The sequence below is a fragment of the Diabrotica virgifera genome, chromosome 8 (assembly GCF_917563875.1).
Source record: "Diabrotica virgifera virgifera chromosome 8, PGI_DIABVI_V3a".
Lineage (NCBI taxonomy): Eukaryota > Metazoa > Arthropoda > Insecta > Coleoptera > Chrysomelidae > Diabrotica > Diabrotica virgifera.
In genome coordinates, this window is record NC_065450.1 from 122,333,746 (window position 1) to 122,910,461 (window position 576,716).

Sequence of the window (576,716 nt, forward strand, 5' to 3'; positions counted from 1 at the left end):
GGCGGGAAATTTAAATTTTAGAACGATTTTAAAATTTTAAATGAGTCTAAAAAATAACTAAGACATTCGTTTTCACGAAAAAAATATATAACGTGTATTTTTGCATAATATTTCACCCTGAATTTTTTCAAGTTTTTAAAATTGGTGAAACGCACCTTTAAAAATAAAAAACCGCATTTTTTCGGTTTTTTTTTTCGTTTTTTGATACAATTTTATACATATTTTTCAAAAAAGGTAATACCGTCACTAGAATAGGTAAAAAACTGAAAAATAATTGGGGTTTGCTTAATAAAAATTTTTTGTAATCCCATCCATTTTCAATATACAGGGCGTTGAAGAAAACAAAATTTGACACATTTTTTACGATTTTGCCGAAACTACTGGCAACATTGTAATAAAATTTGGCGAGTTTTAAGAGGTAGTTGTTGTGCATTTTTTGACATACAATTAAAAATTTTATATTTATCATTGGCGCGTATACAGGTAATAGTCTGAACTTTTTAAAGAAAAAAGATAGGACGCCACTGACATATGTCAAATTAACAATCCTTTTTGAACTTCTCGTTTAATTTGTGACAAAAAATCTATCTTCCTATTTTTTCATACGACGCGCCATTTTTATTCAAAAAATAAAACATCTTAGCCCTTACAAAGTATTCGAACTTCTATTAGTAGTTTTTACAGCTACATACGTAAACTCGTACGTCCATTATAAAAACTAATTCGAATACTTTGGAAGCGTTAAAATATTTTATTTTTTGCAGCAAAACGGCGCCTCGTATGAAAAAATGATAAGATAGTTTTTTATCGAAAATTGAATGAGGAATTTAAAAATGATTGTTAATTTGAAATATGTCAGTGGCGTACTATCTTTTTTTCTTTGAAAAGTTCAGACCATTACCCCTAAGCGCGCCAATGATGAATATTAAATCCTTAATTGTATGTCAAAACATGCACAATAACTACCTCTTAAAAGCCGCCAAGTTTTATTACAATGTTGCCAGTAGTTTCGGCAAAATCGTAAAAAATGTGTAAAATTTTGTTTTCTTCAACTTCTTGTTATCTTGAAAATGGATGGTGTTACAAAAAAATTTTATTAAGCAAACCCCAATTCTTTTTAAATTTTTTACCTGCTTCAGTGACGGTGTTACCTTTTTTGAAAAATATGTATAAAATTGTATCAAAAAACGAAAAAAAAACCGAAAAAATGCGGTTTTTTATTTTTGAAGGTGCGTTTCACCAATTTTAAAAATTTTAAAAAATTTAGGGTGAAATATTATGCAAAAATACACCTTATATATTTTTTTCGTGAAAACGTATATCTTAGTTATTTTTTTATACTCATTTAAAATTTTAAAATCGTTCTAAAATTTAAATTTCCCGCCAAAAATTAAAAAAAAAAATTTTTTCGCACAGAACTTTTTAATTCTTACAAATTTTTTATTTAAAGTTTTTCGCTAGTTCTCGATGCGGCTGAGATAAAAAATAAAAACATAAAAAGCCTAATTAGGCTCTAGGTGGGTCACATGACCACCTAGGGGGCTAAAAATTTCAGAAAGTTAGTTTCACTATATATGCTAAACGGTGACCTATATGGAATTCGAATCGAGTGCCCACTTTTCATCTTACCCGGCTAGGCCCTTTTCATTAACATTTTTACGTACAGTGTCTCCATTGTAGAATTATCTCGCTATCTAAAATTGCTAAAAAATCATAAATTGCTGTCCCGAGAGGCAACTTGTTTTTGAGGTCGGTTATCTCGAAGATGGTTTGAGATATCGAAATGCCGTTTTCAAATTTGGATTCAGGAGACAAAACTACATTGACATCGGTACATAAGCTCCAGATATTGCAGGGGTGGCAACGCAGGAACGAACGACCGGACTTTGCGAATTTATAAACGAAATCAAAATTTTCGTTGAAAATACTATTTATTTTTCACTTTCGCTGTCACATTCACTAAAATCGCTATCATAATTATTTTCATCACTTTCGCTATTATGAATGTCATCATCAGCTTGCTCATCATCCATCTCATCGTCTGTTTCATTCTCAAAAATAATATCTCTAACAATCTCTGGCATTTGAGGCCCTTCAAACCATTTGAATTTATATGTGTTATCTTCAGCAAGTTCCATTTTGTTTTTTGTTCAATAACCAGATCTGTTGGATTTTTTTATAGGCGTTCAACCAAATACTTGTAATGTATCGTGCTCGTAAAAGATGTTGATATAGCTAAGATTAAGATGGTGGTAAAGTTGATGCATCAAAATTTTTCAGATATTTTTTAAAAAATAGTTCATTTACGTCTTTTAGCTTATATCGACGATTAGATATTGTAAGCCGTATGTCACTGACTTTTCTTTAGAGAATTCTTTTTGTAATTTTGTCATACCGTATATGTGACAAATATGTTTCTAGAATTTCAAAAACCGTCTCTTCGTCAAAATCGATATCTCCAAAAGCATAAAATGCTTCCTTATATTGCTCAAATGATTTCATAATATTGAATGGTCTCTTTTTTCCCTTTCTATGAAAACATGGATTATAGTCACAGCCAGTTAGAGCGTGGAAACCAGCTAAAGCTTTGCATATTGAATCTCCAAAATGTTCGTAAATTTTACAGATATCAATATAATGTTTTTTTCCTGCGGTTCCAGACTGTATCCAAATGTGTAAATTACTGTTCAAGTGATGCATATTACTTAACATAATAACCAGAATATCTGTATCTGAGCACTTTATGATTACATTGGCATCTTTCTGTAGTTGACATAGGTGGTATATTATTTTTAGTGTCTGCCTCCTCATGAGCTGGACAACTATAATGTGGAGTTTCGTCTTTCTGCACTTCTCCATTTTTACTAACGAAAAACTTGTGGCACTCAACAAAATTAACATATATTATTTTACCTTGCAGAAAAGGTGCTATTTCGTTATCAGCCCAATAAGTAAAAAAAATCGAAACAAAGCCTCTTTGAATTTGTTATTTCTTAACTCTTTAACCTTCGGATGACCAAGCGGGGGAAATTGTGACCCCAGCGTATGTTTTTCTTTAATAAATTCAAAAGTATTTTTAATTTTTAACTCATTATTTTTTTATTTGACTTTAATATCATTCTAGGTATCCTCATATTTTGAAATAAAAAAATTCCCTATATTTTACGAATAAAAAATATATTCTGAAGTTGATGTTTAGTAAAATACCGTCTATTATGTGTAATTCCAAGTAGTTTTACGCTAATGACGTCGACTTTGCAAAGTAACAAGACACTTACTTAACAAACACACTACACATGACACTAATAATCATGTTGTGACTGGCTGAATGACATAAAGTCCATGCCATAAAAAAAATAAAAAAATTAAAAAATTAAAAAAAAAACTTCATTTTTTTGTTAAATGTCATTTTTGACCTGGGGTCATTTTCCCCCCCTTGGTCATCCGTGTAACAAAAAAAGGTTGGTCATCGGAAGGTTAATAAAATCGACTCGTCTTTTTTGATTGGGTAGTGATATACAGAAAACGCGATCGGCTTCTTTCTTACCTCTTGTAGATCTTTTATAGTATTTAATTGACGGTTGGACATATTGATCAAATATCATCAATCCGTCAATTTAAGAGCACATGCGTGAAGTTACGAATGATAAAAAGAACATATTATTATTAATTAAATGTATGTTACTAAAATATTATTTTAATATTATTTCGATATTTAATTGAATTTTTTCTATCGATATAAACTTAGTGGCGGTTCTAGCCAGGGGCAGGGGGCAGCTGCCTCCCCCCTTCAGTTTTTACAGTACTTTTGTACTATAATTTTCGTTAAAAAGGCACGTTATCTTGTTTATTCACCGGTTGTGTTCCCTTGCCCCCCACTTTTTTTGGTCTAGAACCGCCCCTGTATAAACTGAATATGTACAGAAACTGAGGGTGTCCAATAGGCCGCATATGAAATGCCTCCCGAACAAGGGTTTCTTACCTGTCGCTAAAATGGTCACATACGAATTGCCTCCCAAGCTTTAAATAAATTACATGCTTCTAATCTTTATGTGAAGGTGAGACGTTGCCACATCTTCGTCCCTTTGTAAGTTTTTGGCAAAATTGGTATTTTGTTATTTAATTTATTTTAGTTTCAACCTTTATGTATTAAACATTATTGACACTAGGCGGTATTTATAAATTTCAACTAACTTATACATATGCAATTAGTTTTATAACCATTATAATATATTTATAATAACCATTATTTTTTATTAGTAATAATTTAACAAAAAATATAAAAACATAATAAGGGCCGGTTATTCGAACGCTAATCAACAATGATCACTATCAAATATTTAATTACTGTCACAACTGTCAATGTCAACTTTGATTGGGTGGATGAAAACATAATTTATTATAATTATGAGATTAGTTAATCAATTAGCATAACAATTATTAACATAATAGATTAACTAAATTCATAATTGTAATCAATAATTATGTTTTCAGCAACCCAATGAAAGTTGACATTGACAGTTGTGACAGTAATTAAATATTTGATAATGATCATTTTTGATTAGCGTTCGAACAACTGGCCCTAAGTATTTTATAGATTTATTAAAAATAACATCACAAAAAACTTATTTGGAAAATATTACAAAATGTGTATAGAAATATAAAATTACAAAATATTTTTCCTAAAATATTATAGTACTTTGACAAATTCTAATCTATTTATTTTACATTCTCTTAATTCTAAAATTTTTTCATTTAGAAAATTTATTTTTGCTGTACAACAATTTTTTTTGGGTCGAAACAGAATTCATTTTAATGTAGGTATTTATTTGAAATTGTAAAATTATATCAATAAAATTATTAATGTTAGGATGAGGGCAGTAGAAAGAAGAATCATACTTGGAATGAAAACTTTCGCAAGGGTTTGTTGTTCTTTGTAAGAATGAATAGTGTTCATCCCAAACTCCATCCCTTTTTCACATCCCTGTGTTTTCACAAATGCTTTGCAGGTTTTTTTTAGTACATGTCCACCGTTTTACTGTATCTTTGGCCAACATTTTTTGAAAACCGAATGTAAAACCATCAATTGATAGTAAAGGTTTGCCCTTTTGACTGACACTTATCGTTGATTCCATTATTTCGGATGTTATGACAAACACAATTTGATCTTGAAATCGACGAACTGACAAGCTTGAAGTAGACAAACTGACTGATGCAGGAACTAATAAACTTTCAAGAATTTATACAACATGTATGCCTGGTTGCACCAAAAAATCTTAAGCTCCAGCTTAGCCCAGCTCTGCTTCTAGATAGGGCCGCTTTAAGTCTAACATATTTTGCACCATAATTTTTGATTTTTATCGATCCAATCTACGTGGCAATCCATTGTGACAAGCTGAAAATTAATCTCAGACTCAATGGTGTAACGCTTATATTTCGTAAGCTGAGCTTAAATCACGTCTTAAGCTTAAGATTTGTTGGTGCAACCAAGCATTAGCCCATTAGCACAATTTACAAAAGAGAATATAAACAAACAAAAAGATTAAGGTAAAAGTACCTATTCATGGAACCGCTAAAGGCCGATGCCACATAAGGCCGATGCCACATTATGCGTTTTCACCGGATGCGGTGAAAACGCATCCTTTTCCAACGCAACCGGACCGACCTGTCACACTATGCGTTTAGTCTGGTGCAGTTTGTAAGCGCGTACCGATGATTCAAAACGCATCCGTTTCCAACGCAACCGGACCGATCTGTCACACTATGCGTTTTCACCGGATGCGGCGGAAACGCATCCGGTCAAAACGCATAATGTGGCATCGGCCTTATGCGTTTTGACCGGATGCGGTGAAAACGCATCCGTTTCCAACGCAACCGGACCGACCTGTCACACTATGCGTTTGGTCTGGTGCAGTTTGTAAGCGCGTACCGATGACCCAAAACGCATCCGTTTCCAACGCAATCGGACCGATCTGTCACACTATGCGTTTTCACCGGATGCGGCGGAAACGCATCCGGTCAAAACGCATAATCTGACATCGGCATAAGGCCGATACCACATTATGCGTTTTGACCGGATGCGGTGAAAACGCATCCGTTTCTAACGCAACCGGACCGACCTGTCACACTATGCGTTTAGTCTGGTGCAGTTTGTAAGCGCGTACCGATGACTCAAAACGCATCCGTTTCCAACGCAACCGGATCGATCTGTCACACTATGCGTTTTCACCGGATGCGGCGGAAACGCATCCGGTCAAAACGCATAATGTGGCATCGGCCTAAGAAGAGATTAGAATCGGAATTGGAATTACCCAGAGAATATAAACAAACAAAAAGATTAAGGTAAAAGTACCTATTTATGGAATTATAAAATGGACTTATAAATATGGAAGAGATTAGAATCGGAATTTCCCAGAAGAGCAGTATATTAGATTGTCGGGTAACAACTTTCTTTTCTAAAAAGAAATATGTCGTACTGTGAAATATTTACGTGAAACAAATTTTATGTACACTGCATTAAGAATTAGAAAAATCAAAATAGATAGATACTACATATTTAAATTATGATTTGGCAACATTGTCTCATTATACAGAGATTAAATAGAAAAAATATCAGCGTAAATGATTAACGAAACGGAGGAAATTCGATTGTACCTGAGAGGCAATTCATGTATGAAAATATTTACCTGAAAAAGTGGGAGGCATTTCGATAAAGCCGGTCCAATAATGGGCACATTTGACATAATATTCAAATACATTTTTGCTATATTTTATATAAATGTCTTAAAACAATTTTAAAAACTTACATAAATAATATAATAATTAAGCTCCAAATTTTTGGAACCTAAACTTTGAAAAATGTTTGTAGCATAATGTTTAATGGTATCAACTTTTCCGGGAGCTCATTTGATACATATTTCCAAGTACTTTGAAAAGTGTCAGTAAATATATTTTATAAAATGCACCGTTTTCCCGTTATTTGAGCTTGAATACATAGATTTGGGTACTAACCGAAAAAAAATATATATTCCATCACCTATAACTCACTTTTTATTAATTCTCAAAGGTTTTTCGAATAAGAAATCTCTTTTATTTTTTATTATCTTCAATTTTGGTAATCATAACTATTTTGATAAAACTTACAGTTTTTGAATTATTTACGAAACACCGCTTTACATCATGCATTTATTTCACGAAAAATTCAAATCTTTGATCTTTAATAACTCAAAAAGTATTGATTTATTTTAATAATTAGAGGTAATAAATTTTGCTTAAAATTTGTCCCTCTATCGATTAGTGGGGTTACTTTTAATAAAATAGTTTTCACCTCTGAGAAGGGGTGGCATCCACCCCCAGGGTAAAAGCGCACGTTGGCACCATATCAGTTTTATTTCTTGAGGTATGCTCTAACTACTCACCAATTTTCATGTAAATCGATGGAGGTTTAACAAAATAGGAGGTGAAAACCTTTAATGACTGCGTTAACTTTCCCCTTTCATCCCTTATTGCTACTCCCTGTATCCACTGAGGTGTCAGCCTGAAAGGGGTCATAATTATCAACATACAACAGACACATTTCACATGCCAAACTCCATATTACTTATTTCTCGCCTCTAGCTCTTAGACTATTTCGCGCGTCGAGATTTTTATAGATAGTTCAATTTGGAGCGCTTGAAAAATTTTACAATATCTCAGCTTCCAGAGAACGTAGAGCCTTATTTTTCTTTAAATTGGGGTAACTCGACTAAAGAATAACAACTAGCTAATTTTTATTTACCGGAAAAATCGGAAAATTCTGGAAAATGGATTTTTTTATTCAACATTCATTTACAACGTTAACACTATTATATTTTGATAAATATTTTCATAAAATATTATAAATTTGTGAATAAATATTAAAATATAATTGTAGTATACCTACATATATTTTTATATACAGGGTGGTTCATTTTATTCTCCTTGGTGTCTGTACGGAAAACGATTTGATTTAAAAAAATTTCTTTATAGAAATATACAGGGTCATTAACACTACAATCTAAAATAATGTGAAATATACAGGGTGCTTCAAAAAAGAGTGGTATGTATATCAAAGATATATTTTTTTATGGAACACCCTACACCTGATGAAATTTTTAAATTGCCCTGAAAGACCAAGGTAGAATATACCTAAGTACAGGGTGTTTTGATTTATTTCAATTCTTAGAAAAATGTAGTTGTAGAAAAAAATAAATATTTACGAATCTAAGAATCGGTGAGAAATTTTTTCTTGGATCTTCATAATAGACTATTCAGCATATTTAAACAAATGTTTATTGTAACAAAATTTATAATTATTTAATCGTACATTTTTAGATTTAAAAATTAATTGAAAAACAAAAATGTTCTAAAATTGAGAAAAAAAATTATTTATTTTTATTTATTTATTTAATCAATTAAGCCCATTAGTACCTTTTGGTGTTGGGCTGTTTACAACTAGTTCAATATCTACATTTCAATATATTTTAATAATTATACAATACTTATTTTAACAATACAATTTTAATGACTATAAATTACTTATTTGACCCATCTTTCTGTCCATTTGTTTTAATCTTGTGGTGCTTCTTTGATACATCTTTTCCATGCTGTTCTATTTTGAGCTAATTGTTTTGCCATACTCCATTGCAGTCCTCTCTTCTCTGCTTCTTGTCTAACTTGTTCTTCCCATCTCATTCTTGGGCGACCTACTATATTTTTCCCTTGTACTCTGACTTCATATATTTTCTTCGTTATTCTTGTGTCGTTTAGTCTATGGATGTGTCCCAACCATCCTAACTGTCGTTCCCCTATAATTGTCTCTATGGGTTTTATCTTTGGAGCTTGAGTTATTGTGTCGTTTCTTATTTTGTCTCTTCGTGTGACCCCTTCTATTTTTCTCAAGAATCTCATCTCTGTTGCTTTGATTTTTCTTTTGTTGTTCTTTGTTAGCGTCCACGACTCACTCTCATAGATGATTGATGGTCGAACCACTTTTTGGTACACTTGTGTGTTGACTTCTTTGGGTACCTCTTTCTTTCCAAAGAACGTATTTTTTAATGTATTATAAATTGTCCCTGATTTTCCTATTTTATTGTTTATTTCTTTGTCTATTTTACCATCTTCTTCAATAATTGTACCTAAGTAGTTGTAGCTGTTTACTTGTTCCAACACTTGTCCTTCTACCTTAATTTTTATCACTTTTTTTGTAGTTGCCATAACCATTGTTTCACTTTTATCGGTGTTTATTTCCATGTTCATTTTTCTTAGTTCTTTTATATAAGTGTTTATTATTTGTTGCAGTTTCTCTTCCGTGTCAGCTAACAATACCATATCATCTGCAAATAGTAATTCTTGTATTTGTACATTGTTCATTTTCCATTTTCCCAATATCATGTCTTTAGATTTCTCCTTGCATTGCTTTATTGCGTCATCTAGTACCATTGAGAAAAGTAATGGACTTAGTACGCAGCCTTGTTTTAGTCCTATCTTTGCCTGGAATTCATCAGATTCTTGATTGTGCGTCCTTATTTTTATTTTATTATTTTTATACAAGGCTTTAATTATTTCTATCATATCCTTTTCTATTCTATTTTTCTTTAAACATTTCCATATATCTTCCCTTCTTATTCTATCGAAAGCTTTTTTCAGATCAATAAAGCATATATGTCTCTCTTTGCCTTTCATCAATGTTTTTCTCCTATTTGTCTCAATATGAAAATCAGATCTTGGGTACTCCATCCTTTTCTGAAGCCATTCTGGGATCCTTCTAGTTTTATTTCTTGTTTTTCCCTTAGCCTTTTTTCAATTATTCTATTAAATATTTTGGCAGGAACGCTTGTCAATGTAATACCCCTATAATTTTCGCAATTTCTTGCATCTCCCTTCTTAAACAGTGATATTATTATATCTGTTTTCCAATCAGATGGTATTTCCTTTGCTGTGTTTATTTCATTTAGTAGTTCTCGGAATTTTTCTTTTGAATTTTCACTCATGTACTTTAACACTACAGCTGTGATTTCATCTTGGCCTGGAGATTTTCCCAATTTTAATTTTTCAATGGCTTCTGCAATTTCCTCTTTTGTTATTTGTTGCATTTCCTTTGTACTTTCGATCATGTCTTCCTCTCTTTCTTGTTGATATTGTTTCCATTCTGTTAGTTCTTCAAAATACTGCTTCCATCTTTGCATTATTTCTCTTTCTGTAGTTAATATATTTCTTTCTTTATCTCTTATATTTCTTAATCTATGTGATTTCTTTTGTCTTAGCTGTTTCAATGTTCCATAGAACAATTTCTGGTTATTAAAATAGTTTCCATTCATTTTGTGTCCAAAATCTTCCCAAGACTTCTTTTTTGACGTTTTAATTTCTTGTTTAATGTCGTTTCTGCTCATTTTGTATTTTTCGTAATCGTTCTCCGATTTGGTTTTTAGATACTTTTTCCATACTTTTTTCTTTTCTTTCACTTTACGTTGTATTTCTGCTGTCCACCATTTACTTTTCTTCGAATATATGTTTGTGATTTTAGTTGTTCCGCATACTTCTTTTGCTGTTTTCAATATGATTTCCTTAAATTGCTTCCATTTATTTTCTGTTCCTGTGTTGATTGCCTTTATAGTCTAGAACTGTTTGGTTAACTTCTTCTGGTATTCCTCTTTACTATCTATTTCTCTTAATTTGTAGCTTTTTATTTTTTCTTTAGTTATCTTCTTTCTTTTTTCTGTTGTGTTATGTGTGTGCACCCTTAGTTCTATTATAAGCAAGTAATGGTCACTGCTTATTTCAGCCTCTCTTTTTACCTTTACGTCTTTTATCATCTTTAGGTCTTTTCTTTTTGTTAGGAAATAGTCTATTATGGATTTTTCTTTTCTCGATAGGATTTCTCTAGTATATTTGTGTATTTTGTACAACCTTTTGACAGTTATTATAGATGACGAAAGTGAAGTTGAAGATTTGTTTAAAAAAATTAGGGATAATGTGGAAGAAATTAATGAACCTGTACAAAAACTGTGTAGAATTAACTAAGATCAATAATTATAATCTATACATATTTGTTTTTCTCAATTTGAGAACGTTTTTGTTTTCAATTAATTTTTAAATCTAAAAATGTACGATTAAGTAATTAAAAATTTTGTTACAATAAACACCTGTTTAAACATACTGAATAGTATATTATGCAGATCCAAGAAAAAAATTGTCACCGATTTTTAGATTCGTAAATATTTATTTTTTTTTCTAAAACTTTACATTTTTATAAAAATTGAAATAAATCAAAACACTCTGTACTTAGGTATAGTCTAGCTTATTTTTTAAGGACAATTTAAAAATTTCATCAGGTGTAGGGTGGTACATAAAAATATATCTTTGATATACCACTCTTTTTTGAAGCACCCTGTATATTTCACATTATTTTTAGATTGTAGTGTTAATGGCCCTATATATTTCTATGAAGAAATTTTTTTAATCAAGTCGTTTTCCGTACAGACACCAAGGAGAATAAAATGAACCATCCTGTATATAAATAGATATATACTATAATTATATTTTAATATTTATTCACAAATTTATAATATTTTATGAAAATATTTATCAAAATATAATAGTGTTAACGTTGTAAATGAATGTTGAATAAAAAAGTCCATTTTCCAGAATTTTCCGATTTTTCCGGTAAATGAAAATTAGCTAGTTGTTATTCTTTAGTCGAGTTACCATAGTCGAGTTCAAATTGGGGTAAAATTTTTCAATCGCTCCAAATTGAACTTTATATAGCAAAATCTCGACGCGCGAAACTGGACTCCGACATTCTACCCCATCACACGGTCCCAGCTCAGTCAGCGTGAGTACCTTCACTTCAAAGGGTTATTACTCGTTTTAAATAGAAGATATTCCGTACTTATCAATTGCAATATAAAATATAGATATTTATTATCATTCTGTAATAATTTCAACTCTTAATATTTATAAACAATAGAGATGTGATTTTTCAAAAAAAAAAGTATTACTTGGCTATTATTGGTCCTAGAAAGTTTATTTTTTTTAATGTGTATTTTTTACCAGATTTTTGGTACAACCAATTATAAGTATCTATCAGCAAAAATGACAAAGATATTCTAATCGTTTATAAGAATAAAAACTCACCATTTTTTTATCGACTTGTTTAACAACATTTAAAAAACAAATATATTATTATTTTTTAACTTTCTTAGTACTTTGAGTCTTTAAGAACTCATTGCACTCTGCCAAAAAGCTTTGAAAATACTCCTTGGGCAAGACTGATTGTTAAACATTCAATGTCTGGGATAAACATTTAACATAACTCGTAAACTAACAAACAGATCTTCTTGCAATTTTGTACACTAATAAAGGCGCTTAATTACCTCCTGATCAAGATATAACAAGTTCCTTATGGCCTATTTCTTAAAAGTTATTAACATTTACAAAATAGTGCAAAAACCGTCGTTTTTTGCGATTATCTCGGTTAATTCTTTATGGATTTTAACTCATAAAAATTCAAATTAATCGTTTTTTCATGATACACTACTTTCATAATACAACTTTTGCTGGTAATCTGATAATAAAAATGCGATAGACAAAAAACAATATTTTCTGAGTTTTGCCTTTGTTTATAAAATAATGAGGTCGATTTGCGAGTACCTCTGTATGTATTTTTAATTAACTATATCCCCCTACGATTTAGCACCTTCAAATACCTGTATTGATTTTTACCCTGAAATCGCTCATATTTATTTTCTACCCTGGTGTATTTCACCTACGAACAGTACGCGGTTTATTCACTAAACTTTTTGCGAACACGTTTGGTAGTCCGGCGTCCCGATGAATGGCTTCATTGGTTATAAACCATGGAACTCCTAGTATTAATTGATCTCAGTATTTTGGACTGAAATCTTTGTATGATTTCAATTATTTTAATGTTGGAATGTGCGGCGGCTCCCCAGAATTCTAGCCCATAAGTCCACACTGGTTTTAGGATGGATTTGTAGATCAGTATTTTATTCTCAGTTGATAGTTTTGATTTTTTGCCCAATAGCCAATATATGGTTCTTAACTTATGACCCAGTTGTTTTCGCTTAGTAAATATATGCTTCCTCTAGTTTAATCTTCTGTCCAAGTACATACCTAGATATTTGACTTCATCTCCTAGTGGGATTCCTTTACCGTTTAAGTACCTATACAGCCGGACATGTTTCCCTACGCGTGGTAAATGTTAGGTTTAGTGATTTGTTTCCATTTATTTTGACTCTCCATTTTGTCAACCATTGTTGTATTTTATTTAGGTTATTTTGTAGGATTTATGAGGCTATTTTGGGATTTTTGTTCGATGATAGTATATCCGTATCATCCGCAAATGTGGCTGTAGTGATATTTGTATCTGTCGGTAGGTCAGCAGTGAATATATGGTATAATATAGGTCCTAGTACACTTCCTCGGGGCACTCCAGCGAGAATTTGTTGTATGTTTGTGAATTCATTCTCATACTTTACCTGGAAGTTTCTGTTGGTGATATAGGACTTTAAGGGTATATAGTAATTTGTGGGTAAATTTTGTTTTAGTTTACATCATAGACCTTTATGCTAGACTTTATCAAATGCCTGACTTACGTCCAGAAATACCGCCGAGCAGTACCTATTATTTTCAAAGTCCTCGTTCATTCTCTCCACAATTCTATGTACCTGTTGTATTGTTGAATGTTGTTTTATAAACGTGGTGGTATTAGTTTTTTGTTTTCTAGTATAGGAATTAGCCTAGTAAGTATCAGCTTTTCAAAGACTTTGGATACCACTGGAAGAAGACTAATAGGACGGTAGGACTGTACACTTTCTGGTTCTTTTCCTGGCTTAAGTATCATTGTTATTTGTGCCAGTTTTCATTGTGATCGGAAATGGCCTAATCTCATTACAGAGTTGAATAACTATGTCAGAAATTGGAAGCCTTTCTCTGGGAGTTGCTGAAGAGATTTTCCAGTAATCAGGTCGTATCCTGGAGCCTTTTTTGGATCGATGTTGTGTTGTATAATATTTTTTAAGTCATTTTTTGTTAATCTTTTTTCAGGAAGTCCTAGGTGATAAGGTTTTGTGAGTATTGAAATAATTTCTTCTTCAGTTTGTGGTGAGTAATTTCCGTCATCTGGTGTAAAAACTTTTTTAAGGTGTGCTGCAAATGTTTCGGCTTTTCTAGTGGACTTTTCACCCATTGTCCTGTTTGTGTCCTTACTGGTGGGATTGTATAGTTCTGCCTTCGTAAAGTCCTTGCAGCCTTCCATAACGAGTAGTCAGTGGTTTGGGTGGCATCTAGTTTTTGTAAGTATTCCTGAAAGCTTGCATTTTTTTCTGCTATTATCAATTTTTTTTAGGTTTTTTTGTGCTTTATTGAGGTCTGTTTTACTCTGAGGTGATCTTGATAATTGCCATTGTTTTGTGAGTCTTCGCTTCTCAATTATTTTTTCATGTATTGTATTGGAACAGTTTTTGTTCATATATCCACTTGTAGGTAATGGTGTTGAGTTCCATGCTGCTTCCTGTAAAACTGTGTTAAAATGTTCTATTGCTTGTTCTATTTGTTTATTCGTTTTTAGTGGGATGTCTAAATTGATTTGATTATGTACTTGATATCGAAAATAACTCCAGTTTGTTTTTTTGTTGTGCATTCTATTTTTGTTATGTTTTTGCTTACAGTTATGGTAACAGGTGAATGGTCAGAGGATAAATCGTAACAAGACTTTAGTTTAAAGTATTTTTCGTTTATTCCTCTCACTATAGCAAAATCGAGAAGATCTGGGATTTTCGCAGGGTCTGTAGGCCAGTATGTTGGTTCCCTTGTGGTTATTATGTTTAGATTATCTATTAGTATTTCTTTTTGTAGTTCGCGGCCTTTGGTATTATTAAGTCTAGAGTCCCACATTAGATGTTTTGAATTTTAGTCTCCGCCACAAATAAACCTAGGTCCAAGTGTATCAAAAAATGTTTTAAATTCTGATTGTTTAATTGAATGTTTTGGTGGACAATATACAGCTAAAAAGTTATAGGTCCTGTTCAGTGTTTTACAACTACATTTGTAGCTTGAATATGTGCTTTTTGATAGTGAGTTGTCTGGTAATGTTTGATGTTGTTTCTTATAAGGATTGCTGTCCCACCATGTGCAGTTCCATCTGGATGTGTTGTGTGATATATTTTATAGTTGTAAAATTTTATGAAACGTTTTTCGTGAAGTGTGTTTCTGAGATCAGTATTATGCCTAATTTATTGATGATTAACTATAAATGCATACAACTCATGTTTGTGTTGTGTCAAGCCATTAGCATTCCATATTGCAAATTTTAGTGTATTAGCCATTAGTTCATTTTTGAGACAAGTGTTGTTAATAAGTTTAGCATGGTGCTCATTTGTGCCATAAACTCTTTCATCATATTTTTTAACTCCTGTATGTCATTTGTCTGAGTGACCATTGGAATATCTTGTTGGTTGGTATTTACCATTTGAGCATATGTAGGTCGTTGTGTTGTACTTATATTATTTGTTGTAGGCACTGGTAGCTGTTGGTTTTGTAGTTGATTCGGTGACTCTTTCTTTCTTAATGTTGGAAATCTTGCTTTTTGTAGTTGTTTATGTACACTGCATCCTCTGTAATTCGCTGGGTGGTTATTACCGCAAAGTACACACTTTACTAGATCAGATCGAATTTTCTTAGGGCAGTCGGTTGTTTGGTGATTTAGAGCACATTTTACACACCTGTATTGATGATAGCAGAATTTTTTTGTGTGATCATATCTTTGACATCTGGTACATTGTACTAATTCTCTTTATAGTCTGGGGGCTTCGACATCAATTTTTGCGTTGAGTAAATATTCCATATTATAAATTTCTTTATTATTTTCTTGCATTTTTAAGTCCACAAAAAAATAGTGGTAGAGAGGTTTTTTTGTAATTCTTTGTAGTATATTCGTTATTTGTACAACTATATGTCCTTGGCTCTCTATTTCTTTTTTGATTTCTTGTATATCCTTTGTGGGATGAAGATGACGAATCACTACTCTAAAGGGTTTATCTTGCTTCTTACGATATGTATTATATTCGGTTTTTTCTCATTAAGTGTTTTTATTATACTGTCGTAGATTTCAATTGTTTGGGCCTGTACCTTGACTTGTTCTTCATTCAACACTCTGATTAAATGTTTGTCTTTGGCTATAGTGTTTAATAGTTCGTTTAATGGTTGGATGTTTTTAACACCGGCAATAAATATTGGTGGAGGCTTCTCTTCCTGTTTTTTTGCCTCTTCAATATCTGCTTCTTATGTCTCTTCATTAATTAATACATTAAATTTATTTGCTGTTGGTGTGTTGAGCCAGTAGTTATCTATTTTGGTTTGTTTAAGTTTGGAATGTTGTTCCAGACTGGACCTCACGCGTTTTTTATTTGGGACTATTTGCCATTCTTCATAATTTGCTTTTGATGTGCTTGGTGGTTGATATTGCGGTATTGTACTTTGGACTGAATACTGGTATTGAAGTTGAAATAACTGCATTGGCAGGTTTGGTTGACTTGCAGCGAAATTTTGCTGGGTTTGTGATGCAGGATGTGGTCCCATTTGCATTTGTTGTGGAAAATATCCTAGATGTTGAACTGTTAAGTTTTGGTCGCTGAGATTCATTTGACTAGATGTTGGACATTAAGAGTATGGAAATGGATACTGATTATATCCGTCGACATTTTGATTTAAATATTAATGTTAGTTTAAAGTGTTACCTTTGATCTCTGGATTACAAAAATAAAATTCACGGCACATTTTTGACACAATCGCCAACAGTAATATTAGTATACTTTATTTTTTATTAATTTGTTTTAAAATAATTAATTAGTTGATTTAATAGTTATTTATGATATAAGTGTTAAGAGTACACGTTTAAGGCACGCATGTGAAAGTTTGCAGAATGAGCGATAGCGAGTTCTGCAATTCACATGAGTGCCTTAAAAATATACTTTTTAACACGCATATCATACAATATTTTTTCTACAAACATAATTACAGGACAATATCTAAAAAAACTTTTACTTGAACTTGACTGACATTCCATTTTTATATTTTTTTGACATTAAATTACAATTGCCTATACGGTTAATACGAACTGCAGTACCTTAAAATTTTTTTAAAGCACTAGTGCCTTAAAGTACCATTTTTAACGCTCGTATGGAGTGCTAAAAATTGCATTTTTAACACGGTTGTAGAAAAAATATCTAAATATCTGTTTTGTATCACAATACCAGATTTATTTATAACTTTTCAAGTCCATTAAAGTATAATTACTTTTAAATCGTAAATTGATAACAGTACGTAAAAATAAAATTCGCAAGGAAGAAATTCCTGTAGCTGGCTGTATACCATTAATTACCAGTAAAATTTAATAAAAAATTGTTGTCCTGGTAAAAGGTATATTAGTTTAAATAGCCCCTAGAGGGCTCTTCTTCTTCTTCAAGTGCCGTCTCCTAATCGGAGGTTGGATATCATCCAGCATGTAGCCTAGAGGGCTACAAACATATAAACAAAACGTTTTCGCTTTGTAACAAGAGCATCATCAGTGTTACCTAAAATAAGTATAACCGTATTAATTAAAGCAAAATGGTGAAGTTAAAATGATGACCAAGGTAAAAGCAAAGTTTGGTTATACTTACAAACACATGGTGAGCCACCCACCCATGGTGGGATGGACAGTGTCTCTCCAACTCTAAAGGAAATACCCTATCAGCTACACGAATCGTAGCGGTGTCTATAAATTACAATGTTCTGATTGTGATGCTACATATATAGGGAGAACTTGTAGGTCACTTGCCTCCCGTTCCCTTGAACATACTAAAAGAGAGAATACATCAACCGTTTCTCAACATCTTAAACAAAATAACCATACTCTTAATATCCCGGATAACGTATCTCTAATACATAACATTCCCGAAAAAACTTTTTAAGATTGGATCTCTACGAGGACCTTGAAATATTCAAAGAGAAACAGAGAAGTCCGAATTGTGTTAATCGTCATCTGTCTTTCAATCCTGACTTTCAACCCTTACATCGTCAACTCTTTTCATAAATTACATTATAAATCTGTTTCTCATATTATCTTTGCTTCCTCTAATTATTCTCATCCTTATTAATACTGTTCCTATTTCTTTCTTTATTTCTTTCTTATCCACATTCACACTTCCACCCAATTTTCAATAATCATCTAGTCTTTTCTTCAAATTTTCTCCCAAATAATTCTAATAACGACCATAACATCCATTTGTCACAACTCTTACACACCTATATTTAGTCAATATCTCTCATCATTATCTTTACATCATCTTTTCAACCTGGTCTTCGTTTAGTGTACAATCATAACCATTTCATAATCTCAACTTATTCATCCAACAATACTTTACAATAATTCAATCAAGTTTCACACATCAAGTTATTCTATTCAACCCACCTTTACTCTCATCATTTCATGTGTTTGGTTGCCGGATCTCTGGAGTTCACAGTTTCTCAATATTTATCATTAATTTTTATTCTGATATCAAATTTATTTTTTATTCAACAACATCATTCATCTATCCATCCGTTTTTCTTTTATTCTGTTTTTACATTCTAATTTAATTAAATAAACACAATTTAAAAATTGTTATTACCACACACTCAACAATTTTACTCAACACTTATCTTCGTATGACCTCACTTTAGATATAGCTTAGATACTTTTATTCAATTTCATTCATTTTTCCTTGCCCTAGATGTTATTTAACATAAAAGGACAAAATAAAGAAATTTGGACTAAGCTTTTTAAACAACCTTTTCAGTCTTTAAAATTTGTGTTAATGAATTCTATATCGTATTAACTTATAAACAAGTTTTTGCTTTTACAACATATCTTAGTATTTGATATCACAACCCCTATTTATTTGTCTCACCTTTATTTCAGCCAGTTTTATCAGCCATCATTTGTGTTGGGTCACAAAATAATAATTATCTATTCTCAACACAACCGCAACAATTTACCAGTATTTTGGTTTGCCTAGCTTTGCTTTATCAATTTAAGTACACCTCATTGTAGATTATGGGTATTCAAATTCACCCTCTTTCTTTACATCTTAGAAAATTTATTCTCACTAACTCTTGTATTTTTATAATTCCAACTTCCAACACACTGATGTTAGCTGCTATCATTGCTTGCACAATAAACAACTTTAAATTTTATTGGCTAGTGTAACCAATATTTCATAGAACTATAAGTTTAATTTACAATAATTGTCGTCCTGGCATCAGACAGATTCGCTTTGAAATCTCATCTGCTATTAGTTGCCTGTCACCTCTTATAACACAATGACCTAATTAATTAACCCACTTACCACCTGTGGGAGCCATATTATGTTGCCCTAAAGCCACATCCATAGGAATTTTATCCATCCTTTGGATTTTAGGATGTTTATATTTAAATAAGACTTTTAGTCTATTTGTAAAAGGTTTCAACCTTTGTATTTTTAGGTGGCTCACCATGTGCTTGTAAGTATGTATAACCAAACTTTGCTTTTACCTTGGTCATCATTTTAACTTTAACATTTTGCTTTAATTGATACGGTTATACTTATTTTAGGTAACACTGATGATGCTCTTGTTACAGAGCGAAAACGTTTTGTTTATATGTTTGTAGCCCTATAGGGGCTTTTAAACTAATATACCTTTTACCAGGACAAATTTTTTTTATTAAGTTTTACTTAAAATAAAATGTTTTATAGACAACCGTCCTCGATCAAGTTTGGACGTCTGTGAATAATGTGATTTTATAATATTTCAAACCTTTAAAATGGTTTTTGAATATTGTTTATCTTTAAAATAGACGGAATTATTGTAAACAAAGAAAAAAAATCTTTAAAATAGACGGAATTATTACAAAAAAAAACGAACAGGAACGAATGACAGTGGAGATAGTGATGTAGATTAGAATAAGTTAGTGACATGAAATATTTTTACATATTTTTTATACATCTTTTGTATAAATTCTCTTATTTCTTCTGCAAAGATCATTTGTTTCTCTACTTTTATATTTTCCATCCATGATGTAAAATTACAAAATGATATCTTTTCATTGTAAATGATAAAATAGTATCAATGTCATATAACAAAAGAGATAAATAAATAAATGATATATTTAAATGTATTTTTTAAATTTTATAAAGGTAGGGGTTGTCTTTAAGGGTTGAAAAATGAAAAATACGTAAAATAGCGTTGACCGAAATACCAATATAAAATAGATTTTTAAATTAGATATTAAATTATAATCAAAAATATTAATCTTCTTCTTCTTAATATACCATACACCAAAGTGCGTAGGCGACTATCTCATTACTAAAGTTGTGTTCTTGGCGTCGTGATACAGTTCGCCTGCGTTGTATATTCCTTAACCAGGATAGTTGTTTTCGGCCGACTCCTCTCCTACCTTCGATCTTCTCTTGTAGGTGTAGGATTAACTGTGATATTTCATACTTTGCTCCTCTTAATATGTGCCCAAAGTAACTAATCTTGCGTTTCTTAATTAATTCAAAGAGTTCTCTTTCCACGCCGGCTCTCTTAAGGACGTCATCGTTTCGAAATATATCCACCCACGGTATGCGCATCATTCTGCTCAATGACCACATTTCAAATGCTTCAAGTTTGTTGATTGATGTTCTTTTCAAAGTCCACGTTTCCATGCCATAAAGCAAGATGGACCGTATGTAGCACTTGACTATTCTGTAGCGTATTTCGAAATTTAGGTTTTAGCCCGATCAAAGAACAATCTGACCCCAAAAGAAATAAAGGAAGGATGAAAATTTGGGAATAGGTAGTTGAAATTGTCTATTATTATATAAGAAAAAGTTTACAATTCTATTCCCCTCTCGAAGATGAAAAAAATACATTCAAAATAAGACCGGAATTGGATAAAATGACTAATTCTAAACAACTTTTCTTCTATAGAGTTTTTTCACTAAGTCAATACTTTTAGATTTATTTGCGAGTGAATATGTTCATGTTTAACAAAATAAAACATGTTTTTGGGCGGTTTTTCGGAGATAGCTCAAAAAGTAAGTATTTTAGCGAAAAAAATATTCTAATAAAAAATATAGCCCATAAAAATTTTTAAAAAATGGTGTATACGTGAGGTCTTTAGACCCAGTAGAAGTAGAGTTGCAGCTAATGAAAAGTAGGTTCTTCTTCGTCAAATTCCAAATCGAATGTGAAATAACCCAAAAACGGAGCACTTTTAGGGGAAAATTCATTTTACCTTTTTTGAAGTGTTTAAAAAAAGGTTTATTTTTGTTCTTTAAAAAACTTGTAATATTAAAAGTAAGTGAATTACGCTCAAAATATTGTTGGTCCCTTTTATTTTTTTGGTAAAAAAATCGCGAAAATCACCCCCTAATTAGCATCATATAAATTTTAACATTACCACTTCACAAGTTACTTTGTCTATGTATTATTTATATGATCTGTAAGTTTCATCGGTTCAAAATGCTTCGTTTTGAAAAAGCTGTAGTTAAAATGGCTTGAACGAGTAACTAATCTCGAGTTTAGGCAAATTTTGAGCAGCCATAGCAGAACCAATTTTATCTAACAAGAAAACAAAAACGCAAAAATATTCAGAAAAGCAAAACGTACGTTTTATTACTCTTTGAGATTTTTGGTATTCCTAATTGTTTCTAAGTTAATTCCATAAACAATTACGATTTTTTTTTCGAAATTAAAAAAATGTTTTGTTTTAAACCCAATTTTTTTCAAAACTGAGCACTTTGAACCAATGAAACTTATAGATAATATAAACAATACATAAGTAAAGTAACTTGTAAAGCGGTAACGATTAATTTTCTTTGAGAAGTTAATTAGGGGGTGATTTTCGCCATTTTTTTACCAAAAAATAAAAGGGACCAACAATGTTTTGAGCGTAACTCACTTACTTTTAATATTAGAAGTTTTTTTTAAACAAAAATAAACCCTTTTTTAAACACTTTAAAAAAGTTGTAATTAATTTTCCCCGAAAAGTGCTCTTTTTTTGGTTATTTCACATTGAAATATTCGATTTGGAATTTGACGAATTGATTCGATTTGGAATTTGACCTATATTTCATTAGCTGCAACTCTGCTTCTACTGGGTCTGCAGATCTCACGCATACACCATTTTTTTTAATTTTTTATAAGCTATATTTTTACTAAGAATATTTTTTTTACCTAAATACTTACTTTTTGAGTTATCTCCGAAAAAACGTCTAAAAACGTTTTTGTTTTTGGTTAAGAATTAACACATTCACTCGCAAATAACTCGAAAAGTATTGACTTAGTAAAAAAACTGTATAGAACAAAAGTTACTTAGAATTAGTCATTTTATCCAATTCCGGACTTATTTTGAACGTATATTTTTTCACCCCCGAGAAAAAATTTTTCACCCCATATTTTCTAATTTTTGTAAAATGGAGGGGATGTAGAATTGTAAACTTTTTCTTATATAATAATAGACAATTTCAACTACCTATTCCCAAATTTTCATCCTTCCTTTATTTTTTTGGAGGTTTTCGTAAAATTTTGTGTTCCCTGATCGGGCTAATTTCATAAGGAGCGGTCTGAGTTTCATAAAAGCTTGTTTAAAAATATTAATAAATCACGTTTTTTACACATTTTATCATCAAAGAGCGTGGTTTATAAGGAATAAAATGATAGATCCAACCAAGAATAATGTCTTAAAGCTTAATTTAAAGTTTTATTTTAATAAAATTAAAAATAATATTTTTTTTATTGGCATGGACTTTATGTCATTCAGCCAGTCACAACATGAGTATTAGTGTCATGTGTAGTGTGTATGTTGAGTAAGTGTCTTGTTACTTTGCAAAGTCGACGTCATTGTCTTTGCAAAGAGACGCTAATTGTATCCGAACGTCTGCGGTCCCTCCGGTGAGTACCGATCCCACAAGGACAGAAACTATATTCATTTATTAATCTATATAAATAAAAATGAATGTTTGTATGTATGTATGTATGTTCCGTATAGACTCGCAAACTATGCATTTGATCGTATGATGACCTTAATCAAAGTTGTTGTGCATGGACCCGGGATGGTTTCTGAAGTGGAACGGTCTACCTAAGTGAAAAGGGGGCTTGCCCCCCCAAAATTATTTTAAATTTTTTTGGCCAAATTTTTTTTTCTTAATTTTATAGGATGTAGAACTAAAATATACATACAATCCTAAATTTTCACTTTTTTATCTCCAACCGTTAATTTTTAATAGCCATCTAAATATTACCTCTTCTATATAAATAAAAATGAATGTTTGTATGTATGTATGTTCCGTATAGACTCGCAAACTATGCATTTGATCGTATGATGACCTTAATCAAAGTTGTTGTGCATGAACCCGGGATGGTTTCTGAAGTGGAACGGTCTACCTAAGTGAAAAGGGGGCTTGCCCCCCCAAAATTATTTTAAATTTTTTTGGCCAAATTTTTTTTTTCTTAATTTTATACGATGTAGAACTAAAATATACATACAATCCTAAATTTTCACTTTTTTATCTCCAACCGTTAATTTTTAATAGCCATCTAAATATTACCTCTTCTATATAAATAAAAATGAATGTTTGTATGTATGTATGTTCCGTATAGACTCGCAAACTATGCATTTGATCGTATGACGACCTTAATCAAAGTTGTTGTGCATGAACCCGGGATGGTTTCTGAAGTGGAACGGTCTACCTAAGTGAAAAGGGGGCTTGCCCCCCCAAAATTATTTTAAATTTTTTTGGCCAAATTTTTTTTTTTAATTTTATACGATGTAGAACCAAAATATACATACAATCCTAAATTTTCACTTTTTTATCTCCAACCGTTAATTTTTAATAGCCATCTAAATATTACCTCTTCTATATAAATAAAAATGAATGTTTGTATGTATGTATGTTCCGTATAGACTCGCAAACTATGCATTTGATCGTATGATGACCTTAATCAAAGTTGTTGTGCATGAACCCGGGATGGTTTCTGAAGTGGAACGGTCTACCTAAGTGAAAAGGGGGCTTGCCCCCCAAAATTATTTTAAATTTTTTTGGCCAAATTTTTTTTTCTTAATTTTATACGATGTAGAACCAAAATATACATACAATCCTAAATTTTCACTTTTTTATCTCCAACCGTTAATTTTTAATAGCCATCTAAATATTACCTCTTCTATATAAATAAAAATGAATATTTGTATGTATGTATGTATGTATGTATGTTCCGTATAGACTCGCAAACTATGCATTTGATCGTATGATGACCTTAATCAAAGTTGTTGTGCATGGACCCGGGATGGTTTCTGAAGTGGAACGGTCTACCTAAGTGAAAAGGGGGCTTGCCCCCCCCCAAAATTATTTTAAATTTTTTTGGCCAAATTTTTTTTTCTTAATTTTATACGATGTAGAACCAAAATATACATACAATCCTAAATTTTCACTTTTTTATCTCCAACCGTTAATTTTTAATAGCCATCTAAATATTACCTCTTCTATATAAATAAAAATGAATGTTTGTATGTATGTATGTTCCGTATAGACTCGCAAACTATGCATTTGATCGTATGATGACCTTAATCAAAGTTGTTGTGCATGAACCCGGGATGGTTTCTGAAGTGGAACGGTCTACCTAAGTGAAAAGGGGGCTTGCCCCCCCAAAATTATTTTAAATTTTTTTGGCCAAATTTTTTTTCTTAATTTTATACGATATAGAACCAAAATATACATACAATCCTAAATTTTCACTTTTTTATCTCCAACCGTTAATTTTTAATAGCCATCTAAATATTACCTCTTCTATATAAATAAAAATGAATGTTTGTATGTATGTATGTTCCGTATAGACTCGCAAACTATGCATTTGATCGTATGATGACCTTAATCAAAGTTGTTGTGCATGAACCCGGGATGGTTTCTGAAGTGGAACGGTCTACCTAAGTGAAAAGGGGGCTTGCCCCCCCAAAATTATTTTTAATTTTTTTGGCCAAATTTTTTTTTCTTAATTTTATACGATGTAGAACCAAAATATACATACAATCCTAAATTTTCACTCTTTTATCTCCTGTAATAAATAGTGTGATGTTACTGCCTTCTAGGTCGTAATTAATTAAAACTCTCTTCTCAGTTCAAATACATTATATTATTTACACTCAACTCCATCAATGACTAACCATAACAATCTGTTTACATATATCAGTAGCGACCTACCTTACATTAATTAAATACTGAGTACAATAATCTTTCTCCACCGAGTTAATGTTTATATACACATTTAAATAATAACAAAACATGACAATTCAATGTTACTTGCGGTTATTGATACAAGAACAGATACTACATGGATTAATGACTTTGAATGAGTTTTAAACATATTTTGTACAGGGTGATATTATAATACCACACCTCCCCGTTTTGTTAAAATTACATATTTTTAAAATGTGATGCTCCTCTTTCCCTTTTACAAAAATGTTTATGGTTACCTAATACTATTTTGAAAAATTAAATTTACTAACTATGCTAACTAACTGTAACATTACATTTCAGATCAATCAATTTTTCCCTAAACATGTATATTCTTTTTCCTATTTTACACAAAAGTTCATATTTTCCCTATACTAAACTGGTATTTTATAACCTATTACTAGTTCACGTACTTTCACGTCGTGTCTTTTCGTCCTTTTTTTTTTCGTTCACTAATTCACTTCATCAAAACAGTGTCCACAGTGAATGAAATTGATCCTAACTTTTAAATAGTCTTTTAGTGCCTATAAGCCGTAACTAATCTAATTGTAATAAAATCTCGACTTTAATACTTCCTAAGCTAAGCTAAATATTACCTAAACTTCTATTAAATGGTATATAAAAAAGAATTTAACGTTACTTTACTATTTCATCTTATTATTTCAGTCTTATTTTGATTTATTTATATACGCCTTACTAACTTTAAAATATTGTACCTATAATAAAAATGTAATCTCTCTAAAAAACTTCTATGTCTCTAAAAAACTTCTAATAACTCTCTTGTACCTATAATAAAGATTTAATCTCTCTAAAAACTTCATTTTTTTGTGTCTCTTTGCTTACTATCTACTAACACTATTGTAAGATATTGTCTATCCTTAATTCAAACACTTCCATTTTCCGCGAAAATTTAACCTGAATTCATTATCTACATTTAAAAATAAGTTATTTATAATTTACATTACTTTAGAGAAAAAAAAAATTTACAACTTTAATTCTTAGACATAATTATTTAATGATTAGCTACTTATTTGATTAGTATATTATTCTTAATTCTGCTTGTTTATTTTGACATTTCTTACAAATTTTATGTCTCTTCTTTCATTTTTCCCACATATTTTAATAAAATTCTCTTTTTTCCTTTCTTTTCTTCTTGTCTGGTACTACAACTCATATAATACATTTTTCTTCATATAATAGCACTTCTACAGTGTACATAATTCATCTTCATATACATATTTCATATAACAATCATATATCATTTATCTCATATATCATTTCATATAACATCATAATCATCACTTCATATACTAGCTCCGATACCTTCGTTTTACCTTAATAAAAGAGGTTTCACTCGGATGTCTTAGTTCTCCGCCAATATTAACCCAAATTTTCGCCCTGATCTGTACGCACCATTTAGGTGGTATAGTTAACTCAAAACACGAAATAGGTATTTTATGCGGTTCAAATTCTTCTAAAAATATCACAACCTCAATCCCTTGCTTTGAGGCCGTTGTTTATTCACGAATAATCATGAATAAAATAGGTACCCTTCAAAACACAGAGTGGGTCTCTAATAAGCTTTCAAGCTTCTATAAATCACTTAGTACCTTCCCAATTTGACAAGAGCAGTGGGTTTCTTATTGTCTCAAGTTGTCTCATAATATTTAGCTAATACTATTGTTAGTTCTTCTTCTTATCTATATAGTTCTTCTCCAAATTCCTTATCTCGACGCATCAGGTCGGTTCGTTAAAAATAAATCTCTTGCTATAGCAATGTTTATCAACGTATGTCATCACTAATCATTATTCATTAAAAAAAAATATCATTTATCACTCAAAAAATATTAATTCAGGTTCATCTCATACAAAATTTAACACAAAATCGATGAAAATGTATCTATAGAATCAATAAATATCAATAATAAAAACAAAATGGCTAATAAAAATTCAATAATAGTATACATATTCGATACAAATTCAATTCAAAATTCAAAAACAGCCTATGCAAAAGTTAGATAAAAATATTCAAAATCAGTGCAAATCTCAAAATTCGATAGAATTTTTTTTTTGGAAAAAAATTCGATATTCCATAAAATATTCAAATATAACCGTACTAAAAAAATCGAAATCGGATAGAGATTTTCAAATAGATTCAATAAAAATTCAAAATTCAATAAAAATTCAAGAATAGCATATATAATAAACTTCTATAAAAATATTCAATTCAAAAATCACTTCATATTTCAAAATTTATAGATAAAAAAAAATCGATACTTCATAAATTATTCAAAAATCAGCAAAGATAAATATTCAATTTTCAATAAAAATATAAAAACGAGGGAAGCATTTTTAATAAAGATAAACATTCTTACTTACATTTTATCACTTTGTCTTTTTACTGGGTTTCCTGTCCATCTTCGTCCTGGTCCATCTTCGCCGTCTCCGTTTCCAAGCTGGTGCCGCCATCCCTGCTCCTTTCAGAAGACCTCCTCTAGTCTGCAGGATCAGCCATGTATTAAATAGTGTGATGTTACTGCCTTCTAGGTCGTAATTAATTAAAACTCTCTTCTCAGTTCAAATACATTATATTATTTACACTCAACTCCATCAATGACTAACCATAACAATCTGTTTACATATATCAGTAGCGACCTACCTTACATTAATTAAATACTGAGTACAATAATCTTTCTCCACCGAGTTAATGTTTATATACACATTTAAATAATAACAAAACATGACAATTCAATGTTACTTGCGGTTATTGATACAAGAACAGATACTACATGGATTAATGACTTTGAATGAGTTTTAAACATATTTTGTACAGGGTGATATTATAATACCACACTCCAACCGTTAATTTTTAATAGCCATCTAAATATTACCTCTTCTATATAAATAAAAATGAATGTTTGTATGTATGTATGTTCCGTATAGACTCGCAAACTATGCATTTGATCGTATGATGACCTTAATCAAAGTTGTTGTGCATGAACCCGGGATGGTTTCTGAAGTGGAACGGTCTACCTAAGTGAAAAGGGGGCTTGCCCCCCCAAAATTATTTTAAATTTTTTTGGCCAAATTTTTTTTTCTTAGTTTTATACGATGTAGAACCAAAATATACATACAATCCTAAATTTTCACTTTTTTATCTCCAACCGTTAATTTTTAATAGCCATCTAAATATTACCTCTTCTATATAAATAAAAATGAATGTTTGTATGTATGTATGTTCCGTATAGACTCGCAAACTATGCATTTGATCGTATGATGACCTTAATCAAAGTTGTTGTGCATGAACCCGGGATGGTTTCTGAAGTGGAACGGTCTACCTAAGGCTACGGCTCCACGGGCGAGAAATTGACGCTAGCAGTAGCAGTAAAATGAACTTAAGGTTCCGCGGAACGGGATGGGAATAGCCGAACTGTACCGACTACAGGACTTGTGCGTAGTCGGTTCAGTTCGGCTACTCCCATTCCGTTTCGCGGAACCTTAAGTTCATTTTACTGCTACTGCTAGCGTCAACTTCTCGCCCGTGGATCTAAGTGGCCTAAGTGAAAAGGGGGCTTGCCCCCCCAAAATTATTTTAAATTTTTTTGGCCAATTTTTTTTTCTTAATTTTATACGATGTAGAACCAAAATATACACAATCCTAAATTTTCACTTTTTTATCTTCAACCGTTATTTTTTAATAGCCATTTAAATATTTAACATCTATATATATATATATATATATAAAAAAATTCTCTTTCTCAGTATTTGTTGCCATACTCCTCCGAAACTACTAGACCGATTTTTATGAAATTTGGCAGTTATACTCCCTGATGAGTTCGCTATCCAACGGTATATAAATCGTCTCTCTAGCTCAATTAGTTTCCGAGATAACAAAACGAGCCCGTAGGACAACACGAGAGCACGAGAGACGACATTAAGCACACGAGAAGAACGGGCGAAAATTGTACTAACATCCATGAAATTATGAAGTTTTTAATTTATCGATTACTATTTTTAATGTACCAAAAATATTTCAAAATCTTGCCGAAGGACCATGTCTTTGGTATAATAATCAAAATTTTGGCAGATGCTTTTATAGAGGCGCATCTCTGGTATAATAATCAAAATTTTGGCGAAGGCGTGTATCTCTACTACAATAATAATTTTTCCCCAAAAAACTAGCGCAAGAACACTTCGCTCTCTGTCTCAATAGGTCCGTCCGACAGTTTACTCTTTTTAATGATTTTAAAATTTTACCAAAATACAGAAGCATAAAATCAAACTCTATTGTTGATCAAAAAATTTTTCTATAAAATATTTTGTAGAACACCTACGTTTTTTAGAGTTTATACAATTATTACAGAGAAAAGCAACTGCCGAAAGGTCACATTTACTCAAAGTTAATTGCTCGAATGAAAAAGAAAATTGTATATCTAAAATATTTATTCACAATAGTACAAAATATAGACATAAGAAAGATAGTATAATAGAACAAATTATATGATATTCCACATATATAATCGTATATTAATTTATGCTGAAAACATCTTTATTATAAATCTTAAATATGTTTGAGCTTTGGAAATATAAGAAAAATAACGGCAGAAATTTATTTCCACTCTAGAACAAGAACAAAGTTTAAATGAACTAAAAATTGAACAATGTGGTCCTTCTCAGAGGCATTTTTCAGTATGTCACAAGTAACCGCAAAAAAGGTAAGTCCGTGGTAATACACATTTATAACATTTATTATAATCTGACATTTAAGTTAATTGTGACAGTTGTCAGAATCGTAATCAGCCAAATATGAAAAGGGTATTGCAGTTTAACCCTTTAATTTGCAATTTGGTATAAAAACAAATCAATTGTGTTTATTGCATTTATAAAATGTTATTTTCTTTGATTTGTATAGTCTTATAAATTGTACAGATTATAGTCGTATATATAATTCCTAAATCATTTTTTGTTTGAATATAGCGCCATCTATCAACAACTAGAATAAATGTTATAACAAACTGTGATCACGGACGTACCATTTTTTCTGTCACTTCCAACTTAATGCGTTAGGAAGAAATCGAAAACCTGTGATGCACTGAAAGATGCCTCTGAGAACGAGTATCCGTAAGTGGCAAACAACCTCAAAATGATCATAGAAGATATAGAGATAGTGTTGATAGGTTATTGCGTTTAATAAACAATTACATATTATGAACCACAAATTAATATCTGTGATTATATACGTAGAATATTAAATAATTTGTCCTATTAAATGTACCTCTCTTATATACCTACAAATTTTGCATTATTGTGAATAAATATTTGGACATATAATTTTCTTTTCTATTCGAGCAATTTTTATTTCGATCAATTTTTATACCGAGCAATTCATTTTCGAGCAGTTGATTTTGAGTTATTGATCTCTAGCAATTGCGTTCGACCAATTGATCTAGAATTAAAATTATGACACATTATCTAATTATGACACATTATCTAAGGTGCAACGAAGTTCACCGGGTCAGCTAGTTTATAATAAATGAAAAATTTCTGACCCTGGTGAGATTCGAACCCACAACCTTTCGGATTTTTTCGATCCAAAGGCAGGCGCTCTTACCACTGAACCACGGAGGGAGTCAAAAATAATAGAAATCACGAAGGCGTTACCAGAAACTTGGTCTCAATAAAAGTTTTATTTTTAATATTTTTTTTTAAATAATATTAAAAATAAAACTTTTATTGAGACCAATTTTCTGGTACCGCCTTCGTGATTTCTATTATTTACAAACCAACCGACTGCTGAAATCAAAGAAAGCCAGGGGAAATCTATAAATTGCATCTCAGTTCCTGCCTGCTCTGCGTGGAAAAATTCCAACGAAAATTTGGTCCCGCATACTCAGTTAGGAGTAAAACTAATAGAAAGTAATAATTTCTAAATTATATTTCCAATTATAATAATTAAATCAAGAGACATATTATATTTATTTTAAAATAAACCTTTGAATTGTTTTATGCAGATGGCGCCGCGGCATCCATATCATGATATTTTGTTGTAATTCGATACTAGGAGTCGGATTTGTTTCAGTTCGTCCAGAGATAGTCATATATGTTACCGGCCAAACCCGATTTCAGGACAAACAAAATGCGAGTTAGGATAAACTAGTATGGCCTAGGCCAAACTAGTTTGTCCTATCGCGCGTAGGGCAAACTAGTTTATCCTAGGCCAAACTAGTTTATCCTAGGCCAAACTAGTTTATTCTGATATAAAGACGCACACTTGAGGCCAAACTAGTTTATCCTGAAGTGTATGTTTTTATATCAAGATAAACTAGTTTAGCCTAGTCTAAACCAATTTAATCTAGTCGAAAGTAATTGATTACAAATTGGTTGCTGATTTAAACGAAAGTTTAGAAGACACTATTAAGAGTTGTAAGACTTTTAAGTATTTAGGGTAAATGATAAACCGAGATGGCACTTGTATGAAAGATATAGAAATGAAAATAATACGGGGAAAACAAGCCACGAAAGCACTCCATGGAGTGATATGGAAGAACAATCTAATTAAAGAAAACAAAAAAGGATTTTTCAAGGCATAGTGCTGAATATTCTACAAGAGCGGAAGAATGGCCAGCGACAACAATAATACGAAATATAATACGAACAGTTGAATTGGAGTTTATGAGAAAGTGTTTACAAATTACCAGGTAGGATAGAATAAGAACAGAGGAAATATGAAACAGAATAGAAGTAGAATGCTCAATTACAAAAAAGTTGTGGTAGTAGTAGGTCTGGATCCCGCGTATGAAAAAAAAGTTGATTAATAGCAAGCTGAAATTTTGTTAGTAACTTAAGGGTACCTAGTCGGACAAACTTTGATATAAGGGAACACTGGAACAGGGGCAGTTTTAGTTGTGGAACAGGTTAAAAATTTGGAACGGTCAGACCACGCAAACGGCACATGTATTTTGTCAGACAGAACAGACCTAAATTCTACGAACAGAGATTAAACTCTCATGCAAAAATCAGACTGCTATTTATCACCAAATGGGCATTTTAATGAGTGGAACATGTAGAATATGTCAAATGACAGGAATTATGACAGGTGATAAATAACAGTCTGATTTTTGCATGAGAGTTCAATCTCTGTTCGGAGAGTTTAAGTCTGTTCTGTCGGACAAAATAAATGTGCCGTTTTCGTGGTCTGATCGTTCCAAATTTTTAACCTGTTCCACAATTAAAACTGCCCCTGTTTCAGTGTTCCCATATATCACAGTTTATCCGACTAGACACCCTTAAGCTATTAACAAATTTGTAGCTTGCTATTAATCAACTTTTTTTTCATACGCGGGATCCAGACCTATAAAAGTAGAGCCCTGAAGTGGTACGGGCATGTACAAAGAATGCCGGAGCACAGGTGGCGGCCTAAAAGATTACTGGACTGGGACCCGCGGGGAGGAAGACGGAGAGGAAAACCTGCTGTGAGAAGTAATACTCACATAGGAAATGCTATGATAGAAAGAGACCTCAGAGATGGCGACTGGGAGAATAGAGTGCTATGGAAGACGAAAACGGCAAACTCATAATGGGAAAATGGGAAAAAAGAAGAAGAAAGTAAGTCAGCGAACTAGTACGGCTTAATATAAATAATAAATTGAATAAAATACTTTGTTCTTGGAAAAATAATCATTTTTATTAAAATTATAATTATTCGTAACAAACAACAATAATATTGAGTTATATTCGCGGTCGGATGGACAGACAGCCTAGGTCAAATTTCTCACCTTTAGTACCATCCTTGGATTATAAGCTTTCATTTGAAACCTCATTTGTCATTCTACCTGGTATAATGACGGATGAATTGAGTTCACGGACAGACAGACAGACGGACGGACGGACGTGGATAGTTCAACGTTTTCACATTTTTTCAAAATTGGTAAAAACAATATTAATTCGTACTCGATTTTATTCGTAAGCGTATCTTTTCTTTTAATTTTTGGAGAAAACCTCATCCTTTTATTTATTGTTTTTTATATAATTTAATTGTACAAGAATATATTGATTTATAGCATGTATCAATATCTTCATCCGATGTATCATATGATACAATATGTATATGTATAACTTTTTTGCCATCCCTGTTAAGACGTGATTTGGGAATTCCCCGCATGTAAAAATCCTTACATGTTCGCTAAATTACTTTCGACTCGGCTAAATTGGTTTAGACTAGGCCTTACTAGTTTATCCTGAAGTGTGAGTCTTTATTATATCAGGATAAACTAGTTTGGCCAAAACTAGGCCAAACTAGTTTATCCTGTGCGTTTATCCTAACGCGCTTAGGACAAACTCGTTTGGCCTAGGCCAAACTAGTTTGTCCTGAAATCGGGTTTGGCCGGTAACATATACACTCTCTGAAGAAAGCTAAGGAGCTTGAAACCGGTAAGGGTGTTTAAGGCACTCTCTAAACGAACTGAAATATAAGATGTCTCTTGGCTTCGTTTTGCAGCAAATTATTACTTTTAGTTAACTGAATCAAAGGCTATTAAAGCCTAAAAAGTACTCTGATTTGCGCAAAACTAGTTTTATTCAATTTTGGAAATAAGGGGCAGTTTTACCCCTAAAATTAATAAGCATATATCGGCATAGGGTAGACTTTGAATTAGGAGGTTAGTAGAGCTTATTCCCAAAATTTCAACAAAATCGGTGTACATATAAATGAATAGAAATCTGAGGTAATATCCTATTTTTGCTCTCATTGGCTGGAATAGAAACAATAATACACCTATGTATAGTATAGGGATCGGAAAAATGAACAATATTGGAATAATGGCTCAAGATGATGAATTGCTGCGAATGTTAGAAGAACAAAAGTGTTGAAAATGAAAAACCATTTATGGCTGAATTAATGAACAAGGTGTATGGAAAAGGCAATGTATTTTGAAGATTTTTTGATAATGCTGAATATTATAAAATTCTTTCCATGTAATTTAATTTTCTTCTTTCCTTTTTGTACAATTCAAGAGAATTACTCCATGTTTTATACTTCTTGTTTCATTAAGGGATTAAGGTAATACAATTTTAACACTTAGTATTGGAAGAAATATATAATAATTTTAGTAAGTACCATTCATACTAAGCCTAGAAAGTTTAGTCAAAATCGTTTTTAAAAATTACTTAAAGATTAATACAAAACTATATATATTTTATATAAATACGGCAACAATGGCCAAAAGTATAAGCATAGCCTCTTCTCGATCGTGCATACTAAACTAATCGATGGGAAAAATAATTTCTATTTTAATAAATTGGGAAATGCAAAGAAACTAACGTCGAAAGAACAGTACAATGTTTGGTACATTAATCATTAAGGGGGTGGGTACAAAGTTTCGGCTCCAATGCTATTTAACTGGAATTCATTTTTTTTTCGAATCTTGAGAAAACTAACAAGTATTATTGAAAAATTTAAACGCAGAATTAAAGGTTGCGTTCTTACAGAGGGCCGAAAGTCCTTGAAAACTTCTATAATGTTTATTTTAATAAGCTACAGGGGTGAAAAACTTAAGAGAAAATGTAGTGTGATTTTTAATTTGAAATATCTCATTCAAAAGAAACTTTTTATTTATTGTAAGCAACTTTCGGCTCTCGATAATAATTTAGTCTTTCATTCTGCGTTCAAATTTTTTAAAAATATTTATTAGTTTTTTTCAGGATTCGAAAAAAATGGACACCATGTCCGTGGTGATATTTTCCAAATCGAACATTTGCTATCTTTGTCATACAATACAGTGAATCGAATATTTGATTTAAGACGTGAACTTAATAAAAAGTTATTTATTGTTTATTATTTATGGACGATCCAAGCAGGAAATACATCAAGATATACTTTGTGATCCAAGTATTTTGTTGTTAAAGATGTTCAAAATTGTAAGCGTTCCATAGTAACAATATTATATTATTAAAAAAACACTTTATCACTTTTCCTCTTTTTTCGATTGAGTATTAGTTTTTGTTGTACGGTATATAAATTATTACAATCACTGAATACATAGTTAAAAGATTATTATATTAATTAACTGAATTAATAATCAAATTACACAATGTAACAGTTATCCAAGAACATTCAAAAGCCTTCTCTTTAAAGGTAATGGACCGTGATAGTCGTGACGTCAAATGAATGTTAGCTACTCTGGAAAGGTCTCCAAACAAAACAAAAATTCACACGTGGTGTTTGCCAATGTTTATTTTGGTTTTTATAATTGGAATATATTGCTTGTAGATTATTTGATTTTTACAAAATGGTAATGTGTTGGGTATACCCGATTGTAATCAATGCTCATAGTATATTCCCCACCATATTTCCAAATAGGACTGGTTAAGATCCTGTAGAAACGCAGTAAGTACTATGTAGTGTGTAAATCCTTGATTTTGTGTAGGGACATTTATAAAATTAAAAGCAATATGACTGGTATGACTAACAAGGATTGTGTCTTTATAAAAAATGTGCAGATGATTTTGAAACAAAATAAAATTAAAAATGATTACACAAACCACGTGTATAATCAATTAACTGACGTCAAACTTTTGCTTTGTTTGGAAACATTTTTGACGTCACACTATCACGGTCCATTACGACATTCTCAAGTAGGTAATGTTTATATATCCATACCAGTGAGAATTTTACTATACATAATTTGCCGTGTAAAGACAGAAAAAGTAGGGATAGCCGTAAAATATTTGCGCCTATACTCTTAAATGAAACAGAATTCATAGATATACATCTAAGGTTCATAATCTCGTATCCTTACATAATAATAGTAGCTAAAAAGAATTAATTGCAACCGTATTTATAGTTGTTGATTTACACATTATTATGCATAGTAATCCTCGTATTTTTAAGCTGCAAAATCAGATTATAGATATTCGTAGCCCATGTATTACAAAGATTGCTGACGGAGACCGACAGATCAGGCAACACTGAGATCGAATCTCGCCAGACTGTCTCTGGAACATATTCGGATTTTCACTTTTCATTCAGCGTAGGGTAGATTCAGTTGCCCTTTTAATCGGAGAGATATAAATGGTGAGCGTATTTGTTGTTTGTTAAATTCGATAACATTCTTGGCAATGACCAGTTAGTATAGTTGAACAGAAAATATTTGGGATTCTTTTTAACTTCCGAGTAACTTTCACCCAGAAAAATTGTAATTATTTTATGTGTATTTCGCTACGAAATGACCGAACGAACGGAAGACAAACAATTATTATTCAACTCCCTCAATAGTGTAAAATACACCCAACCAAGTGCTTCTCCGGCATATAATAGTCAAACACAGCCAAACAACCCTGTATCACAACAACCGCATTGGAGTTCAAAGTCAAATTTTGTGGAAATGGAGAACTTAACGGGGGATGACTGCATTTCCAGTTCCAGTAAAACACCATCTTCTTTTTCTAACAATGTTGAACAGAACAGTTCTTCGCCACGTTACCAAAAGACATCTACGCATTCGGATGAAATAATGACAACTCTAGATCATATAAATTGTTGTTGTGAGAGTGTTATATGTTGCATAGGATGTTTTCAACGCATCGCAACTTGTTGTTGTGACTGTGTTTCGTGTTTCATGGAATGTTTTGAATGCATCGCTATTTGTGCTACTGATTAGTGTTCACGTCTAAATAAGACAGTCTGTTTTTGTCCGCTCAAATGTAGGTACAGCTTTTACTTTGATTTTTATATTTTTTATCTAATATTGTTTTCTTATGCATTTATTTGCAAATACATATATATTTTTAAAGTGAATAATTTTATTTTTTATTTTTATAATGTAAATTTCAAATTAAATCCAATGGGCTATTGATTATATCCAAAATAAGAAGGCCAAAAGGAACTACAATGTTAAAGGGTTAAAGTTGTTTCATATGATCAATGGAACTCTAAATATGAAAAAACGCGGAGTGCTACCATTTAAAGCGGTGCGTTTTTGAGAAAGGGGTGAATTAGTCCCTATGCACTAGAGTACATAAGGGTGAATTTTCTGCACTTTTCTTACATACACTACAGAAAATTTGTTCCAAATTAAATTTAGTATCGAAATGTCACCTTCTAAAGTCAAAAACCTTTTTTTTACAAAAATATATTCAAAAAACAAAGCAAAAAAAGACGAAAGAAAGCGATTTTGTTTTATGTCCATAACTTTGTTCCACGGTGATATAGATAGGTATAGACATTGCTTTACATGATTTTTCAAAGTTCTCAACTTACAGCATTTTTGGGCCATTTTTCCTATTACATATTACGCAAACATTGTTTTGTAACTTTTTTCTACGCTATTTTAGGTTGTAATGGTATATAAATGGGAAGAGAAATCAATTACCTTTAAAACGGTCTATTTAGGGGAGTGCATATAGATTTTCACTTCGGAAAAAATCAAACAAGATAGAGCTCTTTGTAATTTCATTAAGAAATGTTTAATAAACAACATATCAAAAAGTTCTACTCGAGAAGTGGGTGCTTCATTTTTTATTAAACAAATGAACTACGAAGTATGATGTTTTTTTAAATAACTCCGAAAATATAAATTTTAGAACAAAACTGACTTGACCATTGAAAAATTCAGAAAATTTTATATAAAGAATTTTCTAAAATTAAATCTGTATCTTTTATAATTTTTTATTTATAACGCTAAAGTCACCCTTCTCACAAACATTGGCCACTGTAAACTAGCGTACGGCGAAGTGCACGGTTGAGTTATTTTATTGTAATTCTTTAACTAATTGATGAAATAAAATTTTACAAATTGAACCTAAAAGAACAATAATTAAGCTATCTTATGGTTATAATAAAAAGAAATGAAATGTATGGGCATAAGTACCGTGGGGGCGGAAAGTGAGCCTTACATGAATTTTGTTTAAAAATAATTTAAAAATGTGTAACTAATACAATTTTTCTTATAAAACCCTCAATTTTGCACAACTTACCTTTTAAGCATCGTACTAAATGAGGTTTCATTAAAAAAATCTTAAAAATTTAATTCAAATGATATGACGTCTTAAAAAATGTAATTTTTGAAATCTTCGTACTTTTATAGAATTACCACCAATTTAAGACGGTATTACTCATGTTTGAACAGATCTATTACAGTTTTATAAGTGCTTTTTTAAAGCTTAGGATGTAATCTTTAAAATGCACTGAATTATTTTCTTTAGAAATGAAACAGACTATTTCTTTTTGAGAAAATTAAGAAAGATAACAAAATTGTAATACAAAAACCGAAAATTACCAGCTAAGAAAATGTTTATATAAAGTGATCAAAACTTTTTTCTATAAAACTTATCTAACATACATTTAATAATAAACTTCAACAATAATAAATGTTCAGCAAAAAATTTTTTGTAGCTCTTATACAGTATGTCTGCGTAACTTGGAACCTATTGATAACTTTTTTATTATCAGTTTTACGAAAAAAAGTTATTCTTTATAAAATACTCTGCATCGTATATAATCTAAGATGCAATCATCAAATATCAAATTTAATGAATTTTATACGAGGTATGTCAAAAAATATGAGTTTAACTCAAGAGTAAAGTATCGTTAAATTTCACAATATCGAAAATTTTTATTATGAAAAGTTGTTTGGAATTAAAAAATTTTAAGTGTTCAATTACATCCTTCTAATTAAAATATTGTAAATAATAAAGGCACTTAAGAACTCTTAAGAAAAATTCATATTTTTTACATACCTCGTATAAAATTAAAAAAGTTTAATATCTGATGGTTGTATCTTAGATTTTAGACCAGGAAGAGCATTTTATGAAGAATAACTTTTTTCGTAAAAGTGATAATAAAATAGTTATCATAATTGTAATAAAATGATGATGAGTATCCGTAATTTGAGAAAAAATTGAAAAAATTTTTCGATTAAAATAATGGAATTGTGTATTTAAACATAGTTTTTAATTTCAAACAACTTTTCATAATAGCATTTTTTGATATTCTAAAATATAAAGGTACTTTACTCTTTAACGAAATTCATATTTTTGACATAACTCGTATAAAATTGATAAAATTTGATATCTGATGATTGAGTTTTAGATTTTTGACTATCCAGAGCATTTTATGAAGAATAACTTTTTTTCGTAAAATTGATAATAAAAAAGTTTTCCATGTGGTTCCTAGCTACGCAGACATGCTGTATAAGAGCTTATGTATAAGAGTTTTCAAATTGCAATGCCATATTCGGATTCAGTATAATCAAAAACAAAATAGAAACATATTTGATCAAAGTAAAATGATGAATTTAACGATATTTTTAAAATTATTAATACAAAACAATTGTTATTGTTTAAACAATTAATAAACAATTAGCGGCCAAATCCGCGAGTAGAATTTTTTACTTTAACATGTATATAAACTAACAAAAAAAGTTTTAGAAAAATATAAGCTTGTTTGAATTTTTCCGAAACAATGCATGTTTTCGTTCTAATTGCACTCCCCTATAAGACTATTTTTAAGAAAGATATAGTTTTTCAAAATTTTATACTTTTAACGATTTTTGATATTTTTTACGATTATTTTTTAAATGTCTCATTATAACTTTTTTTCTTGTACATTTAGGTATATACGTTGTTGAATTAAAAGGAAAGCTTACTTTCTATAGGTACTTAAAATGGTGTCATATATAATAATATATCTAATTAATGGAACCAGAGTGATTTTTTGATATTTTTTTTACCTGTATTATTTAAAATTATTTTTTTACACAAATTAGACAAATATTATATAGTTTTGGAAAACATCGCATTTGTTCAAATTATTTAAACGTTGTCATTTAAAAAAAATTTAATATCAACGTCTATCTCTTCGTTAGCATTAGCTTCAATATCTTCTTCTGACACCTCAGTTGCCCCAGAGTTCTCACAATTAATACCCATGCACTCTTTGCAGAACATTGAACAATTGATTCCTAACTTCCTACAACCGCAATTTTTTGTACATCCTTTGGTACATCTACAAGCTATTTTTTCAAGCAAAGCTTGTGGTGCAGGAGCTGTGACAGTGAATATTGGAATGAATATACAGTATGGTGCAAATATTTGGAATAAATTCGTTATTTCGTAAGCCAGCGAAAAATCCTGAAAGAGATCGATTTTTATTTTTAAATTATGATTTGTTGACATATGTATACAGGGTGTTTCATTAATAATTGTCCATATAGTAACTGGAGAAACCTTAGCACAAAATACGAAGATTTAACCTAAAACACTTAAATAAAATGTGGTTCCTTACTGAGTTACAGGGTGTTTTATCTAAAAATTTAAAAAATATTTTTGCTCAGCATTTTAAAACTATTCGACGTATCCTTTTCATACTTAGCAGAAAGTTCAACTACTAGACACCCTACTAAATTGTGATAAACAAACGTTTATATCTACTACCAGAGGCGTACGACAGGGGATGGTGAATGGTTGACCCTTCTTAAATTCTACGCCACTGGGGGAATTACTATTTTAGTGCCATTTTTAGATTCTCCAATACTTTCTACGTGAATAATATACTCTTATTTGGTAACGATAAAGTCATTAGTTTTCGAGATATTTGAAGTTAAATATGAAACGGCACAGTTATTTTAATAATTTATGATATGATTCATATGATTAAAATTTAAAAATTATTTGTACCCAGTACTTCTTCTTCTTTTTTATTTTTGGTTTCGCTGCAAGGCGATTACCAGCACGATTTATAAGCGATCTTGACGTAGTCTGGCTCTAAGCCATACCAAAATCGCTGACTATGTTCTTGTAAGGAAGCTTTTGATGAGGTGTGATGATTATAATTAAATGAGATTAATTGGGTCAGGTTAAGTATGATTAAAAATTAAAACTTAAATTAAATGACAAATAGCAACATAATATAACACGGATACATATAAACAGTTGAGCCTTGCAATTTGTAAGCTTATTTTGTTAATTGCTAGAAAACGCATTGCAGTTTATAAGCTTATTTGGTTAATTGCAAGAAAACGCATAATTACATTGACTGATTCTTCCGTTAAGGAACTTAGAATATTGTATATAGAGAGCGGTGTTTTGAAGTTCATGGAAATAAATTTTGTGTATATATCAAAATTAGGAATCACATTAATCGGGCATTCAAAAAAGATGTGGTTTAGATCCTCGAGACGACCACATTCACAAAAAGGATTATCTTTTATATTCATTTTATACAGATGTTGTTTTGTTAAACAATGGCCTGTGCGCATTCTAATGATGGTGGTAGTGTGTCTTCTATTTCTATATGGAAAATTTGAATACCAAGGTTTTGTAGGAAAGAAGTCTTGAATTGTTTTGTATTGCGAAGTCTTCTTCTGGACTAAAGATTTCCATTTTTCTTGGTACTCTTTTGTAATTTTTCCTCTGATGACTGATAGGGCATCCTGGGAATTCAGTTGTACTTCCATGGGTACATTCAGGTCTCTTCCTATTTTTGCCAGTATGTCAGCCTGGGTGTTACCAAATATATTAGAGTGTCCAGGTATCCAGGAAAGGAGAATTTTGGTACCATTCTCATTGGCTGAAGATATAAGTTTCTTTGTTTTTAGGGCCCTTATATCTGCTGAAGCAGATATGTTACATGTTTTAATATTGGTTATTGCATTGAGCGAATCAGAAAATATTATAGCTTTCTTTAGATGTTTTGTAGTTGCGACTTCCACCGCTTGATGTATTGCTATACTCTCTGCTTTGCTTATGCTTAGAGCTCCAGGAAGTCTTGAGGAGAAATTATATTCAATACTCGGGATGCATATCCCAAAACCTACCCTTTCTTTGTTTTTTGAGGCATCAGTATATATAAAGGTATGGTCTTTCCCATATTGTTCAGTAGTCATAAGGAATTTTTCTTTAATCATCGGGTCATATTTTTTGATATTACAATTTAGAATTGGAAGTGGATTCATTAGTGTATCATAGTCTAATTCATAGCATGGAAAATTTGGGCTTTTGTATATTTTTTTAAAATATGGAAAAAAATATTCTAATGCCCAAACCAAGTATGGTACATTATGCCTTGTATAAAAATTAGGTTTGTTTATAAGTCTTTTACGTATTTCAATTAGGAGTAATATTATGGGATGATTCTCAATAATGATGATTTTACTTAAAAATTTAGAGGCTAACAATAATCTTCTATGTTCTAGGTCCATTTGGGCAGACTCTGCCAAGATTGCCAAATTTGGTGTAGACTTCATGCACCCCAAACATATCTTAAGTCCCTCAAAAAATACTGCATTGAGTTTGTTGTTGCATTTTTGTGATATTGGGTTGAATAGGAAGGAACCATAATCGAGGTGAGATCTGATCAAGGCATTAAAAACCATTAGGAGTGTTCGTGGGTCAGCTCCCCACCAGACTCTACATATTGCACGTAGGATGTTAATATTTTTCTTTGCCTTGAGTATAATATTGTCAACATGTAAGTCCCATGATAGATGCTTATGAAAAATTATGCCTAGAAATTTCACTTCAGTTTTTAGAGGAATGGCTGTGTTGTTGATTTTGATTTCTGTTAGATTATCTCTTCGCCTACCCTTTGTGAACCATACAGCTTCACATTTGTCTTTGGATAAGGACAAGTCATGTTCTGCAAGCCAGTGTAATGTGTTTTCCAATTCTTTGTTTATTTTACTTACCATGCTTTGGATATCATATCCCTTAATATACAAAACCAAGTCGTCTGCATATCCACATATTTTAACTTCATTATTGCTAATACAAAACAATTCTGCTATATAAATATTAAACAAAATGGTACTTAAGGGAGAACCTTGAGGTAGCCCCTTAGTTGCCATGAAAGGTCCCAAAAAGTCACCATCATTAGATCTTGAATATAAAAGTCTGTTCTGTAAAATTTTGAACACAATATTATTTATTGCAGATGGAATATTTCGAAGTTTTAGTTTGCTATAAAGTTTGTATATATTGACATTATCATATGCTGCTTTGATATCAAGAAAGATGGCCAAAACCGATTGGGATGATTCAAAGGCTTCCACAATTGTGGAATGAAGGAGGGTCAAGTTGTCAGCAGTGCCTCTTCCTTTTCTAAAACCTGTCTGATGGTTGGTGAATGAACAGTTATGTTCTAAGGACCAATCTAGGCGATTCTTGATTAATATTTCTAATGTTTTAAGCACACATGAGGATAAAACTATTGGTCTGAAACTACTGGCCAAGAGTGGATTTTTGTGTGGCTTTAAGATATTTATAACATTATGGTTTTTCCAATCTTCAGGCAGGTTGTCACCATTTAGACAATTATTGTAGATATTCAACAGAAAATGTTTAGCTTGTAGTGGTAGATGTTTTATCATAAGGTAAGGAATGTCGAATCATTAAATATTGATAAATACCAACACCATATAAACGCTGCTTTGGAAAGAAATACAACTTCAGATGAAAGTATAAATAGCTTAAATGAAAACATAATTAGAGCCATTGAAGAAAGTCAACGAAAAAACTGCCCAAAAAAGAAGAGAGATGAAAAAATAAGCCCAGAAACTAGAGAACTAATCAAAACGCGAAGTAAAATGAGAGGAAGCGAAAATACTGAAAAAAGTGCGTTAAGAGACATCAACAAGAAAGTGTCAAAGGAAATCAGAAAAGATCTAAGGAAGTATAAAACTCAAAGCATCCAGAAAACCATAGAAGAAAATAAAAGTTTGAAAGTTTTACGAAGGAAATTGACCAACGGAAAATGCGAAATACATAAATTAAAAAATAAAAACAGCGAAATAACATCAAACAGAGAAGATTTACTAAATATCGTAGAAGAATTTTATTTGGAACTATATAGGAGCCAAAGGCTGAATCAAAATAATCTGAGGGAAGCGGTTTCAAAGAAAATAATAAACCAAGGCTCCGAAATACTACCAGAGATAACCACTAGCGAAATCCATCAAGCACTGAGAAAAATGAAAAATGGAAAAGCACCAGGTGAAGATGGAGTCGTAATAGAGGCCATTAAAAACGGAGGCCACATTCTTATAGGTAAAATAAAAAATCTCTTCAACTTATGCCTTCATCAAAAGTCGATACCTGAAAAATGGAAAAACGCAGTAACAATACTTTTGCATAAGAAGGGAGATAAGACAGACTTAGAACATTATAGACCCATTAGCCTGCTAAACCACTTATACAAACTCTTTACAAAAGTAGTGACATCAAGAGTAGAAAAGAAGCTAGATTTTTACCAGCCAAAAGAACAAGCTGGATTTCGATCAAACTTTGGGACAAACGACCATCTGCAGGCAGTCAAGTTACTAATTGAGAAGTCAATAGAATATAATAAACCCCTTGTCCTAGCATTCGTGGATTTTCATAAAGCCTTTGACACGATAGAGCTGGATAGCATTTTAGAAGCTCTAAATGAATGCCGCATTGACTACCGTTACAGTACACTCATCTATAATATTTATAAAGAGGCAACAATGAGTGTTAAGTTACATGATAAAACCAAACAAATAAGCATAGAACGCGGCGTAAGACAAGGCGACACACTCTCGCCAAAACTATTCATAACTGTTCTGGAATATGCCTTTAAGATGCTCAACTGGGACAATAAAGGGATCAAAATAGATGGAGAAAAGTTAAATCATCTTCGTTTTGCAGATGACATAGTCCTTATAACTGATGACCTAGGAGAAGTAAAGAAAATGCTAAATGAGTTAGACGCTATCTGCTGGAAAATAGGCCTGAAAATGAACTTTTCTAAAACTAAATTTATGACTAATCTGATTCCTAGCGGGCAGCTGATTATACGCGAACAAGAAGTAGAACTAGTGGAAAAGTACATTTACTTGGGTCATGAAATTAGAATTGGCAGAGATAACCAAACATGCGAAATAAAAAGAAGATTAACTCTTGCTTGGGCAGCCTACGGAGCTCTGAGAGACATATTTAGGAGCAGTATACCGATCGGTTTAAAAAGACAAGTGTTTGACCAATGTGTGCTACCGGTAATGACATATGGAGCAGAGACACTGACTCTAACCAAGGCAACAGCGTCGAAAATGCGGGTTGCTCAAAGGCGCATGGAAAGATCCATGCTGGGCGTAACTCTACGGGATAAAATAAGAAATGAAGATCTCAGACAAACAACCGGTATCGCAGATGTTGTAGAACGTATCACCAGGCTCAAATGGAACTGGGCAGGACACGTCGCCAGGCTGAAAGATTCAAGATGGGCACGAAAGCTGATGGAGTGGAGACCAAGAGAAGATAAACGAAGTAGAGGAAGGCCGCCTACACGATGGGCAGATGATATCAGGCGGATTAGTAAAAACTGGCAAAAATCAGCACAAAACCGTGAAGTGTGGAAACAATTGAGGGAGACCTATGTCCAGCAGTGGACGTGAATTGGTTGGATGATGATGAAGGAATGTCGTCCATACCTGGTGCCGAATTTTTTTATTATTTACAGCATTGTTAAGTTCCCAGATTGTAAAAGGGGAAACTTGCTCGTTTATATCGTCAAGCTCAAAATTTGGATCAATAAAAACTGCAGACATGTTCTGTAGAATTTCTGTTTTAATGTTATCTGCGGGGTTATGAAATGTCTGGCCGTAATTTTTGTTATTTGAGAATTTTTTAACTTTATTCCAGACATAGGTAGTGTTAGATTCCTTATTTAATGATTCACAGAAGTTTATGAATTTATTTCTTTTTTTGATTCTGAGGTTTCGTTTAGTTTGGGCGATTATACGTTTAGCGTTTATATAGTTCTCTAAGGAAACAGATTGTTTAAAGTTTTGAATTGCCTGTTTGCGGCTTTTAATCCAAAGTGAACATTCTTCATCCCACCACGGATTTGAAGGTTTACCCTGTGTTCTACAGTTTTTATAGGGAATTGAGTTATCTGCTACTTGATTAACTACCTCCAAAAACTCATTGTAATTAGAGTTTACCGGTAAATCAAGCATTCCTGTTATCATCCCAGTGTGGAATGTATACCAGTCTGCTCTTTTAATATTTCTCATTTTGTATGTTTGTGTATAGATGCTATCATTTTTGTTAAACTCACAGTTGTTTATTATGACAAAAGTGGGGAAATGGTTGCTATTTCCACAATCTTGTATGACACCCCAAGTAGAACATAGAGCCATATTATTACTTGCTATGGCTAGATCTACAGCGCTAAGATTATTATTAGGAGGTTGAAACAATGTTGCTGACCCATCATTTAGGATAATTAATTCTTTATCAAAAATAAAATCATAAACATTTTTTCCTCCCTTATTGGTAGGACATTTATCCCATAGGGGATGGTGAGAGTTCAGATCACCTAGTATAATTAAGTTTTCTGTCGGTATGTTTTCTATTGTTGAGCTCAAGAAAGGAAGAGTTATGGCATTATTTGTATTGGAGTAAATGTTTATTATGTATAAGTTACCAATTTTTGTTGTTATGTATTGGATTTGGTCTGAGTTGTACTTCTGAACTGTAGAAAAAATAATAGATTTCTTGATACAAGTAGCTACTCCACCATATCCGTCATCTCTGTCCTGTCTGACAACATTATAATACTTCAAAGAAAAATTAAAATCTTGTTTAAGCCAAGTTTCGTTAATAGCAATTATGTCAGGGTCTTCTTTGAAAATTAAGTTCGTTATGTTTTCCCTGTTTGATTTAATACTTCTAATATTCCACTGAATAATTTTTAATTTCTTTTTTGAATTCATGATTATGTGATTTGATATATGTTTAATTAATTAAAATCAGAATCAGATTTATCCTCTTGGTCCATATAGGACTCTACGTTTAATCGGGAAAATAAATGGTTTTTAAGTAAATTTAAGTTTTCTGATGATGTATTACTAATAAAATTTAGGCATGAGTTTAAAAAGTCATTTGAAGAAAAGGTATCAATATTTTGAAAGTTTTGCGATGCACTGGATTGCCAGGCTTGATTGGAGTTTTGTGATAAATTAGCTGAGGTTCTTGATTTGAAACGTTCTGAACGAGAAAATGAGCTAGTGGGGGAAGAGGTTGGCTTTTCTGGTCTTAATTGCTGTGTATATGTACTCTTTTCATTTGGTTGCTTATCTTGACGTTTTTGCACTACTCTCCGTTTGTTGTCGGAGTTCAGAACCACCTGTTGAAAGGAACGTTTTACTGTAGATGATCTAAAATTGTTTGTTCTTCGTTGCGATGGTTCTATGGTGTTAGAATTATTTGTACTGGTACTTGGAGTATTTTCTAATGGCCTGCTGTTATTTTTAAAATTTGGAAAATCTCTCGGGTTATAAATAAATTTATTATTTGAGATGTATGATTTTGGAATGGCTTCACTTGCCTCAAAAAATGTCAAATTTTCATACGCCATCAGTTCTTTAATATTCTTTTGCCTTGTATATTCTGGGCAGCTCTTGTCAATAGATTTGTGAGAGTCCTTGCAGTAAAAACATTTTGTCATGCATACGTCTTCATGTTTGTTTTCCCCGCAATTAAAACATCTTTCTTTCAATTTACAGTTTGTTTTTGTGTGGCCAAATCTAAGACAGTTATAGCATTGTGTCACTGGGGCAATATATGTGTCAACTAGTCTTGGTATGCCATAAAAAAACACAGTTTTGGGCATAAGAACGCCTCGAAATGTAAATAGTGTCGTACCTGTGGGTTCATAAGAAGTTACTCCATCTTTAATTACTCTTCTATTTAATCTTTTTATATGTAAAATTTCAATGTCATTTCCTGTATCGCAACACCGAAGAAGTTCTTTTTCATCAATATCTGTATCAATCTGTCTGACGATACCTTTGCAGGTTACGAAGTTAAAAGGTATATATATCTTGTATCCCTGATTTAGAAGTTGAGTGTTCTTAAGTAGCATGTTAGCCGAGTGAAAATTGGCAAATTCAACTGAAACTCTATTGAGCCCTTTACTATCTATTTTTTTAACGTCATTAAGTTTGAGGTTGAATATATCTCGAGCTATTTTAATTGTATTGAATGTGCCAATTTTTATATTCGGTATATTTGTAGATTCAAGATATACTACAAAAGGTCCATGATCTTTTTCGGAGTATGTATTAACCTTTTTTTCTTCCTGAGAATTATTGTCGGAAGTCTGATTTTGATTTTTTTCGGAATTATTAGTCATTGCAATTTTAGCCGGAGAAGAAGTATCAGGATAAGGGGGGACTGAGCCCCCCTTTTCCTCACTCATTGTAAGAAAAAACCAGTCAATGAAGTATTAATAACTAGAAAGCAAAAAGAAATAAAAAGAGCAAGCAAAATAGCATAAAAGAAAGCCGCTTGAAAAAAAATATAAGCAAAAATGCTCAACTTACCTATATGCAAACACTTAAGCAACAACACCGGCGGTTGTTAGCTAGGTTAAGACCCTAAACTAGTTGCAAACTTTAACTGCTGCAAAACAGAAACTGTTCACACCTCGAAAGCGTAATGGCTAGTTTAGAAATATTAAATTTTTGGAAAATATTTCTTAAATTTAAAATACGCGGTCTGACGTTTGGTATTTTATTTGACAATCGTATTTTATGTTTTGTACCCAGTACTTTAAAACTATTTGGCGTACCCTTATCATACTTAGCAGAAAGTGTAGGTACTGTACATCCTACTAAATTAAGATAAATAAACGTTTCTAGCTTCTACCAGAGGCGTACGACAGGGGATAGTGGCTGGTTGACCCTTCCCAAATTCTACGCCACTGACGAAATTGCTATTTTAGTGTAATTTTTTTATTTTGCAATTCTTTTTATGTAAATAATATACTCTTCATTTGTAACGATAAAATGATTAGTTATCGAGATATTTGAAATTAAAAATAAAGTGACACAATACATTAATCAAAATAACCGTGTCGTTTCATTTTTAACTTCAAAGATCTCGAAAACTAATGACTTTATCGTTACGAATGAAGAGTATATTATTTTCACAGAAAGTATTGGAGAATCCAAAAATTAAACTAAAATAGCAATTTCGCCAGTGGCGTAGAATTTGGAAAGGGTCAACCATTCACTTTCCCCCGTCGTACGCCTCTGGTAATAGCCAGAAACGTTTGTTGAACATAATTTAGTAGTTTGTACAGTACCTATACTTCCTGCCAAGTATAAAAAGGATACGTCGAATAAATTTGAAAATTCTGAGCAAAAATAGTTTTTAAATTTTTAGTTAAAACACCCTGTAACTCAATAAGGAACCACATTTTATCTAAGTGTTTTAGGTTAAATCTTCGTATTTTATGTTAAGGTTTCTCCAGTTACAATATGGACAATTATTAATGAAACACCCTGTATATCATACTAGTGACGTCATCCGTCTGGGCGTGATGACGTATTCGATGATTTTTTTAATGAGAATAGGGGCCGTATGGTAGCTTGTTTGAAAGGTTACTTAATTCTCTATTCAGTAATATAAACATTAACATAATTATTTATACAGGATGTCCAAGAAAAAAAATTTTTAATTAAAATAATTAATACAAAAAGAAGAATGTTTGTAATTTATTCAATTCAATATACTATGAGAATTTTTTTTATAAATGAACATTACTTTTCGCTTAATTTCAATGTTCAAGCTGCCAACCATCTGCCTCATGGCAGTTAGAACATTGAATTTAAGTGAAACGAAATATTTATTTATCAAATAAACATTTTTTTCTGTTTTCTCATACCAGTGGAATGTATTTGGAATTAAATAAATTACATAAATATATTCTTCTTTTTGTGTCAGTTAATTTAATCTAAATTAATATTTATTTCACATAGTTTAGAAGGTGACATTTCGATAGTAAATTTAATTTGGAACAATTTTTCTGTAAATGAGTACGTACGAAAAGTGCATAGAACTCGCTGTAATGCACCCTGTGCATAGGGATTAATTCAGCACTCTCTCAAAAACGCATCCCTTTAAATGGTAGCACTTCGCGGTTTTTTCATATTTAGGGTTCCATTGGCCATATAAAACAATAAAACCCCTTTAACGTTGTAGTTTCATTCTGAAGTACAAAGTACATAATCAATATCCTAGAACCACTGTTTGATTCTGGGGCTATTTAGCAAGTAAAATGAGTTCACTGAAGATAGCCTGATAAGTCCGCAAAAGCTCTGAACACATACAGGGTGGGACATTAGTGTGACAAAGCCCAATTACTTGTTTGTCGTAAGAGATACGAAAAAAAGGTATTGAGGTAAAATTTGGGATACAGATAGGAATATCACTTAAAAATATTTTCAAATATACAGGGCCACCCGCATTGACAGGGTGACACAAACTTTTGTTTTTTTAAATGGATTTTTGGATTCTCCACGACGACTTCTTTAAAAAATTATAGGGTTTTGTAATATTATACGAGGTAGTATAAAAGATAATTACGATTTTTTTATAATTTCGTAGCAATATTCACACCCTGTAGAATTGTAGTGATTTTATATCAAAATTTCTATTTATGTTCAAACGATTTCTAATACAGTCTACTATTGTTAAACATTATTAATATAGCGAAACGTTTAATTTTAGTATATAAGGTTGGTCGAGACTAGGAATGAGTATTTTCTGAGTTTTCTTTAATGGAACAGCCTGTATTTTAGTATTGTAATGAAATGATATTTTATGGTACTTTATTATTTCTTAAGCATTCCCTATACCTAAGTGCTTTAATTTCTGAGTTATTCGTGATTCTGTAGGCCAAACATTAATTGCAACAAAAATTACGTGAAATTTTATTAGATGGCCGTCAAAATATTCAATCAAAAATAATTTTTTGAAAAGAAACTACATTTCTTTGCTTTGTTACCACTACTAATATGAATTTTTCTAATGAGTAACTGATTAATAGGGTTTTTGTACTAAAACTGTATAACAAAAATGTGCTACTAACAATAAGAATTTATCTTCGGCAATTTCCTGATAGACGACAACCATGAAAAGAAACTTTTGAAAGTTTACTAGAACGATTTCAACGGACTGAACACTTAGATTAAGAGAAAAAACTGATCGAACAAAAACTATTGTAAATGAATAACACTAATTAAATGTAATCGTGTCACTGAAGATCTGCATATTTATTAGTACGACCGTTCTCATAATCTAAGTGTTTAGTCTGTTGAAACCGTTTTAGTATACATACATACTTTCAAAAGTTTCTCTTTTTGGTTGTCGTCTATCAGGGAATTGCTGGTGATAAATTCTTATTACTAGTAGCACATTTTTTTATACTCTCCTAGCACACAAACCATATTAATCAGTTCCTTATTGGAAAACGATGGGAAAAATTCGTATCAGTAATGGTAACAAAGCAACAGGAACTATAATACTAGTATAATGTCAAATTTTTACGGAAATTTATTATCATAGCTAACTAGATAAAATATTGTACGTTTATATTAATATTTTACGCACCAACAAGCGTAACTACGTAGGTTCTTTGATATCTCATCCAATATTAATAAATTAAGGATCAGTCTAGATTGATCTGTATTTTTTTTTCGAAAAATTATTTTTGATTGAATATTTTCACGGGTGGCCGTGAAAACTAAGTTTGCTAGCAGTTGTTAGAGATGTATCAAGTCAAACTAGTTTGATTTTATTCAACAAACTTGACTTGACTTGAAAACCAAACTTTTTTTGTAAACAAGTTTGACTTGACTTGATTTTGATATCTTTAGGTTTGACTTGAAATCAAACTTCTTCAAACAGTTTGAAGTTTGAATATCATATTGCGCAACGTGTTTATTTCCATTTCTACTTGAGAGGGTACCTATTGACTTTTGTTTTGACTTATTTGGATAGGTCTGAATCTGTACTCTGCTACTCCTCAAATTAGTTTGTAGTTCATATTAAGAAGTATGTGCTTGGCTTATTTATTACGTTCGTTTTGAAGTGTGTGCTTTGTGAAATAATATCTTCTCTTCTTCTTCTTTTTATATAGACATTACTCTGTCTGTTTTTCAATGTGCCTCCAGTAAGTTGTCATTCCATCTTTTTCGTGGTCTTCCCACTGATCGTCTTCCTATTGGGGAACCGTCTCTCGCCGTCCTTACTACTCTATTTGTTGTCATTCGGCTTATGTGGTCGTTCCATTCTACTCTTCTGCTTTTCGCCCAGTTATTAATGTTGTCCACCTTGCATCTCCTTCGTATATCTGCACTTCTAGCTCTATCCCACAGCGTCTTACCATCGATCTTTCGCAATGTTTTCATCTCTGCTGTTTCTAGCAATCTTTTTGTCCTTTCTGTATCAGGTCGTGTTTCTGCCGCGTATGTCATTATTGGTCTGATGACTGTTTTGTAAATTCTGCCTTTCACTTGTTTTCCGGTGTTTTTATTTCTCCATATTGTTTCATTCAGGCAACCTGCGTCTGTGCTTTATTCACCTGATCTTCCACTTCTATTTCGAGCTTTCCGTAGCTGCATAGTGTGATGCCTAGATATTTAAACTCCATGACTTGTTCTATTATTTGACCCTCCAGCTCTAATTTACACCTTATTAGATCTTCTGTTATAACCATGCATTTATTCTTTTTTGGGGAAATTAACATGTTAAATTTTCTAGCGGTTATATTAAATTCGTGCAGCATACGTTGTAAATCATCTTCACTTTGAGAGATTAGTATTGCGTCGTCTGCATAGCAGATTATTTTAAGTTGTTTTTCTCCCATTTGGTATTCTTTTTTTGTTCTTACTTTTAATAATATCTGAACCTGAATATTTTTCGGCTGAGAACAAGTACCAGATCAAATTGAGTCTGATTTTGAAGGCACCTCTTCTCTTACACTGCAAAAATTAAAAGAAAGAAATCTGTAGTTGAAGTAGAATTAATTAAGAAAAATAAATATACTGATTTATTTGATATTGCGGCAGGTGATTTCAAAACGATGAAAATTGAAAAGTACATTCTTGTATTATGTAAAAATAAAGAACAGTGTTATAAAATGACAATAAGTAAATTCTTTAAGACGACATTGCAAAGTCGCAAAAAAATCATTAAACCTAGTCTATCAAAAATATAATATTTCGTTGTTCCTTCATAAATTTTTGTTAAAAAGGGGCCGTTCAAGTATCGTAGTAACACAATTTTACAACCTCTTTATCCCATCTGTACCTTTTCATCTTTTGTTGTAAAGAACGGTCCAGCTATTTATTGCCAACATGTGTTACTGTGCTTGATCTTTTAGACAAATTTTAAGATTTTTTCACTTGAATGAGCGGAGCGTGAGGGGGCAATATAATACAATCCAGGGGTTCTATGTAAAATATAAACGAAAGTTGAAAAGTAGGGCGATTGTGATTTCGTAGTTTTTTTATTTAAGTTAAAAAACAATGTTATGTAACGCGCTGTTCGCAGCTTGACAACCCTTTTTGGGTCCTGGCTTGTTCTAGGATTTTCCGCCATTCTGTTCTGTTCCTTGCTTTGTTCTTTCAATTGGTAATCTCTACTGTTTTCAGGTCTTGTTCCATGTATCTAAGTTTGGTTCTTCCCTTTGACTTTCTCCCTACTGGTGTTTGCCTCATTATATGTTTTGGTGTTTCGGTCTCAAACATCCGTTTAACATGGCCCATCCAGCGCAGACGTCCGATCTTTAAGGATGTTATGACCTCGGGTTCGTTGTATGTTGCATATAGTTCAAAAGTATATCTTCTGCGCCATAGGTCATTTTTTTCGCCCCCTTATAATCGCTTTTCGACAGTGTCCATGTCTCTGATCCATATATAAAGACCGGTTTTATCAGGGTTTTGTATATTTTGCATTTGGCTTCTCTCGTGATGTTGTTAGATCTTAGATGTTTAATTAGTCCATTTACTAACTTGCGTTACTCTTCCCCAACTTGAGTTACGTAATACTTTAAAGCTTCCAAAGTAGATTAAATTACACTTGGTATGATAAAAAAACTATCCAACGAATTCTTTGTTTTATTCTACTGACACTCTAATATAAAAAAGTTATATTGATAAAATTTTCAAAAAATTTACCCTATTTGATTATAATCGCTTCCTGTATCAAGATACTTTTAAATGGCAATCATTGTAATATTAATTTTCTTATCTTAATTAGCAACTAACATATCAATCTCGACAAAAAAGTATATCTACTAAATAAATTATTTTTCAAACTCTTTCAAACTAGTTTGACACACAGTTTGAATTTTCAAACCTGTACGATTGACCAGTTTGACTTGACTTGAATTATTTGTCAGAAGGATTGACTTGAGTTTGACTTGAAATTAAGTCAAACTCAAGTCAAGTTCAAACATTCAAGTCAAACTTGTGCAACTCTAGCAGTTCCCGCTAGGGCATCTATGCCATTTCGTTCGTTGCAATCCGTTACTGCACGCCGGGGTTTGTTTTGGTTGGATCAGAGAGAGCAGCATATGTGACTCCTGATAAGAGACTAATAAGTTTCGAAACCGGTAGAGGTGCTTGCTGCACTCTCTGATTGGACTAGAATATGATGCGGCTGTATTTTCCTTTTGCAACGAAATTGAAAATGGTTATTCATTTTTGATTTACATGTTTACTCTATTGGAGTATGAAGGGAACCATTCTCGTTGGAATTTTACCGCGCTGAGCAGATGGGACGTGAATTATAAATTGTAAAATTCCCTCATCTTCCTTAGTCTCAGCATCCGTTATGGCTTGCAAATTGTAGAAGCCTCGGAGGTGTAACCAGAGAAGGTTCCCATTGTTTTCAGTCTGGTGGGATGTAGAATAACATTATGTTGTTTTATATGCCATTGGATTGGAAACTTAGTCTTTTTTTATATTTTTGTAATGGAGAAGTTAGAAGATTTCGAACATAAAATAAAATACAGGGTGTTCTATTTTAAAAAACAAAAAGGCTATAGCGGGATAAAATGGTCAAAAATGATCCCACACCGATCAGCGCCGCTACTTATGTTTTCGATAAAGCATATAAAATTATGCCCTTTTGCAAATTTTTATCTTCCCAGAGGTCCTAAAACCTCTGAAATCGAGAAAAGAAGAATTTTTAGATTTTATTTTTTTGTGAGCGCAATTTTAATTTAAAAAATCTGAAAAAATTCAAGAGGATGTATATTTTGAATACAAAACAGCCTGCTTTTTTCAGATTTTTGTAATAAAAAATGAGCCCAAGAAAATTTTTTGAAATTTTCAAAAAAATTTTAGGTTATGTAAATAAGATTTGGCCAACTTTTAAATAGTATTTTTTTGTGTGTTTTTTGTCGTTCTTTTGAATGGCAGAGAAAGAACGAAAAAATTGAAAAAACCGTTTTTGGCTGTATCGAGATGAATCTCGGGACAGCCAATTTTAGGATTTAGGATCCTGACTACAACAACAGAAAAAACGCTAAAAGTGTGAATTTTGTCATAAAATTTGGTAAGTAGGCTTATAATAATATTTGGAACAGCTTTTCCAAATAACTTTTTTCGATATCTCTAACGCGAAGCAAATCGAATCGCATATCGAAAATTCACCCTGTTTGTGGATTCGCAGTAGACCGCGTTTAAAATTTAAATTTCAGTTGACTATTTTAAAAATTGTGAACCATCAACCTGTATGACTGTGCCAAATTTCAATTCTGTATATATTTTGATAGCCGAAATATTGGGGTGTCTTCATTTTAAATGCGACACACTGTATATTATCAATTTGATAATTTATTGCAACTGATATAGTCGTATTTTTTATACCTAGATTGAAAATATATATTTAAAATGCTGACTAATTCACTAATTTTGTCATAAAAAGTTCAAATTGATTGCATTGATGTATTGAACCAATTAATGTGTAATAATAATAATATATAGAGTGACGTTTATGTACGGAAACCCTCAATTATCTCGAAAACGGTTTGCACGATTTTTATAAAGCTTAGGAGTCTTCTAATGCGGCCGGTATTATAGTGATAATTACATTGTTGCAATATCTTCCGTTTTTCTAAAAATCTAATTAAATTTTTTACTTCAATTAGAATACCCTCTATATTTTTTGCGTTTTGAAGTCCTTAAAAAAATACTAATTATTTTTATGTTATATTCCCTATAGATACCTGAAGGCCATAATTTCGGAGTTATTGCTATATTTATTAAAAAAAAATTCAACAAATTACAAAAATCAATTTTTTCGGCCCGGGTAGACATTATTTTACGTTCTTTGGGCTATTGGGAACAAAAAAGTTCTTCTGTAATTTTTCTCTCAAGTTAATCGTTTTTGAGTTATAAACAATTTAAAACTGAAAAAAATCGAATATTGACGATTTTTAAGGTTCAAAAAATCAAATAAAAAATATTATTTTTGTTACTGCCCAGTATACAAATTCAAGTTCAAGCCTTATTTTATCAGTTACCAATAAGTAAGCTTGTTTCAGTCTAAAATATTGTTTTTTAGTTGTTAATGCAGCTCGATCGCCCGTCCTCTCAAATGCGCTTCACTAACAATTATTAAAAAGCAATGTTTTAGAATAAAACGGGCCAAAAAGTTTATAGCGAGCGCCTAGAAGAAGGGCTTAGCTTGAATTTGGGTACTCAGCAGTTTCAAAAATAATATTTTTTATTTGTGTTTTTGAACCATGAAAATCGTCAGTATTCGTTTTTTTTTCAATTTTAAATTGTTTAGAGCTCGAAAACCATTAACTTTGGAGAAAAATTACACAATTGCGAATCCACAAACAGGGTGAATTTTCGATATGTGATTCGATTTGCTTCGCGTTAGAGATATCGAAAAAAGTTATTTGGAAAAGCTGTTCCAAGTATTATTATAAGCCCACATACCAAATTTTATGACAAAATTCACACTTTTAGCGTTTTTTCAGTTGTTGTAGTCAGGATCCTAAATCCTAAAATTGGCTGTCCTGAGATGCATCTCGAGACAGCCAAAGACGGTTTTTTCAATTTTTTCGTTCTTTCCGCTCAGATATTAAAAATTCTGCCTCTGCCATTCAAAAGAACGACAAAAAATACCCAAAAAAATACGATTTAAAAGTTGGCCAAATCATATTTACATAACCTAAAATTTTTTTGAAAATTTCAAAAATTTTTCCTGGGCTCATTTTTTATTAAAAAAATTTGAAAAAAATCAGGCTATTTTGTATTCAAAACATACATCCTCTTGAATTTTTTCAGATTTTTTAAGTTAAAATTGCGCTCACAAAAAAATAAAACCTAGAAATTCTTCTTTTCTCGATTTAAGAGGTTTAAGGACCTCTGGGAAGCTAAAAATTTGGGAATTATTCTGTTTATTTTTGTTAACGTGGAAACTAACTGTTATTACAGTTATAATTGAAATTACGTTTATCAATTTAACGAATCAGTACGGGAATAAACATGTTTAACACATTTTATATTTCGTGTTTCAGTGTAAGTATATTAAAAGTATTTTTCTACAACCGTGTTAAAAATGCAATTTTTAGCAGTCCATACAAGCGTTAGAAATGCTACTGTAAGGCACTAGTGCTTTAAAGAATGTTTAAGGCACTGCAGTTCGTATTGAACATATAGGCAATTTTGATGTAATGTCAAAAAAAAATATAAAAATGGGATGTCAGTCAAGTTCAAGTAACAGTTTTCGTAGATATTGTCCTGTAATATTGTATGATATGCGTGTTAAAAAGTACATTTTTAAGGCACTCATGTGAATTGCAGAACTCGCTATCGCTCATTCTGCAAACTTTCACATGCGTGCCTTAAACGTGTACTTTTAACACTTATTACATAAATAACTATTAAACACAAGCAAATATTTAAATACATACAAACTTTTAACAATATTCTTAAAAGTTTATTCCTCTTATCGTTCCTTAAATTTGCATATGCCTAGACAAAAGTATAATGAAGTGTTTAATTCCTGAAATCTTTAATCTGACAACCGTCTTTAGACATTCCAAACTTGTTAAATAAACATTTTATAAAGAAAAGATTATAATTACCTGCTGTTATTATAATAAACCTTGAGATTGGTAATAGCTTTGGTGCATTCAATTAACGGTTATAGTTGATAAGAGGGATGCCATCTAATACTTTAATACTTGGTTTAAATACTTTTATTATATTCTGAAACACGAAATATGAAATGCCTTAAAAATGTTTATCCTGATACTGATTCGTTAAATTGATAAACATAATTCCATTTATAACTGTAATAACAGTTAGTTTCCACGTTAACAACAATAAACAGAATAATTCAATTTGGACGTTGAGAATTGTCAGTTACGAATTTGTATAGTTACGAACTGTCGCCGTTACGAAGTGTCGCCGTTACGAACTGTCGCTGTTACGAATTGTCCGTTACCAACTGTCCGGTTACGAACTGTCGCGTTACGAGATGTCATGGAACCACCAATAGGGCTTTTCATTCACAGTCATTTGTTTCGAGCTCCTGTCATGTGTCACATAATATTAATATATCTACGCCATACGTTATTTGTATATACAGTAATACGAACCAAAGACGTATGACGTAGATATATTAATATTATGTGACACCTGACAGAAGCTCGAAACTCATGACAATCGATGAAAAGCCCTATACCGTATATATGTACAGTCGGAAAAATGAAAGAATACCCATGAACGATCACATTCAATCACATATTTTGCATTTGCTGTTTTTTTTTTCATAAATGACAAACGAGAGAGATAGATTATTAATAATCTGAATAATATGTGATTGATGTGATCGTTCATGGGTATAAGCTCTGAGCTTCGCTGGTGTCGCTCCTGGCGGATTACTAATTCAACTTTCACCGGTAATTTTTAAATTTATTATTTAATTGTTATCGCTTAATATTTACAACGCTAAAAAGTAATTAAATTGTAATACATTTTTTTAAGATTTTGCTAATCATTTTGACGTTCTATTGATGAAATATTAATTTCTTACTTCGGATATTTTCACAATTATCGTGTAGATGGCGCTAAGATTAATATAGATTAATTTATAATTACATATTACGGAACATTAAAAAAACGTAAATTCAGTATTTAAAACGTAAGTATATTTAAGGTAAAAATATATACCACAGCTTTGACCAACTAATATTTTTTATAACTTAATGTTTTTAATTTTAATTTTAAATTAATCACTTTGACATTTATGTCAAATTTCCGGTAATCGTTTACAGACTTGCCACTACTGGCGCTCGCGAATTTATAAATATCCCCTCTACGTACGAGCTCACAGCGTATACGCTGTGGGATATTTATAAATTCGCGAGCGCCAGTAGTGGCAAGTCTGTAAACGATTACCGGAAATTTGACATAAATGTCAAAGTGATTAATTTAAAATTAAAATTAAAAACATTAATTATAAAAAATATTAGTTGGTCAAAGCTGTGGTATATATTTTTACCTCAAATATACTTACGTTTTAAATACTGAATTTACGTTTTTTTGATGTTCCGTAATATGTAATTATAATTTAATCTAAAAATGTTAGCGCCATCTACACGATAATTGTGAAAGTATCCGAAGTAAGAAATTCATATTTTATCAATAAAACGTCAAAATGATTAGCAAAATCTTAAAAACATCGATTACAATTTAATTAATTTTTTGCGTTGTAAATGTTAAGCGATAACAATTAAATAATAAATTTAAAAATTACCGGTGAAAGTTGAATTAGCAATCCGCTAGGAGCGCCACCAGCGAAGCTCAGAGCGTATAGGGCTTTTCATCGATTGTGATTTGTTTCGAGCTTCTGTCATGTGTCACATAATATTAATATATCTACGTCATACGGCTTTGGTTTGTATCATTGGCTATATCAATAACGTATGACGTAGATATATTAATATTATGTGACACATGACAGAAGCTCGAAACAAATGACTGTGAATGAAAGCCCTATTCTTTCATTTTTCCGACTGTATATACCAATAACGTATGACGCAGATATACTTATGTATGTTAATTAAGTGCGTTCGCGGGTACCTGTCGGCGACTAGTCGGTGACAATTCCTAACCTTACCTAACATAAATTTAATACCGTTAATAGATAAATATACAAGGTATATTTACTTTTAAACTTTTAATTAATATTAATAACTAATTATTAAATTATACTAGGTAAATATACCTTGTATATTTATCTCTTAACGGTATTATTTATATTAGGTGAGGTTAGGAATTGTCACCGACTATTCGCCGACAGGTACCCGCGAACGCACTTATATAGCACGCCAAAACACTGGTAGATCGTCCTTGTTTTGATTTTTTAACGCACGAAGATTTAAAGATCTATAAAGCATCAATGGTTTAATAACACAATCACCAGATGCATTAGAACAAGAACAAAGCAGCAGTGTGACTTTATCCTTTAGTGCCTTTAATCCAGGGCAGATTTTAGCTTTTACAAATGAATGTTTTATTTGGCATTCTCGTTAAAAATACTTGCATTAAATACTTGCGCAAGTGTATATCCTCCACCAGTTACCAGATTCGCAAATTTTTCTGTTTATCTTTCTACTGCATCAATGTCTGCAGATGCAGCTTATCCAAAGATTTTAATGCTAGCAATGATTATCGCCCCTTAAATTTATTGAGCCAACATTCCGATGCTTGAAATTCTCCATCAGTGCACTCACCACTACAAGTACCACCAAGTTCTTTAAAATGTTCATAAAGACGTTTTGCCTTCTCCCGGACTATTGGACCACTCAGAGGCATCCTTTTTTGGTTGCTGTCTTCGATCCATAATGACAACGCCACTTCCATTTTTTTTTCTATTGCTGGATCACCAACAATGTTTCATTGGCAGTAAAGTTGAAAGTACAGACGACCTTTTTATGTTCAGATTTTTTTGTCGATCGTACAATAATTGATTCGTTGATATAGAGCTTTTCATTCACAGTCATTTGTTTCGAGCTTCTGTCATATGTTGTATAATCCGTGTATATTAATACAAGACTAAAAAACCGCTAAACGTCGTAAAAATGAGTGGCGCATACAATATTCCAGCTAAAAAAGATCTGATATGAAAATTACGTGGCGCGAAAATGTATTTTCATTTTGGTGCAAAACAAAATTCTAGTTTTATTTTAAAAGATTTTCCATAATATTTGCTAAATTTGAAGTAAACGCGCCACAAAAGAGTAAATTTGATACAGTTTGAATTTTGAAACCCTTTTGTGGCGAGTTTACTTCAAATTTAGCAAATATTATGGAAAAATCTTTTAAAATTAAACTAGAATTTTGTTTTGCATCAAAATGAAAATACATTTTCGCGCCACGTAATTTTCATATCAGATCTTTTTTAGCTGGAATATTGTATGCGCCACTCATTTTTACGGCGTTTAGCGGTTTTTTAGTCTTGTATCAGGAGTTTTTCAAGTTATATAAAAATTAAATGTATGAAGTTAAATGCAATTTTTCTCGATTACACGTTAAGCTTTATAAATCACCTTTGTCGCATTATCTCCCAAATGTCCATCGAATGTACACTAGATTTTTTTCTAGTCGAAATAGATTAAATAAAAATATTAGGATGGCCAGTAAATGAAGTCAGATTGCCCGTTGCAGATCAAATTTAGCGTCGTAACCACTACAACTACATAAACCATTTCGGGAATAATCGTTAATTGGATTATAATTTTGTAGCTTAATAACTTCTAAACGGTTTAACCGATTTTGATCACTAAACATGAGTTTGAAACGTATTGACAAGTAATATCTGATGCATCTGAGGTCAAGTATGAAAACTAAAGCTGTTACAGAAATTATTGAGCTTGAAAAACCGTTTTTCCCATAGGAAATAGATTTGATTATACTTATGAAGCGTATAACTTAAAATTTCTAATTTTCCCGGATATAATGTAAACAACGTTAGATTCGCCTAGAGTCCTTCTACAAACGCTCAGTTATTGGCGCAATTCGTATGTTGAAATTTTGAGTAATTGTCGAAATACCAAAATTTTCAAAGTTTAGTTTTTCAATTTTTCGGCTATACTGAGCCGTGTGTATGTCTGAGCTTGATCGGTTAGGCACCATTTGAAAGCTTAACTCAACCTTATTGATGTAGTATATTTGCGATTTTTCTGTCTCTCCTTAAACCTAAGATATATACGCCCAAAATATTTGCCATTTTGTATCTACCTAGCCCTATAGCTGGCTTACGGGTAGTCAGAAGTCAAAAATTAGACCGGTTCTGAATCGGCTATCACACCCTCTTGAAACACAAAAAAAAATTCAGATCGGTGTAACTTTTCCACATACATACATACATACATACTTACATACATATACTCCATCTAATTTACTTACCGTTGCAGGTCATCCGCGTCATAGCCTGAGACGTCACATGATACCAACACGAAATATCTAGGCGGTAGGTGTGTTCTTTTTTAGAATCACTTTGCAGAGTACACTGGCGCCAGCCACTAGGCATATTTTATTATATACGCGTAGAAATAATATTTAAAGATTTCTATTAATGTTAACTTAAAGAAATACACAATAATATGTTTCATTTAATTTGTATAAATGGATTATAAAGCGTTTTTATGAAGCACATTTGTTCGGAATACACTTTAACTATAATCAAACGAAGGTGATATTTTGGCATAAATTGGTAACGTTTATTTGACAGTTGCGGTGATGACACTTCATATTTGTTTATATTCTTTACTATAAGTATTTGTTTCATTATATTTACTGTTTTTATTATGTACTTTAACGTAAGATTATAACTTAATTCTTGTTTTCTATTTCTAAAGTTTTTATTTATTTACCTTGAATATTAATTTGTTTTGGTTTATAATCCACTTCCGCAAAAATTGTGTGATGTATTTGATTTAAAATGAATTCAAGAATTTTTTGTAATTGGGCAACAATGTCAACTTAGATCTGTAACGTAAATGATGACGTGCAACGGTAAGTAAATTAGACATATTGTACATAGATTGTACATATCCACAAATATTTTCCCCTTTTTAAATAAAAATTGAGTTCTAATTCTGAGCTCGGTAACTTTTGAACGGTATAACTTATTTTCAAAATTAAACATCAGTGCTATCAGATCTGTGCTATCAGAAGCCGCAAAGATCTAACTTAAGTTTTTAAAATTTTTGGGAGTTTTGGGGACGAGAACGAAAAACAGGCCCTAAATGGGAAGGGCCGTCAAATCCACAACCGTGGACCAAAATGGAGAAGTAATATATGGATGGACGAGTCTTTTCCTAAACTTTAAGATGGGATTTGGCTCAATTTTCAATTCAGTCAGGTTTAGAAAATCTAAAATTTCGTGTATATACATATAATGTCGCATGTAGGGGTATTGTGCGCCACTGGCGAGAACTGCCGTTCTCTGGTAATTTTCAAAATTACATGTGCGTTGGAAAGGTAATGATCAGTACTATCAGAAGCCGCAAAGGTCGAACTAATATTTTCAAAATTTTTGGTAGTTTTGAGAACGAGAAAGAAAAACAGGCCCTAAATAGGAATAGACGTAAAATCCACACCCTATGACCAAAATGAAATGTTCACATATGGATGGGCGAGTCTTTTCCTAAACTTTAATTTTTTAATTCAGTCAGATTTAGAAAATCGAAAATTTCGTGTATAAATAGTGTCGCATGTAGAGGTGTTGTGCGCCACTAGCGAGAATTGCCGTTTTCTGGGGTCGCCTTGGTCGCATTCTCTCCCAAATGATCTAGTACTTACGACACCAGTGATAAGACAATCCGAGTTCATATCCCAGCCATCCTAATAATTATGTAATTATGGCCCGGCAAATGAACTCGAATTGCCCAATCAAACTTAGCATCGTAACCACTACAAGTACATAAACCATGATTGATTAATAACAGTGATTTTTTCGATATAAACTAAGTTTCGATAACCAATAAATCGAAAACTATTAATTTTATCAAAAAAATATTTTTTGCTTAAAATTAATGTTTTTACCAACATTTGCGGTCAAAATATAATAAAAAAATGTCCACCCTCGAGATGGGGTGGCAAGCACCCCATGGTAAAAGAGTATTTCGGCATCATATAGATTTTGTTCCTTGGACTATCCACTACTTATTATCAAATTTTCAAGCAAATCGATCCATTCTGTAAAAATTTCGAAGTGAAAAGTTTCAGTTCCTGGACTAATTATACATTTGGAGCTCTATAACTTCTGAACGGCTGACCTGATGTTGATCACTAAACATGAGTTTAAAACGTATTAACAAGTAGTATCTGATGCACCCAAGATCAAGTATGATAACTGAACGTATTAGAGGAATTATTGAGCTTGAAAAACGGTTTTTCCCATAAGAAATAGATTTTGATCATATTTATGAAGCCTATAACTAAAAAATTCGAATTTTCCCAGATATGAGATATACACCGTTAGACGCGTCCTGAGTCCTCCTACAAACGCTCAGTTATTGGCGCAATTCGTAGGTTGAAATTTTGAGTAATTGTCAAAAAACCATAATTTTCAAAGTTTACTTTTTCAGTTTTTTTTTGGCTATGGTGAGCAGTGTGTATGTCTCAGCTTGATCGGTTAGGCACCATTTGAAAGCTTAAATCAACCCTATTGATTTGGTGTATTTGTAATTTTCCTGTCCCTCCTTGAACCTAAGATATATACGCCCAAAAAATATGTTATTTTGTATCTTCCTAGCCCACTAGCTGGCTTACGGGTAGTCAGAAGTAAAAAATTACACCGGTTCTGAATCAGCCCTCATACTCTCTTGAAACACAGAAAAAAAAATTCAAATAAGTTTAACTTTCAAACACACATACATACATACTCGTACATACATACATATCCACAAACATTTTCCCATTTTTAAATAAAAATTGAGTAATAATTCTGAGCTCGGTAACTTTTGAATGGTATAACCAATTTTTAAAATTAAACATGCGTTGGAAAGGTAATAATCTGTGCTATCAGAGGCCGCAAAGATTGGGCTTAAGTTTTTGAAATTTTTGGGAGTTTTGGGGACGAGAACGAAAAACAGACAGACAGAGTAAATGTAAATCTGTGTGGAGTATGAAGGGAACCAGTCTCGTTGGAACTTTACCGCGCTGAGCAGATGTGACGTGAATTGTAAATTGTAGAATTCCTTTATCTTCCTTAGTCTCAGCATCCGTATGGCTTGCAAATTGTAGAAGCCTCGGAGGTGTAACCAGAGAAGGTTCCCATTGTTTTCATTCTGGTGGGATATGTTATATGCCATTAGAGTGAAAACTTAGTCTTTTGCTAGCAGTTGCCGCTAGGGCATCTATGCCATTTCGTTCGTTGCAATTCGGGACTGCACGCTGGGGTTTGTTTTGGTTGGATCAGGGAGAACAGCATATGTGCCTCCTGATGAGAGACTAATAAGTTTCGAAACCGGTAGAGGTGCTTGCAGCACTCTCTGATTGGACTGGAATATGGTTCGGCTGTATTTTCGTTTTGCAACGAAATTGAAAATGAAATTCATTTTTGATTTACATTTACTCTGTGTGGAGTATGAAGGGAACCAGTCTCGTTGGAACTTTACCGCGCTGAGCAGATGTGACGTGAATTGTAAATTGTAGAATTCCTTCATCTTCCTTAGTCTCAGCATCCGTATGGCTTGCAAATTGTAGAAGCCTCGGAGGTGTAACCAGAGAAGGTTCCCATTGTTTTCATTCTGGTGGGATATGTTATATGCCATTAGAGTGAAAACTTAGTCTTTTGCTAGCAGTTGCCGCTAGGGCATCTATGCCATTTCGTTCGTTGCAATTCGGGACTGCACGCTGGGGTTTGTTTTGGTTGGATCAGGGAGAACAGCATATGTGCCTCCTGATGAGAGACTAATAAGTTTCGAAACCGGTAGAGGTGCTTGCAGCACTCTCTGATTGGACTGGAATATGGTTCGGCTGTATTTTCGTTTTGCAACGAAATTGAAAATGGTTATTTATTTTTGATTTACATTTACTCTGTGTGGAGTATGAAGGGAACCAGTCTCGTTGGAACTTTACCGCGCTGAGCAGATGTGACGTGTATTGTAAATTGTAGAATTCCCTCATCTTCCTTAGTCTCAGCATCCGTATGGCTTGCAAATTGTAGAAGCCTCGGAGGTGTAACCAGAGAAGGTTCCCATTGTTTTCATTCTGGTGGGATATGTTATATGCCATTAGAGTGAAAACTTAGTCTTTTGCTAGCAGTTGCCGCTAGGGCATCTATGCCATTTCGTTCGTTGTAATTCGGGACTGCAGGCTGGGGTTTGTTTTGTTGGATCAGGGAGAACAGCATATGTGCCTCCTGATGAGAGACTAATAAGTTTCGAAACCGGTAGAGGTGCTTGCAGCACTCTCTGATTGGACTGGAATATGGTTCGGCTGTATTTTCGTTTTGCAACGAAATTGAAAATGGTTATTCATTTTTGATTTACATTTACTCTGTGTGGAGTATGAAGGGAACCAGTCTCGTTGGAACTTTACCGCGCTGAGCAGATGTGACGTGAATTGTAAATTGTAGAATTCCCTCATCTTCCTTAGTCTCAGCATCCGTATGGCTTGCAAATTGTAGAAGCCTCGGAGGTGTAACCAGAGAAGGTTCCCATTGTTTTCATTCTGGTGGGATATGTTATATGCCATTAGAGTGAAAACTTAGTCTTTTGCTAGCAGTTGCCGCTAGGGCATCTATGCCATTTCGTTCGTTGCAATTCGGGACTGCACGCTGGGGTTTGTTTTGGTTGGATCAGGGAGAACAGCATATGTGCCTCCTGATGAGAGACTAATAAGTTTCGAAACCGGTAGAGGTGCTTGCAGCACTCTCTGATTGGACTGGAATATGGTTCGGCTGTATTTTCGTTTTGCAACGAAATTGAAAATGGTTATTCATTTTTGATTTTCTTTTCCTATACTTTAAGATGGGATTTGGCCCAATTTTCAATTCAGTCAGGTTTAGAAAATCGAAAATTTCGTGTATATATAGTGTCGCTTGTAGGGGTGTTGTGCGCCACTGGTGAGAACTGCCGTTCTCTGTGGATTATACACGGATTATACGACATTTGACAGAAGCTCGAAACAAATGACAATCGATGAAAAGCCCTATTGAATGAACGTGATATGGATGTAAACGACTGTCCAATGCGTAAATGATGAAGCATTTCTATTTTCACTTTAAGCATCGAAACTTTTTTTTTCTTCTAGTTCCATGACCGTTATCGATTGTTGAATATCATGTTGGTTACCATATTCGCTATCGTGACTTTATTGACAGTAGCTCTGAATAACGATGTAGTCGATTCTCCATACCATTGCCTTAGATTTTTCAGCCATGTTCTTCATCCTCTATCAGGACCATGTTTACCTTGGATCTTTCCGTTAATGATCAGATGTAAAAGGTCATATTTTTTAGGGTGTCTCACAATGTGACCGGAGTATTCCAGCTTGCGACTCTTTCAGGGCCGGATTTAAGGGGGGCAGGCTGGTCAGCTGCCCGGGGCCCCCACATTCCTGGGGCCCCCACAAAGCGCCAAACTTAAAAAATCAGCACATTATTCACATAGAATAAAAGTTTGTCAATCAATTAACGGTGATATTTCGTTACATGGAAGGTTTCACTCATGTTGAAAGGTTTCTCATATTTTTGTGAAATCACAGTCATAAAGCAGAAGATTTCAATTCTCTAATGACGTTCTGATTTAAAAAAAACTGCAGGGTACAGTCCTAGGACAACGCGACAGTTGGAAATACACAAAGTTCAGGCTAAAATTAGATAACATAATATTTTTTCGTTGTGGATTCTTTTAGTTGCAAAAGCTGTAGCTGAGTGTTGTCCTGCTGCCATAGCATTCTTTGATTTCTTGGAAGGACTATATGAACTATATGTATTTTTTACTTCCTCTACATCCTAGATACAACTTGTTAATCGAGTGTTTAAAAGCTGCGTCTGTGAGAGCAACACCGCGCCGACCGTGTAGCAGAAATATTATTATTCCTTAGGGAGTTAGTACTACTAGATGGTCATCTCGATATGACGCCACAGAAGTACTAGTTAAAGGTTATAATCACAAAAAAGGAGGATTATCCAAAATTTCAGAAGACGGTGAGCAACAATTTGAAACTCGTAGCAATGCAGATGGTTTGTATAATAGAATGTGTTTACTGGAAACAGGAATATTTGGAATATTTTGGAATGAAATCAGGGCCCCCGTAAGAACTACTGGCGCCTGTGTGCAAAAAAGGATTTTGGCGCCCCTTAAGGCATTTTGATAATGTTTTTTTATTTATTTTTTCTTGAAGGTAGGTAGGTGCTTTAAATAAAGCAAAATAGGTACAAATAACACCATAGCAAACCTTAATTGAATAAGGTTTAACGACGTTCTACACCTTCGGCAAAGAATTAAGGATTTGCATGAAATTTTAGTATGTTATAATTTACTTCAAAAAACTAAGACTTGATTTAAAAAAAAAATTTACCGTGCCGTTTAATTACTATTAAGGGTCAAAGTTAAGTCTTAACATGGGCTCTTATGGGAATTCTTAAAAAGTTAATAACTTTTGACCCAAATTTACGATTTTTAATTATTTGTGCTTAAATTAAAGGTTTTTTTTTTTTGTAAGGAATAACATATAAAAAAATGAGGATTGTTTACCGTACCATTTATTTTTAATTTATTTATTATAATTAATTCCGTAATTTATTCCGTAATTTCCGTAATTTATTATAATTTATTTTTATAAAGTATATTCAATACTGAAACATATGAAACATATGAAACATGAACTTTTATGTTATATTCAGGATTTAAAACCTAAAATAATATTAATCACCGAGACTTGGCTAACACAAAAGATTCTGACAATTTATATACTATAGATGGATACTCTCTTTACAGATTTGATCGCAGCAATCGAAGAGGGGGAGGAGTGTGCATATACTTGTCATTAGATATTTCTGAGACTTTTTCTGTTGCTAATCTGGATGTTGTTGTACCTAACATTGAACTTTTATGTTTAAAAATTTCTCTTAATTCACTTGTTATTCACTTGGCGTGCATATATCGTCCGGGTAGTACTGTCCTAGAAGATGACCTAATATTGATTGAAAAAATGGAACTCCTTTCAAACCTTGAAAACCTTGTCTTATTTGGTGATTTTAATTTTGTCGATATCTCTTGGCCTTTGACTATTGTAAGCAATGAACCAACAAATTCGAAAAATATTTTTACAAATTGTGTTCAAAGTTCTAATCTACACCAATTGATTACCAATCCAACTCGTTTCAGAATAAACAATTTGCCATCAACGTTAGATTTGATTTTTACAAATGATGACCAGTTGCTTACAGAACCGGTGATTCGCACTCCAGTGGGCAATTCTGATCATGTAGTTATCACGACAAACATACAGTTTCTTATGGAATATAATCATCTTTCTGAAAATACAGTTATACATGAAATAACAAATTTTGAAAACCTCTCTCTTCAATTGCGTGATGTTGATTGGCCGTTACTACTGGGAAGCGTGACCCGTCAAAATAGCCCGGTCAAAACAGCCCCGTCAAAAAAGCCACGTCAAAATAGCCCGAACACAAAATAGCCTCGACAAAATAGCCCGCCAACAAAATAGCCCCGACAAAATAGATCGCACACAAAATAGCCCCGGTCAAAACAGCCCCGGTCAAAACAGCCCCGGGTAAAACAGCCACTTATAACCAATTACATAATTATTTATACAAGGTGTCCAAAAACTTTTTTTAATTTAAATTATTTGACAAAAAGGAAGAATGTATTTAATTTATTTAATTTAAAATGCATTTTACTGTTGCCCGAAAAACAGAAAAAAATGTTTATATCATAAATAAACATTGATTTTTACTTAACTTAAATGTTCCAACTTCCAAGAGGCAGGGAAGACAGGACTCGAGTTCTCTGAAAAGACCATTTTTATTTAATGTGGTTAAGATAAACATCTGAATAGGGAATAATTACCACTTCCGAAAAAATGTATTTTTAAGGAATTATTTCATGATGAATTCTGAAGGGAGCTTTTTTGTTGGGGCTATTTTGTCGGGGCTATTTTGTCGGGGCTATTTTGTCGGCGGGCTATTATTCCGCGGCTATTTTGTCTGCAGGCTATTTTGTCGGAGCTATTTTGTGTGCGGGATATTATATCGGGGCTATTTTGTCGGAGCTTTTTTGACGGGGCTATTTTGACGGGGTACCCTGGGAAGTCTAGAACATCCGGAAGAAGTTTGGAATAATTTCATAAACATCATTGACAACTACAAAAGACTCAACACTACAAAAAAAACTTACTATAGGAACAAACTTAAGCCATGGATTAACGGTGAATTGATATCACTTATAAGACACAAAAGAAAATTATGGAGAAAATACAAACGTACAGGTGATACACGTGACTTGCAAACGCACAAAAACTACACAGGAATACTAAAAAAGTATATCAACGAAGCCAGAATGGCATATGAAGAATCTATTGTAAGCTGCAACGACTCTAAAAAACTGTATAAATATGTTAGGTCTGCTATGTCTTCTAAAGTGTCCATTCCACTGTTAAAAAAGCATGATGAAACGATTTGTCACAACACGTGTGAGGTCGCTAATATTCTCGCAGATACATTTTCTAAAGTTTTTGCTATTGAACCGTCTCAAAATCAGTTTCCTGTAATCAGTAATCCACGAGTTATTCCCAAAATTGATTATATTGATTTTTCACCTGAAATCATTCAGCGCCATATTGACAAATTAAAAAACAACTCATCTCCAGGGCCCGATAAAATTTCTACATTATTTTTGAAAAAATGTTCAGATGTTCTCTCTGTTCCACTATCACTAATGATGCGTTCATCTTTTAATGCACACTCTTTGCCTTTAATTTGGAAAAGTGCTTCGGTGACACCTATATTTAAAAAAGGGAATAAGTTAGATCCTAATAATTACAGACCAATAAGCCTTACACCTGTTATTTGTAAAGTTATGGAATCAATTATTACAGAGTGTCTTTCAGAATTTTTACTTCGAGAAAAAATTATTCCTCTACAACAACATGGCTTTGTGAAAAGTCGATCAACCATGACTAATTTACTGTGGTGTGTTAATGAGTGGACAGCAGCATTAGATAAAAAACGACCTGTGGATATAATATATTTAGACTTTGCAAAAGCATTTGATCGAGTACCAAGAAGAAAATTGATGTGTAAACTAGAACATTTTGGCTTTCGCGGACAACTTCTTGAGTGGATTAATGATTTTTTAACAAATCGGGAGTTTTGTGTTAGAGTTGGCAAGTCGCTGTCATCTAAAAAAACGGTTTTAAGTGGTGTTCCACAAGGATCTGTTTTGGGTCCACTTCTATTTGTGTTGTATGCTAGTGATCTTGAATCTCATATCAAATCTAGGAAAGCTTTCTACGCAGACGATACAAAAATATTTGCTGACCCACTCTTGAATGGGCAAGACTTACAAAGTGACTTAGATTCGATCTTCAAGTGGTGTTCGGATTGGATGTTACCTCTAAATAGAGATAAGTGTGTGGTTTTACATTTGGGAAAAAATAACCCTCGTTTGTCTTACTCGATAGACGGGCATTTACTGGATACTGCGGAATCATATAGTGACCTTGGTGTAACAATTACTGAAAATTTGAGTTGGTCGGAGCATATTTCAAACGTTACTAAAAAAGCGAATAGTAAGTTATACCTACTTAGTAAGACTTTTACAAAAATATCATTTTCGGGTTCTATTCGTTTGTATAAAACTTATGTCCGACCCCTACTGGAGTACTGTGGAACGGTTTGGTGCCCAGAATTAGTGCGCGATAGAACTCTTCTCGAAAATATTCAAAAGAAGGCCACCAGACTATGTTTCAAACGAAGAAGGCCAGATTACCAACAAAGACTTTCTTTAGCCGGGTTATCAACTTTTGAAGCTCGTCGACTCCGTGGTGACTTAATTATCACCTTCCGAATTTTAAAGTATGGATATGGAGATTTGCAACACTTGTTTATTTTAGACGATCACAGCAGACTACGTGGACATAGTTTGAAAGTGAAGAAGGAACCCTTTTCGTCGATAAAGCGCCAACATTTTCTGTGTAATCGCATTTTTAGTATATGGAACAGTCTCCCAACGGAAATTATAAATTCTCCATCTATTAATGTTTTCAAAAACCAACTAGACAGTTATTTGTTTGTAAACTGATCAGTGTTGTGCACAATCTATTAGTCTATAGTTTATTTGCGAAGCTAATTTTTGTAATGTAGGTACTATTTCATTTTTCTTGTAAATGGGCTTATGGGTCTCCATGACCCCAGCCCTTATTTCTATGTAATAATAATAATAATAATAATTAGGGAGGGAGGGAGGGAAGCAGAACTGCGCATAAACCACCTTACTAAGGACGAAAAAGTGCGCGCCTGGATGGGTAAACCTTTGCACGGGCGACATCCCAATGAGGTCAGCCAAGATTATGTCGACAATATAGCGTCGAACTACTGGTTTACATCAGGAAAGATGTTCCCTGAAACGGAGGGTTCATTACTGGCCATTCAGGATCAGGTTATACCAACCAGAAACTACCTGAAATATATCATCAAAGACCCTCAGGTTCAAAACGACAGATGCCGATATGGATGTCAAGCCCAAGAAACCATCCAACATCTTACAGGGGGCTGCCAGGCATTTGCTGCAACTGAATACAAGGAACGGCATGACGCAGTGGGAAAAATCCTTCATCAAGAGATAGCTATCAAGCTGGGACTTCTCCAAACGGACCATCTCCCGTATTATCAATACGTCCCTGAGAGTATGCTTGAGGATGGCAACTACAAGCTATACTGGGACCGCACTGTGCTCACAGACCAAACAGTGGCACATAATAGACCAGATCTCGTACTAGTTAATAAATTAACAAGACAAACAACACTGATTGATGTGGCGATACCTAACAACAATAATCTACGTAGTAAATTCACTGAAAAGATCGCCAAGTACAGAGATCTAGAAATTCAAATACGAAGGCAATGGAGAATGCAAAGTACCCAGACGATACCTATTGTTATGTCTACTACTGGAGTTATTCCGAAGAACCTCCTCGAAAGCATAAAAAGGCTGGGTCTAAATGAACATCTTTACAAGGCCATGCAGAAAGCTGTAATACTCGCAACGGCCAGATGTGTATGAAAATTTTTGGGAGATACACCTGCATACCAAGTCACCTAGGGCTCGATAACACGGAAAGAGTCCCACCAGAGCTCAATCCTTTTGATACCGGAGGTATCTGGGATGAGTCAATTTTCCCCTTAGAGGGAGTGTGAGCCGTATGGCTAAATCTGGAAATAATATGATTTGAGTATTCTGCTATAAATGCATTGTTACCAACTTTCGCTTGCATATAAGTTTCCCCCCTTTCCTCTGAGAGGCATACCCCGCAACGAAGGTGTAGAACGTCGTTAAGGGGCTTTATTGAATAAATTCTGCTGGACCATCTTGTCACACTTAGAGGGTTTAAACTTAACCCAAAAACATTTTTTCTCACCCCACCCACAACACCCACCCTTTTGTGGATAACGAACCCAGAGTACCGCGATTTTCAAATTTTGTCCATTTGGACGGGTCTGTATCGTCGCCCTCGTTAACGAAATTATTCCGATTCGATTTTTTGCACAAACTTACTCAAAAAGAGGTCCCTTATAACAAAGCCGCAGAAAAAAATGGATTAATAGCAAACTGAAAATTTGTTAATAGCTTAACGGTCGGACAAACATTGATGTAAGGGAACACTGGAACAGGGGATGTTTTAATTTGGAACGTCAGACTATGAAAACGTCCCATGTATTTTGTCGGACAGAACTTCCAATTGATTTGTTGCCCTTTCATTAAACTCTCATGCAAAAATCAGACTGCTATTTATCAACAACATAATTCCTGTCATTTAACATGTTCTACGTGTCGGACTTATTAAAATGCCCAGTTGGTGATAATACCAGACTGATTTTTTGCATGAGCATTTAATGAATGGGCAACAAACCAATTGGAAGTTCTGTCCGACAAAATACATGTGACGTTTTCGTAGTGTGACGTTTCAATTTTTTAACCTGTTCCACATTTTAAACGTTTCCTGTTCCAGTGTTCCCATACATCAAAGTTTATCCGACTAGACACCGTTAAACCATTAACAAATTTTTAGCTTTAATCAACTTTTTTTGGTACGCGGGATCCAGGTCTATTGGGTCATTTTGAGTAAAAAAGGTCCCTCGTCATTTTTCTCTAAAATTGATTGTTGTCGAGTTATACGCGATTTAAGATTTGAAAAATACGAAAATGGCCATATAACTCGACAACAATCAATTTTAGAGAAAAATCACAAGAGACCTTTTTTGTCCAGAATGACCCGAATTATCTAAAAAAATTGTTCAAAGTGAAAAAATTATTTTTGTGAATTTGTTTAAAAAAATTTTTTTGAACAATTTTTCGACCAAGGTACCACCTGGAACCCTCAGAATTTGTTATAAGAACGTCTTTTTGTGTAAGTTTTTGCAAAAACATCTAACCGAAATAATTTCGCTAACGTGGGCAACGATCATCCTGGACTATAGCGCTAATTGTTAATAATTAAAAACGACAGCTTTGTAATAAAATAATGACAAAAATTTCTTTAGGATCTTCATGGAGGGGTTTTAAACTTTGATTTGACTTTATAATTCACTTTTTGACTTTCATAATTATAATCTTTAATCGAGTTATTAAGCCTTGAAAACATTATTTTTGTGAATTCGCCAAAGAAACGCATTTTTGGATTTTAAATCGCTTATAACTTTAAAACTGTTAATTTTTGAAAAAAAGGTCAAGAAACTTATTTTATTTAGAATATTCCAAAGAAACTATAAAAAATATTTTTCGGAGGAAAATAGGAGATTTTTGAAATAGAGCTCACCGCACCGGCAAAAAAATCGGATAAACAAGCATATTTAACAATTAAAAAACAACAGTATAAATTAAGGTTATACGCAATCACTCTTCAGAATCTTGAAACTGAATGTCTAAACTTCAATTTAAGTATCTGGCAACCTCAAAAATACTAATTTAAATATGAGTTTTTAGGCCTCGAAAATGTGTATTTTTGCATTTTTTAGATTTTGAATCGCCTATAACTCGAAAACTATCAATTTTTGAGAAAATTTACAAGATACCTTTCTTGTTTAGAATTACCCACAAAAGTTAAAAATATATGTTCCGGAGCAAAAAAACCTGATCTTTTGTATTTGTTTAAAAAATATATTTAAACAATTTCTGCCCTAAAATTCCGCCCGGCACCTTTCAGATTTGTTTAAAGGGGACATTTTTGAATAGGAATCCGCAAAGAAACCGAATCAGAATTTTTTTCAGACGGGAGCGGTCGCACCACATGGACTAGAATGGGTGTTTGGTATTTTCATAGCCGGATTTTTTATTTTATATCTATAGAGAGACTAATAATGCCATATGCTATCCAAACAAAGTAAAACTGAACTATTTAATTCCTCAACTTTTGTTTTAAAATTAATTTTTGCTTTTTGATTTTTTTGTAAATATTTTTGCAATTTTTGACCCTCTGTTTTGGCGCCCCTAAAGGATGGCGCCCGTGTGCATTGCACACTTTGCACATATGGTTGCGGGGGCCCTTTAGAGAGCACAAGTCGTACTCGTACTGAAACAGCACAAGTCGTACTCTTCCAGATCCAAATATTGACCTTAATTCAGGAGTGGTGGCACTTAGGTCACTTAAAGAATTTATATTCTTTTAAGGAATATTTCAGAGACTGAAATGACAACATCCGAAAAATTTTGAACTTAAAGTTTTTATCGCTATTATAGATCACTTCATTTCTTCTTTAAGTTAAAAGCTTTCTGCATATGAATCCATTCATTACAATTTTAGATTTTTACATTATTTGGAAAATTTAACTCCCAATGAAATTGAAGCTCACTCACTGAAGCTTACCGACATTGATGATGAATGATTTAAATCAAAACCTAGATCTCGAACTGGTACAATTTGTAGAATTTTTTAAATCATTTAAAGAGGAAATCGGTTCATCAAATATCAAATATAAGTAAAGAGCTTCAAATGTACCGACTGCTAAAAGACTGTGAATGATGCGTTTCTAAACGTTGTGGTGACACTTCGTTTATATTTATTATATTTACATTTACTACATAGTTCTGATCTAACTCACTGCAGTGAAGAGAGATCGTTCTCAAAATTTAAGTTAGGTAATTAAAAATCGAGTTCTGTCTATGATGGACCAAGAGCGTTTGAATCATCTCTTTATAATGAGCATTGAATACGATGTCTTAAATTGAATTTTCAATTAAAACATCTCGAAAAGTACCCTGACTTTAACCATACATTTTATTATTAGCCCGATCAAAGAACAATCTGACCTCAAAAAAAATAAAGGAAGAATGAAAATTTGGGAACAGGTAGTTGAAATTGTCTATTATTTTATAAAAAAAAGTTTACAATTCTACACCCCCTCCATTTTACAAAAATAGGGAAATTAGAGTTGGTTTTTCATTAAAAGTGCTGTATTTCAGAAAATAAGGCAATAATAACAAAAAATTTTATTTAAAAATCATCAAGGTACTTTTATCCTAACATTCTGACTAAAAACTTTGTTTGCATCTTGATTCGTTTCTAACCTATAGCCCTTTTTAAAGTACTTAACAGGGGCGCTTATTTGAATTGCGCGCGCAACAAAAATGTCAGATTTTAAAATTAACTAACTTTTAAATCGATAATTTGGGGCATTTATCAAACAATAAAATGTACGAAAAAAACACAATACCTTTAGAAAAATATCAATTTTAACGTGAATATATTTTCATTGTGAATTACAAATTATTTAATTTAGAAAAATATGTTTTAAAATATACTAATACAAGTTTTGAGAGCAACACATATTTTTTGTCACAAAAATTTACATAATCATTTAAATTAAAATTCCTTTTAGATTTACGTTTTAAGATGGCTAATTAACATTTGGATTTAAAATTGCACAACGTTACTTTAAAGGATAAAAATTTGTATGGCGATAAAAAATGGATATTTTTTTGATTTTTATTTTAAGCCAATTTTCAAGATTTCAATCAATAATATCTTTGTTGAAAATTCATAAAAAACTTTAAAAATATGCTTGTAGGTACTTGAAAATGTACTCTTTCGAAAGCGATATCCATTTTTCTTATGCATAGAATACTTTTTAAATAAGGCTCACTTATTATAAACAACTACAAAAAAATGTCATGTTTTAATAAAATCGATGCCATTCTTTTCTGAAAGCCTTTTTTTAAATGAAAATATGGGAACATATTAAAAAAGGCTTAAATAACATATTACATATATATACAATAGGCCTATTGCAAAGATAAAAATATATGGGGCACGTAAACACAGGTGAAAAAATTGCTTACAAGAGAAAACGGCGCGCTTCCTAAACACAGTTGACTGAGTAGACGAACATAACCTAAAAAATTGGAGAAATATTCACGCTGCAATGTTTTGTTATCGTTTTCGGCTGTCTTTTGAATTTATAACTTATTATCAATAAAAGTGATCTGTTTGTTATAAAATAATTGTGTAAATATTTACAATGAGTGCGAACAGTGAAACAAATAATAATAATTCTTGTTTTATTTGTGAAAAACATTTAGAATGTGATAACGAAAAAATTGTAATTGTCAAAGTGGAATTGAAACATTAAAAAGTGTAAGTTAAGAAAGAAATGATGATAGACACAAAATGCTTTTGGACTGTGATGAAATTAGAATGTAAATAGACAAAAATATGTATTAAAAAAAAAGGAGAAACGTTTTCATGCTGCATGCGGAAGTTGTCAAACTGGTAATAATAGTTTAGATGGTAGCTGCCAAGAGACCCAAAATTATGATTTTACAGTTGATTCTATTATAAATGAAGTTGATTCAGACACAAATTTTACATCAGACGAAGATGAAAATGAACTTTGAATAATTTAGATTAATTAATTAAATGTAAACAGTGACGATCCAGTTCGATATACAATAAACGATTTTTCATTGCACCTTTTATCATTTTAGTACTTCATACTCATTTGATCCTTTATAACTTAGTAGGCAACATCAGCGAGCGAAAAACGCGTTCCAAGATTGCAACTTTAATTTTGAATATTCTGTAGAGATATCTGGCACATATATTCGCAATATAGTAAAGAATTGTGGTACTGAGCCCAATTTAAGAAACATGTTAGTATGTAGAAATTACTCTAAAATTAAATTAAATATAAAAAACGAGTCTGTGCCGCTTTAAGAAGAACAAAAAAATACAGTTTTTTCAAATAAACTTTTTTATCCCATGTCTAGATTTTGTGTCACAATGAAATTACTAAAAAACGATTATCTATAACAAGAAATCGAACTTGACTGACATGGCAACATTTAGCGCGCCTATGAGTATAATAATTATTGTTATCACAATTATGTGCCTTTGTTTCTGATAGTATAGTGTATAGTGTCACTGACACTGTAGTACTGCCGACACACTGTTGCCGCACTGTTGAAAGTTCGGAGAACTATCGAAAAAAAATATTGACGCGCTGATGTAGCCTCTTAATAGAGTACATTTATTTTTAATTAAGTTAATTTAATTTTTAAATGAACTTTAGAAAACCTAATAAATATTTAGTAAAAGAAATATTTTTTTGAGAAATTTTGATATTGATTTTATAGGTTTATATTGAAATAATTAACTTAATACAAGTATGTACTTTAAAATTATAGTTTTTCAAATTATTAACTTAATTCAAAAACAAAATAATATAGGATACGTGCACGCGCATGTAATTCGTTCAGGTAAGTACATACTTACAAGAAAAACCAAAGTTTCAGTTCTTTTTCCAAAAATTCAAAAAAAAATTTCCAAAATTTTTCCACTGGCCGTAAATTTTTTTTGAAAATTTTTGGAAAATGTTAACCTCAAGCCCTTAATAGATCTGTAAATAGTGTGTTCACCAATTTTCAGATTAATTGATACAAAACTAACCGAATAAGACCGTTTTAAAAAATTTTGGTTTTCAACCCTTATTAAAAATAGGCTATATCTCATAAAATAATCGAGATCTAAAAAAAAAATTTAAAGACCAATCTTTAAGGTTAAATCACTCTGATGACTATTTTATTTTTCACTGTTACATTTTATTTTATTATTTTATTATTTTTAAAATACAGCACTTTTAATGAAAAACCAACTCTTATTTCCCTATTTCTGTAAAATGGAGACGGTTTAGAATTGTAAACTTTTTCTTATATAATAATAGACAATTTCAACTACCTATTCCCAAATTTTCATCCTTCCTTTAATTTTTTTGAGGTTTTTGTAAAGTTTTGTGTTCCTTGATCGGGCTATATGTTTATTTTTAATATTCTACTTTAACAATACACAGCTCTTGTAACTTTTATTATTAAAAATATATTTATACAAGTAGATCAACATTTTTTTTTAATTTCTAAAAGAGAAAACCCTGTAGTTGGCTGCATACCATAGTTATAACAACAATTTTTTTAATGGTAGTAGGTAGGGCCCCACACCAATTCTGCCCAGGGGCCCCCACTGCCTTAAATCCGGCTCTGGTCTCTTTATTATATTGACCAGTTGTGTTTTCTGGTTCAGCCGCCTAAGGACCTCCTTATTTCTAACTCTGTCGATCCAACTTATTTTTAGTAGTGGTCTCTATACCCACATCTCAAAGGCCGTCAAGCGTGTAAGCATAGCCTCACTTAGAGTCTACGCTTCTACAGTAGAACAGGACAATATGTCATTCGAACGTCAAAACTAAGATCGTGACTGCAAAGTACGTTTCTAATTTTTACAAAGGTAGCTCTAGCTTGTTCTATTCGGCTTTTAATTTCTGCGGTTGGTTCCGAGCTCTCATTGATATTACTGCCGAGATACACGGTTTCTCTACTCTGTCCAGTATGGCACATCCGACTTTTATACCGTCATGCATATAGGTATATAATTTAAAAAAAAAACAGTAAAATCCTTTATAAAAGGTATATTTAAAAACCCTCAAAAGGGCCACATCAAATTCACATAACTAGTTTTCGACTGGTTTACTCATCATCAGTGCTTACCTAAAATGAATATAACCTGATAAAAAATGCAAAGATGTTGAAATTTTGACTAGGGTTAAAAAATAGGCGGTTATACTCACATGCAATGTACATGCTAACCACCAAGACAGTATTATACAAAAATATGTGGGTCAGCCCAGTAAAAGTAGTCCGTCAAGGAAACATTGGTTTAAAATGCTACCTTAAGCCTGGATGTTTAAAATATTTTCTAATTTGCCCTAGGTAACATCTGAGATGTAGATATGACTTGTTCACATGTTGGAAGTGAGACGGCAAGTGAAAATGAAATGGTTGGGAACCTCGGAACGATGACAAGACAAACGACAGTTCCACAGGTAGTTAAAAAATAACAGGTAGTTAATATTAGTAAGTAAGGTATGCAGATTGTTAAAATTAGAAATTATGTAACAACACACTCCATTGTGAAAATTATCATTTAAAATTCATTAAACTAGTTGTTATAGTAAAAATGGATTCACGTAAACTGTAAGTGGAACTAGTTAGGCACATTACACAGAAGTTTTGTGTTCGACAACTAAATACAGTAATAAAATCTTATTATCAAGAGATCTAAGATTTAAAAAAGCAATTTTGTGGTGATTTAAAGTTATCGAATTTATTTAACTTATTAGTAGCTGTTGGAATTTGTGTAAGTGTGTAAGAAATCACAATGGGGGTGTCTGAGGTGTAAAAATGTCTTAAATAATCTAGGGGATGTATCATTAAGAAAGCACAAACTCAAACTGAGGCGACTATTTCCTAAAGGCATCGCAGGCTGCCGGGATCCCTAAGGGTCCAAAAACCAAAACCGTAATAGGATGATGACATAATTTTGTTTGCTAACTATCATATATATTTAGTTTTCTTAACATTGAGTTTTCATCCATACTGATCACAGGTCTGTTTTATTTTGTTCATTAGATTTTGAAGGTCTTCTCCGCAATTAGGAAGCACTAGACTAAGGTATCGTCCTTAGTATTGTTCACGGTTTCTCCATTCACAATAATAACTTCGATTGTCTCCATTAAGGCTTCCTTAAATATATCCTCTGAATACAAGTTAAAAAGTCTGGCTAATTGGCTCTGCAAAGCCATTTTTCAAAAAAGAAGTTAAAAAGTAAAGGCGATAATATGCAGCCTTGTCTCACTCCTCTTTTTATATTTATTTCAACAGACAGTTCTTGTTCAACTTTTATTTTTGCCACTTGATGCCAGTATAGATTTGTAATTATTCGTAAATCTTTATCGTCCAATCCAGCTGTTTCCAATATTTTTAGCATTTTGATATGCCGGACTTTGTCAAAAGCCTTTTCAAACTGTGTGTGTGTGTGTGTGTGTGTGTGTGTGTGTGTGTGTGTGTGTGTGTGTGTGTGTGTGTGTGTGTGTGTGTGTGTGAAAAAATGGCTTGGATGCGAGTCCGTTAGCCACAGATTTTTATTTTATTTTTACCTCAATTTATTAGTTTTGTTATATTTATACGTATTTCACTTAAATGATTATATTTGTTTCTTTCAAGTAGTTTATGAGTAATTTAAATATTTCCATTTTATGACAACTTAGTAGATATTCTATACTAATTGGAAAATAAACTTGTGTTTGTCGTAAATTGTAATATAATTGATTTATATATCTCTCGTTAATTTTGCATTCCAAGAAAATATGGTTTAAATCTCTAATCGAAACATTATCACAAAAACATACTGATGAATTAATTATTCCTAATTTGTGCAGATGTGCCTCATATTTCCCGTGTCGAGTTTTTAATCTGACGATAGTAGAAATATCTTGCTTTGGCAGGTTATATTTAAATATGTATTCAGGTGGCGGAGGAAGTTCTTGATGTAAAGAAAAATATAAATTTTTTGACATGCTTGTAATATTTTTCCATTCTTTTTTCCATATTTTATTTATTCTAACTTTGACGTCATTTATTGCATCTGTCGATAAGATGTGAGTTAGTATCTCACCTTTTTTTATTGCATCTTTGGCCAACTCATCCACTTTCTCATTACCCATTATACCGGCATGCCCTTTTGCCCATATAAATACTACTTCCACTTTAGACAAATTATTTTTTATATTACATAAAATTTTTGATTTGTATGAACTAAAATCAGTATTTTCAATTGTATATTTTGTAGTTCTGGAGTCTGTTATTATCACAGCTTTTTTAATATTATTCTCTTTGATCCATTCTAAAGCTTTTTCGATAGCTATAATCTCAGCTGTAAAAATACTACTAATACTAGATAATTTGTAATTATTATGTTGATGGGTATTTTGCACATACATAGCACATCCTACTCCTGTTTGATTTTTAGAACCGTCTGTATAAATTACTGTGTAATCCACAAAGTCGCTCAGTATAGATTTTACTAAAATATTATTTAAATGATTTGATTCTGTATATTTAGGAATTATGATTCTGGGTTTTTTTATCAAAGTTTTATACGGAAATTTATAAATTGGTAATAATTTACTCTTGTGTAAATCTGTATAATTCCTGGTTTCAATGAATGCATCTGTTAGTGGTGGTGAATTTTTTATTCTCCAATATTTACTAGTTAAGTTTTCCATGTTTAATAAAGTCAAATTTGTTAAAAGGTCTGACTCAGTGTTTCTTAGCTTTATGCAGTATTTTTGAGCTAAAAATTGTCTACGTAAATTTAATGGGATTTCAAACTGGATTGAATAGATGTACACATTTTGATTTATATCCCTGTATCTCTGTATTGGTCGGTCTTGACGGTCCAGTTAGCTGGGGCTCAGTCGATCGACAAGTTTAGTGGATTTGCGATTTGCGGTCGCTGGTTCGAGCCTCAGCTAGGTCATGAAATTTATAAAAGGCCAACGCCGTAGTATAAAACTCAATAGAGTCTACGGCTTGGTCTGGAATAAACTGGCGTCTGATCGACCTATGGAGGAGCGGTACGGGAAGGGATAAGGGCTTCCGGCTTGGTGATACTCCTCCATAGATCCCTACCGAAGGGCGTTGACGCCTAAGAACGGTGTATACATACATACTAAACAAGGCTTCTCTTGTACCCAAGCCACTCATAAACAAAAAGTGAGTATTACTAATACTGTCCTCTCTTCATTATGCCTGTATTGCCTCTTCGGCTTAGAGACGGCTGCTATGAAAAGTTCATTTGATGTACATCCATACCATTCTCTCAGGTTGCGCAGCCACGATATCGTGCGTCTCCCTATGCTTCTTTTTTCTTGAATCCTTCCCTGCATAATGAGTTGGAGCAAGCTGTATCTCTCACCACGTGTAATATGTCCAAGATATTCCAATTTTCTGGTTTGGATTGTATTTCCATTTCTTTATTCATCTTTCTCAGAATCTCTTTGTTTGTTACGTGTTCTGTCCATCATATTTTCAGAATTCTTCTATACACTCACAACTCAAATGATTCCAGCTTTTTCATTGATGCAGCATTCAAGGTACAAGCTTCCATTCCGTAAAACAAAGTCGAGAAAACGTAGCACCTAGCCAACCTTACTCTCAGCTCTAAATTCAGATCTCTTGTGCAGAGCAATTTCTTCATTTTGTTAAAATTTGGTCTAACCTTTTCTATTCTACTTTTAAGCTCCTGGAAGTAATCATTTGTGGAGTTGATCATTGTTTCAAGATATGCATATTAGCCTACTCGTTTGACATTGGTTCCGTTGGTTACGAGACCGTCCTCTAACAGCGTGTAAATTCTGCTGTGTATTACTTGCAGGAAGATCTTCAAAACGTGACTCATCAGACTTATTGTCCGATAATCACTGCATGTCTTTGGACGATGTTTCTGTGGTATTGTAACAAATGTCGACTAGTGTCATAAATTCTATTAAGAGATCACACAGTACTTTAATTCCATTTTCTCCCAAACACTTTAGTATTTCAGTACTCACTTCATCGGGACCAAGTGCTTTTCCATTTTTGCCGTTTGTATTGCACGTGTAACCTCACGTTATAGATGGGCCTGTTATTCGCGGTGTGCAAGTACTTGTAGGGGATACGAGAAACGATCGTGCGCGAATAGCGGAGAAATCTTGCAACTTTCTTAAGTAATTCATATTCTCAATTAAAATTGTCAAATTGACGTGTATATTTCATACCCACTACCATTGAACAAGAAAAATTGTATGTTGCTAACAATATTGATATGATATATGCAATTATTATATAAAAGTATATATTTAATTAATTGTATTTTGCTTGCAGTACTGCATTTTAATGACTCATTTTATTTACTACGTACAATTGTCTACCTTTTAATAACATAACCTAAATCTTACTTTTTCTTATTATAATTTTTTTTGGGCTACGGCCTTGTAAGCCGTCTATAAAAGTGCGAAAAAAGTTGCCGAGCTATGAAACCAGGTGTCGCTTTTCCGAACTTGCACGGTCCCAATAGCAATCGGTGTGTAGTGTTCTATTCTCTCTTCTTCAAATAATTCAGAAATATAGTTTTCCCATTCTTTTAACTGTTCATTGATGTCTAATTGATAATTATGTATCCGTCTATGTCTTCTAAACTTTGGCATAATGTTTCCGTTTGTTTCCAGCAACCTCTTTTAATTTCTTGTGCAGATGAAATTTATCGTGTTTCTTTTCATATTGTTCAATTTCGTTACATTCTTTACTATGAAATTGTGTTTATGCTTATCTTATCTTCTGCCTGATTATTGCATGGATCCTCTTCATCATCATCATCCAACCAATTCACGTCCACTGCTGGACATAGGTCTCCCCCAATTGTTTCCACACTTCACGGTTTTGTGCTGATTGTTGCCAGTTTTTACTAATCCGCCTGATATCATCTGTCCATCGTGTAGGCGGCCTTCCTCTACTGCGTTTATCTTCTCTTGGTCTCCATTTCATCAGCTTTCGTGTCCATCTTGAATCTTTCAGCCTGGCGACGTGTTCTGCCCAGTTCCATTTAAGCCTGGTGATACGTTCTATAACATCTGCGATACCGGTTCTTTGTCTGAGATCTTCATTTCTTATTTTATCCCGTAGGGTTACACCCAGCATGGATCTTTCCATACGCCTTTGAGCAACCCACATTTTCGACGCTGTGTCCTTGGTTAGACTCGCACTCTAACCAAGGCATGGATCCTCTTGTATTCTTTTATATCTTTATTTCTGACTTCTCTTCTTTAATCCATGAGTGTCATAATTTCTTCTGACATCCAGCCTTGTTTTTTTCTTGTTTTTACTGCACTTAACTTTGTTTCTTGAACGGTCTTTAATATATCTTTAATTCTCTCGAGTTTGAAGTATTTACTTTCCTCTTTGCTTGATGTTAACTTCATTTTTTGTTCTAATATACTAGTTATTTCTTGTTGTACACTTGGAGCAGTATCATTTGACATCTTTTCTCTATCAATAGTACCTGTTTGCTTATTCGTCCTTGTAACCCTTTTCAATCTGTCTTATTTTTCCTACTAAAATATTGTGATCTGTTGGTACATCTGCACTTGGATATGTTTTGACTGCTAATATTGAATTTATGTATCTCTTATTTATACAAATGAAGTCTATTTGGTTGCGAACCACTCGTTCAGGTGTATCTGCTGGTGATCTCCAGGTGTAAAGTAGACGCTTTGGAAGTTTGAAAATTGTGTTTGTTATTACTAATAATTGTTTTTGTACACAGAAAGATGCCAACTTTATCTACTTTTTCATTTCGTATTCCCAGACTTTTTCCCGTATTCCCGTATTTTCCTATATCTTCCTGTTCACCTTCGCCAATCTTCGCATCAAAAACTTAAACCAGGACAATATTGAGATCGTGTTTCTTTGAAGGTGCTACTACTGTTTCTAAATCATGATACAATTTTTCAATTTCTTCTTCTTCATAGTCTTTTGTATTTATTGTTGTTTGTATTTGTAACATTAGTATCCTGTTTTAAAATAGGACGACATTTTTTACAGCTTTATCTGTTTCCTTCTTCACAATTATTGCTACACCATTTTTGTGTTTTGAACTGTCTTGTCCTCAATAGTATACAATGTGATCATCTATTTGTAGTTACTTTTTCAGACCCTGGCCATCTCATTTCACTTACTCCAAGGATACTTATATTTAGGCGCTTCATTTCTCTTATGGTGTTGTGAATCTTTCCTGGTTCGCACATGTTTCTTACATACTGTATACCTAATTTTCTTTCTTCAGAAAATATGTTCATTTTTCTGGGCTGATCTGTAGATCCTTAGCACCCCTGTTCCGTTTAAGGAGCGCCCGTACTCGGGGCCATTGTATTTATCAGCCATTTCCATGATTGTTTCTTGGGAAAATTAGGCTCTAGGTGGTTTCCCGTTGCCTTCCTATAGAGTGTGTAATAGCAGGAAATATAGTGGCCCGTCTGCCCTTGGAAACCGAATAGCCATTCGGGATCGGAAGAAACAAGAAACGTTGGAATTATTGCCACGTTGAGTAGTCGGGAAGTGAGGTGCAAATTATAGACCTTTCCTAGTCTTCTTTATTTCAACATTCGTATGGTTTGCAAGTAATGCAAGTAATAGAAACCGCAGAGGTGATAGCCAGAAACTTGGTCTCATTAAAAGTTTTATTTTCTTCGGAAATAAAACTTTGAATTGTTTTAGGCAGATGTCGCTACGGCATCCATATCTTGTTATTTTGTCGTGATTCAATACTAGTAGGCTCGGTTTATTTCAGTTTGTTCAGAAATATTCATATACCGGGTGGTGAATTGGAAATCGGGCCATAGGAAACCCAATGTAAAATTCTAAACTGTTGAATTCCTGCTTACCTAATTATTTTACATCAAAAGTCATAGGAAACTATTTGTAGAGGATTGAAATCTGTATTGAAAACAAATGTTAAAATTGTTCTACTAAGTTTCAATAAAGGAGAATGTAATAAACCTATAATCGTTAAGGAATTACTAGCGATTCATTGGGGAATTAATCATTCCAAATGTTATTTATATGGAGCACCAACATTTTTAGTCAAAACGGATCATAAACCAATAACACATTTATTCGCAATGAAAGAACCAACTTCTAAACTTACAAGGATCAGATTAGATTTAGAGGAATACGATTTCGAAATAGAGTATATAACAGGGAAAAATAACTATGCAGATAGTCTTTCAAGAATAACATTACATCAACTAAAGAACTTATACATAGATAATATCCATATATTAGCTATAACACGAGCACAAGCAAGAGAAAAGAAGAAGGATGCAAGGCAAACGAAGGCAGAAAGTGAACTCGCACTACAGCCAGAAGCCCCCAAACAGACAGTAAGAAAGGTACTAAATAATTTAGAGGCGCATAGACTACCAATTTTGTCTTTTGGAGCAGAACTAATCTCACCAAGACTGAGCATTAGGGTCAAAAACAAAATAAAGTGCAGCAAGAGCATAGCCACAGGATTCAATCATCTCGATTTAAACCAAATGTTGGCACAACTTGTTAAGCTGGCGGTAGAGAATGCAGTACGTAAAGTAAAAATATACGTAAACGATATTATTTTTAAAGTGTGCACAATTAAGGAATTTATTAAACAAGGAAACGAAATATTGAAGAATGTAGAAATATACATATGTGAAGTACCAGAAACAATAGAAGATGAGAAAGAAAAACACAGGTTAATAGAAGAATATCATAATCATCCGATGTTTGGAGGACACGTAGGAAATAACAGACTCATAAAGAAGCTAAAAGCAAGATTTAGATGGAAAAATTTGGAAAAAGACGTAATAAAATACGTTAAACAATGTCGTAAATGTCACATTAACAAACCAAAAAGAACACATGTCGAGGAATTCGTGATATCGGACACTTCTTCCAAACCATGGGACATAGTATACATAGATACGATAGGTCCATTCACTAAAAGTAACGAAGGTAATAGATACTGTATAATAATGTTATGTGAGCTTACGAAATACGCGGTCAGTATACCCGTGTGCAATAAAGAAGCAGAGACAATAGCCCGAGGAATTTTTGATCATTTCATACCAACATACGGACTCATGAAGCAAATAAGAACAGACCAAGGCACAGAATATAAAAATGAAGTAATGCAGGAACTAAAAAAGCTACTAATAATAGAGCACAACTTCTCAACGGCATACCATCCACAGCCCATTAGAAGTTGCGAAAAACTGCACAGAACATTAAACGAGTACGTAAGAGCATTCATAGACGAAGACAGAGAAAATTGGGATGTGTGTTGCAGGATGTTCACATACTGCTACAATACAACCCCTAACGCGTATCATGGTTACACACCGTTTGAACTGTTATATGGCAGGAAGGTTAACCTACCAGAAGACCTTACACAGGAAATTCAACCATGTTACAATATAGATGCTTACTACAATGAGTTACGCTACAAACTACAAAGCGCACACGAGAGAGCTAGAACCTTCTTACTAAAACACAAAAAAGAGCGACAAGAAAATAACAAGCGCAAAGCAACACCACAACACTTTAAAATAGGAGACCTAGTCCTGGTAAAAAGGGAAGAGAATGGTAAGTTTGATAGTCTTTATGTAGGCCCCTTCACCAGCGCCGGTTTAACCAGGGGTCTTTTGGGTGCTGTAGCACCGGGCGGTTGAAGGTTCTAGGGCGGTACGCGCGAAGCGCGTGCTGTTCCGAAATTATATGATTATGGTAAAATAAAATTTGCATACAATCCACATGATATAATAATAAATTTTTTTCTGTTTTATCATTAACTTGAAAACTTAACAATAATTTATAAATAAATTATTATTATTAACGTCGACGTACTTATATGGTTTATGCACTGTGTTCAGTTTATGTTATCTAAATGTCAGATAACCTACAAACATGCCGCGCGCCGTAAAATTATATCATTCTACAGCTTATATTAAGAATAATGTGCGAACACCGCAAAATACACGCTTGGGTTGGCAGACGGCCTGACGGGCGCCGGCCGGCGCGCCGCACCGAAATAACAAAACAGAAACTGCTTACTACTTGAACACTTGAACCAGAAAATAATAAGGCGTAGGTCGGTAGAGTTGATTAGTAAAATTTGTTCTATCCTATTAATACAGACCAGGCAGTTGTATAAATACGAGTAGAAATAGAAATAAAACGTACAACTAAACTAAGGTAAGATGTTTGACTTACATTTGAAACTGTATAGGTAATTATAATTTGTAAATTAAACATTAATATAATCAATATTCAATAGAAAAATATGGAAGGGCTGAAACAACCTGGATCTTTCTGGCATAAAAGGAAACAAGAAAAGCAAGAAAGACAAAATAAAATTTTGAAAGGTATACCCAAAATGACAGCATTTTTTACACCTGATGGAAATCAAGAAGACGACACTACAAATATTTCCCAACCCAGTAGTAGTTCTAGTGCTACTATAGTGATAAATATATTCATATTCAACCACATGAACTTATTTTGGAGACTTCAGAATTAGTGCCAGAGCCAGAGCACTTAGTATCACCTGTTTCAAAAGTTTTAGAATATGAAGAAGCAACCACCAGTAACTCGGGTAAGGTATATTTAAATTTTTTTTAACGAGGCTAAAATGCAAAAAGATAACGGTGCCTTTACAAATGGTAAATAAAACAGGACAATGACAAATAATTTTCTTTTATTTCTTTTCAGATTCACAACAGGATTTACTTAATTTTAAAGATCCGGCATTTTGGCAAGATTCCCATAATTATGCAGAAATGATTCTAGAAAAATGGGTCGAACAGAAACAGAATCTTACAGATATGGACTTTTCAATGTCAAAAAGAAATTTCGGGGAACAACACAGGTATGCCGGTAGGCAAATATTTTATAAAAGACTTGTTAATGGAGAAGTGGTTCGCCGCGATTGGGCAATTTACTCCGAGAGCACTGGCAATATATTTTGTCTTTATTGTGTATTATTTGGAAATAAAAAGAACCAATTTAAAACAGGATTTTCATTATGGAATAAAAGTAAGGAAAGATTAGACGAACATGAAAGATCCAATGATCATATAGATAATCTGAAAAGAGTTGATGTAGAACTCGAAAAGGAAATTAGCACTGCGAAAGAATATTGGGTGAAAGTACTAGAAAGAATCATAAGTGTAATAAAGTTTCTGGCTACCAGGGAATTGGCATTTAGAGGTACTCATGAAAGAATTGGCGAAAAACGGAATGGAGACTACTTAGGTTTACTGGAACTATTGTCAGAATATGATCCATTTTTTAAAGATCATATTAATAAACGAGCAAATTTAGGTAAGGGCAAAACGTCATATCTATCAAAAGATATATGTAACGAATTACTGAATATTTTATCCAATCGAGTCATTGATGAAATTGTGAGACAAATTAAGGCAAACAAATACTATTCTATAAGTGTAGATTCAACACCTGACATAACACACCATGACCAACTTACAGTGATTTTGAGATATTGTGACAATAAAGGGAATCCCGTGGAAAGATTCGTGGGATTTTATAAAAACACTGGGCATAGCTCACAACAACTTGAGGAAACAGTTATTGGGATGTTAGAGTCTTTGAAATTAGATATTAAGAACTATAGAGGCCAGTCTTACGACAATGCCAGTAATATGAGTGGAAAGTATTCTGGTTTGCAAGCACGTATTAAAGCTTACAATGATTTAGCTATCTTTGTGCCGTGTGCTGCTCACTCTTTAAATTTAGTTGTCCAAAATGCAGCAGATTGTTGTTTGGAAGCAACATCTTTTTTTATGTTGGTACAAGCTATCTACAATTTTTTTTCCGTGTCTACACATAGGTGGGAGTTATTGTCTCGTGCAATAAAGGATTCGGCTGAGTCGGGGCAGACACTAAGAGAGTGAATACAACCCGTTGGTCTTCTCGTTTTGATGCCGTAAAAGCGTTAAAAAGCAATTACGGTTTGATTAAAACATGTTTGATTGGAATATCAACGTATATAAATGAGAAAAACATAGTAAGAGTTGAAGCAGCTTCTCTATCGGAAAAACTTGATTTGTTGGAAAACGGAATAATTTTATCATTTTGGCTTGACGTTTTACAAAGGGTTAATGAAGTGAATAAATCAGTACAAAAGGGAAATATGGATTTAAGCACAACCGCTCATCTGTTATCATCTTTAGCAGATTACTTTGATTTCTTACGTGATCGTTTTGATCACTACGAGGCCTTAGGAATGTTGTTAACAGGGAACGAAAATTATGCTGAGAAGAGGATTACCAAAAAAAATTGCAATTAGGAGAAATGAATTCGGAGGCAAGCTTAAGCCAAAAAGAAAAAATGCGAACACAATGTTATGTTTGTATAATAGACAATCTTAAGTCGGAGATTATTCGCCGATCTGATAGTTATAAATCTTGTTCAAAAGCATTTGAATTTTTGTTTAAACTAAAAGCTACGGAAGATGAAGATATTTTCAGATCGGCAACCGAATTACACCAAAACTACAAGGAGGATTTGGACGAGTCTCTTCCCAAATTAAAAATAGACACTCCTTTAGAATTGGTACAGGCTTTATACGAAAATAAATTAATATCCATTTCCAAACGTTAATATTTGCCTGCGTATTTTTTTCTCCATAATGGTCGCAAATGCAAGTGGCGAACGCTCTCTTTCGACACTAAAAAGGGTAAAGACCTACTTAAGAAATGCAATTTCCCAAGAAAATTTGAACTCCTTAGCAGTCTTATCCATTAACGAGGACCTGCTAAATGAATTAAATATAACTGATATCATCGAAAACTTCGCTTCAGTAAAATCAAGAAAACAAGCTTTTCAATAGTAAAGGTAAAAGTCGAATCCATCAATAGTAAAGGTATTTGCTTACCTACCTAATGTTACCTGTTTGAATGTTATTAAGTAAATTTTTATTTTACTTTGTGAAGTTTGCCCTTAATTTTTTCCTTGTATATTGTTAGTTTTCATTTAAGTTTGAAACCAAAAAAAAGTTGTAATTGTTTTTTTTTTATTTTAATAAACTTGTATTCAAAATATGTTTTGTTGAATTGAAATAAAGTTAAGAAATATTTTTGAGCCTGGGCGCGGCATCCGTATCAGCACCGGGCGGCAGACTGTGTTAAACCGGCACTGCCCTTCACAATAACAGAGGTAAATAATGTTAATTGTAAGATCAGATTGGAAAACAATAAAATCAGGGAAATACATAAGAATAGATTATATGCTTACAATCCGAGAATACAGTGAGTGACAAGTGAAACGGGAACAATGTTGATAACGAACATTTTCACTTTTATTTTTTTTTGTATTTAATTATTATTTATAGGAAATAAAAAATGTATATATTGTATTTATTAAAACGCAGTAAGCAGGTGGTGGTACTAATAGAAAAATGTTCTTCCTTTTCCGTAGTCAGAAAATTTTCGGAAGGAAAGGAAGATGTGTGGGATACACAGCATCTCAGTTAACATCTTCTTAAGACAAACTCTTTAATAATTAAATGCCCGTGGTAAAAACAAATATGTTTGTTTTTAATAAATACGATTAACCTAGATTACCACATCGATACATGCTAGTATTTGATACAAGGTCAAGTTGCAATAATAATCAATGTGTGTTTGTTAGCAGTCAGCAGTTTTGAATCACTCTCACTTTTGCTTACCAAAACATAAAACAAAACAATCGACCTTTAATTATACTTTCACGGGGAACAGATAAATCAATTAGTAGTTGAGATTCCAGCGAGTAACATCACATTAAGCAAATAATATACCACCAGCTACTTACCGTTAAATACTCCACGTATAAATAAATGTATTAACTGTGAGAGTTATTTACTACATCAACCCTTATGGTCGGGGGTAACCAACCCCTAATTATCTAAGGTGGCTCAGAAGCCAGGAGCCACCATACTACGAACAATAATTATTCAAAATTTTGTAAAAATATAATACAATTTTCAGAGTAATACGCCAAATTTAGGCTACACACAGTGCAATAATGTGTATAAGGTTGCATTTGGTGACATTGAAGTTATTATAATAACAATTTGAACTGTCAATTATTTATTTCTTTTATCATTTATTGTTTAAAACACAATAAAGTTGATAAGATACCCTCAGTTAAGGAGAATGTATTAATAATAAACATATTTTCTTCAGTCAATAGTGTGCGCACTGTCAGTTAAATAGTAATGTGTGGCCTAACATGCCCACACATACCTACGGCGGTAAATACATTATATTTTTCAAAATTTTGGAATGTGTTTAAATCGTAGAACAATTGTAACTTTTGTTTTTAATACATATTTTAATCCTCAACAAATAAGTTCTTACGACTTTTGATGTAAAATAATTAGGGAAGCAGGAATTCAACAGTTTAGAATTTTACATTGAGTTTCCTATGGCCCGTTTTAGGTTTCACCAGCCTGTATACACTCTCTGATGATTTGTAATAAGAATGAAATTACGGTGTTTATGGCGCTCTCGGAACCAATTTAAATATAATATTTACGTCTCTTGTTTTCGTTTCAGGGCGAAATTTTTTTCTTAATAGTCTCTTCTAAACTTAAATTCAAATCTGCAACATCGGATCCAATACGTAAGAATTCGGTCTTGCACATATTTTTATCTTGAGTCCCCATAGCTCATATTCTTCCTTTAATTTCCTTATCATATATTCCATGTCCTCCCTGTCTTATGCAAAAATGTAGTGAACGTAATATATTCTCTTGTACTGGTATGCCCATTGTTCCACATTTTCTATACCAATTTTCAAAGACTGATCTAAGTAGGTACCTATATGTTAAAACTTGTAGGTGATAGACCACATCTCTGATTGAGGACTTTTGTTGCGATTATTGTTTTTGTTATTTCACCACCTAACTTTATTTGCACCTCTGTGTTTTATACAGTATTTTTGTGTTATATTTACCGACTTCTCTTCAACGTGCATTCTTCTCATTGCTTCCCACAGTTGTTTCCTGGGCTCGCTATCATAATGCTTTCTGCAAGTCGATAAAGGGGTGTAGATGGATCGACTCCACGTGGTGCACCCTGGGTAATGTCAAATGATTCATCACTCCCAATCCTAAGGTGTAACACCATCGTGTCGACGGGATGCATGGTAGAGGGAGTAAAGTGTATCTGAAGCGATGCCCTAGAGAGATGGCGAACTCTGGGGGATTATAGCCTTAGCACGGTAAGGGCGTACTGCCGTGCCTGACAGCATTTCGTCACGTCTCGTGGGAACTAAAATGGAGAACTAGACTGAAAAACCAAACACAAAACGGGAACGGACACAGAGGCGACTTCAGCCGTGGATTCTGTATCTGTCCCAAATACTGAGCCAGAAGGTATTCCAAGCTGAACAGACTCTGCACAAAGTAGCAAAAAACGCCTTTTTGGAGCTCAAAAAATAAAGATGACGAGAGAGGCAAAAATTGCTGCTGGGACATGGACCACAGCAAATCCCCATAAACACAAAACGGGCGTACTCGTAAAACCCGAGGGTAAAAAGAGACCGCCGGAGAATACCATTACCCTCCGCAACAAAGGGTTGCTAAGAGACCAAGGAGCTCTCATGCGCAGACTAGGTCATACAGAAATGTCACAAAAGTATTCAGGCAACTAGATCAGGCTCACGGAGACCTGATCATCAACAATCTAAAACCAGCAGTGGATGAGGCTCCTGTTGGAAGTCAAAATCAACTGGTGCAGTTCCACAAAACATAGTTTAGCGCAGGTACTCTGTGGGTAAACTGTGCTAACGAACATACCAAAAAATGGACTACTGAGGTGGTAAGGACTATGGAGGGCCTGTGGGAAGGAGTCGACTTAAATGTGGTCGATCCCAACCACATGCCCAAACCCCCTATGGTCCTCGCCCGCGTCCCCGAGAAAGAGGCTGAAGAATCAACAGTCAGAACCCGTTTAGAGAGTCAAAATAAAGACCTTAAAACGGAAGACTGGTTGTTGAAGAATCGGAAGGTCGGAGAGGACATGCAAATCCTCGTATACACGATCGACGAAGTCTCCTATAAAGTATTGAAGGCTGCTAATTTCAAGGCGTACTACAGACTTGAAAAGGTATCCTTCAAAACCATCCGAGGCATTGATGGCTTCAATCAGAATCCTGCAAGCTAATCGTCAGCTTCGACAGAACTTACTGTAGCCATGAGAAGGTTCGATGTAGCCTTGATACAAGAACCCTGGGTTTACAAGGGCAAAATAAGAGGTCTATCGGTTATTGGTGAAGAGCTTATATATAGCCGATCTGCCAATGTCCCGAGGACTTGCATAATAGTCAAACGAAACATCAAAATACTGCCGTTGATAAATCACTGTTCCAGGGATTTAACCACGGTAAAGATGAATATCATAGATGGAGGAGGGGTGAAGGAGATAGTTTTCGGATCAGGATACCTCCCATCTGATGATCACGAACAACCACCATCAAGGGAATTCGAGCAGCTAGTGAGAGATTGCAGGAAAAATAGATTGCAATTAATCATTGGCTGTGATATGAATGCGCACCATCTGACTTGGGGCCGTACAAATACCAATGCAAGAGGTGAGTCAGTACTACAGTTTATAATGCAACATAATTTAGACATATTAAACGTAGGAAACAAACCAACCTTCGTGACTTCACGACGGAAGGAGGTGATTGATATAACAGTTGCCACGACTAAAGTGGCTAGAACTGTGAAAAACTGGTATGTGTCAGATGAGGTGTCCTTTTCAGACCATCGACACATTTGTTTTGAAATGACAGGCAATGAACTTATCAAGGAAACTTATCGTAATCCTCGTAAAACAAACTGGGAAGCATATCAAGCAGACCTAGAATATAGCTTAGGCAGGATTAACGGGAAGATAAGGCATACATTGGACCTAGACATGGCTGCCGAACAATTTCAAGAGATTGTCATGTCAGCGTTCGAAGACAACTGTCCGGAGATAGTGAGGAATTTAAACAGGAAAGTTCCCTGGTAGAATCACAATCATGCAAATCAAAGGACGTAGGTTAGACGAAAATATAATTTCGCCAAAAGGTCAGGTGAGTGGGGCGATTATCGCAAAACTCTGACTGATTACAATAAGAAACTGAGAAGGGCAAAAAGAGTATCGTGGAGAAGGCAGTGTGAAGAGATAGAAGGGACTTCAGAAATGTCAAGGCTCCATAAAGTTCTCTCAATGGACCCTCAGATAAGTATTCCCTCGCTCCAAAAAGAGTCAGGTGAATAGACTCATAATGGTGAAGACACCCGAAAAGAGCTTTTCAGGGTGCACTTTCCTGAGTCTGAAACAAAACTGATACCACTAGACACATGGCAAACCGGACTGGATATCATGACTTATAGTTCTAGGGAAAACTGGCATGTGCCAAAAGAAGTTATAAACCAGGACAAAATCAAATGGGCAATAAACTCATTCGAGCCATATAAATCGCCGGGTCTGGACGGGATTTATCCAATACTTATACAGAAGGAAAATGACCTTCTTTTCAAAAAATTGTTTAATATACTGCAGGCTAGTTTAGGGCTGGGGTACATACCAAACCTGGCAAAATCGGACAGGAAAGGGCCAAGTCTCTGCGGCCAATAAGTCTGATGTCATTCGTACTGAAGGCCTTAGAAAAACTGCTCTATAGGCACATCAGGGATGGTGTATTGGTTGAAAGTCCGATACATCAGGGGCAATATGCGTATCGAGCGGGAGTCTCCACAGAAAGGGCACTGCACCATCTCGTACAGAGGGTGGAGTACGTTCTAGGAAACCAAGAGGTGATGTTGATGTTGGGTGCATTTCTCGATATTGAGGAAGTATTGACAACACCCTCTACGAAGCGATCACAAGGGCGATCCGTCTAAAAGGAATAGACGAAACAAGCTGCAGATGGATAGACTGCATGCTGAGGAGCCGTGTGATATATGCTACGGTGCTAGGGGATACAGTGTCAGCTCAGGTAGCCAGAGGCTGCCCACAGGGGGAGTCTTATCTCCTTTATTGTGGAATCTGGTCATGGATGGCCTGATAGCTAGACTCGACAACGATAGGCATCATGTTCTGGGCTATGCGGATGACCTAGTCATCTTAGCCCACGGAATATTTAATGGTACAGTCAGAGATCGAATGCAAAAGGCTCTGACTGTAGTTACAGAATGGCCTTCAAATGTAGGGCTTAACATCAGTCCTCTAAAATCAAAAATCATGACATTTACTAAAAGGAGGAATTCAAAGGAATTGGGTTCTAAATGGTCTACATTTAAATCTGGTGAGTGAAGTAAAGTATCTCGGGATAATATTAGACTCAAGACTTACTTTTAATCAGCAGATAGAAAGAATAACGAAGAGAGCGGTAACTACGTTAATGGTAGCCAGACGTACTCATGGAAAAATGTGGGGTTTGAGACCAGACATGGTATATTGGACTTATAACATGGTGGTAAAACCCACAATTACATATGCATCTGTGGTATGGTGGCCAAAAGTGCAACAAAAAAGTGCCATCATCAAATTAAGCAAGGTGCAAAGACTTGTTTGTCTCGGGATCCGGGATCACGGGGGCTGTGAGGGGCACACCTACGGCAGCTATGGAGGCACTACTGGATATCCCTCCTTTACATATAACAATAAGAGGTAAGGCGAGAATGGGATATTATAGACTGCGAGAAAACCTGAGCAACGTACCAGTTGAATCAGGACATAGAAGAATAACGAATGAAACTAATGATGCCGAATGGATGATGATTTCTGACCATATGACATCAAGATACAAGCCAAAAGTACCTTTTCAAGTGGACATTTGCCCACGCGACGAATGGGACAGAGAAAACTCTCGACCCAGACTACAGGGTTACATCTGGTATACGGACGGGTCAAAAACTGCAGACGCTTCGGGAGCAGAAATTTTCTGTAGTGGTGGAAATTTCAACATTTCTATTACACTGGGAGAATATACCTCCGTATTTCAGGCAGAGATTTTTGCAATCTTGCAATGTGCAAGAGAAAACAACCTGAGGGCATTCGAACTGCAGCGGGTTAACATATGCACAGAGCCAAGCAGCCATCGGGGCTCTTATAAACAATAAGGTGAACTCTAGGCAGGTGTGGGAATGTCTACAAGAACTTGACAGACTGGCACAACATAACAGTGTTATACTGGTATGGGTTCCAGGTTATCGGGGCATATACAGCAATGAAAGAGCTGATGCACTTGCCAAGAGTGCGTCAGCTACAAAATACCTGGGTTCAGAGCCGGCCGTGGGAGTGCCAAAAAGCACCGTCCGCAAACGAAAAAAAGCGTGGATCCGAAGCCAACACAACTCACACTGGGAGAGTGTACCCGGTCAAACACATGGCAAGATGTATATCGGACGGACACGTGCTAGTAGGGCTGAGTTACTGCTGAAAACAAGCAGGAATCAGCTCAGAGTCATAACAGGTTTCTTCACTGGACATGCGCCAGTTAAGAGTCACCTGCATACAATGGGGCTGTTTCATGGAAACTTGAGCTGCAGACTCTGTAACAGAGAACCTGAAACAGTCAACCATATTTTACATGACTGTGAGGCATTGGATCGGAGGCGGCAAACACTTTTCGGAGACATCGAAGTGACTCCAAATATATATGGCACCCACCCACTAGTACAAGCTGGTACAGGGTTCCAGAATTCTGGAATGGGTTTCATAAACGAATGGAAGATGTACAATAAGCCAAGTAGCTGCAGTACAACCGGGTCACAACAGACGGCTTCCAGAGAAAAAAAAGTCGATAATGGTCATATGCCTATCAATACTTTTCTCTCTGTTCTTTTCTATTACTTGTCTTATGATTATCTAGACATGATCTCGCGATTCGGAATCCGGCTTAGTTTTGGCCAAAATAGTCCATATGGTGCTCGAGTTATAAAAGAAAAAATAGAACATGGATAATTAATTATTAATCCTAAATGAAAAATCCATTCTTACTACTTTTTTTATAAGAACGGCATCACTGTTAGGTTGTTATTATATTACCCATCAAGTAATTACCGCCATCTTTCGGACATAGCGGACTCTACAACAAAGATAACTATAGAAATATCTATGAAATAAACAGAAATAAAACGCGTGTCAGAGTTATTTAAAAAGTTTGGTGTTGTGTTGTTTTAATTTTTCTGTTTACATTTAGTTTGTTAGTTCCCGTTTAACTGGTTGAGGTGTGGGTGCGCGTGTGTTAAGTTTAGAATTTTCAACAGTAATGTGTATGCATTAAGAACTAATTATGCATAAAAAATAGAATCTCTTTTACTATCTAACCTACTCGGAATTGACTTTTGGTAAGTTATAAAAATACCTCTTATATGTCCTTTGATCATTTATTATACAAAACATTGCATTAGCAATAGTTACTTATTATTCCTAGGTAAGTTAATTACCTTGAACATCCACCTTACTTAAAAAAAATTAGAGTAAATATTGGGTAGATAATTTATGTAAATGTTAATTAATACATCAAGGGTCTTATGGTCTCATACTGTCAAGTTACAGCCCACATAGAAACTAATTTTGAATGCAGCAAAGGCGGTAGTCGAAACGTCAATTATATTGATGCAAATTTAATGTTTTTTTTTTAATAACTATTAGCTAGGATTAGTGTTTTGAAGAATATTCCTATCATATTCCCATCCCATTTATATTTGCCATATTACTATATTATACAAGGTTTTCAGAATAATTATTAACCTTTGGTTAAAATATACACTAACAGAAAAAATATTGCAAATTTTTTGAGTCTGTTTTTAAGAAGTATATTTTTTCCTTTTGAAAAGTTTACTACTTTTTATTGGTAAATAAGTTGTGCTGGACTATTCTACATATTCATTGTCAAGTAGGTACTTAACTTTCAAATTGAAGAACTACAACCAATTTGTAGAAAAATTAATGAACATTTTGATTACAACATTTAATTAAGCCCACTGCTCTTTAATATAATAATGGACGAAATAATAGAAGCAGTACGTAAAGATCACGGTTACAGAATGGGGAACAAAGAAATCCAAGTATCTATTATGTTATGCAGATGACTCCACATTAATCGCCGAGACAGAAGACAATCTCCAAAGATTAACACACATCTTCAATACAACAGCCAAGAAATACAATATGATAATCTCAGCAGAAAAAACCAAATGTATGACAACATCTAAATACCCACAACAATGTAAAATCAAAATTGATGGGAAAATAATAAAGCAGGAAGCAAGGTTTAGATATCTGGGAATAGATATAACCATTAGACAACAAACCTTAAAAGCAAGTAAAGCGGTGGGATCTCTTAATGACACAATCTGGAAGTACAAACACCTAAGACAAGACATAAAAGCAATAATCTATAAAGCAGCAATCAGACATTAGACCTATATTGACATACACGGCAGAGAAAAGACCTGACACATCTAAAACCCCAGACGACTACTAGAAACAACAGAGATGAAAATACTCCAACGAATATCAGGGAAAAGTCTGTTGGATAGGGAGGGAAGCGAAAACATAAGATCATGCCAGGTAGAAGACATAAATGGATGGGTGACAAAATAGAAAAAGGAGTGGAACGAAAACATTAATAGAATGGCAGAGAATAGGATAGTACAAATAGCACGAGATAAGTCACCAAATGGACGAAGAAGTATTGGCAGACCAAGAAAAAGATGGTGCAATAACAAACAATTTAGGAGGCTAATATTGAAGAAGAAACAGGCTTAAAGCCTACATACAAGAAGGAAGAAGAAGAAAAAGACATTTAATTAGAAAGGGAGACAATACCAACAATAGAACACTTTTTACAGCAACATTGTAATAATTTAGTACTTAGTATATCCTCGTCTAGCTCTAGTGATAGCACAGGTGATAGCCTGCATCCTTCTAGGCATGCTTATCAGAAGGTCTTTGATGGTTTCTTGTGGTAGTCGATTCCATTCCTCCTGTGCAGCAATCTTAATTCTGCATTTGAGTTTGGAGCTGGAGTTCTTGCCTCTATACATAGTTTTTGGATGTCCCATACATGTTCTATGGGATTTGCATCAGGGCTCATTAGTGGCCAGTCTAGAGCCTCAATCCCAACATCCTATGATATATCCCAAGATATTCTATGACTGTTCCTGTAGCATAAGCAGTGGCATTATCATGCATTAGCACAAAGTTATCATACTTAATGAAGCCGTCATAAGGAAAAACATGCTCTTCCTGGATGTTGCATACATACCAGTCAGCATTCATTTGAATATTCACCTCAGTAAGTTCCTTACAACTCTCTCAACTCAACTAATGCCACTCCATAGCATAATGGAACCGTCCCAGAGCTGAATTGTTAAAATATAGGCTGTCTCTAAAAGGAACCCTAGTTGAGCTTACCATTAATTGGATTTTTTCAAAGGTATTTGTTTAACATGAGAACCAGTTTGAAAATCTAGAATAAACAATAGTTCCCTGTATCATTATTATAAACAAACTACTCCTTACTCAAATATTATGATTACTATTAAGTTAATATTATCTATTACCATTGATGAATAAATATAATTGTATATTTATCAATCAATGCTATTACTATTTAAATTATCTCTGGAAAATACCATTCTTCTTCTTCAATACTTCAAAATAACATTGAAGTACCTACAACAAAACATATATTCTGCAATAATTGCCATTTATGTACTTAATTCTTTTTTATATAGCAATATACCTAAGTATCAAAATGTTAAATCATAATATTATGTAGTTTATTTTATGGTTTTGGCCAGTCATACATGATATTATGGTTAATTTGTAGTGCACGTGTTGAATAAATCTCTTGTTACTATGTAAAGTCAGCTTTATTGTCTTTATTGGTTTTTATAATCCAATGACATCAGTATTTTTGGTGAGAGTATTTAAGAGCCTCCGCAAACTGCAGACTTTTTAATCGGCCAATAGTTTAGTCGGGTTGGGCTGTCCATGATGGGTAAACAAATCAAACTTTTTTTGTCTTCCGAGACTGAATCGGTGTAATCTGCGCATCTGCATACCTCTCTGTACTGATTAAGAAGCCGACTAAACTATCCGCCGATAAAAAGTCTGCAGTCTGCACGGGCTCTAAATGTATTCGTTCAGTTGTCTACCTGTATAAAACATTTTAAATAATGTCTTTTGTCTGTCTCGCCTTAGTCTCCCTCAAGTGTGCAGGCCAATGTATTTTCACTCTTCTATATTGTTGTAATTTTAGTAAGTAATGGAAGGAATTTATGTAGAGCATTAGTCTGTCATGGTGTTCTCCCATTTCGTTCTTTGGTGATGGTCAAGGAGGTGTTCATGTAAAGTTTAATTAATTTCACACCATGGAGCATCTGTTACAGCAAATACTTTTTACTCAGCAAAAATCTCTGTCTGAAATATAAAGGTATATTCTCCTAGTAAAATATCCGCCACTACCGAATATTCCTGTGCCAGACCCTTCTGCAGTGTTAGAGGTGTTTGTGTACCAGGTATAACCCTGCAGTCTTAGTCAAGTGTTTCTTCTGCTCATTTCTCTCGTGGGCTGATGTTCACTTGGAACTTTAGACCTAGGAACTTTAGACCTACATCTGGGTACCCATATAATCAGAAACCGTAATCCATTTGGTATCCCTAATCCCTAATTTCATTTATAATATTACTATGTCCTGATCTAAACAGTTCATTACTCAGGTTTTCTCACAGTCTATAATATCCCATCCTCGCTTATGTAAAGGAGGGAGATCACTGATGTGTTCCTCATAGCCCCTGTGATTATGATGCAAGTAGTCTTTGCACCTTACATAGTTTGAGGATGTCACTTTTTTGCTGCACCGTCATACCACTGATGCATACATAATAATTGTTAATTTTACCACCATGTTATACCGGGTGTCCACTTATATTTTCCCCCATTTTAACTACCTATAACTTCTAAACGGCTCAAGATAGAAACATGAGATTTTCGCTGAAATGTTTTATTTTAGTAAAAGTTTTGTATGAATCGATTGAGTTTTTTATATCGCTTTCAATAACGAAAATAAAAATGGCGGATTTTTGAAAAAAACTTTGTTGACTTTTTTTTAATGGAACACCCAGTATATTTTTTTTTGTAAATTGAAAGAACGATCATTCACCTATCCAGCGATATAAAGTTTTTTAAAATCGGTTGTCAAATCACTGAGTAATTAATTTTTAAAATGAGAGGTGCAACGTGGATATCACATACCTAAGTAACATAGCTAAGCAAATTGATATTATGTTATTTATGTGTTTCCACATTGCATCTCTCATTTTAAAAATTAATTGCTCAGTTATTTGACAACCGATTTAAAAAAAAATTATATCGCTGGATAGGTAAATGACCATTTTTTCAAGTTAAAAAAAATATACTGGGTGCTTTAATAAAAAAAGTCAACAACGTTTTTTTTCAAAAATCCGCCATTTTTTATTTAAAAGCGATAAGAAAAATGGCCATTTACCTAAAAACTTGAAAAAAACGGTCATTTACCTATCTAACGATATAAAAATTTTCAAAATCGGTTGTCAAATGACTGAGCAATTAATTTTTAAAATGAGAGATGCAATGTGGAAATCACATAACATAATATCAATTTGCCTAGTTAGAGAGTTGCACCTCTCATTTTAAAAATTAATTACTCAGTGATTTGACAACCGATTTTGAACTTTATATCGCTGGATAGGTGAATGACCTTTCTTTCAATTTACAAAAAAATATACTGGGTGTTCCATTAAAAAAAGTCAACTACGTTTTTTTGTTAAATCCGCCATTTTTCTTTTCGTATTTGAAAGCGATATAAAAAATTCAATCCATTCAGACAAAACTTTTGCTAAAATAAAACATTTCAGCGAAAACCGCATATTTCTATCTTGAGCCGTTTAGAAGTTATAGGCAGTTAAAATGGGGGAAAATATAAGTGGACACCCGGTAAATCCAATATAACATCTCTGGTTGTCAACCCCACGTTGTGAGTGCTTCTGCTACCATTAAAATAGTTACTTGCTCTCATCATCAACAGATACAATTCATATTAAAAAAAATATATATATAGACCAGGACGCATCTGTAAAAATATTAGTACATTTGGACGTTGAGAGGTGACTCAAATTTTTTTGCAGAAATTGCTTGAAAAAAAAATAAAAACATAATATTATAGTTATCCTCCCTCTCAAAAAGGTCCGGAACATTGTTTAAATAATCAAAATGTCAAAAAATTAAGGAAAAATTCGATTTCTTTCTTGGTTTTTTGATTATAACTTTAAAAGTATTTATTTCCGAGAAAAGTTGTACTGACATAAAAGTTGCGTAATTAAATTTGCTACGATATAGAATTGGCTAAAGATTTAAAAAATAGTCACCCTTGTTGTAAAATAGAAATAATTGTGAAAAAAACATACAAAAACAAGTATTCGCATTTTACGTTTTTCAACCATTTATGCTACACTTAGGACCTTCATATTTCACCATGAAAAACTTTATGATACAGTAAAATAATACTGTAAATTTCATTAAGATCGGTTCAATAGATTTTGCAAAATAAATTTTGCAATCCAGCTTTCGTAAAAAAAATTAATTTTTTCAAAATGTTACAGGACTGAAAAAAAAGCAGATAGCAAGTTGAAATTTTTTTTGCATATAGAAGTGTACTGTACCTTTCATTTGCAATTTTGCAAAATTAAAATCGATTAACACCACGGCGTCAGGAATTTTTTTTAAATAGACATTAATTATTGGTGCTACGCGCAGGACAGCGGATAGTTTGCTCTGATTGGTCATTCCAATGACCTTTGATAATGATTGATACATTTTAATTTTTATTACATTTCGATATAAATAAATAAATTTATTTATTGCAAAATAAAAACATATACTCTATCCTTTGAAATAACACTTTTATTAGCAAAAACTTTCTTTGTTCATATATTTTAACTTAAATAATAAAAGTTTATTATTTTTAAACATATGCAATTGTTTAAACAATATTTCACAAACAATAATAAAATTAGTTTGATTTTTGTGGAATTAAAGTATTAAAATACAACAAAATATAGAGTAAAAAAATAATATATTAGATAAAGATTGGAAGAAATTTTGGTAGAAATCAACTTGTGTGAATCGAACACCGCTGTCCTGCGCGTAGCATCAAAAATTATTGTTTATTTCAAAAATTTTCTGACGCCGTGGTAATTAATCGATTTTAATTTTGAAAATTGCAAATGAAAGGTACGGTACACTTCTATAAGCAAAAAAAAAATTCAACTTGCTATCTGCTTTATTTTCAGTCCTGTAACATTTTGAAAAAATGAATTTTTTTTGCGAAAGCTGGATTGCAAAATTTATTTTGCAAAATCTATTGAACCGATCTTAATGAAATTTACAGTATTGTTTTACTGTATCATAAAGTTTTTGTGGGTGAAATATGAAGGTCCTAAGTGTAGCATAAATGGTTGAAAAACGTAAAATGCGAATACAGTCGAACCCGCTTATTGGAATAGTATTCGTGCCAATCAAAAGTATTCCTATAACCGGGATATTCTAATAACCGATCCTTGGTCGCTAGTAGAAACGTTTCCGGACCTCAAATTTCTATTCCTTAAACCGGGACATTCCTTTAAGAGGCATTCTAATAAGCGGGTTTGACTGTACTTGTTTTTGTATGGTTTTTTCGCAATTATTGGTATTTTGCAACTAGGGTGACTATTTTTTAAATTTTTAACCAATTCTATATTGTAGGAAATTTAATTACGCAACTTTTATGTCAGTACAACTTTCCTCAGAAATGAATAGTTTTAAAGTTATAATCAAAAAACCAATAAAAAAATCGAATTTTTCCTTTATATTTTGACATTTTGATTATTTAAACAATGTTCCGGACCATTTTGAGTGGGAGGATAGCTCAAATATTATTATTTGAGTTATTTTCAAGCAATTTCTGCAAAAAAATTTGAGTCACCTCTCAACGTCCATCTCAAAACAGATGCGTCCTGGACTAATAAGGAGGTGCCTTATTCTGTATTTTATTTAATATCACAAAGAAAATAATAGATGCAGCTATTAAGGAACGAAATATACAGGGAAGGAAAGACATATCCTTACTGAACAGCGTACTGTGGGATAAAAATATTTCTAAGGAAAATAAAAAAATATATATAACACTATAATAAAAAGCATCACAACATATGGATGCGAAGTTTGGCCCCTAAAAGACAGCACAGAGAAAATGTTTAGAGCAACAGAAATGGACGTCTGGCGCCCTTCGGCCGGAATATCTAGACGCGACAGAATAACAAACGAGACAGTCCGAGAAATCATGGGGGTTACACATACTATTGTTGACGACATCAGGACGAAACAACTCAGCTGGTACGGACACGTAAGGAGAATGCCGGAAAATAGAATACCAAGACAAATCCTCGAATGGCAACCAAGAGGAAGGCCTAGAAGAAGTTGGAGAGGAGGAGTTGATAGAGAAACCAGGGACAGAGAACTCGAGGACGATCTATGGAATGACAGAACGAGATGGAGATTGGAAATCGGAAGACGTCGAAGAACATTGTGAACCGATACTATATATATGGAAGAAAACAACAATCATGGCTCCGAAACATTCGAGAATGGACAGGCATAAGAAGTGCTGAACAGCTTTTCCATATGGCACAAAATAAAATAAGTCCTGTATTAGTGATCGCCAACCTAAATATAAGTAATGCCTGGTATATTACACCTGACAGATTTCTGTTTTTGTATATCTACTAATAGGTCTGGATCCCGCGTATAAAAAAAAGTTGATTAATAGCAAGCTGAAAATTTGTTAATAGCTTAAGGGTGTCTAGTCGGACAAACTTTGATATATGGGAACACTGGAACAGGGGAAGTTTTAATTGTGGAACAGGTTTAAAATTTGGAACGGTCATACCACGAAAACTTCACATGTATTTTGTCCGACAGAACTTCCAATTGCTTTGTTACCCTTTCATTAAAGTCTAATGCAAAAATCAGACTGCTATTTATCAGCAAATGGGCCTTTTAATGAGTGGAACACGTAGAACATGTCAAATGACAGGAATTATGACAGGTGATAAATAACTGTCTGATTTTTGCATGAGAGTTTAATGAAAGGGTAACAAATCAATTGGAAGTTCTGTCGGACAAAATACATTTGACGTTTTCGTGGTCTGACGGTTCCAAATTTTTAACCTGCTCCAGAATTAAAACTTCCCCTGTTTCAGTGTTCCCATATATCAAAGTTTGTCCGACTAGACACCCTTAAGCTATTAACAAATTTTCAGCTTGCTATTAATCAACATTTTTTTCATACTCGGGATCCAGCCCTATAAAGTAGATTTATTATTTCTTTTAATGAGTGGAATCATTTTAGCAATATTCTTTTGAAATATCATAGTTTATTATTCATGTTAATCACTTTTTTATTGCTATTGCTAAATTTTAAACAATTGATATTTCACTGCCCAAAAGATAGTCTTGTAATATTTAAATTTATTTTTAATTAGAAGATTCATGTCAAGCCAATTATATGTTTGTGGTTTTATTAATGATTAATAAATCAAAAATAAGTTGTTTGTAAATACATTTTAACCTAAAAATAAAATTTCCAATTAAAGATATGAAATCTGTAATATTTTTTCCAAAGCGTTGTCAACAACAATTCCAAGTTTGTCATTATTAGGTTTGTTCCAACTCGATACAACACCGTTCTTGAATCGTTACGAGCATGCGCAATAACGAATAATTATGCGCAGTAACACATTTTTCGTTACTGCGCGGTTCACGAACCGTTCAAGAACGGTTTTGTATCGAGTTGGAACAAACCTATTGTCATTTGTATTTGAGTTTTTTATTGCCAGTTCTTGAGATCTTTTATTTATTTATGTCTCAACTTCAAAAGGTCATTGGTGTAGTAACATTGAAAGTTTTACAATTTATTTAGTACATTTTTATCGAATATAAGTATGATATTGCTTCTGAGTTATCTTGCAATTTATATTGAAATCTTTCTACACTATAGAGAGTATATGTAGAGAGAATATTGGTTTGGTCTATTCTCAGACGAGATCAAACGGTTTGATGTAATGGCTTCTTTGGGATAATTTTCTAGTATCGACTTCTGTTACTTCTCGTAGTTTGGATGTGGACTGATTCCACTAGTTTCATTTTTCACATGAGAAAAACAATATTACCTATTATTTGCTGTATCATTCCTATAATTACCGACCTCAATTTCAAATCATTATCTAAGCCAACCCCTAGTAATAACTCATACTCTTGACTCTAACACTACCCTCGAAAAGCACAGACATTTTTTGGACAATGTAGAAGAAATCTCTCTCTGATTTTGGGTCCCGTAAAGAACACACGGTTTGTTCTCTTCTCTTAGCGAAAACCGCTTGTTATCAAGCGATAAAATACCGCGAATCGTGCACTGTGATTTTGGCTCCCGTAGATAACAGACGCGTTTTTTTGCGCTCTCTGATTTTGGTCATCATCATCAATCGCGTTACAACTCTTCGTGAGTCTTTGCCGCTTTTACTATTGCCATGTTTGTCGGTCCTGTGCCACTATTTCCCATTGTCTCACTCCCATTTTCTCCAGATCTTCTCTGACTGCACCTCTCCACCTTTTTCTAGGCAGTCCTACAGACCTTCTCCCATCTGGCCTTTCCCAAAACCCATTTAGGCAAGCGGCACATCCCTAATTTGAGGCTTAGAAATCGAAAAAGCGACCATGATAGGTAAATGGAAAATTTTAGTTATTCTTTATATTTTCGAGGTCGGTGAATCCGAATATGAAGTTTATTTTTATCCAGAATTGGTGGAACATGTTCAAAAATCAAATTTTATGCAAAACTGCGAAAAATAAATATTGATGATTTTTCATATTTACCTCGCTGTATCCTTGGTCCCTGTAAATATTTCCTTTTGAAAGTTTAACTGTATCATCCTTCGAGTATTTAGATGACAACGAGATTTGTCAAGAATGTTTACACAAATTAAAAGAAGGGTTGTTAATTTTTAAACAATTTGTCGTCAGATTTAGTTTCATGTTTATTTAAAAAAGTGGAGTGTTAAACTTTTTAGTTTATAATTTTAACTAACACAGCAATAAAACTTAATTAATAATGAAGTTTACTGGAAAATTTCAAGTCAAAATATGTAATAAGAAAAAAGCTATGTGACTTTATAGACGAGTGGCACGTGGCACTCTTCCAAAAAAACGCTTATTTCTCGAGATACTAACCACAGTGTGGCGAATGGCTAATTTTGGTCTTACTTTATGTTTTTGATGGTGCTAAAAACGAAAATAAGGTTTATTTTGAATTTTAGATGGAAGAACATTGCCAAAATCGTTGAAGAAAGTGAAAAAAGTATATTAAAGTGTGTAAATGTATTTAATTTCCTTAGCTAAGCGCTTTCGACATATATGTCATCTTCAGAGCTAATGGTCAAATTATAAAAAAAGTACCACTACTTCGAGTTGTAGGTGTTTGCATATTAGGAAAGTTGGTCTGTTGTGCAACTCCGGATGATGAAATATTATTTCAATTTTAATTAAAAATTGTAAAACAGTAAGAACAACCACTTAGACGTTACAAACATATAAAATTTGGTCATTGTAAGGTATCACCCAACCATTTTCAAGTGATGAAATTTATCAGTCTTTCAACTATTGCCAAAATCGCAATTTTACCCTAAAAATTAAAAAAGATGAAATCACGTTTTTCATAAAATTAACAGTGGCATTATTTTTTTTTTTATAAAACATTTTATTCTTTGTACCCTATATTTTAACATAAACTTGATTAAAAAGCTAAATTTCAAATTTTGTCACTCAACTTTTGCGATTAAACTTTGAAATTCAGGAATCTGAACCTTTCACTTTAAACAATTCATAACTTTTACTATAATGAGACAGACAGATTGAAACAGAGGTCTCCGTAAAGGTAAGAATTATATACTGTAAAAATTTTAAACAGAGTTATTAAACGCAAAAAATGTGATTTCATTTTTTTTTTTAATTTTTAGGGTAAAATTGCGATTTTGCCACTGTTTCCCCACGCAAAGTTCAAAATAAACCTAATTTTCGTTTTCATCACCATCAAAAATATAAAGTATGACCCGAGGTATGACCAAAATTAGCCATTCACCACACCGTGGTCATCACACCACACAGTAGGTATATCGAAAAATAAGCGTTTTTTGTGGTGTGCCGCTCGTCTATAAAGTCACATAACTCTTTTCCTATTGCATATTTTGACTTAAAATTTTCCAGAAAACTTCTTCATGAATTATGTTTTATTGCTGTCTTGGTTAAAATTATAAGCTAAAGAGTTTGTCACTTAACTTTTTTAAGTAAATATGAAATTAACGAAATCTGACGAGAAAATGTTTAAAAATTAACAACTCCTCTTTTAATCTATACAGGGTGTTTCATTAATAATTGTCCATATAGTAACTGGAGAAACCTTAGCACAAAATACGAAGATTTAACCTAAAACACTTAATGTGGTTCCTTACTGAGTTACAGGGTGTTTTAGCTAAAAATTTAAAAACTATTTTTGCTCAGCATTTTAAAACTATACGACGTATCCTTTTCATACTTGGCAGAAAGTGCGACTACTATGCTCCCTACTAAATTATGTTGAACAAACGTTTCTAGCTACTACCAGAGGCGTACGGCAGGGGATAGTGAATGGTTGTCCCTTCTCATTCTACGCCACTGGAGGAATTACTATTTTAGTTCCATTTTTAGTTCCAATACTTTTTACGTCAATAATAACTTCATTGGTAACGATAAAGTCATTAGTTTTCGAGATATTTGAAGTTAAATATGAAACGGCACAGTTATTTTGATTAATTTATGATATTATGATTCATACGATTAAAATTTATAAATTGTTTGTACCCAGTACTTTAAAACTATTTGGCGTATCCTTATCATACTTGGCAGAAAGTGCAGGTACTGTACACCCTTCTAAATTAAGCTAAATAAACGTTTCTAGCTACTACCAGAGGCGTACGACAGGGGATAATGGCTGGTGGACCCTTCCCAAATTCTACGCCACTGACGAAATTGCTATTTTATTGTAATTTTTTGATTTTCCAATACTTTTTATGTAAATAATATACTCTTAATTCGTAACGATAAAATGATTAGTTTTCGAGATATTTGAAATTAAAAATGAAGCCACACAATATATTAATCAAAATAACCGTGTCCTTTCATTTTTAACTTCAAAGATCTCGAAAACGAATGACTATCGTTACGAATGAAGAGTATATTATTTTCATAGAAAGTATTGGAGAATCCAAAAATTGAACTAAAACAGCAATTCAGCCAGTGGCGTAGAATTTGGAAAGGGTCAACCATTCACTTTCCCCCGTCGCACGCCTCTGGTAATAGCCAGAAACGTTTGTTTAACATAATTTAGTAGTTTGTATAGTACCTATACTTCCTGCTATGTATGAAAAGGATACGTCGAATAGTTTTAAAATGCTGAGCAAAAATAGTTTTTAAATTTTTAGATAAAACACCCTGTAAATCAGTAAAGAACCACATTTTATTTAAAGGTAGAATTCCGCACCAAGCGACCGAGACAGGAGACCGCGACAGGCGACAGATAGGTCGCGATAGACGATAGTTGGTCGCTGGTCTCGGTCGCGGGCTGCAGAACTACCCTGATATAATTGCATTGAGAACAGTCGTGGGGAGACCTCGCCTATCTGTCGCCTGTCGCGGTCTCCTGTCTCGGTCGCTTGGTGCGGAATTCTACCTTAAGTGTTTTAGGTTAAATCTTATTTTGTGCTAAGGTTACTCCGGTTACTACATATATGGACAATTATTAATGAAACACCCTGTATAATCATTCTTCTACAAAGCTCGTTCTTATCTAATAAATACTTCAAAGATGACACAGTAACATTTTCAAGAGGAAATATTTACAGCAAGCAAAGATACAGCCAGGTAAAGTTGAAAAATCATCAAAATTGATTTTTCGCATTTTTGCACAAAATTTGATTTTTAAACATGTTCCACCAATTCTAGATAAAAATAAACTTCATGTTCTGATTCAGCGCTCTCAAAAACATAAAGAACAGTATGGTGCAAATGAAAGGAATAAATTCATTATTTTGTAAACCGGCGACTTTACGGAAAAATCGGAATCCGGAAAATCTCGGTTAGCTGAGCGGAGTTTAATCGAGACAGAAATATATGCATAACATAGACATAAACGTAATTGCACTTATTATTATAATCATAAATAATTATAATAATAATTTTTAATTGCATTTATTACAACGCAAGAGGCCCTAAGAGGTACTTTTCTGTCCCGATTAAACCCCGGTTATCTAATATAGGTTTTACCAGGACGGCCCTTAGTCTTAAATAGTTTTTGATTTCACAGGGTCTTTTTTAAGTAAGTACAGTCCGTCTAATATACTTACCGTTGCACGTCATTATCTACGTCCGAAATCTACGTCAAGTTGACATAGTTGCCAAAGTATAAAAAGATCCTGAATTCATTTTAAATCAAATAGATGATATAATTATTGCGATGTGGATTATACAACAAATCAAATTAATCTTCAATGTAAATAAATAAAAACATTAGAAATAGAAAACCAGAGTTAGGTTTACTCACCGGAGGGACCGCAGACGTTCGGATACAATTAGCGTCTCTTTGCAAAGACAATGCCGTCGACTTTGCAAAGTAACAAGACACTTACTCAACACACACACTACACATGACACTAGGTACCTACAAAAATTCACCGTACCTACCATGCCAATGGCCAATAGTTGTCGAGGCATTAAAAAAAGGATTAGGTTATAATCTTACGTTAAAGTAAATAATAAAAAATAATAAATATAATAAAACAAATATTTATAGTAAAGAATAAAAACAAATCTGAAGTGTCAATATCGCAACTGTCAAATAAATGTTACCAAATACCATCTAATGTATTTGATGTTACCAATTTATGCCAAAATGTCACGTTCGTTCGATTACAGTTACAGTGTGTTCCGAACAAAATGTGCTTCATGCTTCACGCTTTATAATCCATTTATACAAATTAAATGAAACATATTATTGTGTATTTCTTTAAGTTAACATTAATAGAAATCTTCAAATATTGTTTCTAGGCGTATATAATAAAATATGTGTAGTGGCTGTAATTCCAGTGTACTCGGCAAAATGATTCTAAAAAAGAACACACCTACCGCCTAAATATTTCGTGTTGATATCATGTGACGTCGCGGGCTATGACGCGGATGACGTGTAACGGTAAGTATATTAAACGGAGTATATATTATGTAACCAAACAAATTAATGCATAATTCGTAATTTTGAACATGACCCTTAACCTCTATTTATGAAGATTTACATTTTAGTATATTATAGTTAAACCAAAAGATGGCATTACCCAGACATCCAAAGTAAAAGTTATCCTTCAACACCAAATTGTTCTATATGGTCCACACAATGTCCAGAAAAAAGTCACACCATTTTGAGCGTCGGTTTTGGGGGGAGACGGGGGAGAAATCGGTAAATTCGTAGTTTTTTAAGTTTTTCGCCAATATTTCTAAAACTATGCGGTTTAGCATGAACAACCCTCCATACAAAATTATTCTACATTAAATTTGAAATAAAAAAGGCCCTATGCATAATCTTTCTAAAATGAATGGTTCCAAAGTTACGGAGGTAGTATAGTACAACTGGTCCAAAAAAAGCCTAACCCAAACATCCAAAGTAAAAGTTTTCCTCCAACACCAAAATGTTCTATATGGTCCACATATTGTTCAGTAAAAAGTTACCCCATTTTAAGCGTCCGGTTTGGGAGGGAGATGGGAGAGAAGCCGGTAAATTAGCAGCTTTTTTACGTTTTTCGTCAATATTTCTAAAACTATGCTTTAGCGTAAACAACGTTACATATAAAAAATGATCTACATGCAATTTAAAACAAAAAATATTCTATACATAATTGTTATAAAATCAACGGTTCCAGAGTTACGGAGGGTGAAAAGTCGAGGTTTTCGATACTTTTTATATTTTTTGGGCAATATTTATGATATAACTATACCAAAAACCCAGACATCCAAAGTGAAAGTTATCCTCCAACACCAAATTGTTCTATATGGTCCACATAATGTTCAGAAAAAAGTCACACCATTTTGAGCGTCGGGTTTGGGGGGCAGAAGGGGGAGAAATCGGTAAATGTAAAAAGTATCGAAAACCTCCACTTTTCACCACCCTCCGTAAGTCTGGAACCGATGATTTTATAACAATTATGTATAAAACCTTTTTTGTTTTAAATTTTATGTAGAATATTTTTCTATAGAACATTCCTTATAGTCTAGGCGCCAAATAGAGGTCACCGTGTCATTTTCAATTCTGATGGACAAACTCAACGGTTTCTTATGGATTTTGGGCTGCTGATTACGAATTTCGAGAGGGGATTTCGATCCGAGTGGTCAAAAAATTGTTATAAACAATTTAATTGTTTATAAATTGTTTATAAAGCCCTGGCTCATAAACTAAAAGAGATAAAAAAAATGTTTCAAATAAAATTTGTTCCCTAATATAAAACGAGGAAACAACCGTTTACTAAACTTAAATCCGACAATTAGAACTCAAGATATTGTAAAACTAGTGCACAATGCAAACTGCAAATTGCAAAATAAGTATTTTTCGAAGCTTTACCGATCGTAACTCGGCTTCTACGCATGAAAATGAGCCTTATAAGGTGTCTTTTTAAATCTTAATTAAGAGGCTTCCAAACAAAGTTTGTTAAATTATTTGGTCTTTATTTGTTTTAAAGTTATACCCGTTTGAAGTTATAATTTTCTTAAAAAAATTGTACATTAATTTGTTTATAAAGGTTTCAAGCAAACTTGAGCTATAAACATTTATACTTTAATTAACAATAATGATAAAACAACTCAAAAGGAACAATTTGAGCTTACGAAAATGTTCGTAAGTTTATTTTTGGCTAAGATGTCGATATTTTAATGGCGCGCTATGAGGCGCAAGAATGGCTCACAGTCAAGTAAGTATGTATTCTTCGACGCTTTATCGATCGTTACTCGGCTTCTACGCATGAAAATGAGCCAATATGTGATATTCATATAAAAATTAATCGAGTTCTTTTGCAGCATCATCATTGCATATAAAACGAGCATTTATGATGTGGCGGCATACACACAATTGACCGGCCTTGATGATGCTGCAAAAGAACTAGATCCACTTTATATGGATATCATATAGATAATTAGACTCTGAAGCCTCAAAAAGTTTTAGTTTTACTGCCTACAAGAACAGACTTGTACCACCATGTAACTGTTAAAATTTCGCTAAGAACTTATGCAGATGTAAAAAAGCTGACATATCCTATGCAGATTTGCAGATGCATGAAAAAAATGTTTGTAAAAATAGTATTAATAAATAATATTAACTTAATTTTTAGTTATACTTCTGAAATATTAGTTTTTAATGTTTTTTTCTCATTTAGTGCAAACAATAAAAGACAATGTAAATAGAATGAAAGGTGATACGAGGTACAGTATGATGATTTAATTATAAGAATTATATGATAAAATTTTATTAGGATCTTCAAAAATGAAAAATGAAGATAACGTATGTATACTGTTATATTTCTATTTGATATGAAAATTAAATTTTGATAATTATAAACAGAATTCAATTTAATATAAAATATTTTCAATTTTCTCAACCACGGGCATATAAATTTAGAACAACCTGTATACAACAAATTGTTATGTTTAATTTTAAGAAGTGATTAGAAGAAGCTTACGAAACTCGGGACAATGCGCCGAGAATAAACAAAGTGAATGGCGCGTACCATTATCGTTGTTCGCGGAAGGTTCGATCATTAGCCTATGCTAAATAAGACTCAGTTGAAGTAGATAATAGGTCATTAAATTTTGTAAATAGTAGAAAGTAATTTTAGAATGGGAATTAACTATTTTTTTTTAAATCCATTAAGCATATTTAGAAAGATTAAAAATTGGTTTTGAGGAATACTGCGAATGAGAGTTGGTGGTGGAAGGTTGATTTGTGAATCTGGAAGGGATATTTAGAAAGTAGGTGAATGACTGAAAATAGAGATCAGAATGTTTTGAGCGGTCGAGAAGTGAAGTCCAGTAGTAGACGGTAGTGTACGGAGAGTGAGAAAGCCGGTGTAGTTCCGTGAGTGTGGAGTATCTATCGTGGAACGAGAGGTAGGCCAGGTTGAGAGTAAAGAACCTCCTTGAGCCAAGAGTTCCCGGTAGCTGATTGCAGTTTCGAAAAAGGTAGAACACAGCATCACGACAGAAGCAGGAACGAGAGCTATACGAGCTAGTTTCAAAGGAGAACATTACTGGAAGCCAGGACGAGGTTTTGATCGCAGCCAAGGATAGCAGGAAACGGGTCTTGTGTGAAGACATTCTCAGTTCACCAGAAAAAGGTCAGTCTCATTTGTTTGGACATGAATGTATGGGTTTTTCGTATTAAATACCACATTTAAATTTGAAGAACATAATCAATAATATCAGAAAAGCTTCATCAAACTTAAATAGAATTGTTGCTAATAAATCATAATAGTTAAATGTTAATAAAAACTTTCAATTGGAAACCAAAAGGAAATAAGATTCCCATGTGTAAATGTTATGTTTAGGAATAATAAGATATAGCAAATATCAAGCAGTGATTGCCATTTAAATAAAATAAACAATATTTTGATTATAATTGTAACCCATATGTGTGTATTATTTTACTCTTTTCTTTCCTATCCCGATTAGGAACCATTGAGAAATACTTAGAAGCCACGTAAGTAAGTAATTAATTTTATAAAAAGCCCTGAGATTGAAAACATATTGATATGTGATCTGGTAAATTAATTAGATTATTATTAATGCATTGATTAAATTAAATGACATATAAGAATATTATCTCATATCAATAATCAAGATCACATCAACTGTCGTCCAACGTGGAAAGCATTGAAAAGTATTTCTAGTGGCAAATTTGAAGGATAGAAAGAGTAAAGCCGGTATTTGAAAATTTATATGCCTGTGGTAAAAAGTGAGATACTTACATTTGATAACATAAAATTTTAGATCTCTTTAGGTACAAATTTTACATAACTGATTTAATATTTTATTTTTACGATATTTACATGTGATATATTTATTGACAATTTATAATATTTGGGTGAGAAAAAGTCGTCTTGGTAACATACTAGTAAAATTTCATATTTGGCGGGGACAGTACTTCTTGAAAACAAATGTCTGTGACAAGAAGCCAAAGCAAAGACAACAAAAAACAAAAAGAACATTCAAATCAAGAGAATAATTCAGACCAAGAAGATATTTTAGACACGACAATCATGGCATCAGAACAGCAAGAATTATCAGGAATAGATAAATTATTACAAATGATGCAACTCCAGTCACAAAGAATAGAACAGAAAATGGATGAAACACAACAAAAACTGGATGACAATCAAAGAGAAACAAAACAAGCAATGGATGAAGCAAAAAGGACGATGGATAAAAATCAGGAAGAAACATCAAAGAAAATGGATAAAGTGGATCAAAAAATGGATGAAAAACAACAAAAAATGGATGAAACACAACAAAAATTGGATCAAAAAATGGATGAAACACAACAAAAAATGAAACAAGCAATAGAAGAGAACAACAAGAAAATGGAGGAACGCATAGGAAAGTATGAAAAGGAAGTAAAAGGATTTTTGACAATGATCAAGAACGATATGGGACAACAAGAGACAGAAAGAAATCAAAAGCAAAATAAAGGAAATAACGAATTGCCAGAAAAAGGAAATAGAAAATTTGGAAAATAAGTTGGAAAATGCTATTCAAGTAGACAGAGAAGAAGTGGAAAAAAGAATCACAGAAATAGAAAAACAAGTCACCGAAAACCGGACGCAACAAAATGTAGGAGAAAGAAGAGAAATGGTTATACATAGCACAGATGACGTGAAGATAAGGTTTGGCGGGGACGTAAGAAGATTACACCCAGTGCCGTTCATAAATAGCCTGAAAAAGAAAATACAACACATCGGAAATTTCGAAACAGCAAAAGAAACTATCAGAAACCATCTAAAATACGAAGCAAGCCTATGGTTCGATTGCAAAGAAGAAGAATTTGACAGTTGGCAACAATTTGAACAAAAATTTTTGAATTATTTCTGGGGAAAAGTCCAACAATTGGAAATTAACAAGGAATTGCAAACTGGGAAATAAAATGATAGGATGGGTATATCAGAAAGGACATATGCATTACAAATTTACTATAACGCAAAACATTTACAATATAATTACTCATCGGAACAATTAGTCGAACTGATTGCAAGACATTTCGAAGAAACGCTGGAAGACCATATCACATTGCAAAACTACAAAGACATAGATAGTTTATGCCAATTCCTACAAATAAGAGAATCACGTTTAAGAGAAAGAAAATCAAGAAGGTCGCGAGAAGATTACAGGCCCCGAGAAACACAGGATTACAGAGATAGAAATCAAAATAGGAGGGACTATACAAGACGAGATTTTAATCCCAGAAGGGAAAACGAAAATAGAGACAACGGAAGAGGAAATTATGAACAAAGAAATAGGCAATGGAATGAGGACAGAAATCGAGAATACCAGAATAGAAACACCACACTCGCAAATCAAGAAAACAGAAATAATGGTAGACAAAATGAACAGGGATATCGAGAAAACCGAAACAGATCCGACAGACCAAGAGAAAATAGAAGAGAAGTAAATAATACCCAGACAGATGAATATGACGGAGAGAGACATTATGACGAAAATATAAACAACGATGAGCAACCGGCGTCTTTTCACGACGGCGCTCACTAAAAACCAAAAATCAAACAGGAATCTTTTGTAACCCCAAGGAGTTTATTAAATTGGCAAGAAACAACGAAAAGAAAAATGGAGTTAATTTAAAATTTGTGGATGGATTTATCAACGAGAAACCAATTAAAATTATGATAGACACTGGATCTGAAATAACATTGGTCAACAGAAAACTAATAGAAGAAGTTAACTTAACAAATTTAATTTACAAAATACCTAGGGTAAATTTAGTGGGCGCAAACAAACGGACATTGGCAACTATAAATGAAGGCATACGAGTAATGGTACGACTGGGTCAGAAGATGTATGCACTACAATGTGTAATAATGCCAAACATGTCACATGACATGATAGTAGGAGTTGACGAATTGGCAGAAAAACATGTAGTGATAGATTTTAAAAATAATACGATGAATCTAACAGAAGAAAAAGAAGAAGAACAGGACAAGGAACAGGAGAAACAAAATACGGACGAATCAGGTAAAGAACAAACAGTGGAAATGAATTTGGCAACGAAGCAAGGACAAAGAAGAAAAGGGAGAAAAAGTCAGAAAAAGACAAAAGAAAATGAAACCTGTGGCTCCTCAAAAGAAGAGTTGAGCCCAGAAGAAGAAAAATTGAGAGTATCAAAAGCAAAAGAAAACTGAGATTCCTCAAAAGAAGAGATGAGCTCAGGAGAAGAAGAAATAAAGCTAACAAATGAAAGCGAAAAAGATATGATCGAAACAGTGGCATTTGAAGAGGAGGCATATGAAAACGAGGATGCAGAATACACGGTAAAAGTATATACAAATATCACGAATAAAAGACAGAATTACATGAAGTAGATAGTAAGTTAGGATATAAGACGTAGATTAAAGTAAGGAAATATACAGGGAGTTGGTTTTGCCTCGAGAAAATTTATTTAAAAATGCAGATAAATTTTATCGAATACAAGGCGGGGATTTGTTATATTTCTATTTGATATGGAAATTAAATTTTGATAATTATAAACAGAAATCAATTTAATATAAAATATTTTCAATTTTCTCAACCACGGGCATATAAATTTAGAACAACCTGTATACAACAAATTGTTATGTTTAATTTTAAGAAGTGATTAGAAGAAGCTTACGAAACTCGGGACAATGCGCCGAGAATAAACAAAGTGAATGGCGCGTACCATTATCGTTGTTCGCGGAAGGTTCGATCATTAGCCTATGCTAAATAAGACTCAGTTGAAGTAGATAATAGGTCATTAAATATTGTAAATAGTAGAAAGTAATTTTAGAATGGGAATTAACTATTTTTTTTTGAAATCCATTAAGCATATTTAGAAAGATTAAAAATTGGTTTTGAGGAATACTGCGAATGAGAGTTGGTGGTGGAAGGTTGATTTGTGAATCTGGAAGGGATATTTAGAAAGTAGGTGAATGACTGAAAATAGAGATCAGAATGTTTTGAGCGGTCGAGAAGTGAAGTCCAGTAGTAGACGGTAGTGTACGGAGAGTGAGAAAGCCGGTGTAGTTCCGTGAGTGTGGAGTATCTATCGTGGAACGAGAGGTAGGCCAGGTTGAGAGTAAAGAACCTCCTTGAGCCAAGAGTTCCCGGTAGCTGATTGCAGTTTCGAAAAAGGTAGAACACAGCATCACGACAGAAGCAGGAACGAGAGCTATACGAGCTAGTTTCAAAGGAGAACATTACTGGAAGCCAGGACGAGGTTTTGATCGCAGCCAAGGATAGCAGGAAACGGGTCTTGTGTGAAGACATTCTCAGTTCACCAGAAATAGGTCAGTCTCATTTGTTTGGACATGAATGTAGGGGTTTTTCGTATTAAATACCACATTTAAATTTGAAGAACATAATCAATAATATCAGAAAAGCTTCATCAAACTTAAATAGAATTGTTGCTAATAAATCATAATAGTTAAATGTTAATAAAAACTTTCAATTGGAAACCAAAAGGAAATAAGATTCCCATGTGTAAATTTTATGTTTAGGAATAATAAGATATAGCAAATATTAAGCAGTGATTGCGATTTAAATAAAATAAACAGTATTTTGATTATAATTGTAACCCATATGTGTGTATTATTTTACTCTTTTCTTTCCTATCCCGATTAGGAACCATTGAGAAATACTTAGAAGCCACGTAAGTAAGTAATTAATTTTATAAAAAGCCCTGAGATTGAAAACATATAGCATAGTGATTATTATTAATGCATTGATTAAATTAAATGACATATAAGAATATTATCTTATATCAATAATCAAGATCACATCAATACATAGAAATTATAGTTTGCATCGAGAAGTTAGCGCGTGAACCTTTACGCGGTGAGCCGATCTTGCGCCTCATAGCGCGCGCGCCATTAAAATATCAACATCTTGGCCAAAAATAAACTTATGAACATTTTCGTAACCTCAAATTGTTCCTTTTGAGTTTTTCTATCAATATTTTTCATTAAAGTATAAATGTTTATAGCTCAAATTTGCTTGAAACCCTTATAAACAAATGAATCTACAATATTTTTAAGAAAATTGTAACTTCAAACGGGTATAACTTTAAAACAAATGAAGATCAAGTAATTTAACAAACTTTGTTTGGAAGCCTGTTAATTAAGCTTGAAAACGACACCTTCCAAGACTTATTTTCATGCGTAGAGCCGAGTTACGATCGATAAAGCTTCAAAAAATACTTATTTTGCAATTTGCAATTTGCATTGTGCACTAATTTTACAATATCTTGAGTTCTAATTGTTAGATTTAAGTTTGGTAAACGGTTTTTTCTTCGTTTTTTATTAAGGAACGAATTTTATTTGAAACATTTTTTTTATCTCTTTTAGTTTATGAGCCAGAGTCTTATAAACAATTTATAAACAATTAAATTGTTTATAACAATTTTTTGACCACTCGTATCGAAATCCCCCCTCGAAATTCGTAATCAGCAGCCAAAAATCCATAAGAAACCGTTGAGTTTGTCCATCAGAATTGAACATGACACGGTGATCCCTCTGGCGCCTAGACTATTACGCTAAAGCATAGTTTTAGAAATATTGACGAAAAACGTAAAAAAACTACTAATTTACCGACGTCTCCGCCATCTCCCCCCCAAACCGGACGCTTAAAATGGTGTAACTTTTTACTGAACAATATGTGGACCATATAGAACAATTTAGTGTTGAAGGAAAACTTTTACTTTGGATGTCTGGGTTAGGCCTTTTTTTGGACCAATTATACTATACTACCTCCGTAACTTTGGAACCGTTCATTTTAGACGGGCTATGCATAGGGCCTTTTTTATTTCAAATTTAATGTAGAACAATTTTGTGTAGAAGGTTGTTCATGCTAAACCGCTTAGTTTTGAGAAATATTTACGAAAAACGTAAAAAACTACGAATTTGCAGATTTCTCTCCCCTCTCCCCCCAAACCCGACGCTCAAAATGGTGTGACTTTTTTCTGAACATTATGTGGACCATATAGAACAATTTGGTGTTGGAGGATAACTTTCACTTTGGATGTCTGGGTTTGGGTCTAACTATACCATACTATTTATAATGAGCTGCCAGTTGTAAACAAATGGACTTTAAATTCGCTATTATTTTTCATACTCGAACATTGTAAAAGAGCCCAATGGAAAAAAAAACAAACTACTATAAATAATTGTCTTATGACTTTGAGTTTTCTTCGGTACGTTGGTAATTCTTATTAAAAACGAATTAAATACGAATATTTGAAATCACCGAGTCGTGTTCGAGTATTCTTTAAGCCTTGTTGGTCGAACCGTTAAAAAAATTAAAGTCAGGTGCAGGCCCAAACCGGACCAACGAACATTAGGGACGCATAGGTATGATGATTATCTGCTTGATAAACTTGGCAAGACAATAGTTATATTTCCGGTTGATGATAGTGTTCAACAATGTCATCTACTACATTCTTGAGTGATTTTGTATTTGCAATTAAGATTATTTTTGTATAGTGAAAAAAGGCGTTCCGTAGTGAAATAAAACTACAATGTTTATGTTTAATCCTTTCAACGATTTATAAAAATTCAATCGGTGTAAACAAAAACGTTCTCAGTAAATGAAAACAATCAAAAATGAAAAAAAATTTTGCAGAAAACAGGAAAAAAAACACTGTAAAAAAATAAATACCAAAAAATTTGTGAGTGAAAAGACATGAAATACCGTCATAAATGAAATATTTTGAAAATGTATAATATAGAGTTGTACATTTAAAAAACATGAGACAGTCGTACTTCTCTTTTGCGGTTCACCCTGTATACGAATGTTTGTCAACGATTTCTATTAAACCTAATTTGAAAATTATCGAACATATTTATTAGTCCTGTCGCCAGGGGGGGTACAACGGCCTCGTTAATTCAGATGGACTTACTCAAGTTTTTTTTATGTATTTTGACCCGTAGAACACGAATTTTTTGGGTAACAGTTGATCCGGATGTCGATAAGATTGTTATAGACCAAGAACTTGAGGAATCAAATAACAGCGATTTTTGGCAAAACAAAACAATATTTTGTATTTTTTGGGCCATTTTAAGTAAAAAATATTTCTACAAGTTTTTTCGTAGGATGCACAGTTTTCGAGATAAACGCGGTTGAACTTTAAAAAAATCGAAAAATTGCAATTTTTGAACCCGAATAACTTTTGATTAAAAAATAAAATAGCAAGTCTGCTTACCGTATTTGAAAGTTTAAGTCAAATTATATCGGTTTTGATTATTTGCATTGGTAAAAATTTATTTTTTTATTGTTTAACAAAGCTATAAACACGTAGGGTTTCCCGTGCTTTTACATTCGTTTTAACGCATGTAACGTAGAAATAGTCTTGATTGCACTAGTACCTATTCTACCTACTCGTTCGATTTTAAATGATAAATCATAGAAACATCACTCACGCACTAGTTGTTTGTAGCTTTGTTTAACAATAACACAATAAATTTTTAGCAATGCAAATAATCAAAACCGACATAATTTGACTTGAACTTTCAAAGGCGCTAAGCAGAATTGCTATTTTATTTTTTAATCAAAAGTTATTCGGGTTTAAAAATTGCAGTTTTTCGATTTTTTGAAAGTTCAACCGCGTTTATCTCGAAAACTGTGCATCCTACTAAAAAACTTGTAGAAATATTTTTTGCTTAAAATGACCCAAAAAATACAAAATATTGTTTTGTTTTGCCAAAAATCGCTGTTATTTGATTCCTCAAGTTCTTGGTCTATAACAATCTTATCGACATCCGGATCAACTGTTACCCAAAAAATTCGTGTTCTACGGGTCAAAATACATAAAAAAAACTTGGGTAAGTCCATCTGAATTAACGAGGCCGTTGTACCCCCCCTGGCGACAGGACTATATTGTTTAGGTATTTTATTATTGAAATATTTATTTATTCCTTCCTCATGTACGGTGTGTTCATTTCATAGTGATTTTGAAACAAAAATGGTCAAACTCGTTAAATACTCTGTATATAGGTGCCAATCTATTGTAAGAACATGGATTATGAGAGAAATCTAAAAATGAGAAAATATACATGGTGTCCATTTAGTTATTAATGATCCTGTAGAATTCTGCATATTATCCAAGCCTGGAGAACATTGTCTACATTTTTTCTAAATAACTTTTTGAAGTTATACTTCTTTGGGCGCTATTGGGAAAAATGTTAAGAGTGAATTTTTATAAAAGCGACAGTATGAAGTATTACGCGCATACCGACAGCACGACAGTGTGAAAAAAGTGTGAAAAAAATAAATTGGTGTTTTAGTAATTATTTTTTTTTGTGTCTTTGGATTTCTCTTGGTTGTGAATAAGATAATTAGTATTAAAATATGATGAAAAGGAAATTAGAAATTTATGTAGAAAATCTCACGTTTTTTAGATTTTCTGCGATTCATCAACGGAAAAGTAATTGCGGGAAGACTACAATTCATAAAAAATGACGTATTAACGTTATTTTTAATTTTTGGTATTATGTTAACTATTAAAATCAGTTTAATATTTAAATAAAAATACAATTAAACTGGTTAAAACATATGTGTATTTCATTGAAATCATAATAATACAAGTATAACTTTTTACGTGCTTACAAAGTTTTTACTCACACTCTTTTTTTATATTTGGTACCTTAATGGAATTATTGACCAATGTGGCAAAACTCTCTCTATATTTCGCTGGTACCTATGATTAATGTGATTCCTAATACATTTCCAGTGAAAATAATAACTCTTTGATAAGTGTTGGCGATACAATTTTTTTGTATATGCGTGTCCGCAAAGATTATAACTCCAAAAATATTTATAACGAAAAGATTTAGTTCATAATTAGTGTGACCAACTAGTCCGAAAAATCCGGGACATGGCCCGAAATAAAAAGTCGTGTCCCGGCGTCCCGGACAAGTTCAACGTTTTGGTAAAATTCTATTTTGAAATTTGGAATACGTTATTCTTCAAATAATTCACATCAAATTGAATTGGTGTGACGAAAAAATGTTGATAATTTCTAGGGTATAATACTAACAATACATCCAAAATGCATGCATTTTATATAGTTCTACGAAACCTATAACGGTGGACTTTTTTTCGTTTCTGTATTTTAATTTAATTTTAATTTTTATCCAACGACGGAAAGCTAGACTTAGAAATTGCAAATGGGACAGAGAAAGCTACGAGAATATAATATGCGATTAATAATACGATACTGGGAAAAGGGGAAATCAGCCAGGAAACTAAAATACATGTAGGTACAATCACAGTACCAACTTTTCTATATATGCAAGCGAGACATGAGTTACGTACAAATAAAAGACATGAAAGTGCCATAAATGCAGCAGAAATAAAGCAACTGAGCAAAATAGCTGGAAAGATGAAGCTGGGCAGGAAAAGAACGAAAACATCAAAAACGGGCTAAGACAGGAAGCAATAGAGAAAAAATGGAAAAAAGAAAACTGAATTGATTTGGACATATAACTAGAATGAACGAGAACAGACTAGTAAAGAAGGTGACAGATGCGAAAAGACAGGGGAATAGATGAAGGGACAGACCTAGAAAGGGGTGGATGGAACAAATCCAGGAAATCGGGACCAAGAGAGGGAAAACAGTGCAACAGATGAAGGAAATGGCAGGAGGCCGGAAGGCGTGGAAGAAATGGGTAACAGTAGATAGGTGATAGCAAAGTCTGATGCTCTTATTGGGCATAAGGACAACGAGAAGAAGAAGTATTATAATTATCGTCTTGTGAAAAAAACAATGGCCTGATTTTCATTGAAAAGTCCCGGATTTCAGGTATTTTTTTCAGCCTTGTCCCGGATTCGACTGAATTGGAGTTGGTCACACTATTCATAATAGATGCCGACGAAAACAATTATTTCTCTTTCTGTTTCTGTTTCTGCCGACGAAAACAAATTTTTCTGAGAACTTTTTAGTAATTATAATTTTCGTGAATCTACAAACAGAAATGATGTTTTTGCTGATACTCCTCAAAAAATAAATTTTTTCGTTAAAACTTTATTAGGGATTATAATTTTCACAATCATATAATCGAAAATAATATTTTTCGCGGCGTTCATTGAAAGTTCTATTCTTACCGGCATTTTTCGGAGTTATACTTTTCGTAGGCGGCGGCGATTTAATGTTTATTGTATGTATTTTAAATTGACACCAGCATTAGAATTGAGTTAATTATTTATATGGGAAATAAGCCACAATTAAAATGAAAAAAATAATTTTATTAACGTTTCGACGCCCAAATCGGGTGCCCTTGTCAAAATACAAAATATTACTAAATAAACAAAAATGTTGTTGCTAAGCAAAAAAATTCTTCTAATAATTTATTTAATCTGACTCATTTATATTGGCAATTTAGACATATATTATACATTTTAAAGTAGAAGACTTTAAAATGATATTGCCAATATTTATGAGTTGCGTTCCTGGGACGACTTACTGAAAGATAGTTCATTCGATTACATGAAATCAACCCCAACTCAAGAATATCCGTCACAAAAAAATTATAGCATGTGATCTGTCTTTAAAAAGACAACCAAATGCAACGACAGTAAAATTCTCGCGTTAGAGACTTCATAGCAAATCACAAGGGAAAACCAGGAAAAAACCCTGTGATACTATCCATATATTATATATACTATATATCCATATACTATAGGTTGATTTCATGTAATCGAATGAACTATCTTTCAGTAAGTCGTCCCAGGAACGCAACTCATAAATATTGGCAATATCATTTTAAAGTCTTCTACTTTAAAATGTATAATATATGTCTAAATTGCCAATATAAATGAGTCAGATTAAATAAATTATTAGAAGATTTTTTTTGCTTAGCAACAACATTTTTGTTTATTTAGTAATATTTTGTATTTTGACAACGGCACCCGATTTGGGCGTCGAAACGTTAATAAAATTATTTTTTTCATTTTAATTGTGGCTTATTTCCCATATAAATAATTAATCATAAAAATGCCACAAGGAAATAGCTTCAGAACAACATTAGAATTGAGCTTGAACAGATTTTAAATAATAGAAAAAATGTAAACATTTTTCATGTTTACATAATTCAATGAACATCTGGAATATATCAACTATGTGTATCTCTAAACTCTAAACAGTTTAGAAAAACTGCAGTAAAATCGGTGCTCTTATGCAGTCGGCTAATATTATACCAAGTTCTTTCAGTTAGATTCTAGTTTTTATGAATACAGTGACGAGCGCGCTAATAACCGGCAAATAGCACAAAAGATGGAAAACGTATTTAGTTGTGACATAAAAAGAAATCAAATTAGTTGCGAAATTTAGCGATAATAACCTATTTTACATTATATTGATTGTTTCCCACCTTTGGACATATCGGACGAGTGTGGCAACTACCACTGTCACAGTGACAGTTTTAGTTGACATACTCCTCTGATACGTGTAATGTGGGAAATAATCAATATAATGTAAATTTATGGGTTAATATCGCTAAATTTCGCAACTCGACTAGTTTCATTTCTTTTTATCTCACAACTTAATAAGTTTTCCATCTTTTGCGCTACTTTGCCGGTTATTAGTGCGCTCATCACTGTATACACTAATATATCCAGAAATGCTGTTTATAAAAGACAGGTGCTCAGTAATTTTATGTTTCAAAATACCGACGATTTTCAACAAAAATATTGTTTTCGTTTATAAATTTGCAAGGTCTGTTCATTCGTTCGTGCGTTGCCGCCCCTGCAATACTTGGATCGGATCTATCTATGGAGGCCCATGTAGTTTTGTCTCCTGAATACAAATCTGAAAACGGCATTCTGATATCTCAAACCATCTTCGAGAAAACAGATCTCAAAAGACAGTCTTTTGACTTTTGACAATTTTAGATAGCGAGCTAATTCTACTGGAGATACTGCTAAAAACGCATTATACCATGTACGTAAAAATGCAAATGAAAATTTCATATTTATTATTTCAAACTAGCGCGTGACTTCGGCTATAAACGCTTGTGATAAATTGCTGTCCCGAGATGCAAGTGTTTGTTTCGTTTGACACATAAACGTCAAATAAATTGAATTGTCAAATAAATAAATTTTATTTGTTAATGTTAAGAGGATCGGTACGTATTTTCGGCTGCAATGCTATTCAAATGGGGATTCATTTTTTTCGAATCCTGAGAAAACTAATAAGTATTTTTGAAAAATTTAAACGCAGAATGAAAGATTACGTTATTAGCGAGGGCCGAAAGTCCCTGAGAACTTCTATAATGTTTATTTTAATAAGTTACAGGGGTGAAAAACTAAGAGAAAATTTAGTGTGATTTTTAATTTCAAATATATCATTCAAAATAAACTTTTTATTTATTCTAAGGGACTTTCGGCCCTCGGTAATAATTTAGTCTTTCATTCTGCGTTTAAATTTTTCAGAAATATTTATTGGTTTTTTCAGGATTCGAAAAAAATTAACACAATGCCGTGGTAATATTTTCCAAATCTATCTTTGTCTTACAACGCACTCAGCCGAATATAATATTGTCAGCATATATTGTCAGTCAGACACTGACAATCAGTGACAATTTTAAATATTTGACATTGCATCGGGAATATGTTGAGTTTTGATTAAATATTATTGATATATAGTGTATTTGATAAATAATTGATTTAAGACGTGAACTTAATAAAAAGTTATTTATTGTGTATTATTTCTGGAAGATCCAAGAAGAGAATACATCAGGATAATATATTCTGTGATCCAAGTATTTTGTTGTTAAAGATGTTCAAAATTGTAAGCGTTCCATAACAATATATTATTAAAAAATCACTTTAACACTTTTCCTCTTTTCTCGATTGAGTATTAGTCTATGTTGTACAAATAAATTATTACAACCACTGAATACATAGTTAGTGAAAAAATTATCACATTTATTAAGGCTATGGGTACATAATTCGCAAATATTTTACGTGTATCCCTACTTTTTCTGTCTTTACACGGCAAATTACGTGTAGTAAAATTCACACTGGTGTGGATATGTAAACATTACTAGAATGTCATTCTACTTGAAAATGTCATAATTAATTTAAAGAGATGGCTTTTGAATGTTCTTGGATAACTGTTATTTTTATAATTGCAAATTATTAATTCAGTTAATAAATGTGATAATTTTTTCACTAACTATGTTTTCAGTGATTGTAATAATTTATTTGTACAACAAAAACTAATAATCAATCGAGAAAAGAGAAAAAGTGTTAAAGTGATTTTTTAATAATATGTTGTTATTTTGGAACGCTTACAATTTTGAACATCTCTAACAACAAAATACTTGGATCACAGGATATATCAATCTGATGTATTCTCTGCTTGGATCTTCCACAATATACACAATAAATAACTTTTTATTAAGTTCACGGTTCACGTCTTAAATCAATTATTTATCAAATACACTATATATCAATAATATTTAATCAATTTCTCAAAATATTCCCGATGCAATGTCAAATATTTAAAATTGTCACTGATTGTCAGTGTCTGACTGACAATATATGCTGACAATATTATATTCGGTTGAGTGCGTTGTAAGACAAAGACAGATTTGGAAAATATTACCACGGCATTGTGTTCATTTTTTTCAAATCCTGAAAAAACCAATAAATATTTTTGAAAAATTTAAACGCAGAATGAAAGACTAAATTATTACCGAGGGCCGAAAGTCCCTTAGAATAAATAAAAAGTTTATTTTGAATGAGATATTTGAAATTAAAAATCACACTAAATTTTCTCTTAGTTTTTTCACCCCTGTAACTTATTAAAATAAACATTATAGAAGTTCTCAGGGACTTTCGGCCCTCGCTAATAACGTAATCTTTCATTCTGCGTTTAAATTTTTTAAAAATACTTATTAGTTTTCTCAGGATTTGAAAAAAATGAATCCCCATTTGAATAGCATTGCAGCCGAAAATACGTACCGATCCTCTTAACTGAATTAATAATTTGCAATTATAAAAATAACAGTTATCCAAGAACATTCAAAAGCCATCTCTTTAAATTAATGATGACATTTTCAAGTAGAATGACATTCTAGTAATGTTTACATATCCATACCAGTGTGAATTTTACTACACGTAATTTGCCGTGTAAAGACAGAAAAAGTAGGGATACACGTAAAATATTTGCGAATTATGTACCCATAGCCTTAATGTTTGTAGTTAATGTTAAATTACACCCTACAATTTTTTTTTATTTGAGCCGTCTACCCAATGATATCGTGTATTATGTATATTTATACACACACCCAAACTTATATGGAATCACCATGCATTTCAAAGTAATATTTATTTCTTTTGAAAAAACTTGTTATTGTTATATAAAACAATCCGATAGTACATCTCGGTACGGTATAGGTTATTTGCTTGAGTTGAAAATTGAACGAAAATAAATAAACTAACTTTTGCGTCCAAAAACGAAAATATGCCTCATGTGGGGTTATAGAACTTACAACGAGGAAAGATTATTGGTCTTGTGGAGAAAGTAATGTTCTCAGAGGGACATAGCTGTAGAGCTAGGCGTAATACAGGGCGTTCTATCCAAAACCTGTACTAGGTAACAGGAACTAGGAAAGCTCAGAAATAAAGTAAGGGAAAGTCGCCAAAAGTAATAACGGCTCTCCACGATCGTTTAATTCTCCAATCAGCTGGAAGACACCCAACCATTTCTCACCTGCAGCTCCAAAGGCAGCTTTTGGAAGCTACAGGTGTAACTGTTTCAGTTGAAACGATAAGAAGAAGAAACCGTACCAAGAAGTATACAGCAGGAGACAGTTATGGGTTCCCAAGTTATCCAGGCAGCACAAGATTGATCGCCTAAATTGGTGTCTTCGCTAGCAAAACTGGAACATTGGAAATTGACAAAATGTGCTATTTTCAAAAAAAGTCATAATTTGTGCAAAATCAGATGATCCACGAATTCGTATACTTAGAGGTCGAGGAAGACAAGCAAGAACGAAGACTGTCAGATCTGTTCACACATATACAAGGGGAAGTGTAATGTTCTGGAGAGGAATTGTGATCCGTAAAAAAACTCCTTTAATTTTCATCCAATCAACTTTAACTGCTCACAGGTATGTTGATAACCTGTAGTCAGGCTCTGGAGAGGTACAACAGGAGGAAATTTAATTTTAATGCATGATAATGGACCTCTACATACCATTAGAGTGACTACAGACATCATTGAAGCAGAAGGTATCCCTTGTTTGGAGTGGCCTGCTTGCTCATCCGAGCTTAATCCTATAGAGTATTTGTGGGATATGCTTAAAAGAAAAATTAGAGCTCGCCGGAATAATCCACAAAACACCGCACGGCTAGTACAAGCTGATCTTAAAGGATGGAGCAACCTACCACAACAAAATGTTGATAATTTGATTAGGAGCGTGCCCACGCAAACTGGCGCTTCCATAAAGACTAGAGGTGATAACACTGACTACCAGAAAATACAAAAAAAAAAATAAATAAAAACAATTTAAACATTATTCGTTTTACATTGAAATTTTGTATGCTATTGACTTCAAAACAGTTAGTTTCAATTTGTTTGTTAAATACTTTATTGTTTTATTTAATTGTTATGTATTTGTTATTAAACTGCTTTAAAATAAATATTATTGACTTCGTGTGTTCGTTTTTTTAAATTCGCACGAAATAGTAAGAAATATCAGATGATTCCATATAAGTTTGGGTGTGTGTACCTATTGTAACAGCTTACTATTAAAATGAATCGAGCGACTCATATTTATATACGACTTTATTTATTTATACAAGTTCACTTTACGAATTCTAACTTATAACTGACTCTATTTACAAAATCATCCGTCATTTATACAAGCCGTTATTTCTAGAATGTTCTGCCCATCTCTAGTTATAGCGTGACATTCGGTCAATCGCACATCTCCCCCGCCGCTGCTTCGGAGCTAGGACAAAAATAATCCCCGGACAAAAAATCCCCACAAATTATCCCTGGACAAAAAATCCCCAGACAAATGTGTCTAAAAAAATAAAAAATAATTATGGCGGGGCAAGGCCCCCTTTTTACTTAGTTTGGTCGTATCAACTCAGAAACCTTGCCAGGTTCATGTACAACAACTTTCATTAAGGTCATCATATGATCAAATGCATAGTTTGCGAGTCTATAAGGTACATACATACTGTTGTGATCTTATTTATTTATATGTGATGATATTCTTATATGTAATTTAATTTAATTAATGCATTAATGATAATCTAATTAATCAACCAGATCACATATCAATATGTTTTCAATCTCAGGGCGAATTATAAAATTACTTACTTACTTTCGTGACTTCTAAGTATTTCTCAGTGGTTCCTAATCGGGATAGGAAAAATATAAAATAATACACACATATGGATTACAATCATAAATCAAAATTTTGTTTATTTTATATAAATGGCAATTACTGCTTAATATTTGTTAGATCTTATATTTATTTAATACAAACATTTAAACATGGGAATCTTATTTCCTTTTGGTTTTCAATTTAAAACTTTTATTAATAATGAAACTATTAGGATTTATTAGCAACAAATTGATTTAAGTTTGATGAAAATCTTCTGATATTAGCGATTATGTTCTTCAATTTTTAATGTGGTATTTAATACAAAAACCCATACATTCATGTCTTGGCAAATGAGACTGACCTTTATCTGGTGAACTGCGAATGTCCTCACACAAAACCCGTTTCCTCCTACCCTTGGTTGCGATGAAAAACTCGTGCTGGCCTCCAGTAATGTTCTCCTTTGAAAACAACCTCGTACAGCTCTCGTTCTTGCTTTTCTCGTGATGCCGTGTTCTACCTTTTTCGAACCACTTCAATCAGCCACCGGGACACTCTTTGCTCAAGGAGATTCTTTTCTCTCGACTCGGCCTACCTCTCGTTCCGATGGGTACTCAACACTCACGGAACTATACCGGCGTTTTTCCTCTTCGTACACTACCGTCCACCACTGGACTTCACCTCTCTACCTCTCAAAACATTCTGATCTCTCATCCTCATTCATTTTCCTACTTTCTCAATATCCCTTCCAGATTCAAAAATGAACATTCCACCACAAATTTTAATTCGCCGTATTCCTCAATACCAACTTTTAATCTTTCTAAATATGTTTAATGGATTTCAAGAAAAAATAATCATTTCCCAATTTAAACTTACTTTCTACTTTTTACAAAACTTAATGACCTTTTATCTATTTCACTAAGTCTTATTTAGCGTAGGCTAATGATCGAATCTTCCGCGAACACTATAATGGTCCGCGTCACTCAACTTGTTTATCTTATGCGCATTGTTATCGAGTTTCGTACACTTCTTCGAATCACTTTCTTAAAAACTAAATATAATAATTTGTTGTATACAGGTTGTTCTAAATTTACATGCCCGTGGTTGAGAAAATTGAAGATCTTTTATATTAATTTGAATTTTGCTTATAATTATAAAATTTTAATTCTCCTATCAAATAAGAATATAACAATACATACAAACATTCATTTTTATTTATATAGAAGAGGTAATATTTAGATGGCTGTTAAAAAATAACGGTTGGTTATAGAAAAGTGAAAATTTAGGGTTGAATGTATCTTTTGGTTCTATATCATATATAATTAAAAAAGATCAGTTTGTCCAAAAAAATAAAAAATATTTATGGGGTGGCAAGCCCCCTTTTTACTTAGTTTGGTTGTACCAACTCAGAAACCTTCCCAGGTTCATGTACAGCAACTTTCATTAAGGTCATCATATGATCAAATGCATAGTTTGCGAGTCTATAAGGTACATACATACATACATACATACATACATACATACATACATACATACATACAAACATTCATTTTTATTTATATAGATAAAAATAATATCAATTGCCGGCCCACTTAAAAAATAAAAAAATATATATTTGAACTTGGAAAAATATATAAAATCCATTAAGAAAGGTTTGGTGCATTAGAAATTAAAAGAAATATGTATTGGGCTTATGATCTGCTTATAGTCTAAGAGCTAGTGAACCTTTTGACTAACGGTCGTCCTGTAAGGCTAGAAATTTGTAGAGTGATAATTCATAGCACACCAAAGCTAAAAACCATGACCTGGCAGGCCTCAGCGGTGCACGTGTATCTACCAGGTGAATCGAAAAGTGCAAATTTAGGGGGTAAAATAAACTTTCTCCTGTAAGGTTTAAGTAAGGTTTGAGTAAGTCATTTAAAAGAAATGTGTAAAATGACAGGCGATTCTGAAGAGCATAAGACCTTGCCAGGCGAGGGGAAAGATTAGGGGTTTTTCCTAAATTTATTTTTTTTGCATCGAACAAATTTTGTTTAAGTTTTTTGAATCATTCCAAACAGAAAAGGTCTTTGGTGATTTTTCTCTTAAGTTAATAGTTTTTGTTATATAAGCGATTGAAAATTTTGAAAATTGCGAAATCGACCATTTTTAACCCCAAATCGGATATTTATCTAAAAATCTCAAAGTTGCCAAGGTAGGTAGATATTCTTTATACATTGATTGATGAAATCCCAAAGAGTTTTTTGCAATACAATATCGGAAACTCCTTTGTTTTTTAATTGCTAATCAAGCGGACGCTTCACTGTAGTATAAGTGAGGACGTTTGAGTTGGCATAAATTCATTATCTCGAGAATTGGCAAATTTCAAGAGCAATCTTCAGACAGGTCGATTTTTATTTTAAATTAGGACTTTTTGGCATATATATCATACTAGTGACGTCATCCATCTGAGCGTGATGACGTAATCGATGATTTTTTTAAATGAGAGTAGGGGTTGTGTGATAGCTCATTTGAAAGGTTATTTAATTCTCTATTCACTAATATAAACAATAACATAATTATTTATACAGGGTGTACAAAAAATTTTTTTTTATTAAATTAACTTTGATTAAATTTGACAAATAGAAGAAAAAATTTTTTTTGTACACCCTGTATAAATAATTATGTTAATGTTTATATTACTGAATAGAGAATTAAATAACCTTTCAAATGAGCTATCACACAACCCCTACTCTTATTTAAAAAAATAATCGATTACGTCATCACGCCCAGATGGATGACGTCACTAGTATTATATATATACCAAAAAGTCCTAATTCAAAAATAAAAATCGACCTGTCTGAGGATTTCTCTTCAAATTTGCCCATTCTCGAGATAATGAATTTATGCAAGCTCAAACGTCCTCAATTATACTACAGTGTAGCGCCCGCTTGATTAGCAATTAAAAAAACAAAGCGGTTTTCGATATTTTATTGCAAAAAACTCTTCGGGATTTCATCAATCAATGTTTAAGGAATATCTGCGTACCTTGCCAATATTGAAATTTTTAGATAAATGTCCGATTTGGGTTAAAAATGGCCGATTTCGCAATTTTCAATCGCTTATATAACAAAAACTATTAACTTAAGAGAAAAATAACTAAGGACCTTTTCTGTTTGGAATGATTCAAAAAGCCTAAAAAAAATTTGTTCGATGCAAACAGAATAATTTTAGGAAAAACCCCTAATCTTTCCCCTCGCCTGGCAAGGTCTTATGCTCTTCAGAATCGCCTGTCATTGTACACATTTCTTCTAAATGACTTACTCAAACACATACTTAAATTTAAACCTTACAGGAGAAAGTTTATTTTACCCCCTAAATTTGCACTTTTCGATTCACCTGGTAGATACACGTGCACCGCTGAGGCCTGCCAGGTCATGGTTTTTAGCTTTGGTGTGCTATGAATTATCACTCTACAAATTTTTAGCCTTACAGGACGACCGTTAGTCAAAAGGTTCACTAGCTCTTAGACTATTATAGAGGTCAAGTTCTCGCCGATATTCTATTTAAAATATTAAAGAATGACTTCTAGTCTAAGAGCTAGAGGCGAGAAATGATCGTCATAAGTAATATGGAGTTTGGCATGTGAAATGTGTCTGTTGTATGTTGATAATTATGACCCTTTTCAGGCTGACACCTCAGTGGATACAGGGAGTAGCAATAAGGGATGAAAGGGGAAGTTAACGCAGTCATTAAAAGTTTTCACCTCCTATTTTGTTAAACCTCCATCGATTTACATGAAAATTGGTGAGTAGTTAGAGCATACCTCAAGAAATAAAACTGATATGGTGCCAACGTGCGCTTTTACCCTGGGGGTGGATGCCATTCCTTCTCAGAGGTGAAAACTACTTTATTAAAAGTAACCCCACTAATCGATAGAGGTACAAATTTTAAGCAAAATTTATTACCTCTAATTATTAAAATAAATCAATACTTTTTGAGTTATTAAAGATCAAAGATTTGAATTTTTCGTGAAATAAATGCATGATGTAAAGCGGTGTTTCGTAAATAATTCAAAAAGTGTAAGTTTTATCAAAATAGTTATGATTACCAAAATTGAAGATAATAAAAAATAAAACAGATTTCTTATTCGAAAAACCTTTGAGAATTCATAAAAAGTGAGTTATAGGTGATGGAATGTATATTTTTTTTCGGTTAGTACCCAAATCTATTTATTCAAGCTCAAATAACGGGAAAACGGTGCATTTTATAAAATATATTTACTGACACTTTTCAAAGTACTTGGAAATATGTATCAAATGAGCTCCCGGAAAAGTTGATACCATTAAACATTATGCTACAAACATTTTTCAAAGTTTAGGTTCCAAAAATTTGGAGCTTAATTATTATATTATTTATATAAGTTTTTAAAATTGTTTTAAGACATTTATATAAAATATAGTAAAAATGTATTTGAATATTATGTCAAATGTGCCCATTATTGGACACCCTCAGTTTCTGTACATATTCAGTTTATACAGGGGCGGTTCTAGACCAAAAAAAGTGGGGGGCAAGGGAACACAACCGGTGAATAAACAAGATAACGTGCCTTTTTAACGAAAATTATAGTACAAAAGTACTGTAAAAACTGAAGGGGGGAGGCAGCTGCCCCCTGCCCCTGGCTAGAACCGCCACTAAGTTTATATCGATAAAAAAAATTCAATTAAATATCGAAATAATATAAAAATAATATTTTAGTAACATACATTTAATTAATAATAATATGTTCTTTTTATCATTCGTAACTTCACGCATGTGCTCTTAAATTGACGGATTGATGATATTTGATCAATATGTCCAACCGTCAATTAAATACTATGAAAGATCTACAAGAGGTAACAAAGAGGCCGATCGCGTTTTCTGTATATCACTACCCAATCAAAAAAGACGAGTCGATTTTATTAACCTTCCGATGACCAACCTATTTTTGTTACACGGATGACCAAGGGGGGGAAAATGACCTCAGGCCAAAAATGTCAAAAATGACATTTAACAAAAAAATGAAGTTTTTTTTTAATTTTTTTATTTTTTTATTTTTTTTATGGCATGGACTTTATGTCATTCAGCCAGTCACAACATGAGTATTAGTGTCATGTGTAGTGTGTTTGTTAAGTAAGTGTCTTGTTACTTTGCAAAGTCGACGTCATTAGCGTAAAACTACTTGGAATTACACATAATAGACGGTATTTTACTAAACATCAACTTCAGAATATATTTTTTATTCGTAAAATATAGGGAATTTTTTTATTTCAAAATATGAGGATACCTAGAATGATATTAAAGTCAAATAAAAAAATAATGAGTTAAAAATTAAAAATACTTTTGAATTTATTAAAGAAAAACATACGCTGGGGTCACAATTTCCCCCGCTTGGTCATCCGAAGGTTAAAGAGTTAAGAAATAACAAATTCAAAGAGGCTTTGTTTCGATTTTTTTTTTACTTATTGGGCTGATAACGAAATAGCACCTTTTCTGCAAGGTAAAATAATATATGTTAATTTTGTTGAGTGCCACAAGTTTTTCGTTAGTAAAAATGGAGAAGTGCAGAAAGACGAAGCTCCACATTTTAGTTGTCCAGCTCATGAGGAGGCAGACACTAAAATAATATACCACGTATGTCAACTACAGAAAGATGCCAATGTAATCATAAAGTGCTCAGATACAGATATTCTGGTTATTATGTTAAGTAATATGCATCACTTGAACAGTATTTTACACATTTGGATACAGTCTGGAACCGCAGGAAAAAAACATTATATTGATATCTGTAAAATTTACGAACATTTTGGAGATTCAATATGCAAAGCTTTAGCTGGTTTCCACGCTCTAACTGGCTGTGACTATAATCCATGTTTTCATAGAAAGGGAAAAAGAGACCATTCAATATTATGAAATCATTTGAGCAATATAAGGAAGCATTTTATGCTTTTGGAGATATCGATTTTGACGAAGAGACGGTTTTTGAAATTCTAGAAACATATTTGTCACATATACCTAAAAATATCTGAAAAATTTTGATGCATCAACTTTACCACCATCTCAATCTTAGCTATATCAACATCTTTTACGAGCACGATACATTACAAGTATTTGGTTGAACGCCTATAAAAAAAATCCAACAGATCTGGTTATTGAACAAAATGGAACTTGCTGAAGATAACACATATAAATTCAAATGGTTTGAAGGGCCTCAAATGCCAGAGATTGTTAGAGATATTATTTTTGAGAATGAAACAGACGATGAGATGGATGATGAGCAAGCTGATGATGACATTCATAATAGCGAAAGTGATGAAAATAATTATGATAGCGGTTTTAGTGAATGTGACAGCGAAAGTGAAAAATAAATAGTATTTTCAACGAAAATTTTGATTTCGTTTATAAATTCGCAAAGTCCGTTCGTTCGTTCCTGCGTTGCCACACCTGCAATATCTGGAGCTTATGTACCGATGTCAATGTAGTTTTGTCTCCTGAATCCAAATCTGAAAACGGCATTTCGATATCTCAAACCATCTTCGAGATAACCGACCTCAAAAACAAGTTGCATCTCGGGACAGCAATTTATGATTTTTTAGCAATTTTAGATAGCGAGATAATTCTACAATGGGGACACTGTACGTAAAAATGTTAATGAAAAGGGCCTAGCCGGGTAAGATGAAAAGTGCCCCCAACTCGATTCGAATTCCATATAGGTCACCGTTTAGCATATATAGTGAAACTAACTTTCTGAAATTTTTAGCCCCCTAGGTGGTCATGTGACCCACCTAGAGCCTAATTAGGCTTTTTATGTTTTTATTTTTTATCTCAGCCGCATCGAGAACTAGCGAAAAACTTTAAATAAAAAATTTGTAAGATTTAAAAAGTTCTGTGCGAAAAAATTTTTTTTTTAATTTTTGGCGGGAAATTTAAATTTTAGAACGATTTTAAAATTTTAAATGAGTATAAAAAAATAACTAAGATATTCGTTTTCACGAAAAAAATATATAAGGTGTATTTTTGCATAATATTTCACCCTGAATTTTTTCAAATTTTTAAAATTGGTGAAACGCACCTTCAAAAATAAAAAACCGCATTTTTTCGGTTTTTTTTTTCGTTTTTTGATACAATTTTATACATATTTTTCAAAAAAGGTAACACCGTCACTGAAGCAGGTAAAAAATTTAAAAAGAATTGGGGTTTGCTTAATAAAAATTTTTTGTAACCATCCATTTTCAAGATAACAAGAAGTTGAAGAAAACAAAATTTTACACATTTTTTACGATTTTGCCGAAACTACTGGCAACATTGTAATAAAACTTGGCGGGTTTTAAGAGGTAGTTATTGTGCATGTTTTGACATACAAATTAAGGATTTGATATTCATCATTGGCGCGCTTAGGGGTAATGGTCTGAACTTTTCAAAGAAAAAAAGGTAGTACGCCACTGACATATTTCAAATTAACAATCATTTTTAAATTCCTCATTCAATTTGCGATAAAAAAACTATCTTATCATTTTTTCATACGAGGCGCCGTTTTGCTGCAAAAAATAAAATATTTTAACGCTTCCAAAGTATTCGAATTAGTTTTTATAATGGACGTACGAGTTTACGTATGTAGATGTAGAAACTACTAATAGAAGTTCGAATACTTTGTAAGGGCTAAGATGTTTTATTTTTTGAATAAAAATGGCGCGTCGTATGAAAAAATAGGAAGATAGATTTTTTGTCACAAATTAAACGAGGAGTTCAAAAAGGATTGTTAATTTGAAATATGTCAGTGACGTACTATCTTTTTTCTTTGAAAAGTTCAGACTATTACCTGTATACGCGCCAATGATAACTATAAAATTCTTAATTGTATGTCAAAAAATGCACAACAACTACCTCTTAAAACTCGCCAAATTTTATTACAACGTTGCCAGTAGTTTCGGCAAAATCGTAAAAAATGTGTCAAATTTTGTTTTCTTCAACGCCCTGTATATTGAAAATGGATGGGATTACAAAAAATTTTTATTAAGCAAACCCCAATTATTTTTCAGTTTTTTACCTATTCTAGTGACGGTATTACCTTTTTTGAAAAACATGTATAAAATTATATCAAAAAACGAAAAAAAAATCGAAAAAATGCTGTTTTTTATTTTTAAAGGTGCGTTTCACCAATTTTAAAAACTTGAAAAAATTCAGGGTGAAATATTATGCAAAAATACACGTTATATATTTTTTTCGTGAAAACGAATGTCTTAGTTATTTTTTATACTCATTTAAAATTTTAAAATCGTTCTAAAATTTAAATTTCCCGCCAAAAATAAAAAAAAATTCGCACAGAACTTTTTAAATCTTCTCGATGCGGCTGAGATAAAAAATAAAAACATAAAAAGCCTAATTAGGCTCTAGGTGGGTCACATGACCACCAATGGGGCTAAAAATTTCAGAAAGTTAGTTTCACTATATATGCTAAACGGTGACCTATATGGAATTCGAATCGAGTTGGGGGCACTTTTCATCATCTTACCCGGCTAGGCTCTTTCATATTATTTCAAAAATATATTACTTCATATAAACTGTCAAAGAATTGAAATATCAAATAAATAAATATTACTTATTAATTTTAATGTAAGTAATGTTAAATGGCAGGTTACAAATTTTTGGTGCTGTCTACCCAATGATTTATGTATTATGTATATTATATTGTATAATATACAGTGTGTCTACTTAAGTTGGACACATATATTACTAGACACTTTTTTATTTTTAATTTTACGAAATAAAGTTATAATTCATAAAAAGTTCTGCATCCTCTAAAACCTACGATTCGATCATCAGATAGCAAATGTTATCTATATTATAGGAGGTATTTTAAAAAATATGAATTTCGCTCAAGATTAAAGTACCTTTTTTTCACACTGTTGTAAATTATTGTTACTACGAAAAATTGTTTGGAATTAAAAACTGTGTTCTAATATATGCAATAGTTGTTTATTGCAATTATTATAATAATGTAACTATTATCTACATTCTTCTAATAAAAAGAAAATATTAAATTTTTTTCTCAAATTAGAGATACCTACCAATCATCATTTTGATTTATAACTCTTTTATTATTAATTTTACGAACAAAAATTATTCTTCATAAAAAGATCTGCACGGTCTAAAATCCAAGATGCAATCATAAACATAAGATTATATCAAATTGTATCGATTTTAGTCGATGTGTAAAAAATATGAATTTCGCTCAAGAAATTCGCTCAGTAAAGTGCCTTTATAGCTCACAATATTTAAATAGTAGGATATAATTGCACATTAAACATAATTTTTAATTCTAAACAACTTTTCATAATAGCAATTTTCCATATTAGGAATTTAAATACATAAAAAACAAAGTTTTCTTTATAATAATGCTCGCATTTTTAACTTGTTATATTTAAATTGTAATAAAACGAACTTGATAATAAATTATAATCCTAACTTCATTCCCGAAATTCCTTTAAAAACTATTCTGTTAACAAATTTCAAAATAAATATATTAATAGCGTATGTTTTAATTTTCACTTTTTCCTAAAAACTCGAAAGGGTTTCTTATTTTCATCATCACTTGCTTAGCTTTGATGTTATAAACTTCATCTGGAGCTCACTTGATAGGTATTCTTGAGTACTTTGACAAGTGTTCAGTAAATATATTTTATAAAATGCACCGTTTTCGCGTTATTTGAGCTTGAATACTTAGATTTGGGTACTAGCCGAAAAAAATATACATTCCATCACCTATAACTCACTTTTTATTAATTCTCAAAGGTTTTTCGAATAATAAATCTCTTTTATTTTTTATTATCTTCAATTTTGGTAATCATTTTGACTAAACTATTTTGATAAAACTTACAGTTTTTGAATTATTCACGAAAAACAGCTTTACATCATGCATTTATTTCACGAAAAATTCAAATCTTTGATCTTTAATAACTCAAAAAGTATTGATTTATTGTAATAATTAGAAGTAACAAATTTTGCTTAAAATTTGTCCCTCTATCGATTAGTGGGGTTATTTTTAATAAAATAGTTTTCACCCCCGAGAAGGGGTGGCATCCACCCCCAGGGTAAAAGCGCACGTTGGCACCATATCAGTTTTGTTTCTTGAGTTATGCTCTAACTACTCACCAATTTTCATGCAAATCGATGGAGGTTTAACAAAATAGAAGGTGAAAACATTTAATGACTGCACCAACTTTCCTCTTTAATCCCTTATTGCTACTTCCTGTATCCACTGAGGTGTCAGCCTGAAAGGGGTCATAGTTATCAATATACAATAGACACATTTCACATGCCAAACTCCATATTACTTATGACGATGATTTCTCGCCTCTAGCTCTCCGTCTATTCATTTACCATTAACCGTTATCGACCCTTGTACTATAATAAACGAGTATTATACTCTTCCAGCACACAATTCCAATTTACGAAAGAATGTAGGTAGTATTAGGAACAATATGGGATTATTAGAGTCAGGTAATAAAAGATTACTCACTTCTCTCTTGGAAAAACCTGTAATGAAGATCGGAATTTATTGAAATATGCACTTTTTGAGGATTAAGCCAACTTTCCTAGAAATCATATAAACAACTTTCATTATCGTTCGACCACTAACCTTTAATATGATTCATACATAAGACATAACTTGGCCGTTACATATTTAAAGAATTAATCACGAATCTTCTACATATTTAAATTATGGGGTTTATTGATTTGGTGTAGATTATTATTTGTTTAGCACAGATTTCACTACTATTCTGAACCATTTCATTATTTGCTCATGTCATAACAGTAAAATGAATCATTCGTCATACTAGTAAAATTATTATTAGAATGTTCCTATTTCTATGTGAACTGTTAGTGCAGTCCCTAGCCGATGCCGCACTGCAGGATGCTAGATGGTGGCTTGGAGGGTAGATTTTAAAGGTGGACGGTGGAGGGTCGCTGCATCCATAGATTAATAATATAGTATTACCGGATAGATAGGCAACTCACTGTAAAAATTTGGTTCATTTCGCCACTTGCGACCGTAGTGTTAACTAATCACCATTTGGCGGGAAATTTAAATGGACAAGCATTAATTTCATCCGTTCAGCGCCTCTTGCGGGCCCTTTCGTTACTAATTAAAATATCTTCTTATAATCTCACCTATATTATTAAAATAAAATACCAGAACTTACTAAGCTTGTTAAAGTATTTTATTTAAATAATATCTAAGTAATACTCATAAATTATTCGGAATTCCCAAGTTACAAAAATATGTTATTTTTGCTGTCAAATTTAGTAAGGAAAAGGGATATAAAAAAAGTTATGACAATGTTTTTCTAAATATAGGTACGTGTATTTATTTGTTGTTTCAGATAAAACAGTTATAAACTATGGGCCATTCCACGAACATACGCCTGTTTTGGATTACTTCGACAACGAATATTTTACTGTGCAACATAAGAAGTACGAAAGTAAATGGCGCTAATAATTATTCCAATAAACAACAATGTAATTTGCAATTTACTTTCGTTCTTCTTATTTTGCACAGTAAAATATTCGTTGTCTAAGTAACCCAAAACAGGCGTATGTTCGTGGAATAGGGTATAATTACTATTTACCTATCTATGCATTTTTCTAACTTTTCTATGATTTGTACACAACGGTACACAACAATAATAAACCATGTTCAGTTTTTTTATTAACACAACACAAAAGTTCTTTCGTTTAGTAACTAAAACAAAACTACACTTTATCAACGAAGGATAAGGAACCAACTTAAATTGAAATTACTAAGAACAAATCGTTAAAGGTAATACAATAAAAAATAAAAACTGTAAACTAATGGAAAATTTTTTCCACTAACTGTCATTACTTTTGACAGAATTGACATTGCCGAGTTAAGCCTCGTTTGATTATTTTATTTATGACATTCAGATATGGCGTTAACATAAATGATTGGTTAAAGTCTTCGTGAGCGAGATAGGCTGTCATTTCTCTTTATTAGCTGACGGTAGTGAAAGTGATGGGGGAAATTCCCCAGTTTGTTCATATAAGATTCCGGGGCATGGCTGCATCCTGGACGCAGTGAAAGAGTGAAATGAAGTCAGAAGTCAGTATCCAACTGACTGCTGAGGAATCGTTTGTTTCATTTGTTACGTTACATTTGGTTTGTTTTTTAGCATATCGTCATATTAGAGGTAAAACTCACTCACTAAACTTTTCAGAAAGTGGAGAAAAATCGACTTAAAGGCAAAAATTGGTTTTTAAATTCACCTGACTTGAATATTGGATTTTTTTAATGCAACTGCAAAGAATAAATAAAACAGATATTTTAAGCCATGTTTCGTCACATAGTGGGTCTGCTGGGTCCCAAATTGCCCTTCTTTTATACACAGCACTTATTATGCTTTCCTCCATAGCGAGGCTACCCAGATGAATTATCAAACACGACTGATCTGGGTGGATAGACGCCTGGCGAACCACCGGATGGTTAGATGGTAGTGGGAGGCCACTGCGGCTACCGTCGTTGTATTATTCGTGGTATAAGTAGCTGGATGGTCGCCAGGCAGGTATCTACCATCCACCATCCTACCAAACTTCAGGTTTTCACCTCCGATTTCGTTGAACCTCCATCGATTTCCATCGATTTTTATGAAAATTGGTGAGTAGTGAGAGGATACCTCAAGGAACAAAAGTCACATGATGCCAACTTGCGCTTTTACCCTTGGGGTGGATGCCACCCCTTCGCGGGGGTGAAAATTATTGTATTAAAAATAATACCACAAATAGATAGAAAGACAAATTTAAAGCAAAGTTTGTTAGTTATTAATAAATCTACTTTTTGAGTTATTGAAGATCAAAAATTTTATTTTTTTCGTAAACAAAATCCATGTTTTAAAGCTGTTTTTACGTATAACTCAAAAACTGTAAGCTTTTACAAAAAAGCTATAAATACCAAAATTGAAGATAATAAAAAATTGAATACACTGTTAAATTATTAAAGAACTACACTAATTTCAATTCAAAGTGAGTTATGTGTAATTAAATGTATACATATTTTTTTCGGCTAGTAGATACAATGGAACCCCGATAAGTCGGCCCCCGATAACCCGGAAGTCCGGCTAACCCTTACCGATTTTTATCAGACAAACATTTCAACAGTAAAAATGTATGTAATATAATATTTGAGAAATAATGGTTACTTGTGTAATTTGAACTACATATACGATAGTAAAAATGACTCATGGCACACGACGTTCATTGTCGTGTTATCGGAAACAACAGGTACCTGTAGTATCCTTTATTTTTATTTCAAACTGTCTTAGCATTGTTTAAAAAAGACTAAAAGACTATTAAAAAATTCTTTTTTAAACATGGTCTTAGTCTTCACTGTTATTAAATAACATAACATCGTTGCGATTGAGACCGTATTGTGTGTAGTACAGTCGTATTGTTCGCTTCCGTTCTGTAATCGTTCGTAAATCTATTCAGATTATGTGTTTGCGTATTTTTTTGTCTACGTAATGGCAACAAAACGTAAAAATGTTGTAGTGACAATGAAACAGAAACTTGAAGCATTAGGTAGAATTGATAAAGGCGAATCTTTAAAAACAATTGCAGCATCATATGGTGTCGGTACATTTACAGTAGCGGATTGAAAGAAAAATATGTAGAACTAAAATCCAAGAATTTTGTTTTAAAATGATAACAAAAGACAGTTTGGACAATCGGTGCAAAGCCTAAAAATGAGACTCTCGACGACGCTTTGTATGTGTGGTTTTGTGCGGAACGCGAACGTGGTTTACCAGTGTCTGGACCAATTATTCAAGAATCAGCACTCAAGCTGAATAAGAGAAATGAACAATACACTATACTCTATACGTAATTTAGATGTGTACTGTGCATATATATTTCATGTTATTTCAATTATAACGGAGTTTATCTGTAAATATACCGTATTTTATTAATTTTTACCATTTTCTCCGGCTAACCCGGATTTTAGATAACCCGGATCGGCCGCGGTCCCGATTAATCCGAGTTAACGAGGTTCTACTGTACTCAAATCTAAGTATTCAATCTAAAATCACGGGAAACTATTAGTCCTTGGGTCCACATATAAAATTATTATTTATGACCACACCATCGAAACTTTGTGTACTTGTTACTTGGGTGGAGTCGGACAAATTTGGAGCTTGGGGCCTTATGGTAGTGGGGTGTTTGTCTGTCAAGCTGTCACAAAGTTGTCAATTTTATGCAAGAAAAAAATTTATAACCACATAGGTTATTTTATTTTAATCAATGGTTCTTTCATATAAACAGCGAAAACAATTTTGTCGGACAAAAATATTGGGCCACATGACGCGTTGGACACGCCAAATATGTCAAATTTATGAAAATAATAAACTTATTACCACATGGCTAATTTTAACAGAATCTACCATAAAACCTTTTTACAATAATGTGGTAAACTTGTCAGACAATTTTCACGGGGCTTATGAGCAGTCGGATTCGCCGAAGATGTCAATTTCCTGGAATTTTTTTATTTACAACCATCTTTCCGATAAAAATAGGAGGTTATGAGTAATTATATTCTAAATCAAAAAATCTAATGGAGAATTCTCACGACGAGGTCGAGGCGCGTGTTGAAGCGAGCTTCAAGTGGGTCCTAATTTAAACGTCGGCAAAGAGAGATATAATATATATAATAGTGGAAAAGAAAGAGAACGCAGATACCCTACAAGACGGTAAAATTAGTAATATTTACTTTGTGATAAAATGTCCCGAATATGTCCCGAAGAATACAGGCAACCAAAAAGTTGACCGTCCTCAGTGGTGGAGATAAAAATATTAGTTGGTTTTTTTAATTCTCACAATGATAAAAATTAGAACAAAACGTAGTTTGACCATAAAATTACCACGCCACTGATCGTACCCTCGGCTGACGAGACATCCACACTATCCACAGGCTAATAAATTTTAGCAATTGGTGTTATTTTAAGGGTCATAAATACCAAATTTTGACAGAAATTTCTCCATCTCTTCTTGGGTTTAATCTTTTTCACGTTGGGTTGAATCGCGTCTTCAGTTTTTATCTTTTTCTGTTACATTTTTTTATTTCACTCATAATGTCGCAACAAGCTCTGTCAGTTTTCCTCTTTAGTATCCGACAAAAATATTGGGGCAAAACGACAGTCGGACAAAAAATTTAATTTTTATTATAGTCCAGGAACCAAAGTTTTTCACCTCACAATTTTTACAGAATGGATCAATTTGCTTGACAATTTGAGAATAAGTAGTGGATAGTCCATGGATCAAAATCTATATGATGCCGACAGGCGCTTTTACTATTTGGGGTGGTTGCCACCCCATCTCGGGGTTGCAAATTTTTTATTATATTTTGACCGCAAAAGTTAATAAAAACATTCATTCTAAGCAAAAAATGTTCTATACATTTTTTTGATAAAATTAATAGTTTTTGATTTATTCGCTATCGAAAGTGTTGGTTTTATATCTAAAAAATCAATGTTTTTCGATGATATACTCATTTACGGTTCACTCAATTTTTGCCGTAGAACAAATTTTATCAAACTAAGTTCTTGGGAATTAAATAACCTACAATTTCATATTTAAACATTTTTTCGTATCTCTGATGCTAATCTTTCTATTCTGAAGAAAATGGCATTTTTTACCAAATTGCAAACATTCGTTATTCGCTTTAAACTTCAGTTTTTTAAAAACGAATCATTCTAAGCCAGTCCAACTTTTAGAATCTATTAATAATACATAAACAAAGAAGAATAAATAAGGCCAATGACTAAAAACACCGCTAACTTACATTATTATGCTTCCAATTGGATTTCTTCTTTTTTTTTTCAAAAAAATATATTGATTTTTTAACCGTAACTTTTTTATTTTTTATCTTAGAAAGTTCGTTAAAAAAGAATTTTGTAGGTTTTTAGAATATCTATAAGGCTATTAATATTAAATTAATATTTTTAAAATTCTCAGTCACAAAAAGAGGTGTCATTGAAAGGGCTAGTAAAGGTGGTTTTTGCATGATATTATTAAATTTATATTGTCAATAGCTCACTCAATTTTTGCAAACCAAGTTCTTAGGAATTAAATAAGCTACAATTTCATATTTATAGTCATTTTCCAAACTAGTGCGGAAAGTGATATTTTCACGCACGAGACTGCCATTGACCCGAACGACGCGATAACGGAGTTCGGGCAAGCAGTCGAGTGCGGGGAAAACACTTCCCGCATGAGTTAGGAACACTTCATTTTTTCTAGGGCCGTACGTTTGGAGAAAAGCCACAAAAAATAGAGTTATATCAATTTTATTTAGGAGTGAAAATAGAATTATTAATTCTGTGACAATGTTGCCAAAACCAAACTTTCAATATAATGGGTTACCACGACGACGATATTGGTTTCCATGATGACGATTTAAAACCATTGTAATTGTCTACTGATCTGACTTTTAAATATTATGTCAAAATAATTTTATTTCATCGAATTATCAGTAGTAATTGCACAAGAGCTCTGAAATTATTGAATTTTTCCCGAGTGACACTTTGACAGTTTTAATTTCACGAGCCGAAGGCGAGTGAAATTATGTCAAAGTGTCACGAGAGCAAGAATTCTATATTAATTTCAGAGAGGTCGAGTGCAATTTGTTGCGATTATTTCATGAATAAAACTGTTCAAAATCAAAATTTTATTGTAATTTATTTATGTAAGTACCATTAAACACACAGTTTTTATAAATATTTGACGATTGAAAGTCATCACTTTTATAATTTTTAAAACATTAATTGTCATTAATGTCACTGAATGTATTTTTTCGTAGCAACGAAGGGCATCTGACGTAATATACTTAACGACGGGAGATTATCAAAAATTATCGATTTAATTCAGATTTCTGTAGCTTTCTATTGGTCAGAATCTCCTATGAATGAAATAATCAGTAGTAATTGCACAAGAGCTCTGAAATTATTGAATTTTTCCCGAGTGACACTTTGACAGTTTTATAGCCGCGTTTTGTATTATGTCAAAGTGTCACGAGAGCAAAAATTCTATATTAATTTCAGAGATCTTGTGCAATTTGTTGCGATTATTTCATGAATAAAACGGTTCAAAACCAAAATTTAATTGAAATTTATTTATGTAAGTACAAAGTACCATTAAACACACAGTTTTTATAAATATAATATGACGATTGAAAGTCATCACTTTTATAATTTTTAAAACATTAATTGTCATTAATGTCACTGAATGTATTTTTTCGTAGCAACGAAGGGCATCTGACGTAATATGCTTAACGACGGGATATTATCAAAAATTATCACCTTAATTTGCATTTCTGTAGCTTTCTATTGGTCAGAATCTCCTATGAATGAAATAATCGCGCTAATTTCATTAAAACATGAACACAATAAGATAAATTTGAAATAAATTAGTAAATAATATCTAAATATTAGTTTATTGCATGTATTATTAGTTATTTATGTACCAAGTCAGTAAAGAGTCTTTACTGACGTGGTGCATACAAAATTTTATCGCCAATCATAAAAAACATTAACACTTACTTAATTACATCCTAATGACAAAAGAGTGTGTGTACTTGGTACGCACGTAAGGCGTTATACTTCTGTTATTATTATTTCAACGAAATAAATATATTTTAAACAGTTTAATCGTATTTTTATTTATATATTAAACCAATTTTAACACTTAAATAAAATACCAAAAATTAAAAATACCGTTAATAGTTACGTTATTGTTTATGAAGTGTAGCCTTCGCAGTGCAGTTGCTTTTCCCTTGATGAATAGTAGAAAATCTAAATAAATATATTTGCTAACAAATTATCATTAATATCTGTCACCGTCCTATTTTCCTATATATAATCGAATTAGCAAACACACCATTTCATAATATATTTGCATTAATACAAAACTTAAAAGATTTAAGAATTTTATTAATTTTATACGAAATAGAAATTTCGTATGACAGTAATGACGATGACAGAATGCTTTTGCATGATGGCCGATTTCGATGTTTAATCGATAGTTGTTCAAGTAATCAATATTGAATAAGTACCTAATTACTAAATCTGTAAAGTTTCGATTTATGTTTTATGAATATAATTGCAAAATACTACAGAATTTCATTTTCTGACATAAATTTAATTAATAATAACGTAAATTTTGTACATTTTTAATAATTAACGTAAATAAATTTTAAGTTCATTCAAATAAATAATCGATTACTGCCATCGACCGCTTACATTCAATCTCAGTTAATTTGATTAATCGCGGCAGGTAAAGTAAAATTCTTCTTTCAGTACAATAAAGTGTTACTTTACTACCGCAAATGGCGTCAAATGAGTACAATAATGAATGACTTTAGTGACGGTTGGCGATAAAATATATTATAATGCCATATTACAAGGTATTTTACTTTCTGCGGGAAAGTGCAACTTTCGGAAATGAAATGCGTGCGGGAAAGTGGCTCTTTTAGCACGGCCATAGAAATAGCTATTTGTATAAAAAGGGAGGAAAGTGCTACTTTTCCTCCCGAGAATGAAGTTTACTGCCCGACGCGTAGCGGAGGGCAGTAATCATTCAAGGGAGGAAAAGGCACTTTACTCCCATATTATACATATGGTTTTTCCACCTTCCTTAAATTAATAACAAGTCATTTTTTTATTTTTACTTTATTTATGTAACTAACCAACAAAATTTATTAAAACTAAAACTAACAAGTAGGTACAATATAACTGTCAACTGTCAAATATAAGTCAAATTATTAATGTAAACATTGTTAAATCAAAATAACAATTTACTGTTTTTTTACCATTCTGCAAACTACAGGGTGTTTTATAAATAAACGTTAAAATGTATAGATACTTACGTAATAGAAAATAGATATTGTACAGGGCGTCAATAAGTTATATTTCATAAATGAAATACCATGACGTCCAAAGTATACTTTTCCGTACCTAATTGTAGGGACCAAAGTTGTACTTTTCCTCCCTAGGGAGGAAAAGTAAAAGTGATGTCATGGTATTTCATTCATGAAATATAATTTATTGACGCCCTGTACAATATCAATTTTCTATTACGTAAGTATCTACACATTTTAACGTTTATTTATATAACACCCTGTATTTTGCAGAATGGTAAAAAACAGTAAATGGTTATTTTGATTTAACAATGTTTACATTAATAATTTGACTTATATTTGACAGTTGACAGTTATATTGTACCTACTTGTTAGTTTTAATTTTATTAAATTTTGTTGGTTAGTTACATAAATAAATTAAGTAAAAATGAAAAATGACTTATTATTAATTTGAGGAAGGTGGCAAAACCATATGTATAACACGGGAGTAAAGTGCCTTTTCCTCCCTTGAATGATTACTTCCCTCCGCTACGCGTTTAGCAGTAAACTTCATTCTCGGGAGGAAAATTAGCACTTTCCTTCCTTGTTATACAAGTAGCTATTTTCGTATCTCTGATGCCAACCTTTCTATTCTGAAGAAAAGGGCATTTTTTACCAAACTACAAAAACTCATTATTCGCTTTTTACTCCATTTTTTAAAAACTAATCATTCTAAGCCGATCAAACTTCTAGAAATTATTAACAATACATAAATCAAGAAAACCAAATCAGGTCAATGACAAATTTTAATTAGGGTGGTGATTAGGGGGTTGTTTACGATAACTTTTTTGCTGAAAAAAATACGGACTGACATTCTTTTCATTATAAGTCACTTAATTTTTTTAGCTAGAGATTTTTTTTATTTCTGGAGATACATATTTTTATAGTTATTTATGATATGTGTTAAAAGTACAATTTTAAGGCACTCATGTGAAAGTTTGCAGAATGAGCGAAGCGAATTATGCAATTCACGTGAGTTCCTTAAAAATGTACTTTTTAACACGTACCTATATCATGAAATATTTTTTCTACAAACGTTATAAATTTATAAAATACAATATTTTTGTTAATTGCTGAAACCATGAAACATATGACCCGTAAAAGGTAGAACTGGTTGTCTACACTCGAGGGGATTGTCTAAAAATTCTTAGCGAAAATATTATACCGTTACATAAACTTGTTTTTTCTACAAACGTGTTAAAAATGCAATAATACGGTTTAAATTAAATTTTAAAGAACCTTTTAAACCACCTTTTTCAAAGTGCGCAAGTTGTACTATTAATATTAATGTTAGTAAATGAAATATAAATATTTTGACGTTTCGCAATTTGACAATTCACTTTTAACTCCAGTGCATTAAAATTTTTAGCTAGAAGTAGCATTTTTAACGCTCCTATGGAGTGCTAAAAAATTAATTTTTAACACAGTTGTAGAAAAAATACTGTAACGAAAGAGAACTCTTGGCCGACCCCCGTAAAAAGGTACACAACAAGAGAATGACGTAATCGAATCTTCTCGGCGAGCGTCGGCGAGAGTTCTGTAATGTACCTCACGTAAGCGTGCCGACAGACAATGGATTGAGTGGTATAGAATTGTAATAAAATGATGATGAGTATCCGTAATTTGAGAAAAAATTGAAAAAAAAATTCAATTAGATTAATGTACATAATTGTATATTTAAACATAGTTTTTAATTTCAAACAACTTTTCATAATAGCATTTTTTGATATTCTGAAATATAAAGGTATAATACTTACGATGTCAGTTGGACCAGTATAAAAACAAAATTCGACACCGATTGTCGGCACCGTTTGTAAAACATAGGCGGCGCAATAGAAATTAATGAGTAAACTTTTATTTTTAAATTATGGTTCAATATTTGTTAAACAGTAATAATGTTGTTAACTGTTCACATTTCTTTATGAAATTGACACCAAAGATAATTAAAAATACATAATACAAATGAAATTTAACGTGCTTATTAATTTGAGAACTAAAGAAATAAGACTACACTTTGAATATACACATAAAATACATGAAAACGAACAATTCCTCTTCCAGTCGAATTGTCTAATTCATGACTAATGAAGAGATCACTTTTACTACTGTATAGTATTTTTACTACAAAAGCGATATTACGTAGGTCAAAATTTTTGACGTAAGAGAACTGTCAAAACATTAGAATGTGACTCTTCATTATATCCATGTTTATAATAAACATGGCAATAATGAAAATTCACATTCTAATGTTTTGACAGTTCTCTTACGTCAAAAATTTTGACCTACGTAATATCGCTTTTGTAGTAAAAATACTATACATAAGACATATTTTTGACAAGTTGAAATATATCACTATCCGTGTGTTCAGAACTTGATTCGACACTTGTCGTGTTTATAACTACCACACCAATATTGGAAAAGAAGTGAAAGGCGCAATTTACACAACAGTTATCAGACCAATAATGACATAAATACGCGGCAGAAACACGACTTGATACAGAAAGGACAGAAAGAATGCTAGAAACAGCAGAGATGAAAATACTTTGAAAAATCGATGGGATATGGGAAGAGGTAGAAGTGCAGATATACGACAGATATGCAAGGTGGACAACATCAATAACTGGGTAAAAAGCAGAAGAGTATAATGGAACAACTACATGAGCCAAATGACAAAAAACAAAGTAGTAAGGACGGCGAGAGACGGTTCCCCAATAGGAAGACGATCAGTTAGGTCTGTATCCCGCGTATGAAAAAAAAAGTTGATTAATAGTAAGCTGAAAATTTGTTAATAGCTTAAACGGTGTCTAGTCGGATAAACTGTGATATATGAGAACACTGTAACAGGGGCAGTTTTAATTGTGGTTAAAAATTTGGAACGGTCAGACTTAAACTCTCCGAACAGAGATTAAACTCTCATGCAAAAATCAGACTGCTATTTATCAGATGTCATAATTCCTGTCATTTGACATATTCTACATGTTCCACTCATTAAAACGCCCATTTGGTGATAAATAGTAGGCTGATTTTTGCATGAGAGTTTAATCTCTGTTCGGAGAGTTTAAGTCTGTTCTGTCGGACAAAATACATGTGCCGTTTTCGTGGTCTGGCCGTTCCAAATTTTTAACCTGTTCCACAATTAAAACTTCCCCTATTCCAGTGTTCCCATATATCAAAGTTTCTCCAACTAAACACCCTTAAGCTATTAAAAAATTTTCAGCTTGCTATTAATCAACTTTTTTTTCATACGCGGGATCCAAAACTAAGTGGGAAGACCACGAAAACGATGGAATGACAACTTACTGGAGCCACATTGAAAAACAGACAGTCATGTCTACACAAGAAGAAGAAGAAGGAAAAGAAGAAGAAGACATTAATATTGGTGACAAAGCAAGATAATATTTTTATTTTACTTGAACTTGAGCTACACAATTTTTCCAAATGTCACTTTTGACTTGTAAGTATATATATTGTATTAAAACAGAAAATAGTGAAGAATTACCAAGAATGATGGAAGCACTAGATAGTGAATCGACAAAGATGGGACTGAACATCGCTTACAGTAAAACAAAAGCCATGACCAATCAACAAGGAGAACCAATAATTACAGTGGCACAAACAAGAATAAAGCAAGTAAAAGAGATATTCTAGGACAAATCACTAAATTAAATAAAAAAAATCAGACCGAAGAAATCAAAAAAAATAATAAGATTGGCCTGGGCATCACTCGGAAAACTGTCTTTTATTCTAAAGAAAAAAAAATACCCCCAATACCTAAAATCAAGAGTCTTCAATCAATGTACACTCCCTCTCCTCATATATGGCTCTTAGACATGGACACATACAAAGGAAAATATGGAAAAAATAAAAATATGAAACATGAAAAATTCCATTAATTACATTATCCAATCAGCGGACTGAGCAAATTGACGTCATTAAATCTCGCATAATATATGGGACATCCTGTATAAACAATACAGTTTCAGTATAATACAATACAATAAAATTTAAAATTGATCATTAAAAGTATATAATACTTGCAAATGCAATTTAATGTGCTTATTCATTTTTTAAGTACTAAAGAAATGAGACAAAAAATGTATTATAAAAATAAAATAATTGTAAGTTATGACGACGACATTGTTTATTTAGTGTTTATATTGATTGCCGCCTTTGAAACATGAGAAGGTATTTTGACCAGATAACGATATGATTTGAGCCTAAGCACTTCCGAACAATTTGACCAATTACTCTTCAGTATTGCCCAATAAGATACGTTAGAAAGTAGTAAGCCACACCCGCGTCCATGTGGACTAATACAAGGAGTGATCAATTTTGAAGCAAGCAAATGTTTATATGGTTTATCTTTATTTCTATGCTCTTCGTAGAATTATTGACCGGACCCCAAAAATGCTTCTGGTCCAACTGACATCGTAAGAACAGTACTTTACTCTTTAACGAAATTCATATTTTTGACATAACTCGTATAAAATTGATAAAATTTGATATCTGATGGTTGAGTTTTAGATTTTTGGCTATCCAGAGCATTTTATGAAGAATTACGTTTTTTCTTAAAATTGATAATAAAAAAGTTTTCCATGTGGTTCCTAGCTACGCAGACATACTGTATAAGAGCTTCTGTATAAGAATTTTCAAATTGTAATGCCATATTCGGATTCAGTATAATCAAAAACAAAATAGAAACATATTTGATCAAAGTAAAATGATGAATTTAACGATATTTTTAAAATTATTAATACAAAACAATTGTTATTGTTTAAACAATTAATAAACAATTAGCGGCCAAATCCGCGAGTAGAACTTTTTACTTTAACATGTATATAAACTAACAAAAAAAGTTTTAGAAAAATATAAGCTTGTTTGAATTTTTCCGAAACAATGCATGTTTTCGTTCTAATTGCACTCCCCTATAGGTTAGAAGTAATTAGATTCTTAAACAAAAAATGTAATTGTCTGACAAAAATGTTGGGGCAAACGAACAGAGAACTTAGGTTATCGACGTTCTTAAGAGGAGGCATTGTAAAAAAAATTTAAAACAATTTTTCTCGGATACTTTTGAATCGATTTAGCTTAAAATTGGTACACACACTAGTACAATATTTAAAAGGGTGTGACGTAGAGTTGTACCCAAAATTTTCCAAAAAATTTTACTACAAGAGGGAAAATTTTGGAAAAATTTTGATCTGAAAATTTGTTTACACATACTCCTTGAACAATGACAAACATCGTTCTGTAGTTTATTGTAGAATTAAAACAAAAATCCGACAAGAGGGAAAATTTCGGAAAATTTTTTGAAAATTTTCGACCCATTATTTTTGTCCGACAAGTGATCCAATATGCATTACACATGTAAAAAAACAGTACAAAATAAAAATGACATATGTGGTAATAAATAAAAAAATTCCAGGAAATTGACATCTTCGGCGCATCCGACTGCGCATATACCCCGTGAAAGTTGTCCGACAAGTTAGCACATTATTGTAAAAAGGTTTTATGATAGATTCTGTTAAAATTAGCCATGTGGTAATAAATATATTATTTTCATAAATTTGACATATTTGGCGTGTCCAACGCGTCATGTGGCCCAATATTTTTGTCCGACAAAATTGTTTTCGTTGTGTTGTTTATATGATAAAAACCATTGATTAAAATAAAATGGCCAATGTAGTATATACAATTTTTTTTCTTGCATAAAATTGACAAATTCTTGACAGCTTGACAGACAAACGCCCCACTACCATAATGCTCCAAGCTCCAAATTTGTCCGACTCCACCCAAATAACAAGTACAAAAAGTTTCGATGGTGTGGTCATAAATAATAATTTTATATGTGGGCCCAAGGACTATATGCATTTTATAAAATATATCTGCTAAATACTTAAAGTACTTCGAAATACCTATCAAATGAGCTCCAGAAGAAGTTAATAGCGTCAAAATTAAGCAAGTTCTGATGAAAATAAGATAACCCTTTCGAATTTTTTAGGAAAAAGTGAAAAATAAAACATACGCCATTTCCACAAAAATTAAAATTATGTATTAGTATTCCTAAAAAGAGTTTCTTTATGTTAGCATGAATAATGATTTCAACAATTCTGACCGATTTAGATTGCATATTTTTGTAAAAAAGATATAATTTAAAAAATTATAATTTTTAAAATTATCGTTATTTTCATTTTCTTTTCATAATAACTCCAAAAATACTCAATATACGTAAAAATGATATATAACCAAATTTTATTTTTTACTTTACCCAATGTTTAACTGGTTTTAATATTTCTGTAGGGTAAAAAATAACCGAGATAGAAACGTTTCAAACTTAAATTTTTCTGCGAGAACCATGTAACCGGGACCATTTAACCTTTTATATTTAAAAAAGTAAAAAGTTTAAAGGACTATATTCAACGTGGTTTAATAGCCCTTGAAATTATCTTTCAAATGGTTTGTAGGTGAACCCGATATCGTAAGGGAGGTATTAAAAATAAACAATAACATTTTTTGGAAAACTTTTAGAAGATAAATTTTGAAAAAATTTTAGTGCATAAATTTTAATGCTATCAACTTGTTCGGTGGCTTATTTGATAGATATTTCTAAGTACTTTGACAAATGTTTAATAAGTTTATAAAATTCATAATTTTCCCATTATTTAAGCTTGAATTCTTAGATTTGGGTACTCGCCGAAAAAAATATACATTCAATTACCTATACAGTCGGAAAAATGAAAGAATACCCATGAACAATCACATCAATCACTTATATTGTATTTGCTATCTTTTTCTATAACAAACGTTTGTTATTTACAGAAAAAGACAGCAAATACAAAGTAAGTGATTGATGTGACCGTTCATCGGTATTCTTTCATTTTTCCGACTGTAACTCACGTTTAGTTAAAATTATAAGGTTTTTCAAGTAAGGAGTTTATTTGCTATTTGCTATTTCAAGTAAGGAGTGAATTCTATTTAATTTTTTATTAGCTTCAATTGTGGTAATAGATAATAACTTTTTTGTAAAAACTTATAATTTTGAGTTATTTATGAAAAATCGGTTTAACCTTCCGATGACCAACCTTTTTTTGTTACACGGATGACCAAGGGGGGTAAATGACCCCAGGTCAAAAATGACAATTAACAAAGAAATAAAGTTTTTTTTTTAAATTTTTTTATTTTATGGCATGGGCTTTATGTCATTCAGCCAGTCACAACATGAGTATTAGTGTCATGTGTAGTGTGTATGTTGAGTAAGTGTCTTGTTACTTTGCAAAGTCGACGTCATTAGCGTAAAACTACTTGGAATTACACATAATAGACGGTATTTTACTAAACATCAACTTCAGAATATATTTTTTATTCGTAAAATATAGGGAATTTTTTTTATTTCAAAATATGAGGATATCTAGAATGATATTAAAGTCAAATAAAAAAATAATGAGTTAAAAATTGAAAATACTTTTGAATTTATTAAAGAAAAACATACGCTAGGGTCACAATTTCCCCCGCTTGGTCATCCGAAGGTTAAAACATGCATTTTTCTGACGAAAAATTAAAACATTTGATCTTTAATAACTCAAAAAGTATTGATTTATTTTAATAACTTTATATAAAAAAATTTGCTTAGAATTTGCCCTTCTATCGAATTATGGAGTTACTTTTAAGAAAATAATTTTCACCCCCGAGAAGGAGTGGCATCACCCCCAGGGTAAAAGCGCTAGTTGACACATGTCACCTTTTTTTCTTTGAGATATCCTCTAATCACTCACCTATTTTCATGCAAGTCGATGGAGGTTCAACGAAATCGGAGGTAATAGCTCATACCCACCTTCAGTGACTGCACTATGTGCGGTTATTTGATTTTCAATTGCACACGACATTTCTATTTTAATTGTCCATTTGACTATGTTAAAAGTGCATTTAATATACGTTCGAACACATAATATCTGCCTATTAATCATTAGGCATAGATATTTTAGTTGTTAGATAATCATAATATTATTTTTTTTATAAATTCTTAAATAAAAAAAACATGGTTAGGGTATCTTCAACCTCGAAATAATAGTCACCATATTCGAAAAAGAGTTGGGAAGCCTAGAAGCATTAGGCTAGGAATGCCAAAGGAAAAAAGATGGGATACAGACAAGACTTCTCAGTGAAGTGGATTTATACAGGATAAACGCAATGAAGATGATGATGACATGAATATACTAAAGGTCTGATAAGTAGTAACCCTATTTGAAATGAAAAACATGTTTTTCCAGGAAATTATTCAAACTGGGAATTTGTTTCGTCAATTATATCTCTTCGTTCGAGATGATTTTTTTATTTACGAGCCATCTCTTCAGATTTGGGAACACACAATAATCGGAGGGGTTCAAATCAGGATAATGAACTGGATGCGAAAGTATTCGAAGCCCAACTCATGACTTTTTGTCCCAGAGTTGCAACCTGAAGTACTGTTTTAAAATTGACAAAATAGTTCAAGCGATATATCACTCGACGCGCCTTAACAAAACGAGAATAAATATATAAGTACTTCCAGTTTTTATATCACTTCCGGTTAAAAAGGTGTAACCGGAAGTGCCACATTATAGTCCCAGAAATAGTACATGTGATATATCAATAATCGCGTATTGAAAAGTCGAGCTCGAATATTTAGTTACGGTTTTGATATCATTTCCGGTTAAAAAGTTATGACCGGAAGTTTTGCAAAAATGCAAAAAAAAGGCCACATTAATTGACAATACATACGTTCTTCTTAGATGTCTTAATTACCATCATCATCAGTGGCGTCACAGCTGTTTATGAGCCAAAGCCCTCTTCAGAAGAATCCTCCATTCGCCCCTGTCTCTGGTAACTCTTCTCCATGCTCTAATTCAAATAGATTTTAAATCCTTCTCTAAGTTGTCTTGGTACCTAAGTCTCGGTCTTCATCTTCATCTTGCTCGTTGTGCTATCGGCCCTCTTTGGTCAAAAACTTTTCTGTCTATGGCATCTTCTTCTCGCCTGATTACATCCCCCATCCATCTAAGGCGTGCTACCTTAATGAATTTACAACGTCAAGTTCTCCAAAACTTCTATACAACTCAAAGGTGTAACGCCACACACCTTGTGCTTTTATCCCTCTATATATTCTTCTTAGGACTTTTCGCTCGAAACGTTTGAGCAATTCTTGGTCATTATTTTTTCACAGAATGGTTTACGTTTCTGAACCATATGTATGTTAGCACTAGTGTTTTATAGGCAGGTAATTTAATTTTTCTAGGTAGTTTTGAGGCCATCTGTCTTCTTAAGCCTTTTAACACTTATTCTCGAGCAATATTCTTCTTTTAATTTCTTTACTGACGTTGTTATCTTTAGTTAGCAGCGAGCCTAGGAAGTGAATGGCATAACCATAAAGAACATCTACAAACCACCATTAACTAAATGGCCAACAAATGTAATCAAAGCTGAGGACAACCAACCTACAGTTTACATTGGGGACTTTAACAGTCACCATAACAAATGGGGATATAAACACAATAATGAAAATGGGGAGAAGCTCCTGGAGTAGGCCGAAGGAAACAATATTCACCTTATCCATAGTCTAAAAGATGAAACTACTTTCTTTTCTAGAAGATGGCGCAAAGGCTACAACCCCGATCTATTCTGGGTTTCGAGTAACTCACAGTTGCAACCGCTCCCAAGTTCCCAAAATGTACTGCCTAGTTTCCCCGCAGCCAACATCGACCTGAGAAAACTCATACATCGACGGTAAAAAAAGCTCTTAAACAACTTATAAGCAAATACCCCGCAAAATCAGAATACTCACGTGCCTTCTCATTGGATGAAATAAACGAAGCGCTTAACCAAACCAAAACGGGAAAAGCAGCTGGTTTCGATGGAATATATCCCGAGTTTATAGTCCACACTGGTACAAAAACACGACAGTGACTCAAAGAATTCTTTAGCGACATTGTGACTACAGCTATGCTACCCCCTGAATTCAAAAGAACAAAAATTATCGCAATCCAGAAGCCTGTCAAAGACAACAAGCTGCCTGAAAGTTACCGGCCTATCGCCTTACTCAGTTGCTGTTATAAATTACTAGAACGACTCTTATATAATAGAATATGTAACACCATTGAGGACACTGTACCAATTGAGCAAGCTATTGTCGTATTAAACGCTGTACCAATTGTCGAAACGTTAATAAAAATCATTTTTTAATAATATTGTGGCTTATTTCCCATTCTAAATAGTTAAAATTGTAAAAATGCCACAAGAAAATAGCTTCAGAACAACATTGAGCAAGCTGGATTTAGAAGAGGACGAAGCTGCTGTGATTAAGTGCTGTCCTTAACTACATTCATCAAAGCTGGCTTTGAAAATCGTGAAAAATCTGCCATAACATTTATAGACCTTACGGCTGCCTATGACACTGTGTGGAGAGAGGCCCTTATTTATAAGTTGATGAAAATCATACCCTGTCTCAAAACTTGTCAGCTGATAAACAATCTACTAACTAACAGACTGTTTCAGGTAGTTTTTTCACAAATCGAAGTTGGGGCGCAGCTACTGGTATAGCTTTATTGTTTTATAGAGCCTATGTGCGGTCTATCATTGACTATGGATGTTGTTTATACGGATCTGCTTGTAACACAAATATACAGATAAACAAAATAAACAGAGTTCAATATAAATGTCTTAGAACTTGCATAGGTGGAATGATATCATCACCGGTGAAAGCAATACTGGCAGAATGTAATGAATTCCCTTTGGATTTGCGTCGGCAGCTATTATCACAAAATCGTATCGTATCTCTGATGCCAACCTTTCTATTCTGAAGAAAAGGGCATTTTTTACCAAACTGCAAAAACTCATTATTCGCTTTTTACTCAATTTTTTAAAAACTAATCATTCTAAGCCGATCAAACTTCTAGAAATTATTAACAATACATAAATCAAGAAAACCAAATCAGGTCAATGACAAATTTTAATTAGGGTGGTGATTAGGGGGTTGTTTACGATAACTTTTTTGCTGAAAAAATACGGACTGACATTCTTTTCATTATAAGTCACTTAATTTTTTTAGCTAGAGATTTTTTTTATTTCTGGAGATACATATTTTTATAGTTATTTATGATATAAGTGTTAAAAGTACAATTTTAAGGCACGCATGTGAAAATTTGCAGAATGAGCGAAGCGAATTCTGCAATTCACATGAGTGCCTTAAAAATGTACTTTTTAACACGTATATCATACAATATTTTTTCTACAAACGTTATAAATTTATAAAATACAATATTTTTGTTAATTGCTGAAACCATGAAACCTATGACCCGTAAAAGGTAGAACTGGTTGTCTACACTCGAGGGGAATGTCTAAAAATTCTTAGCGAAAATATTATACCGTTACATAAACTTGTTTTTTCTACAAACGTGTTAGAAATGCAATAATACGGTTTAAATTAAATTTTTAAAAACCTTAAACCACCTTTTTCAAATTGCGCAAGTTGTACTATTAATATTAATGTTAATAAATGAAATATAAATATTTTGACGTTTCGCAATTTGACTATTCACTTTTAACTGCAGTGCCTTAAAAATTTTAGCTAGAAGTAGTAGCATTTTTAACGCTCCTATGGAGTGCTAAAAAATGAATTTTTAACACGGTTGTAGAAAAAATACTGTAACGAAAGAGAACTCTTGGCTGACCCCCGTAAAAAGGTACACAACAAGAGAATGACGTAATCGAATCTTCTCGGCGTGCTCCATATATTCTTCTTAGGACTTTTCGCTCGAAACGTTTGAGCAATTCTTGGTCATTCATTTTTCACAGAATGGTTTACGTTTCTGAACCATATGTATGTTAGCACTAGTGTTTTATAGGCAGTTAATTTAATTTTTCTAGGTAGTTTTGAGGCCATCTGTCTTCTTAAGCCTTTTAACACTTATTCTCGAGCAATATTCTTCTTTTAATTTCTTTACTGACGTTGTTATCTTTAGTTAGCAGCGAGCCTAGGAAGTGAATGGCATAACCATAAAGAACATCTACAAACCACCATTAACTAAATGGCCAACAAATGTAATCAAAGCTGAGGACAACCAACCTACAGTTTACATTGGGGACTTTAACAGTCACCATAACAAATGGGGATATGAAAACAATGATGAAAATTGGTAGAAGCTCCTGGAGTGGGCCGAAGGAAACAATATTCACCTTATCCATAGTCTAAAAGATGAAACTACTTTCTTTTCTAGAAGATGGCGCAAAGACTACAACCCCGATCTATGCTGGGTTTCGAGTAACTCACAGTTGTAACCGCTCCCAAGTTCCCAAAATGTACTGCCTAGTTCCCCCGCAGCCAACATCGACCTAAGAAAACTCATACATCGACGGTAAAAAAAGCTCTTAAACAACTTATAAGCAAATACCCCGCAAAATCAGAATACTCACGTGCCTTCTCATTGGATGAAATAAACGAAGCGCTTAACCAAACCAAAACGGGAAAAGCAGCTGGTTTCGATGGAATATATCCCGAGTTTATAGTCCACACTGGTACAAAAACACGACAGTGACTCAAAGAATTCTTTAGCGACATTGTGACTACAGCTATGCTACCCCCTGAATTCAAAAGAACAAAAATTATCGCAATCCAGAAGCCTGTCAAAGACAACAAGCTGCCTGAAAGTTACCGGCCTATCGCCTTACTCAGTTGCTGTTATAAATTACTAGAACGACTCTTATATAATAGAATATGTAACACCATTGAGGACACTGTACCAATTGAGCAAGCTATTGTCGTATTAAACGCTGTACCAATTGTCGAAACGTTAATAAAAATCATTTTTTAATAATATTGTGGCTTATTTCCCATTCTAAATAGTTAAAATTGTAAAAATGCCACAAGAAAATAGCTTCAGAACAACATTGAGCAAGCTGGATTTAGAAGAGGACGAAGCTGCTGTGATTAAGTGCTGTCCTTAACTACATTCATCAAAGCTGGCTTTGAAAATCGTGAAAAATCTGCCATAACATTTATAGACCTTACGGCTGCCTATGACACTGTGTGGAGAGAGGCCCTTATTTATAAGTTGATGAAAATCATACCCTGTCTCAAAACTTGTCAGCTGATAAACAATCTACTAACTAACAGACTGTTTCAGGTAGTTTTTTCACAAATCGAAGTTGGGGCGCAGCTACTGGTATAGCTTTATTGTTTTATAGAGCCTATGTGCGCTCTATCATTGACTATGGATGTTGTTTATACGGATCTGCTTGTAACACAAATATACAGATAAACAAAATAAACAGAGTTCAATATAAATGTCTTAGAACTTGCATAGGTGGAATGATATCATCACCGGTGAAAGCAATACTGGCAGAATGTAATGAATTCCCTTTGGATTTGCGTCGGCAGCTATTATCACAAAAATATCTTTTAAAACTAAAATCCTTAGAGTCAAACATGATCAACAAATTAAGTGATATTGCAAAAGAAGATTTAACAAACCGCTTTTGGAAAATAAAGAATTCTCCTCCACTGGCAGAAGCTTTCGTTGAGACCAATGCTGATCACATTTCTTTTGGTAAAAATAAAACATTGTTTATGTATACCATACCCTATAGATCACTAATAAAACCACACAGAGTCATAATACCCAATTATACAGAATACCATCATATAAATCACACCCTTCTAAAATCCATATTAGGTGGATTAGTCAATAAGCCATTTATATATACAGATGGATCAAAAACAAAACACGGAGTTGGTTGTGGAGTTTTTATTCAAAATACAAAACAATCATTTATGTTTAAATTACCATCAATATGTAGCACATATACTGCTGAACTTTTAGCAATTTGGAAGGGCATTACTTGGTTAACATCAAATAATTTACGAGATGGAGTAATACTAACTGATTCTAAGTCTGCATTGGAGTCAATAAAAAGCATAAAATTTGAAAGAATGAAATGTCCTATATTATGCAATTTAAAAAATTTGATAGCAGATTTAAATATAACATTTGTATGGGTCAAAGGTCATACAGGTATACTAGGTAATGAAAAAGCTGATAGTTTGGCTAAGGAAGCAGTATTTAACGGAGTTCTTTGTAATATTTATACATTACCAGACGTCTTTCATTTGATAAAAAATAAAATAAGATTAAAATGGGAACGACAGTGGGAAAATACTGTAGAAAACTCACAAAATACCTACTTTAAAATACATCCTACCCTACCATCCCACCTCTATATATTTTCAACTACCCTACTTCAAAATTCTTTTCGGCAAGTGTTTTTCGACTTAAAACAAATCATGGGCGATTTCCATCGCACCTTGCTAAGCTGGGCATTATACAGTCCTCGGCCTGTAGTTGTGATCAGAACTCTTACGGAGATCTAAATCATATATTTTTCGGTTGCAAAAAACATTTAAAAAAATCCAATGATTTAATTCGTACACTTATTGAAATGAAATATTTTCTTCCATTAAATCTCACACACATTTTGTTAGCTGCCAATAAAAACACCTTGGAACTTTTAGTAAATTTTATTAAAGAAAATAAAATACAAATTTAAAACGGCATAACCCACATCTCTGTAGTTATACTATAAGAAAATTCCTTTTACAACTTTCTGTGGCAAATGGACTTGATTCCATGCCATTATCTTTCCACACACACACTGTTTCAGGTATATATAAATGATGCACGGAGTAACGTTAGAAAACTTAACAACGGCTTACCTCAAGGCTCAGTGCTAGCTCCTTTATTATTTAACCTTTATACGGCAGATATACCTAAAACAAAATCGAGAAAATTCGTTTATGCAGACGACCTAGCCATTGGCTTTCAAGATAATAGTAAGGAAGGTGGAGAACGAGCTAAACGAGGACCTAACTACACGCAGTAACTACTTTAAGAACTGGCGCTTACGTCCTAACACAAGCATAACTGAAACCTGTCTCTTTCACCTGTCGAATCAACTTGCTGGCGATACTCTCAATGAAGCAGCTATCAAACATAATAACAACCCCAAATATCTAGGCGTCACACTTGATAGAACACTCACCTTCCAAAGCCATCTTACAAATGCAGCCGGGTAAACTGAGATCAAGAAACAATATAATAACAAAACTTGCTGGAACAACTTAAGGTGCTTCTGCAGATACTCTTCGGACTTCTGCTCTAGCTTTGGTTTTTTCAGTGGCAGAATATTGTGCACCAGTATGGCTAAATAGTGCACATACAAACAAAGTCGATGTCCAACTTATCAAACCATGAGAATAATCACTGGAACAATAAAATCAACCCTGGTGAGATGGCTGCCTACTTTGAGCAATATTGCTCCACCAGATCTACTCCGTACAGCATCATTAGTGAGAGAGTACCAGAAAATTGTAGCCAACATACAATTAGCAATCCATCAAGACATATGTACCAGACATCTCAAAAGAGCACCGCGACTGAGGTCTAGAAATCCTCCAATCAGATCTGCCCGAACAATTGGTGATTCCTATGATATACAAAGGCAATGGTCCACAAGATGGATGCCAACAATAGCAGCAGACTATATTCAGATATCCACCCCAACCCAGGGTTTCATCGGATCGGGTCTGCCCCAGTCCACCTGGGCGAGGCTTACTCGCATACGTACCGGCCATGGTAAATCGGGCGCATATGAAATGCCTCCCGAAGAAGGGTTTCTTACCTGTCGCTAAAATGGTCACATACGAATTGCCTCCCAAGCTCTAAATAAATTACATGCTTCTAATCTTTATGTGGCGAATGTGGAGAAGAGCAGCCACAGACAGGCAAGAGTGGAGGCAAAAAATAAAGGAGGCCAAGGCTCAATTTGGGCTGTAGTGCCGTAGAAGAAGAAGAAGAAGAATCTTTATGAGAAGGTGAGACGTTGCCACATCTTCATCCCTTTGTAAATTTTCGACAAAATTGGTATTTTGTTATTTAATTTATTTTATTTTCAACCTTTATGTATTAAACATTATTGACACTAGGCAGTACTTATAAATTTCAACTAACTTATACATATAATTAGTTTTATAACCATTATTTTTTGTTATTAATAATTTGACAAAAAATACAAAAACATAATAAGTATTTTATAGATTTGTTAAAAATAACATCACAAAAAACTTATTTGGAAAATATTACAAAATGTGTAGAGAAATATAAAATTACATAATATATATTTATTAAATTTGTATGATACTACTTTGACAAATTCTAATCTATTTATTTTACACTCCCTTAATTTTAAAATTTTTTCATTTATAAAGCTTATTTTTGCTGTACTTTCAGCAACAATTTTTTTTTGGTGTCAAAACAGAATTCATTTTAATGTAGGTATTTGAAATTGTAAAATTATATCAATAAAATTATTAATTTAGGATGGGGGCAGTAGAAAGAAGAATTATACTTGGAATGAAAACTTTCGCATGGGTTTGTGGTTCTTTGTAAGGATGAAGATTGCTCAGCCCAAAGATGTGGAGGAAATGTCGAATTTTCAGATATGTAGTTATTTATGCATTAACTTCATTAAGAATTAAAAAAAATCAAAATAGATAGTACCTATTTAAATTATGATTTGGCGACATTGTGGCATTATATAGAGATTAAATAGACAAAATATCAGCCTAAATGATTAACGAAAGGGAGGCATTTAGATTGTACCGGGGAGGCATTTCATCTATGAAAATATTTACCTGAAAAATGGGAGGCATTTCGATAACGACGGGTAAATCTGCTGATTCTCTGTTCGAATGGGGTCGTGCGGAAAGTCCACAGTGCGATTGCGGATCACCTAGGACCTAGACAGACCATAAGTCATTGTGTTTCAGATTGCCTAAATCGTGTATACCGTGGAAACCTCCAGGACTTTGTGGAATGCTCCCCAGAAGCAATTGAATGGATGTGTAAATTGGACATTAATATTTAGGTTCATTCATTATACAGGGTGTCCCGAAAAGATTGGTCATAAATTATACCACAGTTTCTGGGTTGTTGAAAAATAGGTTGATTGAACCTCACTTACCTATATACAATAGTGCACACAAAAAAAGTTACAGCCCTTTGAAGTTACAAAATGAAAATCAATTTTTTTTTCATATATCGAAAACTCGTAGAGATTTTTCATTGAAAATGGACATGTGGCATTCTTATGGCAGCAGCATCTTAAATAAAAATTAAAGTAAAATTTGTGTACCCCATAAAAAATTTATGGGGGTTTTCTTCCCTTTAACACCCCCAGACTTTTGTGTACGTTCCAATTTAATTATTAGTGTGGCACCATTAGTTAAACACACTGTTTTTAAAACATTTTTGCCTCTTTGAACTTTTTCGATAAGCCAGTGTTTATCGAGATATTTTGAATATTTGTCGAATCCAACACATATTTGTATATGGTTAATTACGATTATAGAGACCTGTTAATAATCTGAAAATGTATTTACAATATACATTTTTAGGTATATTTTGAAAAAGAAGCCACATCTCGATAAAAGGTGACTAATCAGGAAAAGGCTAAGAGGCAAAAAAGTTTTAAAAACACTGTGTCTAACTAATGGTACCACAATAATAGTTTAATTGGAACGTACACAAACATTTGGGGGGTTTAAAGGAACAAAACTCTCATAAAATTTTTATGTAAGTATATTAAAAAAGAAGTCGCATCTCGATAAAAACTCGCTTATCGAAAAAATACTAAGATGCAAAAAAGTTTTAAAAACGTTGTGTTTAACTAATGGTACCACAATAATGAATTAATTGGAACGTATACAAAAGTTTGGGGGGGGGTTTAAGGGATCAAAACCCCCATAAAATTATTATGGGGTGGACAAATCTCGCTATAATTTTGTTTTAAGATAATCCTGCAATAAAAATAATACGTGTCCATTTTCAATAAAAAATCTTTAATAGTTTTCGATATATTGAAAAAAATCGATTTTTATTTTGTAACTTCAAAGGGCTGTAACTTTTTTTATGAGCACATTTGTACTGAAGTAAGTTAGGTTCAATCGAACTATTTTTGACTCCAGAATGTGTGGTATAATTTATGACCAATCTTTTGGGGACACCCTGTATTTTAGTGTTTGAATAATATACAGTATGTCCCTGAAGTTGTATCCATATGGAAAACTTTTTTATTATTAATTTTACGAAAAAAAGTTATTCTTCATAAAAAGCTCTGCATGGTCCAAAACCTAAGATTCAACAATCAGATATAAAATTTTATGAATATTATACGATGTATGTCAAAAAGTTTGAATTTCACTCAAGAGTAAAGTAGCTTTAGTTTTCACAATATTGAAAATTGCTATTATGAAAAGTTGTTTGGAATTAAAAACTATATTCTAATATGCAATTACATCCTCCTAATTAAAAAATTGTTTTTTTGAAAAATTATGGATAACTAACATTATTTTCAGTTATTTCAATTCTGACAACTCTTTTATTATTAATTTTACGAAAAAAAGTGATTCTTAATAAAAAGTTCTACATGGTCTGAAACCTAAAATACAACCATCTTATGTCAAATTTTATCAATTTTATACAAGGTATGTCAAAAAATATGAATTTGGCTCAAGAGTAAACTACGTTTATTTTTCACAATATCGAAAATTGTTATTATAAAAAGTTATTAAGAATTAAAAACCATGTTTCAGTATGTAATTACATCCTTCTAATTGAAATATTTTGAACTATAAAGGTACTTTACTTTTGATCTAAATTTATCTTTTATGACACACCTCGTATAAAATCTACATAAGATGGTTGTATTTTAGGTTTTACAGTATTTTAGACCATGCAGAACTTTTCATTAAGAATCACTTTTTTCTTAAAATTAATAACAAAAGAGTTATTACAATTAAAATTACTGAAAATAATGTTAGTTATCCATAATTTTTCAAAAAAAAAAAATTTTCAATTAGAAGGATGTAATTGCATATTAGAATATAGTTTTTATTTCCAAACAACTTTTCATAATAGCAATTTTCAATGTTGTGAAAAATAAAGCTTCTTTACTCTTGAGTGAAATTCAAACTTTTTGACATACCTCGTATAATATTCATAAAATTTTATATCTGATGGTTGAATCTTAGGTTTTGGACCATGCAGAGCTTTTTATGAAGAATAACTTTTTTTCGTAAAATTATTAATAAAAAAGTTTTCCATATGGATACAACTTACAGGGACATACTGTATATTATATTTGTGTATTTATCGTACTGTGAAAGTCCAAACGCTAAATAAATAAATAAAAGCGAGCCTAGGTATATGAAGGTGTCGACACCGTCCAGTTCTAGGTCGTCAATTATTATTCTTGTAGGTGTCGGATTGCTTAACCTAGTGCAACACATAATATAATATTTGGTCTTTTAAACATGTAAGTCCCATTCTCTGTGCAGAAGCGCTTAACGACCGAAATGCTTCAGTCAGAGATTCTGTTGACCTATATTTGTTAAAGATCCATTCGTATTAATCTGCGACTCTCGAATTATTTTTCCTAATGCCAGGTTAAATGAGGGACACGATAGTCCATTACCCTGTCTTAATCCATTTTTGCAATGGAAGGGTCCTGAGAAATTGTTTTGGATTTTTACCATGCTCTCTTCTCCTGTGAGTGTAAGTTCAGTTAATTGGACAAGATGAAGTTGTATTAATTTGAACCTCTACCATAGTAAGTAGAAGTTAACCTCTATTAACTGAGTCGTATGCGGCTTTGAAGTCCACGAATATGGGGTGGGTATCGACGCCGAACTCCAGGTTTTTTCAAGGATCTACATCACTGTAAAGATCTGGTCCGTTGTTGATTTATTAGGGCGAAAACCACGCTGATATCCTCCCACTAAATCTTCGGCGTAGGTGAGGAGTCTTTTGTACAATACATTGGGCAACACTTTATGTGCCATGTCTTAATTACAATAATAATTATTCTGCATATTGTTCTAAAAAATGTGTTTGATTAGTAATGTTTTTGTTTTAGGTATGTCGGGTGTAACGTCGGCCAGTATAGGATCTACGCCCACCTTGGGAACGGTAAATCCTGGGGCGGTCGAGTTAATGGACGCAGCAGGAGGCCGAGCTCTGAAGTTTCAGACAGATACTCCACATTTGGTTAACATCGGAGGAGATAGATTAAGTACATCTGTCACTCTACATCCCATACCTCAAGGTAATTATTGTCTTTTATTTGTTATAATATACAGAGTTGGGATAAAGTATGGAACCAAGCAAATATCTTTGAAACGAAAAGAATAATATTAATGAAACTTTGCATGCAAGTACAGTGACGCGAAAGGCATCTGATGTCATATTTTTTGTTACTACTCCCTGTATATTTTTGCAGATTTTAAAACACCCTGTACACCCTGTACATTTTTGCAGATTTTAAAAGAACTTGTTATTTTTAAACGCTTTTATTTAGTTCAATAGTTTGCGTCAAATCTTTAGACGTTAATTTGACTGACTTTTCTCCAATGAAAATGAATGAAAATTTGCAGACATATGCATTCGCGGGAACAATACACGAATAGTCAATAAATTTTTTTTATATTTATTAATTGTTTAAATAAAAGAAACGATTTTAATCGAAAACGCTTAAATTCTCTTGTTTTTTACGATGTAAAAACTTTTACGGATTGTAGCTAATGATATGAACTATACATAATTTCACTTGTTACGCTAATTGTTTACGTTATGCTTCATAAATAAACAATAAAGTTTCAAATTTTTTGCCGATTCTGACTACTTTTCATGTTATTACATCATATGTTTTATACATATTTTAATAAACATGACGATATATTTTAATGTTTGAAAAGTGTAAGACTAAAAAGTAAAAAATAAAAAATATGAAAAAAAAAGTTTTTAAGAAACGCTTTTCTTTAGTTACGAGTGACTAAAATTAAAAATATAAAAAAATCAACTAAAAAGCAAAAAATTAAAAGGAATTGAAAAACTCTATTCGTTAAAGAAAAGCGTGGGGCGAAAACCGTTTATTCGATGAAGACGCACCACGCTTTTCTTTGACGAATGTGTTAGATTTTTTCAATTCTTTTTAATTTTTTGCTTTTTAGTTGATTTTTTTATAATATTTTTAATTTTAGTCACTCGTAACTAAAGAAAAGCGTTTCTTAAAAACTTTTTTTTTCATATTTTTTATTAATTCATACATACCAAGTTTGGAAGAAAAAACTATTAAAACAAGGAATAAATCTCTTTACAGTTTAAAAATAGATTAATTTATTTACGTTAGACCAATGATATTAAAAATAAAAAAAATAATTTCAAATCTTGAAAATGTTTTCTGTTCACCTCCTGACAACGTGCAAGCCTATAAATAAATTCGTGAGTCACTTTTTGCAAGATTTCTCCACGTATTAATTCACATTCATCAATTATTCTTTGTCTCAATTCCTGCAAGCATGTTGGTCGCCTAACGTAAACACGTGATTTTAGATAACCCCAAAGAAAAAAAAACAACTAACGGGTTGAGGTCCGGAGAACGAGCGGGTCACTCTATGAATCCTCTACGTCCAATCCATCGATTTGGAAAATTCACTTCCAAAAAATGAAAATTCACCATAATCGATTATCATTAATATTTCAATACGATCTTTTTTCACTTAAATGAACCATTTTTAATTCAACTTATTTCTGTCAATTAGTTCTGTAACAGTTTTACCTACTATACTAAATTCAAATATGTCATGCAGTGCATGTAAACAACAATTTTAGTCTACAGTATAGATGGTACTCGTTCTACTACGTTGTATTAATACAAAAAATTATCTAAAGACACTTTTTAACAAGTTTTTTCTACCAAATTTGCTATGTATGAATTAAAAATAACAAGTTCTTTTAAAATCCGCAAAAATATACAGGGTGTCCCATTTAAATTAAATAAGTTAAGGGTATTTCCGGTGAAACCGGAAGTAAAGTAGTAATAAAATATGTGGCAACAGATGCCTTTTGCGTCACTATACTTGCATGCAAAGTTTCATAAATATTGTTCTTTTCGTTTTAAAGATATTTGCTTGGTTCCATACTTTATCCCAACCCAGTATAGTATAAAACTAATTTTAATACTTTTACCAATGTTAGTTTATTTATATTCGTAAGTGTGCTGGAATAAACTTAGCCGCAATAGTTGGTTTTCTCGTGAACGGAATAACGTATTCGGCGTTGTTTTTACATCTTCTTGTCTGGACATGTCCCAGTCATGACAGTCTTTGACTTCTCACAAATCTTAAGCAAGCACCACACTCTCGGTGAAGTTACTTCGGCAAAGTTGACCGAAGTCCGTTGACTTGATCGCAAAAACCTCCACCGAATGGAAGTAGTCCGAGGCACAGCGAAGTCGCATAATGTGCCTGTCTACACTCGCACCTTATGCGACTTCGCTGTGCCTCGGCCTACTTCCATTCGGTGGCGGTTTTTGCGATCAAGTCAAAGGAACCGAAGTCCTTATCGCCCGGCGTGAATGTGTTCCTCGCGAAATAGAACAAGTGTGTAGTGACGGGTACTTCGGACTTCGGTCAACTTTGCCGAAATAACTTCGCCGAGAGTGAGGTGCTTGCTTTACAATATCATCGAACACGGAAATAAGACGGAGAACAGCAGTGACAGTTGCCATAGAAAGAATTTTGACCGTTAGGTGGAACTGGGCGGGGCACATAGCTAGATGGCGAATAATGCACTGGAGACCAAGACAAGAAGCATATCGGAGTAGAGGTCGTCCACCAACAATATGGTCTGATGACATTAACCGGATCGACAAAAATTGGATGCAAACAGCACAAAACAGGAATACATGAAAAAGACTGGGGGAGATCTATATCCAGCAATGGATAGATCCTGGTTGAATGATGATGATGATGACAATATCACACTCTTTATTGAATATTTACCTGGCTTAAATATTGCATAACGAATGCAATACGCGAGGAAGCCGTAATTGCCGTAAATTGGCGTAATTGGCTTATCATGCATTAAAATGAAATTATTTCCTACATAAGGTGCCAAAGGAACAAAGTTTTCAAAGAAGGACAATCTGTGTAATGTACCTTTCGCTATTTAAAGAGCCTCCACGTAAACACACCAAATCCGTTCTTGCTATCAAGGAAATTCCACCCTGAAACATCTCAGAACCTCCATTAAACAATTTCGTCTCTTTTATGTTGCTCTGTGCATACCGCTCACCTGGTCAACAACTAACTATAAGTGTTTATCAGAACTGTTTACGTTTTTTTGTCCTTCTGTTTTTAAAGATTTGTTAATTATTATTTTTTATTGTTTTTTTTTTTTTTTTTTTTTATTAATGGCTTTGACATAGCCAATTAGCCAGACTATTTGTTTTTTTTTTGTATGGTATTACAATAACAATTTTAAGTTAACATCTAAGCCTACTTATTATCTAAATTTACAGGTTGTTATAATATATTAATGAATACATTTTTCAATTTTGTGTGATATTTTTACAATTTTTAATTTTATTATCTAAGCCTATTTATAATTTAAATTTACAGGACGTTACATATTCATAAAGACATTTTAAAGTCTGCTTATTTTTTGGAAAAAGAATTTCGTTTAAATTGACAGGTAAAGGACAATTTAGATCAATTAACTTTTCATACATCACTTTAATATGTTGTCTGTACTGTCCACACTCCAATATTAGGTGCTGTAGATCTCCCATTCCACCACAGGCGCAATATGGGTTATCACTGATACCTATGCTGTGTTTGTATGCTGGGGTGAGTGCGTGATTTGACCTCATTCTGTTTATTGTTTTTATAAATAGCCTATTTGATTCTTGTTTAAACCATCTCTCATTGCGAATTAGTGGTTGGCAATTTCTAAAATTTATTCCCGTTGTACTTTGGTTATATACACGTTGCCAATTTTGTTTGCAATGGTTTTTACTGATATTATCTATATCGGTTACTGGTAGAAGTATGTTGTTTATGTTTCGTTTGGTTAAAGCTGCAGATTTTTTATTGTTAATTTAGTATTTATTGTTTCAGTTAAAACACATGTTACAGAATTAAAACGTATATTTTCTTTCGTTTTTAAAGATATCAGGGAATTCAAAAAACACAATATTATCAAAACATAAGACTATATGATTTTGATGTATACCCACCTTTGTACGTTGTTCTCCCTATAGGGTGTCTCAAACTTAACATAAAAAAACGTTTCTTTTATAGTATATAAGATGATAAGCTGAACAAAGAAGTTTGTGTAAACATTTTCCTAATAGTGTAAGTACCAAAGAAAAATGTAAAATAATAAAAAACATTAGGCGGAATCCGTTAAGGGGACACGCGCAAAATCTTGGTTCAATGCTATTTAAATTTTTTTAGAATCCTGCGAAAACTAATAAATATTTTTGAACAATCTAAACGCAAAATAAAAGATTACATTACTACCGAGGACAGAAAGTCCCTGAAAACTTCTATAATGTTTATTTTAATAAGGTACAGAGCTGAAAAATTTAGTGTGATTTTTAACCAAAATCTTTAAAAGATAAAATTGAATGTGATTTTTAATTTGGAATATTTCATTCAAAAGAAACTTTTTGTTTATTCTAAGGGACTTTCGGCCCTCGGTAATAATGTAGTCTTTCATTCTGCGTTTAAATTTTTCAAAAATATTTATTAGTGTTCTCAGGATCCGAAAATTTTTTTAAATAACATTGGTCCAACATAAAGCCTACCCCTTTAATACGATCACGAGAAAATCAATTTTTAAAATGGGCAAAATTTTTGGTGATGCAAAATTCTTGCGGTTAAGTTTATTAATACAAGTAAAACGTGTGTGGGGTAGACATATATGGATTAATTTTAATTTAATCTAATCTAATTTAAATACAAGCTCAGGGAATTTTTCCACGCTTCAATCTTCTCAATTTATTGCTGTTGTCAAGTACAGACATGGCTTCTTTATTCAGTCGATGTAGTTTATTTTCATGTTTTCAGTAAAATGTATTTACTTCACTGATCTACATATTTAATTTCCAGAATTATGTGTCGCTTGCGTCACAGTATGCGTCGGTAAAATGAGAAAAAATGTATCTGTTATCGTTTATTATTTTGGGATAGGTTCACAATAAATTGTAATTAGTATTTGATACTATACAGTGAGATGAGCGCGCTAATAACCGGCAAAATAACGCAAAAGATGGAAAACTTAAGAGGCAACATTAGCGCTCGTAAAACGCGTTCCAAGATTGCGGCTTTAATTTTAAATATTTTGTCGAGATATTTGGCACACATATTCGTAATACATATAATAAAGAATTGGGGTACAGAGCCCAATTTGAGAAACATGTTGTTATGTGGAAATTACTCTATAACTATATAAAATATTGCAAAAACGAGCCTGTACCGCCATTAAGAAGAAAAAAAATACACTTTCTTCAAATAGACTTTTTTATCAGATGCTTAGATTTTATATAACATAGGAACTACTAAAAATCGATTATCTATAACCAGATATCAAACTTGACTGACTTGGCAACATTTAGCGCGCCTCTGAGTATAATAATTATTATTGTTTTTGTTAGTATAATGTCACTGCCACTGTTGTACATCCGACGCACTGTTGCCGCACTATTGAAAGTTCACAGAACTTTCCAAGAACAAAAATATTGATGACGCGCTACTGTTGCCTAATAATACATTGTGAAGTAAAAAGAGATAAAACTAGTAGAGGTGAAAATTATCGATCTATACGTATAAATTAACTAATTGATGGATTCGACCGTTACTTGATGGAAGTTCATTTTATCTCACAATAAAACACTGAAAACTTTTGTTTTCTATACTTCCACAAAATTTATTATTTACAACTATGTGACTACAGCTGTTTCGGCAGAGTGCCTTTCTCAAGTGATATAATTTACAATGTGTTTGCCTTTTTACGTCTCTAACTGAAGAGGTTGAGGAGTGGGGAGCTGTTTGTCTCGAGTTGGTCATCCAGAATTATATCTGTATTTTTCAGTTTATTAATTTCCATAGATTCTAAAAAAGATAGCTTAAGGCCTTTATTTTGGATATGCAGAATTTGAAACTCTTCATTGAAAGAATGATTATGATCTAGAAGGTGAAGTGCGTATGTAGAAGTGTCCGTTTTTCTATTGTTGAAAGCCCTTTTGTGTTCTGCTATCCGTTTGTCAAAAGTTCTGCCAGTTTGACCGATGTACGTTTTCGGACAGTCACCACAAGTTAGTTTGTACACACCACTCTGTAGTTGCTTTCTCTTTCGGCTTTTATTGTTCTGAATATATTTGCTTAAGTTGTTGTTAGTTCTGGAAGCTGGTATTATTCCTTTCTTTTTTATGTATCTGGCTATTTTTGTTGTTATCTTGCCAGTATATGTGAGAGAGCAGAAGGTACTGGGTTCTTTCTGTGGTGGTGGATACACTAATTTCAGGGCTTTTGTTATGGAATTTTTGATTTAACTGAGTTTAACTGTTTGTTCATTATAGCCGTTGTTTACTGCTATTTGTTTAATCATCACTAAACATCATTAAACAAATAGCAGTAAACAACGGCTATAATGAACAAACAGTTAACAAAATTTTAAATCAAAAACTCCATAAGAAAGCCCTGAAATTAGTGTATCCACCACCACAGAAAGAACCCAGTACCTTCTGCTCTCTCACATATACTGGCAAGATAACAACAAAAATAGCCAGATACATAAAAAAGAAAGGAATAATACCAGCTTTCAGAACTAACAACAACTTAAGCAAATATATTAAGAACAATAAAAGCCGAAAGAGAAAGCAACTACAGAGTGGTGTGTACAGACTAACTTGTGGTGACTGTCCGAAAACGTACATCGGTCAAACTGGCAGAACTTTTGACAAACGGATAGCAGAACACAAAAGGGCTTTCAACAATAGAAAAACAGACACTTCTACATACGCACTTCACCTTCTAGATCATAGTCATTCTTTCAATGAAGAGTTTCTAATTCTGCACATCCAAAATAAAGGCCTTAAGCTATCTTTTTTAGAATCTATGGAAATTAATAAACTGAAAAATACAGATATAATTCTGAATGACCAACTCGAGACAAACAGCTCCCCACTCCTCAACCTCTTCAGTTAGAGACTTAAAAAGACAAACACATTGTAAATTATATCACTTGAGAAAGGCACTCTGCCGAAACAGCTGTAGTCACATAGTTGTAAATAATAAATTTTGTGGAAGTATAGAAAACAAAAGTTTTCAGGGTTAGACGTCTGTGACAGGCAGGAGTATTTTATAAAATTCTTTTGTCGCAGTGACAGTTGTCATATACTCCTCCGATACGTCGAAAGACGTATCGGACTTGGATGATAGCATGATTTAAAAATGAGTATTGCTAAATCATTTTAACTAATATTTTATTATATCTTCGCCTGAATATTTGCTAAACCTGTTTCTTGCTGTTCTCTGTGACAAGTTGTAAAACATTAATTGCCATTAATGTCACCAAATGTATTTTTGCCAAGCAGCGCAAGGCATCTGACGTAAAGTACTTGACGACGGGAAATTATCAGTAGTAATTGCACAAGAGCTCTAAAATTCTATATTAATTTTAGAGATCTAGTGCAATTTGTTGCGATTATTTCATGAATAAAACTATTCAAAACCAAAATTTTATTGTAATTTATTTATGTAAGTACAGATTAGTACAATTAAACACACAGTTGTTATAAATATTTGACGGTTGAAAGTCATCACTTTTGTAATTTATTATGTATTTTCTTAAATGTGACAGTTGTCAAACTAGGAAACTGGTTGCCATTAAACAGAAACAATCTATTTAAAAAAATTCTATCGGTAATTTTCTACAGTAGATACTTCTCAGTATAATTTTAATTTGATTGGACAGAATTAAACACGTGATCAAATATCTTACTATACGATTGGAAGTTAAAATCATCAAAAAATAATCGCGCTAATTTCATTAAAACATGAACACAATACGATAAATTTGAAATAAATTAGTAAATAATATTATCTAAATATTAGTTTATTGCATGTATTATAATATATTTATTTCTGTAGCTTTCTATTGGTCAGAATCTCCTATGAATGAAATAATCGCTGTAATTTATATTTTTGTAGGTGTCTATTGGTCAGAATCTCTATGAATGAAATAATCATATAAAATCCAATTGTTGATTTTTTCTTCCTTTTGGAACTGTATTTATGCATTATCACATCAATCAGCCGTGATTTGGCCATTGTTTCAACTTGGCCTCATCTAGATATTTTCATCTATTTCTGTTATGTGCCTCTGCTATTGGCCGCAATTTCTATTTTGAGCTCGTCAAGCCGTCGCGTCGTGTTAGGCAGTCTTCTCCGGCTTCGCTTCCCCGTGGGTTCCACTGAAGCAATTTTTGTCCACCTGCTTTATTTCATTCTTGCAACATGTTCATCTCCATTTTTGCCTAAATTTTTTATAATGTCTTCCACTCCGGTTGATGTGCGAACTTCCACGTTGCTTAGTAAATTTCTCAAGCAGTTATTTCTTCCATTTAACGTTATCTCCTTAATTTTTTCCGCTGATGATTTTGTGAGCGTTAAGGTTTCTGCTCACTATTTGACGGCTGGTTAAAAGCTTTCCTTTTTAAATGTATTGGGATATTTGACATTTGTTTTAAACATGCCACTAATTTGTCCGAATGCAGCCCCACCTTACATACATTTACTCAAAATCTGCATGTTGTTCGTTTTTCTTTTCTTAAACTTCCTTTTTTTAGTGGTCGGTGGTCGGTTCACTCAGTTTGGGAATATTTCGACAGAATCATTGCTGGAGATATACAACGCATAGTTTCTACTAACCCTTATTTTTGACTGAAATAAACTTACAGTTGTGTACTTATTTAATTGAAAATAGAAAAATAATCATGAATAATGGGAGTGCATAATCATATTTTAATTTTTTTTTCTTTGGAGTTGTATGACTACGGGCCCTTCAAGGCTCATTCGCCGATTCACCAATTTTGCTCATTTATTTTACAATATATTTTTCTATACCTATCTACTTAACATTTTTTATCCTACTTATTCTACATACTTTATAAGGAATGACCACTGGTCGGTGGAAATACCACATCAGGCAAAAACACAGGTTTATTTATACAGGGTGTCCCGAAAAGATTAGTCATAAATTATACCACAGATTCTGGGGTCAAAAATAGGTTGATTGAACCTCACTCACCTATATACAATAGTGCACACAAAAAAAGTTACAGCCCTTTGAAGTTACAAAATGAAAATCGATTTTTTTTCATATATCGAAAACTCTTAGAGATTTTTTATTGAAAATGGACATGTGGCATTTTTATGGCAGCAACATCTTAAAAATTTAAGTAAAATTTGCGCACCCCATAAAAATTTTATGGGGGTTTTGTTCCCTTAAATCCCCCCAAACTTTTGTGTGCGTTCCAATTAAATTATTATTGTGGCACCATTAGTTAAACACATTATTTTTAAAACTTTTTTGCCTCTTAGTACTTTTTCGATAAGCCAGTGTTTATCGAGATATTTTGAATATTTGTCGAATCCACCACATATTTGTATATGGTTAAGTACGATTATAAAGACCTGTTAATAATCTGAAAATTTATTTATAATTAACATTTTTAGGTATATTTTGAAAAAGAAGCTACATCTCGATAAAAGGTGACTTATGAACAAAAGACTAAGAGGCAAAAGTTTTAAAAATACTGTGTTTAACTAATGGTACCGCAATAATAGTTTAATTGGAACGTCCACAAACATTTGGGGGGTTTAAAGGAACAAAACCCCCATACAATTTTTACGTAAATATATTGAGAAAAAAGCCGCATCTCAATAAAAACTGGCTTATTGAAAAAATATTAAGAGGCAAAAAGTTTTAAAAACGTTGTGTTTAACTAATGGTACCACAATAATGAATTAATTGGAACGTACACAAAAGTTTGGGGGGGTTTAAGGGAACAAAATCCCTATAAATTTTTTATGAGGTGGACAAATTTCACTATAATTTTGTTTTAAGATGTTCCTGCCATAAGAATGATACATGTTCATTTTCAATAAAAAATCTCTAATAGTTTTCGATATATTGAAAATAATCGATTTTCATTTTGTAACTTCAAAGAGCTATAACTTTTTTTATGAGCACATTTGTACTAAGGTAAGTTAGGTTCAATCGAACTATTTTTGACCACAGAATGTGTGGTATAATTTATGACCAATCTTTTCGGGACACCCTGTATATTATAATAGATTTTAATTTCAGTCTTTACATTGGTTAGTTTATAATTTCATTTTTATATTTTTAATATGTTCTATAAATAATTGCATTAATTCTTTATTATTAATTTGTGATAATATATTGTTATGATCTGCTTCTTATTAATTTTATATTAATTATTATTTATTTGATTAATTATTTAATTGTCGCAAATCATACATGAAAATGAATAAAAAATCTCAGGGTGCCTTTTTATACAATTAAAAAAAATCTAAATTATCTCACGTTCTACTTATCTTCTCTCGTAGGTTCAGTATCTCTTAGTTGATCCTAATCGGGATAAAATAGGGAAAAGAAAAAAAGCAAAATATTAAAATAAACATACAGAATTGTCTTTTATTTATCAAAATCAATACTCTAAAATCGATCAAATCTAAAACCTCTGGACACAGATGTCCGAATGAAATTTTTACCACTTAAATTTATTATAGTTAAAAAAAAACAATTTATCGGTTTGTTCCCGATGATTTTGGTAAAACAAACTAAACAAAACAAATTTATGTATTCGCAAGATTAGCTATACTTCCTATTTACTTTTAGAAATATTGGAATTTTAATTCATATGCTTTTTACTCAAAATTTTAGTTTCCGAACATAAAAATATCTTTCACATAAGTTGACTGACCTTTTTCTTCACTCACAAAAATGTCTTCTCGTGACCCAAAAACAGCTGTCCCTCGTTGACTATGTTAAAGGCTACTCATCAAAGCCCTCTCCGTTCTCCAGCTTCAAAACTATCAGCATACCAGCACCAATTCTCCAACGAGCCAAAGCCTCTTTTGACCAGTGCTCGATTCACACAAACTCCAAAAATTCTCTGCTCTCCTTCTCACAATAATACAGAATCAAAGAGGTATTTCGTCTCAATTTGATATGTCTCTCGTTCCACTTTTCAGCACTATTCTCCACTATCAAACAAACACTGGTACTTGCTAACTACTTATCCACGAAAACGTCGAACTGCTCCTCAGCGATGCCAAAAGCATAATGCCTTCTTTTTCAAATTCATTCAACATTCAAACCACTTTTCCCCTTCCAACTTGCCAAGAATCAGAAACATTTCTCTTTTCCATTCGACAAACAAACAGTCATTTTCAAAATTATTCCGACCATCCTAATTACTTTCGGGGAACCCTACAATATTTACTCGGGTTGAAACAAAGATATTAAAATTCCAAACTTTCTTTTAAACCATTTTTCTAGAAAATGATAATTACCTCTACCTGTGGATTCTATAGTTCCCGTAATAAACAATCTTTTTCCATTTTAAATCTAAATACATCGTCCTTTTCACTTTAATTATTCACAAAAGTCTTTAATGGTTCATCGGAAAGCTCATTAAAAAAGAAATCCACTTACATCCAAACTAAATTCTAATAAATATTTACAGATCAATATACAGGGTGTATTAAATTTATGTGCCCTCGTTATTTAAAAAAATTTTAATTCAATTTTCATTTTGCCTTTGATTGATAAATTGAAAACACAATAACATCCCCGCCTTGTTTTGAGATAAAATCAGTATAAATAAGTGCAACAAAAAAAAATGATTTTCTCTCGACAACAACACTTTTCTATTGTGTCAAAATATTGAGTCCCACCTGAAAAACAATTGCTTTCTTTTTCCCAGTGTCTGTACTTAGATGGGATATGGTAAGTTTTCGATCGAAAATTTCCTAAGTCTTTAGTCTCAAATGAATTTTCATACTTTTTGGCTACTCTGTTTTCTTCATTTATTAAATTTTCACATTCCCTCAATATTACACGCAGTTCCTTCTCCTTTTCTTCTCCACATATCAATTTTATTTCTTCTTTTTTCTTTCTTAATCTCTCAGCTTTGTTTAACTTATCGACATACCTTCTCTCATCACGATCTTGACATTTATCTTTATCCTTTTCGTCTTCACAGGAATATTCCCTCCATGATTTAAAATCATACCAAAACGAATAAAAGTGTTCCACCTCTTCCTTTGTCGAATTTTCAGTTCCTAATTTGGGCACCCGTGTTTTTTTAGACCATCGGGAGTTTAAGTCAAAATAATACGTAAACGCTTTATAAAAGTCTTTTTTTTATATCACTAGTACAAGGTAGATCATTGTCGAATTGTGGATCAACAGAATCGTACGCTCTTCTCCTACTTATATTTCCTAGAGTTTCATAAGCCATTGTTATACAGGTAAAATAGTCATCATCTGTTTTGATTTCTTCCCCTAGCGCTTTACGTTTGTCAGAATGTTGCTTTAAGACTTTCTTCCTGTAGGCAGTTTTGATAATGTCATCTGTTGCTTTGTATCTTATATTTGGAATACCTAGGACTTTGTAATGATCTTGTGACTTCCATTCTTTAGGGTCTAAACTTCTCAAATATTCTACATCGTCTTCATAGTCCACGTTTTCTGGAGTTAGTTCTTCCTCTTTGTCCTCTTTTGGAATATCAACTTCTAGTTCGATTAAGGGATGTTGCACAAAACGAAGTTCAGGTTCTCCTCCGCCTACATTTTCGTAAATAAAATAATATCTCAGCGCGACTGCTGTGCAAATACCACTTTTTTCAATTCTGGCTTCTCCCCTGTTTACTTCTTCTTCAAATAACACAGTTTCAAAGGTATCTCTTTCGCCTTCTTTTTCTATTCTGATCTCTTCTTCTTCTGGGCTCATCTCATATTTTGAGGAATCCCAAGCTTCATTTTCCTGTGTCAATCTTTTTTCTTCCTTTTCTTTTTCTGGGCTCATCTCTTCTTTTGAGGAATCCCAAGCTTCATTTTCTTTTGTCAATCTTCTTTCTTCTTTTTCTTCTTCGGGGCTCATCTCTTTTTTCGAGGAATCCCAATCTTCATTTTCTTTTGACAATCTTCTTTCTTCTTTTTCTTCTTCTGGGCTCATCTCTTTTTTCGAGGAATCCCAATCTTCATTTTCTTTTATCCATCTTCTTTCTTCTTTTTCTTCTTCCGGACTCATCTCTTTTTTCGAGGAATTCCAATCATCAATTTCCTTTGTCACTCTTTTTTCTTCTTTTTCTTCTTCTGGGCTCATCTCTTTTTTCGAGGAATCCCAGGCTTCATTGTTTTTATTTATCTTCTGTTGCTTTCTGCTCTTTCTTCTCTGTCCTTGCTTCATTGCCAAATTCATTTCCACCGTTTGTTTTTTGTCAAAATTATCCTTTTTCCGTTTCTCATGTTCCTTGTCCATTTAATGTCCTGTTCTTTTTCTTTTGCTTGTTTTGTTTCCTGTTGATTGTTATCCATTTTTTGTTGTGTTTCCTTCATCGCTCGTTTTGTTTCTTCCTGATTTTCTTGCATTTTATCCATTTTATCCATCTTCTTTGATGTTTCTTCCTGATTTTTATCCCTTTTATTTAATATTTCGTCCCATTTTTGTAACTGGAGTTGCATCAGTTGTATTACTTTATCTATTCCTGATAATTCCTGTTGTTCTGATGCCATGATTGTTGTTTCAAAAATGTCTTCTTGTTCTATATGTTCTTCTTGTTCCAAATGTTCTTCTTGTTTTTTGTTTTCTTTGCTTTTGCTTCTGGTTGTTATCGACATGTATTTAAAATTTATCCCCGCCTAATATGAAATCCGAAAATACCTTGTATGCTGTCGAGACGAAAATTTTTCTCTCCCCAAATATAATCAATTTATCTCACAATATTTATATAAAATAAAATAAGTATGTAAAAACTGTACCTAGATAAAAAAAATTATGTCAAACAAATATTTCAAAAATTTTAAATATATCAACTTTTTCCGACGGGCAAATAAATTTTCCTTCACCTGTTTTTCCGTTTCCTATTCCCTTCAAATTCACAACCAGAGATACTTTAATGTCCTACGTTGGCTCGCCATGTTGTTATGATCTGCTTCTTATTAATTTTATATTAATTATTATTTATTTGATTAATTATTTAATTGTCGCAAATCATACATAAAAATGAATAAAAAATCTCAGGGTGCCTTTTTATACTATTAAAAAAAATCTAAATTATCTCACGTTATACTTATCTTCTCTCGTGGGTTCAGTATCTCTTAGTTGATCCTAATCGGGATAAAATAGGGAAAAGAAATAAAGCAAAATATTAAAATAAACATACAGAATTGTCTTTTATTTATCAAAATCAATACTCTAAAATCTATCAAATCTAAAACCTGTGGACACAGATGTCCGAATGAAATTTTTACCACTTAAATTTATTATAGTTAAAAAAAAAACAATTTATCGGTTTGTTCCCTATGACTTTGGTAAAACAAACTAAACAAAACAAATTTATGTATTCGCAAGATTAGCTATACTTCCTATTTACTTTTAGAAATATTGGAATTTTAATTCGTATGCTTTTTACTCAAAATTTTAGTTTCCGAACATAAAAATATCTTTCACTTAAGTTGACTGACCTTTTTCTTCACTCACAAAAATGTCTTCTCGTGACCCAAAAACAGCTCTCCCTCGTTGACTATGTTAAAGGCTACTCATCAAAGCCCTCTCCGTTCTCCAGCTTCAAAACTATCATCATACCAGCACCAATTCTCCAACGAGCCAAAGCCTCTTTTGACCAGTGCTCGATTCACACAAACTCCAAAAATTCTCTGCTCTCCTTCTCACAATAATACAGAATCAAAGAGGTATTTCGTCTCAATTTGATATGTCTCTCGTTCCACTTTTCAGCACTATTCTCCACTATCAAACAAACACTGGTACTTGCTAACTACTTATCCACGAAAACGTCGAACTGCTCCTCAGCGATGCCAAAAGCATAATGCCTTCTTTTTCAAATTCATTCAACATTCAAACCACTTTTCCCCTTCCAACTTGCCAAGAAACAGAAACATTTCTCTTTTCCATTCGACAAACAAACAGTCATTTTCAAAATTATTCCGACCATCCTAATTACTTTCGGGGAACCCTACAATATTTACTCGGGTTGAAACAAAGATATTAAAATTCCAAAGTTTCTTTTAAACCATTTTTCTAGAAAATGATAATTACCTCTACCTGTGGATTCTATAGTTCCCGTAATAAACAATCTTTTTCCATTTTAAATCTAAATACATCGTCCTTTTCACTTTAATTATTCACAAAAGTCTTTAATGGTTCATCGGAAAGCTCATTAAAAAAGAAATCCACATACATCCAAACTAAATTCTAATAAATATTTACAGATCAATATTAGTATCAGTATTAAATTTATGTGCCCTCGTTATTTAAAAAAATTTTAATTTAATTTTCATTTTGCCTTTGATTGATAAATTGAAAACACAATAATATATGTTAAATTTATTGGGTGTGTTATATTTTTACAACTGTATAATTTACTTATAAACGTATTTATATTTATTTGTATTAGAGGGCAATTTAAAATCATATGTTCAGCATCACCTATTTCTCCACATTGACAATATGGATTGTCTCTTAATATTTTAATTAAAAACCTTCTATTTGTAAATACTAATCAATAAATGTCTAAAAGAAATAAAAATAAACACATGTAGTTTTATAATGTTGATATACTGCGTGACTGCGTGTGAATAATTGTTTATTTACTTTAAGGTACAATTAATATTGGCACGTGTTATTGGTTGTACAGTATCTTCCAGTCATAATAAAAATTTATCCAACATAGCAAAAAATAACTACCAAATTAACTGGACAGTTGGGACTGGGTCAGTGAACCGAGTATAAAAGTATTTTCGAAATCAATTGATAATTTAATATTAGAAGCATTAGCTTCGTGTTAATTCAAAATAGTTTATGATGACACTGAAACAGTTCGAAACCGTGCCCCTCGTTTCACACACTAATCGCGGTTTCAGACACTAAGAGTTTTGAACGTGCGGTGGTTGAAATGCACATAGCGACTCGAAACGTTCGGTGAAGGAAGAAAAATTTCATATGATTACTCGAGCCACGATGTACATTGCAACTTGCAACCATCGCAAGTTCAAAATTCTTAGTGTATGAAACAAGCGTAAGAATTTTGAACGTGCGATGGTTGAAATGCACGATGACATTCGAATAGTGGCTCGAGCAATCATATGGAACCTTTCTCCCTTCACCGAACGTTTCAAGCTATCGCACGTTCAAAATTTTTAGTGTGTGAAACGAGTGTGTTCACAGCGATAATGTCTGTGCGTTTCTTAATGAATCGAACTGTTCGGACCCTTAGAATTTCCAATTTTCTAGTCAGAAGAGAGAGCTTTTCCATTCCCGTTCAAGCCCGCTTACGGTTACTTAATTTCACTCACGCACGTGTTTCTAAATTGGGCCCTGCTCACGAACACGTGATTCGCACATGAGTCACGGGCCACGTCATTTAAAAGTGATAAAGTAAGTCATACAAATGCATCACATAGAATCATAATATAAAATCGGGGTATTCCCATCTCGGCTCACTATAATCCTTTAGTCCTTTATGATACCCCAGGTACATTTTAAAAACCCCCAGGTCGACTCGAAGATTAATACAGATTAACGAACAGGTAGGTATTAGTAGCCATTAGCAGGCGGCGGGTGTAATTTCCTCACCAAAATAATCTTTTACCTGCGTTTGGAAGGGTATGCCATAATCCCACAGGTATTTTCCTCACCAAAATCGAAGTGATTATTTCAGGTAGATTTTACAAAAAGGCATTCAAGGGAATTATTTATCTACCTGCTCTAAGATTACAGTAGGTACCTATAATAATTAATGAGTTAATAATTATGGTATTTTATTTTTAGTTACAATTGCAATTTTGGCATATTTAATATGCAATGGCATATTTAATAGAAAGTAATCGCGATAAACCTTTACTGCTATTTGAAAATTTTATTTTTTATTAAGTGAAAGTTTTATAAAATGAAAGTTTTAAAAAGTAAAGAAGTTTACTGGAGGTGTAATAAAACAATTTGTAGTGCGAAATTGTTTACTATTGGTGCAAATTTTATAATTTCTAGAAGTAGCCTACAACATAATCATGTACGAGATCGTCAGTAGATAGATCGGAAAATTGTTTCTAACTCTTGTAAACGTTAAGCCAAAGAGAATATTGCTAAAAAACCAGCAAAAATTATACGCCAAGAGCTTGCAGCTAATTTGCCTGAAACAATTCTACGATTGATATAAGAAAAAATATACGTTAATAATAAATATACGTTAAATATATACGTTAAATATGCGTTATAAGTTACATAAGACAAAATATATAATTATCGACAAAAAATGATGCCTGGTGGACTTCCTTCCAATATTGATTGAATATTGATGAAAAATATTCTCTCTATAAACTGTGTCAAAGGTAAGATAATAGTGAAACAAATGTAAGACTTTTAGCCACATTGAATTTTATATATTATATAGATGGCACATTTTCTTACTGTACCAGATATTATTTGCAATCTTTCACTATTCACGGGCTAATTAATGGGCATTGTATTTCTTTATTATACTGTTTACTGCCAAACAAAAAAAAAAACATAAACTTACAAAAATCTTTTTTATTTGTTAAAATCAGAAATTCTTAAAGCTCTCAAAATTAAGTTTTTTACTAGTAAAATTTTTATAGATTTTGAAAAAGCTATACATAATGAAATCATTCAAATATGTCCGAACACTGAAATACATGGTTGTAGATTTCACCTACTGCAAGCTTCTAGTATGTGGTATAGAAAAATTCTGTCTCTTGATTTAACATCAGAATCAGAATATACGAATGATTGTGAAGTAGGCAAGTAAGTATTGGCAAGGTGTAAGAAGTCAGGACCTCGATTTTTGACCCTTCGCTTCGTTATCGATCATTCGCTAGCTGTACACTAAACAGATTCGAAGCGAATACCTTCGATAACGAAGCGAAGGGTCAAAAATCGAGGTCCTGTAAGTTTAAGTCTTATAAATTTCTGAGATTCTACTAAATATAGGTTTTCCACGTTCAGTAAAACTTTTATAGGTCTGGATCCCGCGTATGAAAAAAAAATTGATTAATAGCAAGCTGAAAATTTGTTAATAGCTTAAGGGTGTCTAGTCAGACAAACTTTGATATATGGGAACCCTGGAACAGGGGAAGTTTTAATTGTGGAACAGGTTAAAAATTTGAAACGGTCAGACCACGAAAACGGCACATGTATTTTGTCCGACAGAACAGACTTAAACTCTCGGAACAGAGATTAAACTCTCATGCAAAAATCAGACTGCTATTTATCACCAAATGGGCGTTTTAATGAGTGGAACATGTAGAATATGTCAAATGAAAGGAATTATGACAGGTGATAAATAGCAGTCTGATTTTTGCATGAGAGTTTAATCTCTGTTCGGAGAGTTTAAGTCTGTTCTGTCGGACAAAATAAATGTGCCGTTTTCGTGGTTTGACCGTTCCAAATTTTTAACCTGTTCCACAATTAAAAGTGCCCCTGTTCCAGTGTTCCCATATATCAAAGTTTGTCCGACTAGACACCCTTAAGCTATTAACAAATTTTCAGCTTGCTATTAATCAACTTTTTTTTCATACGCGGGATCCAGACCTATTAGAGCATTCCACATTGTTTTGATTGCAAGTAGTTAGGTACTACAAAGTGAAAGTGAAAAGAAATTTAAACTTTCTTAAACTCAAGTTGGTTTTTCCAGAAATTATAATCCCTTGCTCAGGGCCAGATGACCTACTATAAAATTACAGTACCTAGTATTTTTGTGCAGTATTTAAAAGTTCCATCAACCTAAATAATTGCTTCTAATTTACTTAAAAACGTCAAGTTGATTTTTTTTTTGAGTAAAACATCGTTTAGTAAGATATTTAATAAGTAAGTTGTTTAGTAAGATTTTAGAGTCCTATAGGTAAAATTGTATTAGTTACACATTTTTAAACCATTTTTGATTATAATTCATGTACGTCTCACTTTCCGCCCACACCGTACGTTTGCCCATATTTTTTCTGTTTATTTCAACTGTAAGATAAGCTTTAATATTCTTCTTTCGTTTCCAATTTGTAAAATTTAGTTTGATCAATTAGTTAAGAAATTATAATAAATTTAAAAAAAAAACAATAGAATCCTTTATAAAAGGTATTTTGTAAGCACACATCATCAGTGCTTATCTAAAATGATTGGTCAACCAATCGAAAACTAGTTCTGTGATGTAGCCCTTTTTAGGGATTTTTAAATATATACCTTTTATGAAGGATTTTATTCGTATTTTGTATTATATGGTATACAGCCTACAGGAAAGCTTTTTCCTTGTGGATTTTTATAATAAATTAATTCAAACGCGCGCAACGTTGAACGCTTCTATAAAGTGCGCCAATGTTTGTGAGAAGGGTGACTTGAGCGTTCTAAATAAAAAAATTATGGAAGCTGTAGATTTAATATTAGACAAATCTTTGTATTCGGTTCTTTACGTAGAATTTCTAAGTCAGTTTTTTTCTAAAATTTATAATTTTCGTCGGCATTTAAAAAAACAATTCATTTCGCAGTTCATTTGTTTAATAAAAAGTGAAGCACCCACTTTTGGAGTACCTACTACTTTTTGATATGTTGTTTATTTAACATCTCTTAATGAAATTATAAAAAGTTCTATCTTATTTGATTTTTTCCATAAGCAAAAACTCCATTGACTCCTCTATTATACGTTTTGCCTATTATATTATAAACTATTATTATAATGTAAGGAAATTAACGACTTTATATTCGGATTTCGGATTCTTTCATAATAAATATTGTTAAATTACATCTACCTTTTTATTTTATTACCTGAGTGAGTTGGTGAGGAAAATACCTGCCGGATTAATATGAACCTTTAAATTTGGTGAGGAAAATACCTGTCGGATTATATGTTTTTAATGGTTGGTGAGGAATTTACCTCCGCCCTTAGCAGGTATGTATAATAATAATTTTATCTTGGAATTATAAATTAGGAAAAATTTCTTATTAACATAGAAAAACATCCTACCCTCAATACCCCTTCCTTCAATATTGTACAGAAATTTTGGATCATTTGCGAATTTAAGAAACAGTTTCTCTTGGTTGGAAATGATGGACGTGGAATCGATTTCGCTACTGATACATAGGATAAAGCTTGGTTAGATGTTTGAGACATATTGACTGTTTGGGTATCTGTTACGCCACTGCTCACAATTAATATCCCATGAGCCGAGCTGGTATATTTTATCTCGGTCAGTTTTAATCTTTGCGCCGACTTATGACATTTTTAAAAGACCTACCTGTTTCTTGGGCCGAGATAGGCACTGCCCATAAAATCCAATTGTTGATTTTTTCTTCTTTTTGGAACTGTATTTATGCATTGTCATCGTCATCAATCAACCCTGATTTGGCCATTGTTTCAACGTGGCGTCATCTAGGTGTTTTCATCTATTTCTGTTATATGCGTCTGCCATTGGCCGCAATTATTTTGAGGTCGCCGGGCCATCGTGTTAGCACCCTTCCTCGGCTCCGCTTGTCTGTCCGTGGCCCAGTATAAAGAGGGACAGTAGAACCACTCTCCGAAAAATTGGAAGTAAAGTCTGTAGTCGCGCATGGCGACCGCGCAATGTTGGCAGTCGCTTTTGCCCCACTCTCGCATTGCAAGTCGCATAGAAACGTACGGATTTTAACAGGGAAAACCCGCATCCTCCGCTGGTGAATTACCAATTGCGTACTGCCGGTATTACTTCTTGAGATCAAAGCGCCGACAAAGGAGTGATTTTACTGTGGAACCTCTATATACTGTGCCCGTGGCCTCCACTCAAGCAATTTTTTATCCGTCTACCTTCTTTCATTCTTGCAACAAATCCCATTCATCTCCATTTTTGCCTATTTTTCCGCTGATGTTTTAGTGAGAGTTAAGGCTTCTGCTCACTATATGAGGACTAGTTACAAGGTTTCCTTTTTAATTGGATTGGGGCATTTGTTTTAAACATTTCATTAATTTGTCCGAATGCAACCCTACTTAACCTCTGAGTAGCGCTCATATGTCTGGTTATCGCGATAATCTTATTTCGTGATGCAAATACACAAATATTTCCACAAATTCTATAGGCTATTTCTTGATTTTCATTAGCTTATTGGGAACAAGATTTTTCATCAATTTTGTTTTCCCATAGTTTATCTTTAAACTTTCTATGCTACTTGAGAGAACGAAGTTATCATTTTTCAAGAAGCTCATCTTTTTCCATCTTTTGTTTATAAATACTAGTATTTACATTGAGTTTTAGTTTTAGCAATGCGTTGTTAATACTTCTTATTCATTATACTGAATATTATTTTGACTTACCACTATACAGTGTGTCAATAATTTGAAAAGGTATCACCCTCTATATATTTGGTCCCTAGAGAAAATCTAAAAATATACAAGGACACGTCAAATTTATTTGTAAGGGGTACATTTTGTAAACCAGTTTTCAACTAAATTACATCAAAAAAATGTTTTCAGTCTGGTGAGATGTAGAGTAACATTATGTTAAATAAAATTAACATGAAGTAAAACTCCCTAGTGTAGTTGGTATATTTAATAAAAATTCTAAAAAATTTTTAAAAATCCAAACGGATTACGTTCAAAACGTTTTCAGACTTATCAGTCCATCATCAGTGAACTCTCTGTCCTTGCTAAATAGCCACAATGCCAAACACTGGTCAAGATGAATGTTCTAACTACATGGTGAAATCTGATCTACAATTTGGCTTACATTGGATGCCAACGGATTAGTACTAGGTACTTGATGCTCTACTCCATTAATTAAGAGATTTTTTTATTATTAGGTCTACATTGAACTACGTTTAGTCTGTCAATTAACGTAGTTCAATGTAGACCTAATAATAAAAAAATCTCTTAATTAATGGAGTAGAGCATCATGTACCTAGTACATGTAAGCCAAATTGTAGATCAGATTTCACCATGTAGTTAGAACATTCATCTTGACCAGTGTTTGGCATTGTGGCTATTTAGCAAGGACAGAGAGTTCACTGATGATGGACTAATAAGTCCGAAAACGTTTTGAACGTAATCCGTTTGGATTTTTAAAATTTTTTTAGAATTTTTATTAAATATACCAACTACACTAGGGAGTTTTACTTCATGTTAATTTTATTTAACTAGATGGTATACAGCCAACCTTCGGGTATTATCCCGTTTTATTTTTTTTTTTTAACATTATGTTGTTTTATATGCCATTAGATTGAAAACAATCTTTTGTTTTGGTTGGATCAGAGAGAGCAGCGTATGTCCCTTCTGATGAGAGACTAATAAGTTTCGAAACCGGTAGAGGTGCTTTCTGCACTCTCTGATTGGACTAGAATATGGTGCGGCTGTATTTTCGTTTTGCAACGAAATTGAAAATGGTTATTCATTTTTTATTTACATGTTTACTCTAATTGTAGTACGAAGGAAACCATTCTCGTTGGAACTTTACCGCGCTGAGCAGATGGGACGTGAATTATAAATTGTAAAATTCCCTCATCTTCCTTAGTCTCAGCATCCGTTATGGCTTGCAAATTGTAGAAGCCTCGGAGGTGTAACCAGAGAAGGTTCCCATTGTTTTCAGTTTGGTGGGATGTAGAGTAACATTATGTTGTTTTATATGCCATTAGATTGAAAACAGTCTTTTGCTAGCAGTTGCCGCTAGGGCACCTACGCCATTTCGTTCGTTGCAATCCGTGACTGCACACCAGGGTTTGTTTGGGTTGGATCAGAGAGAGCAGCAATGTGTGCCTCCTATTGAGAGACTACTAAGTTTCGAAACCGGTAGAGGTGCTTGCTGCACTCTCTGATTGGACTAGAATATGGTGCGGCTGTATTTTCTCATTCTCGTTGGAACTTTACCGCGCTGAGCAGATGGGACGTGAATTATAAATTCTAAAATTCCCTTATCTTCCTTAGTGTCAGCATCCGTTATGGCTTGCAAATTGTAGAAGCCTCGGAGGTGTAACCAGAGAAAGTTCGCATTGTTTTCAGTCTGGTGGGACGTAGAGTAACATTATGTTGTTTTATATGCCATTAGATTGAAAACAGTCTTTTGCTAGCAGTTGCCGCTAGGGCATCAATGCCATTTCGTTCGTTGCAATCCGTGACTGCACGCCGGGGTTTGTTTTGGTTGGATCAGAGAGAGCAGCAATGTGTGCCTCCTGATGAGAGACTAATAAGTTTCGAAAGCGGTAGAGGTGCTTGCTGCACTCTCTGATTGGACTAGAATATGGTGTAGCTGTATTTTCGTTTTGCAACGAAATTGAAAATGGTTATTCATTTTTGATAAATTACATCAACTTTCTAGAGGGAGCAGACACAACCCCCAAAATCTTTAATAGAAAGGGTGGTTAAGTGATGCCTCATTTTAAAGGCCTTTAGATGCTTCGTTCAACTACCATTTCAAAAATACCACATACATACTTTCTGTTCAGTACTTTTGCAAAAATCTTGGATTCAATATTCCAAAAAAAATTTTGGAGTTCTCAACTCTATACTTAATACCTTTACGGTTTCACTTGGTTTTTCCAAAAATGTTAATATGAAATATACCGTATGTGGTATTTTTGAAAACGTGATTGAACGATCTTTAAAATGACGAATCACTCAACCCACCTGTCCATTAAGGACATATACTAAATTCATGTACTGTTTGGTAATTTCTAAAATAAAAAGTACTCTGCCAATTATTTTGAAATTTTGCATGAGCATTTATTATAAAAAGAAGTACATGTAAAACAATTTTCATAAAAAAATATTGAAAATTACACGATTTATCCGCTATCTACTGGCACCGTGAAAGTAAAAACATAGCTCCACTGCTGCAGTGATTGGGACCAATAGAGATCCTGAAACATAAAGTTCTAAGTGATTATTGAAATATAAGTTATTTCCTATACCATCAACTAGGATTTTTAAAAAATATTAAAATTTGGAAAAATGACGAAGTGTTGAAAAACAGTTTTAAAATTAGCTAAAACATTTTCAATTTCAAAAACCGACAAATTGACCTTTTTATCCGATCAAAACACCCCTAGTTGATGGTATAGAAAATAATTTATATTTCAATAATAACTTTGAAATTTTACGTTTCAGGATCTCTATTAGTCCCAATCACTGCAGCAGTGGAGCTATGTTTTTATTTTTACGGTGCCAGTAGATGGCGCATACATCGTTTAATTTCCAATATTTTTTTATGAAAATTGTTTCACATGTACTTCTTTTTATAATAAATGCTCATGCAAAGTTTCAAAACAATTAGTACAGTTCTTTTTATTTTAGAAATTCCCAAAAAAGTACAGTGGTACCTCGACATACGAGGGTAATTCGTTCCGTAACCTTGCTCGTATGTCAAATTGCTCGTATGTCAAAGCAATTTTCCCCATTGAAATTAACTGAAATGTCATTAATCCGTTCCAGTCCCAAAAAATCACTTTAGTTTTTTTTGTTAAGTGTTTTTAAATAAGAAAAATGTTTTTACAAGAAGAAACATTTATTTATAAATAACAAAAAATACATACATATTCTGTAAAATATAAGAAAAAGTGAGGTGCTTACGGAAGCGCTTAATTTTCGTCAGTGGTCTTCGCTTTTTCGTCACACTTTGCTCATTTTCATCTGCAGCTCGTTTAAAAAAACTGTTCAAAGAGGTTTGTTTCTTCCTCCCTTTCATAAATCGATCGTGCCTTCTCACATATGATGCTCTGTGTTAAGGTTCCTCCTTGAAGCTACTTCTCTGTCATCCACACCATCATTAGTTTCTCCATCTTTTCATGGAGAAAGGTCCGGAGCTTGGAAATTATTGTAACGCCCGTATACCCTTTATTACCTCCTTAGTAGGTTAGAAGTAGGTAGTCAAAAAGAGGCATGAATTTTAATAAAAAGCGGTTGCTCTTATCTCAAATTTTGCTCTCATCTCAAAGCAAAATATCGCTCGCTCGGCGGGCTCGTATCTCAAAACACTTGTATATTGGGACGCTCGTATATCGAGGTACCACTGTATATGAATTTCGTACTTTTACACTAGGATAGCCCCTTAAAGATTTTTGCCGTTGTGTCTGCCCTCTCTAGAGGATTGATGTAATTTAGTTAAAAAGTGGTCTACAACATGTTCCCCTCACAGATAAATTTAACGTGTTTTCCCATATTTTTAGATTTTCTATAGAAACCAAATTGTAAAGGGTGGTACATATCTTCTATTTTTGGAGTTCTGAGCTGGATACTTAGGTACTTAATATCTTTACAGTTTAACTTGATTTTTTAAAAATACTCAAAATACTCCAATACTCATAAAAAATTCAATTTGGAATTTAATGCTCCAAAAAAAATTGGAGTACCGAACTCGATACTTAATATCTCTAGGTTTTCACTTGTTTTTTCCAAAAGTACTGAAAATAAATATAATATATGTGGTACTTTTGAAAATGTAGTTGAACGGTCTTTAAAATGAGGTATCATTTCCCCTTTCCATTAAAGATTTTGGCAGTTGTGTCCGCCCCCGTTAAAGGGTTGAAGTAATTTAGTTGAAACCTGGTCTACCAAATGTGCCTCTCACTAAATTTAACGTTTCTTGCATATTTTTAGATTTTCTATAGGGACCAAATTATAGGGGGTGTCACTTTTCAAATTGACACACTGTATATTCGGTTTTCTGTATCTTTAGGATTATTTAAAACAACGATTGTAAAATTTTGTTTTTTAATCAAAATGTAATTATCTAATTACTACATCATCGGAATTAATACAACCTTGAAACGTTATTGATTAAATAAATTATAGTTATGCGATAATGGGTACGGGCTCTATCATTGATAATTGCGTCAACAACGAAAAGCAATAGGTAAAAACTACAAACTTCAAACTTCAATTAGGCAATGTGGCAAGTGCATTAATAACACTTAGTAAGATAATTATAAAATATTAATCCTCCTGGTATTGAGTTTCTAACAGGAAAAACTCATAAATTAAAATGCATTTTTATCTTGCAGACAAACTCTAGTGCCTGTATTATCAAATGAGTTCAAGGGGCTTTTCAGTTAATTTGAAACAAGAACGCTATATCGCACCCACTTTATTTAAGATTTATAGAGAAGTCCTTAAGATATTGAAGAGAAATTTTATACCAATTAGAATTCAACAATAATTATTTAACCGTGCAAAGTCGCGTAACATTAGAAGTCAAAAATGATTTGCAATAGTTATCTGGAAATGTCAAAAATAAAACTACATTTGTACTGGTTATACACACGTTTACAATACAAAGTGTAACAAAAAGGCAGGTCATAAATTAAATCACATATTCTGGTACCAAAAATAGTTCGATCGAACCTAACTTACCTCAGTACAAATCATCCCTGCCATTTCCAACTATCGAATGTGAAAAGTGGTACTTTTAGGAGAGCAAAATAGCTCTTTTTAGAAACTCCTAAATCAGCGCATTGACAAATGGGAAAATTTTTATATTTTTTGTATGTAGTGTTTAATCCTTGTTAGATTGATAACAAATTTAAACTGCTTATCATTTTTTTCTTTCCAAAAAATCTCATTCGTTACTTTGCTTTTTGTATTAATCAAAGATTTGTTTCGGTCCGATGTTTCAAAGTAGCGAATGTATAATAGCGAATAACTATAAGTATAATCAAATAATGAAAATCCGTGAAAATGAAATCATAAACTGCCTCACAAGAATTTCTTTTAAGCGCGATACTGAAACAAAATTCGCACAAATTGTAAACACGTGCATTTTATTCTTCTCAGCAGTTTAGCATTTTCGACAATTTACATAATATTATAATTGAATAACTGTTGAATAAATTACAACACAAACTAACGAATGTGACACATTCAACATTTAGCATTGTACAAATCTTTACAAATATAGTTAAAAATTAGTTATATTTATACAAAACAAAAGTATCGAATACAACCATTTTCGTCAGTTTGCAGTCAACCAAATGGAAAAATGTTCATATTCGATAGTTTAAACAGCATATTTCCCGCGCTCCTAATCAAGCTACAATAACGAGAATTTGCCACAAGATGTATCAGTATCACGTATAATGCGAGGCAGGACCGCATTTAGGTCAATTGCCGCCCTAGGCAATTCTCTAGTAGCCGCCCTTCAACATGTACTATTTTTGTGTATTTTTGCTTTTGCCGCCCGCTCATAATTTTCCGCCCTAGGCAACTGCCTATATTGCCTAATAGATAAAGCGGCCCTGATGCGAGGACAAGGTATCAAATCTGAAAAACCCGATTTTTCACATTCGATAGTTGGAAATGGTAGGGACGAAATGTGCACATAAAAAAGATAAACCCTTTGAACTTTGAAGTTACAAAATGAAAATCGATTTTTTTCCAATACATATCGAAAGTTATTGGTGAAATTTGTGCTCACAATAAAAATTTTATGGGTGTTTTGTTCCCTTAAACCTCCCCAAACATTTTTTTCTGTGAGCTCTAATTAAATTATTGTTGCGGTACCATCGATTAAACACATGTTTTTAAAACTTTTTTTGCCTCTTAGTACTTTTTCTATAAGCCAGTTTTTATCGATATTATCGTTAATATTTATGCGACGTTCGATGGCTTTCTTCTTCATTTCTTTTTATTGGTGTTCGACTATATCTTCGAAGTCATTTCATCGGTGTTGAAGCTATCTTACTGATGTCTCTTTTATGTAATATCCAATATTGGTGCTTCGCTCCAATAGTTTTACATACCTTTGTTTTTGTTTTCAGGATCAGGTGTCACTTTCACTAGATGGAGTTATCTCCTTGCTGTCCTTTTTTTTTGTTTTTCCTAACCTTTGTTTAATGTCTTCTTCTGTTGATGCTTTTTTTATTGTAAACCCTAGGTATTTATATGGAGTTTTCCATTGTATTATTACGTTGTTATTCATCCGCAAACTGCTGTAACATTTCAATATACTCGTTACAGAGTAACAATAGTTTTGTTAGCTTGTTAGAACCTTTTGTAACTAATACTAACAGGAATTAACCACAGTAGAATAATTAGAAGTTCTGACAAATTTAGGAGTTAGCTGTATTGACCTTCCAGAATTTTCTATCCTCCCAGTCACCGTCTCTGAAACCTCTCTCCCATTACATTACTCTATTAATCTTTTTGTTCACTTATGCCTGGAATTAGTTTAGCATGACCATACTATTGTGTTGCACTGTTGTCCATTTTTTTCTGTTATTGTGCATTTTACTTCCATCCTGTTCCATATTTCCTCAGAACTTACATATTCTGTACCTTCTGGTAATTTGAAGACATCTTCTCATAAAGTCAAATTGGACTGTTCTTATTTTATTAGGTATGGTTGTTGTCATTGGCTATACTTTCGCTCCATATAGGGTTATGTTTTCTTTGACGAGAGTGTTTTTCCATATCAACCCATGAAGTGCTTTTTTCGCTTGCTGTTCCCGAGATATTTTAACTTCTATGTTTCGTAGACATGTATCATCTCTATTATATTCTACCGATCCTAAATATTTAAAAATTGTGCAACTTTTGACAGTCTCGTCTTCTAAGCTGTTTAGATCTGCAATCACTCCTTTTATACACAGGTATTCCGTCTTATATATTCATCATAATACTCATATAAAACTTAAATAAATACCTACTCCTAATTTACTTCGTGATTCGTATTTTTTTAATTTTCTTCTTATATATTCCATGTCCTCTTTTTCTTGTAAAAAATATCCTGGTAAAAAATAAGCTTTTTAAAGCTTGCTCTACATTAAAAATATGGTAAATAGTGTGTACCTACTGTCGAACGCTTTTTCCAAAGCTATGAACGTCATGTTTGTTCCAATATTTTCTGTTTGTATTTCTAGATGACTTGTTTCAATAGATAAATGTGTTGTACAGGCATGATCTGTTCTACCTTTCTTTCATTCTTCTCTATACCTAGATATTCATGTGTTGTTCTATTTTTTATCTTTATTACTGTTCCTTGTTCGTTTCTAATTTGTCCAGAGCACTATAATACAAGAGTGTAATAGTACTATGATGACAATTATTTCAAGCGAATTATTTTTGCTAAATATTTCCATATGTTCGATTAATTATTGGATTATCAACTTTTTAGTTATAAAATATTTAGAATTGATGACCTGCATACTTATAAAATCACATGAATTGTTTTACATAGGAGAACAAATTTTATAGTTTTATACTTTTAATGACGTTAACCTCACTGAACTAATTTCCTTATCTTTCTTGTTTGTACATTTTATGTATGTTATGTAGTAATACATATATCAACATCACTTTTATTAAGAAATAACCAGGAACTCTAACATTCACATAAGTCATATGGAACGTATTTTTTATTATGAAATATGTAGCATCTGATATCAAGCTTTAACTCGAATGCCCTTAATACATACAGGATGTGTCATGACGTGGAACCCATCGTATTAAGCGAACCTACACGTACACGATATTTATCCATACTTAGTAAGCGGGAGTTTTTATAGACCCAGCTTTTTGTTATGTTATGAGTCAGAAGCGTGTATTGTGTATAAAGGAAATATGGCTTTTTAAATATCTGCGAATATAATTTTAAATATCCGTATGTAAATTTACTGAAATGAAACATGGTTTTTATCATATGCAAAAGGAAATATGGCGCTTTATAAGAAGTCAAAGAACGGAGGTAAAGGAACTAATAGAACCAAAACACATAGAAAAGGATACGTGGATTGACTATCTAAAAAAAACTCTATGCAGAAGAACAACTGGTCAGAGACACTAGAAATTACCACAAATAAAGAAGTTAAATATAAGTACACAGGAAGTTCGAAAAGCACGTAAAAGCTGAAGAACAAAAAAACTGCAGGTAAAGATGGAACACCAAACGAATTACTGAAATATTGTGAAGCAGCAATGACAGAACAATAATTAACAACATTCATTAACAAAATTATAAAACTCAATAAAATACCAGAAGAATGGAGAACGAGCAAACTCATTCTACTATTCAAAAAAGGAGATCAAAAGCAGCCAGAAAACTACATACAGAGGTATCAACTTATCAAATACTACTCTAAAACGTACAACTAAAATTTTATAAGATCTAATGAATCAGAGGATAAGTTTAGCAGATGAACAACAGGGTTCTCGTACTGGAACACAATAAGTGTGTTTGCGTCCACGACAAGTGGAGCATGTGCACTTTAAAATAATGTAAATAATATCGTTGATAGATAAATATACGAGGTATATTTACTATTAATTAATTATTAATATACTGGTATATTTATCAATAAACGATAATACATTAAATAAATATAATATGGATTTAAAATGCACATGCGTTGTCTTGGACTAAGTCACTGACAGGGTCCGCGAACGAACATAATGACACTGACATTACAAAAATTCGCCAAAATTGTCATATTTCGCCACTACGGACGCTGGCATAGTTTCGTGTATCCCCACCATGGTCTCGCACGGAGCGAATATACAGGGTGGGGCATTAGTGTGACAAAGTCCAATTACTCGGTTGTCGTAAGAGATACGAAAAAAAGTTATTTAGGTAAAAGTTGGTGCACAGATAGAACCATAATGTAATGGTCTACTTTAAAATCTTACATGGGAACCCACATTTTTATTGCAGATTCGGATTGCTTACACAAAAATAAGTAATTATTCCACGCATTTTTTCGAATTGTGTATAGATGGCGCTATAATCGGAAAAAACTATTTATCATGATAACCTAGCTAGGTAAATTATTATAGAAATAGTCTAATATCTCGAGATGTTCACTTCCAAATAACATGCACTTCCAAATATGCACTTCCAAATGAAAAACCAAAAAATACTTGTTTAATATTTTTCAAAAACCTATCGAATACCACTAAACACAACCCCCCAATCCATCCCATGGAGGTAGGATTGGGGTAACTTAAATAGGAACCCCCATTTTTTGTTGCAGATTTAAATACCTCATAAAAAAGTAAGTAACATTTATTTGAGACATTTTTTTAGATTCGTTGATAGATGACGCTAATAAATCGTATTTTTCCAATTACAGAGCCATCTATCAACAATTCTAAAACATGTCTTGAATTAAATATTCCTTATTTTTTCATGAGGAATCCAAATCTGCAATGAAAAACGGGTGTTAGTATCTAAGATTTTAAATTTACCCCATCCCATCTCCATGGGATGGAGTGGGGGGTCGTGTTTAGTGTTATTCGATAGGATTTAAACAAATATTAAACACGTGTTTTTCACGAAATATTAGACCGTTTCTATACTTAGTGTATCAGAATAAATCGTTTTTTCCGAATATAGCGCCATCTATCTACAATTCGAAAAATGTCTCGAATTAAAGTTGTTTATTTTTACGTAAGAAATCCAGATTTGCAATAAAAAATGAGGATTCCTATTTAAGCAGGGGCAGAGTGGGGGCGTGTTTGGTACCATTCGATAGATTTTGAAAAATATTAAACACGTATTTTTCAGTTTTTCGATTCCATAAATTCGAATTTCGCGAAATATTCGACCGTCCCGATACTTTTGCGACACCCTGTACCTATAATTAACAGGCCTTTTAATTGATAAGGTGCCTTCGCAGAGTGTGCATTGTACATTGGTGACTGTTCTTTTTGTGGATTTTCTTCTGCCTTTTGGTATTATATTTGAATTCTCTTTTGCTATCATACTGTCGGATTTTAATAGAAGTTCAGCCATGATTTTATCCCTTAGGCCTTTGAGAATATGTACTGAAAGATGAAATCAAAGAAATCAGGGGTTTTGTAGGAAAATCTGCGTGAAAATTGAATTTTATTTTGTAAACAAAAATCGCATGTCATCATCATTGGGTCTACAACCCATGGTGGGTCTTGGCCTGTTCTAGAATCAGCTTCAATTCCTTCCTATCTTTCGCTTTGGTTTTCCAATTTAGCACTCCTTCGCAAGTCGTCTTCCACCTGTTCCTTAAATCGTGCTCTGTTTCGTCGGCTCCGCCTCATTCATTCTCTCTTATCCAGCAGCCTGTTTATTTTGATAGATCTACTAATACTAGGCTCACCATAAGGGTGATAAAGTTCAAAATTATAGCGTCTACGCCATAATCCGTTTTCCTCCACGCCTTTACAGATATGTATGAGGATTTTGCGTTCAAGACAGCCTAACCTTTCTTCATCACTACTTGTTATCGTCCACATTTCTGATCCGTAAGTGAGGACGGGCTTGATTAGAGTTCTGTATGTCAATAGTTTTGTCCTTTTTGTGACTATGTTTGATGTTAAAAGTTTCTTTAATCCATAGTACGCTCTATTTGCTAGATATATACGCCTGTTAATTTCTGCAGTTACTGTATTACTTGGGTTGAGTTATGAGCCTAGGTATACGCATAGAACTACATAACTCTCTTACTCATTCGATCGCATCCTAAAATCACATGGGCTGCGACGATATTGTCCCTTATGCCATTTTACGAATCAATAGAGGATTATTAATTCTATTTTTTTAAATTTTGGCAAAAGGGCTACTGGTGCCCTAGGGGTGTTAATATCACCTAAACAGGTAATGTTAATAGGTCTGTGTCCGTGCTTTTCTCCTTCATGCCACTTGAAAGTTTGTTAGTTTTCACGATAAGGAACCTGTAAAAAAGACATAACGAAAAATTTTATCTTGGAAAAGTTGCGAAAAATAAGGAAAATTCGATTCAGAAAAACAAAACTGGTTCAACTCTAAATTTTCTGTTTTTAGCTTATCTCATATCAAATTTTCTAATTTTCAGTACATAAAAAGACGTAAAGGATAATATCGTGGTTAAACTTCGTATTGAAATCCTACAGTCTGTATGTCCGTGTCTTTGATACCATGTCATTGTGGTATTTTTTGTCAAGCTGATTCTTACTTGAATTTGCAAAATTCAATATCTTAGACAAATTTTATAATTAACTATTTTTAATGGTAAATAAGCCAATTGTAAGCTAATTGTACTAAATAAATGATTTTATTAACGTTTCGACGTCCAAATCGGATGCCATTGTCAAAATACAAAAAATATTAATAAATTAAACAAATACTTGTTAGTAAAAAATTCTTCTAATGATTTATTTAATCTGACTCATTTATATCGGCAATTTACGTAACGCAGTTTGTGAAGATTTTTGACCTCACTCCCCCCATGTAACGCACCGTAACGTTTTTCTGTACCCCCTCCCCCTACATAAACGTTACGTAACACCCAAGTGACCAGTTGTTGCGAAAAGTACTAGAAACTCGGTAAAATAACTTTGTTAGCCACGCAGACTCTTTCAACACAGACATCCGGAGGGCAGACGAAGTGGGTTCTGGAAGTCTGGAATTAATAAGCCACTTGCATTAATTTCGTCTTTTTCGAGCCAATCGGCATCTTTAGATGATGTCTCATTGCAGCGCAGTGCACAATGCACAGAAGCTCATTTGGCCTTTTGGCAGCAAGTCGCTGTGGTCGTACCCTACTTTCACAACGTTCTTGTGTAGTCTTGCCATGCACGTAATGACTTGTTGTGAGATGTGAAATAGATCCCAAAGTTGTACATATTCTTTTCTTCAGCTTGCTTTGTACTGATGGACAAAAGAAATCGTAAGCATCTGCTTAGGCCGATGTCAGATTATGCGTTTTGACCGGATGCGTTTCCGCCTCATCCGGTGAAAACGCATAGTGTGACAGATCGGTCCGGTTGCGTTGAAAACGGATGCGTTTTGAGTCATCGGTACGCGCTTACAAACTGCACCAGACTAAACGCACAGTGTGACAGGTCGGTCCGGTTGCGTTGGAAACGGATGCGTTTTCACCGCATCCGGTCAAGACGCTTAATGTGGCATCGACCTTAAACTCTTCTAGTGGAGGCGAGAGATCAATGGATAACCACACAAGAAGTAGTGAAAACTTGCGTGATCCTTTGTCCAATTGGCTAGGTACTATGAGCCTGCTTAGGGTTTGAAGGATTGGGCACGGTGGCGGCAGAAAACTCGGAAAACAGATTTTAATGCACTCCTCGAACGAGAACAGTAGGATTCGTCCACGCATTTAATTACTTGCAAGAAATATTGTGATTTGCGGACATGAGTGCTGTACCATACCAGATTAGGTTCTGCTGCACCTTCCAGGCTATCTTCAGGCTTGGGCGTCCAGGTTATACTTTTTAAAGTGTTGAATGGCAAAGTTCTTGACTTTTCGATAACATGGGTTTTCCTATGGCCCCACTGGTATCACGGTGTTAGATTCTGTTATCATAAAGAGTTTTAATGTAGAAAGTTTGAATCAGAAAGGTGTTTCAGAAAAAGGTAACACCGTCTCTAGTATAGGTAAAAAACTGAAAAATAATAATTGGGTTTGTTTAGTAAAAATTTTTGCATAACGAATAATATACGATGCTGCCAGTAGTTTCGGCAAAATCGTAAAAAATGTGTAAAACTTTTTGTTCTTCGACCCCATGTATCGTGAAAACGCATGCCGTTACAAAAATTTTTTACTAAGCAAACCCCAATTATTTTTCAGTTTTTCAACTATCCTAGAGATGGTATTACCTTTTTCTGAAACACCCTGTATATATAGGGTGAGGCAGATAAAGGGCCTATTAGAAATATCTCGAGAACTAAAGGTAACTGAATTATGAAAATTGGAATAATGGGGTTTTGAAGACTGATCTATTTAATGAAAATATTTTCATCTACTTGGTACTTCCGGTTATACCGGAAGTTGCTTATAACTTCGTGTTTTTAAATAGGACACCCTGTATATTTTGATATTTTTGAATTCTCCTCGATTTTTTCTTTCTTAAAATATAATGTTTTGTAACATTATACAGGGTAGGTTAATAGATAATTACGTTTCCTTATTAATTTCGTATTAATATTCACACCCTGTAGGATTTTAGTAGTTTGACATAATAAACTCTATTTATGTTCAAATGATTTTTAATATAGTCTACTATTGTTAACAATTATTAGTATAGCAAAATTTTTAATTTTAGTATACAGGGTGGGTCTAAACCCGGAATGAGTATTTTCTGAGTTTTCTTAAATGGAACATCCTATATTTTAGTATTGTAATGAAATGATATTTCATGGTACTTTTTTATTTCTTAAGCATTCCCTAACCTAACTTCTTTAATTTGTGCTTAATTGTTAATCGCACCAAAAATTTTAACTTCGATGGTATTTTGACAGTTCAACCATTATTGGCAATTTTAAGTATCAGTCTAGATTAATATGTATTTATTTCCAAAAAATTATTTGTGATTGAATATTTTCACGGCCAACCTAATACAGTTTCACATATTTTTTGTTGCAATTAATGTTTTGCTTGAATCACCAATAACTCACAAATTAAAGCAGTTAGGTATAGGGAGTGCTTAAGTAATTAATATTTACCATAAAACAACATTTCATTACAATACTAAAATACAGGGTGTTCCATTTAAGAAAACTCAGAAAATACTTATTCCGAGTTTCGACCAACCCTGTATACTAAAACGAAAAATTTAACTGTACTAATAATTTATAACAATAGTAAACTATAGTAAAAATCATTTGAACATAAATAGAGTTTATTATGTCAAACTACTACAAGCCTACAGGGTGTGAATATTGCTACGAAATTAATAAGAAAACGTAATTATCTTTTAACATACCCTGTATAATATTACAAAACCTTATATTTAAAGAAAGAAGAAATCGAGGAGAATCCAAAAATGTAAACATATACAGGGTGTCCCATCTAAAAAAACGAAGTTACAATCAACTTCCAGTATAACCGGAAGTAGTAAAGAGACCAAAATATTTTCATTAAATATTTCACACCTCAAAACCCCTGTATACCAATTTTCATGATTTTCTTACCTTTAGTTCTCGAGATATTTGTAATAGGCCCTTTATCTGCCTCACCCTGTATAGGAAGGCACTTATGGAATAAAATTATTTCTGTCCTTGTTTTAAACAAATTTAAAAAACGCTGAGACCCGTAGATTTTTATATAGAAATGTGCGCTTTTTAAACATAAATTTAAATGTACAGGTTGATTCATGCAAGCTTTCCATAGTCCATAAGCTTTATTTTTAATGGAACACCCTGTATATTTTTATATGGTTAGAATCTGCTTAACAACCTGATTTCATGGTCTACTATTATGAATAATACAGAGTGATCATTTAAAATTATAATTTATGGAAACTACTTATAGAATAAAATTGTTTGTGTCATTATTTTAGAAAATTATAAAAACGCAAGGATACGTCAACTTTTAAATTCAACTATGGACTGTTTAAATATAAATTTGAATATACATCGTAATTCACGCAAATATAGCTTAGCCCATTATCTTTAATTTTAATTTAACACCCTGTATATTTTTGTTTTTAGAAGTTACTTAACAACCTTATCTCAAAAATGTGTATTATGTAGGGTGTATTATATGAATAATACAAGCTGAAATTTTGAAATTATCAAGATATTAAACACATAAAACTTTGAAATTAATAATTGAGGAATCACACTATAAATAAAGGTATTATTTTTTAAAATAGCTATCAATTTTCTAAACTAGTATCAATATAGTGGGTTTTGTAATTTAATGGTTCTTATTTATTTAAAGTTTTTAAATAATTTCAAAATTTGTGTATCTAAAACAGTAATGTGCAGAAAACGAGACTTTATGGGCTTCAGAAAACGAGTACCTACACATGATTTATGACGTCTCTCTCACAACATCTTATTCGAGACAAATATCCCATCTGTACCTCTCTTGTCGTTATCTTTTGTTCTGGAGAAAGGTCCAGCTAATTATTACAAACACATGTACTGTGTTTGTTCTGGTTACAAATTTTAAAGTTTTTTTCACTTGAATACTATTTTTCTATAGTAGCAGGTCGGAACACGAGCGGAGCGTGAGGGGGTAATATAATACAATCCAGGGGTTCTCCGTAAAACATAAACGAAAGTTGTCAAGTTGGGAGATTTTGATTCCGTAGTTTTTTATTTTAGTTAAAAAACAATGTTACGTAACGCGCTGTTCGAACCCCGCTCCCCTCCCCATGTATCGCGCGGTAACGTTATGCAAGACCCCCTCCCCCCAAGGTGCTTTACGTAATACTTGAACGCTCCCTAAGCAACAACATTTTTGTTTAATTTATTAATATTTTTTGTATTTTGACAACGGCATCCGATTTGAACGTGTCGAAACGTTAATAAAATAATTTTTTTTAGTGAAATTGTGGCTTATTTCCCATTAGAAATAGTTAATTACAAAAATGCCACAAGAAAATAGCTTCAGAACCACATTGACAAGTTTTATAACTAAAAGCCTTAAAACATCAACAAGAGAATTTCATTTGAAACTTCCTCGTAATATGTAGGAGTGCTGTGCAGGGAATTGCGAAATACTTCCAATTCTTCGTATTATTACGTCATATTATATTATCTAAGAGAATGCATTATGCGTTAAATGAATTCTTAACACGAATTAAAGAGTCATAAAAACAGAAACATTGTGTGACCTTCCACTAGTGCCGATGTTAGTTTAAGTGAGGTTCGTTGAACTGAAATGCTCCGTTCATATCCACCACACATAATAATGCAGTTTTAGCTGAAATACTTTTATGGGACGTGCATACATATACATTTAATATGGTAATGCACAATACAGTCATCATTGATAGTGAAAAATTGAGGTTATGAGCGTTATGTAACGGATAATTAGAAGGAAGTTGTGTCGAATAAGTACATAGTTAAGGCATTGTATTTTTTTTTTCATAACTATTATAATCATTTTACAGCTTTAACTGTATTTAGCGAGGCGACATCTATAAAAGTTGAGCTTTTGTAGTTGTATGAATTTATCACTTCAGCGCTTTTAAATTGTTTGTCCTATTTGCATAATAAAAGCTATAAACATCCATGCTTGGGGGATAAGCTGATAAACATACCTTTAGTCTGAGAAGTTTGAATGCAATGTGTTATTGCATAGTAGTGTAGTGTATCAATCAATGTCTTTAAGGGCAGCCAAAGTCCGAAAATTTATTTTTTTAAGTTTGTTGTGTTATGATTGAAAATTATTCTCTGAAATCTTAAATCTTATATTTCCAACGATATATAATACATTGTAGTAGAAAATATCCATGATTACAAAATTATTTGTTTTGTGAACGTCTGCCCTCAACTTACCGTGTACCGGTCAACGACCTAACCAGGACGATCCTAGGGGTGGTGGTTACAACTACTGGGGGATATGGAATACCGCCAGTTTGAGCTCGAAAGTACATCCCAATGGGGGGTTATAACCCCCCCAAACACCCCCATGGTTACGCGACTGGTACCGATAGCTTTCTTTATATCCTATTAGAGTGTTTTATGTTTTTTTACTTTCATTTTTCAGAGCAAATTATTTTAGGTGTTTAAATTTATCTAAATTTTAAGTAAGCCATGACTGAATTGACAATTATTGAAGATTATCGATTATCAATCCGGTAATCAATGTAACACTGTAGCAAATAAAGAAGTAAAAATAATTTATTAGTAATACATTTTACAAACAAAAACACAACCACTACATGCAACATTTTTGAAAAAATTAAAAACTATCTTTTTATGTAAATGCAACAAATAAACAAAGACAATTAGTAATAAATTTTACAAAAAAACACACAAACACAAAATACCTACAATATTTTGTGAAGACAATTAAACACTACTTTTGTATGTAAATGTAACAATGTAACAAATAAAGAACGAAACATAATTTATCAGTAATACATTTTGCAAAAAACATGTTTAAAAAAATTAGAAGCTACTCTTAATAAAATATTTTTAATATTTAATTACATAAGGTGTTCAAAATTATCTCCTAACACATTTATGTATGCCTAAAAACGATCATTGAATGAGCTACTTACTCCACGGAGCATTTGTAAATGAACACATCGAAATACACTTTGTATTCTATTTTTCATCTCATCCCTTGTTGTTGGAGGTATTTTATAAACTTCATTATTAACGTAACCCCAAAAAAATCAGTCGAGTTTATTAAATTCTGGTGATTTGGGTGGCCACGCTACTCGTCTATTGAAAAATGAAAATATCTCGAAAACTAATAAATTTAGACATATGGAATGTTATCTAAAAATTAAAGTACGGTAATGGTACTTTTCAATAGTGATATAAAATACAGGGTGTTCCGTTTAAAATTACTGAGAAAATAATGTACTTGCGTTTTGACTCGCCCTGTATTTGATATAAAGAAAATTAGCAATATCGGCCATTCTTGAAAATTTTGACAATACTTTAAAAAATATGGCATTAATAAACCATCGTTGTTTTGCTTATTTTTATTTATACAGGGAGTTGAACTTGTTACGATTTTCATATAAAATTGGTTATACCTTTGTAAATACCCTGTATAACATAACAAACCTTTATATTTTTGTGATGGAGAAGTTAACAGCATTTCGAATTTAAAATAAAATATAAGGTGTTCCATTTAAAAAAAACATAAGTTTGGTCTGCCACTGTGTTATCGAACACCCTGTAACATTCTAATTTTGTAATGTGAAGCTCAAAGGTGGCTAAAATTTTTGTTATTAACTTTTATTGCTATCTATTACTATAGCGGAGCTATTGAGCTTAACCCTACTAATCAATCACCCTGTATAGTAGGGGAGGCTTGGATGCTAAATTTGCAGTTACTAAAGCGTCATGAGGACCTATTGGGTGTGAATATTAGGTCCTAAAACCAAAAAAGTTAGGTAAGGCTTTCATTTTAGTGGGGATTTTTCATTTTTTTTTTTAATTTTCCATTTCCAAAAATATTTATAGTGTCTTCTATCCACAATTAAAAAAATGTCTCTAATAAAAGATACTTATATTTACGTAATATATTATTATATTATATTTACCTAATATAAGGAATCCAGCAATAAAAAATGAGGGTTCCTATTTAAGCTTTTAAGTACCTAACCTCCACCCCACCTCCGTGGGGGGTCGTGTTTGGTATTTTTCGATAGATTTTTCGAAAATGTTGAACACGTATTCAGTTTTTTGATGATTTTCGATCTGATGTTCATTTTGCGAAATATTCGCTTAAGTAAACTTTTTTGCATTTTATGCATTTTATTACATTTACTTTTCTTTACATTTAAGCATTTAGTTGTTAGGGCTCGCAATTCAATAACCGTTCCAGTATATCATTAATTTACAAAATTAATTTAGGAAAAATCGAAATATAGTAATAAGATTTACGCTTTTCACGAAAACCTTTTTAAGTATACATTTACATTAACTTATTTGCGAACGCTTCGTACAATGTTAATTGGTAAGTATGTACTTTCTTTGAAAAAACATTGACAAAGCAGTCACAACACCTAACGGCCACCTGGCTTTGTGTTTATTTGCAGAATGTTCCAATTTTAAGTCACCGGAAGCACGCCTTTCACCCTTTTCCGTTAGTTGTATAACAGACTCATTGCACGCCATTACTGTGCCGTGAGCACGTCAGAAAGTATTAATATTCTACACTGAAAAATGTTTTGAAAATTTTATTTTAAAAAGTATATTTTTACAGTAACTGTAACAGTAAATTAATGTTACTAACTCTTTTGAGGCCTATAATAAGATTAAGTATTTTCTATGGGAAATAAGCCACAATTTTACTAAAAAATGAATTTATTAACGTTTCGAAGCCCAAATCGGGTTTCGTTGTCAAAATACAAAATACTATTAAAATAAACAAAAATGTTGTTGCTAAGTAAAAAAATTCTTCTAATAATTTATTTATTCTGACTCATTTATATTGGCAATTCAGACGTATATTATACATTTTAAAGTAGAAGACTTTAAAATGATATCGCCAATATTTATGAGTTGCGTTCCTGGGACGACTTTACTAAAAGATAGTTCATTCGATTACATGAAATCAATCCCAACTCAAGAATATCCGTCGCAAAAAAATCATAGCATGTGATCTGTCTTTAAAAAGACAACCAAATGCAACGATGACAGTAAAATTCTCGCGTTAGAGATTCCATAGTAAATCACGAGGAAAAACCAGGAAAAAAACCTCGTGATACTATCCCGACATCGTAAGTATTGAGTTGGGATTGATTTCATGTAATCGAATGAACTATCTTTTAGTAAAGTCGTCCGGGGAACGCAACTCATAAATATTGGCGATATCATTTTAAAGTCTTCTACTTTAAAATGTATAATATACACACAACGCAAAAGTCTAAGGATATTTTAATAATTTGACAATACCAATGACAGAAATTTCATGACCATATAAATTTGCTTGTACTATAATTGTTGATACAGACACTCACTTCTTATCAAAAAAAAAAATTGTAAAACTGATAACAATACGTGTTTTAGAATGTTCTATTGTCCCTTATATAAGGGACAAAAAATCGACATTTTTATGTTTTGTATATTTTTAATTTTAGTCACTTTACACCATTCTTGCTTAATAGGTGAATTAAAGATATTGTCTTTTTACCATGCAATGACAACATTTAACGTTAGACGAGATGAATAGAGCCGTGGTCCTCTTTCAAGCTGGTATGCGACAAACTCAAGTTGCTGACCAGCTGGGTGTCTCCCAAAGCCTCGTAAGTCGTTTGTGGCGTCGGTTTAGAGACACTGGGAGTCCAGCCGATCAACATCCAGGACGTGGTCGCTCTACAACCGTCGCTCAAGACCGATATTTAATTTTAAATGCCAGAAGGCAGCCAACAATCACAGCACCCGAGCTGGTTAATGAATTACAGCTTGCACATAATGTAATAATTAGCAGCAGTACTGTGAGGAATCGTCTCCATGATGCCAATTTTCGTAGTCGGCGACCAATGAGATGCCCACCTCTATCTAGAGGCAATCGCGCTGCAACATTAACCTGGTGTCAAGAGTTTCAGAATTGGACTGACAATGACTTGGCCACAGTTTTGTTTAGTGACGAGTCTAGATATGGATTTCATCCAGATTCTCGTCGGACAAGAGTTTGGAGTCGACCCGGAAATGGAGAACGATTACGACATCTTCAAGAAGTGTATGCATACAGAGGGTGGTACATTAATGGTATGGGGCGGAATCATGATTGACGGAAGAACTGACCTCATTTTCCCACGTGGCTTTCTCAGAAGTTAGCAATATTTGGGTACTATTCTTGAACCTGTTGTGCGCTCGTTTGCTGCTGCTGTTGGAGAAAATTTTTACTTTATGCATGATAACGCTCGACCACATATTGCGCATATTGTAACAAACTGGTTGGATAACGAGGGTATTGATGTATTGCCGTGGCCAGCACAATCACCGGAATTGAATCCCATTGAGCATGTATGGGACATGCTCCAACGAAGAATTACTCCACATATGGGCAATATCTACAATGAGTTTCAATTAAAAGAGCTTCTAAGAGAACAATGGACACAACTACTTCAAGCAGACATTAACAATGTGATTCGGAGCATGAACAGTAGATGTAGAGCTGTGATAAACCAACGTGGTGGCCATACTTTATTTTAAGTTTATATTTCGTATTTTTGAAATTTTATGGTGGTATGTGAAACATGGGTGATTTGCAGTCTATTTTTTCTGCTCCAATTTTCTGTTTTTTTTTACAATTTATGGCTTTTGACATATTAAACAACAATTTAAACTACAAATTTTGTATTACTTTTTTAAGTTGATTACAGATAAACAAAATATCCTATTATATTACTATTTATAAAAATATCCCTAGACTTTTGCGTTGTGTGTACGTCTGAATTGCCAATATAAATGAGTCAGATTAAATAAATTATTAGAAGATTTTTTTTTACTTAGCAACAACATTTTTGTTTATTTTAATAGTATTTTGTATTTTGACAACGAAACCCGATTTGGGCTTCGAAACGTTAATAAATTCATTTTTTAGTAAAATTGTGGCTTATTTCCCATAGAAAATACTTAATTATAAAAATGCCACAAGGAAATAGCTTCAGAACCACTATAATAAGATATTTGAGAACACACAGTAATAAACCAAGGATCCGGACACCTGCTTAACATAACGGTACAGGAAGTGAAATGAACTCTAATAAAGGAATTGAAATATAACAAGTCTCCTGGAGACGACCAAATAGTAATAGAAGCTGTTAACCCTTAAACGTCCAACAATATGTACAGTCCCTGGCAACATTATTAGACGCATTAGGTATAAGATTTTATAAAATATGTTAATTATTGTGAGGTGCTACTAAATAATAGGTTTTTTGTATGTACTAGACACAATGTATTATGTTGTTTGGTTGTCCATTTAATTGTCTATATTTTATCACAACTAAAACATTATTAAGGCACAATTATTATTAAGGCACATTATTAAGGAACAAATATGTATTTATTGACTCTTGAAGGAAAACGGAAATATCGACAATTACATGTTAATACTTTGTTTAGCCATCTTTAGCCGCTATTGGAGCTTCAATTCTGCGCGGCATACTATCAATGCAAACATGTACGGTCTCCTGCGTTTAAGGATGATGATGACACACGTAAATTATCCTTCCTGTTTCCTAAGTGGTTCTCATTTGGACACCAGTCTTGGACATGCGGTATCAATCGCCTTTGCAAGACATCTGTGTACTGGTCTTGCCTCATCATTCCTTTTACCACGCATGGACGTCCAGTACCCTTGCCGCTAATGACTGGACAAATATCACTTTTGAAGGGTGAATTATGTTACAGTCTGAACAACACAGTAAGAATGAAACTTTTCTCGAAGACGACGACGCAAAAAATTGGGCTTTATTGGGAAACAGACCTGTCAACCATAAAAAAAATGCTGTGGAGCACCCTATAAAAGTGATAATTTGGTAAGTCATTATCGGCAAGGGTACTGGACGTCTGTAGGTGGTAAAAGGAATGATGCGGCAAGACCAGTACAAAGATGTCTTGCAAAGGAGGTTGATTCTGCAGCTCCAAGACTGGTTTCCAAATGGGGAACCATTAATTTTATGCAAGATGGAGCTCCTTGCCATACAGCTTGGTCTGTTAAAGCTTTGCAGAAGCTTCATCAGATTTGGCAGAAAAAAAACATCTCTTTGTTGGATTGGCCGGGTAATAGCCGTGATATGAACTCCATCGAAAACTTTTTGGAGTTAAAAACATCATCACAAACAAAACGCAGCTCTTAGAAAGAATAATTTATCTGTGCAACCATCATCCTCAAATGCAGGAGATAGTACAGGTTTGCACTGATAGTATGCCGCGCAGAATTAAAGTTCTAATAGCGGCTAAAGGTGGCTCAACAAAATATTAACATTTAATTGTCGTTATTTCTGTTTTCCTTCAAGAGTTAATAATTACATGTTTGTTGATTAATAATGATGGTTTATTTGTAATAAAATATAGACAATTAAATGGACAACCAAACAACATAGGTATTTACATTGTGCCTGGTACATAGGTACATACAAAAAACCTATTTAGTATCACCTTAGAATTAACATTTTTTATAAAATCTTACAGTGAGTCTAATAATTTGGCCAGGGACTGTAGGTTCTATAATGTATGCCCAAGGATGGGTAAAAATGTCCATCAATATATTGATTGAGAGTTGTTACAAATGTTAAAATGGATTAAATTTAAGAATCGTATACTTAGTAAACACAGCATGTTTTAAAATATTAATATAAACAATGTAAAGACCTTACTAAACTAACGAATTACTAAAAAACAGTCTGAAATAAGAAGGCAATTCTAACTCCCACTCTTGAACTGCGTCATCTCTGCAACTACAACAGATATTGGTTTTTTACTGTGTTTGCCACACACATATATTGCACTTCACACACAGTAATGTTGTCTTTGACACCTTAATTTCCACCAATAGCTTCTTTGGCGCAAATGGAACGCAGCGGTTTTTTAGTGTGAGATTTATCGTCAGATTTAGCTTCATATTTATGCCTACGTTTTTGCCCCAAGATACCTTCCATTCTAACAATGAGAAAATGCAACCCCTTTAGAATCTCGACTATTCGTTGGACAAGAGCCTTTATTAGTTCGATGCCTGGAGGAAAATAACCCTTCCATTACGTTTTTTATATTAGGTACCTACATTATGGCTTGTGGTTAAGTGTAGATAAAGAAAATGCGAAAAACGAAGCAGCGTCTAATAGTGTAAAGAATTTTTACAAGTAAACAAATTTCTGCCAACGAGAAATTATATAGAAACCTTCAGTAACAAGTTTTACCAAGGGTGGACATTTTGTGCCCACCCTTGTGATATTACTTTTACTTTCAAAAATAGCGGTAGAACCAAATTAACATTCAATAATCTGTCTTTTTTTAACAATAAATATTTTTGAAAAATTTTGGAACACGAAATAAATATGTTACAAGGGAATACGCTTTAGGTGGACATTTTTTATCCACCCTTTGGCGTTTAAGCTAAGAATAATGCAATTACTAAGCAGCGTCTAATAGTGTATAGAATTTTTACAACTAAACAAATTTCTTCCAACGAGAAATTATATAGAAACCTTCAGTAACAAGTTTTACCAAGGGTGGACATTTTGTGCCCACCCACATTTAGCTCAAGATATTACTTTTACTTTCAAAAATAGCGGTAGAATCAAATTAACATTCAATAAACTGTCGTTTTTTAACAATAAATATTTTTTTAAATTTTTGGAACACGAAATAATATGTTACAAGGGAATACGCATTAGGTGGCATTTTTTATCCACCCTTTGGCCTTTAAGCTAAGAATAATGCAATTACTATCCCAATCAAATTAAATCAGACTTACCAAATACTTTAGGCAAAAACTTTCGATAAGTACGTATTGCTGGTTCTGACATACGGAACTGAAACATGGGCTTTTAACAATAACAACATAGTCCACAAACTTCACGTGACTTAGATAATCCGGTCAACTTAGACATCAAAATGCTTGGCAAATAACAAAAATTGCCGGAGAGCCAAATTTTGGTGGAAAGCTAGGGTATACCATAACAAATAAAATTTTAAAAGTCCCCATCGATCCCATGTGTGCGTCAAAACTTATTCGGGGTCAAAGGTCAAAATTTGAGATTTTTTGGATTTTTTTCGAAAACTGTAAGTTTTATCAAAAAAAAACCTTAAACCAAAGTTGTCGATCTTAAAATTCTCTACAAAAATAGTCCCTTACTATTTTTTTCCTAAGAGTTGCCGTTCCTGAGATATCGCGATTCAAAGAGTCACATTATACATGATATGCACACGTTTCCACACACCTGTGAGGTAGTGTACTCGGCGCGTTTTTTTTTACCGTGGTTTCCCCTGTAGGCCTACTCCACTAACTGTTTTGACAATTTTAGGATAATTTAAGGAAACAATACCGGTCAAGTTCTAGATATTATCTTATTATTGATATTGATTATTGATATTGCTATTGATTATTAGGTTAACTATTGTTTTGATTTCTTTAGATATTTTAATCAGATTCATATTCTTGAAAGTCTACTTCAACAGTCAAGTCTTCTTCGATTTCATCTTCTTCCTCTTCCTCTGGCTGGATGTTCAAAAATTGTTCAAAAATTGTTCAAATGTGACTAAGTCATTGGTCTCTTCATTAAAATCACAGGAGTCTTCCTCTGTTGTACTAAACTGGACATTTGAGCAAGACTGACCTTGGCAGTTGGTACACACTAGAGAACACAGCAACCCGACTTTTTTACATCCACATTTGGCACTACAACCTTTTTTGCAATTGCAAAAATAGTGTTAAGGAGTTTTTCTGGAGCAGGTGGGAGTAAGGTTTTAATCGGTTCCAGAGTATTATCTATTAATTTTTAACCCCAGTCTTCTGGATTCAGTTCATTGCCTAGCCATGTTTGAACTTGATAATATACTCGATACAAATGTTGAAAAGCAGATGCTGATGTTGGAGGAAGGCATGATAGTTGTTCTTGTTTCGCGTATTTTTTACAAAAGTTAAGTATCGGTATTTATCAAGACAAATAATTTTTTTTTGGAGCTCCATAAACCGCAAGAAGAAAGCGAATTCCTTCCGTAATTATTGTTTGCGGTGTAGAATCAAGTTCTGTAAAAACTTTACAGCAGTCAGTCAAATCTTTTTTTTTCGGATAATTTAAGTACTGATGTTTTGCCCCTTCTGTACATTGCGGACGTAGTGTCGCAGCCGGTTATCGCATGTAAAAATAAAATGTACTTTTGGCATTTGGGATAAGCCGATAAACTATTCAAAGAATATATCTCTGTTCGCTTTTGAGCCCTTCCAGGTTTCAGAAAATAAATAACTTTATCTCCTGGAGTCCTTGCAGTAATCAGTACCAACAAATCAACACCTTCACCAACTACAATTGTTGTGTTTGTTGCCTTAAATTTTTCAATTGCTGTCTCAATTATAAGGACATCTGCGTCATTTTTAGCTTGTTTCACTTCAATATTCGCAGCTGTTAATTTGTCAGTTAACATTTCAGCTTTCTTTCAGCTTTCTTCTTGCGGTTTATGGAGCTCCAAAAAAAATTATTTGTCCGATACTTAACTTTTGTAAAAAATACCCAAAACAAGAAACAAGTAGAACTATCATGTCTTCCTCCAACATCAGCATCTGCTTTTCAACATTTGTATCGAGTATATTATCAAGTTCAAACATGGCTAGGCAATGAACTGAATCCAGAAGACTGGGGTTGGAAATTAATAGATAATACTCTGGAACCGATTAAAACCTTACTCCCACCTGCTCCAGAAAAACTCCTTAACACTATTTTTTGCAATTGCAAAAAAGGTTGTAGTGCCAAATGTGGATGTAAAAAAGTCGGGTTGCTGTGTTCTCTAGTGTGTACCAACTGCCTAGGTCAGTCTTGCTCAAATGTCCAGTTTAGTATAACAGAGGAAGACTCCAGTGATTTTAATGAAGAGACCAATGACTCAGTCACATTTGAACAATTTTTGAACATCCAGCCAGAGGAAGAGGAAGAAGATGAAATCGAAGAAGACTTGACTGTTGAAGTAGACTTTCAAGAATATGAATCTGATTAAAATATCTAAAGAAATCCAAACAATAGTTAACCTAATAATCAATAGCAATATCAATAATCAATATCAATAATAAGGTAATATCTAGAACTTGACCGGTATTGTTTCCTTAAATTATCCTAAAATTGTCAAAACAGTTAGTGGAGTAGGCCTACAGGGGAAACCACGGTAAAAAAACGCGCCGAGTACACTACCTCACAGGTGGTGTGGAAACGTGTGCATATCATGTATAATGTGACTCTTTAAATCGCGATATCTCAGGAATGGCAACTCTTAGGAAAAAAATAGTAAGGACTATTTTTGTAGAGAATTTTAAGATCTACAACTTTGGTTAAAGGTTTTTTTTTTTGATAAAACGTACCGTTTTCGAAAAAAATCCAAAAAATCTCAAATTTTGACCTTTGACCCCGAATAACTTTTGACGCACACATGGGATCGATGGGGACTTTTTAAACTTTATTTGTTATGGTATACCCTAGCTCTCCACCAAAATTTGGCTCTCCGGCAATTTTTGTTATTTGAAATGTCTATATAGACCGGGTTAAGAGAGCTATGGAACGAATAATGCTTAACATTAGGTACTCGGCGATCGCAACTAAAATGAAATAAGAAGACGATCAAAAGTGACAGATGTAGAACTGGGCAGGACACACAGGAATAATGGAAGATAAACTTTGCACGAATAGATTTGTTGAATGGCGACCAAGTGGTCCGAGAGCTGGTATAGTTTATTTTTTAACCAAGAGGAGTAAACTAAAAAGACAGATTCACACCCGAGAAAGTCACTATAAAAGTCAACAAATACATCTTCTTTTTTGGTTGATCATGTCGGCCTTCGGCGGTAATCCATAAATCTTATATTATACGAATACATCGCTAAAGAGTTGTAAAAACAACTATTTTTTATATAAAAGGAGACTGAAAATCTAAAAGTTAAAGGAATAACGCAGAAAACACAAAAATCGCTGATATAACTTAATTAACCTATAAAGCGCCAGAAGTGTCAAAATTACAAACAGTGGTGTAAACTTGCCTGGGGTTGGACCAATTACAAACCAGCATTACGGCGCGGTAAATTTAAATTACTCCTGCTATATTAAAAAAAAATAGACATTTTTGAGTAGGTACAGTCGGAAAAATGAAAGAATACAAATGAACAATCACATCAATCACTTATTTTATATTTGCTGTATTTTTCTATAAATAACAAACTTTTGTTATAGAAAAAGATAGCATATTATACAAAATAAGTGATTGATGTGATCGTTCATGGGTATTCTTTCATCTTTCCTACTGTATTTTAGGCAATCTGAAAAATTTTCAGGTAATTCTTTCATGATAGCCTAATACAAAAATGTCGGTCTGGCTGGAAGGTAGCGGTTATTTTCCCCAAAAGCCCCCCCCCCCCACCCCAAGTTAAAAAAAAGGTAAAAATTGTTATTACAAAAAATTCCATTGATAAAATATTCAATTATAAAGAAAATAAATAGGCAAATAAATAAATTATAACTATTTACTGATCATATAGAAGAGGAATCTGAGTCTAGGGTGAAGTCTGACGAAGAAGAAGAAAATGAATATTTTAGCTCAGATGAAGAGCTTGAAGAAAAAGTACAAGATTCGGACACAGAATTAATTTACTTTATATTTTTATATGTACTTTTCTACCTATATATTATTGTGGATCAATCTATCAATCAAAGATAGAATAAAAATTTTATTTTTTAATATAACGCGGGCACATAAATTTGATACACTCTATATATTGATTTGTAAATATTTATTAGAAGTTAGCTGTCACGCAAGGTGGTTTCTCCTTAATGAAATTTTCCATGAAGAATTAAAAACATTTTTGTAAATAAAAGTGGAGTGAAAGTTATTTAGGATTATAAGTTTAAACCGATTGTTTATTACGGAAAAGGGAAATCCACAGGTAGATGTAATTATTAGTTTTTAGAAAAATAGAAGTAAAGAGAATTGGAATTTTAAATATGTTTGTTTAATGACAGGAATATTTAGATAATTTCCGAAAAGTCATTAGTTTTGAGTAGAAGTATTGTTTGAAAGAATGACTGTGTTTTTCGATTGAAACAGAGGGAGGTGGAGAGAGAAATGTTTCTGATTGGTTTGGCAATTTGGAATGGGGAAAGTTTTGTTTGAATGTTGAGATAGTTTTGGAAAGAGGAATTCTTTGTGTTACCGGCATCCGAAAGGGGCAGTCAAAAGTTTTCGTGAGTAGTTCAGCAGCAAGTACTAGTGTTTTGTTTTGATAGTGGGAGTAGCCGAAAAGTGGTACGAGAGACAAATCAAATCGAGAAGAAATACCTCTTTGATTATGTACAGTCCAAGAGAGTAAGTTACAAGAATTATCATTATAAAAATTATTTGTGACACCAAGTAAAAAAGATACTTGGGTATCAGGAGATTATTGTTGAGAGAAAGAAAGGAGAGAGTTTTGGAGTTTATTGAACGAGTACTGGCAAAAAAGAGGCCTGGCTTGTGTTTTGGAGAAATAGTTGCTGGTATCCTGCTGGATTGTTTGCTGAGAACGGAGAGGGTCTTGATTGGTAGCCTAACATAATCAACAAAGAGGAGCTGTTTGGGTCAAGAGGAGACATCATTGTGTGTGAATCAAAAAGGTCAGTCAATAACCTATGTGATATTTTTTTTATAATCAGAAGTTAAATTTTTTACGTAAAAGCATATGCATTTTAAGATTCCAACATTTCAAAAATTTAATAAGAAATATAAGTAATTTGTGAATACTTAAATTTGTTTGTTTAGCTTGTTTTTTTAATAGTATCAAGAACAAAGCGATAAATATTTGTTTGAATTAGATTAATTTATATGGTAAAAGTTTCTTTTGGACAGTTATGCCCACAGGATTTAATTAATAAATTTACAGAGCATTGCTTTTGATAATAAAGGTATTTGTATGTGTTTATTTATGATTTTTCTATTTATTTCCTTTTCCTATTTTATCCCGATAAGGATCAACTAAGAGATACTGAAGCCACAAGAAAGGATAAGTACAACCTAAGAGAATTTAATTAATTTTTTTTGACAAAAGGCACCCTGAGATTTTTTCTTAATAAATGTTTATGTATGATTTGCGTTAATTAAATAATTGATCAAATAAATAATAATTAATATAAAAGTAATAGAAAGCAGATCATAACAATAGTTATAATAATAAATTTATCTTTTTCTATCATATTTCATTTGCAAAATATATTGTGTAGGACGTATTATTTTCCTTTAAATAATAAAAAGTTGCTTAAAAATATAAAATATATAATAATTACTCCAACATTTTGAGGCACAACAACATGGGTATCGCCAGGTCACGTGATTTTGCTCGAGCGAACGGACTCGCTGTGATAGTGGAATCACACAGCTATCGGTATGCGCTCTTTCTCACACTGGTGCTTACTTGTTTGATCACCTGGCAGTTAGCAAATTTCACCAAAAAAAACCTGTCTTTTTTTAGAATATTTATTTTATATCTTTTTTAGAATATTAAAAAATACCCTGTCAAAATAACAATTGCACCCCCCTGTCCGGAAATAAACTACATAGATATGCATGGACAGTTTTATATTTTATACTGGTTAATAGTATGTACAGATTTAGATGCAATCTTCTGAAGTTCAGATGTATCCCCTGAAAATAATCCTGGGGCGCCCATGCAAGCATCTTGCAGAGTTAGAATCTCTCGCAAATCGCCTGGCCTGTTTATTTTCTGTATATTTGAATATTTAAATTTACTTTAAAGTTACGTCAATGATATTTTTTCTAATAACAATTTTTACCCTTTTTTTAATTTTGGGGCGATTTTTGGGGCAAATAACCGCTACCCTCCAGCCATTTTTGTATTAGTCTGTCATGGAAGAGTTACGTGAAAAATTTTTAGATTGTCTAAAATACCTACTCAGAAATGTCGAACAGCTCTTATGTTAAAGAGCAAATAAGAGAAGTAGGAGCAGACGTCAAACCAAATGGACTGATGTACTGAGATGACATCAAGCGAATGGCTGGTCACGAATGGATGCAAAAAACAACGAACAGAAATTAATGGACACATCTAAGTTAGACTTACATCGAATGATGGATGGAGTACATGTTGAATATAATGAACCCACCACGGAAAATGGGATATATCAAATTAGGCCAGGAACTCAAGCTTTTCACCTCGCAATTTTTACAGAATGGATCGATTTGCTTGAAAATTTTAGAATAAGTAGTGGATAGTCCAAGAATCAAAATCTATATGATGCCGAAAGGCGCTTTTATGATGGGGGTGGTTGCCACCCCATCTCGGGGGTGAAAATTTTTAATTATATTTTGACCGAAAAAGTTGATAAAAACGTTCATTCTAAGCAAAAAATGTTCTATACATTTTTTGATAAAATTAATACTTTTCGATTTATTCGCTATCGAAAGTGTTAGTTTTGTATAGAAAAAATCAATGTTTTGCGATATATACTCATTTACAATACACTCACTTTTTGCCATAGAAAATTTTTTTTAAACCAAGTTTTTGGGAATTAAATAACCTACAATTTTATATGGAAACATTTTTTCGTATCTCTGATGCTAATCTTTCTATTCTGAAGAAAATGGCATTTTTTACCAAACTACAAAAATTCCTTATTTGCTTTTAACTCCATTTTTTTTCAAAACTAATCATTCTAAGCCAGTCAGACTTCTAGAATCTATCAATAATACATAAATAAATAAGAATGAATAAGATCAATGACTAGAAATACCGCCAACTAACATTATTATGCTTCCAATTGGATTTCTCCTTTTTTTTTTTCAAAAAGATATATTGATTTTTTAACCGTAACTTTTTATTTTTTATCTTAAAAGTTTTGTAAAAAAACAATTTTGTAGGCTTTTACAAGATCTATAAGACTATTAATATTAAATCTTTTTGTAATCCTCAATCGCAAAAAGAGGTGACTTTTAGAGGGATGGTAAAGGTGGTTTTTGTTTGTTATTACAAGCTTTAATTGTCAATAGCTCACTCAATTTTTACCGCAGAAAATTTTTTTATAAACTGTGTTCTTGGCAATTAGACAAGCTACAATTTCATATTTAAACACTTTTTCGTATCTCTGATGCTAATCTTGCTATTCTGAAGAAAAGCCATTGTTTTCTAAACTACAAAAATTCGTTATTCAATTTTAACTCCGTTTTTTTAAAAACTAATCATTCTGAGCCGATCAAACTTCTAGAACCTATTAAAAATACATAAATAAAAAAGACCAAATAAGGTTAATGACTAATTTTAATTAGGGTGGTGATTAGGGGGTTGCTTGCGATCATTTTTTCGATGAAAAAAATGGGGATTGACGTTCTTTTCATTATAAGTCACTTAATTTTTGAGATAGAGACTTCTTTTTAATTTCGGGATAGATATTTTTAAGTACCTACTTTAAATTAGTTTAAATAAGTTGTCCTCGAAAAATGCATAGTTTTCCAGTCTTTTGACTTTGAATCTAGAATATTTAGCATTTAACGAAGAAGAGCCAACATATAATAAAGTATAGCTCGATTACTATTGGTCTTAAAGAACATTTAAAAAAACGGTTTTGTTTATTATTTATAAAGGTATATTTTTGTTAAACAAAGTTGTTTTGATAAAACGAAAACTTTTGGAGTTATTAGCAGAAAACTGATTAAAAACACTGATTTTTCGATATAAACCTAACACTTTCGATAGCGAATCAATCGAAAACTATCAATTTTAGCAAATAAATGTATAGAACGTTTTTTGTTTAGAATGAACGTTTTTACCACATTTTGCAATTAAAATATAATAAAAAATTTTCACCCCTCAAATGGGGTGGAAACCACCCCCATGGTAAAAGCGCCTTTCGGCATGATATAGATTTTGATCCTTAGACTATCCACTACTTATTCTCAAATTTTCAAGCAAATCGATCCATTCTGTAAAAATTGCGAGGTTTTGTCCTATTTTAAGCTTCATTACTTGGACTAAATATAGAGAATTATAGGCCGATATGTTTGTTGTCTCAAATTTACAACTGGTTTACCAAAATAATCGCAAAACATTTAGAACGATAGTTTTTCATCAGCCTAGGCGAGCAAACTACGAGAGCCTTTGGAACAAAGGTAACTTTTTTGATATTTGTCAATTTCAAGAAAGCTTTTGGCACAGTAAGCTGTTGAAAGTTTGCAGAACTTTCGATAAAAAAAATTGATGACGCGCTGATGTAGCCTCTTAATGTATGCATTTTTAAAGACATCGGACTTATATGAATATATTCCTTTTAAATCGGAAAATTGACAAATTTTGGATAAAGTAGTTTTTATCAAAATGACATTAAATTATTTGTAAATAACTTTTCAGTATTATAAAGTTTCTGAGCAGCTTTTATTTTAAAAATGTGACATAATTAAATCTGTATGGGATTTAAAACATGTTAACAAAAAAGTAGGTTTGAACAACATAATACCGTTCTGATTACATATTCTGTCACTTCTTTGAATGCACCATCGTAGGTTTTTTATCTTCTTTGAAATCATAACTAAACTAACATTATAATGCACTACTTCTCAGGTTTCGGTTTGGACTTATTATATTTCAAAATTAATTTGAACTCTGTTACTCTGTTCATATTACTTAACAATAATTATTGTTTAACAACTATAATTACCGACCTCCTGTTTACCATTTCATTATTTTTCATTAAACAAAATTCCCTTCAAAGGGCAATAGAGATTTAGTTGTATTGCTGAGAATGTATTATTTAATATTGTGGAAAGCTAGAAAAACAAATATAAAGACATAATTATAAAAATATCTCAATATTTATACATAAAATAAAATAAATAAAATGTACAGTGAAGTACAGGATTACAATGTGTAAAGAAAGTGTAGGCAGATAGTCAACCCTGGACATAATAGTCCAGAAAGCCACTGCGCATCCGCTAGGAAAAATATTCTGATTCGTATTTTTTGCACAGTCTTGCTCAAAAAGGACCCCTTTTAACAAATTTGCATGTTGCCAGGTACAAAAGTGGGTCAAAAATTTTTTGAACGTTTTTTTTTGTTTTTTTTTTCCTAAAATAATTTTTTTTTACATCGAACAAAGTTTTTTTAGGTTTTTTGGATCCAAAGAGATTCCAAAAAGAAAATGTCTTTAGTAACTTTTCTCTAAAGTTGATAGTTTTTAACATATTATAAGCGATTAAAAATTTAAAAATTGCGAAATCAGCCATTTTTAACCCTCATAAATTATGTGAAAACTGAAAATTTCAATGTTGTCAAGGTAGGTAGAGGTAGTGCAAACACTCGTCACCACGGCGCAGTAGACGAAATTTCGCACTTCCATGCGAAACGCACTGTACTCAACGTGAAAATATCCGCCATCGCGCAGCTCTATGGTCAGGAGTGTTTGCACTATCTCTAGATATTTTTTAAACATCGCTTGATGAAATCCCGAAGAGTTTTTTGCAATACAGTATCTAAAACCCCTTTGTTTTTTAATGGCTAATCAAGCGGGCGCGACACTATTTTCAACCGTTGCATGTATATAATATGCGTAAATATATTAGGGCAGTCAATGAGGGTATGTGGCTCCGAACTCCATCCTACTATATCGATTTACGTGATATTTTCACAGTAAGTAGGGAATATCCCAAGAAACAAAGTCTACCCTATGCCGATGTGTGCTTTTGTCTTGGGGGCGGTTCCCACCCCTTCTCGGGGGTGGAAAATTTTTTGCTTAAATAACTACGGAAGTTGCTAGAGAACCTAGTACTAAGCAAAAACTGTTCTATAATTTTTTTTTTTCGAAAACTCGATACTTTTTGAGTTATTCGTGGTTGAAAATTGACCATTTTCATTGAAACATAACACCTTTTCAAACGGTTTTTTGCGAATACCTTAAAAACTATGCATCTAACTAAAAAAATTATATAAAACATTTTTGTAGCTCATAAAAAAACAAGTTACAATATTGTATGCAAAAAACTCTTCGGGATTTGATCAATCGATGTTTAAAGAATATTTATCTTCCTTGGCGACATTGAAATTTTCAGTTTTTCACATATGGTAGGGGAGCAAAGTATGCTAAATGTGCAGTCACTCGAGCGCTTTTGGGACCTATTGGGTTGTGAAGAGTAGGTCCTAAAACCAAAAAAAGTTAAGTAAAGTTTTCCATTTTAGTGGGCGCTTGCCATTTTTTAATTTAATTTTCCATTTCCAACAATCGTTTTTTCCGATTATAACGCCATCTATCCATAATTTGAAAAAATGTTTCGAATAAAAGTTACTTATTTTTACGTAAGGAATCCAAATCTGCAATAAAAAATGGGGGCTCCTATTTAAGATTTTAAAGTAACCCCCCACCCCACATCCATGGGGGTTCGTGTTTAGTGCCATTCGATAGATTTTTCAAAAATATTGAATAAGTGTATTTTACAGTTTTTCGATCTGATGTTCATTTCGCGAAATATCTCGGGATTCGTATTTAAAATATTAAATTTACCCCCCACTCCTCTCCGTGAGAAGTCGTGTTTGGTATCATTAGATAGATTTTTAAAAAATATTGAACACATATTTTTTAGTTTTTCGATGTGTCATTCATTTCGCGAAATATTCGCTTTTTTCTTGTGAAACTTTGGGACTCACCCATTTCCTTACGCCCGGCTCAAATCGTCAGATTTTTGGAATATACACTTTTTTGCATGTACTTAACTTACCTTATCTTAATCTGACAATTTCGAGTTTTTTTAAGAATAGATTTTTCTTTTCGGGCCCCCCTTAACGAACTCCCCTGTGTTAAGAGCCAATATATGGTAGAGGTACATCTGCAGGGTACCAGGTTTCTCCCTATATACTAATCTGACGCGCTCGAGTAACTGCAAAAATCCCCGCTTGGGCTCGCCTACCAATAGTTTTTAAATGTTAAAATGGCCGATTTCGCAATTTTTAAATTTTTAATCGTCTATATGTCAAAAACTATCAACTTTCAGAAAAGTCACTTCATACCTTTTTTGTTTGGAATGATCAAAAAAACCTAAAAACACTTTGATCTATGCAAGAAAAATAATTTTAGGAAAAAAAACGTTTAAAAAATGTTTTACTCGCTTTTGGACCTGACAACATGCAAATTTGTTAAAAGGGGTCCTTTTCGAGTAAGATTGTGCAAAAAAGCCGAATCAGAATATTTTTTCTAGCGGATGCGCAATAGCTTTCTGGACTATAACGATATTTATAGACGGGGGCATTTAGAACAAAATAAATCGATTTTTGAGAATTTTCAAGTACAAAGGCGTACTTCACTCAGAATCGACAAAAAAAAGTGGAGTTAGCGTGTTTTGGCAGTAAGCCTACAATATCGAAAAAGACACAATGATAAATGACAATTGAGAATAGTTTTTGCTTTTTAAATAAGATATATAGGCCTAGATACTGCGTGCCAAAAAAAAGTTTATTGCCGAAAATGTGTTAATAGCTTAACGGTGTCTAGTCGGACAAACTTTGATCTATCGGAACACTGGAACAAGGGAACTTTTAATTGTGGAACGTGATTTTAATTATGGAACGTGTCATGACAAGTTTATGATTGTGTAAATTGTCAGGTTGTTTTTTAAGTTTATTTAATAGCAAACTAGTATGAAAAAATTGTTTTTCCGACAAATATGTTGGGCCTTTATGTTGGGCAAATCGCAGGAATTATGTTGGTGATAAATAGCAGTCAGATTTTTGCACGAGAGTTTAATAATAGGGTAACAAATCAATTGGAAGTTCTGTCCGACAAAATACATGGGAAGTTTTCTTAGCCTGACGTTCGAAACCTGTAACCTGTTCCACAATTAAAACTTCCCCTGTGTAAATGTTCCCGAACATCAAAGTTTGTCCGACGAGACACCGTTAAGCTATTAACAAATTTTCAGCTTGCTATTAATAAACTTTTTTTGGAACGCGGGATCCAGGCCTAATAGTAGCCGTGTACATTTAAATCGTTCACCAAGATGGCTACAATTAGCATGTTATAGTTGTTACACACATTCGATGTATGTAAACTTACGTGCATAGAAATCGGCCCACTTAAAAACTTGGTCATTTTTGATGTCTCATATTGCCTAAACCTGTTGGCCGATTTAAGTGATTTTTTGAACATGTTATAGTCTGATTCTTTAACAATACCACTGTAATAATATTGTTGCTAAACACGTAAATTTTCATTGTACCGGGTGTCCCAATCAAACTGTGTTTTTTTCTCAAAGTTCGCATCACCCTGTGGAATATTCTAGCATTTATAAAATACTGAAATTAAAACCCAACTATAGCCTCAGGTTTTCTTAACATTCTGTTTTTTGATTCATTTGCTTATGTTGGATAATAAAAAAGTTAGGTACTTTAACAACTACACATGTTCTTCATCCATACACGGTGTTTCTAAATAAGTGAGACAAACTTTAACCGATAATTCTGCATGAAAAAATAATGACAGTTGGCTTTATAAACGTATGTCCGTAAATGTTTCGTTTCCGAGATACGGGATGTTGAATTTTTTCTTACAAACTGACGATTTATTTTATTGCTGTAAAACCGGTTGAGATATGCCAATGAAATTTGGTGGGTTTTAAGACGTAGTTATTGCACATTTTTTGACATACAATTAAGAATTTAATATTCATTATTAGCGCGCATACGTGTAATATGACCGATCATATTACCCGTATGCACGTTAATGGTGAATATACAATTCTTAATTTTATATCAAAAAATCCGCAATAACTATCTCTTAAAACCTACCAAATTTCATTTGCATATCTCAACTGGTTTTAAAGCAATAAATAAATCGTCAGTTTGTAAGAAAAAATTCAACATCCTTTATCTCGGAAACTAAACATTTGCGGACATACGTTTATAAAGCCAACTGTCATTATTTTTTCGTGCAGAATTACCGCTTAAAGTTTGTCGCACTTATTTAAAGACACCATACCGTGTATTGGTAAAGAACATATGTCTAGATGTTAAAGTACCTAACTTTTTTATTACGCAACATAAACGAATGAATCAAAAAACATAATGTTAAGAAAACCTGAGGCTACAGTTGGGTTTTAATTTCAGTATTTTATAAATGCTAGAATATTCCACAAGGTGTGGTGAACTTTGAGAAAAAAAGACAGTTTGATTGGTACAGCCGGTATACAATGAAAATTTACCTGTTTAGCAACAATATTATTCAAGTGGTATTTTTAAAGAATCAGGCTATAACATGTTCAAAAAATCACTTAAATCGGCCAACAGGTTTAGGAAATATGAGACATCAAAATGACCAAATTTTTAAGTGGGCCGATTTCTATGCACGTAAGTTTATATTAATGTAATGCAAGCAAGAAACTTCCATAACTATGTAGTATAAATTGCTTGGTAAGCATAAATTGCATAACTAAATTATTGGAAATATTAAAAGAAATCATTAAACCAATTTGTTTATGCCGAATGTTAGAAAATAAGTTTAATTTACTTTTATTACAATGTCAAATCGCTTATTAAGCCAATAAAATAATAAAGAATAAATGATTTTCATTGATTGCCTGCGACACTTCCTCACTTCTTCATCAATGTGACGACGCGCTTTTCCGGGATATATTTGTAGTATTTTTAGGTGTCTTTTATTTAGCTGAAGATTTAAATAGGCGCCACTTTCAGGAATTGTGTTAATAGACAGAGTGTTACCGTAAATCCTGTTTATTTTTAAAAAGCCAGATCCATCCAGTTAATTCGATTTGTGCAGTAGAATTTGTATTGGTTCGAAAGTCGGATTTTTGTTTTTTTTTGTTATTTCAGGAACCGTGTATATCTTTCAATGTCAATTAAATTTTTACGCCAGTATAAATTCATATTTATTTCGTTATTTACCTAATTACTAATTTTCATAGGAATGTTTCATAATTTGTTTTTGGAACCTGGAATTAGAGGCGTAGCTACCGCCGTATCAGCCATATCAATTATACGGGGCCCCCGACATTCAGGGGCCCCAGCGTGGCATGTTAATTATTTCACTATTAACACAGTGGATATTGTTTGGTTATCGACATTTTCGTGTAATGGATTCTTTATCTATCTATAAATTATATTGATCTATTTTATGTTCTCTGCCGCTCGCTGTTATTCCATAACAACAGAGCTTTTTTGTTTTCAAGCTACCTTTCATTGTCCATTCACCGTTAGCTGTGTGTGAGACATTGTATAATGCCAAATTGCAATTTTTGTAATCGCTTTACCTTTGAATACTTGTAATAGTGTGTATTGTTTGGGCATATTTGCGTGTAATCTGTTCTTTATCTATAAATTGTATTTAGGTATACATCTACTTGCCGTCCGCTCGCCGTTATACCATAAGAACAGAGCTTCTGTGTTTAAACTCATTTTCAATGTACATTCATCCTTGGTTTGAAATAACTGAATCTGTTTTCAAGCAATGAGTCTCAACAATTCAAATCTATTTTTCGTAGAGTTTATTAGGTTTATTATTATTATCTATATTTGGATGTTATATGCAGAACTTATCACATAGTTCCTAAGGTTTTATTATGTAATTTGCAATTTATTTAAATTTTGCAATATATTGTTTTGTTTTATTTCATTATCTTTTATTTTGTAATAATATTGACAATTTATGTCATTTCAGTAAACTGTATTTGTTATTGTTTTTTTTTTCGACTCTTTGTAAGCTTTGTCCCTAAATTTGCAAAATTTTCTGTGACAATAAAGCATATTCCCATTCTATTCTATACAAGCGTTTTTGCTTCTTTTGTTAAACACTTTTTAGCACCATTCCATAGTGGAAAACGGTCCCGCGAGAAACTTTGATATGGGGCCCCTGTGGGGCTAGCTACTCCACTGCTGGAAACTTCAAAATATTTTTGGAATGGCTAATTAGAGAGCACCTAGAGACTTGTAACTTTTTGCATTGTGTTCAGGATGATGTCAGGAAAAAAGTGTACTATATAAAAAGGGTGGAAATTAATAATCGCATTTTAAAGTGCATAAAATTCATCCAAAAGTGCATCAACATGTCAAAATAGGAATGTTAAGTACAAGATTTTGTGACTCGTGGGTTTTTGGGTTCGCTGAACCCTACTACGCCATCAGAACCAACCTCCAAAGTACCTGGTGCCCAGGGTCACTGCTAAGGCACGTCATCTGGAGGTTCGACGGTTATCGGCACTAAATTCATGCAAACAGTTTAGTTGGATGTTTTTGGAGTTGCTGAACACGAATACGCCATCAGAACCGACCCCGGATCACCTGGTGCCCAGTGTCACTGCCATTATAAGGCACGTCATCTTCTGGAGTTTCGAGGGTTTTCGGCATTAAATTTATTCAAATAGATTATTCGGGTGGTTTTTGGGGTTGCTGAAAACGAATAAGCCATCAGAACCGACACCCGGAGCATCTGGTATATGTGACTTTGGCACTAAATTGATGCAAACAGATTACATGTGAGGTTTTTGGGGTTACTGAACATAAATACGCCATCAGAACTGACCCCGAAGCACCTGATGCCCACGCTCACTGCTAAGACACGTCATCTTCTGAAGTGTCGAAGGTTTTCGGCCTTGAATGCATGCAAATATGTAGATTACTAGCTCCAGAACACAAGTTCTGGGATCTAGGAATCTAGGAGCAAGCGAGATATATGAGCACATAAAGCCTCTTCTAATCATCCAGAAAGGAATAAGACTGCGTGAGCTACTCTTAATCATTAAGAAAAAATTATAAAAATGCCACAAGAAAATAGCTTCAGAACAACATTGAGAAACCATTGGAGAAAGCACAAAAATGATGATACAGTAGATTTTATTGGCCGAAGTGTCTGACTGTCATCAAAAAATAGTAACAGTGGCACTAAAATACATGCAAAGTTACTAAAAGCAAAAAAAAATCCTATTTATAGAACTGTATATATTATGTAAAGTAGGAAAGTAAAGTGTCTAATTTGTTCGATTGATCGCCTATCATATTTTAACATTAACCTTTAATCTTAATGTTTTAGACCTTTTTTTGTGTAAAATATGTTTTTTTATATGTATTTATTTCTTATTCAGTTTTAAAGTTTGTCTAACAAACCCACTTCTAATATGTAATACTAAATTTGTCAGTTATTTTACCGGTTCATACTGGTTAATTTTCGTTCTTAGTGTAGCAATTTTAAAGGGCTTGTAAAAGATTTGTCACAAAGCAAGCAAACTTTCGTCGATATTTACGTTGGCGCGTGAAGGAAATTTTCAATTTTATGGTTCTTTACTATTCATTATCTGTTTACAAGTGGGTGAAAAAAGTGTGCCGCGTTAAATAGTATAATTATTATTAGTGTTTTCATTTAATGAAGTGGGCGAGTTGAGCAATGTTGTGGGTTTCTTGATGTAAACCAAAACAGACCGGATTTTTCCTCAATCCTAATTATTATTACTTTCAAATAACTGTTGAAGTCGGTTATTAGTACCTACTAGCTGGTAATTAATTTTGATTTATTTTGTGTGAAAATACTAAAAATGAATATTTTTAAAAATTTACAGTATCTATAAGTTTAGAGCCGCTTTAGTGGGCGTCTTTCATAAGTGATCTAATGTGTATGATATAATTATTATTATTTCACTACCTTGGAAGAAGACCGTCATCTTAGTCAAGGAGACCGTTATCATAAAATTTTACCCATAACTGCAAAGAGGCTAATATTTTTGGCTTTGGTGTGTGCTGTATAAGTTTTAATCAATCCTATATAGTGGCGGATCTAGAAATGGGTCTTGGAGGGGGGGACTTCCAATGAAACACCAACCAAAAACATAAAAAAGATAAATCCAAACTACATAAAAAAGACATAAATAATTACTTAAATGCATTAAGTTCCCTTAATCTTCCTAACTAGAGGGTTTATTTAGTTGAATTTCTAAACGGGTTCTCTATTCCACCCGTAGATCCGCCACTGATCCCATGCCTTCTCATTCCTGTTTTAGGCTATATAATTTTTGAGTTGTGACGTTTTTATTAAAAAAATGCTCTGGGATTAACAATAATTATAATTAGACTCTTGACTAAAAATTTTTTACTTGTTTTTTTACAAATGTATGTATATTTATCACCGACGTGATACAATCAAAAGCAGCTTAGAAAACCCATATCACGGTCCTTTTCCAGTTATTAAGCGAGGTGACAAAGACTTTTGTCATCCGTGTAAATGGAAAAGAAACAACAATTTCCATAGACAGATTGAAGCCGGCGTACGAGCTTCAGGAAAGAACCCATCACGAACCAGAAAAAATGACAGTATTCAGCAAACCAAACAGCAGACCAAAGCGAAAAGCAAGATTTACCGGAAGTTATCAAGAAAGTGTCGGTTAACAGTGAATTCAGTGATTTTTCTTTCTCCTCGTATAAACATTGCGTGGTTTTATTTCCTGTTATTTTCAATTTTTATCATATGTATATTATGTATTATTTATCGTCTTATTCTCTCGAACGGGGGTGTATGGTGGTACGCTTTATACTATTTTTGCTAATTTTATTTTCCTAATTTTTGCGGCGTTTTAAATATTCGCGGGGTCACCAATATTCCGTTGGTGTGAGTTGACGGAATTAATTAAAAAATAAAAATAAGGGTAACGACGAACAGTAATATATATATATATATATATATATATATATATATATAAATTGTATATATATATATATATATATATATATATATATATATATATATATATATATATATATAAAACAAACAAATGAAATAGAGAATGTGGAAAAATCCCCTTACGAATAACTCACACATCCACTATTTCTGGCTGGGAAAAATTTTTCGAATAGAATCAAAGATCCAAACACCAGTTCTTAGAAATGTGTTTCGCCCTCTTCAACCTCCGTGGGCTCATCGGTAAAGATGAGGTTGAATATCTTTAGACACATTCCATCAAAAAACAACATCCGAGACATAGACATAACAGGAGCGTAAATCTACGCCCAACCTGAAAATGTCAGTCTCAAGTTTTAATTCCCTAATTACTTTAGAGTAAGTAAATATATATATATATATATATATATATATATATATATATATATATATATATATATATATATATATTTATTTTGGGTGAACAAGCGGTGTGTTTGCTTATATCTCGAAAGAGGGTTTGTTAGCGAGACGAGGGTTTGTCTGCATCGTTTGCCTGCTGTGTAGAGACTGGCCCCGGACCACCACTTATTATGTCAACTGATTTGCGGTTTTGAGATAATGACCAGAAAGGGCCATAAATTCTGCATCTGCCTTTTAAAGGCTGTATTTCAAGAAATTGGCATAACGAGTGTGCACTCTGGTGGCATCGCAATCTATAGTGTTTCCTTGAAAGAAACATTAATCTTACACAATCTGTTTAGGGATAACATTTCGTTTCTCGAAATCAACCTCATATGGTTTGTATATCACATGTAGATTTTAAATAACCAATGCCGTTTCATTTTGAGAAAAGTTATAAAAAATTAAGAAAATAAAATTAGCAAAAATAGTAATTAAAGCGTACCGCTATATTTATCACAGACATAAGAACAGAGACGCCATAGTGTAGAAACCTAAAAAACACTCTTATTTTGCAGTAAATAAGCGTTAAAAAATACTTGCCTTCATTTGAAAATTCTTTCTTTTTACTTTCCATAATACAACCTCTTCACTGTTTTTGGCAGAAGTCAACTTTAGCATGAGTCTGCCTATAAATCGATAATCTATAAATCTAATAAAAGATATTTCGCTGGTACCTATGATTAATGTGATTCCTAATACATTTCCAGTGAAAATAATAACTCTTTGATAAGTGTTAGCGATACAATTTTGTTTTATATGCGTTTCCGCGAAGATTATAACTCCCAACATATTTATAACGAAAATATTTAGTTCATAATAGATGCCGACGAAAGCAAGTATTTCTGAGAACTTTTTAGTAATTAGAATTTTCGTGGAATCACAAACAGAAATGATGTTTTTTGCTGATACTCCTCAAAAAATACATTTTTTCTCTAACATTTTATTAGAGATTATAATTTACACAATCATATAATCGAAAATAATATTTTTCTACGGTCGTGCTAAAAGAGCCACTTTCACGCACGCATTTCGTTTCCAAAAGTCCCGCACGGCCGTGCGTGAAAGTAAATTATCCCGCACGGCGTGCGGGAAAGTAAAATACCTTGTAATATGCCAATATAATATATTATAATACATGCAATAAACTAATATTTAGATATTATTTACTAATTTATTTCAAATTTATCTTATTGTGTTCATGTTTTGATGAATTTAGCGCGATTATTTCATTCATAGGAGATTCTGACCAATAGAAAGCTACAGAAATGCAAATTAAGGTGATAATTTTTTTCACCTGTCAAATTCTGACGTTTTTGCTTTTTCAGCCAATCACCACGCGTCGTTCTAGCCAATCATTGAGTGTAATACTGATAAAACAGCCTCTTCCGTGATAAAACAGTCTCTTCCCTGATAAAACTTAAGGTACCCTAAATTTCACATAATACGTTACGAACGACATTGGAAAATCTCATATTAGTTATAAAAATTGTGTTTTTAATAATTGTTCATTTTCGATTTAAACAGTTTTTTATGTATTAACAATATAATAAATAAGTTGGTTCATTTTTAAATCGTAAAATAATTTATCTATAACCTACTTAAGACATTGATCCTAGTTGTCTTAAAAATATTTCACAGATGCCCGTATTTACTAATAATACATATTGGTTCATAAAATAATCTTTTCAAATACCACTCGTCCTCTAAATTTTGCTTGATAAATTTTTTCGTTTTCATACTTAAACTTCTTTATTTAGGGTAAAATCACTCATCCTTCGGACTCAGTGATTTTATCATTCGGTTTGTTTTCGTAATTTTACCAAATAAAGAAGTTTTCGTGAAAACAAAAAAATTTATCGATAAAATTTAGAGGACTCGTGGTATTACCTTTGATAATTTTTGATAATATCCCGTCGTTAAGCATACTACGTCAGCTGCCCTTCGTTGTTACGAAAAAATACATTCAGTGACATTAATGACAATTAATGTTTTAAAAATTATAAAAGTGATGACTTTCAATCGTCATATTATATTTATAAAAACTGTGTGTTTAATGGTACTTTGTACTTACATAAATAAATTACAATTAAATTTTGGTTTTGAACAGTTTTATTCATGAAATAATCGCAACAAATTGCGAAGTGAAGGCGAAGTGAATTGCGCCGAAGGCGAGTGAAATTATGTCAAAGTGTCAAGAGGGCAAAAATTCTATATTAATTTTAGAGTTCGAGTGCAATTTGTTGCGATTATTTCATGAATAAAACTGTTCAAAACCAAAATTTTATTGTAAATTATTTATGTTAAGTACAAATTAGTACCATTAAACACACAGTTTTTATAAATATTTGACGATTGAAAGTCATTACTTTTATAATTTTTAAAACATTAATTGTCATTAATGCCACTGAATGTATTTTTTCGTAGCAACGAAGGGCATCTGACGTAATGTACTTAACGACGGGATATTATCAAAAATTATCACCTTAATTTGCATTTCTGTAGCTTTCTATTGGTCAGAATCTCCTATGAATGAAATAATCAGTAGTAATTGCACAAGAGCTCTGAAATTATTGAATTTTTCCCGAGTGACACTTTGACAGTTTTAATTTCACGAGCCGAAGGCGAGTGAAATTATGTTCATTCGCCTTCGGCTCGTGAAATTATGTCAAAGTGTCACGAGAGCAAAAATTCTATATTAATTTCAGAGATCGTGTGCAATTTGTTGCGATTATTTCATGAATAAAACTGTTCAAAACCAAAATTTAATTGTAATTTATTTATGTAAGTACAAAGTACCATTAAACACACAGTTTTTATAAATATAATATGACGATTGAAAGTCATCACTTTTATAATTTTTAAAACATTAATTGTCATTAATGTCACTGAATGTATTTTTTCGTAACAACGAAGGGCATCTGACGTAGTATGCTTAACGACGGGATGTTATCAAAAATTATCAAAGGTAATACCACGAGTCCTCTAAATTTTATCGATAAATTTTTTCGTTTTCATACTTAAACTTCTTTATTTAGGGTAAAATCACTCAAACAAACCTAAATGGATAAAATCACTCATCCTTCGGACTCGTGATTTTATCATTCGGTTTGTTTTCTTAATTTTACCAAATAAAGAAGTTTTCGTGAAAACAAAAAAATTTATCGATAAAATTTAGAGGACTCGTGGTATTACCTTTGATAATTTTTGATAATATCCCGTCGTTAAGCATACTACGTCAGATGCCCTTCGTTGTTACGAAAAAATACATTCAGTGACATTAATGACAATTAATGTTTTAAAAATTATAAAAGTGATGACTTTCAATCGTCATATTATATTTATAAAAACTGTGTGTTTAATGGTACTTTGTACTTACATAAATAAATTACAATTAAATTTTGGTTTTGAACAGTTTTATTCATGAAATAATCGCAACAAATTGCACACGATCTCTGAAATTAATATAGAATTTTTGCTCTCGTGACACTTTGACATAATTTCACGAGCCGAAGGCGAATGAACATAATTTCACTCACTGTCAAAGTGTCACTCGGGAAAAATTCAATAATTTCAGAGCTTTTGTGCAATTACTACTGATTATTTCATTCATAGGAGATTCTGACCAATAGAAAGCTACAGAAATGCAAATTAAGGTGATAATTTTTGATAATCTCCCGTCGTTAAGTATATTACGTCAGATGCCCTTCGTTGCTACGAAAAAATACATTCAGTGGCATTAATGACAATTAATGTTTTAAAAATTATAAAAGTGATGACTTTCAATCGTCAAATATTTATAAAAACTGTGTGTTTAATGGTACTAATTTGTACTTAACATAAATAATTTACAATAAAATTTTGGTTTTGAACAGTTTTATTCATGAAATAATCGCAACAAATTGCACTCGAGCTCTGAAATTAATATAGAATTTCAGAGCTATTGTGCAATTACTACTGATAATTCGATGAAATAAAATTATTTTGACATAATGTTTAAAAGTCAGATCAATAGACAATTACAATGGTTTTGAATCGTCGTCATGGAAACCAATATCGTCGTCGTGGTATCCCATTATATTGAAAGTTTGGTTTTGACAACCTTGTCAAAGAATTAATTTGTGTATTTTCACTCCTAAATAAAAATTGAGTTGACTCTATTTTTTGTGGTCTTTTTCCAAACATACGGCCTTAGAAAAAATATTGTTCCTAACTCATGCGGAAAGTGTCTTCCCCGCACTCGACTGCTTGCCCGAACTCCGCTATCGCGTCTTTCGGGTCAACGGCAGTCTCGTGCGTGAAAGTATCACTTTCCGCACTAGTTAGAAAAATAACTATTTTCGCGGCGTTCATTTAAAGTTCTACTAACTCTTACCGGCATTTTTCGAAGTTATACTATTCGTAGGCGGCGGCGATTTTTATTAAGTGTGATTTAATTCATCTCCAGATTTTGCAGTTCACTATTATAGATTGCCTTTAAATTAAATTTTTTACATGTGTTTTAATTATTGATCAATAACTTGAGAAGTTATTTATGCCTCCGTTGTTAAATCAGTTTCCTTATAGACTATAATATAGTGATGTCATTAATTATGGGTTGAAATTTCAAATACCTGATACTGTTGGAATTTTCTTATGGATAATAAAATAACACATAATATGTATTTTTTATTGTCGATGTATTGTGCATATCCGAAAGATACATTCAGTTTACTGTTTCTATATTTAGGGAAAGTATTCTGAGAAAATGAAATAGGAATCTCTGTATTTGATCGAATAGCATCTAAGAGCTTTGCTCCTTTCCTATCTACAACTCATCTTTGGATCTAGGAATTCGGAAGAAACTCAGCCGCACAATTATAATGATAATGGTATAGATAGGTAATGAAAATGTTGATATTCAAGCGCTTTTAACAACCCAACTAAAAATTTTATCTCCGTAACACTTCAAATTTTATGAGCTAATTTTATAGGTTCAAATCAATTATCTTAATTGAATTTTTGATTTTTGTATGTGTATCTAACAGAGAAATTTACCTATTTTATTTTTACTGGAATTATTTTTAGTTTGGAAGCCCCCTGCAATTGTTTTATATTGAGTAATCTCTGATCTAGTTATTGAACAAATAGTTTTTACATAGTGTATTTATGTAATTGTTACATTATGTACCTAGCTGGCTTAATTTTATTTGTCCCAAATAAATATCTTGATGGGACTGTGGACGAGGAAGGTGTGACCCTTGTGCTTTCTTGTGTTTTGTGCTTTGTTGCTGATTGTAAGGAACTCAGAAAATGTTATCTGGGAGCAAACGAGATTTAGTTTCCCAACTTTTCTGAATCATAAAACTTAATAATTATTTAAATAATTAAAGTAGGTAAAACACCTGCTCATAATTTGGGTGACGTTTTAGTGACACAATCATTGAAAGTGGCGGACGGATACTATTTTGTAAGTTATTTTAGCACCCCATTTGGAAGGTTCTTTTGTGGCGTGTGCTCATGTGTGGCTTTCTGTTATCATGACATCTCCAAATTATGTGTTCAAATTGTCCACATTTTGAATCTGCGAGTTGTTAATAGTAAATATGAGATTTCTTGCATTGAGTCTCAGGGATTTGGTTTTATTAATATTCATTTTCAAACCTACTTTATTGTGGACCCAGTGGTCAGCCACATCTTGGAACTTTTGCCCCAAGTCCTAAGAGACAAATAATGTCATCGGCGTATTCTAGATCGCTTAGGTATGTGGTTAACGTCCATTATTATGCCTCTTGTCTGTGAGTCTAGTTTGGAGAGAAGGTTGTCTATAGCTATATTGAAAAGAAAGCGCGCATCCCTGTATTACTCCATTAAGAATGCCAAATTCACTATTCACCCCAATATATGTCACGTTGCATTTTATGTCAGTGTGTAGTAACTGTTAGTCTATAAGATCCGAATAGGAGGTCAAAATATACCCATGTGCTTGTCGGATGAAACATTGTTGTTATTAAATTTCATACATAGACAAACACGGCCAGCATGGGTTGCCTATCAAAATCGTGTCATAGCTATCCTTAAGGGAAGGCCGTAGGGGTTGAAATAAATATTTCAAGCATATTTTTTTTTGAAAGTATGGTAGAATTATTTTATTTTTAAATTAAATTGGCATATTCAGTATAATTCATAGATTATTCAAGAAAAAATTCAAGAAAGAATATTGAAAAATAAGCCAACGGTGGCAAATTTTTAAAGACACCTCGAAAAAATATGAATTTTGCGGTGGACATCCGAACTTATCATTGGATCATGGTAAACCAAAAATTCAAAAAGATTTTATTAGCTTATATGTTTATCGAGATAACTCTGTTGATTTTTTTTGTTATAACGATTTTTGACATTTTGGTACCCACACAACAACGATATTGTTTGCACAAAAAAGGGCGAAAATTAACATATTTATAATTGTTAAATAAAAAATAAGCATAAAACAAAAAATACATCGACAGCGTTCGACAAAGAAAATATATACACAATTCCAGGTGGGTCGGTCAAGTTGTTTTTGAGTTACAATGTCTACAGTCTTTTAAAAAAAGCAGTATTGAGGAAAACGCGTTTAAAGTATTGTCAACTTTTATTTTCAATTTCTTTTTTGTCTGTCAAATCGTAAAATGATGCACACCGGAATATCTTTTTGAATCGCGGAGTAATTTACAAAAGAAAATGAGAACAGCTGTTGAACGTTGTTCATTACGTTCAAGAGTGCTGACGCGAACCTGCTGCAAAGCGAGTCAAGGGATATTTAACATTATCTCCCTACCTTCGACTCGCTTTGCAGCACCTTCGCGCCAGCGCGCTTGAGCATAGTGAGAAACGGTCAACAGCTGTTCTCATTTTCTTTTGTAAATTACCCCGCGATTCAAAAACATTCCAGTGTGCCTTACTTTACGATTTGACAGACAAAAAAAATTGAAAATAAAAGGTGACAATACTTTAAAAGCGTTTTTCTCAAAACTGCTTTTTTCAAAGCCTGTAGACATTGTAACTCAAAAACTACTTGACCAACTCACCTGGAATTTTGTACATTATTTTCTTTAGATATTCCTTGAGGTAACACTGTCTAAATATTTTTTGTTTTATGCTTATGTTTAACAATAATAAATATGTTGATTTTCACCCTTTTTTCTGTAAAAAATTACGTTGCTTTGACTTCTGAGTGATACTAAAAAGTCAAAGATCATTAACACTAAAAGAAACTTGACAGCGTTACCTCGAGAAACTCATAAGCTAATAAAATCTTTTTGAATTTTTTGTCTACCATGATCCAATGATAAATTCTGATGTAAACCGCACAATTCATTGGTTTTTTTTGAGGTGTCTTTAAAAATTTTTTTATTTTTCAATATTTTCTCTTGAATTTGTTTTTGAGTATCCTTTGAATTATACTTAATATGCCTATTTATTTTAGAAATAAAATTATTCTCTCGTACTTAAAAAAAAACACAAAAATGTGCTTAAAATGTTGGTTTCAACCCCTACGGCCCCCCTTAAGGATAGCTATGACACGATTTTGATAGGCAACCCATGGTCATGTTTGTCTATATATGAAATATAATAAAAAAAATGTTTCATCGGTCAAGCAGATGGGTACATTTCGACCTCCTATTCCGATCCTGTACTATGTATAATGGAGATTATTTTTTGCGGGATATTTTTTAGCTCCAAAATTTTCCACAATGCAACATGTGATAAGCTTTCGAAGGCACGCGTTAAATCGACAAAAACCACGTATAAGGTTGTGCTCTATTGTTCAATTCTTACCATCACAGTAGTGACGTGATCTATGCAGGAGGATTCTGATCTGAAACCTGCTTGATTGGCGGCTCAAAATTCAACTTTTATTCGTTAATCTTTTTAGTATAATGGTCGTTTTTCTCCGGTTTCTGCATAGTTTGAAGTTATCCTTTTTAGGAAGTTTGATGATTTTACACGATGATGAGTCCGACACCTGAAAGGGTATAAGGAAGTGGAGAAAGAAGGTGATTTTACCTTTTTTCCAGCATGCGGGAATGCTATTTTTTCCCACATCTCTCTGATTATGGGGAGCAAAAGTTGAGCACGTAGAGACGGATCAGCCTTTAGAAATTCGACATCAATGTTGCCGTTTCACAAAGACTTACTGTTTTTAAAAAATATCATAGTCGTCAACATCTCCATCTGGAGATAATTTCATCTTCTTAATCCCTGGACGTACCTAGCATCTGATGGAACTGCTCTTTCCATCTCTCTACTTATTTATCTGTTGTTGTAAGTAATTCCCTGGATCTTACAATGTTCGGAACTGTTAATTCCTCTTTTTTTATAATCGTTTAGTAATTTGATATAGTTCTAGTCTTGTTGTGTTGTGCTACTATTTCTGACTCTATCCCCATTAACTACTACTAAAATTATACCTATCAGACATTTCTTCGTGAAACAAGGCAGTGAACATACTGAATTACATCCAGTATATTCCGGCGTTCCTCAAGGTAGCGTCTTGGGGCCTATATTGTTCCTCCTTTATACAGCTGATCTGCCAAGAAAAAGAACTATCACTGTAGCAACTTTCGCTGATGACCGATCCGTGTCACATTTGTCATCCTCCTCCTCTATCTTTTCTCCTTCATAAGGATGTAGTGGCGTCATGTAAGTCGTTTGACTATTTCTGTCCAATTCTCTCTCTCTCTCTCTCTCTCTCTCTCTCTCTCTCTCTCTCTCTCTCTCTCTCTCTCTCTCTCTCCTCTCCCTCTCTCTCTCTCTCTCATCTCTCTCTCTCTCTCCTCTCTCTCTCTCTCTCTCTCTCTCTCTCTCTCTCTCTCCTCTCTCTCTCTCTCTCTCTCTCTCTCTCTCTCTCTCTCTCTCTCTCTCTCTCTCTCTCTCTCTCTCTCTCTCTCTCTCCTGCGCGTGTTGTTTTGCTTCGGAGAATGAGTAACCAGTCATGTCCTTTATTTGGTCCGACCATCGTAATGGAGATCTTCCTCTGGATCTTCTGCCCACTAGCGAAGCGTAGTTGGCGATAGGAAATATTAACACTCTAACAAGGCGTACATTTGTGTTTTTTGTAATGTCAGTATTCTTCCATATTTTTGTGAGTTTGGCTGTTGCCGTTCTGGCCATTGTGATGCGTCACGACATTTGTCATCTTCTTCTTAAGGTGCCTATCCGTTCCGGATGTTGGCGATCAGCATTGCTATCCTAACTTTGCTTGCTGCTATTCTGAATAGTCCGGTTGTCGATGTATTAACCACTTTCTCAGGTTTTGAAGCCAAGATATTCTTCTTCTCCCTGGTCTCTTTTCCAAATACATTGCCTTGAAGAATGAGTTGCAACAAGCCATTTCTCTGTTCATTCCTCATAACATGGCCAAGATATTCTAGTTTGCGCTCTTTGATTGTGTTAATAATCTCGCATTCCTTGCCTATTCTACGTAGAACCTCAACAATAGTCACACGATCCACCCACGAAATTCTTAAAATGCGCCTGTAACACCACATCTCGAATGCCTGGAGTTTTCTCAAAGAAGCCTCGGAAAGTGTCCAGGCCTCTACTCCGTATAATAACATAGAAAATACATAGCATCTGATGATAGAGATTTTGGTAGCAATAGGTAAATCGTGGCTTCTGAAAAGAGACTTCATCATTATGAACGCTGATCTCGCTTTTCCTATGCGTTGTTTTATTTCACTTGAGTGGTCCCACTGGCTGTTTATGTTGGTACCAAGGTATGTGTAGCTGTCGACCCTGTCAATTAGTTGTTGGTTAACCAAAAGCTGTGTATTTAATATTTCGCGCTTACTGACTACCATGTACTTTGTGTTTTTTTTTTTCGTATTGAGATCAAGTCCGTATTCTCTACTTATATCTGATATGTGCGACATTATTCTTTGCAAACCATCTAGACTATCTGCAAAAACTACAGCGTCGTCGGCATATCTAATGTTGTTTAGACGCACTCCATTGACTAATACGCCTTCCTGTAGTTCTCCCAGCGCTTGCTAGAAGATACATTCAGAGTATATATTAAACAGCACCGGGGACAGGATGCATCCTTGCCTCACTCCTCTATCTATGGAGACTGCCTTTGTCAATTGATCATCCACTTTAATATTGGCAGTTTGGTTGTAATATAAATTATATATGATTCTCAAGTCTCTATCATCTACTCTCGCTTCTTTCAAGATGTTTATGAGTTTATCATGTTTTACTCTATCAAACGCCTTTTTGTAGTCGATAAAACAAATATACACGTCACAGTCAACATCCCTGCATCTTTGCATAAGCACTTGCACAGCGAATAGAGCCTCTCGGGTGCCTAAGGCATCGCGGAATCCAAACTGCGTCCATGATACCTGTTCTTCGCATTTTTAATATATTCTGCCGGGTATCACTTTCAGAAACGTTTTGAGTAAGTGGCTCATTAGGCTAATTGTTCTGTAGTCTTCACATGTTTTGGCATTTACTTTTTTGGGTAAAGTTACGAAAGTCGACTTTACCCAGCTTTGGGGTATTTTTCCAGTTGCGTATGTTTTGTTGTACAGATGTTATCCATTTTATTCCTTGTTCATCCATAAGTTTTAGGAATTCTACATAAAACTGGTCAGGCCCTACAGATTTACCATCTTTAGTTGTTTTAATAGCTGACGTGACTTCTTCAGTGGTAATCGGGGGTCCTGTTTGGCATCCAGTGTCTTCAATGGTATCCTGCCTTTCATCTGCAAAAGTTACTTCCACATATTTCTTCCACGTGTCTAGTTTTTCTTCCACACTTAACAGTGGTTTGTCTTGGTTATCTGCCAAACACCCAACTCTTCTAGGTTTGTATAAGCCTGCAGCTTCTTTAACTTTTTGGTGCATATTGAATGAATCGTGTTTATGCTGCAATTGCTGGATTTCCGCACACTGTTCTCTTAGTCGTGTATCCTTAGCTATTCTAATTGCTTTTTTGATCTCTTTATCTATTCTTTTGTATAATGACATGTCCTGATCTTTGGACTTTTGCCTCTCTTCCATCATATCTAAAATCTCGTTTGTCATCCACGATTTCTTCTTTATTTTTGGTGGTTTGAGGAATTTCTCACGTATGTCTTGTGAAACTGTATACAACTTTTCTATCTCCTGGTCCATTACATCCGATTGAATAACGGTATTCAAGTTGTTCTGTATATACCGTTTTACACTCTGTTCTGTGTTTTGGTCTTTTAATAGCCTGATGTCGAATTTTGGATTGACATTACGTCTAACCTTCTTTAGCCTGAGCTTAATTTTGCCAATCAGTGGGTTATGGTCTGACTTGATATCAGCTTCTGGGTATGTCTTGACTGATGTTAGGCTGTTACGGAATCTTTTATTAATCATGATGTAATCTATTTGATTTCTCACTATGCGGCCTGGAGTGTCTTGAGGTGATTTCCATGTATATAATCTTCTGTAAGGGAGTTTGAAGTAGTGTTAGCAATCACAAACTCTTCTTCTACCACAAATTCACCCAGTCGGTCTCCTCGCTCATTTCTTTCTCCAAGTCCAAATTGCTCTATGAATTCTCCCAATTGTCCCCTACCAATATTGGCATTTAGATCACCCATAATCAAAGTTAAATCCTTTTTGGGGAGGCATTTTAAGGTGTTGGATAGTTCATTATAAAATGCATCAATTGTCTCGTCCGGTTTGTCAGCTGTAGGGGCATATACCTGGATAATGTTAGTTGTAATTGGGTAGGTATTAAGTTGAAGGAGGAGTATTCTTTCCGATATAGGTACAAAATTTTTAACATGTCTGGCAGTTTCTTGATTTAAGATTATACCTACCCCATTTTCGTGTCTTCCATTAGGGTTACCTGAATAATATATGTGATGATCATTAATTTTACATTGCCCAGAGTTCGTCCATCTCATTTCACTTATTCCCATTATGTCTACTGATAGTCTATCCTATCCATCTCCTTGATTGCATTATGAGTCTTACCTGCCTCGTATAATGTTTTAACTTTCCATGTGCAGATCGTGAGGTTTATCTTTACACTATATTGGCAAGGATTTCTTCTGCTGGCGACCGAGAAGGCCTTGCCGTCTTGATTGTCCTTCTCTACCGGATCTTGGTATCCGAGTTCCATGATCAGTAATATCGATTCTATGATTTGTCGTAGTCATGCTAATAATTGTACTAGGGGTACTAACTCTCCGAGTCTTTAATGCAGTAGTTCCCCGTTGCCTTCTGCATCTTTATGCCGTTGACCTTTACGTTAATAGATTCATCCGCCTTCGAGACCGATTTATCAATCTCAGGACAAAAAGGTGCCCTTCCTCTTATCAGCTCATCCACCCGGAGCCGTTGGCCAGTAATTGGGGGGATTGCTTATACCGGCAATCGCTCGGACGTCAGAACAGTCAGAGCCTCGTGTGTTATCTGGCAGGATGCACCGAAAGGTCAGTATCAAGACCATTACACGGGCAGGTGAGGTTGACATTTGAATAGGAGAGGCTATACGTTACGCATCACTATCCCTTACATCCCTAGGAAGATTTGCCATAATAAACGCTTATTGTCCTTCAGGCAGTAGGGGTTATAGTAAACTATTTCTGATTGTATTAATACTAAATATTAAATAGTTGTAACATTAATATTAATTAACGTACAGAACCTTGGTCAATTAAAATAATGTTTTCATTAAGGTGTAGCAAAAAATGCAGAAATTCAAAATGCACGTTTTTAAAAAATATGGTACTGAATTAAAAATATCGAATTCTCATCTCAGATGGCAAGATTTCACTGCATTGTGTTCTAAAAGATTCGCTAGATCAGTTTTTTTGTTCCAGAAAATGGCACTGTATTTTTATGTTTATAAAATGATTATAAATAAAGTTAACCTTTATTACGTTGTATGGTCTTTTTTGTCAAACGTCATTCTACGTTGCATCTACGCATCCAAGTTTATGATGTTTATAAAAAAAAGTTAATCTTTATTACGTTGTATGGTCTTTTTTTTTGTAAAACGTCAATCTATAATGCCAAAATAGTTAATCTAGACCAGATCCTTGGAAACTCATCGGAATATAAATCCGCCCCTGTATGTGTGGGTCAGTTCTATAATTATTAATAAATGCATATTAGCTTACCAGCCTGCAGATGTCGCGGTGTTAAATAGATTCAATTATATTAACTACATATTCTAACTGATCTTAATTGTTAGCAGTCGTTTTTAAATTCTAGTGATATACTTTGTAAGTAAGTGTATGTTGTCCTCTTACATCATAAATTAAAAGTATTGATATATTGAGTCTATATTTAGAACTACATTTAGAACAGAAGTTGATACATTTGATTTGCCTTTATTTCAGAATTAATAATTTGTAAGATTTGTTCATTGTATTTCAAGATGTTTTAATTATTTAACAACTCACGTCTTTTTTGTTCATTGAACAAATTGGCGTACATGTTTTACTTTTGTAGTTCTGGGTTCACGTATTTCTCTATCTTGTTGCTAGTTTTAAGCTAATTAGAATATTTGAGTTGCCACAACCAACAAACATCCCAACCTAGACATTATAAACTGTATAGGTATATAGGAAAATTTGCTAATCATTTTAGGCACCGTAATATCCCCTTTCCACGGTCTGAGATTCTACGGATCATCACGCACAGCCAAGACCACGGACGGCAACGCGCCGCAGACAGAGCTCTTCCCATGGTCCGTGACAGTCTGTGTAGGACCGTCTGTGTAGTGTTTGATTTAACCATTTAACTCACTTCTTTTTTAAACTCTTTAATCTAAACAGTACTATTCTTTCGTTAATTCTTTATACGGTTTCATGCATCGTATATTATCGTTCCTGTTCTTATACTCTGGCACTGTAGAATTCCATAAAGTTGGTTCATTTTGAACTATTTTAAATGGGAAATAAGCCACAATTTTACCAAAAATAGTACATTATATACCGCGGGACTGAAGTAGTACATTTAATCCTGAAGGTAAAGTTTATGGCCCGACCGCAGGGAGGGCCATAATTTACCTGAAGGATTAAATGTACTTCAGTCGCAAGGTATATACGATACTTTTCGTACTTCCGGTATGATTTTATTAATTATTTCAATAATTTCAATAAGTTTTTTCTCTCTTCAACTCATTTAATAAACTGTCTTTAAAATAAGTTACCATAGTAACATTGCGTTGTGACAGTTATAATTTAGAAACATTGTCATTACTAGTGTCATTGTAAAGAAACATTGTTATTGATAATTATTGGTATCATGAGTGAAGAAGGTGTATCTGATATTGATAAAAGAGCAGCCGAAGTAGGTGAAGAATTGTTACCACCGAAATCTAGAAAACTATACGAGCAGCAGTACGATGCTTTTAAAAAGTGGTGCCGCTTAAAAAATGTGAGACAACCTACTGAAAATGCGCTGTTAGTCTACTTCGATGATAAATCAAAAGCGGTTTGTGCCTCAACTCTCTGGGCACATTACTCAATGCTGAAATCGGTTATTAACATTAGAGAAGATATTGATATAAGTAAATTTCCAAAATTATTAGCTTTTTTGAAGAGAAGAAATGAGGGATTTAAGCCAAAGAAGTCAAGAATTCTCACGTCTGAGCAGGTAGATCAGTTCTTACGGGAGGCTCCGGATGATAAATATTTAATGCTTAAGGTAAATTTGGAAATTTGTTTATATTCAGAAATTTTAAGAAATCAATTTTTTTGTAGGTTGCACTTATTTTGGGCGTTGCGGGAGCTTGTCGTGGAAAAGAGTTGGTTGATTTAGAAATCGACGATGTGAGAGATTTGGGCGATTCCTTCCTAATTGCGATTAGAAACACCAAAAATAAAATTGACCGAAATTTTGTGATCAAAAATTCAGAAAACAGTGCCATCAGTTTTGTGGCGATATTTCGGAAATATGTGGCATTGCGAAAGACAGGGACAACTCATTCAAAATTTTTTGTTCAATACATCAACAAAGAATGTACTACGCGAGTAGTAGGAAAAAACATGTTTGGTACAATTCCACGGCAAATAGCAGCTTTCTTGAAATTAGAAAATGCGACGTCTTATACGGGACATTGTTTTAGACGCACATCTGCGTCTTTGTTAGCTGATTCGGGAGCAACAATAGACGTGCTGAAGAGACATGGAGGATGGAAATCCTCCAACGTGGCCGAGGGATATATTGAATCGTCTATTAAAAATAAACAAAAAATTTCAGATAAAATATTTGGTCAAGTCGCCGATTCGTCCACTATAGTTATGCCACAGTCCTCATTCTCGCTTCCTGTTTCCGCAGGATCTTCGAAACAAACACCAGTTCAATATGAAAAGGACCTATCTGTTACTCGTCAGTTACCTGCTGCATTAACCCAGGAAAGACTGGTCAATATGACGAACTGTCACAATATTAATTTGAATATTAACGTTAATTACCATTCTAATTAATTATATTTTTCAATAAAATATCCCTTAAATTCGTTTGTTTGTGATTTAATCGTTCCGGGAGTTTCGTCAATATTTAATCCCGGAGGGATTAAATGTGACACTTTAGTACCTGTCACAAGGGAGTGAAGTTGTCACTTTAGGCCCGGAAGTACGAAAAATGAATTTATTAACGTTTCGACGCCCAAGTCGGGTGTCGTCAAAATACAAAATAATACTGATTTATTATTATTTATTATTTATCAGTATTATTTTGTATTTTGACAACGACACCCGACTTGGGCGTCGAAACGTTAATAAATACATTTTTTGGTAAAATTGTGGCTTATTTCCCATTTAAAATAGTTCATTATAAAAATGCCACAAGGAAATAGCTTCAGAACAGCATTGGTTCATCTTGATACAGATTTAAAAAATCAAAAATATGTTCGTCAATTCCATGTTTTTTTTGCAAAAAAAACCCTAAAAACAACTGCAACAAACTTTAGCAATACCACAGACAACTACTCGTGTCAGCGAATGAACAACTTCTGACTTGCCGTCTGTTAAAACACGGACGACTCGGACTCGGACCGCGTCGCACAGGCTTATACCGCACCTTTGATCTTACCGAGTCTCGACGGAGACCACGCACTAGCGCACAGCACAGACGTGTCTGTGCTACCACGGACGAGACACTTTCCACTGTGCGTCGGTGCGAGCTAGCCCGCGTCCGTCCGCCATATTGCGGATCGTGGGAAGCCGGCTTAAGAGTCCATAACTTAAATAGTAGAACCTAATATCTCCTTCCCACGGTCTGCGATTCTACGGATCATCATGCACAGCCGACGACCACGGACGGCAACGCACAGCAGACACAGCTCTTCCTGTGGTCTGTGACAGTCTGTGTAATGTTGGATTTAACCATTTAACTTGCTTCTTTTTTAAACTCTTTAATCGAAACAGTTTTATCCTTTAATTATTATATTGGGAATTATGGGAAGCCAGCGTACACTTGTATGTAGTAAGTCTTGTCTATACTTGCAGAGGCGTTCAAACAAATGCACAAGCAATAGGGAACTTGCATAAAATTTTAAATTAGAAAACAATGTTATAAATCACAACAGAACATAATTTAAAAATATATCACAGAAAAAAGTTTTTTTGTCTTTCGTTTGGCCCCTAGAGACGATTAAAATCGAGCGAAAATTCAAATTATAGCAGACAGCCCAAGACGCACCCTCATTGGTCGTGACGTCATATCATTGTAGTATTTGATGTCCTCGCCATTTATTCATTAGGTGTGGCATTCATTTGACACTCAGTTTTATAAATATTTTGATAGTTGCTATTTCCGACTTATAGTTGAATGTTTTATATAAACTGGTATATATTATTACAATGACATACGATAAATATCATTATAAAATATAATGATGTGACGTCACAAGTGTTCGCGCTCTTTTTAGGTTATATAAAATGGTTTAAATACACAGAAGATTTTAAATTTGTATTTCTAAGTTATTATGAGTTTTTAAGGCGTGAAATTTTGGAAATCTTGTTTTTAAACAAAACTGAACATTATTATGTAATAAAAAAATGAGCAAGTTCCCTATTGGCATTTAATGCCACTGTTCATATTGACTGTCACACCACTGATTCATTTGTCAAGATTTTTAAAGCAAATTTTCACACTCGCGTACTTGTAAATTCTACACGTCGCCGATCGCAAAGCTCGTTTGAGCGCACCTTATACGCTGTCAGCTCGTACGTAGAGGGGATATTTACAAATTCGCGAGCGCCAGTAGTGACAAGTCTGTAAACCTTTACCGGAAATTTGACATAAATGTCAAAGTGATTAATTTAAAATTAAAATTATAAAACATTAATTATAAAAAATATTAGTTGGTCAAAGTTGTGGAAATATATTTTTACCTTAAATATACTTGCGTTTTAAATACTGAATTTAAGTTTTTTTAATGTTCCGTAATATGTAATTATAAATTAATCTATTAATCTTAGCGCCATCTACACGATAATTGTGAAAGTATCCGAAGTAAGAAATTCATATTTTATCAATAGAACGTCAAAATTATTAGCAAAATCTTAAAAAAATCGATTACAATTTAATTACTTTTTTGAGTTGTTAATATTAAGCGATAACAATTAAATAATAAATTTAAAAATTACCGGTGAAAGTTGAATTAGTAGTCCGCTAGGAGCGACACCAGCGAAGCTCAGAGCGTATAGTCCTGTCGCCAGGGGGGATACAACGGCCTCCTTTATTCAGATGGACTTACCCAAGTTTTTTTTATGTATTTTGACCCGTAGAACATGAATTTTTTGGGTAACAGTTGATCCGGATGTCGATAAGATTGTTATAAACAAAGAACTTGAGGAATTACGTAGCAGCAATTTCTCGCAAAACAAAACATTTTTTTGTATTTTTTGGGTAATTCTAAGCAAAAAATGTTCTTACAAGTTTTTTCGTAGGATGCATAGTTTTCGAGATAAAAGCGGTTGAACATTTAAAAAAATCGAAAAATTGCAATTTTTGAACCCGGATAACTTTTGATTAAAAAATAAAATAGCAATACTGCTTACCGCATTTGAAAGTTCAGTTAAAATTATATCGGTTTTAATTATTTGCATTGCTAGAAGTTTATTTTTTTATTGTTAAACAAATCTATAAACACATAGTGCTTGAGTGATGTTTTCAATGATCTCTCATTTCAAATCGAACGAGTAGGTAGAGTAGGTACAAGTGCAAGCGAGGCAATTTCTGCGTAGCATGCATTCAAACGCATGTATTTCGCACGGGAAACACTATGTGTTTATAGCTTTGTTTAACAATAAAAAATAAATCTTTATCAATGCAAGTAATCAAAACCGATATAATTTGACTTGAACTTTCAAATGCGGTAAGCAGAATTGCTATTTTATTTTTTAGTCAAAAGTTATTCGGGTTCAAAAATCGCAATTTTTTGATTTTTTGACCGATTTTTTTGACCGAAAGTTCAACCGCTTTTATCTCGAAAACTATGCATCCTACGAAAAAACTTGTAAGAACATTGTTTGCTTAGAATGACCCAAAAAAATACAAAAAAATGTTTTGTTTTGCGAGAAATTGCTGTTATGTAATTCCTCAAGTTCTTTGTTTATAACAATCTTATCGACATCCGGATCAACTGTTGCCAAAAAAATTCGTGTTTTACGGGTCAAAATACATAAAAAAACTTGGGTAAGTCCATCGGAATAAAGGAGGCCGTTGTACCCCCCTGGCGACAGGACTATTAACGTTGTATCGCTTATTGTAATTTGGCCGTTTACGTTGGCATTGGCACGATATGTATAGTAAAGAAAAAATTGTGTTTTTTTTAATTAAATTTTTATTTCGTTACAGTGAATTGGTTGGGAACATCAAAATAATTTACCTGAAATATAAACTTATGTAAACACTGTTGTTATGTGGATTTTAATGATTTAATAAAAAAAATTTAAATACGACTATTATGACTGTATACACTAAAAGACGTTTTTGCGTTCAGTTCCTATCCTTGTAATTGATACACATCAGAAAATACTGTTATGTCATCATTTCGTAGTTTTCGTAATCTTACTTGTGCGTGCCTCCACTTTATTATAATTGTACCAAAGTTCACATGAATTCCATATAATTTTACGGAAACTTAAAAACAGGTTTGTGTTAATTGATAATTGATATAAGAGAATAATGAACAATTTTCTAAGTGTTATAGAAATCTACATACAATAAGAAAATCTTAGTATATTTGTAAAAAACGAGAAACTAAGTTAGGCTAATTGCACACACACCGATTTTGGACGGCCGATGAATCTTCGGGCTCAGCTGTAGATCTATCGCCTTTTAAATAGCATTGATTATAGACACGGACTATAATCCGTGTCTATAATGAATGCTTTTAGTGAAACCCCAAATCCAAGTAGATAATTTATTTATGCAAAGTGACACGAGGTTTCCCCGGGAGACGATGCTTTACTGATACGCTTTGGATGAAATTTAAACTGAGACTACTATGATGATTACATGTTGAATGTATGAGGTATGTTGAATGTATGAAGGAATCTAAAGGCACATCTTGCCTCGTTGAGTTGACTCTAGTGAATGATTCTAATGTATGCTCTTTCTTAGCTGCAGGATAAATTGGGTCATATATGGGGCTCATTGGGAAATATTTACTTTCTCCATGTGTTCTTTTATTTCCGACTGCAATTCTTCATCCCCCTGCAACTCTTGTGCATTTTCTTGAAGTAATAATTCGTCGATTTTTTGTTTTCTTATCTGTATTTCCTTTACTTTCGGGGCTTTTACGCTCTTCAGATTTCTTCCATATTCTTCCAGCAAGGTTTTACCCTCAATGTACATCTTATGAACCTGTTCGTAATATTTTGTTTCAGAATATTTGTCTTTTTAGCATGAGAAGATTGATCCAAAAGATGGCATAACCCAAACATCCAAAGTGAAAGTTCTCCTCCAACACCAAATTGTTCTATATGGTCCACATAATGTTCAGAAAAAAGTCACACCATTTTGAGCGTCGGGTTTGGGGAAAGGGGGGGGGAATCGGTAAATTCGTAGTTTTTTGCGTTTTTCGTCTATATTTCTAAAACCATGCGGTTTAGCATGAACAACCTCCTATACAAAAATGTTCTACATTAAATTTGAAATAAACAAGGTCCAATGCATAATCCTTCTAAAATGAACGGTTCCAAAGTTACAGAGGTAGTATAGTATAATTGGTCCAAAAAAGGCCTAACCCAGACATCAAAAATAAAAGTTTTCCTCCAACACCAAATTGTTCTATATGGTCCACATATGGTTCAGTAAAAAGTTACACCATTTTGAGCGTCCGGTTTGGGGGGAAGATGGGGAGAAGTCGGTAAATTAGTAGTTTTTTACGTTTTTCGTCAATATTTCTAAAACTATGCTTTAGCGTAAACAATATTCTATACAAAAATGTTCTACATAAAATTTAAAACAAAAAAGGTCCTATACATAATTGATATAAAATCAACGGTTCCAGAGTTACTGAAGGTGAAAAGTGGAGGTTTTCGATACTTTTTATATTTTTTGTGCAATTAATGATGATTTTGGGTGGTGAGGTTTACGTTTCTTCAAGGGCTTATCACTAACATACCATCGGCCACTGAGATAGCAAATTTGATTTATAAAATCCAATCCTGTTAGAAAATCAGTAGGAAATTGCCCAAAAAATATAAAAAGTATCGAAAACCTCCACTTTTCAGCCTCCGTAACTCTGGAACCGTTGATTTTATAACAATTATGTATAGGACCTTTTTTGTTTTAAATTTTATGTAGAACATTTTTGTATAGAAAATTGTTTACGCTAAAGCATAGTTTTAGAAATATTGACTAAAAACGTAAAAAAACTACTAATTTACCGACTTCTGTGATTGCAATTGTCCTGGCTGTGTTTTCTGGTTGGCTCAGCGGCTCTATCAGCTGGGTGCTCTGTGGCTTGTCCTGGCTGTGTTCTGGTTGGCTCAGCGGCTATGTCAGCTGGGTGCTCTGTGGCTGTGTTTTGGTTGACTCAGCAGCTCTATCAGCTGGCTGCTCTGTGGCTTGTCCTGGCTGTGTTTTCTGGTTGGCTCAGCGGCTCTTTCAGCTGGGTGCTCTGTGGCTGTCCTGGCTTTGTTTTGGTTGGCTCAGCGGCTCTATCAGCTGGGTGCTCTGTGGCTTCTCCTGGCTGTGTTTTCTGGTTGGCCCAGCGGCTCTATCAGCTGGGTGCTCTGTAGATCGGGTCTCCCGGGCCCAGTGTCGTTTGGCTGTTAGTGGTGTTAAGCGTGGACTGTAGTTATAGGTTGATCTATGGTTTGTCTCTTCTTGTTAAATATGTTGCCACATTGATGTTTTCTTTTGCTCGAATAGGACCATGTATAATCTTCGGGCTCAGCTGGTGATATATCGCCTTTTAGTGAAACACCAAATTCAATACAAGTAGATAATTTATTTATGCAGAGTGACAGTAGATTTCCCCGGGAGACAATGCTTTACTGATACGCTTCGTATGAAATTTAAACTGAGACTACTATGATGATTACATGTTGAATGTATGAGGTGACTCGAAGGAATCTAAAGGCACATCTTGCCTCGTTGAGTTGACTCTAGTGAATGATTCTAATGTATGCTCTTTCTTAGCTGCAGGATAAATTGGGTCATAGCCCACACGACTTTCACACAAAGGTTTTTATTTAGTCAGCAAATTTAGTGTCCATTGTCAAAATATTGTTTATGATTTGCAACAATTAAACAAAATTAGTAACCCGCACATGTGAAATATAATAACAAATTGTTTCATGTGATATACGGGGTGATAAATATATACTGTTTAATATCGGATATGAATGATAAATATTTGAGATTAAACACCCGATTTTATACCGGTCGTCCAAATTCCAATACTGAACCACATGTCAGAACGGGACCTGGCACACACGCAAACCGCGACCGCTGATCAGTGCCAGTAAAATGCCGGTGAGTAGCCGGCCACTGCCACTGCATCGCCGGCAGTATCGGGAAGTAGTGACGTACGTTTGCACACAGTCCATCGGTTTTACCGGCCATTCCAGTCGATTGTCCGGTGAAATTGTAGATGTTATAGCTTGTCTTTGTTAGAATGAATAGAGTTTGTCATTTTAGTATGCTGATGTTAGATTTCATTTTTCAACTTCTCTTGAAGTTCATCAAAGGATACATTCTGAAGAAGTTGAAAAACTCCAATAAACACATAGCAACAACTCCTTTAGAATTCATCATTATTCAATAATCTCGTGTGATGTGTGCTGACAATAAAGCACCTGATTGTTTGAACGATCAAAATCAGGTGGTTCTACAAGCACCTGCCACCGATAGAATATCGTCCGATTTTATACTGGCCGTCCAAAATCGGTGTGAGTGCAAACAGTGTTAACAGTCCACTAGTTTTGCTGCGGTTTTAAACAACGTGTTTTACTGGCGGCTCGTTGATACTGAATTCTGATAGACTAGCTAGCAAAACGGTCGTGTTTGAATGAGAATTTAAATAACATGCCTTGATCGGAGTAAAAAAAATTATGATGTACTATACATAAGTTGCTAACCGTTGCTAAGGGCAACCGGCACAATAAATCCCATTCGTAAAGAAAAATAAATCTCCACTACACTTTAAAAATCATTTTTAATAATTAAACGTAATTTTCTTTTAAAATAATTTTTATTTTAACATAATATAAGTCTTTATTTATATTATTATTGTTATAAATAAAGTCACTACGATTTAAGAAAAGAATGTGTGTGTACTTTGTACGCACGTAAGAAGTTATACTTCTATTATATGATTTCAACGAAATAAATATAGGTACTTAAAACAGTTTATTTGTATTAAAAAAAAAGGAATAACCAGGGACCTCCGCGTTACGTAGTCGAATGCTCTACCAACAACCCATCAGTGTTTTGTTTTGACGGCTGCTCGGATATAATTACAAACGACCGACGGTGACAAATAAATCAAGTGAAGTATAATTATATAAAAATGTTTAATACTTATTATCTTATTCCCAAGCAAGACAAATCCAAAGACACAAAAATTATAATAAATATATTGACTAAAAACACTAATATATTCTTTTTAAACCTTAGTTGCGCTGATATATACATAACTTGGATGATTTAGCAACTACCAACATACTGTCTGTGTGCACATGCGCCGAGGATTATAAAATTTCACTCTCGATCGTAAAGAAGTATAACTTCAAAACAAAAACAATTATCTCGGCTTCAGTTGGTCGTAGAAAATTTTTATTTTGCTTTGAACCTTTATTTTGTCTTCAGCAACAATAATCTGCAAGTTAGAAACTCATAGGATGTATAGGGGCTGCTTCAGTTGTAAATGTTTATAACGAAATTTGCCCCCTATTTTCAAACCCGAAATAAGAGGTTGAAAAATTGTTTACGCATTTATTTACATCAGAATATGAAAATATAGGTCTTTAGAAAGAGAGTAGATCTACAATTAACGCTCTACGACTTTTTTTTTCAAAAAGTTATAGCCTTCGACATTTGATCCCTTGGGATAACCAAGCTATAATATCTAAGCAACAAATTCACCAATCGGGCTCTACAGTTTTTTATGTTTAGTATTGAAAGATCTTCATTTTAAATCCTTAAAAAAATTAATAAAAGTTATTTTTACAATAAATAATTCAATTGCAAAAAACGGCCATTTTGGACCTTTCGCAGGCTGTTTTGCAATAACGTATTAAGGTGATACAGTAGCGATCAACAGGTAGCCAAAACGCGTTCCAAGATTGCGGCTGTAATTTTAAATATTTTTTCGAGATATTTGGCACACGTATTCGTAATATAATAAAGAATGGCGGTACAGAGCCCAATTTGAAAAATTTATTAATATGTGGAAATTACTCTGTAATTAAATAAAATATTAAAAACACGAGCCTGTACCGCCATTAAGAAGAACAAAAAAATACACTTTCTTCAAATAAACTTTTTTATCCGATGCCTAGATTTTGTGTCATTTTGGAACTACTAATGAAATAAAAAATTTTAGTGTATTTTTTTGTTCTTCTTAATGGCGGTACAGGCTCGATTTTTTAATATTGTATTTAATTACAGAGTAATTTCCACATATTAATATATTTTTCAAATTGGGCTCTGTACCGCCATTCTTTATTATATTACGAATACGTGTGCCAAATATCTCGAAAAATATTCAAAATTACAGCCGCAATCTTGGAACGCGTTTTCGCTACCTGTTGATCGCTACTGTTTCCTCTTAACGAAATTTAACTTTCCGTAGCTCAGTAGGTTTTTTAATTTACTACAATTTTCTATTTAAAAGTTTTTCTCCTAATATCCTAAGCTGCAAAATTAAAAATCTTTAAAAATTTCAAATTTAACAAATGAAAAACGGCATAAATAAAAAAACGCACAAAATTTTTGGTTACGTTTTAGTAGAAGTTATTCCTGGCATCGTCCTTTACAACACCTGATAGGTTTCAAAAATTCCTGAATCATTATATCCTGAAATCGACCTATTTTTCACCCACAGCTTGGACTATATTGCAGTCACTGTCTGGTTAAAATTGCGCTTAGTCTTATTTTTAATCACATAGAATATAAAAATATTTAATTCAGGGAGTGAAGGCATTTTGCCCATTTTAACGGAGGGTAGCTACCCTTTGATTTATTTTTCCGGTCCATAAGTGGAAAGTATAAGAAAAGAAATACTAAAGTGGCAACAAGAATGAAGGACAAAACGAGGTAGACCGAGAAAAAGTTGTAGCGAAGGAATAGACAAAGAGCTGAGAGAAAGAAACATAGAAGAGGTTCTTGGATCAACCGGATGAAGTGGCGATTGGAAGTCGGAAAAAGGCGAAGAACGGTATAAACCGACATGTAGCAGTAGTAGACACTCATTACTCAAATTCTCTACAGTCTATTGCATAAAATCTCAGCCTGCACAACCAGATACTTTTAACTGACTTAACTTACTGTATATATATATATATATATATATATATATATATATATATATATTATATCAATCGGTTTTAAAACGTCTTGCGACGTTGTCCGATGCCTAATTTCCATGACACTCTATCATCCCATTGGCCCTCTCTAAGATCTCTTGCGCTCATCGCCTTCGTTACTCCCTCTCTCCAAGATTTCTTGGGTCTTCCTCTCTTTCTGCGGTTTGGTGGTACCCATTGCATAATTATTTTAGGGAGTCTTGAGTTATCCATCCTCTGGACGTGTCCGTACCACATCAGCTGTTTTCTTTCTATGTCTGTTGTTAGAGAGCCGTCAACCCCCATTCGCTGTCTTAAAACTTAACTTACTTTGATATGAAAATTAATTCATACGAGAAGGAAAGGGACCGATACAGGGCCCAGAGCACGCCAAATAGAATTCTATTTTGCTGACGTCACAAAATAGAATTTCATAATGGGAGAATCGACGGTTGCTAGTCAACGTGACGTCACTAAAATAGAATTCTATTTGGCATGATCCCGCACCAGAAGCATCATAATTTTATTAATGTCCGACTGGTTTATTATTTGACAAATAATGACATTATTTCGAATTCTATTAAGTACGATATAACGCCCTAGGGCCTATTACATTTAAATAACGAGTTAAATACTGTCAAGTTGACAAATAAAACTCTAAGTAAAACTATGGTTACCACAATTATTACGTTACGACTATTTCTGGTAAATGTACTCATTTGAAAACTAATTAATTCAAAATTCATTCAAATTTTTTGCATATAAAGAATAATTTAGTCGGACATTAAACGTTGAAGGCACCACGGGTATTATAATAATAACACTTTCGGTCAACGCATATACCTCGGGCCTAAGGCCCTCGGTCTATACACAAATTTACCTCAAGCGTTGTTATCCTTATAATACCCTTGGTACCTTAATAACTATAATAATGATTTTATAGTTTATGATTATTACGGGAAATTAATAATATTCTTATACTTATTCTTCCAATAAAACCTGTATATAATCCTGTTTTGTATATTTATCATAGTACAAAGTGCTTAACATTTGTCCTCCTTAAAATTATGTGTTATTTATAGGTTTATTACATAATCCACCGATTTTTATTCAACAAATAAGGCAAACCACATGTTTTAAATATGTATGCATTACTATGTGCTATAGGAAATACACATGAAACTTGTATATTAAGTATGTTAGATTTACATTATAAATTTAATATAATAATATGTGTTATCTTTCATATACAGTATATCCCTGTAAGTTGGAACCATATGGAAAACCTTTTTATTGTTCATTTTACGAAAAAAAGGTATTGTTCGTAAAAAGTTCTGCATGGTCTAAAACCTACCAAATTATTAGATATCAAATTTTATCAACAGTATACGAGGTATGTCAAAAAATATGAATTTATCTCAAGAGTGAAGTACCTTTATATTTCACAATATTGAAAATTGTTAGAAATTACGGATACCCGTATTTTATTTATGATACTTTTACTTCAATATTGTGAAAAATAAAGGTACTTTACTCTTGAGCGAAATTCATCTTTTTTGACATAGGTACCTCGTATAAAATTTATCAAATTTGACATATTATGGTCGCATCTTATTTTCTAGACCATGCAAAACTTTTTATAAAGAATAATTTTTTTAGTAAAATTAATAATATCGGAGTTTTTTTCTTTCTTTCTTTATGGCCTTGGCATAGCCAATCAGCCAGTCTAGTAATATCGGAGTTATCATAAATAAAAATGATGTTAGATATCCGTGATTTGAGAAAAATGTTTACAATTTTTTTTTCAATTAGAAGAATGTAATGGCATATTAGAACATAAGTTTTAATTCCAAACAACTTTTCATAATCACAATTTTCAATATTGTGAAATATAAAGGTACTTTACTCTTGAGAGAAGTTCATATTTTTTATATCCTTCGTATACTATTGATAAAATTTAATATCTAATGATTGCATCTTAGGTTTTAGACCATACAGAACTTTTTATGAAAAATAACTTTTTTTCGTAAAATTAATCATAAAAAGTTTTTCATATGGTTCCAACTTACGGGGACTAATGTTACAAAATGCAAATCGAAAATAAAAGTGAAGTTTGTGCACTCCATCAAAAAATGTATGGGGGTTTTGTTTCCTTAAACCTCCGCAAAGATTTGTGTACAGTATTTCTCATGATCGTCTTTCAGTGCGTCACAGTTTTTCGATTTCTTTCTAACGCATTAAATTGTATGTGACAGAAAAAAAGGCACGTCGGTGATTACATTTCGTCGGTGACATTTTTATAACATTTATTCTAGTTATTCTAGTTGTCGATAGATGGCGCCATAATAAAAAAATAATTTTTTTTAATTAGATAATAATATTACAAATATAATCTATATAATTTATAAGACTATACAAATCAAAGAAAATACCATTTTATAAGTGCAATAAACACATTTGATTTGTTTTTATTCCAAATTGAAAATAAAATGTGACAACTGTCAGATTTAACTAAAATGTCATGTTAGAATAAATGTCATAAATGTGTATTATCACGGACTTACCCTTTTTCCTATCATTTGTTACGCACTGAAAAATGATCATGAAAAGGACAATACGTTCCAATTAAATTATTATTATGGTACCATTAGTTCAACCAAATGTTTTTAAAACTTCTTTGTTAAAAAGGTAAATCAGTACTTTTTTGAAAAGTCAGTTTTTAACGAGATATTTTGAACATTTGTAAAATCAACCGCATATTTGTAATTGGTTAAGTAAGATTATGTAAGATTATACAGTGATGAGCGCGCTAATAACTCAAAAGATGAAAAACATAATACATTGTGAAGTAAAAAGAAATGAAACTAGTAGAGGTGGAAATTATCGATATAAACGTATAAATTACCGTTACACTACATAGTTACCTTTAGACGTATCGGAGAAGTATGACAACTGTCACTGTGGCAGGAATAATTTATAAATTACGCTAAAGGTGGAAAACTACGTAATGTAATGTTAATTTATACGTTTATATCGATAATTTCCACCTTTTCTAGTTTCATCTCTATTTATTTCACAATGTATTATGTTTTCCATCTTTTGCGTTATTTTTACGGTTATCATGGGCGCCCATACCCTTATCATGGGCGCCCATACCCATGGGCAGGGGGGGCGTTATCATGGGCGCCCATACCCATGGGCAGGGGGGGGCCGTGGCCCCCCCCTAGCTTTTCGGGTGCCATAAACTATATATGGTTATCCAATGTATACAAAATGTAATGTGCAACATTTTCACGTCTGGCCCCCACTAAAAATTTTTATATGGGCGCCCGTGACGGTTATTAGCGCGCTCATCACTGTGGCGTCCTGGTTTATATGAAGGTTTATATGAATAATAGGAAAATTGATTTGTAATTTATATTTTTAGGTATATTTTGAAACATATTAAAAAAGAAGCCACATCTTGATAAAAACTGGCATTTTATAAAGACTCTCGATAATCATTGTGTTTAACTAATGGTACCACAATAATAATTTCGTTGGAACGTACAGAAAAGCTTGTGGGGGTTTAGTAAAACCCCCCATAAAATGTTTATGGGGAGCACAAATGTCGCTGTTATAATATTTTTAAGATGTTCCTATCATAAGAATGCCATGTGCCCAGTTTCAATAAAAAGCTCTAATAATTTTCGATATATGGGAAAAAATCTTTTTTCATTTTGTAACTTCAAAGGGTTGTAATTTTTTATGCGTACATTTTGTACTAAGATAAGTTAAGTTCAATCGAACTATTTTTGGTCCCAGAATATGTGATTTAATTTATGGCCTAACAGGGTGCGCCAAACCTCTGGTCTTCTTTGATTACGGCTAAACTATGAGATATACAAAAAAATGTTTATAACAAAACTAATGTGTATCAAAGAGGTCTATAATTTAAAATTATTTTCAATTATACAGGGTGAGTCAGAACGACGGTATGAATCAAAGTTGTATTTTTTTAAATGGAACACCCTGTATATTAAATCATTTTTGAATATATTATTTAAAAATATGAAAAATTTGTATAAGGTCTTATAGGTCTAAAGTTAATAATTTTCGAAATATTTACATTTTTATTGAGAAAAATGGTAATATTTATAGGGTTGTGGATTATGTTTCCAAGGAAATAAAAATTTGGGTGATAGGTCAAAGTTTTTAAAATATAGTGTTATTTTTAAATAATTTAATATTTTTTACTTTTAGCCATAAAATAGACAGTGTGATCACTATTTGCAAATACAAAATTTTCTCATTTTTTTTAAATGGGACACCCTGTATATTACTTTTGCGTTTTGTAGTAAATATTACAACCTTTCTTTTGGTATCAGGTTGTATGTACCTAGCATGTTTCGTTTTGTAGATATTTTAAAAAAACTATAGATTTTACGTGTTTGCGGATTTTTTATTTAAAAATTTTTTTGCAAAAAAAATAATTATAATCTGGTTTTAGAAAAATACACTAAAATATAAAATATGAAGATAAAAACGTAATTAAAGATTAAAATAAATCGTATGCTAGTACAATTCAATTGAATTTAATAACTTTAAATTATTTTACAAAAAATATTTTACCATATTAATGAATGCATAAATCAGTTACTAAATTAAATAAACAACCAAATTTTAAATCAACCGTAGTAATTTTTCTACTACAGCAACATTCCTGTACCAAATTAATTGTTAGTTAAATTGTATTTAGTTAAACTTTTAATTTACCTTTTAAATTTACTTACATACATCTTGAGAATATTAAAATTATTATAAAGTATGCTTTGAAACAAATGAATGTTAAATGTATCATCCAAATTATTTATTAATATAAATAGTATTTACTGGTGTCACAAAAACTGGGAATACTTTTGTAGTTGAAATTTTTGTAACAATTTTTTTTATTTTAAATTTTAATTTTTTAACCGAAACATTTTTGGATATGACATTTGTTTTGGGCGAAACCATTAGAAATTATTACCAGATTTTGTGACACGAGTAGGTACATAGATACTATTTACTTCTTAATATACTTCCATAACTTTCATTTGTTTCAAAGCATACTTTATACGTTCTCAAGATGTAGGTAAATTAAAACGTTATTAACTGATCTTACTCGTAAATACAATATAACTAACAATTAATTTGGTATAGGAAAGTTGCTGCGGTAGAAGAATTACTACGATTGATTTAAAATTTGGTTATTTATTTAATTTAGTAACTAATTTATGTATTCATTAATACGGTAAAATATTTTTTGTAAAATAATTTAAAGTTATTAAATTCAATTGAATTGTACTAGCATACGATTTATTTTAATCTTTAATTAAGTTTTTATTTTCATATTTTATATTTTAGTGTATGTTTCTAAAACCAGATTATAATTATTTTTTTTGCAAAAAATTTTTTAAATAAAAAATCCGCAAAAACGTAAAATCTATAGTTTTTTTAAAATATCTACAAAACGAAACATGCTAGGTACATACAACCTTATACCAAAAGAAAGGTTGTAATATTTACTACCAAACGCAAAACTAATATACAGGGTGTCCCATTTAAAAAAAATGAGAAAATTTTGTATTTGCAAATAGTGATCACACTGTATATTTTATGGCTAAAAGTAAAAAATATAAAATTATTTAAAAATAACACTATATTTTAAAAACTTTGACCTATCACCTAAATTTTTATTTCCTTGGAAACATAATCCACAACCCTATAAATATTACCATTTTTCTCAATAAAAATGTAAATATTTCGAAAATTATTAACTTTAGGCCTATAAGACCTTAAACAAATTTTTCATATTTTTAAAAAATATATTCAAAAATGATTTAATATACAGGGTGTTCCATTTAAAAAAATAAAACTTTGGTTCATACCGTCATTCTGACTCACCCTGTGTAATTGAAAATAATTTTAAATTATAGACCTCTTTGATACATATTAGTTTTGTTATAAACATTTTTTTGTATATCTCATAGTTTAGCCGTAATCAAAGAAGACCAGAGGTTTGGCGCACCCTGTATATGAATGAAACAAATAATACGTAATGATACATTAACACCAGATGTTATTTTTCATTTTATTTCTAGTTGTTATCTAGCAGTTGTTTTAAGGAAACTATAATAATCTAATATATACACGACGTGGGGAATTATTTCTTTCAAAACGTGATATTTACATACCTTGGAAAAGTATCGTGTCATATATCCAAGTACGATTTAAAAAAAAAAGATAATTTTAAGCACTTTTAAAAACATGTTAATGACTGTAATCAAACTGAATATGTTAAGGTGGGTCCAGACATGCTCTGAATGCCGTATCGAACCTCGTCGAGAACTTCGAAGCGATCCACAGAGGATCGTAAAGGTGGCTCCACACACAACGGACAAACCGAAGGCATGCCTTCGGTGTGGGTCTCCATACACTACGGGATACACGAATGCCAGCCTTAAGGCACTGCCGTTTGTGTCTTCGCGCAATGGTGCAGTCTCGTCTGCACCACTGCCTGTTCTTGTAGATTATTTGATCTATTTTAATTCTTTAGAACTTTAATTCTTTAATACACAGTCCTTGTTAACTAGAGGCTCCACTTCTCTCATTTTTTCCGCTAATCTTTGGTAAGCATCTTTCTTTTTTATACGGTCATGACAAGAACGGCGTATCTCTGAACATGGCTATAAGTTCCTCTTGATTTTGCTTTGCGCGGGCCATAATTGTACGATAAAACTGAATGGAACAACACAACTAATACAACTGAAATCGCCTCGAGGCCTACCTCCGGACTCCTCCACATCCGGACATATAGAATCCCCATAAATCCGATCGGCCACGAGACGCGGAGACCTTGAGGCAATACGAATGATATTTTGTATTGAAATTTTCGGGCTCCACGCATCAGATCTGCAAGAATACCTCAACGGAATTCTCCATACACAGGGAGAGATTTTCCTTGAAGTATTTCGCCTCAAGTCATGCCTTCGGGTTTTCCATTGTGTGTGGAGCCGGCTTAATGTTGTTGCACGGGGTCTTAAAATAAGCAACGAACCGGACCTCGTTCCGTACTTCGTAGCGAACATTTTGACGTTTTATCAGTAATTGCCTTAAAACCGTATTTGCAAGATGAACCGTATTTGCAGTCAATAAAAGAAAGAAAAATATCCGTGAAAGAAGATGGTGGCAAACACAAATATATAAAAGTAGGGACATATTATATGGTGGCTAGTGATGTAAGAAGAGAATATTCTCGGGCAGAAAATTATTTTCGAGAATATTCTATATTGTTTTTGCCAATTCACCTAGTATATTTTTTGCATCCCAAACATCACCAATTATTCTTGAAGCTCAAACACCTACTTGCCGCTCCGCTTATGAAATGGTTTTTCGCTTTCACGCGATTTTAGATCAAATCCCCGAAAATCTGAGTTGCCGAGGCTGGGGAATCCCATGAACCACTAGCTAGAGTGTTTACCGTGTCAGGATTTATTGTTTTGGTGCTATATTAACGTGCTAATCTTTAGAATGGATTGAAGTAAAGCATAATTTACTAAAAAACCTAAAACGCTCACTATACTACTCGCGAAGTCGATCGAAGTTCAGCGAGTACTAGAGTGTACACAGGTTGTTCATGTGACTTTGCTGCGTCTCGGCCTACTACTTGCATTCTGTGGCTGTTTTTGAGACCAAGTCAAAGAACCGAAGTCCTTATCGCCCAGCGTGAATGTGTTCCTCTTCCCGAAGTAACTTTTTGAGAGTGTGGTGCTCGCTTTAAAAGGAATATATGGAATTACTGTAAAATTAAAAGGTGTACAAGGTAAAACAAGTACTTTTGCAAATTTTGTGATAGTCAATACTTAAAAAATGCAACAAGAATGACAAAACATTTAGTAAAATGTGTTAAATGTCCGGTGGGAGCGAGACAATTATTTGAAAAGGATCAACAGAAACATTCATTAACTGCTTTTCAGCCAACACAGTTGTTAGGTTCGTCCAATGACGGTAAGCATGCCTTCATCCAGTGCATCGACTAAAAAAAGTTTCAGTACTTATGGTTTTATCCACTCCTCTAAAAGAAACCGGCTTACTGGTGAACGGGCTGATAAGGTAACTTTTATTGCTCACAATTTAAAATTGTTAGACGTAGACCAATCCATGACTGAGCTGGCGACTAGTGAAAAACAAAATCCCACAACTTCTCATCAGTACATTGAAATGTAGAATGTAGATGACCAGGATGAGCTAATGATAGAAATAGATTCTGAATCCGAGGCCTCATCTTTTTCATATTAGCTCACCACATCCAGTATTTGCTGTTAAGAAAATTTCATTTTTTTTGTCAAATAAATTTTGTTTTCTGTTGTTTTTGTATTTTTTATATATTGTTATGCTCTTATTATATCTATTTAATTAGATTGATTAGCAAGTTCTTACTTTAATTAATTATTCAATATTTTATTTACTGCCTATGTAAAACAAAAACTAAATTCAAATTAAATTTTCCAATAAATTTTATTCTCAGGGCTAATTTTGTATTGGATACAATACCTGTGATCTGTGGCTTCTAATATTTCTGATTGCTTACTTCTTCCAGGGTGGAAACAGAGAAATTGAAAACACTCAATATCATATAAATGTAATCTATTGTTTTAATCAAATAAGCCGTATACATGTGATTCAAAAAATATTAAATTTAAACTTTGTTGCAACAATCTCTTACTTAATCAATTAAACTCTAACTCTGATATCTCCTTGTTTTGACAAAAATTATTTAATTAATTTATTATTTACTCATATATACATATATATATATATATATATATATATATATATATATATATATATCGGTTTTAAAACGTTCTCCTACGTCTTCCGATGCCTAGTCGCCATTCACTTCGGTCCATCCAAAGGTCTTCATCCAATTCTCTTTCTCTCATTTCTCGGTTTATGCCTTCTCTCCAACTAAGGCGGGGTCTTCCTCTTTTTCGTCTACCATGATGGGTCCACGTTAGGATTTGTTTCGGGAGTCGTTCTTCGGACATTCTTTGTACGTGTCCATACCATCTAAGCTGTTTGGTACTAATGTCATCTACTATTGTGTGTTTCACATTCATTATTTCCCTAATTCTGTTGTTGGTTACCCTTTCTAATCTTGATTTTCCTGCTGAGCGCCTCCAGAAATCCATTTCTGTTGCTTCAAGTTTTCTCTTGTATCTTTCTTTTATTTGCCATACTTCACTGCTGTAAGTGATTATACTCTTAACAATTGTATTGTATATTCTATGTTTGTTGTTGTTTGATAGTGACTGGTCCCACAGGATGCTATTGAGAAGGGTAATTGCTTTTCTTCCCTGGTTGTTTCTTTCTTCTATCGTCCGGTCTACGTTTCCTTCTTGTGTGAGGGTCATACCCAGGTATTTATATGCGTCGCAATGTTTAATAATTTCGCCATTCCCCAGTGTAAGATCCTGCTGTGTTCCACCGATACGCATATATTCGGTCTTCTTTATGTTTATTTCCAAACCACCTTTTTTGTACTCCTCTTTTAATTTCCTTGTCACATATTCTATATCATCGTAGTCTTGCGCTAGTACAAGTTGGTCGTCTGCAAATGACAAAGTGTATATTGTATTGTTGTTGATCGGTAATCCCATGTTTTTGCATTTGCGTTTCCAAAGTTTTAGATTTTGCTCGAGGTAGATCTTAAATAATGTCGGTGAAAGGCAGCACCCTTGTTTTAGGCTTTTGCTAATTTGGAATCCTCTCGATAGCCTGCTTCCAACTTTCACCCTTGCTGCAGTTTTGGTATACAATTGTTTCGTCGCTGTTATTAAATTTGCGCTTATATTGGTTTTCTCTAATGCTTCCCATAGTTTGTTTTGTGGGATGCTATCATACGCCTTTCTTAAGTCCACATATAACAGATGCACCTCCTGGTTGACGGCCAGTTTCTTCTCAATAATCTGTGTAATACAAAACAGATGGTCAACCGTTGATCTCCCTGCCCTGAATCCTGCCTGTTCTTCAGCTTCTATATCTTTATATTCGTTTTCGATTTTATTTTTAATCAGTTTTCCGTATATTCTGTTGATCGAGTTCGTTACAGCGATGCCTCTATAGTTGTCACATTGATCCCGTCTGCCTTTTTTATGTATGGTGGATATCCATGATGTCTTCCATTCTTCTGGGATTTCCGCTCCGTTGATGCATCTTTGAAAGAGTTTAGCCAGGTTTTCATATAATTTTGTTGTGCCATATTTTATTAGTTCAGCTGGTATGTTCCCTGGTCCTGGTGCTTTGTTATTTTTTAAAGACTTACATACTTCTTCTACTTCTTTTGTTGTTACTCGTAATGGTGAGGCTAAGATATTTACATTGCTGGTATCACTGTTATTTAAAAATTCCGCTCTGTCCTCATTTAGGAGTTTTTCAAAATATTCGTCCCATTGATCCGGTGTGATTGCTGATATTATATCTCTTTTCTTTTCCTATCGTAGCGATTTTAATACTTTCCAACTTTCTGTACTTCTCCGTCCTCCTAAATGTGTGTTAATCATGTTACACTTTTGCTCCCAAGCCTCATTCTTCTTTTGGCATATCATTTTTCGCACTTTAGCTTGGACCCTCTTGTATTCTACCTTATCGGCGTCGGTCCTTGTGTTCAGAAATTTTTTATACTTCTCTCTTTTATTTTTAATCTCTTGTTCTATTTCTTCGTCCCACCAATACGGAGTTTTTCTGTGGTTTTTTATTTGGAGTCCGAGGGCCTCTGTTGCTGCTTTCTGAAGACATGTTTTTATATAATGATAATGCTCTTCATTGCTGGTAAATTGCATGGTTTCTAACTTTTTATCTAGTATTATTTACTCATACTAAATTTAATAAAATTTACTTTTTTTCTTTTGAATTGATTTCTTAAATTTTAAATGACTAACTGCGTAAAAAAAAGTTCAATAAACAAATAAACAAATATGGGTTTGATATAAACAAATTTTCTCCATTCCGACAAATAATTTGACTGACCTTTTTGTTTCTTCACTGCCTCGTTCTCTGGATTGCGCCGTCCTTGATTCTCCCAAACACGTACTCTGTGGATGTTGCGAAAAAGTCCCTCTCGTCACGACTGCTTCCAAAAATCATACAGGATTTGCTCGAATTCTGTTACTCAGTTTTTCTTGTTCGATATCTTATGCAAAAAGATATTAATCAGCTACTCGTTCTAGACAAAACAAAGGAATCTCCCTCGGACCAGGAAAATTGACTCTTCAACCGGTCAACAATTTGGTTTCAACTTGATTCTGCTCGCAAAGGCCGATTACACACACTCTACACTGATTACTAAACTTTTTAAAAACAAGAAACTGGACTGCCTTCCACCGATGTTAATTACACAGTGACCTCTCGTCTCTCGCCAAATTCTGACTCCTCATTTTCATCTCCCTTCTACCTCATCTTTCCCACTCTATCAAAAACACGCCTCTCTCAAAACCATTCATACCCATTTCTTCTGAAGCAAATATTTTTCCACAGAACTTTTCCAATTTGTCATTTTTCAAGAGATATCATAATTAGTTATTTCCTACTTTCTACTTTAACATCTAAAACCTCATACAATTGTATACCACATTAAAAACCTTCCCGGAAAGGATCTTAAAGCCGTCTTTGTTTTCGTCAACGATGTCCACTTTCTAATCACCGAAATGTTTGTTCATGTCCCATGCATTTCGTCGAATCACTTATTAGTCGTTTCACTTTTTCCCGAAACACTTGCTTAATAGCAAATTAAATTCTAAACAATTTTGGTGATGAAAATACAGGGTGATGAAAAACTATCATTTTATGGTCGTTGATATAAATTTAATTTTTTCTGAATATCTTTACAAAAAAAAAACAATTCTACAACAATATATATATATATATATATATATATATATATATATATATATATATATATATATATATATATATATATATATATATTTAAAAACATGAGATGTAGATCCTTGAAACACACTCACTGATCAAAAGATCCAAGGTTAATGGTTTGACGACCACTCGTACGAAATCAACCAGATGAAATAGAGAATGTGGAAAAATCCCCTTACGAACAATTCACACATCCACCATTTCGGGTTGGGAAAAATTTTTTGAATAGAATCAAAGATCCAAACACCAGTTCTTAGAAATGTGTTTCGCCCTCTTAAATTTCGCCCTCTTTCCTAAAAATGGAATGTGTCTAAAGATATTCAACCTCTCATCTTTATTGATAAGCCCAGAGAGGTTGAAGAGGGCGAAACACATTTCTAAGAACTGGTGTTTGGATCTTTGATTCTATTCAAAAATTTTTCCCAACCCGAAATGGTGGATGTGTGAATTGTTCGTAAGGGGATTTTTCCACATTCTCTATTTCATCTGGTTGGTTTATATATATATATATATATATATATATATATATATATATATATATATATATATATATAAAGAACCCTGTTGTTTCGTCTCATAATTTTGTATATAATTTAATGATTTTTAATGCCGTATTTCATCTTTAACAATATCTATAAGCGTGACATAAGGTTCATTCTCAGAAAATTCTCCATATCGAGAATATTCTCGGGAATATTCTCCGAGTTTTCATTCTCGAGAATTTTCCAACACTAATGGTGGCAATCATTTACTTTTAAATATCTGGGAGTCTTGGGTCCCATAATCTTTCTTTTTCGCGATAATTTTCTATTAGTAGTAAACAATTCTCATCCGTCCATTCCATGTTGATACCAAAATAACAATGACTGGAACGCCGAAAGGTTCTCAAACTAGTCCAGATGTGAATTCACGACGACCATTTCCTTTGATGCGGACGGATTTACCGACAACTTATGGAACGCTTCGATGTTGCATCCTGATCGCGACGAGGTTCGGTACGTTGTTGCAGGGTGCCGTCCACACTTATTCGGAACCTATTTGGGCGCACCTTATTTACTTGTCCTGCAAGGAACGATAGGTATAATCTCTCCAGTCAGAGAGGATCTGGAAAAATGGGAGTGAGACAATGGGAATAGTGGTACAGGCAGGCAAACACGCAAAGCAATCGTAAATGCAGCAAGACTCACGAAGAGTAGTAACGCCATTGATGATGATGGTTATTCCACAAATTATAGTAACAAACAACACCTAAAATTTAACACAAGCGTTCAATACCTGCCATTACCTCCCTATACTGATCATTACAGATATGCAGCTTCTATTCAAACCCAAAATATTAGTTGATGGAAATTTTAGGAAATAAGGAGTCTAAGGCCGTCCGCACATGGGGCGGCGCTCGAACTACTCGACTCGATTCCAGTCACATAGGTCTCTCCCCGCCAGTAAAGTTCCTTCGTTGTGGCATTGAGCTCCGTACACGGAGCGTTTAGGATTCCAAATCTCTTCGTCTTGTACGACTCTCGTCGCTTGCGATCCGTAGTGCACGAGAAAGTTCGAGTGAGACGCATGTTTACAGTCATATAGGTAGTTTATTTTATCTGTTTCCTTCGTTTTTTGTTGTTTTTTGCGCTGACTGAAATTTTAGTTTTATTTAAAGATCGGTGCATGTTATGTTCGTTGATTGTAGCCTACTAACTTTGTGGAATTATATTGTTTGTAATATAAAATTCTGAAAACATTAAACTTCTGTTTCTAGGTGTTTAATATAAAATTAGTAGTCTGGGCTGATTATCGGAGAATAGGCCATTTTTGGGAAAAGTTATTTACCAGCAATTTTATTGCTGGAATCGAAGCTTATGATTATGTATATTAATAATATAGGTATGCAAAGTCCGCAGATAGTGTCCTACTTTTTTTATTAACAAAATGGCGCCCCCAAATCGTGTTTTTTTTCAATTTTTGCTCCATAACTCCGAACATTTTAACTCTACACCAAAAACACCCTAATAAAAATTCGCCGAAATTAAATTCTGCATATAGACATGTTTTTCCCGATCTGGTCCGATGAAAATTTTCCTCGGAAAATGCGGGTTTTCCCAACAAAATCTTTAAATTTCAAATAAAGTTTTAGATAAGAAATTATCTACCAATAGTTAAATAACTCGGTGACATAAAAGTTTTCTTCGTTTAGATTATAGTTTCAGAAGCCGGTGAAAATTAAACGAATATTTTAGCAACAATTCAATTGTTAATTAATAATTTACGGTCGCAATAATACCCAAAATAATTATGATACACTGATCAAACTTTGAAATCTTATAAATATAAGATGCCTATTTAATATTTTGTCAACAAAATATAAATTTTTAATTTTTTTGAATAATCTTTAAATGTTTAAAAAAGATAGTTATAAACAAATTAACGTTTCTCAGAAAGTTTTTATTGTATTCTAATTTTAAAAAATAGGTTAAAAAGTTATGAAATAGCAAAGTAAACATACAATTACTATGTTGTTTATAATTTTTTTTAATTCTTTCAAAGCGTAAAAGTGAGTTTAAAGTACAAGCTAATTACTTACAAAAAATATCGATTATTAGTTTAGTGGTTACATTTTAATTAAAGATTATAAATATTTTTTTTTGTAATTTACACGCGCGAAAGCAGACTAATACAGTACCGTAGCTAATAACATTTTCACTCGAAGCGACAACCGCCCGCGACGTACAGTAGTTAATAAATAAAATTAAGCTTCGGCTCTGTATCAAGCCTATTTTCGCGCTAAAAATTACAAAAAAAAACATTTTTAATCTTTGATTAATATATAACCATTGAACTAATGTTTGATATTTTTTGAGAGTAATTAGTTTGTACCATAAACTCATTTTTAAGCTTTGGAACAATTAAAACAAATTATAAAAAACGGAGTAATCGTATGTTTACTTTGCTGTTTCATAACTTTTTTGCAAATGGTTGGAAAAAAATATTAAAGCATTCGTTTTCAAGACCTTTGAAATACGCATTTTAAGCATTTTTTTAAATTATAATATAATAAACAATTTCTGAGAAATGTTAATTTGTTTATAACTATTTTTGTCAAACATTTAAAGATTATGCAAAAAAATGAAAAATTTATATTTTGTCGACAAAATATTGAATAGGCATCACATCTTTATAATCTTTCTAAATTTAATCAATGTTTCATGATTATTTTAGTTGTTATTGCGACTGTAAATTGTTAATTAACAATTGAATTGTTGCTAACATATTTGTTTAATTTTTACCGGCTTCTGCAGTTATAATCTATACCAAGAAAGCTTTTATTTCACCAAGTTATTTAATTATTGATACATAATTACTTGCCCAAAAGATTTGTTTGAAAATTCGAGATTTTGTTGGAAAAACCCACATTTTCCGAGGAAAATTTTCGTCGGAGCAAATCGAGAAAAACATGCCTCTATGTAGAATTAAATTGGGGTGAATTTTTATTTTAGTGTTTTTGGTGTAAAGTTAAAATCTTCGGAGTTATAGACCAATAATTGAAAACAACACGATTTGGGGGCGCCATTTTGTTAATAAAAAAAGTAGCACACTATCTGCGGACTTTGCATAGCTATATTATTAATATATAGGATCATAATATTCGATTCCAGCAATAAAATTGCTGGTAAATAACCTTTCTTTGTACTTTACTAATTAGACCAGCGTATTATAACTATTTTTTTTTCAAAATTTAAAGATTATGCAAAAAAACGAAAAATTTATATTTTGTCGATAAAATATTAAATAAGCATCTCATCTTTATAATCTTTATAAGTTTGATCAATGTATCATGATTATTTTGGTTATTATTACGATCGTAAATTGTTAATTAACAATTGAATTGTTGCTAAAATATTCGTTCAATTTTCACCGGCTTCTGGAATTACAATCTATACCAAGAAAGCTTTGATCTCACTAAGTTATTTAATTATTGATTAATAATTACTTACCTAAAACTTTATTTGAAAATTAGAGATTTTGTTGGGAAAACCCGCATTTTCCGAGGAAAATTTTCGTCGGAGCAAATCGGGAAAAACATATCTCTACGCAGAATTTAATTGCGGTGAATTTTTATTTGGGTGTTTTTGGTGTAAAGTCAAAATCTTTGGAGTTATAGAGCAAAAATTGAAGAAAACACGATTTTCGGGCGCCATTTTTTTTATAAAAAAAGTAGCACACTATCTGCGGACTTTGCATACCTATATTATTAATATATAGGATCTTATAATTCGATTCCAGCAATAAAATTGCTGGTAAATAACTTTTCCATGAATTTTGCTAATTAGCCCAGAGTATAGTTGGGGAAATAGAACCCTCGATTGTATAATGCTCATTGTATACAAATGATACTAAAAATGTAACAATACCGTACTTTCTACAGATCTAAATAGTCGTTTGGGTTGATAAATAAAAAATGCGTTCTTCTTGGTTGGAAGATCTGTGCAAACTGAATCGACTAGTGTGCGGAGAGCAATCGCTTCTGCCGCAGGGTTCGTACAAGACGAGCAAGACGCGCGAACTTCGAGACGGGTCTTCGATCGACCCATGTGCAGACGGCCTAAGGCCGTCCGCACATAGGACGACGCTCGAACTACTCGACTCGATTCCAGTCGCGTAGGTGTCTCCCCGCCAGTCAAGTTCCTTCGTTGTGGCATTGAGCTCCGTGCTCCGTACACGGAGCGTTTAAGATTCCAAATCTATTCGTCTTGTACCACTCTCGTCCCTTGCGATCCGTAGTGCACGAGAAAGTTCGAGTGAGACGCACGTTTCCAGTCATATAGGTAGTTTATTTTATTTGTTTTCTTCGTTTTTTGTTGTTTTTTGCGCTTAATTAAATTTTAGTTTTATGTAAAGATCAGTGCATGTTATGTTCGTTTATTGTAGTACTACCTACTAGCTTTGTGGAAATAAATTGTTTGTAATATAAAATTCTGAAAACATTGAAGTTTTGTTTCTAGGTGTTTATTATAAAATTCGTTGTGGAAGTAGAAAAATACCCTCAATTGTATATTGCACATTGTATACAAATTATACTAAAAATGTAACAATACCGTACTTTTTACAGATTGAAATAGTCGTTTTGGTTAATATACTGGGTGTCCAGAAACTCTACCGACAAAAGAAGACAGGAGATTCTTCAGATAATTTTAAGACAATTTAGCTCAATTCGCCTAGTCCGAAAATGCTTCCTAAAGGAGCTAGAGCTCTTTGAAGATGGCTTTGTGTAATTAGTTTTTCTTAAATACCCACAGAACGCTTCAATTTAGAAAAACGAAAATCGGTACGTATATTTATCTTCCAGAGATAAATCGATTCCATCCATTGCCAATTTCTAGTACCGACCATAGGCGTGCGTTTTGGGTAGGGCAACGGTTATTTTATCACCTAACTTTTTTGTCTTTAACTTTTAAGCATTTCTGATACTTGATTATCAAATTGTGAGGTATTCTAGTACTAAAAGGTACTCTTGGTTTAAGTCCGTAGGACACATGGTTTTCTAGAAAAATCGAATTAAGAATTTTTCGTTTTTTTGAATTTGAATAAAAATTGAAAAAAAATTTCAAAAAAAAAGGGTGTATTTTATCAACTTAAAGCAAGAGTAACTTTTAGTACTAGAATACCTCATAACTTAATAATCTAGAGTCAAAAATGTTTAGAAATGAAAGACAAAAATGTTATGCGATAAAATAACAGTTGACCTACCCAAAGCGAACGCATATGACCCGTACTAGAAATTCGCAGTTAATGAAATCGATTCATCTCTGAAATATAAATAAATGTACCAGTTTTCAGATTTCTAAATAGTTTTTTTTCGAAATTTTTTTTTGAATTCAAAAAAAGAAAAATTTTCAAATCGATTTTTCTATAAAACGGTGTATCCTATCGACTTAAAACAAGAGTACCTTTTAGTTGTAGAATATCTCACAATTTAATAATCCAGAGTCAAAAATGCTTAAAAATTAAAGATAAAAAAGTTATGCGATAAAATAATTATTGACCTACCCAAAACGGACGCCTATGACCGGTACTAGAAATTCGCAATACATGGAGTCGATTTATCTGTGGAAGATAAATATCTGTACCAATTTTAGTTTTTCTCAATAGAAGCGTTCTGGAGTTATTTAAGAAAAACTACTTACAAGACGCCATCTTCAAAGAGCTCTAGCTCCTTTAGGAAGCATTTTCGGACTAGGTGAATTGGGTTAAAATATCTTAAAATTATCTGAGGAATCTCCTGTCTTCGTTTGTCGGTAGAGTTTCTGGACACCCTGTATAAAAAATGCGTTCTTCCTGGTTGGAAGATGTGAGCAAACTGAATCGACAAGTGTGCAGAGAGCAATCGCTTGTGCCGCAAGGTTCGTACAAGACGAGCAAGACGCGCGAACTTAGGCCGTCCGCACATGGGTCGATCGAAGACACGTCTCGAAGTTCGCGCGTCTTGCTCGTCTTGTACGAACTCTGCGGCACAAGCGATTGTTCTCCGCACACTAGTCGATTCAGTTTGCTCACATCTTCCAACCAGAAAGAACGCATTTTTTATATATCAACCAAAACGACTATTTCGATCTATGAAAAGTACGGTATTGTTACATTTTTAGTATAATTTGAATACAATGAGCGTTATACTGAGGAAATTTTTCTACTCCCCAACGAATTTTATATTAAACGCCTAGAAACAGAAGTTCAATGTTTTCAGAATTTTATATTACAAACAATATATTTCCACAAAGTTAGTAGGTAGTACTACAATCAACGAACGTAACATGCACCGATCTTTAAATAAAAGTAAAATTTCATTCAGCGCAAAAAACAACAAAAACGCTGGACGGAAGGGCCGCCCGAGAACTTTATCGTACCGATCTATTATCGTTATGGTACTAGATACTGGCATTCTATAAAAATAACAAAGTTACTCGTTATTTTGATATTTTAGAAACACCTTCTGTACTTGAAAGTATTTTATGGATCTACGCATCATTAATTCCTGCATTTGAGAAAATGTTCGATGCCATATTTCGGGGACACACTATAGATGTATAGATTATTGCATAAATCAATAGAATATTATAGTCAAACTTTCATTTCAAATTAGTTAATTTTTCTGAGAAATTAATAGTTTAAAATATTTGCATTTCATTCTATGTATTTCGATTACGCCAGTCAATGCACGAGACTAAGAACAAGATATTATCTCCGAATTCTATCCTACTGCATGGATTTTAATGAAATTTTGGGAGTAGCCCAATCTCCTAATTCAAAGTCTATCCTATATACTATGGCGCTTTTATCATGGGGGAAGTTTAAAATTTAAAAATTCATTCTATAATTTGATCACATTTTTTACAAAAACCATTCATTTTAAACCCGTCCAACTTTTTGAAAGTAGAAATAACACTATATTAAAACGTATTGCAGAAGAAAAACAATGCATTTAAATTATGGTGGATGGGGAGTTAAATGTATATACTTTTCATTTTTCCTTAAAGTACATTAGTCATGTATTTTTTTGCACCATATCTCGCTTAGTTTGTATGTAACCGACATTTAACGGTGTTCGTTTTAAAGGCCTTTTCAAACACTACAAAAGGTGTTGGTAGCATTATACACCCAAAACCTGCCGTTCCTCTGTTATTTTAAGTTGAATATGTACATCAATTTGAGCATGCACCAAAAAACAAACTATGTTCACCTACCATATCTCTTTTTGTATAATAAATAGAATATTTACGAAGGAACGAATCTCTATTATTTATAATCTAAAAAATGTTTTATATAGTGTTTTTAGTTCGATGCATAGTTTTTAAGGTATGTATTCACAAAAAATCCGTCCGAACAGGTGTCATTTTTCAATGAAAATGGCCAATTTTCAACTACGCATAACTCAAAAAGTATTGAGTTCTCAGAAAAAAGTGTAGACCAGTTTTTGCTTAGAAATAGGTTCTTTAGCCACTTCCGTGCTTATTTTGACCAACAAATTTTCCACCCCCTTGAACAAGTGGGAACCGCCCCAAGATAAAAGCGCCATAGTATATAGGGTAGATTTTGTTTCTTGAGCTATTCCCTACTTACTGTGAAAATATCAAGTACATCAATGTAGTAGGATGAAATTCGGAGCCAAATACCGTCATTGACTGCCCTACAATAATGCTCTGCTATGATCGCGTGAGAGAGGACACACATAAGATTATAGCAAAATTTCTATTTACCGTAACTTTTCGAGTTTTTGAGCTACAGCAATGAATTTTATGTCATTGGAAAGGTAATTTTGCATTCTTTCAAAATATGTAAAAATATACAGGGCGCATCTAAAAAAATTAAGATTTTTTATTCATTTCCGGTTCAACCGGAAGCCATATTTTTGATGAAATTTATTGTGATAATAGATAATAAAGTACCATATATGTCTGCAAAATTTCAAATTTTAGTTTTTATTAAGATGGAAGTTACGGGCACTCGAATATTTTTTTATAAAAAATTCATAACTCCCCTCCTATGGGGAGTTAAGAAATCTGACTAATGTCATTCCATTTACTGATAGAATATCAAAAATATATCAAAAAATAAAAAAATTCCTTGGAGCCATTTTTGAGAAAATCTAGTTCAAATTTATGTCAAATTTTGACCCCTTAAATATAGCCAACCCGTAACTTTTTCTGAAAAACGATAACATCCTCATTATAGCCCCATCTTTAGGCTATATAACGACTTTTTCAAATTAAACTTATCTTAAACACGTTTTTAGATTGATAGGGAAATGTGTCGAGTGGGCGGTCGGCCATGTTGGCCGCCATTTTGAATTTGGAAATGTCAAATTCCGTATTTTTATTTACCTATCGATGAGCTTTACTTTGAGTTGAATTTCATTCATTTCGGTCAAAATTTGCAAAAATGGGCACTAAATAACCCCCCTATTTCGGCCCCCCTTTGAGAGGTTTTTTTTAAAAGCTTAGTTTCTCGACAAAATTCTCTTAAACTTACTCGTACCGAATTTCATCAAAATCGGTCCGGTAGTTTTTGCTGGGCGGTGACGACATACGTACGTACGTACATACTTTCGACATGTTTTTTTTTTATTTGCTTTTTAGACTCAGGGGGACTCAAAACGTCGAAAAAAAAGTGAAATCTGAAAAATTTTTTTTTGCACGATCCTATAACTTTATTATACTATACTACGTATACAGGGTGAGGCAAATAAAGGGCCTATTAGGAATATCTCGAGAACTAAAGGAAACAGAATCATGAAAATTGGAATAAAGGGGTTTTGAAGGATGATCTATTAAATGAAAAAATGAAAAAGTTGCTTATAACTTCGTTTTTTTTAATGGGATGCCCTGTATATTTTTACATTTTTGGATTCTCTTCGATGTCTTCTTTCTTAAAATATGAGGTTTTGTAATATTATACAGGGTATCTTAAAAAATAATTACGTTTTTTTATTGATTTCGTAGCAAAATTAACACCCTGTAGAATTGTAGTAGTTTGACATCTAAAACTCTACTTACGTTCAAATGATTTTTAATATACTCTACTATTGTTAAGAATCATTAGTATAGCTAAATTTTTAATTTGAGTATACAGGGTTGGTCGAAATTTGGAATGAGTATTTTCTGAGTTTTCTTAAATGGAACACCCTGTATTTTAGTATTGTAATGAAATGATATTTTATGGTACTTTTTTATTTCTTAAGCATTCCCTATACCTAACTGCTTTAATTTGTGCTTAATTGTTAATCGCACCAACAATCTTATCTAAGTAGGTATTTCGATAGCTAAACCATTATTGGTAATTTTAAGGGCCAGTCTGGATTAATATGTATTTATTTCTGAAAAATTATTTGGGATTGAGTATTTTCACGGCCAACCTAATAAAATTTTACGTATTTTTTGTTGCAATTAATGTTTAGCTTGAATCACCAATAACTCACAAATTAAAGCAGTTAGGTATAGGGAATGCTTAAGAAATAAAAAGTACTATAAAATATCATTTCACTACAATACAAAAATACAGGGTGTTCCATTTAAGAAAACTCAGAAAATACTCATTCCGAGTTTCGACCAACCCTGTATACTAAAATTAAAAATTTAGCTATACTAATGATTCTTAACAATAGTAGAGTATATTAAAAATCATTTGAACGTAAGTAGAGTTTTAGATGTAAAACTACTACAATTCTACAGGGTGTGAATGTTGCTACGAAATTAATAAAAAAACGTAATTATCTTTTAAAATACCCTGTATAATATTACAAAACCTTATATTTTAAGAAAGAAGACATCGAAGAGAATCCAAAAATGTAAAAATATACAGGGTGTCCCATTTAAAAAACGAAGTTATAAGCAACTTCCGGTATAACCGGAAGTTGCAAAGAGATGAAAATATTTTCATTTAATAGATCATCCTTCAAAACCCCTTTATTCCAATTTTCATGATTCTGTTGCCTTTAGTTCTCGAGATATTTCTAATAGGTCAGTTATCTGCCTCACCCTATATAGTACGATAAAGTAAAAACGAAGGAAACAAATAAAATAAACTACCTATATGACTGGAAACGTGCGTCTCACTCGAACTTTCTCGTGCACTACGGATCGCAAGCGACGAGAGTCGTACAAGACGAAGAGACTTGCAATCCTAAACGCTCCGTGTACGGAGCTCAATGTCACAACGAAGAAACTTTACTGGCGGGGAGAGACCTACGTGACTGGAATCGAGTCGAGTAGTTCGAGCATCGCCCCATGTGCGGACGGCCTTAGAGACGTATCTTCGATCGACCCATGTGCGGACGGCCTATTGCTCATAATCTTATCGAAGGTTTTATTTACTACAGTTTGTGGGCGACCGATTTCGGCGTTTACAATTTGTACGCCATTATCAGGCCCTTAGAAACTGAACAAAGCTAAAAAATAAATGAAGCTGTGTCAAAATACAGTTGCCCTAGGTTAAGTTTTAGGTGTTGCATAGGTTTAACAATAGGTAATAAAACACAGAAGGTGTCACAATGGTGTTCGAATGGACCAGTAATGATCTGATGTTAACTGTTGTAGTCAGTTTATGATATATAAAGTATTAATAATACAATTATTGGTACTTACATATCAGTACAAGAAGTATACAGTGTACAATCTGGTGTTAGAATTGTAACAATTTAGCCCATCATTAGTTGATGGGTTGAAGCCTTAGCGCTGTGAAAAAAACTGATACATTTTATTAGTATTTATTATTAGCAATTAGTATTTTTGTCTAATTCCCTATTTGTAAGTTAATTTAAGTTGGTTAGGGCCCTGAATGAAGAGTATACTTCCTGGCCAATTTAATGTTTTCACTTCCTTTTTTGTATTTTTTCGCTTTTTATTTATTAGTATGTACCTATGTATGTGCGTACATAAGTAGTTATGTGCGCTCATGTACATAATGTTATAACATATTTAAGATATTATAGCAACCAGTAATAATTTATTATCTATCGTGGCTGAATGGATCAAGCAATCCAAAGCCAATAAGAAAAGAAAAAACATATTAGTTGATCAATTTCGTGTTGGTCAATTACAGTTCATTTCCTCTCTAGACAAAAGCATATCCCATACATGTTTAGAGTTCAGGTCTTAAGATGGTGATGGACTTCATGAGCTTGCTTTGGGGTTGTGAAAATGGTTCACGATATCGTGAAATTAATAACACTTCGCTAAATGTTCAGAAGCATGCCAAAACTTGCTTTCTGAAGTTTCTATCCGAAATTCAGCTGTTGGCATCTGCTTTGAGTGCTACCCACTTTAAGCATTCCAACCACTATTTAACATATGTTCTTGGGCTAAATGTCTTCTTGTCATATGTTCACAATAACAAAGAAAACATGTTTACCGGCATAAAACTTGTTTTGGTTTTTTATGTAGAAAATCTTTCTTTAAATTTCCATATGTTTTGCTGATATTTTAGCTTTTTTTAGATATTTTTATGTTTTAGTTAACCAAAATTTTTACGAGAATACAGTATTAAAATTTCAAAAACTTAAAAAAAAAACGAAATAATAATAGAGATGACACCTCGGGTAGATTATCCCTTCACTTTGTTGATATATTATGTTTAATATTATAGTGTTATGCCACTTTTAATACGAAGTCCATTTGAAATCATAAATATTAAATTATCAATGACCAGAATAACGTCATTAGTTAGTGATAAGCCTATTAAGATATTTTTCTTAAAATATTGATACCCTATTGTTCCAATTCTCCACATCATTAATAATAAATCAGTTTGTGTGTCATCAAAAATGCAATTAAATGTGTTTATTGTTTACTGATGAATAAACTTTATGAGCAGAGTGAGCAATAGAACGCGTGGGTAGAAGAATATTTACAAAAAAAAACGATAAGGAGATCCATGTTAAAAAGCGAGCTTAAAAAATTTATTATTATATCCAATAGAAAATTCTGTGTAATCGAAATCTGTCGTTAAATCTTCGTAAAAAGTTTTGGTCTCGCACACTACCAACCACCAACGAGACCGGAGTGCTCTCAGAATGATTGACGCAGAACGACACCTGCTTCTTTTTCTTCTTCTTTTTGTGTAGATATGACTTAGTCTGTTTTTTCAATGTGCCTCCAGTAAGCTGTCGTTCCATCGTTTTCTTGGTCTTCCCACTGATCGTCTTCCTATTTTTGGGAACCGTCTCTCGCCGTCCTTACTTTTCTATTTTGTAATTCCGCTGCCTAAGTATTAGGTACAAGGGTGTATGTAACAAAATTAAAAAATCAGCAGTTTTAATTTAACAATGTTCTATGTATCATAAGGCACCCATAGAACTTTGTAAATCTAAAATATATGCATGCAATGCTCTAAAATTAATCGAAAATCATTGGTGTATGTTGTGAAAATATGTAAAGAGCGCAACATAGTCCTATGTTAAACATAGCACTTTGTTTTTCGCAAAATTTTAGTGAACTTTTCAAACTCAGTATAACATGGTCCTATGTACGAGGATTTCATAAAGACTTGAATCCAGTAAAAATTAATGTTTATCGCAAAATGTTTTGCACTGAATTCAATTATTCATTTAATAAACCTCCAAAATATCTATGTGGCCTATGTGCTGAAACAGACTGCATGAATAAAGAAAACACCCTTAATGGAGAAAAGAAGAAGGAATATGAAAAATACTTGCACTTTTAATGAGAGAAGAGAAAAAGACGGATATTGAAAATGGTCAGGCAGTACTGTGTTTTGACTTACAAAATGTATTGATATGTCCAAAACGAAACGTCAAAAATATTTTTTATAAAAGTAAGCTAAATGTGTATAACATGACAGATGACAGCCCACGTTTTGATAAACTGGACAGTTTATTGCGCGATATGGTCAGAGGCAATGCATGGTCGGGCTGGGAATGATATTGCCAGTGCTGTATAACTGTATACAGAATCCTGAAAAGGGTTGTAGAAGACTATCCGTTATTGGAGGATTTGACTTTGTGGAGCGATAGTTGCGTTCCGCAAAATCGCAATAAATTTAAGAGTTTTGCCATTGTACATATTTTAAAAACTAACACGAACTTTAAGAAAATTCAAATGAAGTTTTCAGTACCTGGACATTCGACTTTCCTGCATACAAGAGGTCGATTCAGTTCACAGTGCAATTGAACGCAGTTTGAGAAAATCTGAATACTTTTCTACTTTCGTTAGTAAGAGTCCTTTTGAAAGTAAACACAAGAAAGCCTTACACCGTACTTCAATTGAAATAGCAAGATTTTCTGGATTTTTCAACCTATTCATCAAAACTGAATTATACTGCAGTTCCATTTTCAAAGCGCGAATACAAAATCACCAATTTAAGACAACGAACTGGGAGGACACATACTGCTGAAAATGACGAAATACCCATGTCAATAAACAAAAATGATATTAAATCACCTTGGCACAAAACAAGGTGGAAGCTCAGAAATCTATGTACAGGTGGATGCCAGAAGTAGACAGATACTTTTATGTTCACATGTTTTCCCACATGTCTAAACATAAACAGTAAAACTGAGATTGCTGATCAGAAGATAATGTTACAAAGACTTATGTTCCATGTTTTTGCATTTTTCGTTTTTTGTTAGAGTTGCAAAGTTCTATGTTATTTTATTTTTTCAATAAAAATAGGGGGAAAATTAAATATTTTTTTCGTTCTTTTTTAAATGTGCTCTTGTAGTTGACTTTTAACTATTACGTTTAAAGCAAAAGCAAATATACAGTAGAGCGCCGATTATCCGAACGTCGATCAACCGAACGACCGGTTATCCGAACTCCCGACTCCCGTGAACCGCACCCGAGTACTGAGCAAGCGTTAGTAATTAACGCTTAAAATATCTTCAATTTTCTTCAATTGTGTATCCAAAAATATGTTGTTGCAAAGACTGCACTTTTTTGTTTAATTGCTATTTGTTATTATCAAGGTATAAACATATATACAGTTATATAAATATGGTTTTTATTCACTTGTGGATAAATATGTATGACAATCCCAATATAGTTCGATTATCCGAACAAATCGGTTTTCCGAACACCCATCTCCCCCAATTAGTTCGGATAATCGACGCTCTACTGTACTTTGTTTTATACCAAATCTAAGGGTCAAAATATTCAAAGTTATTTTTCTCAGTTTCGTCATTTTGTATCATATAACCTTGTAATTCTTAGGCAGCGATTCGGCAATTCGTCTTATATATTTGTTCTATTTTACTCTTCTGTTTCTTATCCATTTATTAATGTTCTCCACCCTGCATCTCTGTCGTATATATGTACTTCTAGCTCTATCCTATAGTGTCTTACCATCGATTTTTCAAAGGGTTTTCATATCTGCTGTATTCTTTTTGTCCTCTCTGTGTCAGGTCGTGTTTCTGACGCGTATGTCATTATTGGCTTGATTACTCTTATGTAAATTCAGCCTTTAATTTCTCTCCTGATATTTTTATTTCTCCATATTGGGTCATTCAGGCAACCTGCGGCTCGGTTTGCTCTATTCACTTCTGTTACACTTCTATCTTCCACTTCTGTTTCGAACTTTCCCTATCTAGATAACGTATGTCCTAAAAGGTTTGACACATAATATTTATTGATTTTTTTTGTTAATGAAGAAAGTTATTTAAATACTAACTGGTTATCTTAAATTACAACTCAATTCTTAACTAAACTATACTATCAAATTATGTGTAGTGGTCCATTCTTCTCTACTAGAAGGTGTTGTTCGTAAATTCGCCGTCTTGGGCTTCCCAGCCTCCATGATAAACTTTCCTAGATAAAGCCCAAAAATCCTCTACTAGGCGAACCTGCACCAAGATTGGAGGATAATGGTTTTTGGGAACAAAGGGTATTTGGTGTTGTAGAATAATGTAGAAGTTAGATTTGGATATTTCTTAAGTAATAGCAGGTTTGAAGGAGTTGCGCTTGAGAATATTTGGGTCCCTTACGTCTCTTTCGATATTAAAACCATTCCTGCTCATTTCCAACGATATCGTACTCTTAGAAGATCTTACTTCTGTGCAGTAAATGCACATGATCTTCCACATTTTGATACATTCAGGCATAGTATTCCCTGCTCGCACTCCGTTATTGTTCTATAAAAATGGTTTTGTGTGAATTGTTTTCATTCTGAAATGTTCGACAGAATTCAGTTTTAGTCCAGGGCGCATCTGTTTTGAGATGGACGTTGAGAGGTGACTCAATTTTTTTGCAGAAATTGCTTAAAAATAACTCAAGTAATAATATTTGAGTTATCCTCCCACTCAAAATGGTCCGGAACATTGTTTAAATAATCAAAATGTCAAAATATTAAGGAAAAATTCGATTTTTTTATTGGTGTTTTAATTATAACTTTAAAACTATTCATTTTTGAGAAAAGTTGTAGTAACATAAAAGTTGCGTAATTAAATTTCCTACAATATAGAATTGGTTAAAAATTTAAAAAATAGTCACCCTTGTTGCAAAATAGCCATAATTGCGAAAAAAACCATACAAAAACAAGTATTCGCATTTTACGTTTTTTAACCATTTATGATACACTTAGGACCTTCATATTTTACCCAGAAAAACTTTATGATATAGTAAAACAACACTGTAAATTTTATTACGATCGGTTTAATAGATTTGGCAAAATAAATTTTGCAATCCAGCTTTCGCAAAAAAACTCATTTTTTTAAAATGTTGCAGGACTGAAATTAAAGCAGATAGCAAGTTGAATTTTTTTTTGCTTATAGAAATGTACTGTACCTTTCATTTGCAATTTGCAAAATTAACATTGAATAATTACCACGGCGTCAGGAAATTTTTTAAATAAACATTAATTTTTTGTGCTACGCGCAGGACAGCGGTGTTCGATTCACACAAGTTGATTTCTACCAAAATTTATTCCAATATTTATCTAATATATTATTTTCTTACTCTATATTTTTTTGTATTTTAATATTTAAATTCCACAAAAATCAAACTAATTTTATTATTGTTTGTGAAATATTGTTTAAACAATTGCATATGTTTAAAAATAATAAACTTTTATTTTCTAAGTTAAAATATATGAACAAAGAAAGTTTTTGCTAAAAAAAAGTTTTATTTCAAAGGATAGAGTATGTGTTTTTATTTTGCAATAAACAAATTTATTTATTTATATCGAAATGTAATAAAAATTAAAATGTATCAATCATTATCAAAGGTCATTTTAAGGCCCAATCAGTGCAAACTATCCGCTTTCCTGCGCGTAGCACCAATAATAATTGTTTATTTAAAAAAATTCCTGACGTCGTGGTAGTTAATCTATTTTAATTTTGCAAATTATGAAAGGTACAGTACACTTCTATAAGCAAAAAAAATTTCAACTTGATATCTGCTTTATTTTCAGTCCTGTAACATTTTGAAAAAACGAAATTTTTTGCGAAAGCTGAATTGCAAAATTTATTTTGCAAAATCTGTTCAACGGATCTTAATGAAATTTACAGTATTGTTTTACTGTATTATAAAGTTTTTCTGGGTGAAATATGAAGGTCCTAAGTTTAGCATAAATGGTTGAAAAACGTAAAATGCGAATACTTGTTTTTGTATGTTTTTTTCGCAATTATTGCTATTTTGCAACAAGGGTGACTATTTTTTAAATTTTTAACCAATTCTGTATTGTAGAAAATTTAATTACGCAACTTTTATGTCAGTACAACGTTTATCGGAAATGAATACTTTTAAAGTTATAATCAAAAAACGAAGAAAAAAATCGAATTTTTCCTTCATTTTTTGACATTTTGATTATTTAAACAATGTTCCGGACCTTTTTGAGCGGGAGGATAACTCAAATATTATTATATGAGTTATTTTCAAGCAATTTCTACAAAAAAAATTGAGTCACCTTTCAACGTCCAAATGTACTAATATTTTTACAGATGCGCCCTGGTCTATTTTGAGTACCCGCCCAACCAACTTGTAGATACATTTTCTTATTTATAATTTATACCACTTCAAAATAAATAAATCTTAATTGATAGTAGACAAAGTAAACAAGCTTTTGTTTTCAAAGGTCACTAGATATTCTGCTTTTGTTAAAATTAAAGCCAATGAATTTTGTGCCAAAACTTTTAAGACTAGAAACTCTATCACTTATTATAGATATTCTATTATCTGACCCTCTAGCTCCAATTTACATATGTATAGATTTACTGTTATTACCATGCATTTTATCGTTTTTGGGGAATTTAGTTTTTGCGTGATTTTCCTGACCTTGTTGTTCTGCTAACGTTATAATTTCATTCAGTTTGTTTGTTCTCACTTTTAACGTTATGTTTAATAAATTAATTCCTCTGTAGTTCTCCGGGTCCGATTTGTCTCCCTTTTTGAAGAGTGGTCTTAGAGATCAAATGCTTGATCTCCAATATTGTGGTAGTCTGTTTTGTTCTTTTATTTTTTGGATTAGTTTTAATTTGTTCAGATCTTGTCTTCCGTATTTTATGAGTTCATTCCACGTTCCGTCCTCTCCTGGTGATTTTCTATTTTTTAGTTTCCTTAATACGTCAGCTGCTGAACACTATAAAGAGAAGAAGAACGGAATAGTATGGACACATAAGTAGAATTATGGACACATATTTTATGAATTCATTCCACGTTCCGCCCTCTCCTGGTGATTTTCTATTTTTTTAGTTTCCTTAACCCGGGAGTAGTCGCGCTCACTTCTGTAACGTCGATAGTCACGTGTGAGATTCTATCTGAAAATACGAATTTAAAACAAATTTTTATTTTGTACTATTCTATATCTACTTTTTATATTGAAAATATATATTTCTAACAATTTTATTAAAAAAACCTGTGTTAACGGCCACCTGCCAACATCAGCCACCTGTCCTAACGGTCAGTTTAAAAATTTCCCAAACCAATTACCTATGTATATGTAGACTACAAAAACTGGCAATACCGTCCACCTTTCTATATCGGCCAATAGTTCTTTCATTTTTAGTGGCCGTTACTGACAAATTACTGTGTATTATCTGTGTATTACGAAAAAGGATGAAATGTGAGATTCTATCTAACGACGCGACTACTCGCGGGTTAAAGCTAATTGGCTCTCCCCAAAGCCATAAATTCCACAAAAAGAAGAAGAAAAAAAATTCCTACGCATTACTACACCCTTCCTCGAGGCACTTACGAAATTTTTTCAAAATTGCAAAATTTTTCATCAAATTATCGCGAAAAAAGATAAAAATTGAGATTCTATCTCACCGCGCGACTACTCGCGGGTTAATGCGGCAGCTGCTGAACACTATAAAGAGAAGAAGAACGGAATATTATGGACACATAAGTATATGACCATTTAGAGGGCAAAATATTGATAGGGCTCAAAACGCTATCTTGTCTACGCAATCTTAGACAATGGTACAATATGACTGCTGAAGAACTATTTCGCGTAGCAACTGATAGACAAACATTCTAAGAACATATTCCCAGAATATCGATTATTTGCTATAATAAGCCATGCCATTAATATTTTCCTTAGAATTCTTTATCTTTGTTTAAATTATGGTTTAGTTATGCTAATTTGTTTATTATTCACATACCTAATTTATTTTATCTTATGGATAATATTGTATTGTTACATATTTATAGCTGAAATTATTTATAGTTAACAATCAGCTATTTATAAGCGTAGCTAAAGTGAGAACATCAAATATTTTCTAAAAATATAAACAAGAATCATAAAGCATTGTCTTTTTTATTAAACGCTTTTCTTTAGTTCAATCGTTTGGGTCAAATCTTTAGACGTTAATTTGACTGCCTTTTTTTCAATGCAAATGAATGAAAATTCGCAGACATATGCATTCGCGGAAACAATACACGAATAGTCAATAAAAAAAATTTATGTTTATTAATTGTTTAAATAAAAAAAAACGATTTTGATGGAAAATGCTTAAATTCTCTTGTTTTTTTACAATGAAGAAACTTGAAACTTCTACAGATTGTAGCTAATTATATGAACTATACATAATTTCACTTTTTACGTTAATTGTTTAAGTTATGCTTCATAAATAAACAATAAAGTTTCAAATTTTTAGTCGATTCCGACTACTTTTCATGTTTGTACATCATAATGTTTTATATGTACATATATTTTAATAAACGTGACGATATATTTTAATATTTGAAAAGTGTAAGACTAAAAAATAAAAAAAAATATGAAAAAAAAATTAAGAAACGCTTTTCTTTAGCTACGAGTGACTTAATTTAAAAATATTATAAAAAAAATCAACTAAAAAGCAAAAATAAAAAAGTTCAAACTCGAAGGATTATTCGAAAAAAACTGTTAGACAGATTAAATATACAAAAATCTCACACATTCGTTAAAAATTTGAAAAAATCTGACACATTCGTTAAAGAAAAGCGTGGGGCGTGTCTTCATCGAATAAACGGTTTTCGCCCCACGCTTTTCTTTAACGAATGTGTCAGATTTTTTCAATTTTTTAACGAATGTGTGAGATTTTTGTATATTTAATCTGTCTAACAGTTTTTTCGAATAATCCTTCGAGTTTGAATTTTTTTATTTTTTGCTTTTTGGTTGATTTTTTTTATAATATTTTTAAATTGTCACTCGTAGCTAAAGAAAAGCGTTTCTTAATTTTTTTTTTCATATTCTTTTATTCACTTTAACTTACCATTATTTTTTAATTCTCTAATTAAGGTCAAATAAAGTAATTGATTGGCTTCAATTGCTTTTATATACTTTTAATCCCAGAGGAAATAATTTGATACTTCACTACTTGTGACTAATTGTATTTGACACGGTTGTGGTAATAGTTATATAATGCATCAGCTTTGTATTGTTATACATTATTGTTAAAAATCTTTAAGTCATTAACTTATATATTCGAGTAGTTTATTTAAATTTAATAACTGAGCATTCCTAACATTGCAAATTTTTTTATTACAAGAATTTGACTCTTTCACAAACAGGTAGTTATAAGTAGTAAAAGTGGTGTCGCGGAGGCAATAGGACAAAGAACAATCAACAGAAACAGACCAAATCAAATAATAATAAACTGGGATTTTCACATCAAATTAAAGTAGTCGCTAAGGAAAATCGAGTTGCCTACAAATGAAAGACATAGGCAACAAAACCCGAAGACATGCGAAATTGACAAGGAAGTTAGGAACAGAGTGAACTGTTAGACAAAGAAACTAAAACAAACATACTGGGAAAAAGCGAAACTCAACAAAAATATCGGAGAGGACCACAAAAAATCAAGTGGTGGATGCTAAAAGATGAGAAAGAAGGTCTATTTAGGGAAAGAATAGTAGAAAAAATATGTTGGAACATGAAAGGAAGCCCTAACACAATTTGGAGAAAAATGGCCAACATTATTAAAGAGACTGCTATTGAAATACTTGGGAAAACGCCAGGAAAAAAGTTTGAGGATAAAGAGACTTGGTGGTGGTCAAACGAAGTACAAAGAAAAACAAAAGAGAAGCGAACATTATATAAAAATTGGCAAGAAACCAGATCCGACACAGATCTTCAAAACTATATGGTGGCGAAAAAGGAAGCGAAAGTAGCAGTAGCAAAAGCCAAAGCAGAAGCGTATTCAAGCCTATACGAACAACTTGATACCAGGGAAGGCGAAACGAAGATATATAAAATAGCCAAACAGAGAGCAAAGAAAGCAAAAGATTTTAATCAGATTAGATGTATCCGAGATGAAAATAATAAAATACTAGTTCACGAAAAGGATGTCAAAAAGAGATGGAGAAAGTACTTTGACAGCTTTTTAAATGAAGAATTTGACAGACAGCCTGTAGAGTCAACGGAGACAGTAGCAGCAATGGTCACCAAAATAACGAACGAGGAAGTGGCTCAAGTGCTTCAAAAAATAAAGAAAGGAAAAGCGGTAGGACCAGATGATATTCCTGGGGAAGTATGGAGAGCATTGGGAGAGACAGGAACAAGGTGGCTAGCAGGTTTATTTAATAGAATTATGGAAGTTGGACAAATGCCAGACGAATGGAGAAGCAGTATACTAGTACCTGTCTACAAAAACAAGGGAGATATACAACAATGTACAAACTACAGGGCTATAAAACTGCTTAGTCACACCATGAAAATATGGGAAAGAGTAATTGATAGACGGATACGTGAAGAGACCGAAATATCCGAGAATCAGTTTGGCTTTATGCAGGGCAGATCAACAACAGATGCAATTTTCATTATAAGGCAGTTGATGGAAAAATATAGGAGTAAAGAAACAAACGCTCATATAGTATTCATTGATCTTGAGAAAGCATATGATAGAGTTCCTCGAGAGATTCTGTGGTGGGCACTCAATAAGAAAGGAGTCCCTGGTGAATATGTAAAGACAGGTGCGGGAGAGACTGATAAATTTCATGTGAAAGTAGGATTGCACCAGGGCTCGTTGCTTACTCCGTGTTTATTCTCATTAGTTTTGGACCAGATAACAGCGAAAATATAGGGTAATATTCCATGGTGCTTAATGTATGCTGATGATATCGAGTTAGTAGGAAATAGTGAAAGAGACACAACAAAAACTGGAACAGTGGAGACAAGCTCTGGAGGAAAAAGGTTTAAAACTTAGTAGGACAAAGACAGGGTATTTGCAATGTTCATTTAAAGATGGAGTTACTACAAATAAAATGGTATCTTTGGATGGTGAACTGATTGTAAAAAGCAATAGTTTTAAGTGCCTGGGGTCGGTATTGCAGAGTAATGGAGAAATAGATGGAGATGCATGCAGTAGAATTAGGGCTGGATGGATGAAGTGGAAGTAAGTGAGTGGTGTGCTGTGTGACAGGAAAATTCCAATGAAGTTGAAGGGAAAATTCTATAAAACAGCCATAAGACCGTCTATGATGTACGGAACTGAATGTTGGGCAGTGAAAAAGAAAGAAGAACAACGAATGCATGTGGCGGAAATGAGAATGCTTAGATGGATGAGTGGAGTGACAAAAAAGGATAAAATTAAAAATGAGTATATTAGGGGAAGTCTAGGTGTGGCACCAATTGATGCCAAAATGAGAGAGCATAGGTTGAGATGGCTTGGTCATGTTCAACGTCGAGACGCTAATCACCCAATACGAAGAATTGCTGAAGTGCAGTTTCCTGGAGGGAGTAGGAGAGGAAGATCAAAGAAGACGTGGGGGGAGACGATTAGGCAGGACATGTTGGAAGGGGATTAATATTGATATGACTCAAGATAGAATTGTATGGAGAAATGCAATTAGGGAAAGAAGCCGACCCCGCATAGGGATAAGACAAAGAGAATGATGATTGGGAAAATTTATCAGTAGAAATGGAGCATGATATGTATGCAGGTCAAAAGAAGGTATGGAATAATGCTAAGGGGAAGAAAGAAGAAAATAAATAAGGAAATTCAAACAAACATAAAACCTGAAACCTGAACAGAACACTTTAATAATATGTATAATCGGTTCCATGACATCTCATAACGCGACTACGCGACAGTTCGTAACTGGACAAATGGTAACGGACAATTCGTAACAGCGACAGTTCGTAACGGCGACAGTTCGTAACTGTACAAATTTGTAACGGACAATTCGTAACGTCCAAATTGAATTATTCTGTTTATTTTTGTTAACGAGGAAACTAACTGTTTTGAAAGTAGGATTGCACCAGGGCTCGTTGCTTACTCCGTGTTTATTCTCATTAGTTTTGGACCAGATAACAGCGAAAATATAGGGTAATATTCCATGGTGCTTAATGTATGCTGATGATATCGAGTTAGTAGGAAATAGTGAAAGAGACACAACAAAAACTGGAACAGTGGAGACAAGCTCTGGAGGAAAAAGGTTTAAAACTTAGTAGGACAAAGACAGGGTATTTGCAATGTTCATTTAAAGATGGAGTTACTACAAATAAAATGGTATCTTTGGATGGTGAACTGATTGTAAAAAGCAATAGTTTTAAGTGCCTGGGGTCGGTATTGCAGAGTAATGGAGAAATAGATGGAGATGCATGCAGTAGAATTAGGGCTGGATGGATGAAGTGGAAGGAAGTGAGTGGTGTGCTGTGTGACAGGAAAATTCCAATGAAGTTGAAGGGAAAATTCTATAAAACAGCCATAAGACCGTCTATGATGTACGGAACTGAATGTTGGGCAGTGAAAAAGAAAGAGGAACAACGAATGCATGTGGCGGAAATGAGAATGCTTAGATGGATGAGTGGAGTGACAAAAAAGGATAAAATTAAAAATGAGTATATTAGGGGAAGTCTAGGTGTGGCACCAATTGATGCCAAAATGAGAGAGCATAGGTTGAGATGGCTTGGTCATGTTCAACGTCGAGACGCTAATCACCCAATACGAAGAATTGCTGAAGTGCAGTTTCCTGGAGGGAGTAGGAGAGGAAGATCAAAGAAGACGTGGGGGGAGACGATTAGGCAGGACATGTTGGAAGGGGATTAATATTGATATGACTCAAGATAGAATTGTATGGAGAAATGCAATTAGGGAAAGAAGCCGACCCCGCATAGGGATAAGACAAAGAGAATGATGATTGGGAAAATTTATCAGTAGAAATGGAGCATGATATGTATGCAGGTCAAAAGAAGGTATGGAATAATGCTAAGGGGAAGAAAGAAGAAAATAAATAAGGAAATTCAAACAAACATAAAACCTGAAACCTGAACAGAACACTTTAATAATATGTATAATCGGTTCCATGACATCTCATAACGCGACTACGCGACAGTTCGTAACTGGACAAATGGTAACGGACAATTCGTAACAGCGACAGTTCGTAACGGCGACAGTTCGTAACTGTACAAATTTGTAACGGACAATTCGTAACGTCCAAATTGAATTATTCTGTTTATTTTTGTTAACGAGGAAACTAACTGTTATTACAGTTATAAAATGTAACTATATTTATTAATTTACCGAATCGGTATCACAATCAATATTTTTAAAAGTATAATCTTTCCTTTACAAAATTTTTACTAAGAAAGTTGGGAATATCTAAGGACGGTTGTCGGCTTAATGATTTCACAAATTACTTCATTATTCGATTCCTTTGTCTAAGTATATGCAAATTTAAGGAACAATAAGAGGGATAAGTTTGTTAAAAAGTTTGTATGTATTTAAATATTTGTTTGTGTTTAAAGACTTTTAATACATTCTGAAACATGAAATATAAAATGTGTTAAACATGTTTATCCCGGTACTGAATTGTTAAATGGATAAACCTAATTTCAATTACAACTGTAATAGCAGTTAGTTTCCACGTTAACAAAAATAAACAGAATAATTCAATTTTGACGTTACGAATTGTCCGTTACGAATTTGTATAGTTACGAACTGTCGCTGTTACGAACTGTCGCCGTTACGAGTTGTCTGTTACCACTTGTTCGGTTACAAATTGTCGTGTTACGGGATGTCTGGTCACGGTATAATCACACCCATACAATATACACCGAAGAACAAGTCGAAAGTACCTAACATAAGTATTGGCGAAGCTATTGACAATGACGAAGATATAACTAGTGAAGAGGTACAAATAGCCATCAAGAAACTGAAAAAAAAAAAATCGCCAGGATCTAACGTTACCATTAACGAGATTAAGTACGGTATCCGAGAAATCGTGACAGAATTGACAAAGATATTTCAAAAAATAATAATATAGGGTAACATACCAGAGGAATGGAGAACAAGCATAAAAATTCCAAAATACAAAAAAGTACTAAAAAACAACTTACATAATTACAGAGGAATAACGTTGCTCCAGTCTACATCAAAATTTTTAACAAAAATCTTGTCACAGAAGTTAATTAATACCGTAGGCATATCAGACGAACAACAATGATTCAGGACGAATAAATCTACCACCGACACGATCTTCATATTACAGCAACTAGTAGAGAAGTCCATAGAAGCTCATCGTACCGCTTTTTCTAATTTATTGTGAATCTCATAAAAGCGTTTGACAGAGTCCACTGAAAGAAATAAGCCAAATGATGAAGCAGGAACGCGTCAATAAAAAACATATAGCAATAATCGAGAAACTTAACAGTCGCAATAAAACAAGGACAACAACGGAACATGGACTCACCGAATAAATAAACAAGTGGGCAGAAGGATAATCTAAGTCCAAATCCGTTTAAGGAAGTATGGACAAGCTAAGAAATCGTAAATGAAACCCACATTGGCTACAAAATGAGACACCGAGCTTTGAGTATCCTCTGCTATGCGGATCCATCGTCTACATTAGTGCGATGTCACATTATGCGTTTTGACCGGATGCGGTGGAGACGCATCCGTTTCCAACGCTACCGGACCGACCTGTCACACTATGCGTTTAGTCTGGTGCAGTTGTAAGCGCGTACCGATGTCTCAAAACGCATCGTTTTCCAACGCAACCGGACCGACCTGTCACACTATGCGTTTTGACTGGATGCGGTGGAAACGCATAATGTGGCATCGCCCTTAGAGGCTCAGTAAAACAACACACAAGTTAAACTTGTCAATATCCCACGAAAAGACCCATTCAATGGTTATAGCCATAGCCTACGTTTAATTGCAGTTGTTGTTGGGTATCTGTTTCATGGAAAAATGTAGAATGTCCATCAGCTCAATAGCGATACACTGTATCATTTAGAAAAAAAAGCACATTCATTCGAAACACAAATATAAGTGGAAAGTTTGGATTTATATTTATTATCTCAGTCACAATCTCACAACTGTAGTCGCCTGTCTCGATCATCTTCAATTCTCTATTGCCTTCCCTCCTTATGGAGTATTGGGCGCTATTGCGTTTCTTAGCCAAAAGTGAAGGATGGCTGAATGGGCTGGATCAGCACATCCTCTTCTGTTTTAGGTTGGTACTTCAGTGCCCTTCACATCCTACTTCAGTGTCTATTTGATTATATTATTTTGGTCTTTCCTTAGAGTGTGTCCAATTCATTTCCATTTCCTTCTTTTAATCGTGACTGTTATTTTCTCTTGTTTTGTTTTTCTTCATAGATCTACGTTTGTTATTTTATCCGGCCAGTATATTTTTAGGACTTTTCTCAACGATTTATTTATAAAGATTTGTAATTTTTTAGTTGTTGTTTTTTCCTGTCTCCAAGATTCTGCGCCATACCGTCATATATTCTTAATACAGCTGTGACATATTTTGATTTTGGTTAATTCTGATATATCGCGTGCGTTCCAGATTTTCTTTTAAGAAGTTATATATGCATGCTGTGCCTTTACTATTATTTTTTCTACATCTGATCTACTACCGCCTTTTTTTCAAGATTGATCTCAGATATGTAAAGTTGTTTACCTAGTCTATTTGCCTTCCATTTATTTAAATTTTAGTTTCTTGGTTGTTGTTTTTTAATAGTTTCGTTTCTGTGTATTTATTTTCAGGCCCATTACGTTAGAGTATTTTGCAAGCTTGTCGATCTTCTTTTCCATATGGTTGCTACTTTCGGTTAGGAGATAAATGTCTGCGAACTCCATGCCTTACAACTAGTTGTGCAATTTCCACCTAATACTTGTTTTTTACCGCTTACTTTCTTCATTCAATCCGTTATTATTAGGAATAATGTCGGGGACAGTACGCATCCTTGTTTAACTCCGCTCTGTATAATTATATCTTCTACCATCTCTCCCGCATGATCCAATCTGGTTCTATATCCCTTTTAGAATAGACTGATTAGGTTAATGAATTTCATCGATGATCCATATAGTTTTAAAATCTTCCACATTGGTTCTCTGTCATCATCTTCATTTTAATAATAATTTTCGTAGGAAAATTGAATTTTCTTTTGTAAAGAAAATCGCATGTGCTACAACGATATTCTCCTTTATAGACCAGTAAGGATCTGCGAAAAAACGTCTATTTTTGGATGTGAGAGGTGGCATTCGGATTTTTGCAGATAAAGTTAGGTGACACCTTCAGTAACAATAATTGACTTATGCTCCTTCTCAAATATGCCCGGAACATTAATAAAAAAATTAAAATATTTAAAAATTTCGAAAAACATCGATTTTTTTCTGCTTTCTTTGCTTATAACTTTAAAACGATTCGTTTTGGAACAAAGTCGTACAGAAATAAAATAAAGATAATTGAATTTTGTATGATATTCGACTGGTAAAAAATGTCTTAAGGTATTACCTTTTCTGCAATGTAGCAATAAATACAAAATAAGGGGGCAAAATAAATCTGTTGTTATTCAATATTTTTTAACCACTTTTGTAACCATTTGTAACATACTTAAATCGTGTACCAAATTTCATTAAAATCGACCTAATAAATTTTGCATAATAAATTTGCAATCTAAATGTTTTTAAAAAAGTTCAAATTTTTTAAAATCTTTCTGAACAAAAAGTAGACCATTTAGAAGTTGGCTAATTTTTTTTTACATATAAAGAGGTGCTCTACCTATCTAATACACTTTACAGAATTAAAATCGGATTATTTAAGGGGCCCCAGCAATGTTTTAAATCTATAAACAATCTTTTGGCTTATAAACAAATAGCTTTGTTTAATAATAAAAAAATTAATTTTAAGCAATGCAAATAATTAAAACCGGTATAATTTGACTTAAACTTTCAAATGCTGTCAGCAGAATTGCTATTTTATTTTTTAATCAAACGTTATTCGCGTTCAAAAATTGCAATTTCTCGATTTTTTGAAAGTTCCACCGCGTTTATCTCGAAAACTATGCATCCTACGAAAAAACTTGTAAGAACATTTTTTGCTTAGAATTACCCAAGAAATAGGTACAAAAAAATGTTTTATTTTGCGAAAAATCGATTTTATGTAATTCCTCAAGTTCTTTGTTTATAACAATCTTATCGACATCCGGATCAACTGTTACCCAAAAGATTCGTGTTCTACGGGTCAAAATACATAAAAAAACTTGGGTAAGTCCATCTAAATAAAGGAGCCCGTAGCACCCCCTCCTTGCCACAGCACTAATTTGTTTATAAGCCAAAAAATTGTTTATAACTTTAAAACATTGCTGAGGCTGCTTAAATAATCCGATTTCAATTCTGTAAAGTGCATTAGATAGGTGGAGTACTTCTTTATATGTAAAAAGATTGACAAATCTTTGTATGTTCTAGTTTTTGTTGTGCAAGATTTTAAAAAATTTTAATTTTTTAAAAAAAAGTTTAGATTGCAAAATTATTATGCAAAATCTAGTAAGTCGATTTGAATGAAATTTGGTGTACGGTTTTAGCACATTACAAAAATTTTCTAAGCGAATTAGGAAAGTTCCAAGTGTAACCTAAGTGATGGAAAATCATTGAATAAGGACAGGCTTGTTTTACCCCCTTATTTTATATTTATTGCTATTTTGAAGCAAGGGTGGTAAATTAAGACATTTTTAACCAATCGCATCTGATAGAAAATTTAATTATCTTTGTTTTATTCCTATAGGACTTTGTTCTAAAATGAATAGTTTTTAAGTTATAAGCAAAAAAAGTATAAAAAAAACCGAAATTTTTATTAATGTTCCGGGCATGTTTGAGAAGGAGCATAAATCAATTATTATTAACGAAGTTATCACCTAACTTTATCCGCAAAAACCTGAATGCCACCTCTCACATCCACCTAAAAACATATCCTTACTAGTCTATTATGCCATTTACGAATCGATAAAGAAGTATTGATGTATTTTTAAAAAATTTTGATGACATGCAACGATAATAAGTCAGTGTCTATAATGTTCTTCTTCATGGTACTTGAAGGTTTGCTAGTTTTGGAAAAGTTTCTGAAAATAAGGAAATTAGATTTTCTGGCAAACACACCCTGGTTCAACTCTAAACTTCTTTTTGTTATCTCATATGACATTTTCAGTACACAAAAAACACAAGGGATAAAATCGTGGTTGAACTTCGTATTAAAATCCTACTGTCTAAAATGTTCTTAGTTCCGATCACAAAATACCTTTATCATCTCCATCAATTTCCGTTAAATTTTCTACTTCTTTACACCTACGATATTTGAAAGTTATTGTATGAATAATAAAAAACAAATATTGACTTATTTACCTGTGTCATTAAGGTAGTATGTACTAAACTTTACGATCATACCGTATACATTATTACCAGAAAAATAAAAACCTCTTATGAATATTAATGACCCTTTCGAGGCAAATTATGATAGTGTTATTAATAAGAAAGACAATTTATTTTCATTTTACGATAAAAATGTTGTGATAAGAAAGTTGTTGGAAAGTATTGAAAGGAAAAGCAATGTTACTATAAACTAATTATGTTTTTTTTGCTAAAAATATTTTACTGCCTATCAATTGTTCATTTTGGTGACGTTACGGGTATGAAGCATTAGCTTAAAAATTAATATACATTTTAAACTTTTTTTTTCATTAGCATTAGCATTTTTAGTTAGGATTAGGATAGTGCTCTGATGAGAATAGGTTAAATTCGAAATACGTATAAGCACAATATGGTCACCATAGCAAACGAAGTTTTGAAACCATAAAAAGACCCAATAAAGAAAAAGGATTGGATGATCGATAAAATACTAGACCTTATTCAACAAAGAAGAAATTGGAAAAACAAAGACGAGATTCGGTATAGAGAGATATATCGACAAATAAGATACGAGGTTAAGCGAGCAAAAGAGGACTGGATGGAACAAAGATGTCGTGAAATGGAAGAACTACAAAGAAAACATGACGAGTTTAATATACATAAAAAGGTTAAAGAAATTACCTACACTCAGAGAAAAAGAACTCCTCACTTTATGAGAAACTCCAAAGGTAAAATAATTCTCGACTTAGATGAAAAAACGGAAGAATGGACTAACTATATAAAAGAGCTCTTCCTGGATAAGAGGCCACCACTTAACACCACAAAGTATACGAATACTGGTCCTAGTATTTTAAAAGCGGAAGTAGAGAAAGCCATCAAACAGAGCAAAAATGGGAAATCTCCAGGCCCTGACCAAATACCATCAGACTGGCTCAAACTTCTGGATGACGACAACGTCTCACAACTAACAAACATTTATAACCATATATACGAGACTGGCATGATGCCACAGATATGGTTAGAGTCTATATTTATTTATTCCACTCCCAAAAAAACCTAATACATCATCATGTAAAGACTTTAGACTAATTAGTCTCATGAGTCATGAGCCACTCTCTCAAGCTACTTCTTAAGATAATTCTTAATAGAATCAAGCAGAAATTTGAAGAGACAATGGGAAACAAACAATTCGGTTTCAGAGAAGGATTGGGAACAAGGGAAGCTTTGTTCTCAATGTTAACATTACTTCAACGATCATGGGAAATTTTGAGAAGGCGTTTGATAGAGTTCAACATGATAGGTTGTTTGAATATCTAGAAATGATTTGAATAGATGATAAAGATCTGAGACGACAACATCTATATTGGAATCAAGAAGCTTCTATTCTGGTAGACGGCAAAGAAACAGACAAAATTTGCATTCAAAGAGGTGTCAGGGTTCAATTCAATTTGTGACAGGGTTGTGTGTTATCCCCAACTTTGTTTAACGTATAAGAAATAATTTTTAATGAAGCCTTGGAAGGACAATTTGGAGTTCGAATCGGGGGAGAAACTATTCTGCCGTGCTAAGCCCAAAGGCGGTAACTGATTTTTTATCGAAAATGAGATTTTTGTATTTCTAGGTAGGTTTTTTTATATTATAATGCTTCTACAACTCCAAAGACTTTGTAAATATATTCTAGATACCCATTATAATACTTCTACAACTCCAAGAACTTTGTAAATATATTCTAAATACCCTGTTCTACCTAGAAATACAACAATCTCATTTTCGATAAAAAATCAGTTACCGCCTTTGGGCTTAGCACGGCAGTATTAACAACATCAGATATGCAGACGACACCGCAATCATGGAAAATATCGAAGATCTTCAATTCCTTATAGATCGAGTCACTAGAGAATGCTCCAATAACGGACTTAACATAAATGCAACAAAGACAAAGTTACTCGTGGTTAGTAAACAAGACGTCGGCCCTATGCAACTAATTGTCAATGATGAATCAATAACAAACGTTAACCACTTTAAATACCTAGGATGTTGGATAAACGAGACACTAAATCCGGATGAAGAAATTAAAACTCGTATAGAAATTGCAAGAGGAGCATTTATGAAACTTAGATCTATTCTGAGCAACTCTCAGCTGAACTTATAACTAAGAATCAAGTTCCTAAAATGTTATGTGTATCCTGTATTACTATATGGATGTGAAACCTGGATCATGAAGGTTAACATGATGAACAAATTAGAAGCCTTTGAGATGTGGTAGTATCGTAGAATGCTCAGAATATCTTGGGTTCGACGCATTTCAAACAAAGAAGTCTTAAACAGAGTAGGTCAAGGCGAAGGTGACTTAATGAAGATGATAAAAAAGAGAAAACTTGAATATCTGGGGCATATAATGGGAGGTGGCAGATATAGGATGCTGCAGTTAATACTCAATGGAAAGATCGAACAAAAGAGGAATTGGTCGAAAGAAATATTCATGGCTCCGAAACCTTCGTTAATGGACTGGCTTATCAGCAGATCAATTGTTACATGCCGCACAAGATCGAGAACGATATCGGCAAATTGTTATGGAAGCTACCCACGCCTAAAAATTTGGGCACGGTACTTAAAGAAGAAGAAGATAAGCACAATGTGCTTATACGTATTTCGTATAAAAGGAACTAGTTAGTTCAGTAAAGATTATTATCACGGTGATTGACAGGTCGTGTATTCTCAAATAAAAATATAAATTTAAAAAAGTATAAATCTCTTGTCGAGTATTTCACCACTCTATTCTGCTTTATTTTTCCATCTTAAAATGAGCTGAGGATAAATAATTCGATTTGTCTTTTAAATGACTTTCATTTCTTGTCCCCTGGTCTCAGACCATTTTGATGTGTGTACTAATGAAAATTATTAAAATGTAGAAATATTGATTTTTCGAACTTGCGAATATTTTTACCTAATACTTTATTTTTTATATTTTAGGCCGAGTTACAGTAGGTAGTGGTCCAAACGTTGATATTCCGGTGCAAGGAACTGGTGTTCTGCCTCTACACTGCCACATAGAAAACAGCGAAGGAATTGTGACAATCTATCCTCTTTCTGAAAATCTTTCCATCGATGGTTTAAAGGTGACTAGTCCAACAAGATTGTCTCAAGGTAAATATTTATTGTCATTATTATGTTAAGATTTTTTAATCATTATCATAGCCGTACAGACTCAGACTTGATCAGAAATTTTAATCAAACTTACGGGTCTATAAAAAACGAGACAATTTTTTTTAAAAGCCATGCATGTGAATTTTTTATATTTTTTTAAATTGATTGCATCCCATCTAAAAAAATAAAAACGTAAAATTGCGTTTTGGATGAGGGTAGGGGTGGTAGGTTAAAATTGCGCTAAGTCTTATTTTATAATCACGTAGAATTAAAAAAAAATGAATTCTGGGAATGAGAGGGGTACCCTTTAATTAATTTATTTATCCCGTCCATTAGTGGAATGTTTGATGCGCCAGTGTCGACGCATGTGCCACTGAAAAGTGGCGGCATAGTGCTCATATGTTTTCTTTTAGGTTCTACCAGGCTTTATCCTGGCTCTTAGTTTAACAGAAAACCACTCAGTATAAAAACATTATTAAAAATATTATATAAATAAGTGAATTCTATACAAATCTTTGCAATTAAAAAGAAATAAAGACAAATTTCGCAAATAATAATTAAAGAAAATCACTTAGATATTTGTAGGAAGCATTCTGCATCTTCTAAATACTTCTACAGAGGACGGCATTAGTGCGAGGAAGTCCAATCACTCGTTTGTGTTTCACCCTACACTCTGTTTCAAACGTTAGAATCAGTATGGTTGTATATTGCAAGCGGGTGTGCCATTCTGTGAATTATCTTAAATAAATCCTCCTTTAGTATTCCGCAGCAGTTAACAGCGATAATCCTCTACAAGTACCTATCCAATACTATATTTTACGGCCGCTGCCGTGAAGAGTGGTAACGTTGTTAAGCTGGTTCTCATTTAGTAGACATGGGCAAACATGGGGCTATCCTTTTACACTACAACGCATGTTTGAAATACGCTGTACATAGGTAAAAGTTGAAGCATATATAGGATAATATATTTCTTAAAGTATACTAGAAAGGTTTCAACATACTGGACACGTAGATTCCAAAAAATCTGGTCGGACCAAAACTATTGTAAATTAAGAAAATGAATTAAGAGCGTAGGTGCAAAATTTCGGACCAATGCTTTTCAAATGCATTCTTTTTTTTTCGACTCCCGTAGAAACCTAATAAATATTTTTGAAAAATTTTAACGCAGAATGAAAGATTACATTAATACCGAGGGCCGAAACTCCCTTAGAATAAACAAAAGGTTTCATTTGAATGGTATTTGAAATTAAAAATCACAATATATTTTCTCTTTTTTTCACCCCTGTAACTTTTAAAATAAATATTATAGAAGTTTTCATAAAAAATAGTTTATTGTCAAATGTTTAAGCAAGTTTAGTGTCAAAATCATAGCCAACTACAGAATATTGTGTTTTTATTAATACTTTACACACACCAACAATCATAACTACTTAGGTATTTTGATATCACATCCAACATTAATACAATCTAGATTATTAAGTTTTTTTTCAAAAATTTGTTTGAATATTTTCACGGGCAACCTAATAAAATTTCACGTAATTTTTGTTGCAATAATTAATGTTTGGCTTAAAGAATCACGAATAACTGCAATAAGGTATAAGGAATGTTTAAGAAATAAAAAGTATTATAAAATAACGTTTCATTACAATACTAAAATACATGGTGTTCCATTTAAGAAAACTCAGAAAATAATCATCTCAAGTTTCGACGAACGCTGTATACCAAAATTAGCATTTGGCTATCTTAATATTTTTTGACAATAGTAAACTGTATTAAAAATCATTTATAGACATAAATAGATTTTGTATGTCAAATCACGACAATTCTACAGGGTATGTTGCTACGAAATTAATAAAAAAATCGTAATTATCTTGAAATTACCTCGTATAACATTGCAAAACCATATATTTCATGAAAGAAAACATCGAGAAGAATCCAAAAATATAAGAATATACAGGGTATTCCATTTTAAAAAGATAGGATATACCTTTTGTCTAATTTTTTTTGTATATCTTACAACAAACAAGTAATTTGATTCCTCGCACTTATGTCGCACCCTATATGTCTTTCCATGATCTACCTATCTCAAATGCGAATTCTTTTCAGATAGTTCGGATTCATCTAAATATTTAAGATATTATTTATAATAATTAACAAAAACACAAAAGTGGTAGAAAACACGTGCCAAATATCGAATTAGCAAAACCAAAGGTTCTCTTCAAGCCGTAGCTCAAGTAGACTCTAGATGTTTCAAAAGATTTTTAATTTTTTAATTTTTCATTTCGGTAAGATGATCGTTCATTATCATTATATCATTATTTCTTTTCAGGATGTATGCTCACAATTGGTAGGTCGAACTATATGAGGTTTAACCATCCTGCCGAAGCCAAGCTTATGAAATCAGTGCTACCAAATCCAAGGATTTCAATGGCTCCTATAACATTCGAACCGGACAACAGTTTTATGAGTAAATTTAATAAGAAACCACCTGTAGCGCCTAGAAAAAGCCCTAGAGAATCTCTTTCCGATAGTGGTAGCGATGAACCACCATCAAATATCATGACCAAAGTATCCAAATTCGAATACCTGGCAGCTCAAAACTACAAAAAATCCATTTCTCCAAAAGTTTTTCCGTCCAATGTGGTTACAGTCAATATGCCCGTAAAAGATGTTATAGGTGGGTATTTGTGTTCAGTACTATTATTGTATTAGTGCAGTCAGTGAGGGTATTTGGCTCTGAATTTCATCCTACTATGTCGATTGCATTGAAACTAAGCGAGATATGGTGCAAAAAAACTTGATAACTTATGTATTTTAAGGAAAAGTGAGAAGTATATTTAAACCCTCATCGACTAAAATAAATGCATGGTTTTCCTTCTACAATACCTTTTACTATTGGGGCCGTGCAAGTTCGGAAAAGCGACACCTGGTTTCATATCTCAGCAACATTTTTAGCACTTTTAATTATATTGACCAACTATATTAGTCCTGGTTGCTGGACACTTGTGAAGGCCATAGCCCAAAAAAAATATAAGAAGAAAAAGTAATATTAAGGTTATGTTATTAAAAGGTAAACAGTTGTATGTAGTAAATAAAATTAATTATTAAAATGCACTACTACAAGCAAAATACAATTAATTAAATGTACTTTTATTTAATAATTTCATATCATATCAATATTGTGGAGCAACATATAATTTTTCTTCTTCATTGACAGTAGATATGAAATATACTTACGTCAATTTGACAATTTCAATTGACAATGAATTATTTAAGAAAGTTGCAAGATTTCTCTGCTATTCGCGCACCATCGTTTCTCGTATCCCCTCCAAGTACTTGCACATGGCGAATAGTGTTATTTCAAACAGTTGAACGGGTTTAAAATTAATGCTTTTTTTAAAAATAAGATCAAATTATAGAGCGCATTTTTAAATTTCCTTAAAAATCTACCTTTTTCTCCATATAACTCGAAAATGATACGAGATTCCAAAAAAAGTTACAGTACAAAAATGTAGGGTTTTTTCAGGTAACAATTTTGTAGTCATTTATATTAGTCATTATAGAGTCATTTTTAATAGAGTCTGTAAAATCATGATTTTAAGGTTTAAAGTCGCATTGTTTGAGGCGGTAGCTTATATCTATTTCCCTTATTTTCTCACAAACCTTAATCTTTTCTTGCCGTAGCTATTTATAGTTCGAAACTAACTGACAACCGCTACAACATGGAGCATATATCCTAATTTTGGACAAAATTGACATTGATCGTTTTTCGTAGTGACCATTCGTATCTCTTTATCATTATCGAGTTACATGGAGAAAAAGGAAGATTTTTAAGAAAATTTAAAAATGCTCTATGATTTGATCTTGTTTTTTTTTTCAAAAAATATGCATTTTCAACCAGTCCAACAATTTGAACATTAATCTGGTAAATGAGGGGTTAAAGTATGCTTCGCATTTTATCTTGTTGCAATAGATTGGCTTTTTTTGCATCATATCTCGCTTAGTTTAAATATAATCGACATTTAACAGTGCTTGTTTTTCAACCACTACAAAAGATATTGGTAACATTATACCCTTAACATCGAATATATCTCTTTTATTGAACACACAGATTTGAGCATAATCAAAAAAATATCTCTTTCCACCTATCATATCTCTTTTTGTTCTATAACTAGAAGATGTATGAAACAATAAATCTCTTTGATTTTTCATAAGCTACAAAAATGTTTTATATAGTTTTTTTTTTTCATTAGATACATAATTTTTAAGGTATTCGCAAGAAACCGTCCAAAAAGGTGACATTTTTCAATAAAAATGGAAAATTTTCAACCAAGAATAACTCAAAAAATATTGAGTTTTCGAAAAAAAAAAGTATAGAACAGTTTTTGTTTAGAATTCAGTTCTCTAGCCACTTCCGTAATTGTTTCAACCAAAAAATTTTCCACCCCCGAAAAGGGGGTGGACTTTGAATTGGGAGATAAGTATAGGCTATTCCCAAAATGTTATTAATATCCATGCAGTAGGATAGAATCAGGAGATAATATCCTGTTTTTGCTCTCATTGACTGGCGTATACAGGGTGTCCCGAAAAGATTGGTCATAAATTATACCACACATTCTGGGGTCAAAAATAGTTCGATTGAACCTAACTTACTTTAGTACAAATGTGCTCATAAAAAAAGTTACAGCCCTTTAAAGATAAAAAGTGAAAATCGATTTTTTTCAATATATCGAAAACTATTAGAGATTTTTTATTGAAAATGGACATGTATTATTCTTGTGGCAGGTACATCTTAAAACAAAATTATAGTGAAGTTTGTCCACCCCATAAAAATTTTATGGGGCTTTTGTTCCCTTAAACCCCCCCCCCCAAACTTTTGTGTACGTTTCAATTAATTCATTATTGTGATACCATTAGTTAAACACAACGTTTTTAAAACTTTTTTGCCTCTTAGTATTTTTTCGATAATCCAGTTTTTATCGAGATGCGGCTTCTTTTTTAATATATTTACATAAAAATTTTATGGGGGTTTTGTTCCTTTAAAGCCCCCAAACGTTTGTATACGTTCCAATTAAACTATTATTGTGGTGCCATTAGTTAAAGACAGTGTTTTTAAAACTTTTTTTGCCTCTTAGTCTTTTTTTGACAAGTCACCTATTATCGAGATGTGGCTTCTTTTTCAAAATGTGCCTAAAAATGCAAATTATAAATAAATTTTCAGATTATTAACAAGTCTCTATAATCGTACTTAACCAATACAAATATGTGGCGGATTCGACAAATATTCAAAATATGTCGATAAACACTGGCTTATCGAAAAGTACTAAGAGACAAAAAAGTTTTAAAAACATTATGTTTAACTAATGGTGCCACAATAATAACTTAATTGGAACGTACACAAAAGTTTGTGGGGGTTTAAAGGAACAAAACACCCATAAAATTTTTATGGGGTGCACAAATTTCACTTTAAGTTTTTTATAAGATATTGCTGCCATAAGAATGCCACCATGTCCATTGTCAATAAAAAATCTCTAAGAGTTTTCGATATATGAAAAAAAATCGATTTTCATTTTGTAACTTCAAAGGGCTGTAACTTTTTTTGTGTGCACTATTGTATATAGGTAAGTGAGGTTTAATCAACTTATTTTTGACCCCAGAATCTGTGGTATATGGTATAATTTATGACCAATCTTTTCGGGACACCCTGTATACAGTGCTGAGCGCGCTAATAACCGGCAAAATAACGGCAAAGATAAGTTGTGAGATAAAAAGAAATAAAACTAGTAGAGGTGAGAAATTTAGCTATAAAAACCTATAAACTTACATTATATTTATTGTTTCCCACCTTTAGACGTATCGGATGAGAATGTCAACTAAAACTGTCACAGTGGCAGTTGTCAAACTCGTCCGATACGTCTAAAGGTGACAAACAGTAAATATAATGTAAATTTAAAGGTTTTTGTCGCTACTAGTGTACTAGTTTCAATTCTGTTTACCTCACAACTTAATATGTTTTCCATCTTTTGCGGTATTTTGCCGGTTATTAGCTTGTTCATCACTGTATAAATGATTAACGTTTTTACAAGTTAATAACCAGATATTGATCAGTTAGATATGTACTGTCCGAGTTTTGTTTTAATATTACTTTCAATTGAATCAAATGGTTTAATTGAATCAAATGATTATGTCTGGATCGCTGTTGGTCATTGACACCATTACAATAATATTTGCAAGTGTTATTTTTTATTTTAATTTTTTAACCTATTTAGATTTACAAATTAAGAAATAAAATGGATAATCCTTAAAGAGGACTCTCTAATAAATGGAAAAGATACGGAAATAACTAACAGCTAATAATTAACATACTCAAATCAATCCTGTGCCTGACTGCAATTGTAATGGGCCTGGATCTCGCGTAACAAAAAAAGTTTATTAATAGCAAGCTGAAAATTTGTTAATAGCTTAACAGTGTCTAGTCGGACAAACTTTGATGCACGGGAACACTGGAACAGGGGAAGTTTTAATTGTGGAACATTTTAAAAGTTTCGAACTTCAGGGTACGAAAACGTCTCATGTATTTTGTCGGACAAAACTTCCAATTGGTTTGTTATCGTTTTATTAAACTCTCATGCAAAAATCAGCCCGCTAGTTATCACCAACATAATTCGTGTCATTTGACATGGTCTACGTGTAGGATTTGTTAAAATTCCCAACATTTATATCGGACAAACATTTTTTCATATATTATATAAAGTTTGCTATTGAATAAACAATCTGCTAGTTTTCACAATCATATACTTGTCAGGATGACAAGTTCCACAATTAAAATCACGTTCCACAATTAAAACTTCCCCTCTTCCAGTGTGCCCATACATCAAAGTTTGTCCGACCAGACACCGTTAAGCTATTAATAGATTTTCAGCTTGCTATTAATAAACTTTTTTTTGGTACGCGAGATACAGGCCTTAAATAAAAGAGAAATGAAGAAGGATGGATGAGAACTACTAAGTTTGAAATCAAAAATGAAGTTGGTAATAAATAAGCTTGAAGGTGAAGCATGACATATTTGTTCTTAGCCTTCTATCGTCTATTTATGGACATATGCCTCTCATACATACTTCAAATTTTGATCCGGCTATGTTTTTTTATGTCATTCACCCATCTCGTCTCTGGTCTTCCTCTTGGTCGTCTGTCTTTGTAAGACCTCCAATGTTGTATTGTGTCATTCCAACGTTGGTCTTTTTGTCTAGCAGGGTGGCATGCCAAGCTCCATTTGAGTATTGCAATTTTTGTTGTGATATCGTCGACTTTTGTTTTGATCTTACCCAGTCGTTCCTTTTTTTATCTGACAGTCGTTTACCTAGGATAGATCTTTCCATTGCCCTTTGTGTTGTTGCTATTTTATTAATATTGGACTTAGTTAGAGCCATGTTTGACATCCGTATGTCATTATAGGAAGGATGGATACACTGGTTGAACACTCTTCTCCTCCAGTACTGAGATATTTTGCGGTTCTTAAGCACCCAACTAAGTTTACTAAATCCTGAACATGCCAGTTTTGCTCTTCTAGGAATTTCAGCACTTTGGTTCTCTTTGTCAAGTTTCTGAATTTGGCGTAGGTAGATACTAGTTACTTGGACTAGTTATTTATAAAGTAAATTGTACTGGCCCCTCTTTCCATCTTTTCACGGTTTGCGCGTGGAGTGATATAATTTGGCAATTTCCGCGATTCGGCAACTATGGAGATACCAGCCAATTCAGTCTGAACTATGCTGGCAATTTTACCCATACCTCATTTTATACTAAGGTTCAGTCATCTGGAGTATATCCCGCATCTTTAGCCTTTTTCCATTTTGGAGCCATCGGTGTATGCGCATTACGCATTTCCCACGTTTGACTCCCTATGTTGTCTTGTAGAAGACAAACGTAGTTTGACAAATGTAGATTTAATAGAGTCGCCTCCGTGTCCTGCATATAACAGGAGTAGCGCTTCCAGCTCACTCAGTGTCACTCGCATCTCAATTGTCCCATTCCTACATAAAGGTTTACACCCGCTGAGTGCAATCGCATCATCGTCATCTGCGCCACCTCTTTGATATATCTAGAGGGGTGATGCTAATGAGCAACTCCATTGCAACAGTTGGTGTTGTTTTCATGGCATGTGTTATAAAACTGCTCGTCAAAAGTTAGGGATATAGAAAATTCGGCTGAATTTTTATAGTAGATTTTTTCGTGAACAGATTAACGGATTCCGCTAATTTTTTTTATTTTAGACTTTTCTTTAGTATTTACACAGTTATTCAAAGGTTTACTCAAACTTTTTTTTTGTACTTATACCGGGTGGAAGAAAAGAAATGTTTTTCTTATGTTAAGTTTGAGACGCCCTGTAGGGAGGACGAGGTACAAATGGGAGTATATATCGAAATCGTATTGTAGTCTTATGTTTTATGAACATTTTGTTTTTTGAATGTCCCTGATATCTTTAGAAATAAAAAAAAAAGACGGTTTTGTAATTTAACATGTGTTTTAACCGAAACAAAAGTTTGAGACACCTTGTAGAGAGAAAAAGGCACAAAGGTGAGTATACCTCGATATTTTGTTGTAGTCTCATATTTTGTGAATATTTTATTTTTTTAATTTCCCTGATATCTTTAATAACAAAGAAACTAGACGATATTACTCTTTAATATGTGTTTTAACTGACGACATGCGTCACATCACACATGTGAAACATAGAAAAACATATTAAAGAGTAATACCGTATAGTTTCTTTGTTATTAAAGATATCAGAAAAATTTAAAAAATAAAATATTCAAAAAATATGAGACTACAACATAATATCGGGGTATACTTACCTTTGTGCCTTTTTCTCCCTACAAAGTGTCTCAAACTTTTGTTTCGGTTAAAACACATGTTAAATTACAAAACCGTCTATTTTTTTTTGTTTCTAAAGATATCAGGGACATTCAAACAACAGCATGTTCACAAAACATAAGACTACAATATTTTTCTGATGTATACTCATATTTGTACCTCGTTCTCCCTACAGGGTGTCTCAAACTTAACACAAGAAAACATTTTTTTCTTCCACCCGGTATAAGTACAAAAAATAAGTTTGAGTAAACATTTGAACAACTGTGTAAATACTAAAGAAAAGGCTAAAATAAAAAAAAATAGCGGAATCCGTCTGTTCGCGAAAAAATCAACTATGAAAATCAGCATAACTTTCTATATCCCAACTTTTGACGAGCAGTTTATTTAGGCAAGCCATCCGCTTAATATTATTTAGTTTGTTGATCGCCGTTGCCTGTAGCACTTTTGGTACCCAAGCAAAAGCTCCGTAGGTTAGCATTGGCCTAATGACAGTAGTGTAGATCCAGGCGATCACCCTGGGCGAAAGGCACCAAGTGCGTCCGACCGTTCACTGACACTGTTCATAGGCAATATATGCTCTGTTAGCTCTACTATCAAAGTAAGAGTTACACGTTAACTTCCTGTCAGGGTTAATACCAAGGTATGTCACCTCTTCACCTGTCAAGTTTATATTACAGTTTAGAAACCTTGTTGGTATTAAGCCCGTGATCCTTCTTTTTCTGGTGAAGACCTTTGGTGAAGACGAAGATCTATGTCTTCTTTGGATTTATATGCAGTGAGTGTTTCTTACACCTTGTTTCTATGTCACCATGTCTGCGAGCAACTTGTAATCTCATAATCTGCTCTCGACATGTGTTCTCTCTTTTTTGCCAAAAAACGCAATAGCACCCAATACGCCACATGGGGTATGGAACTGGGGAGAAAGATACAGCCAACCACTGGGATTGCTCCCTTCATTATTTTCAAGAATTTTTTTCTCATAACCTTTATTATAAATGAACCTAAAACTTCTTACATATTAATTCTTAACTCTTAGAGAGTACAAAAAATATATCTCTTTTCATTTATACACGTAGACTAATATTGTAGAGGGCGCAAAAGTCGAGACCTCGAAAAATAATGGCGGACAGTTAATTTCAGGATTGGGATATCTGAAACAAAAAAATCGTACTGCATTTGAGAAAGAAATGTTTCTTACGTGACAATTTACCACAATTTGGCCAAAAAATAAAAAACAAATATTATTTAACCATGAAAAACTGAAGAAAAACGGTCGATTTTTTCACAAAATTTTTTCAAATTTCCGTAAAATCTTTTTTTTTGGGTATTTTTCACTAACAGTGGTAAATTGTCACGTAAGAAACCTTCCTTTTTCAAATGCCGTACGATTTTTTTGTTTCAGAGATCCTAATACTGAGATTAACTACTGTCCGCCATCGGAACTACTTTTTTTCGAGGCCTCGACTTTGGCGCCCTCTACAATATTAGTGTACGTGCATAAATGAAAAAAGATATATTTTTTGTATTCTCTAAGAGTTAGATATTAATATGTAGAAAGTTTTATGTTCATTTATAATAAAGTTTCTAAGAAGAAAAATCTTAAAAAATGCTTATTTTTGGTCTTCTAAAGTGGACTAGTACCTTAAGACGTTTAATTGTTTTTAATGAAAGGTGTTAATAATATTTTTATAGTTGGATATAATTTTAGGAAAAGCTCCTCCGGATTTAACGAATTTCGCCAAAAATCTCCCACAGAGTTCTCTCAACTATGCAGAACTGAACACCAATGACAAAATTCAAGGAAAATCACAAGCTCAAACACCTTTTTCGAAAAAGGGATACCAAAACCAATACGTTAATGTTACAGTCAATGAAACAAATACTATCAATAACAGGGTTATTATATTTGAACACTCTAAAAATCAAAATGTAAATTTCGACCACAACGAATTAAATATTAAGAGTTCCAGTACAAACAAGAACATTAACGTTAATAGGGTAGCAACACCTTCTCCAAACTTCAATCGAAATCCAAATTTTCTGAGGAGTATTTCGTCTAGTCCCGTTAATATCGACTCGAGGAACGATCAGAAGAAAAATGAAGGGACTGATATGGGCATTGATGTTTGTGTTCTAGAAAAAAGGAAATACGAGGCAGAGTTGAAACGAAATCAGGTAGGTCTATATAATAACATTTTGGAATAGTTTTCCTCGAAAATTTTGTATTTTGATCTCCGAGGTAGGTGTATTATTGATTGGAAGCTTGGACATTAAACAAAGTTGATTCAGGTATATTGGAAGCCTTTATTTGATTTACTAAAAAAATACAATGTAAAATTAATATTTTTAGCTTTTTACTTATTCACCAAGTAGCTTAGTTCACCAAATAGTAAAACTGATAACCTCCGGTGTCTATACAATGATACAGGTTTGTTCGAAGTGTTCTTCCACATTCCGAAGCATTAGCGGACTGATTCGTAGGCATTAGTTAACAGTTCGTAGACAATTAGTCTTCCAAAGTTACGGATAGTGTTCTATAGATTTTACTTTTTAGGTGTCCCACAAAAAAAATCTATCTAAGGGAGACAAATGTGGTAACCGAGGAGTCCATTCGATGCTGCCTCTTCCAATCTAAAGCTGTAGAAAATTTTGATCTAAATATTGACAATTATTAAAAGTATCAGAGGAACACCGCCGCGTCCTTTTGAGAAGTCAAATGATCTTCATCATATTTTTGATCATACTTAATGATATCAATCAAGGCAGGATCAATCACCTCTTCCAGTAATTGTAAATACATTTTTCCAATCAAATTGCCAGGTATAAAATAGCCCCACCAGTCGATCACGTCTGTAGTTTTTCTAAACACCTTTGTCGTAGTTGTATTAAGTTTATACCTCTGTAATATTAGTGTCCCCTTATTTATACCTTTTTTGTAAACGGATATGTTCTTGAAAAATTCCAATCTATTGATGGGTGTTCGTCTTTTTTTATTTTGTTGATAAAGTACCACTTTTGTTTTCTAATCTGTATTTTTTTGATAAACATTTTTATATTTTTATTTTTAGGCTCAACAAGATAGAATAAAGGAACAAGAGATGGAAAAGGCAGAACAGGAAAGATTGGAAGAAATTCTCAACATGTGTGCAGAATATGAAAAACAACAATCAGATAAAAACAAATCTATTCCGAATAGGTAAGTTCATTTTTATTTAATGTAAAAGTTGATAAAACTAAGTTTTACGACCACTATACCATTAAGTTCATAGTTCATGTACATTGAAAAGTTCACAAACAAATATATGAACTATGTATAGTATATCAAAACACATGATGAAAAGGTACAAGAAAGTAATAAGAGAAAATGTCTCAATGTAAATATTACTTACCTACTTTTGTGTTGCGGTTATATCCGACGTCCTGAAGGGCACTAAGGATTGTGAGAAAGAAGTAGAAGTGTTGTTGTTATTCATCTTGTTCTAGAAAGGTTTGGATAGGATAATCAACTGCTCAATTCATTTGAGCAATCCCAACTTGAGCCCTACGACTTTGTATAAGAGTCATAATAAATAGATTTTCTGAAAAATGCTGGACTAAAGGGACAATCCTAGGATGAGCCACAATAGATCTTTAGGTCGAGTGAAAGTGTGGTTAAGTACCCACTCATATTGCATCTAACCTAACTTAACCTTCTAACTTAACTAGCCTAGCCTTCCATAAAGTCTAATTTTAAGAAGGTAGTTCCATCAGTCAAAATCCAAATTTCTCGAAAACGAGATTACTGACCCAGGTCTCTTAAATGATCCAGACCTGTTGATATCCGGACCTTCAAAAGTATTCGTATTTCCCGTTACTATTTATTATATTCCTACTATTACCACAAACTTTTTGATCTGGTAACAATTCGTTCTTGATAAAGCTACAAAGATACGAATTGTAGCGCTCACCGAATATCAGGCAGCTAATCTAGTGGTAGAATATAAATTCTCACCGAAAGTCGATAAAGAGACTCATCGTGGACATGTTTAAGCGTGCTAAGCTGAATAGATACACTAAGATTGACATCACAAACTTGTTGACTTGGACATAGAGACTTACAGCACGCCGAGCTGGGACAATCTTGAGAACCTAACTTCATGGTTTTTAGCGTACTGAGCTATTTTTCATGAGTATTCTCTACCGTAGTGACTATACTCGTATTCAAGGGTAAGAAAGGACTTTTGTCTGTGGCACTTACAGTCTGTTGAGCTACGTATTATCCCATTCCTATGCAGAATAATATACCTCGATCCCTTGTAAACTTCCGATACTGGTAAAGCCCTAGAGTCATTAAGTTTCTTTTATACCGCCGGTTTGTATATAATATTGTAAATAGAGTATGTCGTTCATTTGGAAGAAGAGGGTTACATCTCAAAATGGTAAAGTTTTTTTTTATTGCATCAATACCTTCCTATGGAAAAAATAGTTGCATTTGTAAGTACAGTATCTGAGAGATGGCAGATGTAACTCTTTGGTTTTCCACTAACTTTCTCTACAGAACGTTATTTGCTTTAACGAAAACAGTTATATCTTGGAATATAATAGACAAAAATAAGTTAATTTAATTAAAAGGGTGATTTATTTTTGGGATATAAAGTTATAAGTAAAGATATAACCATTTTTCTTAAAAGTTATAACACTAAAAGTGAACAGTATGTTCTGATAGAAGGATACTTTCTTAGTTGTAACTTTTTTTTGGATACTTCATCATAAAAAAGAAGCAATATAATGTGCGTAAAAAGTAGTTTTGTGAAATGTAACCTTATTCTCCATAGTTATTTTGTTATAGGTATGTGAATTATCTTTTTTTGCATTGGGTAAATTATTATAAATTAAACTGTAGTATTATGTAAGGATTAATTTAATTTAATAATAAATTATTGTTGTCTTTAATAAGAAACGCAATGTTGTCCTGATTACTATTTAAGTTTTCACAAAAATTTCTAAAGAAAAACAATTATGAGGTACTATAGTTGATTTTTTTACCAAGACGAGTAAACTAAAAAGACAGATTCACACCCAAGAAAGTTACTAGAAACGTCACCAAATTCATCTTCTTTTCTCGTTGATCATATCAGCTTTCGATGATAATCCATACATATTATATTATACTAACACATCGCTAAAGAATTCTAAAAACAACTGTTTTTATATAAAAGTAGACTAAAAATCTAAAAATTAAAGGAATAATGCAGAAAACACAAAAAATGGCCGATATACTTAATTAACCTATAAAATGACAGAAGTGCCAAAATTTCATAAATGTCATTAGTGTCAAAATTTAATAACAGTGGAGTAAACTTGCCTGCGGTTGGACCAGTTAGAAACAAGCATTACGGCGCGGTAAATTTGAATCACTCCTCTTGGTTAAAAAACAAACAATAGTATTGCTTTATGTTTCATTTTGTGTTATACAAACTATTTAATTAGTTTTTTTTTAATGTTTGATTAATATAATAAGTTTTATTAAATCATAATTGATATAATGGCATTTTTAATAATACTTTATTAATATATTTCCTAAAATGTAACTTTATAAGCAAACAGTGTATTAAAAAGATAATAATTCTTTATTCAAGAAGGTTATATCTTAGTTTTTTTCTAAACTTGATAAGTATCTTAAAAAAGAAAATTCTTGTCAGAGCGATAAAAAGATCAGAAATCTATCATACTCAATAACTAAATCCTATAATATAAATAAACACTGCACAAAATAAATGAAATAAACTAATATGAATCTTAAAACCTTTCTACTGAAAAAGTGAAAATTCTTAGTTATAACCCTTTTCTTCCAAATGAACGATGTGTTTGTATATAGTTCTGAAAATAAAACCTGTTTTTCTGGCAGCTACTGAGTTTCTTATACAGACCCTCATAAGGTTCGGACCAACGAAGCCTGTTGAGAAGCGCTTCACCAGTTTACCAATATGTACGCTGGCAAAGAGAGAAGAGATAGAAAATAAATAATATTGAAAAGGAAAGAGCACAGTTGGCACCCCAAAGTACTGTAAAATTAATAAATATTTATTTTGTGATAAAATCGATCGGACTATCTTGTCCCCAAGAATATGAACGGCCAGTGGCGTAGCTAGCCCCACAGGGGCCCCCTATCAAAGTTTGTCGCGGGGCCTTTTTCCACGACTGATATGGGATAGTGCTAAAAAAATGTTCAACAAAAGCAGCAAAAAGGCGTGTATAGAATAGAAATATACTTTATTGCCACTGAAAATTTTACAATTTTATAGACAAAGCGTAGGTACAAAGAGTAGGAAAAAAAACAACAACAAATACAGTTTACTGAAATTAAACAAATCGTCGTTATTATTACAAAATAAAAGATAATGAAATAAAACAAAACAATACAGGGTGCTTTATTAATAATTGGAAATATTATAGCTGTAGATTCCTGGGTTCAAAATATTACGGTTCTGGAGCTGGAGCTGGAGCTCTTTGAAGATGGTGCCTTTTAATTAATTTTTTTGAAATACCTCTAGAACACATCTATTTAGAAAAACTAAAACTGAAACGGCTATTTATCTTCCAGAGATGAATATATTTCATAAATTGCGAATTTCTAGTACCGGTCATATGCGTCCTCTTTGGGTAGGGCAACGGTTATTTTATCGCATACCTTTTTTGTCTTTAACTTTTAAGCATTTTTTACACTAGATTATTAAATTGTGTGGTATTCTAGTACTAAAAGTTACTCTTACTTTAAGTCGGTAGGATACACCGTTTTCCAGAAAAATCGATTTGAAATTTTTTGGTTTTTTGAATTTGTTCAAAATTTTAAAAAATTTCAAAAAAAAAAACGGTGTATTTTACCGACCCAAAGAAGAGTAACTTTTACCATAATTTAATAATCTAGTGTCAAAAATGTTTCAAAATTAAAGACACAAAAAATAATGCGATAAAATAACCGTTGACCTACTAGAAACGGACGTATATGACCGGTACTAGAAATTCGCAATTGATGAAATCGATTCATCTCTGGATTAAACATACCAGTTTTCGTTTTTTGTTTTCATAGCTTTTTTGAAAATTTTTCTCACATTAAAAATCACAAAATTTTCAAATCGACATTTCTAGAAAACGGTGTGTACTACCGACTTAAAGCAAGAGTACCTTTTATTACTAGAATGCCTCACAATTTAATAATCCAGTGTCAAAAAGGCTTAAAAGTTAAAGATAAAAAAGAAGATAAATATACGTACCAGTTTTGGTTTCTCTAAATAGAAGCGTTCTGGAGGTATATAAAAAAAACTAATTACAAGACGCCTTTTTCAAAAAGCTCTAGCTTCTATAAGAAGCATTTTCAGACTAGGTGATTTGGGTTAAATCTTAATACATATTTTGAGCCCAGGAATCCACAGTTAAATTATTTCCAATTATTAATGAAACACCCTGTATATTGTAAAATAAATTTAAATAAATTGCAAATTGAATAATACATCCTTAGGAACTAATAAGTTCAGCGTATAACACTCAAATATAGATAATAATAATAAATCTAATAAACTCTACTAATCCAAAGTTGAAAAACGGATTTTAATTGAGACTCATTGTTTTAAAACAGATTCAGTTTGTTCAAGCCAAGGGTGAATAGACATTAAAAAGGAACGAAAACAAAGAAGCTCTGTTCTTTAACGGCGAGCGACCGGCAAATAGATATACATAACTAAATACAACTAGATAAAGAACAGATTACACGAAAATATACGCAAACAATACACAGTGTTTCAATGTTTCAACTTATCAAAGGTTAAGCGATTACAAATATTGCAATTTCGCATTATACATTATACAATGTCTCACACAGCCAACGGTGAATAGACAATAAGAAGTAGCTTGGAGACAAAAAACCTCTGTTGTTATAGAACGGCAAGAGGCAGAAAATAGATAGGTACCTGTACAGTACATAAATATAGTTTATAATAAAGAATCCATTACACGAAAATGTCGATATCCCAACAATATATGTACACTGTTTCAAAGCGTTTTAATAGTGAAATAATTGCAGAATATTTTGTTCAATTGTTTGAATATAATTTTGTTTCGACATGCCGCGTTGGGGCCCCTGAATGTCGGGGGCCCCCGTATAATTGATACGGCTGATACGGCGGTAGCTACGCCTCTGTGAACGGCGTTACAAATATTAGTAACAATACTACTAATATTAAAAATATTAGTAGTATTGTTTTAACACAATGATAAAAATTAAATCAACGTGGTTAGACCACTACATAAAAAATATCACGGCACTGATCGTATCTCCGTCGAAACGGTGGACACCTTAGTACCTGTATGTTAAATTCCTTTAAACCGTGTCATTTTACCGGCAATTCACGGGGAAAACGAGCCGCTCCACAGGGATCATAAATTAGGGTTCAGTATTAGCTTAAGAATCATAAATAACAAATAATTTTGAAAGAAATTTCGCTATTTCACGTTGCGTTGATTCCCGTCTTCAGTTTTATCTTTTTCTGTTGCAGTTTTCTATTATACGCTGCGTTGGAATTCTTTTTTAGTTACAAAATGAACGTCCACCATTAAAGAACCGAAAGACATACCAAATACATACCAAAACATGTTACAATAATTAAGTTTTGACTTACAATATTTACCTTTCCTTTGATCTTTGAATCTTTACCATAGTATCAATATTTACTTTTATCCTTGTGTCCAAGTGTCCAATCTTTTAAATCAAAAGGGACATGATAATATGGTGGTTAAATATTGCCATTTTAAGATATTCTGTATTAAGCTACATTAACCTTTATTAAGAGTTTATCAGCTCCTAAAAACTTCTCAAATTCTCTAAAATTTCTTAAAGTTATTTGAGTATACCTACTTCAATTGGAAATTTTAAAATGTTCATTACAATACAGATCATTATTATAAGCTATTATAAAATACACCAGCTATTATATACAACCTATAATATATTGTGCATTATATTTAGTTTTCAACTTAATTGAAAAATATGTATTTTTAGAATAAAAACGAATGGATCTCTACCACGGGACAAGAGGGGACAATACGCACCTCCTTCTCCAAGCTACAGTTCTACACCGCCCTCATCTCCTCTCGATATATTACATAATGAACTCATTAAACAGTCCAAACACCATAATTTTGAAGATACACCTGGTTCGACCCGCACATATTACGAAAATGTTGAACTGAAGACGCCTGAGCAAGAGTTTCGAGTTGTAGAGAGAAAGAGCCCGTATGAAAATGTGTACGCCCAACAAAATCATCCTGGGCCGTATCCACCTTCTCCACGGACTAGAATTAAAACGTTTATTACGACTAACAAAGAACAGTAAGTAAATCAGTGATAGTAATGTTAACCAATACCGCGAAATGTTATGATTCGTTTATATTACTTGACATTTTCAGTTTTGTCGAAAATAAGAACACACTGGCGTTTTAGTTACCTAGGCAACATTTCATTTTAATAATATGAAGGACCTCCTCATAAGCAAAAATTTATCTCTTTCCCTAAGACTCTCTCTCTCTTGTCGTTTCCCCATTACTGAGGATCGTGATTTCTTCCAATATCCCTAATAGTGTTTCTCCATTGGTCTCTATCTTCAGCTGCTCTAAGAGCTTCGCAGAATGAGTTTCCAGCTGAATTCTTTATTTGGTCGGACCATCTAGTTGGTGATCGTCCTCTTGATCTTCTCCCCGGAACGTTTCCAGAAACGATTAATCTCTCCAAACTGTCGTCACCTCTGCGAACCACGTGACCAAAGAATTGCAGAATTTGTTGCAGACATATTGTGGACAGCCTTTTTTTAATATTGAGTTGGTTTAGAATAGAAACGTTTGTCCTATGAGCTGTCCATGGTATGCGCAGCATTCTTCTCCAGCACCACATCTCAAAGGCATCAATTTTTTGGCGCTCGCATGCGCGAAGGGTCCAAGTCTCTGCTCCGTATAAAAATATTGAGAATACAAGGGCATTCACCAGTCTCATCTTGATATTTTGAGAGATAGATATGTCTTTCCAAACTTTAGTTAGGCGACTCATCGCATTTTTTGCCATACCAATACGTCTCCGAACTTCTGCTTCACAGTTGCCATCGTTAGTTATACTAGACCCGAGATAGACAAATGTGTTTACTATCTGGTATTCCTGTAACATGTTAGTCGGTTGAATAGTGTCGAATCTGTCGACCACCATTATTTTTTTCTTAGCTTTATTGATTTTCAGACCAACTTTATTGCTTTCGTGCTCAACTCTTCGCAGAAGATCAAACATTTCTTGCTCATTTGCTGCTATAAGTGTAGTGTCATCAGCAAATCTCAAATTGGAGATTTTCCTACCGGCTACTGTTACTCCACCGGCCCATCCTTCTAAAACCATCCTCATGACATGTTCACCATAAATATTAAATAGGTCAGGTGACAACACGCATCCTTGTCTAACACCTCTCTCGGTCTTGAATTGGTTTGAGAACTTCTGATCTAGTCGTACTGTCGCTATATTAGACTGGTACAGATTTTTAATAAGTGTCACCAGGTGCATTGGTGCGACCATTTCTATTAAAATTGACCACAGATTTATCCAGCTTACACAATCAAATGCCTTTTGGTAGTCAACGAAGCATATAATCATAGGTACTTGAAAATCTCTAGACTTTTCAATAAGTTGTCTCAGGTTCAGGATTTGTTCCCTTGTACCTTTACCATTTACAAATCCCGCTTGTTCCTGAGGTATTTGGTAATGTAGATAGGTTTTTAATCTGTTTTTGATGATATGCAACAAGATTTTACTAGCATGTGTTATTAGTGACAGTGTGCGGTAGTTTTCACATCTGGTAGTAGTTCCTTTTTTGTGTAGCGGGATATAATTGAGGTGCACCAATCAGATGGCCATTTTCCTGAATTCCAAACAGCGACACAGATAGAATGGATGATATGTATTCCTTTGTCACCTAGTAACTGTAGTATTTCACATGGTATTGAATCAATGCCTGGGGATTTATTTCTCTTTAGTGATTTAATTGCATCTTTGACTTCAGCGAGTAAGACAGTAGGTTCTCTAGGGTAGTAAGAGGGCCACTGATGTTCTGCTGATACCTCGTTATTTTTATATAGCTCGTCACAGTAGTTTCGCCATGTTTCCAATATTTCGTCAGTATCGGTCTTTAGATTACCTTTCTTATCTATTACAGACCACGTTTGAGGTTTAAATTCTCTGGTAAGGAACTTGATCTTCTGGAATAAATCCCTCGGTTCATTTCGACAGCCATGTTCCTCTATCTCTCTGCATATTTGAGAGATGTAATCAGCTTTGTCTTTGCGGCACTGTTTTTTGATTTCTTTCGATAACGCTCTGTATTCATCGTTTGTTCCGTGTCTAGTTTTGTGTTCTTTTCTGCGTTGAATCACAGTCCACTCGGATATCCATGGCTTACGACCAGTGGAAACCGCTGCCTCACAGTCTTTTGCAGCGTCGATTACCTTATCTTTGAAATAAATCCAAGTGCTCTCAGGGTCACTATCTACTTGTTCTAAAGAGAGAGCTTCTTGTAGGTTGTGTTGGAAGTCATTGATTTTTGATGGATTTAGAGACATGACTTTTCTCTGGGGTCTTCTTTTGGGAACTTTAAAACGAAGTCGAACGTTCAATATCAGGAGTTGATGATCGCTTCCACAGTCTGCGCCAGGATATGTTTTACAGTTGATGGCCGACGACTTCCATCTTGATCTCATTAGGATGTAGTCTATTTGATTCCTTGTTCGTCCATCTGGGCTGCGCCATGTGTATAATCTCCGTGGATGATGTTGATATAACGTGTTTGTAATTGTAAGATGTTGTTCTACACAGAACTTCACTAGACGGTCGCCATTCTCATTTCTCTGTCCCAGTCCATTTTTGCCCAGCACTCCTTCAATATTTTCATTAGATGACCCCACTTTGGCGTTAAAATCTCCTAGAATTATGATGAGTTCACGATTCGGAAGAGCGCGAACAGTTTCTTCTAGACGACCATAGAACCTGTTGATGTCTTCTTCTTGTGTAGCTGTTGTAGGAGCGTATACCTGGACAAGGTGTAGGGTATTGGTGGATATTCTCATTTTAAGGGATATTATCCTGTCATCAATAGTATTATATCCAATTACGCAGTCGTTAAGTTTAGAGGGTACAATTATTGCGACTCCATTTGTACTTTTGTTATCTGGGCCTGAAAAATAGACGACGTTGCCAGCAGTTGTTTTAAAATGCCCTTTACCTCTCCAGTGAGTTTCAGAGAGTCCCAGTACCGAAAGATTGTGGTCGGCCATTTCTTTTTCAATTATGTGTAACTTTCCAGGGTTTTGGATCAGTCCCTGGACGTTCCATGTACCAATTCGCTGACATTTTCTTAAATTAAATGAAAATTTGGATTCAGTCGCACAATTTCTGCCAGGTGCCTGGTCCCTCACACCTTGGCAGCCGGTAGCAAATTTCACACCATCCGACCCGGAACCGAGATGGCGCCGAGCGTGAGTCGGATCGCTACACATTCCATCTTCACTTACTGAAATTGTCAAAAGACTACGTCTAGTTAAATGCTACATTTTTCCGATCTTACTGTATGGTGTGGAGGCCTGGACGCTGACAGAGACGCTCACGAAAAAACTAGAAGCATTCAAAATGTGGGGGTACCGACGCATTCTTCGTATATCCTGGACCGGACATGTCACCAACATGATGTAATCCACAGAATCGGAAAAGAGAAAAAAATCGTGAGCACAATTAAACAAAAAAACTTGAGTATCTAGGCCACATATTGAGACACGATAAGTACCGTCTACTGCAATTGATTGTCCAGGGGAAAATAGGCAGTAAGCGAAGGCCAGGCAGGAGAAGACACTCATGGCTCCAAAATCTGCGGAAGTGGTTCTGGACCAAGAGCTAGCAACGTTGGAAAAAAATATTTTAAGACAACTGGTTTTTTAATATATTATTCCCTATGCTTCCTCGAACACCGTACCGGCCATCTGGCTGGGTTGCGTTCATTACTGCGCAGCACATTTGTACAGGTAAACATATCGAATTTAAAATTATTATAAGACGAAAAATATTTTAATATTACTTTTTAAACATTATTAGAAATATGAACTATAATTGCAAGACATTTTTGTGGTTTAAAAAGTAATGACAAAAAAATGTTTCGTCCTAAAATAATTTAAATTCAATATACAGGGTGATTGATGAGTGTGACAAAACTCAGTAGATCCGCTATAGTAATAGATAGCAATAAAAGTTGATAACAAAAATTGTAGCCAACTTTCAGCTTTACATTACGAAATTAGTTAGAATGTTACAGAGTGTTCGATAATATAGTGGCAAACCAAACTTATGTTTTTTAAATGGAACACCCTATATTTTATTTTATATTCAAAATTCTCTTAACTTTCCCATCACAAAAATATAAAGGTTTGTTATGTTGTATTATAGGGCTTTTACAAAGTTATAACCAATTTTTTATGAAAAACGTAACAAGTTCAGCTCCCTGTATAAATAAAAATAAGCCTAACGGCAATGGTTTTGTTGATTGTCAAAATTTATAAAAACGGTTGATTATGCTAATTTTCCTTATCGAATACAGGGTGAGTCAAAACGCAAGTACATTCTTTTCTTAGAAATGTTAAATGGAACACCCTGTATTTTATATCACCATCGAAAAGTATCAATACCGTACTTTATTTTTTTTATAATATTCCCTATGCCTAAATTTGTTAGAGATATTTTCATTTTTCAGAGCAAGGTGTTCTATTTAAAATTACTGAGAAAACAATGTACTTGCGTTTTGACTCATCATGTCGTATTCGATATAAAGAAAATTAGCAATATCAACCATTTTTATAAATTTTGACAATCAACAAAAAAATATGGCACCAATAAACCATTGCTGTTGTGCTTATTTTTATTTATACAGGGAGCTGAACTTAATACGATTTTCGTAGAACATTGGTTATAACTTTGTAAATACCCTGTATAACATAACAAACCTTTATATTTTTGTGATGGAGAAGTTAACAGGACTTCGAATATAAAATAAAATATAGGGTGTCCATTTAAAAAACATACGTTTGGTCTGCCACTATGATATCGAACACCCTGTAACATTCTAACTAATTTTGTAATGTGAAGTTCAAAGTTGGCTACAAGTTTTGTTATTAACTTTTATTGCTATATATTACTATAGCGGATCTACTACGCTTTAGCATACTAATCAATCACCCTGATTTTGTATTTACCTGTACAGGTGTGCTGCGCAGTCATGAACGCAACCTGTATCAGCAGCCAGATGGCCGGTACGGTGTTCGAGGAAGCATAGGGAACAATATATGAAAAAATCAGCTGTCTTAAAATAGTTTCTCGAAAACGTTGCTAGCTCTTAGACCATTCGGGCTCACATCAGTCGACCTATTCAGAATTGCCGCAAGCAAGATCAGAATTTTCATGTTAATAGCTAACGTTCGCAACGGACAGGGCACTTGAAGAAGAGGAAGGCAACATTTATATAGTTATAATGTGCGAATAAATATAGTAAATACATAAATATAGTGAATTTTAACAAATTCATAACTTATAGACAAGAGGCCCTAATAGACTAGGAGTCGGTAGAGGTGAAATTTGCTAACCATTTTAGGCACATGCGTCGACAGTGGCGCATCAAACTTTCAACTTATGGACGTGATAAATAAATTAAAAGCTACCCTCCCTCACTCACAGAATTCAATGTTGTTCATTTTTTTAAGTTCTGTGTGATTAAAAACTAAGACTAATACGCGTAATTTTAACTCACCACCCCGTGGTGGGTAAAAAAATTAAAAAACTTTCTGAGGTTATGGACACTCAACCTACGGACATTGTATAACTAGACCATTGTGTAAATAAACAATGCTACGGATCTATAAAAAATACAAATATTTTATAAAAGCCTCAGCTATGCCTGTGATTTTTTTTTTAAAATGATTGCATCACTCCTAAAAACAAAACTAAAAACGAGAAATGAAGTTTGACGGTGGGAGAGGGGGGAAGGGGTTGGTGGATTAAAATTACACGGAGTCTTATTTATTAATCACATATAACTTAAAAAAATGAAAAAAAAATCATTCTGGGAGTGAGGGAGGGTAGCTTTTAATTTATTTATCCCCTCCATATATGGAAAGTTTGATGCGCCACTAAGTTATAGGCTTTTATTGTGCCTAAAATGATAAACAAATTTCACCTATACCGGCTCCTAATCTATAATCTGATGCTAGTTTTTCGGGCCAGAAACCTCCTGAAATCAACGGATGACAGATTGATTCATTTCTTCCCAGTCCCTGAAAAGTAATCTAGGAGTTCCTAACTATACTCGTATCAAAAGCAATGTAACAGATAAATAAACTAGTAATTGGACTTCGTAAGTTCTAGGTTTTTATCCAAAGTTTTCACTAATTTTTCTTATTTGTATGTGTTCTTATTGTATCTATGCCATACGATAAATAAGTTCACTAATTTTGAGTCATTTTTACTAAACTTTCGGTCATAATTGTTTAAACGGAACCGACTTCAACACCGAAACTAAAGATTCAAACTCGACTTTTCAATACGTTTCGACTGATATGTCACATGTACTATTTCTGCGACTATGATATATCCAATGTCGAACGAATTGACCAATATACATATTTTGGAACAATGATCATATCCACAGATGATTACTTCCAGAAAATCAAAATCAGAATAGAAAAGGCTAGAGTAAATGTTAACAAAGTGAGAAAAGTGCTCTGCACTAGAGATTTGAAGTTGGAGATAAGAGTTAGGTTGGCTAGGTGCTACGTTTTCTCAAGTTTGTTTTATGGAATGGAAGCTTTGACCTTGAATGCGGCATCAACGAAAAAAATAGAATCATTCGAGCTGTGGGTGCACAGAAGAATTCCTAAAATATCGTGAACAGAACACGTCACAAACAAAGAGGTTCTGAGAAAGATGAATAAAGAAATGGAAATCTTAAATACCATCAAAACAAGAAAATTAGGATATCTCGGACATATTACACGTGGAGAGAGATTCAACTTGCTCTAATTGATTATGCAGAGAAAGATTCAAGGAAAAAGATACTTTTGGTTGCAACTTTAAATAAATAATACCATCCTTGGGTTATAAACTTTCATTCAACACCTCATTTGTCATTCTATCTGTATTAATATCGGAGAAGTTATATTCGCGGATGGACGGCTATAGGGACAGACAGTCATAAAACCGCAAGTATATATCTTTTCTGGTCTTGTTAAGGCGCGTCGAATAATATATCGCTTGTACTATTTTGGTGACTCTAAAACAGTACTTCCGGTTGTATTTCTAAAAAAGGAAGTCCTAGGTCAAATTTCTCACTTTTAGTACCATCCTTGGATTGGCTTTCATTCGACACCTCGTTTGTCATTCTACCTGGTATAATGACGGAGGAGTTGTGTTTAAGTTTCATAATTCAATGTTTTCACATTTTTTCAAAATTTGGTGAAAACAAAATGTATCATAAAGTTTTTTGGGCTTCTCTATAAAAACGTCTGAAAATATAAACTAAAAATAATGTACCATCATCATAAACAAAAATTTAGCCAAATTTAAAATTTATTTTATATTCTTTTAATCCTCCACTATATTTTTTATTCCATTGTATTGGGTGGAATCAAATAGTTGTAGTTTTCAGTTAATTAAAAATTTCTTCTTCTTTTATACAGGGTGTCCCAGACTAATTTAGCCAGGCTATATCTCTTAAACGAATAGAGATTTTCGAATGGGACAAAAACTGATCTATTCCATTTGTAATACACTGTAATATGGCGTAGAAAAAATCATCCCCTAAATATTCATCCCTTAGTTACAACCCCTAACTTTAATTTTTTTAATAGCACCCTGTACATTTTTTTAAAGTTTTGGATGTGGTCTTCGATCGTCTATTCAACACATTTTTTGAAAATAAAATCGGTTAGTAAGTAATCAAGAAAAATATCAGTTTATTTTTGATAATTATGTGTCCCAGACTAATTTATCCAGGCTATATTTCTTAAACGAATAAAGATTTTCGAATGGGACAAAAACTAATCTATTCCATTTGTAATACACTTTAATATGGCGTAGAAAAAAAATCATCCCCTAAATATTCATCCCTTAGTTACAACCCTTAACTTTAATTTTTAAATAGCACCCTGTAACTAAGGGATGAATATGTAGGGGATGATTTTTTTCTACACCATATTAAAGTGTATTACAAATGGAATAGATCAGTCTTTGTGCCATTCGAAAATCTTTATTCTTTTAAGAAATATAGCCTGGATAAATTAGTCTGGAACACATAATTAACAAAATTAAACTGATATTTTCTTGATCATTTACGAGCCGATTTTATTTTTAAAAAATGTGTTGAATAGACGATCGAAGACCACATCCAAAACTATAAAAAAATGTACAGGGTGCTATTAAAAAAATTAAAGTTAGGGGTTGTAACTAAGGGATGAATATTTAGGGGATGATTTTTTCTACGCCATATAACAGTGTATTACAAATGGAATAGATCAGTTTTTGTCCCATTCGAAAATCTCTATTTGTTTAAGAGATATAGCCTGGCTAAATTAGTCTGGGACACCCTGTATAGGCAGTACTGCCTGTTTTTCTTCAACGGTGCCTTTCATTCTTCCCCTAAGTTGTCATTCCATCTTTTCCTTGAGCGTCCTATACTTCTCCTGCCTAACGGTGACTTGTCCCTGGCTATTCTTACTATTCTTGATTCAGACATCCTGATTATGTGCTCATTCCACTCTTCTTTTCTGTTCTTTACCCAGGTATTTATATTGTCTACCCCACATATGTGTCTGATTTCCTCACTTCTTACCCTATCCTGTAGTCCTTTTCCAGCAATCCTTCTTAAGATCTTCATTTCGTTGGTTTCCAGATGTCTTCGTGTTTTGCTTGTATCTGGTCTTGTTTCGGCCGTGTAAGTCATAACTGGCCTAATAATTGACTTATAAATTCGGGCCTTTGTTTCCAATCTTAGGTGTTCGTTTTTCCAAATTGTGTCGTTTAGGCATCCGGCCGTTCTACGGGCTTTAATTATTTGTTCTTTTACCTTATCTTCGATATTGTTGTCGGCTGATAGAATAATTCCCAGATATTTGAAAGTCATTACTTGTTGTATAATTTGATTGTCTAACTCCAATTTTTTTCTTATTGGTTCTTTGGCAATTACTAAGCTTTTTGTTTTTTGGGCTGATATTTTCATATTCATTTCTTTTGCGTTAATGTTGAACTCGTGCAATAATCTTTGTAGGTCGTCTTCGCACTCTGCTACTAACACGGTGTCATCAGCGTAACAGAGTATTTTTATCTCTCTATTGCCCATTTTGTACCCTCTTTTTTTTCTTCACTTGTTTTATTATTGCATCCAAGATTATGTTAAACAGTAGAGGGCTTAGTGAATCTCCTTGCCTGATTCCTGTGTTTGTTTCTATGGGTTATGTTATTATTCCATTGACTTTCATTTCTATTTTATTTCTTACATATATGTTTTCTATCAGTTTTATGATATTCAGTGGTAAATTTTTGTCATGTAGTAGGTGTATCACATCTTTTAATTGGATTCTATAAAACGCTTTCTCTAGGTCTGTGAAACAGAAAATGTTATGTTCTAATGATTTCTCCGCTATTTGCCTTATCACAAAACTGCATCGTTACATGATCTTCCACTTCTAAATCCTTGTTGTTCATCCGATATATTTATGCACGCCATTATTTTCTCCATAAGTATTTTTGTTGTGAGTTTCAGTATAGTGCTCAGTAAATTTATCCCTCTATAGTTACTGGGGTCTGCCCTATCACCTTTCTTAAATAACGCTATCATTTGAGTGGTTCTCCATTCTTCTGGAATTCTTCCTGTATTTATTATTTTACTTATAAGGATATTCAGTTCTTTGTGAAGTCTATCTCCTCCGTATTTTAAAATTTCATTAGCTATTCCATCTTTTCCAGGAGCTTTTCGATTTTTCATCTTTTTTAAGGCGTTCTTTATATCTCCCCCTTTAATTCCTGTTTTTTCATCCGATTCTAATCCTGGTTTTTCCAGTTCTTTGTGATTAGCTGTTTGATAGAGGTTTTTTAGGTAAGTTGTCCATTTATTTGTATCAATATGTTTTACTTCTATCAATTCCTTCATCTCTGCTCTTTGACCTCTTATCATTTTCCACATTTCCTTTTGCATCCCATAAAAGTCGTGCTTCATCTCTTTTGAAAATGCTTCCCAATGTGCTGTTTTCTTCCTTCTTACTATTGAGTTTAATTCATTTCGTACTCTTTTATATTCTTCATATGTTTGTCTCGTTCTTTTGGACTTGTATTCTAGGTAGATTTTCTTTTTTCTGGGCATTTTATTTTTATTTCTTCACAGAACCATGGAGTTCTCCTTTTCTTTCGTATATGTTTACTTATCTTACGTTCTCCAAGAGCTTCCGTTGCTGCCATTTTGATATTATCTCTGATCTTCCTCCAACTTTCTTCTATGTCTTCATCCGTTGTAATGTAGTTTTCATTCAGTACTTTTTGCAGTCTTCTCTGGTATAGATCTCGTGTTGACAAGTCTCGTAGCTGTTCTACCTTTATTCTTGTCTCACATACAACAGGGTCTTCTTTCCTGTTTCTTTGTAGCTCTATTCTGATTTTTCCAAGTACTAGAAGGTTGTTATCGCTTTCAATATTAGCTGCACTTAAACTTAAACACTGCCTGGGATAACTATCCAGGGACAACTATCGGGTGCATCGAGTAGTTTGGTAGTTATCACAGCCGGTCCCAAGCCCGGATAAAAGTGGAGGGTTAATAGGCGACGTTAGCAACCTACCTATCGTAAAATGAAGCAATGCTCAAAGAACCAACGGGATGCCTCGGAACAGGACGGATACACAGATGACGAAAACGGCAAGAATCAGGACAAAGAATAGGAAAAATATACTCAGAATTGCGACATGGAATATAAAATCATTGAACAACAGAGACCAGGAGTTAGAAAAGGAACTGGGAGAAAATAAGATAGAGATATGCGCGATCCAGGAAACAAAAAAGAAAGGGAAAGGACAGATGTGGGAAGGAATACTTCTTGATCTATAGTGGTGTACCAAAAAATACGAGAGCCAAAGAAGGGGTGGTCTTGATGATACACAAAAAATGGGCAGATAACATATATGAATGTCAATACATATCGGAAAGAATCGTAGTTACTAAGATCAAATTAGAGAAGCAAAAAATAAATATTATAGGAGTTTATAGCCCAGAAAATTGCAAACCTGAAGTCGACAGACTCCACTCTTATAACGAGCTTCAACAAACAGTCGACGAAATACCAGCCAATGAGATAATATACATTTTAGGAGACATGAACGCAAGAGTCGGTAACATAATTATACCAGGAATAAAGCAACGATTCAATGAAGACACCAAAAATGAAAATGTAGAACTACTTATTAAATTTTGCTCTCAGAACGAATTTCGAATAAACAATACGTTCTTCAGACACAAAGATCAACAAAAATATACATTCCAAAATACAAGAGGACACAGATTCGATACGTATTTGGACATACGCAACAAAAGAAAGTCCTGAGAATGATAGACGAAAGAGCACATGAAATATTTAACAATATCAGAAACCATCCTAGCAGATTATTAAGAGAATTGACTAACTACGACGAAAACCAAAGAACGGTACATAGACGGCCTAGACCGCAGTTAGCTGGATATAGAGGAAACCCTTAAGAATGAAAAATTGAGATAACCACAGAATATCGAAACACATGTCGCCCTTCAGGCACTAAGTACCCTTCAGGTAGGTCAAATGGACCATAGCCGCGGAATGTGAGCATCAAGGTCACGTACCGACAGACGTGGGCTTGATGGCCACACCTTTCGGGCGCTCAGCCGTCGAGGAGAACAAAATTTATTTTGCCAATTCGCCGGCTGAGTGACCGAGCACACACGGTCTGGACAGCAAGACACCGATTTAGATTGGTGCCTTGATGTCCGGAACACATTTTTTTAGGACACAAGTCCAAAGTAAAGTAAAAAATTAACTTAGTCATTAATAGGGAGAAAAGCTCTTCTAGCTACCCCTAAAACCAGGTGGCTTAACCACATGAAGTAATACAAAGGGTGTCCCATTACCCAGGGCATCCAAAGTAACATTAAGATCAACGCCTCCCCATTCGGTATGTCCTTCGATGGGGAGGGGTGGAGGTATAGCTTGGGGGTCAGATAGGTACCACTCCATTACGGGGTGTGACCGGTTTGATCTTCGGACATGTGGGTTCCACTTTTCCATTGGAACACACATGTTCCCCGGGGCTGGGGTTGATACGAGCATGTGTGTGTGTGTGTGTGGAGGACACAGATCCGTTATTGATTATATATTGACAAACAGAAACATCCACCACTCTCAAGTACTAGACATACGATGTTTAAGTGCAGCTAATTAAAAATTTAATCCTTTAAATTACGAATTAGTTTTAGATATTTAATATGAAACTTCATAATTTTATACAATTGCCAAATATTTAAAATCGATCTATTTTTTATTTTTAGTTCCAATAAGGGAGCAAACGAGGTGATCGATAACAAATTCGCTATTTTGGAAACTGAACAAATACTTCTGAGAGAAGCAGAACAAATTCTACGACAGAATCTCCACAACTCCAAAGAGTTTCCACCCGACCATGATATTTTCGATATCCCCCCTAACAACACGTCTGGAAAATTCGATTTTCCAGAAGTTAACTTAGATAATATAGATTCGATAAAACCTACCCCAAATTTAAAAACTGAACGCACACTTGAAGCAGGAGTTAATGTTAAGGATAATACAGAATTTTCGAAATTGAATTGTAAAGATTATGATGGAGAGGACAAAAAAAGATTTGAGCAGCTAAAACAAGAGAAAAAGGAAATTTTATCGGTTATATCTAGAATCAAGCGACAAATTGCGGAGGTTGAAATACAAGAAGAGGAGCTACAACGAGAGGTGAGTTTAATTTTTATTATTATTTTGAGTGATGCACTGTAACGTGCTGTTATATAAATATTATAACATAAATATACAGGGTGTCCCCGAAAATAGTGCGTTCCTTAAAATTATGGGTAGAAGCCATGTAGAGCAAAAAAAGTCCCATAACATGTTTTTTCTAAATTCAACCGTTTGACCAAAACACAAAAATACATATTGGTATGCAAATTGAAATCTGGCAACTACGTGCAATACAAAAATCTAAAGGTAGACAGTCACAATTAAAAAATAGTAAGTAGTAAAGTAATAAAATGTAAATATCAACGAAACCGATATCCATGTCGGCACGCGTCTTTAGTGTTTACATTACACCTCAACATCAAACAAAACAGCAATTTGTTTTCTTTGATATCACCGACATCCGGATATTTCGCGTAATTGTGTATTATTACTTTGTGTATTAGACAAATATTATATCCGTTACTTTGTAAAGGGTATGTACAGATTATCCCAAACCCTTTTTTCTGTGCTTCACAGATTATTGAATTCTCCCTAACGCATTACAGTTGGAAGTGACAGAAAGAAACGTACCTCTGTGATTATTACACATTGAACTTAGAAAATTATGTATTTCTTGACAAGTATTTGCATATTAAAACGGACTTATACTTATAGATGTATAATTGGTTGGCGATTACAATACTCGAAATAGATAATCAATCAATGATGCGAATGCGAATAAAGATAATTTGACACAAAAGTAATCGATCGTGACAGAATTTATACAATATCATATGGTAAAATGACAATAGTAATTTCTAGGTTAGTATTTTTCATCGACGTAAATATTTTATGTCATCGATATATTCGGACATTGTATAGTGATAGTTGATATTATATTTATTTATAATATTTTAAATATTATTATTCTTGCAAATAATTGTATAAATATTGATGTTTATATAAATATAAATGTTCTGACAACTATCAGAATTAACTAAAATGTCAGGTAATGATTTGCGACATTCTTAAAATCCTATATGACGTTAAAATTATTGACGCACTGAAAAAAGAGTTTGGGATCCACTGGACTTCTTTTCATCACTACGAGATAGTCTGGCACATTTGAATTGGATTAATTTTCATCTAAAGTGTTATGCGCGGATGAACCATGTTTTACGAGAAATGGTGTGTATAATTTTCATAAGTGCATCATAAGTAGTGACGAGTACCCTAATTTAATACGTAGGACAAATTTTAAACCAAAATTTAGCATAAATTTTTGGACAGGAATAATTAACGATCGTTTTATAGGAGCATATGAATTACCCAGAACACTAAATGGCGAGACTTATCATAATTTCTTGTAAAAGGTTTTGCCGGTACTTCTTGAAGACATGCCTTTGCAAACACTTCTTGAAATGTGGTTTCTTCACGACGTTGCCACAGTACATTTTACCAGAGCTGTGAAAAATCTTCTGGATATCAGTTATCCTCGTCGTTGGATTGGTAGAAATGGCCCCATTCTGTGGCCACCACGAACGATGTACTGGATTTTTATTTGTGGGGACATCTGAAATCGTTATTTTATGATAACCGAGATGAAATCCAAACAGAAGCTGAATTACGGGAACGAATTTTTGATGCTGCCGAAACTATCCGACATAATTTAGTTAACTATGGCATTACTACCAACTGGATTCGTCGTATCGATGATGTGTTCGCGCATGTGGAGCTCACTTTGAACATTTCTTATAAAAATTATTGTCAAGCTTTTATTTCACAAGTAAACAAATTACTGGTAGTCCGAGCATAGTGTAAAAAACTAAATTAGAATTATTAAACGTTGTCTGTTGTATTTAATTTTCACTCTAAACCATGTAATTCAGTTAAAACCCTTGCCATTTAACACATGCCTAATAAATACATAATACTAGTTTAGTTAAAAGATAAAGATTAAGTAAAAGTAATAATTTATGTAGAACTTCGAGCATTAATCCAAAACCTCAATCAATTCAGAGAATAGCAAATGCCCCATTTGAAAGCAACAAATAATTTATTGTGCAGGTAGGTACATTTCCAGTGCCAACAACCTTAAGATGGTAGTAAATAAACAAGGGGTTCGATTATGTTAAAAATCATAAGTCGCAAACGAGTTCTTGAACGACGTTGCCAGATTATTTAATTTTCTGAAAATAAAAATTCACTAATATGGAGAACAATGTAATTTTTTTTGGAAACGGTTAACTTTAGATAAAAAATGTTATAGGACTTTTTTGTTTACAAGTTGTATGTTATGTCCATACCTTAAAGGAACGCACTATTTTCGGGGACACCCTGTATTTGATCTCCCTTTTACACATATTAACTGACAGCGTTTCTGCTACTGGTTTCATTTGTAATGCAGTAAAATAGTACAAAACGAAAATTTTGAAAAAATGGTGATATATGTCTTAACATGGTCTCTTTTTCTCAAGGTCTGCAAAGTAGGCCTTTGTGGTGGCGATGTCTAGCGAGTGACTTTTTCAAGTTTAAAAACAAAAAGATGTCACACGCGGCCAAATCGGGAGAGTACGTTGTATGGGGCAGCAGTTCGTAGGCCAATTCGACGAATTTTTCTGTGGCAACGGCGCAGTTTTGAGCCGGTTCGTAGGCATCGTGAAAGAGCATCTTTTCTTCGCCAAATGGGGCGGTTTTGTCTGTGATTCGGCGTCGAACCGGTCCAATAATCTGGCATAGTAGATCCCTGTGACCGTTTCGCCCTTCTCCAGGTAGTCGATGTATATAACACCTTCTACATCCCAGAAAATGGTGGATATCACGTTCTCAGCCTAAAGGACAGTATTCGCTTTCTTCGGAGCACGTTCGCCGGATAAAGTCCATTGTTTCGATTGTTCCTTGGTATCTGGTGTATACCAGTGAATTCTTGTTTAGTCGAAGGTCATAAAACAAAGCAGATACTCCTTCAGATTGCTTTGAACCAGCGTCAAACACTGTTTTGAAGTCGTCGCACGGTTGCGCTTGTTATGTCTTTTGAGATGCCTACTGTCTCAGCTATCTCGAGCACCTTCAGTCGGCGGTCTGTCAATACGAGGTGGTGACTTTTGGTCACGATATCCTTCGTGGTAGCCGTTTTCGGGACGCCGCGTGGCTCGACAAAAACCGACGTGCGATCATGTTGAAACTGTTTAAACCAATTTTTGACGGTTGTCATCGAAAGAGAAGAGTCACCGTACATAACATCAAAGCGCTCTCTACGATTCCGATTCGGCTGAAATTTTATCAATGCGATAGTGGCGCTTGAGGCTAACTACTTATCGGACCTCCCCCGTATAGCAGATTAACTGAAACAGAAGTGATATAATAAATTGCAAATAAAAACGTCAAAAGGAAAGTCATTTCAAAATGTGACGTTACTTCACACAAATATAGCTTAAATTAGTTGTGATGAGTCGGACCTGACATTTTGGAGAAATATCTGCGAACAGTTGTTTATAATTGGAATCTAATAATTATTGTGCTCCAGGTAAAAAACGGAAAATAAAAGAACAAACGAAAAATCCAAGTTACAGATTTCTGTTTTTTTTTAATCTTTTATCCTGAATGTTTCTTAAAATGTCATAATGTTATTCTGAAGCTATTTCCTTATAGCATTTTTGTAATCAACTATTCTAAATGGGAAATAAGCCACAATTTAACTAAGAAAATGATTTTATTAACGTTTCGAGGTCCACATCGGATTTCGTTGTCAAAATACAAAATATTAATAAATTAAACAAAAGATTGTTGTTGCTTAGTAAAAAATTCTTCTAATAATTTATTTAATCTGACTTATTTATATCAGCATCGACTCATTTATAATATATTATAAATATGTGTCTGAATTGCCGATATAAATGAGTCAGATTACATTAAATTATTAAAAGAATTTTTTGCTAAGCAATAACAATCTTTTTGTTTAATTTATTAATATTTTGTATTTTGACAACGAAATCCGATGTGGACGTCGAAACGTTAATCAAATAATTTTTTTAGATAAATTGTGGCTTATTTCCCATTTAGAATAGTTGATTTTAAAGTTTCATATTTACAACAAAAATTGGAGAAAAACATTTGAGAATATAATATTTATTTTTACACAATACGACATTCCAATAGATTCTAATATATCGTCAAATAAAACTTTGCACTTTTTTGCTGAAAATCATATTTATACAAAAATAATTAAAAAAAAAAACAAAATGTGTCAAATTAAATAAATTAAATCAATAAAATGTTTACTATAATTGACATTCACTAACTTATGTATTTACAAATAATGAAGTTAACTTGTTATCAATCGGAATAGATAAACGGGCATACATCAGATACAATGCTAATGAAATTAGATCAAGGATACCATCAATTAAAATTTATGTAATTAGCGTTTTTTTAATGTCCTCGTTCATTTGTTTACCAAGCATTTTCAATTCTAATCGAGTGTACGAAGCTTAGGGAACAAATAACAGTTCGAATTTTTATTTCTTTTCAGTTTCTAGAACCGGCAGAAGTAATTAAGGTAAATTGACACTGATATTTTTACTAGGTTGCACAATTTTATCTACTATAAAATATGTTTATTTGACGTTTTTTGATTTCCACTTCGGCGGATTTTCCACTATTATGGTTTGATTTTCTTCAATCCGATACAGTTGTTTAATCTTATCAATAATTTGTTTTTTATCTAATTGTTTTTCTGGAATTCCCACCATTCCACTTTTTCTAATTAAACAGAAGAATATATGTTTAACTTATGATGTTGTGACTTTGATGTACTTTGAAGTATATGAGCTTATCTTACAATGGTTCATCTTTTCTAAGACGAAGGAACTTCTATTACTCCTATAAACATAATAAATAAGTATATATGTATATACAGTCCGTACAATATAAATACTGTTGCACATCATCCGCGTCATAGCACGTGACGTGACATGATACCAATACGAACGAAATATTTAAGTGGTACCTCTATTCGCCGTGTGCAAGTACTTGGAGGGGATACGAGAGACGCTCGTGCGCGAATAGCGGAGAAATCTTGCAACTTTCTTAAATAATTCATTGTGAATTGAAATTTTCAAATTGACGTATATTTCATATCTACTGTCAATGAAGAAGAAAAATTATATGCTGCTCCACAATATTGATATGATATCCAATTATTTTATAAAAGTAAATTTAATTAAATGTATTTTGCTTGTAGTAGTGCATTTTAATGGTTAATTTTATTTACTACATACAATTGTTTACCTTTTAATAACATATCCTTAATATTACTTTTTCTTCTTATAATTTTTTTGGGCTATGGCCTTGATAATTGTCCAGTAACCAGGACCAATATGATTGGCCAATTAAAAGTGCGAAAAATGTTGCTGAGCTATGAAACCAGGTGTCGCTTTTCCGAACTTGCACGGCCACAATACCTTTTTAGAATCATTTAGCCGAGTACACAGGAATTACAGCCACTAGACATACAGTATGTCCCTGTAAGTTGTATCCATATTGAAAACTTTTTTATTATTAATTTTACGAAAAAAATTTATTCTTCATAAAAAGCTCTGCATGGTCTAAAACCTAAGATTTAACCATCAAATATCAAATTTTTTGAATATTATACGAGGTATGTCAAAAAGTTTAAATTTCACTCAAGAGTAAAGTAGCTTTATTTTTCCCAATATTGAAAATTGCTATTTAGTCTAGTAAAATAAAATTACACTACATGTAAATCAAAATGTAAATTCGTACAGGTTGAAACAAATTTTATATCAAAGTTTAGGTGGGTACAAAAGATATTTTTAAAAAAGTATCCAAATCATACAAGGGGATCATTGTTTAAATAATTAAAAAGCGGTAATTTTTGCAAAAAAATTACTTTTTTAACTGTTGAGGTCATTCAATTACTAATGAAGGTCTATAGTAATATTTTCTGCAAAGTTGAAGGGTAAATCTGTCACATAAGACTGACTAAATTAAATTTGACCCCCTATTTATTTAAATAATTATACATAAAACTTTAAAAACAAATTTGCAAAAAAATATTTTTAGCGTTTTAAATAAGCACTATAAAATATCTTATTTTACAGGAGAAGTTGCGCTATGTTATCAGTATTAATCAAAAAAAAATTGGTCCAAAAATATTTAATATTTTTTAAGACATGGAATTTGTTTATCAAATTTTACTCTATTTTCAATCGCAAAAACGCGGTTGTTGCCAAAGAAATATTCACCTGTATTAAATCTTATTATTTTTATTCTTATGTGTATTTTCGATAAATGTATTGATAAATTCAAATTTTAATTAAACTTCCCCTAAAATGGCATTTGAAAATTATTCAAATTTGTTTTTTTAATAACGTCATGGGTATTAAATATTTTGAAATGCCGTTTCGATAATTGGGTTCCTGGTAATTTTTCACTAATTAACAAATATTTTTGTCTTTTTTCCTCTTCTTTTTTTTCTTGGAGTTATATTAGGTTTGTTCGTAGAACGATCAGCAACCGTTGCCAACCGTCAGACGCAAGCGCGTTCGTAGTCTACGAACTCAAACTGTTAACTGCGCAGCGCTAACTGTTAACTGCGCAGCGCTAACTGTTAACTGCGCATGCGTCTGATGGTTGGCAACGGTTGCTGTTCGATTGGATCGTACTACGAACAAACCTATTACTATGGGTCCTTTTAGGGTTAAGTTTCATTAAAAATATCGAATCTTTAAGTTGTAGATTCTATACCTAAAAATATTAAGATTGGTCTAAAATCACTTAAATAAAATGTGACTACTTACTGAGTTACAGGGTGTTTTATTTAAAAATTATTTTTACCAAGTACTTTCAAACTATTTGACGTATCCTTATCATACTTGGCAGAAAGTGTGGGTACTATACAGTCTACTAAATTGTGATAAATAAAAGTTTCTAGCTACTACCAGAGGCGTACGACATGGGATAGTTAATGGTTAACCCTTCCCAAATTCTACGCCACTGAGGTAATTACTATTTTAGCGAAATTTTTCGATTCTCCAATACTTTCTAAGTAAATAATATACTCTTTACTGGTAACGCGTAAGTCATTAGTTTTCGAGATATTGGACGTTAAAAATGAAACGGCATAGTTATTTTGATTCATTCATACATTCATTTTAAACTTCCAATACCTCTCAAACTGATGACTTTATCGATACCAATAAAGCTACTTACATACAAAGTATTGGAGAATCGAAAAATTTCGCTAAAATAGTAATTCACTCAGTGGCGTAGAATTTGGGAAGGGTCAATCATTCACTATCCCCTGTCGAACGCCTCTGGAACTAGCTAGAAACGTTTATTAATCACAATTTAGTAGGGTGTATAATAGCCACATTTTCTGCCAAGTATGATAAGGATTCGTCAAATAGTTTTAAAGTACTTGGCAACAATAATTTTTAAATTTTTAAATAAAAGTAACTCAGTAAGTAGCCACATTTTATTTAAGAGATTTTAGTTAAATCTTAATATTTTTAGGTCTACAATCTACAACTTACGAGATTCGATATTCTTAATAAAATTTAGCCCTAAAAGGGCCCGTAGTAATACAGGGTGTCCAGAAACTCTACCGACAAACGAAGACAGGAGATTCTTCAGATAATTTTAAGATAATTTAACCCAATTCACTTAGTCCGAAAATGCTTCCTAAGGGAGCTAGAGCTCTTTGAAGATGGCGTCTTGTAAGTAGTTTTTCTTAAATATCTCCAGAACGCTTCTATTTAGAAAAACAAAAATTGGTACGCGTATTTATCTACAAGATATAACTAATCCATCCATTGCAAATTTCTAGTACCGATCATAGGCGCCCGTTTTGGGTAGGGCAACGGTTATTTTATCGCATAACTTTTTTATCTTTAACTTTTATGCATTTCCTACAGGGGATTATGAAATTGTGAAGTATTCTAGTACTAAAAGGTACTCTTGTTTTAAATCGGTAGGATACACCGTTTTCTCGAAACGATAACGAGAAAAATCGATTTAAAAATTTTTCGCTTCGTAAATTAAAAAAAAAAAATTAAAAAAAAACTGTTTAGAAAGACGAAAACTGGTACATTTATTTATATTCCAGAGATAAATCGATTTCATTAATTGCGAATTTCTAGTACTGGTCATAGGCGTCCGTTTTGGGTAGGTCAACAGTTATTTTATAGCATAACTTTTTTGTCTTGAGTTTTTGAGCATTTTTGACACTAGATTATTAAATTATGAGGTATTCGAGTACTAAAAGTTACTCTTACTTTATGTTGGTAAAATAATTCGTTTTTTGTTGAAAAATTCTTTCAATTTTTTTCCAAATTCCAAAAACGAGAAACTTTCAAATCGATTTTTCTAGAAAACGGTGTGTCCTACCGACTTAAAGCAAGAGTACCTTTTAGTACTAGAATACCTCACAGTTTAATAATCCGGTGTCAAAAATGCACAAAAGCTAAGGACAAAAAAGTTATGCGATAAAATACCCGTTGCTCTACCCAAAACGGACGCCTATGACCGGTACTAGAAATTTGCAATCGATGGAATCGATTCATCTCTAAAAAGTAAATATGTATACCAATTTTCGTTTTTCTAAATAGAAGCGTTCTGGAGGTATTTAAGAAAAACTAATTTCATGACGCCATCTTCAAAGAGCTCTAGCTCCCTTAAGAAGCCTTTTCGGACGAGGTGAATTGGGTTAAATTGTCTTAAAATTATCTGAGGAATCTCCTGTCTTCGTTTGTCGGTAGAGTTTCTGGACACCCTGTATAACTACAAGAAAAAAAAGAAGAAGAAAAAACGACAAAAAAATTTTGTTAATTAGTAAAAAATTCCCAGGAACCCAATTATCGAAACGGAATTTCAAAATACTTAATCCCCGCGACGTTATTAAAAAAACAAATTATAGACAAATTTGAATAACTTTCAAATGCCATTTTAGGGGAGAGTTTAACTGAAATTTAAATTTATCAATACATTTATCGAAAATATACATAAAAATAAAAATAATGAGATCTTAAGCAGGTGAATATTTCTTTGGCAACAACCGCGTTTTTGCAATTGAAAATATAGTAACATTTAATAAACAAATTCAATATCTCAAAAAATATTTTCCGACCAATTTTTTTTTGCTTAATACTGGTAACATAGCGCAACTTAATCTGTAAAACAAGATATTTTATAGTGCTTATCTAAAACGCTAAAAATAATTTTTTGCAAATTTGTTTTTAAAGTTTTATATACAATTATTTAAATAAATAAGGGGTCAAATTTAATATAGTAAGTCTTACGTGAAACATTTACCCTTTAACTTTGCAGAAAAGAATCCCATAGACCTTCATGAATAAGTGAATTACCTCAGCAGTTAAAAAAGTAATTTTTTTGCAAAAATGACCCCTTTTTAATTATTTAAACAATGATCCCCTTGTAAGATTTGGATACTTTCTTGAAAATATCCTTTGTACCCACCTAAACTTTGATATAAAATTTGTTTTAACCTGTACGAATTTACATTTTGACTTTTTTTTATTTTATTAGGCTAGTTATGAAAAGTTGTTTGGAATTAAAAACTATATTCTAGTATGCAATTACATCCTTCTAATTGAAAAATTTGGTTTTTTTTTGAAAAATTATGGATAACTAACATTATTTTCAGTTATTTCAATTCAGATAACTCTTTTATTAGTAATTGTACGAAAATAAGCGATTCTTAATAAAAAGTTCTGCATGGTCTAAAACCTAAAATACAACCATCTTATGTCAAATTTTACAATTTTATACGAGGTATGTCAAAAAATATGAATTTTTCTCAAGAGTAAAATACGTTTATTTTTCACAATATAGAAAATTGTTATTATGAAAAGTTATTTAGAATTAAAAACTGTTTCAGTATGTAATTACATTCTTCTAATTGAAATATTCTGAACTATAAAAGTACTTTACTTTTGATCTAAATTTATCTTTTTTGACATACCTCGTATAAAATTGATAAAATTTGGTACAAGATGGTTGTATTTTAGGTTTTAGACCATCCAGAACTTTTTATTAGGTATCAGTTTTTTTCGTAAAATTAATAATAAAAAAGTTATTAGAATTGAAATAACTGAAAATAATGTTAGTTATCCATAATTTTTCAAATTTTTTTTCAGTTAGAAGGATGTAATTGCATATCAGAATATAGTTTTTAATGCCAAACAACTTTTCATAATAGCAATTTTCAATATTGTGAAAAATAAAGCTACTTTACTCTTATCTTGGGTTTTGGACCATGCAGAACTTTTTATAAAGAATAGCTTTTTTCGTAAAATTAATAATAAAAAAAGTTTTCCATATGGATACAACTTACAGGGACATACTGTATATGCGCGTAGAAATAATATTTGAAGATTTCAATTAATGTAAACTTAAAAATATACCATGACGTTTTTATGCAGCACATTTGTTAGGAACACACTGTAAATGTGATCGAACGAAGGTAATATTTTGGCATAAATTGGTAACACCTATTTGACAGTTGCGGTGTTGACACTTCAGATTTGTTCACTTTATTATTTTGAAGTGAATACATCTTATCTTATATTTTTACCTATCAAAAAAATTGTTCTTTTTAGAAATTAGTGTAATTTATATTTATTAAGGTAGTAAGGGTACTATAAGGATAATAACGCTTGAGGCCAATGGTGTATATACCGAGGGCCTTTGGCTCGAGGGATATACGTTGACCGAAAGCGTTATTATCTAGATAACCGGGGTGCCTTCAGCGTTTAATGTCCGGCTACATTATTCTTTATATGCAAAAAATTTGAATGAATTTTGAATTAATTAGTTTTCAAATAAGTACATTTACCAGCAATAGTCGTAACGTAATTGTGGTAACCATAGTTTTACTTAGGTTGTTATTTGTCAACTTGACAGTATTTAACTAGTGATTTAAATTTAATGCCCTAGGGCGTTATTTTTCAAAATAACGCCCTAGGGCATTATATCATACTTAATTGACATCGAAATCATGCCATTATTTGTCAAATAATATACCAGTCGGACATTAAGAGGAAACAGTAGCGATCAACAGGTAGCCAAAACGCGTTCCAAGATTGCGGCTGTAATTTTGAATATTTTTTCGAGATATTTGGCACACGTATTCTTAATATAATAAAGAATGGCGGTACAGAGCCCAATTTTAAAAATATATTAATATGTGGAAATTACTCCGTAATTAAATACAATATTAAAAAACGAGCCTGTACCGCCATTAAGAAGAACAAAAAAATACACTTTCTTCAAATAAACTTTTTTATCCGATCCCTACATTTTGTGTCATTTTGGAACTACTCAAATTTTTTATTTCATTAGTAGTTCCAAAATGACACGAAATCTAGGCATCGGATAAAAAAGTTTATTTGAAGAAAGTGTATTTTTTGTTCTTCTTAATGGCGGTACAGGCTCGTTTTTTTAATATATATATATATATATATATATATATATATATATATATATATATATATATATATATATATATATATATATATATATATATATATATATATATAGTTCAGCTCAACAGGCCTTAGGGGCCCAAGGCTTCAATTGTTTTCTTCCATTTCTTTCTGTCTTGTGCTAGGTTTTTCCAATCTTGTACCCTCAGCGACTTCAGATCTTCTTTTGCAGACTCCAACCATCTTCTTCGGGGGCGTCCTCTTTTTCTTTTTGTACCAGCCTCCGTGTTTATTAGTTGATTGGGAACTCTTCCTTCTTCCATTCTTGCTATATGCCCAAGCCATCTTAATCTTTGAATTTTGGCGAGTGTTGTTATTTTTGGTTGTCCATATATTTGCATTATTTCTTCATTCGTTCTTCTTCGCCAGATATTCCCCTCTTTTAAACCTCCATATATCCTTCTGAGGATCTTTCGTTCCCATCTATCTAATTTTACTTCCATATCTTTATTTAATGTCCAGGTCTCGCTAGCATAGAGTACCGTAGGTCGGATAACTGTTGTATATATTCGTTTTTTTGCTTTTCTGGATATTATCTTCGACCTCAGTATCTTATTTAGACTTCCAGCACTCTTACTACCTTTCGCCATTCTTTTTGCTATTTCTTGGTTCTCTTCGTTCCTATTTGTTAGTGTTACTCCCAAGTAATCGAATTGGCCGACAATTTCGAAGTTATATTCTTTACTTGGGCTTTGTATCTTAAAGGACTGTCCCAGATGATTTTCATTTCCCTTCATCACCATATATTTCGTTTTCTCTTCGTTTATTTCTAAACCATATTCCTTGGCTGTTCTTTCTAGTCTATTGAAGATTTCTCTTAATTCTGCAGGTCTCCTTGTTATTAAGGTAATATCATCTGCGTATGCTACACATTGATGCCTGTGATGATAAACTGTGCCTTTAGTATAGATATTGCATTCTCGTATAATCTTCTCTAAAATTAAATTGAAGAAATCTGTTGATAACGGGTCACCTTGTCGCAGGCCTCTATTGGTGATAAAGCTATCCGAAACCCGTCCTTCTATCATAACTTTACTTTTAGTGTCACTAAGTATGCATTTAGTCAATCTTACTATTTTTGGTGGAAATTCAAAATATTCTAGTGTTTCATATACTTTACTTCTTTTTATGGTATCGTATGCCTGTTTAAAATCAATAAATAACATATTTAATGCTAGGTTGAATTCATATGAGCTAGATAAAATTTGTTTCATTGCAAAAATTTGGTCTATTACCGATCTTTGTGCTCTAAAACCCGCTTGATATTCACCTAGACAATTTTCCACTTTTGTTTTAATTTTATTTCTAATTAATATGGCCAGAATCTTATATACTGTATCTTGTAGAGCTATTCCCCTGTAATTTCTACAATCTGTAACGTCTCCTTTTTTATGTACAGGATATAGGATAGCTTCTTTCCACTGATTGGGTATATTTTCTTTGATCCACACTTCGCATATTAACTCGGTGATTTCTTCTTGAAGCCTTTCGCCACCATCTTTTAAAAACTCTGCAATGATACCGTTTTCTCCCGGTGCTTTGTTGTTTTTTAAGTTTTCTATGATATCTATAATTTCTTCCTTGGTAGGTACTTCTTCATTCACATTTGGGTCTCTTTCTTCTTCATGTGGTAGTTGCATTTGCTCTATTTCGTCTTGATCGTCTGTGCATAATATATTCTGGAAATAATTGGCCCATCTTCTTAATTTTTTATCTATTCCACCTATCAGATTTCCCTCTTCATCTTTATAATATCTTGATGCGGTTTTGTACTGGGTTCGGTCGCGTTTTATTTCTTGGTAGAAATTCCTGACTTGTTTATTTAAAAAATCTTCTTCAATTCGGTCTAATTTCTGCTCTAGATTTAACCGTTTCTTTCTTCTACAGATCTTCTTTGCTTCCCGTCTTTTTTCAGCATAGGCTTGTTTACTTTCTTCATTATTTCTCATTGTGCTGTTTATTCTGGCTTTATTTCGGTCCCTAATTGCTTTCTTACAATCTTCATCGTACCAGTCTGTTTGTTTATTTTGTCTTTTTCTTAGTAATACTAAGTCGGCTGCCTCTTGAATGTTTCCCCTTAGCTGTACCCATCTGCTTTCTATATCATCTACTGTTGTCTGGCTTTCTATTTTCTGTTCAATTTTCTGCTTGAATTTTTTCTTAACCTCTTCATTCTGAAGTAGTGCACCGTTATATCTTTTCATTTTTGTGCAACTAGTCTTAGGGATTGTGGGAATTATTTGCTCCATTTTGACTCTGACCAAAAAGTGATCAGAATTTGCATCTGCACCTCTATAACTTCGGCTATCTTGTATGGCTCTTGCATGTTTGGCTTCTATTAGCAAATGATCTATTTGATTTACTGTTTGTCCATCTGGTGATACCCAGGTACCTTTATGGATTTCTTTGTGGTCGAAATAAGTGCTCATAATTCGCATATTGTGTTCGAAAGCAAATTCTATTACTCTTTTTCCATTCAGGTTACTCTCCCTGTGTTTACTTTTCCCCCCTGTTATTTGTTTGTATACGTCCTCTCTGCCAATCTTGGCATTGAAATCTCCTACAATTATTTTTGTGTCGTATGATGGTATTTGGTAGAACAGATGCTCTAACTGTTCATAAAAGCTATCTTTAACATCTTCTTCTGTATTTTCCGTTGGTGCATGTACATTTATAAGGGATATTTTTCTGTATTTTCCCCTCATTCTTATTTTGCATATTCTGCTTGTGACTGCCTCAAAATCTATCACCAGACTGGCAAATTTTTTCTTTATAAGGAATCCAACTCCAAATATACGTTCATTGTCTCCACTGTTGAAGAATACATAGCTTCCCACATCTATGCAGAAATTTTCTTTTTGTTTAGTTTCTTGTATAGCTGCAATATCTATCTCATATTTCTCCAATGTATCTGATAAATTTTTTAGTGCCCCTACTTCAAAAGTCCCTCTAACATTCCATTGTCCTATCATAATCATATTTCGTGCCTTATTCGTTTCCGTATTTATCTGTCCACTGTGTTTGTTTAGACTTAGTTTTTTTCCATTTTCTCTAATTTTTCGGTGCTATGGTTCCATTTCCACCATTCATCGTTTATACATATTTTCTGATAGCCGACTTTCGTTTCATTACCTTTTCCTTTTTCTTCTCTCGCCATATCTCTTAACTCTTTCTGTAGTCTGGCTTCGGTTTGTGTTAGATCACTTTCAATGAAGTACCGCGTTCCTCTTAATTTACTCTTGTTCTTCATAATAAGTTCTTTATCCTTCATTGTATCCATTTTTACTATCGCCACTGGCAGTTTCCCTTGAGAGGTTCTTATTTTCTGCACATCTTTTATTTTAACGTTCACATTCAATTGATTTGCTATGAAGTTGGTGGCATCTTCAATTTCCTCATTTTCTTTGAAATCATGTCCTTTAATCACAATGTTTTGTTTTCGAAATTGTTTATCCATCTTTTCTATCCTGCTTTCTAGGAAATTTACCTTTCCCTTCAACTCACAATTTTCTTTTTTTAGATTGCGAATTTCCTCCTGAAAGCTCTGCTGGTCTTTTCGTATTCCCTTAACTTCGTTCATAAGAGCGATCATCATTTCTTTCAGTTCTGTATTATCACAATCTTTCTTAGCTGGAGACCTAAATAATTTTCTGCTTTTTGTGAAAGGGTTTTCATCTTGGTCGTCTTTTTTTCCATCCCTCTTTCTCTTACTATCATCTGATTCTTCACCATCCATCTGAGTCAGTTCTTTACACGTGGCCATATCGTTAAATATAATAATAAATAAAATATAATAAATCTATTACCTTTTTCCGGGCAGTGTTTTGAAGGTATAAAACTCTCACTTACACGCCACTGTATTGTTTTGTAAATAAACACTAATAATTATCCTTATCGTAATGGTCCCCGCGCACCCCACTCTACTTGCCTCTTCAACCGAGCGGAGCAACTAGAACAGGTTTATTGTTTAGGTTATCCGTATGCAATCTCTAAAAATTCAATTTTATTCCCAATTTTCTAAATACACTCGATTCGCACAGCCACTATTTCGTCGGAGAAGCACTTTGTTTTTAAAAGAACTCGATTTTATCCGAAATTTACGAATTAAATATCGGAGCCGTTTTAAACACGTCTTTCTCGATAGCTTAACCTTCGCCTATCCCGTTTTTTTAATATTGTATTTAATTACAAAGTAATTTCCACATATTAATATATTTTTAAAATTGGGCTCTGTACCGCCATTCTTTATTATATTACGAATACGTGTGCCAAATATCTCGAAAAAATATTTAAAATTACAGCCGCAATCTTGGAAAGCGTTTTCGCTACCTGTTGATCGCTACTGTTTCCTCTTAACTCATTAACACTCACTATGGCAATTTGATAGAAAGGTTTCCACAGAATGTTATATTACAAGTAAAAAATCTTTATGCACTACTTAGACTACGAGAAAACGAATATCTTTAGTCTTTTACAGATAAGATCACTGGCACCTAAAAAATAATAAAATATTAATTATATACATATTAACTTAATAAATAAATTTATTGATTTATTTTTAAATAACCCTGATAAAAACAACAACAAAATATATCGAAATAAATACAGTAAAAAAATAAAGTTTTAATCAAACAATAACATAGGTGGTACGAGGTTTGTTACCCCCGATGATGGGGTTGATTTGTTAAAACACTATTTACCAGAATATATTTATTTAGAACACTAAATACAATAGTAACTAGTTGGTGGACAACGTCTCTGATCTAACCACGTCGATGTCTGAATAATGAATAGTCTCTTCTTTACTTTCTCCGTATCTATAAATAAATCGTAATTGTTTTATTATGATTGACTACACCCGAATGTGACCGTGAATTCCTAATAGTAACATAATTGCTGACTTCGGTGTTTTCAAAACGAGTGGCTTACATTGCAAAACCAATGTCACCCATTTACGTAATGTAAACAATACATGTAAATAATATGTGTTTAAGACTTTTTAAAAATTAAATCGATATGGATTACTCTTATTTTTTGGATGCTAATATAAATCCTGTACAAACATAACCTTAAAACATTTTCTATGTTTTTATTTTGTACTTGTGTGTATATTGTATTTTTTTTAGTATTTTTTGTGTGTATATTGTTATACCAAGTAAGTAATGAGCACTCTTACATGAAATTACTACCTAGGTGGTGTTTATAAGTTTTAATAAATAAATAACTTAACAATTAAAAAGCAATGTTTTAGAATAAAACGAGCCAAAAAATCTTATTGCAAGCTATTAGAAGAAGAGCTGAGCTTGAATTAAGGTACTTCGTAATTTCAAAAATTGTATTTTTTACTTGTGTTTTTGAACCTTGAAAATCGTCATTATTCGATTTTTTTCAGTTTTAAATTGTTTATTACTCGAAAACGATTAACTTTAGAGAAAAATTACAAAAGACTTTTTTTGTTCCCAATGATCCAAAGGACGTAAAATAATGTCTACACCGAAGCCGAAAAAATTGATTTTTTATAATTTGTTTAATTTTTTTTAATAAATGTAGCAATAACTCCGAAATTATGGCATTTACGTATAGGGAATATAGCATGAAAAATAATCAGTATTTCTTAATGACTTCAAAATGCAAAATATACAGGGTATTCCATTTGAAATAAGAAAGTTCGTTAGATTTACAGAAAAACGGAAAATGTGACAACAATGTAGTTAGCACTCTAATATCGGCCGTATTAGGAAACCCCTACCTGCCAAAATTTATAAACATCGTGCAAGCGGTTTTCGAGATAATTGAGTGTTTCCATACATAAAACTCACTCTGAATAATATGTAAATAATACCAAACTTGAGCAAGTTGATCAAATTGTTTACCTTGGATAATTTAAATTGTAACGCAGCGAAATTAGCTCTAGGATAGAGCAGGCCAGAGTCGCTTTTAGAAGAATGTCCAATATCCCATAGTAAATGAACAGGAAATACGGCGATACCGTGTAATTTTCAGGGACAACTCCGAATTGCATGAAAATTTGGATTTAAGTTCTACTTACCCTCCACTTCAAAGTTGAATTTGTCCCGTTGGTTGCTTTTACTTGGGGAGTGACAGTCACCCCTTCTCGGGGGTGAAAAAACATACGTTCAAGATAAGCCCGGAAATGGATAAATTTACTGATTATAAGCAACTTTCGTTCTATAGAGTTTTTTATGAAGTCAGTACTTTCATTTTTTTGTAAAAAAAAGGGCCAACATTATTTTGAGCGTAACTCGCTTATTTTTTAAAGCTAGAAACTTGTCTAAACAATTAAAATAAAGCTTTTTTAAACACTTTTCTAAGCTACATTTTTGCTAAAAATATTTTTTTCGATAAAATATTTACTTTTTGAGTTCTTTGCGAAAAACCGTCTGAAAACATAGTTTTTTTGTCGAAAAATAAAAATTTTCAATCGCAAATAACTCGAAAAGTATTTACGTAAAAGCTCTATAGAACGACAGTTGCTTATAATCAGTTAATTTATCCATTTCCGGGCTTATTATAAACACGCGTTTTTTCACCCCCGATAAGGGGTGACTATCACTCCCCAAGCAAAAGCAACCAACGCCACAAATTGAACTTTGAAGTGAAGGGTAAGTAGAACCTAAATCCAAATTTTCATGCAATAATTCGGAGTTGCCCCTGAAAATTACACTCCAAAACGGTCATTTACTGGGCTACAAGGTATTACGTAACAGAGACATTGGCATTGAGGGTCCGTCTACCTAGATGCTACGTGTTCTCGGTCTTACTTTATGGTATAGAGTCCTGAACTGTGAATAAAATCGATCTAAATCGCCATGAGGCATTCCAAATGTGGTGCTATAGAAGAAAATAAAAAGTTTCTTGACTGGAGAAGATCCGAAACTCCACAAAACTAGAACGTCTCGGCAAGACTACTGAGATTATAAAAACCATCAAGAAGAGAAAGCTGGAGTATTTCCCAAAGGTTCCCAAATAAAGGTTGCTCCAAAATATTTTGCAAGGGAAAATAGCAAGCAAACGCAGTCCAGGACGAAGAACTTCATGGTTGAATACTTGTGAGATTGGTAGAGGGTTGATACAAGCATGCTATTTAGGGTGGTCGTGAATAAAATTAAGATAGTTATGATGGTAACCAACGTTCTGAAAGGACATAGTACATGAAGAAGAAGAACAATTTAAACTTAGATCTCTGACGTAGATAATGACGTGCGTTTGTATTTATACTGTAGGTATATAAGTAGAATAACATGTTTCTGAAGTGGAATAACTATTGTATTGTATCACAATTATACCATATTTAGAAATATAAGCATTATTAAATAAAATTAATTTTTTTTTAGATGGATTTAGAGAAGGCTCTTATCTCAGGGGAACATAAATCAAAACTTCTGGAGTTGGAAAAAGTGGAAACACGAAAACAAAAGCTTCAAAAGAGGTCCCAAAAAATAGAAGAAAACATGAGAGACTGTCAGAAGAAACAGGACCAAGATCAAGAAATATGTAAACAGAAACTCAAATTAGCTCAAGAACATATGAATAAAGTAGATGAAAAATTACGCCACACAAACAAAACTAGTCCAGAATATGAACAAGTATTTGAAGACTATTTACAAGCTCAAGAGCAGCTAGATAACGAAAGAAAAACTTTCGAAGATTTAGAATTTCATCATTTGGAAGAAGAGGCCGATTGGTTAGCTACTAGAGAGGAACTACAAAGAGAAATTGTAGACCTGTCCAAAAAGATCGATAATATAAAAAATCTCATTGATGATTTAGAACAACAAAAGGTTTGTATAACTTATTTCTATTTATACATTAGTACGCGTACAACGATTAAAATGAAATTGATTAAATTTCTTCCATGCCATTGTATTCATTTAACAACAGGTTACCATTCATGACATTCACATTCAATAATCGGTTTTCAAATATTTGTAATTTGTGATGAAACTTACCAACAAGTTAGCAAGGTTCTGAAACTGTTTTGTTGTGGCATGTTAAATTTAGTGTTAGGTTTACATGGAATTAAATCACAATTGTTGGTGTAAGGGAGCGTTCAAGTATTACGTAACGCAGCTTGGGGGAGGGGGGTCTAGTAAAACGTTACGGTGCGTTACATGGCGGGGAAGGGGGTTCGAACAGTGCGTTACGTAACATTGTTTTTTAACTTATGTAAATAAAAAAAGACTACGGAATCAAAATCTCCCAACTTGGCAACTTTCGTTTATATTTTACGGAGAACCCCTAAATTGTATTATATTGTCCCTTATGATCCGCTCATGTTCCGACACTTCTACAACTACAATAGGACAATATAGTGTCTATTCAAGTGAAAAATCTTCAAATTTGTCACCAAAACAAGAACAGTAACACATGTTTGTAATAATTAGTTCGACCTTTTTGGAGAACAAAAGCTGGAAAAATACAGTTTACAAATGGGATTCAGACCAAAGAAATTTTAAGAGAGAGTCATAAATCGTTTGTCTACTCGTTTTTTAAAGTCCATATGCAGTCTAGTTTTCTCAGTTTTCTGCAGTATTCATTCCTGTTTATACATATAGTATAATTATTTTTTACATAGGTACCTACCTCTAATTTCAATTTTTGTTTTTGTTGAGAATACGATTTCATTTTAAATAAAATGTTAGATAAATAAATTTGTTAAATTTTCATTTCTGATTTTATTGCTAAATGTTATTTTATTTTAAGATTTTATTAAAAACAAGCTGAAAATGCGAGCATTATCATAACGAAAACTTTGTTTATTTACGTATTTAAATTCATAATATGGAAAATTTCTATTATGAAAAGTTGTTTAGTATTAAATGCTATGTTTTAATATGCAATTATATCCTAATTTAAATATTGTGAACTATAAAGGTACTCTACTCTCGAGCGAAATTCATATTTTTTGACATACATACCTCGAATAAAATTGATAAAATTTGATATATGATGATTACATCTTAGATTTTAGACCATGCAGATCTTTTTATGAAGAATAACTTTTCTTCGTAAAATTAATAATAAAGAGTTATGAATGAAAATGATATTGGTATTCGTAATTTGGAGAAAAATTTTCAAATATTTTTTTATCTTTAGAAGGATGTACAAGTAATTGCATATTAGAACATAGTTTTTAACTCCAAACAACTTTTTATAATAACACTTTTCAATATTGTGAAAATAAAGACACTTTAATATTGATCGGACTTCATATTTTTTGACATACCTCGTATAATATAGATTTGATATATAATAAAAATAAATAAATACAAAATAAACAGTTTTCCTTGAAAATAGTGAAGTGTAATTTAACATTACATTAACATAAATAAATAAAATTTGTTTATCTGACATTTCAATTTTATGTTGACGTTTAGTTGCGTCAAACGAAAACAAAGTAGAGTTGACGTTTCTATGTCGGAAGAAAATGACAATTAAAAAGAGGCTTGTGACGTCACAATGACGACTTTGAGGTCGGATATCTCTAAGATGGTTAGAGATAGCGAAATGCCGTTTTCAGATTTGGATTCAGAAGACAAAACTACATAGGAATCCATCGCTAAGTGGCCTCTAGATATTTCAGGAGCGGCAACGCAATAACACACACACTTTTGCGAATTTATAAACGAAAAGTTTTCGTTGAAAAAGTTAAAAGAGAAGAATACATGAGAAAAACAATAAAGAATGAAGCCAAAAAAGTATGTAGGGATGGGACCAACTAGGGAAAATGCAAAAGATTAGCAGTAAAAGATTATTAAGTTTTTATTATTACCGCAAATGCGGTTAAATCAATTTTTTACCGCCTCTCCGGCACTTTTCGCAACATAATTGTTCCATTTAGGTCAAAATGGTCATTTGGGTGTTACGTAACGTTTTGGTAGGGGGAGGGGGTACAGAAAAACTTTACGCTGCGTTACATGGGGGGGGGGGGGTCAAAATTTTTGAAAAATTGCGTTACGTAATACTTGAACGCTCCCTAATGAAAATTATATATACCGTTTTTAGGCGTCAACGCCCTTCGGTAGGGATCTATGGAGGAGTATAACCAAGCCGCAAGTCCTTATCCCTTGCCGTACCGCTCCTCCGTAGGCCGATCAGACACCAGTTTATTCCGGACCAAGTCGTAGATTATATAAAATTTTATACTACGACGTTTGCCTTTTTATTTTTCTATTCACCGGGCTGGGAATCGAACCTCGATCGTAAATCCGCTAGATATGTCGATCAAGCGCCTCAGCCCACTGAGCCATCTGACCTGAATGAAAATTACATTTCTTAAATACTATTGATTGACGTTTCAATTTCCACTCCGGAAATCGTCCTCAGAAAATTAGGTTTGAAAATTCTGAGAAAGTTCTAACCTGATCTTTTTTGGTTACGTGTACTTTCCTTCAAATTTCAAATGAAATTTTGGTCTCGGTTTTTAAGGACCCTAGCTGTCTGTGGTTGAAAAAACTTGTTTGAGATTATGTTACTGCCACCAGGGGTATCAAGTTCTGACTGATTTTGTGTATTATTTTTGTGTTAGTTTGTGTAATCTGTATCGTAGATGTGATTGTTGCAAAAAATCAAAATTAAAATTAAATTTTAATTATCAAAGGACCCCGCAACACTCCTTATGGAAAAGTGGTCCCGGTCAAATTTAACGAAAGTTTGGTCAATGATATTTCCCGATGTGTAGATTAAAAAAGTCCATGGGACATGGGTCTGAATAACTACTATTCTCGATACTACTAAGTGCACTAATTCACGGTCAATTGAACGAAAACATTTGTTATTGGAATAAGACAGATTCATTTTCTTCATGCATACTTGCGTATTGTACCTATATGAATTCGTGGTCAAAATAGATGCATCGTATTTTAGTCATCAGAAAGCCTAAGTCCTCAGAAAACTAAAGAAGTGCGATATAAAATGTGTTACTAGAGCGATATAAGAATTATCATGTTTTCATGAATGCTTCATATTTATGCAATACCAGCAAAGCTGCAGTTCCGCTTTATCTTTAGAATACTATTGAACAGTGGCGGATCTAGGGGGAATGGGGTAATTCCACCCGTAACATGCTTCAAAATTAAAGAAAAATTTTTTCTTCATTTAACGAGAATGAACGAGATCCTGCCGTCAAAATACATTTATAACCAAAGACCGGATGGTGTGAGGAAAAGACGTAGGTCCAGAGTACGATTTAAGGACCAGGTGGAAGACGAGTTAAGGGTGTCGAAGGGAAGTACGAAATTGGAAAACCAAGGCAAAGGATAGTAATGAATGGAAGGTGATTCTTGAACAGGCCGAGGTCCACCAAGGGTTCTAGAGCCAGTGATGATGAACTTTTTAATACAAAATATTGTACAATGAAAGGTGCTACAGCTGAAGCTGCTCAACAATTATTACAGAGGCAATTAATTCTCAATATTGTACAAGCTAGAGTTGATACTGATAATCTGATTCGAAGAAATGGTCAATGGGGAAGGCTTCATAATCATGATTTTGCCAAATTTCCTGTTTTCGACTTAGAATACCTAAGAAACCTTACGATTGAGATATATCAAATTAAACCGACACCGTCTTACATACTAGATAAAATAATTAGAGACAATGACGAAGAGTTTCAAATTGATGAGAATGTGGATGAACCAGGATTCATAAAGGTTTCGGCAAGCTAAAAACAACAAATATTCTTTCCTACACGGTTGATGAAGATGAACCTGCAGAAGAACCGATTAGCAGGTAAATATACCTGTTAATCTTATGCGAGAACTGTGGGTACTTAAGCTCATGTAACTAGTGTGTTATGGTTTTTAGCCTTTGCAAGATATCTTGCTATGATGCATCTAACCGTAATCAGCAAGATCTTAACGTACAGATAGTCAAAGATGATTTAAACCCAATTTTTCCATAGACAATTGTAATTAATGTTTAGCGGTTACTGACTACCAGGTACTTTGTTTTTTTCGTATTGAGATCAAGTACATATTCTCTACTTGTCTTATATCTGATATGCAGGACAAGTTTCATGTCAGCTAATGTATTATTTATGTTTCGACAACTTTTTATTTAGTCCTAGACCGTATTACGGGAGAAGTTCCCCCATTCCCCTTGGTCCGCCACTGTTCAGTAATATTCTAAAGATAAGGCGGAACTGCAGCTTTGCTGGTATTCAATAACTATGAAGCATTCATGAAAACATGATAATTCTTATATCGCTCTAGTAGCAGATTTTATATCGCACTTCTTTAGTTTTCTGAGGACTTTTCGGAGGTTTTCTGAAGACTAAAATACGATGCATCTATTTTTGAGCACGAATTCGTATACAAGACGTAAGTATGCATGAAGAAAATGAGTCTGTCTTCTTCCAGTAATAAATATTTTTATTCACTTGACCGTGAATTAGTGCAATTAACGTAAACCGAGCACTGGAATCCAATAACTTCAGAAGGCTGTAGCTCGAGAATAGTAGTTATTCAGACCCAGGTCCCATGGACTTTTTTAATCTACATATCGCGTATCATTAACCAAACTTTCGTTAAATTTGACCGGGACCACTTTTCCATAAAGAGTGTTGCGGGATCCTTTTTATATTTAATAATAATCTATTTAATAGCATTATTGTAACAATAATTAGTTTAATCAAAATTAAAAATATTATCTTTTGTTGTGTTTTTGGATCTTTCTTGTGTGATGTTGGGTTTGGTTTTGGACAGAACAACCAACCCTTTGAGATCTATCCTGCATCTATATCTACAAAATACCCTGTGAATGCGACAACTTCTACGTAGGAGAAACTGCAAGATCACTAAGTGTCAGGATTAACAAGCATGAAACCCAGACAAATCGAGAAATCACAGATATCCAAACATGCCTGGAACAAGGAGCAAGACCACAATGGAAATATGCATCAATAATCATGAAAGAAGTAGAAATCGAAAAGAGAAAAGTAAAATAAGTAACCCGTATCCTACTCAAGGAAGAAAAATGTGTAGCGAATTCGTCAGCAGAATGTAGCAGGTTTTGGTTACCAATACTAAAAGAAGAAGTCAAGAACAAGAAAATACATACATTATCCAAATGCAGAACACACCGTCAAAAATCCCATACCCAATCGATATGCAACACACGAGACAACTTAACAAAATATCACATTTTTAATTTTGATTAAATTAATTATTATTTATTGTTATAATAATGCTATTAAATAGATTATTGTTAAATTTAAATATTTGGTAATTGGAATTTAATTTTATTTTTAAACTTGATTTTTTTGTAACAATCACATCTACGATATAGGGCTTTTCATTCACAGTGATTTGTTTCGAGCTTCTGTCATATTTCGTATAATCCGTGTATATTAATATTATACACAGATTATACAACATGTGACACAAGGTCGAAACAAATGACAATCGATGAAAAGCCCTATAGATTACACACACAAACTAACACAAAAATAATACACAAAAACAGTCAGAATTTGATATAGACCAAGAGGCAGCGCTGAAAAATCTATTTGAATTTACTAAAGCTAGATTTTTCACAGTTGATTACTGTGAGTGTGTAGAGAAACATACTGCGGTCGGTCAAGCGAAACGTAGAACAGGGATTACTGAGAGGGTATCAAAGTTGCTTTCCTACGAAGGTAATTATTTCCATTTACTAAGGCTGAAAATCAGTACACACATTCTAAATTAAATATAAATAAAAGTTATTATAGTCGGTCAGCTATATGACGGGACAGAGCCGGTCGGTCGGCCCCAATAGTCGATTGAGAAAATGAAGTATTTTGGCTCGCAATTTTTTCGTCCAGCATGGATTTACTTGAAATTTTCACAGAAGGTAGGGAATAGTCCAAGGATCATTTTATATATCATGCCGCTATTATACGCTAAAACCTTGGGGTGGTTGCCACCCCATCTCGGGGGTGGGACTTTTTTATTACATTTTAACCGAGTAATTCGATGGAAAAAGTGATTCTTAAAAAAATATTTTTTACATTTTCTTCGTAAAACTAATATTTTTCGAGTTATTCGCGCTTGAAAATAACAGTTTTTCGACGACGATAAAATCGACTTTTTTAGAGGGTTTTTTTGAGAATACCTCGAAAAATATGCATTTAATCAAAAAAACTTTAGATATCGAAATTGTATCTTTTAGTAACACAAACCAAATTCTTTTCCTATAATATCTTTAAGACCAATACAAACCGAGATACGGCATGTTAGAGGTTAGCTTTTTTCGTCAATGCATAAGTTGAAATATTCAAAGAGAAATAATAGGAAAAATTTGCTTTTTTCAAGGAAAACTTAAATAATCTTTTTTCAAGTATACAATTACAGCTTTCAAACAAAAATAATAAAAAGTTTTTAGCATGAAAATTAAGCGACTTATCATCAAAAAAATGTCAGTACCTGCTTTTCTCTACGAAAAAAAAATCAGTGAAAACAACCCCCTAACTACCTTACTAATTCAAAATTGGTCTTTACCTTTCTGTAGTTCCTTTTATATTTATATTATCAATACACTCAAGGAGTTTGGCCTATTTAAAATGCCTAATTTTGGAAAAAAAGATTTTTTGCAATTTGGTATTTTTCACCTTTTACTTCAAAATATCTCCGAAAATACTGAAGATACGAAAAAAATTATAAACTACTAAATTGTAGCTTTTTTAATGACTAAAATTACCCTGCACATATATTTTCATTACAGTGAATAGTTCGCCAGATATAGCTGTTTAAAACCTCTATTCACCAGTAAACACCCCCTTATTCGAGCCCTTTAAACCCGCCCAATTTAAAAACTAAGGGATCTTATGGAATCTAATTTACACAGTCTTATAGCTCTTTAAAAATCCTACAAAATCATTTTTGAAGAAACTTTTTATCGCCAAAAATATATAGAATATTTTGCGAGGTATTCTCAAAAAACCCTCTAAAAAAGTTGATTTTTTCGTCGAAAAACTGTTATTTTCAAGCGCGAATAACTCGAAAAATATTAGTTTTACGAAGAAAATGTAAAAAACATTTTTTTTAGAATCCCTTTTTCCATCGAATTACATGGTTAAAATGTAATAAAAAATTCCCACCACCGAGATGGGGTGGCAACCACCCCCAAGGTTTTAGCGTATGATAGCGGCATGATATAGAAAATGATCCTTGGACTATTCTCTACCTTCTGTGAAAATTTCAAGTAAATCCATGCTGGACGAAAAAATTGCGAGCCAAAATGCTTCATTTCCTCAATCGACTATTGGGGCCGACCGACCGGCTCTGTCCCGTCATACAGCTGACCGACTATAATAACTTTTATTTATATTCTATTTAAAATGTGTGTACTGATTTTCAGCCTTAGTAAATGGAAATAATTACCTTCGTAGGAAAGCAACTTTGATACCCTCTCAGTAACCCCTGTTCTACGTTTCGCTTGACCGACCGCAGTATGTTTATCTACAGACTCACAGTAATCAACTGTGAAAAATGTAGCTTTAGTAAATTCAAATAGATTTTTCAGCGCTGCCTCTCCGTCTAATACCTCTGGTAGCAGTAACATAATTTCAACCAATGTTTTTTCAATCACAAATAGTGGTTTCAACCTTAAAGATCGAGACCAAAATTTCATCTAAAATTTGAAGGAGGTCCTAAGAAAATCAGGTTATGAGAACTTTCCTTGAATTTTCACCAAGAATTGTGGCTCAATCCCATATAAACATAACATTAAACACCAACAAGTTATTTATGCTTTAGCTGTGTCACTTGCTTTAAAGCGTACCTATAATAACTACAATAAATCTATCAATTTGACTTGTTATATGCCTCGTTATATGTTTCGTATATTCCCTTTCCTTGTTTCTTCAACTAATTTCTAACTTATCCTGCTCAATGTTTGTTAAAATAGTTACTATATTTCATCTGAGGTATTCCTCTCTTATATTCTTAAGGTAGTTAAAAGGTTATTTGCTCTTCTATTGCTTAGTCTTAGTCTTAGTCTTATTGCTTAGTCTTAGTCTTCTATTGCTTAGTCTTCTAGTTATTTGCTAGTTACTATAATAACAACCATAAATCTATCAATTTGACTTGTTATATATGCCTCGTTATATGTTTCGTAATTCCCTTTCCTTGTTTATTCAACTAATTTCTAACTTATCCTGTCCAATGTTTGTTAAAATAGTTACTATATTTCATCTGAGGTCTTCCTCTCTTGTACTATTAAGGTAGTTAAAAGGTTATTTGCTTAGTCTTCTAGTTATTTGCCAGTTGCTATAAGAACACCTATAAATCTATCAATTTTGACTTGTTATATGCCTCGTTATATGTTTCGTATATTCCCTTTCCTTGTTTATTCAACTAATTTTTAACTTATCCTGTCTAATGTTTGTTAAAATAGTTACTATACCTATTTCATCTGAGGTCTTCCTCTCTTGTACTCTTAAGGTAGTTAAAATGTTATTTGCTTAGTCTTCCTTTCTTTCTGTGAGGTTTCCTATTTTTCTTACTTTTCTAATTCATGTGTGATGTTTTATTGCATCGATAAATACTCAAAATATTACATATTTCTGTCTAACGTAACCTCAACATTTGACTCTTTTTTTGTGTTGCAGATGGACACATCGAACTCGAACAACAACGAATTCAAAGGTCTAGAACGCCACAAAATGGAATACATTATGAGACTGGAAGAAGTACGGAATAGATTAAAAAGCATTGAGAATGAATTACTCCTGTATACAAACGATGACTCTGATCTAGACCTTTCCAGTGATACGGATAGTGATCGCTCTAAAGAACTTGAGAAGCGGTTATCAACCAACTCGTTTAGCAAAATAACAGACATGAGCTGCTCAGTGATTATTAGTAATTCAAAAGTTCCTGATGATAGCATGTTCAACATGTCACATTCCTTTAACGAAAAATTATTCCAGGAAAAATCTGTTCTCGAAATAGGAATTAGTAAGTAATAGTTATATTAGGATTTAGTAGAAACATCTGTTTTATAATCAACAAATTTTCTTAAAGCTATTATTCATGTGTATGTTGAATAGCTTCACCGTAATTTAATTCTGCACATAAATATGTTTTTTCGATTTGCTTCGACGAAAATTTTCATCAGAAAATCGGGGTTTTCCCAACAAAATCTTTATTTTCAACTAAATTTTTAGTGAAATAATTATTTATAAATAATTAAAAAGCTTGGTGATATAACAGCTTTTTTGTAGTATATTATATTTCCGGAAGCCGGCGACAGTCTAACACATAGTTTAGGAACAATTAAATTGTTAATTAAAATTAACGGTCGCAATAATAACCAGAAAACTTATGATACATCAGAATAACTATGATTTTCACATAAAAAAGGCCCTACAGGTTGTCCAGAAACTCTACCGACAAACGAAGACAGGAGATTCCTCAGAGGATTTTAAGACAATTTAACCAAATTCACCTAGTTCGAAAATGCTTCCGAAGAGAGCTAGAGCTCTTAGAAGATGGCGTCTTGTAATTAGTTTTTCCTAAATACCTCCAGAACGCTTCCAGTTAGAAAAACGAAAATTGGTACACATATTTATCTTCCAGAGATAAATCGATTCCATCCATTGTGAATTTCTAGTACCAGTCATAGGCGTCTGTTTTGGGTGGAGCAACGGCTATTTTATCGTATAACTTTTTTGTCTTTAACTTTTAAGCATTTTTGATACTGGATTATTAAATTGTGAGGTATTCTAGTACTAAAAGGTTCTCTTATTTAAAGTCGGTACGACACACCGTTTTCTAGAAAAATCGATTTGAAAATTTTTCGTTTCCTGAATTTGAAAAAAAATTAAAAAATTAAAAAAAAACGGTGTACTTTATCGACTTAAAGAAAGAGTAACATTTAGTACTAGAATACCTCATAATTTAATAATTTAGTGTCAAAAATTCTTAAAAATAAAAGACAAAAAAGTTATGCGATAAAATAACCGTTGACCTACCCAAAACGGACGCATATGAGCGGTACTAGAAATTCGCAATTAATAAAATCGATTCATCTCTGGAATACAAATAAACGTACCAGTTTTCGTTTTTCTAAATAGTTTTTTTTTGAATTTTTTTTTTTGATATTCAAATAACGAAAAATTTTCAAATCGATTTTAATAGAAAACGGTGTATCCTATCGACTAAGTCTGTAAGTACTGTAAGAGTACCTTTTAGTACTATGATACCTTTCATTTTAATAATCCAGACTCAAAAATGCTTAAAGAATAACAACAAAAAAGTTATACGGTAATATAACTGTTGCCCTACCCAAAACGAACCCCTATGACCGGTACTAGAAATTTGCAATAGATGGAATCGATTTATCTCTGGAAGATAAATATGTGTACCAATATTCGGTTTTCTAAACGGAAGCGTTCTGGAGATATTTAAGAAAAACTAATTACCAGACGCCATCTTCAAATAGCTCTAGCTCCTTTAGGAAGCATTTTCGGACTAGATGAATTGGGTTAAATTGTCTTAAAATTATCTGAGGAATCTCCTGTCTTCGTTTGTCGGTAGAGTTTCTGGACACCCTGTATAATACCAAAGAATATAAACGTGAGTAGAAGGGTACTGCCCTGTAACGTTTTAGCCTAGGATTTTGTGATCCACTGAGTAGGTGCATAGACCTGACAACGACCACATTATAAACAAATAGAATATCTCGTGAACGTAAGATTAAATTAAATTAAGAAAACGGTATTGAAAAGGACGCGGCCGGACGCTTCTCTTAAAAGAAAAAAAAGTTGAATTACGAGGAGTGGTTCCTGAGATACAACTGGTCAGAGTTGTATTTGTCGCATTTGCGACGAAGTTATAAACAATAGGACGGTAATCTTCTATAAAAATTGCCTTTTTTTCGATAATCTGCCCAGACTAAATTACTTTTGGAATCCATGAAAGTCAATTAAAAAACACGGACTTAAATCTCAAAATTATTAACTTCAGACAATTCATCGCTCCTTAATGTATTCACCACGTACCCATAAGCCTTACTTATGTTTAACTACTTGTAAAAATAATATACAGGGTGTCCCAGACTAATTTATCCAGGCTATACCTTTTAAACCAATAGAGATTTTCGAATTGGACAATAATATGGCGTAGAAAAAAATCATCCCCTAAATATTCATCCCTTAGTTACAACCCCTAACTTTAATTTTTTAATAGCACCCTGTATATTTTTTTATAGTTTTGGATGTGATCTTCTATCGTCTATTCAACAGATTTTTTAAAAATAAAATCGGTTCGTAAGTAATCAAGAAAATATCAGTTTATTTTTGTTAATTATGTGTCCCAGACTAATTTATCCAGGCTATATTTCTTAAACGAATAGAGATTTTCGAATGAGACAAAAACTGATCTATTCTATTTGTAATACACTTTAATATGGTCTAGAAAAAAAAAGTCATCCCCTAAATATTCACCCCTAACTTTATTTTTAATAGCACCCTGTAACTAAGGGATGAATTTTTCTACTCCATATTAAAGTCTACTACAAATGGAATAGACAAGTTTTTGTCCCATTCGAAAATCTCTATTCGTTTAAGGAATATAGCCTGGAAAATTTAGTCTGGGGCAGATAATTAACAAAAATAAACTGATATTTTCTTGATTACCTACGAACCAATTTTATTTTTAAAAAATCTGTTGAATAGACGATAGAAGATCACATCCAAAACTATAAACAAGTATACAGGTTGCTATTAGAAAAAATTAAAGTTAGGGGTTATAACTATGGGATGAATATTTAAGGGATGATTTTTACGCCATATTGAAGAGTATTACAAATGGAATAGATCAGTTTTGTCCGTTTAAGAGGTATAGCCAGGATAAATTAGTCTGGGACTCTGTATAGAAATTGTAATGAAGCCAGTTTATTATGTAGTAAATTTTTAACAAATTCAAGAAGCAGTTGTTTATTGTTTTAGAAATGTACAATTCTTTTTTTGTTTGTTTTGACTGTCGTTTGGTGATACTTGATATAGTGTTTTGAAATTGTTAGTTTCTTTCAGGTAAAAGATTTCCTAGTCAAGATGACATAGACAGAATAAGTAGAGTTACTTCCCATACACCTATTATCGAAGAGGGGACGGACTCTTTGGGAAGGAAAACCATTGAATCTCTAAAAGAAATTGAACGGAACAGACATATTCATCTATGTCAGCAAGGTAATTTTTTGTTTATAAAGCTCAAACTATTACAAACAAAACTATTACTGTGACAACTGTTATACCATGTATATGTTACCGGCCAAACCCGATTTCAGGCCAAACTAGTTTGTCCTATCGCGCGTAGGCAAAACTAGTTTGTCCTAGGCCAAACTAGTTTATCCTGATATAGATACACACACTTCAGGATAAACTAGTTTGGCCTAGGCCAAACTAGTTTATCCTGATATAATAAAGACTCACACTTCAGTGTTCAATTTGGCGAACATGTAAGGACTTTTACATGCGGGGAATTCCCAAATTACGTCCCAACTGGGATGGCAAAAAAATATACATCGATATATTGTATCATATGATACATCGAATAAAGATATTGATACATGCTATAAATCAATATATTCTTGTATAATTAAATAATATAAAAAATAATAAATAATAGGATGAGGTATTCTCCAAAAATTAAAAGAAAAGATACACTTACGATCTTACGAATAATATCGAGTGCGAATTAATATTGTTTTCACCAATTTTGAAAAAATGTGAAAACGTTGAATTATTTATACTTCGTCTAATTTACTAACCGTTGCACGTAATCCGCGTCATAGCCTGTGGCGTCGCATGATACCAACACGAAATATTTAGGCGGTAGGTGTGTTCTTTTTTAGAATCACTTTGCGGAGTACACTGGAATTACAGCCACTAGACATATTTTATTATATAAGCGTAGAAATAATATTTGAAGATTTCTATTAATGTTAACCTAAAGAAATACACAATAATATGTTTCATTTAATTTGTATAAATGGATTATAAAGCGTTTTTATGAAGCACATTTGTTCGGAACACACTGTAACTAATCGAACGAAGGTGACATTTTAGAATAAATAGGTAACATTTATTTGACAGTTGCAGTGATGACACTTCATATCTGATTATATTCTTTACTATAAGTATCTGTTTTATTATATTTACTGTTTTTATTATTTACTTTACTATAAAAAGATCCTTTGCTATAAAAATATAAATTTCACCTAATTTTATCACGACTTGGAATAATCGAGGTATCTGACAACTTTTTTAGTTGTTATTGTAGACATATACAAAGAATCCTACCGGCTTCATGCCAAGAGTTCGGAACCGGTTTTTAATTATTAACTATGCAGTGCAAAAACGCTTGCACTGCAAATCTTAAAAGATTATAACTTAATTCTTGTTCTCTATTTTTTTAAGTTTTTACTTATTTACATTGAATATTAATTTGTTTTGTTGTATAATCCACGTTTACAATAATTATGTGATCTATTTGATTTAAAATGGATTCAGGATTTTTTTATACTTTGGCAACTATGTCAACTTAGATCTCTGGCGTAGATAATGACGTGCAACGGTAAGTAAATTAGACGGACTGTACGTCCGTCCGTCTGTCTGTCTGTCAGTGAACTCAACTCCTCCGTAATTATACCAGGTAGAATGACAAATGAGGTGTCAAATGAAAGCTTATAATCCAAGGATGGTACTAAAGGTGAGAAATTTGACCTAGGCTGTCTGTCCGTCCGACCGCGATTATAAATCCTCCGTCAGTATACCAGGTAGAATGACAAATGAGGGGTGAAACGAAATACCCCAGGCTGTAGGTGAAAAAACGTGATATAATTCAGGAATTTTTGAAACCTATCAGGTGTTGTAAAGGACGATGCCAGAAATAACTTCTACTAAAATGTGACCAAAAATTATTGTGAGCTTTTTTTATTGCGATTGTCTTTTGTTAAATTTTGCAATTTTTAAAGATTTTTAATTTTGCAGCTTAGGATATTGATTTTAGAGAAAAACTTTTTAATAGAAAGTTGTAGCAAAGTAAAAAACCTACAATTTGAGCTATAGTAAGTTTAATTTCGTTTATTGGTTATTGCAAAACAGCCGGCGAAAGGTCCAAAATGGCCGTTTTTTACAATTGCATTATTTATTGTACAAATATTTTTTTTTATTTTTTAAAGCTTTAAAATGAAGATCTTTAAATTCCAAACAAAAAAAGTTGTAAAGCCAGATTAACGAATTTGTTGCTTAGATATTATAAATTGTTTATCCCAAGAGGTCAAATGTCCAAGGCTATAACTTTTTGAAAAAAAAAAATCGTAGAGAGTTGGTGAAACATCCAATCTCCTTCTAAAGAGTTATATTTTAATATTCTGATGTAAATAAATGCGTAAAACATTTTTAAACCTCCAATTTTTGGGTTTGAAAATAAGGGGGCAAATTTCGCTATAAAAATTTAGAGCTGAAGCGGCCCTGTACATCCTATGACTTTTTAACTTACAGATTATTGTTGCTGAAGACGAAATAAAGATTTGTAAAAAAATAAAATAATTCTACGACCAACTGAAGCCGAGATAATTTTTGGGTTTGAAAATAAGGGAGCAAATTTCGTTATAACCATTAGAGCTGAAGCGGCCCTGTACATTCTATGAGTTTCTAACTTACAGATTATTGTTTCTGAAGACGACACGAAGATTTATAAAAAAATAAAAATGTTCTACAACCAACTGAAGCCGAGATAATTGTTTTTTTTTTCTTAAATCGTAGTGCCTTTATTTATAGCAATTAAGATTATTTTACAGTCATTGACTAAAGAAAGACTTATATTATCTTAAAATAAAAAGTATAAAATATAATAACATTTAATTATTAAAAATTATTTTTAAAATCGGTGCTTTTGCGAGCGGCCGAATTTTGCAAATCGCCCGGCTCGCTTCAAATCCGCGCGCTCGGAGAATATGTACGTATAGTCCAGGGTAATAAGGTTTTTTCCATGACACTCGAGCAGCCAGGGTACTGAAGCGTTTTTTCGACAGGTAATACCTATAAGAGCAAATTGTAACTATTTCCTGCGTAGGATCTGGCGGCCATTTTTATTTATAAACAATTAAGTGTCAAAAATGGCATTTTTCCCTTTTTTTTTTTCAAATCAATGGAAAACAGTGAAGCTTGTGGGTTTTTTAGAACAAATATCTTTGAAATTATGGAAAAAGCTTTAAAATGACGTATTACAAAGTTTGATATACTCATTTATTGTTAATATAATTGCGAAAAAAGGTCGGAATTGCAAAAAAAATTAATTTCGCAATATCTATTGTAAAAATTAGTGTACAGCTTTGAAATTTTTGTCATATAAGGGATCTTTGGTGCTTAATATGTGATAAAAATTTCAAAGCGATACATTCAATTGTTTAAATTTTATTCAAATTGTTTATCCCAGAGAGCATTTTTTTACAATAACATAAGTCAGAAAAAACTGACGTTAAAACCATTCCAGAGGTGTCAAATGAAAGAGCATGAGCTATATTTTCAACTTGGTTTAAAAAAGGCGAATAAAAAATGCATTTATTAGTGATAAATAATTATGCAAAAGTATCGTAAATCTTTCCTTATAAACTTTTTATTTTGTTATATAAGAAATTATATATATTTATTACAATTTTTTATCAATTATGATATAAATAACATTACTTGGTAGTTGTGCACTTAAAACAGGGTAAAAAAGTTAATTTTTTTGGAAAAAGTTATTCAAAAAGTTTATAAGGAAAGATTTACGATACTTTTGCACAATTATTTATTACTAATAAATGCATTTTTATTCGCTTTTTTTAAACCAAGTTAAAAATATAGTTCATGGTCTTCCATTTGACACCTGTGGAATGGTTTTAACGTCATTTTTTTCTGACTTATGTTAGTGCAAAAAAATGCTCACTGAGATAAACAATTGGAATAAAATTTAAACAATTGAATGAATCGCTTTGAAATTTTTATCGCATATTAAGCACCAAAGATCCCTCATTTGACAAAAATTTCAAACCTGTACACTAATTTTTACAGCAGTTATTGCGAAAATATTTTTTTTTGCAATTCCGACCTTTTTTCGCAATTATATTAACAATAAATGAGTATATCAAACTTTGTAATATGTCATTTTAAAGCTTTTTCCATAATCTCAAAGATATTTGTACTAAAAAAATCATAAGTTTCACTGTATTCCATTGATTTGAAAAAAAGGGAAAAATGCCATTTTTTGACAGTTAATTGTTTATAAATAAAAATGGCCGCCAGATCCTACGCAGGAAATAGTTACAATTTGTTCCTATAGGTATTACTTGTCGAAAAAACGCTTCAGTACCCTGGCTGCTCGAGTGTCACGAACAGGGTATATTTTTGTCTTATTACCCTGGCCTAGTAACTTATATTAAATTTTGACAGAAAACAATTTAATAATATTACCATTATAATATACAGTCTATTTACCACTGTATTTGTTTTTCTTGATAAACTTTTATATGTGAAATTTCATTTCTGAACAAATACTATTAGAAAAAAATGATACATATGTATATTATGAAATATATAGATAACTATATTTTTAATTTTTTCATTGTTATATAAATATAACAATAATGTTACTTCTTACGGACCCCTGTATTTTAAGAATTATCAGTAATCTGTATTGCAATCAAACAGCGTATATCCAAGCAGAGGCAGGAGAATCCGACGTCATCAAAATCAAACCTGGGGTCCTTCAGGGATATACCTATACTATCACCACTGATGTTTGACATACACGCTAAGTAAATCTTTCAAAAATCAGTGGATGACGTTGAAGCCGGCGGAATTCGAATTAACGGAGAATGTATCAAGAACATATAAAAAGGCAGACGACACGGTGCTATTCGCTGACAGTTCTGAAACCCTCTAGGAGTAAATGAACAGAATCACAGTCAGAACAGTCAGTCAGAGATACGGACTTTCACTAAACACTAAGAAAACAAAATGTATGATGATCTCTAAGAAGAAACAGTAATTTGGACGAACCAGTGTGAACGGTCAATAAATAGAAAGAACAAAAATATACACCACCTTGGTACTAACGTCAATGTAAATTGGGACTATTCCATAGAAAAATGAAAGGTAGGATAGAGAAAGCAACATAACAAGAAGTTATTCATTTTGTTATGATTTATCAATACCCACAAAAATCAGGTTATTACGATGTTATAATATATTTCATATACTGTTGTATGGAGTTGAGTTGTGGACTCTCACAGACGCCTCCTACAAGAAAATTGAGGCTTTTGAAATGTGATTTTATCGTCGAATCCTGAAGATCTCTTATAGCGACCACGTTACTAACCAGGGTGTTTTGTTGAGAATTTAAAAAGAATAAGAGCTGTTAACCCTAATAAAAACAGCCAGAATCGAATACCTCGGTCACATCATGAGGAACAGCGAAATATATGAACTGCTGCAACTAATCTAGCAGGGAAAAGTAGAAGGAAACCGAGAACCAGGAAGGCGAAGGATTGCCTTGCTAGAAAATTTACGTAGGTCGTTCAACACAACAACTACAAATCTTTTTAGAGCAGCAGTACCGATTTAGTGTTCAAGTACAGATTGCCATGATGCTCGCCAAGATCCAAAACGGATAGTCACTACAAGAAGAAAAAGTTTTATATTGTATAATAAGAAGTAACATTATTATTATTATATTTATATAACAATGAAAAAATTAAAAATATAGTTATCTATATATTTCATATACATGTATCATTTTTTTGTAATAGTATTTCTTCAGAAATGAGATTTCACATATAAAAGTTTATCAAGAAAAACAAATACAATGGTAAATAAACTGTATATTATAATGGTAATATTATTAAATTGTTTTCTGTCAAAATTTAATATAAGTTACGTAAAAATTTTCCGAGCGCGCGGATTTGAAGCGAGCCGGGCGATTTGCAAAATTCGGCCGCTCGCAAAAGCACCGATTTTAAAAATAATTTTTAATAATTAAATGTAATTATATTTTATAATAATTTTTATTTTAAGATAATATAAGTCTTTCTTATGACTGTAAAATAATTTCTTAATTGTTATAAATAAAGGCACTACGATTTAAGAAAAAAAAAACAATTATCTCGGCTTCAGTTGGTTGTAGAAAATTTTTATTTTTTTATAAATCTTCGTGTCGTCTTCAGAAACAATAATCTGTAAGTTAGAAACTCATAGAATGTACAAGGCCGCTTCAGCTCTAATGTTTATAACGAAATTTGCCCCCTTATTTTCAAACCCAAAAATTATCTCGGCTTCAGTTGGTCGTAGAAATTTTTTATTTCTTTATAAATCTTTATTTCGTCTTCAGCAACAATAATCTGTAAGTTAAAAACTCATAGGATGTACAGGGCCGCTTCAGCTCTAAATGTTTATAACAAAATTTGCCCCCTTATTTTCAAACCCAAAAATTAGAGGTTTAAAAATGTTTTACGCATTTATTTACATCAGAATATGAAAATATAACTCTTTAGAAGGAGATTGGATGTTTCACCAACTCTCTACGATTTTTTTTTCAAGAAGTTATAGCCTTGGACATTTGACCTCTTGGGATAAACAATTTATAATATCTAAGCAACAAATTCGTTAATCTGGCTTTACAACTTCTTTTTATGTTTGGAATTGAAAGATCTTCATTTTAAAACTTTAAAAAATAAAAAAATTATTTGTACAATAAATAATGCAATTGTAAAAAACGGCCATTTTGGACCTTTCGCAGGCTATTTTGCAATAACCAATAAACGAAATTAAACTTACCATAGCTCAAATTGTAGGTTTTTAAATTTACTACAACTTTCTATTAAAAAGTTTTTCTCTAAAATCAATATCCTAAGCTGCAAAATTAAAAATCTTTAAAAATTGCAAATTTAACAAAAGAAAATCGCAATAAAAAAAGCTCACAATATTTTTGGTCACATTTTAGTAGAAGTTATTCCTGGCATCGTCCTTTACAACATCTGATAGGTTTCAAAAATTCCTGAATTATATGCTGAAATCGACCTATTTTTCACCCACAGTCTGGGGTAAAAGTTTATAATCCAAGGATGATACTAATGGTCGCCATCTCTGAGGTCTCTATCAACCATAGCATTTGCTATGTAAGTTTTCCATCTCACAGCAGGTTTTCCTCTCCGTCTTCCTCCCCGCGGGTCCCAGTCCAGTAATCTTTTCGGCCACCTGTGCTCCGGCATTCTTTGTACATGCCCGTACCATTTCAGGGCTCTATTTTTACTACCACAACTTTTTTGTAATTGAGCATTTTACTTCTATTCTGTTTCATATTTCCTCTGTTCTTATTCTACCCTACCTGGTGATTTGTAGACACCTTCTCATAAACTCAAATTCAACTGTTCGTATTTTATTTCGTATTATTGTTGTCACTGGCCATTCTTCCGCTCGTGTAGAGTAATATTCAGCACTATGCCCTGAAAAATCCTTTTTTGTTTTCTTTAGTTAGAGTGTTCTTCCATATCACTCCATGGAATGCTTTCGTGGCTTGTTTTCCCCGTACTGTTTTCATTTCTATATCTTTCATACAAGTGCCATCTCGGTTTATCATTTACCCTAAATACTTAAAAGTCTTATAACTCTTAATAGTGTCTCCTAAACTTTCGTTTAAATCAGCAACCAATTTGTAATCAATTACTTTCGACTAGATTAAATTGGTTAGACTAGGCTAAACTAGTTTATCTTGATATAAAAACATACACTTCAGGATAAACTAGTTTGGCCTAGGACGAACTAGTTTAGTCTACGCGCGATAGGATAAACTAGTTTGGCCTAGGCCATACTAGTTTATCCTAACGCTCTTAGGAGCGGTTTGTCCTGAAATCGGGTTTGGCCGGTAAGATATATGCCTACATAATAACTATTTTTACTACGTATTAGTTTTAAGACTATAGTCTTTGTCACTCCGAGACCTTTCTTTACCAGATTTAGATATTCGGATGCATATAGGGATGTCGATCTCGGCGTGAAGTTTAAAGATAAGCTAAAAAGGGATAGCTCCCTGGGTTGGCTGTATACCATATAGTTCATATTTCAGACATTCGTGGCATATAGCAGACATTCGTGGCCCAAGATGGTTGTTAAAGTTTTCGTTTAGGGTTTCACCATGTTCCCAGAAGTTATCTTCTAACATCAGCCTTAAGCCTTCTCAATTTCAACGCATTAGAATGTAGATTGAATTATTATTACAACCATTGTTTGGTTCTGGGGCTAGTTAGCAAGTATATGAGTTCACTGATGATGGACTGATAGGTCCGAAAACGTTCGTTCTGAACACATTTTATACAATCCATTGGGATTTATAGGATTTTATTTAATTATACCTATTACATAAAAGTTGTTTTACTTCGATGTTAGAGTCTTTTAAAGATAAGCTTATGCTTTTGTTCAGGTCTTTGCACAGATGGAATGCACTAAGTGATTACTTCCAGACAGAAAATCAAAATCAGGATAGCAAAAACCAGAGCAAATTTCAACAAAATGAGAAGAGTGCTGTGCACAAGAGATTTAAAGTTGGAGCTAAGAGTTAGGTTGGCGAGGTGCTACTGTTTCTCGACTTTGTTTTATGTAATGGGAGCCTTGGGCTTTGAGCTCGACGTCAGTGAACAGAACATGTCACAAACAAACAGTTCTGAGAATGATGAGTAAAGATCTTGAATACAATCAAAACAAAAAAAATTGGAGTGTCCTGGACAAATTACACGTGAAGAGAGATACAACTTGCTCCAACTTATTATGTACGGAATGATCCAAAGAAAGAGAAGCATAGGGAGACGTAGAATATCATGGCTGCCCAACATGAAAGAATAGTACGGATGTACATCAAATAATGAACTTTTCAGAGCAACTGTCTATAATGTCCGAATAGCTAATAATTGCCTACTTCCGTCGTGGAAATGGTACTTGAGGAAGAAGAAAGAAGCAAAGAGATTCCACGATAATTGTTTAAATCACTTTTATCTCCTTTTTGTCCTATTGTGTTATACGCTGTGAGCTCGTACGTAGAGGGGATATTTATAAATTCGCGAGCGCCAGTAGTGGCAAGTCTGTAAACGTTTACCGGAAATTTGACATAAATGTCAAAGTGATTAATTTAAAATTAAAATTAAAAACATTAATTATAAAAAATATTAGTTGGTTAAAGCTGTGGTATATATTTTTACCTTAAATATACTTACGTTTTAAATACTGAATTTACGTTTTTTTAATGTTCCGTAATATGTAATTATAAATGTAATGATATTTATAGGAATAAGGACAGCTGTGTTGCTCTAGAATAAAGTATTTTATTAAAACATGTTTTAATACAACATTTACAATATTTAACTAGAATAAAGAAACGACATTTAATGTCAATATTCCCAATCTATGATTATTTCTACAAATAAGTGAAAATAAAAGTTTCATAAATGCTTGACATTTCATAAATGACGACGTCTGTCAATCCAATCTCTTCTCAGCTAGTGACGGTTCGGCAGGCCAGGAGTGTGTTCCGAATTTCTAACGTTGGCTGACTGCGTTCCAATTTGAAATTCCAATTTGAGATGACATCTTGGAGCACAGCAATATTAAAATGATGAAAGTATAATATGTAGTTTCATTACATCATCCTTCCCAAAGGTGAAAATATTCAAATATTTTCGTTACCATCTTCATCTTGACCTTCTTCCTGTATAGGGAATGGAACCAGCTTCGAGATATGGAATAGATTAGAGTCTGACTTCTTCCGATTCATATTTACTTTATAAATGGAATTTGATAGTTTTTCTGTTATTTCATATGGTCCAATTTTTAATTCGTCCAATTTTTTTCGGTTTAACCTGTTTCCATTTTCGACAAACACCAAATCACCTATGTTGAAGTCCACATGTTTACGGTTCTTGTCATAAATTTGTTTATTATATTTGTGAGATCTTTTCGTTCTTTCTAAAGCAAGATTTTTGTTTCTTATCCAATCTTTTTCTGAATCTACTTCTTTCAGTTCAGATGGCAGTGTTGTTACTTTTTTGCCATACATTAAATATGATGGTGAGAAACCAGTTACAGTATGTTCGGTATCATTGTATTTGCCCACACATTCTTGTGCTATTGTTGTCCAAGCTTTTTTTTCTTTTGTCTCGTTAATTCTACACCTAATTTTATTAACCAGGGTTTGATTTAGTCTCTCATTGAGACCATTAGAAAAAGGAGAGTTAGCAGCAGTGAATATTAGTTTCGTAAACTTTTTCTCTAAAAACTTTTTAAAATCATTTGAATTTATTCCTGGATATTGGTCTGATAGAATCATTTCGATTTGATCATTTTCTGGAATACTATTTACAAGTTTAATGAAATCATTTGCAGTTTGAGTTTTCGATGTCAATATATATGCATATCGTGTGAAGTGGTCTACTAGAATATGTAAATATTTTTTTGTAGAACGGGAACCTCCAAAACCTCCTACTGTGTCTATACTGACAATGCTGAAAGGCTTTGTGGCTGGTCCCAAATGTGACATTAATCCGAATTTTTCTAATCCCCTTGATTTATTTCTAATGCATACTGAGCATTTTTGGCAGGTTTCTCTAATGTTTTTTGTTAAGTTTTTTGCTGTATAATATGTTCCAATCATATTATGCATTTGTTTCACTCCTATGTGACACAAGTTTCTATGAACGTTTTTTAAAAATTCTCTACTAAAGTCTTCAGTCAAAAGGATTTTTTCTCTTCCTTTTATATTTTTGTAATAAACATTATGTTTATTTATTAATTTATACTTATTTTCCTGTATGTCTCTATTTTTTTCTTGATCTTCCAGTATATCTTGGATAGTTATTGAATTTACAATTTTTAGCTGTTCCTCAGTATTTTTATCTGGGCCTAGGACAGGATTTCTGCTAAGGCAATCAGCTTCTAAGTTATGTTTCCCAGGACAATATTTAACATCAAAATCATATTGTGATAAATAATATGTTAGATCTCCTAGTTCCTCATCAGTCCTAGATTTTATATTCATATTTTCTAATGGTTTATGATCAGAAAAAACAGTAAATTTCTTACCAATTAAGTAATGTTGCCAATACCTAACACATTCTTTAATGGCCAAACACTCCAAGTATATGGCCTTTTTTCTTTTTTGAACTTCATTTAATTTTTTTGAAAAATAAGCCACTGGTTTTTCTTCTTTGTTTTCCTGTGGTTGTTTTAATACCCCTGCTACTCCCAATAAGCTGGCATCAGTATAAATATGTATTGGTAGATTTGGATCAAATATAGTTAATACAGGTTGAGTTAACAATATGTTTTTTAATTTGTCAAACGAATTTTGGCATTCTGTAGTCCAAATAAATGGTTGTCCTTTTCTCAACAGGTTGTGTAATGGGTTCAATGTTATTGCAATGTTTGGCACATATTTGTGGTAAAAATTTATCTTTCCTAGAAATTGTCTTACATGTTTTTGTGTTCTAGGTATTGGAAATTCCTTTATTGAAATTAAGTTGTCCTTCAGTGGTCGTACACTATTATTTTGTATTATATGACCCAAGTATTTTACAGATTCCGCAGCAAATGTGCATTTTGTAAGCTTTAATCTGAATCCTTCACTTTTGATAGCTGTAAATAGTTGTGTTAGATGTCTGATATGTTCTGAGAATGATTTTGAAAAAACTAGTATGTCATCTATGTAGCTCACTGCAAAGTCAGCAAGTTTGTGTTTTCTTATTATATTACACATTATTCGCTGAAATATAGCTGGGGATGTTTTCAGCCCAAATGGTAAACAAGTCCACTGAAAATGTACCTCTTGTGTAACAAATCCTGTTTTGTATCTATCTGTAATACGCATAGGAATTGACCAAAATGCAGAATTGATATCAAGGGTTGAGAAAAATTTACAGTTTCTCGTCTTTTGCATTAAATCTTCAATATGAGGAAATGGTTGTGATTGTGGCACAACAATTTTATTCAGGTCTCTAAAATCAATGCATAATCGTGATTTTGTATTTTCCTCTCTCTTGTAAGCTAATGTAACTGGTGCTGCGAAGGGGCTGTATGATTCTTCGATTAGCTTTTTGTCTAATAGCATTGCAATTTGCTTTTCAATTTCCTTTCTATCCTCAATTGAGTTTCTATATGGCCTTCTGCTGCAATATTTTTCTTCTAATAAATCAATGTGTGCTTCATAATCCTTTACTGTTCCTACATCATACTTATCTTTGGCAAATATGGATTTGTTTTCATTTATTAATTCATCTATTCTTAATTGTTGATAGCGATCTAAATGGTTTACATAAATTTCAAAAATTTGATTTTCAAAGTGTTCATTAAAATTTATTAAATGTTTATTTCCCATTTCATTTGACATATCAGATACCTTTGAATTATCATTTGTTTCCTTAGAAGCAAATATTATTTCTTCATTAATTTCCTTAGAAATTTTAGCATTTGTTTGAAAAGTTTTTTCTATTTCCTTAGAAATAGTATCTATATGTATAGGTGGTTTTTGACTTATTTTCAGGTTTTCATCTTGACATAAATAAAAATTTTTTATACAGTCTAAACCAATTAGAAAATCATAATCAAAATTATCCTTGTCAATCACAAAGACTTCAGTTTCTTTTTCTACGTCAAAAATTTTTATACTTAATTTGACCATTCCATTTGTTTTTTTAAGGCCATTAATAGTTTTTAAATTAGTACCTCTAGGATTAATTAGTCTTTCATTATTTATTTTCAACAATTTTGAATTTATTAATGAGACATTTGAACCTGAATCATATATTCCAAAAATCTCAAAATTGCTATTCAGTACTAATTTTACTTTTATTAATGGCAACACTAGCAGTTTTTTTGATTTTCATTTTGTAGTTCACATTCTATTTCTGAGTTGTTGATAAGTTGAATTTGACTATCTTTGTCATTGTGATTATCTTTTGCCTTATACCAACATGCTGATTCTAAGTGGTAACGTGTTCCTTTTTTAAGCTTTTCACAAATACTGCATATGTGTTTTTGTTCTTTGTATAATCTTTGGCTGGTTTTGTATTGTTTTTCTTCAACTTTTTCTTTAAAATCTAAGAATACTTTCTGTCTTTTACCTTGCTTGTTTACCAAGTATTCATTCTTGTTCAACTCACTAAATAGATGAGTAGTTGAAATCAATGAATATTTATCAAGTTTATTCATTATGTCGTCTGGCAAACCTAATACAATAAGGTTTATTAATGTGTCATTGTCGATTGTTTTATTTACTTCCAATAATAATCTTTCTTTTTTTGTTGCATATTCTATAAGAGAACCACTTTGATATTTGAATGTGGATGCGTATTTGATTTGAGACCAACCTTTCTTTTCATATGCATCACAAAAGTTTGTTTTCCAAATTTTCCAATCTGATTGTACTGTGTATTTAATTATCATGCTACTGTACCAATCTAAACATTGTTTTTCAAGTAAGTATTTTAATGACTCTATTTTCTGTTCATCATCTATGATTTCAAATCGTTCGCACTCTCTCTCAAAGTCTTCCATCCACTGACAAGCATTCGGTATTTTTATAGAAAATTTTTCAATCAAAAAACTTTCAGTTACTCTGCTTAAATTTTTTATTGATGGTATTTCTTTTTCATAAGTAGCAACTACAGATTGTGTTTTCTCATCTAAATACTGTTCCCCAAATTGTAAATTCTCACCATCATCTAAATATATCTTTCTCATTTCAATATCTAATGGTACCCATAAATTTCTTTTTTGACCTCTTTTTTTCAAAGAATTTTTTACTTTCATAAATACATTAGATTTCGCTAGGTATGTATGTTTATTTACCTGCTTGAATTCTTCTGGGAGCTCAAAAACACGTCCATCTGGAGTTTCAATTGCTGTTATACATATTTCATTCGTTTTTCCATCTGCGGATCCCTGTATTGTAAACTGGAACTTTAATTTCTCCATTTTTTTGACTAGTAATGTCGTTTTGTAATGATATTTATAGGAATAAGGACAGCTGTGTTGCTCTAGAATAAAGTATTTTATTAAAACATGTTTTAATACAACATTTACAATATTTACCTAGAATAAAGAAACGACATTTAATGTCAATATTCCCAATCTATGATTATTTCTACAAATAAGTGAAAATAAAAGTTTCATAAATGCTTGACATTTCATAAATGACGACGTCTGTCAATCCAATCTCTTCTCAGCTAGTGACGGTTCGGCAGGCCAGGAGTGTGTTCCGAATTTCTAACGTTGGCTGACTGCGTTCCAATTTGAAATTCCAATTTGAGATGACATCTTGGAGCACAGCAATATTAAAATGATGAAAGTATAATATGTAGTTTCATTACATAAATTCTTAGCGCCATCTACACGATAATTGTGAAAGTATCCGAAGTAAGAAATTAATATGTCATCAATAGAACGTCAAATTGATTAGCAAAATCTTGAAAAAATCTATTACAATTTAATTACTTTTTAGCGTTGTAAATATTAAGCGATAACAATTAAATAATAAATTTAAAAATTACCGGTGAAAGTTGAATTAGTAATCCGCCAGGAGCGACACCAGCGAAGCTCAGAGCGTATAGACCAGTAAGGACCTGTTTTTAGGTGGATGTGAGAGGTGGCATTCGGATTTTTGCAGATAAAGTTCGGTGACACCTTCAGTAATAATAATTGACTAATATGCCCGGAACATTAATAAAAAAATTAAAATATTTAAAAATTTCGAAAAACGTCGATTTTTTTCCGCTTTCTTTGCTTATAACTTTAAACCGATTCGTTTTGGAACAAAGTCGTAGAGAAATAAAATAAAATAAAATAAAAATGTATAAATACCATTTTTATTCAGTTGCAATGCGAAGGCAAAACAATCTTACTTTTCAATTAGAATACGGAGTGCAGTCCAGTCCCTTGAATCGCGATTTTCGGCTCTTATTGGAGCCTTCATCGGAAAGAACGTAGACACTGTTCTCCATATTTTAACTGATTCGCATCGAGAGGTTTTCCCACCCATTGCAACTGAAGTGATGATAGTAGGTGGCTAGCGCCATCTGGCATTGAAAGACGAAGTAGTTTTCAATCCTAATAGTAATTTATTAATATTGAAAATATTAAAAATATTACTAAAAGATCTTTAAATTGAAAACTTATTGGTACACTTTCCTGGTGACACCTCCAAGACTTCTACAATTTGCAAGTCAAATGGATGCTGCAGTGAAGACGAGAGGGAAGAATTCTACACTATGCAATATGCTATAAAATAAAATACAGATAATTGAATTTTGTATGATATACGACTGGTCAAAAATGTCAAAAATAAGGGGGCAAAATACGTCTGTTGTTATTTATGTTTCTTAACCACTTTGGTGGCACTTAGAACCTTAGTAATTCGCTTAGAAAATTCTTATAACTTACTTAAACGGTCTACCAAATTTCATTAAAATCGACCTAATAGGATTTGCATAATAAATTTGCAATCTAAATGTTTTTAAAAAAGTTCAAATTTTTTAAAATCTTTCTGAACAAAAAGTAGACCATTTAGAAGTTGGCTAATTTTTTACATATAAAGAGATGCTCTACCTATCTAATACACTTTACAGAATTAAAATCGGATTATTTAAGGGGTCTCAGCAATGTTTTAAAATTATAAACATTTTTTTAGCTTATAAACAAATAGCTTTGTTTACTAATGAAAAAAATTAATTTTTAGCAATGCAAATAATTAAAACCGGTATAATTTGACTTAAACTTTCAAATGCTGTCAGCAGAATTGCTATTTTATTTTTTTAATCAAAAGTTATTCGCGTTCAAAAATTGCAATTTTTCGATTTTTTGAAAGTTCCACCGCGTTTATCTCGAAAACTATGCATCCTACGAAAAAACTTGTAAGAACATTTTTTGCTTAGAATTACCCAAGAAATACAAAAAAATGTTTTATTTTGCGAAAATCGATGTTATGTAATTCCTCAAGTTCTTTGTTTATAACAATCTTATCGACATCCGGATCAACTGTTACCCAAAAAATTCGTGTTCTACGGGTCAAAATACATAAAAAAACTTGGATAAGTCCATCTAAATAAAGGAGCCCGTAGCACCCCCTCCTGGCCACAGCACTAATTTGTTTATAAGCCAAAAAATTGTTTATAACTTTAAAACATTACTGAGGCTGCTTAAATAATCCGATTTCAATTCTGTAAAGTGCATTAAATAGGTGGAGTGCTTCTTTATATGTAAAAAACTTGACAAAACTTTGTATGTTCTAGTTTTTGTTGTGCAAGATTTTAAAACATTTTAATTTTTTAAAAAATGTTTAGATTGCAAAATTATTATTCAAAATCTAGTAAGTCAATTTTAATGAAATTTGGTGTACGGTTTTAGCACATTACAAAAATTTTCTAAGCGAATTAGGAAGGTTCCAAGTGTAACCTTAGTGATGGAAAATCATTGAATAAGGACAGGCTTGTTTTGCCCCCTTATTTATATTTATTGCTATTTTGCAGCAAGGGTGATAAATTAAGACATTTTTAACCAATCGCATCTGATAGAAAATTTAATTATCTTTGTTTTATTCCTCTACGACTTTGTTCCAAAATGAATCGTTTTAAAGTTGTAAGCAAAGAAAGTAAAAAAAAAAACGAAATTTTTTGAAATTTTTAAACATTTTATTTTTTTTTTTATTAATGTTCCGGGCATATTTGATAAGGAGCATAAGTCAATTATTATTAACGAAGTTATCACCTAACTTTACCTGCAAAAATCCGAATGCCACCTCTCACATCCACCTAAAAACAGGTCCTTACTTGTCTATTACTTAATATCATCTTTAAATTTTATATCGTTTTTTAAAGTTTTGTCGAGTAATCAGTCTTCTTGTTTATAAGTTATATATTATGTCTTATCCTACCGTAAAGTACGCCACAGTAAACTCAAAGAAATCCTGGAGAGTAAGAACATTGACACCAGAGACATACAAATAATGTTAAATCTGTACTGGAATCAGCGAGCTAATATAAAAATAGAAGACCAAACATCGGACGAAATAGAAATACGTAGAGGGGTACGACAGGGTTGTATATTGTCACCGCTCTTGTTTAATATCTACAGCGAACAAATATGCCAAGAAGCTCTCTCATATGCAAACGAAGGGATAATAGTCAATGGAGAAGTTATCAATAACATTCGATATGCTGACGATACTGTGACAATGGCAAGAATAGCGGAAGATCTACAACATCTAGTTGAAAGTATGAATGAATAGAATAGAATAGAAATATGCTTTATTGTCACTGAAAATTTTTACAATTTTATGGACAAAGCTTACATACAGTCAAAAGAAAAACATAATATAAATAACAAATAACAACTACAATTTACTAAAATTAGATAAATCGTCAATAATGTACAGTATAAGATATAAAAGCCAAGACAAAAACAATTTATTGCAAAATATATATAAATTGCAAATTGAACATACAACAAATAAAATAAAATAGGTACAACATAAGGAACTGACAAGTTTATGCTACTGCGCATGGAACCCAATTTTCTTAGTTATTCGTTAAGAAATTCTTCTATTGAATAATATGATCTTTTGGATAGATAGGCTTTTGTCATTTTTCGGAACTTAGGGAAAGATGTTGCAGATTTAAGTTGTAACGGAAGATGATTTTACAGTTTCTATGCGGAATATAATATAGATTTCTTTACTAACTCAGTGGATGGAATCGGTAAATAAATATCAAATATTGAATTTCTGGTGGAGTAAAGATGATTGGGCCTTGATGGAAAGACATGAAGGTGTTTACGAATTAAACAAACCGTTTCTAGAATATATAAAGATGGAAGTGTTAAAATTTCGTGATCTCTGAAGTAACTTCTGCAATGTGTAGATCTTCTGAGGCCAAACAAATATCTTATTGTCTCGAGTTGATTCAATCAGTCTACTTGCAATAGCCTCTTCGATAAAGGGTAGAGACCCAGAAACACTGTGTCAGAGGATGGCAAGAGACTCGAATTGAATCAAAACGAAAACGATTATTTTCTTTTTCTTTTTCATGCTTTACTCGGTTTAGAGTACAAAATGACCAAGTGTTCTTAAGGTATTCTGAGACGCATTGTTGGAGAAGCTCCTCCTAGCGGCGCCGCTTGATACTATCGTATCTCGGTTAACAGAATCCTGACTCTTGGTCGAAATTTATTTTATTTATTTTGTCATTCCCCGTTAGAGGACAGTCTAACCACAATATACTGCAGATATTTTAATAGATGCAGTTCTTCTTCGTCTCGAGTTGATTCAATCAGTCTACTTGCAATAGCCTCTTCGATAAAGGGTAGAGACCGAGAAACACTGTGTCAGAGGATGGCAAGAGACTCGAATTGAATCAAAACGAAAACGATTATTTTCTTTTTCTTTTTCATGCTTTACTCGGTACAGAACAAAATGACCAAGTGTTCTTAAGGTATTCTGAGACGCATTGTTGGAGAAGCTCCTCTTAGCGGCGCCGCTTGATACTATCGTATCTCGGTTAACAGAATCCTGACTCTTGGTCGAAATTTATTTTATTTATTTTGTCATTCCCCGTTAGAGGACAGTCTAACCACAATATACTGCAGATATTTTAATAGATGCAGTTCTTCTTCGTCTCGAGTTGATTCAATCAGTCTACTTGCAATAGCCTCTTCGATAAAGGGTAGAGACCCAGAAACACTGTGTCAGAGGATGGCAAGAGACTCGAATTGAATCAAAACGAAAACGATTATTTTCTTTTTCTTTTTCATGCTTTACTCGGTTTAGAGTACAAAATGACCAAGTGTTCTTAAGGTATTCTGAGACGCATTGTTGGAGAAGCTCCTCCTAGCGGCGCCGCTTGATACTATCGTATCTCGGTTAACAGAATCCTGACTCTTGGTCGAAATTTATTTTATTTAAATATCTTATTGCTCTTTTTTGCAATCTAAAAATGACATCAAATTGAGCAGCTGTACTGGAACCCCAAAAAGGAAGACCATATCGAAGATGAGACTCGAACAACGAAAAATATGTTATTTTAGAAGATGCTAAATTGAGTTCCCTTGAGACAGATCGTATTGCATAGCAAGCTGAGGCGAGTTTCTTACTTAACGAATCGATATGAAGGGACCATTTGAGGTTGCTGTCTAAAAAAATACCAAGAAATTTTACAGAATCAACGGTACTGATCTGGCTGTTATGAAGTGTCAAAGGTTGAAGAGCTCCTTTATAGGATAATGCTACTGTTTTATTTACGTTAAAAGAGAGTAAATTAGAGTCAGACCAGGTCTTTATCGTCAGTAGATCCGAAGTTATAGTTTCATGAAGAGATGCAATAGTTGAGTTGCTCCAAGTGATACTGGTATCATCAGCAAAAAGAAAAATTTTCCCATTGATTTTTAAATTAGTGATGTCATTTATAAAGATAAGGAACAGTATAGGACCCAATACTGAACCTTGTGGTACTCCACATACGATGTTTTTGAGACTAGAGTCAGTATCATTTGCTCTAACTAGTTGTTTCCGATTATTCAAGTAGGATTGGAACCAATTCAAAGCAATACCTCGAATTCCATAGAAATTTAGTTTTGTAATCAAGATGTCGTGATTTACACAATCAAAAGCTTTGGCATAGTCGCAGAAAACAGTGGCAGTATAAAGATTATTGTTTAGTGCTTGGTAAACCTCATGTAGTACAGAAAACATGGCATCAGTGGTACATTTATTTGTTAAAAAGCCGAACTGATTTTGTGATAAAATGTTGTTATCAACGATAAAGGACATAAGTTGAGTTTTAATGAGTCTCTCAATAATTTTGGAGAGTACCGGTAGTAAGGCAATAGGTCTATAGTTGCAGGCATCAGATTTTTCGCCACCCTTATGAAGAGGAATAATAATGGCTGTCTTTAGGCACTCTGGAAATTTACCTTTTTCGAAGGAATCATTAATTAGTGAGAGGAGGATTTCCAACACATTTTCTGTGAGATTAGAGAAAAATTTTATAGATAGTCCATCAGTACTACAGGATGATTTGCTTTTGATACAATTGATTGTTTGGATAAGTTCAGAGTTATCGACTGGTCGTAAAAAGAATGAATTCGAGACCTGTCTTGAATTAGGAAGATAGGAAATGGGATCTTGTTGCGGCAAAATTGTTGATGTTATATTTTTACTCACATTAACGAAGTAGTCGTTTAGACTTTCAGGATTTGGAAGGGAAAATGATTGAGCTGTGTGAGTTTTATTTCGAAGATCGTTTATGATAGACCAAGTTTCTTTTGCAACACTTTTAGAGCTTCCCAGACGATTTTGATAATAGGCTTTTTTAGCTGACCTGGCAAGTTTTAGATATGTTGTCCTGTACTTCATGATATATTCAGTGACAGCAAAATTGGTAGTAAATTTCTTGATGTATAGTAGTGAACGCATGTTCTTAGCTGATATGCGAATACCTTTCGTAACCCCAATGAGATATGTAATAACTACGGCATAAGGATGAACGTCAAAAAAAACCAAATATATGACCGTCAGTAAGAATCCAATAAATGACACTAGTATCACAATAAATGGTACCCTACTTGAAAAAGTAAACGAATACAAATTCTTGGGAACCCTTATCAATGAAACAGGTGACCAAAATCACGAGATAAAAAGACGTATTGAAATTGCCAGGTCTACTTTTATAAAAATGAAAAAATTATTTTGTAATCGTGATATTGGTATTCATCTACGAACTAGAATGTTAAAATGCTATGTATTCAGTACTTTGCTCTACGGTGTTGAGTCATGGACTCTTAAACAGAGGAATATTAAGAATCTTGAAAGCTTTGAGATGTGGTGCTACCGCCGTATACTAAGAATAAGTTGGGTGGATAAAATTACAAATGAAGAAGTAATATGCAGAATAAATAACGAGCCAGAAGTTCTACTGAATATAAAAAAGAGAAAACTTGAATACTTAGGCCACCTGATGAGGGGACAAAAGTACACATTCCTACAAAATATAATGCAAGGAAAAATCCAAGGACGAAGAAATCCAGGCCGTAGAAGAATGTCCTGGATGAGAAATTTGAGAGAGTGGTTTGGCTGTACCACTAACGAATTGTTCAAAACAGCAGTAAATAAAATTAGAATCGCCCTAATGATATCCAATCTCCGATAGGAGAGGCACTCAAAGAAGAAGATCCTACCGTTACAATCACGCTAGCGAAGGTTTCAGAATCTTCCGTTTTGCTTTACTGTAATCTGGAATATCTTGAACTTTTTTTCCGAGTACATTTATTTGGTCATCTATTTTTATTTTGGAAATCTATTATCCTATATAAACCATATTATATTTTCTTTTCTATATACTTCACGGCCAACAAATAAAAATCTGGTTAAATAATATTTTTCTGAAGCTGTTTGTTTGTGGCATCTTATGCAATTTATTATTTTATTGGGAAATAAGCCACAATTTCAGTTTTTAATTTCCGAAGTGGAAGTCGAAACGTCAATAAATTGCATTTTTAGCTTAAATTGTGGCTCATTTCCCAATAAAATAATAAAACAATATTTATCTTATACGGTTCTGAGTAGATTCCTTCTACTTTACTTTACAAGTATATTTTTTATTTTAGGATCTCATGTTATCGAACAAGAACGGCAAAGAGTAAATGCATTAAAGCAAAAAGTACAAGAAGAAGTAAAGACTAAGTGGGCACAAAGAGTTCAAGACTGCGATTCCCTAAATTCTTCAGAAGAACTTGAGGAAGCACGAATTAGGTAATAAATCTTATTTATATAATGTTATGTTCTACTTTAACTATTTATTTAGATTGATTGGCAAATTATTAATTTAATTAATTATTCAATTACTTTAATCACTGCCTATGTAAAACAAAAACTAAATTCAAATTAAATATTCCAATAAATTTTATTCTCAGGGCTAATTCTGCATTTGATACAATACATATGATTTGTGGCTTCTAGTATTTCTAGTTGCTTACTTCTTCCAGGATGGAACAGGGAAATTAAAAACATTCAATATCATATAAATGTATTATATTATTCATTTACCAAATAAGCCGTGTACATATGATTCCAAAATACTAAATTTAACTTTGTTGCAACAATTTCTAACTTATTAAATCAAACTTTAATTCTGATATCTCTTTGTTTTAACGAAAAAAAATTATTTAAATAAATTATTATTTTTTTCATATTAAATTCAATAAATTTTACTTTTATTCATTTGACTTGAATTCTTATAAATTTGAAATGACTAACTGCGTTATAATAATATTCAATAAAAAAAATAAGCAAATATGGTTCTGATATAAACAAATTCTCTCCCTTCCGACAAATGATTTGACTAACCTTTTTGTTTCTTCACTTCCTCCTTTTTCCGGATTGCGTGGTCCTCGATGCTCCCAACGTACTCTCTGGATGTTGCGAAAAGGTCCCTCTCATCCAAACTGCTTTCACAACAACACACAGGACTTGCTCGAATTCTCTTACTCAATTTTCTCCTTGCTCGATATCTTGTGCAAATAGATATCAATTAGCTACTCGTTCTAGACAAAACAAGGAATCTCCCTCGGACCAGGAATATTAACTTTTCAACCGGTCGACGATTTGGTTTCAACTTGATTCTGCTCGCAAATGCCGATCACAACACTATACACTGATTTCTCACTTTTGAAAATTGGACTGCTCTCATCAGATAACCATTATACAGTGACCCTCTCTTCTCTCGCAAATCCAGACTCCAACTTTCTTATCCCTTCTACCAATCTTTTCTACCCAATCAAAAACAAGCCTCTCTCAAAACCTTCCATACCACATTTCTGAAGAACCAAATATTTTTCTATATAACTTTCCAATTTCTCAAATTTTAAGAAATATCATAATTAGATTTTTTCTACATATTACTTTTACTTCTAAAAACTAAAACTATGTTTACCATCATTAAATCTTCCCGGAAACATTTTTAAAACATTATTGTTCTCGCCAAACGATATGTCCAATTTCTAATCCCAAATTGTTTGTTAGTGTTCACTTCGTCGAATCATTATCACTAATCGTTTTCACTTTCACGAAACTTTGTTTAATAGCTAAATTAGATTGGGATGAGAATCTATGATCTAATGGTCTTCGATATAAATTTAATTTTCTTTTTAAATGATAAACTATAATTTTTTTGAATTAAAAAAAAATTCTACAACAATAAATATATTCTTCATTGGCCTTTTTCGAACTTTAATTAAAATTCGGCATATTTCGCGCTAATTGTGATATTGGGCATTTCGTCACCTTTGTTGTGAGAGTCCCTTCTCCCCTCGATTTCATAATGAACGTGAATGACACCATTGTTTAAAAGAACTAAAAAAGTTCTTTTTAAGCAATGGTGTCTCAGGGTATTCTCAGCGTCGCAATCCTGGTTCAGCGGACAACCCAAGTATTTAAATTGGCTGACTTGTTCGATTTCTTCTCCACAGATATCTTTTCATTGAGGTAATTATTTCTACTTATAATCATTATTTTTGTCTTCTTGATATTTATTTTCAAACCTCGAGCTTCGCTTGCAAGAGTTAGATCATTTAAAAGGCATTGAAGATCTTCGATGTTATCTGCCACTATCGCTATGTCATCAGCATACTTGATGTTATTAATAAATATTCCGTTAACTTTAATTCCCTTATTAGAGTCTGCCACTGTTTCTGTGAAGGCTTTTTCGACGTATAAATTGAACAACATTGGAGACAGTATACAACCTTGCCTTCTTCTTCTTTAGCCCATTTCTATCCAGCTTTGGGCATAGACCTTCCCCAAATCTTTCCATATCTGTCTGTCCTTGGCTGCGCTTTTCCAGTGAGTTCCTGCAGCTTATCCAATATCATCCTTCCATCGCGTCTGAGGTCTTCCTCTTCTTCCTGTCCACGGTCTCCAGTTTTGTATTTCAGCATTCCAACTTTTATCTTCGTGTCTCGCATTGTGGCCCGCAAATCTCCACTTTAACCCTGTTATATGTTCAGTTACATTTTTTACTTTTGTTTTCCCTTTTATCCATTTGTTTGATATTCTGTCTTGCATTTTTATTCCTTTTTATTCCCAACATGTATCTTTCCATTTTTCTTGCCTTACTCCTTTTTTAATTGAGAAATCTTCTGTTTTCTTGAAATTTTGAAGACGTACTCTAGCAGTCTGGTTCTAATACAGATTGGCGATAATTCTTATGTCCTTGGCATCCAATCCCAACTCTTGTAGGTATTTTATCATTAGTTCGTGTTTTACATTATCGAATGCTTTCTCATAATCGATGAAACAGATAAAACATCCTTTCTTTGATCTAAACAATTCTGTATTAATGTTTGCATACTAAAGATCGCTTCTCTCGTGCCAAGTCCATTTTTGAAACCAAACTGGCACCAGCCACTGACCTCTTCACATTTCTTAAATAATCTAGTGTGTAATATTCTCAAGAAAAGTTTTAAAAAGTGACTCATTAGACTTATTAGTCGGTGGTCCTTGCAGAAGTTCGCACGTGGTGTTTTGGGTAGGGCGATAAATGTAGAGCGAAGCCCATCTTTTGGAACCTGGCCCGTATCGTAGATGTCGTTTAATAGCTTTACAATAATGTCTAGGTTTTCTTCATTAAGTAACTTGATTGTTTTTGCATACATATCATGTGGTCCTGGGGTTTTGTTACTTTTTAATAATTTGATAGCGTGTACAATCTCAGCCTTCGAAATACTTGGGCCATACAAATGGTCTCCCAGTTGTGGTGGCTTCTGTGTTCTGTGATCATTGAACAAATTGGCTGTGTACATTTTCCAAGTATTAAGTATATCTCTAGGGTTCGTTATTAGTTCATTTTGGTCATTATGTATACCAGTGACTTGTTTTTTATTGAAGATACCAGTAATTTCCTAAATTTTCTTGTGAAAATTGAAGCTGTCGCCAAGTTTACATAGGTATTCAGCTTCAGTGCAAAGTGTTGTCATCCAGATCTCCTTCGCCGCTATGATTTCTTTAAGAATTTGACTGTGTATATTTATGTACCCTACCTGGTCCTGCCTAATCTTACACTGTCTGCGTTATTCCATCATCTCTAAAATTTCTTCTGCCATCGACTCATTCTTGGTAGTTGTTTTATTTTCGAGAAGAAAGGTGTTGTTTCACATCATCAAAAATGATTCTTTTATGGTGGTCCATAACTTTTCAACATCATTCTCAGTTGTCATATTAGGGAACCTATTGTTTATTTCTCAGGTGTATGCTTCTCTTGTATAACAGTTTTTGAATTTTCTAATGTTTACTGATACCTTATGTTTTTTCCTTTTAGCTGTAGTGATTTAATATTTGCTATTAAGGGATTGTGATCGGATCCTATGTCTGCTCCAGGTAGTGCAGAGACCTTAGTGATAGCATTCCTGTACCTTCTATTAATTGTTACGTAATCCTCCATTTGTTAGTTACGACCTCCATTTGTAAAGCCTCCTGGGTTGTAACTTATACAAAGTATTCTTATGATTTGGTCTTTGTCTTGACAGTACTGTATCAATAGAGAGTTATCAAGTAAAATGCTATCCATCCGTTATTTTGACACGTAATCGCTATTTTTTTACGGTATAAGTTTTAACGTATATGTAATTTCAGAGTTATCAAGTGGTAGAATTCGTGCTTTACGTTAATAGTTGGCAGCTGTTAGTCAAATGTTGTATTTGACAGCAATATAATTAAATTTGTTTATATTTTTTTCTATTTTTGTTTTCTTTCACCCAAAATACATAATATTTTGTAATTTCGCCTGGTTTTGTAGAAATTGGGTTTAAAATTTTTTCTAAAGAAATATTCTAAAGAAAGAGATCTTAGAACAAGCAATATTACTTGAGGCCAATGACGAAGATGTAGAAAAAATTTTGAAAATAAAATGTTTTCCACCAAATTTCCACTAACTCCAAATGTCAAGAAGATGGTCAACCAAGAAAACAAAGTAAAGACACCTGTTAACGTACAGAAATAAAATTGCATAACACAGAACAGATTACATAACAGAACGAATATCCCTAAAATATCATATGCAAGGAAATATTACAGTAGAAAACACACTTAAAGAGAGGGCAAATAAATATAAATATGTGTGTGGTTAGAGGCACCGAAACTTTAGAACAATTACCAACCAATTTTGGCATTTATGATGATCAAATCATTTCTCTGTAGTAAAAACATTAATCTCAGGCTTAGATCAACTGCCTTGGTAGTGCAGTGTTAAGAGTGTCAACTTACTGAATCCTATTTTTATGAGCTATATGGTTTTAAAGTCTATTAGTAGGGTGCTAACCTGGCTGTAGACCTCCTCCTTTATCTGGGCTTGGGACCGGCAACAGTTCTGTCGAGCTACTCGATCCACCCAACAAAACTGCAGGCGAAGTTACAGTCACAACACAAAGACTACTAGAAACGGCAGAAATGAGGGTATGTACTGAGAAAAATTACAGGAAATACGTTGAGAGATCGAAAGAGGAGTAAAGACATTAAAAGAAAATGTAACGTACAGTGTATAAACGAATGGACCCTAAAGAAAAAAAAAAAGGATGTCATAACCACAAGCAGAATGAGGGAGACACGTATAGTCAAAATAGCAACATATAAATCACCAATCGGTAAAGAAGTTCGGCCGACCGCGCAAAAGATGAAGTGGCAACCTTCCATAGAGGCACTAATCCGCCAATGAACAAGCAGAATTGCTTATAAAGAGAAGAAGAACTTGTTAAATGTAAAAACTTTGTGAATTTGAATCTCAGTCAAGATAAACATTTTTATTAAAAATGTCTCTTTCTCAGATCGCCGATCAGTACCGCACAATATACCACAATCAACCTTCAAAATTAAAAAGAAAACATTTTAATATGTTGGACATATTGTGAGAGGACCTCAATATTCGCTGCTACAAAACAAAATGGAAGACAAAATAAAAGGCAGATACTAAGGTATTGGCTTGTGCTAACAATAACCACCTTGTTAGAGCAGCTGAAAATAAAGTCAAGATTGCCATGTTGATCTCCAACATTCGTCACGGAGGTAGATCATCTAGAAAAAGAGTGATGACAATAATTGCTGTGAGTGATTGGATAACGCGAAACATGTTATGTAACTAAGTTAGCACATTACGTTTGTGTACTTAAAGAATATTCTTGTTTCAGGGAATTAGATCAACAAATTAACGATTATCAACGACCGACATATGAACAAAATTCAATAAATTTGGTAAGTTTTCTTTTTTATTTTTTTCTTTGGTGTGTTTAAATTTCTTTTTGGGAATTCGAATGAGTTTATCTTCCATCTTTATATCCGTTACTAGAAAGTCTGGGTTTGAACAACTCAATAGGTTGTACATATCAAAACGATATTATTTAATTTATAATACAGACATTCAACTCTGCAACATTTCAAAATAAACTGAAATAAATAGACTTGCAGCAAATATCAATTATGTTTTGAAGTTTCCTGGCGTATATTTTAAAAGAATCCATTTTAACGACAACACAAAGCTCACCAATCTAATGAGCCACATACTTAAAATATTCCTTAAAATTATACAATTAATACCTTGGCTGCGTTACGGGACAAATACACCTCGTATTAGATTAACGGTTGGCTGTGGCGACTTTGTCGTAACGCATGGTGGCAAATGGAGTATACGGGACGCGATTTTACAAAAGCTATATTAATTCAGTCTTGGGGCGACTGAATTCGAGTAGGTTTTGTATGCAGAATATTAGTTAGTTACATATTCTATTCTATTACGGTCCAGAAGTTAACTGTATTGGTGTATGATCTGTAAGCGAAATTCTTGATTATATATTGAGTAAATGTCTATCCAGCGATTCTCAATCGGTGGTACATGTACCACTGGTGGTACAATTCATTACTTGCGGTGGTACACAAAACACAAAAAAAATTAAAATAGTAGTACCTACTTAGTAAGTCTTCATAATACACTCTAAAAATACAGGGTGTAACAAAAATACAGGTCATAAATTAAATCACATATTCTGGAACCAAAAATAGTTCGATTGAACCTAACTTACCCTAGTACAAATATGCACACAAAAAAAGTTACAGCCCTTTGAAATTACAAAATAAAAATCGATTTTTTCCAATACATCGAAAACTATTTGAGTTTTCTTATTAAAAACGGACATGTGGCATTATTATGACAGGAAAATATTTAAAAAAATTCTGCACCTCATAAAAATTTTATGGGGGTTTTGTTCCTTTAAACTCCCCAAACTTTTGTGTACGTTCCAATTAAATTATCACTGTGGCACCATTAGTTAAACACAATGTTTTTAAAACTTTTTTGCCTCTTAGTAATTTTTCTAACTAGTTTGTATCGAAATATTTTGAATATTTGTCAAATCCACCACATATTTGTATACTGTTAAGTACGATTATAGAGACCCTATAATAATATGAAAATTTATTTATAAATTACAGATTTTATAAGTATATTTTGAATCATATTAAAAAAGAAGCCACATCTCGATAAAAGGTGCCTTATCGGAAAAATACTAAGAGGCAAAAAAGTTTTAAAGACACTGTTTTCAACTAATGGTACCGCAATAATAGTTTAATTGGAACGTACACAAACATTTAAGGGGTGTAAAGGCACAAAATCTCCATAAAATTGTTATGTTAACATATTAAAAAAGAAGCTGCATCTCGATTAAAACTGGTATATCTAAAAAATACTAAGAGGCAAAAAAGTTTCAAAAACATTGTGTTTAACTAACGGTACCACAATAATAATTTAATTGGAACGTACATAAAAGTTTGGGGGGGTTTAAGGGAACAAAATCCCCATAAAATTTTTATGGGGTGCACAAATTTCACTATAATTTCTTTTTAAGATGTTCCTGCCATAGTCATGCCACATGTCCATTTTCAGTAAAAATCTCCAATAGTTCGATATATCGGAAAAAATCGATTTTCATTTTGTAACTTCAGAGGGCTGTAACTTTTTTTTGTGTGCATATTTGTACTAGGGTAAGTTAGGTTCAATCGAACTATTTTTGGTTCCAGAATATGTGATTTAATTTATGACCTGTATTTTTATTACAACCTGTATATGTGGTACCAAAAATAATAAAAAGAACTGTAGGTGGTACATGACTCAAAAAGTTTGAGAACCGCTGGTCTATACTGTTTCAGTCATGTAAGTAAAACTAATCAAGTATTTACTTAAATGGATTTATTATTTTATCATAAAATTTAGATATATTTTGAAAATTAAAATGAATAATATATTTGGATATGATTAAAAATTAAAAACAAATGAATAACTACTAATGTACGAGTATATTACAGTATGTCCCTGTAAGTTGGAACCATATGGAAACCTTTTTTATTATTACTTTTACGAAAAAAAGTTGTTCTTTATAAAAAATTTTGCATGGTCGAAAACCTAAGATACAATCATGAGATATCAAATTTTATTAATTGTATACGACGTATGTCAAAAAATATGATTTCCTCTCAAGAGTAAAGCACATTTATATTCCACAATATTGAGAATTGTTCTTATCGAAAGTTGTTTGGAATTAAAAATTATGTTCTAATGCGCAATTACATTCTTCTAATTGAATTTTTTTTTTGAAGATACCAAACATCATTTTTATTTAGGTATGATAACTCCGAAATTATTAATTCTACCAAAAAAAGTTATTCTATATAAAAAGTTTTGCACGTTCTACGAAATAAGATTTAATCATAATATTTCACATTTTATCAATTTTATACGGGGTATGTCAAAAAATAATATGAATTTCGCGAGTACAGTACCTTTATTTTGCATTTTATTATAAAAAGTTGTTCAGAATTAAAAAACATGTATGAATATACAATTACATATTTTTAATTGAAATATTGTGAACTATAAAGGTATTTTGATAAAACTTGATATCAGATGATTGTATCTTAGGTTTTAGACCATGCAGAATTTTTTATGAAGAATAATTATTTTTTTCGTAAAATCGATAATAAAAAAGTTTTCCATATGGTTCCAACTTACAGGGACTGGGACATACTGTATATACTCGTACATTAGTAGTTGTTCATTTGTTTTTAATTTTTAATCTTATCCAAATATTATTCATTTTAATTTTCAAAATATAACTTAATTTTATGATATAATAATAAATCAACTTAAGTAAATAGGTACTGTAAATGACTGAAACAGTATAGACTTTTACTCAATAATAATCAAAAATTTCGCTTACAAATCATACATCAATACAGTTAATTTCTGGACCGTAGTAGAATATAATATGTAACTAATATTCTGCATACAAAACCTACTCGAATTCAGTCGCGCCCATGACTGAATTAGTATAGCTTTTGTAAAATCGCATACGGGATATATTATGCCTCGTAATGCACTCAACGTAATGTAGTCAAATTAAGATAACGGTGTATATACAGGGTAATTTATTAAGGATGTCCAGTCTCTGAACTGTAGATTCTAGATCCCAAAATATTATGAGTTAACCCAAATCACTTAAATAAAATGGCTCGTTAATAGGTTACAAGGTATTTTGTACCCAGTTCTTTAAAACCATTTGACATAAATACTTATCATACTTGGCAGAAATTGTAGGTACTGTACACTAGTGTACACCCTACTAAATTATGATACATAAACTTTTCTCGCTACTACTAGAGGCGTACGACAGGGGACAGTGAATTGTTGACTCCTCCCAAATTCTACGCCACTGGCAGAATTGCTACTTTATCGCAGTTTATTACTATTCTCCAATACTTTATATATAAATAATATACTCTTCATTTGTAACGATAATCATTCATTTTCGGGATTGCATCGCATGGCTTACTTCTGTAACTTCCCAATTGTTTTATTTATCGATCTTTAATTTGTCTACTGCTATTCTAATCTCGACTATTGACTCTTTTCTCTGTTGTCTGCTTGGCCTAATCGTATATCAGGGTTTCCCTCCCTCCTATCACCCTCAAGCTTTTCCTTAACATGTTCTGTACATCTCTTTCTTGCTGATATGTAATATATTATCCTCGTTATATCTACACATCGTTGTTCTGTGTTTGAGTTTTATTTCTCCTTTTGTTGAGTTTCTCGTAAAACTTCCTTGTCTCTTTTGACTTATTTAGTTCTTGTAGTTCTTGCAGTTCTTCATTAAAATTTTCTAGCTTCTTTCTTCGATGGATTTTCTTTTCTTCTTTACGTATTCCTCCCCTGTTTGTCGAGTTTTGTGCCCCGGTTGCATCATTAAATATGCTCTGTTTTTTCTTTCTATTATAGTCTGACATTACAGTTTCTTCTTGTTCTTTGTTTACCTTCTTTGTTTCTTCTTTTATTATGTTTCTGCACTCTTCCCACTCCACATTTACGTTTTCGTGTTTTAGCCTGTTTTCTAGTGTAACGTTTATATTTTTTTATATTCTCTATTTGTTCGTATCTTTCAGCCTTTCTAAATTGTATCGTTTACCTCTTTCCATTTTTATGTTTGAAATTCTTGCCCTTACATTATATTTGATTGATGTGACCACAACCACAGGGTTACTTAAGTTTCCGGGGTTCCACCACGTGAAGGTGCGATTGGAATTCAGTAGTATAGTCTAGTGACGCTCACTGGATACAGCGTCATATTTTGCGCATCACTACTCCATTTGAACCTCTTTGAAGATATGTATCCGACCTATTTTCTTGCCATTGTTTATATAATTTTCTCGTCTCCTTGATTTTTTCTTGAATCTCATTTGACCATCACCAGCTCTCTGTATTGTCAAATTTAATAATACTGACGGTATTCTTCCAAATGGTATTTGGATTTCCTTTCATGTTCCAGCACATTTCTTCTACTAGTTTTGCCCTATATAAATATTCTTTCTCATCTTTTAACATCTACCACTGAACCGTCATTCAATCAGATAACTAGGAGAACAACAGCCCAATATTAAAAATTATTTAAGGAAAATTATGAAACTGAAAGTTTTTATATTAAGTTCAGAGAAAATTGGAAAAATTATAGTTATTCGTAAACTATTATCAAATGTGTATTAGATATTGTTTATTTGTTTTGAACCTCTTTGAGTTAAGAGGCTATTGGGACCGTGTAAGTTCGGAAAAGCGACACCTGGTTTCATAGCTCGGCAACATTTTTCGCACTTTTAATTATATTGGCCAATCATATTAGTGCCCTGGACAATTCTCAAGGCCATAGCCCAAAAAAATCATAAGAAGAAAAGCAATATTAAGGTTATGTTATTAAAAGGTAAACAATTGTATGTAGTAAATAAAATTAATTATTAAAATGCACTACTACAAACAAAATACAATTAATTAAATTTACTTTTATATAATAATTGCATATAATATCAATATTGTGGAGCAACATATAATTTTTCTTCCTCATTGACAGTAGATATGAAATATACGTCAATTTGACAATTTCAATTGACAATGAATTATTTAAGAAAGTTGCAAGATTTTTCCGCTATTCGCGCACGATCGTTTCTCGTATCCCTTCCAAGTACTTGTCGTGATATTTGGCATACATATGCTTAATATAGTGAAAAATGGCGGTACAATTTGAGAAATATGTTAGTATGTGGAGCTTACTCTATACTTAAATAAAATATTACAAAAAACAGTCTGTATCGCCATTAAGAAGAATAAAAAATACCCTTTATACAAATAAACTTTTTTATCCCATGCCTAGATTTTGTGTCACATTGTAATTACGAAAATCGGTTACCTATAACAAGAAATCGAACTTGACTGACTTGGCAACATTTAGCGCGCCTATAAGTATAATAATTATTATCACAATATTGTGCCTTCGTTTTTGATAATATAAAGTTTATTCGCATAAGCTATGCACTAGATGTAAACATTAGTTGACAGGGATGTCGTCGTCAGCAACGAACAAGATGACTATTTGGTTCAGGTTTTGAATATTTTTGGATACCAGTTACTTGTATAATCGCGTAAATTATTCATTAATTTACGCGACGTTGTGCACTTTTTGGATGGGGAAAAAGTATTAAATTAGGGAACGTCATCGCGACCGTTATCGCTTCGAAGAAATAAATTTTTGAAGTGAAAACTTCTTGAGGGATGTGCACTTTTTGGATGGCGAAAAAGTATTAAATAAGCGACCGTCATCGCTTCGACGAAATAAATATTTGAAGTGAAAACTTCTTGAGGGACGTTGTGCACTTTTTGGATGGGAAAAAAGTATTAAATTAGGGAACGTCATCGCTTCGAAGAAATCAATTTTTGAATTGAAAATTTCTTTAGGGACGTTATGCACTCCTTCAGCTCTTAATTTATTTACTATAAGAAGTTTTCACTTCTGTCGGCACTCCCACGAGTGCCTTCAATTTTTTTTCACTATCTATGTATTCAGTGATTAGAATAATTTATATACTATACAATAAAAATTAATAAGCGAGAAAGGAGAAAAAGGGATGTTAATAATATGTATATACTGTTACTATGGAACGAGTAGCCAAATTTTGAACACCTTTAACAACTAAAATCGTTGTTTACGTGCACTGCATGTCTTATTGAAATTTATTTTAGTGTCACGTACTGCCGACGCACTGTTGCCGCACTGTTGAAAGTTTGCAGAACTTTCGAAAAAAAAAAAATATTGATGACTCGGATGTAGACTCGGAGATGAACATGAAATCAATTAAGCCTCCCTACGTCGCAATATCTTTTGATTTTATATTTATTTTAAATTAATTTTTATAATATCAGATTTTATAATATAAAATTCTTAAATAGATAATATCAGTAAAAACAATTGCAAAAAAATTGGCAACGTTTATATAACCAAAGTACAACGGGAATAAATTTTAGAAATTGCCAACCACTAATTCAAAATGAGAGATGGTTTAAAAATGAGTCCAATAGGTTATTTATAAAAACATTAAATATAATAAGATCAAATCACGCACTAACCCCAGCATACAAACACAGCATAGGTATCAGTGATAACACATATTGCGCCTGTGGTGGAATTGGAGATCTACAGCACCTCATATTGGAATGTGGACAGTACAGACAAAATATTAAAATAATGTATGAAGAGTTAGTTGATCTAATTGCCCTTTACCTATTAATTTAAATGAAATTATTTTTCCAAAAAATAAGCAGACGTTAAAATGTCTTTATAAATAGGTAACGTCCTGCAAATTTAAATTTTAAATAGGCTTAGGTAATAAAATTAAAAATAATTGTAAACATATCACACAAAATTGAAAAATGTATCCATAAATATTATAACACACTGTAAATTTAGATTATAAGTAGGCGTAGATGATTAAATTAATTGTTATTGTAATACCATACAAAAAACAAAAAGTCTGGCTAATTGGCTAAGCCAAAGCCATTATAAAATAAAATAAAAAAAAATAATTTTTAGTATGCAACATTTTTCTGCATGTGCTGAAAATTAATAAAACTCCTTATTAATTAGATCTACTTGCTGACCTCCCCCTTAATTTTTGGGTCATGAACACAGTGCCAATTTTAAATTCTACTACCATAGTGCAACAGATGTTTTTTCTGTTATTGTCAGCTGAGTTATTTAACGGTATTTAATTTGGTAGCAATATAAAAACGTGTTCAGATGCCAAAAATAATAAAATAAAGGACAGTCGTCCAAAGACGATTAGTTATTTTGGTACAATCCACAAGATATATTTCAATTTTGAGATCGCTTAATTATTAGAGCGAGACTAGGCTGCCGTTTTTCTATATCAATGATACAACCTGATTCCTTCGTCTTTATTCTTCTTCTTATTTTGCCCTTTAATTCGTCCAATTTTGAACATAGGCTTCCCCCAGTTTCCTCCATTCGCTTCTGTTTAGTGCTTTCTGTTTCCAGTGCGTTCCTCCTATCTTTTTAATGTCGTCTCCCCATGTCATCTGGGGCCGTCCTCTTGCTCTCTTTCCTGTCCATGGTCTCCATTGTTGTATCCTGCTATTCCACCTATTGTCCGTTTGTCTAGCGTTATGACCTGCAAAGCTCCATTTTAGCCTGGCTATATGTTGGCCTGCGTCTTTGACTTTTGTTTTATTTCTTATCCAGTTCTTTGTGTCTTCATTATTTTATCCATGTTTGCCTTGGTCAAGGTCCATGTTTGGCATACGTATGTGAGAATTGGGAGTATGCACTGGTCAAACACTCTTGTTTTTAAGTATTGTTGTATTTTTTTATTCTTTAGGACCCATTTTAATTTTCCAAATCCTGCCCAGACTAATCTGGCCCTTCTTTTTACCTCCGCTGTTTGGTTTTCCTTATTTATTTTTCCCAAATATATATATATATAATCATTAACCGCTTCTATTGTGGTGTCGTTTAGTATTACGTTTCTATTATCTTGTGTGTTTGTCATTATTATTTTTGTTATTATTTAAATTAGCAAAATTGAACTCATTTCCGTCAATTATTGCCGAATTACAAATTTATCATTTTTTATCACTTCAAAATACATTTTGGAAAATGGATTGTTAGAAAAACTTTCTAACATAAGGATAATTATAATTTCTACTTATATAATCTTAATAAAATTCGTCGCATCCTTGACTATTTCAAAACAAACACATCTGCCTTTTGTAGTTTCCAAATTAACTAACTCCGAGAAAACACTGCTTCTCGGGTGGCCTCCCTTTTGAGTCGGCGATACAAGGAGCTTTGCACTATGAAAACATTCGATTCTAAGATACATCCTGTTTCCCACAGGCTCGGTCGAAAATAAGAACAATCTTTATACCTTTAACTTGACCATGTGTGATTTAAGCTGTCTAGATGTTGGAGTTATGTTTCCTAAAATCAATAAAGGCCTTTGTCCCTACCGGACAGAATTAGAGCTTCTGTTTATTTCTGAAACGTAAATTAGACACGCATAGGACTTTGATAAATGAGTCCCCCTTCTTTTTCCGAAACCCGAAGGAAAGAAAAATCTTTATGCTTTAGTCGGTTTTAGTTTCTCAGTCACTTATTAGCCACCCTCATGGCTAGACGCTCGCGTTTTTAGCTCTACTTAGAATGTATTCTCTCGAATGATTACATTCTCACTTCACGGCTCGCATTTTCTTACTAACATTACCTACTCGGTTCTTCACGCGAATTAATTCTCTCACTCTTTATTAATCACATACTTGACTCTCAAATCGCGGTTCACTTTACTGTCAATTTTACATAGCATATTTATGTATGCTTTTTTGTAGTAAACCCAATAATAATTATATTGTATAGGACTTGTAAATAATAGTTATTGTGTATAAATAAAATAATTATCCCACACGTTTTTCAATCATTTCAACACCGATTTACACCTTGCTTCGACTCGACAAAGATTATCAGAGTCTACGTAATCAACCACTACAGAAGCTGGTTCCCGTCTTGTGTGAAGGACAAAATATATTCACCAGGTCCATTTAACCGCTGGTGAAGCGTTCTGCACATAATTTGGTGCATTGTTTGTTCAATTTCATTTCGTCATCATCATTTGTGTTTACAAAGATTCCTAGGGTTCTTACAAATCGAATGAAAAAAGATTCGTCCAACTGCAAAAATTTGGTAGGTTGTGGATTTTGGCTGCTTCGTTGCCGCGTATAATATTAATTTTTTATTTGTGTAGGTTTTTTTGATACCCATTTACCATTTTATAACCACATTTGATCATGGGTGATTTCAATGCAAAAATTGGCGAAGGAAAATGCTACCCTAATGTAGGGCCATATGGACTTGTAATAGAATTTTGCCAGGAACAGAATGTTGTAGTCGCAAATACATTCTTTAAATTACCTAAGCGACGCCTTTATACATGGAAATCGCCAGCTGACAAAGACAACAAAATCGTCAGAAATCAAATTGACTACATCCTAATAAAGCACAGATATCGAAACTCAATTCAGGCAGTAAAGGCATATCCAGGAGCGGACGTATCTTTTGATCACAGTCTTCTTATTGCTAGGTTTCAACTTTAACTAAAAGAGACGCAAAAAAGCCGCAACAACAATAAACTTAACATACAGAAACTTAAGTCAGAAGAAACAAAAGACAATTTGAAACATGAAATCAACACAAATCTAGATAGAAACCCAAGAAATAATTGCAACGTAGAACAACAGTGGCAATTCTTCAAAACCTCTATATTAGAGCCAAGTAATAAAGTACTTACAACAACCAAATGTAAGAAAGAAGAATGGATGACGGAGGAAATTCTAGAGTTGATGAATGAAAGAAGAAAAACAAAACAATTAATAAGACTCGCTATAAACAGCTTCAAAACCAAATAAGAAGAAAAATTAGGGAGGCTAAAGAAACCTACTTCTCTGAAAAATGTAAAGAACTAGAAGAACTTCAAAACATATATGACAACTTTAACCTACCTAAAAAATTCAAAGAACTAGCCGGAATAGGAAATAGAAGAACCTCAAATATATTGCTCGACAAAAACGGAAATATTATAATGGAGACAGAACGAAAACTACGACGATGGAAAGAGTACATCGAGGAACTATTTCATGACCAGAGAGAAGCTAGTACATCCGTAGATAGCCAAACCGGAGATGTAGGCCCAGAGATAACCAAATCAGAGGTTAGTCAGGCAATAAACTCTATGAAAACCAATAAATCTGCTGGTCCAGATGAATTACCTAGCGAGCTGATAAAGTTGGTCAACGAGAAAAACCTGGACATAATAGTAGAACTGTTCAACGCTATCTATACTACGCGAATCATCCCTAGAGAAATGTTGACATCAGCATTTGTGTGTTTGCCAAAAAAAGTGAATGCCAAAGAATGCAGTGACTACCGAACCATAAGCTTAATGTCACATACCTTGAAAATTCTGCTGAAAATTATCCACGCCAGAATACACTCTAAACTGGAGCTGGATATTAGTGACACTCAATATGGGTTCCGCAATGGAATGTGCACTAGAGAGGCATTATTCTCCTTCAACGTGCTGACACAGAGATGTTTGGATGTTAACCGTTCTCTTTACGTCTGTTTTATAGACTACAATAAAGCGTTTGATAAAGTAAAACATGACCGACTCATGGAAATTCTAAAAACTAAAAACCTAGATGAAAGAGATTTAAGACTAATAACACATCTCTATTACAATCAGCGAGCAATAGTAAGAATTGAAACAGAAACATCTGAAGAAATGGAAATAAAGAGAGGAGTCAGGCAAGGCTGCATACTATCACCTCTATTATTTAACGCTTATTCTGAAGAGGTAATGCGAGAAACTCTGGAAGATGAAACAGTCGGCATAAGAGTAAATGGAGTCTTAGTTAACAACATCAGATATGCAGATGATACAGTAATAATAGCCGATAATTTACAAGACCTGCAAATACTCATGAGTAAAATAGTAAGGTGTAGTAGGGAGTACGGACTCTCTCTCAATATCAAAAAGACAAAGTTTATGAAAATTAGTAAAAACAACCATAATACTAACGAAATCTTGATAGTAGAGGGCCAGCAGATCGAAAGAGTAAAAAAGTACACTTACCTAGGGACACTTATAACCGAAAATAATGACTACACTGCAGAAATCAAAGTCAGAATCGAGAAAGCACGTTCTAATTTTATGAAAATGAAAAAGGTCCTATGTAGCAAAGATCTAACATTAGCTCTTAAAGTACGCCTAACAAAATGTTACGTATATAGTGTACTATACTATGGACTGGAATCATGGACGTTAAATGTAGAGACAATGAGACGACTTAACGCCTTTGAAATGTGGACGTATAGAAGAATTATGAGGGTTTCCTGGGTAGATAGAGTTACGAACAATGAAGTACTGAGAAGAATAGGTAAAGAGAAGGAAGTTGAACTTACAATTAAAGAAAGAAAACTACAGTACGTCGGACATGTGATGCGGGGCGAGAAGTATGGCATCCTGCGACTCATAATGCAGGGAAAGATAGATGGCAGAAGAAGCATCGGCAGAAGACGAATTTCATGGCTGAAGAACCTGAGAGAATGGTTTGGATGCAGGTCAAAACAACTATTTAGAGCTACTGCCTCAAAAATTAAAATAGCTATGATGATTGCCAACCTCCGTAGCGGAGATGACACCTGAAGAAGAAGAACCACATTTGATGAGAGTCATGAAAATTACATTTTACATTTGCTTTGATGTTTCGATTTCCGTCAATATTCATCAATATTTTATGAAACCGAAATTATCTTATTCAATTTTATTATCGGTTAGTATGTATTTACATATAATATGTCAAATTTTATTTGTAGGTTTTTTAACTTCAATATTTACGTCGAGATTTTATTTGTTTCCGAAACTGTGAAATTAGCTGTTGAAAACAAAATGAATTACTATTAAAAAAATAGCTGGCGTTCATCCAGATATGTTGGAAATTTAATCTGATTAAAAATAAATAAAAAATAAAACGTACTTACAACGTAAAATATGAATATTTTTAGACGAGCGGCACACCCCCAAAAAAACGCTTATTTCTCAATATACGTCGCGTGGTGAATGGTTAATTTTGGTCATACATTATGTTTTTGATGGTGCTGAAAAGGAAAATGAGATTTATTTTGAATTGTATGTGGAAAAACATTATCAAAGTCGCAATTTTACCATAAAAATACAAAAAAATAAAATCACGTTTTTTGTTACCTCGCTACAACTCTGTTCCATTTTAATATTTTTTCTGAAATTTTTACAGTATATAGTTCCCACCTTTCTGAAGACAATGGTATCTGTTTCAAGCTTTCGGTCTTATTCTAACAAAAGTTATGAATTTTTTAAAGTATAAGGTGTAGATTCCTGAATTGCAATGTTTAATCGCAAAAGTTGAATGATGAAATTTGAAATTTAGCTTTTTAGTCACATTTATGTTAAAATATAGAGTACAAAGACGTTTTCTGGAAAGTTTTAGATCAAAATGTTTTATAGAAAAAAAACTTGGCGCAACTTTTAATATTGACGTTATAAATCCCATAATAATTCTTATTTTTCGAGATACTGATCATGGGCGGTGAATGGATAATTTTTTTTACTTTATGTTGTTGATGGTGCTGAAAACTAAAATGAAGTTTATTTTGAATTTTAGGTGGGAGAATATTGTCAAAATCGCAATTTTACCCTAAAAATAGAAAAAAAAATTAAGTCACGTTTTTTGCGTTTAACTCGTTACAACTCTGTTCCATTTTAATATTTTTTTCTAAAGTTTGTATAGTATATTATATTGCTCATCTTTCTAAAGACAATGGTACCTGTTTCAAGCTTTTAGTCTTGGCTAAAGTAAAAGGAGCAGATTCGTGAATTGCAAAGTTTAATCGCAAAAGTTTTAGATCAAAATATTTTAGAAAAAAATGGTGCAACTTTTAATATCGACGTTATAGATCCCCAAAATAACACTTATTTTTCGAGATACTGACCATGGGTGGTGAATAGATAATTATTTTGGTGTTACTTTATGTTTTTGGTGATACTGAAAACAAAAATAGAGTTTATTTGGAATTTTAGGTGGAAGAAATTTGTCAGAATCGCAATTTTACTCTAAAAATAAAAAAAATTAAATCACGTTTTTCTTAAAATTAAAAGTTGCACCATTTTTTTCTACAAGGCATTTACATCTAAAACTCCCCACAAAACTTCTTTGGACTCTATATTTTAATATAAATGTGATGAAAAAGATAAATTTCAAATTTTTTTACGTAACTTTTTCCATTTAACTTTGCATTCATGAATCTGCATCCTTTATTTTGTCGTTCGTTCAAAAATTCATAACGTTTATGAAAATAAGACTGAAAGCCTACAACAGGTCTCATAGTCTTAGACTATGGAACACAGACTTAAAAAAACATTAAAATGGAACAGAGTTGTAGCCACTTAAACGCAAAAAAAGTGATTTCATTTTTTTTATTTTTAGGTTCAAATTCTATAGCTAAAAATAGGATTTTGACAATGTTCCCCCAAATAAAATTTAAAACCTCATTTTCGTTTTCAGCATCATCCAAAACATAAAGTAAGACCAAAATTAGCCATTCACCGTCCATGGTCAGTATCTCGAAAAATACGCGTTATTTTGGGGATGTATAACGTCGATATTAAAAGTTGCACCTTTTTTGCTATACAACATTTTGATCTAAAACTTTCCAGAAAACTTCTTTATACTCTGTTTTAACATAAACGTGATTAAAAAGCTAAATTTCAAATTTCGTTACTTAACTTTTGCGATTAAGTTTTGCGATTCACGAATCTGCAGATTTTACTTTAAAAAATTCATAACTTTTATTCGAATAAGAATAAAAGCTTGAAATAGGTAACATTGTCTTCAGAAAGGTTAGCACTATTATACTGTACAAACTTCAGAAAAAAATATTAAAACACAAAAGAGTTGTAGCGAGTTAAACGCAAAAAACGTGATTTCATTTTTTTTTATTTTGAGGGTAAAATTGCGATTTTGACAATATTCTCCCACCTAAAATTCAAAATAAATATCATTGTCGTTTTTAGCACCACCAAAAACACAAAGTAAGACCAAAATTGGCCATTCACCACCCATGGTCAGTATCTCGAAAAATAAGCATTATTTTGGGGATGTATATGTATAATGTCGATATTAAAAGTTGCACCGTTTTTGTTTATATAACATTTCGATCTAGAACTTTCCAGAAAACTTCTTTGTACTCTATATTTTAATATAAACGTGATTAAAAAGCTAAATTTTAAAATTCGTCACTTAACTTTTGCGATTAAACTTTACAATTCACGAATCTGCAACCTTTTGCTTTAAGGTACTAGTACGCTTTAGAAGAAGAAAAATAAGAATGTTTTCAAGATTTTTTTCTCAGAACCTTTATTAAAAATGAACATAAAACTTGTTACATATTGTTGTTCTGAAGTTATTTCCTTGTGGCATTTTTATAATGAACTATTTTAAATGGGAAATAAGCCACAATTTTACCAAAAAAAGAATTTATTAACGTTTCGACGCCCAAGTCGGGTGTCGTTGTCAAAATACAAAATAATACTAAATAAACAAAAATGTTGTTGCGTAGTAAAAAATTCTTCTAATAATTTATTTAATCTGACGCATTTATATCGGCAATTCAGGCATGTATTATACATTTTAAAGTAGAAGACTTTAAAATGATATTGCCAATATTGATGAGTTGCGTTTCCTGGGACGACTTTACTAAAAGATAGTTCATTCGATTACATGAAATCAACCCTAACTCAAGAATATCCGCCACAAAATCATAGCATGTGATCTGTGTTTAAAAAGACAACAAATGCAACGATGGTAGTAAAATTCTCGCGTTATAGATTCCATAGTAAATCACGAGGGAAAACCAGGAAAAACCTCGTGATACTATCCCGACATCGTAAGTATTTGGGTTTACATTTAGTTTACTCTCAAAACTAATACCAAATTCTGACTTTAATGTATGTATGCTATTTTAAATTATAAATAATATTAATAATACATAGATATTATATAAATAAAACTAAAATATAAAATATGTACTTTTGTACTATGTATTTAATTATGCTAAATGAAAACAATTGTGTCGCAAATTCCTCGGTAGAATGCAGTAGGATGTGGTTACCCATACTAAAAGAGGAAGTCAATAGAAAGAAAATACCACGATTAGTAAGTCATTAACATATCGAGTTAGTACATATTGTATATTTTAGTTTTATTTATATAATATATATGTATTATTAATATTATTTATAATTTAAAATAGCATACATACATTAAAGACAGAATTTGGTATTAGTTTTGAGAGTAAACTAAATGTAAACCCAAATACTTACGATGTCGGGATAGTATCACGAGGTTTTTCCTGGTTTTCCCTCGTGATTTACTATGGAATTTCTAACGCGAGAATTTTACTGCCATCGTTGCATTTGTTGTCTTTTCAAAGACAGATCACATGCTATGATTTTGTGGCGGATATTCTTGAGTTAGGGTTGATTTCATGTAATCGAATGAACTATCTTTTAGTAAAGTCGTCCCAGCAAACGCAACTCATAAATATTGGCAATATCATTGTAAAGTCTTCTACTTTAAAATGTATAATACATGCCTGAATTGCCGATATAAGTGAGTCAGATTAAATAAATTATTAGAAGAATTTTTTTCTAAGCACCAACATTTTTGTTTATTTAGTATTATTTTGTATTTTGACGACACCCGACTTGGGCGTCGAAACGTTAATAACTTCATTTTTTTGGTAAACTTGTGGCTTATTTCCCATTTAAAGTAGTTCATTGTTACACATATTAATATCTAACTCTTAGAGAATACAAAAAATATATCTTTTTTCATTTATGCACGCACACTAATATTGTAGAGGCCGCAAAAGTCGAGGCCTCGAAAAAAAGTAGTTCCGATGGCGGACAGTTAATCTCAGGATTGGGATTTCTGAAACAAAAAAATCTTACGTCATTTGAAAAAGCAAGGTTTCTTACGTGACAATTTACCATCGTTAGAGAAAAATTCCTCAAAAAAAATTTTGCGGAAATTTGAAAAAAATTCGAAAAAATCGACCTTTTTCTTTAGTTTTACATGGTTAAAAAATATTTATTTTTTATGTTTTGGTCAAATTGTGGTCAATTGTCACGTAAGAAACTTTCCTTTTTCAAATGCCGTACGATTTTTTTGTTTCAGAGATCCCAATACGGAGATTAACTGTCCGCCATCGGAACTTCTTAAGCTTGTGGAAGATGAAACAGTAAATGTTTTGGTTGACCTCTTTAACTGCATTTATAAAACAGGAGAAATTCCTAAGGAATGGCTTCTGTCAACTTTTGTAACTATTCCAAAGAAAACAAACGCAAAACTGTGCACCGACCATCGCACAATAAGCTTAATGGGACACACACTAAAAGTATTTCTTAAAGTGATACATACAAGAATTCACAAAAAACTAGACGCTGACATCAGTGATACTCAGTTCGGGTTTCGAAACGGGCTTGGAACAAGGGAAGCACTATTTGCACTTAATATCATATGCCAAAGATGCCTGGATGTTAACCAGGATATATATATATATGTGCTTTATTGAATACAACAAGGCGTTCGATAAAGTTCGCCACGAACACCTGATGAGACTGTTGGTAGAGAAAAACTTGGATAAAAGGGACGTCAGAATTATCTTCAATATTTACTATAACCAGAAGGCGAATATTAGAGTAGAACGGGAAACAACCGAGGAACTCGAGATCAAAAAAAGGCGTAAGGCAGGGATGCATACTTTCACCAACCTTGTTTAACTTATATTCAGAAGATATTATAAACAGAGCCCTTGCTGACCAAGATATAGGGGTTAAAATAAATGGCACTTTAATAAACAATTTGAGATACGCTGATGACACAGTATTAATAGCAGACACCCCGGAAGATCTCCAAACACTGATAAACAGAATAGTAGAGTGCAGCGAAAAGTTCGGTTTATCACTTAACATCAAAAAAACAAAAATAATGATGGTGTCGAAATCTCCACAAAATTTTTCTGACATAACCGTACATGATCAAAGAATTGAGCGTGTTAGAAAATATAATTACCTGGGAACTGTTATTAATGAAAACAACGACAACTCTGAAGAAATCAAGATCAGAATAGAAAAAGCTAGAGCTATTTTTACCAAAATGAAAACAGTTTTATGCGGAAGAGAGCTAAGTTTAAATCTTAAAATTCGCCTCATGAGATGTTACGTGCTGTCAGTTCTTTTCTATGGAATGGAAGCTTGGACACTGAAAAAGATCGATACAAGGAAAATAGAAGCATTCGAGACGTGGATGTACCGCAGGATACTGAGAATATCGTGGACAGAGAGAGTGACAAACATGGAAGTGTTGCGAAGGATGCAGAAAGAAAAAGAACTTGCGCTTACTATTAAAAAGCGCAAACTGCAATACTTGGGACATATAATGAGGGGACAAAAGTACCAGCTACTACAATTAATTATTCAGGGAAGAATAATAGGTAAAAGATCCATTGGCAGAAGAAAACATTCATGGTTGAAGAATTTAAGAGATTGGTACAAGTGCAGCAGCTGCCAATTATTTAGATCTACGGTATCAAAAATACGCATAGCCTTGATGATAGCCAAACTTCGGAACGAGGACGGCACCTGAAGAAGAAGAAGAAGATCGGAACTACTTTGGTTGAGGCCTCGACTTTTGCGCCCTCTTCAATATAAGCGTACGTGCATAATTGAAAAAGATATTTTTTTTGTGCTCTCTAAGAGTCAGATATTAATATGTAAAAAGTTTTATGTCCATTTTTAAGAGGATCGGTACGTATTTTCGGCTGCAATGCTATTCAAATGGAGATTCATTTTTTTCGAATCCTGAGAAAACTAATAAGTATTTTTGAAAAATTTAAACGCAGAATGAAAGATTACGTTATTAGCGAGGGCCGAAAGTCCCTGAGAACTTCTATAATGTTTATTTTAATAAGTTACAGGGGTGAAAAACTAAGAGAAAATTTAGTGTGATTTTTAATTTCAAATATATCATTTAAAATAAACTTTTTATTTATTCTAAGGGACTTTCGGCCCTCGGCTATAATTTAGTCTTTCATTCTGCGTTTAAATTTTTCAAAAATATTTATTATTGGTTTTTTCAGGATTCGAAAAAAATTAACACAATGCCGTGGTAATATTTTCCAAATCTATCTTTGTCTTACAACGCACTCAGCCGAATATAATATTGTCAGCATATATTGTCAGTTAGACACTGACAATCAGTGACAATTTTAAATATTTGACATTGCATCGGGAATATGTTGAGTTATTGATTAAATATTATTGATATATAGTGTATTTGATAAATAATTGATTTAAGACGTGAACTTAATAAAAAGTTATTTATTGTGTATTATTTTTGGAAGATCCAAGCAGAGAATACATCAGAATAATAAATATATTCTGTGATCCAAGTATTTTGTTGTTAAAGATGTTCAAAATTGTAAGCGTTCCATAACAATATATTATTAAAAAATCACTTTAACACTTTTCCTCTTTTCTCGATTGATTATTAGTCTTTGTTGTACAAATAAATTATTACAATCACTGAATACATAGTTAGTGAAAAAATTATCACATTTATTAACTGAATTAATAATTTGCAATTATAAAAATAACAGTTATCCAAGAACATTCAAAACCCATCTCTTTAAATTAATGATGACATTTTCAAGTAGAATGACATTCTAGTAATGGTTACATATCCATACCAGTGTGAATTTTACTACACGTAATTTGCCGTGTAAAGACAGAAAAAGTAGGGATACACGTAAAATATTTGCGAATTATGTACCCATAGCCTTAATAAAGGTTCTGAGAAAAGAAGTCTTTAAAAAATGTTTAAAGTGTACTAGCACCTTAAAAAAGGCATAACTTTTATTATAATAAGACTAAAAGCTTGAAGCAGGTACCATTGTCTTTAGAAAGGTGAGCAATATATACTATACATACACACTTTAGAAAAAAATATTAAAATGGAACAGAGTTGTAGCGAGGTAAACGCAAGAAAACGTGATTTTTTTTTAATTTTTAGGATAAAATTGCGATTTTGACAAGGTTACTCCACATAAAATTCAAAATAAACCTCATTTTCAAAAACGTTGCCAAAAACGTTCTGTGATGTAGCCCTTTAAGGGATCTTAATTACAAGAGAACGGCAGTTCTCGCCAGTGGCGCACATCCACACTCCCCTACACGCGGCACTATATGTACACGAAATTTTCGATTTTCTAAATCTGACTGAATTGAAAATTGGGCCAACTCCCATCTTAAAGTTCAGAAAAAGACTCACCCATTCATATGTCAATCATTCATTTTGGTCCACGGGTGTGGATTTTACGGCCCTTCCTATTTAGGATCTGTTTTTCGTTCTCGTCCCCAAAACTCCCAAAAACTTCGAAAATTTAAATCCGACCTTTGCGGCTTCTGATAGTACTGATCATTACCTTTCTAACGCATGTCTAATTTTGAAAATCGGTTATAACATTCAAAAGTTACCGAGCTCAGAATTATGACTCATATTTTATTTAAAAAAGGGAAAATGTTTGTGGATATGTATGTATGTATGTATGTATGTATGTATGTATGTGGAAAAGTTAAACCGATTTGAATTTTTTTTCTGTGTTTGAAGAGGGGGTCAGGGCCGATTCAGAACCAGTGTAGTTTGTGACTTTTGACCACCCATAAGTCAGCTATAGAACTTGGTAGGTACAAAGCGGCATATTTTTTGGGGGTATATATCTTCGGTTCAAGAAGAGACAGGAGAACCGCAAATACACCAAATCAATAGCGTTGAGTTAAGATTTCAAATGGTGTCTAAGCCTTCAGGATCAGACACACACACGGCTTAGTATCGCCAAAAAACTGGAAAACTAAACTTTCAAAATTTTGATTTTTCGACAATTACTCAAAATTTCAATCTACGAATTGCGCCAATAACTGATCGTTTGTAGAAGGACTCTAGACGCGTCTAACGGTGTATACCTCATATCTGGGAAAATTCGATTTTTTAAGTTATAGGCTTCATAATTGTGATCAAATATATTTCCTATACGAAAAACGGTTTTTCAAGCTCAATAATTCCTGTAATAGCTTCAGTTATCATACTTGACCTTAGATGCATCAGATACTACTTGTCAGTACATTTCAAACTCATGTATAGTGATAAAAATCGGTTAAGCCGTTTAGAAGTAATTAAGCTACAAAAGTATAATAAAATTAACGATTATTCCCGAAATGGTTTATGTAGTTGTAGTGGTTACGACGCTAAATTTGATCTGGCAACGGGCAATCCGAGTTTATTAACCCCAATTAAATCCCAATAATTTTTTTCAATCTATTTCGAATTTAAAAAAATCTAGTGTACATTCGATGGACCCTAGATCATTTGGGAGATAATGCAACACAGGCGACCATTTATAAGCTTAACATGTAATCGAGAAAAATTGCATTCAACTTCATATATTTAATTTATAAAAAACTTTGAAAAGCTCCTGATACAAGAATAAAAAACCTCTAAACGCCGTAAAAATGAATGGCGCATACAATATTCCAGCTACAAAAGATCTGATATGAATATTACGTGGCGCGAAAATGTATTTTCATTTTGATGCAAAATAAAATTTTAGTTTTATTTTAAAAGATTAATATTTGCTAAATTTGAAGTAAACGCGCCACAAAAGGGTTTCAAAATTCAAACTGTATCAAAGTTACTCTTTTGTGGCACGTTTTACTTCAAATTTAGCAAATATTATGGAAAAATCTTTTAAAATAAAACTAAAATTTTATTTTGCATCAAAATGAAAATACATTTTCGCGCCACGTAATATTCATATCAGATCTTTTGTAGCTGGAATATTGTATGCGCCACTCATTTTTACATCGTTTAGCGGTTTTTTATTCTTGTAAAATATACCTTAAGGATTTTTGTACTTTTTGTAATCAACTTCATCACCAGTATTGGCATTCTAGAGTTGAACTAGATTAAGGTGCTCACAAAAGATCTCTACAGGTCGAAGTGCCTTGAGGCTGCAGGGCCTTAACGACATATATATATATATATATATATATATATATATATATATATATATATATATATATATATATATATATATATATATATATATATATATATATAATGGATTTCTACGGCTGTCGCCGCCTCTCCATACCCAGCTTCCAATTTTTTCTATCGTAACACGTATCTTCATCTAATTGCCTCGAATCCATTGCGTCCTGAATATTGTCCCTCCAGCTTCTCCGTGGTCGTCCCCTTCTTCTTCTCTCCGGTGGGACCCACTCTAATATTTTTCTCGGCCAGCGAGTCTCATTCATTCTTTTAACGTGCCCGAACCATGTCAGCTGTCTCTTTTCAATATCGTCCATTATAGTTTTTCCACCTTCATACGTTCTCTAATTTTTTCATTTCTTACATGTTCTAATCTGGAAACCTGACAACTTCTCCTCAAGAAGTCCATTTCTGTACTAAGTAGCTTCTTTTTATTTCTTGCACTTATGTCCCAAACTTCTGCACCGTAGATTGTAGCGCTCTTATTATACTTTCATATATTCTTTTCTTTGTTTCCTTCCTGATATCTTTGTCCCATAAAATTGAATTGAGGGATCTAGTGATGCTTCTACCTTTATTGATCCTGTGTTGTATTTCATCTTCACTATTTCCTCGTTTGTTAAATATAGCTCCCAAATATTTGCATTGTTTCACACCAACAATATGTCCTTGTTCCAATGGTAGGTTTTCAATGTCTTCGTTTCCCACTATGAAGTATTCTGACTTATCCATATTTATTACTAATCCTGCCTGTTGGTAATGCTCATTTAGCTTCCGTATCATATAGCTTAAGTCATCTTGAGCTTGGGCTATTACAACTTGGTCGTCCGCAAAGTATAATGTAAATAGGGAGTCATCTCTCACTTCCAGTCCCATCGGTTTTACTGCTTTTGTCCACCTCTGTAAGGATTGGTCAAGGTATATTTTAAAGAGAGTGGGAGATAGACAACATCCTTGTCGGAGGCCTTTTGAAGTATTAAATGCCTCAGTGAAATTTTTGCCGTTTTTGATTCTGGTGTTAGTGGTCTCATACAACATTCTAGTTGCTTGTATGAGTTTTCCATCGATACCGATGTCTTTCATTGAATTCCATAGTTCTATAATGGGGACACTATCATAGGCTTTTTCTAGGTCGATAAGAGCGATGTGGGTTTCCTGATTTCTTTGTATTCTTTTTTCTAGTGCTATTTTTAAAGTGAAGAGATTGTCTACCGTTGAACGTCCCGCACGAAAACCAGCTTGTTCTTCAGCTTGCTTTCCTTGAATTTCTTGTTCTATTTCATTTCTTAATAGCCTGGAGTATAATCTTCCAATGGTGCTGATGACTGCAATTCCCCTATAGTTTTTGGGGTTATTTTTAGGTCCCTTCTTATGTATGGGAATAATATGTGATGTTAGCCATTCATCTGGTACTTTTTCTCCATTCAGGCATCTTTCGAAAAGATTTTTAAGCATATCCCATAGTTTGGGTGGTCCATATTTTATTAATTCAGGATTAATTCCTCCAGCTCCGGGTGCTTTCCGGGATTTCATATTTTTAATAGCTTCTTCCACTTTGGTTTTATCTAGTTGTATTTCGTGTTCACTCTGTATATCATTCTCTTTTTCTTGTATTCTTGTTATGTATTGTGGTCGTTTTTCTACCAATAATTCCTTAAAATGTTGTTCCCATTCGGCATCACATATACTCTTAATTGTGTGTCCACCTTTATGTGATGTTCTGACATTCTTTATCATCTTCCATGCTTCTGAACTTCTTTATCATCTTCCATGCTTCTGAACTCCTAGTTCCTCCTAATTGTTGATCTATGTATTCACATTTTTTGATCCAGGTTGCGTTTTTTCTTTTAATCACTTCTCTTTTTACTTCTCTATTTAGGTCCCTGTATTGTTGTTGAATCTTAACGTTTTCCTGATTTTGTAGACGTTGTAGGTGAAGTTGTTTTTTCTTCTCTATTTTCTCTTCGATATCTTTATCCCACCATTCTGGTTTCTTTCCGTTTTCTAAGTTTCCTAGTGCTTCTTGTGCTGCTTGTTTTATGCATGCTTTTATGTGATTAACGGCATCACATAATCTAATTTAACGATTTTACGTTTATTTTTTAGTTTTATTTATTACTAATACTCACTTATTCTGTTTGTTTGTACATTTTCGTAGGCTAATTTACATAGAGTTGAGACACTCAGTCGACAATAATTGTTTAAAAAATCCACAAGGAAAAATTTCCTGTAGCTGGTTGTATACCACCACAAAATAATTTTAATGAAAAAATCCTTAATAAAAGGTATATTTATTTAAAAACCCCTCAAAGAGCCACATCTATCACAGAACGGCCGATATGCAATTGAGAGATATTCAGTGGGTCTCAAACAGTGGGGTGTTAATATTTAATTCCGATCGCTTGAAAAGTAAAAATATTTAATTTCCTGTATTTTATGTTCAGTAAGAATATTGGATTTTACTCTATAAAAGGTAAATAAAATGAATGTAATATGTATATATAGGGCGTGGTAAAAGAAGTGGGACGGAATATTTCGAATACTCGAAATTATTTGTCAACATCAAATGTTCATTAAAATCTCTATTTTGCGTAGAATGAAAATTATACGAATGGTTTTGCATGCAGCAAAATTGGAAAATACTTGACAAGTTGCTGGTATGTCCAAATTTGAATAAAATGCATCCAGGACTTTACTTTCTACAGACGATGTATTAAATATAACCTTGAAAAAAACTGGCACTGCATAAATAACTTCCGAGTTTTCAACAAAACAAAAGGTGTAAACAAGTATAGTGATTGCAAAAACGGTTTGCATGTTTTAAATAAGATTTTTGCTGATTATATATTTCGCTAAAATATTAAATAACACCATCATTTAATTTTTAACGATAAACAAAAGTGTAATATGATGACAAGTTTGAATTTGATCGACTTTGTCGATAACAGTGTCGTTGATAGATATTTTTAAATACCATGAGTCATTTTCCAATGATTGGGTGGATTTAAGAAATACATATTTATTAAACAATTTTGTTACGTGTATAAAGGAGATTATAATAATTATGACACATGGTACTCCATATATTTTTTAAATAATAAGGTTTTTTAAAAGCCATAACTTCGATTATTGGCTAAACCTACATTATACGATAATACGTCACAAGAAATTAAAAAAAATTAACATGTAAATTCACTGTTTAAATAAGGTACAGTGTGCTAGAATAAGTGTACCCCCCCTTAATAACCTATTTATTTCTAGCACATAAGCAAAACACTCGGACAGGTCGATTTTTAAAATAATCAAAGTATATTATAACATCAATGTTTCGAACTTTACGCGGTCCCTCTTCAGGTGACAGGCAAGACTTTGATTTTTTTAAAGGGGAAAGTACATCATGTGATAGCTCATTTAAAGGTATTTGAAATACTGATTACAAAAGTGTATAATACTTTAATCCTTTTTAATAGCGTAGGCGCAAAATTTCGATCGAATTGTTTTTAAACGCATTCATTTTTTTTTCGAATCCTGAGAAAACTAATAAGTATTTTTGAAAAATTTAAACGCAGAATAAAAGATTATCTTATTACCGAGGGCTGAAAGTCCCTTAGAATAAACAAAAATTTCTTTTGAATGGTATATTTGAAATAAAAAATCCGACTAAATTTTCTTTTTTTTTTTTTCACTCCTGAGACTTATTAAAATAATCATTATAGAAGTTCTCAGGGACTTTTGACCCTCGATAATATTGTAATATTTCATTCTGCGTTTAAATTTTTCAAAAATACTTATTAGTTTTCTCAGGTTTCCAAAAATGAATACATTTCACAATATTTCGACCGAAATTTTGCGCCTACGGTTTCAAAAAGGATTAAAGTATTATGCATTTTTGTAATCATTCTTTCAAAAGCTTTTAAATGAGGTGTCGCATGATGTACTTTCCCATTTAAAAAAATCAAAGTTATCACTGTCACCTGAAGAGGGACCGCGTAAAGTTCGAAACATTGATGCTATAATATACTATGATTATTTTAAAAATCGACCTGTCCGAGCGTTTTGCTTATGTGCTAAGATTTATTAAGGGGGTAACACTTATTCCAGCGCACTGTATATTACGTATTACATATTGCAATAAAATATTAAAACGAATAAATGAAAACTTGTTGAGTAGTGCTGATTGACACAACAGACCAGTAAAATGTTATTCATACAGATAGTGTAAAATATATCGCCGCTTATCTGGTCCGCTAGTAATAAAGTTATCAGCATTTAATTGCAAAGCGGTCTTCTTACGTGGAAAATACATTATAAACCCTTTAAATAGTAATAAAGTATGTTAATACAATGACATTATTATTGGAAGATCGAATTGATGGATAAAAATCCGTAAGGATATGGCTTTTGACATCCTATGACCCCCACAAGGCACGTGAGTTGCTTAATTGACAATTCAATTGCTATCCACCATCCTTAATGAGAAGACATATTGTACATTAAGCAACCCACGTACCTTGTGGGGGGTCATAGGATGCCAAAAGCCATATCCTTATGGATTTTATCCATCAATTGGATTTTCCATTAGTAATGTCATTGTAATACATTTTATTAAAATTTAAAGAGTTTTTACCCATGTATTTTTGGTGGCTCAGTGTGTGATTTGCCTGTAACAGCACTGACGATGATCTACTTAGATCGAAAACGGTATGTGATCGATGTGGCCCTTTGAGGATTTTTTAAAATAAATATACCGTTTAAAAAACATTTTTTTTTAATTTTTTTAATATTGTTTAATTAATTATTTTAATGTCCGACTGGTATATTATTTGACAAATAATGACATGATTTCGAAGTCAGTTAAATATGATATACAGTCAGAAATATGAAAGAATACCCATGAACGATCACATCAATCACTGATTTTCTATTTGCTGTCTTTTTTTATAACAAACGTTTATTTATAGAAAAAGACAGCAAATACAAAATAAGTGATTGATGTGATCGTTCATGGGTATTTTTTCATTTTTCCGACTGTAATGCCCTAGGGGACCTAGGGCGTTATTTTGAAAAATATCGTCCTTGGGCATTAAATTTAAATAACTAGTTAAATACTGTCAAGTTGACAAATAAAAACCTAAGTAAAACTATGGTTACCACAATTACGTTACGTTACGACTATTGCTGCTAAATGTACTTATTTGAAAACTAATTAATTCTATAAAGAAGAATTATAAAGAAGAATTTAGTCGGACAGTAGACGTTGAAGGCACCACGGGCATTATAGAATATAACGCTTTCGGTCAACGTATATACACCATTGACCTCAAGCGTTATTATCCTTATAATACCTATAATACTGTAACAAAAGAGAAAACTTGGCCGACCACCGTATAACAGTAAACACCTCGAGAATGACGTCATCGAATGATCTAGGCCTCGGCGGAAAGGAGGAGGAACTTCTCGAACATACGACCCGTAGGCGGAACACGCTGATAGCTAGAGATGGGCGTCGATTGTTCCAGAATAACAACTGGGTATAAATACGGGCATATTTGTAAATACAGTTTAGTCTTAAGCCAAAGTTTGTAAAGTAAACTTGTATAAATAAATAATAAAGTCGTAAATAAATACGAACCGCTAGTTTTATTGTAATTATAAGTAATTACAATAGTCACGTTACAGTTGGTGTCGGTGTTCGGTTAACTTAGTGCGATATAAATAAGTGAATTACAAAGAGACTTTAAAAGACTTTTGGACTTTATTCGTCGGGAATAGTTAAAGTGCGTTGATTGTTCGGTATTCGGAAAGACTGTTAGAAAGTACGTGTGTGCCGACCAAAGATGTTGCTACAAGAACTTACAGTAAAACAGCTCCGTGAACAGCTAGAGGAACGGGATCTGGACAGCAGTGGGCTCAAGGATGTCCTCACGAAGAACGGAGATGACCCAGAGACGTTCCACTTCCAGTCAGCAGAACAAGTAATCTTATCGAAATTAAAAACTGTTTCTGAAACGATCGATGAAACTTCTAGAAAAAGCGACGAGAAATTTGAAAGTGTTTCTCAAAAGATCGACGAAACTTCTAGAAAAAGCGACGAGAAATTCGAGAACGTTGCTAAAAAATTTGAAAGTGTTTCTCAAGTAATTAAAGACGTTTGTAGACAGAACGACGAGAAATTTGAAGAAGTTTCTAGAACATTCGATAAGATGCAGAAAAGTGTAGAGACCGTAGAAGAAAAGATCAAACAACTAGAGAGCATGATAACCGATACAAAAGTACAACCATCAGTTAATGCAGCAGCGTTAGATCCTGTAGTGAAAGATGAACTACCGAGAGACGAAACGTCGCATAATATGAGATTCAAATTACCACCATTCGATGGAAAGTCCTCTTGGTCCATATATCTTAGACAATTTGAAGCTATTGCGACCGCCAATCATTGGACCGAACAGGAAAAGGCTGTTTCCTTGACTGCTGCTTTGCGAGGTGATGCTGCAGATATATTAAGATCAATTCCTAAGGGTCAAGAAAATTGTTACCAGACCTTGTTCACTCGTCTAGAAAAACGCTATGGAGATGCCCATCTACAACAAGTATACAAAGCACAACTGCGAAGTAGAAGTCAACGAGCAAGTGAGAATCTGCAAGAATTTGAAGCAGATGTGGCTCGTGTGGTGCGGTTGGCTTATCCAGAGGTGCCAGACAGCGTTTTAGAAGAAATTGCAGTAGATACCTTCGTCAATGGGCTGAAAGATAATGAACTACAGAAAGCTTTACGACTAGCAAGACCGAAAGTTTTAGATGAAGCACTTGCTATTGCCTTGGAACACGAAGCAGCTAGCCAAGCTTCACGAAACAATCGAGTAATAACCGTGGAAAAAGGCGATAAGAGAAAAGATGAACGTTTGGTGGAAATGGTACGGAGGGTGATTCGTGACACGATGCCGAAGAGACGCATGAAGAGGGCTGGAAGAGTTGGTTCAAATACAGATGCTTCCTCGATACGGCCATGCAGTGAAAGTTGTAATCACCGGCTTAAAGTAGATGAACAGCTTTGCCCTGTGAGACGAACTACCGTCGTTAATGAGCAATGGCAGCCACAACAGTTACAAGAAGCCCAAGAAGACGATCCATGTATAAAAAGAGTATTGGATTGGATGCGTCGAGGTTGGCAAAACATTAGTGCATGTAGTCCGGAAGTCAAGGCCTACTGGAGCCAATGGAATTGCCTGATACTAAAAGATGATCTTCTGTACAGAACCTTTGAGAACGATGATGGTACAGAATCTAAGCTTCAGTTGATTGTACCTAAAAGTAAAGTGTCAGAAGTATTGCGTCAGTTGCATGACGGTACATCAGGTGGACACTTTGGTATTACGAAGACTCTGCAAAAGGTTCGAGAACGATTCTATTGGGTGAACTGTAAAGATGATGTAAGAAGATGGTGCCAGAAATGTGAACTGTGTGCATCCGGTAATGGTCCAGTTGGTAAAAAGAGAGCACCCATGAGACAGTACAATGTTGGCAGTCCTATGGAAAGAGTAGCAATCGACATCGCAGGTCCATTTCCAGAAACTGATGCTGGAAATAAATACATCCTGGTAGCCATGGATTATTTTACGAAATGGACCGAGGCCTATGCATTACCAAATCAAGAAGCTGCTACCGTTGCAGAGGTACTTGTTAAAGAATTCTTCAGCCGATTTGGTGTTCCCTTGGAGATCCACTCCGACAAAGGGCGAAACTTTGAGTCAGCTCTTTTCCAAAACGTTTGTAAATTGATTGGTGTCAACAAGACCAGAACAACACCCCTGCATCCTCAATCAGATGGGATGGTCGAGAGGATGAACCGAACGATGGGTAAACACTTGTCCAAAGTTGTATCTGAAAATCAGCGAGATTGGGACCAACACATTCATTTATTCCTGATGGCCTACCGCTCGGCCGTAAATGAAACTACAGGTCAAACACCAACCTGCCTGATGTTGGGTCGTGAAGTTCGTTTGCCCTGCGACCTAGAGTTTGGTTGCGGACCTTCCGAGGAACATGTTGCAGGTGAAGAATACGTCGACCGCCTGAAGTTACGAATGAACAACATTCATGAACTTGCCCGACAACACATCCAGATAGCCAGTGACAGAATGAAAGATCAATATGATTCTCGATGCAAGATTGAAAGCTTCGAAATAGGTGATCTTGTCTGGCTTTATAATCCACAACGTCGTCGCGGCTTGTGTCCTAAACTACAAAGACAATGGGAAGGTCCGTATGAAGTTAAGAAGAAAATAAATGACGTAATATACAGAATTAAGAAGTTGCCAAACGGTAAACCAAAAGTTATTCACATAAATCGTCTCGCACCATATGCTGGCTCAAATGAAACAGAGGAAGCCCGAGTCCTCCAACAGGAGATGAAAGATGCACCACAGCCAAGTTTTAAGGAATTTATGTCAAATTACGCAGAAAGAAAGAGTGCTAGATTCGGCGTGACCACAGAAGTTCAACAAGATCTGTTTGGTGTTCCAGAAAACGTCTCTCTAGCCCACTGTGTTGCCCAAGACCTCGAGATGACTAAAGGAATCTCGTCCGTATTCAATAGAAAGTTCGGCCGCCTGGACGAGTTAAGGAATCAACAACCTAAAATGGGAAGAGTATTGCGATTGGAAGATGGTCCTCGATCTTTGCTGTATATAGTGACCAGGAAGTCTTATACGGACACGCCAAGCTACGAGAACATATGGCGTGCTCTAACTAATTTGAAGAAAATCGTGTGTAATTATGACATCAAAGATTTGGCTATACCAAAAATAGGCCATGCAGTAGAAAGTCTGGATTGGAAGATTGTGAGAAGCATGCTTGAAGTGATCTTCAGAGAAACTGGCGTACGAATTACTGTGTGTTGCATGAACCCGAAGATGTCATACCCTTCAAAGACAGTAGACTGCTATTTCTTCTTGAAGGGTGTATGCAGAGCTGGAGAGTCGTGTAGATTCCGCCATCCTGGGCCTTCATCTAGAGTTGCTGATCGGGACGCTCAGATCTTAAGAGGGGAGCAGTGTAACAAAAGAGAAATTTTGGCCGACCACCGTATAACAGTAAACACCTCGAGAATGACGTCATCGAATGATCTAGGCCTCGGCGGAAAGGAGGAGGAACTTCTCGAACATACGACCCGTAGGCGGAACACGCTGATAGCTAGAGATGGGCGTCGATTGTTCCAGAATAACAACTGGGTATAAATACGGGCATATTTGTAAATACAGTTTAGTCTTAAGCCAAAGTTTGTAAAGTAAACTTGTATAAATAAATAATAAAGTCGTAAATAAATACGAACCGCTAGTTTTATTGTAATTATAAGTAATTACAATAGTCACGTTACAATACCTTTTAATAACTATTACTGCCGCCATATGAAACCAAATGGCTCACTGTATCCTCTTTCCCGTCGTACTTAATTACAACCCTGTGTCCCTCCGTTTCCGATAGGAGCAAAAGCTTTTCTGTTTATTGAACGGACCTAAAAACCGGAAGTCTGAAAATAAAAAGGCGTTAAAAACTAGGGGTTAAAAAAACGGTAAGGAACAGTGTACGCATATTTAAAATACAGAAATTTGTTACATATTTAATATCGTTGACGCACTTGAGTTACATGTTAAATGTCACACCAACTGAATAGTGTTTACGCGCTCTCGTCGGAGAAAATAGCGGTTTATTTCAGAAAACTTTAATTTCGTATATTCCATTCCTCGCGGACTCAGTTTATTTATATGCAGTTTTGTATTAGTATAGTGTGTACTAGTGGGACAGTCTAGTGATGATGATTTAATAAAGTGAAGTTACGGATTTCAAATAAATTACAATTACTACGGCAGTGGTTTAAGTATATAGAAGTTTGACTTGTCGTGACATATATTTAGTTTTAATTAATTTCTGGAAAGTAACGGAAATGTCTCTTTTTATTGCATTTGTTAGAAACGGAAACAGACAAAACAATGCTAGAAAAAAGAACAGAAGATCTTTAACGGTAAGCCAACTTAGATTAATAAGTACACTGATAACTACTACTCTCGACAGTTTGACAAAATTGATTTACTCAACAGCTGTTTCTATGACAACGGACCTTTGTCAAGTAGATATTTGTCAACTGTTTTAAGTACTATTAATAGATTGTTGATGATCACATTATCGTGTCACAAGTTGACATTAAAAGATTGCTACTACGTTATAATTCTTAATTTATCTCACACTGAATGATGAGAATGTCCAAGTTATCGTTAAAGTAATGTTTGTTTTTTAAAACGATAATCTATTATGTTAACAGGCAGCTGTATGTTTTATGATGTCTTACCCCTTTTCCTCTGAAGCCTCTTTGCTTTTCTTCTTTAAGTGGTCCATCTCCCAATCGGAGGTTGGATATCATCATCACTATCGTTGACTCTATCTACGGCTGCTCTAAAGAGTTCTATGGAATTGCATTTGAACCAGTCCCTTAAAATTTTCAACCATGACACTCTCCTTCTTCCTATGCTCTTTCTTCCTCTTATCTTTCCCTGTATTATCAGTCTTAGCATTTCGAATCGCTGTTCCCTCATTACGTGTACCAGATATTGTAACTTTCTTATTTATATTGTGTTTATTATTTCGTATTCTCTGACCATTTCTTGCAATTCTTCCGTGTTTGTCTTCTGTGTTCATGCTATTGTAAGCATCCTTTTGTAACACCTAACCCCACATTTCACATGACTGCAGCTTATTTATGTGTTCTTGCTTCATGTCCATATTGCAGTATAGCCCAGGGTAATAAGGATTTTCTCAGGACACTCAAAGATCCAGGTAGCTGACTACTTTTTTAGTTATTGTAGACCTATAGGAAGAAAACCTACCTGTTTCCTGCCTAGAGTTCGCGTCCGTTAGGGACAAAGTTAGCCATTTGTTTTTTTTTAATTCACAGCTAATTTGTTTATAATAATTAAGGGAATTTCATTGATGCCATTTTAAATAATGGGATTTGTATTTTTTGTTAAAAAATTTGCACAAACATTGTATCTTCACAGCACCCTCTACGATTTTTCAAAATTGTAGTTCAAACGGTTACTAGGGGAACCTACGAATCCACCAAGTTAAAATACCGAAAAAGCAATTTCAAACTAATACAATTTTCTGTATCTCCGGATCAACTGAATGGATTTTAATCTTTCTTTTTTTAATTTGTATGTAATTTCTACGTACATTACAAATCTGAAATTTGTTTATAAATGTATTAATTAATAATCAGTCTAATTTGTTTAAACAATTCTTGAAAAAATATTTTTTTACAAAAATCTATTTTTTTTATCATAGTATCATTAATGATCATACAAAACGTTAAAGTTCACTTTAATAAATAAATTATTTTTATTAGATAATTATTTATTGAAGATAATTTATTTATTAAAGTATAACTTAACTTGTTCTATGATTAATAATGATAGTCTGGTTAAAAACATGGATTTTTGGGGGAAAATTATTTATCAAAAATTGTTTAAACAAATTAGATTGTTTATTAATTAATAAATGTCAAATTGCAAATAGACAAATTACATATTTGTAATGTGTAGAAAAATTACATACAAATTAAAAAAAGAAAGATCAAAATATATTCAGCAGATCCCGAGATATAGAAAATTATAGTAGTTTTAAGTTGCCTTTTTTAGTTTTTGAACTCGTGCATTTGTCGGCTCCCAGCTCCCCCTTCGCTTACCACGACTAGTCACCAACTGAACAACATTTTTAAAAATTCGTGTAGAATACCAACTTTTCGAATATGTAAAATGATTTTTTCTACGGGCACTATTTTTTAAGTTGTTCTAAATGTTTATAAACTACAAAATTTCAAAAATTTGGCATAACTATTTTTGACCATATTAGATAATTTTTTTATCTTTTTTTAGTACATTTTGATAGTATCACTTTTCTACTTTCATTTGACATACGCAGAATTGCCTTATCTTCATTATTTTCTGTCTTATGTTATTGCAAAATAAATTTAATGTATTAATTAATGAAGAGACACAAGAAGCAGATACTGAAGAGAAAAATAAACAGGAAGAGAAGCCCCCACCAATATTTATTGCCGGTGTTAAAAACATTCAACCATTAAACGAACTACTAAACACTATAGCCAAAGATAAACATTTAATCAGAGTGTTGAATGAAGAACAAGTCAAGGTACAGGCCCAAACAATTGAAATATACGACAGTATAATAAAAGCAGTTGATGGGAAGAAAACCGAATATCATACATATCGTAAGAAGCAAGATAAACCCTTTAGAGTAGTGATTCGCCATCTTCTACAGTGAATATACAAGAAATCAAAAAAGAAATAGAGAGCCAAGGACATATAGTTCTACAAATAACGAATATACTACAAAGAATTACAAAAAAAACCCTACCACTATTTTTTGTGGACTTAAAAATGCAAGAAAATAATCGACATTTATAAGATGGAATATTTACTCAACGCAAAAATTTATGTCGAAGCCCCAAGGCTAAAAAGAGAATTAGTACAATGTACCAGATGTCAGAGATATGGTCACACAAAAAATTTCTGCTATCATCAATACAGGTGTGTAAAATGTGCTCTAAATCACAAAACAGCTGACTGCCCTAACAAAATTAGATCTGATCTAGTAAAGTGTGTACTTTGCGGTAATAACCACCCAGCGAATTACAGAGGATGCAGTGTACATAAACAACTGCAAGAAGCAAGATTTCCAACCTTAAGAAAGAAAGAGTCACCGAATCAACTACAAAACCAACAGCTACCAGTGGCTACAACAAATATAAGTACAGCACAAAGACCTACATATGCTCAAATGGTAAATACCAACCAACAAGATATTACAATGGTCACTCAGGCAAATGACATGCAGGAGTTAAAGAATATGATGAAAGGGCTTATGGAGCAAATGAGCACCATGCTAAACTTATTAACAACACTTGTCTCAAAAATGAACTAATGGCTAATACACTAAAATTTGCCATATGGAATGCTAATGGCTTGACACAACACAAACATGAGTTGCATGCATTTATAGTTAATCACCAATTAGACATAATACTGATTTCAGAAACACACTTCACGAAAAAAAGTTTCATAAAATTTCACAACTATAAAATATATCACACAACACATCCAGATGGAACTGCACATGGTGAACTGCAGATAGATGGAACTCACTATCAAAAAGCACATATTCAGGCCACAAATGTAGTTGTAGAAGACTGGACAGGACCTATAACTTTTTCAGCTATTATATTGTCCACCAAAACATTCAACCAGAATTTAAAACCTTTTTTGATACACTTGGACCTAGGTTTATTTGTGGCGGAGACTACAATTCAAAACATCTAATGTGGGGATCTAGACTTATTAATACCAAAGGCCGTGAACTACAAAAAGAAATACTAATAGATAATCTGAACATAGTAACCACAAGGGAGCCAGCATACTGGCCTACAGACCCTGCGAAAATTCCAGATCTCCTCGATTTTGCTATAGTGAGAGGAATAAATGAAAAATACTTTAAACCAAAGTCTTGTTACGATTTATCCTCTGACCATTCACCTGTTATCATAACTGTAAGCAAAAACATAACAAAAATAGAAAGGAGCTGTATATTACACAACAACAAAACAAATTGGAGTTATTTTAGATATCAAGTAAATAATCAAATCAATTTAGACATCCCACTAAAGACCGATAAACAAATCGAACAAGCAGTAGAACATTTTAACACAGTTTTACAGGAAGCAGCATGGAACTCAACACCATTACCTACAAATCGACATATGAACAAACACTGTTCCAATAAAATACATGAAAAAATAATTGAGAAAAGAAGACTCAGAAAACAATGGCAATTATCAAGATCACCTCAAAGTAAAACAAACCTCAATAAAGCACAAAAAGACCTAAAAAAATTGATAATAGCAGAAAAAATGCAAGCTTTCAGGAATACCTACAAAAACTAGATGCAACTCAAGCCACTGACTACTCGTTATGGAAGGCTACAAGGACTCTACGAAGGCAGAACTATACAGTCCCACCACTAAGAACACAAACAGGACAATGGGCGAGAAGTCCTCTAGAAAAGGCCGAAACATTTGCGACACACCTTAAAAAAGTCTTTACACCAAATGAGGGAAATTACTCACTACAAACTGAAGAAGAAATTATTTCGATACTCACAAAACCTTATCAACTAGAACTCCCTGAAAAAAGATTCACAAAAAATGAGGTAAAAAATATTATACAACACAACATCGATCCAAAAAAGGCTCCAGGATACGACCTGATTACAGGAAAAACTCTTCAGCAACTCCCAGAGAAAGGCTTCCAATTTCTGACACAGTTATTTAACTCTATAATGAGACTAGGTCATTTCCCATCACAATGGAAACTAGCACAAATAACAATGATACTAAAGCCAGGAAAAGAACCAGAAAGTGTACAGTCCTACCGTCCTATTAGTCTTCTTCCAGTGGTATCCAAAGTTTTTGAAGAGCTGACACTTACTAAGCTAATGCCTATACTAGAAAACAAAAAACTAATACCACCACACCAATTTGGGTTTATAAAACAACATTCAACAATACAACAGGTACATAGAATTGTCGAGAGAATCAACGAGGACTTTGAAAATAATAGGTACTGCTCGGCGGTATTTCTGGACGTAAGTCAGGCATTTGATAAAGTCTGGCATAAAGGCCTATTATGTAAACTAAAACAGAATTTACCTACAAATTACTATATACTCTTAAAGTCATATATCACCAACAGAAACTTCCAGGTAAAGTATGAGAATGAATACACAAACATACAACAAATTCTCGCTGGGGTGCCCCAAGGAAGTGTACTAGGACCTATATTATACCTTATATTCACTGCTGACTTACCGACAGATACACATATCACTACAGCCACATTTGCGGATGATACGGCAATACTATCATCGAACAAAAATCCCAAAATAGCCTCAGAAATCTTACAAAATAATCTAAATAAAATTCAACAATGGATGACAAAATGGAGAGTCAAAATTAATGAAAACAAATCGCTACACCTAACATTTACCACGCGTAGGGAAACATGTCCGGCTGTATACTTAAATGGTAAAGGAATCCCACAAGGGGATGAAGTCAAATATCTAGGTAAGTACTTGGACAGAAGATTAAACTGGAGGAAGCATATATTTACTAAGCGAAAACAACTGGGTCATAAGTTAAGAACCATATATTGGCTGTTGGGTAAAAAATCAAAACTATCAACTGAAAATAAAATATTAATCTACAAATCCATCCTAAAACCAGTGTGGACTTATGGGATAGAATTATGGGGAACCGCTGCACATTCCAACATTGAAATCATACAAAGATTTCAGTCCAAAATATTGAGGTCAATACTAGGAGTTCCATGGTTCATAACCAATGAAGCCATCCATCGGGACGCCGGACTACCATACGTCAAAGATGACATCAAAAAATGCGCAAAAAAACATACAGAGAAACTTAAAGTGCATCCAAACTTGTTAGCAAAAAATTTAGTAAATAAACCGCGTACTGTTCGTAGGTTAAAACGAAACGTTCCGTTAGAGTTAAGTGAACAATAGGTACTAAATTAATGTGTATAAGTTTATGTCAGAAATAGTCAGTGTTTTAGGCTAAGTTTTAAAAAAGGGGTGCATCACTGGATGCCTCACTACATGTCATTCCTAATTATTGTCAGTCCTATTACTTATTGTCTGTTATCTACCTAAACATTTAGGTTTAGATTGTATAGATAGATTGTAATAAATGTGGGGTTAATAAAAAAAAATGTTATTGCAAAATAAAGGTCTCTGGGATAAACAAGGATAACTTTTAAACTAATAATTAATGGATCGATCTCAAATTTTAAGGGTTTGTTAAGTACCCCAATACACAACTTTGGGTGAAATCCTATAGTTCTAAAGTAGTTTTAGTAAACGTTATTAACAAATAACGATTTTCACTTATTTTGCAGTTTGCGTAGCAACAAATTAACTTTTTAACTTTCAAAAATCGGCATTTTGAAGGTTTTTCAATGTTCTAAAAAATTAAATTTTGTAGTTTTATGTCAACTGTTTAGCTTTTGAATGGGGTGCAAAAAATCGAAAAAATCGCGATTTTTGAACTAAATTGTTAATCATTAAAAAACGGACGCGAACTTTAGGTAGGAAACAGGTAGGTTTTGTTCCTATAAGTCTACAATAACTAAAAAAGTAGTCAGCTACCTGGATCTTTGAGTGTCCCGAACATGGTCTATTTCCAGCTTATTACCCTGGTCTAGTATCGAAAACATGTAGCATCTGAGAGCTCTTACTCTCAGTTCTAATCTAAGGTGTTTGTAGTCATTTTTACAAACACACTTCTTGCTATTTCTATCCAGGCCCTTATTTCTACAGTTTAATCATTATTTTTTAAAATTCAGGTTCCCAGCTACTTATCAACCCTTTCTATCGGTACATTTCTTTCTTGTTTATTTTTAGTTTTGTTGTGTTGTTACATTATATCTCCTTCCAATGTGTCTATTTTTTATTTTATCTATTTTATCGATTGTTTGTAACGAAGGGAATTTTGTTTAAGAGCGTAGGGGCTAATTTTCGAACCAATGCTTTTTAAATGAATCCATTTTTTTTTAGCCTGAAAAAACTAATAAATATTTTTGAAAAATTTAAACGCAAAATGAAAGACTACATTATTACCCAGGGCCGAAAGCCCCTTGAATAAACAAAGTTTCTTTTGAATGGGATATTTGAAATTAAAAATCACACTAAATTTTCTCTTTTTTTCTCGCCTCTGTAACTTAAGTTTTTAGTGACTTTCGGCCCTTGGTAATACATAATGCAATCTTTCATTCTGCGTTTAAATTGTTCAAAAATACTTATTAATTTTCTCAGGATTCGAAAAAAATGTAAAAAGCATTGATCCGAAATTTTGCGCCTACGCTCTTAAATGGAAGTATGAAAATTAATAAACTTAAATGCATTGGGTGAGATTTAAATTTCAAACCTATTATTCACAAAAAGTAAAAATAGAAGATGGATTTGCGTAGGAATACTACGATTCATTGAAGCGGAAGATGTAGGATTACACGCTAAGATAACAAATAGAGAATATTGATTAATAACACTGCATTCTATACAACTATTGAAAAATTACAAAATGGTGTAGACTGTGAGCTTCAAAAGTCCTTTTTATTTTGCATAAGCTACCGCCACTCAGCCAGTCTCAGTTTTTCAACGAAAACATTTCGTTTATAAATTCGCAAAAGTGTGTGTGTTATTGCGTTGCCGCTCCTGCAATACTCAGATCAGATTTATCTATGGATTCTTATGTAGTTTTTTCTTCTGAATCCAAATCTGAAAACGGCATTTCGATATTTCTAACTGTCTTCGAGATAATCGACTTCAAAGTCTAAAATGTGACGTCACAATCGTTTTATTTTCTTCTGACACACTACACGTCCAGCTGAAATCGTTGCTATTAAGTAGGCTAGTTTTTTAATCTCAATTTGTTAAGCAAAGCATAGGTTATTTACATTTGAATTTGACACTTGAGTGAATGTCAAACTAAATTTTAAATTAAGTATTAATAAAACATCAATGACATTTGATAGTGAATATAATTATTATATAAAATAAATAAGATGTTCAAAAATACAATTTGAGTATATTTTAAAAGAAATAATTATTTATTAACAGCATTAAAAATATTTATACGGGTATACGGCCTCCCCTTTATGATAAATGGACTGTTCCATTTGCTATGAAATGAAAATATAGTCGGTTCGCTAAACTCGACACAACTGGCTAGTAATTTTAGTAGGTAATTTTTTTGTTTTTGCGAATTTTGCCAAAATTGACAAAATTACTAATTATTTAGTAATTATTAACTAATTAGTAATTATTTTTTTTGCCAAATTAACAAAATTATTGACTAAAATCACTAACCAGTTGTGTCTGAGTTTAGCGAACCGACAGTATATGAAATAATATTTATAATATATATTATGGATACCAACAACATTTTCATTTATAACTCTTTTATTTTTAATTTGACGAAGAAAAGTTATTCTTCATAAAAACCTCTTCATACTCTAAGATTTATGATGCAACCATCATATGTAAAATTTTATTAATTTTATACGAGGTAGGTATATAAAAAATATGAATTTTGTCGAAGTAAACTACCTTTATAGTTCATAAAATTTAAATTGAATGATATAATTGCACATTAAAACATAATTATTAATTCTAAACTACTTTTCATAATAGCAATTTTCCATATTATGAATTAAAATACGTAAATAAACAAAGTTTTCGTTATGATAATGCTCGCATTTTCAGCTTGTTTATTATAAATCTAAACAGAAAAAAAAACTAAACAGGTAGAAAAGGAAGCAACTATAAATGTTACCATACTATGAGTTAGGTATTAAAGGTAGGGTAGTAGTAAGACATGGACACTAGCGGACACTGGTCTAGGGATCCTTCAAGACATTTTATTTAGACACAACTATAAATAGGCGAGCGGTACAACCCTAAAATAACGGTTATTTCTCGAGATAATAGAGAGATTTTGCACCTCTTATTTTGCAATTCCGTTATGGTTATCGTTATACTACGTCTGCGCAGTAGCGAATATATGATCCGTTATCGTTATTAAACATAAGGGATTCCGTAATTTACGGAGGTTTAAAGTAGTGCTTATCGTTATCGTTATAATAATGGTTAAATTGCTTTGTTGCCAGAATGTAAAAAAATCAGTAAAATTACATTTACATAGATTCTAATTTTGATGACCTATAAATTAAAATATCAAAAACTGTTTAAGTATATGCTTAAAATTACAATAACGTTGTGAAGTGAGGTTATGTTTAAATAACGATAACGATGACACGAAAAACCTACTTGACAGGCTGCAAAAACTCTGCTTTTTAACGTTGCCGTAATCGTTATGCTTAATAAAGTTAACCATAGCGGGGCCAAAATCAGCGGTTATTTTAAGAGGTGCAAAATCTCTCTATTGACCACGAGTGGTGAATTGCTAATTTTGGTCCTACTTTATGTTTTTGATGGTGCCGAAAACGAAAATGAAGTTCATTTTGAATTTTTAAGTGGGGGAACATTGTCAAAAACGTAATTTTACCTTAAAAATAAAACAAAATTAAATCACGTTTTTCTGCGTTTAACTCACTACAACTCTGTTCGGCTTTAATATTTTTTTCTGAAATTTATACAGCATATTATATTTTTCACTTTTCTGAAGACCTGTTGCCAGGCTTCAGTCATTATTCTAATAAAAGTTTTAAAGTAAAAGGTGCACATTCGTGAATTGCAAAGTTAAATCGCAAAAGTTGAGTGACAAAATTTGAAATTTAGCTTTTTAGTTACGTTGATGTTAAAATATAGAGCACAAGGAAGTTTTCTGGAAAGTTTTAGATTAAAATATTTAATTGACAAAAATTCTACACGTTCTAGTGCAATGTATGAAGGTAAAAGTCAAAGATTACGTCCGATTTCGGTAAACATCCATCGGTTTTCATAAAAATTGGTAAATTGTTAGAGGATACCTCAATAAACAAAAACATGGTGCCAACTTACGCTTCTACCTTAGGGGTGAATGCCACCCCTTCTCGGGGGTGAACATTATTTTTATTAAAAATAACCCCGCAAATCAATAGACGGACAAATTCTTAAGTAAAATTTAAATAAAGTTATTAAAATAAATCAAAACTTTTTGAGTTATTAGAGATCAAAGATTTTAATTTTTCTTGAAAGAAATGCGTATTTTAAGGCGGTTTTTCATAAATAACTCAAAAACTATAAGTTTTTACAAAAAAGTTAACAAATTCCTTACTAAAAAGATTTTTTTTAGTATTAAGAGCAAACAGTAGCGATCAACATATCGTAATATAATAAATAATGGCGGTACAGAGCCCATCTCTGGGCTGATGTATTAAATATTGAAAATAATTATATTGAAATTAAAAATATTGAAAAAAGGAGCCTGTACCGCCATTAAGACAGACGAAAAAATACACTTTCTTCAAATAAACTTTTTTATCCCATGCCTAGATTTTGTGTCACATTGGAACTACTAAAAATCGATTTTTTTATAACAAGAAATCTAACGTCACTGACTTGGCAACATTTCGCGCCTATGTGTATAAAAATTATTGTTTTTGATAGTATAAACGTCACTGTCAGTGTCGGATTACCGACGCACTGTTGCCTCACTTTTGAAAGTTCGCAGAACTTTCGCAATCTTGGACCGCGTTTGTTGCTACCTGTTGATCGCTATTGTGTGCTCTTAATTGAAAGTAAGTTATGGTAAACTATATACAGAGTGGGCCAAAGAAAACAGTTCACCCCGATATTTGGCAGTATTTATTAGATTTTAAGGAAATGACGAAACAGGTCGATTTTTGATCTAAGGGGGACACATTTTTACGGTACAAACATCTGTCATTTGTCAACCCCCTCCCTTCCACTTCCCCCACCCCTTATTTTTAAATAGGGAATAGGGGTCGTGTGCTAGCTCATTTGAAAGGTTATTCAATTCTCTATTCAGTAATATTAACATTGACATAATTATTTATACAGGGTGCCCAAGAAAAATTATTTTGAATTAAATGAATTGACACAAAAAGAAGAATGTATGTAATTTATTTAACCCAAAATACATTCTACTGCTGTCACAAAACAGGAAACAATGTTTTTTGATAAATAAACATTGCTTTTCGCTTAATTTCAATGTTCAAGCTGCCACCCATATGCCTCGTGGTAGGTTGAATATTGAATTTAAGCAACAAATAATGTTTATGTTGTTCTGAAGCTATTTTCTTGTGGCATTTTTATAATCAAGTATATTCAAATGGGAAATAAGCCACAATTTTACCTAAAAATGATTTTATTAATTATTTTGAGTATTTATTTTATTAATATTTATTTTATTAATTATTTTATTAAGTATTTTGACAACGACACCCGACTTTGGCGTCGAAACGTTAATAAAATCATTTTTAGGTAAAATTGTGGCTTATTTCCCATTTAAATAATGTTTATTTATCAAATAAAGATTTTTTTGTTTTCTGTCATCAGTAGAATGTATTTTGGGTTAAATAAATTACATACATTCTTCTTTTTGTGTCAATTCATTTAATTCAAAATAATTTTTCTTGGGCACCCTGTATAAATAATTATGTCAATGTTAATATTACTGAATAGAGAATTGAATAACCTTTCAAATGAGCTAGCACACGACCCCTATTCCCTATTTAAAAATACGGGTAGGGAAAGTGGAAGGGAGGGGGTTGACAAATGAGAGATGTATGTACCGTAAAAATGTGTCTACCTTGGATAAAAAATTGACCTGTTTCGTCATTTCCTTAAAATCTAATAAATAGTGCCAAATATCGATGTGGACTGTTTTCTTTGGGCCACTCTGTATACAATTAAATGTATATTTTATTTAAAAATAAAACATTCGCCATTTGCACCAAAATTAAAATTTACAGTTTTCCCTATAACATTTTTTTTACTTTAGCATAAAAGTAATCACCTCAAACATTTTTTGATTTGGGTTTGATTCAAACATTGGTTACAAAATATTCGTAAATTTTATTTTATTTTGATATACTCCAAAAATATTCGATATAGAGATGATAGTAAAAAGTGATAGTAAATAAAATTTGAGTTTTTTTGTCAGCAAAGATTTTACTCGTTCTTTTTATTTTTGTATGATAAAAAATAACTGAGATAGAAACGTTTAAAACCTAAATTTGACTGTGAGAACCATGTAACCGGGACTCTTTAACCTTTTATCTTTAAAAAAATAAGAGATAATATAAAAGATTAAATTGTTATAGCCCTAAAATCACGATTTTATAGCCTTTGAAATTACCTCCAAATGGTTTTTGAATGACCCTGATATCATAAAAATGAACGGAGATAATAAAATTTTTGGAGCATAGATTGTGAAAAACTTTTGGAGCATAAATTTTGAAAAATTCTAGAGCATAAATTTAATGCTATCAACTTCTTCCAAAGCTCTTTTGATAGGTATTCCTGAGTACATTGACAAGTGTTTCGAAAGTATATTTTAACAAGCATCACATACTTAGGTTTAGTACTCGCCAAAAAAAATATACGTTCAATTACCTATAACTCACTTTGAAGTATAATTAAAATGTTTTTCAAGTAAGGAATGTATTTAATTTTCTATTAGCTTCAATTTTGGTAATAATAACTTTTTTGTAAAAAACCTTATAATTTTTGAGATATTTATGAAAAACCGCTTTCAAGCATGCATTTTTAACGAAAAATTAAAATCTTTGAACTTTAATAACTCAAAAAGTATTGATTTATTTTAATAACTTGATATACTTAACAAATTTTGCTTAGAATTTTCCCTCTATCGATTTGTGGGGTTATTTTTAATGGGATAATTTTCGCCCCCGTGAAGAGGTGGCATCCACCCCCCAGGGTTCATGAAAATTGATGAAGGTTCTCCGAAATCGGAGGTAATAGCAGATATCCACCTTCAGTGACTGCACTAATATAAGATTCCGTCTTAAATAAGGCCCGGGTTACTCAAGTTTCAATGTAATTATCAAATAGATTTATATTAAAAAATATTTGTATATTACCTATAAACGCAGCTTTAAATGGAGTATTAAAAATTCCTATATCTAATAGTTCTAACCTTCAAAACAAAAAATATCTCAAAGAAAACTTTATAAAACATATAAATCACTAAATAATGGAGACAAACAGAGGAAGGCACGAATGCTATTTTGGAATCATTTCTTTTGGCATATATTCAAGAAAAACGACTTAACTGAAATATATCTTGAAGTTTACGTTGAGAATATTATTTAGTTAATATTTTTATAGAAAGGGACGTCGAAATTTAATTGTTTAGATGTAATAAAAATAAACAATTTTTTCTATAAAACAAAAACATATTTTTCTACGGCCGTGCTAAAAGAGCCACTTTCACGCACGCATTTCGTTTCCGAAAGTTGCACTTTCCCGCACGGCGTGCGTGAAAGTAAATTTTCCCGCACGGCGTGCGGGAAAGTAAAATACCTTGTAATATGGCGTTATATTATATCATAATACCTGCAATAAACTAATATTTAGATATTATTTACTAATTTGTTTCAAATTTATCTTATTGTGTTCATGTTTTAATGAAATTAACGCGATTATTTCATTCATAGGAGATTTTGACCAATAGAAAGCTACAGACATGCAAATTAAGGTGATAATTTTTGATAATCTCCCGTCGTTAAGCATATTACGTCAGATGCCCTTCGTTGCTACGAAAAAATACATTCAGTGACATTAATGACAAATGTTTTAAAAATTATAAAAGTGATGACTTTCAACCGTCAAATACATATTTATAACAACTGTGTGTTTAATTTCACTAATTGGTACTTACATATAACGAGCGATCCACAATTATTGGGATCAAAGCTAGCCATGCAAAAAATTACATATGTCTTGTTTCTGAATTTACATCATTGGTTTCTCAATTAATTTTGATTAACATTATAAAACATAAAAAATCAGTCAAAACCTTTAACACAGAACTTTAATCAAAAATAAAAAGAATTAACAAAATTGTAAGTACTACTATATTTAGTACAATACTAAATAAAATCAAACAAGATGCTGTATTATGTCCACCACCATCTCTACATAACCTAACTTTTCTTGTAAAGTTGACGTACACTGCAAAGTTGACGTAAACTGGAAAGTATATCTGAATTAAGAATAGACATGCACTGTACAGTTATCTCTGTCGTTCAGAGCCACCTACGGTGACAATAATTTTGGATCACCCGTTATAAATTACAATAAAATTTTGGTTTTGAACAGTTTTATTCATGAAATAATCGCAACAAATTGCACTCGAACTCTAAAATTAATATAGAATTTTTGCCCTCGTGACACTTTGACATAATTTCACTCGCCTTCGGCTCGTGAAATTAAAACTGCCAAAGTGACACTCGGGAAAAATTCAATAATTTTAGAGCTCTTGTGCAATTACTACTGATAATTCGATGAAATAAAATTATTTTGTAGTACGTTCTTTGAAGGTAAAATATTGCAAAACCTCTAAATTTTAAAGAACTGCTTGGATTGACATGAAATTTGGCATACACATAGCTAATAAGTCAAAGAAAAAAAGTGATATTGTGCCGATGTGTGCTTTTGCCCTAGGGGTGACTTTCACCCCCTTTTGGGGGTGAAAAATATATGTTCGAAATAAGTCCGGAAATGGATAAAATGCCTAATTCTAAGCAACTTTTGTTTTATAAAATTTTTTCACCAAGTTAATACTTTTCGAGTTATTTGCGAGTGAATATGTTAATTTTTCTACAAAATAACTACGTTTTCAAACGGTTTTTCGCAAGTAACTCAAAAAGTAAGTATTTGGTGGAAAACAAAATTCTTATAAAAAATATAGCAAGTAAAAAAATTGAAAAACTTGGTGTATATATTAGGTCACTGTATCTAGTAGAAGCAGAGTTACAGCTAATTAAAAATAGGTTCATATTCGTCAAATTCCAAATCGTATATTTTAACGTGCCATAACCAAAAAAAGAAGCACTTTTTTGGGGAAAACTCATTTTAACTTTTTTAAAGTGTTTAAAAAAATGCTTATTTTTTTAAAAAAATTTTTAGCATTAAAAGTAAACAAGTTACGCTCAAAATAAAGTTGGTCCCTTTTTTTGGTAAGAAATCGGGAAAATCACCCCCTAATTAGCATTTCAAATGAACTTAATTGTTATCATTTCACAAGTTTTTTACTCGTGTATCTATTGATCATACGCTCTGTAAGTTTCATCGGTTCAAAGTCCTTATTTTTGAAAGACCTGTAATTAAAAGGGCTTGAACGACTCACTTATCACGAGTGTATGCAAATTTAGAAACACCGAATCTTACCAATTTTTGTCTTACAGAAAAACAAAAAATACAAAATATTCAGAAAAGTAAAGCCGACTTTTTTATTGTTCAAGACTTTTGGTATCTCTAACAATTTTTTAGTTATTTTGAAAAAAAAACATTTTTTTCAAAATTAAAACTTTTAAAAATTTTACTTTAAAACCAATTTGTTTTCAAAAATAAGCACTTTCAATCAATGGAACTTACAGATCATATAAACACAACATAAGTAAAGTAACTTGTGAAGCGGTAACGATTAATTTCATTTAAGTTGCTAATTGGGGGGTGATCTTCCTGATTTTTCTTGCCAAAACAAAAGGGACCAACTTTATTTTGAGCGTAACTTGCTTACATTTGATGCTAGAAATTTTTTTTATAAAAACAGAAATAAAGATTTTTTAAATACTTTAAAAAAGTTGTAATGTGTTTTCCCCAAGAATGCTTCATTATTTGGATATTTCACATTGAATTATTCTATTTGGAATTTTTCGAATATGAACCTATTTTTCATTAGCTATAACTGGGACCGTGCAAGTTCGGCAAAGCGACCTCTATTTCTACGCTCTGTACTTTTATTCGCACTTTTAATTATATTGGCCAATTATATTAGTCCTGGTTGCTGGATAATTGTCAAGGCCATAGTCCAAAAAAATAATAAGAAGAAAAAATAAGATGCAGGTTATGTTATGCAAACGTAAACAATTGTATGTAGTAAATAAAATTAGTTATTAAAATGCAGTACTGCAAACAAAATACAATTAATTAAATTTACCTTTATATAATAATTGCATATCATATCAATATTGTGGAGCAATATACAATTTTTCTGCTTCAATGACAGAAGGTATGAAATATTACGTCAATTTGACAATATGAATTATTTAAGATAGTTGCAATATTTCTCCGCGACTCGCGCACGGTCGTTTCTCGTTTCCCTTCCAAGTACTTGCACACCGCGAAGGGACCTAATATATACACCATTTTTTTCACTTTTTTATAGGCTATAATTTTGCTAACAATATTTTTTTCGACAAAATGCTGACGTTTTGAGTTATTTGCGAAAATCTGTCTAAAAACGTGGTTATTTTGTTGAAAAATGAACATATTCACTTGCAAATAACTCAAAAAGTATTGATTTGGTGAAAAAACTCTATAGAACAAAAGTTGCTTAGAATTAGTCAGTTTATCCATTTCGGAACTTACCTTGAACATATATTTTTTCACCCCCGAGATGGAGTGAAACTCACCCCCAGGGCAAAAGCACACATCGGCACCATATCACTTTTTTTCTAAAACATGTTAGCTATGCGTATGCCAAATTTCATGTCAATCCAAGCGGTTCTTTAAAACTCACAGCAAAAACCGTGAAAGAATGGACTATTGACATAATATTTAAAAGTCAGATCAGTAGACAATTACAATGGTTTTGAATCGTCGTCATGGAAACTAATATCGTCGTCGTGGTAACCCATTATATTGAAAGTTTGGTTTTGACAACCTTGTCAAAGAATTAATTTGTGTATTTTCACTTCTAAATAAAAATTGATATAACTCTATTTTTTGTGGCTTTTTTCCAAACGTACGGCCCTAGAAAAAATATTGTTCCTAACTCATGCGGAAAGTGTCTTCCCCGCACTCGACTGCTTGCCCGAACTCCGCTATCGCGTCGTTGGGGTCAACGGCAGTCTCGTGCGTGAAAGTATCACTTTCCGCACTAGTTAGAAAAATAACTATTGTGAAATAATCTTTGTCTAGAAAAATAGATATATGATTTTATCTATAACTTCTCTTACTAGTCATTGATTAACTACTGGAATTTACTTTTATCAGAAAACTGCATTGCCTATTTGCTGCAGGAAATATAAAAAAAATTGAAAATTAAGAAAAACGAATATAGATTTTTAGATACGTTATATTGCCCAGCAGGGATAGTATTAACCCCTGTTCAGATTATTGGGCCAATAACAACATCTGAAAAAATTATTTGTTATTATTTGTTGTAATACTAGGTATTACAGTACCTAGTTTATAACAATAAATTTGAAAAAATTATTTGTTATAAACTAGGTACTGTATTGTTTAAAAATCTAAGCAGATTGTAATGTACGTATGTGATGTAAACTTAATGGGACGAATTGTAAGACATCACAGAAGAACTTTATGCGAAGCTTGAAAAAAAATGCGAAAGAAATATAGGCGAGCGGCAGGCCCCCTAGAATCACCAAGTACTGACCACGGTGAGGTGAATGGCTAGTTTTAGTCATACTTTATATTTTTTATGGTGCTGAAAACGAAAATGAGGTTTATTTTGAATTTTATGTGGGGGAACATTGTCAAAATCGTAATTTTATCCTAAAAAAAATTCACGTTTTTTGCGTTTACCTCGTTACAACTCTGTTCCATTTTAATATATTTTTTTATAAAGTTTGTACAGTATATTGTTATGCTCTGTATTTCTCTCTGTTGTGAGATTCATCAGCATATTCTTATTTTGATTAATTAATTAATTATTTTAATTACCACTTTAGGGGAGTGCAATTAGAACGAAAACATGCATTGTTTCGGAAAAATTCAAACAAGCTTATATTTTTCTAAAACTTTTTCTGTTAGTTTATATATTATATGTTAAAGAAAAAAGTTTTACTCGCAGATTTGGCCGCTAATTGTTTATTAATTGTTTAAACAATAACAATTGTTTTGTTTAAATAATTTTAAAAATATCGTTAAATTCATCATTTTACTTTGATCAAATATGTTTCTATTTTTTTTTATTATGCTGAATCCGAATATGGCATTGCATTTTGAAAATTCTTATACAGAAGCTCTTATACAGTGTGTCTGCGTAGCTAGGAACCACAAAGAAAACTTTTTTATTATCAATTTTACGAAAAAAGTTATTCTTAATAAAATGCTCTGGATAGTCAAAAATCTAAAACTCAACCATCAGATATCAAATTTTATCAATTTCGTTAAAGAGTAAAGTACCTTTATATTCCAGAATATCAAGAAATGCTATTATGAAAAGTTGTTTGAAATTAGAAACTATGTCTAAATATACAATTACATCATTCTAATCGAAAAAAAATTTTTACATTTTATTACAATTTATGATAACAATTTTATTATCACTTTTACGAAAAAAAGTTATTATTCATAAAATGCTCTCCCTGGTCCAAAATCTAAGATACAATCATCCGATATCAAACTTTTTAAATTTTATACGAGGTATGTAAAAAATATTAATTTTTCTTAAGAGTTGAGTGCCTTTATTATTCACAATATTTTAATTAGAAGGATCTAATTAAACACTAAAACAAATTTTTTAATTCCAAACAACTTTTATTAATAACAATTTTCGATATTGTGAAATGTAAAGGTACTTTACTCTTGAGTGAAATTCATATTTTTTGACATACTTCGTATAACATTAATTAAATTTTATATTGATGATTGCATCTTAGATTATATGCGATGCAGAGTATTTTATAAAGAATAACTTTTTTCGTAAAACTGATAATAAAAAAGTTATCAATAGGTTCCAAGTTACGCAGACATACTGTATAAGAGCTAAAAAAAATTTTTGGCTGAACATTTATTATTGTTGAAGCTTATTAATTAATGTATTTTAGGTAAGTTTTACAGAAAAAAAGTTTTGATCACTTTGATAAACATTTTTTTAGCTGGTAATTTTCGGTTTTTGTATTACATTTTTGTTATATTTCTTAATTTTCTTAAAAAGAAATAGTTTATTTCATTTCTAAAGTAAAATAATTTAGTGCATTTTAAAGATTACATCCTAAGCTTTAAAAAATCACTTATAAAACTGTAATAGATCGGTTTAAACTTAAGTAATACCGTCTTAAAGTGGTGTTAATTCTATAAAACTACGAAGATTTTAAAAATTACATTTTTTGAGACGTCATATCATTTGAATTAAATTTTTGAGATTTTTTTGAATAAAACATTTAGTAAGATGCTTGAAAGGTAAGTTGTGCAAAATTGAGAGTTTTATAAGAAAAATTGTATTAGTTACACATTTTAAATCATTTTTAAACAAGATTCATGTAAGGCTCACTTTCCGCCCACACCGTACTTACGCCCATACATTTTATTTATTTCTATTATAACCATAAGATAGCCTAGTTATTCTTCTTTCATGTTCAATTTGTAAAATTTCATTTGATCCAGTAGTTAAAGAATTACATTAAAATAACTCAACCGTGCACTTCGCCGTACGTTAGTTTACAGTGCGCCAATGTTTGTGAGAAGGGTGACTTTAGCGTTATAAATAAAAAATTATAGAAGATACAGATTTAATTTTAGAAAATTCTTTATATAAGGTTTTTTTTTGTAGAATTTTCTGAATTTTTCAATGGTCAAGTCAGTTTTTTTCTAAAATATATATTTTCCGAGTTATTTAAAAAAACATCTAATTTCATCGTTAATTTGTTTAATAAAAAATGAAGCACCCACTTCTCGAGTAGAACTTTTTGATATGTTGTTTATTAAACATTTCTTAATGAAATTACAAAAAGTTCTATCTTGTTTGATTTTTTTCGAAGTGAAAATCTATATGCACTCCCCTACTTATGGAAAACAAAACCAAAATTAAATAAAACTTTCCAATAAAATTTATTCTCAGGGCTAATTTATTTTAATGCATTACATTTGGTTTGTGGCTTCTAGTATCTCTAGTTGCTTACTTCATCCAAGACAAAACAGGGAATATAAAAATACTCAATGTCATGTAAATTCTATAAATATTATTTATTTATACCATATTAAATATACCATAAATATAAGATTTAAAAGTATGCTAAAACTCAATTTTGTTGCAACTATTTCTTATCTAATAAATTAAGCTTTAATTCTGCTATCTCCTTTTTTAACAATATTTTCATTTAAATAATTCGTTAGACTATTTTTACTATTATAAAAAAAATAAATTTTACTTTTCTCCTTTTGAATATATTACTTATTTCTTCTTTGAATTTAGGAGTGACTAAATTATGCTATCGAATTGTTCAATAAAAAATAAACACATGGTATGTGATATAAAACAACTCTCTCCGTTTCACAAGTAATCTGACTAACCTTTTTTTCTCTTCTTTACTTCTTCTAATGGATTGTGTAGTTCTCGATCTCCCACACGTGCTCCTAGGATGCTGCGAAAGATCCTTCTCGTCCAAACTGCTTCACAAACAAACCACAGCATTCGCTCGAAATCTCTCCTCAGTTTTCTCTCTGCTCGATATATTGTGCAAATTGATACCAACCGGCTACTCATTCTAGATAGAAACAGGAATCTCTTCGGACACAAGGAGATTTAACTTCTCAACTCGATCAACGATTTGTTTCAACACGATTCTGCTTACACAGACGCCAACTTCACCACTTTACACCGACTTCTTACTTTTCAAAAACTGGACTGCTCTCTCCATATATTCATTACATAGTGAAACTTTTTTCTCCTCAAACTCAGACTCAACACTCTCTTCCCCTTCCATCCGTCTTTCTCGCCAATCACAATACATCCTCTCTGCACATTACATCCATACTTTCATTTCTCAAGAACAGATTATTTTTGTATACAGCTTTTCCTTTTTATCAAATTCTAGGAGACACCAAAATTACTCTTGTTTTTCTACATGCTAAACAAAAACCTTATATTCTAAAACTCAACCATTGTATTTATCGTCTCTCTTTCTAAGAATCATTTGTAAACGTCCTATTGGTAACTTCTAAGCGAAATAAATGTACTTTCTAATCCTACCGCATAATTGTATAAGTCCGTTCAGAGAACCATTAACAAATCACTAACGATTTTCACTTTCTGCGAAACACTGTTTACTAACTAAATTATACTATTTACAATTTTTGGTCATATACAGGGCGATGAAAATCTATGATCTCGTGGTCTCTGACATAAATTAATTTTCTAAATTTTTCCCATAAAAATTATATAACAATATATTGCTTACCTTTCTGAAGACTGAATGGTACTTAAAAATGTATAAACATTTTCAATTTCTTTGCAACACGAAAATACAGCAGCTGCATAATACTCTGGTTAAATCGGAGAGTGCAGGAAGAGTCTATACCGGTTTCGGAGGTCTTTCCCCCTCATCAGTAGTCCCATATCATCTTCTCTCCGATTTCTCCAGGCATCATACTCTGGGCCCTTACGAATTGCAAAGAAAGTTTTTTATTATCCAACATAGACAAAAAAATCAAAAAAGAAAATGTTAAGAAAGCCTAAGGCTACAATTAAGTTTTTATTTCAATATTTTATCTATGCTAAAACATTCCACAGGGTGTTCCGAACTTTGAGGAATAAACACAGTATGATTGTTACACCCGGCATGCAATGACAATTTACCTGTATAGCAACAATATTATTATAGCGATATTGCTCTAGAACAGTGGTTCCCAACCTTTTATATCTGGCGACCCACCTTCTGATGTTTTTTCATATTCGCGACCCATCCCTAACCCATGATGATATATATGTTATCATCATCAACCCGTACTCGTCCACTGCTAGACATAGGTCTCCCTCAGCTCTTTCCATCTTTCTCTGTTTTGTGCGGCTTGCATATAGTTGCTGACAATACGCTTCAGATCTTCAGCCCATCTGGTTGGTGGTCGTCCTCTGCTCCGTAGTGCTTCTTCTCGTGGCCTCCACTCGACAATACGTTTTGTCCATCGGTTGTGTGAGAATCTGGCGACGTGTCCTGCCCAATTCCACTTGAGCGACGCGATTCTTTCGACGGCGTCCGTTGATTTTGTTCTACGACGTATTTCTTCGTTTGGGATTCGGTGCCTCAGGGAGACACCCAACGTCTGGTGTTCCATAGCTCTCTGAGTTATGCGAATCTTGGTCACTACCTTTTTTGTGAGTGTTAATGTTTCCGCTCCATAAGTGAGTACAGGCTATACACACTGGTCAAAGATTTTCCTTTTCAGGCAAACGGGTAAGTCCGATTTAAATACATAGCTCAGTTTACCAAACGCTACCCAGGCTAATCCTATGCGACGTGGGAGCTCGCACGTCTGGTTATCTCTTCCCAATCGAATTTCATGTCCCAAGTACTTAGAAGATGCAGTCTGCTCAATATCCATTCCATCAACAACAATATTACGATTTAGCACCAGATTAGTCATTATTTGCGTCTTGTTGATGTTAATCTTTAGTCCGACCTCCAAGGAAGCGTGATATAACTTGTTCAACATTATTATTGCATCATCATCCCTACGATCGGCTATAAGGACGAGGTCATCTGCGAATCTCAAATGACTGAGCTTCTCTCCATTTATATTGATACCATTTTCTGTTGTGTTTATGATATCTAACGCTTTCTCGTAGCCCAGGAATATCAGTGCCAATGGTTTGTTCTATTCCGCCGACTTTTCTATCAAGTTTTTTTATTACCAGTAAGTGGTCGTTAGTGCTATATCCGGATCTAAATCCAGCTTGTTCTCTAGGCTGGTAGAAGTCTAACTTAGCCTCCAGTCTTTTTTTTAATATATGTACGATATTCATATTCATCTACTGTAAGAGCTACGCTGCGACCCACCTGAAATCCGCCCGCGACCCACTAGTGGGTCGCGACCCACCGGTTGGGAAACGCTGCTCTAGAATAAGGCTATAACATACTAAAAAAATCACTCAAATCGGACAACAGGTTTAGAAAATTCGAGACATCTAACTTGAATAATTCATCGAGTGACCTATATAGTAGGCCTATAAATAAGTAGGTTTACTGAAAAACAAATAATCTAAAATAATTTAGTATAATAGTTTAAAATAGTTTTTTACGGTTTTCTAAAAACTTATAAAATGTAACTTATCTCCTTTTCAACAATAAACGAATCAATTATTTATAGGCAATTTGCTTAATTAGTGAAAATAGAGGTGTAACTTAAACGCAATAAAATAACGGCTCGCGGCTCGTGGCTCGACGCACTGATACACGTACACTACGTACAGGCTACGAGTAAGAGGTAACACAGACGGGGCGGCGTACGTCGACTGAACCCCCGCTGAGATGTCGAAAGCGACGCATCCCTTACTATAATTTGATGCAGTAACACACACCAGACGCTCTTAAAATTTTCGATGCAGCGACTTTCTGGCGACATATCCTGGAACCCATCCACCGCCAATCGGTTTTACGACTTCGACGGCATACGGCATATCATAAATGCGTGTATCGTGGTATATCACAGACGTTTGAGCTGTTTTCTAGCGAATTCTGTAGTGAGTGTTGTCAGATCGTGTTTTTGTGATGAAAAATACAGATGTAGAAAAATTAATTATTGAAATTCAGATGAGACCAGCTATTTGGGATATGCGTATTGATGAATATTCAAACAGAATAATAAAAAAACAGGCCTTATTTATTATTTTATTTATTATGCTCTACAGACCTTGTATTTACAATTTTAGATAATACAGTTTATGCTAATAATTTATATATAATTTTATTTGATGTCTATGTAAAAATTGCTGAACTTTGGTTCTCCACTATATCCTATTTTTCACCTCCTCTTTCCAGTGTGTAATTTCCATCGATACTATACCTTCCTGAAACTTTCTTGCCGTTTTTTTCTTGGTCTACCTCGTCTCCTAGTCCCAACTGGTCTTCTTTGCAGTACCATCTTTGGCATTCTTTCCTTATCCATCCCCTCGACATGACCTGCCCACCTGATTCTTTGTGACTTTGTGTATTTTGTTATACTTGGTTCCTTGTAAAGCATCCTTAATTCTTGATTGGTGCTTCTATGCCAGCCGTCTTCTGTATCTGTATTATTTCCCCTGAAAATAGCTCTTAGTACGTTCCGTTCTCAACTCTATATCATTTTTTCTTCTGTTTTATTTAGCACCCGTGTCTCACATCCGTAGGTGACTGTTGCTCTTATTTCGGTTTTGTATATTCTGGTTTTCGTCTTTCTCGATACGTACTTTGACTTTAATTTGAATAATTTTTTTGTTAATATTAATTTGTGAAACATCACTGTTTCCCAATTAATGGGGTATAATAGATGTGCATCAATTTAACACCTGTATTAGCTCAGTGGCGTACCATAGAATGGACAGCCCCTTAGCGTTATAAATAGCTTTTCTTAGGTGATAGGCTTTCCCTCATAACGGTGTTATCTCTTGAACATGGGTCTTTAATTCTTACTAATAACTCCTGAAAAGATTTTTTAGACATTCTTGTAAAATTAAACAACTTCTCTGGTCTTTATTATATTAATTTCGTTATACAGGGTGTAACAAAAATACAGGTCATAAATTAAATCACATATTCTGGGATCAAAAATAGTTCGATTGAACCTAACTTACCTTAGTCCAAATGAGCATACAAAAAAAGTTACAGCCCTTTGAAGTTACACGATAAAAATCGATTTTTTCCGATATATCGAAAACTATTAGAGATTTCTTAATGAAAATGGACACGTGGCATTCTTATTGCAGGAACATTTTAAAAATAAATTATAGTTAAATTTGTGCGCCCCATAAAAATTGTGTGGGGTTTTGTTCCCTTAAACCCCCCCAAACTTTTTTGTACGTTCCAATTAATTTATTATTGTGGTACCATTAGGTAAACACAATGTTTTTAAAACTTTTTTGCCTCTTAGTACTTTTTGTAAAGCTAGTTTTTATCGAGATATTTTGAATATTTGTCAAATCCACCACATATTTGTATACTGTTACGTACGATTGTAGAGACCTGGTAATAGTATGAAATTTTTTTATAAATTACAGTTTGAGGTATATTTTGAACCATATTAGAAAAGAATATTTTATCTCGATAAAAGGTGCCTCATCGGTAAAATACTAAGAGGCAAAAAAGTTTTAAAAGCATCCTGTTTAACTATTGGTGCCGCAATAATAGTTTAATTGGAACGTACACAAACATTTGGGGGGTTTAAAGGCACAGAACCCCCATAAAATTTTTATGTAAACATATTAAAAAAGAAGCCGTATCTCGATTAAAACTGGTTTATCAAAAAAATATTAAGAGGCAAAAAAGTTTTAAAAACATTGTGTTTAACTAATGGTGCCACAATAATAATTTAATTGGAACGTACAAAAAAGTTTGGGGGGGTTTAAGGGAACAAAACCCTCATAAAATTTTTATGGGGTGCACAAATTTAACTATAATTTATTTTTAAAATGTTCCTGCCATAAGAATGCCACGTGTCCATATTTATTAAGAAATAGTTTTCGATATATCGGAAAAAATCGATTTTTATCGTGTAACTTCAAAGGGCTGTAACTTTTTTTGTGTGCATATTTGTACTAAGGTAAGTTAGGTTCAATCGAACTATTTTTGGTCCCAGAATATGTGATTTAATTTATGACCTGTATTTTTGTTACACCCTGTATAATGTGTAAAAAAATCCCTTACACATACTTTCGTTTCTTTATGATGGGATGTATCCAATATCTGCGTTTCTTTTTTTCTTTAATCTAAGATAAAGTAAACTTGCATTTATTACAAAATACAAATCGTCATAACTTCCAGACATCGTATCGTATAGCAGCCAACACGCGACTAAGTTTGGCAACAACGAAATACAAATATGTACTTTAAATCGTAGCATAGCTGCCGCTGTTACACCGCGCCATGTGTTTTAAGCTGCCTCGACGTCGACTCGACGCGCGCCGCCTGGTGTGTCCTTGCTCTAAGATTTCAAACTTGTTGGATCGACGGCGTACTTACTCGGCGGACTTAAAGTACGCGTACTTGCAGTGACACACGCGCGAAAAAGGTCGTCGAGCCATAAGTTCGCGTACTTACTCGCATGTGTGTCACCCCTTTAAGAGAGATCTACGACCAGGAGATTGGACAGATCGACGCGGCTGAAAAATAGGAACCGGATGGCGCAGAACCGCAGATGGAAAATATAAACCGGTGTTATAAATCTAATAATATTTATTTATTTATTTATTTTGCTCAACAGGCCATGTAGGCCCTGGGCTTGAAAAACACAATTACATTTTTTTTTACTATACATATCTACAATATACAATATTAATTTGTCTATTTAAAAAATACATCATATAAATATATACATATATATAGCTCTCATTTTACAATTCATGGCACATTCTTCTGTTACAATTTCTCTTGCGCTCTTCTTACCACTCCTCTCCATTCTCTTCTTTCTAATACCTTGTTTCTCCAGTTATCTATTTTTAATTCTCGTAAATCTGCTTGGACGCTGTCAAACCATCTTTTTGTGGGTCTTCCTTTCCTTTTTTCCCTACTGGTTTCCTGTTCAATATCATCCTGGTCATTCTATGGTTTTCCAATCTTTCCACATGTCCCAGCCATCTTATTCTATGCGCCTTTATTATTGCGGTGATTTTTGGTTCCGTATACAGCTCTTCCAACTCTTTATTTGTCCTTCTTCTCCATCCCATTTGTGTATTTATGCCGCCGTAAATTGATCGGAGAATTTTCCTCTCCCATCTTTCTTCATCTGCCTTTCTTAAAACCCATAATTTAGCTCCATATACAACCGTAGCTCTAATCACTGTCTTGTAAATTCTTTCTTTTGTTTTTCTTGAAACAAACTTCGGCTTCATTAAGGATCTCAGCATTCCGTATTTCTGGTTGCCTTTTGTAATTCTGGATTCTATTTCTTTATCTTCATGTCCATTTTCCTTTACTTTCACACCAAGGTAAGTAAACTCTTCCACTCTGTCAAAACTGTATATGTAATCTTTCTCCCCTTGTATTTTTATAAACTCTTCATTGTCTTGCTGTGTATCACCCATTATCATGTATTTAGTTTTCTTTTTATTTATCTTCAGACCAAACCTATTTGCTTCTTTTTCTATCTTTTTCACAATTCTTTTCAATTCTTTCTTTGATTTTGCTAATATTGTTAGATCATCCGCAAAAGCAATACATGGATGTTCGTTTTTAAATATGGTTTCTTCCATTTTTATGCTGCAATTCCTCATTATTACTTCAAGAACAAGATTGAACAACGTGGTTGACATCGGGTCACCCTGCCTGAGTCCTTGTTTGATTTCGAAGTCCTCTGAGATGTTTTTCCACACTACTTCGCTTTTCGTTTTTGCCAACGTCATTTCAATCAAGCTAATCCATTTTTTGGGAATTTGTAGTTGTTTCAGAGCACGGTACATTTCTTTTCTATTTATACGATCATATGCCTGTTTGAAATCTACGAACAGCGCATACAGGGTCGTTTTGTACTCATAGCAATTTGCTTGTAATTCTTTTAGCGTGAAAATCTGGTCTGTTACCGAACGGTTGGATCGAAAGCTTGCCTGGTACTCTCCCACAGTATCCTCCATGTATTCGTTCAGTCTTCCACGTATGCATTGTGCTATTATCTTATACCCTGTCTCTAGGAGTGCTATTCCCCTATAATTTTCACATGTTTGTTTATCTCCTTTTTTATGTATGGGGCAGATTCTAGCCAGCATCCAGTCATTTGGCATTTTTTCCTCTTCCCATATCTTTTTCACCAGCCAATACAGTTGCTCGTACAGTTGTTCTCCTCCTGCCTTTAACATTTCAGCTGTTATTTCTGTCGCTCCTGAACTTTTGTTGTTTTTAAGTTGGCTGATTATATTCATTACCTCTTGCTTTGTTGGCGTTCCCACTATCGTATCGTTTTCTTCCATGTTCTGCGTTATGTCCATCTCGTCCTCTTCAACATTATTTAATAGCTCTTCGAAATAATTTTTCCATCTTTCTAGCACCTGCGCTGTTTCACTTATTAGTAATCCTTCTTCATTTTTAATATAGATGCTTCGGCTCTGATATCCTTTGTCCATTCTTTTAACCTCTTGGTAAAATGACCTTATTTCTTTAGTTTGAAATTTTTCTTCAATTTCCTTTAGCTTATCTTCTTTGGATATTCTCTTCTTTCTCCTACATTGTCTTTTCATTTCCCTTCTTGCGTCCCTATACACATTTCTGTTATTCTCATTTTCTTTTAATAGCATTATTTGTCTAGCTCTTTTAACTGCTTCAGCTGCTTTTTCACATTCTTCATCATACCAGTCATTTACTTTTCCTTTTCTCACTGTACTGTTTAGAACTGCCTCATTTGCCTTCATTACTGATGTTTTTACTTTCTCCCATCTTTCTTCGATTTCCATTTCTTGTGCGCATGTTGCCAGTTCTATTTCTATTTTCTCCTTATATTCATCTTTTACTTCTTCACTTTTCAATAGGGTCGAATTATTGTATTTTCTCTTACCTGCCGTTCTTTTCCTTTTTCCCTTCCTGGTCGCACCCCAGTTTCTCATGCATGTATCTCTTACTAGGTAGTGGTCTGAATATAATAATATATATTTGTTAATTACAGCAAATGCGCAATCTTGCTTTTTCGCAATTAGAGGAATCGTGGTAATCTACAAAAACTTTTTAAATTAATCGATTTCGTATAAAAACGTGTCGTTTTACATTCATTAGTGTCACTGGAGTAGAGATAGGGCAATTTGTATAAAATAACGAATATTGGTACATTTTACATTTGTATTGTATTTTAACTATATTTTATAAGCGACCAAGTCTATTGATTAGATGAACTACATAGATTATACATGAACTGAGAAATGGTGAAAATAATACCTATATCGTTAATTTTGAATGGTGAGATTAATGCCGTGAATGGTAGTGCTCATGTCCTAATAGAATAACAAAACATTGCCAAGGATACACAAGGGGAATTTTATACTCATACCCATGTTGGTGGACCGTTTATATATCAATATTGGTGGACTAATGATATTGGAACCAGGCAAAAATGCATAGCAAAAGTTGTAGAAAGAAACCTGGAAACATGTGTACAAGATTATCAACCAAAACTCAACGAAGAGGTACCTAGTATTATGGAGTATAATATAGTCACACGATCTCACAGAATTACTGTTCCTAAGAAAACTCCTGGGAGAAGAACAAAATATCGTCGTAAATGCAAAAACATTCATATTATAGGAGCTAAATATAGTAATAAAAGGGAATGAAAGGAACGAAAGTACCTATCCCAAATGGGGTGTCAAACAATGAAGATAACAGTAAAAGCCAAGACATAGATAGTTCTAAACGCACTTAATCAACATAATAGGCCTGGATCCCGCGTACCAAAAAAGGTTTATTATGAGCAAGCTGAAAATTTGTTAATAGTTTAACGGTGTCTAGTCGGACAAACTTTGATGTATGGAAACACTGGAACGGGGGAAATTTTAATTGTAGAACGTGTCATCCTGACAAGTTTATGATTGTGAAAACTAGCAGATTGTTTTTAAGTTTACTCAATAGCAAACTTTATATAATATATGAAAAAATCTTTGTCCAACAAATATGTTGGCCATTTTAGTAAGTCCGACACGTAGAACATGTGCAATGATACGAATTATGTTGGTGGTAAATAGCAGTCTGATTTTTGCATGAGAGTTTAATGAAAGGGTAACAAATCAATTGGAAGTTCTGTCCGACCAAATACATGGGACGTTTTCGCAGTCTGATGTTCGAAACCTGTAACTTGTTCCACAATTAAAACTTCCCCTGTTACAGTGTTCCCGTACATCAAAGTTTGTCCGACTAGACACCATTAAGCTATTAACAAATTTTCAGCTTGCTCATAATATAAACTTTTTTGGTACGCCGGATCCAGGCCTATAATATGAGAAGACTGCAAAAAAATACAAAAGGTACTGATGTGTAAAAAAGAAAACCCAGCAAAGGAAGCAGCATCTCTGCTTATTAAATAATGTGGCGAAGTTATATGAAAAGCGTTTAAAGGACAGACTGGAAAGAACATGAAGAAAGCAAATTATCTTACATTTACATATAGATATAGCTTGTATTTATCTATGTGGATCAATGCCTCATTATAAGAAATGATCATAGAACAGATAAAAGATAAACTCCATAACGAATATAATCATTGAATACCTGTAGAAAAGCACTATAGAAAAAAATGTCGAGACAGAAGAAACAACAAAAGCATAAAAGAGGTCGATATTGGGACCGTTTATGTGGAACATTATTCTCTACGACGACATCATGAATTTAGATTTTGGAAGAGATTACACAACTATTGTATTGTAGATAACCTTTTTCTTTACAAGGAAAACAATTAGTACATTCTTTCAACGGTTTTTGCTCTAAATTTTAAAGAACCGCTTGGATTGACATGAAATTTGGCATACGTATAGCTTACATGTCAAAGAAAAAAACTGATATTGTGCTGATGTGTGCTTTTGCCCTGGGGGTGACTTTCACCCCTTTTGGAGTTGAAAAAATATATGTCCAAAATAAGTCCGGAAATGGGTAAACTGACTTATTTTAAGTAACTTTTGTTCTATAGAGCTTTTTCTGTTTTTACAAAAAGTTTCTAGCATTAAATTTAAGCAAGTTACGCTCAAAATAAAGTTGGTCCCTTTTGTTTTGCCAAAAAAAGAAATCAGGAAGACCACCCCCTAATTAGCAACTTAAATGAAATTAATCGTTACCGCTCCACAAATTATTTTACTTATGTTGTGTTTATATGATCTGTAAGTTTCATCGATGCAAAGTGCTTATTTTTTTAAAAGTTTGGTTTCAAAGTAAAATTTTTAAAAAATTTAATTTTGAAAAATATGTTTTTTTTCAAAATAACTTAAAAATTGTTAGAGATACCAAAAATCTCGAAAAACAAAAGAAGTCAGCATTGCTTTTCTGAATATCATGTATTTTTTTGTTTTTGTGTTAGACAAAAATTGATTAAGATTTGGTGTTTCTAAATTTGCATACATTAGTGATCAGTGACTCGTTCAACCCCTTTTAACTACAGCCCTTTCAATAATAAGGACTTTGAACCTATGAAACTTACAGATCATATAAACAATACATACACGAGTCAAGAAACTTGTGAAGTCGTAACGATTAAGTTCATTTAAGATACTAATTAGGGGGTGATTTTCCCGATTTTTTTACCAAAAAAAAGGGACTAACTTTATTTTGAGCGTAACTTGTTTACTTTTGATGCTAGAAATTTTTTTTATAAAACAAAAATGAAGCTTTTTTAAACACTTTAAATAAGTTGTAATGAGTTTTCCCCGAAATGTGCTTTATTTTTGGTTATTTCACGTTAAAGTATTCCATTTGGAATTTGACGAATATGAACCTATTTTTCATTAGCTATAACTCTGCTTCTACTAGGTATAGAGACGTGATAAATACACCATTTTTTTAAATTTTTTACAGGCTATATTTTTGCTAAGAATTTTTTTTTCGACAAAATACTTACTATTTGATTTATTTGCGAAAAAGCGTCTAAAAGCGTGGTTATTTTGTTGAAAAAATGAACATATTCACTGCCAAATAACTCGAAAAGTATTGACTTAGTGAAAAAACACTCTAGAACAAAAGTTACTTAAAATTAGCCAGTTTATCCATTTCCTGACTTACTTTGGACGAATATTTTTTCACCCTCAAGAGGGGGTGAAAACCACCCAGGGCAAAAGCACCTATCGGCACAATATCACTTTTTTCTTTGACTTGTTAGCTATGTGTGTGCCAAATTTCATGTCAATCCATGCGGTTCTTTAAAATTTAGAGGTTTTGCAATATTTTACCGTTAAAGAACGGACTAAATATAATTATTGCAAATACCGCTTTATGAAGGAATGCAAAAGAAAAACGAAAACCTTGATGATAGAGAATTAGCTTACATTAGCAGTTTAAAAACGGAAGCAATAATTAATAATAAGGCTCGAGAAAAAGAGACAATATCGGTTTTCATCTATTAGGAGTCCTCTAAGTTCTAAATCATACCTGCCGATACAATGAGGTGAGCAAACACTTCCCAAACTCAAACCCAAGCACTATACTAGATTAATTTTGAAAGTAAATGTATGTAGGTCTGAAAATAAATTAGGAATGAAATTGTGAAAGATTGGACAAGAGAATGGGAAACAAGGAATATGAACGCGAGTCCTGCTGTCAAATCTGGCAACCGGATTCAAGTTACCAATTACATATTACATCTCTCAATTTTTGACTGCGCATGAAAGGTGTACATTTAGAATAAGCTAAACTGTAGAGAACAGATGCATATTCTTCTTCTTAAAGTGCCTCCCCCCCTCCCCATCAATGAAGGTTGGCTACTACAATTACAAACTCTTTATCTGTCTTCGGCTGTTCTTATTACCTGTTCAAAATTTAACCCTGTCCATTGTCTGATGTTTAGCCACGATAATGTTTTCCTTCCTAGTCCCACCTTTCGCTCGATCCTTCCTTTCATTATTAGTTGAGCATATTGGTACTTATTATTTCTCGGTATGTGGCCTAGGTATGATGTTTTTCTAACTTTCACTGTGTTGTCTTTCTTTGCCTATTCTATGCAGCACTTCTTCGTTTGAGGTAGCGATGTCCATGAAATTTCCGGTAGATCCACATTTCAAAGACCTTCAATTTATTTACAGTTGATAGTGTCCACGTTTTAACTGCATAGAGAAGAGTCGACCAGACGTAGCAATTTGATAAACGTAGTCGTTTACGACTACGCTTTTCAAAACTAGAATACTATTTTTTGATAACCGATGCATATACTGCTGTGAAAAAAACAATGCTGAAAACGCAGTATTACACTGTCCAATATTCGAAAGAACACACCATCAGAAGAGCATTTTGATGTGTATTATTTTTTATAGTAAAATATTTTTAGCTGTACTAATGTTTACGTGCGCGGAAAAGAATTTATACGTAGTATCAGATCTAAAAATGAAAATTTAGAAATTAATTTCAATTTATTTGTAGGTATGATCACGAGCATTCCAATTTTGATTAGTTTTTGATTAGAAAGTTCTATGATGTAGATTTGAAAGTTTTATGTACGTGTTTTTATAACATAACCTTTGTTACGTCTGTGTTTTTGCAACAGTAAAGAATTTACGTTTTACTTTATTACTAGTCGATTCTTAAAATGGACCATTATCTGCTCAATATGGTTAGCAGTAAAATGTATTTCGATTTTGATAGGAATCATGATGTGTTGCAATTTTTGATTAATTTCAGTACATTTTAGCATTCTGCTCCTTAGGTCGTAGTACTAAAAATATTTCTTTGTTACTTATCTAAATCAATAAATAATTTGGAGAGTACTTTTTACGTTTATTTTTGTTGGCCTAAAATGCACTTTTCGTTTAAAATCGCACATATCAACAATTTTTAATTTTTAAGCCTCTTTGTTAACGGGTAGACCCAGAAACACGGTGTCAGAGGATGGCAAGAGACTCAATTTGAATCAAACCGAAACCGTTTATTTTGTTTTTACACTTTACTCAGTATACGAGTACAAAAATGATGACGATTCGGATAGGCAAGCTGAGATGCATCGATGGAATATTTTTCCTAAGCGTCATCCGTTTGATATTTATATCTGGGCTAACAGCTTGTTTGAATCGTTATCGACATTACTTTCATCGTTCCCCGTTAGAGGTCAGTCTAACCATACTCAGGTGTAAATATTTGGATATTTACACCAACCTCTCGGTGTGTTTTGATTGAAATCAGTCTTCTTGCAAAGCCTATTTGATAACGGGTAGACCCAGAAACACGGTATCAGAAGATGACAAGAGAATCGATTTTTTTTGTTTTTCATTTTTTCTTTTTTCGGCAAGTTTATAAATTAACGTATCAGTGATAGAGACAATACTCTGTTTGAATGACACAGATAAGATAAGCTTGTGAATAAGAGCAATTTTCAATAAGTTCAATGTAAACATACGGAAATATCAGTCGTTTTTTTCGTAAACAATAGTTGAGTTATACTCGTATCTTTATAATCAAACGAGAAAACAGGTGAACTGGATAGTAAATGTCGAAAGGAATATATCTCTAAAATGGAAATACAAGTGGAAGAACATCAACAAGTGGTGCAAAAGGTAAATATACTAAGTGACATAGAAATCCGATCAGCGATTATAATATTGTTAATTTTAATAAAATTTGCTATACAGGCTTATTTTGGCAAAAACAATAAATGATTAGAATTTCTGCCAGATCAGTTTAGGTTTACGTATTTTATTCATTTTTTGTTTTTAATTTTCTAACCATTAAATTTTTTTTGACTTTTAAGTTTAGTACCGATCAAAATTTAGCAGTAAGCGGTTGTTTTTTGTCATTTGCAATGCCTAGAGTACGAGGACGCGCAAAGGACCCCGCAACACTCCTTATGAAAAAGTGGTCCCGGTCAAATTTAACGAAAGTTTGGTCAATGATACTTCTCGATGCGTAGATTAAAAAAGCCCATGGAACCTGGGTCTGAATAACTACTGTTCTCGAGCTACAGCCTTCTGAAGTTATTGGATTCGAGTGCTCGGTTTACATTAAGTACACTAATTCACGGTCAAGTGAACGAAAATATTTATTATTGGAAGAAGTAAGACTCATTTTTTTTATGCATACTTGCGTCTTCTACATGAATTCGTGGTCAAAAATAGATGCATCGTATTTTAGTCTTCAGAACACCTCCGAAAAGTCCTCAGAAAACTAAAGAAGTGCGATATAATAAATGTGCTACAAGAGCGATATAAGAATTATCATCTTTTCATGACTGCTTCACAGTTATGCAATACCAGAAAAGCTGCAGTTCCGCCTTATCTTTAGAATACTACTGAATTGCGGATCTAGAGGGGGTGGAATGGGGAATTCCTCCCGTAACACGATCCAGAACTAAAGAAAAAGTTGTCGAAACATAATAAATACATTAAGTGAAATGAATTTCGACTCTATTCAAGTTCTCTGTTTACCCAGGTATAACCATACCAACAGGCACCGCTAGGAAAACATTCCACTTTGCAGTTCAGAGAACCCGACGAAACGAGTCTGTGTACTCTATACAGAGTATGGCATTAGTAAAATAAGAAAATCTACGGTTTCGTTTTGATTAAAATCTGTCTTCCTCCATCCCCCGATAGTACTATTTCTAGGTCTACCTGTTGTCAAGGATGCTCTGAGGAAGACAGATTTTTACCATTACGACCGTAGTTTCTCGATATAAATTAAAACAATTTATATCGCAGTATGGTGAGAACGCCCTCTAACGGGGAATAAGTGAAATGAATTTCGACTCGATTTAAGTTCTCTGTTTACCCAGGTATAACCATACCAACAGGCACCGCTAGGAAAACATTCCACTTTGCAGTTCAGAGAACCCGTACGAAACGAGTCTGTGTACTCTATACAGAGTATGGCATTAGTAAAATAAGAAAATCTACGGTTTCGTTTTGATTAAAATCTGTCTTCCTCCATCCCCCGATAGTACTATTTCTAGGTCTACCTGTTGTCAAGGAGGCTCTGAGGAAGACAGATTTTTACCATTACGACCGTAGTTTCTCGATATAAATTAAAACAATTTATATCGCAGTATGGTTAGAACGCCCTCTAACGGGGAATAAGTGAAATGAATTTCGACTCGATTCAAGTTCTCTGTTTACCGAGGTATAACCATACCAACAGGCACCGCTAGGAAAACATTCCACTTTGCAGTTCAGAGAACCCGTACGAAACGAGTCTGTGTACTCTATACAGAGTATGGCATTAGTAAAATAAGTAAAACCGTAGATTTTTTTCTTTAATTCTGGAGCATGTTACGGGTGAAATTACCCAATTCCCCCCCCCCTAGATCCGCCACTGTTCAGTAGTATTCTAAAGATAAGGCGGAACTACAGCTTTGCTGGTATTGCATAAGTGAAGCATTCATGAAAACATGATAATTCTTATATCGCTCTAGTAGCACATTTTATATCGCACTTCTTTAGTTTTCTGAGGACTTTTCGGAGGTTTTCTAAAGACTAAAATAGGATGCATCTATTTTTGACCACGAATTCATGTACAACACGCAAGTATGCATGAATAAAATTAGTCTTTCTTCTTCAAATAATAAATATTTTCATTCACTTGACCGTGAATTAGTGCACTTAACTTAAACCGAGAACTCGAATCCAATAACTTCAGAAGGCTGTAGCTCGAGAATAGTAGTTATCAGACCCAGGTCCCATGGACTTTTTTAATCTACACATCGAGAAGTATCATTGACCAAACTTTCGTCAAATTTGACCGAGCCCACTTTTCCATAAGGAGTGTTGCGGGGTCCTTTCTATCAACTAACCGGGTTTGATAAGGAGCGGATACTTGATCTAAGAAAAGCCAGACTTTCTTTTCGGGAAATTGCGCATATGGTTCACAGAAGTTTAGATACTGTATTAAGATGATCAAGGCCGAACTCGAAGATCGAAGGGCACATGGTGACGTCGAAGAACAGTAAAGAATCAATAGCGTCGCCTAAGGGTGGTGGCTCTAAGAGACCGCTTCTCTACTTCAAGTCTATTGCAAATCAATGATTTGCAGAACATGGAAGACCCTTTTGGCCTTTTGCCATTTCGGCCACACTGGCAGCTATACTCCAGGGAAATAAGCAAGAAATAGACCATGTTCGGGACACTCAAAGATCCAGGTAGCTGACAACTTTTTAGTTATTGTAGACCTACTGTTACTATTGTAGACCTATGTAGGATGAAAACCTACCTGTTCCCTGCCTAGAGTTCTCGTCCGTTTTTTAATTATTAACAATTTAGTGAAAACACTCTATTTTTTCGATTTTTTGCACTTCATTAAAAAGCTAAATAGTTGACACAAAATTACAAAATGTAATTTTTTAGAAAATTGAAGAACCTTCAAAATGCCGATTTTTGAAAGCTAAAAGTTAATTTGTTGCTTCGCAAACTGTAAAATAAGTGAAAATCGTTATTTGTTAGTAACTTTTACTAAAACTAACTTAGAACTTTAGTGTTTCACCCAAAGTTGCGTAGTGGAGTGCTTAACAAACCCTCAAAATTTGAGACCGATCCATTAATTAGTTTAAAAGTTATTATATTTGTTTATCTCAGAGACCTTTATTTTGCAATAATATAAGACAGAAAATAATGAAGATAGGGCAATTCTGCGTATGCCAAATAAAAGTAGAAAAGTGATACTAGGAAAATGTATTAAAGGAAATTAAAAATTAATGTAATATAGTCAAAAATTATAATGCAAAATTTTATTTTTTAAATATTTTTTTTTTAAAAAATTATTTTTTTAAGAATTGTTTAATCAAATTACTCTGTTTATTAATTAATAAATTTATAAACAAATTGCATATTTGTAATGTATGTAGAAATTGCATACAAATTAAAAGTATCATTGCATACAAGAAAGATCAAAAGCGATTGAGTAGATCAGGAGATACAAAAAATTGTATTAGTTTGAAATTGCTTTTTCGGTATTTGAACTCGGTGGATTTGTAGGTTCCCCTTAGTAACTATTTGAACTACATTTTTGAAAATTCGTAGAGGGTCCTGTGAAGGTACAGGGTTATTCACTATATTTTGCTCCCCCTGTAAACTGCGTTATTTACAGAATTAGAAAAAAATATTAAATGCAAAAGTTATTCGATTTTTAAATTATGATTTTTTGACAATATATCATACTAGTTACGTCATTCATCTGGGCGTGATGACGTAATCGACTATTTTTTTTAATGAGAATAGGGGTCGTGTGATAGCTCATTTGAAAGGATATTCAATTCTCTATTCAGTAATATAAAGATTTAGATAATTATTTATACAGGGTGTCAAAAAAAATTTTTTTAATTAAATTAATTGACACAAAAAGAAGAATGTATGTAATTTATTTATTTCAACATATCTTCTACTGCTGTTAGAAAACAGAAATAAAAGTTTATCGCACAAATAAACATTGCTTTTTGCTTAAATTCTATATTTAAACTGCCAAGAGGCAGATGGGTGGCAGCTTGAACATTGAATTTAAGTGAAAAGTAATGTTTTTTGTTCAATCAACATTTATTTCTGTTTTCTGACAGCAGTAGAATGTATTTTGAATTAAATAAATTACATACACTCTTCTTTTTGTGTTAATTATTTTAATTAAAAAAAATTTTTTTGGACACCCTGTATAAATAATTATCTTAATGTTTATATTACTGAATAGAGAATTGAATAACCTTTCAAATGAGCAAGCACACGACCCCTATTCTCATTTTAAAAAAATAGTCGATTACGTCATCACGCTCAGATGGATGACGTCACTAGTATGATATATATGTCAAAAAATCATAATTTAAAAATCGAATAACTTTTGTATTTAACATTTTTTTCTAATTCTGTAAATGAAGCAGTTTGCAGGGGGGTCAAAATATAGTGAATAAGCCTGTACAATATTTGCCCAATTTTTCTTAATTCCTTATTCCTTAATTATTCCTTAATTATTATAAACAAATTAGCTGTGAATTAAAAAAAAAACAAATGGCTAACTTTGGCACGAATGAACCTAAGTTAAATTTTTTTAATTGAAAATTCGTGTTAAAATACTAGCTTTTCGAATGTATAAAAATATTTTTGTCTACGGACAATATTTTTAAAGATATTCTAAATGTTTATAAACTACAAAATTTCAAAAATTTGGCATTAGGATTTTTGACTATATTAACTATTTTTTTTATCTTTTTTTAATACATTTTGATAGTATTACCCTTGTACTTTCATTGGCTTACGCAGAATTGCCATATCTTCATTATTTTCTGGCTTATGTTATTGCAAAACATAGGTCTCTAGGATAAACAAATAGAATAACTTTTAAACTAATTAATGAATCGGTCTCAAATTTTGAGGGTTTGTTAACTACCCCAATACCCAACTGTGGGTGAAACAATAAAGTTCTAAGTTAAATTTAGTATAAGTTATAAATAAATACCGACTTTCATTTATTTTGCAATTTGCGAAGCAACAAATTGACTTTTTAACATTAGAAAATCGGCATTTTGAAGCTTTTAAATAGTCTAAAAAATCAAATTCTGTAATTTTATGTCACATATTTTGCTTTTTAATAGGGTTCAAAAAATCGAAAATATCGCGGTTTTGCACTAAATTGTGAATAATTAAAAACGGACGCGAACTCTGGACAGGAAACAGGTAGGTTTTCTTCCTATAGGTCTACAATAACTAAAAAAGTAGTCAGCTACCTGGATATTTGAGTGTAGTGAGAAAATCCTTATTTCTCTGGACTACTACTACCTTTCTCTGGACTACTATCCCTGAACATCATTGAATGGAATGGAGCTATCTTTAGTGCACCTCAATTCTGTTTATTGGTGCATATTAGTTTAGTCAAGGTCAGAAAATTATGTGGTAAGAGACAAAATCCAGTTTTTTGCCGAATGGCACGTGCACCTCACTGTTGCGATTTGCGATTATGGTGAAGAGTGCCATCGCTTACGGTTCAAGGTCACCTCTAATGTTCTTTAGAGGGAACATGAGAGCTCTGAAATACCTAGGAGGAATTCTGGAAGCTCATCTTTAGACCTTCAGACGCTTTAACATTCAATTTTTCAGCAGGCACCAAGATCCCCAGTTTTATAGCATCCTCCTCAAACGTTGAAAACACTTCGGTAGCAGGTAATTAGGGCATGGAACGGATATCGCTGGAAGATATTGACCACCTAATTAGAAATGCGCCCAGGGTGTGTTGCCAACCGAGGTGCATCAACACATTAATTGAATAATTTATAATGGGTGTTTGAAAGTCTATGTCACTTAGTATAATATCTAACATTGGGATATCAAAAATGATGCTTAAAATGATGAATAAAATTTTTTCCTTAATAAAAAACAAAGAAAATGGCGTTTACAAAAAATCTAACAATTAGGCCTTGTCCATATGTGGGCGGTTTGCCAATGTCGACTGAGCGGTTTACCTGTTTTACTTGATCTTACCGTAATACCAAGTAAAACAGGGGGAAAACAGGTAAACCGCGACGTCGACGTTGGCAAACCGCCTGCATATAAACAAGCTCTTAGAACTCAAGATATTGTAAAATTAGTGCATAATGCAAATTGCAAAATAAATATTTGTCGAAGCTTTGTCGATCGTAACTAGGCTTCTGCGCATGCAAATGAGCTTTACAAAATATCATTTTAAAGCTTAATTCATAGAGTTCCAAACAAAGTTCGTTAAATTACTTTATCTTTATTTGTTTTAAAGTTAACCCCATTTGAAGTTATAATTTTCTTTAAAAAATTGTACATTAATTTGTTTATAAGCAAATTGGTGCAATATACATTTATACTTTAATTATCATTAATGGTAGAAGAACTCAAAACGAAAATTTTCAGCTTAGGAAAATGTTCGTAGGTTTATTTTTGTCCAAGATATCGATATTTTAATAGCGCGCTCTGAGGCTCAAGATCGGCTCACAGCGTAAAGTTTCGCGCGCTAAACTCTCGATACAAATTATAATTTATATGTGTCTATGGTCATTTTTCATTTTTCATTTTTGAAAATCCTAATACAATTTTATCATATTATAATTCTTATAATTAAATCATCGTAGAGTACCTCGTATCACCATTCATTCTATTTACTTTTTCTTCGGTTTTTCTTCAAGCTTGGCCTAAATTTCTGTGTTTGGCGACTATTTTATCCAAATTGACGGTCGGCTTACTTGGCCTTGATCTTGTAGGCACATAGCCCTGCTTTAGTTGACGATGATGTTTGCGCCCTCAGGATGATATCAAATTCTGATTGTTTATGTATTATGTGTTTTGCATTATGTATTATGTGTATACATGTTTACGTATTGTATGTTGTACATGTATTTGTTATGCATAATAAATTGTAGATGATGTGTCTCTGACTTTCTGTTAATCCGCCAATGCTGGAATATTCTTGTTGCCAACTTCTTCTTTTCTCATATAAACATCAATTTTAACTACGACATGAAAAACAGTTTCAGGATATTTTTAAATTTTTATTTGTGCAATATCCATGGTAATGAGACCAATAATTTGTTGATGTGAGTTGTAGATAAGAGAACTTTTAATTTTGTTTAAAATTATTTATCTATCTGTGTAAACGTTTTATTTATTTTCAATGTTACGCAGTTATTTTTTGGGATTTGTGTTAATCTCTCAAACATTATCAGTTGTACGATAATCTGCTAATTTATGTTGTATTTACGGTGGGCGTGCGGATCTGATGTAAACAAAAAATTCGTTTTATTTTTGACTGTTAAATCGAGAAAATATTATGCTCCATTTCTATTTTGGATTATATACAATTTTGTAGGAATTTTATATATTTTATTAATTATTTATATGCAAGTAATATTATATCCGACTTTATTATAGTCACATTCTTATTGACACCTGTAATAAAGAAACTACAATGAAATATTTGAATCTTTAATATCAAATCGTAAAACATACAAATGTCTATAAAATATTATTTATAATGTGATGAGTATGTTAACGAGTACATGATCAAGTCGATTTGATTAATCTATGTGATTGTATTTATATTTAAGTCTTCAACTTTCGTTGTACTTAACTGAACTCCATTTTTACTTTTTGCAGTCTCGAGATGAATCTGAACATGCCGAATCTCCAAGACCGCTATCTGAAACTAGTGAAATGAGTCTAGAAGTTGGTACTTTAAATAGAAAAAGAAAACCGATAAGTGATAAACAAAGGCCGCTCACAAGATATCTTCCCATTAGAGGAACAGATCTAGATTTAAGACAACACATAGAATCAGCAGGTAGGTTTATTTTCTAAATAATTCCAATACTAATTTCATTGTAGTTTTTTTTATAAATAACCCTTAATTTGCAATCTGATTGACAACAATTCAAACAAACACAACACAAATAATTCAAACACAAAACTGGAGAATATACACTTACTGGAATAGGGAAGTTAAGAAAACTGTGACCAAAAGAAAAATGAAACGTGGGACAAAAAATGTGAAGAAATAAACAGATATATGGTTGAAACTCAAGTATCTGAAGCATGGAAGTTTATAGGAAACCTCAGAAAGAATCACGAAGGAACAGGGAGATTTAACCACATATGTGTGTCAGAATGGGAAGAATATTCCAAATCCTTTTTTACCGAAGCAACCACATTGCAAAATACATTACAGAGACTTTAGAACCGATCCAATAGATGAAGGTGAAGTACAGCCAAGCAGTGTGGACGGGATAAGACGAACCTTAAGGGTAATGGACAACGGGAAACCAACGGACCTGGAAACATCCCCATTGAATTAATAGAACTCGGACCGTGCGTCAATCCTAATACAAGCGGCGGAGATCTTTAATAAATGTCTAATCAAACAAGACAATATTTCAGAAGATTAGTGTTTGGCGTGTATAAGCTCTATCCACAAAAAAGGAGACAAAAAGAACTGTAAAAATTACAGAGGTATGTTATAAGTATTATTAGCTCATTGTAGAGGTTGTACGGTCGATTGATAAAAGAACGAATCGAAAACCAATATGAGGAAATAAAAGATCAGAGTGGATTCCGTGCTGGCAGATCTTGGAAACGATGGAATGACAACTTACTGGAGGCACATTGAAAAAACAGACAGTCATGTCTGCACAAAAAGAAGAAAAAGAAAAAGAATTAGAGACAAAACTATGATATGTTTACTATTTTAAATACGTAAATGGTAACTTATTTTATATTTAAATTAACTGTTTTAGATTTATTAATAGTCGATGTTATTTTAGGTCACCAAGTGGTATTGTGTCCCCATGTCATTATAAACTCTAGTGTTTGCAGAGGTTATCTCCACAAAAGAGGCTCGAAATTAAATGGATGGTCTAGAAGATGGTTTGTATTTGACAGGCATAAGCACACGTTTGCTTACTACATAGACAAAAGTGAAAAGAAGCCAAGAGGTGGAGCTTATTTTCAAGTAAGTATATTAACGTAACTAAAAAAACTTGAGATTTTAGATTTTTTATCATTTAAATAAAGCTACTGTGTGCTTAAGAGGAAACAGTAGCGATCAACAGGTAGCGAAAACGCGTTCCAAGGTTGCGGCTGTAATTTTGAATATTTTTTCGAGATATTTGGCACACGTATTCGTAATATAATAAAGAACGGCGGTACAGAGCCCAATTTGAAAAATATATTAATATGTGGAAATTACTCTGTAATTAAATACAATATTAAAAAAACGAGCCTGTACCGCCATTAAGAAGAACAAAAAAATACACTTTCTTCAAATAAACTTTTTTTATCCGATGCCTAGATTTTGTGTCATTTTGGAACTACTAAAATTTTTTATTTCAATAGTAGTTAAAAAATGACACAAAATCTAGGCATCGGATAAAAAAGTTTATTTGAAGAAATTGTATTTTTTTGTTCTCCTTAATGGCGGTATAGGCTCGTTTTTTTAATATTGTATTTAATTACAGAGTAATTTCCACATATTAATATATTTTTTAAATTGGGCTCTGTACCGCCATTCTTTATTATATTACTAATACGTGTGCCAAATATCTCGAAAAAATATTCAAAATTACAGCCGCAATCTTGGAACGCGTTTTTGCTACCTGTTGATCGCTACTGTATCATCTTAATATTTCACTAGATATTGCGCCAGTTAGCTTTTGATCCATATCTAAACGGTTGTACTATTCTGGGTTTCGCAGTCACTTTGCAGTGCGAGCAGCATATCCCCTTATAAAGCTTATGGAACCTTGCAGCTCCGTGTTGCCGGTTTTAAGTAGACGAACTTAAAAGTCCGTGTAAATAGAATATTCCAGAAGTCCAAATCATCTTGATTTGAAAATCTGTGGGTTTTATTATTTTTAACTAATCCATAGATATGTATTATGAAAGATATTTATACAATATTAACGGAATGGGACGTTTCGATGCCGCCAGTTCATTGCCGGCCGTTTCGATGCCGCCGGTTCATCGCCAGTCCATTTCATCGCCGTCATATCTCGCATTTCCTAGAATTCCTAATTAATACTAAAAATAACTAATAATTGTAACTGTCGAAAATTCGGAAATATATCAGATAGCGATTAATTGACTGGCGATGAATCGGCCGGCATCGGCATCGAACTGGCGGCATCGAAACGGCGGCGATGAAACGTCCTAGACCCCAATATTAACGCTGATGTTTACTTCTTAGAACAGAAAAATAGCAATTGCTTAAAATATATCTCTTGGCAACACTGTTCTTCGTAAGAATCTGTACTGAAAGGTGACCGTGAAACGAAGATTAGGTATATTGAGTTCGTGTATTCCATTTCAGTTAGGCACATCATTTCATTTGGGTTGCTCGTCAGTTTGACTTTCTCGTATATTTGTTTACTGTCAGTATTGTAAGTTCTACAACTTAAGTTCTTCTTGGCATCATAACCCTGGATGGGTCTTTGCCTGTCTGGCTGTTTCATTCAGCTCTCTCTTGTACTCTTCTCCTCTATTGTCTTATATTCATGGGTTTCAGGTCGACTTCCACGTCATCCAACCACTCGTTGTGGTCTTTCTTTGTTTTCGTCTTGCTATCGACTTCCATTGTAATAATTTCTTTGCTGTTTTTGCACCTTCTTGTCTCTAGACATGTCCCAGCCATGATAGTCTTTGACTTTTTACAAATCTTACACTATCGTACCGTCCATTCAATTCATTAACCTCGTCGTTTCTCCTGATTCTCCATGTGCCATCTTCGTTTTGCATCGGGCCAAATACTTTTCTCAGTATCTTTCTCTCGAATGTCCTGAGTTGGACTTCATCTTTTTTTTTCATTACCCATGTATCACAACTATAGGTTACTACATCATCATCAAGCCCTTTGCGTCCACTGCTGGACATAGGCCTCCCGCATTTTTGTCCATTGTGCTCTATTTTGAGCACAATTTTTTATGATTCATCCATTTGGTAGGTACTTTCTAAAAACATAAGTTCTTTATTTGTTTTTCTGCGATTACAACGCCATCTCTAGCGAATCGAAAAAAATTCACATAAACCTTATTTATCCTTTTTCATATAGAATCCGAATGTGTAGTAAAAAATTGAATTTTCTATTTAATATTGTCGACCAACGCCCTCCCCCCACGCAGTGGGGTTGACGGTCGTGTTTGATATCAATTCAATAGATTTTTGAAAAAAAAATAAACACCTGTTTTTTTGTTTTTCTTTTTATTTGAAAGTGTCTATCGAGATAGACCAGTTCTATATTTTTTCTAGGCTATCACGATAAATCGTTTTTTTTTTCTATTATAGCGTCATCTATCAACAATTCTCGAAAATGTCTCGAATAAATATACACATAGTTTTAAAAGTTATGCATCACCTAAACTTATGCTCATTTTCATAGTTGATTTTTTCGTGAACAAAGTAACAGAGTAAGAAGATTTGTTTTATTATTTTAGATTTTTGTTTGGTATTTACACAGTTGGGCAAAGGTTTACTCAGACTTCTTTGTTGAACTTATACCGGGTGGAATAAAAGAAATATTTTTCTTATGTTAAGTTTGAGACACCCTGTAGGGAGAACAAGGTATAAGTATGGGTATACATCGAAATCGTATTGTAGTCTTACGTTTTGTGAATATTTTGTTTTTTGAATGTCCCTGATATCTTTGGAAACAAAGAAAATAGACGGTTTTATTCTTTAACATGACGCGTTTTAACTGAAACAAAACTAAATTATCAATGAAAAACAGTTAACAAAACTTAAAACAGAAACACACATAACGTTAAAAATTGGGGTCGACACCTTAATAGGTATTTGTCGACCAAGTGAGCGGTATGCAAAGCGCAACATAAGAGAGACGATATTGTTTAATGGAGGCTCTGTGATGGTTTGGGGTGGAATTTCCTTGAGAGATCAGGGACATTCAAAAAACAAAATGTTCACAAAACGTAAGGCTACAATACGATTTCGATGTATACTCACACTACCTTATCCTCCCTACAGGGTGTCTCAAAGTTAACATAAAAAAACAAAGTTAACATAAACAAACCGGTATAAGTAAAAAAAAGAAGTTTGAGTAAACATTTGCTTAAGTGTGTAAATACCAAAGGAAAATCTAAAATAATAAAAAATAGCGGATTCCGTTAATCTGTTCATGAAAAAATCAACTATGAAAATAAGCATCGTTTTAGGTGATGTATAACTTTTGAAACTATGTGTAATTAGTATTAACATTATAAATTTATTTTAGAGTTTCTACCATTAGATAATCTTTAATGTTTTATTTTAAATTTTTAGGCGATCGAGGAAGTATATTTGGATCATTTAAATAGCGTGAAATCTCCAAACCCACATTTGACATTCATAGTGAAAACTCATGAACGTTTATACTACTTAATGGCACCTTCTCCGGAAGCTATGAGAATATGGGTAGATGTCATTTTCACTGGTGCTGAAGGTTACAGGGAGTTTGAAGTTGAGACTTAAATTTTGTTGTAAAACATTGCCTAGGCTTAGGCGGAAATTTTAATCACGATTAAATATTTTATCTCATGGTGGTAAATATTTGATAACAGTATATAGATCTTATGGAATTGATTTTATAAAGAAGTATTTACTTTTATATAATACTTTTGTACATAATAGTATGTGATAGAAGTCGAATTACAGTTCATATATTTTTGCTAATGGTTACCAAGGATTATACTACTTAAAATTGTTCCAACTAAATTCTAAACTGAAGTGCCCTTTTCTAAGTAACTATTTTTACATGTTAAGACTTTTATAATGTGTTTTATACTACTAAGACTGTAAACTGTATTAACATATACAAATATATATGTAACTTTTATTGTTTTATTCTTTAATTTTCCAAGATTGACTGGACCAACGATAGATCTGTCAATAAATATTTTATCCCGAAGTAAGGAAGTGTAGAATTCCGTTATAATCCTCCTTCATAAAAAAGCAGATAAATTATATCTTGAAAACTATAGGCCCATTAGCTTGTTGAACCACCTGTACAAGCTCTTTACTCGAATACTGGCAAACATATTGGAAGTAAAACTCGATTTCTATCAGTCAGAAGAACAAGCAGGATTTCGATCTGACCACGGAACAAACGACCATCTGCAGTGCCTTAAAACGTAGTCGAAATGTCTATCGAATATAATAGACAACTTATTCATTACAGTCGGAAAAATGAAAGAATACCCGTGAACTATCACATCAATCACCTATTTTGTATTTGCTATCTTTTTCTATAACAAACGTTTGTTATTTATAGAAAAAGACAGCAAATACAAAATAAGTGATTGATGTGATCGTTCATGGGTATTCTTTCATTTTTCCGACTCTAAGTAATTTGACAGCATTTGATATAGTGGAAAAGACGCTATCTTAACAGGATAGACTACAGGTATGCGAATATTATTCGAAATACATATATACGAAAATTCGACAACTGTAAACCTTCATTGCATGACAGAAGATAAAATTGTCAGAGGGGAGCGGCAGAAAGATACTTTGTCGCTAAAACTATTTATAACAGTCATGGAGAACGCACTTAAACGGTTAGATTAGGACTCAAAGGTTATTGACATCGATGGAATGAAACTAAATCATCTCCGATGTTGTGAACAAAATCGATATTTTGTTACCTCGCATCTGATCTCCAAAAAAACTGACTGGGAATATTTTAAATCAATACTAGATCAAAATATAAATCTACAAATACCACTGAAAACACCAAATGATATTGAATTAGCAGTCGAATATTTTACTAAGTTGGTTCAACAAGCAGCATGGGAAGCTACGCCCCATGAGACTAAAAACAAAAGGCACCGAAGACAATGCCCACAAATCATTAGAAGTGAAATACTAGAAGAGTGGAGGCTTAGAAGAAGGTGGCAAATAATGAGACACCCAGATGACAAAACCAACTACAATCGAAAATGTAGACAACTAAAAGTATTAATAAAAAATCTTAAAAATGAATATTTTCAAAGTTATAGCAGAATTTAACACCAACTGCGGATTCCGACTATTTTCTATGGAAGGCCACAAAAAATTTAAAAAATCTAAAACAACAAATTTCGCCTATCAGGCATGATAACAAATGGTTACGAACAAACCAGGAAAAGGCAAAAGCATTTGCAAACTATTTCGAAGAAGTACTTCAGCCTTTACCTGCAGATGATAATAATATCGATGAAAGGAATACATGAATTTTTAGGTAATATATATCAAATGTCTCCACTTCCCAAACTAACAACACCTAAAGAAGTAGCTCAAATTATTAAATACGAAATTCGAACAAAAAAAGCACCTGGACACGATCTTCTTACTGGTGAGATAATCAAACAACTACCAAAAAAAGGGATTACAATGGTAACACAACTAATAAATGCGACTCTAAGGCTAGCATATTTTCCAGCACAATGGAAGTTAGCAGACATTATACTAATACGAAAACCTAAAGAGATAAAATCATACAGACCAATAAGTTTGTTACCTGTTATGTCTAAAATTGCAGAGAAAATTATAAAAGAACGATTATTAATAGAAATGGATGAACATAAACTAGTCACATCGCATCAATTTGGATTTCGCCTTAAACACTCAACCATTGAACAAGTGCACAGAGTCGTTGATATGATATAAACTACATTTCAGGAAAAGAGCTACTGCAATGCTGTATTCCTGGATATAAGTCAAGCTTTCGACAATGTTTGGCACCCCGGATTGCTTTATAAACTAAAGGAAAACCTATGTCATCCACTCACACATCTTGCTTAAATCTTATTTTGAAGAAAGGCACTTCAAAATAAGATATGATGACTTTATAATAGACATTCATCCTATAAAAGCTAGGGTGCCCAAGGAAGTATACTTGGTCCCATACTTTATACTTTGTTTACAGCTGACTTTCCTACAGATGACCATCACTTAACAGCTACATTTGCAGATGACACTGCAATTATGGTGAAAGACAAAAATCCCGAAATTGCGACTCGCACATTACAAACAAGATTAAACAAATCACATAAGTGGGCTTGTAGATGGTGTGTGTGTGTTCACAAAGAGGGAATGGCATTAGATAAATTTTTTGCCACAGATATTTGAAAGTTGAAGATTGAAGATGTCATATTAAATTTTGATTTTAGAATCTTTAAGAAATTGTATGATAATATCATTAATACACACACCGGCAAAATTAGCCGAACACCTTAAAAATGGGACATGTTTGATGTCTCGAATTTCCTAAACCTGTTATCCGATTTTAGTGTTGCTAGACAGGTAAATGTCATTTTATACCGGGTGTAACAATCATACTGTGTTTTTTTCTTAAAGTTCGGAACACCCTGTGGAATATTCTAGCCTACACAAAATATTGAAATTAAAACTCGATTATAGCCTTAGGCTTTCTTAACATTTTCTTTTTTGATTTATTTGCTTATGTTGGAAAATAAAAGTTTTTTTTTATTTAATAGCATAGACATTAGTCATTCAGCCAGTAAAAAAAATAAAAAAAGTTATGGGCTAACAACTAGCCATGTTTTTCATCAATAAAACCTAACAGTAGGGGAGAAAAGTATGCTAAATTTGCAGTTACTCGAGCGTTATGGGGACCTATTGAATTGAGAAGAGTGGGTGCTAAAACTAAAAAAAGTTGAGTTAAGTTTTCCATAAAGTGTGGGACTCTCCATTTTTTAATTTCATTTTCCATTTCTACCAATCGTTTTTTCCGATTGTAGCGCCATCTATCCATAATTGGAAAAAATGTTGTGAATAAAAGTTGCTTATTTTTACGTCAAGAATCGAAATCTGCAATAAAAATTGGGGGCTCTTACTTAAGATTTTAAAGAAACCCCCGATCCCACCTCCATGGGGGTTCGTGTTTGGTGCCGTTAGATAGATTTTTGAAATATATTGAAAACGTGTATTTTGCAGTTTTACGATTTGATGTTCATTTTCGCGAAATATCGTATTTATAATTTTTAATTTATCCCCTCCTCCCTACCCATCTCCGTGGGGTGACGTGTTTAGTATTATTCGAAAGATTTTTAAAAAATATTGAACACTTATTTTTTAGTTTTTCGATCTGACGTTTAATTCTGACGAATTTTCTTACTCCCCGCTCAAATCGTCATATTTTTGAAATATACACTATTTTGCGTGTACTTAACTTACCTTATCTTAATCTAACGATTTCGAGTTTTTCTAAGAATAGATTTTTTTTCGGTCCCCCCTTAATGAATAAACAAGCCTTAAGTAATTCAATAGATGTATTAAATAAATAAATTACTAAGCGATGTCACAATGACGACCTCCCGCGGATTTCAGTTGAATAGTTTCGAGGGGGGTTCCCAGCAAACAGGTTTGAGCCCAGTTACGTGATAATTACGTTAAATTTACGGCAAATTTCAACGAATACGTAACTCGGAGATTTATGACGGGAAAAAAACGTATTTCAGTGCCAAATCATTCACCAATATATTTTTGATTCCTTTATACATGTTTGACATTAGAATAATATAAAATCATAATGACGAATATTGTACATGTTTTTTATCATAGGTGTGAATGTCGGTTACATCGGTACAAAGGTACGTTTATTTCACGTAATAATCACGAAACAGAAATAACTTCCTTTGGTTAAATTTTGAGAAATATTTTTGAAAACAAAATTTTACAACGGTGTTGGTTAAATACGTATCGCTTGAATTTTACTCCCTGTATTTTATGGACGTCGAAAAATTAGATGTATTCCACGTAAAGTAATGTAAATAATACAATATTTAAACAAAAAGTTTATGATTTCGCTTTTAAAATCATTTAGCATAACTATTTCAATCCAACCTTGATTTGAAGCTATTTTTGCTATTTTTTTTTTCTTTAAAAATATCACAGCTAAAATGATGTCGAGTCTAATTTTCAAATCGCGCGCGGTGATGACGTACTACCAAGCCTTTCTCGTCCTTTAAATACTATCACGTGACCACGATACGTGATTAACATAGTTGGTTCGAAAACTAAATTAATCGATTTATCGAATAATAGATACGTTTCGATAGGATTATTTTTTTATATTATTCTGGTATTGAAATAGATTTTTAGTAAGACCAATTAGGTAATAGCAGAAGAAATTTAAAAACAAAAAGAAAATATGTAATACTAATTTAAAGTAAGTAGAATAGTTTAACTGTAATTTAAAAATAATCGATTTTTATAATCGATGAGCATAACCTCTAATTCTCTAATATCAGCTTCTCACATTTCTCCTCACAACAAAAAGTGAAAGTGAAACGTGAAGAGCTTTATTTCCCTCGTTTTATTTTAGGCGGGTTTATTTATAATAATGCCTTTCGTATTAACGTTTACCTCACTGCTCGAGGGTTGAAGTGTCGTCAAAATAAAAAGTGACCTGTGTTGTGTTTTGTGTTGGCAAATTTTTTAATGCGTCTTTAGGTCGGTAGCATTTTTGGTTCATTATCTTGTATAATAATTATACAAGGCAAATGTTTTAAAGTCTCTAAATTCTACTAAATAAATACATTGTTAATACTTTATAGGCTTGTTTTATTTATGTCATATGAGGATAATAATTACATGATTAGTAAGTTAATTAAGGTCGAATTATTTACGTGAACCGAAAGATATGTTGATCAACACGTATTTGCAACGTGAATTTCCCGAAACATTTTATTGGTATTTAAGGTGAATAACACGTCTATTGAAGACGAGTTATTCACGTAATTTAAAGACGTATTTTCAATGTGACATTCCAACCAAATTTTCACGTGAAATTCACGTAAACAATTTACGTATATTGGTGACAAATGTACCAGAAATTCACGTAATTAACACGTCGGTCTGTTTGCTGGGTTTTAATGTCAAACGCTGAGAGCACATGCATTTGAATCAAGTATGTAATAGTCAGTATTTATTTTTGCATGTTTTTTTACAAATTTTATATACAACATCGGTGAAAAATGAACATCAGATCGAAAAACTGCAAAATACACGTATTCAATATTTTTGAAAATCTATCGATGGCACCAAACACGAGCCCCCACGAAGGTGGGGGTGGGAGATTTAATTTAAAATCTTAAATAAAAGCCCCCAATTTTTATTGCAGATTTGGATTCTTTACTTAAAAATAAGCAACTTTTATTCGACACATTTTTTCGAATTATGGATAGATGGCGCTATAATCGGAAAAAACGATTGTTTCAAATGGAAAATTAAATTAAAAAATGAAAAGTCCCCCACTATATGGAAAACTTTACTTAACCTTTTTCTGGTTTTAGCACATACTCTTCACAATCCAATAGGTCCCCATAACGCTCGAGTAACTGCAAATTGAGCATACTTTCTTCCCTTACTATGAGGATTTATCGATGAAAAACATGGATAGTTGTTAATGCACATAACTTTTTGAGTATCCCACATAATTAAATGAATCGAAAAGAAAATGTTAAGAAAGCCTAACTCTACAATCGAGTTTTAATTTTAATATTTTACATATGCTAAAATATTCCACAGGGTGTTCCAAACTTTAAGAAAAAAACACAGCCCATATAACACACAACGTCCGATGGACGTCCATATAACGTACATTTAAAGTCCAAACGTCCATGGACCAAAACTGGACGTACTATGTACGTCCATTGGACGTTTGATTTCAACGTACATTGGACATCCATTTGTGGTCCATGGAGATTTTACACAAAATGCGACTATTATTATGAGTAATTATATATAGCTTCTTGTTTTAATCAAAGCAATATTATTAGTAGAATACAAGAAGCTTCTAATAAATGTAGTCACATATTTTTTCATCATCGAATTAAAACACTGAACCACTAAAATTATTTTAATTAAACATATATAATATTAGATGATGATAGAACTATGGTAAACTTTTTCAGAATAACGGAGCTACATCGCGCATCGGTAATTATAGAACTTACAATAATTAGACACTACCAATTTATATCTTAAATGTGCATTTTGTTAAATAACTGTTAAATTTCCCGCCAAACTAAATGAGAATCTTCTTGACAACGTTGTCGCTCTTCACGCTATCGGTCGTAAAAGGTAGTACTAGGCAGGTACTTTTAGGGGATTATCGCTGTAATTGTTGTGGAATACTGAAGGAGGATTTATTTATGATAATTCACAGAATGGCAAACCCGCTTGCAATATACAACCGTACTGACTCTAAGTTCTAAGAAATAATGTTTGGAGGAAGGAACAGAACAGAAATAAACCTCTTTTGTGCATACATCATAGGGCGCCATTATCTGAATTTTGTCCTTATTAAGTTATTACATACAATATAATACACCTGTGATATCTTTGTGTTTGCTGTTTATCGTGCAAGTGCAGTCGTGCAATAATGAAGTTCCTATAATAAAGTATACATAATAAAGTTATAATAAAGAGAAATAAAAAAGGTATTTTGTGTAATATTTAAAGTATAAGTTTAGTATTATAGGAACTATTTCCTATACCTAAAGGCTTTTTGCTATGTATGTATTCAAAAAATTATGGACACTAGATTGCTTTCTGAAAAGTGCCCTACAAAAATGTCCATAATACGTACATTGAATGTACATCAGATGTACATTGAATGTACATAAAATGTACACTGAAAGCTTCAACAACGTACACTGTACGTTTGTAGCGGACGTTCTATGGACGTCCAATTTTGTGAACTCTGGACGTTCGTTGGACGTCCATCGGATGTCCATTGTACCTTAGCGGGACGTCCATTGGACGTTCCAATGTACACAGATGTACGTCCATTGGATGTCCATAAAACGTACTTGTGCTATCTGGGAGTATGATTGGTACACCCGGTATAAAATGATATTTACCTGTCTAGCAACAATATTATCACAACGATATTCTTAAATAATAAGGCTATAACATACTAAAAGAATCACTCAAATCGGATCACTGGTTTAGGAAATTTGAGACATCAAACATGTCCCATTTTTAGGGTGTTCGGCTAATTTTGCCGGTGTGTGTAGTTTTGGTGTTTAAGCTTAGTAGATGTGAAATATTCAGCAGTTAACTTACATTCTGCTCCTGAAGTCTAGCAAGCTTGTAGATGGAGAATAAAAATAAACGACGAAAAATTAACCAATGTAACTGTCACAAAATGCCAAGGTGACACACCATCAATATATTACAACAACCACCTAATACCAAAAAAAGATAGTGCCAAGTACTTGGGATTGCATCTAGACAGAAGGCTAACTTGGAAAACACATATCTGGAATAAACGTAAACAACTAGGAATTGTACTTAAAAAACACTACTGGCTACTTGGAAGTAACTCACCACTATCATTAAAAAATAAACTCCTAGTCTACAGTTCCATCATAAAGTCTATTTGGACATACGGCGTACAACTCATGAGGTACAGCATCTTGCAGCAACATAGCGATCCTAGAACGATTCCAGTCAAAGACATTAAGAACTATAGCGACTGGTTTCAGGTCGTATGCCGTAAGGTAGGCAGACCAGGGCCTCGGCTGGTCGGTGCACTCCTCGGAGTGAGCCGAACAGTCGCAGGCGCGAATCGATTCACCTCATGCCCCTTGGTTTATCTCAAACCAGGTCATTTACAGTGATTTAAGGTACTACAGTCGAACTCGCTTAATAGAATACCTGGTATAAGAATATCCCGCTTTAAGGAATGGAAATTTGAGGTCGCGAAACGTTTCTAATGAGCCACCAATGATCGGTTATTAGAATATCCCGGTTACAAGAATACTTGTGCTTGGCACGAAGGCTATTCCAATAAGCGGGTTCGACTGTTGTTACGGTTTTTTTTAAACCTTCACAATTCATTTATATGTATTGGACTGAAAGAAATTTAAATTCTTTAAAACCCCCTGGTTACGCCTATGGTAGTACTATAAAATGGTTGGTTCGTTTGCAGAATGGGTCTGTTGAGTTGTTTAGGAATGTCTGAGAACATAGAACTGTGTGTCTTTTTCTGGCTCACGATCTTTGTGTAGGTTCTTGTCGCGTAACTGAGTCAACCATGGTGTACTTCGATGTTCGTTTGGGGATCGAATGACATTGAGGAAGACGGATGACATCCGGTCTGGCCATCTTGGTTTTTGGTCTTGACGACAGTGCTCGGGATTGCAGAATTTAGCTGTGTTTGCTAATTCTTTTTCCATCGGTTAGAAAATACGGTCCAAGTTTGTGAAAACTTATCGTCTGGAAGAGTTTTGCCAGTGACGGATTTGGGGCCGTATATTTTGTAGTGCCGGTGGAAATCTTGATCTGTTACGAGCATAACCTCAACAACCTTCTCTGTTGGCCGCATAAAAACCTCAGGCCAACTTCGTGAGGACACACTTGGGGACCAGTGGCTGTCCGCTGTCCAATAGTCAGTAACCAGCACCAGTAACCAGCGCCAGTAACCAGCACCAGTAACCAGCACCAGTAACCAGCCCTAGTAACCGACATCTAGTACCAGAGTAAGCAAGGACAGAGAAAGTCAGTACCCTTACAATATCTTTCTTTTTTATATATACCATATTTTTTATACTCCATAGTGTGTCTGTACCTACCATTTTTGTACAGATCTAGGTCCTCCCTCTACCCTCATTGTACACCTGGATATAGCTATAACCAAGTAATTACAGGGTGTATATTGAATCGTACTTAGTTAATTCCACGGGTAGACTTACAGAAGTAGGTATTTGACACTAGAGGGTATAAATTATTCACATTAGCATAAAGTCATAGCAACATTTTATATTTAATATTTAGGTTCAATAGTCATTATATATTTTCTTACATTTTGTTGCAATTCCCCTATTTTCTGTTTTTCATTTTATGTTCAATAAATAATTGTTAGTTACAGGTTGTTTTAATGCTCAGAAATAACCGGGTCAACTTCTGCTGAACTCATAATAAATCCCTGAGATGAGATAGAGAACTGAATTTGGTATTATATATTGTGGAATATATTGATATTCAGTTTATTTATTCAGTAACATCTCTCGATTCTTTATTTTCTGTAACACTGTAGTACACTTCTCAAGACCAAAAATAAGCATTTTTTCAAGATTTTTTTTCTCAGAACCTTTATTAAAAATGAACATAAATCTTTTTACAAATTATTATTATTATGTAACTCTTAGAGAATACAAAAAATATATCTTTCTTCATTTATGCACGTACACTAATATTGTAGAGGGCGCCAAAGTCGAGGCCTTCAAAAAAGTAGTTCCGATGGCGGACAGTTAATCTCAGGATTGGAATCTCTGAAACAAAAAAATCGGCATTTGAAAAAGTCAGATTTCTTACGTGACAATTTACCACCGTTAGTCAAAAATTTGATAAGTTACACCGTTAGTCAACAGAATGGGGAAACTTTTCTGTAATCGCAATATCAATATAACGCTCCGGATAAGAATGCTTCGTTGTTATATTTTCTCCACCCTTTTGTATGGGGTTGAGGCATGGACACTAAAACAATCCCACATTAAAAACCTGGAAGCATTCGAAATGTGGTGTTATAGACGTATTCTGAAAATATCATGGACAGATCGTAAAACAAACGCACAAGTGCTCGAACAACTAGGAAAACAATGCGAAGTTTTAAATTCCATAAAAATCAGGAAGTTGGAGTACTTGGGGCACATCATGAGAGGTGAAAAATACGAACTATTAAGGAATATAATGCAGGGCAAAATCAAAGGCAGAAGAAGCGTAGGAAGACGTAAAATCTCATGGCTACGCAATCTCCGTGAATGGTTTGGATGCAGCTCAATTGAACAGTCAGTCAGTAGCCATGGCAGGAGAAGCACGTTCAAATAACACTGCCGATATCAGTAGTAATATAGTTTGCAGAAAATGTAAATCAAAAGTTGTTTCACCGGTAAAGTGTATAATATGTGATAGCTGTTATCATCCCAGTTGTGCCAAAAAACTGGAGTTACAAATTTTTGACAAAGTTTTTACTAAATGTTGTGAAAAAACCGATGAAAAAGCAAACGGCGACTGTGATGACAAATTTTTCGATGCCATCGAAAACTTAGCTGCGTCGACAGAAAATAAGGTAGATATACACATCTTTAAATATATTATCAAACAAAAAGATCTCTTAATATCAGAACTAAAGGAAAAAATATTCCTATTAAATACACAAATTGACTCATTGAAACAATTAGAAACAAAACAAGTTCCGGAAAAAACTGACTATTCTTTATTTAAAAAATCTAAACAAAAAGCTGATAACAATAAGCAAGTCTTCAATTCACCAGAGTCAACAATAGGCCAGGAGAAATATAAGGAAAACAATTCAATTAGCGCTAAAGATGTCAGCGAAGCCATAAATCGAGCGCAAAATATAATACCTGCATCTAGTCGAACCGAAAAGACTGGAGATGCCAACATGCAAATAAGCAGTAACATTCCTACGGATTGGCAGAAAGTGACTTACAAAAAAAGAACACCCAAAAAAACTTATTAATGGGTAACTATTCTGGAATTTCTAATGTAGAAGGAGTGGATCAAACAGTTGCTTTACACGTATTTAATCTGAAACCGCAAACATCTGCAGAAGACCTTCAATCATTTTTATCAAAAAACCTACCAGAAGCCAGCTGCTCAGCTCTTCCATCTCGTCGTCCTGATATATATTCTTCTTTCAAAGTGGAAATCTCGAAAGCAAACTACAATAAGGCGTTGGATGCCTCGATTTGGCCAAACAAAGCCTGTATACGAAATTTTTTTCAATTGAGGAAAAAGAAAGAGCAAATCGAGTAGAAGTATCTATCGACAATGAAACAAAACATACGGCAATTTTTAAAATTACACAGTTAAATACAGCGTCCATTAGAAACAAACTTGAAAGGTTGGAAATTCTGCTTGACCAAGAAAATCCCATTGTCGTCAGTATTGCGGAGCACTGGTGTAAGCAGGATGAAATATCTCTAATGGTAACTCCGGGATACGATCTTGTAACCAGTTATTGTCGACCTATCCATGAGCATGGCGGATCGGTTTTGTATGTGAAATGTGGGTATGAATATCAGATCATCAATGTGTGCCAGTTCGCTGTGGAGATGCATTATGAGTGCAGTGCGGTAAAAATAATGTTTTGTGAAAGAAAAGTTGCAGTCATCAGTATCTACAGGCCTCCCAGTGGAGACTTTTATTTGTTTTTGAAGCAGTTTTCCTATACGATTGAACTCTGTAATAGGTATGTTGGCGATATTTTTATATGTGGTGACTTAAACATTGATTATTTAGAAAATAGTTTATTTAAAATTCTTTTTAACGATTTTCTAATGAGCTACAATCTTAGCATAACCTCTATGGTTCCCACAAGGGTAGCGACAAATTATTTGAACCAAACTTCTATCAGTAAGATTGATTATATTATTACCAATACAGCTAATATACTTCAGTGCAATTCTAATGTTTTTGAAGCGCATTTAAGTGACCATAGAGCAATTAGTTTGGAATTTGTAGTAGACATTAATAGTAGCTGTACTAAATCCAATGACCAGCCTAATTATAAATATTTTAGAGACTTGTCTGACAACAACCTTAAACAAATTTCTTCTGTGCTATCTGTAACTGACTTTGACGATATTTATTTAACCGATAATGTTGATAAATCCTTTGAAAATTTTATAAGTAGTTTAATATATTTGTTAGATTATTGCTGTCCAGTAAAACGGTATAATATCAGTAAGCAGACTTGCAATAAAAAATGGATTACTCCGGAAGTTAAGCAGTCTAGTGTTCATTTAAAAAATGCTTACTGGCTTAATAAAGAACTAAAAGATGCCAATTCTCTTGCAAATTATAAAAAAATTAAGAAATACCACGCGGAACTATTACAAAAATCTAAATTAAAATTCCATGATCAATTGATAAATAATTCAAGTAATAAAAATAAAACTGTATGGAATCTTGTTAACAAGGAAACTGGCAGGAAGTCTATCCAAAAAAAACATAGCATTAAATATAGATGGTGAAAGTTGTACTGATTCTAAGCAGTTGTCTGAAGTTTTTTGTGATTATTTTGCTACAGTAACCGAAGAGAAACTGTCAAATCATTTTGGGAATTCTAGATCTAATAGTTGCACATCTTCTACTATTCTTAAAAACAGTTTTTTCTTTAGACCTGTTGTTGGTAGTGAGGTAATGAATGTGATCAACAATTTAAAAAATAAAAAAAGCACTGGACTTGATTCTATCTCGATAAGAGTATTAAAGGCTATGTCATCTGATATAATAAACCACATTGCATATTTGATAAATTTATCAATAAGTAAAGGAGTCTTTCCAAGTATTCTAAAAAAAGCAATCGTTATTCCTATTTACAAAAAAGACGATCCGGAAGACATTTCAAATTATAGACCCATTTCCTTATTGTGTGTACTTTCCAAAGTATTTGAGAGAATTGTGTATAACCGTATGTCTGAGTTTTTGGGTAGATTTAAAATTGCAAGCGATTGTCAACATGGCTTCCGTACCGGTAGATCCACTCAGTCTGCTGCCTGCAGATTTTGTGAAAGGGTCTACAGATCTTTGGATGCAGGTGAATATGTGGCAGGTTTCTTTTTTGATCTAACCCGTGCCTTTGATTGTCTTGATAGTCGTTTTGTTAGCAATAAACTGTATAATATTGGTTTTAGAGGTATATTTCTAGACTGGCTAATCAATTTTATCTATCAGATAGGATAATTTGTGTTAAAATCAATGAAGCTATTTCGGAGGAACGTTCTATTAATCTGGGAGTTCCACAGGGCGCTGTATTAGGACCCCTGATTTTGTTGTTGTTTATTAACGATGCATCTAACCAGTTTGATGCTTTGGACCTGACGTTATTTGCAGATGATACTTCTCTTGTGGTCTCAGCACAGACCTATGAGAAATTGGCATCTACTTGCAATAGTTTTTTAGCTCGATTTAATGACTGGTGTCGATCTAATAACCTAATTTTAAATGTAGACAAAACAAAAGTAATATATTTTAATAACTTAAATTCTGTAAATCCTGTACTACACCTAAGTTTTAACAATGTTCTACTGGATTCCTCAAATCATACAAAATTTTTAGGTATCCATCTCGACTCAAAATTAAAATGGTCAGTTCACATAGACATGCTCAGTAAGTCCCTTAATAAGTCATACTATGCATTATCCCGTATTAAAAATATTATGCCCATCTCTGCGCTGTTAAATGTATACTATAGCCTTGTTTATAGTAGACTTTGTTTTATGGGGGAATGCAGTCAACAGTGAAACGAGAAGAAATGAAGGGTTTAATGATACTTAAACAAGAACTGGAATATGCTTTTAAAAACACCAAGGATGGTAAGACACCAGGGCCTGATGAAATACCGGTTGAAGTATTAAAACTTATTGATGGAGAAGTGATGAACATGATACTAGAGTTATTTAACAACATATATGATACTGGAATAATACCACAAGACTGGTTAAGGTCCACATTCATTTTAATACCTAAAAAATCAAATGTAAAAGAGTGCTCGGATTACAGAACGATTGCCTTGATGAGTCATATGCTTAAAGTTTTTCTAAAAATCATTCATAATAGAATTTTCCGCAAACTTGAAGAAGATATAAGTAAAACACAAATGGGCTTCAGGAACGGCCTTGGTACGAGGGAAGCGCTCTTTGGTGTGGGCGTACTATTTCAACGGTGTTTGGATATCAATCAGGATGTATACGCCTGCTTTATAGACTTTGAGAAGGCCTTCGATAGAGTCCGACACGACCGACTGAGACAACTTCTAATCGAAAAGAACATTGATGGAAAAGATATTAGAATAATAACTAATTTGTATTGGAATCAAACAGCACAAGTCAAGGTAGATGATGAAATGACCGAGGAGATCAAAATATGTAGAGGAGTAAGACAGGGGTGTATTCTGTCTCCTCTTTTGTTTAATTTTTATAGCGAAGTCATATTTAAAGAAGCTCTGTCGGACCTTAGTTGTGGTGTAGTGATCAACGGAAATACAATCAACAATTTGAGATACGCTGACGACACAGTGATATTAGCAGACAATCTTACAGATCTGCAACGACTGATGGAACGCACTAACCACTACTGCAACAGCTACGGACTTACATTAAACTTCAGAAAAACTAAATGGATGGTAATAACAAAAGATCCACACGCCAGGAATGATTTGGTTGTCAATAACACGGTTATAGAAAGGGTATCCTCCTATAAATACCTTGGAGCTTGCCTGGATCATACAGGCGATCAAACAAAAGAAATAAGAGCAAGAATAGAAATAGCTAGATCAGCATTTAACAAGATGAAAATATTTCTCTGTAGTCGTGACATAAATCTTGATCTGAGAGTGCGTATGCTGCGGTGTTATATCTTCTCCACTTTATTATACGGAGTTGAGTCATGGACCATCAAGATGGGCAGCATTAAAAACATTGAAGCTTTTGAGATGTGGTGTTACCGTAGAATGCTACGTGTATCTTGGGTGGAGCACGTGACGAATGCCGAAATTTTACGTCGGATCGGAAAAGGATGTGAAGTTGTACTTACTGTGAAAAGAAGAAAGCTTGAATACTTTGGCCATGTTATGAGAGGTGACAAATACTCGCTGCTGAGACTGATCATTCAGGGTAAAATCAGGGGTAAGAGAAGTATCGGTAGGCGCAGAATATCTTGGTTAAGAAATCTGAGGGAATGGTTCGGCTGCAGTTCCATCGACCTATTTAGGGCAGCCGCCAGTAAAATAAGAATAGCTGTGATGATCTCCAACCTCCGATAGGAGACGGACTTAAAGAAGAAGAAGCAGTCAACAGTGACAGAATATTTATAACACAAAAACGTATAATACGAAAAATGTTTGGAATTAGACCTCTTATGAGAGCTGTAAGCCCATATTTATTAAGAATAATATTTTAAGTTTTCCATGTATTTATATCTTCAGAATGTTACTATATGCTGTTGATAATATGCATACGTATGACAGAAATTCTAGTTTCCACAATTATTCGACGCGAGGTGGCGACTTGCTGAGTGTACCTGGTCATAGATCGAGTAAATTTGAAATGTCAGTAAAGTATATGAGCATTAGATTGTTTAACGTTTTACCAAAAAAATATAGAACAATGAATAAATATTTCTTTAAGAAATCCATTAAAAGCTTATTGCTTACCAAATGTTATTATACTGTGGAAGAGTTTGTTTCGGACAGAAATATTACCTAAAAGTTATTAATTCTATCTACCTTCAAATGTTTATAAAATTTATAAATGTATTAATTTTATTGTTTGTTTGTTTGTAAAACTAATGACATGTCCTATACATTGTATGTCTTAAAGGATGAATAAATATTATTATTATAACTGTTCCGGCGCGTAACCAACAAAATTATAATTGCCAGAATGATTTCCAATCTCCAATAGGAGCGGAACTTTAAGAAGAAGAAGTCAAAAATTCCGCAAAAAAAGATTTTACGGAAATTTGAAAAATTTTTGTGAAAAAATCGCCCATTTTTCTTTAGTTTTTCCTGGTTAAAAAACTTTTATTTTTTGGTCATATTGTGGTGAATTGTCACGTAAGAAACCTTCGTTTTTCAAATGCAGTACGATTTTTTTGTTTCAGGTATCCTAATCCTGAGATTACCTGTCCGCCATCATTCTTCGAGGCCTCGACTTTTGCGCCCTCTACAATATTAGTGTAAGTGCATAAACGAAGAAGGATATACCTATTGTTTGTACTCTCTAAGAGTTAGATATTAATATGTAAAAACTTTTATGTTTAATTTTAATAAAGTTTTTGAGAAAAAAATTATTATTTTTGGTATTCTAAAGTGTACTAGTACCTTAAAAATCCCTACAGGGAAACAAGTGATCGCGCAGTGTAGTGATAAATATCTAAAGCGCCTTGAAGTGCACTCCAACAATCTTGTAATCGGTCTCCTTGACAACAGTGTACAAAACAACCGACTAAATATTCGTAGTCCACTGGATTTACCCTATAGACAATAGACAACAAGTAAAAGTTTAGAAAAAGTTTAGATTAAGTAGTGAAGTAAATAGATATAAGTCATACCAATGTATATCCAGTTAGAAAAATAATATTCAACCAATAGAGTTATAGCTACTGGGTGATCACTCTTAATGTTAAAACTCTGTTCAACATAAATGCTTAGTGTTTATGGTTTGAAATAAACAGATGGCGTTTGTAAAAATAAAAAAAATCTCCGATGTACCGATGACATTGTTGGTATAACAGACGACGTAAGAGCAGCCAGAGTTATGCTATAACAACTACAGCAAGTAACACAGATAGTCGGTTTACAGATAAACTACGGAAAAAAAAATGATGGCGAATCTCGTCTCCAAGGAGGAATCGCCAATAGAAGTTGTGGAAAGATAATGTGAATTTGGGTTACGAAATAAGATTAATGCGAGATATTCAAAGGTTTGAACTGCTCAGAAGAATATGTTTAGGTTGGGCTGCATTCGGAAAAATGAGAGAGGTGTTTAAAAGAAGCGCGTTCTACTAGTCCTCAAATACGGAGCAGAAACATTGACCCTCACATAAACAACAGTTAAAAATTGGGAAGGACCCAAGGTAAAATGGAGAGGTCAATGCTTGGAATAAGCTTGAGAAATAGACTAAGAAACGAGGAACTAGGACTCTTGTTCGTAGACGAACATGAGTCGAAGGCATTATCGAACGTATTACAAGGCAAAAATGGAGATAAGCAGGACATGTTGCGAGAATAGAAGATTTAGATGGACAAAAAAGTTGCTTGAATGAAGACCACGGGCAGACAAGCTAAGCCGGAGAAGACAACGCTGTGGACCGACGACCTCAAAAGAATTGTGACCAATTTGATAGCTGAGGCGCAGAACAGACCAAGCTGGAAATATCTGGAGGAGGCCTATATTCAACAATGGACAAATCAGGGCTGGTTGATTATGATGAAAACTCAAAATTACACCTTGTTCGAGCATTAACATTTCCTACGCTTCAGAAACATCAACCATCAAAAAAGCCGATTTGAAGCGTATAATGGCATTTGAACTGTGGGTCTATCTAAAATCTTAAAATCTAAATCCTAAAATCTTAAAAAAATCTGTTACAATTTAATTACTTTTTAGAGTTGTAAATATTAAGCGATAACAATTAATTAATAAATTTAAAAATTACCGGTGAAAGTTGATTAGTAATCCGCCAGGAGCGACACCAGCGAAGCTCAGAGCGTATAGAGAAATTTACACCGAGAATGCAGTACGACCAAGATAGAGCAATACATTTCTAATGAGGAATAAACGCACAGCGTTGTCGGTCTTCACCAGCTGTTGATTTCTCTCTCAAGAACGTCGCACAGGAACGTGGCAACACTGAATGCGCATCCTATCTTAACCGTACTGCAATCCCAGTGTGAATTTCACGTTAGACCATAAGTTGATAAAACTAGATTAAATTAATCCATAAAAAATTAAACAGAGAAATTCAAAGAATTAAAAACGAGTCGATTAGCATCTACCTAAGTGAACTGTCAAATTTACATAATTATAAAAATACTTCAAAATGTAAAGAATAAACACTTAAAGGTAGGTAAATTAATCAAGTAAAGATCATGGATGACGGATGAGATCCTGAAACTAATGGACGAAAGAAGACAAGTCAAAACTGACCCAGACAAATATAAAACGATAAATATATCGACTGTGGACATGCATAATGTCCTATCTGCCATTTTTCGTTTTTCGCGGCATTGGAACCTAACCACTAAAATACATTATTGCAATATAGTAACAAATAACCAATCATTTAATTTGGCGCTAATTTTAACTCTTTCATTAGGTCCTAACTGCCGAGCAACAAGCATTCGGTCCTAACTGTCATAAAGAAGAGACTATGTCATGGAGAAAATTTCAAAGCCAGACCGCAAAATAAAATAGTTTTTACTCTCCAATGAAAAGTTGTCCAAGATCATATAGGACATTATGCAGGTATAGTCCTTTTCATGACCTTTTTTCAGTGCGTAACAGTTTTTCGATTTCTCTCTAACGCATTAAATTGTATGTGACAGAAAAAAACGCACGTCTCTGATTACAGACATTTATAACATTTATAGTTATTCTAGTTGTCGATAGATGGCGCCATAATCAAAAAATAATTATTTATTAAATAAAATAATATTATCAATATAATCTGTACAATTTATAAGACTATACAAATCAAAGAAAATACCATTTTATAAATGCAATAGACACAATTGATTTGTTTTTATTCCAAATTGAAAATAAAAATAAAATGTGACAACTGTCAGATTTAACTAAAATGTCATGTTAGAATAAATGTCATAAATGTGTATTATCACGGACTTACCTTTTTTTCTATAATTTGTGACGCACTGAAAAATGGTCATGAAAAGGAGAATACACAGTCGATATCAATAAGATGGAAAACCAGAGAAGCGAGAGAAAAGGAAGCAATGGAAAGATACGAAGAAAATGAGACCCTACAGCCCTAGTACCATAGGCACAATGTAGGGTTATAGAGTCTATCATGCGATTCATCCTGATAATAATGCAAAAGGAGGAAGTGCAGTGATAATTAAAGAAAATTTACAACATTACGAAGAAGCCAACTACGTAACAGAAAAAGTGCAGTTAACTGCAGGAACACTTAGAACTCTTAGATACCCACTGATAGTGGCAGCAATCTATAGTCCTCCGAAACATGCAATAAGTAAGGAGGAATATATTGATCTCTTTACCGAGCTGGGAAATAGATTTATAGTAAGAGGCGATTATAATGCTAAAAATACCCACTAGGGCTCAAGGTTAACCACAACAAAAGGCAGAGAACTTTTAAAAGCTGTGAATGAATACGGAGCCATAACCTTGTCAACAGGGAAGCCAACTTATTGGCCTACTGACCCCAACAAGATACCTGACCTAATTGATTTTTTCATAACCAAAAATATATCGCAAAACTACCTGAAAATAGATGAATGTCATAAGTTATGTTCTGACCATACAGCAATAACACTAACACTAAGCGAAAACATAATGTATAAAGAAAATAACCCTTCGCTAACTAATAAGTACACCGACTGGATAAGCTTCAGACAAATGCTAGAAGAAACAATTAATTTAAACGTTTCTCTTAGAACCGTAAAAGATATTGAAAAAGAAGTTGACCAATTCAATAAAGACATCCAAAGAATATCTTGGGAATGTACTCCAGACATCAAAAGACGCCTAAAAGGATGCAACTACCCGGCAGAAATTAGAACGCTGGTATACGAAAAACGGAAAGCAAGACGAAAATGGTTCCAAAGTAGAGCTCCTCAAGATAAAACAATTGTAAATAATCTCACCCAACAACTAAAAAGAGAGATAAAAGAATTTAAAGAAGAATCCATTAGGACATACTTAAACAACCTAACGAATGAAAGATCCACAGAATACTCAATATGGAAGGCAACCAATGGATTAAAAAGACCAATGATGCAAATACCACCCATAAAAAAAGAAGACGGCACTTGGGCTAGAAGCAGCGAACAAAAAGCAGAATGCTTTGCTACACATCTAGAAAAAATATTTCAACCGCATCAACAACAACAAGAAGAAGAAGCATTACAGAGCAACCATTTGCAAGAAGAAGAGAACATAATGCCAGTAACTGTAGAAGAAGTAATAAAAGAAATCAAGTATAATTTAAACCCGAGAAAATCTCCTGGCTTTGATTTAATAACAGGACAAATATTAAAACAGCTCCCAAGAAAAGCAATTGTCAAGTTGACCTATTTAATTAATGCTGCGATCAGATTAAAATATATTCCTTCATTGTGGAAAGTGGCGGAAATAGTAATGATACCAAAACCAGGCAAACCACCACATATAACCTCTTCCTATAGACCAATATCACTGCTACCCACAATGTCTAAATTATTTGAAAAACTTCTCCTCAGAAGATTGCAACCAATTATAGTAAACAAAAAATTAATTCCAAATCACCAGTTTGGTTTTAGGCAAAAACACTCAACTATAGACCAACTCCACAGAGTCACCGATATTATAGAAAATGCACTAGAGGAAAGAAAAGTTTGTTCAGCTTTATTCTTAGATGTTGCCCAGGCATTTGACAGAGTTTGGCATGAAGGACTATTTCATAAATTAGAGACTATTCTTCCAAAATCATACACAGACATAATTAAATCGTACTTAACTGATAGATATTTCAGAATCAAGCAAGATGATGCTTATTCTGAACTTAAAGAAATAAAAGTCGGAGTCCCCCAGGGGAGCGTATTGGGCCCGGTCCTATATCTCCTTTATACATGTGATCTACCAGAATTCGATAACTACTGTTTAGCTACCTTTGCCGACGACACCGCCATATTAGCAGTAGGTAAAGATAACGTAGAAACAGCCAATAAACTACAAAATGCGATAAGCAAATTCCAAAAATGGACTAAGACGTGGAAGATTACATTGAATGAAAGCAAATCAGTACATGTTGATTTCACTAATAAAAAAATTCTGTACGCACCAATAAAAATTAATGGACAAGACATTCCGTATGCCAACACAGCCAAATACCTGGGCTTAACCCTAGACACGAAGCTTCGCTGGAAAGCCCATGTAAAGAAAAAGAAGGAAGAATTAAATATTAAATATAAAAAATTGTACTGGCTACTGGGAAGATACTCAGGGTTGTCAACGTATAACAAGATGCTAATCTACAAACAAGTTATAAAACCAGTATGGACGTATGGTATCCAACTGTGGGGATGTACAAAAAAGACAAACTTGAAAATAATACAAACTTTTCAAAACAAAGTATTAAGGGGCATAGTTAACGCACCCTGGTACATCCATAATGACGATATCCACAAGGATCTACGAATGGAGCCCGTCGACAAAGAAATCCGAAAACACGCAGAAAGTCATGAAAAAAGACTTCTTCTCCACGAAAATATTGAGGCCATCCAGCTCCTGGACAACTCAAACCAGAAAAGAAGACTGAAGAGGACCAAACCTCACGAGTTGGTGTAGTGTGCGACAAAGCTAATAGCGGAGCATTGCGCGACTAGTGTGCAAGCAACGTGTTGGTGTAGTGCGTGATAAAGTGAAAAGCAGAGCTTTGTGTGATAGTGCGCAATCAAAAAGTGCGCCAGTAATAATAAAGACAACTAAGAAGACATCAAAGGGTGACTCTTAGATATTAAGTAGTTAGTAAGATAGGATAGATAAAAAGTTACTCATTGGTCAAAGACCAGATTGTAGCACTTAGCAAATAAAAAAAAAAAAAAAAAAAAAAAAAAAAAAAATGTTAGAATAAATGTCATAAATGTGTATTATCATCACGGACTTACCTTTTTTTCTATAATTTGTGACGCACTGAAAAATGGTCATGAAAAGGAGAATACACAGTCGATATCAATAAGATGGAAAACCAGAGAAGCGAGAGAAAAGGAAGCAATGGAAAGATACGAAGAAAATGAGACCCTACAGCCCTAGTACCATAGGCACAATGTAGTAATTAGAAAACTTAAAGAACTCACAGGTGGACTAGGAGGGAGACAGAAAGGAGATCTATATATGTAATTCATTATGACGGAAAGAATGCCTAGAGAAACTATTTGAAGACCAATGAGATAACACCTTTGAGCTAGAAGAAAATGTAAATGATCTACCAAGAATATTACAGCGGGAAGTTTATTCTGCAATAACACAGCTAAAAGATGGCAAAGCTGCAGGCCCCGATAATATACAAGCAGAACTACTCAAACTAATGGACAATGAATCAATCACACTAGATAATCACAAAGATACTGAACAACATATACAACTCTGGAGAAATGCCAACAAAATGGCTGAAGTTTGACTGCATTTCCAAAAAACCTAGGAGCCAAAAAATGCGATGAATACCGTACGATAAGTCTGATGTGTCATCTCTTAAAATTGTTTTGAAAGATAATCCATAGGTACGAGTATTTGCAAGCTGTGGTAAAGTCAAATTTCTCCCAATCAGTTCGTGTTCATAAATGCTGTTAGTACGAGAGAGGCTTTGTTCTCAAAACAAGTCTTATTTTAGAGATGTCAATTGCGACGTATCCGCATGTCTGGTTGATTACGAGAAAGCGTTTGATCGAGTACAGCTCGCCAAGATAATGCAAATACTAGCAGAAATTAATAACAACCAAGACCTGACAATAATAATTAGAAACATTTACTGGAATCAGAGTTGATAAACACACAGAATATGTGAAAATTATACGTGGAGTGAGGCAAGGCTGTATTCGTCTTCTGTAATATTCAGTATCTACTCTGAAAGTATATTTATCGAAGATTTGCACGAAGCTGAAAAGGTATTATACTAAACGTATACCAGCTAGACAACACCAAGTATCCAGATGACACCATAGTATTTGCGGACAACCTAGAAGACCTACAAGTCCTGGTGATCAAAATCGCATAGTACAGTCAACAATATAGACGTAAAGCTTACGATTAGCAAGAAAAAAATAATAGTAGAAGAAACTCTACGTCAACCTAACCCTTGAAATACTGACTCAATACAACTATCTCGGCACCATAATGAATGAAGAATGGACGAACAACCAAGAGATAAGAGGGGCGCGTCGGAAAAGTTAGATCCGCCTTCAACCGAATGGGGGCCTTCTTCTTTCTTGGTATAAATGTAAGAATGTTGCGATGTTACGTTTTTTCTATGTTTTTTATTGTGTTCAATTGTGGACCTTGAACGAAGATATGTGCAGAAAATTGGAGGCATTTGAGATGTGGCTATATCAGAGAATACTTAAAAGCCCGTGGACTGACTGAGTCACAGATGAGGAGGTCGTCAGAAGAATAAAGAAGAACTGAGAGGTACTGACCACCATTAAGTCTCGAAAGTTACAATATTTCGGATACATTATGCGAGACGAGTCCAGATATCAGAAGAACATCCTGATTAAAGAACCTGTTTCAACACAACATCTGCGTGCAGCTTTTCCACGCTGCTGTTGATAAGATAAAGATTGCCATGGTGATCGCCAACATTTGTCACGCATAGGCACATCAAGAAGAAGAGTCTTACAGAATCCACTGCTTAGAAATAATAATGATAGCTGAGCAAGGAAAAACATACAAAAGGCCTTCAGATTTGCTGATCACCTAGGAAATTCTCCGAAGCTAAATGTGGAATACGAAATATACAACTAGAACTCACTGATCAAGGTAAAGTAGAGATTTGACCTGTAACTCAAAAAGAAGTTTTTACGGAAACAAAGAAAATATAAACCCAAAGAAAGCTCCCGGATTTGATCTCATCACTGGAGAAGTGTTAAAGCAACTTTCAAGGAAAGCTGTCATAAAACTAACATGCTTCCTTCAGAATGAGGTGCGTACCAAAGATATGGAAGGTGGAAGGAAATTATAATGACACCAAAAACTGGAAAACTTCCACAAGACGTTTCTTCGTTCAGGCCTATTTCATCATTACATGTCATGTCGAAATTATATAAAAAATAAAATTTAAGAGACTATAATCGGTTATAGAGGAAAAAATATGCTAATCATCAGTTTGGGTTTAGAGAAAGACACTAAACCATGATAGATCAGATACATAGAATAATAAATATCGTAGAAAAAAACTCTAGAATAGGCAAAAGTCTGTTGTTAATATTTTCTCGATGTAGGGGAAGGTTTTATTAAAGTGTGGCGTGATAGATTATATCACAAAATGAGAGTCTATTTACCAAAACTAAATTCTCAAGAACTGGAATCATATCCGACACATACCTAGTTTCGAGGTAAACATGAGGAAGCAAATACAGAATTAGGAAAAGTTAAAGCTGAAGTTCCGCAAGAACTTGCAACATTTTCAAACGACGAAATGAATTTTAGCAGTCGGAAAAAACGACAATGAAGCAGCAACGAAACTATAAACTTATGTTAAACTAACTAACATCTGGACAAAGCGTTGGCTTTTCAAATTTAATGAAACAAAATCTGTTCATGTCAATTTTACTAACAAAAGTGAACAACATATTTTAGTCTGTATAAATAGGAGCCAAATGTATGTATGTATCAGTGGCGGCTCGTGACATCTGCTATAGGGTGTGCTGCATGAACCACGGCCAATATAAAATAATAGAAATAGAATAACATACGAAAACAAAAACAATAAAATTAGCTTTAATACTAATTAATAGTAACTAATAACGACATGCTATAAAAATCTGATTAACTTACATTTATTGCATTTTTCTAAATTGGAAATTAATACGCCGGTCCTTTTTTGTCGCAAACTTTTCGATTACTTTATCGTTAAAGTTCGGTATTGAATGTTGTTCTGAAGCTATTTTCTTGTGGCATTTTTACAATTTTAACTATTTAGAATGGGAAATAAGCCACAATATTATTAAAAAATGATTTTTTATTAACGTTTCGACGCCCAAATCGGGTGCCGTTGTCAAAATACAAAATACTATTAATATAAACAAAAATGTTGTTGCTTAGTAAAAAAATTCTTCTAATAATTTATTTAATTTGACTCATTTATATCGGCAATTCAGATACATATGATACATTTTAAAGTAGAAGACTTTAAAATGATATTGCCAATATTTATGAGTTGCGTTCCTGGGACGACTTTACTGAAAGATAGTTCATTCGATTACATGAAATCAACCCCAACTCAAGAATATCCGTTACAAAAAATCATAGCATGTGATCTGTCTTTAAAAAGACAACCACATGCAACGGTGACATTAAGATTCTCGCGTTAGAGATCTCATAGTAAATCACGAGGGAAAACCAGGAAAAACCTCGTGATACTATCCCGACATCGTAAGTATTTGGTCTTACATTTAATTTACTCTCAAAATTAATACCAAATTCTGACTTTACTATAATTTTGTTTAAATTATAAATAATATCAATAATACATGGGTATATAAGTAATACTAAAATATAAAATATGTACTAACTCGACTATTGACTTACTAATTGTGGTATTTTCTTTCTATTGACTTCCTCTTTCAGTATGGGTATCCACATCCTACTGCATTCCACCGAGGAATTTGCGACACAATTGGTTTCGTTTAGCATAATTAGAGCCGCTTCTTTGATTTTTCTCTTTTTACTGTCTGTTTCTTTCAGGACTATACTTGAATCTCTCCACTGAATATAATATAAATATATATAATATAAATATATAAATATAATATAATATAAATGCGAACAGTTTTATATAGGTGAAACATCAAGACCATTAAACGTTAGAATAAGTGAACATCAATCTTATATTAAAAATAGAGAATTTGATAGATCTCAAATATGTCAACACGCATGGGATAATGAACATAGAGTTCAGTGGAGAGATTCAAGTATAGTCCTGAAAGAAACAGACAGTAAAAAGAGAAAAATCAAAGAAGCGGCTCTAATTATGCTAAACGAAACCAATTGTGTCGCAAATTCCTCGGTGGAATGCAGTAGGATGTGGATACCCATACTGAAAGAGGAAGTCAATAGAAAGAAAATACCACAATTAGTAAGTCAATAGTCGAGTTAGTACATATTTTATATTTTAGTATTACTTATATACCCATGTATTATTGATATTATTTATAATTTAAACAAAATTATAGTAAAGTCAGAATTTGGTATTAATTTTGAGAGTAAATTAAATGTAAGACCAAATACTTACGATGTCGGGATAGTATCACGAGGTTTTTCCTGGTTTTCCCTCGTGATTTACTATGAGATCTCTAACGCGAGAATTTTAATGTCACCGTTGCATGTGGTTGTCTTTTTAAAGACAGATCACATGCTATGATTTTTTGTGACGGATATTCTTGAGTTGGGGTTGATTTCATGTAATCGAATGAACTATCTTTCAGTAAAGTCGTCCCAGGAACGCAACTCATAAATATTGGCAATATCATTTTAAAGTCTTCTACTTTAAAATGTATCATATGTATCTGAATTGCCGATATAAATGAGTCAAATTAAATAAATTATTAGAAGAATTTTTTTACTAAGCAACAACATTTTTGTTTATATTAATAGTATTTTGTATTTTGACAACGGCACCCGATTTGGGCGTCGAAACGTTAATAAAAAATCATTTTTTAATAATATTGTGGCTTATTTCCCATTCTAAATAGTTAAAATTCGGTATTGAAGCGATGAACTTTTTTTCTATCGAGAGTGTGGAAAGGGCTGTTAATCTGTCTTCGCGCATTGAATTTCTTAAAAATGTTTTGATCCGTTTTAAAGTTGAAAAACTACGTTCAGCTTCTGCTGTGGTCATTGGCGTAGTCACCAGAATTTGTATCAACTTTTTGGTTTCTGTTAATGTGTCCTCTAAATTATTAGAAATTATAAATTTTAGTAAAGGCACTGCACCTTTTAATGTTCTACACTCGATATTGGAATACAAAACTGACAGTTCTGTTCGCAAACGGTTTTTATCAAAGAAGTTATAAGCTGTACAAGTTAAATCCAATTCATTTTCAGGAAACTTATTATTATATTTTTCGAAATGTTCTGAAGATAAAAGTGTTGCGGCAACTAGATGATTTGTATATGCAAACCGTTCTTTTGCATTGTTTATAATAACATCACAAACTTCTAGACAGGCAATACGGTGATCCTGTTGGCTGTTATTTGGGCGTTTCCTTTTTTGGACACTAGGCGCCGCATTTAAATTTGAAGCTTGATGTATGATAGGGTCTATTTTATTTCGGACATTGTTAATACTTTGCTCAAAAACATGTATAGCTTTCTGTGCTTCGGTTGGGTCCATGTTCTTTTTTTGAAGATTATTGTACAAAACGTCAACATGTGGCATAATATAATGAAAAACAGTCAGCCAGAAAGTAAAATTTTGATCTTCCAGAATACGTCTAAGTCCTCTTGCTTCCTTGGAAGTAATAGCATTTGACTCTTCTTCTAGTTGCTCCATACACTCAATAATAAAGTCTCTATATTCGTAAACGACATTTACTGTACGAATATTGAAATTCCAGCGTGTAGGGATTGAACGAGGAATATTTTTTCCAACTATTTGATTTAAGACAGCTATTCTTTGAGGTGAATGACTAAAAAATCCAGGTATATCATGTAAATCTCCAAAAAATACGCGTACTTGGGAATTAATAGAACATGCTCTTGACATTATTAGATTCAATTGATGGGCGTAACAGTGCACAAAATGAGCAGTTTCATATTTTCTCTTAATTATTGTTTGCACTCCGCCATGTATCCCACTCATAACAGCTGCTCCGTCATAACTTTGTGCAATGAGCTTATTTTTGTTATTCTTTAATATTGGGTCTAAAACATTCAAAATTGTGTTAGCTAAGGTTTCAGCATCATGTTTTTCTGGAAGCAAAAAAGTCCAAAACCTTTCAACTGGAGCACCGTTTTTTACATAACGAAAAACAATGACCATTTGAAATTTCATAGAAACATCCGTTGTCTCATCAGCTATCACTGCTAAAAATGGGGCTTCATTGATTTCGTTTAAAATCTCCTCAGCGTATACTTCTAGCATGCAATCCAAAATATCATTTTGTATTGTTTTTGAGGTACCTTTGAAAATTGTCGCATTTGTAAGGTGTTCACTAAGTGTTTTATCAAGTTCAGCAGAAAAATTCACTAAACCACGAAAAATTCCAGGGTTATCTGATGTTTCAGATTCATCGTGTCCTCGTAAGGCGAGCTCAAAAGCCCCACAGAATTTTATACAGTCAATTATTTTTGACAAAACATACCTGTTTTTCGTCACCTCTTCATTGTGTTTTTGTATATTTATCCAATAAGCAGAGTCAAGTTGGGCCTGTATATTAAGTTTCCCAAATAATGCAAATCGCATTTCATTGTTCATATGAGTTTGCGTGTTTTCATGCTTCTTTATTTTTTCACTTAAATGCACTAGATCCCGCACTCCTGTCTCGCGCCACAATTTTTCCTCTTTATCTGCGCCGAATAATGCACACGGAAAACAGAAAAAAGCATTTTTTTCGGAACATCCACAAATCCACTGATTTCGTAGATACATGTCTTTATTAAATTTACGCGTATATGTTTTTCCACGGCTTTTACCGGACACTTCAATATTAAGATCAGGCATAGGACGGCCACGTTCTTTTATAATCAACTGTTGTTGATAGTGAAGTTTTTGAAATTTATTTACACCTAATTTAAATTGAAACTCCATTGTTTTAAACACGCTCGAACAAAACAAATTAAACAAAATTGTAACCTAAGAATTTCTAAACACGGCACAGATGCAACGGTCACGAATAACTGTCGTGAATTGCAGCTCGCAAACACATTTCCGAGGCCGTTAATCAGCCGATTGCCGAAGCACATCGGCTAAGATCGCCGTTTGCCTAATAAATGCATTTTACCGCTGCCAGTGTTTCGGTTGTTATCGACGCGGCTTCACTGGAGCAGCAAATACGTAAAAAGATTGCTTCACTGGAGCACCAAATACGTAAAAAAATTATACGGTTTCACTAGAGGAGTAAATACGTAAAAAAAATAATATTAATCATCGTTGTTGGTGAATTATTATTAACAGTTGATGTTTAATATGATAATATGGCAGATTTGAAATAAAACTATATTAATTATTCTTTAATAATTAAGATTTGCTATGGTTGTTTGGTAGTTCTGCAGCTCAGCAGCACATAAAGAAAAGCCGCCACTGGTATGTATAGCGTTAACAGGCCTTTTAAGCCAATTGCTGGATAGATAATTTCCATCGTTTTTTGTTCTTAGCTGTCATCTTCCAATCTTTGATTCCCAACTCACTGACGTCTTCCACTACTGCATCTCTCCATTTCCTTCTTGGTCTTCCTCTCTTTTTTTGCCCTCAGGTCTCCAACCAATATTCTTGACTTATCTGCTCTCCTGCATTCTTCCGAGATGACCGAGCCATTCTAGCCTGCGTTTTCTCATTATATTTTATATCGGCGGGTTAGGATACAGATAGCATGTAAACTTGTGGCAAGTTTGATTGTTCTTTGATTTTACATTGCTGTGTCAAATATGAGGAAGCAAGTTTGTGACAAGTTTGCTGCAATATTGTTATGACAAAGATGATGTTTCAAGTTTGTAGCAACTTTGCTGCAAGCTGCAAGCTTATGTTCGGTTCGGTTCGTTTTTCGTTCGTACCCTGACTGATGTCACGCCAACGAAAGTGTTGTCACTCAGAGGGAAATTTCCGATTTTGCGAAAATTTTCAACATAAAAGGGAAAAAGTTACCTAACTCAAAAGGGAATTTTTGCTCCAGTCCAAATTGTAAAATATTTTAAAAAATCAAAATATTTGAAAATAATTCAACATATTTTCTCAGATTTTGTAAATAGGAGGGAATTTTTTCATAAAAGTGAAAATTTTTAAGGAAAGTTGAGAGAAAAGGCTTAGGTACTCGACGGCTGGCAACACGGAAAAAATAACCTGCTACGCTGCGATTGTGATAATTTGTGGTTATGTTCTATGTTGTTATATTTTTCTTCCAGTCTTTTACAAAACTTAAATTTACCGTACTCCGAGACTATTACCTTAATTATTATTCCTAAGCTGAAGCTTATTTTCTTCAGTTTTTCATACACCAACCTGCTTATAGTGATTACAGATTAGTATTCTTTTTGATTTGGTGACATTGAGGTAAGTTTTTTTAGCTTCTAGCTGTATTCACATCCTATCTAAGATATTGTTGGGTTATTACTGTACTGATTTATTTATTTGTGAACTATTACGCGAATTGACTTTTAATTATTATTAAATAAATAAAAGACTTACTTGAAATTGTTTAATTTATAACACTTACAATTTAACACTTAATTTTACAACAATATATCTAATTTATTTTACACTTACATACTAACTTATTTAATTCATTTGCAAATATTTATTTATCTACTTTAAAAATACATTTCAACCCGTTCACAAAAACGTAACAATATAATATCGCGTCGAAATTAGTAACTGACTGGCCTGCGAATGAGTTTCGGTTCTTTATATATACTTCGGCAGCGCTCGCTCCGAACGCCGTGGATAGGAATGGTATTGTCTCGTAACCCCGGGAAGCATCGAGAACAATTAGGCCGGGTTGTGAGGCGTCACATTGCCCCCTCCTTAAAAGATGGTTCCTCCTGGAACCTTGTCGGGACTGGAACTGGATGCTGGTATCTGCAACTGGACCCTCTTTTACAACTCCCAGTTGTATAAAAGTGACAGGGGACGATCTTCTCTCCGCACCAGTAACTATGCGGATTGCAACAGACTAACACCTGGACCTCGGTGTCTTGGAAAATTTCTTCTACCATATTTCGGATAACTCTCCAGTCTAATTGGCGGCATTCTAACTTTGGCATGGCTAACTTTTGCACGTCGGACTCCAGCACGTGCTCTCTCAATTGAATTAATGCATCCCATACATCTTGGTAGGTAGGTTGGTCATGGACAGTGTCTTTTGTTACCAGATAGAATAGATAACGTGATGCATCTTGGAGTTTCAATGCTTTGCCAGGAGCTGGCAGTTGGCATTGAAGTTCTGCAACTCGACCAAACTTCCTTCGGAAGGCGGATGCCAACCCTCGTGCGTCTTTGATACTGGCCGGGATGGTATGGGCCAGCGAGTAGTCATCGGGAAGTGCGAGAAGATCTTGCTTTTCTTCAGTGGTAACACCATGTCTTGCTTTACCGGTACCTCCGTAGGCACCCATGAACTCTTCAAAGGTAAGGTCAGGTATTTCTCGAACTTGGTTGACTTCCACTTCTTCATCTACGTCGTGGTCTCCCTCGTACGGCGCCAACCGGTTATGGTGGACTATCATCGGCTTTCCCCTAGGAATCTTGCTTATTCGGTAGATAACGTCATTGATTTTCTTGACAATGAGGTACGGACCTTCCCAGAACTGCTGCAACTTGGGAGAACAACCTGTTCGCTTCTTTGGATTATAAAGCCAGACTTTGTCGTTCTCCTTGAAACATCCCTTCTCAGCTTGGGTATCGTATCGTTTCTTCATTCGGTCGCTAGCGATCTGAAGATTAGAACGGACCAACTCATGTATATCGTCCATTCTTCTTCGTAATTCATTCACGTAATCCTCACCAGCAACATCTTCTCCAGGTCGACATCCAAACTCTAGATCACAGGGTAGACGCATCTCACGTCCAAATAGGACTTTTGCTGGTGTTTGGCCAGTTGATTCGTTAACAGCAGATCTATAGGCCATTGCGAAGAACGGAAGGTACTGGTCCCAGTCTCGTTGATGATTGGACACCATCTTTGTCAAATACTTGCCAACTGTCCTATTCATACGCTCCACCATTCCATCCGATTGCGGGTGATAGGCCGTGGTTCTTGTCTTCTTCATGCCTAGTTTATCACAGATTCCTTGAAATAGATCGCTCTCAAAGTTCCTTCCTTGGTCACTATGGATCTCCAGAGGTACTCCAAATCGGCTAATGCAGTCTTTGATTAACACATCTGCAATAGTGGCGGCCTTCTGGTCTGGAATTGCGTAGATCTCCACCCACTTCGTGAAGTAATCCATTACCACCAACATGTATTTGCATCCATTGTCACTTTCTGGAAATGGCCCGGCAATATCCAAAGCTATTCTTTCAAACGGACTTCCAACATTGTACTGTCTTCCAAGATAAATGAGTCCCACTGGGCCCAATACGTCTTAACTACTGAGCCTAGGCTTGATATTTCTTGCCAAGATGGTCGACGATTTTCTTCTTTCCATTTTCGAATCTTCTGTAAAACTGGATCTTTTTCTTGTTCTTCCTTGATCTTGGTAGGCGTCCACTCGTCGTTGACCACTGTTGTTCTTAGTACTGCTGCTTCCTTCGACTCTGTTTTGTTGCAATGGGAACATTCTGCTGGACACGGTCTTCTAGATAGAGAATCAGCGTTCCTGTGGCTAACTCCGGCCCGATGCTCGATCTTGAAATCGTATTCCTGAAGTCGTTCAATCCATCTGGCTATCTGACCCTCTGGATTCTTAAACTGCATTAACCATTTAAGGGCGGCATGGTCGGTTCGGATTAGAAACTTCCTTCCGTAGAGGTATTGATAGAAGTGTTCCACTGATTTTACTACTGCTAGAAGTTCTCTTCTCGTGACGCAATAATTTCGTTCAGGTTTTGAAAGCACTTTACTAAAATATCCAAGGACTCGTTCCTGTTCTCCTTGGACCTGCGACAGCACTCCTCCAATTCCCACATTGCTTGCATCCGTATCTAGGATGAACTCTCCTTCTGGCAGTGGATACCCTAATATTGGCGCTGTAATTAAATGCCTCTTCAAAGTTTCAAAGGCCGTTTGGCAGTCTCCATCCCAGCAATAATCTCTTGCTTCCTCTGTAAGTCGTGTTAATGGCTTAGCGATATCTGCAAACTTCTTAATGAACCTCCGGTAGTAAGTACATAGTCCCAGAAAACTTCTCACTAGATGTTTATCAGTTGGTTCCGGCCATTCCTTAATGGAATCGATTTTTCCTTTGTCCACGGCCACTCCTTCTTTGCTGACTATATGGCCCAGATAATTGACTTTACTTTGAAATAGCTGGCATTTCTTGGGGTTTAACATTAACTGGGCAGCTTTAAGTCGATTAAAAACGTCTTCTAAATTCTTCAGGTGGTCTTCAAACGTCTCCCCCAAAACGATTATGTCGTCTAAATACACCAGGCACGTTTTCCAAGATAACCCTCTCAACACATTTTCCATAAGCCTCTCAAATGTCGCAGGAGCATTACAGAGTCCAAACGGCATAACGTTGAATTCCCATAATCCAGATCCTGTCGTGAAGGCCGTCTTCTCCTTGTCCACTGGATCCATTTCTACCTGCCAATATCCAGACTTCAAGTCCAACGTAGAAAACAATTTACTTCCAGCTAATGTGTCCAACGTGTCGTCGATCCGAGGCAGAGGATAACTATCTTTCTTGGTAACATTGTTCAACAAACGGTAGTCCACACAAAACCTCGTAGTTCCATCTTTCTTCTTGACTAGGACCACTGGAGAGACCCATGGGCTCGTAGAAGGTTCTATCACTCCGTCTTTCTTCATTTCTTGAACAATCCTTTCAGCTTCCTCTCTCTTCGCCTGTGGTAATCGTCGAGCTGTTTGACGAATTGGCCTAGAGGTACCAGTGTTAATTTTATGTTTGACAACTGTCGTTCTTCCTGTCTTTCCTCCTTTCGGTACGAATATGTCACGATATTGCCGAAGAAATTCCCTTAATTTCCTTTTTTCCATTTGATTTAGAGATTGGACTGCAACTGCAACCATTTGGTCGAACTTATCGTTGGAATTATCTGATGTTGTCGTCTGACGGATTATGGACGTCACGGGTACACAAGTTCCTACTTTTTTCTCCTTCTTGATGGTCACCGGGTAGTCATTGATATTAATCAATCTCACGGGAATTTCTTTAGCAGAAGTAACCAATTCCTTTCCAATTATGATTCCTCGGCCAACCTCCTCGTCGTGGTTCCATGGCTCCATCATAACAGGTGTTCCTTCTTCTACAATTCCCTGTAGCCGCGCTACGATGATCGTTTCACTCCTCGCAGGCACAACTGTATCTTCTCTAATAGCTGCTAGCATAGTGCTGTCATCATGTGGATGAAGAAATACCTCCTCGTTGCCAACTTTGATTACCCTGTTCTTAAAATCCAATTGAAATCCATGCAAATTCATTACGTCCATTCCTAATATAACATCTTCTTCGATGTCTGCAACTATGACAGTATGGACGAACTTTTCTGCTCCAATCCCTAATTGTATCTGGATTTCTCCGTGGGTGTTGGCATTTTCACCTGTGGCAGTCCGCAGTCGCAACCTCGTTGGTAAGAGTTTCTTACGGCTGTTTATAACTGACGGTCGTATAATGGTCCTGGTCGCTCCGGTATCCACCAACAATGTATACTTTTTACCATTTATTTCTCCATCTACATATACACTATCTTCACGACATTTCAAAGAAGCTATTAGTATGAGATGGTCTTTAGAGTAGTTCTGAGTCGAGGCTGCCCCCCTAAGGTCTGTGCCTCTCTTATTTCCTGCTGGTGAGTTTCCTGATTTGCGTTCTTCCTTAAACTCCGTGCGTGCCCCTTTTCACCACAATTGCAGCAATTCATGGTCTTCGTTTTCTTCGATGTAAAGCCTTTCACTATATTTACCAGCTGGTCAAGTTTGTCTTCATCCTCTTCTTTCACAGTTCGAACTGCACTGTACTCACCAGAGGCCTGCGTAGCTGAGTCGAACTCGAGGGCCGCGGACAATATATCGACCCGCGTCTTGTGACGAGCTAATCGCAGTGTTCTCTGCATTTCAAAATCACGAAGACCATCGGTAAATGTTTGAACAGCTAACTTTTCCATCATGTCTTCGGGAGCTGTCGGATATGCATACCGTACTAACCTGGCAATATCGACCTCGTATTCTTGAAGAGCTTCATCTTTCTTTTGGCGTCAGCCAATCAGCCTTTTTGTCAGTAGAGTTCAGATCCCTTTCTTCCAATTCAAGCCCCAGATCTGCAGTTGTTAGCTTACACAAGGAAGACATGATCACACACTTTATTTATTACGATTTATATTTTATTTATTTTTAAAAGATTCAACACTATATTTAAGTCGAAAATTTATGTTGATTATATCCACTTCTGATCACCAGTTGTTGGGTTATTACTGTACTGATTTATTTATTTGTGAACTATTACGCGAATTGACTTTTAATTATTATTAAATAAATAAAAGACTTACTTGAAATTGTTTAATTTATAACACTTACAATTTAACACTTAATTTTACAACAATATATCTAATTTATTTTACACTTACATACTAACTTATTTAATTCATTTGCAAATATTTATTTATCTACTTTAAAAATACATTTCAACCCGTTCACAAAAACGTAACAATATAATATCGCGTCGAAATTAGTAACTGACTGGCCTGCGAATGAGTTTCGGTTCTTTATATATACTTCGGCAGCGCTCGCTCCGAACGCCGTGGATAGGAATGGTATTGTCTCGTAACCCCGGGAAGCATCGAGAACAATTAGGCCGGGTTGTGAGGCGTCACAATATGAAAATTATATATTATAATACCTACGTATATAATAAAATTATGTATAAAATTTTTTTGGGTTTTATTGTAAAATTGTTACGTTAACATATTTTTACCTCTTTTAATAGCATAGATTAATTCTGTTCACACAGCAAGAGTTTATAACAATTTCTTTTCTTTGTTTCAGAGCTGATAGACAAAACCGAGCATCGAAATCTGAAGCAAGGGGTTTAATGTAGGTTCCAATGAATAATTTTATACAATAGATTATTTGAGTGATTAATAAATAATTATATAAAATGGTATTGTGTTTTTTATTTACGATGTTTTATTCAAATTGTGGCTAGTAGGGTCATGTGTTCAACAATGAACCACACGTACACAATGAACCAATCAATCTTTCTTTAGTAATATGCATTTTAGAAAAACGCCGGCACCACTGTATGAATGAATGTACTAGATCAGGAGTCACCAATTATATTCCCTGAGAGTCCGTTTCGAAAGCCTATGACACTTCCGGGGTCCGGATTTAATAGTACCTGTGTCTGGTTGTTCTGATTCGGTTTCGGAAACAAATCAGAAGGGCCGGGCGAAATTTTTGGGCAGAAATTGTTTAAACAATTTTTTTTAAACAAATTCAAAGCAATACTTTTTTTGTCCCCGAAAATATGATTAGCATTTTTGGGTCATCTTGAACAAAAAATATCCTGTGTCATTTTTCTCAAATATTGATAGATTTCGAATTTTGAGCGATTTAAAATCTGAAAATGCGAAAAAATGCATTTTTGAAGCTTGAAAACTCATGTGCAAATTATTATTTTTGAGGTTGTCAAGTGCGTAAATTAAAGTTTAAACATTCTATTTAAAAATTCTGATGAGTAATCGGGGCTTATTTCAATTTAGACCGTTGTTTTTAATTATTAATTATGGGCGTCCACTAAACCCTTAAGCCTCACTACATGGTGCGTATTGCGTATTTAATTAGCACATTGGCAATAATTAATTATTGAATTAATAAATAAATTATTTAAAAAAGCTATGTTAATAATATATTATACAAGTAAATGTTAAGTACTTCTTGTCGGGATTTTTTCGCATAAGTTCGTATAAAACGTATACGTGCGACAGAGACGCACCATAAAGTGCGACGCGCGACGAATAACAATTTAAAAAAACAACGGTCCATATTGAAATAAGCCCCGATTACTCGTCAGAATCTTGAAACTGAAAGTATAAGCTTCAATTCAGCCACTTGTCAACCTGAACACTAATAATTTACACATGAGTTTTCATGCTCGGAAAATGCGTATACATATTTTCGCATTTTTCAGATTTTAAATCGCTTATAACTCGAAAACTATCAACTTTTGAGAAAAAATGACCAGAAACTTTTTTTTGTTTAAAATCACAAAATTACCTAAAAATATCTACATTTTTCGGGGAAAATAGGTAAGTTTGAATTTGTTTAAAAAAATTGTTTCCTATGTAAAAAAATGCACAACATATCTGAAGTTTGGAATGAATTTAGTGCAATTATCATTAGGGAGTTGAGATTCATCTGTTAGCAGAGATTTGTACCGATTTTTAATAAAGTTAATTCTTGAAAAAGCGGCTTCACACACATATTTTGAGCCAAATATTATTATAGTACACAATTTTATGGCCAAACATTTTAAAATTGCAAAACACTATATTCTGAATTTAATCGCGGTCCGCACAAAACTAGGCCACGGTCCGGATGCGGACCGCGGTCCGATAATTGGTGACCCCTGTACTAGATAACCTAGAACTAAATTCCAGTTGTTGTTTTGCCACCACGAAACGTGCACGTGTTATAACGGATTATATCGACGGCTGAAAGGCAAAAATGACCAAGCGACATTTGGCTAACTTTACACTAGAGCGGTTTAAAGATTGAAAATTTGGAAAAAAATTCATAAAACATGATTAAGTGGTTTTATTGTCATAATTCCAACGAACTTTAAATGCAGTTTAGATACTTTATAAACTACCCTTTGTAGACTATCTATTTTTTTAATACTTTATGAAATAGTGTCGGTTAGTAATATTTTCTGCTAAATCGCAACCAGGAAAAAGTTACCAACCGACTATATTTTTTTACCTTCAACTGGAAAAAAATACTGAAAGTCACTAATTTTTATTATCGGAACTGGTAAAATTGACTAAACCCCATAAATTTTTGAATGTATTTTCAGAAATATGACCTATCCGAAAATCATTCATGTTTTGTAACAGGTAAAATGGTTGAACTAGAACACTAAAAAATATAATATACAGTAATTATCATATTAATAACAAATCTTACTTTGAATCGTGTCGTCTTTATCTATACGACATGCATGATCAGTGAAATGTATAAATTTCTTATCTGAAATATTTACTGATTTCTTGGCATACCTATTGCTACACTTGCAAATGTTAAGATATTTCTATTAAGTACCAGTGACCTATTTATATAACAGTAAAGCGTTTGTAAAAATGAAAACAGTTATCTGCTACGAAGACTTTAGCTTATGTAGATACTGCAATATGGACTTGAAAGCTGGACATTAAAACAAGAACACATAAATAAGCTAAAGTCATTTGAAATGTGGTGTTACAGAAGGATGCTTAGAATAACATGGACACAGAAGAAAACGAACACGGAAGTATTGCGAGAATTGGTTAAAGAATCCGAAATAATAAACACATTAAAAATAAGAAAGTTACAATTTCTGGGGCACGCAATGAGGAGACAGCGATATAAAATGCTAAGACTGATAATACAGGGAAATATAAGAGGCGGATGGAGTATAGGAAGAAGGCAGTGACATGGTTGAAGAATTTAAGGCACTGGTTTAAAAGCAGTTCTATAGAACTATTCAGATCAGTGGTAGATAGAGTAACGATAGTGATGATGATATCCAACATCCGATTAGGAGACGGCACTTACAGAAGAAGAAGAAGTTAGTAACACCAAACACTAATATAGTATAAGAAACACTAAAATATTATAAATATGGGGACTTACCGAAGGTAAATCTTTGGTAGATGCCCCTGCTCTTGCTAGAGCTAGGTTTAGGATGTTATGTATTCGTTTTCTACTCTCCATTATATTTAGCTATTCCACAATTTCGAAGCACACTGACCGGTATTCTGTTACTAACTACAAATCAAACTATGATTTGGAGCCCTTCTAAACGGCGGAACAGGTTACGTGCAATAATGATAAAATTTCTTTTAAAATTTCCTTTTTAAAGAAATATAATATTATATCTAAGCAACAAAAACATAAAAAACGGCAGGTAAATTATAACCAAGCGACAACTTCGACCTATTTTCGGTAGAAAGAAGGACCTATTGATCCTTTTTAAGAAAGTTACATCTCGATATAATCAACTAAACAAAAATGGTATTCAATTAATGTGCGAAAAAAAGTAATAAATGACAAAAACAAAATTTTCGGGTAGGGTAAAATTTCTTAAGAATTTTAAAAACTCTAGATATTGTTTGTAAAAAATCACTACGCGCCCAAACATTTAAAATACAATCTAATAAAAACTTACTAACTGTAAATGATTAAAATGGAAGAGGTACCAAATGAAAGTTGTTCTTAAATTTACAAAATTCTAGTCGCTTGGTCGCCGAAAATTGTTAAAAATGTCAATTATTTTAAGTAACCAAGCGACAAAAACTTCATCGTAGCCGCATGAGGATACAACCAATCGACGCAGAAAAATTTTCTGATTTCAGTGATATATATATATATATATATATATATATATATATATATATATATATATATATATATATATATAAAAGTACTGAGATAACAGTTGGGAAAACCCTAGTACTGAGGAAGCAATGAAAGACTGGTGCTTCAAAGTGAGTGCCTTTTATTTTGGTCAAGCTTTCGCCTATTGTTTTTAGGCTTCTTCAGGACTTGCTACAAAGAAGAACATTCTTTACAAATATGCTTAAAGATAGAACAAGCAATTCTTACCGAAATAGGTGCACTAGTGCTCAGTGAAAATAAGGATACATCTTTTACCTTGCCTTTTTTGTGTATACATAAGTAATACAGATGTTTTTGTTGTTATTACTTAGCTAATAAAACCAGAATTGCTTGTTCTATCTTTAAGCATATTTGTAAAGAATGTTCTTCTTTGTAGCAAGTCCTGAAGAAGCCTAAAAATAATAGGCGAAAGCTTGACCAAAATAAAAGGCACTCACTTTGAAGCACCAGTCTTTCATTGCTTCCTCAGTACTAGGGTTTTCCCAACTGTTATCTCAGTACTTTTTTATTTACTAGTAACCCAATTACTCCTTGGACGTTATATATATATATATATATATATATATATATATATATATATATATATATTGATGTGATCTTGATTATTGATATGAGATAATATTCTTATATGTCATTTAATTTAATCAATGCATTAATCATAATCTAATTAATTTACCAGATCACATATCAATATGTTTTCAATCTCAGGGCGAATTATAAAATTAATTACTTACTCTCGTGGCTTCTAAGTATTTCTCAATGGTTCCTAATCGGGATAGGAAAGAAAAGAGTAAAATAATACACACATATGGGTTACAATTATAATCAAAATATTGTTTATTTTATTTAAATGGCAATCACTGCTTAATATTTGCTAGATCTTATTAGTCTTAAAAATAACATTTACAAATGGGAATCTTATTTCCTTTTGGTTTCCAATTGAAAGTTTTTATTAACATGTAACTATTAGGATTTATTAGCAACAATTCTATTTAAGTTTGATGAAGCTTTTCTGATATTTTTTATTATGTTCTTCAATTTATAATGTGGTATTTAATACGAAAAACCCATACATTCATGTCCAAACAAATGAGACTGACCTTTTTCTGGTGAACTGAGAATGTCTTCACACAAGACCCGTTTCCTGCTATCCTTGGCTGCGATCAAAACCTCGTCCTGGCTTTCAGTAATGTTCTCCTTTGAAGATTAGCTCGTATAGCTCTCGCTCCTGCTTCTGTCGTGATGCTGTGTTCTACCTTTTTCGAAACTGCAATCAGCTACCGGGACACTCTTGGCTCAAGGAGGTTCTTTACTCTCAACCTGGCCTACCTCTCATTCCACGATAGATCTCCACACTCACGGAACTACACCGGCTTTCTCACTCTCCGTACACTACCGTCTACTACTCGACTTCACTTCTCGACAGCTCAAAACATTCTGATCTATCTTTTCATTCATTCCCCTACTTTCTAAATATCCCTTCCAGATTCACAAATCAAACTTCCACCACCAACTCTCATTCGCAGTCTTCCTCAAAACCAATTTTTAATCTTTCTAAATATGCTTAATGGATTTCAAAGAAAATAGTTAATTCCCATTCTAAAATTACTTTCTACTATTTACAAAATTTAATGACCTATTATCTACTTCAACTGAGTCTTATTTAGCATAGGCTAATGATCGAACCTTCCGCGAACAACGATAATGACCTATTGTCTATTTCAACTGAGTCTTATTTAGCATAGGCTAATGATCGAACCTTCCGCGAACAACGATAATGGTACGCGCCATTCACTTTGTTTATTCTCGGCGCATTGTCCCGAGTTTCGTAAGCTTATTCTAATCACTTCTTAAAATTAAATATAACAATTTGTTGTATACAGGTTGTTCTAAATTTATATGCCCGTGGTTGAGAAAATTGAAAATATTTTATATTAAATTGAATTCTGCTTATAATTATCAAAATTTAATTTTCAGATCAAATAGAAATATAACAAATCCCCGCCTTGTATTCGATAAAATTTATCTGCATTTTTAAATAAATTTTCTCGAGGCAAAACCAACTCCCTGTATATTTCCTTACTTTAATCTACGTCTTATATCCTAACTTACTATCTACTTCATGTAATTCTGTCTTTTATTCGTGATATTTGTATACATCGTGAATATTATAAATTCCTCGGATCTTTTCCGAGTTCCTGTGCCTCAACTCATAACTATTTATCCCATTTTCATTATTTACGATGTACGGGCCTTCGAAAACAGGCATCAACTTTGCGCAAATGCCCCCAGGAAGATTTGATACTCGTAATGCCCTCACGAGTACTTTTTCACCCTTTTGGAAAGTCACTGGTCTTCTTTTTCTATTTTGTTCCTGTCTTTGGATATATTTTTCGTTGCTTCGCCGTAATCTTCTCTGTACGGTTTCAATCACCTGTTGATATTCTTTTGGCTCTTGGTCTTCCCATGGCCTTATCGGCAGTACACCCTTCATGATGTATTCTGGGGTCTCTTTTGTTACTGTGCTCGGAATTGTATTTAGATACCTTTCTATTTCCGCCATTTTCCTGTCCCAGTGGCGATGTTGACCATCTGTTACAATGCGAAGAAATTTCGTCACTTCCTGTATGAATCGTTCCGAAGGATTACTCTGTGGATGCCTGATGCTGACAAAATTTGTCTCTATTCCTCGTTCTCGAAGTTGTCCCTTGAAACGATCATTTCGGAAATACGTTGCATTGTCCAGTAGAATCTTTTTTGGTGTTCCTACTATGGCTATAAAATTGTCGATTTTTCTTAATATTTCTTCCCCCTTTGTGGTGCGGCAACTATATAATTTTACGTATTTTGAAAACACATCCACCATTACCAGAATATGTTTGTTCCTTTTAGTGGTCATAATTAGATCGCTTAACATATCTATTGCTACAATGTCTAGTTTGTTTCGGGCTTCAATATTTTTGGCAACATTTTCGTTTTTGAAATTCCGACTCTTATATTTTTGACATACATCGCACTTCTGGGTAATTTCTTTTGCAATGCGGTAATCCTGTCGGCTGATGTAATTTTCCCTAAAAACGAGCCAAACTTTTCTGCTACCGATATGCCCATTGTCCTCATGTAATTTCTTTATTATCTTTTCGGCCAATGTCTGTGTCACTAAATATAGTTCCTTTCCGTCTATTCTCTTAAAATATATGTTATTTTCTACTTCCGCTCTTCTTTTCTCTCTTTCCTCTAGGTCTTCCTGGTTTGTCCTTATCTCATTTAACGAATATATCCCTTCTTCTTGTATTAATCTATTTAGTCCCACCTGTAGAGTAATTGTTTCCTTTTTTCCGGTGTCCTCATCCCGTGTTAGAGCGTCGGCTATTATGTTGTCTTTTCCTTTTATATATCGGAACTCAAAATCATACTCCTGTAATAATAGAATGCCTCTATGTATTCTATTATTTACTAATCTATTCTTCATGATATGTACTAAAGCTGCATGGTCTGTTTCGATTGTGAATTTTGCTCCCAATAAGTAAAACCTCAATTTGTTTACGCAATATAGTACACTGGCAAACTCCAATTCTGTAACACTATATTTTCTCTCATGTGTTTTAGTCACTCGAGATATAAAACATATCGGCACTTCTTGATCGTTTTGTATTTGAGACAGAACTCCTGCAAACTTTTGTATGGACGCATCAGTTCGGAGTATAAAAGGTAAATTGTAAATGGGATGGTATATTTTCGTTCCTTTTGCGAATTCTCGTTTTAATGTTTCGAAAGCTTCCTCCTGTTCTTCTTTCCAATTCCATTTTATTCCTTTTTTAAGCAATTTTATCAGAGGGATTTCCTTTTGGCTCAAATCGGGAATCAGCTTTTTAAAATAATTAATCGTGCCAAGAAAACCTCTCAATGTTTTCAAATTCGTTGGTCTTGGGTATTCATCTATGAGCTTGACTCTGTCTTCGGCTAATCTTACTGTTTTGGTATCCAATTGAAAACCCAAATAAATGACTTCTTTTTGAAAAAATTGACATTTTTCAATGTTTAATTTCAATCCCGCTGTGTCCAATTCTTCCAGAATTATTTCTATGTGTTCCAAATGACTCTGAGTATCTTGTGAAAAAATTAATAAATCATCGATATAATGAACTATAAAATCTTCATGGCGATTCAAAATGGTATGTAGAGCTCGGACGAGTGCAGCACAAGCACTCTGCAATCCAAATGGCACTACCTTAAACCGGTAGACAATACCATCAATAGAAAAAGCGGTGTAGTTTCTACACTTTTCAGCTAACGGTATCAACCAAAAACTGTGTTTTAAGTCAATTTTTGAAAATATGTGTGACCCGGTGATTCTTCCAAAAATGGCCTCGATGTTTAGAGGTGATTCATATTGTGATACAGTGTGCTGGTTGATATTCCTGGCATCTAAACATAATCTCAATTCTCCATTGCTTTTCTTTACTATCACAATCGGGTTAACATACGGTGAATCACATCTTTCGATGATTTGATCTTCCAACATTTTATTTATTTCTTCTTTCACCTCTTGTCGATACTTGTATGGAATCGGGTAAGTCTTTGATCGAAAATTTCCCAAGTTTTTCACCTCAAATGAATGTTCGTACTTTTTAGCCACTCTGTTTTCCTCATTGATCAAATTTTCGTAGTTTCTTAACATCAACCGCAATTCTTTTTCTTTCCCTTCTCCACATATCAATGTTCTGTCTTTTTTTTCAGATTCTTCACACATGTTTACCGTGCATTCTGCATCCTCGTTTGCATATACCTCCTCTTCAAATACTACTGTTTCAAACATATTCTTTTCACTTTCATTTTTTAGCTTTATTTCTTCTTCTCCTGAGCTCGTCTCTTCTTTTGAGGAATCCCAGGTTTCCTTTGTTTCTGATACTCTCAAATTTTCTTCTTCTGGGCTCAACTCTTCTTTTGAGGAGCCACAGGTTTCATTTTCTTTTATCTTTTTCTGACCTTTTCTCCTTTTTTTTCTTTGTCCTTGCTTCGCTGCCAAATTCATTTCCACTGTTTGTTCTTTACCTGATTCGTCCGTATTTTGTTTCTCATGTTCCTTGTCCTGTTCTTTTTCTTCTTCTTCTTCTGTTAGTTTCATCGTATTATTTTTAAAATCTATCACTACATGTTTTTCTGCCAATTCGTCAACTCCTACTATCATGTCATGTGACATGTTTGGCATTATTACACATTGTAGTGCATACATATTCTTACCCAGTCGTACCATTACTCGTATGCCTTCATTTATAGTTGCCAATGGCCGTTTGTTTGCGCCCACTAAATTTACCCTAGGTATTTTGTAAATTAAATTTGTTAAGTTAACTTCTTCTATTAGTTTTCTGTTGACCAATGTTATTTCAGATCCAGTGTCTATCATAATTTTAATTGGTTTCTCGTTGATAAATCCATCCACAAATTTTAAATTAACTCCATTTCTCTTTTCGTTGTTTCCTGCCAATTTAATAAACTCCTTGGGGTGACAAAAGATTCCTGTTTGATTTTTGGTTTTTAGTGAGCGCCGTCGTGAAAAGACGCCGGTTGCTCGTCGTTGTTTATATTTTCGTCATAATGTCTCTCTCCGTCATATTCATCTGTCTGGGTATTATTTACTTCCCTTCTATTTTCTCTTGGTCTGTCGGATCTGTTTCGGTTTTCTCGATATCCCTGTTCATTTTGTCTACCATTATTTCTGTTTTCTTGATTTGAGCGTGTGGTGTTTCTATTCTGGTATTCTCGATTTCTGTCCTCATTCCATTGCCTATTTCTTTGTTCATAAATTCCTCTTCCGTTGTCTCTATTTTCGTTTTCCCTTCTGGGATTAAAATCTCGTCTTGTATAGTCCCTCCTATTTTGATTTCTATCTCTGTAATCTTGTGTTTCTCGGGGCCTGTAATCTTCTCGCGACCTTCTTGATTTTCTTTCTCTTAGACGTGATTCTCTTATTTGTAGGAATTGGCATAAACTATCTATGTCTTTGTAATTTTGCAATGTGATATGGTCTTCCAGCGTTTCCTCGAAATGTCTTGCAATCAGTTCGACTAATTGTTCCGATGAGTAATTATATTGTAAATGTTTTGCATTATTGTAAATTTGCAAAGCATATGTCCTTTCTGATACACCCATCCTATCATTGTATTTCCCATTTTGCAATTCCTTGTTAATTTCCAATTGTTGGACCTTTCCCCAGAAATAATTCAAAAATTTTTGTTCAAATTGTTGCCAATTGCCGAATTCTTCTTCTTTACTATCGAACAATAGGCTTGCTTCATATTTGAGATGGTTTCTGATAGTTTCTTTTGCTGTTTCGAAATTTCCGATGTGCTGTATTTTCTTTTTCAGGCTATTTATGAACGGCACTGGGTGTAATCTTCTTACATCCCCGCCAAACCTTATCTTCACGTCATCTGTGCTATGTATAACCATTTCTCTTCTTTCTCCTACATTTTGTTGCGTCCGATTTTCGGTGACTTGTTTTTCTATTTCTGTGATTCTTTTTTCCACTTCTTCTCTGTCTACTTGAATAGCATTTTCCAACTTATTTTCCAAATTTTCTAGTTCCTTTATTTTATCTTGAATTTTCATTTCATACTTTTCTATGCGTTCCTCCATTTTCTTGTTGTTCTCTTCTATGGCTTGTTTTGTTTCCTTCTGATTTTCTTGCATTATTCTTTTTGTTTCATCCATTTTTTGATCCATTTTTTGTTGTGTTTCATCCATTTTTTGTTGTGTTTCATCCATTTTTAGTTGTGTTTCATCCATTTTTTGTTGTGTTTCATCCATTTTTTGATCCACTTTATCCATTTTCTGTTGTGTTTCATCCATTTTTTGATCCATTTTTTGTTGTGATTCATCCATTTTTTTTTGTGATTCATCCATTTTCTTTGATGTTTCTTCCTGATTTTTATCCATTGTTCGTTTTGCTTCATCCATTTTTTGTGACTGGAGTTGCATAAGTTGTAATAGTTTATCTATTCCTGATAATTCTTGCTGTTCTGATGCCATGATTGTCGTGTCTAAAATATCTTCTTGGTCTGAATGTTCTTTTTGTTTTTTGTTGTCCTTGCTTTGGCTTCTTGTTACAGACATTTGTTTTCAAGAAGTACTGTCCCCGCCAAATATGAAATTTTACTAGTATGTTACCAAGACGACTTTTTCTCACCCAAATATTATAAATTGTCAATAAATATATCAAATGTAAATATCGTAAAAATAAAATATTAAATCAGTTATGTAAAATTTGTACCTAAAGAGATCTAAAATTTTATGTTATCAAATGTAAGTATCTCACTTTTTACCACAGGCATATAAATTTTCAAATACCGGCTTTACTCTTTCTATCCTTCAAATTTGCCACTAGAAATACTTTACAATGCTTTCCACGTTGGACGACAGTTGATGTGATCTTGATTATTGATATGAGATAATATTCTTATATGTCATTTAATTTAATCAATGCATTAATCATAATCTAATTAATTTACCAGATCACATATCAATATGTTTTCAATCTCAGGGCGAATTATAAAATTAATTACTTACTCTCGTGGCTTCTAAGTATTTCTCAATGGTTCCTAATCGGGATAGGAAAGAAAAGAGTAAAATAATACACACATATGGGTTACAATTATAATCAAAATATTGTTTATTTTATTTAAAAGGCAATCACTGCTTAATATTTGCTAGATCTTATTAGTCTTAAAAATAACATTTACAAATGGGAATCTTATTTCCTTTTGGTTTCCAATTGAAAGTTTTTATTAACATTTAACTATTAGGATTTATTAGCAACAATTCTATTTAAGTTTGATGAAGCTTTTCTGATATTTTTTATTATGTTCTTCAATTTATAATGTGGTATTTAATACGAAAAACCCATACATTCATGTCCAAACAAATGAGACTGACCTTTTTCTGGTGAACTGAGAATGTCTTCACACAAGACCCGTTTCCTGCTATCCTTGGCTGCGATCAAAACCTCGTCCTGGCTTTCAGTAATGTTCTCCTTTGAAGATTAGCTCGTATAGCTCTCGCTCCTGCTTCTGTCGTGATGCTGTGTTCTACCTTTTTCGAAACTGCAATCAGCTACCGGGACACTCTTGGCTCAAGGAGGTTCTTTACTCTCAACCTGGCCTACCTCTCGTTCCACGATAGATCTCCACACTCACGGAACTACACCGGCTTTCTCACTCTCCGTACACTACCGTCTACTACTCGACTTCACTTCTCGACAGCTCAAAACATTCTGATCTATCTTTTCATTCATTCCCCTACTTTCTAAATATCCCTTCCAGATTCACAAATCAAACTTCCACCACCAACTCTCATTCGCAGTCTTCCTCAAAACCAATTTTTAATCTTTCTAAATATGCTTAATGGATTTCAAAGAAAATAGTTAATTCCCATTCTAAAATTACTTTCTACTATTTACAAAATTTAATGACCTATTATCTACTTCAACTGAGTCTTATTTAGCATAGGCTAATGATCGAACCTTCCGCGAACAACGATAATGACCTATTGTCTATTTCAACTGAGTCTTATTTAGCATAGGCTAATGATCGAACCTTCCGCGAACAACGATAATGGTACGCGCCATTCACTTTGTTTATTCTCGGCGCATTGTCCCGAGTTTCGTAAGCTTATTCTAATCACTTCTTAAAATTAAATATAACAATTTGTTGTATACAGGTTGTTCTAAATTTATATGCCCGTGGTTGAGAAAATTGAAAATATTTTATATTAAATTGAATTCTGCTTATAATTATCAAAATTTAATTTTCAGATCAAATAGAAATATAACAATATATATATATATATATATATATATATATATATATATATATATATATATATATATATATATATATACGTACGAGTACGATTTCGTACGAGTGGTCGTTAAACCAATAACCTTGGATCTTTGGTTCACTGAGTGTGTTTCAAAGATCTACATCTTATGTTTTTAAACATATATTTTACTTACTTTAAGTAATTAGGGAATTAAAACTTGAGACTGTCATTGTCGGATTTGCCGTAGACTTACGCACCTTCTATGTCTAGGTCTCGAATGTTGTTTTTTGATTAGAATGTGTCTAAAGATATTCAACCTCTTGTCTTTACCGACGAGCCCAGAGAGGTTGAAGAGGGCGAAACACATTTCTAAGAACTGGTGTTTGGATCTTTGATTCTATTCGAAAAAATTTTTCCCAGCCCGAAATGGTGGATGTGTGAATTGTTCGTAAGGGGATTTTTCCACATTCTCTATTTCATCTATTTGATTTCGTACGAGTGGTCGTTAAACCAATAACCTTGGATCTTTGGTTCACTGAGTGTGTTTCAAAGATCTACATCTTATGTTTTTAAACATATATTTTACTTACTTTAAGTAATTAGGGAATTAAAACTTGAGACTGTCATTGTCGGATTTGCCGTAGACTTACGCACCTTCTATGTCTAGGTCTCGAATGTTGTTTTTTGATTAGAATGTGTCTAAAGATATTCAACCTCTTGTCTTTACCGACGAGCCCAGAGAGGTTGAAGAGGGCGAAACACATTTCTAAGAACTGGTGTTTGGATCTTTGATTCTATTCGAAAAATTTTTCCCAGCCCGAAATGGTGGATGTGTGAATTGTTCGTAAGGGGATTTTTCCACATTCTCTATTTCATCTATTTGATTTCGTACGAGTGGTCGTTAAACCAATAACCTTGGATCTTTGGTTCACTGAGTGTGTTTCAAAGATCTACATCTTATGTTTTTAAACATATATTTTACTTACTTTAAGTAATTAGGGAATTAAAACTTGAGACTGTCATTGTCGGATTTGCCGTAGACTTACGCACCTTCTATGTCTAGGTCTCGAATGTTGTTTTTTGATTAGAATGTGTCTAAAGATATTCAACCTCTTGTCTTTACCGACGAGCCCAGAGAGGTTGAAGAGGGCGAAACACATTTCTAAGAACTGGTGTTTGGATCTTTGATTCTATTCGAAAAATTTTTCCCAGCCCGAAATGGTGGATGTGTGAATTGTTCGTAAGGGGATTTTTCCACATTCTCTATTTCATCTATTTATATATATATATATATATATATATATATATATATATACATCCCGCTATTAAATTGGCATCTTTTCACGTTGCAGTCATTTGGCATCACCTAGAAATGCTATCATTTTCTAGGTATAATCCGTGAATGTTCGCTTAGTACACTTCTTTAAGCTTGGCACCGTTGTCGGATTTTCAGTAATCCGATTTATTTATATATTTTATTCCTTACACTATAACGACAATTTGACCCCCGTAGGTCAAAAACATTGCTTAAACATCACTTTGGCAACAACAGGATGTTGCCAAGATATACATTTTTACGGAAAAGACAGTACCTAGTTAGATACATAATATCGATCGCTTCACGTTACAAGTCTTCCACTCGCACTCAGGTAAAAACCAGTTGTAGGCTCTTTTGTCTGAACGGGTCCCTGAATGAGTTTAATAATTCACTTTTATTGTGTATTTTGTTTCGTTTAGTTGAAATATCAGATTTTGTTTGTAACGAATTTCATAATAGATATTTAAATTATTTTTTTGTTAACAAAAACAAATTTTAAAGTTTGACATTTGAAAAATTAATTTTATATTGCCATTTTCATGACATGGTCAATGGTTAATTGCATTTATAATAATTTAATGGGTCATTGCGAAACAATATACAGTGCGTCCATAAAGTAACGCATAAATTCATTATTTCACAAACCGGACACTTTCAGGAAAAATACCGAAACAGGTCGATTTTTATTTTTAAATTACAATTTATTGGCATACATATCATACTAGTGACGTCATCCATCTGGGCGTGATGACGTAATCGTTGATTTTTTTAAATAAGAATAAAGGGCATGTAATAGCTCATTTGAAAGGGTATGTAATTCTCTATTCAATAATATAATTGTTAATATAATTATTTATACAGGGTGTCCAAAAAATGTTATTTAAATTAAATTAATTGGTATAAAAAGATGAATGTATGTAATTTGTTTAATTCTAAATATATTTTATTGGTGCCAGCAAACATAAAAATGTTTTATTTAAAACCTAAATATTGATTTTCGCTTAAGCGTAATCTTAAACTTCCAAGAGGCAGGTGGATGGCAGCTCTAACATTTAATTTTCTGACAAAAGTAAAACGAATTTTGAATTAAATAAGTTACATACATTTTTCTTTTTGTCTCAATTAATTTAATTAAAGAATTCTTTTTGGACACCCTGTATATATAATTATGTTATTGTTTGTATTAGTAAATAGAGAATTAAATACCCTTTCAAATGAGCTATCACATGACCCCTATTCTCATTTAAAAAATTCATCGATTACGTTATCAAGCCCAGATGGATGACATCACTAGTATGATATGTAATATGCCAAAAAATTGTAATTTAAAAATAAAAATCGACCTGTTTCGAAAATTTTCCTTAAAGTCGCCGGTTTACGAAATAATGAAATTATGCGTTACTTTATGGAAGCACTGTATGTTACAATGTGTAAATTTTTCAGGAAACGTAAAAATCTTTCCATTAGTAGTTAGAGATTCTGATAGTAATACTATATTTTATATAAGTATTATGGGTTATAAATGCATCTATTAGGTCTGGATCCCGCGTATGAAAAAAAAGTTGATTAATAGCAAGCTGAAAATTTGTTAATAGCTTAAGGGTGTTTAGTCGGATAAACTTTTATATATGGGAACACTGGAACAGGGGCAGTTTTAATTGTGAAACAGGTTGAAAATTTGGAACGGTCACACCACGAAAACGGCACATTTATTTTGTCCGACATAACAGACTTAAACTCTCCGAATAGAGATTAAACTCTCATGCAAAAATTAGACTGCTATTTATCACCTGTCATAATTCCTGTCATTTGACATATTCTACATGCTCTACTCATTAAAAGGCCCATTTGGTGATAAATAGCAGTCTAATTTTTGCATGAGAGTTTAATCTGTGTTCGAAGAGTTTAAGTCTGTTCTGTCGGACAAAATACATGTGCCGTTTTCGTGGTGTGACCGTTTCAAATTTTTAACCTGTTCCAAAATTAAAACTGCCCCTGTTCCAGTGTTCCCATATATCAAAGTTTATCCGACTAGACACCCTTAAGCTATTAACAAATTTTCAGCTTGCTATTAATCAACTTTTTTTTCATACGCGGGATCCAGACCTATATCTGAAAGACCAAAAAAGTTTAAATGTTGCTTATTTTTTTGATATTATGTTTTAAAGTTTGTGGACTTATGTTGTTTTCGAAATGAAACCATAATTGGTAAAGTTTTTTCTTTATTCTCAACAAGAAACAGTCATAATACGGACAACGCACACATCTTATGGAAAATATAATGTCACTCAAATTCAATAAAATTTATACGAATAGATCCGTTTTAATTTACCGATCAAATCTTATCATTGCGCCAACTCTTAATTATGATTAGTTACGGCGCAAATTGCAATTAAAGTTTATCGAAATCACATTTTTGGAGTCCATAAAGTGTTAAAAGTGTTAAAGTTACAATCATTATTGCTCCGAGTGCTATTCATAAGAGCTTAAATCCCGCTGGGCCTAAGCGGATTAGTGAAACTAATCCGCTGATTTATGGAGTACCGAAAATCTGGGTAGTTTAAAATATTTTTTCTCTCTGTAACTTATGTACCTACCCATTTGATTTCAGATTTATTTGTATCAATTTCTGCTCTTATTTTTGAAAATAGAGAGTTGGCGCAATGATAAGATTTGATCGGTAAATTAAAACGGATCTATTCGTATAAATTTTATTGAATTTGAGTGACATTATATTTTCCATAAGATGTGTGCGTTGTTTTCGAAATGAAACCATAATTGGTGAAGTTTTTTCTTTATTCTCAACAAGAAACAGTCATAATACGTAGAAATTTATACTAAATTTAAAATCCAGATTCAGTAGAAATAAACAAACCAAGACACGTTAAATGCTACTAGGAGCACTCCCGAATCATAATTATTTACAATGTATTGTTATATTTCTATTTGATATGAAAATTAAATTTTGATGGTTGTAAACAGGATTCAATTTAATATAAAATATTTTCAATTTTCTCAACCACGGGCATATAAATTTAGAACACCCTGTATACAACAAATTGTTATATTTAATTTTAAGAAGTGATTAGACGGAACTCGGGACAGTGCGCTTAAAATAAACAAAGTGAATGACGCGTACCATTATCGTTCTTCTCGGAAGGTCGATCATTAGCCTATGCTAAATAAAACTCAGTGAAATAGATGATAGTTCATTATCGTTTTTCGCGGAAGGTTTCGATCATTAGCCTATGCTAAATAAGACTCATTTGAAAGAGAGAATAGGTCATTAAAATTTGTAAATAGTAGAAAGTGATTTTAGAATGGGAATTAAATATTTTCTTTTGAAATCCATTAAGCATATTTAGAAAGATTAAAAATTGGTTTTTGAGGAATACTGAGAATGAGAGTTGGTGGTGGAAGGTTGATTTGTGAATCTGGAAGGGATATTGAGAAAGTAGGTGAATGAATGACAAAGTGGGATCAGAATGTTTTGAGCTGTCGAGAAGTGAAGTCGAGTAGTAGACGGTAGTGTTCGAGGAGTGAGAAAGCCGGTAGTTCCGTGAGTGTGGAGTATCTATCGTGGAACGAGAAGTAGGCCAGGTCGAGAGTAAAAGAACCTCCTTGAGCCCAGAGTGTCCCGGTAGCTGATAGCAGTTTCGAAAAAGGTAGAACACAGCATCACGACAAAAGCAGGAACGAGAGCTATTCGAGCTAGTTTTTCAAAGGAGAACATCACTGGAAGCCAGGACGAGGTTTGATCGCAGCCAAGGATAGCAGGAAAGGGTTTTGTGTGAGGACATTTTCAGTTCACCAGGAAAAGGTCAGTCTCATTTGTTTGGACATGAATGTATGGGTTTTTCGTATTAAATTCCACATAAAAAATTGAATAACATAATCAATAATATCAGAAAAGCTTCATCAAACTTAAATAGAGTTGTCCCTAATAACTCCTAATAGTTAAATGTTAATAAAAACTTTCAATAGAAAACCAAAAGGAAATAAAATTCCCAGTTGTAAATGTTATATTTAAGAATAATAAGAAATAGCAAATATTAAGCATTGATTGCCTTTTGAATAAAATAAAAAATATTTTGATTATAATTGTAACCCATATTTGTATTTTTTTTACTCTTTTCTTTTCTATCCCGATTAGGAACCATTAAGAAATATTCAGAAGCCACGAAAGTAAGTAATTAATTTATAATTCGCCCTGAGATTGAAAACATATTGATATGTGATCTGGTTAATTAATTAGATTAGTATTAATACATTGATTAAATTAAGTGACATATAAGAATATTATCTCATATCAATAATCAAGATCACATCAGTATATACATTGTAAATTCCAAGTCATGATTTCCAAAGTTTACACATTGTAAATTATGATTCGGGAGTGCTCCTAGTATCATTTAACGTGTCTTGGTTTGTTTATTTCTACTGCATCTTTACTGTTTCTGTTAACTAATCTAAACGTAGAGATATTTTTTGAGATTCTTTAACTCTTTCAATGCTGGGGTTTGTCACATCCCACCTGTCTGTTAGTGGCAAAAAAGTTCACCTGTCGGATGCCGGGTTAAAACATGACAAATTAGATGTGGAATGAAAGCTTATAACCCAAAGATGGTACTAAAGGTGAGAAATTTGGCCTCCGACTTCAGGATAAAGAGTTGCAACCCGAAGTATTGTTCTAAATTCGCAGAAATAGTACAAACTATGTATTACTCGACGCGCCTTAGAAAGACGAGAACAAATATTTATGCCTGTCCGGTTTTATGCCTGTCTGTCCGTCCGTCTGTCAGATATAATCACAGAGGTTGAATGAAAGATTATAACCCATAGATGGTACTAGCGATTAGAAATTTGACGCGCATTAGAAAAATGAGAACAAAGAAATACTTTTTTTAGTTTTACACCACTTCCGGTTAAAATGGTGTACCCGGAAGTGACACACATAGTCACAGAAAAATATACTTGATCAATTTACGTGTATTAAGAGGTCGAAACCGAATTTTTTTAATTCTGGTTTTGATGTCATATGCGGTTAAAAAATTGTCTGGAAGTGGAAGAAACCAGTTTAATAGTTGTCCCCTTCGAGTAGCGAAAAATAAACAATACTTTGTAAAAACATTCAACATTGGTTGATATTCCGCTGTTTTCATATTATTTATTGACCTAAGTTTTTGTAAAATGCACTAGTCTTTTTTAAAGATATCATTGGACAATTTACTCACTGTTTTTGGATTTTACAAAATCGCTTGGATTGGCATGAAATTTGACATAAGCATAGCTAACATGTCAAAGAAAAAAGTGATATTGTGCCAGTGTGTGCTTTTTTCTGGGGATGAGTACCACCCCCTTCTCGAGTGTGAAAAAATATAGGTAAAAATATGTCCGTAAGTGGATAAACTAATTAAATTCCTTGTATTTTTTGTTTTTAGATGGTTTTTCGTAAATAAATCAAAAAGTAAGTATTTGATCGAAAAAACTATTCTTAGCAAATATAAAGCTTATAAAACAGTAAAAAAAATTATGTATGTATGAAGTCTGGACACACAATAAAAACAGAGTTGGAGCTGAACAACAGTTGGTTCTTATTCGTCGAATTCCAAATCGACTAGTTCAACGTAAAATATCCAAAAAATAACGCACTTTTCGGGGAAAACTCGCCACAAATTTTTTAAAGTGTTTAAAAAAGTTTTATTTTTGTTATTTAAAAAGTATCTATTCTATCACCATCAGCATCAAAAGTAAGTTACGCTTTAAATAAAATATGTCCCTTTTTTTGCTAAAAGAAATCGTGAAAATCACCACCTAATTAGCATTCCATATGAAATTAATAGTTACCGCCCTAGTTAATTTACTTATATTATACTGTTTATATGATCTATAAGATTTATTGGCAAGAAATGCTTATTAAAAAAAATTGGTTTTAAAATAAAAAAATTTTAATTTTGAAAAAAAATGCCTTGGTTTAAAATAACTTAAACATTAGTGATACTAAATATCTCAAAGAGTAAAAAATGTACATATCACATAAACAATACATAAGTAAATTAGGCGGTGATTTTTACATTTTTTTAACAAAAAAGAGACTTCATTTTGATGCTAACTAACTTTTGATGCTAGAAACGTTTATAAAAATACAAATAAAACTTTTTAGACATTTTATAACAGTTGTAAGTCATGAGTTTTTCCCGAAAAGTGCTTCGTTTTATGGTTATTTCATGTTAAAATATTCGATTTGTATTTTGACGAAGTAGAACCTGCTTTTCATTAAGGTGATACAGTAGCGATCAACAGGTAGCCAAAACGCGTTCCAAGATTGCGGCTGTAATTTTGAATATTTTTCGAGATATTTGGCACACGTATTCGTAATATAATAAAGAATGGCGGTACAGAGCCGAATTTGAAAAATATATTAATATGTGGAAATTACTCTGTAATTAAATATAATATTAAAAAAACGAGCCTGTACCGCCATTAAGAAGAACAAAAAAATACACTTTCTTCAAATAAACTTTTTATCCGATGCCTAGATTTTGTGTCATTTTGGAACTACTAATGAAATACAAAATTTTAGTAGTTCCAAAATGACACAAAATCTAGGCATCGGATAAAAAAGTTCATTTGAAGAAAGTGTATTTTTTTGTTCTTCTTAATGGCGGTACAGGCTCGTTTTTTAAATATTGTATTTAATTACAGAGTAATTTCCACATATTCATATATTTTTCAAATTGGGCTCTGTACCGCCATTCTTTATTATATTACGAATACGTGTGCCAAATATCTCGAAAAAATATTCAAAATTACAGCCGCAATCTTGGAACGCGTTTTCGCTACCTGTTGATCGCTACTGTTTCCTCTTAACTACAACTCTACTTTTACAGGGTCTACAGACTTCATACATACACCATTGTTTTCACTTTTTTATACGCTATATTTTTGCTAAGAATATTTTTCGTTAAAATACTTTTTGAGTTTTTTTCTAAAACCGTCTAAAAACGTGACTTTTTTGTTGAAAAACGAACATAATATATTCACTTGCAAATAACTCAAACAGTATGTTAAGAAAAAATCTATAGAACAAAAACTAGCTTAGAATTACTCAGTTTATCCACTTTAGGACTTATTTTGAATGTATGTCTTTTCACATTATAAAAGTGGTTGTACTAACTCCCAAGGCAAAAGCACACGTCGGCACAATATCACTTTTTCTTTGACCTGTCAGCTATGTGCATACCCAATTTCATGTCAATCCAAGCGGTTGTTTAAAATTCGGAGGTTTTGCAATATTTACCGTGAGTGGATGGACTACAGATATATGTATATTAGATAAAAATTATAGTCTCAGCGAATCTTTGAAATATCTCCATTCCTTTGAAATGTTACATTTTTTAAGCCTTGAGGGAGTAGGCGCAAAATTATGACCAATGCTATTTAAATGCATTCAGTTTATTCGAATCCTGAGAAAACTAATAAGAATTTTGGAAAAATTTAAACGCAGAATGAAAGATTACATTATAACCGAGGGCGAAACTCTCTAAAAACTTTTATGTTTATAAGTGAAAGGGTGAAAAAAAAAAGAAAATTTAGTGTGATTTTTTATTTCAAATATTTAATTCAAAAGAAATTTTTGTTTATTCTATTCTTTTTGACATGAGGCTGTATTTGATTTCTCTATGTCATTGTATGCTATTGGTTAGTTCCTATCATTTCAGCCGACGTACGTCACGATTGGATCAATAGGGCCGAACATACATAACTAAGGCCCTTTTGGCATGATGCTGTATTATTTTGAAGTCGATACAGCCTGAATATTTTTTTTTTATTTTTTTACGTTCTATGTGATTAAAAAAATTAAGAATCACCGCAATTTTAGCCCACCACCCCCTTCCCCTTTCCCCACATCAAAAAATGTCAATTTTTCGATTTTATTTTTTTTTAAGTTGGTTTGCAATTAAATTATAAATTACAAAAAATTCACACGCACAGCTGAGGCTTTTACAAAACATATATTTTTATGGACCCGAAGGTCGAGTGTACATAACCTCAATGTTTTTTGTTTTTTTAATAGGTACGTATAACTTTTTTTGGCGATGGCTGCATGTCTAATTTTTTTGCGTTTTGTGAATTTTATCAAAATCTGTATTTCTGACTTTTTTCAGATTTATTCGTAAGGTGCGCCATCTTCAAAAATCCGGAAAACTGGTTTTTTTGGTAGTTTTTTGGGATTTTCTCCATTTTATATACTTCAAAATAGACTAACTCAAGGTTTTTTATAGGTTACGTATATATAATTTGAAATAACTGAGTTTTTAGGGATATTCAAAAATTGTGTAAAACACCTAAACCCCCCAAAAACTATGTTTTTTCAAATTCTTAAAAGTTTCTTAATTCTTTCGTACCCCATGAAGTTAAATTACAAAGCCATTAAAATATAACTAGAGGTGATTCATACCTACTTACCATCTCAATTGAATGCAATCATCGGCAAAGCCATCTTTTAGTGTCATTGTGTCATCCCCAAAAATCTACCTGGGTCTTAAAATGCAGGTATGCATACTTGTTCCGTTATAACTCTTATCTTTTAAAATTTTGTAGTAAAAGCATTTCTATAGCTATAGTGAGTTTATTGCCCTACCTCTTTATGTGGCTTAATGATTTGGATTGTAAACACAGATAAGAAAGGGTGTGATAGACCAGAGAAATTAGCAAATAAATGGCCTCTTTCGTGACATCCGTTGATACAGGTATCTAAGAACTGCTTATGGCATTAGGGTAAATTTAGTTACAACAGTATCCAATATAAAAATTATGCAAAAAATCAAACGTACTTTTTAACTTATAAACAATATATAAACAATTAAAGATCGCTATTTGATTGTAAATATTAAAGGTGGAGACCGGTATGCTGTATGGAAAGGTGATACAATTTTACTGAAGAGCATAGAAAATTCTTTAAAATGAGTGTTTGGAAAGTTCTTTTTGTTAATTTGTTGCTTAGTTATTGGGAAAATAGCTTCAAAAGTCGATTTTTTGAAAATAATTAATAACTTTTCTAAAAATACACTAAAAGCTTTATTTTCGCGTAAGTAAAGGAACAATATTAGAAGTATTCAGCCGTTAAAATTTCAAGAAGTTTTACCTAATAGTTATTGCAAAATTGAAATTGTTTATCCCAAAAAGCTTCTATCTACAGCGTTATTATGCATAAACTATTAGGTCAACATAAATTCTAAAGACATCAAACCAAAGAGAAAGGTTCAATTTATCAAATTAGATCAAGTCTTGAATAAAAAGTTTATAATAAATATTATAAATAATTATAAAATAATTTTGAAAAAGTAGTGTTATTTTAAGCTTATTCGCGAACTCAAGCGAGGGTGCTGCCGCTTATTTTGAACTAGAGGAATTGGGATGAAGATTTAAACAAAACATCCGTTAACCTATATATCAATGTCGATTGAATGCTTGTCTGGTGTGTTCATTTAATGAATGATTTATTTATATTAATTAATTACATCAATAAAAATATTAATTATATCAAAATGCATTATCCCAATTACATCGGCCATTTTCATGCAACTGCACTGCCACCTATAGTCGATTGAGTTCGCGAATAAACAATTAAAATAACAACCGCATTAACATGTGGGAATTAACTAATTTTGATGGGAAATAAGCCACAATTTTACTAAAAAAAATGGTTTTATTTTGACAACGACACCCGATTTGAGCGTCGAAACGTTAATAAAATCAGTTTTTTTAGTAAAATTGTGGCTTATTTCCCATCAAAACTAGTTAATTCCAAAAATGCCACAAGAAAATAGCTTCAGAACAACAACACGTAGGAAGTTAATTTTTTTTATTCGACATGTTGGTATTCTTATAGAAACTGAAACAAAAATTTAATGCCCTACAACCCTTAAAACCCGAGTTAGCCACTTTTTTCAAAAATTCACCGGGGCTTTGTTTATAAATATTAGAAAATTTGAAAAGCAACATTTAAACGAATGAAAGAGCATGTTTATACAAAAAAAAATTAAAACGATTCTTTTAAAAACGAGCCGTCCATGATGCGCCAAAAGTGAAGAGTTTAAAAGTAAAGCGATTCTTACCCTCTTGATTTTATTATCAAAAACTTAATTCACAACTACACATTTATAAAAGGCGCAATACCTCCGGTAAGATTTAGGTACAAAATTAACAAAACCCAAAAAAAAATATATAATACAATATTCCAGTTACCCGTCGTTTGTCACCATTAATCCCTTTATCCTAAAGATAAATAACAGTTTGTCGACGAAAATTCCATTCGATCAAATGTTCGTCGATGAATTGTCCATTCGATGAATTGTGCATTCGACCAACTGTTTGTCGACCAACTGTTGTCGACCAATTTTCCGTCGACGAAGTGTTCTCGACCAGCTTTCCGACACCGGATTTGGGTGTCATTGTATTCTGTTGGTTAATTCCTACCATTTTAGCCACCGTACGTCATGATTGGAAAAATAGCAGCGAATATACGTAACTAAGGCCCTTTCAATATTTTACTGTAATTGATTTTTCTGTGTCATTGTATTCTGTTGACTGATTCCTATCATTTGAGCCGCCGTACGACACGTTTGGACCAATGGGAGTGAAGATACGTAACTAATACCTAACAAGAGGTTTACTCAAACTTCTTTTTTGTACTTATACCACTCGGTAAAAGTACAAAAAAAAGTTTGGGTAAACTTTTGCACAACTGTGTAAATACTAACGAAAAATCTAAAATATTAAAAAAAATTAGTGGAATCCGTTAATCTGTTCTCGAAAAAATTAGCTATGAAAATGAGCATAATTTTCTATATCCCTAACTTTTGACGAGCAGTTTAGCTTAAATGGGGAAAAGCGGTAAGCTTAGACCAAACACCAGTAGGAGGCATTCAATTAATTGAGGAAAAAAATTAAATGGATAACAATATTTATTTCAGTTACACAAAAGGCATTGTCCCGCTAGAATGTTTGAAATCACAATTAATAGTCCTACAAAAAAGACAGGCGTTTAAAAGTGATAAGACCATTGAACAATAAGCCTGTGAGCTACCTTTTAAACACATTCTTAAAAATAATCCATAACACAATTAAAAAAAGGTTTGTTAAGAAATTCTTTTATAGACTTCAGAAATTCAACAACTTCTCCTGATTATGTTTAAAAAACGTACGGAATGCACTAAATGAAAAAAAAAAAAAAAGAAAAAGATTTATCATACCGTTATACTATAATATATCCTTACGTTGAATATTTGATGCTTCCCTGTGGAGTATAAAACGGACAGTTGTGTTTTTCCCGTGATCTGCCTTGTTTAGTCTTCTTTGTCGTTTTATTCGTTAAATCCTATCCTCTTAAGTCACAGCGTCAGAAAGCAGTGGGTATATGCAGTGAACGGGAGGCCTATGTCGAACAGTGAACGTTGGGGCCCTTTCGCGTTTATCATATGTAGAGAAGTCGCTTGTCAAAAACTGGACGTATGTAATCGTATTCTATTTGTTAAATACTCTCACATAATATGTCATACCATGTGCGTTAATCCATTTTATTTCTACAATTTTAAAGTGTTATTACATGCCGTCATTTTCATTTGTCTACACCATCGTATTCTGCCAGTTAAATCCCATCGTTTCAGGCGCTGTACGTCACGATTGAACCAATAGGACCGAAGATACATAACTAAGGCCCTTTTGATCTGCTGCTTGTTTGATTTTTCTGTGTCATTGTCTTCTATGATGCCTAAGGCATATTTATGACATGTCTTATTTTTAAAGAAAACAAGTAATTGGACTTCGTAAGTCCTAGGTTTTCACCCAAAGTAATCGAAAGTAGAATTGGAAGTCGATATTTGAATTCTTCGTGTAACTTTGCGTGGATTGATATACAAATTTACTAATTTTGAGTCATTTTTACTAAACTGTTTACACAGAAATAACTCTAAAGATTCAAACCTTTCAATACGCTTCGATTTATGTGTTCGTATACTATTTCTGAGTCTATTGGGACCGTGCAAGTTCGGCAAAACGACACCTGGTTTCTACGCTCTGCAACTTTATTCGCACTTTTAATTATATTGGCCAATTATATTAGTCCTGGTTACTGGATAATTGTCAAGGCCATAATCCAAAAAAATAATAAGAAGAAAAAATAAGATTCAGGTTATGTTATTAAAACGTAAACAATTGTATGTAGTAAATAAAATTAGTTATTAAAATGCAGTACTGCAAGCAAAATACAATTAATTTAATTTGCCTTCATATAATAATTGCATATAATATCAATATTGCAGAGCAACATATAATTTTTCTTCTTCAATGACAGTAGGTATGAAATGTACGTCAATTTGACAATTTCAATGGACAATATGAATTATTTAAGAAAGTTGCAATATTTCTCCGCTATTCGCGCACGATCGTTTCTCGTATCCGTTCCAAGTACTTGCACACCGCGAATAATGGCATTTCCGGTTATAACTTTTTAAGCGGAAATTACGTAAAAACCAAAATTTTACATTTGTTCTCATCTTGCTAAGCCACGTTGAATAATATATCACTTATTCTCTTTCGGCAACTTTAAAATAGTAAATACTTACGGTTGCAACTCTAAAACCGGAACTCCGACGTCAAATTTCTCATCTTTAATAATACCATCCTTAAGTTAAAAGCTTTCATTCGACACCCGATTTGTCATTCTATCTGTATTAATAACGGAGGAGTTGTATTCGCGGATGGACAGACATACGGACAGACAGCCTAGGTAAAATTTTTCATCTTTAATACCATGCTTGAACTATAAGCTATCATTTGGCACCTCATTTGCCATTATACCTGGTATAATGACGGAGGATTTATACTCGCGGTCGGAGGGATCGACGGACAGACAGCCTAGGTCAAATTTTTCACCTTTAGTATCATCCTTGGATTATAAGCTTTCATTTGACACCTCATTTGTCATTCTACCTGGTATATTGACGGAGGAGCTATATTCGCGGTCGGACGGACCGACGGTCAGACAGCGTAAGTCAAATTTCTCACCTTTAGTACCATCCTTGGATTATAAGCTTTCATTTGACACCTCTTTTGTCATTCTACCTGGTATAGTAGAGGAGTTATATTCGCGGTCGGACGGACCGACGGACAGACAGCCCAAGTCAAATTTCTCACCTTTAATACCATCCTTGGATTATAAGCTTTCATTTGACATCTCATTTGTCATTCTACCTGGTATAATGACGGAGGAGCTATATTCGCGGTCGGACGGACAAACGGACAGACAGCCTAAGTCAAATTTCTCACTTTTAGTACCATCCTTGGATTATAAGCTTTCTTTTGACACCTCATTTTTCATTCTACCTGGTATAATGACGGAGGAGTTATATTCGCGGTCGGACGGACCGACGTCTCACCTTTAGTACCATACTTCGATTATAAGCTTTCATTTGACATCTCATTTGTCATTCTACCTGGTATAATGACGGAGGAGCTATATTCGGGGTCGGACTGACCGACGCGACGGACAGACAGCCTAAGTCAAATTTCTCACCTTTAGTACCATCTTTGGATTATAAGCTTTCATTTGACACCTCATTTGTCATTCTACCTGGTATATGGACGGAGGAGCTATATTCGCGGTCGGACGGACCGACGGTCAGACAGCGTAAGTCAAATTTCTCACCTTTAGTACCATCCTTGGATTATAAGCTTTCATTTGACACCTCTTTTGTCATTCTACCTGGTATAGTAGAGGAGTTATATTCGCGGTCGGACGGACCGACGGACAGACAGCCCAAGTTAAATTTCTCACCTTTAATACCATCCTTGGATTATAAGCTTTCATTTGACATCTCATTTGTCATTCTACCTGGTATAATGACGGAGGAGCTATATTCGGGGTCGGACTGACCGACGCGACGGACAGACAGCCTAAGTCAAATTTCTCACCTTTAGTACCATCTTTGGTTATAAGCTTTCATTTGACACCTCATTTGTCATTCTACCTGGTATAATGACGGAGGAGTTATATTCGCGGTCGGACGGACCGACAGCCTAAGTCAAATGTCTCACCTTTAGTACCATCCTTGGATTAAAAGCTTCTATTTGACACCTCATTTGTCATTCTACCTGGTATAATGACGGAGGAGCTATATTCGCGGTCGGTCGGACCGACGGACAGACAGCCTAAGTCAAATTTCTCACCTTTAGTACCATCCTTGGATTATAAGCTTTCATTTGACACCTCATTTGTCATTCTACCTGGTATAATGACGGAGGAGTTATATTTGCGGTCGGACAGACCGAAGGACAGAAAGTTTAAGTCAAATATCTCACCTTTAGTACCATCCTTGGATTATACGCTTTCATTTGACACCTCATTTGTCATTCTACCTGGTATAATGACGTAAGAGTTATATTCGCGGTCGGACAGACCGACGGACAGATAGTTTAGGTCAAATTTCTCACCTTTAGTACCATCCTTGGATTATAAGCTTTCACATTTTTTCAAAATTGGGTGAAAACAACTTGATGCCAGAATGATTTGTTGATGAAAATAATATATACATTCTCAAATTGCCTATTTTTCGTTGTGGATAATATTGTATTCAACAGTGATGCCAAATTTCTGATGCCAAAATGATTGATAATGAAAGTGGGATATACGTTTTCATGTATATAGCGGCAGCGACAAAACGGTAAAACACTGAACTAAATGTATATAATATTTTCACTGTGCCATCATTTTGAACTCAAACATTTTATGGAATAAACTTATATAAGTCAGTAAGGAATAAACAAAGAAAGCTGATATATTAAAGTAACATCAAGGAATCAAATCTCTAACTACAGAGTTGATTAGACTTCTGCTAACAAGTACAGGAAAAAGTTATTAAGGTAGTGTAAAGTGGCATCGATATACAGATGCCACTTTGCAAGACGATGCCAAATTGATGGTAAATGCATAATGTATCGATGCCAAATTGATAGTAGGATTTATATATATATATATATATATATATATATATATATATATAAAATCTTGTTAATTTTGAGGTTGCAGTCATAAATTTCAGGGGGCAGGATAAGTAAAACTCTTAGTTATTATCAAGCTTTCGCAAAATTTATTTGCTTCTTCAAGATATGCTAAAAAAGTTTTAGTAAATACAATGAAATTAAGACGATAAAAAATATTGTACATAAAAGCATAAAAAACTTACAACGTGAGGTTAATCCATTAAATTTTTGGCGTATATAACAAAAAAATATATAAAATTCTTAATCTAATTTCTAATCTTCTACAATGCCTTAATTTTAGATAATTTAAAAAGAGAAAAATAATTTGACAATTTAATTTGAAATTTAGTATGTCAGAAAAATTTTACTTATCCTGCCCCCTGAAATTTATGACTGCAACCTCAAAATTAACAAGATTTTACATAGTGTCAGTCAATATTACCTAACTGCTTTATATATATATATATATATATATATATATATATATATATATATATATATATATGTCAATATCGCCAAATTGGCGTTTGGTAACTTTTGCCTTTCAACCGTCGATATGAATTTGAACTGAATTTGAACCCATCGAGTAAAATTTTGAAGGTAAACACTTTCGCTTTTATTTCTTACATTCGTGAATTATTTTAATTTATTTTCTGTGGTACGGTACATTGATACATTAGTTAGTGTTTGGGTATGTAACTCTAAAATATACTGTTGTAGATAATGAATTATTGGTTTTTGTTTGTTACAAGGTGCGGTACGTACACAATAAACCAAACTATGTTGGGACACAATGAACCATGGTTCACTGTGTACCCTTCCAATTTTTTAGATTTATTTTTATTTTCAGGGTGGGTCGCGTTAAGAAAGTAGAAAGAAAGAAAGGCGCACATACTGTTGATCAAATGAGGGCAGCATTGGACTTAGTAACCATAGGGGTATGAGTATTCGAACAGCAGCTGTAGAAAGTAATTTAGCATATCCTACATTAAGGCGATACGTTGAAAAAAGAAAGTGTGCTCCAAACGAAGACATACGATTTGTTCCTAACTACGAGGCGAACATGATTTTCACAAGTGAACAAGAAGATGCTCTTAAGATGCCAAATGAAAATGACAGTTCTGCAACTAATAACATTCAATCAGAAAACCCCGAACATACAGAAAGTCGAGCGGGACCATCATTTATTCCACCACAATAATTTATGCCTGCATTGAAAGCCCAACCTCGTCAAAATAATAGAAAGAACAGAAAAGTAAAAAAAGTATTATTGCCACAGATACACCGGAAAAAAACATTATTGAAGAAGAAAGGATGGAAGCTAAAAGAAAGAAGCAAATAAATGAAAATAGGCAAGCTAAGAAGAGAGTGCAATTTGTTAATGACGATAATACAGATTCAGAGGGGATGGAATTTAGAGATATTTCCCTTGAGAGTGACAGTGATAGTGGAGAGTATGAACAAGATCTTCCAGTTTTAAATCCAAATTTGTTTAGTACCCAAGGTTTTAACCCTAACTAGAAGATTATGTTCTGGTAGAATTTCATCCACCAAGGTCAATAGTATATTATGTGGTGAAAATATTACAGATAGAACAAGATGGGGAATATCGCATATCATTTTTAAGACATTTAAGACTTAAAGATGTGAAATATATTATGCCGAGACCAAAACTATGTGGCAGCACAAAACGACAACAATCTTATTTTGCGTTTACAGTGTCTTTTTCTTTATTAAATATCAGATAGGAATAATTATACCTATCTTCAATTTTATTGTTTTTTCACCTATTATTTTGCTTTTAAACAATAAAACTTTGAAATCTTACTGTAGTTTCTGTAAACCTAATTTTTATTAGCTATGTTTAAAATAAATTAGTTTGGTTCACTGTGTACGCAGCACTAGTTGGGACACAATGAACCAACGACACTTAAAGGAAAAAACCAATATTAACTCAAAAACGTTAATCTTTATTTATAACCAAATTATGTGTAATATATTACTAATATGTGTTTCTTATACTCGTACAATTTCGTGCTTCTAGGTTAAAAGGAGGCTGATATAGACAATTTTAAATTTTGAGTGGTTCATTGTTGAACACATGACACTATGTCAAAATAAACCTTAAGCAAGTTTGTTATATCAAGTTTGTATGAAGTTGAAAAAACAAACTTCATACAAAAAAACAAAACAAACCTTCAGCAAGTTTATTATATCAAGTTTTGATCTAGTTTGAAACAAACAAACTTCATGCAAGTTTGTCACACTGTAACTAGAAAGTTTTATTTAAATTTGCTGCAAGTTTGCCATGGCAAACTTACAGTAAGCTTACAAGTTTGATGTATCAAACTTGTTGCAAAACGTTTGCAAAACTTTGAAACAAATTTATATTGTTATCTGACGTGGTACACGTCTTCGTTCGTTCGTCTTCTCCATTCTCCCTCCACTACTCTTCCGTCAAATATTCTGCGAAGTATATTTCTTTCCCAGGCTTCCAATATATCCTTTATGGTTTTATTCATCGTGTCGGCCCCGTATAGCATTGTGGGTCTAATTATGGTTTTGTAAACTTTTATTTTGAATTACGCGATATTTCTTATGCCTTAATTATTTTGTTCATAGCCCTAGCGCATCTATTACTCTTGGTCAGTCTTAACTGAATTTCAGTTTCTTCTGATCTATAAGTATGTATACCCAAATAATTACATATATTCGTCCACGCTCCCAAATTCTACCTCTGATCCATCCTACACCTCTAACTAAAAGTGTCCCATATGCTATTTATTTCTTTTTTCCTCGCAATTTCCATGTACTTGGATTTATTTATATTCACTTTCAGTCCAATCTTAGCGCTAGATCGAAACAGTCTTTTTGCCGAAGTGTCATTTTTACTAATCTTATAATTTTTGCTGGTACTTGGAAGGAACTTGCTTAGCATTTCTGTTACTTTATTTCTGTCTATTGTATCATAAGCAGCCTTATCAGTAAACAGTACTTTTGCTGGAATGTTGTATTCATAGCAATTGATCAGGATTTGTTTTAACATAAAAATTTGGTTGCTGATCTTCCCTTACGAAATCCTCCCTGGTATTCTCCTAGACTCGTCTCCACATATTTTTCTAGTCGTTTTTTATTAATATGGCGAGCTACTTGTATAGTACCTCTAACATTCTTCTATAGTTTGCGCACTCAGTTCTATCTTCCTTTTTGTGTATGGGCATTAAAATGGACTTGTTCCCATCTTGGGGCATACCGGGTGGTGAATCGTCAAACGGGCCATAGGAAACTGAATGGAAAATTCTAAATTGTTGAATTCCTGCTTCCCTAATTATTTTACAGATAAATATCAAAAGTTATGAAAAACTATTTATAGAGAACTGAAATCTCCATTAAAAAAAAAACAAATGTTAGATTTGTTTTACGAATTAAATTCATTTCAAAATTTTGCAAAAATATACAATATATTTGCCAGAGTATTATTAGTCCAATCGCGAGAGATTTGACCTCTAAAAATCATAAGAATAAGCTGAATTTTGCTGAGAATATCAATTTCGGGAACCCAAAAAGATGGTTAAATACTACCCTAAAACTTACAACTAAAATCTTACAAGACGTAATGAATCAGAGGATAAGTTTAGCAGATGAACAACAGGGTTTTCGTACTGGAAGATCGTGTACAGATGCAATATTCGTCATAAAGCAAATTACTGAGAAATCACTAGAGTATAATAGACCAGCATTTCTATGTCTGATTGACTTAAAGAAAGCATTTGACAGAGTAAGACTCAGGGATGTAATCCACCTTCTGTATAATAGAGAAATCCCTCTAGATATCATAAAAACTATTGAGAACATCTACCAAAATAACAAGATGGAAGTCAGAATAGATGGACAACTTACAGAACCTGTAGATATAGGCAGCGGAATAAGACAGGGAGACTCATTGAGTCCTCTGCTTTTCAATTTAATCATGGATGAAATCATCAAAAACGTCAACAAAGGAAGAGGATATAGAATGGGAAACAAAGAAGTAAAAATACTCTGCTACGCAGACGACGCAATATTGATAGCCCAAGATGAAGATAGTCTGCAAAGATTAGTCCACAGATTTAACATAAGAGCAAAAGAATTCAATATGACAATTTCATCTCAAAAAACTAAAACTTTAGTAATCAGTAAAGAACCAATCAGATGCAAAATAGAAATTGATGGTATCAGTATTGAACAAGTAATGGAAGTATAATACCTTGGAATTACATTGTCAAGTTACGGAGACCTAGACAAAGAAGTGAGAAATCAAGTACAAAAAGCAAATAGATTGGCAGGATGCCTTAATAACACTATATGGCGAAACCGACATATTAACACTGAGATGAAGTCAAGAATTTATAAAGCCAGTGTAAGACCAATAATGACATATGCATCAGAAACAAGACCCGATACAGCCACAACACAAAGACTACTGGAAACGGCAGAGATGAGAGTACTGAGAAGAATTACAGGAAATACACTGAGAGATCGAAAGAGGAACGAAGATATTAGAAGACAATGTAACGTACAGTGTATAAACGAATGGACACTAAATAGAAAAAAAGAATGGAACAACCATATAACCAGAATGGGGGAGACACGTGTGGTCAAAATAGCACGAGATAAATCACCAATCGGCAGAAGAAGTATCGGCCGACCGCGCAAAAGATGGAGCGACAACCTTCCATAGAGGTATCAATCCGCCAATGAACAAGCAGAATTGCTTATAAAGAGGAAGAAGAAGAAGAAGAAGAAAAAGATGGAAAAAAAGTTTGTTACTCCTACCCCCGGGCTTCCCCGTAAAACCCCCATAAGAATCGTAAAATATGGCAAAATTCGCCCAATTTTTATTTATTTAACAGCTGTATAAAAACTAACTTCATTTGCGACAAAAGACAAAAATATTTACGAAAGCTGCCCTTTTCACCTTTAAAACGCATTTGGATTTTTGTCGATAGGACACTAATCAAAATATATCGAATTTTTACCGTCGAGTTGATACACGTTTTATTTAAAAAATTGATTTAGAGTGCGTAGATGACGTTCCAAATCATCAGTCGCTTCCGGCGTTGTTTCAGAAAGAACGGTACTTTCTACAAAAAAGTGCTAATAAACATTTTTGGTCAAAATTATCTACACTAAACGCAAAAGGTATCGCATAATTTTTGAAACAGAAAAAAAGTTTAAAAATAATTGTTAATTTTTAGCAGAATGTTATAATACCCGTCTATCGTCTTCTTTATGTGTCTACAAACCCATAACATTTCAAGTTAAAGCTTGTTTTTGCGGAAAAAAAAACAAGAAACAAAATGTTGTTAAAACAGAATATTTATTTTGGACATTTGTGTTCGAGGTTTTGATCTGTGCACTAAAATCTGCTTGAGTTTTCAATAAGGAGGTGCGTTCTTACAAAAAATGAGTAATATAACGTCAGAACAAGCAGCCCAAATTGTAGGTTTAATTGGAGATGGCCGATCGTAGCAATATCTTGCTGAAGTTATGGGAATCCACCAATTCAGCGTTTCAAGAGCTTTAAAAAGGTATAGAGAAAGTGGAGGATACACAAAAAGACCAGTTCCAGGACTCTCCAGGTGCACGAACCCAGCAGATGAACGTTATTTACATCTGCAGACTTTGCGTACACATCATGTTACAGCTAGACAACTGCAAAATGATCTTTCCACAGCTCGTGGCCCGTAATGTTCGGTTCGTTAAGTGCCAATTCGGTTAGAAACAGATTCAGGGAATTTGGAATCAGAGTCAAAATGACTGCTACTGCTCCACTGTTAAATAGGGCACACCGTATGTCACGTTTAAGTTTTGCACCAGAACATGTCGATTGGGATATTAACGACTTTACTAATATTCTTTTTATTGATGAGTCAAAATTTTTACTTTTTGGATCCGATAGCCACTTTGCACTGTTAGTGGAGTCACTGAAGGTGGATATGAGCTATTACCTCCGATTTCGTTGAACCTCCGTCGATTTGGATGAAATTTGGTAAGTGGTTAGAGGATATCTCAAGGAACAAAGGTGACATGGTGCCAACTTGCGCTTTTACCCTGGGGGTGGATGCCACCCCTTCTCGAGGGTGAAAATTATTTTATTAAAAATAACCCCATAATGCGGTAGAGGGACAAATTATAAGCAAAATTTGTTATAATATAAAATTATTAATATAAATTAAAACTTTTTGAGTTATTAAAGATCAAAGATTTTAATTATTCGTGAGAAAAATGCATGTTTTTAAACGATTTTTCATAAATAACTCAAAAACTATGTTTTTACAAAAAAGTTATTATTACCAAAATTGAAGATATTAAAAAACGAAATAAATCCCTTGCTAGAAAAACCCTTTAGTGTTAACTAAAAGTGAGTTATAGGTAATTGAGTGTATATTTCTTTAGGCGACTACCCAAATCTAAGTACATATTCAAGCTTAAATAACGGGAAAATTATGTATTTTATAACACAAAATTATTAAACATTTGTCTAAGTATTTAAAAATATCTATCAGATGAGCCTACGAACAAGTTGATAGCATTAAAATTTATGCTCCAAAAATTTTTCAAAAGATATCTTTTAAAAATTTTTCCAAAAACTGTTATTGTTTTTTTTTTAAATAACTCCGTTAATTTTGAGACATGAGATGCACCTAAAAACCATTTGAAAGCGGAAACTAAGGGCTTTTAAACCACGTTAAATATAATCTTTTAGACCCCTTACTTTTTTAATAATAAAAGGTTAAATTGCACAGTTACATGGTTCTTGCAGGCAAAATTTAAGATTAAAACGTTTCTATCTCGGTTATTTTGTACCCTACAGAAATACTAAAAAAGGTAAAATATTTGATACAGAAAGAACTAAAGTTTGATTATATATCATTTTTTTCGTATATTGAGTATTTTGGAGTTATTATTAAAAGAAAATAATAATAACGATAATCTGAAAAATTCTGATTTTTTTAAATTAGATCTTTTTTCAAAAATATGTATTCTAAACCGGTCAAAATTGTCAAAGTCATTACTTATGCTAATATAAAGAATACTTACTCTTGTAAGGATTTCTATAAATTTTAATTTTTGTGGAAATGGCGATGTTTTATTTTTCACTTTTTCCAAAAAAATTCCAAAAAGTTCTCTTATTTTCATCATAACTTGCGTAATTTTGATGCTATTAACGTCTTATGGAGCTCATTTGATAGGTATTCCAAAGTACTTTGACAAGTGTTTAGTAGGTATATTTTATAAAATGCATAGTTTTCCCGTTATTTAAGCTTGAATACTTAGATTTGAGTACTCGTCGAAAAAAATATACCTTCAATTACCCATAACTTATTTTTAATTAACATGAGTGTAGTTCTTTAAATGAGAAATGTATTCAAGTTTTTATTATCTTTAATTTTGGTAATAATAACTTTTTTGTAAAAGCTTATAGTTTGTGAGTTATACGGGAAAAACTGCTTTAAAACATGCATTTTTTACGAAAAAATAAAATCTTTGATCTTTAATAACTGAAAAAGTATTGATTTATATTAATAACTTTATATAACAAATTTTGCTTAGAATTTGTCCCTCTATCGATTTATGGTATTATTTTTAATGAAATAATTTTCACCACCCCATGGGAGATGGGGTGGCATCCAGCCCCAGGGTAAAAGCGCAAGTTAGCATCATGTCACCTTTGTTCCTTGAGGTATCCTCTAACTACTCACCAATTTTCATAAAAATCGATGGAGGTTCAACGAAATCGGAGGTGAAAACCTTCAGTGACTGCACTATGTCTGATCCACAAAGTGCACATTTTGACCCCTTAGTAAAGAGAATATTAGTCCAGTCGCTAATATCCCAATCGACATGTTCTGGTGCAAAATTTAAACGTGCCATATGGTGTGCCTTCGTTAACAGTGGAGCAGTACCTAGCGGACATTCTGACTCTGATTACAAATTCCCTTAATCTGTTTCTAACCGAAGTGGCACTTTACGAACCGAACATTACGGGCCACGGGCTATGGAGAGATCATTTCGCAGTTGTCTAGCTGTAACATGATGTGTACGCAAAGTCTGCAGATGTAAATAACGTTCATCTGCTGGGTTCGTGTACCTGGGAAGTCCTGGTGACGAAACTCCGAGAGCTTATCCCCGCATTGCAACTGACGTTTATGGAGTAGGTGTCTAGCGACATCTGGCAACTGAAAGTCAAAGTTTTCAACCTAATAGAAATATTAAAAATATTGAAAAATATTAATATTTAATATTTCCATTAGATTGAAAACTTTGACTTTCAGTTGCCAGATGACGCTAGTCACCTACTCCATAAACGTCAGTTGCAATGCGGGGATAAGCTCTCGGAGTTTCGTTACTTGGGCAGAGAGCAGCAAACCCACGCCTCTCTGATGATGACTCCAAATAGAGTCGAAAATCGTCTATTTAGAGTGCTGGTTTGCGCTCTCTGTTCTAAGTGAAAAATAAGACAGTTTTGCCTTCGCATTGTAACTGAATAAAAATGGTATACATTTTTATTTTACTCCTTTGAGTAAATAGGTCCATTTTCCGTTGGAATTTACCAGCTGAACAGACGGGGTCGTGAGTTGTAAATTTTTTGAATTCCCTCTTGACTTCTTCGCTTCAGCATCCATCTGGCTTGCAATTTTTAGAAGCAATGGAGGTGGACGGATGAGATTGAAGGTCTACGGGAGAGATGCCTCAGAGCTCGCAGGAATTATACGAGAAGCCAGGGCAGCCTAGAGCTCAAAGAAATATACAAGGAATTAAAGAAAGAATTAAATAAACAAATAAAACAGGAAAAAAAGGAAAAGTGGCAGGCCCTTATAAAAGCATTAGACGAAGATATATGGGGCGATGCCTACAAGATAACTATGAAGGCCCTGAAAAAAATCGCTTCATATAAATTGGATGAGGACCAGCGGATGGAATCGGCTGAACTCCTCTTCCCCACCAAAGACATCCAGAATTTTATAAAAATATTTCCAAATATGGTGGAGGAGTTTACAGCAGAGGAAATAAAAACCGCTGGTCAAGAGATGAAGACAGGGAAAGCTCCCGGCCCTGACGGGCTGCCACCAGAGGCAATCAAGATAGTAGCAACGGAGAAACCAGGTTTGATCAGAAGAATATGCAACGACCTACTGCAGAAACAAGAGTTTCCCAGAGACCTAAAGGAAGCGAACATGTCGGTAAAGTCAGCAGCACCACTTCATAAGACCAAATTCAGACTAAGACTATATTTTATTGCTAATTTATTGCTAATTTATTACGCAAAGGAAAAATTTATTGCTGTAGCCGTTTCCGAGAAACAGTGGGTGCAGCTAGCTTTACGGTAAAGCTAGCAGCACCCACTCTATATCTCGGCAATGAAAAGGAGTACAGGGATCATTTTAACGGCATATTTTATTGCTATTTAATTGCTCTTGATTGGTATATTAACCAATCCTGAAAAGCTACCCCATCATCCCCTAGCGTAAAACTCACCCCCAAAAAGATGATGAAAATCGAAAATTCAACCCCAAGGAATTAATTGCTAATTTATTACGGAAAGAAAAAATTTATTGCTGTAGCCGTTTCCGAGAAACAGTGGGTGCAATATATCTCGGCAATGAAAAGGAGTACAGGAATCATTTTAACGGCATATTTTATTGCTATTTAATTGCTCTTGATTGGTATATTAACCAATCCTAAAAAGCTACCCCATCATCCCCTAGCGTAAAACTCACCCCCAAAAAGATGATGAAAATCGAAAATTCAACCCCAAGGAATTAATTGCTAATTTATTGCTAATTTATCACGGAAAGAAAAAATTTATTGCTGTAGCCGTTTCCGAGAAACAGTGGGTGCTGCTAGCTTTACGGTAAAGCTAGCAGCACCCACTCTATATCTCGGCCATGAAAAGGAGTACAGGGATCATTTTAACTACATATTTTATTGCTATTTAATTGCTCTTGATTGGTATATTGTAGGTCAGACCATGGAGTTTAGGGTGTCTACATTGTAAAAATTACGTGAACCTTATCCTCCATGCTATGGCATGCTGGACGAGCCATACAGTCTGTAGTCAACACCCCGAAGTATGAGCGGGAACACAAAGCGTACCAATACTCATACGCTTATGAAACGCTCCTGGCGGATCATAAGGGCCTTTACATTTTACTCTTCTTCAACTTGTCTTGAGTGAAATGTCTTTAATCTTTTCTATCAGCCTCTCTTGGCTAACTCTTGTTTTTTTCCGACCCCGAATTTTTTCCTAGGTTTCCGAAGGCAGACGGGTCACTATATTTCTTTCTACTACAGATTCTTCCCATATACACCTTTTTCCCTCCCCATCTTACCCAACAAAATATGGAGAAAACCAGATGCAAAAAATCCGTAAGTTAAGGTGGAAGCTATCGTGCTAAAAACTGAATGGTCGCACGTCACGCGGCCGCTAACGATGCTCTTGGGACACCGGGCGAAATCCCATTGAAAATTAGCCTTGTTCCTGTACGCGGGCCTCTACAGGAATCGACAACGATCCCCAGCTACTCGTGGGAATAAATATGAATACTCACCAACATGCAAGGCAAGCACGGTGTTTAAATGCCACAAACCCGACCAGTGTAAACCAACCCTATTCAAAGTGCGTCAAAAATATAAACCTCAACATCGCCACATATAATGCTCGGTCGCTCTCTACCGAAGAAAGGTTCGAAGAAATGGAGGAAGAACTTTCAAAAGTGAATTGGGATATTGTGGGTATCAGCGAAGTTAGAAAAAAAGGAGAGAATCTTATCTCACTCCCATCAGGCCATCTGTGGTACTACAAAGGAGAAAAGGAATCGACAGTCGGAGGAGTCGGCTTCTTTGTTCACAAAAGAATTGCGAACAGAATTGTGTCAATAAACCAAATATCAACAAGGGTGGTCTACTTAAACATCAAAATGAGCACCAGATATATCCTAAAGTTCATTCAAGTATACGCACCTACTACAGGCCATTCAGATGAAGAAGTCCAAATATTCTACGACCAAATATCCTGTGCAATCAAGGAAAAGCCTGGCCACTTCTTAATAATAGGCGGTGATTTCAACGCCAAAATAGGTACCAAGGAAGACCCCTCTGAAATAATATTGGGAAATTTTGGAAGCGAAGGCAGAAATGATAGAGGCAAACAACTGTTAAGTTTTCTTTTGGAAAACAATCTCTATCAAATGAACAGCTTCTTTAAAAAGAAAAAACACAGAAGATGGACCTGGGAAAGTCCAGATGGAAAAACAAGGAACGAAATCGACTATTTCTTAACAAATAAAAAAGAATTATTTAAAGACGTAAATGTATTAAACCAGTTCAGCACGAGCAGTGATCACAGGTTAGTAAGAGCTAAAATAACGATATCGATCGAAAAGGAAAGACTCAAAATGATAAATAAGAAACACCCAAAGAAATGGGTAAAACCAACTAATATTCAGGAGTTCGAAAAATATATTAATGATACATTGAAAGATACAACAACAACAGACATTAATATACTGAACAAGCAAATAATCACCACAATACAACAGGCTCAAACTAAATACTGTCCAACAAACCAAAAAGATGAAAAACTAAGTCAACCTAGTAAAACCTTTATAGAACTAAGACGACAGATGAAAGGAGATACAAGTTCCAGCAAAGAAGAGCTAAATCAAATAAATAAGACTATCACAAAGTCAATAAGAAAAGACATAAGAAACTACAATGTAGAAAAAACAAAACAAGCAATAGAGCAAAATAAGAACATGAAAGTTTTGAAGAAAGTAAGCGTACAAAAAGGAAAAATAGAAATCAACAAACTGAGAAACAGAACTGGAAAAGAAACTACAAACAGAGATGAAATATTAACAATAGTCGAAGAGTTCTACACAGAGTTATACAAATCAAGAAAAAAAGATGACAATGCGCAACCTCCAATTACAGTAAAAACTGGGGTATTAAACCAAGGATCGGATTTAATGCCCGATATAACAAAATCAGAAATCAAAGAGGCTCTGAAGAAAATGAAAAATAATCGAACCCCAGGTGAAGATGGAATAGTATCAGAAGCACTAAAAATTGGAGGAAATGTACTACTTGAAAAAATTAAACAACTTTTCAATATCTGCCTTCACAACGCCAATATTCCAACAGACTGGAACAACGCTACTATGATTCTATTACACGAAGCAGGAGGCAAAGCCAATTTAGAGAATTACAGACCGATTAGCCTCCTCAGCCATTTATATAAGTTATTTACCCGAATAATAGTTAAGAGAATGGAAAGAAAGTTAGAGACTTTTCAACCAAGAGAACAGGCAGGATTCCGAAAAAATTACGGAACAAATGACCATCTACAAAGTATAAAAACCCTGATAGAGAAAGTAGTGGAATACAATAAACCCCTAGTTTTAGTTTTTATCGATTTTCATAAAGCCTTTGACACAGTTGAACTTAGCAAAATATTACAGGCGCTTAAAGAATGCAGGCTAGATTATAGGTATACAAAATTATTACACAAAATATACTTACAGGCAACAACCACTGTCAAATTACATACTAACAGTAATCGCATAAAAATAGAACGGGGGGTTAGACAAAGAGACCCAATGTCACCTAAACTTTTTAATACGGTCTTAGAACATGCTTTCAAGAGTTTGGATTGGATGACAAAGGGAATAAAAATAGATGGAGAATACCTAAACAACTTACGTTTCGCCGATGATATAGTCATAGTAGCTGAGGATCTTGGTATGGCAAGAGAGATGGTACAAGAACTCGTTGTAGCTACAGAAAATGTAGGTTTAAATATAAACATCTCAAAAACAAAAATAATGACAAATTTGGTACCCAACCAGAACATCAGTATTGGTGGGAAGGAAATAGAACTCGTAGATAGATATAAATACCTGGAACATGAAATTACGATTGGCAGGGATAACCAGACTCATGAGCTGAAGAGAAGAATCGGTCTTGGGTGGGCAGCATTTGGAAAACTGAGAGAAACTTTTAAAAGTGAGTTACCCACATGTCTAAAGAGAAAGGTATTCGATCAGTGCGTCCTCCCAGTCTTGACGTACGGATCAGAAACACTTACCCTAACTAAAGCCTCGGCTACCAAACTAAGAGTCACGCAGAGAAGAATGGAGCGGTCAATGTTAGGAATAACTCTGCGAGACAAAATCAGAAACGAAGAAATCAGGAGAAGAACAAAGGTGACTGACGTCATCGAGAGGATAGCCAGGTTGAAGTGGAGATGGGCAGGACACGTAGCCAGAATGACAGATGGGCGATGGACGAAGAGGTTATTGGAATGGAGGCCAAGAGAAGACAAGAGAAGCGTCGGTCGACCGCCTACAAGATGGACTGACGACTTAAGAAAGGTAAATAAAAACTGGATGAGGGCGGCGCAGGATAGATGGGGTTGGAAACGAGGGGAGGAGGCCTATGTCTAGCAGTGGACTTTTGAGGCTGGATGATGATGATGATGATTGGTATATTTACCAATTCTGAAAAGCTACCCCATCATCCCCTAGCGTAAAACTCACCCCCAAAAAGATGATGAAAATCGAAAATTCAACCCCAAGGAATTAATTGCTAATTTATTGCTAATTTATTACGGAAAGAAAAAATTTATTGCTGTAGCCGTTTCCGAGAAACAGTGGGTGCTGCTAGCTTTACGGTAAAGCTAGCAGCACCCACTCTATATCTCGGCCATAAAAAGGAGTACAGGGATCATTTTAACTACATATTTGATTGCTATTTAATTGCTCTTGATTGGTATATTAACCAATTCTGAAAAGCTACCCCATCATCCCCTAGCGTAAAACTCACCCTCAAAAAGATTATGAAAATCGAAAATTCAACCCCAAGGAATTAATTGCTAATTTATTGCTAATTTATTACGAAAAAAAAAATATTGCTGTAGCCGTTTCCGAGAAACAGTGGATGCTGCTAGCTTTACGGTAAAGCTAGAAGCACTAAAGCTAGCAGTACCCAAGCTATATCTCGGTAAGGGAAAGGGTGCAAGACCCATCTTAGCGGCATATTTTATTGCTAATTAATTGCTCTTGTTATACATTAACCCGAAAAACTAACCTATCATTCCCTAGCGCAGAATTCACCCCCGAAAAAATGATGAAACTAGAATATTCAACCCCACGGAATTAGTTGCTAAGTTATTACGGAAAGAAAAACTTTATTGCTGTATCCGTTTCTAAGAAGCAATAGTTATGCCAACTTTACGGTAAAAACAATCATAGGTATATCTCGACTATTCTCGACAATGATAAGGACTATTAAAGGGCCCATCTTAGCGGCATATATTATATTAGTAAAAGTACCCTATTAATCCTCACCCTAGCAAAAAACTCACTCCAAAAGTCGAGATATCGGTCAAAACTACAAAGCCTGAAAAGTGAAATGCGAGGTATTAATTACCTACTAATAGTAGGGGAGGAAAGTATGCTAAATGTGCAGTCACTCGAGCGCTTTAATGATCTAATGGGTTGTGAAGAGGAGGTCCTAAAACCAAAAAAATTTAAGTAAAGTTTTCCATTTTAGTGGTGACTTTCCATTTTTTATTTAATTTTCCATTTCCAACAATCGTTTTGCATGTACTTAACTTATCTGATGATTTGGGGTTTTTCTAAGGATAGATTGTTTTTCGCCCCCCCCCTTTACGAGCTACCCTGTATTAAGAGCCAATATATGGTAGAGGTACATTTACAGGGTACAAGGTTTCTCCCCATATGATAATATGACGCGCTCGAGTAACTGCAAAAACCCCCGCTTGGGCTCCCCTACCATAATTTATTTCTGAAGTTTTATACCAAGAAACAATTTATTGTTGCAACTTGCAAGTGTTTACTGTTTACATAATAGTATTATATAGTATAGTATATTATAAAATTAATAATAATGACAATTATTAAATAATGACAAATATTTTTATTATAGATGATTGGTGATTACTAACTCAGTAGTATTAATGTAGTATGTATCTCAGGTCTTGCTGGATACTGATACCGCATATACAACGTTCCATTATGCAAAAATTATGTATTTAGTAATTAAGACCAGTTGATACAGGGTTTCTATTAATCATTGGTGCAGTCAGTAGAAAGGTGAATAATGCAATTTATTGCTCTACCCTTTTCCAAAAAAAAAAACAAAAAATATTTTAGCTTCATACTTGCTACAAGGTATTACAATTACATACCAGGGCCGTAACTACCATTGGGGCAACCGGGGCAGTGCCCCGGGGCCCCTGGCCAAGGGGGGCCCCACAGAGGCCTCCTTTTGGTTGGCCGTGCATAGATTTTAACGAGGAAAATAAAAATACGTAATTTAAAAGCCGATATCAACGAAATATTTTCAAATGACATAATTTTAAAAAGACAGCAACATAAAGTCAGAATTTTTCACTGGGGAAATTAGTCTTTTCGACTAAAATGCAATTGGAATAGAACAGGGGCCCTGAGGCCTGAGCTAAGCTGGGACCCCCGAGGACTTAACATAAAAATTTAATTTATTAGTTAGGAAATTAGTTATTTCGGCGTAACAAAACCAAAAGTGCCATTGGAAGAGGGGACAATGATCGCATTTTATGATTCACGGACGCCGGACGTGCCGTTAACTAAATAATAATTAGACTCCCACGTTCATGGGATCATATTATACATAAGCAAATTACATTGAATGTGCCTTGTCATCCCAAAAGTATCAATACTTTTGGGAAATCTATTATTTCGGTAGATATTATATCTTAGTTTGATTTATTACTGATTTATTAAGCTTAGCCGTTTATTTCAGTTTTGATAATGGACCTATAAAAATACAAGAATAAAGAAAGAAAAATAAAGACAAGAATACCAAAATGCTCTCTAAATAAAACTCAACGGAATCAGAGAGGAATGTAACTGTAGAGGAGGAATAGACAATAATTAATAAAAACAATAATAATGGAATCTTCAGAAGAAACTGTCGTAAAAGCCAAAAGGCAAAGAAACGTGGAATGAAATAATGATGAATTCAGAACTGCAGTAGAGGAAAAAAAGCAAGCTAGGCTTAACCAACTTCAAAGAAAGACAAGAAATGTCAGAGAAATTTATAACAAAACGAGAATACAAGCGACTAGAATATGCAGAAGAAAAAAAAGAGAGGCTTTGAAAAAACAAGTACAGGAAATCCTAGAGCTTAACAACAGACACGAAAGCAGAAAATTCTAGAAAAGAATAAAAGAAAGCACACAGTCATTTAGCCAAAAATTGGCGATATCCAAAGACAACGACGGAGAACTATTAATAGAGAACCAAAAAATTATAATGAAAGAATACTTCGAGGAAAACCTAATGCAGACAATGAAAATGATCAAAACGAGACAATATAATACGGCGGAGCAGCAAATTGAAAATCCGGGCTATGAAGAAGTACTTCAAATAGTAAAGAAACTAAAAAACAATAAAGCGCAAGGAACAGACGGAATTTTCTTCTTCTTCTTCTTCTTCTTTTTACTTGATAAATAGGCTCAATGTCTGTTTTACTTTGGTTTTTAGCCTCAATTAACGTTGTCTGACCATCTTTTCCTCGATAGTCCCAATGATCTTTTTCCATTTGGCGATTTGTCTCTTGCTATTCGCACTATTCTATTTTCTGTCATTCTTCCTATGTTGTGTTTCTACATGTTTATTTCTTCTATGCCACATCTCGTTCGCATTTCTTCACTTCTTACTCTGTCTTTTAGAGTATGGTTTGTTATTTTCCGTAAGACTTTCATTTCTGCTGTTTCCAGAAGTCTTTGTGTTTTTGCCGTATCTGCTCTTGTTTCCGCTGTGTACGTCATTATCGGTCTTATTGGTGATTTATATATTCTGGTTTTTGTTTCCGTTGTGAGTGTGAGGCATTTGTTTCTCCAGATTGTGTTGTTGGGACATCTTGGCTGTGTTTGCCATGTTCACTTGTTTTTGTACTTATTTTTCCACTTTTCCGTAGCTTGACAGTTTTATTCCCAAGTATTCCGTTTCCATCGCTTGTTCTATTATTTTGTTATTTACGACCAGTTTACATCGTCTCGGTTCCGCTGATATCACTATCGATTTAGTTTTCTCTGTTGAGATCACCATTTTGTATATGAGCGCCATGTCTTCGAATTATTTAATTAATCTTTGTAGGTTATCTTCATTTTCGGCTGTTATTATGGCGTCGTCGGCGTAGCATATTATCTTTATTTCCTTTTCTCCCATTCTATATCCTCTTCTTTTTTAACTTTCTTTATTATTTCATCCATTATCAGATTAAATATTAATGGGCTCAGCGACTTTCGTTGTCCAATGCCAGTTTCATACTTGATAGGTTGCGTTAGTTTTCATTTACGCCTTACTATCGCTATGCTATCTTCATATATATTATATTCTCAATGGTTTTTACTAAATCCAGTGATATTACCTTTTCATATAATAAATGTGTCGCGTTCCGAATTCTCACTCTATCAAGCGCTTTCTCCAAATCTCTTAGCCACATAATATATGCTGATTTATTATATTCCAGCGACTTTTCTTTTATTTGTCATTACAAAAACTGCATCCTTGCATCATGATCTTCCTGTCCGAAATCCTTGCTGTTCCTCTTGCAGAGTTATTCGTTCTTTCACCTTTGTCGCTATAATTCTTGTTGTCAATTTGAGTGTTGTATTTAAAAGATTTATTGCTCGATAGTTATTGGGGTCTTTCTTATCTCCTTTCTTGAAGAACCTCAGCATGATCGCTCTTCTCCGTTCATCTGGTATTCTGTTCGTGGCGATTATTTTATGAATAAGAAGTTGCAGTTGGTTTACACCACCATACTATAAGAGTTCATTTGGTATTTGATTTTATTTGGTGTTTCTGGTAAAGATTTTTCGTTTTCTTTTTTAAAAATTTCTGTCAGGAAGGCCACCCATGTATCCTCTTTTATGTGTTCTATTTCAACTAGCTCTTTCATTTCGCTTCTTTGTTGTCTTATTGTCTTGTTTCTGTTGTCCATAGAAATCCATCTCTAGTCCTTTTGTGAATCTTTCCCAGTATAATCTGTTACTGTTTTTCTTACCAATTGATGAGTTTCAGTTCTTACTCTTTTATAGTTTTCATATGATTCATTCGTTTTTTCTGACCTATATTTTAGGAAAGCTTTCTTTTTTTGGTGACAGTTTTATTTAACCTCTAGTGTAAACCATGGTGTTTTCGTTGACCACTTTTGGTTTTTGTTTATTATTTTCGTTCCAGAGGCTTCTCCGGTAGCGTCCAGGATATTTACAGAATTGACAGGACGGAATTTTGACAGAATTATTAAAAATAATTAGCAATAAAATTGGTCGCTAAGATGGACCCTGTACCCATTTTTCTTGCCGAGATATAGCTTTTACCGTAAATCTAGCAGAACTCACTGTTTCTCGGAAACGGCTACAGCAATAAATTTTTTCTTTTCGTATTAAATTAGCAATAAATTAGTAATTAATTCCTTGGGGTTGAATTTTCGATTTTCATCATTTTTTCGGGGGTGAATTTTGCGCTAGGGGATGATGGGGTAGTTGTTCAGGATTGGTTAATATTCCAATCAAGAGCAATTAAATAGCAATAAAATATGCCGTTAAAATGATCCCTGTACTCTCCTTTTCACTGCCGAGATATAGAGTGGGTGCTGCTAGCTTTACCGTAAACCTGGCAGCACCCACTGTTTTTCGGAAACGGCTACAGCAATAAATTTTTTCTTTCCGTAATAGATTAGCAATAAATTAGCAATTAATTCCTTGGGGTTGAATTTTCGATTTTCATCATCTTTTGGGGGTGAGTTTTACGCTAGGGGATGATGGGGTAGTTTTTTGGGATTGGTTAATATACCAATCAAGAGCAATTAAATATCAATAAAATATGCCGTTAAAATGATCCCTGTACTCCTTTTCATTGCCGAGATATAGAGTGGGTGCTGCTACCTTTACCGTAAAGCTAGCAGCACCCACTGTTTCTCGGAAACGGCTACAGCAATAAATTTTTTCTTTCCGTAATAAATTAGCAATAAATTAGCAATTAATTCCTTGGGGTTGAATTTTCGATTTTCATCATCTTTTTGGGGGTGAGTTTTACGCTAGGGGATGATGGGTAGCTTTTCAGGATTGGTTAATATACCACTCAAGAGCAATTAAATAGCAATAAAATATGCCGTTAAAATGATCCCTGTACTCCTTTTCATTGCCGAGATATAGAGTGGGTGCTGCTAGCTTTACCGTAAAGCTAGCAGCACCCACTGTTTCTCGGAAACGGCTACAGCAATAAATTTTTTCTCTCCGTAATAAATTAGCAATAAATTAGCAATTAATTCCGTGGGGTTGAATTTTCGATTTTCGTCATCTTTTTGGGGGTGAGTTTTACGCTAGGGGATGATGGGGTAGCTTTTCAGGATTGGTTAATATACCAATCAAGAGCAATTAAATAGCAATAAGATATGCCGTTAAAATGATCCCTGTACTCCTTTTCATTGCCGAGATATAGAGTGGGTGCTGCTAGCTGTACCGTAAAGCTAGCAGCACCCACTGTTTCTCGGAAACGGCTTAAGCAATAAATTTTTTCTTTCCGTAATAAATTAGCAATAAATTAGCAATTAATTCCTTGGGGTTTAATTTTCGATTTTCATCATCTTTTTGGGGGTTAGTTTTACGCTAGGGGATGATGGGGTAGCTTTTCAGGATTGGTTAATATACCAATCAAGAGCAATTAAATAGCAATAAAATATGCCGTTAAAATGATCCCTGTACTCCTTTTCATTGCCGAGATATAGAGTAGGTGCTGCTAGCTTTACCGTAAAGCTAGCAGCACCCACTGTTTCTCTGAAACGGCTACAGCAATAAATTTTTTCTTTCCGTAATAAATTAGCAATAAATTAGCAAATAATTCCTTGGGGTTGAATTTTCGATTTTCATCATCTTTTTGGGGGTGAGTTTTATGCTAGGGGATGATGGGGTAGCTTTTCAGGATTGGTTAATATACCAATCAAGAGCAATTAAATAGCAATAAAATATGCCGTTAAAATGATCCCTGTACTCCTTTTCATTGCCAAGATATAGAGTGGGTGCTGCTAGCTTTACCGTAAAGCTAGCAGCACCCAGTGTTTCTTGGAAACGGCTACAGCAATAAATTTTTCCTTTGCGTAATAAATTAGCAATAAATTAGCAATAAACTAGCAATAAAATATAGTCTTAGTCTGAATTTGGTCTTATGAAGTGGTGCTGCTGACTTTACCGACATGAAGCGAACCTAGTTCTGCTCCTAAAACCTGGGAAACCCCCCGATTCGGCATCCTCTTATCGGCCAATATGCTTCCTAGTATGCCTTGGTAAGTTCTATGAGGCGCTTATCAAGAAGAGGCTGGAAGGCGTGTTGGAGGATGAGAGAGTGCTATCAAACCAGCAATATGGATTTAGAAAAGGCCGATCGGCAGTCGATGCCGCGGCCTGGATAAGGGACACGACTAGAGTAAGCAAAAAAAAGTGGGTGGTCCTTGTTCTGTTGCACATTAAAAACGTTTTCAACTCAGCAAACTGGGGCCTCATTATAGACAGAATAGTCGAAAGTGGGGCTCCGGAATATGTGTCCAACATACTAAAAGACTACCTATCTGAAAGAACCGTATGCATATCCAAGAAAAAGAACATGAAAATGACCGCGGGAGTACCCTAGGGGTCAGTCCTGGGACCCTCACTATGGAATATATTATATAACGGGGTACGGGGTATTAGAAGTAAACACGGGGAGAGGAGTCAGAGCGATTGCATACGCGGACGACCTGGCCTTACTAGTCGAAAATGATTGGGGCATAATAGAAAAAGTAAACCGAGCAATAAAAAGAACCGCGGAATGAATAGAAGAAAATGATTTAAAACTAGCAGTAGAGAAAAGGGAAGCGATAATCTTGAGGGGACCGAGATATAGAGAAAACATAATATTTGAGTACAAAGACTCCGTAATAAGACCCCAGAAAACTGTTAAATACTTAGGAATAACTTTCGATGACAAAATGAAATTCGGACCACACATACAAGAGGCATGTCGGAAGGCGGAAGAAAGGACCTCCACACTAAACAAATTAATGCCAAATATAGGAGGTCCGGGATCACAAAAAAGAGTTGTAATGTTGCAATCAATCATGTCCATCTTACTATACGGGGCCCCAGTGTGGCACGACGTTCTAGAGATGGCAAAATACAGAGACATGCTTCTTAGAGCACAGAGGAAACCTCTGATCAGGGTGTGCAGCGCGTACAGAACCGTTTCAACCATTGCTTTACAAGTGGTGGCTGGGTCTGTACCGGTGCACATTCTGGCCAGAGAAAGGGTCCGAATGCATCAGAGGGGCAACGGGGCAATTGGTTCAGGGACACAAGAAAGAAAGAGGAGCTTGGAGATGTGGCAGAGGGAATGGGCAACTGAAGTCGGAAAGGCTGCCTGGACGAGATGCCTGATTCCGGATGTAGTGAGGTGGTACGAGTGCCGACATCGTCGCGTTAACTACTACTTCACACAGTTCTTGACGGGGCATGGATCGTTCAGGAACTACACCTTCCGTATAAGGAAAACGACGGACGATCTATGTCCCGAGTGTGGGGTCTGGGGTCTCCTCTAGGTGAGCCACAAGAGCTCATGGATAGAATTATCGGAAGCAGGAGGGACTTTGACTTGTTCATTGCTTTTGTCACAAAAACCATGAAGCACAAAGAAGAAAAAGAGAGACGACTACAGGCGGGATGACCCATATTACATATATTATTTATTTATAAAAAAAATCGTTTGTGTTGTGGTTGGTAGTCAGCGGGGGGAGGACCCTATACACCCTAACCACGCTGACTGCCTATTTAATTTGATCTATTTTACTTTTTAGCTGATTTTATCTGTTATTTATTATTTTATCGGATTTTATTAATTAACCTATTTAATTTTATTTTTAATTCTTACCGTTCTTTTATTTTCACTTTCTGCTTTGTCCTGTTCATGTTCTCTATCTTTTCTTTCTATTCTCTGTTTCTCTCCCTTTTATTTTCTCTTCTTTTCTCTCCCTCATACCTTCTCTGCTCTTTTCTTTTTTTCATCTCTTTTATTCTTGTTTCTTCTTCTTATGTTACATTTGTCCGTATCGTTGTGGGGCAGTCGGTGAGGAAGGACCTTTTACATCCGACCTACATAGACTGCCCCATATTAATATCAGAGTGAGTGAGTGAATGGGTGGATGAGAAGGCGTGCATAGATGAAAGCGTTAATGATTGGAGTTACTCGTAACTGTCAACTGGCATTCTTTGGTTGGTTCCATCTTGGTTTGGGTGGCGTCCTGGCTGCCCTACTACCACGCGCGCGGCGACCGGTTTGGTGCGGCGCGCGGGGGCGGGGGGCGGCCGGGTGGCCGGCTAATCCGTGGAATACACGCTGGGAGTGCCGGAGGGGAGTATGAGTAAGGTCGACGGGTCAGATATGCTCGCTAAGAGTGGTTCCGGACCCGTCGGCTGGAGAAAGAGGAGGTGGGTTTAGTCGGTAGGCGGCCCGGCAAGATAGAGATAGGACGGACTGAATCCGACACACCTGGGACACCTTCCCAGACGGTCTTAAGAAGATTCCCACCTCCCAAAAAAAAATGGAGGTGTTACCAGGAGAATGGTCCAATAACTTTTCAGTTGAATATCTTTTAGGAATATTTTTAATATTTTTAATATATCTATGGGACCGTTCAAGTATTACGTAACACAGGTTGGGGGGGGTCAGAAATCTTCAAAAATTGCGTTACGCAATTGTTAAACTCCTATAAGAGTGCGTTACGTGGGGTGGGGGGGGGGTTAAAATCTTCAAAAATCGCGTTACGTAATACTTGAACGCTCCCTATTAGGTTGAAAACTTTGACCTTTAAAATTTGTTTAATTTATTAATATTTTGTATTTCGATAACGATTTCCGAGGTGGAAGTCGAAACGTCAATAAATTTAATTTCCAACTTAAATTGTGGCTTATTTCCCAAGTAAAAAAGTAAAATGTCTTAATAACACTAGATGGCGCAACTGACACATTAACTGTTAGATGAACTCAAGAATCTATAAGGCCAGTATAAGACCAATAATGACTAACGCATCAGAAACAAGAAAAAACAGCCAAAACACAGAGAATGCTGAAAACTGCAGAAATGAGAGTGCTCAGAAGAATTACAGGAAACACGCTGAAAAACCGAATAAGGAGTACCGAGATCAGAACAAAATCTAATGTGCAGGTTTTAACCGAGTGGACACTAAATAGAAGAAAGAATAGAACGACCACATCAGTAGAATGGCGCTCACGAGAATCATGAAAATAGCTGTTGGGAAAAATAATCAATTGGTAGAAGTATCAGCCAACCGCGCATCTGATGGAGTGACAGTCTTCCATAGAGGCAACAGCCCTCTAATAAACAAATAAAATTGCTTATATAAAGGGAGACGACGAAATATAAGATCGCTTAATATTCTCAAACAGTTCTTTCTGTATTAAATCTTAGCCGCTCTAGATAAAGCAAAAGTCGTTATAATAAAATAAAACAGTAATTCCTTCTTTATCTTAAGCTATTGTACATTTATGAGTAGGCGTCCACCGTACGTTGTCTTGTCAGGTCAGCTGTTAGATCATCATTATCATTCAATTTTCGCTTGTCCACTGCTGGACATAGATCTCTCTCATAATTTTCCCTCTATTTCGATCTTGTGCCTCTTCCATACAATTCCTATGACAACGTTTTAGATCATCAGTATAACGTGTTGGTGGACGACCTCTGCTTCGGTAGGCATCATCTCTTGGTCTCGATTCCAGTATCCGCTTTGTCCATCTATTATCTGTCATTCGTGCCACGTGACCTGCCCAGTTCCATTTCAGTGTTGCTACTCTCTCTACTGCATCGGTCACTCCTGATCTTTGTCGTAGCTGGCGGTTTGTGATCTTGTCTCGTATTGAAACGCCCAACATAGCACGCTCCATCGCCCTTTGAGACACACTGATCTTTTACACTGTTCTCCTTGTCATGGTCAACGTTTCGGCACCGTAACAACACTGGCAAAACACACTGATTAAAGGTTTCTCTTTTAAGGCATATTGGTATGTGAGACGATTTGAAAATATGGTTCAGCTTGCCGAAGGAGCTGTTAGATAGTCAGGATTAAATTATTCTGTATAAACATTTTCAATTTCTTTGTAACACGAAAATGCAGCAGCTGCATAATACTCTGGTTAAATCGGAGAGTGCAGGAAGAGTCTATACCGGTTTCGGAGGATTTTTCCTCCTCATCAGTAGTCCCATATCCTCTTCTCTCCGATTTCCCCAGGCATCATACTTTGGGCCCTTCCGAATTGCAAAGAACGAAATGTCACGGATGTACTAGAGCCATCTACCGAAAAACAAAGTAAGTCATCAATCGAAGTAGCACAGAAAACGATAATAAATATCGTTCCCATACCACCAGATTGACAACAGGTGGAAGACTTTCGTTGGTTACAACCTCCCGAGATTTTCAAAAATTATAAATCATACAGGATGCCGAGGAAATTAAGATGAGAGAATTTTAACTAATTCACAACCCATCTGCTCAGCGTGGTAAAAGTTCCAACAAGAAAGATTCCTTAGTACTCAACAAAAGAGTAAATGAATTAAAATGTATAAACACTTTAAATTTCTTTGCAACACAAAAATGCAGCAGCTGCATAATACTCTGGTTAAATCGAAGAGTGCAGGAAGAGTCTACAGGGTGATTGATTAGTGGGGTAAAGCTCAATAGCTCCGCTATAGTAATAGATAGCAATAAAAGTTAATAACAAAAATTTTAGCCACCTTTGATCTTCACATTACAAAATTAGTTAGAATGTTACGGTGTTCGATAACACAGTGGCAGACCTAACTTATGTTTTTTTAAATGAAACACCCTATATTTTAGTTTATATTCGAAATCCTGTTAACTTCTCCATCACAAAAATATAAAGGTTTGTACTGTTATACAGGGTATTTACAAAGTTATAACCAATTTTGTATGAAAATCGTAACAAGTTCAACCCCCTGTATAAATAAAAATAAGCACAACAGCAATGGTTTATTAATGCCATATTTTTTTATTTATTGTCAAAATTTTTAAGAATTATTGATATTGCTAATTTTCTTTATATTAAATACCAGTCATATATAGGGTGAGTCAAAACGCAAGTACATTATTTTCTCAGTAATGTTAAATGGAACACCCTGTATTTTATATCATTATTGAAAAGTAACATTAACTTACTTTAATTTTTATATATCATTCCCTATGCCCAAATTTATTAGTTTTCGAGATATTTTCATTTTTCAGAGCAAATTATTTTAGGTGTTTAAATTTATCTAAATTTTAAGTAAGCCATGACTGAATTGACAATTGAAGATTACCGATTATCAATCCGGTAATCAATGTAACACTGTAGCAAATAAAGAAATAAAAATAATTTATTAGTAATACATTTTACAAACAAAAACACAACCACTACATGCAACATTTTTGAAACAATTAAAAACTATCTTTTTATGTAAATGTAACAAATAACCAAAGAAAATTAGTAATAAATTTTACAAAAAACACACAAACAAAAAATACAATATTTTGTGAAGACAATTAAACACTACTTTTGTATGTAAATGTAACAATGTAACAAATAAAGAACGAAACATCAGTAATACATTTTGCAAAAAACATGTTTGAAAAAATTAGAAGCTACTTTTAATAAAATATTTTTAATATTTAATTACATAAGCTGTTCAAAATTATCTCCTAACACATTTATGTACGCCTAAAAACGATCATTGAATGAGTTACTTACTCTACGGAGCATTTGTAAATTAACACATCGAAATACACTTTGTATTCAATTTTTCATCTCTTCCCATTATTTTTTAAGGTATTTTATAAACTTCATTATTAACGTAACCCCAAAAAAATCAGTCCAGTTTATTAAATTATGGTGATTTGGGTGGCCACGCTACTGGTCCATTGAAAAATGAAAATATCTCGAAAACTAATAAATTTAGACATAGGGAATGTTATCTAAAAATTAAGTACGGTAATGGTACTTTTCAATAGTGATATAAAATACAGGGTGTTCCATTTAAAATTACTGAGAAAATAATGTACTTGCGCTTTGACTCACCCTGTATTTGATATAAAGAAAATTAGCAATATCGACCATTCTTGAAAATTTTGACAATACGTTAAAAAATATGGCATTAATAAACCATTGTTGTTTTGCTTATTTTTATTTATACAGGGAGTTGAACTTGTTACGATTTTCATATAAAATTGGTTATAACTTTGTAAATACCCTGTATAACAAAACAAAACTTTATATTTTTGTGATGGAGAAGTTAACAGGATTTCGAATTTAGAATAAAATATAGGGTGTTCCATTTAAAAAAAACATAAGTTTGGTCTGCCACTGTGTTATCGAACACCCTATAACATTCTTACTAATTTTGTAATGTGAAGCTCAAAGGTGGCTAAAATTTTTGTTATTAACTTTTATTGCTATCTATTACTATAGCGGAGCTATTGAGCTTTACCCTACTAATCAATCACCCTGTATACTGGTTTCGGAGGGTTTTTTTCCTCCTCATCAGTAGTCCCATCAGTAGTGAGAAATTGAAAATGTTTATACATTTTAATTCATATACTCTTTTTTTGAGTACTAAGGAATCTTTCTTGTTGGAACTTTTATCACGCTGAGTAGATGGGTTGTGAATTGTGTAAAATTCCCTCATCTTAATTTCCTCGGCACCCTGTATGATTTATAATTTTTGAAAATTACGGGAGGTTGTAACCACAGAAAATGTCCACCTGTTGTCAATCTGGTGGTATGGAGACGATATTTATTGTCGTTTTCTGTGCTACTTCGATTGATGACTTACTTTGTTTAAATTAGAAAAAGTGCCTTTAAAGTGATTTTATTCACAAAATGTTTCATTAAGTCATTGCTTCACAGGGTTGCCATATTACACGAATTATCGTGTAATTACACGATTTGTTCCTATTTTTCACGATTACACGAATCATGTACGAAATCTTACGATTTTTACCATTAAACATTTTCAGTAGTGTTTAATACTTTTGTATTAAAATTGACTTAATACTTCCCTGTATTGCTTAAAAATTACTTTGCAAAGAAAGAGAAATCTGTGGAAATTTGTAATCTATACTCTCATAACTAATCATAACATACCATAATGATAACATAAACATTATTGGAAGAGTCTTGGAAGTTAAGTGCTCTAAAAGTGTAAAATAACATAATAAAAGATAATTTATTGTTGTGTGATGGGTTTTCTTTGGCTGGGAACTTAATCCATTTAGCCACTCAGGGAACTAAATAAAAAGATCAGGTTCTCAAGGTTGTCTTATCTAAATATTTCAAACAGCAGATGACTTTTTTAATATGACCTAGATAGGTAATAAATATGTATGTACCTATTCCCCGAAATTTAATTGTTTCTTAATGGTTGAGGTGGCACTTTGTTCCTGATCATTTTGGCTGGCTCTATATTTATTAAATAAAATTTGAATTGTTTGGAATAATTATATTACTTCGGCATAATTATTTTATATTAAGTCGGCATAAGTCCTTATTCGGCATAAGTCCTTAACTTTTGAACATGGAAAAGTCAAATATAGGGAAATCCAATGGAAATATTAGGAGGGTATAAATATTAGCCAGTCACCATTTCCGATTCATGGTTCACTTTTTGTTCTCATTGTTGTTTCTAAAATATCTGCATGATAATAGTGAAACACCCGTGTTAAGCTGCCCCCCCCCCAATTGCAAAAATCAAAAAACAAATAGCCCTGATTTATGAGCTATTTATGAGCTCTCATATTCCGCAAACTAAAAATTTTGAGCTCGTTCCACTGAGAAGGAATTTGATACTTTAGTGGAGGGGGCTGAGTCAGCCCCCCCCCCCCCCACTACTTAAACATAGGAATATTGAATCGGTTTTTGCGGCAGAATTACGAGCTATTTATGAGCTCTTGAAATTATATAGTTTCGATTTTTGAGCTCATCCCCTTCACCCCCAAACAACCCTTTAATTGATTTAACTTAAGAGAAAAATGCTGAGAAAACTTAAAATATATCGTATTGCGGATATAATTCCTATAGCTTATATACTCTAAGAATAAACTATTAAATCACGTGCATTTCGATTATTGAGCTACAACCCCTTCGCAAGTAAACCACCCTATCTTCCCGGCTTAAGAGAAAGTTGTACTTAAAATGCATTAAACTAATTATTTGGCGACAACATAATCATTGAATAATTTATAAGCTTCCAAATTACGCGCATTTAGATCAGTAAATTGCAATTTATTTTGTATAGTGCAGTCACTGAAAGTGAAAATCAACGATAATCTTCAATTTCGGTGAACCTTTATCGATTTTCACGAAAATTGGTCAGTGGCTAGAGGATACGTCAAGAAACAAAGGTGACATAATACTACCTTGCGCCTTTACCCTGAGGGTGCATACCGCCCCTTCTCGGGGGTGAAAATTATTTTATCAAAAATAACCGCACAAATTAATAAAAGAACAAATTAAAAGTAAAATTTATTATATAAAGTTAATAAAATAAGTCAATACTTTTTAAGTTATTAAAGATTAAAGATTTTAATTATTCGTGAAAAAAATGCATGTTATGAAGCGATTTTTCGTAAATCACTGAAAAACTGTAAGTTTTTACAAAAAAGTTAATAGTATTTTAATTCGTATAGCTTATATTCTAAGAATAAACTCTTAAATCACGCGCCTTTCGATTATAGAGCTACAACCCCTTCGCAAGAAAACCATCCCATATTCCCGGCTTAAGAGAGAGTTGTACTTAAAATAATTTAAATTAATTATTTGGCGACTACATATCGTTTAATAATTTATGAGATTGCAAAATATACGCATCTCAATTATTGAATTGCCATTTTCTTGCTATAGTGAAAGTAAAAATCAACTATGACCTTCGATTTCGGTAAATCTCCATTCATTTTCACGAATTAACAATAACAATTTGAGGTTTTAACCTGGGGTATATGTCACCCCTTCTCGGGGGTGAAAATTACTTTATTAAAAATAACCCCACAAATCGAGAGAGGGACAAATTGTAAGCAAAATTTGTTATATAATGTGATTAAAATAAATCAATACTTTTTGAGTTATTAAAGATCAAATATTTTAATATTTGTGAAAGAAAATGCATGCTTTAAAGCGATTTTTCATAAATAACTCAAAAACTGTAAGTTTTTACAAAAAAGTGTTTATCACTAAAATTGAAGCTAATAAAAAATATAATAAATTGTTTACTTGAAAAACCCTTTAATGTTAATTTAAAGTTAGTTATTGGTAATTAACATTTTTTTCTGTGACTCTTCAAATATAAGGATTCAAGCTTAAATAACGGGAAAGAGATGCATTTTATAACACTTAGGTACTAAATACTTGTCAAAGTACTTAGAAATACCTATCAAAAATGAGCTCTAGAAAAAGTTAATAGCATCAAAATCCGCTCACCAATTTTCGTGAAAATGAATGGAGATTTACCGAAATCGAAGGTCATAGTTGATTTTTACCTTCAGTGACTGCACTATAGAAAGAAAATGGCAATTCAATAATTGAGATGCGTATATTTAGCGAGCTCATAAATTATTAAACGATATATAGTCGCCAAATAATTAATTTAAATTATTTTAAGTACAACTCTCTCTTAAGCCGGGAATATGGGATGGTTTTCTTGCGAAGGGGTTGTAGCTCAATAATCGAAAGGCGCGTGATTTAAGAGTTTATTCTTAGAATATAAGCTATACGAATAAAACTACTATTAACTTTTTTGTAAAAACTTACAGTTTTTCAGTGATTTACGAAAAACCGCTTCAAAGCATGCATTTTTTTCACGAATAATTAAAATTTTTGATCTTTAATAACTTAATAAGTATTGACTTATTTTAATAACTTTATATAATAAATTTGCTTATAATTTGTTCTTTTATAGATTTGTGCAGTTATTTTTTATAAAATAATTTTCACCCCCGAGAAGGGGCGGTATCCACCCTCAGGGTAAAGGCGCAAGGTGGTACCATGTCACCTTTGTTTCTTGAGGCATCCTCTAACCACTGACCAATTTTCGTAAAAATCTATGAAGGTTCACCGAAATTGAAGGTAATCGTTGATTTTTACTTTCAGTGACTGCACTATACAAAATAAATGGCAATTTTCTGATTTAAATGCGCGTAATTTGGAACCTTATAAATTATTAAATGATATGTAGTCGCCAAATAATTAATTTAATGCATTTGAAGTACAACTTTCTCTTAAGCCGGGAAGATAGGGTGGTTTTCTTGCGAAGGGGTTGTAGCTCAATAATCGAAATACACGTGATTTAATAGTTTATTCTTAGAGTATATACGCCATAGGAATTATATCCGCAATACGATATATTTTAAGTTTTCTCAGCATTTTTCTCGTAAGTTAAATCAATTAAAGGGTTGTTTGGGGTGAAGGGGATGAGCTCAAAAATCGAAACTATATAATTTCAAGAGCTCATAAATAGCTCGTAATTGTGCCGCAAAAATCGATTCAATATTCCTATTTTTAAGTAGTGGGGGGGGGCTGACTCAGCCCCCCCCCCCACTAAAGTATCAAATTCCTGCTCAGTGGAACGAGCTCAAAATTTTTAGTTTGCGGAATATGAGAGCTCATAAATAGCTCATAAATCAGGGCTATTTGTTTTTTGATTTTTTTAAGTGGGGGGGGGGGGGGCAGCTCAACACGGGTTAGTGAAACTGATACTGATGTGCAAATGCAAGATTTAGATGACGTAGGCAGTGTGAGTGGAGTGCCCATGAAAAGGAACTAAAAGGTGTTAATAGTTAATTATAAACAGATATATCAAAAATACTGGAAAAAAGAGTGGAAGTGGCTCCACCCAAGTAAAAAAGGTCCGAATTTTGCATGGTATGTAAATTTGCTGATTGGTATAGATGATGACAAGAGTTATGGATGTACTATTTTTGTAATAAAAAATTGTTTGTATCTCTCTTTTCAAAATAAGAATAAAGTTTCTTTCTTGGATTTGGTCTTTATTACATTTTTATGGTTTTTAAAAGGTTTGTTCCAACTCCAACCGCAACCAGTCACATTACCGTTCTTGAGTGGTTATGCGCATGTGCAATAACGAATAATTATGCGCAGTAACACATTTTTTGTTTACCATTCGTAAACCGTACTACTCGTAACCATTCAAAGACGGTTTATTGGCATTTTCCGACCTTACACGATTTTTAGTAGTCGAGTTTCACGATTTTTGCTTCACTTCATCTGGCAAGTGGCAACTGGCAACCCTCAGTCCTGATTTGTCCATTGCTTAACATAGGCATTCTGTAGATATTTCCATTTATTTCTGTTCTGCACCGCTGCTATCCAATTGGCAATTTTTTTGAGGTCGTCGGTCCATCGTGTTGGGAGTGCTCCTGTTCCCCGGCTTCACTTGTTTGCCTGTGGTTCCTCGTTTCTTAGTTTATTTTTCGAGCTTGTTTCACGCATTGATCTCTCCATTTTACATTGTGTCCTGCTAAAGTTTTCCGCCGATATTTTTGTGAGAGATAAGGTTTCTGCTGCAGATGTGAGGACTGGTAGAATACACTGGTTGGAAGCTTTCTTTTTAAAATGAATTGGGATATTTGTTTTAAACACGTCTCCCATTTTTTCGAATGCAGTCCAACCTAAGCTTACTTTTCTTAGTTGCTCAGATGTCTAAGTGTTATTTCGTGGCCCAACGAAGAGATTTGACATAATTTTTGTTGTCCCAAAACTTATTCCTTTGTGAGTGTTCGCCCCGAATAGTACCTAAATTGACCAGGTCGGCGGAGTGTGCCTTTCATGATACAGTCTATCCCAGTGGTAGGCAAACTTTTTAGCCAAAGAGCCAAATATGAACATTATACAACAATTTAAAAAAATTGGGAGCCAAATCTGCTTATTCAGCAAACTTTTATTGCACTAAATAAAGCTAAAGAGTCTAGTAGTCTAATCGGTTATCATCATCATCATCATCTTGGTGCTACAGCCCTTAGAGGGTATCGACCTTCTCAAGCATTCTACGTCATTCTGTTCTGTCCCTTGCTTGCTTTCTAAGTCTAGTCGGTTAAGATAGTGAAAAATGCTCCCAGCATTATTCCAAAAATAAAAAAACCACATCAAAAAGTATTCGACCAAGAAAATTTTTAAACCCCATCCATAACCTGTCCAAAAAATTAAAACGTGTTTTTTCGTTTTTGGCGATATCTTTTCTAATCATCGTAGAAACTTCTATTTTATTTCGTTTTGTAAGGTTTTATTTCCTACAACAATGTATTTTTTACAAAAATTTTGGCGCAAAATCCATTTTTTTAATGTTGATATGTAGAACTGAAAAGGGAAAGAACAGCAAACGTGAGTGAGCATTTTCAGCTGATGTTAAGAATCAGGAATACTATTCCAAACGTTGAAAATGATCATGTCTTCCTTCTCCAGGTCATTCAAAGCAGGCCACTTGTGTTGTGAACATCTTTTTCTTCTCCAATATTTCCAATTTAACACAAAGACATTCCAATTTAGAGCGCCAGAAATTGTAGCCAGCGTGTTCTTAAAACCAGAAATTGTATTGCAAAGCTATTAATGCCAATTTCAAAAGGGTCTATGTAGTCGGAATCCAGAAATTGTATTTCAAAGCTATCTACTTATTAATGCCAATTTCAAAAGGAGAAAATTGCAACTCGGTTATCGTAGCATCAAGAGGATTTTTGACAAATGCTAAAGTTTTAAGTTTGATAAAAGATAATTCATGAGAATAAGATGTAGGTTCCGTGGATATTTCTGCCAGAGCCGCACTTAAGGAGCCAAAGAGCCACATGCGGCTCCGGAGCCGCACTTTGCTGACCACTGGTCTATCCAGATGGACGACCTTCGACTTACTCCGTGGCGTCACTTTCATCCAATATACAAGGTGGTTTTCTTTTCTTAGTGAGCAGGTACAGTCCCTCCCACGGTCACTGCAACTTGGTACTCAGACCTTTTCTTGTCGCTAACGGTAGTAAACGATCATTTTTGATCGGAATCTAACCTTTATCCGGTGTTTATTCCTTGTAAAATCGTGGACCTTAACTAGTCAATTCCAAGTTACGCTTCTAATAGGATTCTGTTTTTTAGGATATGCCAGGATTGGATTCGTTGTCAATTTATGCTTGAGCTGAGTGTTGCGAAAGCAAGCTAACAATCAAATGTCCAGTCAAATGACAGATTCCTCTAAATCAGGATATGAAGAAGTTTGACAATCTTTCCATAATCTGTCCGAAGCGACCGTATTAACTGCAAACGCAAAAAAGCTTCGTACATCGTATTTGTTTCTTAGTGTGAGCCCGTCTTATACTGCTTTTATTTTTGCTGGGTTTGCTGCAACTCGTCAGTATGAAATACACAAAATAGGAAACTAACTTTTTATTGGCAATGTATTCATCGGAATCCCTTCTTATGACCATGATGTTGTCGAGCTATACCAGAACAGATTTTCCATGTGAGTCCCCTAAGTACTAGCTCCATTAATCGTTCAAACGTGGCAAGCACATTACACAATCCGAACGGCATCGCTTTGAATTGATATTGATCCAGCCCATTTCCAGCAGAAAATGCTGTCTTCCCTTTGTCTTCAGGGTGGACTGCAACTTGCCAATAGCCGCGTTTGAGATCCACTGTGGAAAACCATTTCGATCCAGCCAAGGTGCTAAGGGTATCGTCAATGCGTGGCAGTGGGTAGCTGTCTTTCTTTAATGACGGTATTCAATCTTCTGTAGTCGAGTAAGAACTTTGTGGTGACGTCTTTTTTAGTTACCAAAACCACTGGCAAAAACCAGGGGATACTCTTCGATAACATTATCTTTCCTCATATGTTCAAGAATGACAAAAGTTTTTTTTGTTTCGCAAATGGCAGACGTCTTGGTGCCTGGCTTATGGGGCTGGTGTTGTCGGTGTTTATTCTATGTTGGATTAAGAAAGTGCAGCCAGTTATTTTTCCTTAAACGAAGATGCCACTTTTACTTTTAATAAATTTTTCTACATTTTGGTATTCATCTTCAGATAGATGGCCCCATGACTTCTTTAGATTTTCCAACACTTCGGTGGAGAGTTGGTGTGTACTGCTTGGCTCTCATATTCCACCCACTTGGCTCCTTTTGAAGGTGATCTTGTTGTCATTTGGGTTGGCCACTCTTACCGGAACGCTCTTCTTCACACCTATCAAACATCTAGCCAACATGACACCCTCGTGAACCTGCTTTTCTGGTACTAATAAAATGGTTCCCAAGCCACCAGATCTATCAGTTTGTGCGATCAAGATCTTTTCGAGGAGGAATTCTCGTGCGTTCTGCCCCTAACATTTTTATTTTATTTGGTTAATTTCTACAGGTGGAGAATAGAATTTATTTATCGCCGACAACCAAGATCCCGTTTCTGTCAACAACAATACATCCATTATCGGACATAATGTCGACGCCCAGGATGAAATCATCTGCCATGTCGACTATAAGGACTAATACTTCAAACTTCTAAACAGTTATGTTTTTGCCTGTCGCTTTCTCCAGTAAGCGCGGTCTCGATAGTGTGCTCGTAAATGACTGGCCCAGAAAAGTTTATTAATCACTGACTGACCTTGTTGCCCCAGGTATCGATGGTAAAATTGTACCTGTAGCCATTGAGAAGTTCATTGGCTACTAAGTTGTCATTACTTCGTCTTGTGGATATTGTCAATCTGGGGCTGATCTTGCACTTCAATCTACAATCACGTTGAAGGTGGCCTACCAATTCACGATTGTAACACTTTGACCGCCCTTGACGTTTTTATTTCAATAATCAGCTCTTGGGTCGAGATATTTCTCAAATTAGGCTACGAAGATCCAGGGCAGCGTATTTATATCGTCTTCGAAAGCACCAACTCCTCTTACTTGATGGACTTTGCGTTAACAGCGGTACACTTTCTTCGCGGCTTTATACTCTAACGTTTCGATAATGGCATCCCTTAATATTTGATACCGTCCTGTCCTTAGTCGTGATGTCTGCTAAAGGTCTACATCGCGCAGCCCATCGATGAAACATTGAATGGTGAATTGGTAGAAAGGGGGGCTTCGGGCCAAGCGAGTCATGCCATATTTTCTGACCTCCTCCGTGTTCTTGCACAGATTCGTTGGAGCCTTGGATACCCACTTTCAGTTGACTCTGATAGATTTGTTTCAAATATTGGCTGCCGTATCTTAGTTCGGAAAAGTGTACGAAAAAGCTTTCGACACTATAGAACACAGGGCCGTAATAAACGCAGTGCAAAATTGTAGAATGGACAGCAATATATTAACTTCATAAAAGAAACTATGAACCAAGCTACTGCTACATACTACCTAAATGAAAATGAATACACGAACCCTGTACCATTAAACAGGGGAGTCAAACAGGGAGACACTCTATCACCCAAACTGTTCACCTTAGTTTTGGAGGACGTGTTTAAAAATCTAAATTGGAAATATAAGGGAATAAACATCAATGGCCGCTTCCTCAGTAATATACGTTTTGCGGATGACATAATCCTGATAGCTACTGACCTAAAAGAACTACAAACCATGTTTTCAGAACTACACACAGAATCTTCTAAAATGGGACTGAAAATGAATTTAAACAAAACAAAAGTCATGCACTCCAAAGAAACCGTGACAATAATAAACGACAAAGTTATAGAAAAAGTTGAAGAATATATTGTGTATCAATCTATCAATCAATGATAGAATAAAAATTTTATTTTTTTAATATAACGCGGGCACATAAATTTGATACACCCTGTATATTGATTTGTAAATATTTATTAGAAGTTAGCTGTCACGCAAGGTGGTTTTTCCTTAATGAAATTTTCCATGAAGAATTAAAAACATTTTTGTAAATAAAAAGTGAAGTGAAAGTTATTTAGGATTATAATTTTAAACCGATTGTTTATTACGGAAAAGGTAAAACCACAGGTAGATGTAATTATTAGTTTTTAGAAAAATAGAGGTAAAGAGAATTGGAATTTTAAATATGTTTGTTTAATGATAGGAATATTTAGATAATTTCCGAGAAGTCATTAGTTTTGAGTAGAAGTATTGTTTGAAAGAATGACTGGGTTTTTCGATTGAAACAGGGAGGTGGAGAGAGAAATGTTTCTGATTGGCTTGGAAATTTGGAATGGGGAAAGTTTTGTTTGAATGTTGAGATAGTTTTGGAAAGAGGAAATTATTGTGTTACCGGGATCCGAAAAGAGCAGTCAAAAGTTTTCGTGAGTAGTTCAGCAGCAAGTACTAGTGTTTTGTTTTGATAGTGGGAGTAGCCGAAAAGTGGTACGAGAGACAAATCAAATCAAGAAGAAATACCTCTTTGATTATGTACAGTCCAAGAGAGTAAGTTACAAGAATTATCATTAAAAAAATTATTTGTGACACCAATTAAAAAAGATACTTGGGTCTCAGGAGATTATTGTTGAGAGAAAGAGAGGAGAGAGCTTTGGAGTTTATTGAACGAGTACTGGCAAAAAGGAGGCCTGGCTTGTGTTTTGGAGAAATAGTTGCTGGTATCCTGCTGGATTGTTTGCTGAGAACGGAGAGGGTTTTGATTGGTACCCTAACATAATCAACAAGGAGGAACTGTTTGGGTCAAGAGAAGACATCACTGTGTGAATCAAAAAGGTCAGTCAATAACCTATGTGATAGATTTTTTTTTATAATCAGAAGTTAAATTTTTTTACGTAAAAGCATATGCAAAGTGATAAATAATTCCAATAATACCAAATAATTCCAAATAATACCAAAGAAATGGTATACATTTTTATTTGATAAATAATTGTTTGAATTAGATTATTTTATATGGTAAAAGTGTCTTTTGGACAGTTATGCCCACAGGATTTAATTAATAAATTTACAGAGCATTGCTTTTGATAATAAAGGTATTTGTATGTGTTTATTTATGATTTTCTATTTATTTCCTATTCCTATTTTATCCCGATAAGGATCAACTAAGAGATACTGAAGCCACGAGAAAGGATAAGTATAACCTAAGAGAATTTAATTATTTTTTTTGACAAAAGGCACCCTGAGATTTTTTCTTAATAAATTTTTATGTATGATTTGCGTTAATTAAATAATTGATCAAATAAATAATAATTAATATAAAAGTAATCGAGAGCAGATCACAACAATATATATATATATATATATATATATATATATATATATTTAGGACAAAAAATAATACTAAATAGGGAAATTCAAACGGAAGGAATAAAAAGAAGAAGAAAGTTAGCATGGGCAGCATTCGGCAAACTGAACTATTTATATACTCCGAAATCAGCAAATTCAACTATCAAGAGCTTAGATCTAAAGTTTTTGATGCATGCATTATTCCGATATTAACATATGGGGCACAAACATGGACAATCGCAAAAAAGAATATGAACATACTCAGAGTCACTCAACACGCGATGGAAAGAGCAATGCTTGGCATATCACTTAAGGACAGGAAAACAAACACATGGATAAGCCAGAAAACCAAAGTCACCGATGTGGTACAAAAATCATTAAAATTAAAATGGGAATACGCTGGACATGTAGCTAGGAGCGATCTAAACAAATGGCACAGAACAATTCTAACCTGGGGACCATACCAACACAAAAGCCCCAGAGACAGATCTCCTGTGAGATGGACAGATGATCTGAAACGAACTGCCGGGAATAATTGGCTACAAGAAGCATACAACAAAAAACAATGGAAAGGAAGACTTGAAGAGGCTTATGTTTAGATGTGGACGTGAATGGCTAGACGAAGAAGAAGAAGATCTTAGTTCTATGGCCGATACGATGGTCTTGTATGAGGGGCAGTATGGTAACAACTAATTTGAGAGCTGTTGCCTTCTGTTCATGTACCCATCCATTATTTTGTGCTTCGAACTGTCTTCTGTACACTGGCCAGGAGGTCTCGCCGTCAAAATGTAGGAGGCTTAAGTATTCCATTGACAGGGGAACATGTCACTTCTCATTTACCTTCAACTCTCAGTTGCTTTAACTTTATAATTTCTAGGCGGATATGATATTTTCAAGAGTTATCGTTACCTCATCATATCTTTTCTCTGCCAGTCCTCTTCTTACTTCAATTTCTTTAATAATGTATTCTTTTGTCTCTTAGATTTCTCTTTTCATATCTTCTTTTGTTTCTTTGATTTCTTTTTTCATATCTTCTTTATTTATTTATTAAGCGCAACAGGCCTTGTAGGCCTAGGGCTAAAATGTTTACATTTATGATTACATAAATAATATAGTAAATAACTTACATAACTTATAAATTTTATTTAAATACACTT

General features: G+C 33.2%; 1 protein-coding gene across 1 annotated transcript; it reads left to right on the forward strand.

The window, feature by feature from the left end:
- Positions 1-99,376: 99,376 nt before the first annotated feature.
- LOC126890488 (cingulin) lies at positions 99,377-473,942 on the forward strand. The gene is made up of 16 exons (XM_050659471.1): positions 99,377-99,652; positions 172,063-172,251; positions 305,912-306,085; positions 308,415-308,762; positions 316,668-317,134; positions 318,028-318,155; positions 323,994-324,323; positions 336,613-337,048; positions 355,911-356,357; positions 365,168-365,516; positions 368,594-368,749; positions 390,236-390,380; positions 395,804-395,867; positions 468,725-468,908; positions 469,885-470,072; positions 473,390-473,942. Exons 2-16 carry the CDS (start codon positions 172,065-172,067, stop codon positions 473,576-473,578), a joined length of 3,792 nt encoding a protein of 1,263 aa, XP_050515428.1. The 5' UTR covers positions 99,377-99,652; positions 172,063-172,064; the 3' UTR covers positions 473,579-473,942.
- The last annotated feature ends 102,774 nt before the right edge of the window (positions 473,943-576,716 follow it).

Excerpts from the sequence above, each read along its gene's own strand:
- LOC126890488 (XM_050659471.1), top strand. The coding sequence starts at position 172,065 with ATGTCGGGTGTAACGTCGGCCAGTATAGGATCTACGCCCACCTTGGGA. Across the intron at positions 306,086-308,414 it reads TCCAACAAGATTGTCTCAAG|GATGTATGCTCACAATTGGT; the intron begins GTAAATATTTAT and ends ATTTCTTTTCAG. Across the intron at positions 368,750-390,235 it reads TATTCATCTATGTCAGCAAG|GATCTCATGTTATCGAACAA; the intron begins GTAATTTTTTGT and ends TTTTTATTTTAG.